Genomic DNA, 576,716 nt, shown 5'->3' with positions numbered 1-576,716 from the left:
CAGTCTGTCAGCCCGGAAATAATGTAAAATCCTAAAGAGAGATAATTCACAGATTAGTTCGGATCGTGGCCAAGTGGAAGACAATAGAACCCCAAAAGCTTAAAAGTCTAAATCTGACTTCTTTCCTCAGGTGGAAACCATAAAAAGGTTGGGCAGTTGAATAAAAATTACCATGTGAATAGGAGTCCATGGTGTCTTTTCACTCCAGTTAAGGAAGATTAAATAAAATTATTTGTATAAATGTTATAAATTTTTATTATTGTACATGATATAAATATATATAAAAAATATATAATATATCTACAAAAAAATATGTAATTATATTTTTTATGACAATTTGTCAATAAAATGTATTTAAGTTAGGGCTGTCAAACGAATAATCACGATTATTCGCATCCAGAACAAACGTTTACATATAAATTTTGTGTTTATAAAAACAAACACATACATGTATTTATTAAAGAAAAATATAAACAGTTATATATAATTTAAATTATTGGTAAATATAAATAAATAAATGTAAATATTTCCTAAATATGTGTTTAGAAATACATAACCAATATGGACAGTACACAGACATGAATAATGTAAACACAAACTTTTATTCTGGAGGCGATTAATAGTGGTTCATCGTTTGACAGCCCTAATTGAATTTGTATATGTGTGAATTAGCCTGTATTTTATCTTCACATATTTGTAGATCACCATCATCTATAGCATCACAAGCCTATCTTTGTACATTTTGGACCCTGGTTAAGGAGATCCGTTATGTAAAAAAATAATGGATTTGAAACAACACGCGCACAAATAAAAAAAGTTTAACACCAAACAGCACAAATTGGTAAATCGGTACTCCACAAAACACTGACTTAGCGTATGCGTTTAAGACTCTCCTTTGAGGCCTGGCTCAAATTCTTACATTTAAAACTATCGACTTTATTTCACTCCCTGTTTCCCGCTTCACCTCTCTTTCTCAAGCATAGATATGCTTTTGTCTCCAATTCGATCTCTAAGGCGCGTGAGGGAATTTGCAGCTGACCTGAATTTTAACCCACATTCAATTTGGTGTAAAAATATGACAGTACAGTATCCGCACTAAAACGTTTTGCGAACGAGAGGATTTACGCACTTCCTTAGCAGACTATAAAAATGTAGGAAAGGACAGAAATGACACAAATCACAGTAAATGCGTAATAAGTACAGAAAGCCGTCGTGGGCTTTTCAAACAGCAGTGATCTTCAGACTTTAATTGATTCAGTTCTGACTAATAAGACTCAAGTATGCAGTGGAGAGCTTGGGAATGTCCGCCACCTGCTGTATGGGACAAAGTCAGATTAGGGGACAGGCTGTTGGGGAGCGGCGGCCGTTTGGTACTCACAAGTGGTGGGCTTGTTGCAATTATGCCCGTGCCGGAAGTACTGCGGGTTCTCGATTACCGGGATACGTGTCATGCCAATCACCACGGCGTCTGGCCCGGCATCCAGGGTGCATGGGGTTATGATACCGTGGTTGACGTGGTGAAGAGGGCTGGCGGAATCTTCTTCTCCGCTGATCACAGCCACCGGTCCTGCAGAGAAGAAAAGATGGTCAAAAAGAGGGAAGCATCAAGTAAACTGCTTTGCTACAAAATGACATTTGTTGCTTTCACAGAAAACAAGCGCAGCATAACAAATTTTGCCAAATAAGACAGATTTCTCCGAATAAATGTCGTCTCGGATCTCCTCTGGCCTTTGCACACTTTTCTGTTGTTTTGGGGACACGAGAGTCGCCTTGGCCTGACTCAACCCAGGAGTCTCAGCTGTGGTGGCCCCAGGCCATCATAAACACTGACATCAGAAGTTTCCCCAAAGCCCTACGATTGGTTCATGTAGTCACATCAACACACAAATACACCCACGTCCAGATCCGGGCCTGCGATGATGTAATAAATAAATGACTCACTCCAAGTGGGGATTGTTGAAACCACAGGGCCAGAAATACAACACAATGTGGAGGAATGGGGATCTTGTCACAGTTTGAACTTTATTTCTGAAGAAGTTGTTTATGGGTGCATATATTAAAGTCTTGGCTGATAAAGCTATTGAACATTTTCGCTGTTAAACAGCAAAAAGTATAAACCCAACCAGAAAAAACGTGCACAAATGTTGTGACAACTAGCCCCGGTCTCTCTATACAGGACGCTAAGAATGAATTAAAGCAATGCAGGGCTGTTAAAGCTGTCATTCAAAGACTTGGAATGTGACAGTCAGTTTGACCTTTGAAAACTCACAAGGCCATTAAAGTTCATGAGGTCAGACATCTTGACACAAGGCCAACAAGGGAATTGGAAGCCCACTGACTACTTTTGAGCAAAAAGAGGTCAAATGACAGGAAAAAGGTTGAAAATAAGCACAACTACTTGAGTGTGAGAAAAAAGCAAGAGAGTTTCTAAAAACTGAAATATACATCCTACTCACAGAGAATACATATGTTTGTGCATCTCTTTTGACAGGCATCACAGGAGGGGGCTTGATAAAATAAAGATGCGAAGTGTAAACAAGAAGATAAACTGTATAAAGATGTGCACATTAAAGATAAAAAAGTGATAAAAGACAAATCTAATATAGTGCCATACTAAAAATGAGTTACAGGAACAAATTCAGACATGAATAACCTAAATATTGAACCTATAGACGTTCCAGCAGCCATAACATAAACATACGTAATGTGTCCCAAACTTCACTTCCGGTAGACCTCCCTCTGCAATAAAATCGAAAGCTGCTGAGTAGTTGTAATGTGATTTAATACAATAAATGTACCATAAAATATGAATAAAACTTAATATAAATTAAATTAAAACCAAACACAGTGACCATAAGTTATTTGGGGCCAGTCAATAAACAGTCTATAAAGACCAGATGATGTTACCTAGTGTAATTCAGAATTGCTTCGCATAACCTCCGAATAAAAGATTTGAGCTTTGTTAGTATAAAGACAAGCAGAAATCGAAATGAAATGAGCGGGCACAATCGTTTTACATGCCTATAAATAGAGATTATTTCGAGACAATAACTGCAGTCTGCTGCGACACATTTAAGCAGAAATCTTGGGAAAAGGACTTAATTAGCTTAAGCCGTTAAGACAGGAGACGATGCTCAGCTAGCTGTCAAATAACCCCTTCAGCTAACTGGGTTGTTAAAATGCTTTTCTTTTACTTAATTGGAAAGTCAGGGTCAAGCTAAAAGCCCAAAAGAACAATTAAAGTTATACTAACACGAATGAAACACGAATGCATGTGTTTTCAGACATTCACCTGACAAATAATCAAATATAATAATGAAGCAAATTACTGCTATCGACATTTTCTGTTTCATATTCTGTTTTTATAAGCTCCATATTAAAAGTTATTTTGATTAGCTCAGTTGTGGTTCTGGCTTTATTGTATATTAAGCTTACAGTAAAAGCAACATTCCTGCTTAAAATTCCTTTTTAATATCTACAGGTTATTGTTAGAGATACGCAAGGTCAGACGCTGCTGTAAATAAGCTTGAAAAATAAATACATAAACCATATCAAATGGCACTTTCAGAATCCTATTATACACGGAGGCACGGTGAATTGGAGATCGCATTCGCTCGCACTTGCCTGTTGCCGTTTCCAGTTAGGAACTCTATCGATAAAGTGCAGGAAACAATTCGTTAAAGCGACGGAACAGAAAATGGGAAGCGGGCCATCTCTGAAAATTCAAAGGCGTTGCAATTCTGCAGGACTTCCTGGGTTTTTATCTCTTCTGGGGAGCGTTTTATCCAGAAGTTGTCATTTATTACAAAGAACCTCCCTTCTCTGCCTGAGAAAAGAACAAAAACACACAAGAATCCGCCGAGTCTGTCGTCTACTTATCACCCAATTCTGAAAAAATATGTTTTTCGCAGGTGATAAAAAAAGACAGAATGAATAATATATAAATAAAATAAATGTAGGTCTTTCGAGCCATGTACTTGAGTTTCCCACCGGGACTACATGTTACATAAAGCACTTAAAATAAAAAGCTGAAGCACATTACAATGATAAATTATGTCTTCCACTTCCCAAACAACAAAAGCTTCAAGGTCAATAGTATTTATTGCCAACAAGTAAGCATTAGTTAATCCATTTTTCTACTTTTGCTTCCACAAAGATGCAAATGATATCTCTTGAATACGTCAATTGTCCTATTGTAGACAGAAAGGAGACCAAATAGAGCAAACAGAGACTTTTGCATAGTTTTCTTTTTTACCTAAAGGTCTATAATTATAATTCAGAAATCTTCAAATGAACTCAAAATGTTCTTTCAAGAGCAAATTATCAGAGCTATACGGTCCCCTTTAGTACTTTATTCTTGCTGTACATCAACCAGGGATGGATTACTGACCGGGCCAATGGGGCCAGAAGCCCTTGACTACCATAAGCCCGAGAGGGCTTCAAGGTTGCGCCATCCAGTTTGGTACAGAGAACCCACAACAATGAAAAAACACATTTATCTCTGTTTAATATGTGGGTCCCATAGCCTACATAAAAAATGAAATGACTAACAAATCATTGGAACTATGTCTTATGTTACTTTAATTTATTAAACTAAATATCACTTATTCGAAATTTACTTATGATTAAAATTACAGCACATTTAAATTGCATTTGCGGAATCTTTTGCTTAATGATTTGATCTTTACAGACATGTGTGGCAGGGTTTTTATGCGAATTTTTTTTATTTATGTGATGCATTAACTATATACGTGTATGTTGGACAGTTAATTAAAGACGTGTCATACGCCTTAATTTGGTCCATTGTTGATTTTTCGCTGAGTATCTAATATTTGACTTCTATAAACCATGTACAGATTATTTTTAGCGTAGTGCAAGCATTTGACGCAGATAGAGAATTATCATCTTAACTTTCACTTTCTGTATCTGTGAATGCGCAGCTAAGGGAAAGAACAGAAAAATGATGGGAAGGGGTCCTTTGAGGTAATTGGCCCCGGGGCCCTTTTAGGTCACAATGCGTCCCTGACATCAACACTTGTTCTCCTTTCAATTCGAAACATCAGAAACCCCTTGAGGGAAAATAGCACAGATTTCCATTAAGTCACTTGAGCTGTAATAAGAAACCTTAATTTGTCCTCTAGGTTGGCCAAGCTCAAGCATTACACCACCGAGACAATCAACTACATCTGTGTAAATACTTTCAGAGGTGTAAAAAGATTCTCCAGGCTTCCCTCGCTGGTTAAACACAGATGATATGGGTTCACTATCATACAGAGTTCAACACATAGGAAGCTCTTGCAGAGTTGTTAATTAACACTGAAAATAACTTCGGCATCCATCCGTCCCCTCCGAACACATGCGTTGCACATTCAAACACTCACACATGCACACAAATTATCACCTTACTGCATGTAGCACAGTATCTTCGCACATTTCCTGCTATATGAGTGACAGTGTTACATGCTACTCGGGAGAGATCGGGTAAAATAAGTTATCAAGTAATATTAAATAATAAGCCCTTGACGATGGCTTCACCTGACACGTAACAACCTTAAATTTCATTTGCATATTTATTTGTACAGTACATCTGTGTATTGAAGTGCTTATTTAATTCATTTTTCGATTAATATTCCTACTCTGAGTGTCAAATATGATACACAGATGCACAGTATCAGCGAACACATGACCCAAACATCGTTTATCACGACAAATTCTGGGTTGGCGGAAAATTAAATCGCACGCATTTACAGACACGCATAATCAACTATACCTCCTCCTTTATTATTTTATCTCTATTCGTTTTCACGCTTACTGTACTCACACATCGGCTTTTAAACACGCACGCACCTTCTTAGCAAAGGTGACAGGTACGATTGATCCTGTTTATAAAGCCATCTGAACCCTGCTGCTTGAGTGCCATTTGCCTTGAGTTCATATCTCTGGCTTTGATGTTGAAAGTGCGCCCTGCACTTTTCGTATCTCAGGTAGCTATAAAAGATAAAACAGGCTCCGTCCAGGCTCACTTCTCTCGTGTGGCAATTGTGCTCTGATTGCAATGCAAAGCAGCCGTGGAAGACCAGCACGAATAAATTACTCACATTACTTCTTCTGATCTCACCAACGTGAATTGAAGTGCCTCCTTGACATCAAACCACCTCGCACCGGAACGAGAGAGAATGAGAGTTAGCGACATGGGGATAAAAAGAGAATGATTCATACGTTTCTTAGTGATTGGAAAAGGTAAGGCTGAAAAATCAGGTATATGGAAACACTCAAGTCACTTCCTGTGACCCTAATCGCACTGTCTGCTTGGCTCGTCGCCGTTTAAACCTTTGTAATTGCCTGAGTCTCTGTTTTTTCGTTTCTTGATTTGCGAATCGCCCGGATATGTCTACAATGCCCCTCGTTGTCAGCCGCAATGACAAAACTCTTTTGTTGGGTAAACAGAGTATATGAAAAGAGAATCGGCTCCCCCGGTGATCTGATTGCCTGGAAGGCACGCGTCTACGATGCAGTTATCACCCTGATACTTTTCTCTTCGAACATCCCCTTCATTTTTGTCCAGTTAGGCGGGTCTGGAGTCGACTGTCGTTGGCAAGAAAACATTCACAATAAACTTGGAAAAGTGAGGGACCTGTCGGACCGCACGATGCCTCCAAAATAAAGGGATAGACAGAGATATAGATACAGACAGATAGACAGAGTTCAGTGACGAAAGCTACAGCCCATGCCATGCGTATCCTCGTTGTACAGGGTAACATCAATCCTGCACCTCTGCAGTTGGGACTAACTATGACAAAAAGGCATGAACACAAAGGCCGTCAGTCATCTTTATGTGTTTAACAAAGTAGGCCATAGGAAATTTGTCGGCCCGGCACAAAATTCAACGTTCGCTTTGTTTATAGCTGTATAAAGCCTGCGGAGCTCAAGGGGAAGGACAGTATCCACCTGATTGGACGGATGAAGAGCCACAGGTCTCCGCAGGCACAAATCAATCACACTTGTCCATTCGCCCAATACGTGTGAGTAAGAGTGCGAGAGAGAGGGGACGAATCAAATTACAAGGACACTTGTAGGAGGCTACAACATATTCAGAATAAAGAATCAACTTGTAAAAAAAATGGTGTAAATACAAATTTATTTAAATGAACTATACACCGTCACAAGAGTCAGTATGCGTGATCTTGTCAATAGCTCAATGATCTACCCAGCTGCATTATATAGAAGCATTCATACACATACCTGAAATCTGTCATGCTCGTGTTTCATAAATGAGCTCTGTCTATTCAGATTCCTTAAGGTCTACTTTAGCAGGTACAATGTGAACAGCAGGCCACCCTTAAGTGAAATCATGCCACTGCTTGAGTAAGTGTTAGGGTCATAGTTCGATTTTCCAGAACAGCACATGCTGATAAAAATGCATACTAAGATAGATCGCTTTTGATGGAAGTGTTTGTCAAATGCATAAATGTAATGTAAATGACACCCACACGCGCGTTCATGAAACCATGGAACGCTTGGAACCTGTGAATCACACCAACGTGTCAATGTTCACATTCACAAACACTTGCAAAGCTGAAATGTTCCAGACTCAGCAAAATCCAGTCGGCAGAAACAAAGCTAGGTCAGAACGTACTGTTAATAAATGTGATGAAGCTCCGTTTGAGTCTAGCAGAACTAAAAGTATTTCAAATTTCCTTGAGTGCAATTGTTCAGGTATAGCGGGTACAGTTTGGCCCAGACAAACATTTTATTGCTCAGATGTTGCTGTGCATGAAGTTTCAATTATTTTTAATCAGTATAAATTTTCTATTTTCTCAGTGAACACTTTACTACGTTATAACATCTATTCATTAATATTAGCAAATGCATTAGCTTATATAAACAAACAATGAACATATATTACAGCATTTAGTCATCTTTTTTAAATACTAGTTATCGCCAGTACAGTGGTTCATTGTTCGTTCATCACTGTTTGATAACTATTGTTAACGGATAACACTTACGATTTAAAAAATGTAAATGTTGAAATTAACCTTAGCTAGGATTATTAAATGATGTAGAAGTATTCTTCATGTTAGCTAATTTATGTAAGGAATAATTGACTCCGGCCTGTAGAATACTAAGAAAAAAATGCACACCCCGAGCTGGTGATGCGGCCATGATGTCAGCCAATCAGAATGAAGCATTCCACAGCGCCGTGTTATAACTAATGTTAACTAATGCAAACAATGGATCCGTATTGTTGCATTTCTGCAACAAAATAAATAAAAAATATTAACTAAACCAAAGTTAAGAAGTAAACTAAGGTAAACTACAGTCAATTAAAAAAGGTGTCAAATTCATAATTCAGGTAATGTGGTATTGGAAATTATTAAAAGTTTGTGTTAACATAATATATGTTTGTGCATATTCATTTTGTATTTATAAAAACTTAAACATGCATGCATTGTTTAAGAAAAAAATTATATATAAAAAAAATTATATAATTAAAATTAAATTAAATAAATTAATACATGTTAATATTTTCTTAATATGTATCCATGTATGTGTATGTGTTTATAAAATCTAAAATTCACATGCACAGACAGACATACTGTATGTTATTGAAATACAAACTTTTATTCTGGATGTGATTAATGGAGAGTAATCGTTGACAGTTCTTTTTCTGAAAAGCTTACGGAGATAATAAGGATATTACTAGAGTTGATTTGTCAAATATCTGAGCACTATTAGAATATTTCTGCTCTTCATTTGCTCTCTATCAGAAAGAAATGTAATTTTATAGAGACCTTATTTTATCACCCTTTCCTATATTTGCAGTAAGACTATTGACTGACCAAGATTTATATACATAAACCAATAAAACAATTGCTGGATAATTGCACCTACAGGACTGGTGGTCAGGTTAACAAGTAACTTGTTGACCCCGTGTGACCTTGACCGTTTCACCACTCGGTGTCGGCCGGTTTACACTGTGAGTGATGAAACGAAGCAGGACCTGCCAATATCCCTCCAACCCTCCGAATGATCATCCAGTATAAAGCTATTTTCTTAAGTGCAGCGAGATCTGTGACTGTAAATCAGAGCGATGTGAACGGATGGTGACGCTTAGGTGCACCTGAACCCTCCATGCGGTATTTCAGGCACACAGACCCCCTCCAGCGCATCTCACGAGAGGGTTAAAGAAACAGGATGGAGGGAGCGGGTGAGCGCAGAACACATATATCAACTGGAATGGTGACAGCCACACACATTCATCGCACAAGGAAAACATTTGGCTGATTGTGCTCACCGCAGTAAGGTTTCACGTGGCTGGCAGGTGTTTGATTCCTGCGGAATGCTAATGACCCTGATCCCCAAGGCATAGTGAGAGAGATGGAGAGGGATATGACAGAGATACATGCTGGTCCTTGAAAGAGAGATCAGGAAGAGACTGTGTGACAGAGAACTTTAACCGTGGGGGGGACAGCTCTGCATTTAGGGGGGTAATTACGCTTTAGGGGAGACTGGGGCTAATTGTCACAATTTATCTTCCTGCAATTCAATTAAAGAGACAGTTAACCCAAAATTTCTATCATCAGCTGCTCACCCTCATGTCAGTCCAAAGCTGTATGACTTTCTTTCTTCTACAGAACACAAAATGAGATATGTTGAAGAATGTTGATAACCATACAAAATTGGCCCTATTGATTTACATTGTATGGACACAAAACCAGACATTTCTCAAAATACCTTCTTTTGTGTCACACACAGGTTTTGAATGACACGAGGGTGAATAACTGACTACTGATTTTTTCCCCCACAGACCTAAACAGGGGCATGTTGTCACAGTACATGGGGCAAGTTGTCACAAGGAGAACCTGCCAATTACAGACAACTTAATAGCTTTGAAAAACATTCAAAAACCATTCAAGCTGTTCTGTTTTGACTATCAGATCTTGTCATTAAAAAAAGCACCGTGGACTAAAACACGGAGGTCAAAAATGATCGTTCTTCACACGCAGTGGTGCAATATGTCAGCATAAACCCAGAGACATAGTCACAGGGGTAAACAAGCAAGCTGGTGGAAACAACAGAGAGCATGCTGGGATATAGACAGGTAGAGAGATAGGCAAGCAGGAAGTGAGGCCACGGGGGAATTGAGGGGACAGAGAGACAGACAGAATGCAGATAAACTATCAGACAGAGATGAGATGAGAGTCAGCAGGGACCACAGGGGCCGGCCCTCTCATTTGTTATCCACCCAGGCAGACGAAACCCTATGTGTGGTTTTATTGAATAGTATCCATTTCTGATGTATCTCTAGTGCACATGTAGATGTGATGCAGACAATAGGGAGGGTAGATTTGAATGATACAAAAGGACGACCATTCAGTTAGACTGAACACAAAAACGTCCATACAAATGCTGCACACACAGTTAACATACTGTATACTGCAGAAGTAGTAAGTGTAGCGTGGTAGTATGCTATTTCCAACAAAGAGATCATTTTCTTGCTCTCACCTTTCCTCCCTAACGGTCTATAAACCTTCCTGTCATCTTTATTTCTCCGACATCTTCTCATTCAGCTCCTCAAAGGTCTCTCTCTCTTTCCCTCTCTCTTTCTGCGGGCAGGTGCATGACCAAATGAATACAGATTCTCTGGATGTCTCAGCATGATGCGCCTAATCAGACGGCTCGCAGGAAGTATGAACACATAAATGCACCTTGTTCTGGCCACCACATGTATCAGCGATACCCCCTGTCACCGTATTAGAGCCTCTTGCTTAATGTATCTTCTCCACCAGAGAGGAGGATAAAGAAAACTAGACAGAGAAAAGGAGGTATAGTATGCTCATTTTCTCCCCAATGTACAAAAGTGCATTCATGATAAATATGATTGCGTAGATGGTCAGTTCCAGATGTGTCTTGTGTGAATTATGCAACGATTATACAACGATCATTTCATTAATAAAAAAATATTGTGTTATCGGCTTGAATACTTGGTCATCTTTGAATGTTATTTTAGCCCTAAATGCCATAAAAATATGTATTTGGAATACTTGAGCAAACTTACTTGAATCTGTTTTTTTCTAAACCTTTGACTTGTAGTTTAATTTCACTACTGGACTAAAAATTGTCTCAAGGGCTAAGAAATCTGCCTGCACTCTGCCCTGCCAACATTTTTTAAACAAACACTTTATGCACCGACTTCCTGCAAAACCGAAAAAATGATTTTAGGACAAATGTTCTCAGGCAGACAAGAGAGCCGTGAGTGCATTTGTTGTGCTGTAGACTTAAAATAGTTTTTATGTTTCATTATTCATGTACATTGCTGATCGCACACCACTGTGATGCAGAGATTAAGGAAATTAACTTAAAAAAATCTGCAATACACAGCTTTAAAAGTTATCCCATATGAACCGTTTACTGTAAAGGCAAGAGTAAGCCATTTAAAATTCATTAAAGATATAAACTGAAAATATGCATGTTTAGTAGATGGCAAAAAACAGATTTAAACGTTTATTTTTAACATCACGCTTTTAGAATGAATCATTATAAAAAAGATAAAGTGTATAAATACTTCATTGTTTTATATTTAAATAATAATACAATTAAAATAATAATAAAGTAAATAAATAAAATAAAAAACAATCGAACAGCCGATGATCAGGGCCTATATTTCCTTTGAGGACAGGAAAATGTTATGAATTTGTGATCAGTATAGAAAATGTCAAGAAACATCATCAGTTTGATGTTAATGGTATAGTCAGTATATGCATTAATAACATTCAGAAAGTTAAGAAATATTAATTTAATCTTCAGAATCACTCTGAATAATCGGATCTCGGCATCGTGGAGAAATTTTGCATCAATGCATCTCTAGTATTTTTTATTCATATTTTCATCTCGACAGTAATAGAACTTATTGATTTGATCAATACTTCAATCTTTTATAATTTCTTCAGCAAGGACCTGATCTACAGGAACCCTAAATACAGTATAAAACTGCCCATTATTTATGTAGTGCATTTTATTCATCCTCCTGCTCTTCCAATGATTTCAATCGCTACTAAATAAAGGTTGACTTAATAAAGCGTTACGGTGCCTAGCCAATATGGCATATCTGCATAGTTCATTCATAACAGCCTCACACAATGAGCCACAAAACTAGCTAATTTCAAGATAAGGTGGCACTATGAACCTGCTCCCTTTGGATTGCTTTTTCTTCCCACAATGCTTTGAGTGTCGATTTAAGCAACAGGGACAGATAACTGCGATTCATTATGCATCGCTATAGATAAAGCCCGCTAATCCCGAGGAAAGCTGTGATAACATGTCCTTCCTCTTGTCAGCAATAATAGGAAACAAAACATAACCTTCACGAGGTGTGAGCGCACATATGTTCCCAACATGCCGCCGGTTGTATCCACTGCAGCTTGTATCAGTGAACTGTACTGGCCAGACGGAACAATCAAAAGCGGCGACTAAACTGTTCAGACAGGTCAAGGTTTTTCATTTCAAAGCCATCAGTGTATAGAGATTGACACGACCTCTGCCGCCACCCTCCTCCCCCACCTTCTGGCCTCTCCCCTCTTCGTAATTGGTTTACTCCCCAGCGTGGCGGCGAGTGATGTCAGTGCTCTGTCAGAGCGAGCGTCGAGAAAACATCAAACAGACAAACAAATCGCTCTCTCTCTAAGATGTGCATCCGTTTACCCTCCCTAACGCGCTTATTGGGATCTGAAAAATATATAGCCATCATTTACGGCGGCGACACATTTACACTACTTTATTGGGGATTTACATTAGAGGGGATAAGAAACCAGAATTACTTACTTCAAGCAAACACGACACCCCTAGACCAATAAATCCCATTTGCTGTGGCATTGCAGATGTGCATTTATCCACTGACCCACAAAATTCAAAGCCTGATAGCAGCAGATATGGGAATGAAGTTTTAAAATCAAAACATCATATGTTTATTTGAGCACTGGGTCAGCAAATGTAAGCAAGACTGCTTAAAAAAATGAAATGAAACAAGTTTAAAAATCGGGGCCGGGAAAAATAGGGAAATTTCTGCAAGTGATTTACTAACAAGACGCGCATTAAAAAACACAGTCACCCTATCTTGGTTGTTTGGCCGCAAATGCCAGTACAATGACTAGGGCAAAACTAAGTAAATCACGTTGTGGGATTCATTTAAATACTCTCCTCCCATAAAGTTTGCGTCTAAAAAGAAAACTCCAACAGGATTTTTCACCGCAAATTTTCACTGTGTCTTTTGTAAATACCGACTGTATGTTTTTTACGCCAAAAAAGCAGTTTGTGCTGCCACAAGCTGCAAGTCTTGCCATTGATGTTCTAAATCACGTATGTGTACTTATACTACATACTGTAGTATGTAAAAAGGGTAGTGGGCATCAGTATGCAAAAAAGTATTTGAATTGTACCCAGATGATCTTTTTGCTTCGGCCGAAATTTCTCAGCATGTATCAGATAATGATGCTTCAACTTTCTACGCCATGAGGTCATGGGAGCTGTGGAGTGACCGAACTTTAATAAGTCAAATATCTTAAATAACTGTATTTGAATTTCTTCCTCATGGTTAAGTTGTGCTTGTTTAACAACACCCGATTTCATTATGTTGGCGGTATAACAAACAGAAGTAGGCACTTAATTATTATTATGTATTGAGTACATAAACTTACATTCAACTGCACCACACACCCCAACGTGCAGGTTAATGTGTCTGCGATAGCATCTAGCAATTGCAAAATCCTTGATAAAGAAGTGGACGTGTGCCAGGCTGTCAGAGCCAGAGAGGATGTGGCCCAGATAGAGCCCAAACCAGGAGGGGTGGAAAAGCACGTTACAGTGAACAAACACAAAGTGTTATTTCAGCATCGCCGCCATTTGCCTGTGAGGTATCCCAGCGAGGAGGGGGGAAAATAAGGTTCTGGATGTTGTGCTTCAACCTGAGGATACCAGTTGAAATTAAGCCTAGCGGTTATTCGAATCGCCCCATAGGCTGTGGTTGGAGATTGATTCAGGTGTTATGAAAATAAGAAATGATGGAGATATACATAGTTCTTCTTTCATGCAAACATTGAGTTGCAATATTAATATTTTTTCTTTTTGGCCTTGTACTTTTATTGAGAAAAGAATTGGGAAAAGACAGAAATTACCATATGAATAAACAAATACAAATATTGAAGGCTATATTGAAACACACTTCACCCACTCAAGTAATAAAGCATCACAGCTTAACATATTAAAAACACACGTGCTAACTACTAGGGCACAGTCCCAACACTCATGAGTAAATAAACAGCATCAGCACAGCATTTGGTTTTACTGTCCAAGCAAAAACGCTACACTGTTAAAATGATTTTTCACGTATTTTTGAAATGCTGTTAAATAATAGAACAAGACTGCTAAATTACAAGCAAAACAGGGACAATTATATTTTGACTGTAAATATACCGCCTCCCCAGCGTAGTTTTTTTATGGGATCTGTTATTTTTTATTGGTTCTATATATTACAACACCCACAGATAAAAAATAAAATAAGAGACAGAAGAAGGGGGGAAAAATCACATCCAAACAGAAAAAGGAGAGCAATAGATGTGCTATTAAAATTACGACGATCTGTTATTGTTATATTTTTTAAATACAGTAAAAACCGACAAATTACAGAAAAAAGCTCCAAATTTACAAGAAAGTAAGTCATTTTGTACAAAAGACTGTTATTTTACTGTATATTTCTGGCGGATCAGCTGTTTTTTGGGGTGATTTAACAGCGTAGAATGCTATATGTGGTAGTCAGGGTCTTGCTATACAGTCACTGGGGTCCTATGAGTGGATTTTAGTGCATTGCTAACATACAATAGACTATAATGGCAGATCCTATCGCAACACAATTACCCCAAAATCAGAATGTTATGGCCAGGCTGATGAACAAATCTATATTCCCGACATTATGCAGTTTAGCCCTGTGTGCGGTTTAAATGACTCATAATGGATACCTCTGGCAGAACTGAATCGGAGCGAAGGCTGTGAGGCACAGAGCAATGCTGGACCCACGTGACTACATGAGATGACTTTCTGTAGTCTAGTGTACATATGGCCATCTGCCTCATGGGCTCATTCAAAGTGTTTAGAAAACCCCAGATGTCCATGGGATGAAACAACACAGAATTTATAAAGAGTTTATGTGATGTTAAGGTTTTCACTTGGTCACATGCAACCTTGCGTTGTGACAACCATGCAAAGGAATTTAACTTCAAACTTCTCAAGTTGTGTTCAGATCTTTCAGAATTTTCTAGGTGGTGTCTAGAAAGTGTATTATTAATAAATGCAATGATTGAAGTGAATTGCAGCAAACTTTTTCCCAACAACCCCTTAATCTCAATTTTGAAGCTAGAAGCATTTCAAAGCCTATGGCAACATTAGAAATAAATTACCGGTCTATATGTCCTTCGCTTAAACCTTGTTATTCCAAAATGCTACCCGGACCCACACAGGAAAATGAGACGCCGTAGGTTTCCATCGCCCCCAATGGAGTCAATGCTCCCGGGCTGGGACTCGAGCATCACACGGAATAAGTTGTAAACTATAAAACGTCCTGTATATTACAGAAAAACAGTCTTTCTTGCGTTTCATCTTTTGCAGGCGCTTCACAATGAGAAGAAAGTGTACACTCTAAAAAATGCTGGGTTATTTGTTTAACCCAACAGCTGGGTTGAGCCTGTTGGGTCATTTTGTTGGGTTATTTTCTTAGTGTTGGGTCATTTTTTGAGTAACCCAAACGCTGGGTTAGCAGTCTGGTCCAATTGAGTGACAGTTGAGAGAGTAAACCCCTCCCACTCCTCTACGCATCAGACAAACTTTACCTTCGCGGGCATTTTGATCCACTTCATCTCGGAAAGCTGTTATTCGGAGAATAAAAGGTATGTTTTACGAGTTTTTAATGTATAAAACTATTACTGTAAAAAAGTATGCAAAATTCGGCTGTTCGCATTAGGTTTGAAAGTAACGTCTAGCTTCGTTAGCTTTGGATAGCTAGTCTGTAACGTTATGCCCACGTTGTTCTAATTTACAGCTTTTTAATCATTTAAACTTCCTTTTTGGTGAACATTTCCTCTGAAATGTGTGACTTGTGTGAGGAATTTAGTTCAGTAACTTACGCAACTTGATATTAGTTTAAGGTCGACACGAGAGCGTCGTGTCAAAAGCAAACATCCAGCTCATTTTTTTTATAAATACCGCTATGTTCGGTGACGGAACTTAGATTTAAGAGTCTTTTAGACGAGAATGTTGTTGTTAAGAACTCAAATACGTGATTTATATATAAACATAACGCCTCTTTGAGGATTTTGTTAAGACGCTGTCGGAGGTGTGAGCTTCAGGCTGTCAGCGGTCGTGTCTCCGTGGAGAGCAGCTCTATCTCGGCCATTGCTTCGGGAATAGCCGCTGGCTCTTATAACGTTAATGGTTAACAATGCGATATAGTTAATTTTGGGTATATGAGACGAACAATTGTTGCTCTTTTTAGACTTAAACTTATTCCCGAGTGTGTCGAATTAGTGAAGGGTTGTTTTAACGTTTATAATATTATTTTTTAAGACTGTATTTCGCTTTCTGTACTAGATCCCACTCTTCTTTTTCCCCACACTGACAGGATGCAGAATAACAGCTAATATTAATGGATCATTCTATTCAAGAGAATGTCAACTGGAACGTGGATGTTTTCATAACAGGCTTAAAGGTAAACATTATTTAGGTAAAATGTTAATGTACTTCTTTATATGTTTATTATAATCCATTGTGCTCTGGGTTGGCCAGTTTCCTTACATTCTTCTCTTGTCTCTTTTCTTGTCTCTTTATAGATGAACAAATTGATAAAGAAACCCTCCTGCTGGACATCCACTTCCAAAAGTGCACACCACACTGTTGTCTACAACTCCTAGGAAAAGAATCCTCTTAAGTAAGACTGCTCCGTGGATATGTCAGGTTAAGCAGTGCTGAAACCGAAAGAACTAACACTATTTAAAATGTTTTGTGAGTTTATATGAAGAGGAAAGTTACGGTGTCCCTTTTTCACATCCATAACGCTTGTTTATTTCTTTTTTTATAGAAAACTTGTGCATAGACTTATATTTTAACATATAAATGCGGTTCTATTAACAAGGGTTTAGTAAAATACTTTTTATAGCGTTTTGAAGTGTTAAGTTGTCTAACTATTTATATTTACTTGTGCCACTTTAATAACCTTGTTAAATGTTTATGTTAAAATCTAAACTAATGTAATTTATTGAAATTAATGTTCTTTAAATATGTATAAACATACATTTCATCAAAGTGTTTTATATGCCATTTTATTGTTCATTGAGCATAACATATTGCATGTTTTTATGAATTCCTTTTGTCTTGCATTTTGATCCTTAAAAAAACTATTGATTCTTACTGATGCCTCGAGTATTTCTCTGTGATTTTGTTATCATTATTTTTAAACATTTCGGGTTTGTTTTAAACCATCAATGTAATTTTTAAGCAAAAGTTGATTTAAATAAAACAACCCAGCATGTTGGGTCAAAGATTTAACCCAACTGGCTGGGTTAAAATAACCCAACGCTGGGTTTGTCCATATTTGACCCAATGTTGGGTTACCAAAATAACCCAAATTGGGTTATTTTAACCCAGCCTTTTTTTAGAGTGTAAATGCAAACATCACAGTGAGTTTTCAGCATGCAGCAAGAGACAGAAAGCACTTTATTTGTGCCCCGGCCAACGGCCCTTGTCTTCCTGTCTGTTTAGAAAGCTGATCTTTTGGTTGTTTGTCTAGATCCCACCGGAAAGTACCGATGGCTTCATGATATAAGTGGCTCCAGTCAACATGGACTGGGGTCATTATGTGTCCTGTCCGCCCACTGAGACCTCCCCGTCTTAACTCACACGAGGGGAAAGCTATGTTTTGAAAAATAGAAACTCCAGGAGTCATAATGATTTTGTCTCTTGCTTTCTCTTGTTGTCTCACTATCTCCCTTCCTCTCCTTTCTGGGGCCTACGTCGGTATCACTGTTATGACATTGTAAAGCTGACGCTGGGGTATAGTGTCCCAGCTGACATAATGACACACAAAACATACCTGGTGTTCTTTTTCCCCTTGGCAGGCATTTATGAAGTTTGGGATTTCTTGGTGTTGTGTCTCTGTGATACTAATTCACAATGAATGATAGTTTAATTGCTGTCATGAAAATATTTAATATAAGGGAACTGTGAGACGTGTGGCCACCTGCAGTAGTGGTCAAAGCGGCTTTTGGATTCAGGATCTCCTGATCCTGGAGGACAAAACATATCAATGTGGTTTCAGCAACCAGGGACCTCACCTTCAACCAACTCCTGCCACATTGCCCATTTGTGACTATCCCGGAGTGACGGGAGGTGACGCATTGCTAAGATGGCAACGGCCGGCTCCTCCCACTTCAGGCTTCAAAAAAGCAAACGGGTGACATCACGGACACTATGTCAATGTTTTATAAAGTATATACTGACAACCTAAAACAAAGACATTATAAGAGGCAGTTTGATTCGAGCGCAAACCTTTTTTTACGTTTCGTGCACAATAAGACCCGATGCACATTAAGAAAATAAATAGGATCGTTTTTGCTGTCAAGCTGCTGATGTAAAATTCAAATTAAACCAAATTGGGGCCTTTTTCTTCTTATCTCGCGGGAAACTTGTCCTCTGTAATCAATGACCCTTTAAAAATGCTTTTCTTTTAACCACTGTTCTGTTTAACCGGAATCCTTTCTGCCCCAGATGTTTTATGTGTCACATCTGGAGAGTGACATGCAAACGGCTGCACTGCAAAGCAAAGAGGCAATTACAGAGAGCGAATGGATCGATTTCCTGCAGCGAGTGCGCGTGCGTCTGTATGCGTGTCTGCAGGTGTGAGACAGAAAAGAGTCTGCGGATGGGCTGAAGGCTAATGACGAGAACAGAAAGATTTCCACCGTGGTCGAGAAAGAGAGATGCAAGGTTCAACTCTGTGGTCGTCTGGCGTTGTATGTAATTGATTTCCACTCACAACTCAGGCTAAGTAAAGCGAAAAGCATCACACGCAGCACAAACTACAATGTAATGCTCTGTACGCAAGGTTAGGTGAGAACAGATGAAGAATATTGAGCGGTGCAGATGATGAAATGAACAAAAAGAAAATTTGAGTTTATAAACAAGTGATGTTGGTGTTCACCCAGAAGGAAAATACGTGAATTATTTATTCACCCTCGTGTTCCAAATCTGTACATATTTTCCAACATGGAAAATAAACATGTGAGGTTTGCAAAGCATGACCAGGTGCCGTCAAGCTCCTAGAATTAAAGTATTCAATTGCTTTCTATGAGGAACAGAAATCCTTCGATCAACCTGCTATGAATGAAATGAGTTTGGAAAGAAATAAGTGTAAGTAAATAAAGTCGTGATTTAGATTTGGATAAATTACTCCAAAGGAATTAAATGTGATAGTTGCCCACAAAAGTTGCATCCGTTCGCATCTCCACTACTTTCCAGTACTTCTCTCCGTAATTCACAGCATGACTCACACATCAATATCTAAAGAGACGTTTGAACCGAGGCGGGGAAATATCCAGACTTTACAAAGAGCAGTACGCACGCATATCTATTTCTAGAAGTGTGGTCAGAAGATAAAGAGATCTATTGAACTCGCTCGCTGTAAGCAAATCTTCACTTTTCTGTTTTTTACCTATTCAGAAATTCACAAAAGGTTGAGCGTTTTCCTCCATTTTAAGATGTTTCTGTGAAATAAAACGCTGAGATGGCTGACAAAGCTTGGTAAAAGCACAAATGTTTCTCGAGCATCTTATTTACCGTATGCTGCCAAACCTGAATTGCATCATGATCATAATGGTTCTTTCTTTGTATTCCACATATACAAACTGTTTTCTAAATACATTTTGGAAGCAAAATTGTGTTTTGCTGTTTTGTTCAATTGACAGTTAACATTTATTATCCAACAGCTGAGATCAAAGGCAGCCAAAACAGCGGCTTGTTATTTGCTAACGAATGCATAAAGCTGATAAATTCTCCAGGGCCGGGGGCACTTCAGAGATTGACAGAAGAAATGCGCTTGATCCAAACAAAGCATTTTTTGCTTTCATCATTTTGATTTCCGCAGTATTTAACAGACACATCAGTAAACAAAGTGATCTGCAACTGTAAGCTATTTGTTTGATGTGTGATGTCATTTCCACTACAACAGACCCTCCCCCTTTTAAAATAGCTGGTAGTGTGTAGTTTAGCCCACAACTTAGAAGCGCAGAATGATGTCATAAAAATCATCTATAGTTGCAAAACTGATGGACTTGAAGTTTTAATCTTCGAAACGTGATTTTTTTTAATGTTTTGGAGCACATTAGCAAAAAAATATCCTTAAAGGAATAGTTCACCCTAAAATGAAGATCTGTCATCATTTACTCACCCTCAAGTTGCTTCAAACTTGTACACATTTCTTCGTTTTGTTGTACACAACAGAAGATATTTTAAAGAATGTGGGAAACTACATAGGTTTGGGGCACCATTGACTACCAAAGTAAATGTTTTCCTATTATAGTCAATTCTTGTCATTCAGGTTTATTACAACTTGAGGGTGAGTATATGATTACAGAGTTTTAATTTAAGGCTGAAAAATCCCTTTAACGCTAACATAGTCAAACTAAAAGCAAAGTAAGAAAACAATTTTGATTTGATTGAGAAAAGCATTTCAGGGTTCAGGTATTTTTTTACTTTCAATGGCCTAACCTTGACTGAAAAATTTCCAATAATGAAGCTAATCTCTGCTGTTGATAAGATTAGCAGAACACATTGTTGGTATGTCTCTTTATCGCTCCCTGTCACTATCTCTCTCTCTCTCTCTCTCTCTTTATTTACATCTTTGTTCGGGCGGAGGTGATAAAATCCTCCTGCCCACACAATAACAATTGTCCAGCGCCAGCCACTGTAACTACAGCCCAAACACACATTCTGACGACTGCAGAGTCAGACAAAAGCACCAAAGATCCACATGGCAGCTCGGGTTCCATCTAAAAATGACAGAATTAGAAATATAAGTAAGAAAGAGATTTAAATAAAATTGCTGTTATGAATCGGCTTTAGACTGAATCACCATCATTATAATCGATATGACACAAGAGCGTATTGAGAGTGATTTGTCGAGGGTCTGGATTATATCAGACTAATTCACGTCTGCCATGCCAAGCAGAAGCTGTAATAGTAATAACAAATTTTCTTACACCTAAAAACTACATCTATAAAAATAGAAGTATAAAATAAAAATAAGTCATATGTTGGTGTTTTGTTGGTTCATAATGTAAACAACACAAACTAATAGACAATCAACAGTTATGCAGGGATAATGCGATGATGTATTGTGTGCTCGTGCTGTAGTTCCGCCCTCCAGGCACTCCTCTTTTTCTGGAAATAATCGTACAGCTGTATGTGTCTTTTATAAATTTGATCAAACTAAATACTCTTCGAAGATACGAAATATGCAATACTACTGTATAGGTACTCAAGATTGGCAGAAACTGTGTTTTACCTCATCTTTAAATTGAATAAAATGAGTGATTCATATGAAATAATACAGAATTTGACTTCACAAATTAAATTGAATCCGCCTAGTCTGATCTGTTGTCTTACAACTACAGTCAAAAAATGTTTATGCCATTTAATTTCAAGTCTACAAACAGCTGCTGCCAAACAAACAAATTAGCAAATCTTTACTGTAAACACATTCCTGCTATCACACAATATATCATCACATTGGCAAGCTTTACATCAGATGAATACAGACCAAATATGATCTTCTCACAGACGCCATTTCAAAGTCCTGATGAAAGCTCATGTTGTAAACCCAGATCTCCCAATCCTCATTTATACTGACTTCACCTACTACTCTTCCCATCACAGAAGAAGAGAACGAGGGAGTGAAAGATACAGATGTTGACAGTGATAGAGAGAGACAAGGAGATAAATTGAGGGAAAAGTCTCACAAAACCTGTCAGGAAGAAGTCGGGGTTATTTAAGGTGAAGTGCTTTGATAGTGCCACAGATCTTTTTACACTTTATCTGGAAAATAAAAACGGACAACTTATTCTTCTCTCTTCATATTGTGCTGGGAAAAGACTATTTTCATCCTAACCAAAATTAGGATAAAATATTTTACGTCATTTCCTAAAGCGTAGTACGTTTTGTTTGTCGGATTGATGATTGCTATTTTTGTCGCCAAACTTATACAAATGTCAAAGTTATACACTAGTTACTAGGGTTGCACGGTGTACCGGTGCTGCGGTAGCATCGCGATCCTAAAGCTTTTTAAATATCGTAGTACCGTAGTTAATGTTGCATGTGCTCTTTAATATTCATTTGAACACTTACATCTATCTTTTCGCGGTGTTTATCTCCTAAATAAAAGTGTTTTGAATGACTCGGACGAGATAATGATTCAAATGAGCGTTTTGAACGAGTTGGTTAAATGATAACACTAATTGACGCCACCTACTGGCCGCCTTAGTTCCGCATTTAAAGAATGCCTAATATTTCCCTTTATAAAGACTGCTGTATTAGTTCCCACAATTATCTTGTGTACATTAGTATTTACTACAGTCTACTAAAACTCATACACACTAGTGTTTTTGAGACTTACCATAGTAAATATTTAAGTATACTACAGTTTTTGCTGCAATTTTTTCAATTACTACAGTAAACATAACAACATATTCTAGTGCAAAGTATAAAACAGTTCACTATAGTAAATACAAAATGTTTCATCTAAATCTGTGTTTTTGTATAGATTTGAATTATGAACATGTCTCGTGATACTACTTGGTATCGAGATACTTCAGCTGGTATCGTAAGACATGTTTATGGTACCGTGACCACCCTACTAGTGACTGTAGTAGCGATTTTTTTCTCATTACTAGTAACCCTTTATGTTTGTCACTGTGTTTTTCAAAAGTCTAAGCAATAAAAAGTATTCAAAAGTGCTTGTCAACTTTGGCATCAGGGTATTTATTCATTTAAAAAGTACACTGTTTTTCCCATTTCCTAAAAAAACAAGCGAATTTTAACATCTGAGGTTTCGAATAGACGAAATACAAGACTTCAATTATGGTTACTTTAGTAAAATGGTTTATTTCCTTAAGGCCTGAACACATGAATAATGATTACATTTCAATTGGAAAACATTCACATGTGGTAGTTTCTGCCTTTATCACTTTTATTTTTTACCATGAGACATTTTAATTGGTTTTGAAACTACTGTCTCAATGCAAAAAATCCTAACAGACCTAAAATAGGCTTCATGTTATTTACGCAAAACGTTTTTTTCTATGACCCAGACCTGCTTTTGCGAGAATGAGAAGAGAGCACAGAAGAGAGACAAAGAGAAAAATGAAGGTCCCGAGTCTCAATGCTAATTACTGCCTATTTCTGTTTTCTTCCTCAGGCTCTCAAACGCTCCCCTTCCTCTGACTGTCAGCGGCGTGTTTATCCAGACGCCGCCGATGTGTGTAAAACAACACACGTCAGAGACTCCGAAGGGGCCCTCGTGTTTAGAAACACACCTCTGCCTCAACCATCATGCCCACGTCTTTCTTGTCACTTCCTCACGCTCTCTCCTAACTATACTTCATATTACTTATTTCTCAAACGTTCAGCCCCACGTTCTTTCCAAGATTAAGCGCTGACAGAAAAACAACACATCTCTTTAAACACTACATTGATAAATTTTCAGCTTTTGTTTCACACTTCGGTTTGAAGCGCTACTTTGATGTTTCACAGATACAGCCCTAATCTGATTTCCTCCACGGCTGTCTTCTAGATGTTAACAGGACGAGTTGAGGTGCATCCATTTTACTCCATCTTTTCCTTAACGTTCAGCATCCTCCTCTCTTGAGAAGGGGAGAGTGGAGGGCTCTTTTGAAAATGAGTCCTTCAAACATCGCTTCGGGTGCCTCGAACACCCACAGGAGAGCGTTTCTTTCCCCGCACAACTGAAAACAGGATGTGCTTCCTCCACTTGTCAAGGCTCATTTGCATCCCGAGCTAATTGGCAACATTTGCTCATCAAGGTTCCTTGAATTTGTAAATGACTTGTACAATTGAAGCCAATTATGAAGCTCAATGCTTCAAAATCGACCGGATCTGTCCCTGACGGAGTGAGAGGGAAGCATTTTCACCACTGGGTGGCTTTCTGAATTTTTACTTGTAGTCTAAAGCCTGGTGTATAGTTCCCTTTTGTAAGTAAGCAAGGGACAGCGTACAGTGCGTGTGACGCAAATGTCATCATCAGAATTGTACGTGCACCACAGAATTTTGTCACTTTGTATTTAAAGTACGCACAGGTTGGACATGCCTTCCATTTCTGGCAGTAACCAGGGGCGGACTGGCCATCTGGCTTACCCGTGGGCCGCTTATGTATGGGGCCGGAACATACGCTTTGGCCGCTCAGACGGACATATTATAAAAGCAAATGCAAAATACATGGTACCATAAGCAATCCCCCCCCCCTGCTGTGGCACAAAAATGCCAGGGCCAATTTCTCTTCCCACTCCAGCCCTGGCAGTAACCACCAGGTGCCAGAGGTTGAAGGCTCAATATGTGGTTTAGAAACATTGTGGGTTCAAATTTCACCAAACATACAAACTGATCTAAAGTTTACACCTTGTAATATACTATAAACTGCAAATTGAATAAAAGTGGACTCCATACTATGTTTATTTACTCTTCCTAAAGGCTAAAATACAGTACGAGACTTTTCCTCAGATTTTGCCCAGATTTTCAGTCTGGCATTTTCAGAAATTCTGAGCCAGTCTGCACAGATCAGTTATTGTGTTTCGATCTGAAACTTTCAAAAAGTCTGCAAGTGTATGTCTTGTTTAAAAAAAAATCTGATTTTGAAAGTCTTGTAGTGTATTCCAGCCATAAAGGGTAAAAATGAAAATTCTGTAGCTATTTACTTCAATTGTTTAGACACGAAACCAATGCAAGTCAATTGGGTACGGGTGTTTTTTGGATACAAACATTCTTTAAAATATCTTTTGTGTTCTGCAGATGAAAGAACGTCATACAGGTTTGATATAACAAGAGTGTGAGTAAATGATGAAAGAAATTGGGTGATAAATTCCTTTAATGTTCTTTAGATGTTTCCTCACAAACATATTTGGTAACACTTTCCTTGAAGCATGTATGTATAATGCATTATAAAGAGTTATTAGTTAAAGATTTATTAGGGTAAAATGCATAATAATTCTTCATAATGTGTGTTGTAATGCATTACATGTAGTTGTAAAGAAGTATAACCAATTTAAAATGTGTAGTGCAACAATGAATTGCAAAGTGTTATAATGTATTAACTGTAATAACAATAATTTATAAGACATTACAATGCATTAAAATGTGCATTACAATGCTTTAAAACTACTTTTATAATGCATTATACATACAAGCTTCAAGCAAAGTGTTACCACATATACGAATGTTTCCAGATGATGAGCTCTTCCACAACATGCTGATTCGGACTGACGCAAGTTAACCGAGAAATTCAATGTTTGTTTCATTTGCCCTCAATTTGCATGTCAGAGCTGTCTCCATGTCCTAATTATTATTTACCAAGACCGTGTTTGCATGATTCATGAGACAAAATCGATTTGTATCGCGCGAGCTGAAATCCTTCCAAACGCAGTGAGTCTGAAATCAGGCTGTTTGTGAGTTTTTGATGGGCAGGGTTGACTGAAAGGTCTCGCTGTTTACAAACAACAGGCAGTGACACTGATAAACCTGGACAGATATTTTGAAGAATGCTGGTAATCGAACAAAGGCGGTACCAATACGCTTCTATTGTACGGACGCAAAACCAATGCAAGTCAATGGGACCCACCGTTGTTCGGTTACCCCTGCTTTAAAAAATAGAACGTTTCATCTCAAACCTTCAGGTTTCACAGCCAAGAGCGCGGCTTTAAAGAACCATGACGTTGAAAGTAGACCACAAAGTGACAGGGGTCTCAGAGGGAAGCGGGGAACGCTGTGCACACACACATTCCTCATTCTAATTGCCGCCCATTTATTTATAGGATGTGATTGCCTGAAAGAATGATGGGCTTGTTTTGCCCGTCTGCTGGTTCTGATATCACTGGAGAGTTAAGACAGGAATTAGACAAGACGTATTCCCTCAGTAAGTAGGTAAATAGCCCAGGGAGATGAAGTGGGGAATCATTTCGCCTAGATTTTATAAGACTAAGAGTATGAACAAGGCTATTTGAAAGTTATCGATCTGCCTCGCAAAACTTGAGGTGACTAACTCGGTAAATGTTGTTTTGCGTCTCGGGCAGTGTATTCAAAAATAAACTTAGCTAAGGAACAAGCTAAGCTAATTTGAACACATTTGTTTAGAGATATTAAGCTAGTTCCGTTAAAGGCGAAATACAAAACAATCACTTTGTAAACAATAGTGGTTCAGCTACTATAAAGGAGCAAGATAAAAAACCAACAACTTCTATCACGTTATGAGGAAATGAGTTAAACTAATAGCTTCTCTCTTTGAAGGAACCCATCTGCCAAACTGTGTATGTGGCTAAACATCACCAATCCAAAGTTGTCTTCTACCTTTTCATTGCTGCGGTCCATATGCCCGAGGTCCCTAACTCATTCAGTGAAGACAGGCGGACAGATATTGTTCGTCGCCGTCGAAGATGACTAGTGACCTGTGTCTGTTCCAGGATCAATACGAGAATCTTTCACACACATAATTCTACCTGCCACTCTTGAAAACTGATGCGCGGCAAATTTCTGTCACCTGGAGAGAGATGCCCGTAGCCCTATCACCTACGGTAACATCTGAACAGAGAAAACTGACAGAATTACCGTCGGACGAATTCAAACTTGCATATATCAAACATATATGGATGTTGAGTTCAGAAAAACATTTAGAAGTAGAAAAGTTAGGTCATCTCTAAGCACAATGATCGCTGTGATTTCTAGGGACTCATTGGATGAGCTCTAAACATATGGCAGACAGCAAGCACCCAGAAGGCAACACTGTCATTAAATGCGAATACATTTTCTCCCGTTTTTGTTAATATAAAAAACGATCAGTGGCGATCAAGGTCAACTCCATGACCGATAATGTGTCCACCGCGTACGCCTGCCAAAATGTACATTTCTGGAAAAAAGACACTTTCTATATAAGTGCACACACGACTGTCTGAACAAAAATAGCTAGGTTGTTTTTGATTGTTGCCAGGGTGTTATGAGGTTGCTAAAACAATCTGAGTGGTAGATTATTGCCTTTAATGTCAGCCTAACAGAATCTTTAAAATAACAGAATAGTCAATGTGTTTACTAGCTTGCCAAATGACAAGTCGAACAGCAACACAATCTAATAAAAGCAACAAAGCCCAAAAGTGAAAAACTCCATTCCTGAGATTTTAAATTAAACTGCTTTTAGTTAAGGTATTATCCACTTTGTCACCACAGCATTACACATTTAATGGTCGCACAACAGAGCGAGAAGAAACCGCTACACCGCGGTCCGCCGGTGGGCCGTGAAGAAGCACTTAGGACGTCTCAAATTCCACATCTAAAATGCAAAGCATTTCAATTAACTGCAACAAGATTAATCTGTTACCGTTCCTGTTGTAGCGTATGAGATCAGGTGTGATTCTGGCAGCCGTATTCAAGACGTTGTGTTTGAAGTTAGCATGTACAAATTAGGAAGGACATTCAAGGCAAGCTGACCTACTGTAATACCCAATGGACCAAACATGTGCGATCTGTTCCGTATTGGTGAAACGTCCCCTGCAAAGGATGCTGTGTTGAACAAGCTAAATGGTACGTCTGCAAATTGTGCACATTCTTTGCATGCCTGTGCACAACTACACAGGTGTCTAATTGCTGACGAGAGGCTTCAAATGTGTGCCGGGATACCCATTAGTGAGACGGAAAGAGAGAGAAAGCGGACCCAGGTGTTTTCACACGCAGTTCTAGCTTGGGACAGAACTGCTTGCATTGAGAAGCGCTAGGATGGGCCAACGCCATGACTGGGAATCGGTTCCAGCACCAGCTAACGTTGCCAACATAATAGTCTATATTCCATCATTAGTCATCTTCTGGGTATTGACTGTGAATGTGAGGAGACACTTTTAAATTAAGATCTACAATATACTTAATGTTTATTAAAACGATATAAAAACGATATAAAGATGCACAGTTAAAATTCACAGAAAGATAAGGAAAATAATCATCTCTGGAAATATTACAGGTAGATTGTAAGAAAACAGGTGATGTGCATGCCAAGAGGGTCAACACCACAAGAAATTACACAGTAAAATAGCATGGTTAGTGAAAAAATGGCCAAACCCAACCGTTGGGTTTAACCCAAAATGCTAGGTTGTTTTCTACACTGTAAAATATAATGTACCCATATAATGTATTAACACGTGTTTTTATCGGAATAATTAACCAATTGAACCAATTACAGTAGCTTAATTTCATAAATTATACAAAAAGCTTTAGATTTTTTACAGGGTAGGTTCATTTAAAACCAACGGTTGGGATTGTTCATACCTTACCCAACCACGGGTTGAAACCCAGCCTCTTCACAGTTTTTAGACCCACATTGTGAGATGCCTATTAAAGTGTCAAAAAAGCCCTTTGCTCTATTCTACTTACAGAAACAGAACCCAACATCAGTTTAAGACCCAATTAGTAAACATCAGGCACACTCTACCGGAGTCAGTACTTCTACCCCAGAGATAGCTTAGTGTCCCGTAAAGACTAGGAATGTATCCTCGTTCATTGACAACCTGCAGAGTCGGCCTTTAATGGGAAATCCAATAACGGAAAAGTCCATAATTCTTGGCCGGGTTTAAAAATGCAGCAAAATAAGAGTTAATGTCCCCTGGCTGGCGGGCCGCCATTAAAGGCAGAGCGGTGAACTGAGGGTGGACCAAAGGAAGTGGCTCTCGGTGGATTCATTTATCCTTATCCATCAAAATGAAACTGCTTTCCTTTTTCACGCCCTCCATCCTTTTCTCGCCTTCCTGCGCCTCTCCTGATCTTCACAAATGAATAATTAAGGAAAATGGCTTGTGATTACACAACAATTATTCCCCGCTATTTAAAAATTGAAAGAGCCCCTCATGAAACATTAAGAAGCCGGAGTTCTCATTTGTGTGGGGCCCCGGGGAGAGAGCCATCCAGAGGCCCCATCCAATGAGAACAGCGGTCTAGCGAGCTCACCCGTCACTGGAGAACTGACCTACGGGCATCTATGCAAGCTGATAAGAACACTGCGGATGAAATAGCCTAATGATAACCGAGAGCTCTGATGGGCGATGGGTTCTGTTCAAATCTGCTGTTATGAAGTTCTAACTATAGGATAACTGACACACAATTTCTTTATAACACACAGGTTATTTTCTACATTTCGAAAATATGTAGAAATTATTTTAAAAATGAAACAGCAAGATTCTGTTAAATAACATTTTCCTTTGTAAAGTACAGCTAGTTTACAAGATGGTGCCTGTGAACTTTTGCGATGCCAAAGTCGGCAGACTAATTTCCAGTCGTGTGACACTATAGAGTTGTTTTGACTTAACAAAGTGATCAACAATGTAAAGGGAATCTGTCATATGGCTTATATATCACTTTCCTATTCTTTAACTAAAAGAACACCCATATTTGCTGGCCGAAAACCCACCTTTTCCCATTCATTGTTATTTGTCTGGAAATTACTCTGCCGACTCTGGCGTCCATAAAGCACGCCAACCATCTTGTGTTACTAGCGAATTTGATATGTTTGCATTCGCCAATTATTGCCGGATTCATGTTGTTTTCCACTTTCAACATTTAGAGTTTAGGAAACTGTATGACTGTAAATTGTGACATATCTCAAGTTAAACTCACATTTCAACGCTGCAGGCTAATTCCGTAGTTTTTGCCTGAAGCAAGTCTGAAAAAGTAGCATTTGTTTTGCCTCCTGGATATCATAAATAACCGTAAACAAAACCTTCAAACCCTTTCATTACGCATGCAATAAAATAGCATTAGCATCAACTTGAATATAGAGTATAGCTTCATCACACATCTCTTCTCAATTCGCCATGTGCCCCACTGGATGGCTGTGAATCAGGAAACCGAGCGGTCTTCGGAGAACTGACACGCCATCAAAGAAGCCATTGAACTTCCTTATGAGGAAAGCTCCGCCCCTCTGACATAAATCCAGACTCGCTCAGCAATTAATCTCCTGGCTTGAAAGCTTGTGGATTCTTCTAGGCCTTCACGAGTGAAGCTTTCTGAAGCTGTGGTTGAACAAAGCTTGCCATCAGAGCTCTCCACATGAGAAGAAATCTCCCCGGCCTGGGACTGTCACTTCAAAGCTATCTTACACTCGTTCCTCTTCAGCGTGGGACCAGAAGTCAACCGAGCGACTTTTTTGTGTGTCATCGTTGTGTCGAGAAGATTCATGGCTCTCGTGTTACAGTTGCAGCTCTATTTATCGATTGTGGGTAACACTTTCTATTCTCAAATATAAATACTCTAGTAAACACAGCGAGTAAAATCCTGATAGATTCTCATCAACATAAAAGCAGGAGGGAAATCTCTTACCACACATTATGACAAAAGCAATTCAACGGCTCGACCCGCTAAGTTTTAGCACAAGAACTGCTGAATGTCCAAGATCCCTCATCTGTCCCAAATACCTCCTCCTGACTCAGCTCCACCTTTACATGTAGCATCAGTGAGCACAGATCGCCGGAGTACAAGCGGGTATACATCTGTTTAACCTACGAGACAGTACTTAAACATTCACTTTACTGCGAGGGAACTCATAATTATGTATATCTTTAAGCATCCAATTAAAATGCTAATGAACGTTTGCCGAAAAACGCTTTCCTTGGGGAAGCCAGCAGAACTGTTTTTCTGCCCCATATATTCATGTGAAACGCGTGGCCGTTGGAACCCTGGCAATGTACCACAAATCTCGAGCACGCCTTCAGTCATGCCTTTTCGAAACATAACTCTTTCTCTTTGATGCGTGCTTAATTCATTTGGAATTCAAATCAATGCAACTCTTTAAAGAGTTCAACTGTCTACTAGACGAATAGGGAGAATTGTAAATGAATGTTAATTCCTGTTAGTTTCAGTCATTTAACCTTTCAGTTATACGACTTAAGTTACGTCTAATTGCCGACTCACCCCGTCATTCAATTCCTCACAGTACATCCCCCGGTCTATCGAAGTTCACAAGTATTTCTTTTGGTGTATGGAGTTGTAACAAGCAGTCGAGCCTCGCGTATGTCGTGCCAATATGGTCCCAGTACATCGCTGGCAGACGCTCAGATTGAGTATCTTGCCCGAAGTGTCCCAGCAGTCTCTTTGGTCGGCCTTCTTTTCATTGGGGTCCTGTGTTTGATACTGCGGCGATTATGAAGGCTCTGCCCCTTCATCACTTTGTTCTATTTCTAGCACGGTGACAGTGGAAGAGAGCCAGATTGTTCTCATCTATCTTTAACTGCTACACAGTAAATAAATAAAAGGCTTTGAGGGCCTCCTATTTTGTTTTAGAGGGAAGAAACGATGGCAGATGGGAAACAGACCTGCGGGCGATGGAAAAGAGTGCCATGTTCTCCAAGTGCACCCTCCGCATGGAGATACAGTACATACAACTGAGAAAAAAATATCTGAATGCAGTATTTCTCATCTATCCATCTATATATCCATCCAACCCTTTCTATTTTGGCATTCTTTTGATCTTTTACGCTTAAATTTTAATGACAAAAATGCCAATCAAATCCTTTCATCGACTCACCCTCATGTCAATCTAAATCTAAATTTCTGCAGAACACAAAAGAAGATATTTTGAAAAATGTTGGTAACCAAACTACACTGGCCCCCATTGACTTCCATTGCATGAACACAAAACCTCTGAGACATTTTTCAAAATATCTTCTTTTATGTTTTTTGTGAGTCATATTCAGTTTTTGAATAAAATGAAGATTAATAAACGTGACGGACTCTTTGTTTTTGAGTGAAATATCCCTTTAAGAAACTGACAAAGCCATTTTAATGCCTTTACGTACACATAATATCAATCTTGGTTATCTTCTTGAGCTAGGTTCTTTGAAATCCTGGCCCAGAGAAACTTACATCCTTAAAAGACTAACTTATAAAGACAACTTCAAAACATACTTATGGGATTGATTTCAATTGTGCAGGACTCCAACGCTACGGTTTGGGCTAAGAGCCAGTCATGAGTGATGCATCTCCATTCACTTGGGTGTACTAAACGCCCTTCGGCTCTACACAGGCAATAGCGCACGAAGAAAAGACCCATGCGACAGATGTGCTGGAAGTTGGACGTGGGGAATGGGGAGAGACTGCACGGGTGCAAGTGAGGTGAACTGAAAGTGGCAGCGAGGGGAAACCTGAAGTCGACAGAAGTAGACAAGGTGGAGGAGCTCGGGCCTGGAAGCGGTTAGTTAGTCAGCGAAAGAACGGGAAAGAGTCTCGGTGTGAATGTCAGAGTTTAATACGGCGCCTGTCAGGCCCCGCCTCCGCTCTGGCAGCTCCCGTTTGCAAGTTGACACGCGGAGCCTGGTTCCTGGAGCGCAGGTGCCTGCTCTCATGCGGCGGGGGTCAGGGGAGGTACAGGCAGACGCCGCGGAAAAATGGACAGTGACAAATGACAGTGTGGCTGAGGCCATCAACTGTGGAGAGAGCGAGAATCAGTCGCCGCGAAAATGTCCGGAGCTGCGGATGGATTAAAAGTTGTGTTTTAATAAAATATATCAATGTAGTAATGTTTGGAAATATCATATGGAGTTAAATAATGCACGTATTAAAGCTAATTTCAATGCACCCAGATGTGAAGCACTGCCGCATAGCAACAACAGAGACAAAAAACGGCATAACAAAGTTATTTCATTTAATATTAGCTCTCCAGCTAGCACAAATGGCGAAATGGTCATTGGCGAAATGGAAATGGTCTCTATGGTCATTAAAAATCCCAGGATGACCTACGAATAAGAGTAGGGGTGTAACCAAATTCTTAACTCTGTCTCCTCTCCACCAATAAGGTGGTGTTGTGGGTGTTCTGGCGCAATATGGCTAACGTAGCATCATCAAGGTGGACCCTGCACATTGGTTGTGGTTGAATAGATCGTCCCCATCGATGTTAAGCGCTTTGATTACCCAGAAAAGTGCTATATAAATGTAATAAATTATTATTATTATTTGTGAAATTTCAGCATGAGAGGGCAAATTCCAATGTGACCTTCTACACGAAAGGAAACTGCATAGCCAGTGTCAAATCATTATTTACGTACATTTGTTTTTCCTTTTGCGTCATAACATTTTAACTTTAATTCTAAGGTCTTACAAAAAGTTTCAAAGCGCAAACTAAATCTGAATCTATTTACAAAGATCACATCAGTACTCCACATACAGTATTTCTTTTCGATACAATTACTCGATGCTGTAATATTATTATGGTGTTCTGGTTCAAAGCAAAGCCACACCTAATGCGTCCCGGGCAAAAAATGAGATTTTATTTAGATACAAAGCCTGTGCTAAGAGGAGAAAAAAGGAATTTCATTCCATTTGCCCTTTTGGCAGGGAATCCATTGTTGAAGGACGACAAGCAGAGGCCGCTTAATAGAATCATTTGTTCAGTTGTGCTGTTCCTTTTGTTTTAAAAGCCTCTATTTTTCCCTGGTTCTTCTTCAGATGTTATATCACCAGATGAATCTCTGAGTTGCCTAAAGGGAAGGGTGCTGAACTCTGAAATAGCACGGCCAGTTGGAGTCATTACATCAGATAAAAACATAGACGCTCTTCAAATATGAATGTGGTTGCAAGCCCAACAATAATAATAACAAACAGATGTGTCTTGTGGTCTACAGTTTAAGAAAATAAATCATGTGGATTTCATACAGTATGTTCTTGCAAAATACACAGGACAGAAGGAAGGGAGGAGTGATAGGTAAAGACTGTGAGTGAAAAGAACTTAATTGAGCTTCTTGTTAGTGCACTTATTTTTATAATTTTATAGATTCTTATATTTCTGTTGTATTATTTTTATACTTTTTGGTTTTCTAATGTGTAGGGAGGGAAGGAGAGAGAAAAAGAAACCTAGCAAGAAAGACAGAAAGAAAGAAAGCATGAAAGAAAGAAAGAAAGAAAGAAAGAAGGAAGGAAGGAAGAAAGAAAGGAAGAAAACAGAGAGAGAGAGAAAGAAAGGAAGGAAGGAAGAAAGGAAGGAAAAAGGAAGGAAAGAGAGAGAGAGAGAGAGAGAGAAAGAAAGGAAGGAAGGAAGGAAGGAAAGAGAGAGAGAGAGAGAGAGAGAGAGAGAGAGAGAGAAAGGAAGGAAGAAGGAAGAAAGAAGAAAGAAGGAAGGAAGAAAGAAAAACAGAGAGAGAGAGAGAGTGAGAAAGGAAGGAAGGAAGGAAGAAACGGAGAGAGAGAGAGAGAGAGAGAGGAAGGAAGGAAGGAAGGAAGGAAGAAAGAAAGAAAGAAAGAAAGAAAGAAAGAAGAAAAGAAGGAAGGAAGGAAGGAAGAGAAGAGGAAAGGGACAGAGAGAGAGAAAGTAAGAAAGGAATGAAGGAAGGAAGGAAAAAAGGGAGAGACAGAGAGAGAGAGAGAGAGAGAGGGGGAGGGAGGGAGGAAGGAAGGAAGGAAGGAAGGAAGAAAAAAGAAAGAAAGAAAGAAAGAAAGAAAGAAGGAAGGAAAAAATAAGAAAGGGAGAGAAAGTAAGAAAGGAAGGAAGGAAAAAAGGGAGATAGACAGAGAGAGAGAGAGAGAGAGAGAGAGGGAGGGAGGGAGGGAGGGAAGAAGGAAGTGAGGATAGAAAAAGAAAGAAAATAAAGAAAAATTGGAAGAAAGAAACAAAAAAGAGGGAGAAGAGAGAGATAAAGAAAAATAGAAAATAATGAAAAATGGAGAAAGAAAGGAAGGAAGGGAAGCGAAGAGAAAGGAAGACATTTGTTTGACAGTACAGTAAAATGGGTCATTCACAGCTCCAAAAGCGGAAGCAAAATATGCTTTATATAGCAGATTTCACAGCAGAGCAAACTCAGCACACTCCACCTGGTGAGGTCACAATCAGATCACTTTGTGAAGCAGCAAGGCCGGAGAACCGAGGAAAGCATTGCTATACTGTTTGTGTGTATGTGTGTGTGTGTGTTTGTGTGCGTGTGTTGAGGCGTTTGTGTGACGGTATCCACAGCAATTCAGGCATCTACAATCGATCACCGATTACAATCCCTGTCAATGAGAACGAATGAGGTCACACACGGGTCCTTATTCCTCATCTGCTCTTCATTACGCTTCTCAAAAAGGACAATAATTATAGCCTGTTATACCTGAACGCTGAAATAAATCAAGACCAAGACACTTGCAGGAGAGAAATAACAATGTCCAGCTTCTTCGCCATGGACACAGTGAGCTTATAAATCAGTTGAACAACATGACGCAGTGGCAGAAGTTTTAATCAGGGTTCTGTGACCACACAACATCTCCACTAGAGCAACAGAGATGAAGAAACCAGAAACAACCTTTGAGGTCTAGTGAATGGTGTCCTATTTTTCATTAGTGCTCAAGAGTTCTCCCAAAGGACTGAACTATAGGCTCCCTCCTAGAAAATCAAGGTAAAAAAAACTCGAACTGGTTTTGAGGTCGATTATCTCAATAACTTTTTATTAGTCTACTATCTTGAAGATATTTTTTAAAACGTTGTTAACTAAACCAAACTTTCCCACATTGATTTCCATTTTATGGCCCACTTAAGACATTTCTCAAAATATCTTCCACAGAAGAAAGAGTCTTATACAGGTTTAAAACTTTTGATGGCACAGTGTCATCCATTTCAAACACACTTTTATCAACTGGTTTATGAGGAAGCCATAGAAAATTGAATGGCAACGAGAAAAAACACCAAACAGCTACAAAAAGCGTAAAAATCAATTAAATAGAAGTAAATCAAGGGAATGTGCTATTGATGTTCCTCGGATCATCTTTAATGAGCAATTCGCTTTGAGTCGAATCTTTTGGACTCCTCGTCCTTATAAATAAAGGGTGGGCGACAGGAACTACAGCCGTCTTTTATTGAACCAGAAAAATAAATTCATACTCTGACACACAGGCACTGCAAATCTCCCCCACACACATACTCTGTCTCAGAACTTCTAAGAAAGAAAAAAGCTTTTTTCCATTGGTGAGAGCCCTGCTGTCAGATTTAAGATGGTAATAATGGGTTCTCACTGCAGGCCCTCGGAGAAAGTTAAACTCGGGCGTACGATGCGGGCTGGAATAAGAATCAGGACAGGAGCTTTGGATATCCTGCAGGTCCAGCTGGCGAAAGCCAACAAACCCCGGTTTCGCTAGCATTTGCGGATTAAGAAAGATGGATCACGAAGCCAAGATCTCTCCAGATAGGAATCTCACAAGTGATGCGCCACCAAAAAAAACTCCTTTCGGGATCTCATACCCGAGACAAACGCGGATTCTGCCTGAACAGTTTCATCTACAAGCACTACGACACTCACGTTCTTGAAGGATTTTGCGCTTTCCCTGGACTAAATCTCTTTTTCTCACTACGGGAGTAGATTACGTTTATTTACGCCTCAGTTCATATGAACAACTCTCATTCATTGCACTGGACGAGGACCAGGAGAATAATGTAAAGTCTCAATGCTGGAGCACAAACAGCTTTTTCACGGCTCTCAGACGAGACGGTCGCACATAAAAGGCTACTGTTGGATTTCAAACAAAGGAATAATAAATCGCTGAATAGGGGACATTTCATGCCTAGAAGGTTGTGGTCTTGAGGTCATAGAGGCAAGACGGCAAGAAATACAATTTGACACTATACCAGCATTCGACGCAATGTACGTATCGCAAATGTGACGTTTTACAGTTCAATTGAAGAAACCTTTGCTCTTTTGTTCATACTTTGTTGTCGTTTGATCAGTTGCATGCAGAAGATCGGGTGGAACGGCCTATCTTTCTCAAATCTATATTCGTTTACATTACTGGCTTTATCTTGTATTAACTAGGTTTGTTACAACGAGGATGGAGAGCGCTCGGTTTCTGTCAACGGGAGCAGAGGGTAGCAAGCGGAAGAGGGTGGGGGGTTGGCAGCAGGGTAGCGGTTGTAAAACAAGAGAGAAAAAAAAAGACGGAGATGGAAAAATAGAGGAAACGTCCCCGTGGGAACCAAAGCGAAACGGAGAAAGTCAATGAACGTGGCGCGGTGCCAAGGCAGGACACAATCAGCCAACATGGCACGCATTCGTTTAGAGCTCTGGCTGCTGCGCAGTGGGGGCTTGTGGGTAATCTGACACTGTTACCACCAGAGCGAGCTACTGATTAGATTCCAGTTGATGTAGAACGAAACAAAAATAATATGGCAAGCGGCTCCAGGGACGGAAAGCATCGCATTAATTATCCTTTTGATGCACGAGCATTTGTGTTGGTTGTAGTGTAATTGGTGTTGCATGGTTCCACACCAGCCAATGTGTCATATGTAATGTTCATCACGAAGCAATTATATGAGGTCTGCTTGACTCGTCTTCATAATGGCTGTTGTGTCAAGGGGGGTTTTCTGCTTTTCGAGCCAATTCCGTGTGTGTGTGTGCTTTGAAAGGGTTCTGCAGAAAGCGGCCAAAATGCATTTTGGGTAGCCAAACCAGCTAGGCTTTGGTGGATCTTAGGAGGAGAGAAGACAACAATGAAATAAACCCTGCCAAATACATCTAAAGATCAGGAAGGCATAACTGAGCAGAGCATCCTCCATCTCAGCATGTTTCCACGGCAACGCCCAAGAAATCAGCTAACTGTTTGCCAGCAATGCATAGGCTTTGGAACTCCGTCCAACACAGCATATGAATCCTATTTAGACATCAAATGCGTGACTGAAAGTCCACCACGCTCAAAAGGCAAACATTACGCCCAATTAAAAACCATAAACTAGTGTTCCTGGTCCAACGGAAAAGGTTGTGGGTTCGATACATACTGTTCACCTTGAATCAATGTATAAATAAGTGTAAACAAATGTAAATGGCAAAAAATAAAGGTTAATGTTCTATCCAGAACACGTTTAAAGGAACAATTCCCCCAAAAATTAAAGATGAAAGATATTTGGAGAAATACCTGTAACAACCCTTGCTTGTTGGCCACCATTGACTACAGTAGTAGAACAAATTCTTTATAAATGTCTTTGCTCCGTTGGACACATAAGAAGATATCTTGAAAAATGTAGTTAAGCAAAGAGTTCTGAGGCACTTTTGACTACGATTGTCATTTTTCATATTATGGTAGTCAGAGGTGGCCAAGAACTGTTTGGTTAAATGCATTCTTCCAAATATCTTTCTGTGCGTTCATCAGAACAAAGTAATGTATACAGATCTGAGTGAAAAAATCATGCCAGAATGTTTTGGGAAACTGCCCCTTTAAGAGCCAGCAAATTCAATATTTCAACTTTAGCTTGTAGCTTATCAGACACTTTGAAAAACAATCAAAACCCAAAACCATTTAAATGTCAAATAACACAGACCTCTAGTACAAAAGTAAGTGGTATACAAATGAAACCAATAATCTGATTTGAAAGTTGCTGTAAAAAGAAAAAAATCTGTTTTGCTGTGTAATAAAAAACATAAAAAAAAGTTAATAAATACTATTACTAATAAATGTGATGTGTCGAGTTTCCCGCTGAAAAGTTTACATTAGCTTACCTTTCATGCCAAACTTTGAGCGTCTGCCATATTTGTTGATTAGCACAAACATGACGACAAGGAGAACACAGGCGAAGCCCGCCAGGCCAACTGCAATCGACACCTAGAGAAACATGAGGTGGGAAACAGTTTGAATGTAGAAGCAAAACATTCAGACTTGGATCTCTAAAAATGCCTCAACAGTGATGTTTCATCAAATTTAAAGGTATAGTCCACTCAAAAATAAAAATCCTCTCATCATTTATTGACTTAGTTTCATTCACAACCTGTATATGACTAAAATAGCTACTTCACGAGTTCACCTACACAGATAACAGTGATATAGATAGGGATAATGATAAAGCTTGGTTATGCGTATTTGGCGTGCTGTCCGGGAAGCAGGCTCCGAGCTCGCCAGATCTATCCGAGCCCGAAACACTCTACCTTAGTACGGGTGAGTGCGCCGAGCTCGGAACCGGTCTGAGCCCAGAGCACACCCCCCGGGTTCCTGCAGGATAATGAGCTTGGCAGAGGAGCCGGGGTGGGGGAGGGGTGCTTAATCTTAGGAGAACGAGCAGGTAAGATGGTTTCCCTATTTATTAGCTAGCTCGCTAGGCTGATTGTGTATACGTTGTGATTGCTGATTACACACCAGCTGGCTGGTTATATGCTCCGGCTCCTCCCGAACTTTGTTAATTAAACATCATTTCACGAGTTCACCTACACAGATAACAGTGATATAGATAGGGATAATGATAAAGCTTGGTTATGCGTATTTGGCGTGCTGTCCGGGAAGCAGGCTCCGAGCTCGCCAGATCTATCCGAGCCCGAAACACTCTACCTTAGTACGGGTGAGTGCGCCGAGCTCGGAACCGGTCTGAGCCCAGAGCACACCCCCATAAAGCGAGAAAGTGGGACAGCCGCCGGAGTACGTATACCCCCCAACATGATGCCAAGCGCTGCGGAGGCGTGGCCTGTGTTAAGGTAGAGACGAGAGGATGAGGGCTCCTTGGGAGATGTTGTTCGTTATGGGACGAGAAAGGGGTAGGGGTTCCCCCGAGGATGGTTCAGACTGAGAAGATAAAAGAAGGTGGGTGCCCAATGCAGTGATGAGAACTATGAATCTAGGAGGTGCTGGCAGTAGTGCTTGGAGAGATTGTAATATTAGGGTTTTCGGGAACTATCCAAATGAACGCTGCTTCATTGCTTCGTGCCCCTGTTGTTAAGACTGATACTGGAAAGAGGCAACTGAAGGCGGGGGCCGGCTGTAGCAGAGCGCCTGATGGAGGCTCCTGCTGTGGTGATTGCTGCTGTGATGCTTGCTTCGTGGAAAGTTGTAGATGGCCGAAGGCGAGGCAGAAGCACTGGCCTCTGCGGAGGCGAATGCTGCGGCGACGCCGGCTTCGATGCCTCAGATGGAAGCTCTGGCCTCTGAGGGACGATCGCTGTGGTGACGATGGCTTTGACGTCTTCGATGGAAGCACTGGCCTCTGCGGAGGCGATCGCTGCGGCGACGCTGGCTTCTGCACATAAGATGGAAGCACTGGCCTCTGCGGAGGCGATCGCTGCGGCGACGCTGGCTTCTGCACTTAAAATGGAAGCACTGGCCTCTGCGGAGGCGATCGCTGTGGCGACGCTGGCTTCTGCACATAAGATGGAAGCACTGGCCTCTGCGGAGGCGATCGCTGTGGCGACGCTGGCTTCTGCGCATTAGATGGAAGCACTGGCCTCTGCGGAGGCGATCGCTGCGGCGACGCTGGCTTCTGCACATAAGATGGAAGCACTGGCCTCTGCGGAGGCGATCGCAGCGGCGACGCTGGCTTCTGCACATTGGATGGAAGCTCTGGCCTCTGCGGAGGCGATCGCTGCGGCGACGCTGGCTTCTGCGCATTAGATGGAAGCACTGGCCTCTGCGGAGGCGATCGCAGCGGCGACGCTGGCTTCTGGGCATTGGATGGAAGCTCTGGCCTCTGCGGAGGCGATCGCTGCGGCGACGCTGGCTTCTGCGCATTAGATGGAAGCACTGGCCTCTGCGGAGGCGATCGCAGCGGCGACGCTGGCTTCTGCGCATTGGATGGAAGCTCTGGCCTCTGCGGAGGCGATCGCTGCGGCGACGCTGGCTTCTGCGCATTAGATGGAAGCACTGGCCTCTGCGGAGGCGATCGCAGCGGCGACGCTGGCTTCTGCGCATTAGATGGAAGCTCTGGCCTCTGCGGAGGCGGTCACTGCGGTGATGCTGGCTTCTGTGCCTTAGATGGAAGCACAGGCCTCTGCGGAGGCGATCGCTGCTGCGACGCTGGCTTTGGCACTGTGATGGAACTACTGACCTCTGTGGAGGTGGTCACTGCTGCGACGCTGGCTTCAGCCCTTGTGACGGAAGCATAGGCTTCTGTGGATGATTCTTAGTTGCCGCACTTGGCTCCATGCTTGAAATGGGAAAGCTGGCCTTGGCTGAGGCTGTTGCTGTGGCAACGCTGGCTTCTTTGCTTGAAACGTAGTGTTGGTCTCTGCCAGGGTAGTCGCTGCTGCGATGTTGACTCCTGCTGTTAAAACTGCTGCTGCAGAGCCTGAGACTTGAGCACTGGCCCCTGAGCCGGCTGAATCGGCGGTGAGATCTCCTGTAAGTGAGATTTCGGCTGGCATGGAGGATGTTCGAACTCATGCGTGTGAAGTATGAATTCTCTAGATGATCTTGGAAATGAGGGTTCGATGAGCTTCCCTGATGATAGAGCGATCGGACCTGATGTAGCTCTTAAAAGCTTCCGATGTCCAGCGCCCTAGTGCTTGGATTTGAGAGTTCGAGAGGCCTTTTTGGGCTGCTGTGGTTGCTGCGCCTATGCGGAAGGAGTGGCCGGAAAAGTGGTCTGCAGGGATACCGGATAGGAGCAGGACAGCTTTGAGGTGCTTTTGGAACCAAAAGCGTGTAGCTGGGCGGTTAGACTCGTCGACGAATAGAGGATCCGATGTGGTTGTGGTCTGGGATTTCCTGAAGTGGAGGTAGGCTAGGAGGGTCTGATAAGGTTGAATTGGTGAGTGGAGATTGAATATGTAAATGAAATGTCCTCTCCTGGTTTGGTCCGTCTTGCTCTGTTTAATGGAAAATGACATAGTCTCTGAATCGACTACTGACAGGTCGGATACCGTTGGATGGGTTAGGGGGTTGAAAATGGATGTTGTGGAAATTTCTGAACATCTTAGAAATCCAAAGAATGCTAGTATAAACATGGTGTCGAGTGTGCGATCGACGTGTTTGGAGTGGTATCCTTTACGAAGGGTGGAAATGCATCTGGTCAATATATCCAGGGTTATGGGTTGCCTTGCATCCTGGCGAGCAGGCTGGGTACGTTGAATGCCCTTGATAAGCATAGATGTTTGGGAGCTGGCTATGGCTGCGGAAGGAGAATTGAATATGAGTTTGTGGAAGAACTGGACTCCACTCATGTAGCCTTTAATTGAGCTGGCCTGGAGGTTTTTTGAAGAGTTTAGGAAGGAGATGAAGGAGGTGATGGTGATGACAGAAAAATCGGGAAAGGGAATGTTGAATGCCAGGTGAAAAGACTTGAAGCTTTTCCATGCAGTTAGATAAGATTGGAGGGTCCTGAGGGAGACGGCTTGGATGATGGAGTTTAGAGAGGCATCGATGAGGGTTTTTAGGGGGTGGTTAACTGGAATATCAGCTCCGAATAGGGAGGTACCGGTGTTGGCAAAGGATCTGCTTCGGGTGCCAGCAGCCTGAACTTCTGGAAGGCAAAACGAGAAAGGGCGTCAGCAATCTGATTTTTTGATCCGGGAATGTGTTTGGCAGTTAGAATGAATTGGTCACAGGCTGAGATCCAGATGAGGCGTCTGAGGAACGGCATTATGGCGGGGGAGTGGGAGCGGCCTTTGTTAATACAATGAACAGTTGCCTCGTTGTCACAGTGCACGATTATGCTGGAAGCTGACCACTCTTTTCCCCATAGGGATGCTGCGACGACCAGTGGATATAGCTCAAAGAGAGCTGAGGATGCTAAAGCATAAGGGATCTCTAAAACCTGGGGGGGCCAGGTGGACGCGAACCAACGGCCTTGGTAAAAGCCTCCGAAACCGACGGAAGGGGCGGCGTCTGTGAATAGGCGAATATCGACGGGGGAAGAGGCCATGTCACTGTAGAAAAATGACAAGCCGTTCCATTGTCTGAGGAATTTTATCCATAGGCTCAGCTCGTCGAGGCAGGAGCTGGATATGGATAACGAGTCCTCTAAAGCGTGTGCGGATGACGCGAGAGAGAGGAGGTGTGAAACGAACGGGCGACCTTGCGGGATTATTCTCATCGCGAAATTTAGATGGCCGAGAACAGACAGAAGCTCGCGTTTTGAGCAGCGGGGATTTGATAATAGGGAGGACGCGATCAAGATCGTTCTATCGATTTTCTCTTTCGGCAGAGAAGCCTGGAATTTAAGCGAGTCTAATTTAATTCCGAGAAATTCGATGGACGTGCTGGGACCTGAAGTTTTGTCTGGGGCGAGGGGAACGCCGAGATTTTTGAAAACCTGTTGGACTTTTGCTAGATGTGCAGCCGGAAACGAGTCGGGAGACGAGATGATTAAAAAGTCATCCAGTAGGTGGATAAGGTAGGGAATTACATAATTGTTAGAGAGAATCCAGCAAATTGCCTCCGACAACATGTCGAAAATTTTTGGGCTGCTTCTGCAGCCAAAGGTGAGACGGACAGAAAAGTAAAATTTATTGCGCCATCGAATGCCGAAAAGGTGCCAGAAGTCTGGGTGGATTGGCATGACTTTAAATGCTGATGTGATGTCGACTTTTGCTAGCCAAGCGCCACGACCGGCATGTTTTATTAAAGTGATGGCTTGATCGATGTTATGATAGTGCAGGGAAAATTCCTCGATCGGAATGAGGCTATTAATGCTAGGGAAGGTAGAGCCGTGTGGTGACGAGAGATCGAAAATGAGGCGCTTTTTTCCAGAGAATTTACGAGTCGCTATGCCAATGGGGCTGATCCGAAATACAGGAAAAGGGGGAGCGTCGAAGGGGCCAATAATGAAATTAGCGTCGATCTCCTTTTTAATGAGGAAATCGACTGACTCTGGTTCGGCGAGCGCAGACTGGAGGTTGGGGCATATTAAGCTGTGTGACGGAAGACTGACGACGCCGGGGTTGAAACCGTTCGAGAGACCGGTCAGAAGATAGTCAGTGAATTGAAAGTCGGGGTGCAAGGACAATTCTGAAGACAAACAAGAAATGTTCACGGGAGTCGAAAGGTAATTTTTTAGTTTTTTATTCTGCGTTTGCGACAATGGGCACACGATTCGTGCGTGTGCTCCGCTACAAAATGAGCACACATGCAGGAAGCGACAACGCTGCCTGACGCATCTTCCGGCGTTGAAATTCCTACAAGCCTCCAAATTGCCAGGTTGCCCTTGGGTTTGGTGAACTGGGCGGGTTGGCAGGCGCGGAACAGAGCAGGTAGACTGGGGAGGCGAAGCTGAGCGTGGGGGAAGAGAGGGAGTGACTAGGGGACAATCTAATGTGGTATGCGCAACTGAGCGACACACCGCGCATGTAATATTGCGGACGCCCAGAAAAACCCTGTTATGCAGCTCAGTGTCCAATGCTCCCCAGTAGGGGCACTGGTTCCACTGAGCTATACGAATTGCACATTTGGCGGAGAAGAGTCTGTGATACGTGTAAAAATGCGCGCCCCCATAGGAGAGAGCGAGCTCTGCCACGATAGCGAGATAATCGCCCAGCTCGCGTCTCCTATGAGGGAACGCAGTGCAGATCACGTCAGTGTAGCGGGAAAAAGCAACGATGAATTCGGGGAAAGAAAGCGTGCGGGTGTGGTTGGGTGACTGATTTTTAAGCGTGAGCGACAGATCGCCGTAAGTGATCTGTCGCTCGTTTGACGGAGGTGATAAAGGTGAGAGGAGTAAATAAAGATCTGTGTCCGCACCTGCCAAGATCTGTGACCTGATGTTGCCTGGGACGGGGGGCGGTTCCAACGCTGGTGCGTTGATTGGCACTGGCATTGCTGTCGCTGTGGCCAATGTGAAGCCTGATCTGCTCTGCGGGAGAGATAAAAGGGAGGGGATTGCAGCCGCCTGAGCGGCTAGCGGAGCCATGCTCGCGCTAGCGGCGGCTTCTAAGGGGGCGGTGAAATGGCTGATGACCGGCACCTGCATCGCTAGCTGAGGCAGCCTCGCGCTAGTGGTCGATGGGGGTGCCGTGGGCCAAGAGCCAGGGGCAGGGAATGGGTGGGATAGCACTGGAGCTCCGAGTGCTGGTGAGCCGACGTTTCTTGGGCGGCCCGCAGTGTTTACTGCTGGCGTGGTGTTGGCTGGAGGTTGGAGCTGGCCTACTGCGAGAGGGACTAGTTGCTGGAAAACTTCGACCGGACGGTTTGAGGCGTCCGGGAGATCCGTGGCGGTACCTGCGCTCGCGGAGGGCCTGCTGTGCCGGGTTGCCGGCGGACGGCCACGACGGGCCGCATTGGTGGATTGCCCGGGCCGGGAATAGGGGGAACCACGAGCCGTGCCCGGCTTGTCAGTGCTCCTTTGCGGAGCTGACTTTGGTGGGGCGGTGTCGGCCAGGGAAGAAGCGTAGAGGCAGTAAAGCTCCGCCTTGGTCATCCGCCTATGGAACTCGATGTCCGCGTTGGATAGAGCCAATCGTAGGCCCTGGACAGTCCATTTATGGATGGCGGGGATCGTGTTGTGCGTGGAGGTGTAAGAAGAAGCCGGTGAAGGCGGCGGACGTCTCTCTGGCAGAAGTGATGGAGTGTCCCCTCTGATTTTGGCCTTGCGAGGTGCGGAACGTCGAAGCTGGCGGCCACGTGATGAAGCCGGGGAATCAGCTACCGAATCCGACCCTGAGCTGGAACAATGGGACGCGCTCGTTGGCGCTGAAGGATTGCGGTCTGTGGATGCGTCGTTAATGACGGGGGTCTCGGACATAGCGTCTAACGTAGGAGTTGGTGCTTAATCTTAGGAGAACGAGCAGGTAAGATGGTTTCCCTATTTATTAGCTAGCTCGCTAGGCTGATTGTGTATACGTTGTGATTGCTGATTACACACCAGCTGGCTGGTTATATGCTCCGGCTCCTCCCGAACTTTGTTAATTAAACATCATTTTGAGAAATGTCTCAGTAGTTGTGTAATCCAAACAATTGGAAGTCAATAAGGGACTGGTTAGAAATCTAAAATACTTCAAAATATCTTCTTTTGTGTTCTGCAGAAGAGAGAAAGTCATACAGGTTTGGAATGATACGAAGGTGAGTAAATGATGAAATCCTTTTCATTTTTGTGTCTACTGTCCCTTTAAATGGATTGAACTGTATGAGTGGGCAGTACACAGCATATTATGGCTAATATTGTTCATCAGGGTATTCTAAGCAGGCAGAAAATCTGCCTTTTGTGAACAGTACAAATACTATATATAGAATATTGTCTATACAGAAATATTCATAGTAACAGTGGTACGACATTATGACATCCCTAACACAGTCCTTACATGATTCCACGAGCCTCAAACGCTTTTTAAACAGCTCACCAATCGGCAATTCAGTCACACATATGAAAGCCTCAATATAACATAATATATCTTTGCCAATAAATGCGTTCTAATAGGTTTTACGAGAAAACTCCAGCACTGGAATGTCACGACCAGCAACATAAAACACGGCAAATAAATATTTCTGTCTCATCCTGCGTGTATTTCGCCAGGAAAAAAAACCTGCAATATTAGAGCGAAGCCACGCGCCGCGTCCCGGCTTGTTTATGTGATTTGTATTGATGTTGATGCAGTAATCATGAGGGGTTTATGTAATTGGTGTCGTAACTTGCCTACGGCTGCAGTATCTTTGATAAATTGCGGAAAAAGGAAAGGGGCGAATAAAAAAGCAAAAGATAATAATTCAAGTTAGGTGTTTTAGGAGAGAGATAACAGCCCTCACAGCCATGATACTCACAAGTCGCATCCTTAAAGTAAAACAAAGAATACAACATAGATAAACACAAAAAAGACAATAAACAATAAATCAAAGCAGTCACGAGGATGAAATAAAGCTATCGGAAGCAAATAATTAGGGCCTCCAAACAATCGAGGGCGAGTTTCTCTCTCTCTCTCTCTCTCTCTCTTTGTGCCTGTGCCCGAGTCTCCATTAAGACCTTCAAATGAAAATATTATCTCTGTCGAGTTAATTGCAACAAAAACCCCCACAAAACAAACCAAAGTACATTTTTGGACAGCTACAAAATGCACTGGACATGAGGGAGTGGTGACGGGAGGTTCAAGGATAACGCGGGAGAAAGAAGAAGACACAGAATGTCTTTTCAATCATGTGAACCAAAAACAAGATGCTCATGTACACAAAACTGCTTTACACTTTTATATGTGTTCTCAACAAAATAAATTGATCAATAAATAACACTTACGCCAAAGGTGTCATCTTCTGGCCGATGAGTCATGGTTGGAATAGCGGTTGGTGTCGGACTCACTAGAAGACAAACAAAAAAGATGTTTTGTACCATTTTTGTACACTTTGTTCAATACTTCCTCGACCTTTTATTCTCATCATTCTCATTTACAGACGTTGTGCATCTCTCGATATAATTATCAACGATGATTACTTGAGTGGTTTGTTCAATGCACTCTTTTAAAGGTGATAAAAGCATCATGCGGTCACACCGGACAACTGTTTCAGGAGAACCATTAGGTATAATTCACTAAATGTGTCAAACACTGTTCGATTGGACTTGTTTTTTGCAAGGTTATTGCTATTAGGAGTCGGATCGTAGATTGCGCCGCTGTTATTTATGTGGTATTGAACACAACCCTCAGGCTGTTCTCATTTTGCTGTTCTCTATTAAGCCGGGAACAGGTATCGAGCCAGGACTGGCTGGCGGGCCTTGACATCCATTTATACGCCGTGTTCACACACAGGCACACCGGTGCACACTCATCCCCAGCAAAACCATCTAACTTCACTTAGAACGCCACAGACAGAAATAATCTGTCATCGGTACAATTCCCAAGTGTCAATTTTATTAAACGTGGAAATTAGGAGGTATCAGTGTAAAACAGCATCTCATGAAGGTCAGCGGCTCAAATCATAACTAATTTTGTAATAAAACCAGATCAACTGGGTAAACTTTGCTAACAGGCCTGCGCTGTTAAAATAACCTTGATCTTCGTTGTCTAAGTTTCTCTAGAAAAGGTTGGTGAACCAAGGTCCGATTTGTCCGATGCTGACAGATATCAGTCTCTATATGCTTACAATACAAAACAAGTCCAATAACAGCACGCACGACACCGTGGGTGCAAGCCAAAAACAAATTAGGCCGAGAAAATTGTTTGGGTGGGGAGGGACTGTGTTTAGCTGTTTGTTTAGACTAAAGAGTTCTTTCTAAATAATTGTATGTTTTATGATAAACAAAACTAATGGATAATATACAAAAACGCATGCACAAGACAATTAAAAAGAGGAATTTACCATAATCCGGGTAGTCTGGAGAGAGGAAAAAGACAAAAACAAAAGGATATGTAATTATAGATATGAATATGTCAAGATCATTTCTGCATTTCTGTTACAATTATGTTCAAAACAAGACTTTGAGATAGAAGAATTAGTCCAAATTTGACACTACCGGTCAAACGTTTTAGAACACTTGAATGAAATGTTTTCATCTGAAGGTGTGTGCTTAAATGTCTGAAATTACTCTTATAGACAGAAATATATTTGAAGAGTTTGGTTCCAAAATGAGATAACTTCCTCAAAAATCACGTTTCTTTATTGTGCATTCAAATTAATATCAATCAAACTGCAGTTGGTTTGTTTTGATTCGTGCCATAATAACAAAAAACTGTTAATTAACACAATAACACACAATCAACACATAATAAGATATTAAAAAATTTTGAACCCAAACACTTCATTTGGGCAAATAAAAAAATGTACACAATATTGATTAATAAAAATTTGACTTTGAAATGGATAACTTTGACTAAATAATGAAAAAAAAGATGGGAACTCCTTTAATATTGTTTAAAAAGCATCTTTGGCTGAAACCTCAAGAAGCTATTTGAGAAAATGAATATGAATAAGAGAGTGAGTTAGTATTCTAAAACTGTTGACCGGTAGTGCATATTGAATAGGCATTCATATTTGCTTTGCCCTTTTAGTGACAGCATGTACTCGGGCTGGCATGGACTCCACAAGTTTGTGCAAAACCTCATGATCCATGTTAAGCCAGCATGATCTGAGAATGTTCCAAAGAGCATCTCTTGTGCTTCAATGAAAACAAGGAAATCTGACCTTTTTATACAAGGGATTTAATTCACAAAAAAAGGAATTCTGTCACAATTCTTACATTTGATTAGTTTTTTTTTTATTATAATTTCTTAACACCTTCTTCTCTGTGATCATTTTTAAAATCTTCAATTACTCAATCGTTTCATGCTTTTGGATCCCACTGTGTTTATCTATCAACAACAGAACATGCTTACACACTTTGACCTGCTATAGCATCAGCCGAGAGATGTGGACTTTAGGTGTGAGAGCTGTACCTATATTTATCTATGAACCTGATGGATTTTCACCTCTGCTGTTACTCAGAGCCTCTAACCCACATTCAGTCTGCTCTGTTTCTCGACACATGATACAATCTGTGATGCGGTATAACAGCTTTAATCTTAGAAAAGCACTTTTAGAACGTGTGCAAGAACTTGGCAGTCTTACTATTTTTGCACACGTGGAAAATGACTGTTTGATTGTAATTTGGTTTAAAGTTGAATTTTTGTATGATTGAGTTTATTTAACATACCCTCAAATGGTGGCTTCAGGAAGTGGGCGTATACAGTTTTGACAGCCACGCCCAAGAAGTTGCTAGCCTCCAATGTGTAGTTGCCATTGTTGTGGTGGGTGGGGTTTTGAAACATCAGGCATCCCTCCCGATTGTCCTGATAAGTCTCCATGTCTGGGCGGATGTATTCGCTCTGCTTGATCTCCTCACCCTTGTAGAACCACCGCAGGGTGGGCAACGGTTGCCCGCGGACGGTGAAGATCATACATGTGTCGTGCCATCTCTCGGGTTCCTCGAACTTTATGATGACAGGAGGAACTATCGGAAAGAAGTAAAAGTGCAAGATACTTTTCAATACAATTCTTAAAGTGGGCGCAAATTTATGGTGGGCGCGAAGAAATTATTTAAATGGAAATTGTTTACCCAGAATTCTTTTTGGGGGGCGTACAGAAAAATCTGGGTAAACTATTCATTTAAATTGTGTCCTCGCGCCTACCATAAATCCTCAAGACTTGGATAGTCATACTGCGTTTATGCATGAGTAGGGCTTTAGCCTTCACAGCACAGGTTGACCGCACGGATGTTTGTTTGATCTGCTATCCTGCCTCTTGGACAGGAAGATCGCAAGCTAACTGCCTGGCCGCTCATCAAGCGTTTGGGTGAGCGGACATTTCATGGAGAGAGGGCACAGAGCCAGGGTGGAAAACAACCGCAGTCCATAAACGCTTCAAAAAGGTATCCAATCGCTACATGCCGGACGCTAACTGCTATTACGATGCTGTTAATATTAATATTAACATTCATCAAAGATCAGATCACAGCTTAAATCACAGATGGAAACAAAAAATAAAAGCATGCACATTATTAATACAGATGCTGAAAAAGCTTTGGGTTGAATTTTATGCAATCAAATGACGATTTAATACAGTGGTACTCAACAGGGGGCCATCGCCCACAAGAGGGCCCCTGCTGACTTCCAAGGGGGCCTCAGGATAACCAAAGATTTAAAATGAGACAAAATGAGCATTGAAATACATTTAAAAACAACTAAAAACCAAGATACGTCCTAATCTTTGTTTTGAAAAGGACTTTTCCTCAAACTCTGAAATATTTTATTGGGTAGAGATTTTGAGAGTTTGTGAGCAGGAGGGGGGGCTTTGAAGATTGTTGGATATAGTGGGGGGCCTTAATGTCAAAAAAGGTTGAGAACCCATGATTTAATACATATTGGCGCAGTCACACAGGCTCTGACATAAAAATTGCTTTCAAATCTTATGTCAATAATGGTCTTTTAGAGCGAGCGAGAACCGGTCCGAGAGAGACTGACTCTTATTTCCACAAAATTTGCAGTTCTAAGCAAATCTCCGGCAGTCGATAGATATCGAGTGTGGGAAGAATTATGTTACATTGTTGTTGGCCAACACCGTTCAGTAGAAATGAAAATACAGACACAACAGGGCAACCTCATATTACAATGTAATTGTATCTAGCTGATGGAAACAATGTTTGAGGACGTCTTTAATTGCCATTTGTTTCATTCCAAGTGGGTGGAAACAGCTGCTGTTAGATATACTGATGTTACCCCTTTGCCTTTTCATGTTTTGATTTTGTACTTGTGTTCATGAATGAAAATCTCAGGTTAAAGGCCATTGAGCACATTGAGTCCAAAATTTGCATCCGAAATCTCTGCACATTATAAAAGAAATACGACCTGCGTTGTGTCAAACACATTGACACACTGCCTCCGATATTTTTTTCCGTCATAAAAATTTTTGACAGGGTTCGATTTTCTGGGTTTTTCGCATGCGTAGCAAGCATTTTGAGGGGGGTTTTGACCATTTAGAGACACCGTACAAACGAGCGCCAAATACGAAAAAACGCATTCGAAATTTTCGCGCTGTATGTGCAAAGACATTATTTGATAGCGGGTTTGATGAAATCCATGTGAAACTGCAGAATACATATCAGAATATTTACATAATAAACAATATTATGCAAAATTTGTGATACTTTATTTTTAAACGGGAGATATTTTTTACTAACAGGTGTTTTTTATGGCATTTTACTTATAGGTGCACGGAGACCCAACTTAGGAAAGAAATACATCATTATACTAATACTTAGTGTAACCCATGGACACCATAACTGACCAACTAGATGTGAAACTAAATGCGAATCTCCAAATTCGGCATATTTGCTAATTTTCGGAGTTCTAAAGACCCCATCACCCACTCCAACACACACAGTCTGAAAATATACATCCCCTCTCCCGTTTACCAAAAACTGAAACATAACATTGATAGATCTCTTTAATATTTCATATGAAATCAATATTTAATATTTATTTTGTGTAAAAGACCAGATGAAGAAAAAACTTTTCTTTAATAGATCAATAAGTTACATGAAATGACATTCAACACTTGGTTTATCAGAACCTGGGCTTTTTGTGGGGGTGGTCACCTTTGGGGAAGCAATTTCTCATTTTGCTTGCTTCAGTGTAATTTTTTTCTAATAAATTTTAAGAATTAATATTGACAAAGCAGAAATTTGGACAAATTAAGAAACTTCAAAAATAATACTTGTTTTCTATACCATTATAGAATATACTGTGTATACAGTATAATATTTTATTTAAAAATGTGATAAAAATGGTGCTATCATATTAAACCTGAACTCTTTAATTTAAATTATTGCATTATAAATAACATAAATGTCAATATATAACAATAGTTTGTTACACATTGGTGGTTTGTTAAGGGAAGAACTGTTCTTGGACATCAGAATACACAGCAAAATGCTATATTTGTAAACAAACTCAAGTTGGTGATTTTTTTAATTTAATCACTTTACCTTTAACTACTTCTTCTTGCTTTGGCATTAATTGTGCTTTTGGCAAAACAATCTACATCAATACAACTAAGTTTCTGAAGTAATGTTTTTTGTGATATCCTTAAAGGGATAATTCACCAAAAATAAGTATGACTTTCTCTCGTCCGCAGAACACAAAAGAAGATACAGTATTTTTAAAAAAAAGTTGGTAACCAAAGAGCGCCAGCACCCTTTCACTTCTAGTGTATGGGCACAAAACCAATGCAAGTGAATGGATGCGGTCTATGTTCGGTTAACATCAACTTCAAAATATGTTCTGCAAAAGATAGAAAGTCATACAGGTTTGAAACGACAAGAAGCTGAGTAAATAATGACAGAATGACATTTTTTTTTGATGAACTATCACTTTAAACACCCATTGAAATAAGAGGAGATGCAAATTTCATTTTATCCACTCAGAAAAAATACTGTACACTTCAAATCCACTGAATGTCACTTTTGATAAATCTACTGTACCCAATGCATGATGTTAATGTTTTTGAGAAATAAGAGGCACTTACATTGAACTGATAGCTGTATAGAGGAATTGGTCATGCCAACAATATTCTCTGCAATGCAGGTCAGCATGAAGCTGTTATCGTCTCTGCTGACGTTGACCAGAGTTAAGTTGATGGAGTGGACATTCGGTGGGTATTGATTGGACTGGAAAAGAAGATAGAACAATATATATCAGTTTGGTTTGTGGTGTAACCAGTCATTGTGGACCTCAACTGACTGGTCACTGGATCTCTGTCAGTGTACATGAATTTTAATATCATTTAGTGAGGATGAAAGACAGTCCATTTAATAGTTAAAAAACCTTGCTTAAAGAAGGATTACGTGGATTGCTGGTTTTACAGTACCAGTAACCCGTTACAGTGGTTCAAGACGGTCTTTACCAAGTCTGATAAATGGCAAAAAAGCCTGGCCATCTTGGCCACCTGGTTTAAGACGGCTCAACAGGGTTAAATTCTGGATCAAGTTCAATTTTCACATTCCGTGTTTTAGTCTAATAGAAATGTTTTGAATTGTTCAATGGCTAATTGATCAAAAGTCCAGCACAATAAAATGACTATATGCTCTCTATCACATTCTAGTTTCATTTACATCACAGCATCTACCCAGACTAAGGTCAAAATAATTTGATAGGCATATTAAATGCAACAGAGAAAGCTGTAATGCAAGTGTCTGTCTTACTTGATGTGTGTTAATGGCGTGAAGTCCATTCACGGTCCAATCCACTTCTGGTACAGGGACACCCGATCCATTACATGTGACTGTGACCGAGTCTCCTTCTATCACCGTCAGGTTACTGTGACTTACACTGATTTCTGGCAAATCTGCATGGGAATTATGTAAAAAGTTATTCGTTTTAAAGATGATTTAAAAGTCAACAATTTTATTAGGATGTTTATCGATATGCTAGAAATGTTTCCTAAAAATGACTTTCTTATGTGAAATTAAAAAGATTTACTGTATAGCAGGAATGCAAGTTGTTTTCTCCTTTCCAATGAAAGTAAATGGTGACTATGTCAAGCAAAACGTTCAGTAAAAAACGACTTCAATTTCAGCCTGCTGCTCACAAATACCAAAACGTTAGATGACTTAATATAGTAGATGACCTAATATAGAAAGAATATAGTTCAAAACTCTTAGGAATTACTGGTTGATGGTGTAATATTTATGTGATACATTGTCATTTTTAGACCTTGACACGTCAATTGTAAAGAAGAAACCAGCTCAGACAGTCTGCCAAACCAGTTTTGCACACAAAAAAGCCACATGAATGTAAGTTAATGATAACTCAATCAAACAATTTGGCGAACCAATATAACATGCATCACGTACCACACTGAGAGATGTTCATCAGCTGAAGGGAGATCTTTGAATAGCCGTTGTTACAGTACAGCTGCTGGTTATGAAGTTCAGACTCGCCTCTCTGCTGCCACAGCTGGATCCAGCGGATATTACAGCTGCAGTTAAACAGCACTCCTTCCAGCTTCCTGCCACCACCAAACAGAGTTCTCAGTTAGAAAACAAACGCAAGATCACAATCAACAGCGAGAAGTCCGAAGTAGGTGAAGGACGCGGTTATCCTGCAAAACATCAACATCTCCACCACACATCACTCAACCATGGCCCGGAGATCAGCTGGCACCTTTCCATTTTGCTGCCGGAGCGCGCTGTGTGCCCAGGGCTTTGTGTATGAATGCGTTCTGGAGCGCGGCCCTTTCCTGGCCACGTCTGTTGAGCTACTGCGGGTGCCAAGTTTACCGCTGTTGCCTTGGGCGATCAGAGTCCGCAGAAACGAAGTAAAACAAAACAAACATCATTGGATCTGGGCTGAAAACTAAACTGTGAGATGCGATATAATGTGACATGTTTTGGTTGGTATTATGCGCCAGTCCAAAATGATCCCTTGCCAAGGACTGAATGAGTGAGGAACCTACCCGGTACAACATGAAAAAACAAGTTGAGATTAAAATAAGTACAAATTTTGTAATGGATTCTGAATCGTGGTGATGTCAATTTCACGAATGATTGAAAGATTTATGAATCATCTCGCAGTTTTACACATACGGTACTATGAAAAAGACTTTAGGACGTTAGTATTTTTACCCTAAAAAAGGGTTTTGATCAAGTTCTTTATAAATTTTGCTGTATAACATTTGTTTTCATGAGAAGAGGAAAAGCGCGGTAACATATTATTACCTAGTATGTTACACTGGACAGACGGTAGAGACCGAGGTCAATCCCACTAACTGTAAAACCAGAGTTGGACATCACCTCCACCCACATCTACCACAATCTGCCAAGGACTTCAACACCTACTCCTTGTAAACAACAAGTCTCTATAAACCTGTTCATTTTCATATTTCACGGACCTCCAAACAACCTTGACAGCAATCATCCCACTCCAGAACCAAAAACAGACGTCTTCTGGATCAACCTCCTCTCAAACGTCTAAATGTCAGCTCTGCCATATTAGATGACATCATTGAGACTCCATTGAGAGTTTAGAGAGTCTTGTCCATCTTAGAACTAAACTGCTGACTCCAGGGCACATTTCAGAATAAAACCATCCCCTCTCATCTCTGTATCCTCATCTATTGGTTATAATTTGTTTGAAGGTCAAATGTAAAGCTGGTTGGTGGTTGGTGATGCACCATGTTGAGCGCTCAGATTTATTTGTATGGGAAAACAAGAATATTTGTGTACGGAAAAAGAAATGGTTTAACTTAAAAGTTTTCTCTGTATATAAACTGGTATTCGTGACTTGACGAATATTATACATTGTTCGATAATCACAAAAGGACGTATGACTGCAGCCCTGGAACAAATTACAGGTTACACAAAGTTTATTACGAAATGAGTAAAAATGACATTTGTACCAGCTGTATTATATACCATTTACTGTCAGAATGATCCATAATTACACATATTGTCGAATGCAAATTGTCAAAAGATTAGAGGCTAAATTTTCACCCTCAATTTTACGCATTTGGGAAATTATAAGCCAACCTCTCCTGTGCTTTTATCTACTGCGAGGAGACCGAAAAACAGGGTGTAATCCACTTGTTCCATTTTACGCTTAAAGGACCTCCAGCCGGCAGGATCCCGCTGCCCTGCAGAGGGTTCCAGATCTGATCTCAGTGGCACACTCTCCCCCAAGAAGACGAGATATTAAACACACAGAAAATCTCGCACCTGGTCTGCAGGCGGTTTGAAACTCAACATGCCCATTCATTCATCAATTGGTGAGAGCAAGATAACCTGATACATTTGCAAGATGGGGAAGGAGATGGTGGCGTATAAGTTAAATCCTATGCATACAAAATGGGCCGAAAAATTGTGTGAGGAGTAAAACAGCACTGTTTCTCATTTGCACGGGTACATTCATCACATGTATCTTTAAATGATTTTGTCGGCATGTTCTTGGTGTCTGGGATGGGCGTTCTCCTCGTGCATGTTGGAGCTTTGATGAATAATGATCAAAGGAGAGTATAAGTGGTTTCTCCGCCTCTTAAAGCTTAATTAACATGTCTAATGAGAAGAGTGCACACTTCTTTTTTTACTACACAGCATCCAAAATGGTTCGTAAAGACGATGATGTCTTATTTAATGCCCGCGTTTTACAAACAGCACAATACTCAAGATTATGGACCATATACAGTAAGTCATTTTATAAAGGGGAAAATTGCTCATGTGCAAGGTGGTTTTAAACTGGTTTAGATGGTCTCTTCACCCGTCCAACTGGATTTCGTTTTTGCAGCTTGTCAGACTTATGGTCCACCAGTTTTCTTGCTAAAAAACGTTTGCTGGCCTTGCTACTCTATTCTTGCTCTGATCTAGCTAATCCACGGCTAGCAAAACCATAACTATTTTCAAACCTGAATAAAATCTCAAATTAACCTTTGGAAAGGCCAAGGTGACTGCTAGCTGGGAAATAAAAAGGAAAAACACAAGGGACACTGGTGCATCGAACCAGGCTGCTTGAAAAAAGAAAATACTAGAAAAGTACATCCGCGCGCAATCCATGCATTATGCATGCACATCCGACTCACATGTGGCCAAACCCTGGGACAATGAATAAAACCACTAGAGCATTGGAGGGGTGGGCATGGAAATAGATATGTTGATATAGAAATCTGAATATAGGGAATATATCTTCAGCCTTAAACAAAAGCATCACAGAGGCACTGGTGACAAACTCTCATTTCTTTGCCGAAGAGGACTGAGAGCATAATTGAGCCTTTATGATATGAATCAATTCAAAAGCACTCCAAAATAATGCCTTTATTCCTTCCTGCCACAATAAATTGTTCATCTGCATACAGTAGCGCGCGCAACAACGGCAGAATTTATACATAAATAATCAGAAGGCTGCGCTGGCGTATGTTCAGGGAGCTCTCCAGACAAGCCGAGGAAATGTCAGCTATGCATCGGAGATGAGTTAGAGCGTACGGAGTAAAGACCAGACACTCCACTAACACTCTCTCCGGAAACACTTTTTCATTAAGAGAGACCCGGAGGACGGGGAAGACACCATAATCCTAATTTAATGACAATTGCGATTAAAGGATACTTACACCCTTATGGCTCTATGGGGCTCATTTTATAACTGTTTGGATGTTCCGAAGTTGGTCCCAAAAATGAAAACTCTGTCTTTATGTATCGTTTTAAACCTGCATTACTTTTTCTTCTCGGGGGACATAAAAGGTCACATTTTGAACAGTTGTTCTGGTTGCTAGTGCTTTAAAGGCTTTAGAAAGGATGCAAAAATGTACATCCCTTTTTCTCTCATGAATGCAGAAGAACGAATAGGGATGTCAAGATTTTGCATGTTCCTCCCACACGGCTATCGTACGACTTAAGAAAATGGTAAATATCATATGGTTGCGTATGGAGAACATCAGGAGCAGTCAATATATAACTATATTTAGCTACATTTAATGTTACAAGAAAAAGGGTAATACAAATAAAATAAAATAATCAAAAAAATATTAAAACAAATCATAAATATATATATATTTATATATATACAGTATAACAGAAATATATATTATCAAAATATATAAAAAAAGCAGCTATTTTGTGTTGACTTACAACATGACTGGAACGACCTGAAGGTTAGAATGTGTTCCAAAATGTTCATTTTTTGTTAAACTATACCATTTAAAACCATCAAATTATTCCAGCTCATGCTGAGTGCAGAGGGCATTTCAGAACACTTTTAACGTTGTACTACATTCTGCCTCAAGACAAAATAGTCGTGCAGAGAGTGAGGCTTCAACACCAGCCGCGAATGTGGAGCGACAGAGCTATTCACATTCATTATACCGGTGCAATGAAAGGTTAAGCTAGGGGATACAGCTCTGGCGGTGTGCACTACCGTTTCAAGCTGCCGGGGTCATGCGTTGTGACATATCACAGTGGGCGGCACTTTGAGGCCCAGCCAATGAGGTTCTAACCTGAACGCCTGGATACTTGCAGAGGAGATGCTGCTAGCCGCGTGAGTACGGCTAAATTAAATTTAGTCTGTGACCTTCTTGGTAAAATTGCAAGGACGGCACATTGGTGGATATGGAACAGTGACAGAGGCTGACCTTAACGCTAATAAGAAGCTATGTGCGGGTAGTATGCGTGTGTTTTGTTAATCTCTTTTTGGTCAAAGGGCTTTTTGACGTTTGAAATGGTGGAAAGATGGAAACGTTGAGGAATGGAGGCAAATTTCAAACCTGTTTTTCCAAATGAGTACAAGCTCAATGTGTTTGAAGCACGCACCCAAAATAAAATAATAAAATAATATATAATAAAATATAAATTAAATAATAAATACATACATAAATAAATAAATAAAGAAATAATCAAATAATACTAAAATATTACTTATAAAATAAAGGACGTAAAATAGAAAAACAATTTTCAAGCATGTTCATGTGTATTAAGGAAAATGACTTTGAAATGGTGGAAAGAAAGAAAACGTTGTAGAATGGAGGCAAATTTCAAACCTGGTTTTCCCAAATGAGCACAAGCTCAATGTATTTAAAGCATGCACACAAAATAAAATTTATAAATAATAAAATATAAATTAAATAATAAATACATACATAAATAAAGAAAGAAATAATAAAATAATAATATAAACTATTACTCATGAAATAAAGGACGTAAAATAGAAAAACAATTTTCAAGCATGTTCATGTATGTGCATTACGGAAAATGCGTTTGAAATGGTGGAAAGATAGAAAACGTTGTGGAATGGAGGCAAATTTCAAACCTGGATTTCCCAAATGACTACAAGCTCAATGTGTTTGAAGCATGCACCCAAAATAAAATAATAAAATACAAAATAATAAAAATAATAAAAAATGTATAAATTAAATAAATAAATAAATAATAAAATAATAATAAAATAATAATATTAATTATGAAATAAAGGACGTAAAATAGAAAATCAATTTTCAAGCATGTTCATGTATGTGCTTTAAGGAGATAAAAACCCATGACTCAAAACTAGGAGAACAATCTCCATGCAGACAACATCACAATTCTCTCCAAGCTCTCATTACCCTTCCTGTGATGTTCAGCGTCTTCCTAACAGGGATTAAATAGGCTTTATTGCATGGATAGCCTGATCCCATATGAGGGGGCATTGTTTAATCATTAAAAATTAAAGTTCTAAGGCCCAGCAGACATCACAAATCTAATTATCAATAAAACAATGTCACACACAATCACGCGTTTCCAAGCAAAAAAGAAACAACAATAAGAAAACGTAATCAGCATATCCCCACGACAATCAAAACCACACATGCATTTCCAATCCAATACTTCCAGTAGGAACTGCGGAAAAATACCGGAAAGCAGACCGATATTTGCCTTGAATCCTTCACAATATGGCCACAACTGTCAGGTTCAAAGTACGGAAGCCGGATTCCTCTCAATCCATATGGATTTCCTGGCGACGGTCCAAACAGCAGGTGTAATTTCCCAAACCGTACCTTCTCCAGCGCACCCCATTACCATATATGGTGGCAGGAGGCCTTTTCTGTTAGCCTGCAGGAGCGTGAGCGCTAGAGAAAAAGATGACTGGAGAGATAGTCGTCATTGATCATAACCGAAAATAACAAACGTTTATATGGATTGATCGGATGTGAAAAGGGCGGCGCTCTGTCAAGTGTTTGCACAACAGAGGTAAACTACCAAGGACCAAGACAGTGCGAGCGATGCTGAAATTTGCACACGAGTGGAAAGGAAAGTACAAGACCGGTGTGTTACCTGCTGATCACATAACAGGAAATGTTAAGTAAATGGCACAAACAATGACTTCACAATGTAAAAATCTCATTCAAAGTAATGAGATAAATAAAATGTCATCTTTTTTGGGTGATTATTTTGCAAGCAATCTTAAATTTAGATTACTGTTTTATCTATTTTATCATACATTTTTAGTTAAAGGAAAGTGTGAAAACCTGCCTTGAATAACAATATTTCACCTTTTTAATAATAAAAACATCTTTCTTAAATATTTTTAAATTATTATTCTTTATAATTTTTTTATATTTAATACAACATTTTAATACTGCACATTGTTTCTATTTTGGTCAAAACATATTAAATATAGTAAAAAAATGTCTAGATTTCATCAAAGAAAATTATATATAATAAGAAGAAAAATGTATATTTATTTATTTATACATTTAATTTGTAAATAAAAAAATAAAAAAATAAATATATTAGCTAGCTCAGATCCTTAATGCTTATGCACCTCATTTCTCTACCCTCAGTTTTCTATTAAAAATCCTTTTGTTATAGCAATATGTTATATCTATCAGTCCTCAACTAACGTTTCAATAAAACACACTAAGCAAATGGTCAATGGTGGACATTGATAGACTGATACACATACACTAAAATAAAATAATGCACGTTTTAGTGTGTTCAGCTTTTAGCAGAATTGCATCAAATATATAACAAATCGCCGCGGTAAGTGGGAGAAATAATCAATAGAGTGGAACATCATTCCCAGTGCATGAACATTCTGCCATGCATCAGTCATGTTCCCCTCCAGTTCTCTGCTGCTTATTATCTTCATCTTGTGAGCGATTACCTCGGGCTAACAATCAATATTTAAACACCAGCCCCATTATTCTACAAATAAAGAACCAACAACACCGACATGTAGAGAGAAGGGCGAAACAGCAATGAAAAGACATAACATGTACACATTGCTGTAACTGTAAGTTATATGGTTAATAATATGTAAATCAATGTTGACTTTATAGCCACTTTTCAACACTACAAGTATTTGTTATGATTTTTTATATTTTCCATTTAAGAGCTTTTCTTTGCATCATAATATTACTGCAATAAAATCCAAAATATTGCAGAATGTTAATAACTGATGACTTGAATGATAATTTGCTTTGCTAAAACAGCTTTTGTCAAGATCAACGTCATAAAAAGTGATCATCCTGACAAAACATGACAGAAAAGTAATCCCGCAATTTGGTTTGATGCCGCCGTGGACCTTCAAAACTCATGTATTTTGTGAGAAATCTTCTCTCACAGCATAAGTTTCATAATAAAACAAATTGATAGACATGCAGAGGCCTCCAGTGAAAAACATGCCTATCAATTCATTTGTCATTCAAGAACTCCTCCTTGAGGCCTTTGCAAAAAATTGTTGGCCCACACAACAGCTGGCCTTCATATTAATTTTAATAAAATGCTTAAAAATATTTGTTATAGTTTTTTATTGAGGAAGGTTTCTGAGTGCACGTATGCAGGTATGCGTAGCTGTATATCATTTTATGGCCAGAAATTACAGACAGTTTTCTGTCTGCCTTCTGTTTTCTCCGCGCGCTTTCTAGACGGTGCAACAAAAGCTTGTCCTTGTCTTGATAGAGAGCGCACGGTGTCGGTGCGGTATGACATGTGAAGAAAAAAGATCACGTGCGCCGTGTTTACAGGTGAGGGCAGAGAATGATGCGAGACAAAGAGCGTAACTCTTCCTTATAAATTCTCTCTGATACATTTTAAACTGTTGACACGCTCTCTGTTAAGTTTAGTCACATCCTTTCGTTTCAACATTCAAAATAACTTTTTTTTAATCTGTCAGTTATTATATTGAATATACCTACAAAACCTCCTATTCCAACAGGGTGTCCTAGAAAACAAGCCAGAAATGGGGTTCAATAATGAATAAGCTACTGTAGACATCTCACACAAACAGATCTGATTTAATCACTTGCAAAATGTGCAGACAGTCTGTTCTTAACATCAGATGTGTAAAATGAATCAGAATTGTGTGCGTTCAGATATAAACCAGATATGTACTTGCAGCAAATAGACGGAAATGTGAAAAATTGATTCTCGGCTACATTGCCAAGATCTCTTTAAAAGTCCCAAGACTAATGAATATATGCATTTTAATCCGTTCCGAGATACATGCATAATGACTTAAGTGTCTTTATAAACCCGAGGATTAATTCACGATCTCTCTCCTCAATGTGTCACATGGTATTACCACTCTCGCCCAATTGATAAGCCCATTAAGTTACAGACAAACAAGAGGAGTATGTTTGTGGGCTGGTTTTGAGCTGCCCTTTCAATTTGGTGTTTAATGTGAACCAAAGCCAGAATATTTACCTGTGTGCTAAATTGGCATTGGTTTGATTGCCGGGCACGGTTCTATTCAAACAGACAGCACCTGCAGTGCAATCACTCCTAAAAATAGGCAAAGACGCACTGCACATGATAGGTCAGAACCCATCATAGACATCTCCCAATGATTCAAATTACGGCAATCTTTTACTTTCATCTAACTTAAAACTACTTATTTTGAAAACTGTAAGTTGTTTCCAAAAATAACGTTGTGCAAAAACAGCTTAAGAAACCTACAGTCATATATCTATTATGTTGTATGGTGTGGTATGAATATAGTATACAGTATTAAGCAACAGAAACACTTAAGAGACAAGTGATTTTCCAGGTGGGCAGACTTGGGTAACTACATACATATATTTTTTGCCCCAAAATATTTAATGTAAACAAACTATTTACAAGATAACTATTTCGCTTTTTGAATAACTTGAATTAAGACTTTTATTTTTACATTCTTATGTAGGCTTTATATTTACATATTTTTTTACATTTAAAATTATTATACATTTTACTGTTGAGTAACTTTAGATTTGATGAAAACATCAAAAAGATAAATTCACATCACTGTTATATTCACAGCGGTGACTTTCTGCTCATTTTAGAGAATTCTGTCACAAACTCATCCATGTCCAATCCATGTGTTATGAGTTTTTTTCCTCTCATGAAGCATTCCTCAGCGAAAGGGTGTCAAAACCAAAACACGTCATGTGAACCGCTAATATTTGATGTAATGGGCGGGATAATTATTCATGTGTCATTTGCGTGTCATATGCATGTGTCATGTGGTTCGTGTTGGGAATTAATACATGCAGGCGGATAACCGGATAGCCAAGACTGTTTCGACTCACCCCAGCTGATACGAAGCTGCTTTTACACGGTCCTGTGCTTATTTTGTATTCAAGCTCTAGCTAAAGAGCTGATTTCAAATGGAAGCACGCATTGCAGCGTTATGGTGGATTCACACGGTACAAGGAAGTCGCTTTTATCCAGTTCATTTTCAAAGAGAAACATGCGGTAAGTAGAAAGCCGAAAAAAACAGTCCAGTGTCTGTTGAATTTTGCCACAATCAAATCTCAGTAGTGACATAAAGTCATCCAACAGCAATGTGAAAGACTGATAGCATGACAAATGGAAACTGTGAATAATCGAAGTTATTACATGAAACATATTTTTTAAACTTTTCCTTAATTCAGAAATGTTTCTGTTGTATTGCTTAAAAGTGAATATGAACTTGTTTCAATGCAGTTTTTAAGGGCTGAGAAATACAGAGCATCTTTTCTGTTATTTCGACTGTTCCTCCAGTTTTCATTTTCTGCAAATAAATTCATATAGAAACAATATTTTTCTTTGAAATTTGGTAGAAATATTGTTAGTAGTTCAAAAAAATACCTCAGAAAAATAAATACCTTTGCTGTCCTTTTTTGTTCCATAAACCTCATATTTTGATGGTTCATTCTAACCTTAAAAAAATGGCATCCATCTTCAACAAAGTAGACTCATTGTTATTTTTTGGTCAAAATAACCAGATTAAGGCTTCTGGCCTGTCTTAACAGCCGTAAATGTCGAAAATAAATGCCTTAAACACTCTTTTTTTTGCAGCAGCAGCTTGTTTACAGTTTGTCGGTATTACTCTTAGCCCTTTTTTACCAGTGATGATCCTTCTAGCGATGAGCCAGACATGAAGTTCGTGTCTGTGGGAGCCGCTTTATACAGGCGAGGATTAGAGAAAGGTCAACAGAATAAAACGGATTGATGGCGCCCACAGCTGCTAGCCGAGAGACTGAAAGTATCGCATGAGTGACTGAGTCTGCCGACTGTGGCCAATGTGCTTTGTGCTTCGGCCGTAAATAGGCTTGTATCATACGGTATCATCATCAGCGAGCGCAGAAGATTTACTGTTTGATGCCTGGCTCGCATTTTAGACAGAGATGCTAGCTAAGGACGCTATGTTTAAGCTATCTGGCTATCTTCAGGTATGGAAAGGAGAGAAAAGGTGTACTACTCCTTTAAAGGGATAGTTCAACTAAAAATACAAATTCTAACAATGTTATTTATCTGTATGTTGTTTAAAACCTGCATTCTGTGAAACACTCTGAGTCCTCTCCCTGGGAAAGCACGTCAAATACGCATACTATCCGTACCTTATTATCCGTATCCGGCGAATTTCGAAGTGGTTTTGTGTTCATAGAACGGAAGTCAATGGGCCCAATGTTGCCTGGTTACTGATGTTCTTTAAATATTTTCATTTGTGTCCTGCAGAAGAAAGTCATACAGGTTTGAAATCACATGGGTGAGTAAATGATGAGAGAAGTTTATTTTGGGGTTAACTCTCTCTTTAATGTGTGAGGGAATCATGAAATGTTGTCTGTCTTGATTCTGCCGACAACTCCCCACGTCAATAAAACCCAACAAGCTGAGCGATTGCAAGGACTTGCTGCGAAGGATCCGCCAACATCTTTAAAGATCACCTCAGAGGCGAGTTGACAAACATCCAGGTATACTTCATGCTCGCCTTGAGATCCCAATCAGCGAAGGAAAATAACAGACAAAAAGAGAGGGGAGGGATGGCGTAGAGGTCTGTTCTGTCAGAGAAGCGCTCAATCCACCAATAACATTCCATTTCCTGTCGCAGTCAAAAGCCTGTCTCAATCCAGTGTGCTTCTCCGTTGTAAAAAAGAAAGATGTTAGAAAATAGATAATTGAGAAGACGGAAAACTACAGCTCTGCGCACCTTCTCTCCTCTGCCTTGTTGTTTACGGCGAACGCTTAATTGGATTTGCGGAAAATAAACATAGATGACACACTTGGCCTATATCTGCACCTGAGATTAGTCTGTTCTGCTGGCCTTTGCTGCATTATTATACAAAGCAGACTAATTATGGCCATTCACTCTACACAATACAGTCTGTGCGAAGATCTGATTTCACGCCACAATTTTCTGCTGAAAGCCATTTTCTCCATCTCACTATATCTGTCTTGATTACTGCAGTCCTTACTGTTTCACTTCATCCCCACGGGGACAGTCAGTCCCCGAAGAGACAATGCAAATAACGATAAGACGTAGATGACTTAAAATAGAGTAAATTGCCCCGCCACGCCCTACAGTGACAATCTTTCATTCTTTTCTGATTACAAAAAACGGTGATCTTATTATTAACGCATGGCTTTCTCAAATACTTAATTCTGATTGGCTTATTGCTTGTACACCATGTACCAAGGTATTTATGCAGTACTACCAAGAGTACCATGGTAGTCAAATTACATTTTTGCATTTATCTCCATTTGAAAATCTTTCATTCAGAGTAACTAACTATATATATTTATACAATTAATCAGTACACAAAAATCATAAAGTCACAGATGTATTTTTACATTTCGTGAATTATTACGGCAAAAGTTTACTGTAAAATAACGTGAAAAACTTGTAATTTTAAATGTTATTTTATATTTTCTCCGCCCTACCTGCCAGAAAATAAAAAACGTTTCTTTACAGCAATTTTGTCTTTTACCACTATTTATATATTTTTTATATTTATGTTTCTTATTTCTTATTTGTGTGTCTTTCTGTACATATTGTTCACATGTATGTGAAAACCGAAGAGACAACTAAAATGTTGTTTTACATATGTGCAATTACAATAAAGGCATTTAATTCTATTCTGTTCTATTCTAGCTACAGGAACAACTACACCAAAAAAGTATCCCAGCGACTGCTTTTTAGCATCTCACATTCTTTATGTAATAATGTTTCACAATTTTGTCATCTTGTCTTTTTCTTAATACTCACTCTTTTATTTTTCCTTCTCTTTCTCCTTACACACCTCTGTAATTTGTGACACAGGCTTCTATAAGAACATACAGGAGATTGGCATATCTCAGCGCAAGCCACTGTTATCTGAAAATAGGAGTCGGAGCGGGTCGACTTTTCTACACAGGTCGTTCCCCCACGCTGTGATTACACCCAACAGTACTGAGCCGCGCACACCACCCGTCTCACTTCCCGGCCGTCAAGAATAAAAACTGACAGCAATTACATGTGTGAGCACACTCACGCGTGGGTGCGGACAAACACTCCCGCTCGGTTTTGCAGGTGTTCGCGTCAGACCTTGTAGAGAGACGCCGCCGACACTGTTTTAATGTGCGATTCCCACTACCCATGTTTCCAATCCTGGCAGCTTGTTGACGGCTACATCCGAGTATTCCTAGAGTGCATTTCAATGTGAAGAGCTGAAGTGTTTAGATGGTAGTTATACAGGACTTAGTACACGGTACTGTATGTGCTTCATATATCAAGACTGGGGTGGAAATTCATCTTTATAGATTCATATGTGCAAGCCAGTGGTCAAGCGATGGTTTTCTCCAAGTTTACCAAACACAGTAAAAAGCAACCATTTTGCAGATCTTAGGCTGGTCTAAAGAGTCTTGTTTTCTGCCTGGCAAACCAGTTCAGGATGGATTATGATTTTTGTGTTTTTCTTTTTCCTGGGAACTGAAATTGCCTTTTCTCCAGTTAAAATATTTGTCATATCTATAAAGTAATGTTTGTATACAAATTGTATTGCAGTCAACAGTAATTAAAAATACATCAGTAATTTGTGATTTATATTAAACAGGCCCAAACAAAACCTGACCAAATTATTCAGTTAAGGTCGGCTAAAAATAATGTTTCATAATGCTGCTCAACAACTGATAAAGAAATGATATGAAATTGCATGATTTTTTTTTATTAATTGGTATATAAAGTATATCGATTTCAAATGCATATACCAGCTAAAAGAATATCTTCAATACTTAAAGTACACTAACATCTATGTGCCTTCATAGAATACACGCATGGACTAAAAACTCTCATTTCAAATCTTTCCTAATATTCATTATTTTTAACACATAACTAATCATTAATTTGATCAAGTTCAAACATAAATGTCTTTATATAAATTTCCTGCTACGCTCACTAAAATCCACGCAACAAGAACAACCACAAAAAGCATAGATACTGCCGTCTCTATGACACAATGGCGATTTCTGCTTCAAGATGATAAAAGGAAGGAAGCATCTCTCAGCTTATCTGTTTTTAATCAACAGATGTGATCCCAAGTGGACGGGCTCCATGACGACCAGCTGCCTGTCACAAGCTGATAATAGAAGCATTTAAAGTGCATCAATAACCATCTGAAATCAAGTATAAATATATCAACACATGGGGTTTTCATGTGCGCGCCTTTGTGCACGACTCTAATCTTAGAGATGTATAGCCAAGTAATTACATTTGATGGAAAAACAGCAAATTCCATCAACTCTCTTTGATTCGAGATGGTTTGCTTAGCTCTGTTATATTCAAGCCAGTTTAATCTTTGATGTTTACGATCAATTCATTTTCCTTTCTTTTTTTATATTAATAAATTATGCATAAGACTCAACAGTAGGCTTTGGAAAAAGGCTAAAATTCACTTTGACTTATTTTTAGATACTACTATACGTGCATTATAGGTGCTGAATGTTGCCTGTTATAATCATGACTGTTTCATGCTGCAATATGACTCGATATCACATGAAATGAATGTAATCGCAAGACTTGTCTAAGTATAGCTAAGACTTGCCAGAAGTTTGCAATTTCCTTTACAGCTGCTGTCTTATTACAGTATACAGTATAAAGGAATCAAGCATGAAGAACTTCCTCATGTCCTAATTTCCTCTTGATGTTGAAAGAATATTAAAATCTTCACTAGTTTGGGGTCAGAAATCAAATGTGAGCGAATAAGTTGCTTAGAGTTTCTTGCCTCCAATCTCAAATCACACTCAGATAACACAGATCACAGGTTTGCAATTCTTATTTATGACTGATCAAACGTTTAGAATCACATGTTTCCCGTGATTAAAAAAAATCTTTTAATATCACGTTTCAATGTTTCAAATTATGTCTGTAGAGAAAAATATAATCGTGCCAATATTTTAATGTATTTCATTAGAAAACCAAATTTTTCTTATTTTTGAAGTGGATTACTTGGACCAAATAATGTATAAAAACCACCCAATAAAAGTCCAGAATAAAACTCCTTCAGTACTCCGTACTTTACTTTAAAAAGCTTCTAAGGTTGACACCTCAAGAAGCTTGATGATAAAATACCAAGAGTATGATTTGGCAAATTCTAGGCAAAGGGTTTGAAGATGCTAAAATAAAATATGGAGTTCTTTTATTTTGGATGCTTTCAGTCACAACATAATGCCCATTCTTACAATTGTGATATTCCGGTTTTGATCGGTTTCCCATTATTCAAAAACGTGAAAATAATATAAATAAAGGATAAATCCAGTATGTGTACATATACAGTACATGGAATTTAAAAATGAAAGAGCGCAAAACAGATCAGACTTCTTTGCATTTGAATCGTCTTTTTGGACCAAATGTAACTTGAAAACGGCTAAATATGTATTTAAGGACAGCATGTACAAACCTATTGTTAGTGCTTTTCTTGTTTTACAGACAACACATTTACAATATCTCCCATGAAACCCAAAAGTGCCTCTCTCCTTGGAGCATCTCCAAAGGACGTGCAAAGAAGATGGCCCACCACAGAGGAGCTGTCCTGCTTCCCTGGCTTAAAATATCACGTTTAGTCACACGCGCATGAACACATACAGTACAACCGCATGCGGGGGCACAGATGCCTGTGCGGTAAAAGCCCAATGCACTCAGTTGATTGGTGTTTGCATGTTGCTTCATTGGGCAACACTATGATAACACCTCCACTATAATTATGAAATTGCTTTACTTGATTTACTACAATCCCAGACAAGGACCTAGCGACTAGCTCGTATTGCCATGTGTTTCTTCTTGCAGGGATAAAGGCCGGTTCTACCCTATATACAGTCCTCCCTAAATTTCTAGATAAAGATAATGGTTTCTATTTTATACCAATCTAGAAACATTTGACATGATTGAAAACTCTTTTCTCCAATCATGACTCCATATCACAGGTAACCATCTGACCTCGCAAGAGCCACTCTTAATACTCCTACAGCATATCTACAGCAGAAGGGAAGAGCGAACCTTTGATACATCAAAACTAAATTGCTCCCATTATAACCAGTGAAGCTGTCTAAACTGGACGCACTTCACACAGCGCATCGCACCTTTAGTTGACAGAGCCCCGGTTTCTATTTTTGACACGACAAACAGCCATTTAAGCACTTTATTTTCCTGTCTATCTACAATAAAACGTACTCAGAAACATTTTTTCGTAATACTGTGAACCAACTGTGAACTGGTTGCTAAAAATTGTATTACTGATAACTTCTGAATATTACATCAGGACAAGCTCTTGATCTTCTATGTCTACAAATCCAAATTATATTAAGCTTGATATACATTTGACACATCTAAAGCATCAGGCAATTTTACACCAATGGGTTCACGATGGATAAAATTAACCATAGGGCGAAATAACGTGGGATACTATTAAGTATTACTTTAATGTTAGCAGATTATAACACGATAGGATTGAAGAAGAAGAACCTTTAAGAGGTAAGAAAACATTTTGCGAATACACACTTTCGATGTAGACAACTGTGACACACATTATGGGGCGCTTCTAGTATCCTCAGATCAAATGATTTACCCAAAATAAAATATACATGAAGAAAAGTAGATTTAACTTACAGCTCAAAGAGTTGAAGATGCTGGAAAAGCTGCCATGAAAGAGTCGTCAGAGGGTTCCTGGACAAGTTTCTGCAGAAATAACAGAGAAATATAGAGAGAGTTAAATTATATCAACATTGACTACTTGCGACAAGGTGACAAAGAAAGGCGCGGGTGAGAAAACAACGTGGCCACCAGACGAAAGATATAAGTGCGGATGTACGGAACCTTGCAGCCTCACCAATCCAATAAAAAGAGACTTGGTCATTTTCAAGACACCAAATTAAATCGAGATGAAGAAAGCCTGGGGCCTTAAAAGCTACTAAATTCAATACAATGCCAAATGACTGTGAAGCAGATAAGGAATGTTCTCAAAGGCAAGCTTTTAGAGGTAGGAGGTAAAAATGAAAGTGGAATTGATGTCTAAAACAGAAGCGAGACTTTCTAAATGATGTTTGTGTGACAGCTCCAGTAAATAATAAGGCAGAGGAATCAAATGCAATAATACAGATGTATTCCAAGCAAATACAAAGTCTTTCACATAAGTTAACATTGAAGGTCAAGAAAATAAAAAAGGATCAGCTCTTCAAATCTTTTCTCTAGTATATTGACATACACAATTACACACAGACTTCTGGGAGCAAGTAATGTCCCCCACGGGCCTGAAACCGAAAGCTGCGAGCCTTACTGTCAGGCCTTCATTATCAATATTTATTGAATACTTCAGATCACTTAATACCCCAACACTGCCCTGCTCAGATGCTATCAGGACCAGCTGACATATAATCGATGGATCCAGATGCATCCTAACGCCCAATGCTGCCCATGGGACCAGGGCCTACCGACTGCCCGTTCGTGATGCGTGACCTCCTATAGTTGAACGTTCTGTTGGTAACTATGGACAGCAAAGCAAGATCATTGCACCTCATCTCGTACGCCTCGCTCCTTTTAAGGAGAAGCCTAAAAATCACATACACTCATACTGTAAAATTCCTTAAAATTGCATAATTGTTGACAATGTTTAAAAACGAATCCTTATTCTCCTAATACAGAATAAAGTTGTAATTGCCACTGAATATCAAGACGTGCTCTCTAGAAAGGTCTCAAAAAGAAGAAGCAACTAAAACAAAACGCCCACTTGTTGCCCATTTTAAAGACGAAGTCGCTTCACCATGCTCATCTGAATACGCTTAGCTTGTCCCTCGTGTGGCGCATGAGGAATCTCCAAGAGCAAAAACCAGCACTCGCTGCTCTGACTTGTTGCCATAGCAACATCATCCTGCAAAACCTCACGCTTTCTTTTTTCCTCATTTCCTGTGCCGCAGGACGGAGGCAGGGAAGCGGCTTCCCAGCCACCATGGCCGTCCTGACGCCCACCTCAGACATGGGAGAATATAGAAAACATAACCACGAAAATGTATAAAATAAAAACGAAAACTACCTTCCGTTCCTCAAACGCTCCCGCATGCCCTCGGCATTCTAATCACCTCATTAAATTGATAATGAGATTATTAAGGTGGCCTCCGCGGGGACACATGCGGGCTTCAGGTTTTTTTGTTGAGAACATTATTATTCTTAACGCACAATAAGAAGAGTTCATCTGGACAGTGTGTATTAAAGAAGGAGGTTGAAGGATCAGGATTAAATGAAGAAGTCATTGACCAAGAGCGCTGTCCATCATGACACTTGACTCTAGACCGATAGACAAATGCATGATGATTACACCACAACAAACTCTAATCGACACGCTGTGGGAATTGGATCATGACATGCTTGATGTGACATCATAACAAGAAGATTCTGAATATTGCGTAATTATCTCTTTTTTTATGTGTTTTAATGTCATAGGTTGTGTTAGATAGGAAACCACTGGGGAGAGATAGGATAGACGAGGGGTGTGGGAAAAGCTGATTCTTTTTAAAACAATTTTGGATTGACCATAGATTTTCCTTAGATTGAATTTGCAGATCAACATATGGGCAATTCCATGCAACTTTAAGATAAAAAAATCAGGTTTGCACCATCCTGATAGGTCAGATGTCAATATTTGGTGATTTAAATACCAATGTCGAGTTGTGTAAAGTCTTAAAATGTTGGGTTATTTCAACTCAAAGTTGGGTCAAATATAAACAAACCCAACAGTTGGACTAAATTAACCCAGAATATAGATATATTTGACACAACAATGGGTTAAAACAATCCAGCATTTGGGGTTGAAACGACCCATCATAGGTTAATTTAGAACCCAACAGTTGGGTTGGTCCATTTTTGACCCAACGATGGGTTGAAATAACCAAATATCGTGTATATAATGTTCAATAGGCATCCCTTCTCCATTTGTTGGTTATTATTGCTCCATGGTTTGTACAGCTTAATTCACAGAAAAGTATGCGTACTCTTTCGTCACATCCATAACGCAAGCATTTTTTAGCTCTTTTAAAACACAAAACTTGAGCATAGACTGACATTTTTCTGATGTCTAGACTATATCATCAGGGGGTTAGTAAAATATAAACAGACGATTCATTATATTGGGAATAAACACATGCTCTGAAAATGTTTTTTTTAGATGTGACTGAAAAATGACACATCCATAACAACAAAAAACAAGACATACTAAATAAGAACAGCAAACTTCTAGAAGCTCATGCTGCAATTCATTTACAGTAAACTCATTTATATGGATTTTTGCTATCGCAGCAAAATTAAGATGCATTGTTAATTGTTTATGAATTCTATTGTAACTACAGTCAATATTCCCAACCTCAGAAGACACACACTCTTCCCGCCGTGCACATCTGTGATGACTACCAGACCTCTTTATGGTACTATATTCCTTAGTTGAAACATTCGCCTCTGTTTTTGCTTTTTATTCTCATACAGTATTACGCAATTATCGCCGTGAGTGCTACAATAGCACAAGACTTCAATGAGGGAGCGATAGCGGCTTTCCAAAGAAAGAGAGATAATCAGACACGCCGTTAGCTTGAAAATAGAGGCCAATAAACTAAGATGTGCCTTTATCGTCCTACTCCCTTGAGGAAGTTTAGCTCCCAAATAATCCTTTGGTGCAGACAATCAATTACCGTAACAACTTTCAAGGAAAAGCCAGGCATATGCTACCAGACAACGAGAGCCTTTGAAGGTCTCCTGTTAGCCGGATAATGACAACACGCATAAATGTTTACAGGTTTATTAGCGCGCTTACATGTGTAGAGGCAAGGTACCACTCTTTATGTAGATGCAAAGACAGAGGGGGTCTCAAAGCAGTGCATACGAATGATGTCGTTACCACATCTACAGTTTTCTACAGAGATGTGAAAAGAAGGGTTAAGGACCTTGTTGAGACAGATCATTCACCGGCATTAGCATAGAGAGAGAGGAACTACTGTGGAAACTTCATTAGCTCCAAACCAAACACCGCATTCACCAAGCACACGCTTTCACGTGGTTGTTTCGGGTGTTCTAACAATTGATGTGGTCGTCAGCCTCGACGCTGATAGCAAACACATTAAGAATCACACAGACAGCTTGAAATTCACAATTAAAGGGACAGTTCACCTAAAAATGAAAATGTCAAAATAATTTCTGTTTCTCAGACAAAGCTATCTCATGCCTTCAGAAGACTTTGAAGGAAGAGCCTGAGTCATATGGACTACTTTAATGATGCTTTTGCACATTTTTTGAAGCATGAAAGCTCCAGTCACCATTCATTTAACTATGTAAAAATGTGACAGTCATGTTTTAGCATTTTCTAAAACTCAAACATTCCCTTTTAATAATTAGACATTTCTTGAGGATGAATTAATGATGAAACGTTTCATTGAGCTTAGTTTAAAGAACCACTGTGGTGAAAATCATGTTTTTAATGTTGTTGATATGTCTGTTTTAATACGTTCACTATCCTCTTGAAACATAAATGTCCAAATTCTCTGTTTTTTAAGAACTGCACACTGTACGTTTTAATCGAATTAAGGTCCAGTCAGTGAAATCTAGCAGCAAGGTTGCGAATTGCAACCAACCGCTCACTCCACCCCTCCCATCGAAACTCTACGGCGAATGACAAAAGATGGCGATTTACATGCAAGGGGTAGTATGTAGATAGAAATAACTCATTCTAAGGGAACAAAATCATACCGCTTCATTGTCTGAGCTCTTTATAGACCTCTGAAGACATATTTATAAAGATTATATTGCATTTCTGGCAATAGATCCTCCAAAAAATGAAACACTGGACCTTCAACTGAAAAACTTGAATCGAACTCTGGGCATTGATGTCTATTGAGAATTGATGTTCCAGCTTTATATCAGATAATATGTTTTTGTTTTAATTCAAATTTGATGTTTAAGATCATTTATTTGGGGAGCCACAAAGTGATGCACCCTTACACAAAGGGGGCCTTCCAATTAAAAAGTACCACTGCTCCAAGTCACAAGCATGTTTAATTCATTCACGTATCACAGTTAACAGATGGGATCAGGTAGTCATTTTGAGCATAAAAGAGGAGTTTTAAGGGATAAAATTATCGACTGGGGACTTAAAGCACAGTGGAGGAGGTCATCCCAGAATGCACTGCAGGGGAGCATCAAAGCATAAAGGGGGCTCCACCCGTCGGGCAGCTGCCCAAACTGCCGTCCACGTACAGGAAGTGTCCTTTAAAAAGGTCATACTTCGTTACAGTCAGAAGAAATGTCAGCTAAAATTGGATTTGGTGAAGAGGCAATAAAGAAATAAATAATCAAATCAGATATCAAACGTGATAAGCAACCATAACGCACAGTTTGCGATTGTTACCGAAGATGGAAAGAGACAATATTACAAATTCTTTTATCATTTATCCATCCTCATGTCATTCCAAACCTTTATGACGTTATTTTTCTGCAGAGCACAAAGAAGACATTTTAAAGAATGTTGGTATACATTGACTTCCATTGTACACAAAACCACAGACACATTTCTCAAAACATCTTTTATGTTCCACAGAAGAAAGAGTCACACAAAGGTTTTGAATGACATACTGGTGAATATCATGGTGAAAGTCATCAAAGCAGGTGCTATTCACACAGCAAATCTAATTGGCGGAATGCTTTCCTAAACTATTTAATATTTTGATACGGTCCCCTGACCAAACAGAGTTAGAAAATAAAAAAATAAACAATTCAGTCCCAATGCACAAACCTCCGCAATTTAACACCTCAATTAAACGAGAGCGTCTTTGTGAGGTGAAAAAGTGAATCCTTCAACAGACACAATGGAACAAAGCATGAAGCCATATTCTCTCATATTTCCACTTGTGTATCGCTGAAGCGCAGCTATGTGAAATTAATTATCCCTGATATTCATGACATTCACACTGTTGAATGACAATGGTGCAGTTTGGGCACATACGTGTGATGGATGTACGGAGCTCGCAGTGCGTTGACAGTAAAATCTGATCTCACTGGCTGAAAGCATTGGCTGTTCTGGGATCGTAGCATCTCATCAATAATACACGCCGAGGAGTCACAGGGAAGGCGAAGGGCTAAATGGCCATAAAACAGCAATTAGATACATAGCCCGCAGTCGTCGGTGAGGTAACTATCCATGAAGAGGTAACCAAGGGCCAGGGGCAGGCCCTGAGCTTCCCTCAGCCAGCCAGCCAGCGGACCATGAGAGAGGCTCTTCTACCTGTAAACAACAGACAACAGGTGTCAATCCCTCAGGAGGAATAACACTCACTGCGGGATGCCGTGGATGTGAGAAGAAGACCAGAACAAGCTTGGCAGCCTTGATGAGAAAACATATTTTATATCACCTGCACGACAGTAATTCCTGCTTTTAAGAGACCCCAATGCCTTTTCAAACCTCCAAAAGACCTTGAAGTCATAAAAGATGAAAAGGCCTTTTTCAGTAACTCTAGAAGAATAAACAGAAAAATCCAAATTGGCTTCACACAACTTAATGAGCTTCCATAATCGCTTCAGTAGAAGCCAATACAAACACAAAACGAACCTACACCAATCTGACGTACCCCAAAACAGTCCCATGCAAAATAAATAAGTCTGTATGAATTTTTAACCGCCATCTCTGCAACTATTAGACCAACAGGCATTCATCAAATTCTTCTTCAAGGTCAGAGTTTCTTCTTCAAGGCTGACCGCCTCACCCGCAAATGGATATTCAAATCCCTCTGTCAGCAATGTATCGCGCTGTTTGCTTTGTTCAGACAAGTTTCTACGGCTGCCTCGTCCTCACGCCTGTCTGCTCTCTACAGCTGTCAGTTATTCATGGCTTTCTGCATCGTCCCAGATACTGTAAGCTTGCTTTAAATGCTAATTCACCCTGCCCTTCCCTGCAATAAAAAATAAATAAAAGGATGAATAAATAACCCGCTAACATGCCATTAAACAAGGACGAATGCATGGCGAACAGTTCTAAGAGGACTTAAAACTTCTAATAGAATAGATTTCTTAACGCCAAATTCAGGTTGTTTACAGCTAAGGGCAGGTCATCATCAAGGGGGCGAGTAATATAAAGGATATAAAGGACCGGCCGACTGTCCCTGTTATGTTATAAACTAAGACAGGGTCATAAGAGAAGAGCGTAAAAGTCGTGTATCAATCTGAAAGGGTTTATTTGTCTATAGCGTGTATCTATAAGATATTCCAGTGTATAGTGGTTTGAAATATTAGCTTGGCAGTTGTGTACTGCTAGTGTCGCAGAAATCATTCCCTTCCCTTAATGTAATTGATGTTTGGCTAACTGTTTTATTATATGATCTATAAAGACTATTTAGCTTGTGAAGGGTAACACAAAAAATGATGCCCCTCCTACATAAAACATAAAAAAGTTATTTACTTGAAAATCATTCGCACACTGGTTCCATCTCCAATGAAATAGTGGAACATTATATACAATTAAGTTCAAGGACAATGCTTCTTTTAATTCAAAATAAACATAACATTTATATATTTTTGATCTTTTGATAATAACAATTATCATCATCATTAATAATAATAATAACAATAACCATTATTATTATGATTATTGTTGTTGTTGTTATTATTAATTATAACTACTAGTTAATAATACTAATACTAATAATAACAATAGTTATATTGTTATCATTGTATTGCTAATAATACATAATATAAAAAAATGGTTTAGATCTTTTAGTTGAAACATAATTATCATAGTTCCCTTTGTGTTCTTCCACAGTTTTGATGTAGTCATTATTTTTCTAAACTGTTGAAAAAAAATAGTATAAATAAGCGTCCTAAAATTTTTAAAGCTTACTTCAGTGCTTATAGTTTCATGCTACTAATGCTTATATATGTTTCTATAACCAAGGTCTTTCTTAAAGATATGCAGGAACCGTCACTCAAAAGCATCTTAAATAGATGCTATTGCACACACACACATGGCCAAGGTACTATTCAAATACAAAGAAACACTTCTTTAACCTCCACTGTTGCTCTTTTCTTAACAGCTTCAGCTGTAATAAAGACTCACATCATACAGCTTTTCTCTAGAGAAAGCCAGCCTACCACCTCAGGTCATTACCGCCCAACACCGCAGTGACATCCATGATACATTGTGAATCTCTTCCCAGAATGCAGCAGAACCCTGAAGGTGCCTGCGACTCCGTTGTCCTTACCAGCGGCCTTCAAGAACCACAACAAAGGACAGTGAAACGCATACGAAAATTCTTCTCTGCTCAGTAGGGAGCTATTCGTCTGTCTGAATATGTATTCGTTCCCCCTGGAGTTGACCTTCGGTACTGCAGCGCACTGTCACAGTCGCGTTTCTGGAGGGTACATAAATGGTGATAGTGACTGATATGTTTGTCCAGGGCGTGGTGCGTCACGGGCCCCAGGTCTGTGCTCTAATTGTCTTTTTAATGATCTCTGACCGGCCCGCGTCTCAGAACCGCACTTCACGTGACAAGATTTATGACTTTGCTGGAATAATCCATTCAGGGCATTTCTACAGCACGGAGTGTGAGATTGTCTACACTCCGTTGGGTACCAGGCACGGGGTATCAATTAGTGTTGTCAGCTGTCCAAGCTGTGAAACTGAGGGCTTTCGTTTATTACGGTGGGGTTTTGTGTGTCAACTTCAGATATTTATAATTGGGAGATAATTGGTGTTGCAGGAATATAAAAAAGGAAAACACGTTGGTTATGGGAGACACGACCTGACAGAAACTGGTCACTGTGGGGAGAGTTGTTTGTGTGTGCTGTTCCTAAACTTCGCGGTCTGTTCTCTTCTTAACTACAAAGCCAGCTCGTACTCCCGCCCGATCGCGATTGTGTTTTGTGGTTCGGTGGGTTGGGTGGTTCCGCCTCCGCTCATTCCCGTTCCGGTCCACTGGAAGAAGTCCCTATACAACTGACGGCCAGATCTGCTCAACATAAAAATACACGGCACATCCAAATATTTGGTTAAATAGTCTATCCTTAACTACACTTTTTTTCTAGAACTCCAGTACAAATATCATAAAAACATTTTTAACCTCCTTGATTAATTTTTCCACCTATGCATGCTGGGATTGCCTTCTACACAAAGGACACTCTCCGATCCCTATAAACAGCACATGTGCCTTAAGGGACAATCTTTACATCAGGAGTGTGACCATGAACCCTTAAAATACAGTCTAGGTAGGTCTTGGCAGCTCACCGCACAAACAGAAATAAGATTTTTGTAATGAAAGTTATTATGGATGAAGAAGACCGTGAATTTAAGTCTATGTGTGCATGTCGAGGAGAAAGCAAGGACAGAAAAGAGCTGATGAAATTGACAATAAGCAGCTGGCAAAACTGCCAGAGGCACTTTGCATCTTTCACCCTTCTCCTCTATTGGTCGAAAGTAGGCAGCCAAATTCCAATAAAAAAGATGAAAAGATTAGAGCTTCTCAAGACCAGCAGTGACTACTGTTTGTGCCTGAGAGGCTTGGTGGCATTTAGTAAAATACTATAGTAACTATTTGCACAAACAATCAAAAGTTTGAACACACTTTGTTGCATTTCTTTTTAATGTTCTTGGAAACCTTTTGTTCTACACTTTAATCTTAATGCTCAAAATTAGTTTTGCAGAGCAACATGACTTGTGCATTGATATACATTTATGTACAAAACTAAAATGTCTACTTTAAAGAAATGAAATACTGTAGAATATGATCTAACATTGTCTAACATCACAACATAATTTCCAATCTTCATTGTGCTATTTTTAAAGACTTTTATTCTAAAATGTGTGAATTACAAATTGAAGAATGTGTAGACGTTCTGGGGAAATGGTCCAAAAAGATTGATGACTCATTGTATGCAGAGGCAAAAACTGAGTATGTTCCTTTATCCTCCATTATCACATACACCTGACCAGAAATGCCAATTTCATGTTTCAACAGGAAATGCATGAAAATAAGACATTTGTAGAACCAGGTCCTCCATGTCGGTCATACATGACACCAGGTGCTTGCGTCAAAAATGCTCACCTTTTCTTTGATATACATTTGATATACATTTGATATACACTTATATTTAATTTACATTTATATAAAATGACTATTTTAACATTTTCTTTTGTGTTATGTTTTATGTTAACGACTCATTTTGACCACATCCTTCATTTTCACATCTTGCTGCATCTAGACATACGTGCTTGGAAAGAAAACAAAAAAACACCAATTGACTTGAAATGTAATGCCACCGGTCAGCCAGGTCAGATCACCGGGTCATGTTTACCAACCTGGTTCGGTCTTGTTAACTTAATGACCATGCAACCCGCATACACTTCAACCTGCACAAACTCTGTGTGTGTGCGTATTTGTCCGTCTAAAACAGGCTTAGCTGGAGTGCATTCGCGTCACTGCTTAGCTCCGACTTGCTCATATCTCTCGAAACAATGAGCTGTCTGGCCTGGCAGTGCCGCAGACGATGGACATGTGGGTCAGGGAGAATACAGTCCTCCGACGTGTCTGGTGGAGGCATCCGCTGCCACAGGCGGCTTGGACAGGAAGCTCGCAGGACGAATGTCTCCATAGCTTCCTCACGTCGTACCCGATGCCACGCTATCTCTGCTAGCAGACTCGAGGGGTATTGTGTGGCCTATCCAAGCCTTACTCGGGAAGACACTAAGCTCCCTGTGAAAGCATCGTTTGCGAAATCCACCGGACCGGAAACGAAGAGATACTAAAGTGAAGGGTGACGTTCGAGGTTAAATACCCACAATCCTCATCAAGGTACATAATGAAAGATTAGCATTTAAACAAACCAAGAATGCAAACAAATGTGCAGCCGTTCGTGCAAACTCACTTTCACTTACAATCCTGCAGTATTTTTTTCTTCCGTGCTGTGGGCCGCGGCAATCACGGTGGCAGAAGATGAGATGCATTTAATTAGGATTTAATGAGATGACAGAGAAAGGAGTTGTGAGGAACATCGCGACGGCTTTACAGTCATCAGGTGTCTAAGAACGCTTTCATATATCCGCCAATAGTATAGTTTCTATAGTATATATAATTGCAGTATAATTTCAACAGGACGACACTGCAAAACAGGTCACGTTCGTAGGCAAACGTATGTATAATTTGCTATTAACGGTCACTTCCTGTCATCACAGCCATGAGGATTGAAACATTGAAAAAAAGACACCAGATACACAGACAGCACCAACCAGCACCAGACTCAAATAAACACGGTTGTTTAATGTGACCACCACATCGGCGATGTGAGATGCGACATGGCGGAATCATTATCAAGTAAACCCAGGGACGGCAGTATGCGTCACCGACACAAGGTGGGAAAAATAATGAGATGACCAAGACAAGCCATCTTTCTCAGTAACTGTGAGAGAATGGGGGACGGAAAAAAGACAGAAAAGACAAAAAAGAATGGAATGATAGACAAGGAAGAAGACAGGAAACCGTCATAAAAAAGAGGAAGAGATAGTGTTATCACTTAGATACAGCCCATTAGCCATCCCAACTGCTTTCTAACGTCCATCTACCTGCGGAGGGGATAGGCCGCACCTGCCTGCGTATCCTATCAGATCTCTCGAACATTCTCATCGGGTATACAGTGGCCTTCATCTGTTGTGCAGAGCAGATCGGTCAGTGACACTCAAGTCAGTCTAGTGCAGTCAAAGCAGAACAGTGCCCAGACACGCATGTGATTTTTGAAAAACGCGACCAACCAGGAGAAAAAGCCATCTGCGAGTTCGCGCCCCTGCCAAATCACCTCTATTACCCCAAAGGAGAGCTTGAAACTCTAACGACGCAAATGTGCGCTGATTTATTGCTTTGAGATACTTTCAGGGACCGTCTACCTGACCCCCCTTCTGTCAGCTTTTTGATCTCTCTCTCTCTCTCTCACTCACTCGCTTCGACGTATTTCCTAAGAAAGCCACTAAAAGCATAAAAATCAAACACTCAGGCACTTTACTAAAAGACGTAGGCTGTGTGCACAGGGCTGGTGTAAGTGGTATAATCTTGATTGAATGATCCAATCCACAGAAGGCACAACAGGACCCCATTTACAGGCTGTGTTCTATGCTAGTGTTACACAATCGTTCGTAATTACTTAAACAAGCTGTATTATTCAGAGTAAGAAAAGTCTGCAAGACTGCTATTTTATGGACAATAAGACAGATTATAACACGGTGTGTTCACCTTGTCCTACCGATGCCTGCCAAAAGGGCAGTACATAAGCTGCATTAAATAGTTTAATGCCTTTTAAGAGTGGTTTGTGATTTGGTGATGCTATTAATGTGCTCAAGACATTTGCTTAGTTGCTCTCAGTATTTGGCTCACATGTGTTCTGGAGTTTTATTACTAATATTCTATTACTTAGCATGGCTTCCTTTTTACTAGTTTACATACTACAGAAATAGTATAGTAGACAACACTATATGCATTATACATTATGTTGAACTCTAAGCACTATTAGTTATTAGGATCAGTCTATCTTTTCAATCCTCTCCCTGCTATATCCTTCATTATGCAAGCAAACAATACATCTTTAATTCTCTATAATCACTTCTTTATTTCACAATGATATCGATTAATCATTTATCAAAATTCTCAAAATGTATCAACTGTTATTGAAATAATCCAAATTAAAATGAGTTTATCATTAAAGAAAACATGGAGGATCGTTTGATTTTGTCAAGATTATCTGTATTGTATATATTTCTTCAGCAAAAAAATGTATTATATAAATTATCATTTTTTATCAATTACATAAATTTATGATTTATCAAAATGTATCAACATTTATTTAATCAAATATTATTGTCAAAATATACTTCATCAAATGTATCAAAATGTATTAACGGCTATGTAATTAATCAAAAATAAAGTTAGTATATCATTTATCAAATTTTATCGAAATGTATCAACATTAATTTATTAAATCAAAATTTTTGGTAAATTATCATTTATCAAATGTATGAACAGTTATTTAATTTGAGTTCAAGTTGTGTCAACATTTATTTAATTGATCAAAATTGAAGTTAATTGATCAAAGTTACAGATAATTTATTACATTTCTTCAAATGTATTTTTTAACAAATTGATCAAAAGCTAATTGATCAAGATTAAAGTAAAATTATAATTTATTATGTGTATCCATTTATTTTTAATTAAAGTTTTTTGGGTTTGTTTATGAATGTTAGCCTCAAGAATATTTATACCCTAGTGAAGCTTAAAACATTGACAAAATTCACATTCATAAGACACAAAAGCAATCAAAACTTACATTTTCTTAAAGTACATCAATTCAGGATAAAAACGATGGGTTTATTCTCATCCTGTTGAAAGTGGGATTATCATGAAGCCCCAAGAAGGTCACACGTTTGGCCTGAGGATCCATTCACACATGTTCCTGTCCCGTGAGACTCGATTTTGTGTGACATACGTCATCCAGGCAGGTGGCTTCAACTAGTGCAAAAAACGAGTTGTCGCTTCCGTGACCTCCCTTAAAATCTCACACCCTAGACTAACTGCACGTGACACGGGACTGGTCCAAGACTGAAAGCCCTGCTGTCTGAGACGAGCGAATGGGTTGTAAATAAACCTAGCGATATGGACATTCACACATGGCATGCCACATCTGACACCATCATGAGGGTTGAATCTGGAAACCATTCGGCGTGCGGTTTTTTGTCCTAAGAGACGAATATGAAGTCCTTCATCCACTACACGCCAAAAAAGCACCATATGGCACTTAACATCTCATTCGCCACTATTGCTCTACCTGCAATGACCCTCATCATCCAAGCACACACATTCAAACCTTTATTTCTCTATAATCACTTATTTATTTCACACCAAGACCAATTTGCCGAACGATCTGTCACAACACAACAGTGACTTGCATAAACAGCTCTTTACTGGCCTACGGTCCGCCCATTCTATTAAAACCAGGAATTTCAAAGCATGCCATTCACAGTTGATTGAGGTCATTAAATAGTTGGGTTGGTTCACAGACACGCTGAGGAAAGCGTTCAGGCATCACAACATCACGCAGAATGTTCTCATGCACTCATTAAGCAGCTCTGTATATTCACTGGTGCACTTGGTTAGATAGCGATTTGCTAAACCCCCCTCCCGAATGAAAGCAACTTTAATGGCCGTGATACCTTCGATGACATGAAGCAGTAACACGCTGCCAAGTGGCCCCCGTGGTGTTTTGTAGATGCTTTACGACCATGGCAACGGGCTGGAGGGGAAAACAGCAGCCATGCCGTCTTGATGGTCTGGGCACGCATTGGAGGAAACAGGGGCCATCTTGTACTGTTTTCGAGCCGAGGCATCCTGTGCGGCAAGCACAGATGGTACCTTGAAACTGGCACGCGTGACGATCCTATGGCGCAGTGCCAACGACAACATCGGGAAAATCTATTCGTAGCACACCTACAACGCTGACGGTGAGCTGCCAGTGTTGGTTTTGGCAACCACTTCTTCAATACGAGTGCAACATAGATTATACATCCAACAACCCTGCTGAAACAAAACAACATTGCTGGTCAAGATGTGTTGTGTTGAATGGTAAGTGACTCTCACTGGGGTGGTTCATGCAAACTTGTACATGAATCTTTTCTTCTGTGGAACACGAAATAACACATGTTGAGAAATGTCTTTGTCTATACAGTGGAAGTCAATGGAGGCTAATGTGGTTTGCTTGCCAACGTTCTTCAAAATATCTTGGTTTGTGTTCCGTAGAAGAAAGAAAGCCATACAGGTTTGGAATGACATGACTATGGTCATCCAGCTTATCCAGAAAAAACACACTGCTAGCATCTAACATCAAGACCATCATGTAAATTCACAGTATTATCCAAAAAGTACTTCAAAAGAGCTTGTCTCCAACACCATAACCACCCACTTGACCTACCACTCAAGGTCAAGCTACAGCTCTTGCTAAGTTCTCTAGAAAACTATTTAGGGACCACTTTTACGTAACAACTTATTAGCGAGCCTAACTAGCAAGCACCCCTTCAACCTGGTGAAGAGATCTTCTCAGAATAGCACCACCCGCTATCTTCTCCATACAGTGTATATTAATAAATTTCTAGACAAAGGTTTCATCCAAGCGTGTACAACGGCGAACACAGGAGCACGCTGTCCTGACCTAATACTCCATTTTGTCCCCCGCCCTTTTCCTCTTCTCTTTTTTTCAACCGAACCAAAACATGTTTTGAAAGATAAGCCTACTTAACCAGCGGATACTTCATGCTTTTTGTCTGTATGAAAATGGATTAGAAGTGGAACGCGGAGCAAAAGCGAGCGCCAGAAAAAGCTACAAAAAGTGAGAAACAGAACAACTGAGAGTTTTTGTTTTTCTTTTCCAGATTTAAACTAAAACATTCGTCCAACGATGGCCTTATGGGCTGCCGGTTGAGGAAAAGATCTGAAACAGGGCCCCGGGGATCAAGAAGGGCCTGCAGTGCCCTGCCAAAGTTCTTCACTCCATCATGCCATTACTTAATGAAAGCGTTGTAGCTCTTTTTTTAACTTTCTGTGTGTTATAATGAGATCATTAGCAGAACAGATTTAATTATAGCGCGGGCAAGCGTGTTGTGCATTTGAGGTGCACCTGGCAAACTTGGTCCATCATCAAAATACTGAGCTTTGCTTTCCAAGGGCTGCAGTGCCCTTGTGGGAATGTGGAATTATAATGAAGTATTATATTCATAACCTGGTAGGAGCTAAATATCATTTTCCTAAGAGCATAAACCAGCAGGGACGCTGGTCTTGGATCTGACTGTTCCACTTGGCATGGTTGGCCTCGACTGGTACTTGCGTTTGTCTTTGGTCTTAAAAGCTGTGATAACGTTACTTCTTGCAGGTAAAACTAAGCAAACGAAAAAGTGTTCGTGCAAGGGATACACAATAAGTTCAGCTGATGATTTCATCATGTCATGTTGTGACGTCATTTAAAAGCGGATCAAAAAAGTGTGTAACCTGCAATTTCATATTTTGAACAGAGATGGCGCTAGAGAGGTCACAATTAATAAGTTAAAATATTTTGGTGCACTTTTAACAGTAGAAAAAAACAAGAAATTCGAACTATACTAGGATTTTTGAAAAACACAATTCTACCACAAATGAAAAATGCTAAACACACTTTCACAGTTTTGTCAGGCAGACGCGCTGCCATATAAGTTTTGCGCCTTATATTTTTTCATTAACTTCCTCAGACTGTCATAGTCTATTTACCAAATGAATACACATGGTTTACAATGATGATGCAAATGGGGAAGAGGAGTATTTGACTTTCCGCCCCGGCACCAAACAAACGCGGATTGTGCATACTGAACTCGGTAGACTCACAGGAGCAAACAAGCACGCACAAACAGCGATTTTTGTGTACACAGAGCTGTCAGTTCTTCTGACACGAGTCTATGTTTGTATGTATATGCATCTCTCGCTCTCTCTTTCATGACTCCCAATTCTCTCCATCACCCTGCCACTCTCTTTTCCTCCATCATCATTTCTTTGGATCATTTATTCAAACCACGTTGTGAAGCTCCTTCTCCCTCTGCATACCTCCCATACCGTTGCTGTTTCTCTCCGACAGATTATACGGATGTCTGAAAAGGGGGCTGTAAAAATAAAAGGTGCACGCTGCCATTCCCCAGGATTGGTTTGCGGGAGGTAACAGCTCAGCGGACAGCACAGGGTTCTGCAACGGAGTTATTGATCCGAATAGTGTCAGCAGGGTTGGCGTGGCCTCCCAGGGGAGAGCACAGGCTGTGCCCGGCTCATCTGAGCATCGCAGCCCATTAGCCCAGCTGATACCGTGAGCCACTTCTATCGAAAAAGAATGTAAGAGGTCAGTGGCTTCATGATGGTATAGTACAAGGAAGGTGTTTTAAGATAGGAGCTTTTGTTCTGTGTGTGTGTCATTTGGAAAGACCAATTCGATTTGACTGTGGGCGGGGCTACCTAGCATGACCTTTTTAAAAATTGTGCAAATAAATTGTCGTTTTTTCGCCACAAGGTCCGATAAAGTGAAAATGTGTCATTAAGAACACAAAAAAACAAAAGAATTAAGTGAAGATGCACAACCACATGCACTGCAAGTCAATACAGCGGTTTTCACAATTTCAGCATCCAGACTGACAGCCGTGGACAGCAAGGGTCAGACCCCATCCCCACAAGTACCATTCTCACCGTTTGATTGACAGCTTTAATCGGCAATCATGCCGCTCCATCATTTAGCCCTCAATCTATTTTAGTGGAAAAACACACATTAGACAAACGGACGCCGTTTCATGTTTCATAAAAGGCGAGAATGGCGTGTCAGGTGTGATGTGCGTGATGAATGGTGGACTGATGATAGTGGTTAGTAGTGATAGTAGTTTCAAGCCATTAATCAGGTATAACGTGAAACTAAGATTACTACAGAAGAGATAAAATATGGAAAACCCTGCTACATTTAGTGATGTGTGGATTGAAAATGAGTAATTCTTTAGGTAATATCTGTAGATATGCTTTCTTTCTCAGAACTCAAAAGAAGATATTTTGTAGAATGTCGGCAACCTTGCACTTGCATTGGTTATTTGTCTATTCGATAGAAGTGAATGGGTACCGGCGTTTATTTGGTTACCGACATTCTTCAAAATATCTTCTTTTCTGTTCTGTAGAAGAAAGAAAGTCAAACAGATGACAAGAGGGCGAGTTTGTGATAGCTTTTCATTTTCAAAACACATTACAAACACTACCGGTCAAAATGTATAATAGTTATTATTTAGAAGTCATTAATAATAATCAGGTTACTTAATTAAATTGTGTGTTGTATAAAAAAATGGTGTTTGAATAATAATAAACAATGAGAAATTTCATTTTTCGTGATCTATTCATCTAATAAGCCTATAAATCAGCTACTATAAGACCTTGCTTGTAAATTCAACATGATCTCTCTCTCTCTCTCTTACCACATTTCCTTCTAACATGTTTAAGAGGAACCATGGCAGAACCCCTGGATATCAAAAAAAGGAAACCTCTTCTTTTGACACATATCTTACAAAGAAGCCAATTAGTTGGCCCTCTTATGGTGCAGACCTGTTCTCGTGTATGCCAGGGAGAGCTTTTATCCCGCTGCATGAGGACATCTCCCCACGGAGAAATGACATTGATGCCTCGGCTTGAGTTAGGCTATGAGGAAGAGTGCTTCTTATGTGGGAAAGTTGCCACAAAGGGCTTGTTTTTAATATTAACCAACAATGGATACAATATAAACAGGGCATTAAAATATATATATATACTGTATATATATCCGTCTGGTGCCACAAGACACATAAAGGAAATTGAACAATAGGTGATGATGTGACTAATCGATTACCAAATGGTCTGTTATAAAGACCAAAAAAAAACCAAGAGTCTTACTTTACCCACCCTCAAGGGATTTAAAATCTGTCTACATTTCTTTGTCTGATGAACATGGAGAGATATTTGGAAGAACGCTTGTACAAAGACATATTTACAGGTTGGGAACAACTCGAGGGAGAGGTGAGTAAATGACATACGTAAGGGCTATCCTTAAAATAAATAATCTCAAACATAAAAAGACTGATAATCTGTTTTTTAAAATGTAAGAGTGGTCATAAAACATAGTCCTGTTATCGGTAATTATTGTTTTTGCTAATCTGATAGCCTGAATGAGATCAGCAAGAAAAGAAAAATTAGCTGACAAGTTATGTACAACCCACAGACTTTTATTTTAAAATTGTATGTGCTCATAAGAAGAGATCCCAAACTATAGATCTCTTTCACACAGGGAAGGGGGCTTAATCTTGGCCATCACCTCAAAACAGTTTATACGGATTTAGAGAAGAAGACTAATGGAAAAAGCACAAGCTTTTAACACATATTAAACCATCACTGTCATAAACATTAGTGTTTAACTTCAGCTTTTTTAAAATGAGGATGTGAATGACTGTGTGAATGATGCATTAGAGCTGTTGTGGTATTACAGCGGCAAAATCTCAATTTCCCTCTGAAGAGGAACAAATGCGCCTGGCACAGCGCGCTACAAACCCACAGCAGACCTCTCGCCACCCACAGCTCAGGGCCTCTCCACCACACACACAACAGCTTGTTCCGAGTCGGGATGAAATCTGGCTAAAGGCCGCCCAGTAACCCTCCCATCTCTACCAGCGACGGATGGCTGATCTCTGCACTAACCCGTCATTTCATTTCACATGTGTGCATTCTGTCTTATCTCCGACAGTCGATAGATCAGGTTGAACCATATCCTGCGACATTTAAACATCAAAATATTCACAACACGGAAGTTCTCACCAAACTGAGAAAGCCCCCCACATCCAGACAATTGTGTAAATCGGATTGGAGGATGTTATTTTGGAACCACCTTTGGAGGAACTACAGTGCCAACCGCCATTGAAACCTGTGGTCTGGATAGCTCAAATGGACAAAATGAGCGCGGGGAAGATAAAGAGAAGGAAAGGACATAAAATAGCGAAGATTGATAGCCAGAGACACAGAGAAAGACACAGCAAGAGAGAAAATGACAGGCGCAGTGATTGCAGAAGATACGAGATTTGGGGACAGTGAGTACCGCACATATTCAAAAGAATAGAACTTTATGACCTCTATAGACAACTGACTTTGTCTGTGCCGCTCGGCTGCGCTGGGTCTTAAGGGGACTGTCTTTCAAAAGTTTGTGATGTGGAATTGCAATGCATCATGGGTCATTATGAGTGATGGTCTCATTGCCAGGATTCATGGGCTCGTAATGGAAAGTAAAATGAGATGAATAGAACGATGTGAAATCCCGTAGGCCAAAATATGATGTAACTTCTGCCTGAAACCTCTGCATTTTTAACCTTTTTGGGAACTCATTAGAACCGACTTCAAAAAGAGACATCGCATACTAGTTTAGGAACGCTAGATTCTGAGCTGATTTACTTGTAACACTTAACAATATGTTGAGATTCATTTATAATATTTGATGCAATGATTAACATGAAAATGAGGAATATCAGCATTCTTTGCTACTTATTTTAAACCAAATAAAATCTTCTGCCAAAGTGTTATCAACTCAATTTGTACCATAATCACGACTTCAGATTTACCTTTAGCGAATCATGTCCTTTAGCTTCAGATCACACCTGTCGCAAATGAATAATGCAATAATGCAAATAACACCTTGCGGAAACGCAATTAGTCAGTCCAAAGCTTAAGCCCGCATTTCACACACCTCTCCGAAATCACAAACAGGCATCATCCTTAATATCAGATTCACATTTCAATGAGCAAAAGAAAAAGGCATCAAACTTTCATCGAGCCAAATAAAGCTCTCGGTGGGGCATCGGGGCCTTCAAAGTCCACGGAGACGATGCTTCGTCTCTCCATTGCTGATGAGCGTCCCGATTCGTTTCAGGGATGGAAACACGGCTGACTGACTAACCACAAAGTCAAAGGCTCATTTTGGAGTCCTTTCACTGAGAAGGCAAAGATGTAAGCCGTTTTAGCGCCTTTCTCCCGTTGTGAGGGGAATAAAACAGCAGCGACAGTGGCATGAATAAATAATGCCATCTTAGAAACAAAGATAGAGTGAAGGATGGATAGAGGGGGAGAGAGAGCGACGGAAAAAGATTAAAACACAAGGTTTGCATGGCGAGGCCGGAAAAAGAACAATAGGAAAGAGAGGGAGAAGCAGAGGAAGAGTCTACCAGTGACAGTTTGTAGAGAAAGACCAAGCTTGAAAAAATAAAAAATGGTGATAAAGAGAAAGTTCAAGGGAAACTGGCATGAGGCTGAACAACTAGGGTTGGAGAGGAGTGCCAAAAAAGATCCTACAAGCAGCGTTACAGCATGTCCGAACCAGGCACGACATGGTAGGTTTCAGCAATAAGCAATTTATCTGTTCACGCTGAAGGCAAAAGTTTGCGCAATGCGGCACAATAACAGCCAATCAGATCATATTTGGTGATTAATGTACGGAGCTATCTGACGCGACAGGGCTGGAATAGAAACCAAGCGACATGAAAATGGTTGTTATAGAAAAATGTTATGACTACAGTTAGGGGTATACAATATACCAGTTTTGACAATTACCGTGATATCGTGTTTATTCTAAACGTATTGTAATTTTGCAATCTTTCTACATAACAATATGTAATTTTGCTTTCGACGGCTTTATTTATTTCTTTTCTAAAAAAATTATGGTAAATACTGTGATGACATCGTTATTGTGATTATCGCCGTTATCAATAATTATCAATATTGCCACAATAACAGAGTGATGAAAATTGAATGTTGTGACACCCCATATTTCAATAATGGATATTGTTTACGAAAATAGTACTGCTGATGCACTTAAAGCAAAACTGTAAATTAGGTTTGTTAAAACAATTCGAAAATTAAAAAAGCAAAGTAGATATTTAATTATGACATACAACAAATCATAAAATATTATAAATCTATATTACAGCAGTCCATCAGAGAGAACATGGGTAGTTGACAAAAAAACTGTTTGTGTGTCCTCTGTCAAATAGAAAAAAATGAAAACACACTGATTATAATATATTATTTTTATTTGTTTTCTATTTCTATTTCTATTTTTATACTTTCTATTTATATTCTATCTATACTTTAAAATAGCATAAGAGAGAATTTTGCTTAATTTTTACGTTAAATATTTGTATATTTGTCACCTACCCACATTTTACGTGAAGGTCCGTGCTAGTCAAAATGTGCAACTTATCATCAATTAAAATATGGACTAAAATGTTGCTTAAATTCCTCTTTTAAAACAAATACTGTGACTAAAACGAAAAATGAACACCACCTTCAAACTATCCATATAAAAGCAACGTCTCTTTGAAGACTGCGTGTTAGTGACATTTCGGTGTGGGGGAGGCGGTGAGAAGCAGGTGGGTTTAATGAGTTAGTCTCTGGTCTTCACTGCCATTCCTCACAGGAATAACCTTTACAACTTACAACCGTTCCTGAAGACATATTGTGTCCTCTCTCATCTCACCCAATGAAAAAGGACTCTCCTCCAGAAACCCATACGGCAACCTTTCATTTCAGCACACATGGCCAGTAGACACATGAAAGCGAATGCCTCACTTCACAAAGCAGGTAGACCAAAGCCGGTTGAAAGCAGTAGCCTCTTGTATTGATTTCTTTGTCTTTTATCTAAAGTGGGCTGAAAACAAATTTCCTTCAGCGGCCGGGTATACGAAAAACAAGGAACAAACATGCAGCAACAGCACTTTTAACAGAGCGATTCTTACCGCAAGGGTCGAAGATTCACTAGAATCTATGCCACAAAGTCAACACTGGATTTATCTAATGAATACAAGTTTGTGTTGGTATTGCGCAAGATTTTCGATCTACATAATTCAATAAGTAATGCTTTAACTAATGTCTCCATTAGAGTTTCAGAGGAGATCTTAGGCTACGTTCACACTGCAAGCCTTCATGCTCAATTTCGATTATTTGCTCAGATCAGATATGTTGTTCGGCTGTTCACACTATTTTTCGAATGTGGCCAACATCTGATTCCAGTGTGAACTGGTGATGGTTATAAACTGAATTGCATGCACAAAACAACAATAACACATAACAGGCAGCACGCTTTCATATAGAATTAAGCAAGGGTCAAGTCTGTTTGAGTTTTTGCGGTGCTGAGTGGATTTTTATTTAGCGCAGGACGCATAAAAGTCTGCTCTCGAATCATGCAGTTGATGTAGAAATGGCTAAATGAAAAACTATTGTTGCATGTGCAGGTACTGCGGACACGAGAAGAGATACAAAAATACAGAATATAACCCATTTCCCGTCACATTTTTAATTACTATACGGACTTTATGGTGACATCACTGCACATTTGGCAAGTCTCAAATGTCCATGTAAACGGCGTTTTCTGCCTAGCCGATTTATTGACATGCATGTAAACGTGTGCAAACAGGTTTCTATTATAAGCAATTTTTTGATACATATCCGTCTATTTTGTGCATGTAAACTCACTCATTGTCTCCTAAGCAATCTTAGGGGAAACATGTGAAAAGCTCATCCTTAAATGAAACACAACTGTACTGCAAACTCAAATATCAACCTATTTTTCCTCAGGGAAGTCACAAAGAGCTAAAGTTAAGAGCTACCCAATATCCCTACAACTATAGTTTTGCGACAAACACCATTGAGCATTGACATTTAATCGATGAAGAGTGATACTTTCATTTAACAAAACATAACTGTCTCCCTCTGCTAGCTGTCACTGTGTGTATTGATCCAAAAGTGGAAAAAATGCATTTATTATCACTCAAATCCCCAGTCCTGCCGGAGCCATAACTTGAGTTCCCTGTGAGAATAAAGCGCTGATGTATGAATCATCCGCATCTAATGTTTGGGGCATAAAACAGGGGTCATGGATCAGAACACTACCGTTTTGTTTTCTGGGGACCTGACCAGCTTCTTTGTCATGAGCGAAAATCTCAGGGATTTTTTCAATCGTAAAAGTCAGAGCTCTGTGGAGGCAACGGACCACACATGAAGGTCCATGGTATTACTGTAGCCTTCTGGGTCACATTCTGCAGGACACTAACTCTCTTAATCACATGCAAAGACACTTCATAAATGCCCAAGGGCGCTCAGAGAAAGACATACCAATGTCTTGCTCAAATTGACCAATCAGAACTTGTCCCCCAATAAGTATCTGGACATTTAAAGGGATAGCGCACCCAAAAGAATCACTGTATATTGCCCCTTATAAACCAGCATATTTTCAGACTACTGTCCACATCTTACCCAAAGGTTGACATTGTGTTCCAAGCACAACCTCCTAAAGTCTTTACCCTGAAAATATGTACCGACAAATACATGAGTTTTCAAACATTCCCCAACACAATTCGTATATGCGTCGGTTTATGACAGCTAGAAAATAAGAAGTGCATGTGCAGGCAGTGATGGACAGCTGAAATTGGGGCGCGCTATGTGGAGGTGACAGTACACGATTCCATGTCCTTTCTGCAGCTCCCCGGCAGGAAATTGGGAAATAACAGAGCTGTCACACTTGTGCCATTGAGCATTCATTAAGTAAATCATCTTTTGGCCTCCCTCTCTTGTTTCTTCATTTTATCCCCCTACGCGACTCAGCCCTACCTCAAACAACCTTTGTTTATACAGCACTCATAACGGAGGATATTTGCTGACTGAACGAGGAATTCGTAGGAATTTCGACAGGCGCGCGTCGCCGCTTTATTCTGCGGATAAGCCAATTATCAAAAGAAGTCATTTGGGTCAAGCGTTATAAAACCGTCAAATGACTACAGACAATGATGATGTGTTAACAAGCCTTTCGCATAGTTGGCCTTCGGAGATTAAGAGAAACTCGCGAGGCCGCTTGCAAGTTCGGTTTGAGATATAGCGGCTGCTGGAGGTGCTCAGCAACGATGTTGGGATGCTTCAAATTTTCTCAAATTCACTTTCACAATGTGTAAAAGTGTGATTCTTGCATTAAATTTGTCTGTATAAAAACTAAGCACAGTAAATAGAAATGGTATGCACACAATTTTATTCCTAATTGAAATGCAACTTGGAAATTACGCTTTAAGTTTGACAAGTAACACGTTGCGTATTCGAAAAACCTGTTATGCGATTGTGTGCCCTTCATTATTCTAAACAGGCTATGCTCAAATCTCCTTATTAACGGCAGAGAACTCTATCATTGTAAATTATGCATGGAAGGCCAGGGCATTTCTTGAGTAAGGAGGGTATAACCACGATACAGGAAACAGCAACCAAAGACACAAAATGCATTGTTCCCATTTGCTGAACACGGCCTACTTAAGAAGATTTACAGCCTGCTGTGGATGAACAGCAGAACCCAATCTATCTTCAGCGGTATGACGGCGGATGGCTCTGAAGGAAAAAACAATGAACCTGAAGGAAAAAACAATGAACTTATGAAATGAGGTGTTTAATCAGAAGATCGCAGAACTTACATGTAATGCAGGTGGGGGTTCTTAGCAAACACTCGTGGCTGAATCACACTCAGGTTGCAGTTCACAATGCTCCTGAAATACAAATGATTAACATGTTTTAGTTATTTAGAAAAACAATGACGTGACATTTTCTCAAGTTCGGTAGCTGTTATGACCAATGTTCCCTCTACTCTTATTGATGTACACTTTGGTGATGTACAGTTTTGGGTCATTTGACAAGATGTTAGTCCTAATCTTATTTTTTATATAATTTTATTTCATTTTTTTTAGACAAAAGTTTATTGTGCCAGCGCAATGATGTATTTAAACAGGAAACTAAAGTTGTATTTAATAATGAAATAAAATGCATTAATTTGATTGAATAATAAAGAAAAGCAAGCAAAGGACTCTTTGACCAAATCTGCTTAAATATGCTATAATATAACATACTTTGTTTTAATCAAAATGTTCTTTAGTCTTAGCGTAATAAGTATTTTTCAATTCTTTTTGTTGTGATGAGCTTCATTTTTACATGTAAATATATTACTATATTTATTTACACAAACGGAAAATATGAATAATAATGCATGACCTTGGTTGGCTTCCATAGTGTCAAAATAAATCAGAAATATTCTGTACTCTTTGTAAATACAATTACTTTGTCAAAATCTCACTTTTTAATCAAACCTACGTCTAACTGCACAATATTTCTCACAGCTTTACTTCCTTTACTTCACTAGACATGCGAAAGGTCCTCGGTTGAAATGCTGCCCATTCAATTACCCCTGATTCAAGAAATCTTCACATAATTTTCAGGCCGCCCGCAACAGCGAATTGTGTTTTTGTCTGTGTAGTAAGCAACCCCAGAAGTGCACGGCCGTGCCTGTGCGCAGCTCAGAGGGAACACTGTCAAATATGCGAAATCGATGCAAGACTGTAACCATGGAAACCATAATGCTACATGTACTACACAAAAAGCATCAACCACCTGTGGCAAAGAACAATTAGGTTATGCTAATGTCAAATGCATCGCTAGGTTGCTCTGATTAGCCTAAAACATCATGAAAAGACCTCATTTAAAGCAAATGGTGGGTCTAAGAGGAGGTAAACTGGTTAAAAGGAGTGTGAAGCACCAGTTCACGTTCATCATTTTTAATGGATGTGACAGCGGCGAAGAGCTAACCGGGCCGCTAATTGCCTAGCCGGCTAGCAGCGGTGTCAGAAGGGGAAATGTGGAAGTAAAGGGAGAAAAACATCATCTAATCTTCTCATACAATCTATCTTTTCTCCTCAAGGAATGCCATTAGGGGCAAAATATCATCAAGAGCCTGCATCCTTGCTCCCGGAGTTATTTACCCAGGCTGCTGGAATCAATTATGTATATTGAAGACATTTTTTCCTGAAATGTTTATTTGCACGAGTACCCTCGCCTCTTGTCGTCACAGGCACGTGACTGAGCGAATATATCAACGTATTGCTTTTTAGCATCAGGTTGGAGAAGAAACACGATGCTAAACACGAATAATCATCTCATTCTGACTGGAATGATTGTGAAAAAGATCCATTAACTTCAATTAGTCCTTTATTTAAAAGACAAGAGCTTTTAAGAGGTTCCCTCGCACTGCCTGCATTTTGTCAATCTGAAGTCATGGAACAGTCAAACGTCATTTTAAAAACAAAAATGATTTCGAATAAATGTTGCCAGCTGATAACTTTGTATCTTTGCATGCACTGTCTGTTTGAAATTGCTACAACATGTGTCCGGAAATACCAAATTATACTTTCTCTTATTTGATGAATAACTAGCTTTCCTGTAGCTCAGTTGTAAGAGCATTGCAATAACAATGCAAGGTTGTGGGTTCAATCCCAGGGTATCGCAGATACCTAAGTATAAATGTATAGGATAATCCAATGTAAGTCGCTTTGGATAAAAGCGTCTGCCAAATGCATAAATAAAATAGTGCAATCCGTGGTGTTTTATATAAAAGTAGCTGTGCTTCTTGCGTACTAATTTTTATAAAAGTGTACCTTACCTTACTTACTTACAACAGTAAATAATAGTAATAATTTTAGCTGTCGGGTACAATTTTGCAGGAAATGTCATCTCGACACCATTAAAGTCACCTGCAGTTTTATGTTTCAAACAGAGATGGGGCTAAAGAGGCAACATCTTTTGTCCATGTGCATTGCAAAGCTTGCTTAATTTACATAAATATGAGTCCTGTTTGCACTTAAAATCACGATGACTTCCTTTTTTAAACCTTGCAGGCTGTATTAGATTGCAAGTTTGAATGACACCCAGCGGCGCAAGTTTTGCTTTACATTAATTTCTATTAACATGCATTTAAACGCAGTTCTTTAATTCACTGGCCAAGACCGGAGGACATTTCACAAGCTCTTAGCTTAAGACCACACCTTCACTGTGAGAAAAAAAAAACCATCCTTCTCAGCCCACCAGTCTTTCTTAATTGGCAGACTGTGATCAGGTACTGCCATGTCCCCTCAAGTCAAAGTACAAGTAGGAAGTAGCTTTGTGCGGATGGGAGTTAACAACTAATGAGAACCTTATTAATCATTGCTCTAGGTCTTCATTAACAGACGGAGCTGTGAAAGAAAGTGGGTGGAGGGGTTCGTGTGAAGGAGGAGGAACTGGAAGCCCTACTTATGTTGAGCCAGGTGGAGAGGAGACAGTTTGAAGTATGGTCACAGCTCACTGGACGAGGTAAAGCGAGTTAGCCTCCATCTCCTGACCAGATGGAGGGTGTAAGGGGGTATAATTAAATTTTCTGGCTACTTCAGCGGCATTATTTGATCATTTTAAAGCAGGCCTGGGGGAGCAACTTTTTATGTGAGGCTAGGAAAGAATTTTGATGCCGCTATAAATTCGGCGTGGTAGCATGCTAGCAGATGTCACATCAAAAAGGAATATGTTTGGGAATTCTACTTTCGGTGATTTGAAGTGTGGTGACATCGCGGGTTTTAAGCTATTTTGGTATGCTTGTTATCATGGCCGAACCATCGAAGTGTTCAGTGGCTAAGTGAGATTAGCGATGTGCTAATAGAGGGTGTGCCCATTACGTCACTTACAGTCTCTGAAGCCCAGTGTACAGCTCCATGTCCACAACCCTCAACGTCTGCAAACCGTACCAGTTCTCAACATGTCTGTAAAAGAAATCCAGAATAGAGATTCAGAAGATGTTCATGTAGAAATGACATAGAAAGTATTTAATAAAATGGGAGAATGATTAAGAACATTTCAGTGATTTCTGTTGGTGTGTTAAGATGGTTTTGAACATAGTAGGCTTAACTGGATTCTAGCTGGTTCATGGTCAATGGCTGGTTGACCAGCAAAACCAACAAAAACCGGTTTGACCACCTTCTAGTAGATTTGTCCCTTTTTGAATTAAGGTGGTCTACCAGCTTGGATCACATAGAAACCCATCAGCACGTCTTTATCGGACAAACAAGATAGAAGTCACTTGAAATGAAAATGATTTCTGTAAGACACCAATCTCTAATCCAAGGCTTTAACTGAAAATGAACATTTAAGAAGCCAAAACAACCTTTCACTCCATCCTTAAATATAAAAATAGAACATGTTCATGATTTGTATTTAAGCGGCTCGGTATTCATGCCAACGGATGACTGAAATAACCAGACCTCTTCATCGCAGCTGTGATGAGAGCCAGCTGGCTTCATCATTTTAGAGTATATGAATTAGCACCCATTACAACACACAGTCTGATTAATAAATGTTTTCAGAAGTTTCGCCAACGCCGTAACTATGTTTCTAGAAGTTTCCCAGCCGTTTCGCCACCTCAAACACTGTGGGCTTCCTCTGCTAAACACTGATAAACACAGACGCTCGTGAGACAACGAGGGCTTGCCATCGAGCGGAGGAAAGTCAAAGTGAAATAAGACTTTCTGTTCTGCTCTTCGTGCTATTTTAATGCAACATTCAGCTGCAGTTTTCTTATGGCTGTCATTTCAACGTTTATCCATTCAACCCCTGTCGTTCAGACGGAATCAGTCATACGCAAAATAAAACCAAAAATTTAGCCTGGACAGCCTTGTGCAGGGCAGCCTGAAAGACTAAAAAGCCATTCTGTCCCGCTCTAGCTTATTTCATTGTTTAATTCAAACAGATAAAAGAGTTTTAAATGTATTTTTGGAAAATCTGACTTTCAAAGTATGCATTGCATAAAATATGGTTACAGTAGTATTCCTTGTAACGGATTCTGGGTAATTTGGTTTCAGATTGAAGACAAACAGAATATCTTGTCAAATCATTGCATTCCGTGGGATGTGGTTCTGGAACCCTGTAAGTTTGAAGGACTTTCTGGCTGCAGAAACGTATTTTCTAGTGCCAATGACTGTTCAGATATGAGGCTACAACTGCGCCCAAGCATCTGTATTCAGAAATCCAATGTGCAACAGAGAAAAATGTGAAGATATTACAACCGTACTGTAGATGGACAGTGTGACCCGCAGACCATCAATATGATTCAGTTTCATATTCAGATCATTTCTATTCTTTAGTTCAGCTGAACTGCAAGTATATCTTGAATTCAAATGTGTCTTGGGTTTATTCACGTAGAAAAGATTACATATTGCTTTTGAGGTTGCATCATCCAAATAATTTTTGACATTTCCTGATTTGGACAGATCATTCCGTTTCTATCATTCTGACAGACAAAAAATATGGTATATATGAATGCAAGGCCCTATTTTAGAAATGCATCCGTGAGATGACATTTTAATGTAATACAACATTTTACTGTAGACTAAAAATGAAGTCTAATAAATCAGGTCCAAACTGATATATTTGCAGCGCAACTGCGTCAGAAAACAAAATGCATTAGCATTTATACCTGGATTTTGAAGTACTGTCCCATTGAGATCCAATCCCTAAATCAACATCAATGCCAAGTGTCAACAGACTGTTAAAAAGAGAAGCAATCCTGTTACATCCGAATAAAATCTTCCCAGATTTTGCCCGCAAGCACAAAAACACAGACACGAATTGTATTCCGGGGCACCTAGTTCACCATTACTGCGCTCCCTAATAATGTTCACAATTCTGACTAGTTCAAATTACCCACGATGCAATTACACCTAACCTAATGAGAAAGCATTTAATTGAGGAGAGGAATGCCACATACCCCAGAGAGTTTCTGACTCATGCAAATGCACGCACACGCAGTTTGCTGTCGTGGAAACATGGCCCCGCCGCTTTCCCCGTCCTCTAACGGGAACGTCCGCCTGGCATCTGCCAGCTGGTGACAGGCAGCCTATTCGAGCTGGGGAGGCCATTTTGCGACTCTCTTAAAGGAGTCACAACTGGAGGAGTCTTAATCACTTATTTATCTCTGGCACTTAACGGCGAATGATTTAAAACTTCTGGGATTTGCCATCGTGTCATGCTCTCGATTCTGTCAGTTCAATCATTCACTGGCTCAGGCGCTTCTCTCTCTATCTGTCTCTCGATCACTCATTCTCTCTCTCTCCCTCATGCACACATACACACACCCAGACGTTGTTTTTCTTGACACGCCGCGTAGCCAGCAGCTGCACGACATGCATTTCCAATAGCTGTGCCCAGGAAATTACAAGCCGCCCTCCATCTGTTGCTGGCATCAGGTTTTCTGAGCTTGGCTTGCACATATTTACATCAGCCGTGGAAATATAACAATGTCCATGTCTTGAACATGCCTCTGATCTGTGTGTTCATGTATGTGTATGTAGGAGTACGTTGGTATGCTTTAGGATTTAGGATATTAAAAGAAAAACTGTCCTGCTGATGGTTACAATCCAGCTGACATCTTTATGTGTCTAATAGTAAGTGACATTTACTGCAGGACTAGTGTTCTGAGAGGCGCTAAGTGTGATACTGGGTTACCAGCTAACAGAATAAGACAATTATCATACGCCTTTAAGTGCATGTCAGAATTTCTTTCAGCACAACAGATTTTGCAGACTGATCTTAAATTAGTAGTAGAAGACCGAGAAGGATCGAAGTTTGGCGGTTGGCAGGTGGTGATTGACTAGATGCATCGGAAAGTGTGCACTTGTTTTTTCTCCCCTGAAACTAATTGACAGATCGACTAATTGATGGCTGCATCGATCGCGTTGTGCGGTTTCTAAATGACCAGTAATGAGTCAGAGAGTTCGATCCGAAGTGTCTGGAGAACAGGTACCTGTAGTAGATATCCTGTGGCCTCATACTCTTAAATTACAGACCAATTTGTCTCTCTTCAGTCGTCGCGTTCATGCATTTCTTTGGGGGGGGGATTGATGAAATGCACGTGTTTTATCGCAAACATTCAATAGGGCTAAAAGATTCCTCAGACGGATGCATAATAATTTAAATTTCAGCACTGCTTCTTGTTTGTTTGGCGAAATTTTGAATTGACTTTATAGTCAAGCTGAGATTGTATAGGCAAACTCACACTTTATGACATGCGCTCTCATAAAATGAAACTGTTACAGAGGAAGCTCAAATTAATTCAAAACGGCTGTTTAAAATGCTGTCATTTAAGGGAGTTGCTATTGTAAATATTAATTTTCAGCCATAAAAAGCACTTGTTTTCTAATTTTAGACCAAAACTTTATACATGCTTAATTCTTAAAGGGATACTTCACTCAAAAATGAAAATTCTGTCGTCATTTACACACCCTCAAGTTGTTCCAAACCTGTAGAAATTGCTTTGTTCGAATGAACACATGATATTTGTAAAAATGTTAGCAATTGACATTTATGGGACATCATTGTCTACCATAGGAAAAATAGTTTTATCATTTTTTCTTTTGTTGAATTTGGAAGAATTTTGGAAAGCAAATAGTTCTAGGGCACCCTTCACTGCCATTTTAATTTTTCCTACTATTGTAGTCAATGATGTAGTCAATCAGTTTTACAAATATCTTTCTATGTGTCCAGCAGAACAAAGAAATTTAAAACGGTTTGGAACAACAAAACATTAATGTTTCTATGTCATAAACATTGTGCCTTTTAACCAATCTGAAATCTCTGAGACAGCTGGGTCAAAACATTGATTCAATTTGCAGGTATTTGACCTCATATCTCCCTACATTTGACAAGCGGCCAAAAACCTGACCTCTAATCCTCTCTATAACAAAATGGTGATTTTCCACTGGAGGATTTCTTCTTACATTAAAATCTACATTTGACCTCAGTTTGAAAGCCAGTTGGTGCTTCCTCAGGCAACAGAACAGATCGCTCTATGAATGGCTAAGCAAGGACAACATCACATCACATCCCAAAACTCCAAACCCATCTACTTCCATCTGTAAAAGAGCTTCTCAATGGGAGACACTAGTCTATGTTTCATAAATATTCCAGCGTTTGGAGATCTGCATACTCACTGTTTGATGTAGGGACCTGAGAGATAGAGTGAATCGTTGGAGGACTGCCAGCTCTAAATCTTCCCTTCAATTCAACTTTAGGTGAGTAAGGAATACAAAGCCACGGTGAGTTACTGAACCATTCCAATAATTAACTTCGTGTTAGGACACACCGGGGTACCAAGATCTGACAAGCCCGGAAAACAATATTTCTCTTTTTATTTTTGTTTGTCGCTTTCTTTTCTGTCGTCGACATAACAGATGTGCAGCCGGAGCTGTGAGAGTTCGTATCATTTATTTTACACATCAATGACCCAAGCCTGAATGAAAAGGTAATCTTATTTTCTGAAAATAAAGGAGAACTGTTGGAAAACTGCTTAAACCAACGTATGTTATGAAATAAACAAACAAACTCAATGCAACCACATTTCTTTAGCTGTTAAGATGGATGGCAAAGATTTCCCAATCTGTTAAAAGTTTCCTTAGTACAGAGAAAGAAAAGGCAAAGGCAAGAAACAAGGGCAGTTTTGGGGTCAGTGGATATTTGGGACTGATATTTGGGATCCTGCATCAGAATAGCAATATGATGAGCTATAAATAAAATGTAACAAAAACAGGGAGACTTTAAGAAGAAAATCTTTCAAATATCACAGGAGCAAAAACATTGAAAGAGTTTCTGTTAAAATGTGAATTAATATAAACTAACAAAAACAATATATTATTTGTATATTAAATTGCAAATTGTAAAATAACCTATAAAAACAGGATTTATATATATTTTATATATATATATATATAAAAAATAAAACACAATGTTAAAAAAGTTAGTACCATTTTAAAAAATAAAAGGCAAATTGTTAGGCAAGAAAACATGTTAAAAAGAGTGTTAAACAAGGTGCTACAAAACAATCTTGACAATAAAGGGAGAAAAACTAAATAAAAGTTATTCCACACTTCCTTGGAACACATAAAGATATTTAGAAAAATGTCGAATTTGTCTTGGAACTCAATAGGATTCAGTGTGGTTTCCAACATTCTTCAAAATATCTTCTCTGTTCTGCAGAAGAAAGGTTTTGAATGACAGGAGAGTGAGTTAATGATCAAATAATAATTATTTCATGAACTATTCTTCAAAGTCCTAGAAATCCAACCCTGGTGCCACAAATGACCAATAATCTTACCTCAGCTGGGTGCAAACATTACGGACGAAGCCAGCCGGGCAGCTAACACTACCTCTTAAATAAACCTTTGGAAGAAACACAGGACAATTTTTTCTGCGAGAGCCCTGCGTTAGTCCGTAAAGCTAATCTGAGGACCCCGAGAAAGAAGGGAGGTACAGAAAGGTGCAAAAGAGCCGAGGGAGGTCTTCTGGCCTATTCTTTTTCTCTCTCCCACCCTCTCATCGCAGGGGTGGAGATCCACCTCTCACTCGTTCGCTCTGCTGTACCCCGCAGCCCGCAGCTTTTAAGCCTGGTTTTGCTACCGCCTACAAATTGGCCTACAGGAAGAAAGATAAAAAGGCCCATCACAGAGGCTCATCTCTCCCTGGTTCCAAAGGAAAAGCAATCTAATCCTTGTTAGGTTGTACGTGTAGTCTAAATCTTGTGATTGAGAGTAAACGCAGTTGTCAGGTAAGGTAAACATCACTGGAAACTGAGCTCGCACAATTTTTTACACAGGGTACATTAACATATTGCTTTTATCCCAGCTCCGCTTCTTTGGATCAACGAGCACTCAGCAACATGAGGTACCACGTTGTTCTGCCGAGTCTGCAGTTTGCACTAATCCGACCCGGGGTTGTAAATACATGCATGTATTTGAAAGCAACAATGCATCTCCATCTCATATTTCGCTGTGTTTGTTGCACCAAACATGCTGCTTTAAGACAAAAGCGATTTAAGATCTGACATCTAACCAATCCCTGAAACAAAATGGCATGAAGCAATATACTGATCACTTTAAAAAATAAATATAGACAAGGGTTCTTTGCAGTGATCCCATAAAAGAACCATATTTGGTTCCCCAAAGAACCTTTCAGTCAAAGGTTCAATAAAGAACCATTTTCTTAGCTTTTTATAGTCTAAGCTAGTCTGTTTCCACGACTTTTGTGGAACAAAGTTTCTGTGGATGTTTAAGGTTCTTGATAGACCTCTTCAGATGATGTAAACAATGCATGTCCAGTCTGTATCATTTTTAAACATTAAACAAACGTTTGGAAAAAAATACAACCAACATTTATAACCGACTCAAATTGTTAATTGGATTTCTTTAAGAATTTATTATATATAAGATTAAATACGATTCATATTAAATTAAAAAAAGGAAACTGCTTCTGGACCAGCGATTATTATCTCGCAAAGTCTATAGAACCGAGCAGCCAGACAAGCAAACTGAATTTTTAGAAGTGCATAATTTAAACATATTAAAGATAATATGGTTTGTGATGTACAGCTAAGACATATTGTCTGTTTCAAAATATCAAACACAACACGGAGGTAAGTGTTAAACCCCAGAAATAAAAATAATGATGTTTTTCTAAACCTGCATTTAAAAAAAAGAAGCGTTCATGAGCCGTTAAAAGACCCTTTTTGGCTAAATACAATAGTTCCATAAAAACCTATAACATCAAAAGTACCTTTCTGTTTCACAAACAGTGTGCTTTGTAGTGATTCTTAAAATAGGTCATTAGATTTATGCATTGAGTGAATTGTTCTTTGTGGAAGCAAAAATAGCTCTTCTATGGCATTATAGCTACTTTTCTTAAGAGTGTTTTTTCTATCGCACATATACTTGAAAAATAATTTCCACACAACAATTTCATTATGCCCATGTCTGTAAATATGTCTCATTGAAGTAAAGATTACAGCGAAGTAGATTTTTAAAACTTGACACAAGATTCTCATTGGTCAAAAGCTCCCTAGATATTTTTTTCCTCTACGCTCATAACATCATCCTCATTGAAATCATGTAATCCACAGCATTCTCATATGCAGCTATAGTTAACTGTAGCGTGTAGGCGGTTTAATGCTTCATCTCTCTGTCACTAGGCTTAACTGCCTCTCTTACTGAAACACACTTGTGTTATTATAGCACTATGTTTGTCAGTGGTGAGAAAGATGCTATTCAGTCATTTTAATTTCTAAAACAGCTGTGTGAAGATTATTCAATATTTCTCCAATTGTGCTGAAAAGAAATAGTAAGGGTATACTCATTTAAAGCACATTTACTGGCACCCAATGACAGGGAAGCTTCCATCAAAAGCATTGAAATCGCCTACACTGAAAGAAAAAAGCTTTACCTGTGAATGCAGATGCATCCGCAAATAAGAAACTTTTTCTCATTCATGCAGGCCCATTTAATGTTCGCTGTGTAGGCTATGGAGAATACGAAAAGATGGTTGTCATGGAAACTCTTCTTTTGTTTGAATATTAGCATCCTGTTAGATCTTGCAGAATCGCAGAATACACAGACTTGAACACTAGAAAAACAGCCAATTTGGAATGACGGAAAAAAATGATGCAAGAGAAAGAATATTTCAGCCTTTTCATGCACTTACCAAATATTTCAGAATCCTGTTTTTGCCACAGCATTTCATCTCAATTGACTCTAGGGTGAGCAATTTTCCGTTTCATTCTTATAAACAGTTTTTTATGTGACGCCTTATGAAACAGTAATGATGAAATGAATAAGCCTCATTATGAAGAAATCTGCTCTGTTTGTTTCTGTTCACCCAGGCAGCAGAACAGCAGGCCAAACGATATTTGGAGATTTATGGATGTTCACATTAAGATCTTATTTTACAACAAGGTTCAATGAAATAAAATGCTCAGGTTAAAGGCAATTTGTGCCAAGTGCTTATTTATCATATTCATTTTAACCTTACTGGCACGAACATGGGGTCTGAAAAACATCCCTAATGTGTCATCAAGTCAACGACAATAACGGATGAAAATTATTTTGAATCATAACTGCATCATACAACAATAGTAATGCACCAAACAGAAAGAATTCAGATAATCCAGTTACAGTGTATATTACATGTATGTTCAGGTTCAGGGTTGCCAGGTCTAAGGTTTTACCAGTGATTTGGGGTATTTTTAAAACTCATTTTTATCAGCTGTCATCCCTAAGTTGACAATAGGTTTATGACTATAATATACAGTGATTTCAAACAAGAAAATGCAAAACGTGCATGTAAAATATTTATTTTAGGTATGGGAGTGATCTTTCAGACATCAGTCAACCCTGATGTTAAAATTAAAGGGCTTAACACTTGTAAACTGCTTTGATTGCAGGTAAACTTGCACTTAATCTTGTACAAGTGTACAAATACAAGATGAATCAGATTCACAACATTAAAATTATATTATATTATTTTTTGTCAAAAGGCAAAAACCACGCACCGATAAAAAAACGTCGACAGCATGCGAGACATTACGTCAGCAGGATTAAATTGCTCAGCTGCTGCAGGTGGCCGAAATTACCTGTCGGGTTGGTCGTCCACAGTTCATGGGCGCCAGGCCGCCGAGTGGAGTAAAACACAGACAGCAAACTGGATTAAAATGACCCTGCGTTGGCATCGGCGTTTTTGTTAGCGATGAAATGCTTCAGAGCCATGTTGTGCTGCTATAGGCAGTCTGTCAGAAGAAAATAGGCGATCATATCCTTCTGGCGCCCAGCCATATGAGCCCAGGAGTAAGAAAATAAAGGCCTGCCACTGCTTAGGGGAAAATGATCGGTTTCAAGCACCTCCCATCTGCGAAGCCTGATAAACAGCGATCGAAAGAGAAACTTTCACCAGACGTGCTTGAGGAACTTATTTGCTGCACCCATATTATTGAATTTATAGCACAATGATTGGGCTTCATGAGCTGGCCACTGCATATTTCATCTCCGGGTCTTATATAAGATTTGTATAATATACGCATGTTATCATGCAAGCATAAACAAGTTATTATGTCATCACAACGCCAATGAATCAAATCTCCTATAAAACAAGATAATAACATTTGGAAAAAAATCATGACTGTATTTCCTTGAAGCTATTGTCCTGTAACATAGCCGTATCGTATCATTAATGTCATCAATTTGCTTTGCGACAATGCGAACGGCCAAAAACCATCAACCATTCATGTTGCCACATGTTGCTCTGTTCTTTCGAATGAAATGTTGGTATCATCCTCATGGGGTAAATCTTTAGAGAAAGCTCTGACATAATTTAATTATTTAAATCACTGGTTCTATGATTCACATTTCGTCAAATTTAGCGTGTATGAATCCTTATGCTTCATCTCTGTGTCGCTAGGCTAAACTGCCCCTCTAACGGAAGCCCACTAGCGTTCTCATGTTTTACTTTCTCTCCGATTTCAGAGATAGGTTTGTCAATGCGAACAAAGCTGCTCTTTAGTCTCTTTTAAGTCTAATAAATTGTGTCAGACACTATAGTCTCACTCGAGTCTTTACCCAGCGGGCCGTGATTTATTTGAAGTCGCACTTCAAACGGCGACTTGCCTCTGGTGAGGCTAATATATGCAATGTCCAGTGTCATTGTGATTTCCGCAGATTGGATATGAGAGCTGGCGTTACTGTTCTCCTGGCCGAAGAGCTGTTTCGCTGTAGCTAATGTTTGAAATGAACATTAAACCCAATTACTGTTCAGGCCCGAGAAATCAAAGCAAAAGTGTAAAAACATTCTCATTAGCGGGAGCATATGACATTGTTTAATCCTCATTAAGGACTTGTGGGGGTTCAAAAACACATTATGGTAATATAAGAAAAGCTTCTAAAGTTTCCAAGCAAATCTAAGAATTGAATTTACGGTTTGTTTGCAAAGTCTGACCATGGTGTTTCCCTGTTTAGTCTAAAGGATACTGGGATAGGCTCCAGCACTACCCTACAGAGAATAAGCGGTATGGAAAATGGATGTCTACGGCTTTGTTCCAAAACCTGGTGAGCTGCCCACGTAGGCAACACTCTAATTGACTGAAACTTTGAATCAAACACTGATCTGAATAGAAACATTTTCCACGGATAAAGATAGTCTCGACCTCAGATGTCACAGACTGTTGGATGAACATCTGACGCATAAGGAATATAGAACTAAAAACACCTTCACAGATGAAGTCATCATCTGATTGGTTGAATTCTACATGATTTTTAGTAGATGAAACGCCCCTAAACCTGACGCTGAATAAACAAAATAAATTATATCTGAATAATACATGCACATTGGAAAAAAATTGAGTCTAAATAGTCTATAATGAATTACTTAAAACAATATTGTATTCATGTTTTTCAGCGTTAAATGAATTAGAAGAACGTTTATTATGAATTCTCTCACTTTATTCTGCATCTAACGCTCATCTAAAAGGCATTCTGGGATTGTTTTTTCGCCAAGGCACATATGCACAGCTCTGTCTTTGGCCAATACATGCCATCGTACGCACACTGCTTCCAATAGAAGCTGATGAGATTTTGGAAGATATATACTGTATGACTTTTCAACACCAGCTGCTATAACAGATAAACAATGATAATAAACAATAATTTTCATTGGCTTTACAAAGTTCTCAGGGCTCTTGAAATTAATTAGCATTGTTTTTAACAAGCGCAACGCCTCAATAACATGTGCATGGCGCAAATGGTGCACGGTTCCGCTGCCGGCGCTCAATGCCAGCTGCAACCCGTCTCTAGCAGCGACTGGAGCGAAATCTCGAATCTGATCTGCATTAAAAGCATAAGACAAGCTTATTAAGTCGATCTCGTTTAATAAGTGCGATGGGGAGAAACGCATCTCTGGCTGGCTGACAAGAGCTCAAGCGTGTGGTCTGGTGGAAAAGCCGGATGACAAACGGCACCGATGGCAAACCGCACACATACACATGATGACTGGATGGCCGCCTCTGCTGCGAGGTAGCCAATCGATATCACGCTATCCAAATTCAGACAGGGTCCGCAGCAGATGAGCCGTAGGTTTGTGGCAAATTATGCCTTTTTCGTTTATGGAATATGATGGTTTCAGAAGCAGAGAATAGATTCCTCACCTCGAGGTCAGCCGAAGTATGACTGTGCTGTCTGCATCACGAAATAAAATATAAACAGAAATCTAACTTGAAAAAGGCAACTAAGCTTTTTTTAATCTAGAAGTCTTAAAGAGACAGTACACGCAATTATACTAATTTTGTCAATTTAACCTTCCCGTCGAGCCAAATATGACTTACTTCTATGCTTTACAGAATATATGTATCTCTTTTAAAACACATTTTTCGTCATTCTAAAGCTTAACACCCCCAATCCACATTGACTTCTATTATATACAAAATAAGAGACCCTTCACCTTTTGTGTTCCGTGCAACAAAGAATTTCATAAGGTTTGAATCGACACGACTGCCTGTACAGACAGAATTCTCTTATTTGAAGGACCACCGCAGTTTGTCTCCAACACTATCAGTATTTTCTTCACCCTGCCTCCAGAACTTATAAAAACCGGAGCTGTGAGGGGGAAGAGGGATTCAGCGCCGCGTCTTAGCGTGATGCCGGATTAATGTGCGTGTGTGTTTTTGGAGTGGTGGGTGGAAAGAGATGAGTCATAAGAGCAGACACGATGTCGGCGAGTTCCGCAAAGAACCCCATCTGGACCCATCATGATCACACACACCCGCTTGCGCATACAGTTGTTGAAAGGGACCCGACTTGGCTGCGGAGAGCTTGTGATTGAGACGCACCCCGGGTCTGCTCATAACTCAATACCGTGATTGAAAGCCCGCCGACAGAGCCAGGGCACCTTTAAATGATTGATGGTGCCTACGAACTAGCAAGAAGACATTGTCAGCGCTGTGTAAGCTTAGATTTGATAGAGAGGTACCTTTGACCTCCCAAACCCCTTTATATTGTATCTGATTCATACTAGTTTAAGCTGATCCTTTCAACAGTGTTCTAGTCATTGAGTGAGGTATGTACAATTTTTACATTTTTGTTTTCGATTATGCATTTCATTTTTGGACTGGTTAACATTTCTTACTATAAACCAATTTGACTTAAAGGAATAGTTTACCTAAAAATGAAAATGATTTGATCATGCATCTTCTTCATTGCACTTTAAAACAACGGCAACTGAAGCCCCGCAAAATTCACAAAAGTATTGTACAGTATTGTCCCCATCAATATATCTGTCTTATAATTTGTATAAATATTTTGGATTGGTTTCCAAAAAGATAACCTACCTTTTCTTTTTCAGACCTTAACAGCCACTTTTCTGTTGCATCTTTTAGGTAGTTGGCAATGTGCACAGCTGTTTGTCTTTCCTGAAATCCTTGCGTATGTAATACTGTGCTGTGAATTTCACATTCATTTATCTAATGACAGGTTAGCGTCATATACGACTAAGTGATTAGCGAGGTGCACGAGCCCATGGTTAAAGCCACCCGCGCTGGCTTCGACAGACTGTCTATCAGTAAACAAGAGCATTTTTCGTATAGAGCATCTATCCTTGCAGTGACTGTTTTGCGCGACGGGAGAGTATAGTGGAACTAAAAGTAATTAATTAAAAGGATAAAACCTTCATCTTCAACAAAACTATAAGCAGCAAGTCTTTTACTGTCATTTTTGCTGCCCATCATCTTCTCTGCCCTGCCTGTGTCGCATTTCTGTCTGACGGTGAAATCTCGTCTGACTGCTGGTAGTGGATTCGGCATCATGAGATTTTTTGTGTTTAAATGTAAGATGGTAACGCATCGAACTCGTTGTGGATTTGTAGACGAGTGTGGTGCACATTTTACACTCGACTGTATTTCCGTCAAGTTTTTGCCTGACATCGGTGCGCGTTATATTAGAAGCCATGTTCCCTCTGTGCTCCGGTCTTGTCTCTCAACCCGAATTTCTCGCAGCGATAACCAAACAAATCTCAAGCTACCGCCCCAAATACCCGCATTACTAATCAGAAAGAATGAAATTTTTTTAATTTAAAAAATGCATTGTTTTCATGATCGATCGTACTCGATTAATCGAGTACTCGTGCCCATCCCTAATATAAAAGTTCAAATAATTTGATGTAAATTACAATTATTAAGTTATATCAAACACAAAATGTATCCAACCAACAGAAAAGTTGCTTAAAATCAAATATAAGCTTTTTATCATTTCAACTAACATTTCAGCCCACAATAGCCAACAGAATTCATTAGTTTTACTAAATTAGCAAAGCTCATTTACGTCCTGCATTCTCTTCTGGTTCACTGAGCTTTGAATGATTCACTGTTCTCTTATATTCGCCATGGAATAGTTTCAACTATTCAAACAAAGCGTTTCAAATGAGTCATCGGTTTGTGAGTCGTTCTGATAACAATGTGTGTTCATGCTGGCGAACTCGCTGTGTGCAGTATAACGTTGATTCAAAGAGCCAACTTCACAGTTTAAAACATTACAATGATTTACAGCAGGTTAAGGAAACCTTTCAAGACATGAATCGCTCTTGGATGCAAAAGAAACAATATTCACCTGAACAGCCGTGAAATAAAGCTAATACAGCTTCTAATAGTACTGCGACTCCTCAGCGGCTTGGTATGGTTAACAAACCATATTAGTATGGTTAACAAAACAGCGCCTCCATTGTGGCGTAGTGATGCAACTGCAGTTAAAATTACAGTCAGTTAGTAGCATGCATGCTGTTTTTTTTATTTAAGACACCCAACATTATTTTGTCCAGAGACTGAGGCGGCACGAAATATGACTGAGGCGACCCACAAATTGGCTTTCTTGGTCGCCACAAGATATTTTGAACAATGCTGGTCTCTAAACAACATTGGCGAGATTGACTTACATAGTTTGGGCAAAAAACTACTGAAACATTTCCTTAAAAATCTCTTCTTTTGTTTTTTACAGAAGACTCGATGACAGGTTTTGAACGCCATGAGGGTGAATAAATGATGACATAATTGTTTTTGGGGTGTACTATCCCTTTAATACTTTAAACTAAACCTGATGCTTCTCCCGATCATGATAAATTCTGCTGAATGGGGATCAAAACACACTAATTCTATCCCTCACACATCAATACGCACATACACAAACCCTCCAATGCACTCAGAGTGCGTGCACACTTGTTAGTGGCCACCACAGGGAAACAGCGTGCGTTTCGGCGACATTCTTTTCTGCTCGCAGCTTTAGAAAGCTGAATGAAAAATTGCATTTCATAAAATCAATCTGCTTTGTTATTGCTCTACGGCATGTGCACTAAATCGTCTATTATGTGAATCTTAAGGTGGCACATAAATTCCAAATATTACGGCGTGTTATTTCAGATTAGGGCAGCGGCAATAACGTATCCCGAGCGTTGTCACACGCCACATGTTTCTCATTTTCCATCTTTTATCAACAACATGCCGGTCTAATGATGAAAGCCCAGTGTTGTATTATGCAAAGCACGTCTACATGGAGAAGATATGATTTTGGTTAGATCATGTCCTGCTTTCCATAGAAATAAATGGAAATCTAAACTGAATATTTGAAGGGGAGTCAATATTTTAAATGACCCAAAATGTACCTTATGATACCGTATTGAAATTCTTCGGGCCAAGAAACAATGTTTTTAATTAAATGTTTCCCGTATATTTTTGGGGACTTCTATTCAGGGAAAGAATGGCTTGCGCACTGTAACATTAGGTCAATGCATCAGATATATTTGTTTGGCCGAACTCCAAATTTAGTACGAGTTTAGAATATAAATGCACAAAGCACTGAAGTCCAATGCAGACAGAAGAGAAATAAGTATGTAAGAATGCAATATTTACTTATCTTTAACTTTATAGACGGTTTCATCGTACGCACCCTCCTGGCCTGAAGTTAACTTCCGGTCTGTGTTTGGTCATAATGTAACAATTCATTTTATATTTAATTTGTATTAACATTTATTGTGTATTAATAGTATTAATTTAAATTTAAACAACTCAACAGTTATTGATTTTTTGCGGAGCTCTGTCGGAAGTAAAGTTTGCATCACAAATTGTTTGTTTAAAATAGTCTTATTTTTTATGCACTTAGATGTGTACTCTTTACTGTAAATATTGTTGTACCATCCAGAATAATCACTTTTCTAAAAGATGGTCTTTCCTAGCTACAACTGTTTATGCTTAAAACAAAGATGATGGCAAACAAGTAATCTCATTGTCGTATCTGGGTGGGGTTCATAAAGGGGGTTTGGGAAATGGTGGGGGGTGGTCTAGCTCTCTAAATTAGATTAAGTCGTACTGATGACATTCTCTCGAGAGTCAGTTAGCATGGAGGATGGTAGCTGCCTTCACTAAACCGAGTCACAAAGATTTTGAGGTACCGTGATGAAAGCACGCTGAAAATAAAACGTGGAGTGGGAATTTGGGATTAGTGGACAAGTGATCCGTTTGAGGGTTTGTTGACAAAAGCCGAACGACTGTGTGAAAGAGAACTAACGATTACACTCAATGTTTGCGTTACAGATGAAACTGCGTACCGGATTTGTGTTTTTTTGTAGCGAGTGCTTCATGCTAAGTGGACCTGGAGTGTGTTGTAGCCAAGTAGCATATCTAATTGAGTTGAAGTTGTCTGGCAAGACCACCTTTGTGTGCCCAGAGGAAAGTTTTATAGCTCTGAGGTTGCTCTTCCACGGCTCAGGAGACTTAATAGAGTGCTCAGTTATAATTCCTTGAAGTGTCAAACTAAAATTCTTGAGGAGACAAAAACAGACACAATTGAGATCTTGGTTGGACATCTAAAGGACTAGTTTAACGAAAATTTAAAATTCTTTCATCATTTACCCGCCCTCGTGTCATTTCAAACCTGGATGACTTTCTTCTTCAGAACACAAAAGATATTTTGAAGCACGTTTCAATTTCACGTCAATGCTTTCAAAGAGAAAATCATGTCATTAAAGAGATGACATTACCAACTATTAGCACCCATAGTCAGTTGTTAAAGTCTTTTTGTTGCATAGCAACATTCTATTACGCCTCACATACAGGACATTACACATATAATGAAAGCGTAGCATTTAATGATCACTAAAGAGCTTGCATGACCTCAGCTTTGCTCTTCACAACCCCCACAGCCTCTCAGAGTGTTCTGAAACAAGAGTGTCTCCTCGGATCATAATCTTGCCAACCTGGGCTTCATTCTCGTCTTCGAATGTGACGAGGTAAAGCAAAACAACATGCTGTCAATACCACCGGTCAGAAATAACTCACAACTTAATGGGTTTGCCCTCGTCTTGCACAAAAGGCACCCATGGGAGGGGGCACAGAGGGTGGGCTTTGACTCCTTTTATTTCCCAGCAGGGTCCTCGCCTACACACATGCACACACTCATCCTCCACTGGACATACCATTGGGATAGTGTGCATCATCTAAAACAAAAGCCCAAGAACCAAGTATACAGACAGCTACCACTTAACTAATTTAGTTTACATATTTTTGAAATCACTAAAAACATTTGCACATATTTGTTTTTGTATTTAACAAAAGATTTCGCAAATGCTCTTGGTTTAGTAAAAAAGCTAATATTTGCTTAAGTTTGTAAGCGGGTAACCGCCAAATAATCATTTTAAAAATTAATTGTTATTAAAAGGATACAAATAAAATAAAATAAATAAAAATAATTCTAATTTATTAAATAAAATAATTTGACAAAGTAAACAGATAGATATTTATTCAATACGTTTTTGATGCAAGAAATAGTTATTTACATTAAACAACTACCATGCAACAAAATAAAAGTCCTGGGTGCAATTTAGCGTAGGGCTTTCACAACATCAGATTTTCACTAAACGGTCATAGCTGCGAAAATAATTCATGACAACAATAGTATTGCAATATCTATAGACTTAAAAAATAATTCTATCAGTCAAATTCATCTTTAATTGAGGGTATTTTGTGTTTTCTCTTTCTTTATTACATACGTAAGTAAAGTGAGGCTTAATTATTTACTATATTATATGTGTACTGTAAAATTAACACAGAATCGATAACCGTTGCTTTAGGTATCACGGTGACAACACCGGCATATTGTGACACGCCTATTGATATGCTTTTATTCTTGTGAAGTTGGCATGAAATAGAATTTGCAAGTCTTTTCTTCACTGTTTCGACAAATATCCAATTGAATGGCTTCTAGAATGAGAAACAAAATGTAAGGCGGGACTTGATTTACTCCTTTGGGAATTGATTGGATTTTTGGAAATAATGATGTACACAGATAAATCCATTATAATAAACACTACAATCTTCCTTAAAAACAAGAATTGACAATTTGGATTTCATAAAGATCGCTTTGGTGAACTGATTCAAAAGGCTTGACATGAATTAATCAAATCTCGCACCACTATCAATTATTAAGATGACTATGAGCTTCTGAACCCAGACGACTCCTTGCAGAACAGCTCCGCTGAGACCTGCACCCTCTCCATCTCCTTAACTAATCCTGAAAGGTAAAAGACGAGACGCGACAGGAAGAGAAGCACATAAGGGTTCTGCCATCAAACCCCATGTGTTCTCCACCGATGATGGGAGCTTCTGGCATCATCTTCTCATTTTGAGGAATTCAATTAGACTGAGTCAGACACTCATGGGGTTGGATTTTAAAACACGATCCTGGCTTGGTTTATTCCAGTGGGTATTCGTGATAAAGTCATGGAGAGTTTCCTTCAACAGAGAGATTTAAGAAAGAAGAATGTTAAACTTATCCGCTAAGCAGTGAGATCATTTCTTTTTGTTACAGTTTCTCAATAGACCTTCAATTAAAGCTTTCCAGAAAGAGAATACGTCAGCAAAAGCTTTATAATTTCAGCTAGCCTCTGCGCAATACCCTTCTTCCACAAACCGAGACACAAAATTCAGCATTTGGCACAACTGTCAATCAACGGTTCCAGCCAATCAGCAGCATTGCCCTTCCAAACACAAGACAAATCTATCGAACCTAAAGTCTCTGCAAAAAACCTTCATGAGTGTCCCTTGAACATTTTCTCATCTTGACTAATTAGATCACAAAGATCGGATCAAATCACAAGTAAGAGCAAAACCAAACATAATTCATCAGGGTCGTACATCCCCGTGGGAAACCTGTGATATACAACCTCACTGAATGTTTCATATGCATCTGCCGGTGGCCAGGAAAGATAAACCAAACCTATTTCCATAGTTATTCGTCCTCATTTTACTCTCCGCCAATATTGGCAAATCAAATTTTACGCCCCCCTTAATAGCTCAGACCTATCAGGGTATTAAACGCTCAGTCCTTTTTAAATGTTCTATTACTTTTTATTCCTCGGGTTTGAAATATTTAAAAAGTCGCTTAAATCAAATTCAAATTACCAATCTAAAACATCCCATCGGGTGACATGCTTGTAATTATTTAGGGAGAAAAGTAACAGTGGTGAGCTCTCCAAGTTTCCAAAGCAATTATGAATTAATTAAAACAAGATATCCCCATGAATTAGTTATGAAAGTACGTGCACTAAATATCCATTGTTGATGTTCTTCGCTCCTATCAATTCTCCCTTTTTAATTATGGCAAATTACAGTCGTATAATTGCGCATTTTACTTAAAGGGCGCGACCTGCCCGCGTCATTTGTGCTCGACGGAAAAAAACTGTCCATGCTAACAATATAAAGACCTACAGAGTAAAAAGGAATTACGTGTAAAGCAGCCTCTCTTTCTCTCTCAGTATCTGAATGGGCTTTAGCTTGATGGAAGCCAGACAGTTAAGGAAAAATACAAAGCAAGCCAATAAAACACCAGTAGGAAAAACCTCTACGAAACCACAACTAACTGTAAACACATACTTTGATTTGTCAACAATTACTTAAAGAAGACATAGTTGTAAAAAAAGATGTGCATAAAGGAAATCCAACTATATTGTGAATGTGAATCTGTCAGCCAATCACAGCAAAATCCATACATTCGTGATCCAGATGGTAAAAACCCAGACAAAGTCATTCCTTGTGATTCACTGTTTTCTACATAAAATCATCCTACATAATGTAAAGAACATTCTGTAAAAATGTTACCTTGATATATTTAATATTGACTAAATCATTTCAAAAGTTGATATCAGAGCTAAATCAATGCTTAAAAATCAAACTTTGGTGCTCATTATCTCACAATAAGATTTGGGGACTTTAACCAGGTTTTCACAAACTGGGTCACATGATAAACCCCAAATGCATGCTGCAGTCTTAAAGAAAAATGGTAATTTGTTACAAATTACAAAAATGATTGTTACAGTGTTCAAAAGAAAGACAAACTTTCTAATAGTCAAACTTCATTGAACATGTCCACGCTTTAATAACTACATTAACTAAAATCCCCTTGACTAACGCTGCAAATATCTCCAAAAACTGAAGTAAAATTTAAAGTAAACCTTCAGCTTGATTTATCTGGAGCTGACACTTTAAGATTTTGTTACATAATGTCTTCACACATTGGTTTATGTGTCCGAATGCCTTCAGGGCCGTGTATATCCGTCATGTGCTACAGCAACCTCCTAAAGCCTTCTTATATGTTTTATAATTAAAAGGACGTGTTGACATGTTAGCACGACAATACGTGCCATCGTTTTAATGTAAGTGTTTTATTGCGTTTGCTGTTTGTTGATATCAGATCCGTGGGCTGTTGGATGGAGGATGAAGGGAGCCTGACGTGGGTGGAGAGCTATTTATGAATGCACAGGACATGCATCGGCTCTGCTCTCATTAAAACTCCTCTCACGGTGGAGGAGGAATACTGCCCACACCCTCTGGACGGCTTTCCTCCACTGCAGTCTGGGCCAGAATTTCCACGCTGATCTGAGATCAAGTTATGTCTCTTATCATACTGAGACCTTGTAAAAACAAGTAAAACCGATCGAGGGACAGAATAGAAACTGTGTGAACACACATTTAGAAAAAGTTACATTCATTTTTGATTATATCTGGGCACCAGCCTGTCTGAAAGTTTAAGTCTGAGATCTTTAAGTCTTAAATGAAAGCACTGTGGATTAAATTATTAGAAATCATCGAGGGGAATCAGAGTCCAAACCAGAATTATTACATTTCTTACAATTCCATCCAATCCCTAAAGAGCGGCCAGTCTGATAAATCTGAACTTTGATCTCAAATGCGACTTTGAAGAAACTTTTACTCTGAACGTTCATTCAGCCACGTTTTCGGGACCAACTCACAGATGTATAAGACAGATATGCCAGGTGCAGAAATGCTTCTCTACCTTCTTGTTTTAGGAAATTAAAAATCTTCACCAGCAGCTGGGTAATTAGGCCTGTAGATCTTGGATGTTGGCCACTCTCTTCCGCACGCCCAAAATGATTCTCATAAATGGGATCGCCAGGTCAGAGCACCTGTTAGACAGCTTGAAAACTTTTCATTATCAGACAAAACAGCTTGGCAACATCTTTTCAACAGCAGGACCACAGCCCGGGCCTCTGTTGCATATGTGGTGAGGAAAGTGGCCGATTTAAATCATAATGAAAACACGATAATGGCAGCGGTTGATCCACAATGATTCTTTTGGAGGCGTATATATATTTATTTATATGTATTTTGCTTTTATAAACTGTTTATTTTCTTGGTGTGGGTGAAGAATAGACTAGGGGGAGAAAGCGAATATCCTAGCAACATCAAAACAATGTTCTAACAACAAATCAAAAGACCATACCAGCTAAAGTCTTCATCCTCTATTCAAACAAATTATTAAAGATAATGTGCTTGTTGTGTAGTTGTGCTTGGAGTTTAAATTTAGGCTAAGCATCGGGAACTTTGAGTATTTGTATGCTTTCTTATTTATTACAATAAATGCTATAATCTCTGACACGCTGTACTTTGCCTCTTAGTTTTGTCAATTGAATAAGTTTTCTCAATTTTGTTCATACATGTAACACACACATACTCAATTCTTTATGGTTTATTCTTAATTAAAATCAAACCTAAATTCAAATATTGTACAAACATGACCTCTGGACGTCACCTTCAGGCACAAAAGTATACATATAAACAGCCTGGTCATAAAAGCGACTGCCGATGAATAAATGTAAATACTCGTGCAGATTTTGTACGGGTTTAAATCTTATTTCAAAGCATGTTTGTGAACTTTACATGTTAATGAAACCTTTATATTATTCACAGAAAGATCTCTCTCAACATTTCAACGTTCATAACCCTACTAAATGTAAGCTTTGCCATAGCGTTCTTGGTGTACTTTACCGGCAGACACAGAATCGGCATGAGAAGGCAGTCCATTTATATTTGTGTCCTAGGACTTGGATTGCAAACAAGTTTTCAAGACATCAGCACAATGACCTTATAGAGACTCAGCCGCTTGCAGTTGGAAGAAACATTTCATTACACCGAGAAATGCCAGCGATAGAGGCAAAATCCCACTTAGCCTCTCCTCACAGTAAAGCTCTTCTGGAATCCAAAACAGACCCCCCCAAAAAACATGAGGGAGCAGCGATATGCGGCTAAACCCTACCCACATCCGCCTAGCTAGCGCAGGTGCCTTATAAGAAGCTCAATCCCATTTGTGACGCCCACTCTTGTTTTCCTACTGCTGTGACAGCCGGTGAATAGCAATGAGCAACACATTGTACTTGTAGTCTAGCATGGATTTACTCTGCTATATGCTCCACAAGTGTAGAACATATAGTTCATTCATTCAGGCATTACATTCATGTATTTTATCCAAAGCGACTTACATTGCTTTATCCTATACATTTTACATAGGTATTTGAAATCCCCTGGGATCGAACCCACAACCTTGCGCTGTTAACGCAATGCTCTTACCACTGAGCTAAAGGAAATTTGAGAGATTAAAAACATGCTAGAGACAATGTGGAGTACCACTCGGAAATAGTCACTGGACATATTTTCAAAATCAGCCGTTTTGAAAAAAGTAGATGCTAAAATAAATATTTTATTCCAACAAAATACATGCTAGTTCTAAAGAGACTTTATTGTAGAAAGCTAAACTAAAGGGTGTAGTTACAGCATCCACCAGCAGGGGCCAAATATCCCTTGCGAACCACCTGGGCGGCATGCATATGAGCAAATGTGTTTATGACCCAAAAAACTCCAACCTAGACTAAATCTTGTGTAGATCGGTGTCTGATACTTTGCAACTAAATGCAACGACATATCCACGCCTGGTACGGAAGTAATTTTTAAAAGGACAGCACTGGACGTCATTAAAAACGCCACTACCGCCAACCTGTGGACGCCCGGCTGCCAGCTAACCAAGAAATGAACTGCTCGGGATCATCCGCACTGTTCTACAGTCTATCAGGCGCTTCATTAGCCATGCAATGAATAAAAGATCAGCAGCAAGCAGGAAGAGAAAAAAATGAGTGCAAGTTGAAGATTGCGAGAGAGAAAGAGAGAATAAAAACGAAGAAAATCTAAAACAGCAGCAGGCGAAATTACCTCCAACATGTCCGTGATTGAAACCCAAAACCCACTCTCTCGTATTATCTGCCGTCTGAGGCGCGGAATATTCTAGATTGAAATGTCACTGTCACTATTATTCCATTACTTTTGTCTCAATCAATAATTTCTATTGAATTAGGAGACTCAGTGGGATGTGCTTGTGTTTCATTAACTTTCATCATCGACATCTACTAAAAATTGCCTTGAATAGCATGCGTAAAAAGCCACAAAAAAATCGTCAATTTACAATTTCGCTAGTAGAAACGAAATCGAATTCATTTCTACGTCTCACAAAGAGAAAGGGGCAGTAGCGTGCTGAAGGAAAAGAGTGATCAATATTTTAACGTGGTCGAAGGGGACGACTGTACGTGTCCTCGATGGATAATGCCGTTGCCGTGGCATCATGCTACGCCGGGTCTCGAACATTTTATTTATTTATATAGATCATTTAAACACAACTTCATTGCCCAAAGTGCTTCACAATACATTAAATATATACATTCAAATATATAAACTACCAAACAAGATTTACCCTGCACTACACTCAGCAGGTTCGCACTACAGCTTTTTCATTCCGGTCTAAAATTATTAAGTTTGACTGGCTATACAATAAAAAGTTGTCGAGCGAGTACGTAAATACAATAAGTAAAATAAATAAACCATGTTAGCATTTTTACGATGTTTCTTTTGACAAGCAACGACAGCAGCTTGAGTGATGAAAGATTTACACTCTTTTTTATTCCATGCCATATGCAGAACTGAGCTATGAATAAAGGTTTTTCCAAACTCAAAGTGACAGATGTTGTTCGAAGGGAAAATAAAGCCTCAAGACAAAAAAGTCAAATGCATGCATGCATTATATGACCTGAAGAAACAGAGCACATGTGCTCATTATGACCAAACACTTCAATGTTTCCAAATCTATACAAACATCATCATTGCATTTCTTCCTCCCGTTAAACTTTAACATGAACGTGACCTTGGGATCTCCGGCTGTCATTCCTACAGCTGAGAAGACAGATACAGACCTAAAGAACGATACCCCATCATACATGCAAACAGAAGTGTTCACAGTGTGGGATCTGACGGAGCACTGGGTTACTTATTTGTAGAAGCAGCGGGAGGGGGGGGTGGCACGCACATATTTTTGCACCACACTGTTTCGACGCAACGGCGGCCATCATTTTACCTCAGCACCCTACCGTTATTTGGTGTCACAACAAACCGGGAAGCTCCAGCTAGATCTGTCTTTTGAATGTATTAAATGAACTTTATTGTTCATGTCTAGACTGTTTAATCTAACAGCTACAACACAAACTACAGCCTATTATGTGACACACAAAGTGTGTTCTTTAAAGTGTAGTCTTAGATTAAACATAAGCTTAGTCTTGGACTAACCCAAAATGTAATGTAGATTCGCCACTAAGGCCACCTAAAATTCAAAACATCCACGAGCTGCTCAGGTTAATGGTAGAAAAAGAATCTCTGATCAATATTACATGGCACCGACACACCAGGGTTATTTATGACCGAAGGCACTCAAGTACAATATTTAAAATGGAAAACTGGATCAACCCTGTTACCAGAAGAGTATCTCGATTATGAGGGCACGACAGGACCTTGAGTGTGCCATATTCATATCTGCCTCTGCACTGTGGGGGTCTTTAGGTCTGGCTGTTCTCTATTGATCTTTTTGCCATTATGGTTATCATAAACAGCGCCTCCAGACACATTATGAACATCAGAGGTCACAGAAATGGACAACTCCCATTACTGTACAAGGGACAATAGCAACGTGCTGTGTATTTCAAAATGCGTCTCTTTCTAAATCTATAATTTGCACATTAGCGACGGATATGCATTTTTTCCATCTATTAGTACGTCATTAAAAGGTTGCTGTGCTAAAATAATATTGAAATAATGACGTACAAGATGTGTTCATTCATGCGACTCCTAATCGCCAACATCACTTCAGAATGATGAACAAAAAACCTTCAAAGCTTTCAAGGTCGAAAAAAGGTCAATAAGAACTTTAGCGATGATGCACGCTACACTTTGATAGTTTTTAGGTCATCCAACAAGCACCGGGGCAACAAAAAATACAAACAACGCTTTTCTTTTGATCTGAGACTTGTAAATAAAACAGACTTGCTTTGACTTGACACAGTCCATAACAAGAGTGAAAGTTTGTGTACTTGAAAAGACCCAAAACACATTGATTCCAAACACTTTTGTTATGCAATAATAAAAAGTGAAAAAAAACGATGCGTTGGGACAATTCAAACTTCTTCAAAGCAGTCGGGCCTACTTCAAAAAAATTTATTTAAAAGATTAGTATAAGTACGTTAGTATTGCATAAAAATGAGTATAGAATAATAATTAGTATATAACAAAAAGTACATTTCATTTCTGAATCAAAACCAAGCTTTCCTTTATATCAGCACTATACATTTTAGAAGGTTGGCTCTTGCTTTGCCCGACACGTTTGCATGACATCCACACAACCGTGGCGTCAAAACAGTCAATCGGTATTCTATGCATTTCACAAAACAATCAAAAAGCGCTTCCACCATGCTCCCATCTCCATGACCTTTCCCACAGGGGTATCGCAACCCGGGTATCGGGCATAAAAAGGCAATGCAAACGAGATCCTATTGCTCTTCCTTAGACGCAGCACTCTCATCCGAGATAGATAATAACCCTCTTCACCTTTCTCTCCTAGCACAACATTTGCCATGGATGATTGCACAGCTTCTAACACGGTTTCCGACAGCCACCACCAAACAAACCGTACTGATATTATCTGGCCTTCCGCAAAACCGCACCTGCCAGCGAAAAGAAGCCTCGGATGTCATAGGTTGTGAAGCATTATGGAACCGGATGGTTAGAAAAAAAGAGCATCGACGTTGAGAACGTTTAGTTTACATTTTGACTAGTTAACAGCAACAAATACTCCCCCCTCGTGCTTATGCAAGGGAGAAAGTCACATAAGGCGTGTAATTATGGATCCATTTGTGGCCCGAAGCTATTGTTTGATTACCTGAAAGCAGCAATCAAGCAGGCAGGCAACGTTAAAAGAAAAAAACGTCTTCCTTATGCACAGCGAAGAGCGAAAACATCTGTATAGAAGCTTTCTGAATTCTCATTAAAATGTTCTTCAATAAGCAACCTATTTTCCATGGCTTTGCCATCTATCAGCAGGTATCTGCCATTCTTGATGGCTTTTAAAGGTGCCGATTTGAAACGGCTGCTTTACTTTGAAAACGCTTTCTGAAAAGCTTCGGTGTAATTGAGCTTCGGAGATCCCAGCAAAGTACCGCCATTTAGATTTACGGGAGTAATTTTCAAGCAGGCCCATCTCAAACTGTTCCTAATCCACTCTTATTTTAATCACGCACGAAATTAGGTGCCGAGATGCTGGTCTAGACACAGACTCGTGGGATAGATGAATGGGGTTTGAATGGACAATCAAAAATAAGAACGTGTTTTCCTGCACCAGTAGCCTATGGGTTCTGCTTAGAATGCGGTCATAACTCTAAATTAGACTCATGGCATTCTCAGCTTTCAAAAAACTGCATATAAGAAAATAATACTCACACCTTGCCTAGTAAACAGAACGCACTGGCAAGATAGAATTTAGACGCTTTCTTGTTGAGGACATTCTCAGAAAAAGTATTTCTCGTATTTCTAAGACAAAAGGGTTGAGGTGAGGTGCTCGTAGTTACTATATATTCTGGCCATGAATTGTGACATTCCATTAGCCAAATAAAAGACCAGTAAAGCTAATACAGAAATAGCATTGTAGAGAGTACCAAAAAGTCAATTAGTGTAATGGATATCCTAGATGAAAACAAATGAGATACACTAAGGGCACTCTATTACAATGATGCGCAACAAACAGAAGACCATAACACTACTAACTTGTAACCAAGACATATCGCTTAGCTTTCCATTGCTAGCAACAATCAAAGCAAGCAAAACTGTACTCCGAATACTTTTGATAACAACAAATCCTATGGCATCAGAGCTATAAATAATGAATGCTTTTTCACATGAGCCACTATACAGTCTTATGACATCAGCTAAGGACATGATCTTAATTTTTGTACCACTGCAAATCAAAACAAAGTCATATTTATTTACTGGAAAATGGAACATTCCTTTTCAAACATCTACGGCAGAAAACTAAAACAGAGCAAGCTGTAGTTATTTAGAAACTTAGTATTAACCTATTTTTGTCACAGAATTAGACGCACAGAGTAAATGACATGTCTTCTGCAGAATGCACAGGCACTTTCCTAAAAAAGACCTTGACTCTAGCACACTTTACATTTATCCTTGTTGTATGCTAAAGTGTTTTTAACAAAGAGCCATTGCAAATATATGATGATTTTGATCATTTTGGAGGATAGAATTTAAAGGAATTAGAAGTTTAAAAACTAAAAATGCATTTGTGAAAAAGAACTACTACTATGTAGCCCTGAAGACAACTTTCCTATGTGAGATTATCCTCGATCACTAGGCAAAAGCCTGACATTTTTGTTCTGAAATTATCATTTTTATCAGATGTTTATCAAACATTATAACTTTTTATATTCCAAAAGTATTGAGGACAGGTGACTGGAGGAGTATCCACCTCATCTGTAAATTGGTCAAGGTCGAATGAATACAATAGAAGTGGGTTGATGACTCGTCGGGGAATGCTCACTAAAAATGTCGACATCTTTCTGCAGGGTCAACTAAGAATGGCGCAATAGATTACCGATTTAGGGGAGCTGTCCAGCGTCAGGGGGGTGCTGATCTCGGTTCGCCTAAAGCGCATGCGCTGCACAATCTGTTCAGTACAAAAATATAAAGCAGATCGCTAAAACAAAGGACAAGCACACATTCGTTACACAACAAAAAAAAAACTAAACAAACACACTAAATCATACGCAATATGAGTAACTATAAGGCTTTCCAGTTCGGATGCTGAAAAAGGTTACCACCATCCCCTCTAGTGGCCTGAAAGTGACAGGATTCGGAAAGTAAAAGACGTCTCCCAAAGAAACTGTTGAGTGCGTGCAATAGTTTGCATACAGGATCATGCCGCCCCCCTTATAGAATGCGATGAAGAAATGAAACCATCACACATAAGGTTTTCATGGCATCCCTTCCAGGCAAATCTCAACAAAGCATCAATCATGAATTGGGTTTTTGTTCCACCAAACGCGCATTTGTTCTCAGTGCGTTGAAATGATTCCGCAGGAAATAACACGATCTGTCTCGATTTGCCTTCGCGATGTATCTGCAGTCTTATATTACCGACATTGCATAATGAAAACGTAATATCAATCTGCAGTTTGTCCAAAAAATGTCTCTGCGAACATTTTCTGGCAGAATGAAGCAAAAAACTTAGAGGCGGTGGATTTGTTTTAATCTCTTAAACTAATAGCATTTTCTATTCAGAATGTCATTAGGCTACTTGGTTAGGCCCCGTTGAAGAAAACAACATTAACGTTGTCTTTGCTTGAGGCGTTATTATTTATTTGCTCCGATCAGTCGAGGGCCATTATGCAGCCCCCGTTATTTATCCGAAAAACCATCAGGGACAAGAAGACCATCATACCCCGTAATGAGTTTACTCCATTAAAGCATTACTGTTTCTTTCTATATGCCTCGTAGCTTTCGACTTTTACCTTCTAGAGGGACATGCGTAAAAATCTCAACCTTTCAACGAATGGGAAAAACATGTGAATTTTCTAATCCCCGTTCACTTTAACCGAGTGTTTTTATCACTACACACTGTAATATTACTCTGTCACGACTTCAAACTTGTGCAACATTTTTCGTCTATCTTTACGCACAATGCACCTTTCGCGTGCGCAAATGTGACAAATTCCTTTTGGCATTCCTGTCATGAATACAAAGCAGCCTCAATAAAGACGCCTCTCAGTGAAGCCAAAAACAAGAACCGATCCGGTTCACATCAGATGTTGCGTTTCGTTTTCACCAATTATGTTTCCTGCTGAATATAAGATGCATGTATTTTCTGCGCTCTAGTGAAGCCAAAGATGTTGAAGGTCCGTTTGTTTTAACGCAGCATCTGTTAATGCTTCATTACAAGCGTGCAAGACTCCGTATTAACACAATATACTTAGTTTTATGTTCTTGGCTTTATCATATCGACATCATCTTTTACATTCCCTAATATGCAATCAATCCATCGCGAAGAAACATTTGGCCAGGCTCTAAAAGGTAGCCTAATGTCGACTGTGCATCATTAAAGTTAGAATAATCCCACACGCTAACGCAAAGGCTGGAGTGAGTGGGCGACTTGAGAGTTTATCTCAACACACACATGGACTCAACATGTGACGGACACTTGTGCGCTTGACTTACATCGATGAGATGTTCTCAAACAGGTCCGGAAGGCTGTTGGTGGTATTCCCGTCGCTCACCGAGTCCTGTAGTGCCAGAAGGGGAAAGAAATTCCCTTTGTGAGACTTATTGCAAAGGATGTCCGTGACGGAACAAGTGCAGGTCGGCGGGCAGTGCAGCATTGAGCTCATGTAATCTTGGAAGATGCTAAGGAGAAACAGGACCCTCCACCAGCCAACGCGGGGTGGAACGGAGAATAAATCCATGTTTCCAGGTGTTCCCGTTAGCTCCTGTTTTAGCTCCTTTGGGGGGTTAATGTTCAACAGCCAAGAAAACGAGAGAAGAGGTCAGGGTATCCGTTTGGTGATGAGAGCGCGCGCACGGGTGCGTGGATGAGTGAAGGTATGTTTGAGAAACGAGATTGCAGTAAAAGGAAAAGAGATGAAAATACTCCGTCAATGCAGAAAGGGGTCAAAAATCAACGGCCCCAGACTGTCCTCGTCTCCGGGCTGCATGGTACGGGCTACCCCGTCTCCTCGGTTAGGTTTGGCGCGTAGTTCCAGGTTGTTGGAGCTCCGACTTGAAGACTAAAGCGTCAGAGCGCAATTGGAGGAGAGCGGGAGAGAGAGTGTGAGAGAGAGAGAGAGGTTCATGCTCCGAGCATCAAGTCCCACCTACTGGGCAGATTAAAAACTGACGCACCTGCAGAAGAGATCAAATCAGCCAAAAAACGGACACTGCAATAGGCATAACGCTTACAAGCGTGTGTTTTACGTAGTATAACCTATAAAATCAAGTTGAAAAAATATGATATATGTTTATTATTGCGTTGGCCATCTAAAGCATTTGACTATGTCAGAAAGCATCTGAATTTTGCATGGCATCTCAGCAACCAATCGTGAAATGCACAACTAAACCATGTGTTTGGATGAAATAAAATATAAACGTGCACTTTTCAAAAACGTGACTATTATTATGACCATATTCAGTGTATTCAATATTTTTAATTTGAGTTTATTTGACTTAAGCTTTCCTGTAGCTCAATGGTTAGAGCATGACTCTAGCAACGCCAAAACGTCATGGGTTCAATACCATGGATTGAACATACTCAGAAACAAATGTATAGTATAATGCAATGCAAGTCGCTTTGGATAAATGCGTCTGCCAAAGGCATAAATGTAAATGTTATGTAAAAACATTATAGAAATGCAGAAAAGTAATGAATAAATAAATAACAATTTGCATGATTGTCCCCATTTATTTTAGACTCCATATAGAATTCAAATTTGGTTGGCAATCATATCGAGACGATTCTTTTTTTATTTTGTATAACACATTTTAATAGGTTTAATAAATAAATAAAAAGTAATTTGAGGTCATCTGGTTATTCTTTTATCGGAATAATTAATATGTTAACAAAGACTTTAGTTCACAAGTTTTCATTTGCACTATTACAGTTCAATACAAGAAGAAACAGAACTCACGGATTTAAAATATTACAGACCATAATGCAAAACAGATCAGTTCATGTACACAGAACTATAAGTCATGAAACTTCGATTTTAATATGGTACATTTCCTTAGAATCCTTGTGCAATATAATCTAAAATGAAAAGTCATGTACTATAAGCATTAAATGTCGAATTATGCAAACGATACTGTATACCATAAACAGTCACGTTTTAAAAGATGAACTCCTTAAAAACACTAGAAAAAGAAACAAACCTAAGAGGTCACCATTCTGATCTTCGCTCTTCTGCTGTGGAATCATGTTTTTACCAAAATGTAAGCTGAGCTCTCATGCTCTTGCTCTTTGAACTCTGAGTGCTTTAAAGCCAAGATGTCCTGCCCTATAAAGACCTCATACTATTAACGTGTATCTAGCCATCTGCACATTCTTTTTCGTTACATCGCCGTAGCAACGTACAAAGCAACGATATTGCTTTCAGACCATCTTTTCTGAATGCAGAGAGTCCTAAAGGAAGAACTCTGAGCTAAAAAGAACATTAGTTCCCTGTAGGATACAGAGCACTACTAAGAATGTCAAAACCTACCCCATACTATTCTCTCTACACCTGGTCCATTCGAAATCAGCGTGGTGTATTTGAAGACTAACCCACAAAGCAACACACAAGAGAATGCACCGGTCTCCTCATAAATAGAAAACACAAACTTGTCCCTGAGCATATAAGGCACTGGTCTGAACGCAGAGTGTATCTGCGATTAAATGTACAGTACCTCTACTGAAATCTGAACGTACTGTCTCCAAAAGCAACCCCGGGAGGAACACCATATATCCGTGGCATTACTACAGTAAAGATAAAACAGTACACACTATGCACTTGCTCACTGGCTGATAGTGAACTCGTTTCTTGGGAGTGCACAACCCATTACAAGTCCATAACATAATGTAAAGAGTGGGAAGACCGCTTATAGATACAGCAAGAACATGGATGTAGGTCAACAAACTATCACACACTGTACAAGAGATGCATTGGCTTGTGGTGGTCTATGTAAAGGACGATAAACTGTCTGCTGGTTGTTACTGTACAAAAAAACCCCAGACAGGCTGCTCAGAAATTATTTTTTACAAACGATTTACGGTACATTTTAGTGGGGACATAAAACACTTGAATGCGGCAACAGCTGTGTAATGTAAATTCGTTTAATTCAGCATCTTATTGCCCACATTCTATAAATTGTTGGATTATTTCCAACTCATCGCTCGGTCAAAAATAGAGAAATCCATCTGTTAATTTAAATTACCTTCAGAAGTTTATATTTGAGCCAACAATGGGCACTTTGGGTTGAAACATCCCCAACGGTGGTGTTCGTTCCTTTTTGACGCTTACTTCAACAATGCTTAGTTGAAGATAACCCGTTTATTAATCATCAGTTTAACTCCTGTAAACATTTTATTTTGTCATTGCTGAGGATGGATGATTTATCCCCACTTCTGATTCTACCTGGAAAAGGATCAGTGGTCCGTTTGGTCCATTTCACAATTGCATTTTACATATGAGCAGAGTTATGTTACTAAACTGAAGCATGAGAGCGTAAAGGAATTCAAACCACAATAAAAAAAGGTCAAAAACTTTTGATGGCAAGGTAATGACACGTTTTACTTTAAAATTGAGATCTTCAAGTCTGGTAACTGTCCTAGGTTTAGGTATCTTCTACATTGTAAATCTACCGTTGCGTTATCTGATTTTTTTTTATTGTCCATCACATGAAAACACATCGAATCGCTAAGGAAAGAAATAGCACATCTGTCTTCAACAAGCTGCACAAATTAAAGCATCTTTCATATCTGTATCTGAACATTTGCAGGCCAGTGTAACTGAATTAACCTGATATGTAATATTTGGTTTGCAAACAAAAGATAAGCCTTTCCTGATATCTCCTTGGTAACAACGAAACTGTGAAATTTAAATTTCCTTTTTAAGCACTTTCCTGCAGCTAACTGCTCAAACGTTATGCTGGCCATCTGTTGACCGTGGCAGGTCAAGTTAAAGAACTTATTTGTAAGGTTACAACCTTTATACATTATGTTGTGGCTGATGCTCTTATCCAAAATGACTTTAAGTGTTTTATGTGTTCCCTGGGATTCAAAGTCAAGATTTTGGCACCGCCCGCTCTACCAACTGAGCAACAGGAACATAATAAGATAATCAATAACATATTGAACTTGTATTAGCCTACCTTAATTGTTTTGTTACAGCTACATACAGTACACAGGTAACTGAGACGTCATGCACATATCTTTAGAGAAGCACCAATGGTCTGGATAACTTATGTCCTGAGTGACATAAAACACACATTTATAATATTTATACCTCTTTATACTGTATAAACTTTCTGTAAATGATGTTGGTCTAGTTGTGTTTTGATAACCATGCAAGGGAACTGGGGTTCAAATCCCTGTTACAATATACCGATATTGTCAATAACTGTTATATTTAAACCAAGAATATCGGTATTGTGATATTGTAATAGCATAAGCTATTCAGCATAGATTCAAACTGTTGATTTAAGAGAGACAGTGGTTACAAACTTTCTCTCTCCGCCTCCATACACTTCTATTATGAATGTGATTTGTTGCCCAAATAACAGACAAAACACAAAATAAACAAAATTAAAGATGAATTCTTTTCAGATGACATTTTACTACATTTTCTATTCCACTTCATACAACAGTAGTTTAAGATCATGATAAGAATAACTCTGATTGTGACTTGATTTACTCATTTTTGGATATACAGAGAAGAAAAATGTGCATTTCAATCATACCCTTTGCTTTTACAATTATTTGCACGCATACAGAGTTTCCAAGTGTTGAATCTGTTTAATCTGTCAAGTACCTAATTCAAAGAAATAAAGAACCCATCATTTTCTACACAATCTCATTTCTACAGCTCTCCCTCGTTCTGTTTCTGCCGTGACAAATTATACATTTCTGGGTGTCTGTAAACATGACAAAAGGACACATTTCTCATTAAAATGATTGCGTAATGAACAATGGTGACTGGCACCATAATCTATTGTTTTTGAGGGTGTCGTAATCCAAAATAGGAAACAAAACCAAAACGTTCACTAGACAGACAGCCTAGAACGGAGAGGCAAATTTCAAAAGAAAACAAAAAAAGTTTTTTTAAAGACTTTGCACTTAACAAACTAAAGAAATTGTAAGTGTTCAGTTTATAACAGCAACATATGGCTACTGTGAAGAAAATCTATGTAATGTGATGTGTTTTCGTTGGCTACTGAGAAGACCAGAAAAGTAGTACTATGAAACACTTTACACCATTTAGCTTCTAAAACCCACAGCTAAATGCAGTCAAATTATCATTACTTTGTTTTCCCCAGCATTGTCATTGCGGTCACGTGATAAATATTTAATGCCGTTTCACTTAGCTTCCTCGCATATAGCGTACCTCTATTGGGCCATATTTTGGCAGATGAGTAAAGAGAGTAAAAATGGTTAAACCAGTAATAGCACTCGTTCCCCATACGTGCAGGACTCTCTTCCTGTAGAAATAACCCATATCTGATGTTACGGAAAACGTACAGGATATTCTTAAGAGTGGTGTGCCCACAGAACCAGTTTCAACCTCTTATTTCTGAAGCTGTGTGGTCAGCATGAAATGAACAAGTCTTGCAAGAGATGTGGATTGCATAGAACTGATGATAAAAAACGTATTCCTTCCATCAGTGACTATTTATCAAATTGAGTTCTTTTGATAACCTAGTTAGTAATAAAAAAGTTAGTCTCTAATTTGTACGTTTGTTGGAGGTACAACTCAATAACAGTAAAAACTAATACATTCTTGTTCTTGTGCTTCCAAACCAATTGGAAATCAACATTGACCCTATTGTGTGAATGCATGCTTTTGGTTTATGGTGCACACCCTTATTGGTGCAAATAATTTAAAAATAAATAACATTATCAATTGCTTCCAATGAAACACCAATGTACAATTCAGCAGTGAAAATCCCGGAACAGACGAAAAACACATAGGTGTCTGTTTCATGCTCGTCCCTTCTGTCAAACCCCTGACCTGCCCCATCTTTCTCCTAATGAGAGATATAAAGGAACCGAGCCACAGAGCCATGGGGTTGAAGCCTGCTTGACAGAGCAGAGAAACAAAACCATCTGTCATTTCCACTTCCTACGCATTTCCAATGTAAGACCCCAACACGAACCCTGTGAGCCAGTACAACATTTAACGCTTTGAAACGTAAAGAGATTGCGAGTTCTCGGTTGTAATAATGTGACTAATCTGTTAATCAGCCCTTTGATGTTATTCAATAACATTTCCCATAATGCACCTGGGCGCCAAATGTGTTGTTAAGGACTACTGCAATGTTAATCCGAGGAAAAAAATAAGAGACCATTTTAAAATAGTTTTTCTGAGTGTTCAGGTAAAATTATACTTTTTGTTTCGTTCTGTGAACTACAAACTATTTCTCCCGAATTTTGAATAAAATATGTTTTTTTACTGTATTTTTTCAGACCTCAAATACTGCAAATAAAAGAAGTTCATATTCACTTTTAAGTAAATACAACAGTAATATTTGTAGCCTAAAAGTATTTTATGTGATAACCTTGATTTTTCTCTGTCTTGTCATGCTGTCAGAATTTTACATTGCTGTTGGATGACGTTTGTCAAACCTGAGGTTTGATTTTGTTGAAATTTAATAGACACATGACTGGAATGACAACAATACATCTAAAAATGCTGATAAAAAAAAAATTAGGAATGGTCTCTGAATTTTTCCTTGTAGCTTTTAGCCCCTTGGTGGTGTATATCTACTTACACAATATAAAAACTGACAATCTCACGATTAAAGCCCTGACAATTTATTCTGTTATCACACACAGTCTGTCTCGCAGCTTCCACAGCAGCATAAAGGACTGTTCGGCTGGAAAAAGTGAGAGAAATAGATAATTGTTATAAAAAAGATGCAGTGACAATTTAACCTTTATTTACCGCTGACTGAAAGCAAATGTATAAATGTAAAACACGCCTAAATAAAAGGGATTTTGAAAACACAGACAGTAAATGTCCAATATACTGTAGCTGTACCTACTTCGTAGAGGCAAAAATATCTCAAACAATATGAGACTGCGTAAATGGCTGCAATTTTCTATCTCGTTGAACTGCCTCTCTGTCATAATATCATTAAATATTTCGATGATATTCACAGACATTTCACATCTCTATCATGCATCAAAATACACTCCTCCACTTGAATTTCCTGGCATGCCTTTCAACGTCCCTCGTGCGCTCTAGGAAAGAAAACTAAAATGGCAGAACAGTCAATTAATGGAACGGGATTTGATCATCTTCAAACCGTCAGCTGCGTTTGAATGGCGTACGCCAACATAAATAACAGTCCTCCAATCTGACGTCTTTTCAAGTTATTACAGCCACTGAAAATAAAAGAAAATAAACTCAATCTAGCTGTCGAAGTTTTCCAAAGACCCACTCAGTCACCTGTGCGTCATATTTTCTCGGCACACCTGCCTCTCCAGGGAGGGCCGAATTACGACTAGACTCGTGTTTCTGGATTGCGTTCCCTCCTTAATTGCCTCTTCACATTCAGCTTGTCAGGAGTGCTGTTTCTGCCTCTCATCGCTCATGTCTGTTCGAAGCTGTCGAGATAACTGTCACCGTGGCTGTAGTTAACATCTCTTTTCCATTCCGTTCAAAACCGCCTCTTCTGAAATGGAAAAACAATTACACGTTTTATCTTATTTATGTTGATGAGTGTTTAGCTTCCTATCAGTCAGAAGACAGAAACAGTGATTTAGTCACGTTGCAGAACTTTTTAAAAACGTTGTATTGAACACGTTTTGATGTCAAGAACGTTCCAAACCCAACTGACTTCCTTTCATGCGTGAGAGACATTTATCACATTTATGTCATCATTCAGACAAACATGCTCAAATGTCCAATGTACAAAATTTAGCGGCATCTAGAGGAGAAGTTGTGAATTGCAACCAACGGGTCACTCAGCACCTTCCTTTCGAAGCACTACGGTGGCTGACACAGAACTAAGATGTCGTCACATTTTCGCATCTTTGCCGAAGCAGATAACGTATTTAAAAAACGCCTTCTATAGAGCAGTTTGTCCGTTTAGGGCTACTGTAGAAACAACATGGTGAATTACATGCAAGGGGTCCCGCGGTGTATGTAGACAGAACTAGCTCCTTCTATGGTAATAAAACCATAACACTTTATTATTTAAGGTCTTTATACTCCTCTGAAGACATAATGTATACTATATTGCATTTCTGTCAATAGATCTTACAAAATATTACACAATGGACTTTTAATTTACAGTAAATTATTATTTAAGCATGATAAGAATAATACATAGTTTAAGTGTTACTGTAAATGCAGAATGTTGGATTTATAGCCTTTAAATGGATGTGTAAATAACATCTGGCTCTGCAGGACTGTAAAGTATGTTATATTCAGCTGGGTCATTTCACTTAGAGGAGGTCTAGTTACTGTATATTAAAGGACTTAATTGCTTTCATATTAGATTGATGAGTCAAGCTCTTCTGTCTGAGGCTTAATACCATTAAGAACCTCTGTCTGGATCTGTTCTTTTATTTATAAAACAGAATCTAGATCATACAACACATTGATGATCCGTTCAGAATCAAACTCCTATATTAAATACATTACATTTTTTGATATAACAAGAAGATCAATGAATTTGTGCTTTCAAGAACTAGAAACTAATACTTTAGTCTTACCAACCGAAGACACCCATGAAAAAATTAAAATGTCTTTTCATGTGTCTGTATGTAGAAGGACGTTCCTGCTCGAGAGCCACTGAGCCTGGGTGTTCCAAACCTGAAGGATCTCACCAGTCCCTTAATAAGTCCTGACAGGAAACGATCAATATCTGTCACTCACCAACCACCTGAGGACCTCAGCAACCCCTGTGTCAGAGCGGAAAGACAAGGTTGAAGAAAATAATGAGCAACATTCAAACGCAACCTCGGATAGGGTTTATGTGCCATTTTTAGACTGAATTTAAAGGTGCTGTGTGTATTTTTTCAGAGGATCTATTGACACAAATGCACTATTATATATATAACTATGTATTCAGACGTGTTTAAAGACGCAAAATAATAAAGCGTTGTATTTTTATTTTCTTAAAATGAGCTATTTCTGTCTAAATGCACCGCGGGTCAACTTACATCGAATTCGTCATGCTGTTCCTAAAGTAGCCCTAAACAGACAAACTGTTCTACTCGTAAATACGAGGTGCGTAAATCTCCTTCGGCAAAGAAGAGAAAACATGACAACATCTAAGCTAGCGATTCGAAAGGATGGGGGGAGTGAGAAGTTAGTTGCAATTCGCAAAGCCAACTGCTATGCCGCTAAATTTCATGCACTGGAGCTTTAATATATGCTATTTGAAACGATCAGCAGATTTGAACTGTAAATATAGCTAAATATAACTGAAATAATGTTTTGTTTAGTGGTCCACCGATTTAAAATGCAAATACCAATAAAAAAAAACACTGAGGCATTCAGACAATTGGTGAAGCTAAATAAATTAATATTGAGTATTACGTGGCTGCTTAGTAGCTTAGTAGCATGTAACTTAGCTTTAAACAGATTGTATAATACCTGTATACTCATAAATGTAAACCTAGAAGTCGCTTCAGATAAAAGTCACGTGTGCTTCAATTTAACGTTTCAATGTATCTGCATTGTGCACTAATGACACATGCTATGTTGAGAATGTTGTATTCTTGTTGTTCGGCTGTACAAGCGATATTCCCCCAATGCCACTTGAATCACGGGGTGTCGCGCTCAGGCTTTTAAAGTCGTATAAGCATAACAGGAAGTCTAGCGAGAGAGGAGAAGCTGGAGGAAGAGAGAGATGGGAAGGGTGGGTGACAGAGTTAAGAAGGATGAGATTCTTTAGACTGCATCAGATCAGCAGGTTGCGCTGACTTCTCAAAACACGGCTGTTTACTACAGCTGCAGTCTGCGCCAGAGGAGAGACATGTGATCAAGTGTCAACCAAACTTTGAATTGCAAAACAATGAGCGTACGTTTCTCTAAAGCAGCAAACAGATGACTGATAGCTGACAAGTTATTTTGACAGGTTTTGCACTTGAAGGAGCCGCGTGTGATTTTGCGAAATCGGAACTCAACAGCTTAACTTAAAAATTCTTATTATAATCGTGGTAAGGAGAACGTTTTGATCACATTTTTTATTTTTGCTCAATAATTAATAATAAAAACAAATTACCAACAAAAGATAAGGATTGTCTCCAAAATGTCCTTATTTTAACCAAACGTACATGTTGCTGAACTTGTGAACACACATATAGACGAGAAAGAGTCAGCGGGAGTGGGCGAGCAAGCGAGAAAGTTTGATATCAGTTCCAGTGTGAGGTCAGATGTGTGAAGGTTAGCTCATTAGTCCATAACTTGCCACAGCATCGCTAATGTCTGTTAGCCGATTAGAATTCCAGGGGAGTTTTTGCTGTGCATTATGGGAAACAAACATGAGAGACCCTCGTCAAGCATCTCTCTCTCACACACACACGCACACATACAAACACACACACACACACTACTGTATATTGCTGTTCTGCACCTTCTTAAAACATTGTGCAAAAGCACAGCACTTGCAAAGACCATCTCATTCGTTTTAAGGGCTCTCATCATGTGCTCAATATTCTAAGTAGTCTACTTGTACAAGATGTTTCTAGAATTCAGGATCGTGCTTTTCATATCAGGATATTGTAAGATGTTAAGAGCGTGTGCTGGGTGATCTTCAAAAATGTGTATTAAAATAAGAAGTAATATAGACTTAGGAATGTTAATAAAAGGAAAGTAACATGAGCTGGGTTTCAAGCGCATTTGAGTGCTCATAAATTTGCATGTCCGAAATACATATTCGTTTCAATTATTGTGCACAGTTACATTAAAAAAAGCATTAATAACATTTTAATAGCGGGGGGGGGGGGGGGATTCGCGCTGAAAGGACAATTGTCCATTTTATTTTGACATTTCATATTTTATTCTTTTAGCTGACATGAAAAATATTTTGTATGTTGTATGATCAACAAATAGTCCCAAACATGGCATTGATACAGAAAACGGCACTGAAAATTATGAAAAACATTACACCTTAAAGAACAAGATAATTTCCGACAATAACAATAATGTTATAATCCCAAATCCGATTAACTATTTCTAATTCATGTCAAGTCGTATGATGTGATTCACACAGAAACAAATGAATATTAGAAAACTCAGTACTTGATGCTCCACCAATAAACTTCAATGGTGCGCATGCAAATCATACTAAAATGTTCACATGACATCGTACAAAATGTATACAAACCTCATTAAATATTTACAAAATGCTGTTAAAATTTGACAGTATGTCTTCTTGCTTATGTTACTGCACCTGGCCTGCAGTTAACTTCTCCAGTATGCTTAAGCATCTTTATTTCACAGTGGTGCACACATTGTATTCACTCAACAACTGCACTAAACACCTGAGTACGGAGAGGTCACAATACACAAGTTAAATCTCTTAAGAGAACCTCAAACAACTTGGTTTACCCGCCTAGCCCAACTCCAAAAGCCTGGATCAAACCGTCCTCTGATCCAAACTTACGCAGAACCACAGAGCTTCATCTTCTCGGCACGTCTCTACTTTTGAAGTTATATGCACATTAATGACCTCTGTCTGACATCACCCGCTTGTCATTCTACAGCATCATCCAGCAGACACATGGGGGAGCCCGCTCTGCCAGTTAAATGATACATCAAGACAGTTCATCTGCCAGCATTGATTAGAAATTGATAAATCAAGAGTTGATGAGAGCCAAGAAGAAGGGAGGTCATTCGATTCATCATCCCACTCCTGAACTGAAAGTTAAGCGTAATTAAGTAACAGAGGATTTAGTACTTTTAAATCACACACAATGAGAAGAGAATCTTTCCAATTAGCGTGATTTAAAGATAACTGACCTTTCTGTGCGAGATGATAAGAGGCCGATTTGTTTTTAGCTTACTTAGTTCATAAAAAACCAAGGTAGTGACCTACACATCTTAAAAATAGCAAGTAAAGGACAAAAGTTACTGAAACTAAAAGTTTCTAAATCTGCAACTTTTGGGATTAAAAATAAACAAAAATGAGATATTGAACAATTAAAAAGGAGTGTAAAAAACGGTCTTCACGGTTCACCCCAAATCGCATCAATAAGCTTCTAACAATGATTTATGATTTAAGCCGTCAGATACGGTTTTGCAAAAATTATCAGAATTACATCATTTGATCTCATCTCATGTAAAGATATGTAAGGTAGGACATGTGATATCATAATTTGATGATTTATTACTTAAGATTTCTGTGCAGTAGCTATACAGTTTTGTAGTTCTTCCCAATTAAATTTAACAAAATGTTGTATAGTAGTATGCACGCACTAACTGATAGTTTTCACCACTTCGCTTTTGTCACTGCACCTGAACATGACACACCAAGGTTGTAAGCAATAGAATAATTCATATTAAAATACAGACAGCATCAATGCAGGAAAAAAACATACAATTCAGAGTAGAATTAGCTTTCTGGTGTTTTTTGGGTGTTCTCTTTGTTTATAGCAAAAAAAACATAGGGATTGGGAATCATTCTCAATTACACCACATTTGAGTAGATAGGTATGCAGTATAGGCCTATTTCTACAATTAGGCCTCTCAGACAAAAACAAAAAAGTACAAAAGTTAAAATCTACAGCAACTACCAAATGACTCAGAATGTTCTTATCCGTGTAGCTTATCTCATCTCATCAAGTAAGTAGCATCAACTCTCTCTCCAGCTGCAGTACAGTTGCCAGCTTATTTCATGATCTGGTGTCTGCAAGCAAGCTATGACAAATCGTGACGTTTTTGCACAAAAGCTTCTGCCAACTGTCCAGAACCAGCCTGCCAAGTCAAGAACATCCAAACTGGTGCTCCAGACTAATTTCCTGTGGCGTGATGAGTTTAATTCTGAATCTGTGCATCTCTACCTGGACCCCAGCAACCCGGTTAACTGTGGATGTAATCGATCCATTTGTTAGGCAAAGCAAGAAAAACAATTTAACCCGCTATTTCTGCCAGGCCGAGAACAGCAATTTTCTTTGTGAAGTGAAAGAAGAGTCGGTCACTTCAGGCTCCGAGTTAAAGAGAAAGTGCAAAACAGTCCTTCACAGACAAATTGAAAGTGGAACACATTGAGTTTCACTTTAATAGCAAGTTAATTGGAGTCAGTGGTTTGCTTCAAAGGCTTTTGTTCGTGGGATGAAAAAAAGGTTGTTCAGATGGCCTTGGCCCTGGTTCTTGAAATCCCCACAACTTACCCACCGCCACCCTCCCACTGTCCGAGTACTTGCATGCTAGATCGAGAGCACCATTAACCACTTCCATTTGACTGCACAGTCTAAAACCACTACCACCACTACGCTTCAGAGGAATAAATGAGAGTCTGCTCAAAGGATCAATAGAGCAAAGGTTTGGATCCAGGGAGAGACAAGATGAGACAGAGAAACACACACACATGCTGAAGGTCAACACACCAAGTCTCTCAATTGAAAACACAAGTTACTTAAAAAGGCACAGCTGAAGAGAATTCTGGGAAGAGATCTAGCTTGGTTTTTGACTGGCTCTGTTGCCCCCGCAGGACTGACAATCCTATAATTGTCTCTCGAGACATATTGATTGACTTGAATTCAAGAAGTCGCTTTTTTCCTTCCCTGGCGAGTGTGTCACCTCCTCCTCTGTCCTATTTGGATCTTCAGAGCAAAGAAAAAGACAGGGAGAGAAAGACAGACACTGGTTTCTGGTAAATGCCGAGGGAAAATATGCAATTGAAGTCTTGTTTTCATTTAAGCATCTAGAGTAGGTGAACAAGTAAAGGTGTAGAGGGAATGAGGACAGTGGACAAGTCCAAAAGGTCAATATAATCTTTGGCCTTCATTACTAAAGATGACTTGTTTGTGGTATCATTACCTGTAGAGTGTCTCTCGAAGGAGAAGGGAACAGTGGAGATTTGCTGGCACAAGAGTTGTTCCCCCTTCTCTGGCACCAGCCCAATGGGTTGTGTGCTGCAAATGGATTCTGCCCGACTCTGGTCTTCTAAGACTGTAGGTCAGAGACAGCAATAGTGGTGTGTGAAAGCCTCTCTGTCTTTGGTGCTGGATGGAATTGACTTTGCTTAGACTTTTATTAACCCTAAAGATCCCACAGCAATTGCAAAAGTTGAAGGTTACTAGCACAAGGCCACAAGGTTTCTTTCCAGTGCGTCAGAGTTGTTGTTCTAGCATGTGAACAGGGATCACACAAGCCATGATTGGTGCACACGCAGCTAGATGATGCTGGAGGTTTTTGGAAGGGTGTTATTTATGTTAAAGACGGAGCTTGGGATAAAGAAAGCATCAGACAAGAAATTGAAAGTGGGTGGAAAGAGGATGCGGATGCATGCATGTGTGTGTCCAGTCTGCCTCAAGCAATATTTCTTGGCTTCATCTCTGACCACAACAAAAATAGACCTATTACAGCCCTCGAATCTCTGGAGAAACACTGTCCCCTCTAGTCCACGGGTCTCCAGATTGAACGCCTGTTCAGGTTTGTTGAGTTCTGCAGCCACGAGAGACCAAGTCGAGGGCCTGCTGCAGTTTCAGCCCACCCACCGTTCACCTCCCCTTCAGTTTCAATGCCTAATTCACCTGTTGTATTCATCCCTTGTTCCTGCCATCAGTTGTTCATTGCTAGTGCCTCTGTAAGGCCGCAAGATAATTGCCCCGCTCAGATCAACAGCCACTAGGGGGCCTGTGAAATATATCAGACCCCGTCAGGAGGGCACATCTCTGATGAACCTCAGCTGTGCGGTTATGTGTTAGCGATGCACAAGACGAGCTATGCTAACTGTCCTTTCACAGGTGATGAGAGCTGGTGCTCAGGGTGTTGTCACTCAAAGCGAGGGGATTTCTTTCATTCACACACAATGAATTTCCAATTCTCTACAAGCTAAATGTATGGGTTTAGATATTGTCTTTTAGCTGCCGTGGGGTGCATGGCAATAAATGGATTTAGAGTGAAAGAACTAGACATCCAAATGTTCAGCCATAGGTTCTACCAAAGAGGGTATAGGATGGCATTTCTCAACCTGGCATGCATGCCGGTGTTTGGCAGAAGACAAAGGAAGCTGGTAAAGAGTTAAAAAAATAAAACGTTTAAAAAAAGCAGAAGGAAGAAAGAAATTAAAAGAAAAAAACCCACACCTCTGACATCTATGATTAATTTCATCTTAAAGTGAGCGTGGACTCATGAGAAGTAAATATCATTATTCTTCATGTGGCGTGTACTGTAGCTTCTGTCAAGGTTTATTTGCAAAGCTGCTAATAAAAGAGGAGAAAACAAACTTCTCTTGAGTCAAGAATCTGTTCTGTTCTTATTATTCCACGTACTTAAGCTGAGTGTTTACGCAAGAGTTGTGCAAGACACAATACGTGAATAACACTTGAACGTAACAATACATCAGCACAGTCTTAAGTATCAAAACAAAATAAATTCCAAATCTTAAAAACAAAAACAAAGTTTATATTAAAAAAGCATGTTGCATGTTGTAATATTTAACACATGCTTTGGACTCGTTCATACGTTTTGCCAGATGTTAGTCCAAGTCACAAGTTATTGGCAAAACAAAGGCATAGATATCAATAGCTGTGTGGAAAAAGTTCATTGAATATATGTAAGAAATGGAAAAACATGAGGGTTTTGGATTCTGGATTCCTGGTGCCTCACTCAGCATTTGAAGTGGACATGGAGTAGGCCGATATGAAAGACTTGAAAAACTGGATAGTAACTATTAGATCTGACAAGAGACATTTTACAAAAACTGTGAAAAACAGTGTTAGCCGTGGGCTAGGGGTGTTATAAACACCTTAAGTTTGGCCTTTAGATTTAAAATTGCCTTACGGGTACGAAAATATCAATTTTAGCTGGTGTACACTACTTTGTAGACCAAAGGTTGACAGCTTTAGTTCAGAAAACGTCTTAACAAATCTCACCAGAAAGGTCAGTCCCTAAATTTTACTTTGGGGTCATTACACTGTGGCCTCATCCACAGAAAAAACGAGAAATTGGCTGGTTAATATCATCCCGTCCTACACAAATAAGACCAACAGTGGAAAGAGATGTTTGAGCCATTAAGGAATATCCAGAGGGCGATGCTATAAAAGCGATGGCCCTGTTCCTTAAAGAACAGATCTAGAGATGCCAAGACGTCTTGGCCTGGAGATAAAACCGTCACATAAGAGACATTTGAGTTTGTTGTCAAATACCAGACACCCCTTTGTAGCTTGTTCTCGTATTCCACTTGGGATTCATCTAGCGTTAATGAACGTTTTGAATAATGAATAAGTAAATTTGTCAACAACCCTAAAGTGAGTCTCTTAACATGTTTGTGAACAGAAAAAAAATATTGTTTGGTGTCATTGGCTCTGTGCAGCAGAGCTTGTTAGAATTAAATTAAATAGAGTCAAAGACTTAATGCAGGTGATCAAAATGTCTCACTTGCTTTTTTATCTTTATATAAGCTAAAAATAGATATTTTTAAATGAGATTCAATTATTGTATCTACACTATATCCATTTATTTGTTTTCTAAATGGTAACTGGATATCATCTTCTCTATAAATAAAGTATTATGTATTATGTCTGGCTGGAAAAACAGTGGCATATAAAAACAGAAACGGGGGCATCTGCCAACTGAATGCATGTTATGCCAGCCGGCTCTGCAATCTAGTCTTGTCGTGTTGCAAAGTGATGCGTGGTTGCAATAGTAAGTGACTTTATTAAAAGCAAAGAGATGTGAAACAGATCTTGCTCAGATAGGGATGTAGTTCTAAAACTTCATAGAAATAACAATTGCAACTCGGCACTGAAACTATTAAAACCAAACCCCTAACATCAAGATGGCACACCAATGGCACAACATGCTCAGAATTAACAATCACAATCAATTTATGATTACTGCCATAAACGCCAATATTTTATTTAAATAACATAAACTTATTTAAACTAAAATAATTGTATAATTAATCAGGTATATACTCAGAACCTATGGCAGCCTGTTTCTGCCAGGGTTGGGAAGTTTTTTTAGAATTAGTCATTTATAATAATGACTTAAGTATCGCAACATAATGAGAAACTAAGAAGAAATATTGAATTAGTATCTCATAATAATGACTTAGTATCTAATAATGACTCTGTATCTCATAATAATGACTTAGTATCTAATAATGACTCTGTATCTCATAATAATGACTTAGTATCTTATAATGACTCAGTATCTCATAATAATGACTTAGTATCTAATAATGACTCAGTATCTCATAATAATGACTTAGTATCTAATAATGACTCAGTATCTCATAATAATGACTTAGTATCTAATAATGACTTAGTATCTCATAATAATGACTTAGTATCTAATAATGACTCAGTATCTCATAATAATGACTAAGTATCTAATAATGACTCAGTATGTCATAATAATGACTTAGTATCTAATAATGACTTAGTATCTCATAATAATGAGAGACTAAGTAGAAATTTCGACTAAGTAAGTCATAAAAATGACTTAGTATCTCATAATAATTACTTAGTACCTAATAATGACTTAGTATCTCATAATAATGACTTAGTATCTAATAATGACTCAGTATCTCATAATAATGACTTAGTATCTAATAATGACTTAGTATCTCATAATAATGACTTAGTATCTAATAATGACTCAGTATCTCATAATAATGACTTAGTATCTAATAATGACTCAGTATCTCATAATAATGACTTAGTATCTAATAATGACTTAGTATCTCATAATAATGACTAAGTATATAATAATGACTCAGTATGTCATAATAATGACTTAGTATCTAATAATGACTCAGTATCTCATAATAATGACTTAGTATCTAATAATGACTCAGTATCTCATAATAATGACTTAGTATCTAATAATGACTCAGTATCTCATAATAATGACTAAGTATCTAATAATGACTCAGTATGTCATAATAATGACTTAGTATCTAATAATGACTTAGTATCTCATAATAATGACTTAGTATCTAATAATGACTCAGTATCTCATAATAATGACTTAGTATCTAATAATGACTCAATATCTCATAATAATGACTTAGTATCTAATAATGACTCAGTATCTCATAATAATGACTAAGTATCTAATAATGACTCAGTATGTCATAATAATGACTTAGTATCTAATAATAACTTAGTATCTCATAATAATGAGAGACTAAGTAGAAATTTCGACTAAGTAAGTCATAAAAATGACTTAGTATCTCATAATAATTACTTAGTACCTAATAATGACTTAGTATCTCATAATAATGACTTAGTATCTAATAATGACTCAGTATCTCATAATAATGACTTAGTATCTAATAATGACTTAGTATCTCATAATAATGACTTAGTATCTAATAATGAGTCAGTATCTCATAATAATGACTTAGTATCTAATAATGACTCAGTATGTCATAATAATGACTTAGTATCTAATAATGACTTAGTATCTCATAATATGAGAGACTAAGTAGAAATTTCGACTAAGTAAGTCATAAAAATGACTTAGTATCTCATAATAATGACTTAGTACCTAATAATGACTCAGTTTCTCATAATAATGACTTAGTATCTAATAATGACTCAGTATCTCATAATAATGACTTAATATCTCATAATAATAATTTAGTCGTTACAGAGATACTAAGTCATTATTATGACTTAATAAGTCGAATTTTCGACTTAGTTTCTCATTATTATGAGAAACTTAAGTCATAATTATGAGAAACTAAGTCATTATTATGAGATACTTAAGTCATTATTATGTGTTACTAATTTACCAAAAATCCCAACCCTGGTGGAAACGGGCTTCCAAACTGAACAACACATATTTGTGATAAACATAAAAAACATATGCAATTTATTACTAAGTTGTAAGCAATTTTCGAATTTATTCTGTAAACATTTCTGCAAAAAAAAACGAAATGTTCTTTTACCTGTTATGTAACTGATTCTTTGTACGGATCCATCTTAGGTCTCTCGATGAAACTGTGTGTTTTCAATTATAAAAGCACGCTCTGAAAAAGTTGATGCAACTTTAACACAATTATCTTGCACATTTTTGCTGTTGAAAACATCTCAAACTTTCAAAACTGTTTATTTTCCAGGATGCTGGCAAACACACTTCGCTCTCTGATCTTCACTGCCTCAGTTTCATGCAGAGAGAGGCTCTGATCAAAGTCAAGGATGGATGATGGTTACATTCATAATCATGACTGATGTCCTCCTGGAGTGATATTATTGGAATTCTGAGCACTTTCTCGCTTCTAATCAAATATAATCTTACTTTAAGAGTTGAATAGAAGTGCGCTCTCAACTAATTAGGTTTGAAGGTATTGTATGCAGATTTTCACTTTATGCCGCTTCAGCAAAGAGAAGTGCAGATAGAAACAGAGAGGAGTTAAATAGGGAAACAACAGAGATTGGTGGATCATTCAAGCTCAGCTTTTCCCAGCTCCTAGCGACCTTGTCCTTTAAAGCTAAATTAGCAGCAGATTTCTTTGAAGAGGTGCATAATTGGTTTGTGCCTTAAGAGTTTCCGTTTATCGACTTGCACTTTGGTTCATGACAGTATTATGGATTCTACTTGTTTTCTTTTATACGTTTAGAGAGAAAGGCACTCATGTGTAGGCTATTCTACAGCGATGTATTTGTCTTCAATTGAACAAAGTCAACTTTAACAAGAAACGCAGATTGATTAAAATTAAATAAGTACATTGAAGTTTATAGTACATATATGAAATAAATAAATTATTATTTGACTGTGTGTGGTATTTGGCCTTCCCCAATTCTGATTGGTTCATGCAGTGTAGATACTGCTACCTGATTGGTCAAAAATAAGTAAATAGTAGATATAAACACGGATGAGTAAAGCATTATATAGACATATATACCAATCAAACTGGAGTTGGTTTGTTCTGATTTAAGCCACAATAACAAAATACAACTAACTGACACAATAAAAACAGAATAAAAACATGATAACATAATGATAAATAGGATTTTTTATCTTTTTTAAAACAAAGTTATCTCTTTTTAAAAATAAACTCTTCATATATTCATTTAGAAACATCATATGAAGTGCACATATTTTATTTTATTAAAATAAATCGAAGACATTTATTGAAGACATGAAGACATTTTAACAACAAATTGGTATTTTTATTATTGTTGGATATGTACAGAATGGAATAGCTTAATAATAATTGGGCTGTAGGAATGGCCACAGGAAGTCAAACATTCCTGGTTCGATAAAAACGAGACGACACTGCACTTTTTTCACCTGCTGTTTAATGTGTTGTTTCAAAAAGATTAAATATGCTTATCAATAAAATAATAATCTTGATGATGACAGTACAAGTGCATATTTAATTGAGAACATCTAAATACGCCGCATTATGCCTGTGGACAAACCTGCACACTACAACTTTTGGTCAAATCTGTGTACTAGTAATAGATTGGCAACGTTTGAGCAAGTCCATGTCTGTTCTTCATCTTAAAGTGAGGCAGTTTAGTTGAACTCTTGCTGAGAAATATAAATATCAATGTGTGATTCAATGTTGGAGAGTCACACAGACTATAATAGTTGCTTTTAAGTTGCTCAAACAAGCTGCTCCACAGTTTTTGGCCCCCTAGCAAGGGCCTGTTATTCAAGCACTCAATAGTCAGCCTTTAGAGGTGAAATTGGTGGTATTATGTATACAACTCAAAAAATGTCTAACTAAATGTTAGAAAACCATGGCAAAGCTTGATTTATTGCTTCTCAATTGGGCAGAATTTAACCCTATTTTGATGCTACCGTGGATGATGCCACTTGTATGCTTATACTTACAGACATATCACAGATATAAATATGCAATTTTTTTAAATAGATAATTATAGTAATTTAACCACATAAGTACGGTGGCCCCTAGGTGCCACTGCGCTGCAACAGAAGAAAACACATGCAAACACATGCAAACACAAGCAAATTCAGAAAGCATCTTCATTAGTTTGGTGACACATGGCCTGCAAATACTCGCAACACAAACAAACACAGAAACGCGCTGCAAATACTCGCAACACAAACAAACACAGAAACGCGCTGCAAATACTCGCAACACAAACAAACACAGAAACGTGCTGCAAATACTCGCAACACAAACAAACACAGAAACGCGCTGCACAGACGACAACGGAAGTGTTTCCGAAGGACCGCAAAAACTGATGCACCTGATTGGGACGGCCTTCATTTTGACTGTTCAAATTCGTTAGTCGTCCGTCCAGCATTCAGCGCGTTTCTGTGTTTGTTTGTGTTGCGAGTATTTCCAGAGCGTTTTTGTGTTGGTTTGTGTTCCGAGTATTTGCGGCGCGTTTCTGTGTTTGTTTGTGTTCCGAGTATTTCAAGAGCGTTTTTGTGTTTGTTTGTGTTCCGAGTATTTCAATAGCGTTTTTGTGTTTGTTGGTGTTCCGAGTATTTCCAGAGGGTTTCTGTGTTTGTTTGTGTTCCGAGTATTTCCAGAGCGTTTTTGTGTTTGTTTGTGTTGCGAGCATTTCCAGAGCGTTTCTGTGTTGGTTTGTGTTCCGAGTATTTGCAGCGCGTTTCTGTGTTTGTTTGTGTTTCGAGTATTTGCAGGGCATGTGTCGCCAAACTAATGAAGATGCTTTCTGAATTTTATTATGTTTTTTTGTGTTTGCATGTGTTTTCTTCTGCCGCAGCGCAGTGACACCTAGCGGCCACCGTACATAAGCAAGTATTGACATATAAGCCTCAAATGCAAATGATCAGACTGCTTATTTATTTATCACAATAATAGAAACCATTACAATTATCTTTTGATTAATGACACATATTTATTTGTTAAAGTGATATCAAAACCAAAACAATACCATTATTTAAGCAGTTAATATTTTCTCTATTATTCTAACCATCACATTGAGCATTGTGAATTGTTGCTAACAACGTTTTTTCACTTTCCAGCTTATTATTATTGAACATAGATTATAAAATATAGTATGAAAAGTATGAATGATCAAAACCACAATTATTTTAACAAAGAGTTTTGTTTTATTAATTCACAGTGGTATGGTGTAAATTCATAATGCAACATTTCTAAACAAATGGAAGCAATCACTAAAATCTTTAATATTCACTATTTATCCAACTGATTTTTGCAACCCTCACAGGTAGCAGTAAAACCAAATCTGTGCCTGTGAAGAGTGTGTGTTTGTTTGTGCATGTGAGAGAAAGAACAATTGCGTAAGTGTGCTATTGAGTCAGAAGTTTCATCCTCCGTAATTGACTCTATTTCTCTCTCTCTTCATTTCTCACCCTATCTGAGTAACATCATGTGGCCCCAACCTACTGGCGAACGAAGACACTCCCTCTTTATTTTGTTTTTCCTTGTTCATGACACTCACAATACACAAGGATGCACTCCAAAGCCAAAACAAGTCACAAACCCGCAAGTGTTAGCAGAGATACAGAGATAAGTGTGAATAAATGGCACCTCAAAGGGCAGAGAGGCTATTCTAAAGACAGCTTGTGCAACAAACAGTGACCAAACTAAGTCACCTAAAGGTCATCATTTTCTGCTACTAACATAAAATCTCTAGAGTTCTGTTTCTAAAACACTGGAGGGTCTGTGAATTGGTTTCTGCTACCACCGTTCTGCCTTTAAGCTATACGCAAAAACCCAGCATGCATAATGTATAGTTTAAAGTATTTAGAAAAGTGTATTTAATAGATTGATTAAAATGAAATGCAAAGAACAAGATTTGCTGTTAATTCTACAGAGAATTTGTTTATGTGGAATATAAGAAAGTGCATGATCATAAATAATTGAATCCTCTTCAACATGTTTTTGAGAGTTTGCATATATAAAAGGATGATTTAAAAAAGGAAAATATCTCTAATATCAAAAAACATCAGTTGTTTCTCCTAGATAGCAATAACATGACAAAGAAAGGATGTTAAGATTTTGATATTTTTGATCTTGAAAGGATGAAGGATATCTCTGCTTTACATCACTAAAAGAGGAAAATCCACTAAAGTTGAAAAAAATGACCAAATATTGTAGGTTCATGTGTTTTAATCATTTACTCATGTCTATTTTTGGGTGATGAAGGGCTTTGTCTTGTAAGTCGTCGAGTGTTAAAAGGTGAAACATCCACATGTCCCTTCATTCGTGCCAATTCATCACTGTCAAAAATCCATTTCAGGACACCTAGGGACATGCTTGTTTTCTGCCATAGCGCATGTCTTTTAACCAACCAGAGTAACCTTTTAGAAACTCACAATGCTCTCTGGAGGTTGATGGGTGTGGCCGTGGTGACTCCAACAAGACTGGTGGAACATATGCTTGTAATGGAGAAGATGGACCTCTGCAAAGTGAGGTCAAAGGATGAAGATGACAAGACGGGAAAACAGTTCTGTGTGGGCTTTGATAGTGGGGCTCCTCGGGTTCTTTTTCTGCAGATCGAAGAGAACGGTGGAGGTCTTGGTTGTGGTGACCTGCAGAGAGCGCAGAGACGCATATATCTGGCTTCAGTTTCAGTTCATATTCACAAAGATGATCTCAAAGTCATGGTACAGTCAATACAGACTAGCTCAAATCAGAAGGTCAAGGTTTGACTGGTTAGCAAGATCAAGTTACCCCTTGCTGGTAAATTGTGTACCATTGTGTAATTCTGCTTGCAAAATTTATTTTTCTTAAAGGTGCTCTGTGTAATATTTAATATTTACATAATGAAGAGTTATGTTTTTATTACCTTAGATTGAGTTATTTTTAGGGGGGCACGGTGGCTTAGTGGTTAGCACGTTCGCCTCACACCTCCAAGGTTGGGGGTTCGATTCCCACTTCCGACTTGTGTGTGTGGAGTTTGCATGTTCTCCCCGTGCCTCAGGGGTTTCCTCCGGGTACTCCGGTTTCCTCCCCTGGTCCAAAGACATGCATGGTAGGTTGATTGGCATCTCTGGAAAAATTGTCCGTAGGGTGTGAGTGCGTGAGTGCGTGAGTGAATGAATGAGTGAGTGTGTGTGCCCTGCGATGGGTTGGCACTCCATCCAGGGTGTATCCTGCCTTGATGCCCGATGACTCCTGAGATAGGCACAGGCTCCCGTGACCCGAGGTAGTTCGGATAAGCGGTAGAAAATGGTTGGATGGATGGAGTTATTTCTACATTAATTTTTCCATGTTGTTTCTTCTCGGTTCACCGCCGGATCACCACTGGTTTTTAGATATTGGGGATGCGTTTATCTATCTCAGCATACAGACAAACACGGACGGAGCCAGTTCACAGTGTAATTTAGGACACGAGAAAACACGAGAAAAAAAAATTAACCGCAAACCGGAAAATCAAAATTCACTTGGCCGTATTGGACCGTAGAAGTCGTACCGAACGGTTCAATATTATATTGAGTATTGTGGCATCCCTAGTAAAAAACGTCATCTCCTCCTGAAAAAAAGCGAAAACGCGACAACATCTTAGCCCTGCCAGAGCTACCCTAGTGTTTAGCGGTGAAGTAAGCCGTTAGTTGCAATTCACAACCTCACCACTAGATGCTGCTAAAATCTCCAAATTGTATATCAAAGGATTGGCTTTTTGAAGCCTATTCCGTAAATAGTTCGTATTTTATTATGAAACAAGTTTCAGGTTGTTTATAAGGCATCGTAAATGCATACAGATTTCTCCAGGTAAAATAAACCTCCTTTGCTCAAACCTATTGTTATGCCAGTTTGATGCCAATTGTAAAACAAAGAATCCATTTCAATTGGCACTCTCTTTAAATCCAGAGTCTACAAATATTTTTGGGTCTAAAGCCGCATGCAGAAATATTGTGTTTTTGTGTGCAAAAGTGCACATGTGGCATTGTAAAAATAACACGACCGCTAATTCTATGGATTTTATTACTAATAAGCTTTTCTATAAAATCATTAAAACAGCTTAACAGAAATAATTCCCTGTAGAACACTGATTTTATTCTCTCCAGGAGACCCTAAGAGTAATATTGGACTTTAAAAAATGGAGAAAAAAGCAATAAAGTGCAGCGTTTTCATTCCGAAATAAACAAGTAGTGAAATTAAATAAGAGCCACTCCAATTTAATCTGGAGTTCCTTCCATGGCTCTGCTTTTGATGAGAAACAATAACTACCTCCCACTGATAAACACCCTCCGAACATTTAGCCCTACCGCTTCTTCAAACTCAAACTTTTTTCCTTTATTAAAATATTCACATTTAGTAGTGTTCACACATTTTTAATAGATTTGCATTCTCTGTGTTCCAGGCACTTTGAAGTAAGCTTGCTTTCAGATCTAACGTGTGTGGGTAGATAATATTTTCATTAAATAGCACAAAAAATTGCTCTGTCTTATTTCAAGAAATGGAAAAAACGTCGCAAACTCGAACTAGAACGTGTACAGCACTGTGGTTTCATATTATAATTATTAATGTGTGTGTTCCTTTATGCATTAAATAAAAGGTTCTAGTTGAAGGGATAACATTAATCAAAATAAGCCAGTCGGAGTAAATGTGATGTTAGTCTTTTAAACAATAATGTAACAGATCATTTAAATACTGGCAGTTGTAACAACGTCCTGATGTCATAGCCGCTATAGAACCACATAGAAAAATGAGGAGATGGTCTGAGGAAATGAATATCATAAATATAACTGGCATCTTATTTTTTCGATTGTTGGCTCTAAAGATTCAATATGTTTTTATTTTGCCCTATCAAAACCCAGCCAACCAAGTCTCCATATGACAAGCCTTTCAAATACAAAAGACAGAGTTTAGTGACAAATGGCAAAGATTAGGTCATTACAAAGAATACTTCAAATATCTTTCTCTGTGTTCATCTGGAAAAACAATTGATTTACACAGATTAGGAACAACTCGAGGGTAAGTAAATGATGAGAGAATTTGTATTTTTGGGTGAACTCAACCTAGTGGAGAAACGCATTGTTTTGACCTCTAGATCGCACTCCACCTCTCGCCTGGAGCATCACCAACCCATAAACCAAAGACAGCCAGAGACGCCGATCCGTTCTTTCCTGTTTATCTATTTAACATTTTAAGCATCCTCCTTTGCCCAAACCAAAGCCACTTATCCAAGCCCTATTCAATTACTTCTGTCTATCTTTGAAAAAAGCGAAGACCGAAATGGGGCAAGATGTCCATTAAAGGGCAAGCAGGGTCCCACATTTGGCCACCGATTTGCTCCATTCTGCCTGCAATGAATAGCGATAAAACAAAAAGGCCCGGCAATTACGAGACTTTATGACCTAGCTGAAGTGAATCATCCCAGGCCACAACAGCGACCGCATCCGCACTCCAGTCCCCCATCTGAAACATCCCCCCCTGCAACTAATGGCATCAAATGGAGATGCTCTGACAGTTAGTGTGTGGTCTTATCTAATAAGGCACTCGTTCGGGCTGTAATGTTTCTATTAGAGAAACATCGTGCACCAAAAAATAAGAAAACATTGCTTTTGAAATAAATATGCGCAGAGAAATACGCTCCGTGCCATGATTATATTGGTCCATGGCACGTGCACCACCTTTCAGAAGAGATAGAACTGCTGGGAATTGCCTTCTGCTGGCATTATAGTAAAAGGTCACACATGTACGCACACACATGCAAACACACAAAAGTCAACACAAGACTCAATTAGTGTAATGCACTGGTTGGAGCAGAGGTGTTCGTTCAGGTAAAAAAGAAGGAACCTTTTGTAACCTGAGGTATTTACAGTTTCCGACCGCTGTCAAGAATGAAGGGTGGACTTTGGACTGCGCAAAGGCTCTGGCTATAGCCCAGCTCAGCATCTCTCTTTTGTTCCTTTTTCTTTCCAAATTCATGTCCTGATATGAGGAACCCAGCAAGTAGACGTGTTGGCCATTTGGGTGTGCGGGGTAATAAAGGGAAATAAGAGCCAAAGGTATTAAAGCCACAGTTCACCTTAAAAATGAAAATTCTAATATAATTTACTCACCCTCGTGTCATTCCAAACCTGTATGAAGTACAAAAGAAGATATTTTGAAGAGCGTTGGTAACCAAACAACATTGGACCCCATTGACATCCATTGTATGGACACAACATACTGCGACTGCGCCATGCATTGGGTCAAAGCTGTAGATGTTGTCTGTTGTGTTGTGTTAAACTGCAATTCAATAGTGTCGAGGGTCCTCATTGTCTACCAAGGTTTTTAAGTATGGTGGTCCTGAGGGATGCAGGGATGTCTGATCTGAGATGGCTTGATTCAGCGCTAAGCTGATAAAGAATGATAATGTCTGAAGGGAACCCTGCTTTATGTTGACGCAAGAGTGAGGTCATCTTTTAACGTGATTACATGCGGTTACCAGATTTCATATTGAGTGCTGTTACACACACCAAGATGGGTAAAAATTGGTCAAGGCAACAGGCAATGTAATGTACAGTGTACACATGCGTGCAAATATGCTACTTTTTATTTATAAAAAAAAATATTATTGAAGGTTTCAGCCCATTAAGGCTATTTGGCATCAGCCAACTCCACTATGTTCTGTCATTTAAAAAGCAGAGACAGAGTCCTTTAAAACAGTCTCTTGTTAGGTTTGGCAAGGAAGTGTTTCCATAAAAGTATCATAGAGAAGATACTTGAAACTATATGACGCTTTGGCTGAAATATTAAGAAATTGAAGGTGTGCTGCACTTTGAGGGCAAATGAACTTTGTGCTGGCAGGCATTTATTGGTGTTATGTCCAGACCTCATGATTTAAATTTATTTATTTTTGATTTAAGACTACTCTATAGGGCTATATTGTTATGTGTTATGTTTTCCTATACCACTGCTTTAATGAAATGCAAATTGAAAAAAAACTTTGTAAAAATAAACCTGACTTGACAAACTTGGATGCTTTTGTATTTAAAAGCCTCCATTAAAGATTTATCCGGTGTTCACTGCGTAACGCAATAAAATATATATATTTAAGCATTTGGAAAATGCTACAATCCAGAGTAACTTTTATAGCATTCAAAGTTGAAATTTATCACAATAAACCACCCGATGAGCTAACGGGAAACAAGATGGATAGATGCCAAACATAATTGATCGATAGATAGATTGATAGATCGATAGATACCAAACAAGATAGATGGATGTATGAATGGATGGATGACAGACAGGCATGCAGGCAGACAGACAGATAAATAGATGCGCAACACAATAAATAATACATAGTATTCAATATTATACAAATATACATTTAATAAAATTAATGTAGTAGGATTTAGCTAAAAAAATACATTTTACTGTTCAAGTTTCAAATGATTACTACTGTACTAGAATACCACAAAGCTTCCCATTCCTGGCCAAGACATTACCATCTCCTATGGATTTACAGCCCCCCACCTACTCCCTGCTTAAATCAGACATCCAGAGCAAAATTTTGCAACAAACCGATATTAAAAACCCTTTGACATTTTTGTTCAATGATCTGTTCCCGTAGCATAATTGGTAGTGCATTCCACCGTCAATGACAAGGTCATGGGTTTGATTCCCAGGGTACACATCACTGATAAACCGTGCACCTTGAAGTCGCTTTGGATAAAAATGTCTGCCAGCTGCATTAATGCGAATTTAAATGAGAAAGCTGAGACAATGTTTTGGTCTCAGAGACCTCATTAATAGGCCCTACCAGAATGCTTCCCGCTGTTTATATGTTTGGCGTGGAGAGAGGGAGGGAAAGCCTCAGGGTTAAAAACGCCTCAGTGTGTTGGGAATGCAGATACAGTCCAGAGACCTCAGCCCCACTGAAGGAAGAGATATGGAGCATGTCCGCAGGGCCGGGGTCAGTCCGGAGGAAGCGCAGCTGATATCTTCTCCTTTCCCTTTCCATGTGTTCACTCCTGCAGAGCGAGCAGGATCATGTCTTTGTGATAGCTGTAGCCTTTTCCACGCACAGACATTGATGGTGGGTTTTTAAAGGAATAGAAGGGGTACATGTGCAAGACGTTTGTACTCAATAAGGTTTGCTGAATGCTATTTTTAAATGTCAACATTTTAGCTTTTTATTGAATATAGAGTGGAAGTAGGACGGAGATTTTATAACATGTGCCAAGCACTATTTACATTTTATGCATTTGGCAGACACGCCACAGCTGCCCCTGCATAGCAAGCAGAGAAAAGCATATTTTAGGCATTTATATAAGCAAAAATATACATTTTACTTTGAGTAAATCAAGGCTAAAAGTCTTGATCATTTCTCGGTCTCATTTAAACCTTTGAAAATTAACACATTCATTATTGAAGTTTTAAGGCCGCCAATAATGTATATATAAGTATGTGTCTATATTTGTGCATGTATCTTATTTTCTTGACTTTCTTCTATTTCATGTTTACTCTAGGGCTACATTGATATTTATTATGTTTTCCTGTACCGCTGCTTTAATACAATGCAAAAACTGAAAAAGCATTGTATAGATTAACTTAACTTGACAAACGTGGATGCTTTTGTATTTAAAAGCCTCTTTAAAGATTTATATTAAAATATACATTTATTTATGCATTTGGAAAATGCCACAATCCGGAGCAACTTCCAGAGCATTCAAAGTATGAATTTATCACCATAAACCAGTCGCTGAGCTACAGGAACACGAGGTGTGTGTGGAAAGCCATTAAAAAACTTTTATCCACACTTATCAAGTCAACACGGGGTTGAAGATGTTGTTTTTTATACGCATAAAATAGATTTCACTCTCTGTGAGGATTGAACCAACAACCGTCTCACCACTTAAACCCACCACTCTTTTGGCAACAGCTCTACAAAATGCCACCCTATGGCAACGCTTTCAGATTTACGCCATTAGTAAAAACTGTTTGAGTGTCTGAGAGATTTGCTTCTAACACTTACAAGAGGTCTTCACAAATGAGTCACAGTATTACTGTAGATGTAACCATAAAACACTGTCGCACTCCATCAGAGGTTATACGAATGCCATTTAGCCATATAAAACTCAATGCCAAGCTCGATAAAATGCTGCCCTGTGTTTTGCAAACATTTAGATCCCCTCTGGTCTGCTCTCATATTTATGGAGACGCCATTGTCAGGAATATACTACATTCTTTGAAAGCACTGATGATACTGATAATGATGTTTTAGTTATCTCAATGATAATCCACATTCCACTTTTTTTGTTTGTCGGCTTGATTCTCAATAAATGTGGGTTGACTTTTTGCATGCGGTTTAAAGGTATATTTTTGGCAGCTTGAGAGAACATGATACATCATGAATTGAGCTCGAGAGTCCCGTCTGTCTACTTGTGTTCCCCTGCCAGTTACCCCGTGTTTTTACCCTATGGCCATGCTGGATTCCCATCATACACTGCATCCCGTCAACCATCTTTGAATTCACCCACAACCGACTCTCATTACCTGGACACTATATGTTTGCCTATTGTCTTTGTGAGTTGTCAGGTCTATTTGTTTCTTTATGTTCACAAATTAAGACCATAAAATTATTCCCATGTTACCTGTCGTTCTCTTGTGGATTATTCTTACTAGTGGATATTACCTGTTTGCTTCACGTTGATATACCAGTCATTAAAACATCATTGAAATTGTCCATCTGTCCACCCTGAAGTGTTACATCACTTGCTCGGTAGCATTATTTTAGATTTGTTTTTGCTGCGAGTTTGTAGATCTATCTGTGCTCAGCGGTGTTTATTGAATTAACATTTATGTCAAACAAAGTTGAACTCTTTTCCAGCACTGAAATTTTACAGACTCGTATGGTTTTATTTTGAAAGATTTAACGTATTTTAAAAATGCTGTAAAAAAGTGTAAAATACAAATGGCAAATTTCTGCGTTGACATAAAATCATGTCATTTTACTTTACAAGCTACCGATATATTCCACCGTGTCGTCATAATTTTCAAAATTGTAATGTATTTTAATGTGTTCAATTGTCTTTTGTTGCGTCGCGCTGCGTCCAGTGAAGACACAGTGTTACTGCTTCGTCTACTTTATTTTTATATATTTACTTTATCAAAATCTCCTTTTTTATAATTATCTAATTTATTTAATAAAATATATATTTTTTTATTTTCTTAATATATTTTTATTTTTATGTAAAATGTATTATTGATTTTAATTGTACTAATTTATTTTATTTTATTTTAGTGTGGATATAGACATTTCGTTTTAAAGAATTCACTGTAAATCACAAATTCAAATGAAATCTAAATTCTAATAAAAACTGCATCACACGTTGTTTCAATATATGAAGCCAAAACATGACCTAAACTGTAGAAATCAAACCTTAAAATTCACACAATGACAGTCCACAATGCTTTCATTTCCACTGTCATATTTATTTCTTTAATAACAATGATGCATTAAATAAAGCCAATAGGCACTCACTAAACATAACACATCACATTAAAACACTCTACATGTTAACGTGTGAGCTTATCTTTATTAATCCTGTATTCCCCCCCGTGCAAATGCTCTCTCCCCTGTCTTTCCTATTAGAGTCAATTAGATCCCACAATGCCAAAGAGCCCATGTTCATTTCTCATTAATAATGTACAGGACAAAAAGAGAAGAGAAAGTGCCGGGCATGTCGCTGGCCTGCTGTCTGAGTGTTAAATTAATAGGACTTGCTAAGAGCCATTAACTACCCCTGTAATGGGCATTACGAGCATCCTCCGCCCCTCCGGATAGGTCACTAAACAGAACACCCTCCATTTAGGTGTTACTATCCAGCATGTTATGACCCATCGTTGTTCTCGGTCAGTAAATTGAACTGGGACTTTGTCCCTCGGGTAATTTACCATTCAAGGGAATAGTTCACTTAAAAGTCAAAATTCTGTAATTTTCTCATTCTTGCGCTATCCTAACCCCCAAGGATTTGTACGACATAGAAAACCACATTTTTTTCCCTAACATTAAAAAGAATACAACTGCACCGAAAACTATTTTTAAAGCCACATGGTGATGACCAAAAGGACACATTCACAGATGCTTTACAAAGTGCCGTTTATCGTGAATACCTGAGAGGAAGATAGATCACCTTGTTATTTAATATCTTATATTTTTTACGTTTTGCTTACGTTTAACAAAATGTACCCAACATGGTAATTTCGAAACATCTCAATCATTTGTAAAACCACTATGTACTGTAAAACACAGTGCACACGGTTTATACACCCACCAGTGTGTGACATAATGCAAGGGAAGCAAGCGACATGACTTTATACTCTCTAAAAACAGGTATTAAACATTTCAACTGCCTTTCTGTGCAAGTGTCTGTATTTACTTTAACCGTAGAGTTGATGGCTCAGGGCACTGAGAGCTACCGTACCTCTGTGCTGAGCGATGTCTATATGAAAAATGAAACATTTACATCATTTATTCAAACCTGTGTGCCTTTTTTATCTTCTGCAGAACACAAAAGAATATATTTTGAAGAACGTTGGACACCAAACAACCCCCTCCAAACTCCAAACCCTGAGACATTTCTTGAAATTGCTTCTTTTGTGTTCTATGTAAGAATGTGTCAAATAAGGCAGCCATGTTGGGACCAGCATCATAAATACAACACGTTCTAATATTCTGGTGTTTTTAGCAACAAAGTTGGCTTGTGTTATCTCTTCAAAGAGCCAAGTGCTGAAAAAAGCTATTCATTGGAGACCACCATCACTTTACACTTTACAGGGAGAGTTGAGTCTGCCACCGGTCAGATTCAGCAGGTCGCCCGGAGCCATGCGTGGGTCAAACCCATGGGCGGCCGAGCCTGCTGACTTACCATTCAAACACTTCACAATCACTTTCTTGCAGGCCAAGAGCTAGAGACGATCACCCACTGCTCCTGGTAGGTGGTACCCAGTGGGGAAGTTCTGTTGTTGTTTCAATCTCTGCTAACAAATTCCCTAAGCGCTTCAATCTTGGGCTGTTTTTCTCTTTTTTTGTGGTGTTCTCTTGCTCTCTCGTGAGAGGTTTTCTAGGGAACTAGCTATTATAGAATTCTCCCAAATATTTCTATCATTGAAGAAGAATGTATGACATGCACACTGGCTACCTCAGTTGGTTACAACTGAAGAACCAGTGTAAATAAATCAGTAAATTCTTGGCAAGGCAACTATAGCTTTTGTCTTCAAAGTTTTATAATGCCTCAGATAACACCTACTAGAGAGAGTGCGTAAAGAGCAGAGATAAAAAAGAGAATGATACAATGATTCAAAAATAAAGACCATTTTACTTTATTGTTATGACGTGCAAAGTTATTTTAGATTGAAACGATAACTTTCAAAAATGTTTTTGTTCATGGAAATCAAATATTGGCTTAAAACTATTGGAAAAACTTAAACTTAATGACAAATGTAAATGTTGCCTCAGAAATAAACTGAAATAAGTTCAAGGAACTAAAATTATGATAATAAACAAAAACGTAAATAAAAAGGAATTCATATTATATTGCAAAAAAAAAAATGACAAAAGAATGTAACAAAATTGCAAAAATGTAACTAAAAATAACCTGAAAAATAAAAATAAAACCTAATTTAAAATATTAATGCAACTTAAAACAAAACTATAATTACTATAATAACTATACAATGTAATATTTTTTTATGTAATGTAATGTCATTTAGTTTGTTTTAATTGTATGCAAAGTAAGTAACATTACATTACATAAAAATAAAATAAAATAAAATTCCATTGCATACAAATGAAATAAAATCTAAGTTAATTGTTTGTGCTATTTCTTAAAAATAAAACCTAATTTAAAATCTTAATGAAACTTAATAAAACTTAAAACAAAACTATAATTACTATAATAACTGTATAATGTTATATTATTTTTATGTAATATAATGTAATTTAGGGGGGCACGGTGGCTTAGTGGTTAGCACGTTCGCCTCACACCTCCAGAGTTGGGGGTTTGATTCCCGCTTCCGACTTGTGTGTGTGGAGTTTGCATGTTCTCCCCGTGCCTCGGGGGCTCCTCCGGGTACTCTGGTTTCCTCCCCTGGTCCAAAGACATGCATGGTAGGTTGATTGGCATCTCTGGAAAAATTGTCCGTAGGGTGTGAGTGCGTGAGTGAATGAGTGAGTGTGTGTGCCCTGCGATGGGTTGGCACTCCATCCAGGGTGTATCCTGCCTTGATGCCCGATGACTCCTGAGATAGGCACAGGCTCCCCGTGACCCGAGGTAGTTCGGATAAGCGGTAGAAAATGGATGGATGGATAATGTAATTTAGCACTCCATCCAGGGTGTATCCTGCCTTGATGCCCAATGACTCCTGAGATAGGCGCAGGCTCCCCGTGACCCGAGGTAGTTCGGATAAGCGGTAGAAAATGGAATGGAATGGAATAATGTAATTTAGTTTGTTTTAATTGTATGCAAAGTAAATAACATTACATTACATACAAATAAAATAAAATTCCATTGCATACAAATAAAATCTAAGTTAATTGTTTGTGCTATTTCTTAAAAATAAAACCTAATTTAAAATATTAATGAACTTAATAAAACTTGAAACAAAACTATAATTACTATAATAACTGTATAATGTTATATTATTTTTATGTAATATAATGTAATTTAGTTTGTTTTAATTGTATGCAAAGTAAATAACATTACATACAAATAAAATAAAATTCCATTGCATACAAATAAAATAAAATCTAAGTTAATTGTTTGTGCTATTTCTTAAAAATAAAACCTCATTTAAAATATTAATGAACTTAATGAAACTTAAAACAAAACTATAATTACTATAATAACTGTATAATGTTATATTATTTTTATGTAATATAATGTAATTTAGTTTGTTTTAATTGTATGCAAAGTAAATAACATTACATTACATACAAATAAAATAAAATAAAATGACATTGCATACAAATTCAATAAAATCTAAGTTAATTGTTTGAGCTATTTCTTAAGTCAGGCTTAAAGATCTCAATAAAAGCTGAATTACAAAAGGCTTTATAATCCACTAAATGGTAGTAACACCTAGAGAGAGAGCCAGTTTCCACACAATCCACATCAATTATCTATTACGCGACCGGCCACAGTTCCTCTGCAGATTTTGACAAAATGCAGTGGGCTGGGTAACCTTAGGAGCCAAACTGTGTTTTATCTGCTGAACCATCAGTAACACATTTTTAATGGAATTATGCCGCATACTTAGCTAATAATTTGTGCTCAGACTGAGTTATCCTGCTCTACTAATGCCTTTTTACCACGAAATTCCCTCAGCATCAGCACCTTGGGCCTGATGAGCCCATTATGTAGTTCCTTTCTTCATCTGATGACTTCACTGGAGACATTCATGACCCTAGGGCTCCTTTTCCAGGTTGCCAGTGGTTTCAAATGTTCCTGGGCTTCGCATTCTGCTGTGCATTTGTGGTTATTTTATGGCTTCGCTTCGGGACCGAGTCTCCACGGGAGATGTTTAGGAGGTGGCTTCAAAGTGCCTAGCTGCACGCTACTGTCTGGATAATAATGTTCCTGTGTGGGCAGATACAAAATGGCCATGTTTCCCCTGTCACAGAAACAATTACGGGCCGTATTTATGGGGTGGGTTTGTAATGGACCACTCCTATTGAGGAAGCCGTGTATAAATCACTGGGGCTTTCTCTCAGAGATTCACTATTGACCAAGAGTTTTGCTCTTTAATAAACCAAGTTCAAAGCATCTACACAAAATGTTTAAACGCTTAATTTAAATGTGAATATTTAATATCTATAATGCACGTAGATCAAAATGAACAGTTGGATGGGTCAAGAGATTAATGTATGATAAAAGTAAAGCTTTTAAATCAACTGTGGGTTTTCTGTGCATCTGTTTGTCGTACACCGCAATGATTAATAGTAAAAACTACCTTTAAAAACAAATCAATTACTAGCAAATGAAATGGTGTTTTTTTTTGTGGAAATCTGGGCACCAGGCCAAAAGAAAGAAAACAAGTCAAAAAGGACAAAATTGAAATGGTTTGCTCTCTTTTGTGTCGTAGTATCAGAAGCATTACAGCGAAACATTACCAGAAAGTATTCATGGCCTTCAGAGGAAACAAATGAATAATTTTCTCTTATTTTTTCAAGAGTGATAGGAGGGCAGGACTGTCAGAGTCAAAGGAAATGGATTTGACAAAGAACCTTCCGTTCTGAATCATGTGCCGAAGAGGGGTTACTAAACATAATTAAAAAGACATGATCATTTCGATATTTGCAAAAGTGCAATATTTTTTTTATAAAATTGACACTCTGGTGCATTTTAATAAATAGTTTTATAAACAACACCTTTTCTTGTGCATTCTCATAAAGTTGACATTGGCTGCGTGTTGGGATCTTTCCATCATTTAATATCTGTGAATAGTGACCATCAATGTTTATTGGCGAATATAAAACAATAACTATTTCGCGCCTTGTGCAGTTATTCGTTTGTTGAATTAAGTGATGTATTTGAAACAGCAATCCTTTTTTCAAAATAAACAAAATCAGTAATTTTGTATGTAAGTAAACATTTTTGATAATAACTTAAAAAAATCCCTGGTGCACAATGTTAAGTTCATAAAAAATAATAATTTCAAGTCATTTGACCTCAACTCCATTCCATTCCATTCCATTTTCTACCGCTTATCCGAACTACCTCGGGTCACGGGGAGCCTGCGCCTATCTCAGGAGTCATCGGGCATCAAGGCAGGATACACCCTGGATGGAGTGCCAACCCATCGCAGGGCACACACACTCACTCATTCACTCACGCACTCACGCACTCACACCCTACGGACAATTTTTTCCAGAGATGCCAATCAACCTACCAAACTCCACACACAGAAGTCGGAAGCGGGAATCGAACCCCCAACCCTGGAGGTGTGAGGCGAACGTGCTAACCACTAAGCCACCGTGCCCCCCCGTGACCTCAACTCGCTAAATGAAAATTTTGAAAAGTAACCTGCAATTTAATGTTTCAAACAAAGAGGGCGATAGAGAGGTTAAATATACAGATTGCGGTTATTAAGGTGTACTGCTAGGATGTGTCATGCATTCTGTGCTCGATACTCTCCCCCAGCGATCGTACAGGTTTCGGAAAGGTGCATTTGGATGATGAATGTTATATAAACGGTGGATATAACGCTGGATTTGGAGATTGTTTGAAGCTAATATATATGGAGCCGTCTCAGCGCTAAAACATGCCGGACATGAACCGCGTGCAGTGAGTGAAACTGATGTCTGTGTTTTGTTGACAATGTGCTTTAGGTCAGCCTACCCCTCCCCCTCGCACGCGCCGTATGATTTCGAAAGTAATGGTACAGCTGCATCTATTTATAATAAATGTGATCAAACTAAATACTCTTAGAAGATACAAAGTACGCAATACTACTCTATAGGTACTCAAGATCAATATCAGATTGGCAGCAACCCCGTGTGTTAGGGCCACTTTAAACCTACAGATTTTTTCTTGACCTCGTTGTTGAATATATGAAACAATCTGTTGTTTCATCGGACGCACATGCCTGGTCCGTAGTGAACTTTCAGTCTGTGTCTGGATAAAACATTTTACATTTTACTTTTTACATAAACAATTTACTTTATATATTTAATCTACATTAATTGTAATTAATAGTAATTGTATTCAATTAAATGTAACTATAACAGATACTGATTGTTTACGCAGGTCTACCGGAAGTTAGGTTTGGGTCACATAACATTTATCTTCCTGCAACTGAAACCTTCTATACAAATGGTAAAAGCGAATTATAATAATTAAAAAAAAACAGCAACATGAAAATATCTCTCTCCTTCAGATGTTTATCAGCAGAGAACAGTCTTTGCCCCAGTGCAACTGTTTCCATTTATCTTGTGAAAACAACATGATTTACGCCATGGTGAGCAATTAACATTAATGTCTTTCTTAGAGTTATAATTAGCCGATTGGAATGTGAATATTTCAGAGCAAATTACAGACAAAAATAGTCAACCGATGGCAAACAAAATCAAGCTGAAACCAATTCCCTCAGCGCAATGCATGATAAGATACTTTCTCTCTCCCAAAAATTTGGTTTGTTTGTTTTTTATTTGTGTTCCAACTAAGATTTTTTACACATGGCTGCCATGAAAGAAACCATTATAATTCATATTAATAAAACGAAGAGGATATAACAGAGAACTGTCCCCTTAAACATAACCACCACAAACACACATACATGTTGCCTTTCATCTGATACGTAATCTGCAGAGCAAACTGTAACATCAAACCCCTCCCATCTTAATGTAGGTTAATACTATAACTGCTTCAGACCTGTACACCCTGCACATTGTGACATCACTTCTGTATGTGCTGAAGATCATTCTCTGACATTTCTGGGGCATCACTGACTAGCATAGTTGAAAAAATGACAATGGTTGTCAAAGCTGCCCCAGAACTGTTTGCTTTCCTACATTCCTCAAAATATCTTCTTTTGTGTTCAACAGAACAAAAAAATATACAATAATTATTTTCTACTATGGTAGTCAATAGTGCCCCAGAAATGTCTGTTGTGCAAATTCTTCTAAATATCTGTCTCTGGGTTAAACAGAACAAATACATTTATACAGATTTAAACTTGAGGGTGAGTAAATCGTAATAGAACGATCCCTTTAAGAGTGTATTTTGGTCCTGGTCATAACAACCCCTGTTGTTGTTGTTCTTTGGTGGAGCCCTATTTATTCGCAGGTAGTTCATCCGCCTGCACTCAAAACAAAAAAATAAGCCGGTTGAACAGGAACTGATCAATTGTTTTAATGAAAGAGACTTTATAATAGCGTGAGAACCTAGGTGCTCTTCTGGGGGGGCCCACTTGGCCACCCCACTGGCCCCCCCTAAATCTTGAATGATGTTTCACCAAAATAGAGCAATTTTGAGCTAAACTTGTAGTCATTAAAAAATGACAAAAAATAGTAATGACAACAAATTTTAGTGTGCCACCTAAAAGTATTAGTGGCCCTTGCATGCCCCCCCCCCCCCAGTTACAGTAGTCTAGAACCGCCACTGGTCAGAACCTTTCCAAATCTTTCTTTAATAAAGGTATCTTCTTACACCATGTTCCCTGAATAGTTTTACGTAAACAATGGCAGTAGTATTTCAGAAGAAATTAATCTGGTAGTAAGCAAAGCTTCCAAAGCAGCATAGCATCGGCTGCTTTTCACGGGTCACTCGTCACAAATAAGAGCATATTCAGGGTCTGTACAGTAAGATTTGTTGAAAGCCAGTCTTGAGGGGCACACGAAAAGCCTACACACATATATCATGTTGCGTGGGGCTGCAAGAGGTAAATAATTTATCTGGAGATTTATATAGAAAGGTGCAGAAATGTCCCTCTAATGGGTTTAATATAGCTGGCTCTAGGCTCCATCCATCACAATGGGGCAGAGCTGATGGCGTGCTGACTTCTCTCTTTCTTTTCACTCCCCCCCCCCTCTTTCTATCTCTCTCTCTTTCTACTTTTATGGCCTCCATGATGGCCACTTGTTAACCCGGATCCAAGCAGGGCACACACATCCTTTGTCTTAATTAGTGTCCCCGGGGGGCTATTTTTCTCATTTTTTACTCTCCCATCCGTAACCGTCTTCCATGGCGTGGGCTTCTTTTCCTTCATTGTTTTTCTCATTTTTCAAGTTAAGATGGTCAGGTGCGATTAATACACTAACAGTGGTTCAGGAGGTCGGAAAGCACTATTACCTCACTAGTCACCTCTCAGTGGCTTTGCTTAGATGCACGAGTGGCCATGGCAAATACAGAAAAACACATTTGCCTGCGCATCTTGCCTCGTACATGAAAATCTCTATTATCACAATTCGTCAGTTTTAGCTCGCATCAAAGACCTGCACACGCTGTACACGTTCAGCTTTTGTTTAGTTTTGATTGACAGGGGCTATTATATTGTAGTTTTCCTATTAATGAAACGGAAACATCATGCAGTTCGGAGGATATTTTAATATTAATGCCATATTCGTGCTGTTTTGGCCTTTGTGCTTTGGAGTGACAAATAAGGCTTTCATTAGATAAAATTTATCTGAATTAATTGCGTTACATTTTTTTGAAAAAAAAAATTCATGGTAACCAAACTGACCTCATCTATGGTGAAGCTGCAACTACCTGAAATAAAAAATACCAGCGGCTATTTGCCCTTAGTGTTAATAGCAATAGATGAAATTTACACTAAGTTGAAATAGGTGTAGGTTCTGTTTACACTTAATGAAAATAGCAGCATTTCTTAGCGATATGCCATTTACACTAATAGGAAAATAACTGTATTTTCTTTGGATTAAGTAGAAATAGTAGTAAGATGCTATTACTTATAAATAGTGGCACATAACATTATTATTTGCACCTCAGTATTGTTGTGCATTAAACATTATGCAATAATGCAATAAAAACAAATTTCATAAACTGGAACTTTAAGACCTCAACAGGTTAAATGATCAACGTTTAACACCTGAAATCACATTTGAAAGTTTCTGATTCATGGCGTGTGTATGTAGCTCCAGGCTATTCAACTTTGTAAAGCTCAGCGTCCACAAATAGCTCTACTATTGAATTTAAAATGATTCTTTTATTTTAATGAGATGAATAGGCTATGTGTGCTATACTTTATGAATGAAATCTCACACTGTATCGTACAGTATATACATGTGGCACAGCGGGGGAAACATCAGGCTCTTAGCATGACAGGTCTCTAATTCCAGTGGCACTTGACCGACAGTCATTTTAGATAAAACATTTTTTTTTTTCTGTTTATCAAAAGATTTCACCGATTTTAATGGAACGATACCAGGTTTTTAGGAGGATCTGTTGGCAGAAGTGCAATATATTATACAAAAAAATTTTTCAGAGGTGTATAAAGACCTTACTTAATGAACCGTTATGTTTCTAATACCTTAGTAAAAGCTGTTTATATCTACATACAGAGCAGAACTTTATAACATTAAGGTCCTAGCTTCTACCTGACTTTTATCCTTCTTTCTATCTTTTTTATTTCATGTAATAAATAAGACATCGCTCTTTCTAATGCCCGTATGATTCTTTTCCCTGCACCAACATGAGAACGACATCTTTTTGTACAGTGGTGGCCACCGTCGTGTTTGGACTGAGCGATTCATGGCAAATCTATAATACAACGCTAGTGGCCGCTGTAAATCAGGAACAGCCTTTAAGAGTGCTGACAGAACACTGATTTTTTTATTGAGGGGAGACTGTCATGGTAACAGCAGACATCAAGATATTCTTGCTGAAAATTCAAGGCCAAAAAATCTCTACAAACCTACCAATAGATAACCATACCTATTTTTTTATATTTCAATATAAAATGTATTTAAATGTATTTAAAACGTTTTTTTTTAACTTAACGCAAACCAAAAAGTAAGAATATTTTGGACATTTATTCCGTTTGCTACAATAATGAAACCATATAGGTCATAAAAAAGACTCCTGTGTGTTAAAGAAGCAATATTGACATTTAAGCGGCATCTAGTGGTGAGGTTGCTAATTGCAATCAATGGCTCTCTCTGTCGCCAAAACCCCCCACCCCCATTTTCGAAGCACTACAGCACTACTAAGATGTCGTCACGTTTTTCGTTTTTTTGCCGAAGATGACATATTTACAAAACAAGTTCTATAGAGCAGTTTGTCCGTTTAGGAAAACCGTAGGAAGAGCAACATAGAGATGTAAGGGGACCCGCAGTGTATGCTGACAGAAATAGCTCAATTTAAGGTAATAAAAACCTAACGCTTTATTATGTAAGGTCTTTATAGTTGTGTATATTATGATGTATTTTTGTCAAAAGACCCTCCGAAAAATTGCAAATGGGACCTTTAAGTTCAGTAACTGCAATGATTTCCAATGGCTTCAGAAAGGGAAAACAGGCACACTGGTAGTACCACGTGGTAGTTTTAAGAAATCAAAATAAAGAGACAACAAAGACAGCGAAAATCAAGTTATACACCGTGTTACAGAAGTGGTTCACTGTCTTGGAGATAAAACTGTTATTTTACCTGTCTGTAATTGCTGTTATTATGCTGTTACGGCCTTGCATGAAATTATAGATCTGTGACAGGCTACATCTAGAATTTGCCAACAATTTTCAGGTGACAGAATGACTCAAGTCATTACGCACTCACTCGAGCTGAAAAAATATATTGCACACATATATTTTTTTTCCATTCGACTGTATCACAATTGAAATGAATACGTGCAATTGATCATGTAAGAGAATGTGAATACGTGACACTTAATGTTATTCAGTGCTTTCATCTTTCTCTTCTGAAAGTGAAAAACGTATCTCACATTAGAGTTGATCAAATCAAAAAAGGATTTGCAGAAGGGCTCGTCGCGGGTGAAATAAAACAAGAGTGAAACTGAATCATCGTGGAGCTTCGTTTACTCACAGCAGATAATGTATCGCCATCTGGGGCGTCAACTGCGAATCACCATCTGCGGAGGTACAACAGGTCATGACCAAAGAGTCATCAAGCGTCCAGAAGGATGGATGGTTTGCCGTGGCAGGCCAATCAGTCTTTTATTACCGTGCAACGATACTGTCTGATATGAGCAAGATTTCCACTGGGCTGCTATCATTTTACAATAATTATATTGAGAGATTTATTTGAGGGGCATTACTCATACTTTTCACGGGGTGTCTTTTGAAACAACATGTTTACGCATACTCTAAAAAATGATGGGCTGGTTCATCCCAAGGTCGCGTAAAAAGGCGTCCATTTACACAAGGTCTCGGGGTGTGTAAGTTGGTCTGTCGCTTTGTAAACTCAAGCCAAACTAGGCAGATGGCAGGGTGGATAGGATACATGAAGTGTCCACCCGCAATCCATTAACAAACCTTCTAAAATACAGTCTATGAGACGACATTAAACAGAGGTTTATTCAGCAGAAACTCATGGAATTCGTTACTATTGAATGAGTTGGTTGATTCAAATTTGTGTCTTATTTGTACGTTTAAGCATAATATGCTTTCAGGACAGTGACATTAGGTTAAGGGGGGGGCTTAGATATTGCTTTTTTTCAAAAAATCATATATTTTTGTACTATTTACAAATAATCAACCTCGTAAAATAGTTAAGAATTCACCTGAGATCAGATTGGGTTATTTGCCACAATCATATTCATGTATTCTGGGTGTTTAATCATTGGCGGTGAAGATACGAAACCTTTGATATTTAACTATTTAAGTTTTTTCTTCATTTTATAAATGATCAATTTTGGTCAATATTACTTCATGCTCAGTATTCAGAAATATATGCATTGGATCACTTTCAGTGATCCGAAACAAACAATAAAACCACAAAACTTGAAATGTGAGTTAACAATAAAATGACTAATTTAAGAGCAATTGTGTAAACAGTTTATTTAACCATTAATCAAATGAACATCAAAAAGATCGTCCTGTTTAATTCTGTGCATTATTTATTAATTCAGTGTTGCCACCTTCAGCTTAATGAGAAGCCAGCGGGTCCTCAGAAAGTGATTCTGTGATTCAAAATTCAAATGACCGGTTTGAAAAACTTTATCCTGTCCACCACCTAAAGCTCCTGCCTTCCCGCATGGCCACGGTTCCTTTAAGGGCTCAGCAGTCTTCAAAAACCTTGCAGAAATCAAGGATCTACTTCCCCCCCTTAGCTTGAGGAACAGTGTGGAGCTATTAAATATTAAGTCATAAATGCAAATATAGAATCACATTTTCCCTCCTTACATAAAGCACTAGGATTATGACAAAAAACAGAATGATTTGACTTTACTGTATATACTTGTTTAAATGCAAGACTAGGGATCTGAATGGCAAATAAATCTGATATTTTATCATTTACATGTATGTTAATTAGTCATCAAAAATATAATATATAAAATAATATAATAATTTACACCCCCACATATCATTTAAACTATATGACGTTTTTGAAAAAAGAAGATATTTTGAGAAATGTCTCAGTAGTGTTTTGTTCATACAATGGAAGTCAGTTGGGGCCTATGTTGTCATTCCTGCACCTGTCTTCATCATTAATATGACACTGACAAATAAAAACAGTACAAAAGAAATATGTGTGTAACAAAACCTCATTGATGTACTTGAGCTTTGTAAAAGATCTCAAAAAGGTTAAGAAGAGAAGGGCGCCGTCCCTCCAAATATTAACCACTGATGATTGTAACTGTTCCCGATAGGACCGATAAAGGGAACACAATCCTCATGAATATTTCAAAACCATAAACCAGGCATCCATATGTAATATTCTTAACATTAAACTATGTGGTCAAAAAAGAGCTTTATGTTTGGATACTCAAGAGGAAAAATCAATTTGAGGGTTTAGATTGCAAGAAAAATAGACCTTTGGATAACTCGTATAATAATCTCACTAATTTCATATTTTATTGGAAACAATAATTGCACCAGTAAATTCTGGATAGTAAGACAACTGATAAGCTAACAAAGGATTTGACAAACAAGTCTAGTTTTGCCACAGAAAAAAAAATGTTTAAGACATTTTGTCCTTTCATAAAAAATACCTTTTATAACATCTTGTACTTGGTATTTGATGTATTTTTGAGAAACGTCATGTGCCGACAGCTTTAAGCTCTTCTTAGCACCTCTTTAGAAACCTTAACATTTTTAGATATCTAAACATCTTTAAAAACTAACAAAATGCTGAAAGATTGAAATAAATTCAAATGAATCAAATAACATTTAGAGTCCTCATGCACTTTCTGAAAGCAATGAAATAACACTTACAAGTATTTTACAGTCAATATGGCTTAAATATACATCGAATTATACTATGAAACATATTACAGTAAGAAGTTATGCAGGAAAATATTTAAAATCAAACATTTACATGATCAAAGTCAATGAATGGATCTCAAAGAGTTAATATTTCTAAAATACATACTGTTTTAAAGCTGTAATTATTTATGACATCTTTACATTTTAAACGTATCACATCAGCATCAATGTCGACGTTATAATTGATCTATTGAACAATTGAGAACACTGTGAACGTCTGAGATGATTTTGACAAGAAACGCCCCTCGAGAATTCAGCGTCCGGAAGAAACATCGTGAGGGAGGCGTTTCTCTATAACCATTCAATTCACTTATTATATTCCACCCAGTGGGCCCTCAAACATATTATTTTATGCATCTCTGTAATATTAAAAATAATGAAGAAATCAGAAAGCAAGGGCTTAAAGCCCGGAGGGCAGCGTGCCATGAAATGGAGTAGTGAGCGCACATCATTTACACAGGCAGGGGATAGTATGCTTAAGCTCAAAAATATTATTTACTTTTAAGTGTTATGACCCGAGGAGGGTCCTTGTGTCACTCTCCCATGTGATATATATTCTGGATACTTGAGCGGCAGGTGATGGGAAGCACACGTCTTATTTATCTGCGCTCGGCTTGTTTGGCCTTAATGAAATGATGCCATTATTGATAGAGATCTTATGGTAAACTGAAAGGCAGGTTTATTTGTATCTGTTTTCCTTGTTTTAAAACATTATCCTTAAACGTCAATCAGGGGATAGGGCCTTATAGGTCCATTGCGTGAAATTTAGCAGCGTCTAGTGGTGGCATTTCCAATTGCAACCAACGGCTCCTTCACTGCTCATGCACAAATAAGACCATCTGATGTTTTTAAGTCAGGACGACTGTTTTCGATCAAATTGGACTTTGTCTTTATTGTTTTAGTTCAAAAATACAGTCGTGATATTTAGCTAGGCAAACAATTACGTTTCACTTTTACAAACTAGTCATTACAGCAAGAGCAACGGTTGAAATTCTAGCCGCGGTCCGTCTTATGCTTCCTTATGCATCAAATGTCTGAAGTCTGGGCCCGTCTCTGAAGACTGATGAGGTCAAATGATGAAGCCATCAATATTCAAGTTGACTGCAAATCAAAAAGTGATTCAAAGGGCACCGCTCATTCATCTAAAAGTTCAACTGAACTTAAGAATCACAGCTTTCACCTCGGCTATTTATTTCATTTTTTCAGATTGCACGTGATTCCTTGATTTGAACATGAAACTATCATTTATGCGTTTTAAGTTAATCATTTATCCAGATCTCAAGGGCTGTCGTGTGTCCTCTGGGAGCTTTTTTAAGCCAGAAGGCTGTGAAGATGCTAATGCGCTTTTAACATTGTCCTATTTAAGAAGCCTTTCCCTCCACGGACGGTTGGTTGAATATGATGCAATGCTTATGCCATTGACAGAATGATGCAATTCAGGCTTGGAAATATTTCTATTTTCTATAGTTTAATGTTCGCATTTGAAGGATACAGCATAGCTACCTGTTTCCCTTTCCTCAAATAATATAGTTAAATTCTTGCATCATTTACTCACCCTTGTGTCGTTCCAACCTGCATGACTTTCTTTCTTCAGCAGAACACATTTTAGAAGATATTTTGAAGAACGTCGATAACTTAACAACATTGCATCCCATTGAATTCATTGGTCTACAAAACCGAGACATTTCTCAAAATAGCTCCTTTTGTGTACAAAAAGTCATATACAGGTCTTCACCGACTTGAGGGATAATAAATGATGAAATATTAGATTTTTCGGCAAGCTATCCTTTTATATCCAACTACAATTTAAGGTTAAACCCCTTTCATCCCCCGCTCTTAAATATCCAAACCATATTGTTTGCTTTGGCATTCACAGCCATATTTCCAAATGAAAAGATTCTAACTAGCCTGCGGCCTTTTAAAGATTTATCGGTCTTAACAGCACATGAAAAAACGATTACATTTACTGAGGATTTTGACAGCGTCGGTGTGGGACAGAACAGTAAAAGCATATTTTGACAGCTCTCAGAGAAAATCCAACGTTTGACAGACCACGCCAGCTCGCCCTCAGTGGATGGGCTATTTGAGCGCACGTGGGTGTGCGTCTATTGCCGTATTAACTGAAAATGCCACAGCTAGTCCCACAAGTCTTTGTGAATTGTGAATGTAAGTGTGAAGTGGACGTCAACCTTGCCCTGACCATTCATTGAAACCAAGTCAATTAGTAGAGTGAAGTTTGTCTGCAGTCCAAACACACACACACACTTTTTGCCCCCGGCATACCTGACCTGACGCCGCCTCACACACCACTCATGACAAAAAGATAATAGGTCACAAAGGAAAACAAACATATCTTAGATGTTGTGCTTTCTAAAATCTTTGTAGGCACTTCATGTGCCCTTTTTCAAATGTCTTTTGCTTACATTTGGTGCTGAAAAAGTTCAATCTTATGCAGTGCAAACATATTTTATTCCACATCAGGGAGTTCCTGCAGTAGAGAGTGTGGCATTGGAGCACATTGCGAGCCTGACTCGAACCTACACTCCCTGCATTAGGTTTACATTTTTAAAACCACCGCCCTTAAAGGGATAGTTTAACTAGTTGACAATTCTGTCATCATTTACCCACCCTCATGTAATTCCGACCCCTTATATGTCTTCTGCAAAACACAAAAGAAGATATTTTAAAGAACGTTGTTAACCAAACAACATTGTCCTCCATTGACTTCCATTGTGTGATCACAAAACCACCAAGACATTTCTCAAACTATCTTCTTTTGTGTTACACACATATACATGTTTAAAATGCCATGGGGGGTGAATAAATAATGACACAACATTATTTTTTGTTACACTACCCTCTAAACAAATGACTCAGATAAGATAAGAAGCAAAGAAAAGTTGACTTGTCAATATGCCGAGTTTGTGTAACTCCCAAACACGGTAAGTGCTCAAGTGTTTATTTATTCAAACAATGAGTCAAAGACAAACACGGCAATCCGCCGAGTGCTGTTCCTGACACGTGCGATAACTCATCAAAGTTGAATGTGGAATGGAAGAACTGAGGAGGGGAATGACAGGAAGACTCCGCAGAATAGCTCCTGACTGGCAGTCACGCATTCAGTTGTCAAAGTCAAAGGAAGAGCTCGCTAATCATGTTTGATGTTTTATAAAGCGTTTTTTCAAAGCCAAGCTGCCAACTCTACAAGAAGGAAAGGGGAGGGTCTTCATTGCCCTAAGACTCCCTCTGTGACGGCATCTTTATCTATCGTCACTCTTTGCTTTTCATATCATCCACCCTTCCATCCCGGGGCACACATTCTCTCCTCACTGACTGTTTCTCTCAATAGTATTTTTCTGTAGCTTTCTGTCATTCCATTCCATTCCATTTTCTACCGCTTATCCGAACTACCTCGGGTCACAGGGAGCCTGTGCCTATCTCAGGAGTCATCGGGCATCAAGGCAGGATACACCCTGGATGGAGTGCCAACCCATCGCAGGGCACACACACTCACTCATTCACTCACGCACTCAGCTTTCTGTCATTTGCAAGCAAATGTCGCACAAACCCAACCGTTGGGTTTAAATTAGGACACTGGGTAGTTTCAACTTTATATGGACATTTTCTCAGTTAACCAATGATTGGGTTCGTCCATATTTTACTCAACCATAGGCTGAAATTTGCTATTATTTATACACACAAGATCAAAAATAATGAGGATGGTAAAAATTATACTTCTCACCAGCACTGAGCACTGTTTATTTACAATCACATTTTATTGACAAACCAAACCAAAAACCAACCCATGGTTGGAAAACTGCACTCAACCCAGCGTTAGGTCAAAAAGGTACAAATCCAATTATTGGGTTGTTAAGCAACCCATGTTGGGTTTTTTTAAACCAAAATATTGGCATTTTTTAAACCCATCGTTGGGTCTAATATAGACATTTTTATAGCGTTAATTTAACCTAAGAATTTAACCTACAGGAAGACATGTTTCAGTGACTGTTCTTTATAAGCTCTCAAGCATATGAAAAACACGCAGGCATAAAGGAAAGGATAAGTCTACAAGTGAGCACTAATAGCATGACTCACATGGAACCTAGCAACAACTCAACCTCCACTGTCGTTCTTTATATCTTGCTTTGGTCACGTTTCTAAAAGAAAGCTAAGAAAAGACTGGAAATTTCTGACACACATCGCCTACGTGAGCATTGGACAAGTAGGTAATAAAAGAAGCATTTCTACTGGACTATTACTACAAGATGATGAAATGACATCATGTCGACGCTGATTGGCTGATGGACCACAAGAACCAACTTGTGGTACTGTGACTAAGAAATTAAGCCATTTCATTCTTTTGAAAGCCCTTAAACAATGCCAAAACATCTATTGTTATATGAGGAAACAAACTTTGATTTATATCTTGCAAAAAGTGTAATTCCATCAGAAAGCACGGCTACTTTTCAATGGGTGTCAATGGAGAAAGATGTTTTATGCATAAGCAATTACCACCAGACCCCAGCTCTGACCCAAGCATTCATTGTTCCTTGTTTGGTATTCTATCTAGGTGGTCTAACCTTGTCACCGGAGCATCCTAAATGCAAAAGAGGTTACTTCCATAAACCATCGCACTGGCCTTGAAACTAATTTGGTTTCTGGTGGATTACATGTTTTGTGTGCATCACTGGGGGTAGCTCACAGGGGTCCTAGATGAAATTGGGACGTTTGCACAATGTTTTACACATTTTGGTTAAATTAACAAATGGAATTACTAGTTTTCTATCTTTTTCTCAATTCAAATATGCACACCTGTGCGCTCACAAACATTGCCCTCCTGCATCCTTCAGTCATCTGTATTTATGCTGACTTAAGCGTTTACTGGTTAAACTATACGAGCATGCGTCCCTCTTTGCTCGTAACATCAATATGATACGTTAACCCTGATTTTAAAAGGATCCTGTGAGAATTCCAAGAACTCATTTTGCAGAAAACCAACCAACCCCTGAAGCCAGTAAACAATGCAGTTCAAAAGCAAATCGCAAAGCGAGAGAAAATTATACAATATGCATAATGGAGCAAGATTTACTCAACACAAAGGTAAGAAAATGTTTCATACCTCTCATTTCTTTGTTCTGTCAAACACAAAAGAAGATATATCGAAGAACGTTGGTAACCAAACAACATGTACCCTCATTGACTTCCACTGCTTGGACCCAAAACATTTCTCAAAATATCTTATTTTTTGTTTCACAGAAGAAAAAAGTCATACTCTAACGACTACCTTCTAGGACTCTTTATGCGTGGATACGCCTATATGACGTATTTTTGCAGCTCAGTAGATTTTGGAGCAAAACTGTGTTTGTACATTATGCTGTGTAAGTGTGCATAGGTGTTTGTGTTTTGTGCTTTTTAATGCACCTATACATGTTTTTATAGCTATATCAAACGCAAAGACTCATTCGCGGGTCCCCTTTCTTCAACATCAGACCCGAAGCCCCTAGCTCGGTGCTGAATTATAAATTAGGCTGTCAGGCGACCAACTGTTTATGAGCTTGGGGGGTCATTTAAATTTAATTTGAAATGGGATTTCTCTTTAGGGTCTGTGTGCTCAGCAGAATAGCATCAAAATACAAGAAAAAAAACACATTACAGCACCTCAGCTTAATACAGGTCTGCATGATCCAGAATGAGGGAGAGGGGAACACAGTATATCGTAAAGACAAAAACTAAGTGAGCTGCGTCACGGTGATTTGGCTTGGTCTGAACAGGTAGGTGGAAGAAGTCCAAACCTTTAGGCTCGGTCCATTAGTATACATTATGTAAGAGGAATTATGGAGTCTTATGGCAACTTTGACACATGCTGATACCTGCCAAATTCATCCACGCAATAGCTCCCTTGGAGGCCCAGCAATGCGATCAGATTTAAAACGCGTCCAGAAATGAACCGCTTTTGCATAAGGTCAGATGTAAGAGTTTGACGTGGCACTCTGCATCAGCCAAAGTAAATCTTGGATATCTTCAGAAGTTCAAATAAGATAAACATTCATAAGATCATGGGAGCTTCCCACACATTTTTCTGCATTTGCACATTTAGGTAACAGTGTGGTTTAGTCAAAGCTTTGGAGAGTGGTTTAAGCACATAACGTATCATTCAATATGCATTTATGGGCATAACTGTCTGTCTAAAATCCGTGTAGAAGAAACACGACAAAATGCACAAACATTTGAGAAATCTCAACAGGCTTAAAAGTCAATTTCACCCAGCTGTCTTCTTCTGCTTTAAGGCAATTAATACATGCAAAAGTAAAGAGAGACTTGAATCTTCTCGGTTCCTAAATCCCCAAAATGTCAAAAACTGAAATAGCACTTTTCCGACATGCCCAAGGTCTCAAGAAGTTGCAGCTCAGATGCCCTGCCAGCGATTGCGCCTGGAGATTTCTTGCATGTCAAATGATTGTGATGCATTTCAATAAGCACAGTGGGAACTTTCCTTTTCATCATCCTGTCTGCGCGCTCTGATTCCCCTCGTACGACCGCTGCGTTTCTGCTGCGCTGCTCAGTCTTCGTGGCAATCATTTATCTATGCGAAACATTTGTGCTATGAATTTGAATTTATTCAGGTGCATTGAAGACAATATGACTTCATTGTAATAGCCATTCTGTGCGAGTTCGCTAAGAGTTTGCATAATTTATCATCTCTTGTCAATTCTATTTGTGCAAGGAGTAGCGTCGGGCATTTAAAAAATTTGGTGTATCACCTCGGTCACGGTTAAGTTGTCAAGTTTGCGTTTCGACAAGGCACACACACTCAGAAAGCCAGATAACAACGATTTACGAAGTAAATAAATAACGTAAAAATAGGTCATTATCACTCGCGTCACCGGCCTCACGCCGTTCCTTCACGGCCCTCGTCCCGCCCTGCTTGTCACAACCACAGTTACACAATAGATCAAACAGACATAATATGCAAACACAACCAAATCTTTTCTGTGTGTGTGTGTATCCCCACTTAACTACTGAATATTTTAGGGGATAAATTTGTGACCAAAAGTGGGAAAACCCATCAAATTTGATTAAAACCACTCCATTGAGGACATCCTCATTTGTCAAAACACTATAAAAATAAAGTTTTTTCAAAATTGAAAAAATGGCAGGAGTTTTCCCAGGTTAAGTAAGAGTACTTAAAACTAGCAAACGTATAATAGAATGGAATGGAAAGTATACATCTGTGTTTCTGTAAATACTTTGTGACACTAACTCTATAAACTGCTTTGTGAAAAAGACATCCATGTGTCCACGGAATATGTAAGAGATTCAGGAGAAGACATTCAAAAAGAAATTTGCGAAGAATTTGGAAAGAAAGACGGAAGAAAGAGAGAGAACAGCAGGACCGCATGGTGAGCGATCTATCAGAGCTGTAAGGGACAGTTCTGTAAGCCTCAGTTTGACATTAGCAGCAGAGACACCCTTTAGCCTGCAGGACTCAACCTCTGGCCTCCGGTCGCATCTGTGGCCTCCGCAGATGTCACTTTCAAAAAGAAGCCTTTGTCCAGGAAGGCTCAGACATGTGTGCCACAAGAGTTAAAGAAGTCTAACAAACCACAAGACATCTGTCAGCAGTCTGAGCATCGAGGGGGCTCAAAATGTGTTGGGCTATTGAGTGAACCTGCACTACAATATCTTCCTCGATGTCTCATAAAACAAACCACACAAGCACAAAACTGTGGAGGGAATTTTTGCTGCGAGATGCGAAAGAAGCGTCTGTTTTGTGAGGAGTTGTAAATGACTCCTTGCAGTGAGGTCAGTTTGTAAAGGATAATGATCTATCGTACCAGCAGAGGGCAACAACATCACTAATCTGCAAAAACCAATGGAAAGTCCTTACTTACATTTAAACGCTCTCAGTCAAATGAACCTCTGGAAAATAATGTGTTTTTTGGAGAATAACATGAAACTAGTTGTGCTGGTAGTCACTCTAAACGGCCAGCTGAAATCTGACTATAAGATGAAGACCGAAGGATATTGCTTACCTTGGAAATATGACACGTGCATCCAATATAGTGCCGGGTTTCTCACCGTCCTGCTTCAAATTTTTTTGCAATTTGATAATGTCTATGAAAAGGAAAGATTAAATTGTTGAATCAGTATTTTTATATTAGTGTTAAACTCATAGGATGGCATTCATGAATCAGATATATTACTATTAAACCTTTAAAAGTCAGATATTTCTCAATATATCTTCTTTTTTTTTCCGCAGAAGTTCTAGTCATATACAGGTTTTGAATGACATGAGAATTAATGATGACTATTGTTATTTCTGGGTGAACTGTCTCCTTAAAGCAGAATTATTTTTTTTAAATGTTCATTTCCCTTAAAATTAATTAAATTAAAACAGAAGTAAATTCTGTTTTATTTATGAAATTATCATTGTGTCAGCATTTACTGAATCTTCGTGTTGTTTCAAATTTACTTCACATCCTGATTATCTGATGCCACTGATTTAAGATGAAAGCGTCTGCCAAATACATCAATGTCAATGTACAAAACATTTAAAATCATTTATAAAAGATAAGACAGAATCTTCATTTTTGTGTGCAATATTCCTTTAAATCTGAATATTTGGTGTATTTCTTCGAGTTTTTGATATTGTGATGGATATTCCCGGCCCAACAGTTATCAACACTAGAATTTCTCTCTGTGCTTCTCTTCAACAGAGAGTAATAAAAGAAGAAAAATACCTCTTCCCACAGAAAAACGCCCACATTAATATCAAAGACCTGCCACAAAGAGATGCGAATTTGTTGAGAACGGTGACAGTACCTCAGTGGGGTGGAAATTTAATTCTAACTCAGACCTTAGAAATGAGAAGCATCCTTCTGCTAATACAGTGAGCGTGGGAATTATTGTCAAACTTCGATCAAATTCTCATTTTCTCGTCCTCTCTCCATCAAACCCGATCTTGGTTTCCTTTCTTCGTCAGCTCGCACATGCTCTCGGTCTCGACGTTCCTGCGGAATACAGATTGGCTGCTGATGTCAGACCGCAGGTACAGGCATGTGGACGCGTGGCTCTTGACTGATAGCATCTAACAACAGGCAACACATAGACTCAATTCACACTAAGAGATGGTGCAGCAGTAGGTTGGAGGCAAGTTATTTCATGAAGAGGAGGAAAGCAGGCCTACGGCACTGTAGCTGGTCTGTGTCCTTAGAGACTAATGCTCCAGCCTCGAGGTCTGCTTTAGTTATCATGTGGCTTCTAGTGGAACTCCTGTTCCCTATCCACCGTAAATCCAAGCAAATCTAGGTTCATTTTGGATTCAGTGTGAGAGCAGACCTAACATTTGCATTCTGTATTATGAATCCGTGCACGGTGAATGTTTTGGAATGCTGATATTAAATCATACACTTCTGTTCACGACATAAGGATTGTTTTATGTACAGCTGTTGATTTGGCACATGATTTCAAGGTCGCAATCTGTTGAGCAAGTACACACAACATCAGTATATAAAATGGTCTTTTTTAACCTTACAATTTGAAATGTATATTTTTTATTTGAGCAATGCTGTTTTCAACCAACGCTGTGACAAAACAACTGTTTTAATTTAACCTTTGCTGGGTTGTTTTAATCCAAAATGCTGGTATGTTGTAACCCATCTTTGGCTCAAATATAACATTTTCTTGGTTCATTTATAACCCAACGGCTGGGTTGTCCCTTTAAGACCCAACTCTGGGTTAAAAATATGCCAACATTATTTTTAAGTGAATGATATTTTTACCGACAATGAGATTCAGAAAGTCAGAATGTTAACATTAGTGTTGGGAAATATCCCAAATCCGAGATGTCTTGAACACAGCATACCAAATTGATGAGACCTTTTTTGGTTTAAACATAAATTTGATACACAGACCAGATCAAGATATTTTCAATTAAATTGTAAACAACTTATAAATTATTTATTAGGTACAGTTCGCATCCTTTAGCAAACCCCTCAATACGTATGTATATTAGGCCGACATATAAATCCAGCACAATCTAACCTATAGAGTCGTTTCGAGTATGCAAAAGAAAATATATTTCAGAGATGCGCCTATATTTACCAAACATAAACCCTCCCGGCAAAAATTCACAAAGCAACAAGCAATCTGCAGAAGTGAATGCCAGACAACAGATTGCTTTGACTTGGCTGCAGAAAGTTGATAGCGTGAGATTCGGATCTTCCATTTATAGACAGAGAAACCTGCCTGCGATAATACAGTCCAGAAGACGCAATAAAAACACCTGTGTGCCGAGTTTATTTTGGGATTGGTGCGGTCAAGGTCATCCACGCGGAGACGAATCATGTAGGAGGTACTGCTAACAAAGGGAATATGTTAGTGCTCTCCGCAGAGCTCGGAACGCAGACGGCGGATCTGAGGAAGGGGCCTGCTGAGAGGCTGATGGGAAGAGAGCGCTAAAAGGTGGGAAAGAAGTCTATCAACGACTGAGGAGGAGCCATTATGCAATCCGAGCACAAAGTGTAAGGCAAGATGAAGCAATGCACTGTGAAGATGTCAGGCGTAATGTTTTGTTCTGAAAAGCTGTGATATAAAGTTTGGAAGTATAAAACAGGGACGTAAAAAGCGTCCATTAAAAAAACGTGGGACGGTTGCATGATGTTTGAGTTTAAGATATATTTAAGAGCTCGACAAAGATATAAATTACCTTACACAAACCTTTTGGTTGAAAAAATCTTATTCTGGAGGTTTAAATTGTTGGGGTCAAATTGACTCCAGTGTGTTATCAAAATTAAGGGTAACAGGAGGGTTAAAGTAAATACACACGTGTTTTTGCTCCGATCAAGACACCTCGGATTTAGGATATTTCCCTCAACCCGGAAGTACTTTATGGAATGGCGCTCTTGTAATGTTTTAATGCTGCTAAATCCTCATTAATATCAATGTTACTAAATCCAGACGTTAATTCCGGGTTTGTGGTGGGAAATATCCTACATGTGAGAGGACTTGAACGCAGCTTTAGACACATCGAGGTTATTCGTGTGCGCATCGTTGCGCAGCTCACGTAGATTTATTTTGAATGCTAAACATGAGCATACTTGTCCCTATCGACAGTTTTTCATAAATATAATTAAATCCTTAAAATTTATATTTAAAAATAGGCAAATTGGCTTTTCACAACATACACCTGACAAAAACACACCTCATTCTCTACTGACGGTCTCACGTGACTTTCAAGACTCCGCCCACTTTATCCTCCTGCCCTTTTGTATGGAGGTCTGTGTGTCCTCATCACTTTTAGTGCTGGTGTCTCTGCCAAACGCCAGGGCTAAAAATATCCGTGCCAACAAAGCAGAGTGATTTCAGCCCTCTTACAACAAGAGCAAAGTTGCAGTCAAACACTGTGTCACACAGCCATTGTTGTTATTTGGGGACAAGAAACGTTTTTCCTCAGTGTTTTGAGGATGCTTTGAAAGAACCAGAGCACGTGCACATTACTGTTCATTACAAGGATGAACTTGAAAAAGTATTAGCTTATGAGTACATACCAGGTGTGTGGTACACATGGTAATTAAAACATTATTTTTTACACATATTCACAGGGTTTAATTTTTGTTCACACAAAGATGATTTTTTTAATATTTACTCATCCGAATGTCATTCAAAACCTGAAGCAGAACACATGATGAAAACGTTGGTATCAAACAACATTGTGCCCCCATTGGATTTCATTGTATGAACAAACATTCCTCACAATACCTACTTTTGTGTTCCTCTGAAAAAATATGAGTCATATAAAAACTTTGAATGGCTGATGTAATGCCAGCCCACAATAATTTTGTCAGACTTGCGTTCACTAAATTAAATATGACTCAACTTGGCTTAAAACTTATTTTTACTTAATGTAATATTTAAAAAACATATGAGGATTTGTGGAATCACAGCAAGCCTGAGAACTCCAGATGCATTAACAAAAAATTATGAAAAGCATTTAGAAAGCTAACTATTGCCACCTAGTGGTAAAACAGAAGAACTACCGCTACGACAAAGTGCAGTCTCTTGTATAATCGACTTGATTGCTTCAATTTGTTAATAAAACGAGCAATATAAAGTGATATACGAGTATGATATATATTATATTTTAAGTTTCATTAAAATTCAAACCGACTTGCATCAACGCAAAATTAACAGAACTGTTGCACAATTTCTGGCTGGAAAAGACAAATAAAACCAAGTTACTTAAATATGTGGGGCGGCTGGCAAACAACTCTATGCACTAAAAATGCATTGTTTGCTATATTTCTTATTATGCTGAATCAAACACGCTTCAGATATATATTCAGTGGGTTGGTTATATAACATCCATAAATGAGAATTTAATTATTTTTCTCCTGGCGTGTTAACAACACATGCCAACAACGTTTATGGCATAACAACAAACAAACCTTGAGCCTGTGGTTTCTGTGATACGCAACAACTCCAACCTTGAGTTTTATTAAATGGTCAAATCGCAGACACCATGGGGATAATTGTTAATGCATGTTGAAAGCCTTTGTATTACCACTGTCGGGAGTATTTATTCATGTGTAATTAGCTGCATCCACACGGTTTGTCAGTAGAGCTCTCGTCGATTTAGAAATTATTCATATTAAAGCGTCTTAAGTGTTGAATATTGGCATTCCTATGTTTGGCAAGCAATAAATAGTCGCTTTATTTGATGTGCTACATGAATATGAATATGAAAGATATACAGACTAAAGAGTTGGCTAAAAATACCTGACACAGCATGCTGTTATTCTGTGTTTTGAGGATAAACTCCAAGAACTCATCCAACTGAAAGAGCTAGAAATCTATAATCATTAGTAATGCTCATGTTAGCAACTGACATGATATTTTTTAGGCTATATTTCCTATAAGCATTTCTATTGTAGTGGCTTACTGGTGAATGCAAATCGACTCTATTTTTACTGTAAATTCAGTAGTAACTGTAGTAAAATAAAAGATCTGAAATGATATAATCAGGGCCTGAAATCTATTTCTAAAAACAAGGAATTCTCCTCCACTTAGATGATGGTTAAAAATCAATTTGATATATTTGTATAGTGTGTTTTACCATTTCTCAAGCAGTTCAACAAAGAATAGCATTACAAATCCTCCAGTAAACATGCCATATGTGAGAATCGTTCTTATTTCTGTTAAATAAAGCTCTTCCAAATTATCCTAAATATGGGAAGTTTGCAGTAAAACTGCACTGGAAATAACAACAGATAGAAGTCCTGATAGAGAGAAACTTGTTTTAGGCATTTTCCTTAGTTTGTTTTTTAGCACGTATGTGTATGAAGTAGTAAAATAAATTGTAGCTGAATATAATCTGTCAAAAGAATATATGCATAAAACATGCATTCAAAGAAAATACCTGTATTTCAAGATGCCATGAAAGGGTTTTAAAAGCGATTTCTTAAGCATCCACAGTAGGTTAAAGGCATCATAGATGCAAATGCTTTGGCAATGTCGATCATGCCAATAAAGCAAATTAAAGTTGCGTTTGTAGTGCTTATGTTGCTAAGAATGGCCGTTTCAATGTTCAAGCTTACATAAACCCTATATGTGAACTACAAAATGTTAAATTAATACAAGATACATTTTTAAATGTAATAAGATGGGCTGTACACAAGATTTCACCTTAAAATTGAGTTATTTGCCATGGTTTGTTGATCACTTAATTTTTACAGGATATTTCTGACATCTTTTTGAATGGTTATCTCACAGGGAACAACTCTGCCCCCTAATGGTCTGAACACAAAAAATCTGGGGTAGAATATGGTTTGATTTGATTGACAGCATTTATTAGAAGGAAACAACTTGCATGTCTTAATTTTTTTCAAAACTTTTCACGTCACTCTTGCATTATAGAAAAGGCTTCCCATTATCTTTTTACATTTAATCTGAATTCTCTCAGAGTACCTTTAATATGAAAGAACATTGGGCACGCGTGTTCACAAATGCACCACATGGTGGCAGCACTACACTAGCCATGCCAATCTCGATATTGACAAAGGGTCTTGCTGGGGTAAAACCCCACCTAAGCCAAACACCTATTAATACAGACAACGCTTCGCTTTCATACATAATGTGATTATGCCATCCCGGGGAGCAAAACGACACCCCCGACCGCAACCTGTCAATACGATTCCGTATGTGCCGATTGTACCGCGTTGTGTTCCCCCTCCCCGTGGTTCGGGCCAGGTGACATAAAGATTAGTTGGGTCTCCCGTCATCAGTAGGGGTCCCATCAGGAGGAATAAGCTTCTTCCAGGGAGGTGCCTATTATAAACAGGTGTCTCCTTTCATTTTCCATGTTGACACACGCTGGTCTAATTTTGCCTCTGGACCTTTTTGGCACCACGGCCCGTTCCGTATTTCTGCCCCAACGTGAGTTTTCACAAATATTAATAGGCCTTATTCATTTCCCCATGCCTCTGTCCCCCTGATACGTCTGCTGTGATAATTGGGCTCAATCAGAGATTATTCATGGTGCTCTCAGACATGACCGACCAGCTTTGTTTGCCTTGTGACAGTACAAACGCACACGTTCGCCTCCGAGCATGTTTTTCGCCTCGCGTACGCGCACTCGTCCATCCCGCCCTTAATTACCTCCAATTAACGTATGGACTCGAACGCGGCCTACTTCTAAATGGACAAACCCTGAAAAATAACATGGCAAAACAGTCCTCGTGCTGCAAAATAACCCTCCCGATTGTTGCGGTATTTATCAAGGAAAGCAATTCGCCGTTATTTGCGAGTTTGCCGAGTCGAGAGCAGGTACGGCTTCTTGAAAATAATTACAGCGGTAATGAGTTTTTCCCGGTAATGGTGGGAGAGGAGGGTGCGGGACCCGGATGGAAAGTCCACGGCCGGGCCTCCCGGTGTGCTGCAACTTGCTACGGTCCCGTCCACACTTCTCATAAACCATTAGGCCGAGCCGTGACTCACCGGTAAGATCGCTAGCGTACAGCCTGGCCCTATACTCCCAATTGTTCCCCTAATATCCGTCTAATGGCCTCCATTTAATCCGGGGAGGATGATTATTACGTATTCGTCCCCCCCTCCCTTTTCCTCGGTCTACCCGAACACGTAGACGCACAAAGGCCCGGTCGTAGCAGATGAATACATCTCGGTCATCAGCGTAAAGTAAAACATAATCAGAGCATTTTCCTCCGGCGCATGAGTATGATAATGAGTTAGCTTTGCAGCGTAATTTTAGATTATGTTCCAATGGCGACATGTGGTGAGGATTTTGTTTGTCTTCGGCATCTCTCGTGTTTTTTCTCTCTCTCTCTGTGGTTTTCTCCATTGAGTTTTTATGAGCTTAGAGATCAAACGAATGTACGCTGTTATCTGACATTTAATTATATGAATTGTCCTAACCTCTGCAGACCTATCCCGATGATATAATGATCCGTGGAAAGCTAAACAAAACCACGTTAAACCAGCCGGCCTGTTTTCGGATGCACTTGTTAGATGGGAGCCCAAACGGTCGATCATTTTAAAACCAGTTAAACACCAGCGTGGCCAGACTGGTACCATCAAAGACCAGCAAACCAGTTCATGATGGAATATTATGTTCTTCTAGACCTAGGAAGAAAACAGAGTCCCCACGAACCTCCGCGCAGCCACGGGGCTCGCAGGACATGCGCTAGCGCGCAGACCTTCATTCGCAATTCACAGCCGGCTCGAAGCTCCCGCACGCCTCAACACAATCCGAGGGACTGCGAGCGCTAGTCAAATATGTTTTGTCAATATTTAGGCTCGTTCTGCTTTCTTCGCCCTTACAAAAGTTTCTTTTTATTGAGTGTCTTTGCAGGGTTCGCCGTCTCATTGCGGGATTCCTGAACAATCGACCCTCGAGGTGCTCCTGGAAAATAAACCGCAGCTCTCAATCAATATTGGTCATATGAAAAGGAAACTGTACTCTAGATGATATTAAATGTTGACAGAGTGTTCAAAACATGTGGGACAAATACTGTGCCTGCGTTTGGGGATAGGCGAAAGATGGCTTGGGGTGGATTTCATCTGTTCAGATGCGTTTGCTTTGGTGTGAGGTACTGCATGATTATAATGAAAGCACTTCTGTATACACAAACACATGTTTACATACACCTTAGAGAAAGTTTTGATATTTTTTAAGAAAAACAAGAGGAATTATGAAATAGCTTGATTTAAATATAGTGTGGCAATTAAGAATCTATTTTAAATAACAGATGTTTATAATCCATAAGAAACTATTTCAAAAGCAACAATTAAAGCTGTTAAGCGTAGCCCATGGTATACTTTTATTTACATGTACGCACAGCCGAACGCACTTCCTTCAAATCGTACGCGTACACGCGGGTTTTGATGCAAGCGCATTACGACATATTGCAACCTTTACCGGCCTACAGGGTCTGGTTTTCTTCTACTACCTTGAATCTGTGTTTAATATACAATGTGTCGATGTGATACATTAAAATTCAGAAGTATGTAAATATTTGAACAGGATAATTGGTGTCAATTGGTTTTATTTTGTTTTCTGGGAATCATGTATATATATTTTGTACATATTACAGGTAGGCCTATATAAATTATATATTTAAACATGATATTAACTCAAAAGGGAAATGCATTTGGACAGATGCAACTCATCCCAATATGTGTCTATATCTAGAAGTATAAATATGTAAAAAAACACAAAAATTATATATATAAGACCGTTTGTAACCAATCAACATTCCCCCCATTGACATTCATTGTATCGACACGAAACCACAGATACATTTCTCAAAATATCTTCTTTTTTGTTTTACGGTAGAAAGAGTTGCATTGAACACCACGAGGGTAAATAAAGACAGAATTGTTATTTTGGGGTGAGCTATCCCTTTAAGCCATTCAACAAAACTAACATTAGCAAATGTGTAACTGCAGAAGAATTTCTTTGTTTACATTCTTATTTAAATAAATTTTTAATGGTGTAAGATTGAATACACAATACCATGGCTGCTGTAAATCTTTTAATGCTCGCAAAACTGGCCACATTTGTAACTTGAAAAAGTCACGGGCAGAAATCCACCAAAACTGCTATTGCGAGAATGTTGACTTTTGTAACTTGAGTGCATGGCTGTTTATTTAGTTAGTTCAACTGTTTCATTATGAGACACGACTTTGTTTCCGGCATTTGTAAAATAACATCATCCAATTTACACAAGCTCATCACTCCAATCTTTGACCTTCGGCGGAACCAACAAAGGTAAGATTTTTAGAAGTGCTCGGCCCTCTGCATTCTCTAACAAAGAACTATCAAATGACTTTGATTTCTTGGAGCGCAGGTCCCTGGTAACGTACCTGACGCATGTTGCCGTGGGTTATTGGGGCAGTTACCCTTCAGACATGTGCTGAAGTGTGAACAGGGAAAGGTTAGGAGGTTTCATTCGACGGATAAAAATAGCGGAGCCCAGGTAATGGGCGAATGATCATTTCCACCGCGCGTCGAGGCCTTCGATAGCTACCGGCGGCATTAGGGGCGTATCAAGGATGTGAGGTACTTCAAAAGAAGCTAATCAGGCGCAATGGATCTCGGAGAAAAGGTTTCAGGTTTTGAAGACGGCTGCAAATTGAAATGGAGGACTTGCTGAACCTATTTAGAAACATATCTAAACATAAAAAACATTTATGGAGCGATGAGCATACGCTTTAAGAGAGGAGAATGTACTATTAAGCGAAGTTCTTTAATCAGAAACATGGATGCTAATGATTTACATAAAACATTCTGCCTGGAAGAAATGCATTTAAATTACCAGTATAAATTTGTTTTCATAAATCATCAAGTATAGATGACCAACTAAAATGATATATAAGAAACATAGGCCTTTACAATCAAAGGTTAATGACTGGTGCGCAAGAGAAGGCATACGTCTAATTTCACCTTATTAATGTTTGAAATTGTTTGTACACGCTGAGATTCAGCCTGAGGCTGTTGAATAAAAATGTTTCTGGTTTGCAGCAGATGGATGACAAATGCAGGCAGATGTATAGCCTCCATATATAGTCTTGATGTATGCATCCCCATATGACTATGTATTAATGACACACACATGATTTCACACACACGAAAAAGCTGTAACACAACTCCCCGATGCACATGGTCAGTGGTCACTAAACCTACATTTTTAGTAGTAGTATTAACTGTAAGAGTCTTTGTTCGGAATTGTAAGATAGATTAATTGTAAAAAGTTAAATAAACTAAATTTGTATTATGAAGCGTTAAGGTTTTATACCTTAGAATGAGCTAGTTCTATCTACATATACTGCGGGTCCCCTCACATGGATTTCGCCATGTTGTTTCTACAGTACTGGAAGGGAGGGGTGGAGTGAGCCATTGTTTGCAATTCGCAACCTCACTGCTAGATGCCGCATATATCTCCACATTGCTCCTTTAAATCTAGGTACATTTACTTGAGAAAAAAAATAAGGATAAAGTTTTGTTTTTTGGGGGAAAGGGGTTCATTCTTAAACAAACAAAAATATCTGCTAATGCAAGGTTCCTAAACAGAGGCAGCAAATTGCAGGGAGTTCACAATGTACAACGTATATCTACCAGTGGATAGAAATGTTTTTTTCAATGACTGCAAAAACAGTCAAATTGCTAAGGTTTACAGGTTTATTAATGACAGTTACGTAAAATACCACTGAAAGAAGCTTTAAAGCAGATTTTACAATTCTTTTTGAAGGTAAACATGCAATTGTTTAATTCAATTATTAAAAACGTACTTAAAATCTTAGGGGGTACTTCCAGTTAATAAATTAGGTCAAAGGGATTCAGCTGACAAAATAGCTTGAAAAACCCTGTGCTAAAGGGATACGAAAAATACGCTTCAATTAAGTTAAAGTTTTCTAACCCCACTGGTAGATATTTTTGCATGTTTTAGGCATAAACTGGCTTTAAGGAACTTTCCAGAACCTGACTTTATTTACTTAGTTCAGAAAACAAGACTTAACATGATCTTAAGAAAATTAAAAATATTTTGTACTGGAAAACAAGAGAAAAAAGATAAGAATGTGACGGGTAGGTTTAAAACTATGGCTTCATTATTTCATCGAACTCTAATTGTATGTTTTCATACTGTTTGATTCTTGTAAGTATACTGCTTTTGTATAGTAACTTATCTTATAAAATTAAACCCGACCGAAAAAATATCACACTACAGACCACGTCATAAAAACTGGTCCAGAAGAACTTCCCGTTTCTTTTTTTTAAACGGTAACACTAAACGTTTGAGCAAAATACAACCAGCAGAAAATGTATATCCGAATCAAAATGTTAACCAAATATCTTTAAGATTTAATTATACATGTAAGATTTTAAAAAATAAACAAGAAACCATATTTGCTTCTGGAGCAGCGTTTTCATCTTGCAAGTATCCAATATAAATATATTCTTTAAGAAATTTTACACACTACGGATTAAGAATACTCTCCAGAAGATAGGTTTTACAGAGCAGCAGACTGCTTTTTAAGTTACAGTGAGCTACACATCTATTTTTTACATTAGGCAGAGAGTTCCTACAGAATTAAATTAGCTGAATTATTGAACTCAACACGGTCATTAGACTCATTACCTCCACTGAATGATGATGTGCGTGTCTCACTCCGATGAAAATCACTGTAAGTCCTTTCTATTGAATTACACCATAACACACAATAAGGACCCTTTCCGTTTCATATTACACCACTGGCTAACAGGTGGCTTGTCGAGGTTGCTGCTGAAATTAGTGTGATCTTATAAGGTCAGGTGTGTTGTCTCACTTTGTAACCCCAAAAAACAACCAGCATTTTCTCTCCAGCTGGGCCTGGCTGAATTCTTCTAATGAATACATACATTTGTCGCCGATTGTTACCCATTTTTTCCAGATTACATTGGCCACCTTGTTGCCAAGACGACGGCAATTAGCACGAACTGGGTTACTAGGCAGACAGTGGCTACAACAAAGTACACATCGTAACCATAGAAACCAGGGTCAGGCCAGCAGCGCGGGCTTGTCTTCGCATGTGGTAGGGGATATATGGGCCTCACATGTATATTATTGATAAAACAACATACATGTTGTAAAAGTTAGCATATGGTACATGTCTCTTAAGCTTTTGTTATAATTAAACTCGGGTTAATGTTTCAACGGACCATGTGAATTAGTGTTGCTATTTGTATAGCCTACTCACCGTTAACTCAAACATTGACCTCCTCAGCTAGGAGATAAACCACATTTGTATTAATAGTCAGACATCCATCGCAGTATCTCTGTACATATCGGATTAATGCTTTCAATACAAATTTCTGCAAAGACAGTAATCATACAGCATACGGTTGCCCTAAAAGTCGTTTGAAAAAGGCTTAACCTGACTTTCCTCAGTCATTTTTATATTTGCTTTTACCCAGCTCCCAGGCTCCTTCTCAGTTATTGTAAAGGCTAAAGAAAGATCTTTTCACATTCACACAGGTGTCCAAGCTAGCAGATGTTTTTCAGCATATTATCTGTAGAAATGCTCCTCTACGTTTGACAACACGAAAGTCTCCAAAAGCATTTTTATCTAAATCTATAAGCATATCGTGTAAAATCTAATTATCGTCTATTCAAAAGGGATATTTTATCCAAGTTTGTTGTGCAACATACATGTGGATCTATGTACAACTTAAGCGCTAAATTACACAATGAAATCTATAGTGAATGTGCTTAATTTAACAATTAATTATTTATTAATAATTATCAACCATCTAAATATTTTATTGAATGTGTTTCATCTGAAGATAAAGAAATCCTAATATGTCTGATGTGTTTCAGCTGTTCTCCCTAATGCATTTTGGGTTATTTGTGACTCTGGACAACAAAACCAGTCTTATGGGTCAATTTTTCAAAATTTAATAACGTTTATAACGCTGGAATCTGAGTGTGCTAAAAAATTGAAACATTGAGAAAACTTACAGTTGTCCATCAGAGGTGCTGTAGCAGGCCATCCACTCACAAATAGTATTTAGGGTAGGAAATTTACAAAATATCTTCATGAAACATCATCTTTACTTAACATCCTAATGATTTTGGCATAAAAGTAAAAGTTATAATTTTGACCTATACAATGTATTTTTTGGCTTTCTCTAAAGAGGTTCCCGTGCTACTCGAGACTGTTTTTTTATCCAAGGGTCACATTTGTGAACAAACCACAATACTCAAATTAACCTACACTTCTTTTTTTGACAACAGGGGTCGGTACAGTACAACTCGTCTCAAACTACACACTCTCAGTAAAAGCTACATCCCCTCCACCCCACCTTCACGTCCAGAGGCTTTCCCCAGGAGTCTGGAGGGCGTCAGAATGTGTTCAATTAGCTTGTGTAACCAGAGGCAGGACGGACACATAATCCCACAGCACCTGCTGCCTCTTCACAGGTTAACCCCAGACAACCATGTCACCGACCGAGGCAGGATATCACACGTTAGCCCAGCTCAGTGGCCCTGGATTTACTTGGTCGTCTGATTGGATGTAATCTCCGAGCTGGCCCACCGGCAAGCAGCTGGACACCTAATTAGCCAGCCGAATAAACCCGGATGAAGTTTTTCAGGTGACGTGCGGCCTCTCCGCATGCAAGGTTGCTGCCATTTGGGCAGGTCTAATTAAATCAAAATAAGGGAGTCATTACAAGTTTCAAGAGTCCACACTTACAAAAAGTTGACCGGTGTAAGAGGACTATCAAACACCTGTGTTGTTTCGAGGGCTAAGGGCACAGGAGAAAAAATGTCAAGATGCCATTAATTATTTAAAGCTCTATTGAATTTTAAAAAGGTACATTTTCAAAGATTATATTCGCGAGACCAGTTCTACAATGCGATGCCAGATAAGAACTATCTTAGGTTTTAAAGAACATTTAAGTTTTTAAAGGAACATAATCTGTTCAGCCTTTATCACTACAAAAATCCTTTTGTGGAACCGTGCACCTCGAAAAGAAGCTTTAAGGAACCTTTACATAAAAAATTATCGAATTACTGTAAATTACTGAGGATTTACATTAAAAACCCACAATACATTTAGACAAAATTTCTAACATTATCATCATTTATGAGCGCCGATTTGTCAGATTGGAGGGGTCACATGCTTTTTTATATAAAATGTACGTTATAGATGGCCTTGTTTTATATCCCAGTGGGAACCTAAACCTGAATTCACACCAACACATGGGGACTCGTTTCAAAACAGCTAATAAATCCTACTGAACGATATTTTTTTTAAATGCAAAATGTTTCTATGATCTTTAGGTAAAGGCGATACAATCTAAAGTTTGTACAGTATATAATCATTACGCCTTTGGACTGTGCCTATGGGGTAATAAACCAGTTTGTGTGTGTTTGTGGACTTGGTTTTTATATGTTAGTGGGGACCTAAACCTGAATACACACCAATTCATGGGGACCCGTGTTCCTGTGTGGACAAAAATTGAGGTCCGGGCACAAAAGTTTATCAATTGTACAGAACGATAGTTTTAGAAAATCTTATTTTCTATGATCTTTAGGTTTAGGGAAAGGAGTTAGGACAGTGGTTCTCAAACATTTTTTGTACCCCTTTTTATGATTTTTTCAAGCCAAGTACCCCTTGACCAGACTGCAACATTTTGCATTAAAATGAGAGTCAGTTAATATATCTGATGCCCCCAAGCAGGTTTATTGCTTATAAACATTTCCGGATGTAGCTTTACACAACTATGTAAATCTCTTAAGTATTAGGCATAACAGTTAAAGGTAAACCAGTGTTTTTAAGTTCAGGAAAATCAACGTTTCTTTAACATTTAACCGCAACCTCTCCTAACTTGCATTATTTCGCACCCAGACACTGCTCCTGATTCCGGGTCCGGGTCTCAAAAAATAATTCTTATAAATTGAAATGCGTTTTATATGAATGAATAATTTTTTTTTGTTGCAGATTTGTGTAGTCCTCATTTCATATAACAATACTCTTATCATAATTTATTGATTTTCATTATTTATTCCTAAATTTCAGTTTCTCTCACGTACCCCCTGCAGTACCCCCATTTGGGATCCACTGGGTTAGGGGATAAAATATACAGTTTGTACAGTATACAACTCGTTACTTTTATGGCCACGTAGATAATAAAACATAAACGGGTGTGTGTGCATGTGAGTGTCACTGTGTCTTCAAACTTTTCCCTTCATATTCTGTTACTTACCCTAATTTCGTTCTTTGTTGTAACGATTATTTCCCAAAGCAAGAACCGTAAAAGCATTCAGAAGCTTGCAAACATTTAAGGTATAACTACATTATATTGTTTCAATGTAAATCAAGCAAATATTCCGGGACAGTTTTCTCAAAAATTAAACAAAGTAATTTCCTCATGTCATTCAAAACCTGTATGAAACGGTCATACAAAAGATATTTTGAAGAATGTTGAATACCAAGCAACGTTGAGCCCATTGACTTCCAAAGTATGGACACAAAACCACACATACATTTCTCTTTTGACTTTTGTGTTTCACAGAAGAGTCAATAACAGTCTCTGAATGACATGAGGTTGAATAAATGATCACAAAAGTTTATTTGTGAGTAAACTATCCCTTTAAGAATTTTCATATTTTTTGTGTCGCTCAAAATACGAGCAAACTTCATATTCACATCTGAAACATAGTAAAATTGACTTGCGCTAACTCGCACTTAGAAAGGATCATAATTACATATTATAAAGAGGCTAAAGAGACAAGTTGAGACTAAACTCAAGAAGGCTGATAAGTGACCGAGGTAAAGACAACAGAATTAAGCCCAGCAGACGATGCATCTATATAAACACACCACGTACTCGTCTGTGAAGTTCACAACTTGAAATGTCAAAGTTACTTTAAACGTGCTCACGAATAAGTCACCGGGGGTTGGAGAGCGCGCGCGCGCAGATGTTCATTTGATGACACACAGATACACTGTGTACCGGAAAAGCTCACCCGTGATGAATGGTTCGAGATCAGCATCACCCTTCAAACTACAACGCCGAAGCTGCTTTCTCCATCTAACAACACAGGGCAGAACAACAATGACAGCTATTAAACCTCGCGACCGAAACATCGCGGCGTAACATGTTTGAGTTCGTCTCTCTCTTTATCGAATTAATTCGCTCGCGCCCCGAACATTGTAGATTATTTGCGGGGTTACAGGTCACTCGAACGCACAATAGAAGCACAAAAGAGGGAAGAACGCGACGGAAAACGTTGAATAACGCAATCACAATTCACAACGTGTCACTTCGTTTCCTCCTCAATCAAGTGTTCGGCGCGCTCACCTCGCCTTTATACCCATGCAGCGCAAACCTGAACTGATTGCGCGGTGAAATTATAACCCCGGTACGGGTTTTTGTTCCGTATAGTGGCAGCACCATTACGGGTGAATTAAATGAGAGAGAAGCCCAACGAAGCACAGTCGACACCCTCCCACTCCCGCCCACGCCGAACCCTGGGATCACACTTTTCAATCCGGTCCGCGGCTAAAAGCATTCATTCCTGCGTTCAGGGGCCCCGCGCCTGGAGCACCTACCAGAACGCGGTCATCTCGCTGGACAGGGGAAATTTTTTGTCAGTGACTAGCGGGATATCAGAGATTCGTATTCATAAAGCCTTGAGGGAATGATTACACTTACAGTAGTTCCACTTAGCGGTCCACTCAAAAAAAAAGGCACTCTGGTGAACTATGAAAGCTTTTACACTGGTGGGGGGAGACTTCTGTTCCTTACCCACCGACTCGAAAAGTCTAAATATGGGGTTTATGCATTCGGTTTATCAGTTATAATTTTCTGTTTCTTCGTTATAGAGGAGAAAAGGAAACTTTTGTCGTTTTTTTTAAGCCGTGGCAATCTCCTGTATGGAAAATTGTCCTTCAATCAGTGCTGAAGTGGCTGTTAAAACCAATGCATTTTCTTCAACCTCTGCTCTGTCAACTGAATTGTATTCCCACCGGGAAACCTCTCACTTAGTAAACCGGGTTTAGTGAACCAATTTGGGAATTAGTTTTTGTTGTTATTATTGTGGCATTAGCGTTAGTTGTGTTGTTGACGGTTGTGGTTTGAACCCACCTCCGTGTTTGGTTAATGCTGTTGATATGTGGGAAGAGGCTGGGTAATGTCAGATAAACTATCTCATTAAGCTTCCGGGGGGGGCTGCTAAAAGGGGGCATTAGCATTTTCTATAGTTGGTATTTTGAGAAATGACAATGAGTGAAAATAAACGGAGTATCTAAATGTTCTGCCACCTTTTAACAGAACTAAAGATAGAGAACGAAAAATACAATTGAACTTTTAGTAGGATGCATTTTAGAGACCTAATCTAACAAATACTACAATAATCCAAATTCAATTTAATTTCACATATCGCAATTTAATTAAAAGATAAAACATCCGAATATATAAATATATACATTGCCTAATCTAACAACATAAGACATCGCGTGTGTAATAAATAAAACTTTAATATAAAAATAAAGGAATAAAACGTAAAAAAGGTTCCTTTGCTTTACAAAAATAGGCTCGGATTTCTTCCACTCATAAAATCAAACATCTTCCAAACCACCCCGATCATACGCATCCGTGGCGCATGTGAAAGTTGACCACGTATTCGGCGTTGGTGCGCTGTACGGAGATAGCGAAGGGTTCGAAAGGGTGGAAGGTGAACGCCACGAGTCTCCTGACCGTGTGGTTAATGGGTCTACCCAGCAGGCCTGCTTGGATCTTAAATTTCAGCAGCCCCGAGTCCCTCGCATAAAACCTGGACAAAAGAGAGCGCCGTGTTATTATGATGCAGGCGACAGGAAGAAAACTGTATGTTTAACAGCGTCGATAAGCGAGGCACGTATGAGAATTATGGTAACATTTGTCAGGGAAATTTTGAGAGCTCTTGAAAAGTGTTTTAAAGATCCCCTGTCACGGCATGAAATAACACTTTAGTGTTTCAAGATTTAACAAGGAACTTGATGTGGACCTCACGCTGGGCTTCACTTTTCACAACGCGGAAGAAGGGCGTACATTCTGGCCTCTTCTGCTATTCAGTGTGCACTTTGTCAACAAAGTTTAGACTACATTTAATGCTGACATGTTAGGCAAAAACGCACAGATATAAAAGAAACACGCTTCAACGCACTAAATGAATGTCAAATATAAAAACACAAGCATAAATAGTTCATCACTTTCATAACAAAACACAGTTATTAAAAACTGAAAGTTTTCTTGTTTAATATTGACTTTATAAAGTCCATAAGTGCTCAGACATTATGCTCACTGGTACCGTATAGGGTGATCGCCGCATGTCTTCGGGCGCTCCATGACAGACACCCACTTGTCATCGTAACTAAAGAGGGAGAGGTCCAGATACGGGCTACTGCTGTAAGATTGAGCGCTAATGGGCAGCTGTCCCAGCAGTCTTCTAACAGCCTCCGTGTGCCCTCCATATTTGGCGTTCACGATGGTGTCTTTAAACCTGAGCACAAAAACACATAAATAATGTGAATGAAATGTGATTAATTACATTCTTTAAAGGGATAGTTCACCCAAAAATGAAAATTCTTGCATCATTTACTCCCCCTCTTGCCATTTCAAATCTGTATGACTTTCTTGCTTCTGCAGAACACGAAAGAAGATAATTCGAAGAAGGTTGGTAACAGAACAATGGCGGTGCCCATTCACTTTCAATGGTTTTGTGACCATACAATAGAAGTGAATATGTACCTCCATTGTTCGGATACAGACATTCCTCAAAATATCTTCTTTTGTGTTCTGCGGAAGAAAGAAAGTCATACAGGTCATACAAGAGAGTGAGTAAATGATGACAGAATTTTCATTTTGTGTGAACTATCCCTTTATAATGCCTGTCGGATTCAAACGGAAGGAACTTGAGCGGTCTATATAATAAGGCTATTTTAGAAACCGCGTGGTTTCATTTGCATCTCACCTGCGCTGCACCTGACGGGCGAAGTTGTTACTGGAAGCAGAGCAGGGGAACTGTACAGCTTCGCTGTGAAGGGTGGCATTCCGGAAGAGGTCGCAGAAGTTCTCGAAAAGCTCCAGCAGTTTGTCTGAAGTATTCTCGAAAACGGCTATCACCTCTGTCGACAGCATGTTGTACACCACATAGAATGAAGGCTGAAATATAAAAATGTACAGATGGACTTTAAACGTACACTGAAACGTTGGATAAATACCATTGACTACCACAGTGGGTAAAAATTGCTCTATAATCTTCTTTGTTCTGTCGAACACAAAAGAAGATGTTTTGAAAAATGTGACGCTAATACAGAGTATTCGGATTCAAAACAAAGGGATAACAAACGTTACATCTTGCGCTTGCAGAGATTAGCGAATGACGCCAGCAGTGCGTATCTGATTCAATCTCCAGTTACTTCGCTGCCTCCATGTGTGTGAGTGTGTTTGTGGATTTTACCTGCGAGGGGTCGGTGACCCTCAACGTCACCACGTCTTCGCTGGTGTACTTGATGAAGAGGTGATGCTCGTCGAGGAGCTGCATCTTCCACATGCGTAACTGCCGTAGCTGATCGAAAAACTGAAAGAACCGCCGCTTGGCCGTGGCGCTGCCATCATGCTCCGCCCTCCTCCACAGGTACACCAGCAGCCTGTGTTTCAGGGAGTTGATGGTTTTCTCCTTGTAGAGGCGAGAGAAACCGGGCTGGCCTTCAGCTTGAGCCTCGGGGTAAACTGCAGACAGAGTCAGGAGGTCGTCCTCATAACAAAACCGTCCGATGGTGCGGACGTCGAGGAAGGTTCCTTCAGGTGTGATCTAAAATAAATGTAGTTCTTACAAACTAGAAAGTGAAAATTAAAATAGAATTTAGGGCGATTTGCGTCGTCAATAATTTGGATTGACTATCCTCTTACCTGAAAGACGTGTATGGTCTGTTGTTGCACAGAAAGCACAGCCAAAATATTTCTGTAAAGATAGAGTCCCTGATTGTGCGACAGAATGATCTTGTCGCATTTAAAGGTGCGTGTGTCACATAAGCGACCCGTGTGCAGGTCTATGATGTGCAGCGAGTAGTCCTCCAGAGGAGAGCGTGGATTCGGGGTCACCGACTCGTTGTTGCGGTAAACCTCGAAAAAATGGGGATGAGGTTCCTCGGGCAAGTAAGCGGCCGAGCCGACGATCACGTACCTGCAGTCGTCGGTGAACAAACTGCATTCTCTATTCAAGTGCTCGCCGTTCGAGGCCACGTTGGTGACATGGAGAAGGGAGAAGAAGCGCTCAAAGAGTTTCCCTCGGATACTAAGAGAGCGCTGGTCGTTTCCGTTCGCCAGGGTCTCACCTTCCTGGCCTTGGAGGAGGTCTTCTGCAGCCTGGCATCCCTGGTACTCGTAGATCTCCAGGGAAGTCTGATCGGAGGAGAAGGCGATGAAACAGCGCCCATCAGGGGAGAACTTTCGGAGAAAGCAAGGGGGCTTTTCCACGTTCACGACAGTGAAATTGGGGAAGAGGTTCTGGTGGAAGCAGCGCACACGGTACCAGTGAGCCCCGGGTGGGCCCGAGCAGATCCGACGTCTCTCAAGGCGGTGGACGACGTTCTGGTTCTGAATGCGACGAGGCTTCAGAGTTGGGAATTCATCCTCTGGTGTAGTGGTGTTGTGAGACGCCATAACAGTATTAACACTGCAAATGATACATTTAAAAACGTTAAAGAGAGTAATCTTTCTTCAAAATAATTATGCCTCTAATTACATATCAAAAACACAAACAGACAGACAGAAAGAGAGAGAGAGAGAGAGAGAGAGAGAGAGAGAGAGAGAGAGAAGAGAGAAAGTGAGAAAGTGAGAAGAGAGAGAGCGAGGGAGAGAGACAGTGTACATGTGTGTGTTATTACAAATATGTGCTTAAATGTATGAAATTAGACAAAACATTAAACATTAGTTTTATTTACATTATTTAAGGACTTCATGAGCCTTTTCATTTAACCACAAATAAAAGTACTACTAATTTGGAGAAAAATGGGCCAACCTGTTTAATTCTTTAAATTAAACAAAAACAAATTTTTAAATACAAAATAATGAAGAAAAAGCAGCCAATAAGAGCCCATTTATGCATATTCGAGACAAATGTGACTATACTGAAATTGCTCAAACATGATATAGTATTTATTTATTCATTCATTCATTCATTCATTTCTCGTCATGATATAATTCCCACAGAAACGTTTGTGACACTTAATAGTTTTGATGAGTTTAATATTAATGTAAAATGTGGAAAAACATTAAAAGGTAAGTGACCATAAACCTTTGAACTGTAAGATACATTCAAACCAAATAAACATTATACTCCCATTAACCCACTCAGGTGATATTAAAAAAATATGAGAATAAATGTAAAACGTTCATCTGGTTTTGCTTGTGACGTCAACATTTGCACGAGGGCATGCTGTCATTAAGTTACACCAAACTGATGACATACCAAATCCAAAGAAATTCTGCTATCATTTCAACATTAGACTTAACTGTCTAGTTATATTCATGATGAAGCTGATGAACCAGATGAATTTAACCAAGTGCACTTTCCGAGTTTTTATACCCAAAGCTTCAAAACCAGCTCACAGAATGATCAAATAAATTCCTAATAAAGCACCGTGAACTGTTATTATTTTCTTACCTGTTTTAATATGATGTAAGTTAACCTCCCCTCATGCTAACATCTTTGCAGCTTTAATCCTCACAGAGGACACAGACTTTATAAAGAGGAAGACAAATGTCTACAGAAAATGACACGCGCACAAACACGTTAAAAAAACGAAATAAAAGCGTCTCATAAAGTTTATTCTGGATTTCGGACCAGTTTGAAAGCCCAATCGCTGCCTAGCCGGCGGAAGTAGCCCGCGTTAGCAAGAACCGCACATAAACAGTCAACGTGAAGCGCGCAGCTCCAGAGCGCCATCTTCAGGAGCGGCGTGAACGCGCAGCCACACTTCATAATCGAAGTAGAAATGATTTAATGTCGTGTCAAAATGTCTCTTTAAAATCAATAGAGTTACATGTGTTCTGACTATTCAAACAAGAAATAAGATTCAGATTAAACTTATTTGTTTTTTTCTGTACATATCAACTGTTTGGTGCATTAACCCTTGCACAGATGGATTAGAAAGCATCTAAAATGTATATTAACAAAAGTTATTTGTTCTCTTCAAATGCCACTTTTTTATGTGTTTTATTTATTTCTATTATTATGTGTATTATGTGGTGGATTTGTGCACTGGGAGCTTCAGGTACTAAAGAAAATGCCTTGTGCATGTAAGTAGATTTGGCAAAAAAAGCTTTCTGAATCTGAAAAAAACCCAATAATAATTGAAGATAAAATTACATATGTAAAATAATTTTAGGGAAAATATTGAAGCACAATCTAAATGTACTTTTCAGCCTGAAGAAATGTCTTCTTCATGGGTTGGATGGTAAGAGGGCTAACAAAGGGGAAATCTAGAACTGATAATTAAGGACAAAACACTTCCCATTTATGCAGCCATTAGCAGAGTATACCAAAAAGGCAAAGCAGTGAGGGATGAGGTCATCTTATTCTTTTGTCTTTCCTTTCTGCTGTGGAAAAAACTGATGGATGCTGAAAATGCCTTTTCTCTCCGGGGTTTTATGGAGCACTTGGACTTTGTAAATACACTTTTAATTTTGTATTCAATAGGCAGCATCCTCTTCTGCCAGAAAATGTTTAAAATTATGATATTAACAAACCATTTTTAAATGTCAATTGACAGGTTCAGGCAGGGGTAGTTCTAAGATGATTAGGACAGAGGTCAATAAATCTTTACAGAACACCACTAATGGAGGTGCTCTTCTGCTACAGTCTGAAATTATCACACGGAAGGATTTTTTTCAATTGCGGACAAAGGTAATAACACTTGAACACAGAATGAAGCTATAATGTTCAAATCGATGCATTTCATAATTAAAATTCTGGAAGATTTCACAAAAATACTACTAACAAGTTAAAGAAACACAAGAATCTGATTTAGTAGGACTTTTGTATTTTATTTAGTCAAACAAATGTAAAGGGAGAAAAACATTTCAAAAATGAATAATGGCATTCAAGACATGTTTAATGCTTTAAAACCCTGAATACAGACGAATGTAAAACAATACGTTTGAGGAAAAACATTAAACTAAGTCCCGTTCGCAGCTGTGCTGATGCAGACCTCCAAAAAACAGAAATATGAGCTAAAGTCTAATTTGCTCAAATTCATGTAGTGTTCTTTCTTCAAAATGGATTATGAGAGCTGAAAAATTGAAAAATAAAACGAATAGGAACGCAGAAGGAAACCAGTGAGCTTGGCCTTGAGAGTATGATAATGGATTTGTACCCAATTATCCTCGACCCAAGTATGTAGAGACCCAGTTGGTAGATTTAGATTATATAAGTTATAATCTTCAATAATAGCAGGTTGTGAGCATGAAAAGTATTCCAGTGGAAAAACATGGAAAAGAACATTAGAGCCCTCAAAATGTTACCTGTGCCAGCGAACACATAAAACCTTATGGTATAGGGCCTGCATTCTTCCTTTTTTTGTTAAGGGTCATCATCTTCCATTTTGGGTTTTGGTTTTTGGTTTTGTGCCTCCCACAATCTACCTTCCACGAAATGCACGAGGACAAAAAGGTTAATTTCCTCTGAATCTAAAGGGCGAGTGGAAAATGAAGAGTCCTCAAGGCTGGTTTTAAGGCTGATATGAGGGCCTAATGACGAAGATGCAAAACGAAAAGCTCCAGGATATCGCAAATTGTCCAGTAATGAAACTTTCGTGCTGATTCCGATCTCGAAAATGGCCAAACCAAACTCTAAGAACACTCGAACCGGTACACAGCTTTAATTAAGAACCGACTGCATGCTAGACGTAATTGGAAAAAGAAGTTTTAAAAGGTTGCTTTTTGCACGGAAGAAGCAAAGATGCTGTTTTTGTAACATTTCAATCTATGTTGCATAGAGGCTGTGTTTGACATTTAAAAAGAAGCTTTTACCTTTTCAATATAGTTGCTACTCAGCAACATAATAGAATGTTGTCGTAATTGTAGCTTCTTCCAAACTTTCTTCTTTTTTCCGAATTTGATATTTTTTCCAAGATTTTTTGCCTCTCTCGATTCATGCATGTGCTATTTTGATAACATGAACAGGCATCGTGGTTTTCTATTCAAAACCAGTTCAACAGTCTTAAGACTCAAATGTTGCTTGTTCAATCCCAACATCTCAAAACTATTTGTTTAGGGTTGAAAAGAGAAATGGAGCATTTAGTAAATGTAAAACTGCCTGCAAAAATCCAGCTGAAGACTGATGATTTACAGTTTTTTTATGGAAAATCATTCTACACAATGTTTAGAAAATTCTGTGAAAGTATAACCTTGATCATTTCATATTGACTGAACAAGGTCATGTCAAAGATTAAAATCATAGCGAAATCAATTGTTGAAATAAAACTCATAAATAATGAGACTTTAGCCTGGATTTCACAGACGGGCGACATTTATTGGAAAAAATCTAATAGTGCAGATCAGAAACATCACAAAACATCAATGACACAATTGAAAAATCCATCAATCTTCTTTCAGTTCATCCAACCCAAAATACACATCACACATAGACTATATGTACTTATGAGCAAGCAGAATCTATCAACAGGTTGTCAAAACCTTGTCCGCCTTTATTATCAGCGTCCTTGCCTTCATAAAATGAGATTATAATACTTTATTTTGAACATTATCATATTTCTTGCCATTTTGAGTTATACAGTGAAAAAGGCCTGAATGCAGCATCCGATCTGCTTGCTGACTGTGGTGTGTGTAAATATGATGCTAACACCGAACCCTGAAAGAGATAAATACAACTGTGTTCCTTTCATTGGCTGGCCAGAATACATGGATACATATTATTGGTTGTCCTGATCACCTGACAGGATGCTGTTGCTTGGAAACATTGTTTCCTACTAAAGCAAACCTTTCTTGACAGTCCGATCAATGTGGCCACAGACTGATGGTGCATCTCTCATATTCTTTTATTCAAAAATGTAATTTCTTGTAATCAAAGGCTCAGAAAGAGTCATTTTATCTGTTAAGTGCTTAAAATTATCTAAACTAAATGTTCACTAGATCAAGTCAGGCTACTTTCCTCACACAGTAAATGTTTACTGTATACATTTCAACTAAATGATTTTTTGAGCGAGCAAGCGAGCGAGCTTCATTTTCTATTGCATTACCCTACCCACCCATCATAAATAAATTTGTTTACTTGTGATACAGGCTACAGATGTCATACAACAAATTTCAGCCTCGTCTTTAAGTATCAAGCAAATTGTAATTCTGGTTTCCGTGGAAACCTCTCAGAGCCAAACAATGGAAGAGGGGTAAAGGACAAGTGCAGTATGCCGATCTTTCTTTTGTGGATGTGCGCGCGCGTGTGTGTGTGAGAGCATGCATGCAAGAAGCATTGTGTGTGATGCGTGCGTGTTTGTGAGTATTATGGGGGAGGGAAACATTCTGGACGGACATAATTCTGTTTATAATGAGTATGTACAGTGTGTCATGGGACTACTCGTTCTTCTTTTTCAGTGCTCAGTACAAACCCGTTTCTGCAGGGCATGCAAATCAGATTTCAACACCAACCAACACATATTTAGCCTAAATTTGTTTACTCTGTCTTGTGAAGTTCTTGTTTTGTGTTTCCTGTTTTTTCTAATCCCATACACTGAGCTAAAAATGTTTTTGGACACATATCTTTTCTTTTGGACTGATAAATGGATGTCTATCTATCTACAGTATGAATATGAAGTATACTGGTGTTATTTGGTTTAAAGCGATGATGCAGTCGTTTACAGACCTTGAGTATAGAATTTAGCCGTAATCTCACCACACAAGGGTGAAAATGTTCGTTATTCGCTCGGCGAGCACCTAAAACGCCTTTTGTCTCGTATTTCCGTAATTGCGGCCACTCTCCTTACTACGCTCTGATTGCTTCGGGAGTCCTGTTCTTGGTTTTTTTGCCTGTATGGATCACAAATCTCAAGCTTTTATGGAGCCCCAGGGGCCACAGCGGAGGAGCGGGCAGGACAATGTCTGAAGCTTTTCAGTGGGATGCGGCCCAGTTTAGGTCAGCAGAGATGGACCAGAAGTTTGGAAAGAAATGATTTCACCATTTCATCAAAACAAGCTCTTTAAAGCGAAGCAAAGAGAGGTCAAGTGCAGAAACCACACTCAAGGAGAATTACCCTCTCACCCGTTAAGAAAGCTAAGGGAGTACTCAGCGGGGAGGCCCGAACGTCGCACCACGCCTGCGCCAAAAAAGCTGGCCATCAATGTGCGGCGGCAATTTCTGCCACTTGGAGATCACAGGTGAAAGGAAATTGATGGGCACTTTTCTATTATTAGTGCCAGCGAAGGAAACATTAGTGTCAGAGGAACTTGTCGAGCTGCCTCCCACCCATGTTCGCCAAAGGACTTTACTTTCTTGCCAGATTTCTACCGTTTGCGTCTGATATGTATACCTTTTCCTGGAACAAGTCTCCCTTACTATAGCACAAACACGAGGTGCCGCTGCTGAATGCTGGGGAAATAATCTTGTTCATTAACTGATTAGCATGGTTACCTGGAAAGGCCCCACCTTCTGCCAGGTAACCGGGTTTCCTCACAGGGCCAGCCGAACAGATGCCGCATGCTTCTCACCAAATACAATGAATTACTTATGCCCCGCTTAGCTTAACAAGGAATCACTCTGCGCAGGTTTGCATAACACCGATACGGACATCTGTCAATGTGACTTTTGAACCACCTCTGCCTCTGCCTGGCAGGTAACACGACCCTTATCACTGCGGCGTCAGGCTGTGGGGTAGATTAGGGCCACCGGCGTACATGGATCTCTTTAATGAATAATGTAAACAGCCCTTAGCCCCAGTTCACCCTTTAAATTGGGCGACTTCCTCCGTAATTGCGGTTACCATTTTTAACTATAGTTCAACTGTGCGTGCATGTTCGTAAGGTAGAGATGTAATTGATCTATGCTATAAAACAATAATACTGTCATCATTTAGTCAAGTTCCAGTTGTTACAAATCTGTATACATTTCTTGAACACAGTGGAAGATATTTGGAAGAATGCATTTAACCAAACAGTTCTTGGCCACCATTGACTACAATAGTAGTAAAAATGACAATGGTAATCAAGAGGGCCCCAGAACTGTTTGCTTTCCTACATTCTTTAAAACATCTTCTTTTGTGTTCTGAAGAACAAATAAACTTATAAAGGAATTTTCCCACTATGGTAGTCAATGGTGGCCAAGAACTGTTTAATTACAAGCATTCTTTCAAATATCTTTCTCTGTGTTCATCAGAACAAAGAAATGCACTTAGATATGAAACAAAATGAGGGTGAGTAAATCAAGACAGAATTTCATTTTTTGGTGAACCATTTCTTTAATAATGTTTGGTTCATGTGATGTGCAATATAAAACCTTAACATTTATGGTGATTTGTTGGCTATTGTTTAGCTTGTGACTCAGCTGTGCGATATAAGAAGACTTTTGTCATTTTTCGGAGGCCGCTGGCATCCCTCCAACAAACCGGATCTCAAACTGGCCATTTTTCCATGCATGCAGTTTGACAATTACATTGTATACCAAGCGCCAATTTGTGTGTATTGAGATTATTGGTTTTAATTAATGAATTGCAATCTCCATAATAAATACCCTCTTAATTTGGTCTTAATGTCATTTGTGTGTTGTGACAGCAAAAGTACAAATTAATAGTGATTACGGAGGACACGATTCTTAAGGGAGTCTCCAAACACTTGTGCCTTCGGACATGTTCTTTGTTAAGCGTTGAGATCTCAAATTGAATCTGAGGATTGAATGATGTGGTTATACAGTATTGTTTACAAACCATCTCAGGTGCATGTGTTTGTCAGTGAAAAAGCAAAAAAGCGTCAGGGATTCGTGGTGCCCTGCCACACAGCTGTAAAATTCCACCCCTGTTGAATGAAATAAACCAAATTACAATTTCTATACGTAACCTCTTTCACACCAAAAAAAACCCAAAGGTTATAGGAAACAGTGTTGAAATACAAAAACAATCATGCAAATGTGCAATAATGTACAGTAGAATGGCAGAAAATGCACAAAGGCCTCACAAAACAACATGACAAACTAAACATTTTAGTCCCAGAGTATACCTGAATACTGCACCGAGCACAATAGAGGGGACAAATAGCACATTTGTGCTTGAAAATACACCTCTTGTGGCTTTTTCCAGCCAAATTATGGAAATGCGAAATGGCTGTCTGCGCTTCCTTGCAGCTGGCGTCCCCTAAGTGGATAAAATTCATGCTAAGGTAAAAACATAATTTCCCAATTTCTTTGTTGAGCATAGACAGCACTTCAATCCCATTTATTATTGTGGAGGAGATTCTGGCATTTAAAATGGGTCCATCTTATGAAGCACACACAAAGACTGAAGACTGGAGCAGGAATGTGTTAAATTTAACAGGAAAAGAGGTTCATTTCCTTAGTTGGGGATATATCACAAACGACATATATGAAATGTTGCTTAAATAGCCCGAGAGGAAGAGCACAGTACTGCAGCATCTGTTTGGACATATGGATGGTTCTTTCCTGCAGGCCTGTATACTTGCATGTTTGTGTTGAGTAAAGCATTCAAATGAAGTCGAAGCAGGAACGGGGCACCTCCTCTGTGGACTTATCAGTGTCCTTTCCAATTGCATAACATCTTCACTTCCTCAGCACAGATTGAGGACTCGCATCGATCTCACTTACCGAGGACAAACGGTCGTTAGGTGTCCATTTAATGAGCTCGGAAATCAGCAGTCTGGATTTATCACGTCCTGAACGAGACGAAACGAACGTAGCGCGTGCTCCTTTATCTTTTCAATAATGCAACAAGTGCAAACATGTCAAATGAGTGTTGCCTTTCTTAAAAAGTGAAGATGCAGTGAGAAAACCATATATATATAGCCAAAAAATTATATATTGATAGCCCAGATGGCAGAGATTATAAAAACAAATATGGTGTGATTTTAAAAAATAGTCTTATTTTATTTGGAAGTATATTGAGTGTGCGGCCAGCGACAAAATAGTGATTTTTTTATTTCTTAAAGCCTGATTGTGCGCAAAACGGTCACTGCGTTTGGAATTTATATAAAAAAAAATATATATATAAGTAATAATAGGCTAAGAAGAGATTTTTGTATGTGGTTATCTGATGGTGCTCTGTGCAGAGTTACGTGCATTGACTCGCCTAAAAAATGGTCGAAATAAAAGATGCACCTATTATGTGATATTCCGATGAAAATCATTTCATAATGCGTGCAAACGTGCCTGTGATCGAAACGTGTTGTAAAAAACGCAGACCATGGACATTGAATATTAATGACTAAATAAAAACCAAATTACAGTAAGTTATTCAGGATTTTATTTGCATAAATATACACAAACAACTAGTTGCATCCCTTGAGAATAGTTAAAATTTCGTAGCTGTTAAATGTTTCTAAAGGATGAAATCGAACTGATCGGATGAAGATCAACTTTATAATCTATGATAAATGAGTTTATCTAAAAAGATACGTTCATACACAACATTTCAAGGCAAGCACCCTGACTAAAGAAGTTCCCTTCAATACATCATAAAAACACGTTGTGCATTCAGTCTTTGTCAAATTCTGTTTCGTTAAGGCAGAGAAGGGTGTCAAGCTTAAACCCAGACATTTTCATCCACTATAAATTGTATTTTAATTCAAACGTGTTAACATAATCTACAGGACAATGCAAAATATTGAATGTGTGTTAACAGAAAAAAACATCCACAGCCTACTGTGTTTTATTTAATGCAACCCTGAGAATATCCTCTGAGGTAGTGACAAGATAAATCTATAGATGCCAAAGAAAATCACGATGCCAACTGACACGCTGCGTGCGTCTAAATCATGTGGTGTGTGGGTGAGCTCTTCACATTTCTAACATTAGCCTAATTGCATGTTGTAGTGATTATCCGTCTCCTGATGTGGTTGTTGTCTGCGGTGCTAGCTCTCAGCACAGTCAATTAAATAAACAAAATGCAATTCATTTGTAAGACATAATATTGAACGTAAGAATGACAGACTAACGCTTAAAGAAACGTGACTTTTATTATGAAGGCTGACTTTCTGGGCGATCCAACATGCGGTGACGTCATAGAGATCCAGTAAATTGACAGGCCACCTGCAGGGACGCAGCAAGGCTTTAAAGGGACAGGCATTGGATGCATGGGATGCTTTTGTTACGGCACATGGCAAGACGACTGGCTGTCATCTTCAGCGAAGCGGTCTCCATCTCCACACCTTCAGCAAAGACACGTAAGGCATTTTTTATTTATTTCACATTTTACGCTTCGGTCAAAATAGGTTTTTGTGAGATTTAAAAGGGATGTCAGCTGAAGACAAAGTGCTGAGGATAAATCCTGGAGTTCTCGGAAGGTTTGGCAAATAATGTGTTACAGAAACCGCCCTAGGAAAATCGGAGCTGTTGTATGATGACCTTTAAATTCAATAACTCAATAATAATAGAAATACATTCACTGTAGCGCGGGTGGTAAACATTAGACGGAAACATTTAGAGATCGTTTGAATGCGTAATATGTCAAATATCCAGTTTGATGTCATGCCGACGTGTCTTTTTTTTGCATCTCAAAACCAAACGGGTGTGTAAATGTGTGTAGGGCAAGTTGGCGAGCGAATAGAGATGTCGGTCCCGATCAACAGGTAGCGGACGTAGTCCGGGTGACAATATCGCGTTGTCAAGTCACCAAGCAGTCATTTTCGTTTAAATGTGCATGTCGAATCTCTTTGTGTAAACAACAACAAAAGCAGCCTTTTAGAAATGAGCAAACAGTGGATTTTCTTTCCGAATTTTTCTTTTAGCGACGAAAAGCCCGAGGGTCACGACCAGCGACACAATTCATTATTAGAAAGCTATTAATTCCGTGCTTTGCTCTGTTCGGTAATCGTTTTTCTCCAAGTCAATATGCTTTTACAAAAGTTCCATTGATTATAGAAGAGGCGCCCCATCGAGATACGCAATTCCCCATCTGGTGTGTTGACCGAATGACTACAATTAGATTTGAAGAGCTGTTTATTATAGTTATTCTTGGCAAATCCAATATCAGAGCAGTCCTCAACATCCTCATCTTTCTGGCGTGGCTAATCACATAGAGGGGTCCTGGTGGCCTTCCCTTAACGTTTAGCTCAAATGTATTCCGATGGCAATTTAATGCAATGAAGTGACATGCTGCCTTGGCAGAACTCCAACCCCCTCGGGGTGAGTTCGTGGTCGGATTCGAGCGTTCAGCCTATCGGTGGGGAATATGAGAATTCGCACATCTCCAGGTGGGCTCGTCTGTGCTCCCAGATACGTTTATATATTCAACAGATACATTCAAAACGCAAGAAAAAGCTCGCTTTATCGGCAGACCTTGTTTCGTAAAGGGAAAATAACATTAAAACATGCCGTATAAGATAGGCATATAGGAAGAATATATATTATTCTCGGGAAATAACTGTGATACGACTCTAAATTCTGTATTTCGCATTTTTGGAAGAAGTGTTGCTTTTGTAAATCACATATTATATGATGGTCTTGGGGTCGTATGCATGCTGAACAGAAGAAAAAAGGGAAGGGGGAGCAAAACCTTGAAAACAACATGCCATACCTACTCACCAAAAATGTGCGAGGAAAAGGGCGCTTATAATTAGCTTCCGCCGGATATGTGCCACGCGATTGCGCCTCGATCAATTTTCAGCACCACAGTGGTGGACAGCTCCCAACGTCGCCGCATGGAACGGGAGTCAATGGCAATCATTCGCAACACCACGGGATCAAACCCCGGGACAATTTAGCAAATGAATGATTTATTCAGAACAAGACACACTAATGTTACAACCTCCCACACATCCATAAAAACGGAGAATATCGCCCCCCTTGATTTCATTAGTTTGATTATTGTGAGCTCTCCAACGTTTAATCTAGGATTGCTTTGTATAGCTCACAATATTTCAGAGCTAATAGAAATACGGCGAGGAACGCTGAATACGTGTCTGCCGTAACAGCCAGAAGCACAAAGCGACGCTTAAATAAAAGTCCGAACACGAATTGTTTTGTTGTTTGTCAGATGAACTATATCTCGAACAGACTGAGATGTAGGCTGCTTAATCTCCTCCGAATTAAAGATTTCTTGCGTGGGGTTTAGTGACGAACCTCCGAAGCGCCTAACAGATGTTCAGAACCACCTGTTAGATTGAAAGTGCATATTCTGACGTCCTTAAGAAATATTGCACTTCTGTCTCACCGAGACCGCACAGAAAAACACAAGAATGGGTTTAATTGCAACTTTTTGCGAATACTGACTTCGGCACGGCAGTCGCATTTTCTCTCGGGGCAATGGAGACGTAAGCACCTTTTATTAAAAACAATCATAAATAAACAGTGTTATCTGTCAGGAAATTAAATTACGTAGGCTGCAGGTACAGACAGCTTTGGTCACCTCTGATAAGCTTGTACGTCACAAAAATCTCTTAACAGCCATGTGAACAAAACGCAGTGAATTGTACTGAATTAAAATGGGGAAGTCAGCTCGTCTCTAGGATGATGTTAAAAATGAATGAGACTATTAGACTGCCAATCAAATCGCAAAGAAACGCAATAAGTCGAAAACAAGCAGCAAAATGATCGATGATTCCTCGCTGCGTCGTTTCGATCACGTGCCGTGGATGTGCGCGATGTACACGAGCAGGCGGAGGCGACAGGTTGTCCGCGAGCGTCGTGATGACACATTTACATGGAAAAACACTTCCAGATTTGGCAGCCCAAATGTCCCGGTCTGTACTGCACGAAGAGGGGGGGGGGGGACGTTTAGAGCAGGTGTTCAAACAAGTGCATGCGCGCGTTTGCTCAATTATGCAATTACACGCAGCCTGGTTACGTCAAAGTCCTTACGTCTGCCTAAAATACGACGTGTTGACTTTACACGCGAAGATAACAAACTAGCTTTGTCCACTAAACAAAACCACTCAAACGTAGGCTGCCTTCTGTCTTTATCGTTTTCAACAGATGTTTTTTAAAAACCTGGTCTCGAAAAAAAGGAAACCTTATCAAACAACGCCTGTGTAAATGTATAAATCTTATGTTGACTTGGTTGCCCAGGGGCATCAGGTTCCTCATAGATGGTGTTCAAGATCACATCACTGCACCCTCTCATTTAATTAAATTTAGGCATCGGGGACCTTGGAGGTTCCCCTTGCTAAAAGACTGCGAGATGCTCGACAGCCGTTGATCTTTCTGATTGATATTAGATCACCGCCTACTGTAATATGTGGAATCTACTGAAGACTACGCCGTTATGCATCAGAGCCCGAACGCACGCAAACGTGCACACGCATGCCCACAACACAGTGAAACATGACAGAATCTGAATAAAAGCCATTTGTTATCGTGTTGGAGTTGCGAATAAAATCGGTCTTGTGACAGACCCTAGAGAGGATGTGGAGCAAGGTTTGATCCAGCCCAGCTGTCCACTGGGGGATGCTGGGAAAGTTGGTAAGTTGCCAGCAGGGACAGCGTGGAAGGCCTAAGACCACATCCATGTCTGATTTTCAAGATCTGTTTGTGCTTGAAAATATTTCTTTTCCAAATACAAGAAAAACAGATGCCTTTCATCTTACCTCTTCTGCATGACTCTGAATTTGTAGCGGTGATAAACAGCTTTTCCGTGCGTTCTTATGTTTTGTCTGGCGGTCGAAAAATAGACAGAGGTTACTCAGAATTTAATTTGATTAATATATAATAATAATAGAACAAAAGTACAGTCGAATGAGTTACCACGTCACATGTAGTTCAGAATGCAAATCCTTTCTGTCTAAGGCAAAATAGTTATTCATGGTCCACTGTGTCATTCGCATCTACAGAGAGCTAAGCACATGGATCCCAAGGGTATCTGGGCTAAGAAGCTCGGCTTTCCTCCCAGCGAGAGAGTGTCTGTTAGGCCGTGCAATTGAATTACAAAGCAGGAAGTGCACAGGACTAAGATTGTGCACAGCAGGGTTCACCCGCACCGAAGAGACTGTGCATGTATGTTGTGCATATCAGAGCGGGTCTCGGTGGAAAACCTGGGACAGTTGCCGTTTATCTTTTCACTTGTGGTTTTAATTACAGATAAACACACAACGGAGACTAAACAACAATTGAAATGTGCATTTATGCATTACGTAACCATGACTGTTTTTTTATTTCAGAATAACAAGTGTGGGGAGAACGCTGTACGTGTGGTGCATCTGGTATGTGATTATGAATTTCGCAACCTTCATTTAACTCTAAAAATATATATGTTTTTCACTGCATCGTAAATCCTGACCTAAGCACCACCTATTGAAACAATGCATTAAACCCCTTCGTGCCGGTTTCCCTGGTTACGGCCACTTATCAAGGAAAGGTCTTAAAGATCAAACAGGTGTGGTATCCTGTTGCCCCGATCCTCCCGTTGCTACGGACCTTTGTTCGGCGCCGAGCACAGGTGCACGCCAAAGCCGTGTACACAAAAACACGACGCGGGGACAAAAAGCATTTCGCTTCACCGCCGTGGTGCCATAAACTACTCTGCGACCTATCAAGCAGAATGGGGGTGGGGGGCAGGTGGACGAAGGGCGGAATGGAAGGGGGTTGGGAGAAGAAAGTCAGAGTGAGATTCATCATCCTAGGTGGGCGCAGCAAGGGGCCTGGACTGGGAGAGAAAGCCTGACTTCACACAGACATATCTGCTGCTCTCCCATCGATACAGACCACTCCTCGAGAAACACCCAGCCAGCGGGGGTCCGCAGCACTCCCCCCTTCCTGTACAATTCGCACACAATAGCACAAGAGTCACGTGACACGGCAACTACATATTGTCTGATACATTTGAAACGTTGACAGATCGACCGCTTCTCTCTTTCTTATATATCACTCAATTTGCAACCACTGTCTCCACCAATCCGGTTTTCTCTAAAGCGTCGATTCAACTCGTGTCACGGTGTTTGATGGCGGAAGGCGACATGATGCGTAACACCCCTCTCAACCTTTCTTCAATCCAGCCGAAATGTGTTAAATTAAATTTGCACCGTTTGATTAACAGGAGACGTGCCTAAATGTTCAAGCGTTTGTATTGACTGCGCTGAATGCATCACACAATCGGATTTGAGCACGGCGCCTATGAGGTCATCTGACATCATTGTGACATTGTGCAGTTTAGAAAATAGCCGAATTGATTTTTGCAGCGATAAAAACAGGCTCGGGTGGTTCGCCAAAGACGTCCAATCGAGCTAATATGATTGTAACCAGGAAAAACGTTGTCTGAATCTCAGCTTCCCCAAGGATACGCAACATGACACGCTGTGGCGCTTTCCGTACAAAGCCTACTTTAAATAGACAAAGCGTTTTCAAATCAGGAATTTCGGCGAAATTTGTGAAACCCTCCAGCGCTGTTCGTAATTACCAAGATGAGAAAACCGTGAGCAAATCTGCATGTGACTTCTGAAAAATAGAGAATAACACAAAAATATGATAGATCCGTTCACTTTTTTTGCATGGTGACTACGGTTTTAATTTTTCCAACATACCTCTGACAAGCAGATTGAGGGGTGCAGAACAGATTCACCACCTCCACATTGCTCCAATTTCAGCAGTGTGGAATGAAAGGGAAAAACGGTAAAAGGCCGTTTCCACTGAGCTCCCGGGAGAGAGAACATGTTCAGGTAATTAAGTGTAGCTTCACTCAGCCCCCTTGTCAAGGCAATTACCTTAAATCATATGCTCTTACCCACGTTAATTACCGGGAAATCGGTCTGTACACCACTGACTGACAACCACACTTGGGCTCGAACATATTTACAACAATAACAATTATCCTATGTAGCGTTACATCTGTAACATCTGTGATCAAAACAGATGCTGCTCGTGCATTGTAGCCAAAGGTATTTCAATGAGAGAAAAGGGAAGAAAGCGGTCTGCTCCATAAAACCACACTTTCAGATTTAAATGCAGTCTGCTTTCTTATTTAAATGTACATAATAAGGCTACCACGATATTAGATTTTCACTACAATGTTATCGTGGCCAAAAGAATTCTGGATAGTGATATTATCGCAAAATCTATTCCGATTACAAAAAATTTGTAATCATTTTAATAGTCAAATTGATGTGATTGGCCAACTCTTTAACATGGGTTGGCTCTTAAAGTAACAGTCACAAAATAAAAATTCTGTCATCATTTTTTCACCATTTAAAACATGTAGTTGGCTCTTTCTTTTCCTTCCAAAAAGAAATGGAAATTGCCTCTGTGGGACACAAATAAGATATTTTGAGAAATGTCTCAGTGGTTTTTTGTCTATACAATGGAAGTCTATGTTGTTTGGTCAACAACAATCTTCAAAATATCTTCTTTAGTGTTCGGCAAAAGAAAGAAAGTTATACAGGTTTGGTCTTTTTTGGGTGAACCATCTCTTTAAGGCAAAATGTTAAATGGGTGCAAAACCACCACTTGACGCATCAGATTATCCACCAACTACTGAATTATTATGATATTATAATGTGAAGTGTTAACACAATGTCCATAATCACAGTAATTAATATCAAATGTATTTTCAAAATGTGTATATTATGACACCTTTAGTACAGAAATAATCCAGTTCATTAAGATGAGACAGAAAATGATTACAGAATTTACGACATATTGAGTCACATTCCAATAAAGGCATACAAATTAATCTTAAATTTATATTGAACCAGGCTTATTCAACTCATCATGAATCATTTATAGAAGAAACAACTCTTTTCTAGTGACAGTTCCTATTTGTCAGTGACTCAAAATATAGCTGTTATTAGAATATCAGGGAGGAGCGTTTCTGCTTGTACTGTAACAGCAGAACGGTGCCGTAGAACCACAAGCACAGTTTGCCATCCTCTCACAGGCTTTCTCAACCCCACCCAACAGCACTCGGAGAAAATCAGAGAGATGGCTTCATGCATCTCTGTAGCGTTTCTTCCCTCCATGATAGAAAGACGTAGAGAGAAAGCAGGAAAGGGGAAGTCACCTCGGTTGTAAGTCAGCCAGCTAATCAGCTCAGGGCCTGGGGAGAGAGAGGACGAGTGAGAAAGCTAATAATTTTAAGGGGTGAATGAACCGACACTTAAGGTGTTCCTGCTATGTACTGTCAAAGAAAATGTTCACTAGATGTGAAGGGAATCAAATTAGGAGAGGTGGCCGGTCAGGATGGTGAGGGGCTGATGTGGCAGTGTTACGGAGGTCTTATTGCATTAAAGAAATGTATGTCGACTAATGATTGCATTTGGGGAAGAATGAAGCAGATTTGATGTATCTCTGCGCGTTAACAAGCATGATAGCAGAGATGAGATTAGATTTTTTTAGAAATAGACAAGAAAAAAACACTTACCTACTTATCTACGTAAACCCTACTTAATGAAACAGAAATGTTTCAGTTAGAAAATCAATTTGCCTGTTCTTTATCTTTGTAATTTCCGATAAACCTGTAAATGTTACTAAACCAGATCTGTATAAAATGTGTCACTTTAGGCCTAAAATTAAGCATTATTATATATATATAATATATATAATTGCTATTTTTTTTCTACTTTCTGAATTAGTCATTACCAACATAGCACATCTGCTCGGGACATTTTCATTTAAACATCTGAATCTAAACAAGATTTCTCCCCTAACCGACATTATTATCTACCTCCTAGGCTCCGCAATCGTCTGCCCTAATGTATTTTTTAATTGTTTTTTTTCCAATACCTTTTTTAACACATGAGTTGAGAAGGAAAAAAGGACCATTAAACGAACATGACCACCTATTCGAGGTCTCTCCATTAGCGAGACGCGATAAATCCGTCCGACGTCCAAACTGTCATGTTCAGGTGCTATAAAATCCCTGTAACATGCTCAACAATCCAAAAAATGAAGACAATTGATTTTCCTCTGCCAAGAATGATTGTAATAAAGTTTTACAAGCGTGACGAATCTCTGAGGTTATGATCTATGCACGTACTCCAAAGAAAAGGATTTTTCTCTCTCCATTGAATCATCTTTAGACAAATGGCCGTGACGGAATAATTGGACATTAGTCCTAATTCAGATGTTATAGGAGCTGAATTGAATGCTTGCTCCTCTTGGCTGGACACCGAGTTTTTTCTCGCCGCGCGCTGCATTTCATTTTTCTAATTGTGCTCGGTGAAAAGCGGCCATGCTAAAGTGAAGAGCATAATTTAACTGGGCCTAATAAAGGATTACTATTCAACGCAGGGCCCATTATTTTCCAGCTGGACTCCCGACCGCTGGGGAATAGGAACGGCACTCTCACCTTTTCCCTTTTTTCTCACTTGCTCCCACTTCTGCTGAATCTTAAGTAAACGTATAAGTGCATGCGGAAACCGGCTCGGCTACTTAAGGAAAATTGGCGAAAACCAAAGAAAAAGGGAAGGCTCTAGTTTATTCATATGAACTGAGGAGCCTATAATGGCTGATATGTTTTTTTAATGGAAAAAACCATAGTTGATCCGAGCTAATTTCCCATGTGCGGCTTGGGCTCTGAAAGTAATCCATCACCTCGGTATGAGGCATGGCGGAGCCTCTAATGAAGCTCTCCTTCAGAGGGCTAGAGAATCGCGCTGTCAGTCTCCGCTCAATGCCGCGTCCGACACAATGGTCCGCCGATTGTTGCTTTCTCTTTGTACATGCTAACCCAAGCAGGGCCTTATACAAAATGAATGGACCGATGTAACCTTAGATTTGACGGTCCCCTGCCATCCCAAAACACCTGTCAGTCATGCTTTTGTTGTTGGGTACAGGTGAGTTTGACGGGGGTGCGCTGTCGTCTGAAACAAACGCGCTTGTACATATTTCTATCTGAGCTCGGCAAAGATGGAAGCAGTGCAGCTGGTTGGCGTTACCGTGTCAGGGCGAGCTCGCCTGAAGTGTTCCTATGATCAAATGAGCATCTTCTTTTTGACAAAGCCCCGTGTATTTCTGCTGGATTTTTGTTGTGCGTTGTAGAGCCCTCCACCCTCCTGCCCGAGAGAAAAGAGAGTGTTTCTTCGGCTGAGAGGGGGTCACACTCCACTCGCCCGCGTGTCGCGAGGAAGGTAGAACTGAATGCACTCGGCTGTCCCTCTTGAAATGTCACTATCAAAGGTCTAGGATGCGCGTGCACGCGTGGAGGGGTTTTAGCAAAATTACACGCAAGCTCTAAGAAATGGCAGGCTTGCTGCGTCCTCTCCTGCGAGATCTTCCGGGCGCTTTTCTTTTTCAGTACTTCGAGCTGTCATATCAAACTGATGACTTCATTATGTACCGAAAGGCTAGGGTTAGGTGGGAGATGTGAGCTTGCTTAATCGAGTGCTGTGCGGTTTATGGCTGTCTTTTATACCCCAGGGTAACTGCCTCGTGGCTAATGTTAATTCAGGAGGATAAACAGCGCTACGTGGAAATATATAGCAGGTTGATGCCCCCTTAGCATCAAGCTATTTGTCTGTCCACATCGAATGAGAAATGGCTGTGCAACGTGGGAATTAATAGATATTTGACGTATAATTACTAGTTAGGAGGGGCCTGTTTTCGGACCGATGCGTTTAGACCAAATAATTGTCATTTTCACATGATTATTTTTTAGGACACTTTATCTAAACTAGAGTAATGGTCAACTTTGTTTGGTGGTAAAGGAGTAACTCATCCCAAAAAAAATTGGTCATCATTTATTTACCCTCATGTCATTCAAGATGTCTGCCTCCTTCTGTGGAACACAAAAGAAGATATTTAGAGAAATGTTAAGTGGTTTTGTGTCCACACAATGGAAGTCAATGGGGTCCAATGTTAATTGGTTACCAACATTCTTCAAATTATCTGAAGAATAAAGAAAGTCAAACTGATTTTAAATGACGAGCTTAGCTGATGATAAACTATTTTTTGGATAAACTATTTTGGAAACGTATCTGTTTTTTTAATACGTAAAAACCCCAAATAAAAAAGGCATCAAGAATCAATCATCATAGGCCACATTATACATTAACGGCCAATGCTTTTCTCTTCTATAAATCATCCTGTAAGGTTTCTAAGTATTGCCGATTCTTGATGATTCACAGCTAAATCTCCTTCCAAAACTCTTCAGATATATCTGTTATTAGAGCAAGGGGCTCGACGGCTGAATCACCTTTCATTTTGAGTCTCATCCGACCGGACACGAGGTTACCACAGTAGCCTTCAGATACCAGCGACATTCTACAGGGTGTGCGGAGTCTCCTCCATGGAAAGGGCAGGTACGCTTCAGGTAATACCACATTATGAGCTCCTGGAGTCTGGATTTCTGTGGATTCAAGCAGGTCCACAACGACTTTATTGACAGTAAATCAATTTGAGCTTCTATGAATTATGCGCACACAGGACATGTTGATGGTTTTATCCCCCGGTAGTGATATTTGAGAAGAACATATATATTGGAAAAGATTAGAGAGGCTCTACCCACAAATATTGAAGTAAGTCAAGATTCCTTTCAATAAAACGACACTTGGGACTTCATGCTTTCTTGATCTTCCCGCAGCATCCACGCATCATGGTCTGCGGCGCCGTGGAAGACTAGTGATTTTGTTGTTGTTCTTTCTGCTTTCTGACAACAAGTCACAGTCTACCTCAGCGCCCCGGTCCCTTGACTAGCGGTCTGGTTGTCAGGTCACGTGACAGCGCAACAGTCTTCACGTGCGTTCATTTAACCGCGCATAAAAATGTGTGTTTTGGCGCCATTACACGCCGTCTAACAATTCAGCTGATAACCTTCCTTTGTTTTGTTTTTTAACATAAAAATGTTGGAATAAATTCAGCAGAGCGTTTATTTTTGTTGTAGCAAATATATCCCCGTAGGACCCGATCGCACGGGGCTGTTTTTTTTCCTTCCGCAGACCAACTTAAGGTGGACGCGGTTCTGTGTAGGAGGGCGATATGTTTCAAGGCCTCGAGCTCCGACTCCGAGCTGATCTTTTATTCATGTGCAGTTCTGATGAATCAATTATCTCAGATTCGCTATTGTGTTGTCTGTTACAAGATACGTGATAGCATCTATGTTTTTCCTTTACCTCAAACTGATTAAAAACATCATTCTAAAGCCTGTCTGACTCGACTCCTTTATTTTGAACATTCCAAACAAAGCGTGTTTAACGCGGGCACGCAAGTCGGGTAGCTCACGTTACACTTGTTGCTTTATTAATCAAATCGCCGGAGGTTATTAATCTAGTCCTTCTTAATTAAGAGGCCATAGATAGGCGAATTACAGCATTTGTAACGGTATTGTGCAGACGATAGATATACACACAGACCAATAAAAGCCTTTGGTAATGGCTTCTGTGACTATGAATATGCATTAGCCTTGCGAGCGATGAACAATGAGAGTGGGTGTTACCTTCAACTCTCACCAAACGGTGTAGGATGTTTCCATGGCGACCACCATGGCAACCTCTCGCTGAATTACCATCCTCGGCCTTGAGAGGGTCTGTTGCCGACAATACGCGCTGGCTGCTTTTATCATGCTAAAACTATAGAGTGCAGTAGGTTATTACGACTCCATTACTTTAAGAGTAATTCATTTAATAAGATGTCGCCCCCCCTCCCCGAAAAGCCCATTCGGGGTCAGGCGAACGGCGGATTGATCCTCGCGAACTAGTTCACTGTTATTCAAGGGGAAATGGTTTGGAAATTGAGAGAGAGTCCAATTTTCATTTGCAACGATGCCACGCGTTATTATCAAATCTTTTCCTGGTCCGACCTTGGTGATGGGTCAAAGGATTTCAATTACTGCCGCATGAGCTCTCAACATCCAGCCGCTTGTTTAGACGAGCGGAGTTCAACAGGTTCCTTGTGTCGTAATTTCCAATTGCACCCGTAAGACCTCAGTCAAATGTTTTAGAAAGTAAACACGGGTTTCGTTTGGAAACACACGGTGCCCTATGCGGGGTCTGAGGCATGAATGATTAAATAAAAGAAAAAAAGTTATTTAAGGGATGTGTTGCTTCCCAATCCTTTATTTCGTACAAAAGGATGGTTTCAGAGACTACACATCGGTCTTTCCTGTCATAAAGAAGCCTATAATAGGCTAAATAAAAGAAAAAGAATAAAACCATCATGTAGAATAATGGGTAAGTGTTGACACATCACACACATACATGTTAAAAATAAAATGTTGTATACTTTATTTTCACTTATTTAAAACATAATACTAAATGTAATTAAGAATAACAGCACATCTGCTGTTACCAAGGCATACATCTTAAGTCGGGTAGTTGCCTTGAAAGCTTTAACGTGTCTGACACTCTCAGAAACAGCAAAGTCCCTTGAGTAAAAGCGCCATGACAGGCGGTGCTTGTGCAAGCGCGCCCCCTGCCGTACAAACAAAACTCCTGCGAGCGCATGCTCCAGTCATGACGTCATCGCTTACAGGTCCCCAATTAAGCGTACGAGTTTACAAGAACAGCATGAGCCTCCCCGTGATGATAAAGTCATTTTTGATGATCATTATTATAATACATGTTTCATTATACAATCCTCGTATGCAAAAGAAAGATGTTTTTGGCTGAAAAGTTGAAACTCTGAATACTGTTATCATGTGCTCGAGGCGCTGAATATTTCTACCGTGTCGCAATGCCAAGGCAATGTAAGGGAGAGAGAGATCACAGATTAACCCGAGCCAACTGCACTTCCTACAGGACAGCTGCCATCCGTTGAGTGCCCAGCCGTGAGTGAGCGTGCCCACCATCTGATGCGCAGGACGATGACAAGAACACAGAGTGTCATCCATAACGCACACGCGAGGGCTCTTTACATCTGTGTCATGTGATTGGTCATTAAGAGTATGAAAAAACATCTCCTTTGGAAGTTATTAATTGTGGTTTTAATAGAAATGACTGTATAATGGTATCTGTGGGTCTCTACTGGTAATGTGTTGGATTGGTAGGATGCTATCTGGCAGATGGAACCAACACACGCATAAAGGAATTTTGTAGTGGTTTTAATGGTAAACAGCTGATAATTACATGGCTGTAACATGTTTTTTCCAAAGGAAGGGTTACGTGTAAAGATGGTCATCTTTTTGACACAGACGTTGGAAATCTGGAAGGGCTAAACATGGAACGTGGAACATCTGGCTTGGGTTTTAATTTGAGTTTTATCCTCCAAGAAAACAGGAACTGTGGAAATTCTCATAGAATATGTATGACAATATGTTTTCTGGAATTTATGAGCATCTGCTGTTCAAATAATGGAAATGGTGATAATAAAAACACATTTATTAGTTATGTGTCAAGGTTTCATACAGCTAGAACTTTAACGTTCAGAAAGCCATCTTAGAAATCCAGAATGGCTGCATGAATATATAAACAATTGTGTTAAAAACCAGAAAATAACGTTTGGAGATAAAAATTGGGTATGAGAAGAAAAACATCAAACATCTGTGTGTGAGCACAAATAAAATAAATGTTTAAATGAATTGATTAACATTAAAAAGCTATTATGAGTTATAATCAACTGATAATAGGTTTCTTTGTCTGCCTTTCAACATAATTCACCTGTGCTCTGGAATTTTGTTTCATATCAATGTTCATTGTGTTCACCAATTTAGCATTTTTCGGCATGGTTTATGAAAGCCCTACAATGCAGCTAACAATGCTTGGTGAATCTTCAGCTTTGTTTTCACTTTCACTCACACGGCCCCTGCTATCAAGGACATTCACTGAACTATAGCCAGCAGATTAATAAGATAATGCTTACCAAAACACACTTTTCCATACCCACTCCCAGTATAATATTGGAAGAAAGTCTAGGGTTTATTTTCTCACATGATTTACATCACAAAATGAAAGATATAATTAAGAAATAAAGATATAAAACATTGTCTGTGGCTTTTATGAAGTATACAAGATATCTATAAGATATCCATAAATGTATAACAATGTTTGGTAGCAGGTGATTGTAAAAACATAAATATAGACGTCTTGCTTTGTTTTTGACATTGTTGATATACAAATACCTATTAACAAAATATGTAGTGTTTATTTTTAAACACTTACAAAATGGATGTACTGTAAATCACAAGGGACAGAGATCAAGCAAAATAGCTGTTTAACACAATAGCTTTGTTAAACACTAACTTAAAATAGACGTTCGTAGTGTCTTTTACTTAATTAGAGTCAAACCATTATGACTCAGTAACGTCTCAGCACAGCTAAAACTAAACAATAAGGTTTTATTGAGTCATGCTCCTGATCTACCTATCTATCTATCTATCTATCTATCTATCTATCTATCTATCTATCTATCTATCTATCTATCTATCTATCTATCTATCATCTATCTATCTATATCAAACCATTATGACTCAGTAACGTCTCAGCACAGCTAAAACTAAACAATAAGGTTTTATTGAGTCATGCTCCTGATCTACCTATCTATCTATCTATCTATCTATCTATCTATCTATCTATCTATCTATCTATCTATCTATCTATCTATCTCAAACCATTATGACTCAGTAACGTCTCAGCACAGCTAAAACTAAACAATAAGGTTTTATTGAGTCATGCTCCTGATCTATCTATCTATCTATCTATCTATCTATCTATCTATCTATCTATCTATCTATCTATCTATCTATCTATCTATCTATCTATCTATCTATCTATCTATCTATCTATCTCAAACCATTATGACTCAGTAATGTCTCAGCACAGCTAAAACTAAACAATAAGGTTTTATTGAGTCATGCTCCTGATCTATCTATCTATCTATCTATCTATCTATCTATCTATCTATCTATCTATCTATCTATCTATCTATCTATCTATCTATCTATCTATCTATCTATCTTTAAAATTCATAAAATTCATAATAATTTCGTTTCTTCTGAAAAACAAATGCAGTACATTCAGTATATTACATTAAAACTGTCACAATGAATGATCAGAATGACTAAACCTCAGGCTCCGCCCCTCCCCTTGACGTCACGGGTCAGCTGACTGGTTTGTTTTGCTGGGTAGACGGACTTCACAGGGACGAACTGACGACAGGAAGGATACGTAACGGATAAAAAACACACGATTTCGACATTTAAAAAAATACATAACAGACCAAGATCCGTCCAGAGAGTAAGGGGAGGAACAGTTAGGCAGGTGTGCCTTAAACGCGACATTTACCTTCACATTTAAACATGCCTTCGGAAAAGACATTTAAACAAAGGAGGACATTTGGTAAGTGCATGATGGAGTTCATATCATCCGAAAAAGCACAACACTGTTTCGTCATCTTTTTACATTTTTACAAAGAAAATAATATTTGGATTCATTTGATTTGACAAGTGGCACGAATGGCCCTGTAACTCGTATAAGTAACGAATGTGTTTTGTATTTGTGATCATGTATACAGCAGGACCCACATTTGTTAATGTCAAGCATGTAAAACCCAAATGTAACGTGTGTCATGAATTATAACACGAACTCTTTGAACAATAGACAAAAAAGTCAGACCATATAAAAACTAGGTTATAAGGGTCTCGGCCATACAAAGTCAACATATAACCGAGAGCGAGAGCGAAAGCGTTATGTAATGTCAACGCAGAATTAAACTGATAACATAAACATCGATAATATTTTGTCTTACGTTATTTTCAACTTACCAAAACGACAATGTTTGGTGCTTTTTCTTTGTTTGCGGGCAGATGTTTGTGAAAACGCAACGCTGCAGGATTGGGGGATGGGACGCTTCGTTTAAGGTTATTTCAAAGGACTCGTGTAAACAAACAACGAAGCGACGTAATATTGTTATACGTTTGCGATTGTTTATTTAACAAGTGCATACAATATTGATGCTTTTGTAATTATTGTCACTGTGCTCTGTTGCACGTATTTTGAAGGCCCTACAGCGTCATATTTATTTGTTTACGTTTTCTTCTTTTAACGTTACTTTTTCTACGCTCCCTAAAATGCTAATTTTACCTAGATTATGTTTTTAATAATATTTATTTTACCAATACTTTGTTATTCTTAAAATGATCAAGGGGGTGTTGTTGTGGTTAAAAAAAAAAACATCTTCTAAATACAACAACCAAACGTGTTTATCTCATAAATGATCGAGTTCCTTCCCTCGTGATCTACGTCAGATATTCTGGGTAGAAAAGTTTACTCCATAAAGTTGCTCAATGTTTTCACGTGGGGTCATACATCTACAACATGTGCTCGAAAAACGTCATGAACCAAAGGACCTCATGGCCCACAACAGATATCTTTCTGTGCTTCGCAAAACGTAAATGAAAATAACATAAGTTTTAATGCCAAAACGTAGATGTGTTGAATTTTACACCTGTCATTTAGATTATTGTTTATTGTCAGTTATTTTATTGTTTTATGGTTGCTGTAGATACAGTTCTGAGTCATGCTGAGCATATCAGTTATACACAAAATACTTCCTTGTTTCTCTTTCGTTTCTGCTCATTAACCCATTTTGAGATAATACATGAGACACGTGCTTTTAGAACAAAGTAAACCAGACTCAACACAGTTTTGTTCAATTTATACTGAAAGAACAGTGTAAACACTGTAGCTGTGAATCAACATGATTGATCCTGCCGACTACGCCAAGTTTTGGAGTGTTTGTTTTATATGCCAGTTGAACAAAGTTCATCTGCAATACAGCTTTTAAACTATAGACGACCTTTCTAGCGTATTCGATTGTATTTTTTCATTTCACACTGAACTATACGCTAAGCCCATAGTTAAACATGACTGAACCTCGGGAATTTGCAGAATCGATTGATACTCCCATATCCGCTCCAGGGAAATGTCTGTGGTGTAATGCGTTTTTGTGGATTGTGATCTGGCTGTTTCTAATATCCGCTTCCTGTCCACAGAGCAGCGGGTGGAGGATGTTCGGCTGATCCGAGAGCAGCATCCCAACAAGATCCCGGTAAGCAGATTATGCGTGCGTCTGCGGAGCTGAACGTTAATATTGATAGCCAGTAGAAAAGGCAAGCAGCTGGGAGGGTTGTGGGTTTTAATGTTTCAGCCGGTTTGGAGCCTTAAGACCACAGTTTTACTCTATGCCCCCCGGTGTCATGCAGGTATTGATATATTTACATTGGACCTTTTATTATAATATTTGAGGAAGTTATACATGGGAATTGATTATTTATCTTCGATTAGACAAAATTCTCATTTGTCCCTTTGTATCATCTTTCTAAAAACATTTGCATTTGGCATAATAAGTTAATCTTATGTAAATAGACGTTTTAAAGGAATTTAAATGTGTGTATACAACTTCCATTAGCCCCTTCAGGACCAATTGTTGTCAATTCTCTACTGACAATCCCTAAGGGTTACTAGTCTCCATTGTTATTCAAGCTGACTGGAATAAAGAGGAGGGTTACCTCCTGTTGGCTGAATAGACACAAATCACTTCCTAAAGTATTTTCAGAAAGGTCTATTATCTTATTTTTCACCTAAAATCCTCTGGATTTACAGAAGTTAAAGAGTTTGGGTATTCTTAAAATAAAAAAACAAAATAGTCCCTACTAAATTTTACGTAGCTGCTCTTATCGTGAATAATTTATCAGTGCATTTTTTTTTTAAAGAAAAAAGTAATTTTATCTTAAAATAGGAACTCCTATTTATTTAACAGGCTTATTTTGGAAAAACAGGTCTCATCGCAACCGGTTGTGGTTATTTGTATTTGCTTGTTACATGTAGTTGTTTTACTCAAAATGCTTCAAAGGAGCTTTCAAAGATGGACGTAAACATTTATATATTATTTAAATTATATATTCATGTTGATTTATTTTTATATTGTTCTCAAATACTACATTTACAGTATGTGTATGTGTTTATAAATACAAAATGTATATGTTTTAATTTAATATTTAAACAGACTTTTATTCTGGATGCAATTTTTCGAGATTAATCGTTGAACAGTCCTGCACAGAACTAGCTAGGTTGGCTGATCTTAAATGATCATGTGACGTTCGACATATACCTAGTAACTTATTGTTCAGCAGTTCATACTGAAACCTCTTTGTTATTGAATCAATTTGTTTTTCAGGTGATTATTGAGAGATACAAGGGAGAGAAGCAACTGCCAATTCTGGACAAAACAAAGTTTTTAGTCCCTGACCATGTGAACATGAGCGAACTTATTAAGATAATCAGGTAAACCAGTTTTTTTATTTTATTTTTTTGTTATTATTATATTATATTATATATATATATATAAATATATATATATATATTTGTATTATTATTATTGCAAACAAATATATCTGTATTTTAATCAATCTCATTTAATTTGATACTGTGCTACTCTCCCAACATAAACACAAAACAACATTTGTTTATCAGCCCAATTATTATTTGAATTTGCTAATATGCCTTCGTTTTATGGGTGTGTTTCAACAGGAGACGCCTCCAGCTCAACTCAAACCAGGCTTTCTTCCTGCTTGTTAACGGTCACAGCATGGTTTCTGTGTCCACCGCCATTTCCGAGGTCTACGAGCGCGAGAGAGACGAAGATGGCTTCCTGTACATGGTCTACGCCTCCCAGGAGACATTTGGAACTGCGTAAAACGGCACACGATTGGCTTTCGGTCTCGGACAGTGATACAGCTTACCCTGATCCCTTACAACCTCTCCCCTAAATCCAACCCCTCTCCTTTTCCCCAACTCCCAATAGGACTTAAGGAACCAGCTGAACTTCCAGTCCTTTTGGCTCAAATCCCTCAACCAATCCTAATTGTTACCCAAAGCGAAATCCTAAATTCCATAAAATTGTTTTAGATCTGTATCTTGACTCTCGTATTTGTGTTGTCATATATAGGCAGAGGGACCGTGTTTGTAGGTCAGTTTATGGTTGGCTGGACGATGATCCAGTTTCTCAATAACATTTACCCAACATACACAAAAAACTTGAATGAAACTTCCGAGTGGAGCTGTAAAATCACCTTAGTGTTTCAGTTTCTTAATATGACCCGACGCATTAAGAAGTCAAACAGTTTGAGAGGTTATTGGATGAGTCTGTTTTAGCTTGAAGGGGTGGTGATATATAACCCCCTCGCTGCTTGAGGAATACTTGGATAGCTAACAATCTTCTCGAGTTGGGCAGACTTTCTTACCTGTAAATGTCAATAAATAAGCCGCTTTCTGCCGTATACTATTTCTTGTCAGAAGCCATTTTGTTTTTTTACACACCCTCTTGAGGTTTTGCTAGCTAGGTCGAGAGCGTTTTCTCAGCTTGAGGTTTGATATAACGGCCTACTTGCCTTAGAGACATTTTCAGCGCTTTCCACAGCAAGTAAATATGACGTGGTGAAAGGGAAAAATCATGCCATTTTATTGTAGTTTAAGCTTTAAAATGTAAGTTTAAGAAGGACAATGTAAATTATAAGACAATGGTACGGTGAATGGAGAATGTATACTGTAATGTCATACAGTAAGATGAATGTCTCGGGGCTCGATCTGCAGTTCTACTAAAAATCCCTTGCTTGTTTAGCTGCACGCTTTTAATCCTCTCGATTTTATTAGAGAATTATTTACGCCTTTATGAATACATAACCGTGAGCTGTTGTACTCGGTCTTATCTACAGATAAGCTTAGATGCCTTTTATCCAGAGCATTTATTTCCAATGTAATGGTCTTGCTCTTATTTAAAGAGATGTTGTCTTTTGTTTTGTTGTTTTACATGTAGAAAATCAAATATGTGCAATGTACAAAAGTACTGTTTGAACAAGGGTTTACTTCACAAATTATCAACCTTTTATCAAACTAAACTCATTTCTGCATTTGTCCTGCTCTCAGATTTCATATTTACAGCAATATCACACTTCTACATCTGTCGATATTTTAAAAATAAAAGAGAAATATACACATTGTCTTGCTCTCATTTAAAATAATTGGTTTCATAGAACTAGTATTTAATCTTTTGTTACTTTTTATTATAACTGAAAGATAATATTCCTATTATGAATAAATATAGCCAGGGGAAAAACTCCATTTCAAAATTATTTTCTGAACTCACTATTTAGGTGTTTAGGTAAAATTCTTATTTTTGGTTAACTTTTCTCAGAAATTTTAAATACAAAATATATTTCTATTTGGAGAAAATGAAAACTGGAGAAAAGATGCTCTGTATTTTTTCAGTCGTCAAATACTGCAAAGAAAACAAGTTCATATTTACTTTTAAGCGACATATCAGTATAATATTTCTTTGTGTATTTAGCAAAAGTTTAAAAATATATGTGTTTTATGTGATAACCTAAATTTGTATCACAGTTTTCACATGTATTGTCATGCTGTCAGTCTTTCACATTGCTGTTGGGTGACTATGAGAATTTTGTTGAAATTCAAGAGACACTGGACCGGAATGACCACAAATGACAATACATCTAGAAATGCTGATTAAATGAAAATATTGAATGGTTTTTTTTTTCTGAAGCTGTATATAATAGTAATAGTTTGTAATCTAATATTACAAACAGAGTTTGACAGATCTGTGGCCTGTGTACTAACCACAAATGGGAAAAATGTAGTCGGGTGTCTACCAACCTCCTACAATAGTGTGAGTTTGTGTTGGGACTATTTGTTTGGTCAAAGGACCAAACAAATATGTCAATTGAAGACATACTAAGTGGGGAAACAAGACCATTCACACTATTTTCTAATGACAATTAACCTGTAGGTACTCAGGGTAGCTTTATCCCGGTTTCATAGTCAGGCCAATGGCAAATAAACAAGCCGTGTCAACAGGAATTTGTCAAAAAATTTACTTTTTAAAAATGTCTCAAACTGATACATACAAAAATCCAACAATCAAAAACATTCACTTCCGAATACAAAACGGCTGCATCAGCATTGTCATTTTAGGTTAAAAGCTGTCATGTGATAATACTAGACATGAGAATACAAAGAGCTGATAAGTTATAAGGCAACATGCAGATCCAGCAACTGTGAAAAACAGTACAGAAATATTCTGTAAAATGTTTTTTTACAGAAATGGCCAAACAAACACTGATCATGTCTTCTTTGATTTGTTTTTCAATTGGTGTTGAATGACAGGATGGAATGGATTCTTTAGTGTAAACTGGATGGGCTGGACACTTATGGTGTTTGTTTGACTCGTTTTGATAAAAGTCTTATATGTCTACTGTGCGTGTTAAGAACCTGTGACCTTAGAGTGACAAAAATGATTTGTTTCCTTGTGCGTTCAGTTCCCAATTCAGAACCAGAAATCCATAAACGTTGTAATTTAAAAAAAAAACAGCTGTTAAAATTCAATGTTGGTGAAGCGTAACCCTTTAGCTGTCTCAAGTGCATTGATTCTCATAACATTTTTATCTGCTCGATAACCGAACGATACATAAAAAATAATTCAAATGTAGCAAACATGTTTTCAAAATGGCAACATTAAAAGATACCTCATGATTACACAAAGAACAGTCACATACAACTAACACTTGATGTTTAAGGGCTCTTTATGGACAAACATTCCTCACGGTGGTCAAAAGACCTTAAAGTGACATTCTAAGATAGGCCGAGAAACATTTTCCACAGAGCCGACACCAACTAGTGTGTTTTCTTTCTGAATCTCCAGTACAAAAATCCCGATATCCTATTCCAGTTGGCTGCCTCACTGTGCAAGCTGGACGTTCGACAAACAGTGTGAAATGCCCAGAAGAACACCGAATACTTTCACAAGAGATGAAAGTATGTTTGAGTTGTTCTTTTCAACATCCCGCTACAAAGATCAATTGTGCAAAGTGAAGCATCTTCTATTGCCTCTATTATTTGGCACAAAGGTTTCATCCGAACCATAACTGATCAGATTTGATCCTCTAGCAGGGACTTTGTGCAAGTCTTTGCTGTTTCACGTGACGTGTCTTTGAACACTGATGAGGGTGCATGTCCGAAACCAGTTCGGCATTTAGTCCCCTGAGTCCTGGCTGTCTGACTGCGGAGAATATTTCAAACGATATGTCCCTGAAAAAGAAACATACAATGTGAAATGTTAGAAAACATCAAATAAATAAACAAACAAACAACCAACCAATGCACGGTTACCTTGTTGTGCCGAGTCCATTGCTGGTTGTTTGCAATCTTGTGCGTGATGCCCGCTCAACCCGCAGTTATAGCAGGACACATTCCCTGTTTTTCTCTGCCCCGAGTTTCCCATCATTCCGTGGGGCTGGTACACACCTCCCCCTAAGAAACCCTGAACCGGCGGAAGCACGAGATTCTGTTGCGAGTCGTGCGATAAGCTGCTGTTATAAATGGGCGGAGCCACCAGGGGGTACGAAAAAGGGGAGGCGGTACCGCTTCCCGTAAGCAACGGGCTGAAATGAAGCAAAGGCCCTAATGTGAACACCGATGTTCCTGAAAATGGGTGCGGAAAGTATCCGGCGTAACTCCCTGGTAACGCTCCGTAAGATCCGCAGTTACCGCTACAACCGCAAGAGCTACAAACGCACAGCGATGAACTGGAGTTAGAGCTATTTGCTTGCACGGAGGCGTAGGCGGTGTTCTCTGTGGACGTCGGGCTGGAACTGGGCGTGACTGCAGGCGTACTATTCACGCAGTAGGTGTTGCCGTGTACCGCTGCCATTGGAACGCTGCTAGCCGTTGCTTTGGGTACTCCACTGACCGGTGAAAAAGAAGGTCTGGTGTAGGAGCCGGATGATGGGCAGGAAGACGGAGTGGAGAAAGGGTAAGATCCTGCACGTGGAGATGAGAAAGACACCTGCAGGTGTAAAGGGGGGTGAGAGACGTGGTGGAGGGTGTTGGACGTGGAGGTGAGAGAAGTGCTGGTTTCCACCATGAGGCCCGGAGGAGAACAATGCACCGCCAGGGGCCCTCGGGGTCCCGACACGTCTTGGTGCCCGGAAGATCCGTCTAGAATCATCCCAGGGTAGATGTTGTCGAGCCGGACCCCGGACCCCATCAGTTTGGAGTGTTCTTCTGGACAGAGCGGGGGTGGGCGGGGCATGCGGGAGGAGTTGTGGATTCGGCCAGGGGAGAGGAGTGGCAGAGAGGGTGGGGGTAAACTCATGTGGGAGGGGTCGTTTTGGACCGGGAGGACCTGAGCAGTGGGACGGCTGGGAATGGCGGACACTGCAGGATTGAGAAGAAAACAGGACCGCTCTTTCTCTCCAGGATCCAAACTTGAGTCTGCACCTGAAAGGCAAAAAATACATGAACAGTTCCTGTATAAAGAATGCTTAAAACATAATAAAACAACATTCTTACGCCTGTGAGGGTCTTTGACGCGGTCGAAAGAAGCGTCACGTGACAGAGGAGTCATCGGACTAGAAGGCGCACTGGAGTAACCTGAGGAGGAGCCGCTGTCTCGTGGGACGGGCAGCGAGCTGTTCTCCACGTCTACTCGTAACTCTAAATACACAAAAAAATACAACGTGTTTGAACACACACTAGATTCTAGTCTCTGTGAAATGTGTTTCATATGATATAGGAAATATTCTTTGTAAAATGCAGAAGTTTTGCGGGTTGGACTATTTTGAACCTATTTCTAACTTTTTGGTTCATTTTTTTTACATTTTACCTTTTTCTTATTTTCTTTCTTTTTTTGTGATACCTTAACATCCTGCAACATAAAATACTACTTAGTATGAAAATGCTCATGTAAGCTTGAAATTGTGGGCAGATAAAAAAATATAGATAATTATAAATATTTTTTTTTTAGCCATGCATATTAAACACATTAAAAATAAATTGTGGCACATTGAATATTTGGTGTGTTATGGAGCATAAGTTTCAGACATGTGTACCTGTGCCAGTTCCGGCGTGCGTGTTTGTCAGTGGTCCGACGTGATTGGATGGTGTCACTCTGGCAACCCCCCCACATAAAACTGGAAACTGAGACATCAGGTATCTCTTCTCTAGCTTCTCTCTGGCAACAAGAGACAAAATATGATTTTTACATACTGTAATTCCCATCAATAACCCCTAGAGGGCGGCATGCACAAAAACATCCCGCCATTCCCTGATGACCGTAAACTTACACTGTAATACAGATAGTCATGCTTCAAGATTCAGACCAGAACAACAGCAAAAAAAACTATATTTGGTATTTAATAAAGTGTGTTTGTTAACTCCAAATAACTCCTGTTTAGTACTCGAAAAACAATATAATCTTGTAATTGTTGTTTCCAGGCATGGAAAACATCCCAATCATTATCCTGTTATCTATCCGTTATCTCGGTTCCCACAGCTCTACCTGTGCAACGGAAACTTGCTGATCTCGAATCGAACTCATTACATCAAACTGTAAGCTTAACCATTACACACCAAAACAGTGGAAAAACCTAACCGGCTATAATTGTAACAGCGATAAAACTGGCAAAGGAAGTCCCGTGTTTAAGAACACCTTATCTGAAGGAAGTGATCTGCAATTTACGAGTTGAACATTTACCACTAAGGCCTATACTTCTGTCTCAAATGTGACAAACCTTTACGAATTCTAAGAAATATTTCAAGGTATTTCCAAATGATTTTTTGGTCCCAAAAAAATGTAACAGTGTCATATTGTGAACATAAACAAAACTCACTTCTGAAGCTCCAGTTGAGTCTTCAGCTTCTTCTTTGCCCCCTGGGTGAGGTCATATTTGTTTAGATCGTCTTCTGTGAGGGCGAGGAACTGAGGAGTAAAGAGATCCTAATTTAGATTCGTTGTCAGGAGAAAAACTTTTCGTTTGGCCTGCAAATGCCCCCAATCTATTCTCTAAACTTCTCAGGCGATACAAGTTGTCGAAAATGTGAGTCTGAAGTCATAAGACATTTGTATGACCTCTTATCTGAAGATTGCTGTATTTATGGCCATAAAACTCTGGATTTGAAAAAGAAATCAGAAGCAATAAATAAGGACAGATTTAGCTAGAAAGAGCTTTGGAGAGGGTATTTTCTACAAGGGTACTGATACACGACGAAAGAATGATAAAAGAAAAGGTCAAGAAATGACCAGGTTATACACAACAAAAATTTAGTATAAAGAAAATGAAGCCTGTTTTCCAGAAGATCATTCAGTTTACAACCATGATCGGTTAATAGCCCCTGTAGTTCAAAAGCATGGTGTTAGCAACGCAAAGGTCATAGGTTCGATCCCCACACATATGAAAAAAATGTATACCTTGAAGTCACTTTGTATAAAAGCGTCTGCCAAACAAAAATGTACAAATAAATAAAATCTGTACTTTTTGACGGACAAAATTATAGGCTGTCAATCATGTCTAAGTGGGTGGTTCTTAGTCCAAACAACATGACACAAAGGCTTGGCCCCCTAAGATTTTGTGATACATACCTCCTCCATAGTCAGCTGTTTAAAGACAGGGTAGTATTTATGCAGCCGCAGTTTACGTAACCAGTCTAGAATGCCGTTCTGCTCAAGGCTGGGCTGCGACTGTTGGGGTCCGTGGTTTGGTAGGTGCGCCTGTGGAGGGCTGCCCTCCCCCATGGGTACGGTACTGTTTGGGAGGATGGCCATCGCCGTCTGCGGGGGGAGAGGAGGCAGGTGAGCCGAGGTGTTCTGCGGGAGAGAGGCGTGGATTCCTAGGACAGGCTGGATGCTGGCAACCCCACAGATGGGCCTGCAGATCGGAGCGAAGGATTTATGAATTGGGACGAATAAAAGTTGTACCAGGGATGTGTGGTTGTTATGCTCACCTGCTTGTTCTGTATTGAAGCAGACAGCCAACATCTTAAATACATGGAATACAAATCAATGTGAGTGGAAAAACTTTGCAATTTAGTGTCAAAAAATATGAAATATAGCTGTAAATTCACTTGTTTGACAGTGATTTTGCTCTGATTTGAATGTGTTGTTGCACTAAAAACTAGTACACACATTCTTACTATGTTTCTTCTATGTTTACTAATGTTCATCTCTATCCGCAGGGTTTTCCGTCCCTTCCCCCCGCCGCTATAAATACCACCACACAGACACACATCCAGGTTCTAGTGGCCTATCATCCTATTAATAGTTACCTAAGATGAGGTCATTGCTTTTGAGACTTCCCAGCACAAGCAGGTCAAATCAAATTGAACTGAAATAGAATCCACCCCCCGTTTCCCCGAGAGATGGGCTGATCTATATACAAATCTCTATGAGACTAGTAAGGGACGGACCATTGGGAGAGGGAGGAGAACAGGCTTACTTGTGCTGGTGGGGAGCTGAGGTGCGGACGAGGTGCTGAAGAATAAAGAGACTTTGTCATGTTTGACAACTTGAGGCGGGAGGGAGGTCAAGCACCTGTTTGGGGTCAAGAAACATTTTTACAAATATAACACTTCAGTATGAGGCAAAAACAAGAACAACCTATGCAAAAATATATCATAATATTTTCTTAGCCTTTTAAAGATGTTCATTCTGCGTATCAATAGTTAAACTGTAAAAATATATTTAAAATAAACAGGATCTTACTTTAAAGTGCTTTAAAATGTAAGAAATATTATAATATTATTATATTTTAATTATATTATTAGTTGTGTACAACCCACGACCTGCATCAATCTATATTAGGGTGTGCTTCTACTGCTTTTAAATTGTTTTTTTTTGAAGCACCTGTCTGATTTATATATCTTTTCTACTCTATCTACATAAAAAACAGCTCTGTGCACTGTAGTAGGCTTTGTGAGACGTGTTTTTATTGCACTTAAGCTTTTTGTTGTCATAATGTTGATCCAATTGCTTCCATTGTTTACCCAACTTGTACGTCGTTTGGATGAAAGCGTCTGCTAAATGACTAAATGTAAATGTAAATATAAGGTTTGGCATTCTGAATTTTATTTCATTAGTTTTTTTGTTCATGTACAGTATACATTACATAATGCGCAAAAATACCGAGGATCTAGTTCGTGAGCAACATCGTTTGTGAGTCCAGGCACCGGCGACAGGAGTTTTTCCAGACATTCATCAGGAAAGAGTTGAGAGAGCTGAAGAAAGAGAACAGAGACACAATCTATCAGTGTTAATCAGTCATCATGTTTACTATCTTATAACTGGTCTTCACCCCCATGTCATTCCAAACTCGTCTGACTTTCTTTCTTTACAGAACACAAAAGAAGATATTTGAAGAATGTTGGTAACAAAACTGCCCCCCATTGACTTCCATTGTATGGACACGAAACCACAGAGACATTTCTCAAAATATCTTCCTTTGTCTTCCACAGAAGAATAAAAAATGGCTTTAAATGACACGAACGTGAATATATGTTGGGATCATTTTTTCTGGGTGAACTATTCATTTAAGTCTAGTTGATTTGTCAGGACTTCTTGACTTTACACAGCAGCTCTACATTTCTCACACACGTGATCTGCTGTCCATCACTCACCTGCGAGATGAACTCCAGCACTTCCTGAGGGGTTTTGCTGATGGTCGAAAGAGTGGAATCAGACCACAGAATCTTTGAAACCAAAAGCAAAGTAGGACAGACGATCACCACCAAAAAATGGATTAGAATTCAAATTGAATCAAACAAAAAAATGTTTGATGAAAGCAATGTAAAGATAGATTGATGCTAAAGATAAGATTACGAAACAGTTCAGTTCAATTTTACTGAAAATTGACAAATAACTCACGTCTAGGGTATATTCGGTCGCTTTGTCTGTTTTGGCTGTGACTCCTCTCAGATCAATTCTTTCAACACACACTGAAAGAAAACAAAAGTGTCTCCTAACTCATGATGGGTTGTACTTTCAAAAGCAAGGAAAAATATGTTATAGTATTATAAAAGTTAAACTTAGTACTTCCTATAAATATACACCTCTTTAGTTTGAAATCCACATGAAACTGATGAAACACTCTGAAAGGATTTTATAAGCAGTTATGTTCAATTAGGTCATGAACAGAAATATATTGTTGCCTGCTTTTAACATATGAAATTGTATCTTGTTGACAATTTATATCCTCAAATATAAATGAATTATGTCCAATTGTGTCCAGTTGTGTCCAGCTGCTTGAAGTTCAAATTCTTGAAATATGTTTTTACACAAACCAATTGTTTCAATAAATCTATTAACCAACTGTAGTTTGGATTGGTTCTGTGAATGATAAATGCACTTTTTGGAGATTCAACAAATTAGGGATCTTCAAATGTTAGACTATTCCTTAAGAAATACACATTTTTACCTTCCATAATGTAGAATTATTAATCTGGAATCATTCTAAAATGATGAAATCATCATAGGCTGCTCAGAGAATAACATGCGAGTAATCCTCAAGAATTTATCCCAGGAGGTGTGTGACAGGTTAGAACCAATTTCAGCATATTTATCTAAGAGGTAAGAACCTGACAGGAGAGTTTAAGCCTTTAGGCATTTATTTAAACACACAAGCTTTGAATGGCACACCATCAAATGCACTTTATTATAAAAAGAAAAAAACACATGCGCTATAGGGTATCAGACAGCGAGCAGCACAGAGACCAAAAATGCATCAGATTCAAATAAATCAAACCAAGCTGCACCTACAAACAAATGATGCTTCAACTTTTCTCAGAACCAAATGAACAAAAGAACCTGCCTTCATTTATTCAGGTCATCCAAAACCTGTATGTTACTGTTTCTACTGTGAAAAACACAAAAGAAGATACTTTCTTCGGTGGTTTTGTGTCCACACAATGGAAGTAAATGGGGGCCAATTTTGTTTGCTTGACCGACATTCTTCAAAATATCTTCTTTTGTGTTCTGCAAAGCAACCACAGATTTAGTTTCTTACATATTCCACTTACGTCCGACAACTAAAAAATGAACATTATTCCGTTTTCAACAGCTGGTTAAAAGCATAAAATTGAACCACTTGCAATCACAAACTCACATTACACACGCAACTCCTGTAAATACACAAACACAAGATGGAGCGAGCAGAGACACATCAGAAGTCTGCTCACTGTACACATGGGCGAGCATGTTAAATATACCCTGCAGTGTCAGCACTTCCTGTAGTGTGTGTGTGTGTGGAGAGAGAGGGAGCTGAATGGAATTCTATGAGTTCAACATGTCATATCGACAGAGTCAGGAGCAGTAAATAGCCTTCGATTCTCCATCAGTTTCATTCACAGAAACATTTGATTCATCTTTGTCTCTGACTTTGAAATCTGACTTTGCTACTTTTTCACAAACGTGTCAAGGAGAGCAGATGTTGAGAATTGTTACTTTTATTTATAAAACGCCTGTACGACTCTAAATGAGGTACGTAAAAAACGTAATTTTGGGGAAACTTTGCTTTAAAGGCCTCTTCGCCTTTCATATTTATGCCAGGCGAGTGTGAGCTCATCTGGAATGTTCCGGAGCGGAGAAAGCGTTCCCCTTACAGCAAAAGAGAGACGACTGCCTGCTCCTCCCCAACCGCCTACCAAACCTCTCATTACAGTGCGTGTGTTAGCATACATGTGCGTGTGTCGCGGAGTGAAAGCGAACTACAAACCCAGAGTGATGCAGCGCCAGGGAAGAAAAAGAGAAGCACTTGGGAGAAAAAACTACAAAGTAAAGACAGACAGATAAATGGATGAGATGTAGACGGAATAGTAAAGAACAAGGAAGTTGTGGATACTTAATAAAAGAAGTTTAAGCTTTAAATTATCCTAAATTATGCTGTGGATTTATTATAAATCAAGTTATTGTAGGAATCGATTTTTCAGGGTCAGAATGTAATCGTGTATTGTCACACCCTATTTGAATATTGACTATTATTTGAACATGCTATAACATGAAGAGAGAGAAAACTAAAGCAACACTGTTTACTGTCCTCCCCCTAACCTACACACACTGCCCAAGGGCATTCTGGGTACCCACCTGTCCTCTCTCCTGTCTTCCCACGTGAGCTTTCAGCACCGGGCCCCAATGAATCATGAATGTGCACAGGTGCAGCTGACCTGAACCAATGATCTTACTTTTCATCGCTCGGCTGCCATATTATGTTTCTTTACATTTCTCCACCTCTCATCTGAAATTTCTCAAATGATGGTTAATGATTGGTTGAGATCCCATAACAGCGAACGAGATGCTTTTTCACACTTTTATGTAATATATTATTTAGTAAATAGTATTAAAATAGTATATCAGCTGTTAATATACATGAATATTTCATTACATACTTTGTTTATAGTTGTATAAATGAAAGTGTTTTCTAAAGTGTAAAATAATCGGTTCAAATGTTCTATAATTGAGACATAAATACTGTTAAATCTGACAAAAACAAAGTTTTAAAGGTCCAGTTTGTGAATTTTAGCGACATCTAGTGGTGACGAATGGCAACTAATACCTCACTTCACCCCTCCCTTTTGAAGCACTACGTTGACTGACACAGGTCTAAGATGACGTCACATTTTCGCTTCTTTGCCGAAGCAGATAATGTATTTACGAAACGCGTTCTGTGCAGCAGTTTGTCTGTTCAGGGCTTCTGTATAAACAAGCAAATTCCACATAAGGGCACCTGCGATGTATGGAGATAGAAATCGTTCATTCTAAGGTGATAAAAACATAACGCTTCATTGTGTAAGCTCTTTATCCACCTCTGAACACAGAAATGTCTATTTTATTGCATTTCTGTCAATAGATCGTCCAAAAAATGACACACTGGACCTTTAAATAGTAGAAATTTTCTCAACCTTTCTCTCTTAATTCCCCGAGTGTCTAAACACAAAAACACTTGTTTTGTTACAGTCAGAAAGATTAATGATGTTTTCTATCCCCCCTATTTGTGCATTTTTATATGGCTTTCAAAAATATCGCCAAATATGTACATACGCGTTGTATTTGTGTATACATAAAGACCGTCTCTCTCTAAAGAATCCACACACACAGAGACACGTCTCTCTCTCTCTTCTAGATTTATATACAGACACCTTACGGTCTATGCTTTCTGTGTTCTGCCTGCTTTGGGCCTTGCAGTTGCCACATACCCAATGCTGGGCCGGCTAATCCGAAGCATTCTCTCATTCTTACAGCTCTGGTTACCCACTAAAACTATTTCAGACACACACACACACATGGAAACACAAGAACAGACATGCAGATCTAGAACTGCTGCACACATGCCACAAGCACGTCCATTTTAATGTGAACGTTGAAAAACAGTGTTTGTGCAAGAACCGCTCAATGAGCACAACACAACGTTTGGGAATTTCCAAAATTGCCTTTGTTATCATTGTGGGCCCTGCGAAATCCTCTTCTGAAGAACAGCTGTCCCAACCCCCTTTGATCCAAGACATCACAACTCATATGTTAAAACCTCAAAGACTGTTCGATGTCCAATCCGAGCAGAGAATGTTAGAACAGAGCCGATAAACATTCACTCACATTTGCATGGGTGCAAATCCAGGCTTTGGGAGACATTTGTGATTTGTTTTGGTAAAACATCACGTGCATGGATTGGTGTATCTGTGCTTGTGTGTGTTGACGAATGGCTGAGACTGGCTAAAGGCATGCGGTGAAGCCCATGAGGTAATGCAGTGGAGACGCATTAAATTACTGGCAGACAAAACAAGAGTCTGACTCTACAACGTCCGACCTGCTGCGTCTAGTCACACAACTCTCGGTTGGAATGAACGCTGGGTCCAACACACCCGCTGAGTGCAAAACCCTTCCTCATTTCCATAATGTTATGGAATAGATATGCAATGGACAGGTCCGATTCGGTCTCTGTTACCAGGGCGGTTTAGACGTCTGACCATGTCTTTGACACTGGCAAAATATATATACATGAAATATGTTCGTGTCTTTCCAAACCTGTGTGATTTCTTTCTTCTGCATAACAACAATTTGTTTTATTTTTGGCCCCCGTTGACTTCCATTGTATGGACACAAAACCAGAGATATTTCTCAAAATATATTTTTCTGTTTCACAGCAGAAAGAAAGTCATTGAGGGTTCATAAGGCTCAAAACATGCTGGGAAATACATACATTTCCAAAAATGTCTGAACTTTTCCGAGTTTGTGGACTGCTTAGTGTGTGAACGTGACATCTGGTACAGTCGATGACTGAGCCAACATCTAGGCCAAACAGAGCCCGAAACTTCACACTTGAGTCACTCAACAAACATGGAGGTCTCTGTGTTGTTTCTGGAGATACAGCAAGTTGTGTCTCCAGTATTCTCAGGACTGAAACAGAAAAGCCTGGTTAAGATTTCTCCTCAAACGTAAGCTCGGTCCGCTCAAGTTCCACTGGCAATTGGGATCGCAAACTCTGGGGAATCGTGTGAACTGTGTCTATTTACGCTCTCCATGATAAGACACAAAACCAGACACAGAGTTCAGAGTCCACTGCCACAAACGGAATTAAATCTTAACACTAGAGTCAAAGACCCCAATGAATATAAGCAAACTCACATGAGCTCTTCAACTAAATAATTAACTCAGTAAGTGAATATAAATATCAAGCATTTTGATTGACGTAAACAGTTACAATGCTAAGTGTGTAGGTCTTAAAGGTATAGTCATCCAAAAATATACATTTTGCCGTTTATTTATCATTATGTAGTTCAAAATATGTGGATCTTTTTGCTGTGTAACACAAAAGAAGATATTTTGAGAAATGTCTGAGTGGTTTTGTGTTCATACAATAAAAGTCAATGTTGTTTGATTACCAACGTTGTAACCATCAAAATATCTTCTTTTGTGTTCTGCAGAAGAAAGAATGTCATACAGGTTTGGAATGACATGAGAGTGAGTAAATGATGACAGTATTTTCATTTTTGGGTAACGTATGCCTTTAAAGATGACGATCGACAAAACCTTATTTAAAAACAGTCAAACAATATCCAATTGTAAATTTTCACGGGACAAACCAGCTTCCGAATCTTTCAGTCTTCTTTCAGTGGACAACAGGGCTTAAAGCAAAAACAATCCTGAGCCTTAACTTTCTTTTTGCAGGGTTAGTTTTATGCAATTACTGTATATAAAAACAAAGCTCAACATACCAAATTCATCATAATAAAAATCCAGAGGTGGGTAGTAACGAGTTACATTTACTCCGTTACATTTACTTGAGTAAGTTTTTGAAAAAATTATACTTCTAGGAGTAGTTTTAAATCACTATACTTTTTACTTTTACTTGAGTAGATTTGTGAAGAAGAAACTGTACTCTTACTCCGCTACATTAGGCTACAATAAGCTCGTTACTTTTCTTTTGACCTCTTTAAAATTCTACGCGTCATTGTTTTATTTTGACAGAGAGTGAGACTTCTGCCAAAGGCTCTACCATGTGACTGTGTTTCACCAATCAAACGTAGTTGCGCAGTCTCGTCACGTGACCATACTCAATCTCAGCGGTGTTCGGCGGGACGGGTTAGTTTACAGTCGTAGCAAAACTAAAATGTCACAATCAACCATCGGCAATGCAGACACAGCCGAGGAGGAACACCCCTGTCCTCATATTGAAAGCATGTTTACTTTAATAAAAGTGCGAAACAGCAGCTACATTATGCGGTGTCTTCTGTGTCTCCCAAAACAAACGGACATTTCAGCATTCAAAAACTCAACATCTAATTTGAGGAAACATGTAGCGGTTTGTGTTCTAAAATCGTTTTTTTTTTGCTGTGGATAGACGAATGTTTGTCTTTTAGGTAACATATGTTTTAAACATTTCCTATATATATTATGTGTGGAACGGTACATGTATTTGCATTGAACCGAAATGGTATGGGCGTCACGGTTCGGTGCATACATTTAACTTACACAGAAAATAACTTACACGGTATAAAAATAAATAAAACTCGCGTGCAAATTAATTAATATAATGCAGAACTACTGTTAGATACGTGGGTTCTTTAGGGACACTTAATCTGTAGTCCCGCTTTAGCTCTGAAGCGGGCTGCGTTTGCATTGCAATGCTTTAGTATGTTGTGTGAGAGAGAGAGAGAATGACGTGGGCGCTATCGAAAAGTCACAAAGTGTTTACTTATATCTGTGTGTGTGTATGAGGCGTGGGCAATATCGAACAGTGGAAACATAAACATTTTCCATCATTTTGTTTATGCAGGACATCATTCAAACTGCAAAGTGTTGAAGTTACTGTTAAATAAAATTTTAAGGAAAACAAATATATTAATCTGAAATGTAGCAAATTAACTTTCAAATTAATTGTTATTTTAATTTAATTTAGACTTTTCAGTCATCAAGGACTCCTGTTCACTGAAAAACGATCACAGCTTCACAGCAAGAACCTTGAGAACCAACTACTGTTGAAGCTTAATAGTGACATCACTGAGTAATTCTTTTGTGAAGTTGTTTGTTTCTGCATTTTTTGTCACAAACACACACACACACACTCTCTCTCTCTCTCTCTCTCTCTCTCTCTCTCTCTCTCTCTCTCTCTCTCTCTCTCACACACACACACACACACTGTATTTGTGTCTGTCTGATTGAATGCTTGTTAAAAAATAAATCAGACGTTACTCAACAGTTACTCAGTACTTGAGTAGTTTTTTAACCAAGCACTTTTTTACTCTTACTCAAGTAATTATTTGGATGACTACTTTTTACTTTTACTTGAGTCAAATTATTCTGAAGTAACAGTACTTTTACTTGAGTACAATTTTGGGCTACTCTACCCACCTCTGTAAAAATCCTACTTTTACACATATCTTGGCCTATCGAGGGTGGCATTTTGAGAACAAAATGAAACGACTAGATCTATGATGAATTTTGTACTCTACTAAACTATTTTGTGCTCTAGTAGTAATTTAATCATTAGTTTCATTGGTATTAATGGTGATGATATAGCACGAGTCACATCCAGAACACATGGTAATGAGATCACAGCAGGTCAAAGCAGGTTAGCATAAATGAGCCCTCAAAAAAGCAAAAGTGATCACCTTTTTGAGCTCGTTTTTTTATAATGAACAGTGGAGGCAGATTTATATATTTATTTTTTGCACTACAAACTGTGAAACGAAAACAATGAGAGCTTCTCTTTTCATTTGTTTGAGTCATATCAACCACATAGAATAGCAGGAATATTAGGCTGCAGTCACTAATATATTGATATCCCTTTTCTTTCAAAAACGACAAAGTTTATGACTTAACTCTGTGAGATAGGTGCAATGAGCTGCAAACGATTTAGACGCTTTAGAAATCGATCCTTGATATCTCAATCGATGAGCGCGTGTGTGTGACCCGCAGAAGTGAAAGCAGAGGTCTGATTAGATGATTTGCCGAAACAACACAAAGTTATCGATCTTTATGTCACAGTCTCCAATTTGTGCATGTCATATCTGTCATAATGGACTTAAAAGCTGCCCTCCGCTTAAACTTACTCTCAATCCAGCCGACCATTCGCTTGCTAACGTTACTCTCCAACGTGACGTTCCCACTCCGGCAACCAAGACCTGCCCTATTTTGATTGGCTAGTAATATTTGTTTGGTTGAGAGTGATAGCCGTGTTCCTGTCATACCATTGGTAGGCGAACTTATGAACTCGAAATGATATCAATAAGCTTTTAAAATGTAATATATTTAATGTAAAAAAAAAAATTCTCCATAGTCAAACGCCTCAAGCCGGAGATCCGGCATGGTGCCGGAAAACTTTAAGCCCTGAGACAAACATCTAGCTGACAGATCTACTAACTGTTGCTGTGATGAATTTATCCCGCTCTGCTGGAACAGACCTAAGGGGAGGAACTATTTTCCACCAGCTGTCTCACATAAATGACACTTCGCTTTAAAACATTTCGTTGAGCGTATGTGTTTGCATGTTGGTTTTAAATCAACCTTTCAGCATTGTCTTTTATAATGCTTGGCTGGTAGAACCTTTGACCCTGTCCTGCATACATCACTGTGCATTCGCTGCCTGGATTAGTTGGACAGTCTACAGTTTAAGAACTCACCTTTGCTGGGTTTTCCGGCGTGCGCTTTGAGTGGCGATTCCTTGCACAAGAGCGATTGGCTTGAGGACACGATCTCAGGACCTAAGCCTTCATCCATCTGACCTCCCGTGACCTCTTGATGCGGGGTCTGCAGAAGTGGTCAAGGGTCAAACACATACATTGGCGGATTGTCAAAGATGTCACAACTGCTTAAATTTAGTTTTACTGACATCACACCGGCCGTCTTTATTCTTACACTCTGTAGGGGGTATAGTATTGGTTAATTCTGTATTAGAGTAGTTGACATGTCCTGTGGTTCTTAAAGCAAGAAGTAAATGCTTCACATACCATGCCTTATGTTATTGCTGTCAAAGTTCATGTGTTCCATCAACCCTGTTATTTTGTGAAAATTCCTGTGTAGATGGCATGCAAAATAAATTTCCTATAGTTTCAAAGACATGCCTTGATCTTGGAGAACCATAAAAAAATGCAATAAAACAGATTTGTGTCTACCCTAACATGATTTGTACAGTGAATTACTTTGTACAGTTAAAAGCAAAAACCTGTTGAGTTTTTAAATGAAAGTAACACTCAATGCATCACAACGAAACACCAAAGCCCAAACTATGGAAGAGCAGACATCTGATTTTATTGGGATGCCAGGAAACCAGTTGAGAACCACTGCATTCGACTTACATAACAAGTGAGTCATTGACTTGCTGGTAGTACACGACCATTCTATAATTAGTCATCTTGGTAATGAAGCCAACTCAAGCACATGCGCTATTATGTCACTTTTTGTTATTTCTGTATTTCCGTTCTGTCGAGGGCAAAACATCTCACCGTCTTTCCCCCCCAAACAAACATAAATGGAAAAATGTTTCACTTTGTTGCTCTGAGTGATAGTTGACTGACGGAGCCAATAAATATATTAGCCCCACCCCTTTCCTCCCTTGAGGCCACGCCTCCGGCTCAGTACCACATATGTGAAGCACAGCAGCTAGTGAAGCAGCTCTGAAACCAATTACGAGTGCCGTACAGTCCACATTGCCACATCCACATCCCACACTGCCAAATCTCTCTTCCTCTCTTTGAAAAGGCTTCTGTTGGAGTCCCAGCTGAAGTAGATCATGATAGATGATAAAGTCACTCAAAAGCACATTTTTTAAGTCATATAAACATGTACAAAATAAACACATGTAAGATGCATTAACACCCGTTTCATAAAGTGGCCCCAAACTCTCACACATAATCTCAATCCATCTTTGTTGCCATTTCGATATGTTCAAGACAAAAGAGTGCATGCTTTTGTTTACGTTCCGTCTCGTGCACAGGCCTCTCAAACGAACCAGAGGTCGGATGTTCCTGATGAATCACATACGACTTACACAGAGGGCTGATTTAAGCACGAAGAAATGTGCTGAGCTTCACAAGGAGAAAGCCAAAACCAACAAATCACTAAACAGAACCGCCTTCTCTCCCCTCACTTGGTACTTTCCGCTTACATCCCCCCCTCCAAAAACCTTTTCTACTGCATGTGTATATCTCATGAGCTCAGGTCGATGCCGACAACACTTCTGGTTTTTGGGGATCCCCGAACAAAAGACTCTCTCAAAACACAGACCATCTGACTCTGTAATTTCATTGGATGTTGGGTTTGTCTAAGCGGAATTTTTTGTTTCTTTTTTAAGACACAAATGAGCAACTATGACTAATGTTATTTGGTAACCACATAGAAAGTATTTCAATACTAATCGTGCTTACGAAATAAACACACTATCAGACTTAATACATCAAGAGTGTGTTTTCCTGGGTTTTTTCTTTCCAGTTCAACTTTTTAACTATCAAACCGCACTGCAAAATAGGCGCCGCGGGGGCACTGCGCTTCCTGCTTAGACATGAAGATATGTCGAAAAAACAAAACATCATGAGGACATGCAGTCTCGTGGTAAATACCTGTGAAATCCAGGCAAAAGTTTCAAACTTTGATTATGAGGTAATGTGCATCAGTTTTCAACCATTATTTCAGTATGATTTCGATCATCGAAATATCAATATTAAAGATGCAAGGTTATATCTTACAGAACGTTCTTTATTACATTATATAGAATGATTTCAACATCTATTAAAAAAGGCTTAAACTGGGTTTCATGGTCAGGGTCACAAAAGTTCCCCTGAATTTCAATGCTACTGCTACTTTGTTTCACACGCCTGCTTGTTGACTCACCAAACTGATATGTTTGAGTTAAAAACATAATTTGCTACATTCAATTACACGTTTGTGAGATCTCATGGATTCTCTGATTTTTTCTTGAAACCCACCGGCTGACCTCATTTTATTATTGTTCCCTGTTATTGATCTCTTCTGAATAAATCAGATTAATATATCTTGGGTTGATGTGGCCTAGTAATTTAAGTTTGATGATAACATTTCTATGTATGTCTACACCTGCGAATTCTCACCTTTGTGCAGCACAGACATCCGGCCTGACAGGAGGCAAAAGTGCTGATGTACGAAGAAAAGGGCGGGGTCGCGACACCGGTGGTCCCGCCCCCGTGTGACGTCGACGGCGCATCCCCGACTGTCACCTGGAGGATCTCCTGGATCTGCGCCAGCTCCTGCCTCAGCACCTGCTTCTGATGAAAACTAAAAGCGGGGTGATTGGATGCCATGGTGAAAAGGAGCAAAAACTGTTCTCCCGTCTGGCCATCGTTGAGCTGAAGCCCGTAGTTATTGATGATGGTGTCGATGTGAGTGAGGGTCCGAAATAAAACGCCCGCTGACACGCGGTTGTCCGAGCTGAGGAGCGCGAGGGAAACGAGGAGCTTGCTCCTCACGACCTCGTCCGTGATGTTGGTGAGGTTGGCGAGGTCAGCCGGGTTGTTGGCTTTGATTTCGGCATCCCTCAGGGAGTGGTAGTCTTTCCTGGCCAGGTCCTCCAGACACGCGCCGAGGAAGCGCAGTTCGACGGGCACGCAGAGGTCCAAAAGGCCACAGAGGAACTCAGCCCTCTGTGCCGAACTCAGCATGGCAAACCAGCGGTAAACATCCTCTCTTTGGACAAAACCTCTATTCTCGACCATTTTAACCAGTACTCTCAATACGCCATATATAGAGGTTAAAACTACAATGCAAACTGTTGGAGCGATGAGCTAAACTTTACACACTTCAAAACAATGCACTGACGCAAACATCCATGAACTTGTAGCCAGTGGTCTCAAAACCGCTACAAGAACAGATCCAACAGAACAGTTTCCTTCGCGATTTATACACAAGCGGTTGCATTATATCATAAAGCGTATAAGAGACAGGAGGAGACGGAGAAAGTTGTTAGCCCCTCTGCTTTTTCAGCCAGACCCCCACCACGATCCCCACACGTCAGCCAGTTATTAAACAGAGTCCGGGTTACAAAACATTAACAAGAACAATACATCCCGCTTTTCCTGGTTTTGCATTCGCGCCGATCTTTCCAGATGAAAGACGGACCCGCAAACGGAGCGCCAGGCTCATGTGGAAAACTCCCCAATTGTAACAGTTTGACTGCCCGAATGGACGGCGACACATATGACCGCGTATTCCTTCGTAGGACGTCCAGCGAGTTTTATGGTTTTTCAAACGTGACACTTCGTATGATGTGTTTATTTGAACCTCGGTCGTTTGTCGCGGACGTGAGTGAACAAAGCAGCGGTTTCGTGACGTTACCTCTGTCGTGAAGTCGAGAAAGGCAAACTGAGAGTAGTAGTGCGCTATCCTGAACTTCACGTAAATCCCGCCTACGGAGATTCTGATTGGATAAGAGGCTTGTCTGTAATCGGATTCCGCACTTTGGTTGGGCAAATCTCCGTTCTAATGCCTTTCAGTCATATTTTATGTGAACGGGAAAATATTGTATCATTTAAAGAGGTAGTAGGTACATTTGTTTTTGATCATTGTTTGTTGACTTTGCACATAGTGAGAAAGTAGTGAAAGTTACTGGTATTAAAATGTGGCGAATAATGCAGGAGTATGCCGTCTGCGCAAGGCAAATATCGGAAAGCTCTGGTTTTGTCATTTCATTACGTCAACTTTCCCGATGATGGCGCCAACTGTCCCAGAGCTCCCGATCAAAGAAGAGGCTGTTTAAATATCTAAAGATGCTGAACAATTTCCGTTCTGTCATATTTGTTCTTCATGTATAAAGCTGTAAACTGTTGTGTTTTTTAATGTACATCATTAGTTTATTTATGATTATTTTCCGATTCTTCATAGAAGACAGCTTTCTAACCACCTTAGTATTCTTTCCACTATATTCCACTACTTGGAATCAAATGCAATATTACTAATGGTAAAGAATGATGCAATATTCAACATTTATATGCTGTTTCTTGTCCATGGGCTCATATGGATAATTGTTGTGTTTTTCATATTTATTTTATTTTAAACAGCAACTATTATTAAACACAAATGAAATGGTACTTAAGATTCCTGTTCTAATACATGTAAATAGATGCTTGCTAAAGGGACTAGTGATGTTCATAATGAACACTAGGGGGAGCCATTAGCCCTCACTTTGTTACATTAGGAATTGCTTTTAAAAATCTAGATTGTGGGCATCTAGATATACAATTCTATGAATCCAGCACCAATTCAAAAGGTTGGAAACAACGTAAACAAATAAATAAGACAGGTAATACACCAAGTTCACAGTGGCATATAAATGCTTCTTAAATTCAATACAGCTTTCCTGTAGCTCAGTGGTAACAACGCAAGGTTGTGGGTTTCGAACCCAGGGGATTGCAAATACCTATGTAAAATGTATAGGATAAAGCGATAAAAGCGTCAGACAAATGCCTAAATGTAAATGTTAAATGTCCATCAGTTATTTTCGCCGTGAAGTTAAATAGTATAAGTAATTGAATTTCATTAAGAGCCTCTATACTTTCAGTTGTGCTTTAGGGGCGTCTGAGTCATCGCACCCTGTTTTTGCTAACAAGTCTGAATAATGGATGTGATTGAACTAATGGTATGGCTCCTCAGGCCTCAAACAGAAAACAGCCATTGTGTGAGTACATCACATGCTCCCTGTACAGCAGAAATGACTATTTTTTCATTACATTTTACAGTTCTTCAACAATTCTGTGAAGCTTGATCAGGACAAGGCCCCTGGTTGTGCCTGGGTTCTCCCAAGGTTTTTTCTCCATTGGAGTAATGAGTTCCTCGCCACCGTTTGCTTTCTGTTTTGCACTGTTTGCCTGACTGGGGGGTGGCGGGGCTGCTAACATCATCTTTAGGATTCAAAGTTTTCGTATTTATTAATGTAACTTTAAAATGTAACAAAATGCCCAATTTATTTATTAACCACGCTGTGTGTGTGGATGTGCCTGTGTCAGTGCATGTGTATTTTTTTCTCTGAGTGAGGAGTTTTGTTTTATGTGGGCGTTTATGAATCTGTGTGCGTGTCTGTTACTGTGTGTGTTCACTTTTTTTGTTTTTCTTGTATAACTTTAAAGTTTTGCTTATAGTCAACATGTTTCATGTACAGCTGCTTTATAACAATGCAAATTGTAAAAAAGCGCTATAAATAATGTTGACGCTCAGGTTGTGTTCATAAATCTTGATGTTTATGTTTGAAATGTCAGTATGTTTAATACTGCTTGTATCTAGTCATTTGGTGTCTGTTTAGCAAATCATTTGCAACTCATTTGTTTTGCATTAATGTGTGGTTTTTGAAAAGGCCAACCACACAAACAGTCCTTCTGAAGACACCTGTCGTGCATCACATCCCTCCTCTGCAATCTCTTTATCTCTCTCTCTTCCTCTCTCACACACACACTCCCACGCCCTGCCTGCCGATCCCATCTCATAAAATCCCCCCAATGCAAATCTAGCCAAAAACAGGCTAGCAACAAAGTGGCCTGATCAGCTAAACCACCAGAAGTGGCGAGCTAGCATTGCTCGGTCGAACACAAATATGGTGTAATGAGTCACAGAAAAGCTAGTATGAGTTAAAGTGTAGGTGACCTGTTTACCTCGTAAAAGCTGGGCTGCAGCTCCCGCCGAGCTAAAGCAGCATGTCAGACCTTGCGTTATATTTTTACCCAGCAACGTCAGAGTTGATCCCGGTAATTGAGAGGATAAATACCCATCCACAAACACACACAATGACAAACACAAAATTAAAGGTTTATCATATGTACTCTTGAAATCTCATTTTGTAAGAAATCCACTTTCGGTATTTAAGTGCTTTTCTTACACTTTGAACTGCTGGGAACCTCCTCATCGAAAACATCTATTGAAAGGCTGTTAAAAGTAGAAAGGGCAATACTGAAATTTTGCTAAAGACACAAATACAAAGTTCAAGAACAGCAAGGTACCGTACTGTCTGCAGGTTTGTTATAGTGACGTGACCTCAATCATATAGTACCAATTTGAATCTATACGAGACATCCACAGTAAAAAACACTGTACAAGATTTCAAAGAGAAATAGTAACATTGATTGAGGCAAGGTCAAAAGAATGCATTTCATAAAAACTCATGTGCAAGATAGAAATGTAATGTGTTATCTCAAGCCATATCATTAACCGACAAATGCTCTAATTATTCTGTGAGGTTAGAGCGATAGAGATTTAGAGGGAGGGTAGGGAAAGGACTAAGCCGGGCAATTATGAAAAGCAATCTTTGCTCCCTCAGGTGGATATAGACAGAGGGAAAGAGAGAGAAAAATGATGCGTTAACACAGCGCATGTCTCTTTAAAAGGAGAGAGAGAGAGAGATTGTGAAAGGGGGAGGGGGTTTGGCTGAGTTGGAACAGTCCGCCTCTAATGAGCAGATTTGAGAGACACCAGTGTAAGAGAGAGAGAGAGAGAGGGAGACATCCGAGCATATAGGGAAATAAGATGACGAAAGATAATTCACGACTCACGAAAATCATTCCAACAACGTGCTTGACTCAAGGAAGGTAAATAAGGAACAATGAGTCTCGTTTTCACGCTTGAAAGCAAACCAGAGGGGATTTTTACATAGCCGTTGGAGAGCAAAGAGGAAAGGAGAGAGAGCGACGAAAGAGTGCCCTGATAAGGAATTAATCACATTTGCTTGCGCTCAAGCTGTGCGCTCATCCTGTGCTGGTGAGAGCGTGCGTACATATGCATGCGATAGACTGCATTGCTGCTAGCTGACGGAGACTGAACCTTGCAGAATCTATCGCAGTTTTTTCTTGCACTCCGTTTCCCTGCGTGGCATCAGCATGTCGGGTGGATGTGTTACAACAGAGAGCGAGCTCCCGACAGAGGGGATACGTCTGTAAATGCTACCTGACTGCTTCATCTGTCCGCCGTCACTCTGAGGACTCGCAGGTTTATAGGTGGAGCCTGGTGGTCTTAACAACAGGGAGGGGAAGTGAGACAGTTCAAAGCCCCAGAGTGGGTAAGCCGGAGTCAGGGTAGGTGTGCTGGCACGGGGTGCCCCTGTGGAGGCAGGAACAAGGGGGGCCGGAGTACCAAAAGCTATAAATTGTTGCTGCGTTGGTAACGGTACTGTAAGGCGCATGGCTGACGTGGGCCCACTTCCATCACAGAGAAGCAGCCGCAGGAGAGCAATCCGTGAATAACAAGATCCACTCCTGAAAGAGGATGGTCTGAGAGGGCACAATCTGCTCCTGCCTGGTTTGACAGGAGGGGACTACTGCCCAGGAGGGCTCCTCTTTTATCTTTCTTTTAACTTTTTCAATTGTTTTCAACAACCGGGAGTTGTTACAGGTCTGTTGTGATACCCTGGCCCTGTTTCCAAGTCTGCGTTTTTTCCGTTCGTTCATCTTTTTCTTTTCTTTTTGAGGTTTGGGGTATTTGCCAAAACCTATTTCATGCATGTCCACTGGGGGCAGGTTCAACTTTGATGATGGGGGATCATACTGTGGAGGGTGGGAAGAGGGAAAGGCCCACGGCCATGGCATCTGCACGGGACCCAAGGGCCAAGGCGAGTACGCGGGCTCATGGAGCCACGGCTTTGAGGTGGTGGGTGTCTATACCTGGCCCAGTGGGAACACCTATCAAGGGACATGGGCGCAAGGCAAGCGGCATGGCATTGGAGTTGAAAACAAGGGCAAGTGGGTTTACAAAGGTGAGTGGACACATGGATTTAAGGGACGCTACGGTGTGCGGGAGAGCACGGGAACAAGCGGCAAGTACGAGGGTACATGGAACAACGGACTACAGGATGGATATGGAACGGAGACGTACTCTGATGGAGGTAAGATTTTAATCAACTTGTTCAGCTAAAGTTTTTACGTTGAGTTACACCGAGTAATACTCAGAGCAATGACACTCTTAATGTAGGACGTCCAAATCCCCTTAAAAACAGCAGAAACGTGGATTAAAGTGAGATACCTCTAGGATACCCTGTAATTTAAACATTTTTCACCACCCATCACTTTATGACTTGTAGCCCGTGTTTTTCACCCTCTTCCCTTCATTATTTGGACAAGCTATTTCCTCCGTTCTCCAGAAGCTGCAGAGGAGATAAATTTGGTGGATCAAATTAAGGCTATTTGGAGATCTATGGAGGGAAAGAGTTAGAGATTTTATCAACTTGCACTTCTTGAAAAGCGTTTGACAAAATACCAGAACCTCCCCAATGCTTTCTGGTCCTGTGCTGGGGTCAGTGAAAATAAGCAAGGCCAATACAAAAGTTTAAAAAGGGCTAATTCACCCAAAAATATGTATTTATCATATTATTGTCCAAAAAATTAAAGTCAGTGGTGGTCCAATTTTGTTTGGTGACCAAGGTTCTTCAAAATGCAGTCTTTTGTGTTCAACAAAAGAAAGAAATTCAGTTTGGAATGAGATGAGAGTATTTTTTTTATTTTGGAGTGAACAATAACTATAACAAACACCCAGCAAGTTGATAGAATGGCCAGATAAGTGACAGAGAGCAATGGACATGAACGTAGCACATAGAAAGCAAATGTTTGTTTTAAGTTGAGGGTGTCTCTCTTCTCTTTGTTTCATTTTCGCAATCTCACTGCACTGTGGAAGTGTTGCCTGGGAAGTTGCTGTGGAAACGCATGCAGACTCTGGCGGCAGGTCAGCGTGTCACTTTAGACGCTATGCTCGCCGTTGTGATTGGCCGACTGACTCGCTAATGGTGTTTACTTACTTTGCTGCTAATCTGGGCCACTTAATCATAACCACAGTATGCGGTCAAAAGAAAAAACAGATATTGAGGAAATATATACCGTACATAAAATCAGAACGACAGGGACAACTTAAAGAATGTTGATAGGGCCACAGAAAGGTTTGAGTGGCATCATCGGCTGAGCGGACTACAGCTGACACACATTTAAGCATTACGACCTGAATTCCCCCACCACACTGACAGATGACAGGTTTGACGAGATCAAACTAGTTTACTTCACTATTTCTTTATATGAATACTATAAAAAATACATTTATATCTATATATCAAAATATATACAACATTGGCACATTTGGATTGCTGTGAATTTATATATAAATGTGATATTTTGAAGTTGTTGTTAACATCGTATGCCATAATCTTTAGTTCAATAACATGACGTGACATGTTGTAGCTTTCTATCAGCCCTTTAGGGATTATGTTTCTAGCGAGAATGGCGTCATAAATGAAAATGACGTTTTTGATGTTTCTGATGTAATCCTAATGATGTCAGAATTCAGAGAGGAAAAAGGAAAGTTCACCCCGAATTGTTTTTCATCATTTACTCACCCTCATGTCATTACAAACCTGTTTGATTTTTTTTCTACTAGGGAACACTAAAGAAGATATTTTGAAGAACGTAGGTAACCAAACAACACTGTTGACTTTGATTGTATAAATACAAAACCACATAGACATTTCTCAAAAACCTTCGTTCATGTTCTACAAAAGAATCATGTACAGATTTTAAACCACCCGAGGCTTAATAAACGTTAGCAGCATTTTTATTTTTGGGTGAACTATCCCTTTAAGTACTCGCATCAGTGTGGAAGCTCTGTTTTGTCCAATGCCAGCAATTGCATCATATCCACTATGTGGTTTATATAAAAAGCAATTCCCAGCACTCCTGTATGACTAAGACATAAATGCTGATCAATGTGGCCTCTAAAAAGTGCCATTCGAAATAACACAGCTACCCTTAAAATAAAATCAAACAAAGATGAATATCAGAGATGTGGTCAAAACGGACTCCCTGCGCGATTTCATCCTGTTGATAATCCTAAAACGTTTTCAATGTTTGAGAGACGTCACCAACATAACATTGAAAAAAGTCAAACTGAAATCCCCTTAACCGGATAACACCCTGTAGGCTTACAGAGAGATTTAGGTTTAAGTGTAGCTTTATTTTGTGGGGCCATATTCGTAATAGCTGTGCTCCATACACAAGGCTTGAATACAGACTATTTATGGCATTGTTTGTGCGCAGAACAAGCTGTGAGCTCCCCAGCTATGATGAATGGCCAACGAATAGTTTATGTTAGCTAAAAAGGCCATGAGTTTAGAGTTGGTTATGGGTGAGAGATCTTCTGCTCGGACCATCTATGGCTACAAACACCTGTCTCTGGATTTAGAGCCACTATCAATGGAGCCTGGACGACAGATGTGTAGTCGGAGCCTGTCCCCAACCACACACGCAACAATTACTTTGCGGTGCAACTGCTGACTTGGTAAAAAAAAGACAGCCATTAATAATTCATGGAAGAGCCGATCCAAACACACTTTCTGCCTGCTTTGCGAGAGTCTGCCTTTTCCAGGCACGCATTTTATTCGCATTGTATATTTGATATTCAGATCACAAATGAATACTGTCATTACTTTAGACGGATCGTGAAACAAAAACGCGGCAACAAGACGCGTTCGACCTCGAAACAGAACAGTGCGCATTGTTAAAGAACCGATTATAAATTCAGCCCGCGGGAAGGCGCGTGATTAAATCTGTCCTGTGATGTTTCCGCGTCTTTGATCTTTCCGCATTAACCGTTTCCGTTCTGTGCGCCGCGCGCGCCGTTGCACAATGCATCTCACAGGCCTCCGGCAGAAACGCAAGCCAATTAGTTTTGACATGTGGGTTGCAGGACTCATAGAAAGCCAATACGCGACCACTAATCACATAACCATGCGAGACGTCCCTCGTGCAAAGCAATGCTGCTATATGCAATGTGCGGTTAAGCAAACGAGAGATGTTACGAAATATGAGACATATTTTCTCTTTTTGGAGATGGTTCGGTCACATGATTTTTTTATTTATATCAACGTCTACATTCACAGAAAGCATTGCTTCTTGATTTTGTCTATACACACGTGGCTATTTAAACAGGCAATGGCTCACAGAAGAGCGCTGATCTAGCGTCAGCCGAAATCTGAAAACATTAAACACAATCCAGTATACACAATATTAAAATGCACAGTCAGCTAAATAAACTAAATCAAATATAGGCTACATTGGGTCAGCTTTGTCAGAGTTGGGGTGTCTTCAAGACACACCAAAGATTTCAAATAGTGACACGCATGTTCTCATGGGTGTTAACAAAAAATGCATGTCCACTACAGAGATAAAAAATAAATAGCTGAGTCTCCAGAGAATATAAAACCCACCCGAAACAGACCGCTTAAACTCCTACTCTAATCTTCAGAACCACGGAGAGCGCCAGTGTCGTGACTGTTCTCGCTATCTCTCTCTCTCTCTCTCTCTCTCTCTCTCTCTCTCTTTCTATCCGCCTGAGAGGAGCTTTCCCACGATATCGTAGTAATACAGAAAAATTTGCTGCGATTATCTAACAAATTGCCTTTTTAGGTCTGTCACACTGGTTACATATTAATGGGATTTAATGAGAAGTTCCTAGGGTTACTTGCAGAATTATCCACGGACCGTCGGTTTGCGTGTGTTTGTGCTATGAGAGATTTCATTTCGCTTACTGTGAAAACATGAGAGACACTTATCTTCGAAATGAAAATCCTGTCATCATTTAGTCACCCTCTTGTCATATAAAATCAGTTTTTTCAGAACACAAAAGAAGATATTTTGAAGAATGTTGTTGACAGCCCCACATTCACTTGCATCGCTTATAATGGAGGTGAATGGGGGGGCTGTGGTGTTCTTTTACCAACATTTTTCAATTCTTTTGTGTTCTGCAGAAGAAAGAAAGTCATATAGGTTTGAAATACAAGAGGGCGTGTATATGATGACCGAATGTTCATTTCGAAGATGAAGGACTCCTTTAAATCCTTCTTTTAGGTCAGTTTAAGTTTAGGTTTTTATAATGATCAGATATTAACCAGATATACAAAAATAAAAGCCAAGTGTGTAAACAAATTTCATTTACATTTAGTCATTTAGCAGATGCTTTTATCCAAGGGGGACTTACAAATGAGCTAAACATGTTTCCTGTAAAATTTTGTAAAGTTTAATAAAGAGACCACAAAATAAATACAGTATAGCCTATTTTTCTAGTTTTCATTTTCTGCAAATAAATGCAGTTAGAAACAATATTTTTATTTGAAATTTGGAAGAAATTTTGTTAGTTCACAGAGTAAAAAAAAGACAATTTTACCTAAACATGTCAATAGTAATTTCAGAAAAACTGAAAAATGTCTCTGAAACGGTCTTTTAATATTATAGATTTTTTATACAGTAGATATATAATTTGTTTACACTATGCTTTAATTTAAACAGTCTTATCAATCTGGCATATTTTTGCCTTAAGAACAGCTTAAACAGCAAATATTCATTTCAACTACTCTGACTCTGCCTGGGGCCTTCAATGTAAACAGAGCTGTCTAAAGGCCAAGCAAGTACAAGTTCCCCCTCCACATACTTCAAACAGGAAGTCGTAATGTATAAAACCACTCATTTCAGCCTGTGGGCGGAACTTGTCCTCAGACTGCCAGACTCCAAACTGAATGCTTAGTCTCGTGTCTTCGCTAACATTGAGCCCATCAATCAGAACACAACAGACGTCAGCACTTTTATACCACTGTCAGAAAGCCTTTATTCTGAAAGGTCTGGTAATGCATCATAATAAAATTCCCTCTTATTTTAAAATACATTTAATGCTTTTATCCATAAGATTTGTCCTTTATTAAGTCTATAAGTAAAGCTAAAGAAAATGATTGTAGTCTGCAAAGGCTTTCTTCTAAGAAAAAGAAAAAATTCCGGATACAAGTTACAATAATGTTTACTTCTTAAAAAGAGCTCGAAATCTTTGTTGGCCTCGATGTTGGTTTGTGGGAATTTTCCGAGCTTATTTCGTCAGTTTAGGCCTGCGTTTGATCTAAATATCCCGCAGATGCTGCCTGACAATATAAAGTGTGCATCAGCCAGATGTTGGCCAACTGCCGTCCTCTCCGCAGAGCACAGCATCAGAATGACAACAGTGCAGACCTGTGAAAATATGTCAGTGTCTGTTCTCACTCACAACACCAGCACTTTCCCTGTTCTCTTGATAAGTAATCTCGAATCTAGTCTAAAATCCTCATTAAATGCCCATGTAAAACACCACGGTACTCTTGGAGAACAATTGCTCTGTAATCTTAGAGTAGTTTACTAGTTCTACAGCAGTTGGAAAAGTTTCTAAAACACAGATATAGAAGGATGGATGGATGAATGGAGAGCCGGATGGTGGCAGGGCTGTTTGAGAGCCAGGAGAATGTATAAATTGAATTGGGGGCTGGGAAAATCCAGCTCCAGCCCCATCGAGCCATCCAGCAGCCCTCGCTGTTATGCCAACCCACAGAGATCAATACAGACAGAGGGAATGGGGGCGTTCATATGGTTGAATGTGTATACATGTACGCTACTGTTCAAAGGTTTAGCGTCACTTAAAAAAAGGTTTTTAGGATCTTATTGATCTGAGACAAATTACTTATGGAAAGAAAATAAAATGATTGTTCATTGCAAAAGAAAACAACATATTCATGTTTTTTAAATACTGTAGATTACTTGGAATACATAGGTAAGAAAAAGCCTCTATTAAGAGCTCAAAATAGGAATTCCGTCACTACTGTTAAAAAATCATCTCAGGGTGAGACCTCAAGAAGCTGCATGACAAAATGCCAAGAGTACGTTTTGACACTTCTTGGCCAAGGGTAACTACATGGAGATGCATCTTTTTTAAATATAACAATTCCCCACATCTGTGTTATTTAGAGACTCACTAATAGAAAGGCTTATTTAGAGAGTTTACTAAGCGACCCTAAACCTTTTATAAAAACTTGTATTGTACTAGCAAGAAGAGAAAACAAGGACGAGGGAGAAGAAAAGAGGACAAGGCTGAATAAGAGGTGGGAGAGATGGTGAGATAGCGGAAGTAGCACAGCGAGCTCTGCATGTGTGTGGCACAGCAGTAGTGCCGGCATGTTCTAGAATGTAAGCCAGGATGATTCATCAACATGTAGGGATGGTGGTTACATCACAGGTGATCTCACAGAGCGCGAAAAAGTGTAGGACAGATCAGGTGGATCTCCAATACGAGTGTGTCGGGCCGAAAGATCCTTGCTGGGTGTATATAAACCGTTGAGCTTCTCAGTGTGTATATGAGAAAGAGAGAACGTTGTCCCAGATTTCAGCACCATGGAGAGAGGCCTGCGTGCAGTGACCTAACGGACCAATCAGAGTTCTTTTCCAGACAAAAGCAATACTTTTCTACCAGTGACACCAGTTTGCGATTAAAGCCCATCAGTGTCGCTCTCATCGCCTCGGGGGACATTATGGTTATTGGTCAGCCATGTCACTTAATGAAAGATCCAAGATGGTGATCCATCAAGACCATTGACAGAAAGATCAGACTGCCAGCTTCATAAAGGAAATTTTACAGAACGCAACATTCCATTATTTTGTTGGCACGGTCGGCAATAAATAATGCTGCTGGCGGCTAAAGTGACGGACATTGCAATACCTCATGGACATGAAGATAGATGTGATGAACACTTGGTCCCCTGAGGCTCCATCACAATAAGAGAAGTATTGGAATCGGGTCTAGAAATCACGGCTGCCAAAAGCACTTTTCCCGCTATGGCCATTATGGCACTTCCTGTGGTTGGCAATGGATGATGTTGGCTACGCTGATGGCAATGTTACAAGTAATAACAGCTGTAATCATGGTGTACTGTACTTTAAGAAATACTTGAGCTTTAACTTATAACATTAATGAGTTGATCGATATAAAATATGGGCGTGTCATATAAAAAAATGAGAAAAGCAATTTAATGAGCTCACAGGGATTATTATTATTTGCACTACAACCTCTTAAATGGTGTAAAACATATTTTGGAGATGCAAACTAAATAGTTTTTGCACCCATTCAACTGAAATTCAAAACTTATGTCTGATTTAATCATATCTGATGTCACGCAAGGTCAGTGAAATTTCGGCCTACGTTTACAGTAACTTTAGCTCAGACTCTTTAGGTCTATACGTTCTTTCATTGCCATCTGAGACCATCTGAAATCCCGAGACCAAAATTCATCCTTGTTACCTCTGCTCCTAAAAGGCCAGTCTGAGCGTTTCGGTCCATTTTTCTTTATCCAATGCTTTTCACAAAACTGTCAGGAAGAAACTGAAGAGTAGCAGAGCTGAATTCATGAGGCAACTCTCCAAACTCTTGAGAAACCTGAGGGCAGCAGACTCTGCAGTTACATCTGCAGTTCTGCAAAATCCTCCAACAGAACAGCAATCTGCATTCTTAGTATATTGTGTTTATCGGTGATTCATGGTGTAACTGTCTAAAGTTATTTTCATACTTTTTGTCTCTTATTGCAGGTACATACCAGGGCCAATGGGTGGGCGGAATGCGGCACGGATACGGCGTACGGCAGAGCGTTCCGTACGGCATGGCGGCCGTCATCCGTTCACCTCTCCGTACCTCCATAAACTCCCTACGCTCCGAGCACAGTAACGGCACAGCGCTGCTGACCGGCGACCGACCGCCCGTGGCCGGCGTGGGGGCCGGAGGCGTCCTAGTGGGGGGCAGCCCTGCCGTGTCCCGCGGGGGCTTCGTTCTGACGGCCCACAGTGAATCGGAGCTGTTGAAAAACAAAAAGAAGGGTCTGTTCCGTCGCTCACTCCTAAGTGGCCTCAAGCTGCGAAAATCTGAGTCCAAAAGCTCACTGGCCAGCCAGCGAAGCAAGCAGAGTTCCTTCCGGAGCGAAGCCGGCATGAGCACGGTCAGCTCCGCCGCATCCGACATCAACTCCACAATCAGCCTGGGAGATGGGGAGAGCGAGCTGCCAGTGGGCGATGACGATGTGGACGCCACTACCACCGAGAGTTACGCCGGAGAATGGAAGAACGACAAGAGGACGGGCTGCGGGGTGAGCCGCCGATCGGATGGACTGCAGTACCAGGGCGAGTGGCTGGGCAACAAGAGGCACGGGTATGGATGCACCACCTTTCCAGACGGCACTAAAGAGGAAGGAAAATACAAACAGAATGTACTTGTTAGTGGCAAACGCAAGAACCTCATCCCACTACGTGCCAGCAAGATCAGAGAGAAAGTAGACAGAGCGGTGGAAGCGGCAGACAAGGCTGCGGACATTGCGAAGCAGAAGGCAGAAATCGCGCAGTCAAGGTAAGATTCAGTTCTTTAAAGTATGTTTTCAAAGCAACCTTTTTTCTTTTATTGTGGTTGGAGCAAAAATAATCCTTTTGAGAGATTTTAAGAGACATAGATCTGATATTTTGATGTCCAAGAGTGGAGGCCATGCATAGGCCAGGGTGGGTGATTTGTCCGTCCAATCAAAGCTGATAAATATTATTTCTAAAAACAGCTGGATATGTATTTTTTTCAGATTTATTTTTGGTGTTTTTTGCCTTTATTTATAGTATAGTAACAATGAAAGGACAGGAAACGAAGTGGGTAAGAGAGGGGTTGGGATTGGGAAAGGATCATGACCCGGGACTCGAACCTGGGTCACAAGAGCGCATATGTCAGAGCACTAACCACAAGGCTATCGGCTCCGACAAACAGCTGGATATTTAAAGAGATTTTGGGCACTTTTTATTGCTCAAACAGTCTAAGACCATCAGAAGAACCCCTTACTACTTGTATACTCAGATTTCTAACACAGCTTTGTTTCCTTCAAATATACAGTCAACGTACATGCACACAAGAGCTCAAACCAACTTCTGGTCTACACATGAGCTCATTAATATCACTCTCTCTTTCTCTCGCTGTTTTTTTATGTAGCATCCAAACACCGGGCCATATTTCTAGCGGTCGCTTTGGACTTGTTAAATAGGCTTTGCTAGCGATGCTGTGTGGCGTGGTTGCTAAGGAAACGTGAATGATTTGTGTTCGTCTCGGTGTAGAGAGAGAATACATAAGTCCACTTAATGAGAGTCATGTAGATTCTGGGTGTATCAGCAAGCAGACTGATGTCTGTATCGATGCAGAGCAACAGTGGCACAATCAATAACATGGACATGTGGAATGACATAGTCATAAATTGCATGGTGCAGTTAGTGCCTGCGTGTCTGTGAGTGTTTTATGTTTGTGCGTCTGTGCCTATTAACTGAATACGTTTTGGTTGAATATTGAATGCTAATTGAAAGCCAGACACACTTTTCACTCTTTTTTAGGCTGGTGCAGTGATCTGATTTGTGGATTTGCTCTGCAGCAGTTGGTTACAGCATGTTATATTTCATTGAAAGAGATTTCTTGCTCACCCTCTTGTCATTCCAAACCTGTAAGACGTTCTTTCGTCTGAAGAACACAAAGGGAGACATTCTGAAGAATGCTGGTAACTAAACAATACTGTCCCAATTGACTTCTATTGTATGGAGACAAAACCACTGAGACATTTCTCAAAATATCTTCTTTTGTATTCCACTTAAAAAGAGGTCACCCAAAACAACTCATGTATGGTGTTATATCAAAGAATTCACCAAAAAGTCACTAAGTGCTGATATTTCTGCACTTTAGATGTTGACCGGAGAACTAGATTTATGAGTAAGTGAGATGAATTGGATAACCGAATCAGTATGTTTATGAAATAAAACATAATTTAAGATTAAGATTCTTTTCAAAGAAACAGTCAGATCGATCCGGTTCTCAGCCTCAAAACACTGACACAATCTGGTCGGCTCTGGAACTTTGTCCAACTTTTTAAATATGAAATTTAGTGGCATTGATCGGTGAGGCTGCGAAATGCAACCAATGGCTCACTCCAGCCCTCCCTGTCAAAGCACTACGGTGACTGACACCGGATTAAGATGTTGTATAGAAAAAGCTTATTCTAAGATAATAAAAACATAACGCTTCAGTATGTAAAGTCTTTATACACCTCCGAAGACATTGTTATGTATATTATATCGCATTTCTGACAATAGATCCTCAAAAATTTCACATTGGACCTTTAAAATTGGTTTACAATTGTCATACGGCGAACAACTGCGTTAGGATTTCTTCAAAACTCATTTTGTGTTTTGCTGCAAAAGTAACAGCATTCAGGTTTAGAACCACATGAGATCCTTTCAGTGCCCCATTGCTACACGATTGTGTCCTTGAGGTCTGGTTGTTTGGAAACGTTTAGCAGATGTAAAAACAGATGAAAATAAATGTACAGAAAAGCAAGAAAAAACGAGAGAGGCACAGAGAAACTTCCGCATTATGCCAAGAGTGTTGGCAACTCGCCGAAAAAAGACCAGGCAGGCTGAACTGGAACTAAGCCAGTTTTGCCCATCTTACTCTCTCTCTCTCGATCCATTTTAAACTCAGCATATCATATTGCCTCACACATGCTGTGCATCCAAGTGATCTGTACATGCATGTTAGGCAAACGTGTGTATGCACATATGTGTTTGTGTACGTGGGACCAGCTACTGATGGCGACTGCACATGTTTGCGTGCGTGCACACATACAGTACAAACGTGCATAGGTATGCATGTACTATATTAAGAGCACCACTTACAAATCCCACTGACCTCTTTATATTCTGAGCAATGCTATCACTACAGCTTAGCACTGCCCCTGCCAGCACATAGAAAAGATACATACATACACAGAGCCATAGCACCAACCAATGAGATTGAAGAGTGTGACGTGAATTTCAATAATAATTCTTCAAATATTGTCATCACTGACATTTGTTCCTGACCAAATGTGGAGTTTATAGCGGAAATTACTATGATTTGAAAGATACAATTCCTAAAATGCATTTCAAAGAGAGAAGCATCAGACTATAAAACTTCTCTGCAACTCCTTCCTGACTTATTCCCTACAGAGCCAGCGGTTTCTCCAAGCATAATTTAGAAATCTTTGATTACCCGATACCATATTTGGTTGAACATCACATCCCCTTCTATTCATCCGTGCAGATGTGACCCAAAACAGCGTCAATCTGACGAGAACATCCTTGACTATTCCCATGAAAGAATTTATTATACTGAGCTGTTTTGAGTTTGTATCTGTGCCCAATCTGCACAGATGGAGGAAATCATGACCCATTAACTGTAGCCATCAGCTCGTCGTGACCGCTTTCCGATCATGTGACCATGTAGAGATGAAAAGTTGCCATGTATTCTTTTAGAAAGCTGCAAATTTTACAGTCAGGCCTAAAGGGAACACATAAAAACTTCTGAGCACGATACACACAATACTGATAAACAGTATTGGGTTTTTCACAGAATTTAGTTATGAGTTCAATTAAAAACAGATTGGATTAAAGCATGCGTACTATTACATTTACATTTTAGAAAGTGAATTTTTAGGAAAGTTTAAGTATTGAAAAGACAGTGACAGTATGAGAGACATTAAAAGATATCGCAGTGCTTGCTAAGGTATTTCTTAAAACCAGCAACTGTTTCATCAGCTGTCAGTTTATTCCATAGAACACTTGGTATTGCTCACGATGTCTCTTGTTTTGTCTTGCAATCATTGTTTCTGAAACAAAAATAGCATTTTTTAAATTTGTACATTATGCATATGTATATTTTTTATCTTATGTCAATTTTTGGTGACATATTTAAGGTGACACATTTTATCATTCACCGTCTGGTAGAAAACATCCTCAGATTGATTTTTAAACCTTCATCATTGTCGTTGTGCATTTATTTGAGATGTTTTGAAACAAATATTCATAATTCACCACTCTCGCTGAAAATGTAAACAGTCTAAAATGTTTTTGTTGCTGTGCCTTTAAGAGTTCTATGCAAACGCCCTCTCTAAATGCACATCATAAGAGGCACTTTGGTGTGCTTAAGGCCTGCAGGTTTCATGGCTAAGGGCCAAACTTCTGAACACCGAACAGGCTGACACGTGGACGCCCACAAATCTTTAAATCACTCACTTCCGGTGAGTAATTAGACACACGCAAGCGCACGCACCCGAACAGGACGTAGAATAGACGAGTGGAGATCTAAACTAATGAGAATATCACATCCCAGTTAATCTGATTAGCAGCGCAGGGTCATCATGGTCAAAGCAGACGATACACCTGCATTGTGGAACAGACACCGGAAGAAACCTTGAGTTATCTGCAAGCTTACGTGAGCCACACAGAAAGATTATTGTTGGTAATCTCTTTTTTGTTGTTGTTGGTACAAAGGTTCATTTCTCTCTTTCTAATGATGTCTCTAGACTAGTTCTTAACCTCAACAAACTTGAAAGAAGATCTCAAGATGTCTTAAAATATTAAGAATATCAAGTATATATCTTATGTTTTTATGATGAATATATGTGGTTTTAATATTTTAATATGTGTGTGGGGCACCTTCAAATATTGTTGTGGACAACGGGGACTTTGAGGTCAAAACGATTGAGATCCACTGATTTATAAACCCTTGCATTCCAGATATAATAGACAACATTTTACCTTTTTTGTAACATTTTATTTTGCCCCCGAAGTCAACTTATCATTATATTTAACATTTAGTGCTACAAAAACACATCAGTTGATTCAGAACCTCAGAGGTAGAACAGAATAATCAAACAAATAAACAGAGAGAGAGATCACACTGTCTGGTGGATCAGGTCATATAGTTTTGTAGCAGAAATTTAACTTTTATTATATTTTCTTGTTCAAAGCACATTGACTTCTACACAAAATATTTCATAACAAAACAATTTCAAAGCTCATGCTAGGTCTGCTTTTAAAGATTTAAAGGGATAGTTCACCCAAAAATGTAAAAAAAAAAAATGGCTGTTGTTTTGCTACCAACATTCTTTGAAGTATCTTCTTTTGTGTTCTGCAGCAGAAAGTAAGTCATACATGATTGAAACGACGACAGGGTTAGAAAATGATGATTGAATTTTCAATTTGGTTGAACTATTCCTTTAAATGTTCAACAACATTTCTCCTGGACTCTTATTTCCAGAACAAAGCAATGATGTCTAAAAATGATCGGCCACATATTAACGTTCTTGTACCTCTGACAACTTCAACCACTGCTGATTCCTGAACCTTGTGAGTGTCACAATATGTCTGCATTGTACTCTGTGTTCTACGATTTGTCCCTTTTCAAATTTTTGTTGAAACATTGAACAGTCGCAAGTTGAGAATGTGTGATCTTGTGAAGGAAGGGAGGGAGCTTTTAATGAAGTCAAGAGAGATGGAGAATGTGAATGAGAGGCAGGGCTTTGAAAAAATTATGTGTGAGAATGTGTGTGTGTATGAAGAGAGTGAAGGCAGCGATTGGAGGTGCCTGCACGTGTTTGAGTGTCGAGAGGCAGGAACGGGAGAAACTAGAGAGCGTGAAGCCATGTGTATGAGTGTTAATGAATGTGTTAGAGAAACAGTTCACCCCAAAATGAAAATTCTGTTATCATTTGCCCAATGCCTCGTTATACCAAATCTGTATAACATTTTTTTTTTAACACAAATTATACATTTTTAAAGAATGTACTGAGCCTTGCATATAATGGCGGGGAATGGGGACTGGAGGTGTCATGACAAAAGACAAAAAGCAACAAAAGAGTGAAATATAGGGATGCACTGATATGTAAATTTTGGCCGGTCACGATAACCGATATTTTAACATTGAAAGCCGATAACCGATATATTGGACAATATACAGTATCTAAATATGAATATAAAATTCCCTAAGACTGAAACGAAAGCCAAAAATTTGTAAACATTCACCGCGGAAAACAAGGTAACCATAAGTTCTCTTTATTCCCTGAAAATCATGTACCAAGCTTACTTTACACTAGTTAAGGATTCTTTAACCTTCACACTTTTCTGGTATATTTAATAAACAAATTATAGATGTTCTTCCAAAAACAAAATTCAATAGCCACTTGTCTAACAGGTCCCAAGACAGAAAGCATTCAGACAGCAGTCTGATTCAAACAATATGCTTTTGTTCCTATAATTTACACATTAATAAAAAAATGTATCTAAATACTGTACCTACATCAACAATGCTTTGATAATAGCAGTAAGTGAATGATCACGACAAAAAGACAGTACTGAACTGTATTTTAACTGCGAGCAGTGTGCAGGTGAAGTAGTTTAACTAGAGGAAATGATTAAAGATTTATCGGCTTCAATATATCGGCAAACATTTTTTTATGGGCTGATACCGATAACATTTAAATATCCATTTATTTGCCGATACCGATATGGCCGATATTACCGTGCATCCCTATTAAAATATGTTATATTCTGTGTTTAGCCATATGACAGCTTTGTGTGAGGAGTGTTAATATATATAACCTTTCCACCAAAGCCTTGAAATGGAGTACAAACATGTTATATTGTCAATAAGAGTTAAGGTGATTTGAGGCAGGATTCACTTCCATTTTAAAATCATAACTCATAACTTAAAATTCATCACACAAAGCTAAGGCTTTAGAAAACTTGTGTTGTAGAACACAAGTCACAGTCTACATTTATAATACCTTTACTGTGTTTTATGACCCTTTTGAGCTGGAAAGCCACAGTCCATATTGACTTCCATTATAAGGCAAGGATGCAGAATATTCTTTAAAACTTCACCTTCCTCAATCCAAAGTAATCCAGTAAATCATTATTCAAAACAATTTAAAGGGGAATATATGAGGACATGATGATTTTAATTTTAGGTGATCTATCCCTTCTATCATTTTTAGGTGAGCTATCTTCTGAGGAAGGAGTTGGAGGGAGATATTCTTGTTGTCAAACAATGATTAGTCTCCGTTTCAAACAGAAGTGCTGTAGAAACACTGTTTAGCAGTACATAAATAGAACAAAAAACAGCACAGCTCGACCCCGGCACAAAGCACCTATGGATCAGTATCCAGTGTATATGTGAGGCATACGCACCACTTAGGCCCACTATCACTGAATGGAGGTTTTCTCACTTCCAGCCCTCAATCTCTGACTGTTCTCTCAACACCTCCAGACGCATCCCACAATCCTCCTCTCATTGTCCTCTGTTATCTAATTGTTTGTCCTTTATATACCCCACGCCATCTTATTCTCTCTCTCACTTTCTCGCCTCTGCCATTGCCATGACAACCGGCAAGGCACGAGGTGAATGCAATCCGTAGATCTCTTCATCCGACCTACCTCGCCGTAGCTTACCGTAAAAAACACACACAAATGCTCTCGTGCCCACACGTTCTGACTACGACACTCATAACCTCATTTAACCCTTCATGTGTTAAAACTCAAACACAAAGACACACACAAATCTCCATCTCACATATACTTGCTTGGTTTGGCTGGCTGGGTGAAGATAGCCTCGAGCGGAGAGGAAGAGAGTGCAATCGATGAGCATCGACATGCAATACTGCACCAAGACAGCCACTGCACAAACATGAAAAGCAAATAAAGAGGAATATCAAAAACTTAGGAGAAAAGGAGAGGTACCTTCATGACTTGGGTTCAGGTCATCTGAATGATTGAAATACAACGGTAACACTTCACAATAAGGTGATATTTGTTAACAATTAGTTTATGCATTAGCTAACAATGACAATACTTCTAGAGCATTTATTAATAATAATTCATGTTCATTTTGTCTTTCACTAATACATTATTAAAATCAAATGTTGTCACTGTCAACATTAGTTTATGCACTATGAACTGACATGAATAACTGAATTGAGAAGAACTACCATTAACAAGCATTAACAAATGCTGAAAAACTAAATTTTCATTGTTAGCTTATGTTAGCTAATGCATTTATTCATGTTTACTAATAGCTCCTTATTGTAAAATGAATCTGTTAAAAACAAAGATATTTAAACAAAAAAGTCCCAATTAAGCATTTTTGTCATTTAGAAAATATCAAAAATCTTCTTAATTGAATAAATGTACATCTTGAGTAAATTAATATAAATTTACTTAGTGTAATTTAGACATGTATTATTAATTTGCACGCCTCATTTGCAGGTTTTTGTTTATTTGAAGCATAAAGCAGCAGTCCGTGACTTTAGCCGCCCTGTTGACATCTATGTTTCGAAACAAAAAATTTCAGGTTGTTTTAAGGTGCTGTGTGTAATTTTTTGGAGCATCTATTGACAGAAATGCAATGTAATATTTTTATTTATTTATTTATTTAGGCATTAGGCAGACGCTGCGACTTACATTGCTTTATCCTATACATTTTACATAGGTATTTGCAATCCCCTGGGATCGAACCCACAACCTTGCGTTGTTAACGCAATGCTCTTACCACTGAGCTACAGGAAAGCTAATAGTAATATAAAGTAATATACATGACTTTATGGTCTTCGGAGGTGTATAAAGACCTTACATAATGAAACGTCATGTTTTTATTACTTTAGAATTAGCTACTTCTGTCTACATATTCCCTTACATTGAATTTGTCATGTTGTTTCTACAGTAGCCCTAAACGCACAAACTGCTGTAAAGAAGGTGTTCTGTAAATACATTATCTCCTTCGCCAAAGAAGCAGAAACACAACGATATCTTAGTTCTGTGCAGCCACTGTATTGATTTAAAAGGGAGCCATTGGTTGCAATTCGCAACCTCGCAGCTGGATGGCGATAATGAGTTGTATAAACTTGCGAAATGTTTCTTTGCAGTAAAATTCATCTTGTTTAAGGCATGCTTCTACCAATAAACAATGCCAAATCTACAAACAAGCTAACACGCTAGCATGATATTGTGCATCTTTGTCAAGCTGTGTTGAAGTTGTGCAAAGGTAAAACAGATCGCACATTTTAAAGAGGGAGGTTGTGAACGCCGGCTCTCTCGCTCAGACACGCAGACCACATTGATTTCCTTTGTGAATTATTTAGCAGCCAAAGCAAGCTGTTCTTAGAGGTGCAGATGTGAGATGGTGGGGAACTGTTGTGTGTTGTACTGCATTGTAGAGGAAAAACACAAAACAATCCAAGTCTTATATTATGAAGACAAGTTCAAGTGTCTTTTGAGGTGCGAGTTCCATCCTCACCTCCCATCACTGACCACTTGATACATATTGATTTATTTGGAATCAACTATATAGCTTTAAAGGGATAGTTCACCCAATAAGAAAATTACTGTTGTTTGTTTGACATTCTTATGGTGTTCACTACCTACATATGAATTTTATCCGTGGAGAACAAAAAAAAGATTTTTTTAGAAATGTCTCTGTGGTTTTGTGTCCAAACAATGAAAGTCAATTGGGGCCGATATTGTTTTTTAAAATATCTGTTCTGCTTTAGAAAGAAAGTAAAAGAGCTTAAAGTGATATGAGGGTGAATAAAAAATGGTAAATACCTTTTTGATCTTAAAATGAATGACGCAAAATGAAGATGAACTAGTTAGGATTCTGTCCATTTCTAGGCCACAAATCAAATAAGCAAATTTATAACATTAATCATATTAACTTCTTTGCACAAAAGGTCAGATTTCCTCCATTCCACTGAAGCAAACAAATCACACTATGAAAATATGGAAAATCAAGTTATGTTCATGTTAGTTCTGACCGTGCATGCTGTTAAAGCAAATGAAGGTAATCCTTATAATCATGTTAATTCGACTTTTCACTCAAATTGTAATAATCTGTAATGAAATCATTTGTATTAAACTTGATGCCATTATATATAAATTCTTTGTGAAATTAGACATTTTTTTGGAAGGCATCAACGTTGTCAAAAGGTTGCAAAAGTGCAACTAGTTGACAGGAGAATCAATTTACATTCTAACTTGGTTATTTAAACCTCAGTTAATTCAGATCTTTACAGTCTTGGCGAGTTTTCGCAGTTAAAACAAGTGAGAATTACAGTGTCAGAAAGGCATGACTCTGTTTGGTCCCGGGAGCGCGGCTCTGTGTGAGGGTGGGTGATTGGTGTGTAATTGTTTGCCTTCAGCCTGTATTTATCTCCAACCGTTGGAAAATCCGAGTGTCAAGATCTTGGTAGGCGTTGAAGCATGATCCTCACAAATTAAATGATTAGACTTTTGATTTGGTGAACCATGTTTAAGTATGGACAGGACACTGTTTGCCTCATGAATCAAAGAACTATATAAAAAATCTAAGATAGCATGTTAATGGTATACATTTTTTTGTGCACAAATACTGCTATCCATTGCATGGTGACGGAACTCGGCTCAACCAATGAGGGTGGATTGTCTTTTTACATAGACCTTAGATTTGTATTCGTAGATGCCAAATACGACGTGTCCGCCATCTTGAAATACCAATTCGCTGGTTGTGAATTTCATTGTTGAGTTGCATTAATGTTGTTAACACGTTCATTGTATTGTTTTAGTTTAGAAATTATAATGTAAATCTTCACATCACATTTGATAGTGCACTTCTTTTTCCACATGGTTGCATGGTTGCAGACACCGTAAACTTGCTCTTTAGTGTTTAAAGACTGGCTTTAACTGCTCCAATATGGCGGAAAACTTAGGTAAAGCAGCCCGTATGAGGCATCTATGTATACATATCTATGGTACAAACAACGTTGAATGGGCAAGCTTGTTTGAAAACAACTTGTTTGGAATTGAGCCGGAATTACACACTTCTGTTTCAATGCATTGTTCATTGTTTTATACCTTTCTAACATGGCTCTTCCTTTACATCTTTTCCTCATCGAAAACGTCCGTCTTTGAACACCATATCTTCAGAACGGCTCACGCAAGAGGGAAAGCAGAGGCCGCGTCGGCTGCAGCACAGAAAGCCCAGGAAGAGTGCAGGCTGGCCCGAATCAACGCCAAAGAGTTCTCTCCCTCATACCAACACAGAGGAAACCAACACAGTAAGTTCAACCATCCGAGTCTGGAAGCTAAAAATAACCGGGACTTCAAACCGTTTGACAGTACGACAGTTAACGCTTCAACAGGTTAACTCTTAGGACGCTCTCCCCAGTGATTCGAAAAACAAAAATACCTCTCATCGATTCTCTTGTTGTCTTACGCATGGTAATATAAAAATCTTTTTTTACGCTGAAGGTTTGTGTACATGAAAAGAAGGTGTTTTAAAGAATGTTGGTAACCGAACAACAGCTTTTACTTGCTTTAGTTGTGTGTCCATACAAAAGAAGTGAATGGGTACCACAATGTATGGTCAACAACGTTCTAGCAGTTATAGCAAATAATGACAGAATATTCATATTTGGGCAACTATCTCTATCTCTTCAAGAATAACCAAGGAATTGAATACAGGGAGAAAGCGTACGTGTGTGTAGGTGCCGGATGGGTTCCTGGCTGCAGGGGTCGATGCCCCTACCGTGCCAAGCGGGGAATTGAGTGATAGAAAAGGCAATAAGAAGATGAGAGGAGGTCAGCGCTGACCTTTCCGAAGAGCCCACGCGAAGCAGGCCGACACGCCGAAATTTATGCACGCACATACACACAATACCCACACACACAGATTCACACCACCCACATTCAGTCGCACAAACACACATACACCGTCACACAATCGGTAGCTGTCACACCCCCACATGTATTGGCAGAGCTGAGCATGTACACAAATCATATACTCTCGGATCATATTCCATTAAAATCACATAACAGCCCTTTACAGGACAGCTGCGGTACAAGCACACACGCTGGGCTGGATTAGTGCATGCGGCCACCTGGATGGGCTGATATTTCTGAATGATGAAGTTATGTCATTTGGAATTTGATGATGACCTTAGAAATGTCGGGGTATGAAGTTGGCTCGGACATGCTTAATGCAACCGATTTGTCGTAACGAATGCTAACAAATGATGTATACAGAAGGAGTAAAGATATTACTTACTTGAGGCATTTATAAGAATGCAAGAGCACCGCCTCGAGCGCAAACAGACTGGAAATCTTTGGTCTCATTAGATGAGCTGATTCTGGTGCTGACTCTGGAAAGCTTTGATAAGTTACTGTGAACCCAACCTATCAGGAACAGTCCATGTGCCCTAAGGAGTGAAGGGTTTAAATGGCATCTTTTTGCAAAATAAATTAATCACAATTCTGTCATTATTTGCTTACCCATGTCAATTAAAACCTACTGTTTTATGGAAAGAAAAATACGGTTGTATTTGTTAACATTAGCAAATGCATTAGCTAACATAAACTAGCAATGAATCTTGGTTGATGTTAGTCAATGTCAATACAATTGACATTCCTGTCCACATCCAAATTGTAACGCCTCGAATTAAGTACAAGTCATAATGAAAAAAACTGTGTTCTGATATACTTCAGATCTAAATTATGTAAAATGTTAAATTAAGAGAAGTTTTAGACATGAAAAAAATTCTGTGTGGTATTAGTAACTCATTTTCTGCTTAAGACAGATGGTTGCTCCTGCAAGTTCCTATTCCCTACACCCATTAAAGTCTGAATTTATAAGTGTGTGGCATGCCTACATATTTTTAAATTAAAACTTAGACTCGTCTCTCTGTCCCCAAGTAGGAGTGGAGTGCCAGCGACCCAAACAGCAAAACTCCAGCGAGAACGATGTGGAGGTGATCTCCAGCGGAACGGCAGATAGCACAGAGCTCTACATGAAGGGCTCCACGCCCCCGGACCTCACCCCAGACTTTAGCCCCACCACCAGCCGGCCCTCCACGCCTCCCCGAAGCCCAACCACCAAATCTTCCCACCGCACCAAAAACGCACGCTTCCTGCGACAGAGCGCCGTGGACGAGGAACGTGGCGGAACCCAAGAGATCCAGGTGCTGATGGAGGAGAGAGGTGGCGGGGGTCCGAGCACAGGTGGAGATTACCTGAGGGCGAACAGCTGGGGGGCAAGCGAAGACAAGCGTCCCTCTCGTGGGGGAAGCAGCAGAGGGGGTAGTCGAGGAAGTAGCCGCTCCACGACCCCCTCTGTGCAAGACGAGGTGCGGGCTGGGGTGGCACGGGCCAACGGTCACAAGCACTCCAATCACAAGCCCCGAGACCACAGCTCCTCCAATCAAAAAGTCCCACGGGACAGGAGAGCGGACGGACCCTCTGCTTCTTGGACCTCACAGCGGGTACACGGGGACAGTTTAGCCCACCCCCGGCTCTTAGAACAGGACGAGGAGAAACTGAGCAATTATGAAATGGAGATGAGGCCGTTACAGCCCATGGACTCCCATAATTCCCAGAAGCCCTATGGGCACGGGGAGGAGTGGCACGGTCACGCTGAGTCTCGCGCACATACGCTACAGCGGCGGGGTAAAAATCGAGACCGGGAACGGGACGCTTCGGGGCCAAAGGAGGCTCGGGAGGGGACAGTACCGGAATCGATGCAAAAGTTGGACAGTCAACGTGTGGGGGACAAGCTAGATGCTCGCCCCCTCCGTCGGGACCTCACACTCTCACCTCCACAGAAATCCCCACCTATTGCACTAGAGCACGAAGACGTGAATCAGTCTCAGCTCAAAGTGAACTCGGTAAGTGATGACGCAACAAGATGCGTTTGCTCAATCATCATTTGGTAATAAAGTAAAATGATTGTCCCAATTCTGAACCAATTTCTAGCCTCAAAATCTGCATGAAACCAAAACTGACTGTGGATGTTCCAAAGGAGATGGTTCTCTATCTTTTGGTTCTAAAACTTTTCCCTTCTAAGCCCCCCCCCCTTTGTAAAGGGTGCATCGCTTTGTGCCCCCCCCCAAATAAAGACTTAAAATGTGGGTTTGGTCCCACGGAAATATGTAAACTGACAACATCCTCAAACACATATCAAAACTTCAAACCATCCCCTTCAACATCCTAGCGCCCAGCGATCATTCGCTTCGCTGAGAACACCTTGGTAACAGCAAATTGGCAAAGTGGCTCCTTCCACACAGCAGCCCAACATTGGCTGCATCACACTCTGTTGCTAGGGAACAGCTTATGCCTTACTCGGGTTGCAGCCAATCAAACGACGGGAGCGAGTAGCGGGAAGGAGGGGGTTTATGTTTGTAGCCGCAGAGAGGCAAGCAATGCAGCAGACTCCTGGTAGACAGGTTAACATTAAACAGCTACACATACGGGCACTGATGAAGAAACACATTTTAACCTCATTTATACAACGTCAAGAAACATAAACACTCACATTCATGTACGCTGAGATAAAGAACAGGCGCCAGAGAGCACGCAACTATCCAACTATAAGACTCTTTGACAGAACGACAATCTGAATTTGATAACGTGATATACTGTATGCTCATCCTAATTCGTAAGACGACGTCTTAACATAGCTACGTCCGGTTCACTTGTCACAACCTAATTTCATGCCTCACATGCGTCTTGCATGTGCAGCGTGCATGTTCCTCCGCTCGGCGGTTGTAAACATCGTCCACGACACACTTACATGAGCCCATCAATTAAAAATAGAGCTCCACAAACCTGGTTCTTAAGAGCTCACACAATGCAGAGCAGACTCTCATTTCCATTCAGATAGCACTCGCTGTATAACTCTGTATCTCTGTGGGATGAGAATAATCACGCAGGTTCTGTGAGTGTGCACATGTGGTTTGTTACGATGTGAATTTAGAACTGCATTACGTTAAAAGAGTTTAATCCATTGTGGAAGGAATTCACAGTTTTGGTAATTTAATGCACGTTATGTTAGCACAAGTAGAGCTGCAATGTATTTTAATCAATTCTCAGGACCAATTAAAGTGTTTTTTAGCCAACAGAATCACTTTGGGGTCTAAGGTGGACTCTATATAAGAGATGGAGTCAATGGACGTCACATTGAGCGCTTTGGATGCACGAGCCTGACCCTAGTTAACCCTAGCGATGGTTTAGCCCAAAATTTTTCGAAGATCTTCCAAATCTGTATAAGTTTCTTTGTTCTGTACACAAAATAATTTTAAAGAATGTGGGATATCAAATTATACCGGGCCAGTATTGACTGTAATAGTAGTTTTCTTTCCAACTAGTCAATCGTGTCCGTTTGGTAACAAACATTATTTTTTGTTCAGCAGAGCAAAGAAATGTATAAAGGTTTGGAAAAACTTGAGGGTGAGTAAATTATGACAAGTTGTATCATGTCGGGGCAACATTTTATTTAAGGGTGAACTATCCCTTTAAAATATTGAGATCCAGGTGCTGATGATGTGTCTGTACTCCACAGCAAACGATTGAAATCCGTTAAGAAACACAAACCTTATTGTGCTTTTAATCCAGAAAAACTCAGCCAGCCTGTTTTCAACTATGTGTTTTCTGTAAAATTCAACATCATTGCATACAATTCAGAGACCAATGCGGCATCTATGGATGGAAGGAATTGTTAATGACGCAGGCTTCCAAGATGTAGACCTGCGTCGTGCAAACTGGTTTAGCACTTTAGCACTGTTTTACCAGACGCACAACATTCTTAGTGAATTCCCCTATATGTATATTGATATACAGTATACTGTATGGAAAAGAATGTGTTGGCAAATCCTGATTTGATCCTGGTTTCTCTTTCTCTTTCTCACCCAACAGGGATCCAACTCAATTCTGGTTATCATGGTGATTTTGCTCAACATTGGAGTCGCCATTTTGTTCGTCCATTTTTTTATTTAAACACTTCGTTGCCGTCAGTTCCTCTTGTTAAACTACGCCAGTATCAAAACAATATCTCATCTGGTCCTGGCCCATTTTCTTTTTTAAACAAACGACCAACTACTTCTAATGAAGTTACAACAGAACTGAGGAAGGCAACGCAAAACTGGGCTCAGCGGTTCGGTCTGCAATTCTGTCCCCAAAGAGCTCTTGTTTTCATTTCTTAATTTGTTCTCTTTTTTAACTACATAATAGTTCAAAGCATCCTTTCGAACTTCTAGTTTTAACCTATGTATTCACTCACTCATTTATGCTGTTCTGAATGAAAATACTTTTTTTTATTTCATATTCCTTGCCTTTTTCTTGCAATGCTGGTGGCTTCTTTTTTATTTCGATTGGGTTTGGTTTGTATTTGGGTGTTGGACTTGACACCTGAATGGTGGTTTAAGGGTGTAGGGGACGGCAGAGTTACATGGCCATGATGTCAACAGGTCTCAAAAGGATGGGAAACGGCTCCTGTCTATACACATCCGCCTCCCTCGCGCACCACTCCCAAACATCGTTTCCATTTCTTCACGTTCTCATTTCTGTTACTCATCAGAAGAACACACCAAGTGCTCTTTGCATGTCCTGTACACTTCCATTTCCCGCCTGTGTGGTACGTCAGCATCCCCAGAATGTCATGGCGGTCCGGGCCTTCAAAAGGCGATCAAAAGTATTTTTAGATGTCGCTTTATAATGCTACCAACCTTTATGATGTCAAGTTGTATCATGTCGGGGCAGATCTCGCAAATTCATCTGCGAGTCATCAACGTTGCAAATGTCGAATCTGGCCAATGCTGCTAAAACAAGCACAACAGAGTGGGTTACTAAAAATGTTTAGTATTTACAAAGACACAGCACCAATGACATCCCAGCATCCGCAACATGCACTCTGGTGGATGTGACCCACATGCATTTGGGAAAATTCCAGGATCTAAATATGCTATGATCTGAAAGGGCTTCATCCTTAATCTCGCTCCACATAAAACATTTTCTCGGCAGATTAAATCGTGACACAACCGGTTTTGCATGAATGCAGTTGTACGCTCTCCATAGTTTGTGTTATCTGTTTGAATTTGGGGTAACACATGACATTCTGCGAGGTCATCATCATCACCATCATTACAATCCACTTTAGAACTGCCCACTTTGATGAGATCACGAGAATTCCTGTCGACCTCAACGTGCATCCCTGAAAGCCACATGCTGCGTGCGCGACGCTGGTGTTCCCGACCAGACGTTCAGAGACTGTTAACGTTTTTTCCCAACTGCTGCTTTCGAAACAAATATTTATTGATAAAAAGGACAAAAAAACTTTTTTAGCTCTTTGCAAGACGTCTGAAAATGCCGACTGCCTTGTTTTTCTAAAAGTAAAATAAAAAAGTTGCATGCAAACGTACGTTTTAGTTTTGTATAGATATCTGCGAAAAATTTACTGGAGTCTGAGAGTTTTGAATGCGGCCTAAAAGCTGCAAGAATGGATTTCGTTTATCCCGATTCAAAGTTTTATTTTAGTGGCCGATATTAAAATACTCCATGGAGTGAAGCCTATGAATGTGTTTACATGTACAACAAAAATTGGCTTTTTATAAAGTGTTTACAAGACATAAAAAGAGGCCCTATACGGCTATAAAGTGTTTACATGCACGGAAAAATTTGAGTAACATTAAACAAGTATTGTTTGTTGATCAGGATTTGTTTAAATTTGATCAAATACTTAAAGAAATAGTTCATCCCAAAAATGAAAATCTGTAATAACAAACTTACCCTCATGCCATTGCAGATGTAAATAACATTATTATTTCAGTTAAATACTTAAATTACTTTAAATACATAGAGGTGTCTGCAAGAAAAAAAATGCTTTCTTAATAATTTTATTTTATGTATTTATTAGCGAAACTATCATCAAACAAGCACATCCGAGCATTTAATTAAAATATCTCATTGGTTCTTATGTGTCATGTGACGAATGCTACACACAAGACGTCATGTATTTAGGATATTTCCTACCTAAACCCAGAAATAATTTCTAGAACAGAGCTCTTTGTTAAACTACTTGCAATGTTTTAATACTACTAAATAATAAGTAATATTAATGTTTTAATGCTACTAAATACTTTTGATATTACTCCGGGCGTTACTTCCGGGTTTGTGATGGGAACGATCCTAAATCCGAGGTGTCTCGAAAATATGACGAGACACGTGATGATCGTTAGTAAATCATTAAATTAATTGAATTATGATGTAAATTTCGTTATTGGCTGAACTATGTTCTTTCAAAGACACGTATATGTAAACGCAGTCATTGTGAAACCCCCAAATTGAACGCTTCAAATTCTCAGAAGCCGCCCCAAAATCCGAGACGATACTAAAACCACCGAAACAAATAAGCAAAGAGAGGTGTTTGTTTATTTTTGTAGCCAGCTAACAGAACGCAAGACTCTGTGATGTTTTTATAGCATGTGTGTATGGGCTTGTACTCTCTCCCCTCGAGTATGTCCCTCCTGGCAACGATTCATTCACAATTTGTGTGCTCTCTCTCTCTCTCTCTTTTTCTATCTCTCTCGCTCGCTCACCGCCCTCCCTTCCCTGTATTTCTCCGTTTCTCTATCCAGCCGAAAAAGAAAAATATAAGACCAAAAACAATGAAATGTGCAAATGATAACCTACGCTGATGTAAAGGAAAGCAAGTCCTTTTGCTCACACCGAGGTCCGACTCCAGCCGATCACGTGACTGGGCGAAAGCGCACGCTGACTTTGACACACAACAACGGCTGTACGTGACGGAGAGGGTGGGATTCTGACGGGTCTTCGAAACGGATGCAGTCGACCCTCACAGCCGGCTCTTGTACCGTTTGACCTGGATGTATTGTCACCCTATGCGCCTATAGCATGCCCAAGCATGCCCAGTTCTTTGGTTTCTTTCTCTCTCCTTCTATCATTCAGTTGGTTACTTCTCCTGGGGGTCTGTTTCTTTTTTTGAGATATATTGAGAAATTAATGAAAGTGTTTGAAAGTAAGCCTGTCTTGTGGTTATTGCGTCTGGGGTCTTTATTCTGTTTTGTGAATACCCAAAACATGAACCCTCGGGTTGTTCCTAACCTGTATAAATTCAGTTGATCTGCTGAACACAAAGGAAGATATTTGGAAGAATGTCAGTGACCAAACAGATGTCGATCCCATTTACTGCCATAGATCTGTTTGGTTACTGACATTCTTCCAAATATCTTTCTTTGTGTGCATCAGAACACATGCATCTTTACAGGTTTGGAACAACCTAAGGGTGAGTAAATGACGACATATTTGGGTGAACCATCCCTATAAGCTACATGATCATAATGATCAAATGCATACTTTGGTTTTTAGTTTGCCAAAAGTAATAATGACAAAAGCTCAATTACAAAAGAAGAGTTATACAAAGGCGTCAATTACAAAATAAAAGCATCAATACCTAATAAATCTATATTGGGGGTGTGGCCTAATCTTATTTTGGGCAAATTAGCCATAGTGTCAAAGACCATATGATCAAATGTCAAAAAATATATTCTAAATAGGCAAAGAGTTTATTTGCAAAAAAGATATCCTAAAACTGTATTTAAATTTAGTCAAAAATCATGTAGTTATTATGGTATGTTTTTATTGTGTTAGCTGTATTTTTTTGCAGCTTGATTGACACAATAAAAAAACATGATTTTTGAACATTTTTTGAATGGAGTTATCTGTTTTTGCAAATGTACTCTTCATTTGATCTTCAAAGTGTCACTTGTTCATGTTTTGTCTCTTGTTCTTTATCTCACTTTCATCCTTGTCCTCTGCAGCAGAAACAAACCTCTCATGTCATCTCCCTGTTCTCACATCAGTGAAGCATGAGGTGAGATGGTTACAAATAAGCGTGAAAAAACAAAGCCACCCCTCCAGATGGTTCGCTCCCTTCCACTGAGACACCTGCGCAACCTCTCAATCTTGCATCTCAGACGGTGTGTCAGAGGGAGGGGAGAGCAAGCAGTGCGTTGAAACGACGATGCCAGATCACATGTGCCATTAAACGGTTTAGTAAACATTGCGTGCACCCTACAATGCCGTAATTTCACAACCGGTGAGAAACCTGTGGGATGCTGGCATTTGTAATGGTATTACATAAGAGCACTTCCTTTGACCCTATTTTTACACAAATTTCGACGTCTCTTCTACTTTGCATGTCTGACTGAGCGCCTGTTTGTTAGGTGGATGTCTGTTGCACGTCTGCTAGGAAGTTAAGCCAATTTTGGCTGAGATTACTGTAACAGACTCTCTGTGTGGAGCTCAAGCTTGTCCCAGCAACAGAACAGGATTATGGGTAATTTCTTTATGGGTAAATGGTGTGCTCTTTATATGACCTTTACAAATACATGACCGGATCACATTTCTGAACAAAATCAAAACATAATAAAAAATAGGTTTTAGATTTTTCAAAAGTAAAGTCAAATTTCTTTTTTGAACCTTATAGGGAATGTTCAGCCAAATATAAAAAATATTTGATCATTATTCACCCTTTCCAAACCTTTATGACTTTTTCTCGACTGCAGAACACAAAAGAAGATATTTTGAAGAATGTTGGTGACTAAACAATAGCGGCCCACACTGACTTACATTGTACGGATACAATATCACATTTCTTAAAATATATTTTGTGTTTCACAGAAAGAGTCATATACAGGTTGATAAATGCTAAATAAAGGGCAGCTTTTTTATTTTGGGTCGAACTGTCCCTTTAAGACTTGTTGCATTGTGGCTAAATTCATGTTAGTTATGTGAATGTCATTTACGTAGATTGGCAAATCTCATTACTTCCAACAGCATTTGAATTCTGAAACGATAATAAAGTTTTTTTTCTATTAAATTTAAATTTTTATTTAATTCTGCATGATTTAAAGGTCGGAGAATAAATATTTTAATAGTTATAAACATGTGACATGCGTTCTTATATCCCAGTTTAACATGCAGAAACATTTCACTAACCTATAGGTAGGTTTAATTCTTAAAAAATTGTAAAAAAACAAATGTGACTATTAAATTTTGTTCCGATTCTTTGGGTATCTCAACCAGATGGACCACAATACCCTCACAAGTTTAGGGCGGGGCTACTTGTTTTGGGCGTGGCTACCTGTTTGACCTACCAGTGAAGGGCATTTACATTTATTTATATATTTATCAGACTCTTATCCAAAATCACTTATAACTGGCAGAGCATTTAACAATTTGTCTTAAAGAGGGTTCACAGAGAAGGTGAGTGTTCGCAAACCTTGCTAACAAATGTGCACATAATTTGAACAAATATTCTCACCCCAGAGTTAAAAAAACATTATTTTGTGTAATTTCCCTTCGGTCATGGGGAAAAGAAAGCATCTTCATTCAGATTGATTGTGTCCAAATAAATTAAATAGCGCGAGGAAAAGTGTCCCCAAGCTACAGAATTAGTCAAGCCTCAATTACCAACCATTATCTTCAATCTAATTCTTTATCTTATTACTTCAACAGATTAATGAGGTCATAATGACAGCCACTAGGTAACCAGACATCCGAATAATCCACCAACATGACCTACAAACATCTCAGTCCATTCTGTCCGCCTTTCTCTCTCCTGACGTACCTCTGACGACAGCAGTTTCACGTGCTTCCGAACGTCAGAGCAGCGCTGTACAGATTGAGACTTTTTGGTTATTTATAAACTCCATCTTTTTATAAAGAAATACAGAATTTCAAACAAAGGTGAAGAAAGAAGAGGCCGCGATGAGCAGAGACAGCTGGCTGGATAATCGTAACCTCATCCATCTCTCGCCTCCATTTATTATTCATTATAGCTTCTTCATGCATCATTCTTTTCACAGCCAACAAAAAAATAGGTCAATGTGAGAAACGCCGTTCATTTGGAAACTGTGATTGCTTCCTGGTTGACGCCTCTCCCTATAAGCATCAGCTTGAACTCTTGAGGAAACATCTTAAAGATGTTCCACACTCAAGCTAACCCTTCAGCTATTATCTTTCACATTTTTCTGAAAAACAATGAATCATAAATTGAGTAAAAGACAACTTGACACGGTTAAGTCATACGAGGACTTTGCATATTTTTTTCTTTGCTAACCCATGCTCTAGAAGTTTTAGCAGCTAGCAAAACCAAGGGATTCGATTAAGATAAAAACCTTCTGATATAATGTTTTGCTTAAATGCACTGCAAGTCGTTTTGGATTAAAAAGCACACAATAAAAAAAGCCACTGACAAAATAATGAGACACAAGTAAGGCAGCGATTTCATGAAAATTATGTACATTTAGTTAAAATCTTTCATTTAAGTCTGCAGACAGGTTTTCACTACTTTTAAAACTCAAACACACACTCTTTCTCTCATGCACACACACACAGATTGAAAACACATACAGTTCGATAACATTTCCATTACTCTTCTCACATACGAACGCTTTAATTCTCTCTGCATACACACATTATTATAATAAAGCCTCACACATTCCTCAAATCCACCAACACCGGCACAAAGCCTCATTCCTTATTCTCATAAAACACTTTGGCCATGGCAAGGCCGACCTTTTGTACTTTTTTGTCTTTGGCGTCAGGGCCCAGGTTGGCCCGGGCCGAACCGAGCCAGTACTTCTCAGTTCGGGTCTGATAATCTGCCAGGGTTTCTCCTGGCTCTGCGGGGGGCTGCGGCTCGGCATCTGATGAATACACAAGAAATTAATGCCCATTCTTTTCTTAAATAAAACACTAATAAAAACTATCCCAAGAAAAAGAGAAACAACCAAAACCAACATTTTTGTTGCATTAGTTTGATTAACACCTAGTTTGCCACATGATGTATAATAAAATCGGGGTATTGTTTAAAAACCACAGATTTGACATACTCCAAACAGATCTACACCAAACAGCAACGTAAACGCTTGGGGAACTCGATACACAGGACAACATAGCGCAATTGTTTAACATTCCACCCGACCGCGAGGATGCCACTAGCTAATAATCGGTGACGTTATTATAACAGACATGCGAAACAGAAATCTAACAATAATGAATTTAAGCGTGAAGGACCCCAAAGCGAAACACACAGCTCTGGTTGTCAAAGAGGATCAGGAAATCTTGACCTGGATCCTGGCGGCTAAACCTCGGTCATCTGTCATGTCTACCATCACTGGCCTGATCGAGATCACGACTCTGATCATTACCCGTGTGCAGAACATAAACAAAAATGTGATCTGCCTGACAGGTACGTTTTCTTTTCAAATGTAAACAATGATTTAGAAGTCGATATCATTAGACAAACCCATGTACAAATAAGTATGTAAAGTAACCTTCAATTTGTCATGTCAATTTTGTCTCATTTTAAAATATTGGTCATCTTGAGGCCCTCTTGGAAGTCAGCTCCTTCCAGAGCCGACCAGTTGAGAAACACTGATATAGACGCATGTTACAGATTGGTGGAAAGGCAAGAAGTTTTACCTTCATCTTCGCTTTCCTCCTCAGAATCCTCATCTTCCTCCTCTTCCGCGCCCCCTTTTGCCTCCTCTTCCTCCTCTTCATCCTCTGATTCGGATTCTTCAAGCCACTCCTGCGTTTCTGTAATTAAAAGTTTAGGCATCTGTTGTATCAATACCAAAATATGTTGCATCTCTTTTAGATGGAATAAACTTTGATAGCCTGTGATTGTTTCACATTGCATGAGCCGTGTGAACAGATGAATAGCTTGGAGCTGGAAATTTGTAACGCCTCACATTTGTATAACTAACTCTCTGGGGTTTTGTGAATAACTATTTATATCAAAACCCTTGTCAAATTGTTTTCATTTCTGAAAGATGAAATCATTTTCAAAATTCAGTAGTATATGACGATAGTTTTGATTTTCAAATGCACAGAAACACAATTATGTATTTTAAAAATCTTGCTGTGAGCCCAGTCTGCCCTCGTGTATCTACTATAAGGCTGACAAACATTTAAACGCAATTAATCGCATACAGAATAAAAGTTTGTGTTTACATAATAAATGTGCATAAAAAGTATAAAGTGTGCATATTAATTTTGTATTCATAAACATATTTAGGAAATATTAACACGTACTGTATTTATTTATATTTACCAATCATTACATTTTTTGATATTTCTTAAATATATGCATGTATGTGTATGTTTTTAGAAATAGAAAATGGATATGTAAAGTGCACAGACATATATTATGTCTGGATGCGATTAATCGTTTGACAGCCTACTGTTTTTTTACTTTCAAAGACAATCCCTAATATATTCCTTTAACTTGCGCATTTGTACTTACTGGGATCCATTTCCACCAGAACCTCCCACTGGTCCATTTTATGCAGGTCCAGGCTGTAGAGATCACTTAGGGTGAACTGTCGATCTCCCACCTCAAACATTCCTCCATACAAATACAACTTGCCGTGCTTCACCGTTGCCATGGCACTAGAGCGAGGACAGGGTTCTACCAAGGGAGCCGCTGCGGCCGCCTCCTCTTCTTCATCCTCCTCCTCCTCCTCTTCACTCTCCTCTGCTGCACGTGTGGCTGGAATCACCTCCTTAATGGTCATAACCGTTCCATCTTCAGCAACGATCTCTTTAATAATCTCAGTGGGACCCTGTGCTGCGTCTTTGTCTTCTTCGGTTTCATTGGTCTGTTCTTCCTTCTTTCCTCGACGTCTCTTCTTTTTTTCCGACTTGCTGCCCTGCCATACAACAAAAGGCATTTTTTTTGCTCTCATTCATCATTGGTCGGACCAACACATTAAAAGTCAACATAAATATATTAATAAATAATAAAGACGTTCATTAAATTGCAAAACCACATGCCAACCTTCAGCTGGGCAGGAAACCAGCGGTTTTTGTTGATGTCGAAAAAGTACAGGTCATTGAAGAAATCTCCCTCTAGAGATTCCTCTTCCTCCTCATCGCAAACACCACCGAAGAGGAGCGCACGGCCCCCTGGACCCACCGCCAGTGAGAAACCGGACCGGGGCGGGGGCTTCACTCCCGACGGGTTCAATCGACTCCAGGTCCACTTCTCTGTACAGAACCAATTTTTTTAAGATGCCACCACGTACAGTCAAGTCTATCATACATATTGAGCGATAGGAATACTGTGCAAAAATATAAACTACAGGTGAAAGAAAATAGTTCTATAGATAAAAGAAAAAGGCAGAAAATCATGTTCAAAGACACATAGAAGAGAGGGGGAGTTGGGGGGGGCAACGTTAAACAAACGATGAAAGCGCAGGCTTTAATGATGGTACCATTCTCTTCTGTGCCCTCCCTCCTCAGCAGGAACATGTCAGAATGGATGGTTCCTTTATCCACATCCTTCTTCGCTCTCTGGAAGAGAAAAGCAGCTATTACCACCTACGTCTGTTTACTCTCGTGGGTTTACTCAAGGACAGGATCCTTGAAATGACACAATAGCTGGCTTTCTACTCAAAACAGTGGCGCTTACCATTAACATACTCGTACACAATGAGGCTAAAACGTGATATTGTTAACATATCAATGGACTGGAGAAAGAAGTTGATGAACCCTGATGTCTCAATATTACATTTTTATAACCTGCCAAAATGAGTTTTCGCCATTTAAAAGGATGCGATTTTTAATTTTTTGTTAAATTTTTAAACAACGAAGAATGGTCTGAATCTTCATTCTTAGATATGATTGCAGACATACAACCGAGATAACACATTTGGATTTGGATTAATACCATGGTTTCTGGTAGACTAACAAAAACTGTGGTAAATGAGTATAGTAATTATTCAGTAGCATGGTAAACAATAAAGTACTATAGTAAAACCCCAATGCATCCAAGTGTTAACAATGAACTCCAAAATAACTCATATTCACTTGAACTTTGAGGTCAATTGAATCGTATCATAAAGTGTACAGAACGTACAGATTTGGAGTATCCGCCGTAGATGATGACGCCGTTGCCGTCCGGGGTGGGGGTCATTTGACAGGCTGAACGGGGGCAGGGGCCGGTTCCTGATAGTTGGAGGCGACTCCAGGTAAACGTGTCCAGATTGAACGAGTGGACATCATTATAATAGATATAATCCCTGTAGAGAAGAAAACATGCATTCATAGAATAATGTGAATTATATCATTAAATGAGCTTTTATGGTTTTGAATACACATTCTTGAATCCTTTGTAGGTCGACCTACATTGTTTTTATTGCATTTATCATGATAAATACAAAGCATTTTCACTACATTATTGTCATTTAAGAACCAGCATGAACAGACTTGTAATGAATGTAATGACATTCTACAGGAGACATGAAAACAAACTCTATTTTATTTATAATGGTCATATTTAATATAGATTAATATTGTACATTATATAATATTCAAATACATTTGTGGATGTTTCGCTGCTGTTTAATGACCCGTACCTCGTGCTTTCATGAAATCCCCCGAACACAAGCAGTTGTCTTTTGGTCAGGACCATACGATGTCCACTTCTGCCAGATGGAGCGCCAGGAGCTCTAAGAGAACACAACGGGCATATTTCAACTTTGACTGGCAGCACGACAAGTTAAAAGTCAATCCAGTGATTTCTATCACCTATATAGTCTAACATACCAGATCTTAACATCCACAGCTGAATTTCTATGAAGTGCAAATACGATTACACCTTCTGTAAACAAACTGTCTATGACTATAGTTTCTGTGAAAGGATTTGTATGATGTTTAGAAAGATACATCAGATACATCCATATTTGTGCAATGTCGTAATGTGCCGTTTCTAAATAAAGCTGAATATTTCGTGGAAAGAATGTAATTATTAATTCTGTTTAAAAAGCTTTGATGTAATGTATAACATCTCTTTGGTTCAAAAACACAAAATGTGGGAGGATGTCTGGCAATGACTTCATCTTTGAAAGTATTCCCTTTTGTTTGTTATACATCTCTGAGAATTGCTCGGTCCGCAGTGAGTTCTCACAAACAAAGCAACTCACTTGATTTGCTCCCATGTGCGTGTTCCCAAGTGAAGCACCCACAGATCTTTATAGTGATAGAACTGCTCGCCGTCAGGGGACGCAAACTCCCCTCCAAACACCCACATCTGCCCACCACCCTGGGGAACTATGACAGCCTGCAAGGAGAAGACAGAAACACAGATGACACAGATGCTTTTAAGTGCAGTCTGCCCCCTGGTGGTGACCACAAATACAATTATAGGCAAATTCACTTTTGTGCAATTTATTTGGCACATTTTATTATTATTATTATTATTTATTTTTTTAAAGCTGATAGATAACCTGAATTATAATTCAACTTTTTAATATTGCCAAAATACCTGATGAGCACAACGTCTTGGAGGAGGGTTCGGGATGTCTACCTTAACCAAAGTGTTCTTCCTAATGTTGTAGAAGAACAGCTCATTGTACAGAAAAGTCTAAGAGAAACAGATATTTGATTTAATACAAGATTTCGAAGAAATGTTGAGTGGATGAGACACATTCATAATATAAAAACAGATATTCTTATAGCAACATAACATTATTTATAACCAATACAATTGCCATCAAAACCCTTAAAATGTATGTAATTGTTTCTGTTGTCTTTATATATGACCAAAAATAAACTGAAAATAAGCTGATAACCAAAAATAAGTCTGGTTGACCAGTTACCTTCTTCCCATTGAAGAATTCCCCTCCGAATAAAATCAATTCGTCTTTTTCGGGATGTGCACACAGAGACGCGTTCAACCTGCGTGAGAAAGAGCTGTCAATCAAGTGTCACAGTCACATGATTGACAGCTGTGCACATGAATACGCACCTGGAGGACGGAGGAGCGCATGCAGTTTCCACTACTTGCGTCTTCTTCGCGTCCAGAGATTGAAATTCAGCGATTAACACCTCTAAATCCTCCTGTTTCGACCAAAGGCAGTTTATCATCATTACACTATAATGCATGAGAGTCATTTTAGTGGCTGTACAACGTTTATGTTTGTATCTGGAGGACCATTTAAAGTATAAATTCACTCACCTCTTCTCTTTTCGACCTTTTCGAAACCTTCTTCTCCATTTTGGCGGCGGTTTTCTCCGCACCTTTAACTTTCTTTTCTTTCTTGCCTTTTTTACCCATTTTAATCGATTTTAATGGAAGATTTTGTCTTCAAGCGGGACAATTACAACCACATGGAGATTTAAATGAACTACAAGACAGTCCTGCGATTCACTTCCGTCATCAACACGCTTCTCGACAGCTCGTATTTAACACTGTTGCTCTGCAGCGCCGCCTGCTGATCTGGATCAGGTGACGTATAATGTAATGAAGAGCAGTAGAAATAACTTTAATGTATGAATTTAACTTGGAATTGTGTAACAAAAACGCATTCTAAAGAAAGTACTTTCAACATGGATTTTTATTGAAGGAAAAAAATTAACAATATATTCAAGAGAAAGCAGTTTGGGATTTTCATAGTAAAAATGTTAACAATCCTATGGGGTACATTTGGTTAGTTGATAAATATACTGTACAGCAAAGACTTAGAAAACAAACGGTTAATATTATATTATTTTATATTATTAATATTCGTAATCTAAAATAGCATAGTTTTCTCTTCGTTTGAGAGATTTATCTACATTGTAATTTTTTTTAATTTCCTGTCACACCATGACATTTTTTATTTGTCAACTTGCAAAAACATAAGTACTTAAATCAAATCAGCCTAATAGTAATTACCTATAGTACAATCACAAAATAAATGGACAGCTTTTTCTTTAAAATTAGCATTTTTCACAAATGTCAGAATATTTAATAATGAATGAATTAACAGGCTAGATTTTGAGAAGAATTTAATAATGAATCGTCTTATGAGGGTATTTACGAATCATTAATCATTGAATCATTGCTGTGACCGGAGCCCACACTGTTCACATGTTGCAAAGGCACTGAAAATAAAAAATATATATATTAAATGCTGTTAAAAATAAAATAATAAAGCTTTATGATTCAATTAACGCAATAAATGTTTAAAAAAAATTAAGTAAAGATCAAATACAGATAATTTTTTTAATGGATTAAACCATTTCTTTAACCTCCTGCCTTACCTGCATGTTTCCTCCTCCATTGAAAAACAGGAAATAAAGTCGTCACTATAAGATCAACACCAAGCATACTTGTTAATAGTAACAACCAAGTGCTACACGATGAATACATAAATAACTTTGAATGTGTTTAAACCAGCTATAGCCTACTAATCTTATTGAACAGTTTTTTTCACTTTCTGTCTTACCTCCACGTCGCTTTTTTGCTTGAATTATGCCAATTACAATCACAGATATGAGCACCAAACCCAAAACTGTTGGGATTAAGATGATCACTAACTTTATTGGTGTCCAGTTATCATGCTCTGAAACATAATCCATGAATAAAGTTCACATTAAGATTGAGAGATTATATGATATTGACTGTGTTTTAGTTTTCTTTAAGTATATTTTATTTACCCAAACTGAGTTGGTTGTCTAGACTGACATGTGAAACAGTGCATCTGTAAATGTGTTTATCATCTGCACTGATCTTCAGTATCTTCCTCATCTGGTACGTCCCATCATCATTGGGCAGAAGATCTCCTCCAGTGATCTCATGATCACCTACAAGCTGTCCGTCTCTGAACAGGGTCATATTGATGTGACGAGGATAAAATCCTGTTGCCATGCAAAGCAGATGGGGCCCTGGAGATTTCTGGTTGAAATGAACTTCAGGTTTTACTGTTGAAGAAATATGGAAGACAAATCATATACATTTAAATGTATATTTACACACATTGGCCAGAATTTTCTTCAAACATTTACCTTTAGTTTTACAGAGGAAAAACACAGAGTTACGATGTGAGGCTTAAAGAGTAAGTAGCATTTGATCATGAAAATTACATTTCATGCAGTGTGTTATGTTGCCGTGTTTGAAAGTAAGCAGTATGCCAGGTTGTATAAGTCCTCAGGTGAATGGCTTGTAAAAATGGGAGTCCACTCTGAATCACGCAAACGAGACGTGTCTCTAACCGCCGCGTATCTACGTCACTAGACATAGTCTCCGCCTACGTTTTGCTGGGACTGCCACGAAAACTTCACTCTCTCCTCCCCCAAAACACTTTCGCTCATTTGTGATGCGTGTGACGTCTAAAACCTGTGTTCTACGTTGTGAAACTAAGTGCGTCTTATTTAAACTACCACCAGAGGAGTATAACCCTAGGGTTTTACTGTGCGTACGTCATTTCACATAATCTTGGCACGTTCACTGCAAGATATGTTAAAAGACTTCCTTGAAAGAGGGGGAAATACCAACCTCATTTTGACCTCTCCACCGAATCACAACATGTAAGTGTGACTATTTATTTTGTCTGAACTTTAAAAAATGTGTGTAGTTTATGTCTGTGTTTAGCTAATTCATTTAACGCTAACGTTAACATGTACCGTTATTTCTGGGGTATTACAGTTTGTTTATCTAGCTATGAACCGGGCTAATTTAAGTGTTCCATCTATTATCGTCTATCTGTTATTCACTATCGTCTTCGGATGTTTCTTCGTCAGACTCGGGCTCAAACTGGTAAGGTGAAATCCCCGTCATCTCTATCTATATATACTGTATATAATATATAACCTGTCAACCGTAAGCCAGCAATGATGGTAACTTGGGCTTTCTATTTACAACACATGATGAACGCTGTAACAAATTCAAGGAATGGGAATATGGAGGCAGGGACTGGCGAACGTCCAACAACTTTTAATAAAAAATAAACAAACCAATAAACGAATGTAAAATGCCGGCAGCTCCCGCACTGTCGACTGCCATCCACACAAACAGAAAACATAACATAAAATCAAGACCTGGTCCTCTCTCCAGTCGCTCGTCCTTTTATGCTTCCGATCTCCACCGAAGAGATGCGATACCTGTGCAACGCGCAGCTGACACTCATTATCATCACTCGCTCTCGTCCAGTCTCGTTACAAACGCGTTTGACCAATCACAGCAGACTACACCACCTGACCAATCACATGACACTAGGCTAGAGGATAGGAGGGGATTAGACGGATGAATCGTGGAACGATTCAATTGAGAGTCAGTCAAGAAGTAAGGTAAGAATGATTACCTATTGTTACGTCATACTAGTGTATTTACACGTATTATGTACATGAACTTGTTGGACAATCCATAAACCAAAGTATAAAAATCATGTGCTACTTACTCTTTAAGGGTGTAACCGGCACAACTATAATATAACTGAAGCTATAGCATAACAAGGATGCTTGTTTGCTTATTAATCTTTAATTGTTTATTTTTTACAGTTTGACTGGAAGTTAATTGATCTTACCTTTTCTGTTTACTTGATTTATTCTTTTTTCAAGGAAACCATTGAGCAGTTGTGTGCAATAAGGGTAAAAAAAATTTTCAAACTGCTTTGAAGTTTCATCATAACCGATTGTTGGCACCTGAGCTGTGTAATTTAAAGTACCATTGTACCAATGGAACACATCTATTGTGGAGCCTTGTAAAGCCTCCCACATGATCATTGGTCCTGGTCGGCCCTTGTCCAGCTGACACAAAACCAGTGCTTGAAAAGTACTAAAACCTTTATAAAATAAATAATAAAAAATGTACATGAAAAATACAAACACTATTACAAACATATATATTCATTGATATTTCATAGTTACAAAACAATCAAATATAATTAAAGATACTTATTTTTGGTATAGCATGTCTCTCAATCTGTAAATACACTGTCAGAAATAAAATCATTACATTATTTTACCCTAAGGACCTATTGTGTACAAAACATTTATAGTGACTGTACCTTTTAAGGTACACAATATGGGTCTTTAGGGTAAAACTTTGTCTTGATTGACACATTGTGCCACTACCAATCATGATTAAAAAATGTTTTGTGTTCGAATGTTGTTAAAATGATAGGCAATTCTTACCCTCTGGTTTATAGAAGTGTTCTACTATTGCATATCTGTTTTTTATGGCTTGACCTATGCTATGCAGCTCATTGGAATTAAACACTGATTCTTCATTTGTTGTATTTCCTCTTCCAATGAAGGTGTCTTTCTCACCATTATAGTACAGAAGTCTGACATCATTCAACATCATTGTGCCAAAATACTGGGGAAAGGGGGTTTGTCCGTTGGTGTAAATGGCAGATGCCCAAAAGGAATAAGAATCTGTGGAAAAATTAACCAACAACAATACAAAATGTTTATACCCGAAAAAGGTTAAGAAAGTTAGACAGAGGTTCGATTCAAATGTTGAGCAATGAACTGTTACTCTTGGTCAAGACAATTCTAATCAGTCTGGGCTGTATGCAAATCTGGACTATAGGATACATTTTTCCTTTCTATGTTTTAGGATTTTTGGTAACAAAATAATGCTAATTATGAAAGATCAATTTTGATCAGTTTTAATTTGTAAAAAATGTGAAATGAATGTTGACCTTTTAGGTCTCCCGGAATGAAAAATGTTTAACTCAGTCAGTTCTTTGCCATGGTTTCATTATGTGGCATATGAAATTAAAGAATAGCGCAAAAAATAGGCGAAAGATGAAGCGTTATTCTATTCAGCAGATGTTCTTGTAAACAGACTGAGCCAGGGACAGCCTTTCACTTTATCATGGAAATATGTTTGTTCTCAATTTAAACGATGTAAACAGGACAACCTGAGCGGTAGTCTCAGCCTTAGACTTCACACCTACGATCCGTTGGCTGAAAGTCTGTTGCTCTCACTAAATCCTTGGTGTTTCGAGTCTGACGTCATCACCCAAACATGTTTTTTTTCAATTTTAACAATCATAGGTAGTTTAGATGGTTAGAGTAAGTTTAGGGTTAGGGTGTCGGTTAGGCTTAAGGTTTCGTAAGACTTGAAACACCAAAGATAGTCAAAAGCAACAAGGCATGCCCACGTATCTGAATCGAAACACCAAGGATTTTGTGAGAACCGATGCATATGGCACACTTTTTTGGAAACACTTCAGGACGTTCGAAGTCATCATCTGATTTGAATTTAACAGGATTTCCGGGAGACTTGCGTGTCGTGTTCTTTAACATTCCGCCTGGAAACAACAGCGCTTTCTAATTTAAGAAGTTAGTTGTCGTGTTTACAACAGTTGCTATAACAATTCATCACGATCAACTAAATGATTTTCAATTCATAAAAGTATGCGAAGAAATAATGAAAGAAACAATGAAACAAACATATATAGGCAAGGCAAGGCAAGGCAAGTTTATTTATAGCACATTTCATACACAAGTGCAATTCAAAGTGCTTTACATAAAATGATTGACAGAAAGAAATAAAATGTATCTTTAAAATGCAAATGATTGAAGATCACAAAAACTTTGATTTTTAAGGAACAGTAAAACAGCAATAACATTTATTAAAAAAGTGTTAGTGTATATATGAAAAGAATAAGAGCAAAATAAAAATAAATTAGAAATAGAAGTGAAGTTGATGTTAACCAGCACAGTGCTCAGGTTGTGAATGCACAGCTAAACAAGTGTGTTTTTAATCTGGATTTAAAAGTAGCTACTGTTGATGAACATCTGATGTCTTCTGGAAGCAGATTCCAGCTACAGGTGGCGTAATGACTAAACGCTGACTCGCCCTGTTTTGAGTGAACCCTTGTTATCTCTAACTGATTTGATCCTGATGATCTGAGAAGTCTGTTTGGTTTATATTCAATGAGCATATCTGAGGTGTATTTAGGTCCTAGACCATTGAGTGATTTATAGACAATTAATAATACTTTGAAGTTGATTCTAGAAGTAACTGGTAACCAGTGTAAGGACCTGAGGATTGGAGTGATATGCTCAGATTTTTTGGTTCTGGTCAGAATCCTGGCAGCAATGTTCTGTATGAGCTGCAGCTGTCTGATTGTCTTTTTGGGAAGACCTGTAAGGAGTCCATTACAGTAATTCACCCTGCTGGTGATGAAAGCATGAACTAGTTTCTCTAAATCTTGGCTTGAGACAAAACATCTGATTCTGGCTATGTTTCTGAGATGGTAGTAGGCTGATCTGCTTATTGCTTTGACATGACTGCTAAAACTAAGGTCAGACTCCAAAATGACACCAAGATTTTTTACCTTACTTTGTGTCTTTAGACCTCTTAAGTCAAGGTATGTATTTTCCTTGTTAGTTTTATCCTTGTTACCATAAACAATGACTTCAGTTTTGTTTTTATTTAACTGAAGGAAGTTTTGACACATCCAGCTGTTAATTTCATCAATGCATTGGCAAAGAGAGTCAATAGGCCTGTAGTCATTGGGTGAGAGGGATAGGATTTGGTCAGCTGATTGAAGACAAACTTTTCAATGATTTTGTCTTTAAAAAGAAGATTTGATATTGGTCTGTAGTTAGATTTTTTAGAAGAGGTTTGACAACGGCATTTTTAATATGTATATAATATACATATGTAATCAATTTAACTTTGGCATCATTGACTACCATAGCAGAAAAAAATATAATGGTAGTCAAAGGTGACCCAGAATTGTTTGCTTTCCTAAATCCCCAAAACATATTTTAAATTTAACAGAACAAAAAACATATACAATATCTAGAAAACCATTTAGATAAGTAAATATAGCAGTAGAAACGTCTTTTGGCAGTTGTTAACTTTGATTTGACAACGGAAAATAATTGGGCTAGTTTTCATTTTTGTGGGGTTTTGAGGGGTCATTGGGCTGCTTTCAAGAAGATAGTTAGCAGGATCCCTGTGACCAGCAGCAGTTAAAGTGACTGTAGGCAGATACCACTGCAGTGGCCGGGGAGCAAGTAGGGGTAAGGTGGCTCGCTCAAGAGCTTCTCAGTCATTACCTGCCGGACTTGAGAATCAAACCTACAACCTTCTGGTCACGAGTCCTACTCTCTAAACATTAGGCCATGACTGCCCCCAAGGTAAGCATGTTTACATGATGACTAGTTAGAATTCTATATAATCTGTTTTAAATACCTTGATTGTTTTTGTTATATTTTGTATTTAAATCTGTTTAATCTTGTATTTTCAAACTAATATACATCATGTAATGTATTACAATTCTGAGACAGTAGCTATGTCCCAATCATGGACTGCAACCTTTAAGGTCGCAGACTTAAAAACGAGTACTCGGTTTTCACATCACGCAGCCTCAAAAGTCTTAGAAGCGAACTGAAATGAGACGGTCTAGCATTGCAGAGGATTTCCTAATTGCGTGATTTGCGTCACCAGTTGCTCCTGTCGCGATTTGTATACAAATTCATAAAAACAATAATGCACCAATAATTTTAATTAACAACATCACATATAATATTAAAACACTGAAATTGAACGCTTTTGTGAATTACAGACTTTTATTTAACTAAAGTCTTGATAGATTATTTAAAATTTTCAAGCAATTACAGGCGCGCAATGAATCTTGGGATAGCCACAGCTGTGAAGGATACTGTGAAGGATCCTTAAAAACCTATGTAAATAAGGTCGCTTTTGGGGCTGCTTTTGAAGCAGCCTTTGGATCGGGACAACGGCTGCGTCCAAATACCCTCACTTGCGGTCTTTGCACTTGACCACTTGACTTTCATGACGTATATCCTGTTTTTGTCCCTGACAATTCGCACACTCTGTGACCTGGAAATGCTGCGGGCGCCATTTTCTGCCAAGATGCGAGAATTCACTCAGCGCGAGCATCACGATAGATGGCTAGCAGCTAGCAGTGGGTGTACAGTGGTTCTACACTCGTTATTATGATGCATCATGGGATTGAATGAGTACTCTAAAAATGTCCACTATGAATTCGGACACCACTAAAAATGTATGTCTTCTCAAATAGTGCACTATATTTGGGTATAGGGGGCTATTTCGAACACAGCCTTGGTTCATTACAGTATTTTGCAATCTTTTAAAGGGGCCGTGAGCTTCTCATCCGCCCATCTTCGTTCTATCCATACAAGATAATAACCCCTTCCTCAGGGAATCACCCCAGTACACGTGCAACATTTGAGGTAAAATAAAATGATTGAATTTCTGCTCCAGGTAGCTATTCCTAAAAACATACTATTTTCCAGATATCTTAAAATTGTTTTTATTTATTTGCATGCGCTGGCAATATGCATTTAAAAGTTTAAAGGTGTTTTTTAACGTTTCGCTTCAGACATTAATTAATACATTTGGTTTGTATGGATAACAGACGTTATGGCTGTGTGATTTTTGATCCTTAAGGAACCATGAACTTGTAGCTTTCTAGAGAATTTTAACTCAAATCCTTGCTTGTGGTTATGTTGGGGGATAAGAAAGAAAAAACTCATAGTTTATACATCTCCTAGCAATTGCTGTTAATCTGTTTTAAAATAGGAGGAGAAAGTATCCACTACAAAGACACTATTGCAAATGTATTTTGAAATAAGTTGTTTTTTAAGTAGTGGTTTCAGAGTCAAGGATATCAGATTGTGTATAATTATTGTTCTTCTTACCCTGTGACTTCGTGGACCAAAAGCGTAACAGTCCCCACCTATATCTGGTTGCTAACCCTTTGTTACACAAACTAATATTTTGTTCCCTTATACTATACACATAGGAACAATTACCAAAACTTTCAATACAGTTTACGCAGTTCTTTGCGGGTCGTAATTTTAAGCGTTACCAAAGTTACATTATAAAATAGAACATGATTTGTTTAGGTTTAGTTAACATTTTTACTAGATAAAGGGAACCCTTGGAAAATCATCACAAGCTGCTTTTTCATTTTATAAATTAGCCTATATATAGCAAAGTTGGCAACTGCAAAATAACAACATCCCAATTTTCGCATCAAAATTAAATCAGTTGTGTGTAATTATGAGGAAAGTAAGTTCCACTTCCACAAAAATTGTGTCACAGCTCTGCAGGATCATGACAGTACCACGTGTTCTGTGTGGAAGCTCATAGGCATCCCTGGGTTCGGCATGCTACAAGCTCTCCTGTCTCATCTATGTCCCGCCCTCTCGTTACCTTGTTAATTATCTTGTTATGGTTTCATGGCCCTTACTTCTTACTTGGTTGATTTGGTTCCTCATTTAATGCCCATGTGTTTTCTGTCCTGTGCTCGTTTGTTTTGCTGATAAGTTGTGCCTTACGCATTTGCTTAACTCATTACATCTATTTTGTAATCTGTGGAGTTTGTAAGTCTAGTCAAAGTTTAAGTCTGGTCAAGCTGTAGTTTATGTCAAGTGTTGTTATAGTTTATGTCAAGTGTTGTTTTAGTGTAGTTTAGTCAATCTATTGTGTATTGTGTCATATCTGTGTATTTGTGTCCATGGTTATTGTTGTTTTACCCCCTTGTGGGGTTTTGCTTTGTTTATTTATTTAAATCATTGTTTTCCCCACCTACTGCCTGCGTTTGGGTTCTGTCTTCCCCGTGGGGTGACAAATTGTTTATTTTTTTAATATAAGTTATCTATCAAGACAAATCAAATTTTAGTTTTAATTCTCACTTCATTTATGTTGCATAGAAATCTGGAATTAAAATACAAATATTAACAGCTGAGATAAATGTTAACAGTAAATGTGGACTTTGAAAATGTAAACATATATGTCATACAAAGTTTTTGTATTAATAGCCAAAATTAGACTGGTTTCCCCTGTCAAGTTTACAGATTCATTTAAAAATGCATGTTTCTTTCCTGTTTGATATATATTTATTCATTCACGTTACATAAACATTATGTGAATTGAGTAAAGGTAGAAAACATGAAATAACAAAAGCCACTAGTTCTTTATTTACATATACTTGAATTATAAAGAAAGCATTATTAAAAACTTAACAAGACGGGCGCTTTTCATTTCATCAGTTTTTCCGTCTTGCAGCAATAAATAGTTTGGTTGGGATGTTAGGCTTCTGAAATTTGAATAATTTCATAAAATGAATTCTGTCAAAATCTTACCATTTGGAGCAGCTGTTGGAAGAGAAAGTAGAAACAGCACAAGAATTGTATCCATATTAATATTGATGTGCATTCGGTAAGAACTCTGGATTACCAACTTTAAACTGTCTTCAGTCTCACCCTTGTGAGAAAATGATCTCTTTGAGATTATATGGAGATCGTTTTCCGCATTGCGCTCAGTTTCACACTAAATCGAAAGTATTGTATTCATAACAATACATCAGATTTTTTCCGTTGGCATACAGCCATCTAAAACAGTATCACTCTGTGAATGGCAATGCAGTGGCGTAGTCACCGGTGTGCCACCGGTGCCACACCTGGAAATAGCAAACTGAGCAGCTGGTCTCTCTTGTTTCTGCAAAGTTGTTGTTATCCTTAGGACAACCAATCAGATTGCAAAAATTAGTTTACAGTTTATTTTAAATTTAATCTTTCAACCGGGATTAGGTGCTTCTATCATTATTTTTCACTTATCATGTCCCTCTGATTTTAGGGGTAAGTTATGGTTAGGGTTGGGGTTTGGTATGGGTTTAGGTTGTCAAGAGGACATTAACCACTTGGCAAAATCAGCTCGAGCTCACAAGCTGCACCAAAGAGAAAGACCAGACAAGCCAATCTTTCACAAAACATCCATTAAGTAATACAAGAGAAACGGAAATGACAAATCATAAATCCAAACGGCTCGGGATCGGCAGAACACCCAATGTGGAGACTGTCAGATGCAACACAGCATCCAAAACAACCATTACACATGTACCCTGGGACAAGACAACAGCTTGTTTGCCCATGATGTCACATCACTGCATTGCTGTAGGGCGAAATGCAGAAGGAGAGCAGGAACTGATTATTACATCCGAATTACAAACTTAAAATGCCTGTGTTTTCTCAAAATGTCCTAAATTGAACCATTTTAATGATTTTTATCTTGTAGTGTAGTTAAGGCATTTTAACATAATTGTTTTTTATGTTTACAGACTTGATCACTATTTATAAAACAAGAATATTCCTGTACAGTGAATGTGACTTTAATTGTATTATTGAAAACAAAATACAATGGTCCTTATACTTTTGACAGTGAATGAATGTGTTTAAATAAAAAAATGAAATCTGAAAGCAAGAAAAGTTTGAATAAGCTCATATTGCGACCTTTGATATATTTTCATATGGCAATGTCCCACCCATGAATTTAAGCCGGTGGCTTGTTCTTCTACCAAAAATATTTAATTCTTTAAGGATACCAATACTAGTTTTTTTTAATTAAATCGATATTAAATGAAACAATTTATTTAAAACATTTTGATTAGACAATGGAGAAAATGAATAAACTCTGTGAAACTCTGTCTATCTGTTAAGTCTGACGGGCACATTAAAATATACTGCGCAAAAGGAATGACCCATAACTTCTGGTGCACCCTGTCATACTAAAGTGGTTTTCTCAGAATACTTATTACCATAGTAAAAGATCAAGAACTGATAGCCTCCTAAGAAACATGCCTATCAAGTAAATATAGACTGGATTTTCCCATATGAGCTTTGACTCCTCCCAAAGAAGGAGTTTCTTTTATTGAATCATGTATCACTAGGGAATCTAGAAGTTGAATACAAAGATTTAACAGAAAATAGAAATGAGATAATAATGTGTAGTAGAAAGATATATACTTTATATGACTAAATAGTTTTGGGGGAAAAAATATATCTTCACATGCTTAAAATCTAATAATAAAACTTAAATAAATATATTTTTTGTTAAATAATTTGTTTTGTAACATTTTACTAATTATTAATATGTTAGGTCAAGTTAAATAGTGTACTGAAAAAAAAGAAAGCCTAAAAGATTTTCTTCTGAAATCGTATCTTCTAAAGTAGCTGTTGGAATTAAAAGTAGAAACAGCACAAGAATTTTGTCCATATTACTTATTTTTATACATTCATACATCATGCATTCGGTAAGCACTCACAAAAACAACCAACTTCAAAGTGTAGTCTGAGTCTTATCCTTGTAAATTAAGCTCACTGGCTTTTAGACATAGTAGAGGGGATAAATCTTTTTTAAAGAAAGTTCCTCGTGAAATTCATTGAATATTGTATTAATAGTGTCTCAATATCAGTGTGATTCACCTCACATGTTTTTATCCTTAAATCTCTTTTGGTTCTAAAGCTCTTCTAACATGTGTTGTCATTAAAATGCTTATTATCTGTAATGGAGCCTCTGTAAGCTGATCACTTGCCCCTTGTTGTTGTCCCATAGTTCATAAAGGCTTAACATCTGATAAACTTTGGGACCTGTTAGGGCAGAAATTATGTGAGAACTCAATACAGATTCTGATTTAGCTAGTAAAGCATAACGCAAGCCAAGGTCATGTGATTAGTTCCACTGTACCAAGTATCTAATATAAAACTGTGTTTGCAATGCAGGTTTTTTTCTTAAAAAGTGTCACACATATTTAGTTCCATTTAACTATACATACTCACTATCCCCTCCCTTCCTTTTGAAGCACTACGGAGGCTGACAAGGGACTTAGATTTTGTCAGGTTTTCGCTTCTTTGCTGAAGGAGGTAACGTATTTACGAAACACGCTCTATAGAGCAGTTTGTCTGTTAAGGGCTACTGTAGAAACATTGTTGCGGATTCCATGCAAGGGGACCTGTGGTGTATGGAGATAGAAATAGCTCATGTAATAAAAACATAACACTACATTGTTTAGTGTCTTTATACACCTCTGAAGACAGTTGTGTATATTATATTGCATTTCTGTCAATAGATCCTCCAAACATTACATGCTGGACCTTTTATGCAATGATATTTTGAACTTATGTATATTTTCGTTTGTTTTGTTTCCTTTAGAAACAGTTTTTAATTTATGAATGTATCCTCCTGTGACAGTATCCAACAAAATTTTGACTCTAAATTCTGAAATGGCATTTCTCTCTTACTGAATGTTCCAAGCATCCACAAAGAGTGTAAACCTTGTGAGAAATTATGACAAAAATTGTATATATTTTACAGATTTTCTTGGTTGCATAGTGCATTTACGTGTATTGTTAAAATAGTTAATGTGTATAAACATCACCAAAAATGGATTACATCGGAAATGGAAAAACATCCTAAAAATCCTTAATCTCTAAGGATAAAGTAAAAATTTAGGTCAGCCAAAATATATCATGCATCAGAATGACAAGGCCTTGACATCTGAAATACTGCACCTGGCTTAAGGCAAGGGAGTTTTTTGGAGTTAAACTCTACAAGACTGTGGCAGTCTAGGACCGACATTGCATATGCCTGACCTGGGCCGCTACACGTAGGCCATCCACCATGTTGGAACGGTGTAAGGCGGTCTTTGTTGCCGTTCTGCAGTTTTCCCTTGGAATTTGGTTACTTTTTAAACGTTGCTGTGAAGATGATTTTATTTATAAATGTTAAGTTCTGTTATTTGAACTAGAGAAATTAGGCTTGTGATGAATGATTTTGTTTCACAGATCTGGAAACCCTACCAAGCAGTTTGTTAACACTCAAGAGCAAGCTGACTGTGCCTTTGCAACAATAGTATTTTTATGAAAACTTATTCAATATTGCGTAAACTCAAACCTTACATTTGCTAAACTAACATATGACAACAACGAAAGGCTATCGGATTTTTCGAGAATTTAAATCCCTGTGGTTTTCACAGCTATGGCTGCAGTGTTGTGGCATTCTAGCAAACTCTGAGTGACATCAGTGGACCGTTCCAAGATGGTGGACACATTTACATGCCTGGAGTGCTTGAATAAGTAAATCTAGTTATTTATATCTATGCCTGACCTAGGGTAAAGTATCCATTTTACATAACGACAAACGCTTTTGCGGGACTGTTGTTTACGTCAGAGTAGGTAATATCCTGCCAGTCCATCAGTTGCTATAGAAAGTCGGTAAAAGAGTGTGACTTTTGAATTCAGAGTTTAAAATGCAAAAATGTATTTGAAAGAACAACTAGTCAGATGAATGAAACGACAGTATAGTTGCATTGACCAATAAATCTCAAAAGTGGGTGCATAGTTTTCAAACATCGGGTCAAAACTGTTGGTCCAAAGGCGTGCAGAACTAAATTAAGTTGGATTAATGGAGCATCCTGGAAACCTTATCAACCTTAATCACATTAAGATGATGCATATAAATTGAATGATTATGATTTTGTTTTAATTTTGTGTTACACTTTTGTTTTAAACATTCATGCACAGTAAAATCAACATTATAAAAAAGGCCAAATTAACTCTCACAGTGTATATCATTAGGCTACATTGGCTCCCTATAGTCGCTTGCATCAAATTCAAGACTCTGCTTCTGGCCTACAAGACCACCACTGGTTCGGCACCACCTTATCTTCACTCGCTACTGCAGACATATGTACCCGCCAGATCTCTTCGCTCTGCAAACGAACGGCGTCTTGTGGTGCCATCCCTAAAAGGTAAAAAATCTCTCTCGCGCACCTTCTCCGGATCTGTTCCACCTATGTGGAATGATCTGCCCGCTGCTACAAGATCTGCAGATTCTGTAGCCATCTTTAAGAAACGTCTAAAAACACATCTCTTCTGTCAACATCTGACTGATCTGTTCTAACTCTATTTTCTTCTCTACTTCTCTTCTCTACTTCTCTTCTCTACTCTTTAAAAAAAAAAATGAATGAATGAATGGTTCTGTATACTGTGTTGGGTTATATGAGACCAGCCCTCTTTTTTTTGATTGCCCTTATGCTTTTGTTGTACTTATGCTGTCCCAATTGCTTCCATTGCCTACCCCACCTGTAAGTTGCTTTGGATAAAAGCGTCTGCTAAATGACTAAATGTAAATATAAATGTAAATATATAATCCACACTCTCAATGTGTTAATTTGACCTTTTTTAACACTGGTGACATTCCTGTTTGGGAAAAGTAAGAGCTGAACAATCAATCTCCTTGGCATGTTTACAGGGCTTACAAAACACAACACGGAAATCACAAGTGACTATAATAATTTTGAAAGTTCACATTGCTTGTTGAAGGGGGAACAAGGAACTTAATTAAAAAAATAAGACATGTCATTATTATGACAATTTGTCATTGGTGCGCACTAGTGGATGGGGCTGATAGAACCTTAAGTCTTAAGATATGAAGGAAGATGGGTCCACATATTACTGTTACAATTTATTTTTCATCTTTGAATTATATGAAAACATTTATGATATATAAAAAAACGTAAAATTATGGTATATATTTAAATAAAAAATAAGGAGATGTATCTGTTATCAGAATGTGTGTACTTGCACTGCCCATTATGGATTACTTGGAAATATAAAAAATGCAGTTTATTTACATCCTTATTATTAGGATTTTTAGGAGATCATTTTACATTAAATGCTAATACTACATTGCACTGTTGAATTTAAATAAAAAAAACATGAACATGGATGTCTTGTTTTCTGGGTTTTCAGTCTTTTCTTTTTTCCTAATATACTGTATCTCATCACCATATATGGTTCTCAAATACAGTTTCATATTGCAAGCCTGAAATTTATATTTTGACTAGTTGTTGTGGTGAAAGAAAAAATGTAAGTATGCTCACTATGATAAATAAAACTTAAACCAGTTTTCCGTGTTTTGCTCCGATAGCGCTAAACTGAAAGTGCATCACACTCATGGTCACACCTGATCAACTGGCTCGAACACAAAGCTCAGTTAAATGAATTCAACTGAAATTTAATTGAAACAATAAAAAATTTGCAAAGTCCTGCAATTCTTCACGAAAACTTGAATTTTTCGATGTGAATTTGAGCAGTCGAATTAGACATATGTTTTCTTTGAAAAGTATTAACATGAAATTTGAGATCTGAATAAGAGCAATCAAATTTGATCAATCGGAATATATTTTATCTGAAATTCTGTAAGTTGATTTTTTTTTGTATCCGAATTTGTGAGCATTAAATTCAGGTTTTTAAATTGGAAATCAAGAATTTTCATATTTAAATTTCATAGAGGTAAATTCGAAACAAATAAATTCAGATACATGGTTTCCAAAGTAAAATAATTCAAAATCAAGTATTCATAGGCTGTTAAATTTCAAAACATTATGTCTCTTATTTGCTTCCATACATCAGCGACACCAAGCGACAAAGTGAAGCGAAGTTATTCACTTCAATGTAAAGCCGGAAATTTCTGGTCACAGCAGTGACCGTTGGTGACAGGAGTGGGCGTGGCTAGTAATGCGACAAATTTGAGGTTTGCTCAACTTTATGCAAATGATGAGCAGCTTTCGGGAGCAACTACCAATAGCAGTAAAGTAGCGGAGCTCACTTCATTTGTCTCCCATCAGTTACTGCTGGGTTTGTTCGTTTATAAATGTTACTAGAGCAACTAAAGCTATAACGCTTTCTAACGACCTCGTAGCATGAGACTAGCGAGCGACAAATAGCGACATAATCGCTGGCGGACTGAACACACAGTAATGCTAATGCAGAGGTATTAGCGAATGACCCACACAATGATGCTTTGCATCGCGGTGCCCAAGCTGACTAAAAATCTCAAAAGTGGGAGCATAGTGTGCATTCAATTCAAGGTTATTTATATAGCAATTTTCACAATGTGCATTGTTCCAAAGCAGCTTTACAGGAGGAAACAGGAAAAACAGAAAAGGTAAAACACAGCACAGTGCATGGTGTTTATAGAACAAGCAAGATTATTCTAGTATCTAATTAATAAATAAATAAATGTAGTCTCCCGGTGAGCAAGCCAACACGGACCTGCTGTGGCGAGAAACCCAATCTCCAATGATTGATTAATGGAGAAAAAACTTTGGATCTTGTCAAAACTGTTGGCATGCAGAATAAAATTAACATGGATCAACCTTAAAGGGATAGTTCATCCAAAAATAAAAAATATCTGTCTACATCTACTCACCTTTGCGTTGTTTCAAATCTTCAAATGTGTTTGTTCTGATGTTAAACAGTTATTTGCCCCCATTGAAACCATAGTGTGAAAAATCGCTTTTTTGTTATATATTTTGAAGAACATAAGAAAACAAACAGTTCTGGGGCACTTTTGAATACCATTTTATTTTTTCCTGCTATATAGTAGTCAATAGTGGCCAGGAATTGTTGCTCACAAGTCTTTTTCCAAATATCTTTTTCTGTGTTCAACCAAACAAATACATACAGGTTTGGAACAACTAGAGAGTGAGTAATTCATGACAAAAAATCTTTGAGTGAACTGTCTATTTAATCACATAAAGAGGGTGTTAATGTTCATAAGCCTTTGAGCACAGCTGTGCAAACTTCGCTATCTTCTTTGATTGTCATTTTTTAACCTTTTTTTAAACATTCATGCTAAAAGTAAGACAATCGATCTCTTTGGGTTTACAGAGCTGTAAAACTAAGAACTAAGCCTCGACACATGCACTCACACAGGCTGACAAGCGACTCAAACCCGCCCCAGAGAGTTGTCAGTCTTTGTAGATCGGCTGTTTTTGCTGGAAGGCAGGACTTCCTCCTCCGGAGTGTCTAAATTCTATTTAATATTTACTATCTTTGACATATGATATGAATATCTTTTGACGGTATGAACGCTGTCTTACTGATAAATTGACAGAATGCCATTGCTTGGTGAACAGCACATTTGTTTATTTACCATAAATTTACAAAATTTTAAATATGCAGCTAAAAACTTTATTATCTGTGTAATGTTTCATATCATCCAATATCGAGAATTATTGATACATTTCAATAGCCTGAATTGAGGTTTGAATTTTAGCACTGTATTTTTCACATTTTCTCCATTTTAAGTGTATTACTGTCAGCTGTTTTGGTTATAAATATAGACATATCATGACAAAGACTTTTTATTGTTTTATTTGAGACTGGAAGGCTTGTTGAATTATAACAAATCATATCTTTAAAATAGAACAAAAAACTTTTTTTTGACAAAAGTCACTCAATGAATAAAAATAAAATAAATAAGCTTAAAGAATAAAAAAAAGACTTCCTGGAACCATCTGAAGGCTCCGTGAGTCACGTGACACACGAGAATTTTGAACTTCGGTTGTCAAGACTCACTCTATCTTAATGTAGCTGCTGTAAACCAAAGCAAACACTAATCACATGGTGATTTCAAAGAAAATATTCATTACAACATAAAATCGTTAATGATATCAAGATATTAAACCTTTATGGAATGTTAACAAGTTTTTTTTTATGACAAGTAATTCTTTCATCTATAGCATTTTTGCGCAATAGCTGGTTTTCCTTAGGGCGGTTTCCTGGAGAGGACTTAAAGTGATAGTTCACCCAAAAATAAAAATTCTGTCATTTATTCACCCTCCTGTAATTTCAAACCTGTAAAACGTACCTTCCTCTGCAGACCACAATAGAAGATATTTTAAAAAATATCTTCTAAAATCAAAAACCAGGTTAACGTCATTCCAATTTATTGAAATATTGACTGAGATTCTGTGAGACTGTAGTGTACCCGTGGTTATATATTGCATTACATTACATTATATATTATTAATGAAAAAAACAGTTGCATAATTTTGCGTTTTCAGTTTATAAACTGTACGTCTAACAGTGCATCGCAAAACTTAAGCTAACAATTAGTGCAACTAATCACTCTAATATAGTTTGCCTTGTATGCACAACAATTTAAGACAATTACATAGAGTTATGATTTATGAGGTTATGATGATGTGTATACTGCATATTGTACATTGACGGCTGCCATTGTTGGTGTTGTTTCATATCTTGAGTGATCTTGTGTCTGCATCTATTAATTTCATTTTCCATCCCTCATAATGCCCTGTAGTATAGTTAGCTTAATATTAGGCTATGTTGGACACACTTTACAATAAGGTTGCAGTTGTTAACACTAGTTACTGCATTAGCTAATATGAACTATACCTATAAACAATACTACATCATCTATAAATCTAAGTTCATTTGATTTTAAGCATTAACTAAAACATTTTTGTAAACATTAGTTAAGGTTTATAATGAATTAACATGCATGGCTACAGTTGTATCAGCATTAATTAATATTAACAAGATTAATAAATGCTGAACTTTTGAACATTGGGCTACATAATGCATCAGCTAATACGAAAGGCCTTATGTCAACAAATACAAACGTATTGTATAACCATTTAATTTATATTAGGTAAATATATTATATTGATAAATAGATTTATAATCCTTAAATTTTATTGAAATAAAGGCTTTAAAGAAGAAAATACCTCTTGGCGCAGCTGTTTGAAGTGAAAGTAGAAAAAGTAAAACAATCCTGTCCATGCTTAGGTCTAGGTCCTATTTTTTGTGATTTTAAAATATCCACCTCACGCCTCCTTCCGCAGTTTAGAGTGACTGTGAGAAGGCTGAATCTGAGCTAATTTATACATATTTTGTGTGTCTTGCGCTCGTTTTTTGTAAGATCTACTTTCGATTTCAACCACAGAAATTCATTTGGAGACAGAGCGCATTTGGGTCGCGCCCACACAGGCCCACACATCCCAACCCTCGCAATTGTGTTCGACGACCTGATGCGCCGCTACAAGAACTGACAAAAAGATAACATCACATTACAGCGAGAGTGATTTTTAATGTAAATGTAAATAGGCTTGTTCAAGGAAATCTTGTCATTTCTATTAATTCCTTTATTTATTGACCATACACTCAAAACAAAACAACGACACATTTAAATGGAAGCCTTACATAGGCCTATATGGAGCACCGGTAGTACCGATTAGAAATAAAACGATTAATCAATTGATCAATTTAATAAAACATTAAAATTAAAAAAATAAAAATAAAAACTTTTTAAATTGAGAAATTAATTGACTTAATTCAAATGTTTATTTAATTTTTGTTTGTGATGTGGAAAATGTTGATCTTGCAGTTCAAAAAATTGCTCAGACAAAGAAGGTCCAGGTGTCAAAAATTTACTTTATTTGTTCAAGTCAAAGTGAGATGTCCCAAGTCATTCTGAAAGCATCTGAAAAGATGAGGAATTCCAGCCTAGTTATATTGAAACCTCTCTGAGGTAAAGGGGCTATCAGGTAAATTCCCCTATATCTTTTTTTTGTTATCCAATTGTTCTTGTCTGCCACCATTATTTCTAGGCAACAAGGTTTGTATCTAATGGTGGAATTTGACCCTTTACTCAATTTTTTAAAAATAACTTGCTCTATAAAGTACCATAATTTTGACATATGACATCATCAAATTTGCTGTATCTTTGCTGTATCTGGGTCAGGCCTTTAAAACATCACTGGATTTTGTATTGCTGAAATCTGAAATTTGTGCTGATGAAAATGATTATGAAAACAATCATTGCATAAGTATGTTGATTCTATCATTATTTGTATACTAAGTATGTTGATTCTATCATTATTTGTACATACTAAGTATGTTGATTCTATCATTATTTGTATATACTCATCTGGGATAGTTTGATGTCAGAGTATTCTACACAACTATGTTACAAACATTCCTATGAATACATCTTCATAACCGGGGTGAATAACAGCCCCATAGTATACAGAATTTGATCAAAATTATACACAATATATTAAAATGTAGTTTCATTGAACAAAAAACGTTAAATAAAAAAATGAATTTTTAATGTATAAATAAATATATACATTTAAAACTGTTTATTTAATTCATGCTTTATAACGTAAAAATATAAAGTTTTATTATGCACCTTTTAAATGGACATTTTAATCGCTTTTAAAAAAAGCATTTGCCAAATGCTTTTCTGTCTCTATTTGCCAATTGCTTTTCTTTTTCGTTTTGCCAAATGCTTTCCATCTCACTGTAAAAAATGTCTGTAGATTTTACAGTGAAAAACTGCTAAACCATGACAGCAAAAGATAGTAAAATGATAAATGGTTTAATTCAGTTTTAGTATCAATGAAACACCATAAATGTAGCCTATATCTCAGCCAAAACGATATTTCTGACTGTTTTTGGGGGGGGAAATACATTACTACATTGTAAAATACACTGGCACCCTGATCATAGAAACTATATATTGGCAAGGTGACCTAAGGCGGGGGAAATGATGCCTAGGGCCATCTGTACTGACACCCACATGTAAGAAAACCCACCTTTAAATCAAGCGGTCACACTGTTAATTATGCATAACTTTAAGCCTTAAAAAGATTTAGATGTTCAGACTCTGGCCTCCTAGCCTGACGTATAAACTCTCCTGACAGACACACCACCAGCGACTTAGGATCCAGTCGAATAGTCAATTTTTTTAGCTTTTTAGCCTTTCCTAGCCACTTCCTTGACCTTGATGGTAAACGTCACGAGGTCAAGGAAAGATGTGATGGAGAGTTCATAAGGAGTTAGGAGAAGATGACCACGGTGTTGAGAGAATCCGCCTGCATGCACTAGACGGTGCGACGGTGAATGTTATTGACGTGATCTGTGGTAAAACTACAAAGCTCAAGAGATGTACTACAAAACGCTCATTTGAGATACTTACTAGATATGTTCTTTCTTTGTTTTTAATGCAGGAAATATAAACGTGGAAAACCCGGTGAAAAATATGACTTCATTATCAACATCAAAATTCTAATAATAAATTGATATTGTCCACCAATTACAGAAGTAAAACAAGTGTTTGTTACGCTGGTATGGTCGCCCACCTTCCTGTCCAGTCATATATAAACATATTGGCAAGTCATGGCAAAAGTATATGTTTAATCAGCAACGGTAACTTCATAATGATCTGCAGGACACTTGATGTCACAAAAGCAGTTTTTACTCTGTGTGTGAACGCAGCTCGACAATCAACAACAGAACACTCTTCAAGATCACAGTTTTAACATCACGTCAACATGTATGTTGATATTCACACTCTCTTTCTGCTGCAGTCTGCATCACACTGTTTAAATACATTGATATTTTCTTTCTTATGTCTGGTTGTGAGTGACCGAACGGTGAGTCTTTTTTTGCTGGTGCCGTAAGGAATTGTGGTAATTTAACTTAGTTAGGAAGGTTCCTAAGCAAATTGACTATTCAACCGCACCCTTAGCCTCTGTGAGCCACTAGATTAACTCACATTACGAAAAAGGTACCACACGGAAACTTCGACAAACTGTTTGGGGAGTGAGAGAGTTAGGGGAATTTGAGGCTTTACTCTCACCTTTACATGTATTTCGGGTTACAAATGTCTTGAATACAATTTTCATAATCGCCAATTAAACTGTTTAATATATATATATATATATTAAACAGTTTAATTGGTGATTATGAAAATTGTATTCAAGACATATATATATATATATATATATATATATATATATATATATATATATATATATATATATATATATATATATATATATATTCAATGTGAAAGGTATTTGTAGGCTTGAAGTTTGCATTTATAGATGGTGCAATTTTGTGAAAAGTTAAAAAAAGATCGAAAAAAATTTCATTTGCTTTTCAGATTTTTTACTTGCAGTAACCCTGTTCAATAACCACCAAAGGTAAAGATAATTATTTTTAGCAAAATAAAACACACCAGAGTTTTTGAGTTTTAATTTGTAAAAGAAAGGGTGCCTGAATTCATTGTGGAGAATCTGTTCAGTCTCTTAAGGCATATGTTGTACAGGACTTCAGGATTAAAACGGCACAGACAAAAAAAACTCAAGTGGACAAAGAACATGGAGGCAATCTACAGAAAAGGCCAAAGTTGACTACTTATTGCTTGGACTGAAGCGCCTGTGCAAAAAAAATGCTCCGAATCTTCCTGTGGTTGCCAGTTCCCTATTTATGGCTGTGGTGTGCTGAGGCACTGGTGCAAACGTGGGCGATGTTGGAATGGGCGATACAGCTAAAAACTTTATTATCTTTGTAATGTTTCATATCATCCAATATCAAGAATTATTGATAAATTTCAATTGCCTGAATTGAGGTTGACATTTTCCCCATTTTAAGTGTATTACTGTCAGATGTTTTGGTAATAAATAGACGTATCATGACATAGACTTTTAATTATTTTATTTGAGACTGGAAGGCTTGTTGAATTTTTACAAATCGTTTCTGTAAAATATAACAAAAAAATGACAAAAGCAAAAATCAAAGACAAATAGAACACCTTTTCCAGACTGATAACACTATAGTAGCTCTACTTTACCTGCTCAGTTTTTTAGACAGCTTTAAAAACAAACAAATGTAAGATTAACAAGATTGTTAATTTTGCATACTGATCTGATTAGCAAGGTCTACCAACAGGCACTAATACTTTATGGAATTTATTGATAAATAGTTTATTTTATAGAAACTTACAATGAAAAAATCAACTATATACAATGAATAAAAAAAACGTTACCTCCTGAAACTATCTGAAGGTTCCATGAGTCACATGACACGCGGAAATGTTGAATGTCCGTTATGTAAACCAAACCAAACACTAATCACATGGTGATTTCACAGAAAACTATTCATCACAACAAAACAACTTTAATGATGTCAAGATATTAAACCTTTGTGAACTATATGGAATATTAATAACTCTTTCAATGACAAGTCACTTCATTTTCTTTCAGCAAGCATTTGTTCTTTCTTTGTTTTTAATGCAGGAAATATAAACGTGGAAACCCGGTGAAAAATATGACTTCATTATCAACATCAAAATTCTAATAATAAATTAATATTGTCCGCCTGTCACAGTAGTAAAATAAGTGTTTGTTACGCTGGTATGGTCGTATGTATATATATATTTAATATGAAAGGTATTTGTACGCTTGAAGTTTGCATTTATAGATGGTGCAATATTGTGAAAAGTTAAAAAAAAGATTGGAAAATAATTGCATTTGCTTTTTCAGATTTTTTACTTGCAGTAAACCTGTTCAATAACCACCAAAGTTAAAGATAATTATTTTTAGCAAAATAAAACAACCAGAGTTTTTGAGTTTTAATTTGTAGAAAGAAAGGGTGCCTGAATTCATTGTGGTTGTACAGGACTTCAGGATTAAAACGGCACAGACAAAAAAACTCAAGTGGACAAAGAACATAGAGGCAATCTACAGAAAAGGCCAAAGTTGACTACTTATTGCTTGGACTGAAGCGCCTGTGCAAAAAAAATGCTCCGAATCTTCCTGTGGTTGCCAGTTCCCTATTTATGGCTGTGGTGTGCTGAGGCACTGGTGCAAACGTGGGCGATGTTGGAATGGGCGATACAGCTAAAAACTTTATTATCTTTGTAATGTTTCATATCATCCAATATCGAGAATTATTCATACATTTCAATAGCCTGAATTGAGGTTTGAATTTTAACATTGTATTTTTCACATTTTCCCCATTTTAAGTGTATTACTGTCAGAATAATAAATAAATAGACGTATCATGACACAGACTTTCAATTATTTTATTTGAGACTGGAAGGCTTGTTGAATTTTTAAAAATCGTGTCTGTAAAATATAACAAAAAATGACAAAAGCAAAAAACAAAGACAAATAGAACACCTTTTCCAGACTGATAACACTATAGTAGCTCTACTTTACCTGCTCAGTTTTTTAGACAGCTTTAAAAACAAACAAGTGTAAGATTAACAAGATTGTTAATTTTGCTTAATGATCTGATTAGCAAGGTCTACCAACAGGCACTAATACTTTATGGAATTTATTGATAAATAGTTTATTTTATAGAAACTTACAATGAAAATATCAACTATATACAATGAATAAAAAAAACATGGCGCTGGTGTAAACCAAAGCAAACACTAATCACATAGTGATTTCACAGAAAACTATTCATCACAACAAAACAACTTTAATGATATCAAGATATTAAACCTTTGTGAACTATATGAAATATTAACAACTCTTTCAATGACAAGTCACTTCATTTTCTTTCAGCAAAATCCTTTTTCTTTCACCCAAAAAGGATCTGTCATCATTTACTCACCCTCTTGTACTTTCAAACCTTTATGACTTTCTTCCTCTGCGGACCACAAAAAAGGAGCTTTCGAAAAATATCTTCTAAAATCAAAAACCACATTTACAACATACCAGTTTACAGTGTAAACTAAAAAGCATCTGCTTAAGGTTATGCTGATGCAAATTAGTTTGCTGAATTTTTTTCCTTTATTTTATTTGAACTGTTTAATCTTTGTATGAAGATGTTTCTTCATCTAATTCCTGTGGCTTTCATCTCATAAAGTCGATGTTGGTGTTATTGTGTCCACACATTCTTCAGATGCTGAAAAAGAGTTAAATAATTAAAAGATACACACATCAAAACCAAAATTCCTACAAAAAATACACAAGAAAATGTTTCTCTTTAGTGTGCAATTTTATGAAATGTTAGAAACAATAAATATTTATAAAGAAGTATACTTACAAGAAGCAGAGGAATATGCACATTTAGCAGCTAAAGCATCCAAGGAGATTAAAAAGATATATATTATTAGCCACAAATAATGGCTACATCATAAATAAAGATAGCTTCAGGATTTATTTGATCCAGATATACTTTTTCGTAATACCTTTTCTATTTCTTTCACCTCTTCTTTTACATGCATATCTCCATATTGTCACTGTAACCACAATCCCAATGAGCAATGCCAAAGCTGTTAGCACTGAGGAAATCACCGGCTTCATTGCTGTCCCATGATCAAGTTCTGAAAAATAACCCATGATTCATGTTCACGTACAGATTAAGAGAAAACCTTTTTTTTTCATTCAGTGTTATATACCTAAAGTGATGTCCAGTTTGTTGTCCAGACTGAGATGTGTGGCAGTGCAGGTGTATTTGTGTCTCTCTCTCTCTTCTTCTGCGCTGATCCTCAGAATCTTTCTCATCTGATACGTCCCGTCATCATTCGGCAGCAGATCTCCTCCAGTGATCTCATGATCAGATACGGGCTGCCCGTCTCTGAACAGGGTCAGATTGATGTGACGAGGATAAAATCCTGTTGCCAGGCAACTCACATGAGGCCCAAAAGACAATTTGTTTTGAAGAATCCTGACTTTGGGTTTCACTATGAAAAAAAGGTGGTAGACAGATCACCAAATATTCACGTTCCGTTATTTATGTTTCAAAACTGTACTGTGTGTCTTCCTTTCTTTATTGAAACGCTCTTAAATATCCTGGCCATTTTATTTAACGCAATGTGGTACAAATAGTCTTAATTAATATCTGCAGGTCTGTTTCTTAAACACGCCCCCGACAGAATACTCTTCACCTTCTGTTTTAAAGGAGGCATGAAATAAAATCACAATTTTAACCCGAGCTTTTGTTATATAAGAGGGGATCGTATTCACGCCAACACCATGTAAGTGTCAGAACTGAAAATGCCCTTGTTACTGAGATTAAATCTGTAACTGACTTCAGGCCAGCGAACGCCAGGTTCTGGAATGCACCTATCTACATTGATAGGTTGAACACGGCCTCCACACAGAAACAATATCAACGAATACTTAAAGCAGTGCTGTGCCGTGAATATTGGATCCGATAGGAATGGCGCAGCACTCTTATGTGAGTAAAACATTTTAGTACTATGCGTCACTATTGCTTTGTTAGAGATCGCTTGATGTCCCCTGAGTACTATTCGCACGGTATTTGTATTACCTGGGGACCTCTTGTCATTTGTATTAATTGCAGTGGTTGTCTTTGGCAGACTCATATATAATTGTCAAGGTTTTATCCACCGTTTGCGAATAATGGAGACTGTTTTGAAGTGTTTTGGTATTATTTTGGGTGCTGGGTGATATCAATAAGTAACCGGGAGTCTCCCGTTAGTTTTTTTTATCATGGAAACTGTCGTAACATTTGAGATCCGTGATCGCAGTGATCTTTTGTCTGGTTCGCGATCACAAGTCTCAAATTCTGACAGGTTCGGTCAGATGTCATTAAACACAATACAACTATAGGCTATACAAACTACACAAAACCTTGCCATCACATCCGGGAAATAAGTCGGTAAATTGGAGTAAAATCATCCTTGCGAATGCATCACATGAAATACTGATGTGGGGAGGTCATTTATAAATCACAGGAGGTCTCCAGATAATACTAATGCCGTGCGAAAACTGTGAAACCGAGCGTTTGTAGAGATGGCCTCAAAACCTGTGTCGAAAATAGCATATTAATCATTGGTATTGATTTTTTTAAAATGTAAAAATCACCCAAAAGCCATACGTAGACCTCATACAACAGTATAAAACAATAAACAAGCCCTATTTATTACACCTTTTCAACAAGGAAAAAATCCACACAGATTAAGAACAAAGGATTGAGAGTGTTACTAGCAGAACAACATAAGGAAGCTAAATAGGAATTACAACACGAGTAGCATTTTAATTGTCCTTATTTTTCATATTTTTCAAGCTTGGAAGTCGTCTTACCTTTTCTATTTACTTGATTTGTCCTTTTTTCAAGGAAGCCCTTAAGAGTCTTAATGCAGGCTGGGTAATATAAATTTTCATGGCGCCACATAGAGATGTCAAGATGAAATTTCAGCACCTCAGCTGTGATATTTAAAGAACCTCGGAATGTAAAGCTCTTGTTTACATATCGCAGCTCATCTGTGGTGGAACCATCAAAAGCATCCCGTGTGATCATTTGTCCTGGTTCATTGTTGTCCTTCAGCTCACACAAAACCAGTTTTTGAAAAGGACCTTTAACTGAAAAAAAATAATGAGCTGAAGCTCACCCAATGACTAAAGGCCTATTGAGTCTCTTTGCCAGTGCATCGATGAAATTAACAGCTGGATGTCTCAAAACTTCCTTAAGTTAAATAAATACAAACTTAAGTAATTGTGTTTGGTAACAAGGATGAAACTAACAAGATAAACACATACCTTGACTTAAGAGGTCTAAAGACACAAAGTACGGTAAAGAATCTTATGAAAAGCACTTTTAATTGCACATGTGTATGAAATGTGCCATATAAATAAACTTGCCTTGCCTAAATTAATATTATTTTTCATAGCATTGATCAAGCAACTATGAGCCATAAATTGCTAATTTAGTGTTTTTCTGTTTTTTCTGTTTAGAAAAGCTTTTGGTAAGGCTTGAGAAGTCTGCCTTAAGAAGTGGTGCTTGACAAAACATTTTCTATTGATAATATATCCATACTCATCCCTCATGTCAAAATCCTCAAATCGAACTGCCTGGAAATATACAAATTGTGTACCTAAGCTGCTGTGAAAGTGTCTGACAAATGTATAATTGAAAATGAAATTAACCGATGCATTGCAGCTAATTTTTTTACATCCTATTGTGTATGTATTGATCATTGGAAAAAGCCTGTATTGTTCTTGTTTATGCGTTCGAATGTTTGTCAAAACTTGAAATGATGGTATGATTGCACAATACTTACCATTGGTTTTATTTAGAACTGCTATTTCCGAATTTTCTATAAAAGATGCTTCTATAGAGTCAGTTATTTTAATGAGAAGGTTAGGATCCAATGCTGAATCTTCATTTGTTGTGTTTCCTCTTCGAATGAAGGTCTTTGTATCACCGTTATAATACAGAAGTCTGACATCATCCAACATCAATGTGTAACTGAACTGAGGAAAGGGGCTTTGTCCTTTAATGTAAGTTGCAAGCACCCAAAAAGAATGAGAGCCTGTAGGCAACAGGAAAGTTCAAAGTTGTTAAAGTAGTCTGTGATGCTAGCAGTTAAATACATAAATTGAGATTACTATTTTATCCAAAAAAATGATTCCTCTTAAACATCAACAATTGGTAGCCATCTAACTAGATGTGACTAAGCTATCAAAAAATATTATGGGAGGGTTGTCCATGAGGACTGGGAAACATAAGCTTTAAGAGTTTTGGCTCCACTCAAAGATTTTTCTAACTGTATCATCAGTTGCTATGTCACCAGGAAATCATGAGGTTAAATACGGAGAGCAACACAAAGAAAACAAGAGGTGTTTCACACAGACAGCCACTTAGAGTTGGTCCACATCTGGTTTGTGTGGATTCCATTTGAGCCGCATGTGGGCCAGATCTGTGCCGAATCTTTGTTGCCATCTGGGTATAAATTGACTTCAGTTCAAATCCAATAATAGACCAATTTTAAATAAACAGACAATGATAATGAGGAAAGATTATTGTTGTCCTATTTCATGTTAGACATGCTTAAACATAATTAAAAATATAAGTTAATAAGGTTTTGTTTTTATTGTTAGTTTTACTCTAATGTTTTGGTCCTTTTCAGGCCTAATTGTTTCAGGCTACTACATTGGGTCAAAACGCAGAAAAGTAGTTGGGTTAGATTTGTTGAAATCTTACCTTTTGGAACTGCTGTTGGAAGTGAGAGCAGAAATAGCACAAGTATTTTGTACATATTATAACATTTATATGACTTGTTTCCGTTCACCAAAAATACCTCAGCTCTTCCGCATTCTTTGCTTAAACCAAAACTGAAAGTACATGTCTTGTTTATTGGTGAACCACACTAAACGGTGCATTACTGACATCTGTTGAAAGGATAAGAATCACTTTACTTCCTCCTTCCCAGGCATCTCTGCTAATACCCACTAATAACGCTGAACGTCTCTCATCCAATGCTTTTACACCTGTTCGCACTTCTACTGTTCATCATTGAATTTCTTGTATACTTTTCTATGTAACATTCTTTTTTTGAGGGAGAACAGAGTAGAATATTACAAACACAGCATGTAACTAATGCTCCTCATGGTTTTACACATTTTCTCCCAATACCTCCCTCCCTCCTCAAAATTAATAAATAAAAAAACAAAATTAACAGTCCTATGTAACACTCTTTACTTAATTCTATACAGTATTTTAAGTCTATATTTTTAAGCATTGAATAAATGACACTTGTTTTTGCCCCCATTTTTCATGAGCTGGACTTAGAAAGCATCATTATTGCACAGGTGTGCATTAGGGTGGGCACAATTAAAGGCTACTCTAAAATGTTCATAAAAAGTGCGTTGATCACACAGCACAATGCCACAGATGTCTCAAGTTTTGAGGGAGCGTGCAATTGGCATGCTGACTGTAGGAATATTCACCAGAGCTGTTGCCCATGAATTGTCTGCCTGGTGTTTTCCATAATGAAACCCCCCAATATGTTGTTAAACCAGACGTTCTAGTTTAACGGTTTTGATAAGCTCCTCCAAAGAATTTCCGCTACGTGCATGTGACAAAACTAGAATCTCAAAATATTTTATAAAATAGTGTCAGAAATCTTCCAAACAGAATTGAGTGAGGTCTACACCTTATCAGTAACATGCAGTACATATGAACCTAAAGAGGATTCATTACCTAATCTTTAATTTCTCTTTTGAATGAGATACAGTGGTCGCCAAAATTATTAAAAAAATTGTATTTTCATTAGCCCAAAATTATTCAGTTATTTCTATCTTTTGCTGTATATCATAGAAAATCAGTTTACATTTCAAAAAATTAATTTTGCTATTAATTGTAATATTCCAGTGAGATTTTTGTTTGCACAATGAGTCTGACAACAGCCAGTGCTTCACACAGAGATCTGATCTCATCATCGACCAGCCTGTCTGGAATGACACAAAGAAACAACAAACCGAGACAGACCAAATCCAGAAACCCAAAGCTTCCTGAAATGATCCTGCTTTTATCACGTCATTGAACATTTATTTGACCTGATTATTGAGAGAGAGAACAGTGATCAAACTGACTAGAACTCCAAACAGTTTTAATGCACACTATCCAGCCAATCAGAATCGAGTACTCAGACAGACCATGTTACAAATTACATTAATCTACATTATTTAAATGCATAAACTATGTAATGAACTATTAACTACCAAAAAATTAACAAGCTACTATAATTTTCTTATTACATACAAATAAAGATCATTTTGACTTGAAAATGAAAATAGTTTTAAATGCTAATATCATTAAGAGTATCTGTTGTGTTCAAGCAGTTTCAGCCACAAGCCAGTCTGTGATATCTCTCTGGTTTTCAGACATCCATCTTATATTAACTTTTGTGGTCTCGATGGCCTGCTTCAGAGCTGCTGTCGCTGATCCAAAACCGATCTCCGAATGATCACTCTGAAATTCCAGGAGCTTTTCACACGCGTGAGAGGTTAGATATACAGAAATGAATTAGACAGACCGCTTGTTAGAATTTAACACACACCATGACATGTAAGAGTTCGATTAGTAAAATATAATGGCATTAATTAAACAAGTGAATCAATGATTTTAATGTTTACTGTTGGAAGAACACACACCTGCTTAAATTGGAATTCAGATGAAAATGTTTTTGTTATGCCATTTATGAGGCTGGCAAAGTTAAATGAACCCACGCCATACCTAAGAAGAGAAATCAGGTTCATCCTGTTCATCAGAACCGTATTTCACATACAGTCTTGTATTCAACAAAAATGTATAAACTGTGTTAAGTTTATTCCATTAAACTCACTCTGTGAACATGTATTCCCAGTTATTTCTAACAAAGTCCCAGGCCAAAATCTGACCATCTGGATTATTCGCAATATACACAATAACAGATGTTGCATCCTGTTTTCGGATTTTTGATGCATCCAGTGTGTATCCAAGATACCTTTATAAAAATAAGAATAATCAAAAAGCATCTATACAGTATTGTTACAGCGGTTAGTAATCTTTGAACTGGGATCCAAATCCAGAAATAAACAATATGGCCAAAACTAATAAAGAAAAGATCATGCAAACCTTTCTAAAAGTAGGCGATTTTTCGTGCAAGCCAAAGAACTCATGAGTTTATCAGCTTCAATGGCGATGGTGGCGTTTTTAAACATCTGCCAGGCAAAGTCCCACTCTTCAATCCCACCTGCAGCGATGGCACTGCAGTACACTGTAGACCTCAGGTTCGGATGAATCCTTCATAACACATTCATGAATTAGATCTATAATAAAACATTCATAACTGCACTTCCTACACCTTAAGATTCTGTGCATAGATTTAGTATGTACACATGAAGTCTGTTTTCTACTTTATTGTCGTAACAACATCATATTGCTTTACTAGAAGATGGAACTGCACAGAAAGCTCTAACGGAGAGAAGAAACTCACGGGTTATGGTCCGGTTTATCCATCCACTGTCTGTACCAGTTTGAGGTGAGACTTTGACATTCCTCCACACCGGTACTGCAGGCAATTCTAATCGCATTAACCTGGTTGTACCTACAGAAAATAATATGTTAATTATTTAGTAAAACATCATTTTTCATGACATATACAACATTTACAAATGCAAATGTATGGATTTCTTACTGGTCTGTATGTCCACTGGGTACATGTGACCAATTCTCAGTTATATTTTTAAAATGTGCAAAAAGGGGGATCACTTGCTTCCTGAGGTAGTTCTACAACAACAACAACAAAATGAATTAGGATATACAATGAAAAATCATAGAATCAACAATAAATTGTGGACAGACCTGTAAAAGTCCATAGACATCGGTCTGTGTAAACATGAGGTTGAAATAATCCAGGTTGTCGAGCGCAGACTCCCATGGCATATATTCTTTTTCTTGAAATAAGTATTTTGTCGATCTAAGCGCTAAAGTGACAGGAACTATCTTAGCCCTGTAAAAAATGATAACTCTGTTTAGGTCCTTTGTATGCATCTGTGTCAAATTAGATTTAAATAATAAATAAATAAAATACCATACAAGCTCACGGATGAGAAAGAAATGTGCACTAGTAAATTATTGTATAAATTCTACCCTAATTTAAAGGGATAATTCACCAAAAAATTTGAGTTTTGTCATCATTTACTCCCACTCTTGTCATTTCAAACTTTCTTTCAAGACATACTATAACATACCGGTACTTTCTTCCACATGACAGAAAAGAAGACATTTTGAAGAATGTTGGTAACCAAACAGCGCAGTCACCATTCACCTCTTGTATGGATACAAAACCAATGCAAGTCAATACGTACCGCCATGTTTTTAGAAGAATGAAAAACATACAGGTTTGAAATAATAAGAGGATGAGTAAATGATGACAGAATGTTCATTTTTGGGTGAACTGTCCCTTTAATTGTATTGTAGGTTTTCTACCTTGCAAGGTTAAAAGCATCATCCACTATCTGAGCCCTGTTGATAACTGGTATGACCTGTAAAAAAAGGGAAAATGATGAGGTAACAAAGCTGTGCAATCCATCACAAGTGAGTTTTTTTATTTTTGTATCGTACAGACTTCATGGTTATCATTTAGTTGATTCAGCAGACGCTCCCAGTTCACATTATCATAGTTGACTCTGTAATATCCAGTGATGTTCAGATTGACCAGAACCCACTCATTTCCAGCCGTCTTCATTTCACTGTAAAAAGCTGCATAGACAACGATTTTTACTTTAGTTGTATACAGTTTTTAAAATGCTTCAGGTGTTTTTTTGTATATTCAGAGCATCTACAATAAGAATATGAATTGATTTTTAAACAAATTATGCCATTTAAAATGATACACTTTTTTGTAATATAATTTTGACTTCATACCCGTTTTTACCAAAAGCCAAATCCTTAACTGCTCCACGCCCACCTTCATCCAGTTGATAGGCACAATCCATTCATAACTATAAAGATCATGAAGAGAACACAGTATTGAAGATATTATGATATTGAAGACATTAACAACAATACTATTAGTAGCTAAGACAGCCTTGAAAATCAGGCCTACTTGAATGGAGATGGTCTCTCCACTATGGATTCAGGATCCAGAAGGAAGTGTTCTTGAGACACCTGACCTGTTCCAGTGTCGACCGTGATCACCGGGAAGCCCATCTGAAGAACCCAGCGGTCCATGATGCCTTTGACACTTAAGGGAAGAGCTATTCCAGTGTTATCAACCGCCTGTTGATGATTTTTATTGAGAGAGTTATTATTGTTTGTGGTGACACCACTAGAGGGCAGTACGAGAAAATTTCTATATGAAACCTACAAAAGTCATTCTAATATGAAAGCAGTGCTCGAATTGAAGGGGGGCTGGGGGGATCAGGGACTCCCAATAAGGCATTAGGGATCCCCCTTCAGAAGTAAAAAATGGACTTTGGGGAGTCCCTCAGATATTTGTATTTGGGTAAAAATTATAATGATAAATGTGATTAAATTTATGCAATGGATGTGGTACATTTCGTGAATTAATCTTTTACAATAATGTTTATAACGTTTGTTTATGGGCTAGTTGTCATGTCTCTTTAAATTTGAAACAATCCGCCCCACGTCTAAAAACCACTAAGCGCAGGACAGGGAAAGAAGCCTGTTCTTCTATATATATATATATATAATAGTATGTAGTTTTGCATACCATAATCAAATATATTGTGTTTTTGTATCAGTTGTATATTGCGAGACTAACCCCCACCAAAAAAAGTCTTGTGAGGGGGACCCCATAAGACTTGGTTCAATTCAAGCACTGTATAAAAGGGATAGTTCATCCCAAAATAAACCCTCGTGTTGTTCAAAACCTTCATGTGACACCTTGTTTCTGTGGAATACAAAAGAAGATATTTTGAGAAATGTCTCCTTGGTTTTGTGTCTATGGGGCCAACGTTGTTTGCTTATCAACATTCTTCCAAATATCATAACGGTTTGGAACAACATGAGGAGTGATGTGTGAACTATTCCTTTAAATATAAAAATATTGGTTAAATCATTCGAACTTGGGTTTAAATATCATTGACGTAACTCACAGATTGGAGGAGGTCCCACAGGTCTTCACCTATTGTGTTTTGATAGGCAAACCTGGTAAGATATGTCTTTTGGGAAAAAAGTGAATTAACTACTTTCTCAGGAAATATCAGATTGATAAGATTGTAGTTATAAAAAGCTCACATTAAGTCCTTGGACAAACACAGGCTCGGTGAGAAAGTCTGACAACATTCTCAGAACTGACGCCCCCTATAGATAAAAGACAGCACAACACAAGTTTTTCCTTGTGTCAGTTACTGAATAATAGTGTTTATACAAATCAAAAAGTGATGGTTGTCAAAAATGTCTAACCTTGCTGTAAGAGATGGCATCAAACTGCTCACTGATCTGCTCTGGTTTTATAATGTCTTCTTCTTTAGAGGACAGGGGGTGTGAGGAGGCCAGAGAATCCAAGGGAAAAACACGATGAACGTCTTTGAGGATGATCAGATCTTTCTGAGAGAATGGTAAGAGAGATGTACTCAAAACACATATCCCAAGCCGCCAATATGAAAAACCACATAATCTACGTTTACATTTAGGCTGTGAATCATTCAGCATGGCTCTCAATGTTTTTGTGATAAAGAGAAACAGATATTTTCATGCTGAAAAAGAACCTGAATACAAATCTAATGGTTTTCCTTGAAAATTGCAGTATAAACCCTGAGCTGTTCACCATTAAAACCATGAAATGACATTATGGAGCCTATTCCAATAGAATTTAATATTATTTTATTGGTTCAGATACCATCCCATCAAGAAAATCCAACACATTAGCATTAAACCATTATTCCATTTAAACCAAAACAATTTCCATTATAACCATTTAATCAACTACAATTTGTGTTCTGGTTTCCTTTTTTTATCAATTTATGGCTATTAATTTCTTTAACTTTCCCAGCAATTGGCAATAGTGACAAAAAGTAAGCTTCGCACCCCAAATGCATTGCGGAAGCTGTTGTAAAATCTATTCGACAGGTGATGTTATTTATTCATAAACACTCACCACATTCCAGGATGGTTCGGCAAAATCCGCACCGAGATATGACACGTAGGAGGCAAAACCTTCATTCAACCAAACTTCATTCCACCATCGCAGAGTCACAAGGTTGCCAAACCACTGACCGAAACCACAGACAAATCATAATATCAATGTTAACAGTGTTTAGGGGACAAATGAAACCCTTTTATATACATACTGTACAAATCATGTACCATGTGAGCCAGTTCATGAGCTATGATGGTGGCTGTTCTCTCCTTGTTAGCATTTGAAGAGATGAGAGGATCATACAGAAGATTTGTCTCTCTGTAAGTCACCAGGCCCCAGTTCTCCATCGCACCAAAATAAAAATCAGGTAGTGCAATCTGGTCTTCACAGAGGATATTAGTAATATTTTACATCCGGACAAATAAAATCTCTTCATGTTTATAGATTTTCTACATACCTGATTTAGATAATGGATACGGTACGCTATAATATCTTTCGAAAAACTTGAGAATGGGCCCTGTTTTATTCAGGGCGTAATCACCATGACCATCAGAGATGGCTGTGTCACGAGCCCATATCCGTATCTGTTCAGCAAACACAATAAAAGTCATGAACTACAGGCAAATGTGCTTCAAGGTGCATTTTGTGGTCAATAAATGTGAGATTTGTATCTTGTCATACATCGTACAGCACATCTGAAAGTTTTATTGGTCATTAAAGCTGTAAACATTTGTGAAATATGAAAGGAAGGTGATGGCTATACCAAAGTGTCGTTCGCTGATGTAATGTTTGTGTAGTCACTGACAACCAGCGCCAATAGATAAGAGGACATTTTCTTCGTCGGCTCGAATGTTGTTACTGTAACAGCTTGGCCATCAAGAATTGTGTCCACTTTCTCTACACGTAAAAGAGACATTACAGCACCATGTGTACATTGATTTCTTTATTTCATTAGTTTATTTAACCCACTAAAATTAACACTATAGAGGTGTTAAAGAATTAAAAGGAGAAAAGTCCTACATTTTAACAATTTTGAAGTCAATGTTCAACACAACATCATAGTAATTTGTAACTTTTTTTGAGGTGGCTAATTTTTTATTCCTACCAGGGATATTATGCTTAACTAAAACGACTTAACATTAATGTTAATAGAAAGCAAATGGCTAGTATGTCATATTATTGAATACAATATTAGATTGCGAAGAAAAAAAAATTATACTAAAATATTATCTTGTTATTAATATTACATGTAAAATAATGATATAAATTAATACAATATATCAATCACTTAATAATGACTTCAATTTTAAATGATTAATTGTTCAAAAATAATGTTAAATTTAATAAAATGAACTTTTTTATAAATAATAATAGACTAAACCAAAACTTACATAAAACTAAATGTAAAAATAAACAAATAATAATTTTACCAAAAATAGCTAAAAAATCAACTAAAATGAACATTAAAGATAAATTGAAACTAAAATGTTTATTTGTAATATTTATAACTTTATTATATTAATAACATGATTTAAGAAAATCAATACACCTACAATTAAACAAAAAACTAGAAGAATTTAGGTTGTATGTTTTAATCACCAGGTTTAGATTTTAGGGGAAGACTTTATTATTGGGTTTTTTTTCGAATCAACGTACTAATCGTTATATAAATTAGCCACCTCGTAAAATAGTTTTGTGAGACATTTCCTTTACATCACTATATCTAACAATATGTTTGTGTGGCAGAACTGACCAATTTCCATTCCATTAGACAGCGCCACGGTTCCTCTGGCATGAATGAGAGTCATGTAGAAAACAGCTCTCATTGCAGGTTCATCAAAACATGGAAAGGTTTTGCGGGCGTGAGTGGGATGCATCTGACTGGTAGCGACAATCCTGCATAAAATATTAGAATTATACGTACAGTAAAGGATTAAATGTAGTTGAATTATAAGCAATGTTGGGTAAGTTAAGTTATTCATTACTAGTTACCAATTACATAGTGTAATTAGATTACTGTACAAATTACTCCAAAATGACTCTCCAAAAACTATTTAATTGCTTATTACTAATTACTCTCTATATCCTACAGTAACCTTGATTAGAATTGATTCAAGACATGAAACGGCTTATTTAATACATTCAAATAAATAACATGCAGTATTCTTATTAACTGACCAAAGTATAAAAATGTGAGAAGGATACTTTGAAGCGCTCATTTTAAAGTTAAACTTATCATTTTGACGTAATTTCCACTATTGAATATATTACATAGTATTTACTTCAATTACTTCGTAAGCAACTGTAATTAAATTACAGAAAAATTAAGAGTAATCCCTTACTTTACTATTTCAAAGGAAAAGTAATTAAATTACAGTAACAAATTACTTAGTATCTAGTTACACCCAACACTGATTATACGTATGCCACTTTGGGGAAACAAATTGTTTATTTTCTACCAACAAGCAATGAAACTTGTCAGAGCATGTAACGTGTGATAATATGTTACGTAACCCCATGTGTACACAGAAACTTCCAGTAAGTAATCTTTCACTTTTATTTCATGGTGCAAAGGTTACAGACATAAATCTATTGATGGGCTCATCAAACTAACATGTGACATCCAATGGCCTCGATAGCTGATTTGTTTCTCCCATCTGCCACCCGAGAGTATAACTTTTAAAATGACCGGACTTACTTTTTTTCTCCGTTCTCATAGTACTCGCTCCTGTAGAACCCAGCCAGGTCATCTGCAAGTTCACCCACAAATTCCGTGTAAAGCACATAATATTCTCCTACACTTAGTTTGCCTTTTAATTGTATGACAAGGTACTGCGTTGTCCTCTGCATCCAGGTCTTCTGAATCAAAGGTGGCGCTGTGTTACCAAGCGTGGAGAGTTTAGCCAGACATCCATCTTCTGAGGTCAGATTGAGTTTATTGGAGTGAATGAGGATGAGATCCGTCTCCCTTGTGCATTTAAAGACCACGCTTGACTTTCCAGTGAAGACAAACAGGCCGTCTATGTTGGGTTGGAGTCTGGGCCAAAGAGTGATGTTGTAGTGGTCTGGAACCAGGGCGTCTGGGAGACGGTACTGGTCCCATGGCTCATCGGGCGGGTCTGTAGAGGGAAGAAGCTGAACCGTCCACAATCCAACGATGGTGGCAACCGACGCAACCCCTAGAAGAGTGCATCCAATGCACATTGGGCTGAAATGGATTCTCGTCATGTTTGGATCAGATTCACCACAGGTCAGTGGAGATCTCCATTTCGAAGAGGATTTTATTGAAATCTTCCCACCTTTTCTCCTCCCCGACAATAATGGCTGATCCATTAACGTAGATACTAGCCAGTGCAAGAATTTGGTAACCTGATAAGTGCTCTGAGATAATTTATTATCATGGCACATATCTACATTGACATGTACAGACTGAGAATCGTGGGAAGATGCGAAAAACAAACACGGCGAGGACGTTCAGGTTCATGTGGATTTACATTGGGTATATTGTTTATAGACAGTCAGTGCATGTTGTCATTTTTGATTTATCACTGATGTTAAAGGGATACTTCAATCAAAAACCTTCAATCGTTCACCTTTATGTCATTTCAAACCTGTAGGACTCTGCAGAACACAAAACAAGTTATTTTGAAGAATATTGGTCACCAAACAACATTGACACCCATTGACTTCCATTGTATGGACACAAAACCACTTTTTTTTGTTCCACATAAGAGAAATATACAGGTATTGAATGCCATAAAGGCACATAAATGATGAGAGAAGTTTTGTTGGGGCACAATAAATAAATGTTTCATAAAATTTTATTAGAATAATTTGTAGTGTTGTGTTTTATTAAACTTTTTGTCATGTACACACACAGAAGGAAAACTCAGCATTTTAAAACAATTTTGTTTATTTATTTTGGACAGAACACCAAAAAAATGACAAATAACATAAAGTTATTTCATTTAACAATAACGGTTTTATTTTCATTATAAACAGGATTTTTATAAAAAATTAATAGAAACTTCTTCATAGGAAGAAATTACATCTGGAAAAACAGTGCAGTCTAAATCATTATGAATAATAAATAACCATTTCTTCCCTTCTCTATCCATCTAGACCAGAGTTTACGGAGCACACCAGAGTTCACCTCCTCCTCAGATCAAACTACAATCTGTGCATCACAGTGTTTAAGCCGCATCTATGAACCATTTCAACACCACTTCCTTGTTCTGCTTGACCCATTCGATGTTGGCTGTAGTCCTCTCGATGGATTGATCAATGGCGAGGGTTCCCGATCCGAAACCGATGTCAGAGTTATCATCCCTGAACTGCTTCAGCTGCGTTGACGAAACATGGAAGAAAATAGAAATTATATTTTTAAAGTCAATACGTTATTACTTCGACAAAGCAGGGAAAACGTGACGACATCACATCTTAGTCCTGTGTCAGCCAACGTAGTGCTTCTAAAGGGAGGGGTGGAGTGAGCCATTGGTTGGAATTCACAACCTCACCACTAGATGTTGCTAAATTTCATTTACAGGACCTTTAAAACCTATTCTAGACTAAAAAAACATGTACATCGAACCCAATCCTGGTCACCCACCTGTTGAAGTTCATATTCTGTCGAGAACCTCTTTGTGACACCGTTGATCAGATTGGAGAAAGAGAAAGATCCGCCTCCATATCTACAGTTTCAGGAAGAAGAGAGCATTTAAAAAAAAACATGTCTATGAAAATAATTCAAGCAAATAATGACATAATGCTCTACTCACTGATTGAAAATGTACGCCCAGTTGGCCCTGACAAAGTCCCATGCCAATGACTGTCCGACCACATTACTCGCGATGTTGATAATGGTAGCGGTGGCATCCTGCTTACGAATTTTATCGGGTTCCAAAGTGTATTCCAGATACCTACAACGTTCAATTTCAAATTATAAAAAGAAGCACTTGAGAAAAACTTGATTTTGCTGACTTGCAGTGAGCGTACCGGTTCAGTAACCAAGGCTGGGTGGCACACGCCAGTGCAGCGCGTAGTTTGTCGGCCTCTGAAGCAAGCGAAGCGTTTTTAAACATGTCCCAGGCAAAGTCCCACTCCTTAGCACCGCCTGCAGCGATGGCACTGCAGTAGACTGTCGATCTCAGGTTGGGCTTAATACTGATGTAGAAAAAAATGACAAAACAAAATTAAAAATGTCTGAGGATCTAAAGATTTCATGTTCCAAAACAATGACAATGATTAGTGCGATCTCTTTTTGATTTGATTAAATTTTATTGAGCAAGTAACATTTCTATTTTACACACTTAGCACATTTTTAAGGTGTCATTTGTATGTTTTAGAGCGATCTTTTTTTTCAGCACTGACGGTAAAGTTTAGGGGCGAGACTTCATTATTGCTTTTTCTAATCATCGTCATTTTTTGCACGATTTCCATTCCATAACATTTATACAAATTATACCTAACAATATTGTTTTGATTTCCTTCGAGATCAACAAAGAATATTCAATTTAGGTTTTTTTTATTTGACATGTATCTGTGATTAACAAACATTTCAAATTAATTTACATGCTTTTACCATATTCAAAATATTAGACGCATTTTGTGCTCACTGTATGTTTTTTACTAAATGCATATGGTCAAATATTTATGACTAATAGCTAAAATAATAAAGAATTATTAAATAAAGAATAATTAAGATATTAATTTCATTTCATTTCATAATTATTTTATTTATATAATTGTCATCTGTAATAAGTATTATCATACTAAAGTACTCACGGATTGACATTCGGATTGTCCATCCACTGTTGGAACCATGTTTTGACTAAAGTTGTACAACTTTCCAACCCGGTGCTGCAGGCGACTCTGAGTGCATTGACCTGATTATATCTGCAGAGACAAAAACATGTTTCCTATTCGGACACACAAAAAAAAGGCCAAACCAAATCTGAACATTGAGGACTTCTTATCCGTCTTATCTGTGCTTGACTTACTGGTCTGTATGTCCTTTTGCCACATCCGTCCAGTTTGTAAGAGTCGTGAAATATTCAAACAAGGGTTTAACCAGTTTTCCAACGTACGCCTGCAAGTATGACATATACAGTGTTAGAATCTATTTCAGTCAAATTTTCTTGATGTTTTGAAATACCCATTGACAAAGTTTACCTGCATGGGGCCATAAACCTCAGTGCGATCAAACATTAGATAAAAGTAGTCCATGTTATCCAGAGCTGCTTCCCATGGCATGTACTCGGTTTCAGATAAAAGATACTCCGTAGTTTGTAGTGCCAGTGTGATGCTAATCATTCTTGCTCTGTTAAAGACAAACGCATTTGAGCATTTAAACGAATCATGGAAATGTATAATCGTAACACTGTAGAATAGGTTTTCAATCGTACTTGGCCAGGTTGAAAGCGTCATCGATGATCTGTGCCCGATTAATGATAGGAATGGTCTAAATGAAAACAAATGCAAAGTTGCTGTGATTAATTTAACACAATAATTGAATTCAGACATGTTGTGATGTAAACCAGGTGACCGAACTTTGACATAATAACTAACAATAATATAGACACCTTTCTCTGTAATAAAGTATTCTTCTTACGTCTTTGGATGTCTGGAGAGCATTAAGTAGACGTTTCCAGTTGTCTATGTCATAGTTGACCCTGTAGTATCCCACCACATCGATGTTGGCCAGAATCCACTCATTTGATTTGATTTCCTCTTTTATAACTGATAAAAATGTATGAAAACTCAACAGATTAGTTCAAAATGATTTTTTGTTTGTTGATGTGATAGAATAAATGTAATTTTAGTGCATGCAGATGAAACTACATTATAGATCGTACTATTTTTTTCCAGAAGCCAAATCGGGTCATTTGTCATGCCATTCTTCATCCATTTAATTGGCACAATCCACTCATAACTGAAAAAGGAAACAAATTTTGGAATCAATAACACTTATGTACATATGGATTCTTAAGTTAACGTCTGATACTAAATGTATCTGATAAGAAGCGAAATAAGTATCTACTCATGATTGTAAATCATGTTTTTTCATGGTGTAATGGGTACTATGATAAAAAAAAATATCTTTTTTTTGCATACTTAAACTCTGACGGTCTTGTCACGACAGAGTCCGGGTCCAGAAGAAAGTGTTTCTGTGAAATGTCGCCAGTTGTAGTGTTGATAGTGACCACTGGGAAACCCATCTGAAGAACCCAACGGTCCATAATCTCTCGCACTGTTTTTGGGAGCTGAGTGCCATTATTGTCAACAGCCTGTAAAGTTTTTAGCGTTAGTGCTTTAAACTCAACATGTTTAAGTGACATCAAGTAGCGTGCAAATATGGTGTATAACATTATGTAACACACCATTTGAAGATTGTCCCAGAGGTCAGTATACACCGTGTTGTTGAATTCAAAACGCTTCAAGTAGGTCTAAACACAACGGACACAAAAAATTCATCAACCCACAATGACTCAATTTTCAATTTTGACCTTACTTTCTGTAGCGTCCAATGAAAACTTACTTGGAGTCCTTTAGTAAACACTGGCTCAGTGAGGAAATCAGACAGCATTCTGAGAACCGACGCCCCCTAGAGGAGAAAACCATAATTCCGAATGTCTAATCTGTTTTTATAACCACAGACCTAATAACATAGACAAATAAAGGCAATACTTTCTTCATGAGCAAACAGTGCTAACCCCCTACCTTACTGTAGGAGATGGCATCAAAGAGTTCACTGATCTGCTCGGGTCTCTGGACCTCCTCTTCTTTGGAGGACAAGGGGTGAGATGAGGCCAGGGCGTCTATGGCAAAGACTCGATGCACGTCATTGAGAACGATCAGGTCTTTCTGTAGGATAAACAAGACCTCAGGTACTATCCTACTTTGTGCTACTTTCATCCTCTGCTATGTAACATTCTCTGCTAATATAATCAAGTTATGTTTGGTTAAATTATTGGTCACTTTGCATGTAATGTTTCTAAAACTCACAATTTTCCAGCCTGGTTCAGCTTCATCGGCCCCAAGATATTCAACGTAGGATGCAAAACCTTCATTGAGCCAAAGGTCATTCCACCACCTCAGAGTCACGAGATTTCCAAACCACTAATAAAACAGACAAACACAGAGAGAAAGATTGAGAGAGATAGGGGGGAGAGTGTTAGATTTATCAAGAACTGTGCTTTAATAGTGATAAACTAGAAATTTACATACCTGGTGGGCAAGTTCATGGGCAATAATAGTGGCGATCCTCTCTTTGTTTCCATTTGAAGATGATTCTTCATCATACAGTAGTGCGGTTTCTCTGTATGTGATTAAGCCCCAGTTTTCCATGGCTCCGGCGCTGAAGTCAGGCAGAGCGATCTGATCTGTTCAACGGTTGAAAGAAGGAGATAAATGTACATTGTTGAAAATGGTAAAAACACGCTATCTGAAGTCTGTTTCAATATTTGATTTTATACTACTGCAGTTTTTGAAAGGTAATCTTCAGCTCTGAATAAAGTCAAGAGATCAACCTCACCTGATTTGGGCAAAGGATAGGGTGAATTATAATACGTTTCAAAGAATCTGAGAATCGGTCCAGTCACATTCAGCGCATAATTCCCTTGGTTTGAATTAATGGCGTCTTTACGAGCGAAAATTCGAATCTATGGACAAAAAACATGCAGTTTTTTAAGCTTTAAATAAACACAGACCTTAAAACAGCAATTGCTTTTAATGCCTTTCAAACTTCTCAAAGATACATACCTGAGGAACTTCATCTTGCTTGATGAAACCAAAATCGCTGACAATAAATGCCAACAAATAAGTTGACATTTTTTCAGTGGACTCAAACACTGTTTTGGTTACCAGGACGCCATCCATTTCAGTGTCAACGATCTCTAAAATGATAGTAAAAATAATAATAACATGATTCCTATGAAGGGATTTAAAGTTCCAATATGGATTTTCTGTTCATGAGTTGTGAATAAAACAAAAATCTATAGTGTGTTTTACATACCTATTTCCTTGCCATTGGAGAGGGCTGTGGTTCCACGTTCGTGTAGAAGCGTGATGTTGAAAACTGCTTTCATTGCTGGTTCGTCGAAACAGGGGAACGCTTTCCTGGCATCCGTCGGCTGCATCTGTGTCGTAGCCACCACTCTGAACATCAACATGGAATAAAAAATGTGAATCTAAAATTGCATTAAACATTTGAGCACAAAGTAAACATCAAAATCATACTTCTTCAGTCCATTCTCAAAATATTCACTTCGGTAGAAGCCACCCAAGTCATCTGCAAGCTCTCCCACAAACTCTGTATGGAGCTCATATTTTTCCCCGACAGTTAATTTGCCTTCCAGGTGAATCACCAAATACTGTGTTTTCGTCTCCATCCTATACGACTTAAAAGGAGGAGCAGGTGTGCTGCCGTGCGCCGTCAACGTGGGATCTTTGGTCATGTTTAACTTATTGGAATGAATGAGGATGAGGTCTGTCTCCTGCACACATGTGAAGACCACGCTGGAGTTTCCACTAAAGGTATAGAGACTGGTTGTAGGGTCCGGCTTCAGCCGCGGCCACAGAAGGACATTGTACCACTCGGGTATCAACGTCTGAGGAAGTCGAAACTGGTCCCAGGGTTCGTTGGACGGCACCGTCGTTGGGACCGTTGGGGCTTTTGTGGTGGTCACTTCAGAGGTGGGTTTCAACTCATTGTTCTGGGACTTCTCTTGGGAGTAGACCACCGAGAGGGCGATGATAGTGGCAACCGCTCCGGCACCTATCACTATTCCCACTATCCCCAATGTTTTGCTGATGAAGAATCCCTTCGCCATGATCGAAAGTCACCGCGTGAGAGGATGAGAGGGGAGAAGTGACATCTGCTGAACTTTTTATGTGAGGGATGGAGGACTCCCCTCCCACATGATTTAATAAATCATCTATTAACACAGCTTTGCTTCCGTGTTCAAGAGGACAAATAGAAACTTGTTTTAGATAAATGTTGTAACCTGTAACTTCATCGAAAGCATATTATGTCTCATAATATAAATGTGAATGTATTCTACCACGGTTCTACATTTCTAGTAATCTGACTGCGTCCAAAGATTTAAGTGGTCAATGCAGGACACTTCTGGGAAAAATTCCTCAAAAAGATTCCCTAAACAGCTTACTGTGCTTCTAAGTCCACTTTTATAAATCGATTCAGGAGCAATTTAATAAAAATCTGCATTTTACAAAAGGATGAAAGGACAATGTTCATAGAAGCAGACACTTAACTGCTGACACAACTGTTAAAGGATAACTAAATGTCACACCATGTCATACAACCATAATTTTTAATACGTGCAAAATAATTCACAGTTTAACCTTGGTTTAACTAAATGACCGTGTTTTTTTCCTGGGAGCAAAGAACAGGATTTGTGTCAAGTGTACTTGTAAAAAGATTTCTCTGTGGTTGTCTATTCAGATTGTGTGTAACCAAACTGTAAACAAAATTTGAATGCAATGAACAGATCTGACCTTTGGACCTTTTATGATGGAAACTTGTATTCTAATCTAATGTTTTATTGTGCATTAGATTAGTATAGAAAATAAGTTTAAAAAAGTTTTTTGTGTTGTCGTACTGTGTTGTTATTGGTCTCCAACAAAGTCATCGGGGTCCATAAAACCTCAACTTATCCGCTTCATTTTGACATTATCATGTTTTATTTGTGAAAATGACCTTTCTATGTCTCTAAATGTATTTTGTTTATTGCAAGTTCACCTATTTATGGTGTTAGATTATGAAATACTTACCTCAGTAACAACAAATGAAAAAAGCAATAAATCAGGCGTGACTTTCATGTCTGTAATACAAAATCCAACACACAATCTCACACAAATGAATCTTTGGAACTGTTGATTGTTCTAATTGTTAAGCAGGGGATTTGCATCAGACAAAAAACTACAAGTCACTAGACAGCATGACAGAGTGATTTGAACACAGAAAGGTCTCGTCTGATGGCTTTTGACCTTTGATAGGCCTGTATCTTTATATGACATCAGAGATCTAAGACGTGATATCACTCATTTTTGTCGAGTGTAATTTCAAAGATCTCAAATTTTATAATGCTGCAAACTCATGGTGATGCAACTTATGTTCAGAAATAATGCTGATGCACGGTTGCAATTAAACAGACCTTGGCCAGGGGTTACAGGCCCGTTCATGGACCCACAGGCTTCACCTTTTAGCCCACTAGTTACACCCGCATGTGTTCTTCTAAGAATTGCCCATCACAAATGCACATTATGATATATATTGTTTTATGAGTCTGTACAGATGAAAGGCCCAATTACATTAAAGAACATTTTGCCTGCCATACACAAAGCACTGTAGATGTTCTTCCAAAACCCTTTATGTCTAAATTCACTGTGTTATGAAATGGAATAAAAAAACTGTGTCGTCAAAGTTGACAAGCACTTCGAACACTTTTTACTGGTTCAATTTTAGTCACCACCATAAAGAGTGACTAAAAATTATTTCATTAATTTTCATAAATTAAATTCATAAAATGCTGGAACAATTCTGTTTTCTGTTCATTTTAGCCTGATATAATATGGAACTAAAATTTTGGTGGCCATTTATTGTTTCCAACCTTATAAATACATCTCAAACTGGAAATGAAGAGAGAAAGTACTTTCATTTCTGTTGAAACCAATAAACCCATCAAATCATGAAACCATTCATAGTACGAAAGTCCACACAAGAACTGACTAAACAAAACTGAATGGTTTGCCACTAGATAAATTAATTACGGCACCTCTTATTTTGAGGAGGAGTAAATGTTTACTTAACATTTTAACCATTTCAGAGAGGAATATTGTACAAGAGTGCATTACAGAGTGGATAAAAAATGATTGATTGAAACCATTTTACCATTAGAAAATCAAGAATATATCTTTTCACCACCACCCGATCATTCACACCCATGTGAATTTGACAGCTTGAACCATTTATTTGATATGATTTGTCAAATGAGACATGAAATGTCCACAAAGCGTCTACCAAGAAAGTTAAAGATGAACTTATTTAAAAGTTTAAAAACACAAATTAGCGAGTCAGAGATATTCTCTCTGAAACTGTAACATTGACTTCATTTTAAATTATAACAAGACCTCAAACTTGACAAAAACACAGTTTTAATGACTTAACATGCATTATAAATAATGCAAAACATTTACAGTTATTGGCTTAAACTTCAGCACACAAATCAGTATTACGGAATGTTGCTACATCAAAGACACAATACACAACAATCCTCAATGCATAAAACAGTTGTTCAGCTACAAATCAAAGATTTAAATAAATGTACATGAAAGGACCCTGTAGTGTGCTTAGATGAGATGAAATGTAACAGTCCTAGGGGTAAAGATCCTAGAAACTACAGTCAGTCGTGAGTCTATAATGGCATTAGGGAGACAGTATCTATGGCAATGAATGTTAGGGTTTAATAACAACACAGACCTCATTGAACAGTAACATAAATCTTTAGAATGGGGATAAACTGGGCACTTTTATATTGATGTCCCCGATATTGATGTTTCGAGGCATTTCAGGAAGGTTCATATTTTTCACCGCCGAAACCGCTCGAGCTGGTGCAGCAGACAATCCACCCTTAAAATCATCAACAATATGCAATAATATTAATAATGTTCAGTACCAAGTAGCAAACAAAAACAACCTCGCTACAATAAATCTAACTTTTTCCTATTTTATCTAAATAACATGATATTGAATTTTGACCCCATGAATCTTACCAAACACTGTCTACTGCACTGTATTAGGTATCGTTTCTTCAAACATCATAAAAATGTTTTTATCAGCACAATGTGTCCAATGTTGTAAAACATTATTGATTGTCTAGCTTCGTTATAGATTATCTGGAACACACTGACCATAAACCACTGATACAAACCCAGACATCTTTAAACATTGTCTGAATTAATACATCTCCAACTGAACTATTGATGATAAAACTTTACAATGCAGACAACATATTTGCAGGCAAACTGAAAATGAGCCTAAAGGATTGCGCCTCAATTTGTTTTAACAAAAAACATTGTCTCTGTGGAAGTTTGTTGCTATGTGTTCGCAGTAGTTTAACCTGATTTGTTCAATGTTGTTAACCATTAGCATGTAAGCGTCACAGTAAACTATTAACAAAACTTTTATTTAGTGCATGTGAAAGGTATTGTTCTTTCAGAACTTGTGTCAGCCAAACTGGAGTGACTCCTACCTGTATGTCCACTTTGCAAATGTGAACTCACCTCTGATTTCTCCATTCTGTTTTGCAGCTCCACTTGTGCGACGATTTCGTTCATGTTCGTTTCCAGCACCATCCCTCCCATGACAACTTCCTGGAGAATGTTATGCACCTGAAAAAAACAACAAAGACTACTAATCTTCAATCCTTTTGATTTATATCAGCATGCATTAACGGTATAGCTCAGCAGAAATAAAAAATATTAGATCGTTTGCATACTCTCCTGTTATTCCAAACCTATATGACTTTCTTTCACAGAACAGAATTATTTTGTTGGAGAACATTGGTAACCAAACAGCAGTGGCCTCCATTGACTTACGGACACAAAACCACTGAGACATTTCTCAAAATATCTTCTTTGTGTTCCAAAGAAGAAAAAAAGACTTGTATACAGGTTTTAAATGACAATGACATTTTTATATTTGGCTGAACTATCCATTTAATATTATTTTCCGAGAATGTGTAAATGGTTTGTCAAACAATTTAGCTGTTGGAACCAAAGCGTGAAATATACCTTTAAATTTACACACATTTTGTTTTATTAAACCTGTTACATAAATCTAAAAGAGACTGTAATATTCAACATCAAATGTGTCTGTATGTCCAATATATCCACTCATAATATATGACTACTGATTAGATAAACACACTTCAATCAATATAACATTTTATAACAGTGCCATAACTTAACAAAAGTATTTTATCAGAGCGGATATTCTGACTCACATATGACCCTTCACTTACCTGCTGGAGCAAAAACCTGTGACATCTCACACCTTTCCTAAGACCATCCCCTCCACCCCCAACACTATTCACTCCTAGATAGACTTAATAGTACAAAAGTCCAACAGCTTTTATGTAATGTGATAATGTGCTATTAAGACATTAATGAGATGAAAGATCGAACAATGGTTTAAAAGTACATTCGGAGAAATCTGACCTTATCCATGTGAAAGATCAGGTCCAACTCACACACATTTTCAAAGCATTTATCCAGCGTTTCCACAAAGACCTGCGGGGAAAATACAACAATAAAAAACAGGATGGGGAGATTTCTAAAGACTGAACAGAGCGGGGCACAAAATAAACACGTGAATTACAAAACAAAATTACCCCCATGTGGGGGGAACCCAGTTCTATACAATAAATACAACTGTATGCGTACCTGTATGAGATCTAGTATCCCCAGCTCACTCTCTGAGGAATCCACACAAAACACAAAGTACAGCGTGGCATAGTGTCTGTAGATCAGCTTGTAGTCTGAGCCTCCGATCAAACTAAAATAGAGAAGAAACCCATATTAAACGACTACACCACATTAGATCAAGCTCATATATGTCGTCATGCATTTACATATGGCTTTACCTTCCACCTTCCAAAAAATTGCAGACATTATCATCTCTTTTGGACACAAGGTGAAAAGTCTCCCGAATGATCTGCTGCTGCATGTCCTCCGCCTGATAAAGAGCATGAATTGATTAAAATGAACTTTATTCCACAGATAAGCATTATGTGATCATTTAATAAAAATATTATATAATATATATATATATATATATATATATATATATATATATACACATAAAAGTATATGTAAAACTAAATATGTTATCTGGTAACATTGCTTCTTGCTTACAATGAACAAAAAACGAGATCATGTTGTGCTCTTAATAATAATACAGAAATATAGACGAAAACATCCCATCAGCTGATGGCAAAGAACGATAGGTTGGAGTTTCGGTGTCTTTTCACGAGAAGACTTACAAAATATTGGTAGAACCTGATGAGCCTGGGTTTCCCATGGTTGTTAAAAATAAGAATGGCCTTTATCATCCTTCTTTTTCTTTATTTAATATGTTGTCAACTGAATGTAAGTGGTTGATTTTTCTAGCGAGGCTTTACGTTAATAAAAGACATCCAGGACTTCCGTGTCACGTGACTCCAATTTTTTTCATGATTAAAGTACTAAAACAGTAAAATAATAAAAAAAAGAATGAACGAATGAATGAAAAGTAAAATATTTTGTGGAACTGCGTCAGTTTTTAGATTATTGTGTTTATTTTTGGAAATAATTATATATAATTATTATTATTATAAGAAAATAATTCAGGCGCGTAAGCACTGTATTGTCACATCACCGTAGGGAGATACGTTGCTAAGAAATAAAAATAATTTTAAATAATACATTTATAGAATTGATAAAATACCAGGGGAAAGCTTTAGGAAATGAATAGAATAGACTTCTGCACTTTATGCTGAACATTTAACAACGTTTGGTTATTTAACCCTTATTATAAGATTGTTCATAAGTTGTATTGTTATGTATTAATTAATTTATTTATGTATTTTTGCTTGTTTTTTATGTTATTAACGGTCTTCCACACCCAAAGTAAAGTGATAGAAGAATAGTCTAATAATCAGTTAACGTTACAAATAAATTGCGTTCTACTAAAATTAGGCTTTTAAACTCCCCCTACAAATTCCGTGTCAATTTACTCTCCTAGAAAAAGTTTTTTGTACCGGCCTCACTAATAAACTCTATTATTAAACGATGTTCAGCAGCGTATTTAAAAGCGCAACGTGAAGAGCAAGAGAGCTTTTATTTTAAAATCATTTCGAGCTGCAGCGTTTCGCGACCCGGAAGTCCTCCATCAGCTTCTGTTACGCCACCCTTGTGTCGTGTCTGCCAGCGATCCGCCACTATCTTAAAACAGCCCCAATTAAAATATGAAGCGTCTGCCAGGGAAGTGACATTAAACGCACACTTCATGGGGAACTGAACCGAGTTCGTTACAGAAACTGCAGCGGAACGACTTCCTCGTGTGAAGATAACTGTTTCAAACGCCGCTGTTTACATTTATGCAAAGTTTCCTAAAAGGGTTGTTAATGTCTTGGTAAGTACATTCTTCTGAGAATCGCGTGTGCAATTGTACAAAATGTTTTAAATAGTTGACGCATGGTTTTTGTTAGTCTTTCTTTAAATGGAGATTATGTTGTAGGTGTAATTCAGTTAATGACTGTACAATTGGTGTAATTGTTGTTTATGCTCAGGGAGGAGAGAAAAGATTCAGCAGACACGTGTTTCGTTGCAGACATAACTGACCTACGTAACTAACAATAACTACAAGTTACCTAATCTAATTAAACTATTATGGGGTTCAATATAAAAATACACACTAAAAAGTTTATTTCTTTTTGTGATTTATGTTTGACCCCAAATAATTGATCTGCAATGTGGTTTGAATGAAGCAACCAGTAGAAGTTAACATTCAGTGTGCCTTGCCATACATTTCATTCATTTAAATGTAATGCGTGCGAAACTGTATGATGATTGTTTGTCTATGCTTATTTAGATCCTTGTGTCATATTTCTTATTTCACTGTTTTACTCCAGACCTCTCAGGAGAGACCATCCGTGAATAATCTGCTCCACCTTTGAGTGAGTTCACCACCTTTGTTCAAAGTCATGTGATCTGCAGATCCTGGAACGGGTTTAGGGAGCGCCTCAATGCTGTTTGCCCTCACTGGAGTAACCAAGTGGTTGTTTAAAGGGGTGTGGCAGGGATTTATGTGTTACACCCAAGGTCCTATTTTTTCCCTTTGAAACTTCCTTATTACCAACCTGACCTGCATAACTGCAGGAAAGCATAAACCTTGGAAGAGACATCTAGAGAGAAAATAATTGATTAAACGACTCTAGTATGTCATCGGTCATTTAAATTTTTTATAACATTTTCAGATGCAATGAAAAGGAGATCATATCTTGTGTTTGTTGTAGTTTCCTAAAATTAGAACTAGATGGCGTAATTGAGTCAGACTAAAGTTCACTGCTTCCCTGACACCCTGAAGGGCAGTTATGGTTTTCATTCATTCAGGTCATTGTGGAACATCAAGACCTGTTTATCTATTAATCACATGTGTTTCGTAACTCATCCAAGCTGCCTTATTAGTTCAAGAACTACAGAGTTTAAGTGAATAGACAGAAACAGACTTGTCTGCTTGCATCTGTTTTACAAAAGAGCATCTAACTAAGTGTGTATAAAAGTTGTCTCTAGCTAGAGCCAGATAAATAAATGGACTGATCAAAATACATTGATTGTAAAGCTAATAAAGTTTTCTAAATTGTTCACTTTCTGTACCCTGCAGCTGTTGGGGATGTGACCCTCTCTCACGTTATTATCCCAGCCATTCATGTGATCATGGCCATCCACCCCACCCTGGTATTGCTGCCCATTCTTGTGTTCCTTGTGCTTCCATGTGAGTCCATAGATTCGGACAACGGCCTCCGAATAGTTCATGTGAAGAAAGTAGAAGTAGGGGATTGTGACAAGGCGTTGTGTAAGTAGACATATAATTCTATTGTAATGTAATGTCATATTCCTAAATGAATTGTCTCTTTATTATTCTTCTGTATTCATTTCATTGGTAGAAATAATGTTTTGAGTATTTTCTGAAGCGATATTTAAAGGGATAGTTCACCCAAAAATGAAAATTCTGTCATCATTTACTTACCCACATCTCACTTCAAACTTGTATTTCTTACTTCGTGAGACATAAAACACAAAAGATGTTTTGAAGAATGTTGGTAACCAGACAACATTGGACCCCATTGACTGAAAATTTGCATATTTCTTCTTTTGTATTCCACAGATAAAAGTCAAATACAGGTTTTGAAAGAAATTAGGGTGAATGATGACAAAATCTTTAATCTCTTTTTCTTTTAAAGTGCCATGTAGTTGTGGTTATTTAAGAAAACAGGTACTTTGAGAATATTCGCAAGACCGACTCACAAAGACAAGACAGACAAATAATATCTAAATAATCCAGGTACTCTTTTCCATTCGTCTATCCAAAAGGTTAAGGTTGTTATTCATGCAATCTCGGTCCGCAAAATGAAATACAATCCGCGCGCTACCTTCAGAGATAAAAGAGGGTACCTGCGGAATATAATATATATTTTTACCAAACTAAAGCCATATGTTTCGTTTTGTCTTTTACACATCACGCTTTCTCCTTGAAGGACGTGTGCTTTCAAAGAGGGCCATGTGTTTCGCATTTAAGATGAAAGGGAAGCTCGGGCTGGCTGTTCTGCTTACGAGCCAGGCGCTCCTTTAGAGGGCCATACCCTTCTGCAGTCTTTGTCAAGACATGCTCGCTTTTTAATTTTTCCTCTCGCTTTGGCCACACACGTTGCACTTGAGTATCTCGCCACCTCTGTAAACACACAGACAGTGGTAATGACCCTGGGGCAGGCTGGCTTTGTGTTCAGGGAGCGAGCGGTTCACTCTGCCTCTTCACATCCGCCCTCCGATAAGGCACACGTACGCGCTCTGTATCGAATTTCCGTGCCCTGTTAACCGCACGGAGATGGAAGGCAAGGTCAGAATCGCCACTGCCATCTGGAAATCTGAAATGTTTGGAATGACAGGAGCTATAAATACATAAGCATTCCACATTCCAGCCCTGGGAACGTTGTGTTTTTGGCATGTCAAAGCCACAACGTACTATAGGGGGACCTGTGGCGACTGCAGTGGGGCGGAAATTGGGCCAGGGTGTTACGGTTTCACACCAGCCTCTGTTTGCCACCTCCTGCACCCTGACGCGCAAGTACACGAATGCAGGCGTGAATGCTTGGCTAGCACTTTGCGTGTGATCCTGTTGTAAGTTCATGCGTTACTGTGGCATGCAAGTGGCGATAGAGTTACCTTCTTATGTCTGTGCCATTATGCTGGATGTGTTAAGTTCTAGCTCTTAAAATACTAAAAGTCTAAGATGAATTGCTTGGTTAACTTTCAATACAGTTTGAACTATAGCGCCCCTGTGGTGTTGCAGAGAATGCACATATAACGTTGCATTAAAATTGCGGTTGAACTTTCTGAATATCAGGAATCATACTTGTATTTTGTTTATGTCCCCGTCTGCTCCATCTGGGGAAATGTTTCATGCAAGAAAAATCAATGCTGACCAATGCAGCTGGCCTTTTTATTTTGTATGTCAACGTTGACCAAGAAATGATTCATTTGGCATAGTGGTTGAATATTTATTCACCTGGAGCTTTTAAATGCTAAATAAATGCTCGATCATTGGCAGACTCATTGCAAGAATGCACGAAAAGGGCATTTTGGAGCATTCTGCGGCTCCAGCACAAACACACGGCTTCCCGTTAGCGGGCCCCCGTTGGTCCTGGTGTGCTGCAGCAACCTGGTCAAGTAATCAGGGGAAGTGGGAATAGGCAAAAGCCGGGGTGCGTGAAAACGGATGTCGAGCTTGAGGTGTGCAGTACGTGCTGTTGGGAGACGATCAAAGAGAAACACTGCGAGGCCTGTTTTTTCTCCCAGATGCGGCTCGTTCTCGAAGACAGCCGAGCTCGGGATATGCATTTCCATGTCCAGTAACGAGCATTCGGGGACGTCGCTGTCCCAATGAAAACAGCCGAGGTTGATGAGTCACAGATTGTGCCGCTCGGTTTATTTTGCTTTTAGAGCGAGGCTGTAAAATGGATCTTGACTTGACAATCTAAAAACAATCTTTACAAACTTCATTAAATAGTTTGGGTTTTTTGAACTCTTAATTTCAAGGGTCTGGTAGCACACATTGTCCGTGTTTTACGGTTTGGTTATTTATGAGTTGGGGAATTTAGGTAGTGGGTTAGAAGGTTAAGGACTAGATATCCAAAAAGGTATGATTTTGATTTACAAACTAAAGTTGTAATTGTACAAAGGGAGACAAATATAAATCTTTTAGTCATTACTTTAAGATGCACATTCATTTTGCTGAAAACACTATATTTTAAACTATATTACCGCCATGCTTTTTGATATCATCTCATATAAAAATGATTCTGGACTGTTTGGAAACATCGAAACATTTTCTCTAAAGCTGCTTTGAAACTATAGCCGTGGAAAAATTAATAGACCATTTCAAAGACCATTTTCAGTTTTTCTGAATTTACTATTTATAGGCATTTTTGTTTTATTCTGTGAACTTCTTACAATATTTCTCCCAAATTTCAAATTTAATATTGTTTATATTTGCGTCTATTTGCCGAAAATGAAAACTGGAGAAAAAAATTTCAGACCTCAAATTCTGCGAAGAAAGCGTGTTCATATTCCCGTTTAACCATTACAACAGTGATGAGTTCGGTTACAAAATGAAATAAATCCGTTTCAAAAATCATGTTTTCATTATGTTATTGTTTTTAATTGTGTTAATTAGCTGAACAAACCAACTGCAGTTTGATTGATATCAATTGGAATGCACAATAAAAAACATGATTTTTGAAAATGTTATTTCACTTTATATTTAAGGAAATAAATGTTAGTGATATGTTTATCACATTTTTCATGTGTTTACATGTCTTGTCATGCTGTCAGTTTTTCACAATGCTGTTGTATGACTTTGGCACTCCTGGGGGTTGATTTTGTTGAAATTCTACATATACTGGACTGGAGTGACCACAAAACATCTAGAAATGCTGATTAATTGGAAATTTCTAATGGTCTCTTAATTTGTATCTGCAGTGTATTTGCAAAATATGCTTCATTTCAAAAGAACCTTGTTGTTGAGCAATTTCTTCTCTATTTTCAGGTAATCCTCATGATTTGTGTACAAACGCCATTTATGATGAAAGAATATCTCGTTGTTATCTGATCAGCTGCCCAGAAATCCACTGCAAGAATCTCACATTGATCGATGTCCTGTTAGCAAAACAAGGTATAAATAAACATTTTTATACAACAATTTTCAGTACAGAAACAATTACAGTAATGCAACCTTAGATATATGCACAGTATACTTAGATTTTTGTTTGGAGGTTTCCATAAGCTGTATACGATTCTGTCATATTGGCAACCAACCCGTAACTATAGTTTTTTGAGGTTAGCATTATTTCCCAGATCTCACCATTTACCTCTCCGCACTTTTATTTTGCAGAATCTTTACATGTGGACACTGATCTTCCCCATCATTCCGCTGGAAACAAATCCTCCCTGCCTTTTCAAGACGGTTCCTCTCCAAACGGCGGACAACAATTAAGACCTACCGGTAACATCTCTACCGTTTCCAGTCCAATAAACCCGCCTGCTTCTCTTGACAGATCAACAACTACAGTTTCTACCAAACCACAGACAACTCCATCAAAGCAAGCTACTGAATCTAAGGAGATCACAGGAGGAGTAATTCCTACAAATACAACAACACTAACTAATACATCCCCTCCTGCAACCACAACAACACCAAGTAACACATCCACTCCTACAACCACAACGACTACAGCAACCACAACTAAACCCTCGACAACATCCACCAGCACATCCCTCACCACAACAGTTGCACAAACCACAATTCCACAACAACCTTCCTCACCTTCACCGTCAGGGGCCGAAACATCCGCAACCATCTCACCATCAGTGCCTACAACACCTCCATCCATCCCTTCCTCAAAACCAGTAAAACTGTCTCCGGTAGCAACATCCACAAAGCCATCACCAACCACGGCAAAAACCTCAACACGTCCTTCAGTCGTGCCATCCACACCGCCTAAAGACAATGGGGACCAGAGTAGGACAGACCAAGCCAAGGTGGAGGTAGCCGGTGACCCTCTGACCATTCACCTGTTGAACACCAGCTCTCTGCTTGCTGTGCTAATGTTCGGCCTTCTGTTCTTTGTGGTCACAGTCGCGTTGTTTCTCAAGCAAGGTTACGAGAGCTACAGGCGAAAGGATTACACTCAGGTCGACTATCTCATCAATGGGATGTACACCGATTCAGGGGTCTGAATAGATGGTTTACGTTTCGTTGGAAGATTTTTTACTTTTCCGCAGTTTGCGAGCTGCTCCTCCTCATGCTCAAATTGGTAGCACTTACATTTCAAAAGCCCTGTACAACTTTCATTCTTGTTAAAGGGGCCGTTGATCCAAAAATGAAAAATCATTCCTCGTTTACTCATGCTCATGTCATTCCAAACCTGTATGACTTTGTTTCCTTTGCAGAACACAAAGAAGATATTTTGAAGAACGTTGGTTCCATTGACTTCCATTGTATGAACACAAACCCTCCCGAACAATCTTCTCATGTGTTCAACAGAAAAAAAGTGTCATGACATGAGGGTGAATAAATGACAACATTTTCTTTTTTGGAGAACTGTCCCTTTAAGGAAATCTTGCTGGTGCTCAAATACAAAATGTATAGAGTTAGTTAGTATGACGAGTGTTTTCTTCCTATGCAGATTTAGCTTCCTCGTAATTCTGGAAAGATGGGGGTGAAGCCTTAGCGTTAATTTAACCCTTAACCTATGTTCAACGAATGTCATAAAGGAATTCATTGTGCAATATTTGCCATTTCTGTGTTTTGTAACAGTGTTTCATACGCAGCTAAAAGGTTCGCTGCAGTAATTGCCTTTTTATGTTTGTCTGAATTGTCCAGGAACATTCAAAGAATTGTTTCGAATTATTGTCTTTTGATCGTCAGTGTTTTCTTTTCTTGTGTGAGGAACAAATGCCAAACCAGGAATTGCGGCACAGAAGCACATTGTCAAGCCAAGGGAATAAATTAGCCATTGTGTATTTAGTGTCTGGAACAAAGAAAAGGTTATGATATTACTGTACAAGATCAAAGGAAGGCAAGAGGAATGATAGTTTGATATGTGCCAAATTGATTTTGTAAGTCTTCATAGCTGCATTGTAAGAAAAGATATATAATAAAGATACTTTGCAAGAAAAATGCCCAGCAGTCTGTTCTTTTCTTTTATGATGTGTACTTAACCGCGATCCATTACTGCGAATCTGCACCCGTACAATACTCCCATCAGATGTTATTGTTCACAAACTTCTGCGTATTCCCACCCCCTCTTGTTCTCTATTATAAGTTTGGTTTAAAATAATAAAAGTCTAGTACTCGCAGTTCTATTTAACACTTCAACCACATTTAATGAAAATTCTGCCCCAAAATCCGCACAGATGCATAAACTGAAGATTTGGTCAGGGTCTTCCACAACCTTAAGAAGGAGTCCGTTGCCTCGTAGTGTATTTTGGAGCCAACGCCCCCCCCAAGACATCGGTTTCCAAGTGTTTTATGAGAAATGCATATCAAGCATCCTTCGGGGTAAACAAGATGCCAAACCAAAAACAAAACCACAACTGACGGCCAATAATTGTGCCTTTGATGCACATTGTCTCGTTTTAAACGTCTGGAAATTTAATTGGCAAAATAATGAGCTGGGAGGAAGGTGCGCCGACACCTTTACAACAGGCTCACCAGGGGATGTGGAATTTATTGTAGCGGCACAGTTTGAAGTATCGAGTCTTTTGTTATATTCTGCGTTGTGGATATGCAACTGGTCTGCCGATCTGAAAACATCCTTTCGCAAACCAATGCTTACCACATTTCTTCATTGCCTTGATTCCATAAATCCCAGGCCATGCAATTTCCCAATATCTCTCCTCTTGCCAATTGTATCCTAAGTGTTATATTTCGTGAGAATAATGTTGATAAACATCCAATAAAAATGTTAACTCTGCTTTCCAAGAAAAACAGCAGTGTCGATGATGGTGTGGTATTGATACTCAGTTATTAGGCCTTTATTGCCTACATATTTCAACAAAATATCTCTGTTTAACGTGATTGTGTAACACGGTGGCGGATGGCTGGGCCCCAGGCTGTACAAACACAATCCTGTCTATGAATTCTTGGAGAGGAGTAGGTGCAACCGGGTTAAAGCATGTTGAAATGATGCCTCTACAAACCCTTTGTTTTAAAAGGACTCCATCCAGATAGCATCTGTTACAGCAGAAATATGTTTTGCGTTAGGTTCTGGGTGTATTTCTGCAAAGTCTAATATAAAAGAGTAACAACGGGCGATGGAGAAAGTGGCGCACAGTGCTTGCTTGATCAAAGAGAATGCCAAGAGCAATATCGCACAGGTGACCGTAAAGGCAGGTTTCATTACGGCATATTTCTCAGGGCCCGGGAATTACTGCCTCCTCTCCTCACACGCACCCATGAGGGCCACATATGGTTTCACTTTGGACGTTGGACCAGTTGAAGAACTTTTACCATTCAACCCGACGTGTGTTTTCAGTCCGCCAGGGGTTCGGTTTGATCCTTTATGTTTACAGCACCTCAGGACCTTTGAAAGAGTCTGAAATGAATCCGCATCTTTGTGATTTCGTTTTTTTATAACAGGCACTTTCATAGGAACACAAATAAAGTGTAACAGGCTTGCAGCTAACAGGAAAAGCTGTGCCAGGGTTGGCATATTAGGCCTTGTTTTCAGAAAAACCAATGAACCAATGAGGTCATTTACTGTGAGTTTGATCTATTGTTGGACTACAAATTGATGAAAGTTCAAAAAGGGGTCCAGATGCAAGTCATAAATCCAAAGTAGTTAATGAACATTTGTTCTTATTCAGCTAATATTAGTAATGCATTGTACCAAACGTTATAACATGCAACTTTTGGTAACAAAGCTCTATCAAAGTTAAGGTGAAAATGTTTTTTTTCTATTAAAAATACCCTGGTTTGTAACAGTAGAGTTCTGCAAAAAAAGAGGAAAATTCCCAAATTGTGAAATGTTTTTTATTTAACTTTACTGTTAAAAAGCATGCGTAGCGCTTCTCTTGCAGACGACTGGTTTATTTTACCTTATATGTTCAAATGTGCAAGACAAAAACTGAAATGAAACCTCAATATTTGCACAAGTGCACTTTTTAGGACTAAATATAATTCCCTTTATGTTCAGAGTAATTGTTTTCCAGTATTGTTTGGGGAAATGAAACTGATGTCAGATCGTACAGAGACATCATGTCACTAGGTTCATGCCTTGAAGGCACTTGTAAATGTGATGTAGATATACAATAAAAATAAGAACAATAGCTAAACATTAGCCTACTTCAAGTTGTTTAGATATATTTTGTTATGTTGAATGTATCGTGTTTATTAAGTTGTTTATTGAATATCTCCCATTAAGACATATTTTCCTTGCATCTATTAATTGTTTGCATTTATATCTGCATTGAACTGAAATGAAACCTCAATATTGAACAAGTGCACTTTTTAGGACTAAGTATAATTCCCTTTAAATTCAGAGTAATTGTTCTCCAGTATTGTTTGGGGAAATGAAAGTGATGTCAGATCGTACTGAGACATAAAAATATGAACAATGACTAAACATTAGCCTACTTCAAGTTGTTTAGATATATTATGTTATGTTTAATGTATCGTGTTTATTAAGTTGTTTATTGCATATCTCCCATTAAGACATATTTTCCTTGCATCTATTAATTGTTTGCATTTATATCTGCATTGAACTGAAATGAAACCTCAATATTGAACAAGTACACTTTTCAGGACTAAGTATAATTCCCTTTAAATTAATGTTTTTTTATCTGCATTGAACTGAAATGAAACCTCAATATTGAACAAGTCCACTTTTTAGGACTAAGTATAATTCCCTTTAAATTCAGAGTAATTGTTTTCCAGTATTGTTTGGGGAAATGAAAGTGATGTCAGATCGTACTGAGACATAAAAATATGAACAATGACTAAACATTAGCCTACTTCAAGTTGTTTAGATATATTATGTTATGTTTAATGTATCTTGTTTATTAAGTTGTTTATTGCATATCTCCCATTATCACGTCTTTTTCTTGCGTCTATTAATTGCACTTATATCCGTGTCTACTCGACATTAACGTGTTTGTCAGTTTTTTTATACTTTGCTCATAAAATCTTACATTTCTGCCCTTGAACAGAACGAGCACTACTTCGACTCTCCACGCGCAGCAGACTGGAGACGCGAACGCGCACAGCGCCGCGCAATCCCACTTGATGACGTCGATCAGTTTCCGCTGTCAGTCATTCCCCTCCTCGTGCCTCCTCTACTATCAGAGGGCTGGAAGAGTCGGGAAAAAAACTAGCGAGCGATCGACATAAACTCGGACTGCAAACTTTCTCCTCACACCGATACCTCGAAGAAATGGAGCTGGGATTATGGAATTAAAGCCCGGATCGCTTGCGATGGAGATGTTATTGCTGGGTCTGCTGCTTTGTTGTAGTCTGACTGTGATTCGCGGTGAGTTAAATAGTTTTTGTTGCGCTTTTTTTCACGTCTCTGAGGTGTTGAAGTCATTATACCGCCACGAACAATGTGAAACAAAGTAAGGTCGTACGTGCGAGGAGCAAAACGTAATAGCACGCGGTGGTTCTCGCGCAACTTTAATTTTGTCACGAGCACGCGTTTACTAAGTTCATATAATTTGAAATGTGATTTACGTTATGAGTTTTAGCAGCAACTATACGTGCCGTCGCGAGTCAAGTCTGCGTAAAGTTCAGCTGTAACGTAAGCTTTGCACTTGCTTAGATCAATGAGTTTTGAACTTCTCGAAGTGGTGCTTGAGTCTAAAACTAAAATGAGTTTTTCGTGAAAGTTTTTGAGACGTTTAATCGGAGTTTTGTTAGGTCCCGGGACGTATGAATCGCTCTGGTTGAGTGTTACGGAGGCCTCGGTGGTGTCGGATGTCAAACATAGCCAGAAAGAAGAGAGTAAAGTTATTTAACAAGTTCCAGTTTTTTTACTAGATGTTATTTTATTTGACCGTCAATTATTCTTATCAATTAATGAAAACGGTTGCATGAACGGTTATAATTTGATAAAAGTGAAAAAGCATTAAAGTTAAAGGGTTGTTTTTGCATAAATTATCATGTCTGATAGTATCGTAATGTAACATTGGTTAAAAGTTAAGAACATCATCACTGAACACTGTATCTAGACTTGTTCAGACTGGCATGCGCTTAAATATTTATAGTTTAGCACTATGGACTCATTATTGGTTAACCGGGATGTTTGTATTCTGGCCTGAGTGGTTCATTTTGAACTTTTTCGTTTTTCCTTTTGGGAAAAGAAAGCAAAGTGTGAATATTTTTAATCTGGTGCACTGACTGTACTGGAAGTCACTTTACATGGATCACATGAAATTTGTGTATCTTCGTCTCACAGACGGACCTCATTCACAACTACTAACCCCCCACCTCATATTCCTGTTGCATCACCTTTATGAAAACAATCTGTGCCCCCCCCCCCAAAATAAAGACTTAAACTTGGAATTTTAATGAAACCAAGCATATTCAATCATGCGATGTTGGAACATCAATTCTTTTGGTTAGTGTATCATTTTTCTGTTTGATTTCACAAAAGGTATGAGAAATTTATATTTTTCATAAAATGCCACACAAGCGTTGGCCACCTGGACCCTTTTTGGGGCCACCCCAGGGTGCCACGGCCCCCTTTGAGAACCACTGGTTTAACTATAGTAACCATGTTCTGTAGTTTTGTTTGTAGCAAAAATTTTAACAGGAGCGTCAGCTAATGAAAATCAGTTCATGGAAACTTTGATTCCGATATTTATATTTGTACTAAACCGTGTATAGATCTGTGAACTCGTATATGATCCAGTCATTTGTAAGCATGTCGTTGGGTTAACAGCACATAAGCGTCATTTGTGTTAATTCAAAAGAACACATAATAATGAAAAAATGTGTAAAAGTGTTGACATGTTCAGTTTGACATTGTATGTTGCAATCTTTTGATTTAGTTAAGTGTTATTCTATTTTGCAGATGTAAGGTTCTTGAGATACAGTAGTGTAGGGCTGTGCTGTTACCACACAATTTCTAATTTTGCAATGCAGTTAATAGAACATTGTGTTATTATTTGTTCTGTGCGTGCGGATGTGGTTTTCATGCGTTTCGGAAGGAATTATTCAGGTCACGTCAGTAGTAGGGCTGTGTATTGGCAATTGCCTCCCGATGTGATGCATATCATGATAGGTGGGTCACACGATACAATATATTGCTATGATACGATGCACATTGCAATACTTTAAATAGAAATGTAAAAAGTAGAGCTCGAAATAAAGCATGCTGGAGTTTTCTGCAAGGATAAGTGTACAAACATAAATGAACTCTGCAGTGGTCATCATGTGCGATGCATTGGCCTTTAGATCAGAGGTTTGGGTCCCCAAACTATGGATTGCGCCCCTCAACTGGGACACCCAAGTCACTTGGCTGTTGTGGTGCATGAACATGGGCAGTATAAAACCCCTGGTCCATCCGTTCTGTAAATGCGCTGGTGACACATCTTCGAAAGCACAATAAATGTCATTACTGCTTTTTGGAAAAAAAACTTTGTCTAATGCACTGCAGTAGCCATGTGACTTGGTGGGTCAGGACCTGCGAGGCCAACAAACAGCACTTATTTTAATAAATAAATGACTTGTTTTTAAAACCAAAGCACACCCACACACCAGCTCTGAGAGCTCGAAGCGTTCTTATATTTTTCGCCATGCTTGCTTCCACATACCTTTGGCCGTATGTGTATGACATGATTAATAAATATATATATATATATATATATTGCGATCTGTATTTTTGCACAACCGTATTCAATAGCGACTCGCGAGTGGTGTTATGTAATTATTGTCAGGTTGGCATGACATCTATCTGCCAGAAGACAACAGTAAACGTGTCAGTCTTGTCTCTAGTAAGGTTTTTTTACCAGAAGTTGTTTTACAAATTTAATAAGCTATATGGATTTAACCCTGAACCGTGTCAGAAATGATAACATCTTGTTGAAATTTTACATAATAAAAGGAAATTTTATGCATTTGTTAGTCAGGCTCCTACTTTGAATGTTTGCATTTAATTGGAACGTGAAGTTTGCATTTGGATAAAAGTGTTCAGTGGTGGAAAGAACAGGAAATATAACATCCTTCTATTCAGTCCTCTGGATAAAAGGATATTGTTTAATTTTGAAAAATAGCATGAGCTTAATTGTTGTTTTTTTATGTGCCCAAAAATGTCTCCTTGCTCATCTCAAACTGTTTAACCGTGCAATTTATTTAATTGCATTGTTGGCAAGGCTTTTTATTTTGTAAACATATTGACTTTACATTAGGGCCATACGAGGTTTCACCGGGTTTACCGTTTTTTCAACACAGTGCATTTGCTTACTTGCGTATTTCTTTGACTTAATCTCACGACATATCTGTGAGATGTCTCGCTGATAAAACCTCGAGGAAGTGTGCAACCATTTTGATCGTAATCAGACAGATCAGCTAGGTGAAAGAGGCAAAAAGGATAGGCAGAAACCTTTTCGTTTGAGCCTCTTTCTACCACCTTTCAGGATCCTTCACTTGTTTGTAGACTTCTACCCTCATGCGAGCTACTCCCATTGGAGGGCTATTCATTCTGGTGACAAGCTCAGACTCCTCAGCTGTTTCTTTGTGCTCTTCCTCTACAAAGGAGGAGGCCGGTGGGCCCAGGTGCTCTCAAGCCCCCCTCCCGGCACTACATAGGAACGGAAGTTTGGAAGTCATATGGGTGCTCCGGTATGCTGTGGAAATGAGTTCTCCTAAGGGCGTCCGTTTAGGGAGATTAGCCGTTGTTTCGTCAAATGAATCGCTGTGTTTAAATGCCTTTTGAATCCAGGTTCACTTTGCTTTGCCCTTTAGATCTCTGGCATGCTGCCTCTGAAACCATTAAAGAATTTGCAGGAGTCCAGAGTCTGTGTTTTTTCTCTTTCTTAGGTGGCTCTTGGAATTGGAGTGTTAGAGGTTTTTGTTGACAAACGTTGAAAAAGACTTGAATATTAAACATGACAAATACATTTTCAATAGTTAAAAAATAATACAATTTCAAGGTTAAGTTTTGCTGTTTCACAATGTTTATTTAGGAATGCACAATATGTTGGTAATCGGAAGTTAAATGGCCACGATAATAAAATCAGGCCGATAAATTATAGCCGATAAATTATTAATATATAAAACATATAAAAACAACTTGAGGTGCACACTGCTCACAATTAAAATCCATTACAGCACATTTACCCTTCTGATATTAGCAAAACATTGTTGATGTAGAGACAGTATGTAGATATTTATGAATGTTTAAATTATAGGAAGAAGCGCATATTGTTTAATCAGACTGCTGTCTGAATGCTGAACCATAAAAGCTGAAAATTTAAAGAATCTTTAACTAGTGTAAAGTAGGCTTGGTTCATGATTTTAAGGGAAAAAAGAGAACTAAGTGTTAACTTGTTTTCTACAGTTTATGTTTTCAAATAAAAGTCATCAACTTTTTGCCTTTTGTTTCAATCTCAGATGTTCTTTTATTAATATTTAAATACTGATTATCGGCCAATATATCGGTTATCGGCTCCAATGTTAAAGAATGATCGGTTATCAATATCAGCCAAAATGTCCATATCGATGCATCCCTATTTTTATGCTATGGAATTTTCTGGGTATTTTATTATCAACTAATTAAAAAAATCTCAACGTAGAACTAAAAACTTAAAATAATGGTCATCTTTGCCCTCGATCAATGCGTAAATGCAAGACATTTATTGCAGGCTCAAGGCTTGTCCCTCAGGACTGAAAAGCGAATAAAATTTTCTTTAAATATAGCCTAGTGATCCGCCGACTAATCTGTTGGTTTTGCTCATAACTAAAGGCTGACGTTCTAAAACAACGTGCAGTGAGTAAGCTCATCTGTTCGGGTTGGAGATTGTGCCGGGGGACCGGTCGTGGTTGTTATGCATCATGCTGGTGGGTTTTTCGTGCACATTTGGGCCGCAGAAGTCTGTGTGATCTCATAAAACAGTGCAGCTGTTGGGACGCGGTTATCTGTTTAATCCCTGCTGCTCTGCGCTCGCATGGGAAGGAGGTGTTGGGGTCCACCCAGGCCAGCCGTGGGCTCTTGAGGATCATTTCAGAATTGAAAATGCAAAATCTGCTTTCTAGTAAATTGCAATTGAATGCTTGAATGCATGTGTATTGCACATAAATCAAACTTTGTAAAATGTTTGTTATATAGCAATTGGACATAGGACAGAACCAACCACCTCAGTGTTTTAAATAGAGACCTAATAAAAAATCTACATGAAGCAGTTCACGAAGTGCATTATGGGATATCTCATCTGATAAGTGTTCTAATGCAATAAGAAAGAATAGACCTCCATCCCTTTTCTGAATGATGTATGTTTCTCTTTGATGTTTGAAAGACGTTGGAAGAAAGGAGTGAAAGACATGGACAGAGTTGACAGAGATTTAGGCGAAGACAAAATTGTAGTTTGATGTCTGGAGACTTTTTTGTTGCTTTTCTCCAGTATGTGAACTTCATGCTTCTGTCCCTGTTTAGGAAATGCGATGTGTTGTTTGTATGAAGTGAATACAAACTGTAGATATTGCTAAAGGACATTTCCTGTGGTTGTAGAAGAATTGAAGTGTTTTGAAGTGTAGGTGTTGCTTGGCAGTTTTTTCATCATTTTGATGTTTGTAGTAAAAACAAAATACTTGTATGGCAAAGATGAATGTATATATCAGTATTGACATGAGTGGTGATTTTCCTTCCAAATACACCAAAATATTGTTTTTACATTTTGACGTTCGCGTGATATTTATCGTGTTATCAGATATCTTATTTCTACCAACGTGTTTTCGTAAGTCCACGCGCTGATGGTTGTAAATAGCTACATGGCTCAGAATAAACAAAGGCGTTTCCTAGATAGCGGTATGGATAAGCACATACAAGTTATGCTTGTGTTTTCTAAGCTTAAATTCACAGGTATTTAAATGACGTGGCTATGGAAAACAAATCAATCTCAGGCTTTGTCACGATACCTTTCACTGCTGCATCTTTAAAGTTTTAAGAGTCCACAGACATAACTCCAATTTTACATTTACATTAAACCTTTGATTTTTGCTTTAGTCCAAACTGGCTTAGTGTAAATCTATATAGTTTTTTATCAGTATGTGTGTTCCCTGGGCCATTCGAACTACAGGAACAATAGTAGGATCTTTATTTCTTATATTGACTAAAAATTTAAGGAGACTATGGGTGCATCCCTGCACTCCAATGGATTCGTATTGTGATGACTCTCAATTTTAGGAGGTCTTTGGTTGTTTCCTGGCACAATCTCATTGCACAGACGATCTCCCAAAGACAATTGCAGGCTGGTTTTTCTTGCTTGTGGTTGCTGATAAAATAACTCTCAAGCCCAAAAATGCTGTGCTGTTGACTTTCAGATAACGACAAATCGAGCTCTGTTTAGTCTCGTAAGACCGCTTTCAGGTCGCATGACTGAAAATGCCACTTTAGAAGGACTTTTGAGATCTCACTTAGTTGGATTTTATTAGAGGTGTATGCGAAGTTATGTATGGTAGTGCTTATTTTAACAGGTAGCTTTTCCCGTTTCGGAAAATGTAAAAATCCCTTTGAGTCCTGCAATGTTTACTTGGTTAAATAAGACCTCATTCTTGACACCCTGGTTGGTTGTTGTTTGGTAATTGTAAATGACATAACTGAAACTTTGAAAAGTGATGAAGGCAATAAAATGATTCATCCTAAGAATAATTTATATATCCAACGTTCACTGATAAGATTTTAGTTTCTTGCTGTTTTTTGAATGGTACGTGAATTGGATTACCATGCATACGCCTGGGGCCCGGACCTGAGTTTAAACCGCCTTCACGTGCTTCTTTTATTAATGGTCTTCTTAATAGCGTTCCAGTAGCGCATAAGGACTGAAACAGCAGTTATGTGGCAGGAACCCACATTTTCTTGTCGATGTTAATATGGTTCTTAGTAGAATGGCATGTTGGTAAACCACAGCAAGCACCCCGACCCTCTGTACGCCCAACATAGTCATCGTGTCATTCTTATGTGTGCCTCTTATGACAGCATAGGATGCCCCCATCCCCTCCCCTAGGCTGTTATTGACTGCTATGTGAGTGGCACTCGCTGGCACATGCAGACTGTTGCGAGGTGCCAACTGGCGGTCCCCATGGATATGTCTGGGTGCCAAACCGAAGGTCAGACATTTCCGTTGTTTCTGCCGCTATTCGGCCTCCAGAGAGATTCACATGTGCCTCTCATTTAGTGCAATGAGTTCATGATAAAGCAGATTATTTAGAGAGCCGGGGTCGCAGCAGACAGACGGAGTGCATTGCAATTGCGTTGTTTGTGTTGCGGAGTACAAAGCATATTCTATTTCAAAATTCTCATGGTCATTTTGTGATTCTCATCATCAGGTTCTCCCCTGTTGCTCTTTGCCAACCGACGGGATGTTCGGCTCGTGGATGCCGAGGAAGGCCGGACGGAATCCGCCGTGGTCGTCAATGATCTGGAGGATGCGGCCGCAGTGGACTTTCTCTTCTCGGAGGGACTGATATTTTGGACGGATGTCAGTGAAGAGGCTATTAAACAGACCTACTACAACTTCTCTTCTACCTGTAAGATCAATTACCTGCTTGCTTTGTCATTATTAACAGAAGTTCCTCCTCTCTGTCGTAGCTTTCAAATGTTGTTCAGTTTCTGAATCAAAATAAAAAAAACGTGGGAGAATAAAACGATAAACAATACATCTCAATTCTCCATGCACATATGTGTCAAATTAATTGGAACATTTTAATTGGAAAGTATGACAGCAGAAACGGCATAACATTATATGTATCAATCGAGTGATCTTTTTCGGTTATCTCTTTTTGCAGACAGTAACCTCAAATAATCTTATACCATTGATTGGAGGCCGAATAAAACATTTGAGGAATTTTTAAACTCATAATACTGTTGTGGAACTCAATGGAGGCCTTGTCTTGCAGTTATAAAGGAGGCCACACTGGGCAGAGGGCAGACTGCGGTGGTTTCAGGTCTTGATTCGCCTGACGGCCTAGCCTGCGACTGGCTCGGCCGCAAACTCTACTGGACCGACTCGGAGACGAACCGCATCGAAGTGGCTAACTTGGACGGCACCTCTCGCAAGGTCCTTTTCTGGCAAGATCTGGACCAGCCCAGGGCCATAGCATTGAACCCTGCCCATAGGTAAGTTTCCGTTTCATCCATGTGTTCGCTGTCTTTGTCATTGGGTGGTCTTTACGTGCATCCTTCGACCCTTGAGATTCATTGATGCATGACCTGGTTGTTTATTTACAGGCCGTTAAAACTGCCTTCTTAAGGGAGGTTTGGATGCAACGTAGCATTTATAGAAATTCAGTTTTGTTCCGGTTGCATAGCGTAGAGTTGCTGTTTGTCAGACCCTCCGGTGTACCCCAAGGGTGGTTTGTGAGTCCCAGAGTCAGTGATCCTACTTGGGTGTCCTCATCGACTTTGCTGTCGAGTTGGCGTGTTTATATGCAACATGTAACTCAAGTTCAGAGTGATCAGTCTCGCTCGCATTGCATAAGCCCCAGCTTAGTGTGTACTCACGTACTTGGCTTGAGACATATTGAGTAATGGCCACTTTCTGTTTCTTGCTTTTCCCCCTTGTAGAGAAAAATTTTAGCAGAAGTTTGATTAAAGCCATTTAGGTTTGTGTATTTCTGTTAGAAATCTCAGGAGATTCGATGCCGTTCTCAGGTGGGTTTCATTTGAAGGGATAGTTCACCCATAAGTCATGGTTTACTCACCCTCAAGTTGTTCCAAACATGGATACATTTCTTTCTTCTGTTGAAGAAAAAGAAAGATATTTTGAAGAATGTCAGCAAGTGACATTTCTGGGGAGATATTTTGACGAATTAAGAAAAAAAAAATTGGGATCTTTTTTCTCTGGAGAAAAAGCTTATTTGCTCTCCATTCAGTGGCATTAATGTTTAAGAGAAGTAATTGAGAAATTAAAGATATACAATTTTTCTTTCTTATGGGTTTTATCTCCTGTTCCGCTGTAAGTACTGGGCTTTTAGCTCACTCTGTATTTACAGCACTCAAGAGCCGGGACTTTTCTTGCAGAATGCCTTTCACTTCATACAATGTATGATGAAGACATTAAAAATGGAGCCAGACACTTTTCCTGGCCTGTGTCCTAAAGAAACACATCCTTACCACTTGTTTTTTTCTAAACATTCGCTGCCTGTTAAGGCGAGTTCATTACCCCTGCAGAATTTGTCGGGTTAGGCGTCCTCCAGCGGGAGATCCCGTTACACTGCAGTCTTAAAGTTCATGTCTGGCATTTTCGAGCAGACATACCAAAAAATATCAGCTTCGTGCTCCTTTATTTTCTTAAATTTTCACTGCCCGGGAGCTTTGAGCTGAGATTTACCGCGGTGCTCCGAGACCTCTGTCGGGGCCCCTGATTCAGATCAGAGAAAGGGGGGGCTCGGCTTCATACAAACCCCCGAGAGCGAGAGCAACCGCATGCAGGGGCCCCTGAATTATGTTCGTCTGTTCTCAAGACATGTTCATTGTTTTCATGTTCTCGAAGGGACTGTTGGAAGGAGTGAAAAGATGAATAACCATCAGATGAAAAGAGTGGGTGTTTTTTAATTTATCACCATGTTTAGTTTTCTGACCTTTCTTGAATATCTAAATCCAACCTTTTTATTTACCAGATTTTATTCCCACGGCACATTCAAATATCTGACAGAAAGTTTTATATGGAGTTATGTAGTGATGATGTGCCTGGTATTTAAGGTCTGGAGATGTTTTTCTGTTCTAGACATTCTACTGGCTCCACGTTTGTCTGTAGACACATTAAGTGGCTCCAGTTTTAAGCTCATGTGATCTTCTCTATTGCTTGGCCAGGTATCAGTTTAATACCTTTGTATAACACAGACAAAAATCATTTTGTAGCTTTATTTCCATCTTTGGAAGAGAATGTTTCTTTAGGCTGATCTTGGTAGCATCCCTGAATCCAGACTTGGCCTCATTTGGTTTTTCTTTTGCTCTGTTAAAACACTTTGTCCACTAAACTCTTTACCATTTTAAAAAAGAAGAAATATGCCGAGCACACAGTGATTGACAGGCAAAAAGCAGCTTTAGGTGTTCTGATTGGTTATCATGGTGCACTCCTAGTTGTTTTTGCTTGGTTTTTTAATGGAGATGCACCGATATTGGCAATATCGGTATCGTCGATATAAGCAATTTTCACGCTATCGGCCAATAAAACAGTTAAAAACAGCCGATGATCAGAGCCGATATAACTGTCAATCAAAAACGGACGGGAAAATGCAATGAATTTGTTTCTGTATATAGAAAGAGTTTAGAAACACTTTCTATATTTTTTAAGTTCAGTGGTAAATAAAACAAACACTATTCCTTTATTTGGAGTGACATGAGGGCGACGTTGTTTTTGGGAACTTTTTATTTTATTAACTCGTATATCTTTCAGCGTACTGTCTTTGAAACAGTGACTTTGTATGTGTTACGTTCATTCACTGTCGCTCCGGTTTAATTTCTACCTAGCACACGCATTGTTCAACTCTTTGTTCTGCCAGTGGACGGATTCTGGCAGCGGTGTTGTGCTATGTTTCCTAATTGAGAAAAATGCAGCACAACGGTTGGAAGCTAATAAGATGCGTCTCAAGGGAGGAAAGGGTGGTCGAGTTTTCATGCTTGGTCTCCTCGCTGGCATGAGGTTCGATCTAAGCGTTTCCGTTGGCGACACGTTAGCTAAGTAATTGCATCTTGTCCCTTTTTTTTCCAGTTGTCCCCGCTGCCTCTTTTATCTTTAATTCTTGCTTTCCTATTGGCCAGCGGCAAAGTACAGCTGTCTGTGTGGAGCTTTTAGTGTTGATAAGGCAACGCTGACTCGCATATGACACATTACAGATGTGGTTTGGCTGCGTAACCATAACATAATTTTCTGATTTGAGATCTGTCATTTAGGAGTACAAACAGTCGTTCATCTAATATGCCATACATGACCTAAGTAAATAGCTAGACTCACACACGTGACCCTGTACAGTATGAACAGACCATTGTTCATGTTTAAGAAGGCATGTAACAGTTAATGCCCTGTAGAAATAACATTGTTGGGCCATGTATGCACTTTTACATTTTGTACTTCACAGTACATCACAATTTTTTGCTGCTTTAGCATATCTTCAGATCAGTACTGATGTCTATCTACTGTTTGGCTAGAGCATAAATTATAGTTTTTTCATTGAAATCTAAATAAAAGAAATGATGTAACTTAATTTAGCAACAATGCCATAAAGGGAAATTACTGAGTATTATAAACGAGTAGTGAGTGATGGCCGAGAACTGTTTGGTAACAAGCCTTCTTTCAAATATCTTTCCTTTAAAGAAATGTATACAGATTTGGAACAATTCGAGGGTGAGAAAATGAAGACAGAATTTATATTTTTGGGTGAACTGTCCCGTTAAGAGATCATGTTTTCTAGAAAATTCAAAAAAAGATTTTTGTATTTTGAGATAATTGTCTTGTGAGTTTTCGAAGATATTTTTCTTATCATTAAATATCGTATCATTAAAAATCATAAAAAAATTGTTCAGATAGATATAGCTGAAACTTACAAAACATAAACAATTCTTATAACTATTTTATATATCGACTGCAATTTTTTCGAAGATGCCTAGTTTGGCAAGGTTGCCTTTGTGGAAGGTTTCTATTTTGCGTGACAAGATTACTTAAACTAAGCTAGTGTGCTTGGGTTAAAGTGCTGCTTTGTGGCATTCTCGCATGAAGTACCATAAGCGAGACCGTCTCTGGAAAATATAGCGTTTCTTCGGCCTGCTTTGAGAAAGCCCTGTACTTGAAACGCTCGGCTGTTGTTTAGTCTACCTCCAAATCTATGTTGTTTAACCTTGAGTGCCTTCTTGTCAATATTTAAACCATTGCTAGCTCTATCTTACACCGTGAATGATTGTTTTGACTGTGTTTGTGTTTGCATGCTATACTTCTTGAAAATGGCTCGATTCAAGCCACCTGCTTTGTTGTTTCCACTGAGCGAATGGAAACCGACTGATGCCTCAACTCTTCTCAGGTACATGTACTGGACGGACTGGGGGGAGGAGCCAAGAATTGAGAGGGCGGGCATGGACGGTACCAGTCGACAAATCATCGTAAAGACTGAAATCTATTGGCCCAACGGATTGACTATTGACCTAGAGGAGCAGAAGCTTTATTGGGCGGATGCCAAGCTCAGCTTCATTCACAAGGCCAACTTGGATGGCACTGCACGGTCAGTATTTTACGTTCGCCTTCACTTTTTTGTCTCATCTTGTTGTCATGTTGTATTTTTCTAATTGTTCAGATGATGGGTTGAATGCCATGGCTTTGTGCATTAGTTCGCCTCAAAACCCCCTCCCGACTTCCTCCTGCTCCACTTACTTTAAACTCGAACTGACCTCCGCACCATTTACTGCTTTAACTTGACCTTGCTTGACGTTATAGTCATGGTTGGACCAAAGAGTTACAAATTCTTAAGTGTATGTAGGATTTCATAGCAGGTTCAATTAAGAGGTAAGTCAAACCCTCTTCCACGCTGAGATTGTCATTGGTCGTCGATTTGTGGGATTTGCGTGAAGTCTGACTGAGCATGTAGTCCAAGAAATGTCTTTTAAGATAAACTAAAGTGAAACGGTGCAAGAAGAGAATAAAAAGGCAAACGAAGAAGGCATTTTGGTGCACACATCTTGCGTTGGCATTCGGTCTTATGCATTGACTTATCCAAGTTTTCCATGAGCTCTGTTTGGCTCAATTTAAATAGGAATGCATCGCATCTGGCAAGTAAGGCAACCAAATTACCGCAGATCGTGTGGACAAATTGCCGGTACTTAGTTTAATTTGTAGTTTACTATTGCTCAAGTTTAGCAAAAAAATTAAAAATGATACTATAAACCTGAGTACTGAACATTACAAACTTACTGGCTAATGTCTCTCCTATTTTTTGACCACATGTATTTATGATATATCAAATCATGCATCTTTAGGACAGATCTCTTATTAGTCTTCAGATTGTCTAGCTTTAGTTTTTTTTACAAACCGATAAACAAATTGTGTTAACTTGCATTGAAGGAGGTATGTCACTCATTTGTAAAGATCAGAATATTCTGCCAATATGCATTGACCTGGAGCATCTTAGCAGCTGCCTTGCAGTGGTCTCTCAATAGCATCGTTTCTGAATACCCTAGCAACGGCATAGCAACGCCCTGGGAACCGTTCGGAGGGGACTTTTGTATGGCCAAGCACTTTTCAAATTTTCTACAGACAATTTAGAAATCAAGTTTATTTTATTGATATACTGCATAGACCACTTCACAAAATGTAAACACTGGACCAAAAGCACTTCTGGATTGATTTTTATTTATTTTATTAAATCCTATATATATACTTTAAATATATTATTTTAACATTTTGATATAAATGTTCTGTTGGTTGTATTTTGTTTTAGTAAAGAAAACTGAAACCGGAAGTTGTTCTGGACCAGCATTGTTTAAGCCTTCTGATGTGGTCTATACATTATACTACATTATCTACATTAAACAATTTTACAGTTTATACATCAATTTTTTTATTAAAGTGTTCCTGTATATTTTTTAATAATGTTTAGGTTTGCTTGTTTTTACCCATATTTTCCTGTGTTGAGTTGTGCTGCGTAACCCATTAAAAACATTTGCTGTGTTCTGTTGGCCTTCAGAAAAGATTCTACTGAATCAGGTTTGAGTAATTGCAGTTCTCATGGATTTGTGAATCAGCGGCACGGGTTTGATTCCCGACTCCTAATGACACTTGTGGCATTAAGCCATTATTTTAAGGTTCCTCGCTCAAAATTGGCCGAAGAACAGACGCTCCTCAGAGATTCTGTTCCCTGTCACCTCAATACAAATTTGCTAGCGCCTCTCTTCAAACGTTTACGCTCGGTCGTTTTTAAAATAATAAAAGCCCTGGCTCTCGCGTCTGTTGTTCCGGACACCTCTGTTTAATGGCTGTTTTCGTTTGCCGCCTTCAAAGCGGCCGCCGATACCGACAACACGTCAAAAGCTGTGAAAAATCTGGTTGTAATTACTTTTCGAGAACGCCGACCCCCTCCTTTCCACAGTTCGTCACACGCTATTAAAAACTGAGGGGCGAACAACATGTTAACTGTAACTCCTGCATACAAGCTCACGCACCCCCCCCGCCGCCTCCTACCCGGGAAAATTTATCCCCTCTCATCCCGCTATAGCTCCGTGATTGATGAGCGCTGCTTCTCTGAATAGTGCGGCATTAGGGTTCTGAGGCAGCCGGGGCTTTGATCCGCTAACATTTATTTATGTCCGCTGTCGGCCCGTTGCACAGTCTGGTGGATGAGAAGGCCGCTGTTTGGACCAGACAAACTCGACAGGCTCGGCTCAGATGGACTCCCGGTTGCCGAGGGAACTTCACTTAATAAGGGCAGCTGTACCGGTGTCGACTGCTTGCTAACAGCCGAAACAGATGTGGTTTGCAAGTCGATGACAGCCTTGATTTGTTTAATTCCCCCCACACCCCACGAAACAAGATCGTGAAGGGGTTATCCGTGTTCGCTTCAGGTTTCCTGACGGGTTTGAAAAAGATGTCAGTTTTTGATTGTTTGGACTGAAATTTGCATTCCGTATTTTCTTTGGAAAGTATGAGTTTCTTATACACCCCAAAAGTGCTGGATTTATAATCCCATTGCGCTTATTTGATAAACTATTGCAGTTGTGATTTAAAATGTATGTGTTTTGTATACGTCTATAGGGAGGCAGTTGTGCAAGGGTCACTCACCCACCCGTTCGCCCTCACGCTTTACAACCAAACGCTTTACTGGACCGACTGGCAGACGCGCTCCATCCACGCCTGTAACAAGCACACCGGGGAGAAGCGGAGAGAAATTCTTAATGGGATTTACGCGCCGATGGACATCCAGGTGCTCGGCTCTGAGCGACAGCCCAACAGTGAGTCTCCTAAAACACTTCCTAACACTGGTTTTGCTGGTTTAAACCAAACTGGGTTTATCACGCACAGGCCAACCCCAAAAATAAATGTGAACACATTTTGACCGTTTCATAAATCCACCGAAGTGAAGCAGAAAACATAGGCGTAGATCCTTTCGCAAAACTGCGATCAGAGAATCAAGTTCCCTTGGAAATGGAGTTTCCATGCAATCCTTTACATTCCATGTTTAATTTTTTAGGCTCTGGTTTCAGTACTTGCTGTACTGTGACTTTTTAAAAGTTTGTGGCAATCTGGAGAGAGCAGTTCTCAGGGACTCAGGGAATGAAATTTTTCAAGTGTCCAGCATTCCACTCTGAGCAAATAAACATAGCTCCTCACTAGAGACGGGGAACAGTCCCAGCTCAGAGCAACCCCCACCTTTGTGTGTGTGTGTGTGTGTGTGTGTGTGTGTGTGTCTGTGTGAGGATGTGGGTTGGTCTGGAACATTAAACAGCTTGCAAACACAACTATGTAAGTGTTAGTAGTGATAAAGGTGAGATAAGAGCAAAACAATTACTTATTAAAATTGTAAGATAGTTTGGAAAGATGATCATTAAATGTTTGGAAAAAACATTGTTAAAACAAGATGTATACCATACTTTTTATATCCGATATACATATCAGACATATCTTGTAGGTCATTTAGAAATATGTTAGTAATTAAGTAAATTTTTTGAGGTTTATGGGGTTAAAACAAGAAAAAAAAACGAGACATCATTACGCTTTACCCCCAAAAAATATTCTGTCATCATTTACTCACCGTCATGTCATTACAAACCTGTAGAATCTGTGAATCTGCAAATCTGCATAACACAAAAGAGGATGTTTTGAAGAATGTTGGGCACCAAACAACATTTGCGCTCCATTTACTTCCATTGTATGGTGAAAAAATGACAACAGAATTTTTATTTTTTTGAGGGGAACAATCCCTTCGAGGATGTTTAGATATTTTGACTGTAAACACGCAAAAAATACTTCAAATGTGACCCTGGACAACAAAACCTTATGGATCAATTTTTCGAAAATGAGATTTTTACATGATCTGAAAGCTGAATAAATAAGCTTTCTATTGATGTATTGAGTATCTGGCTGAGATACAACCGTTTAAAACTCACGAATCTGAGAGTGCAAAAAAAACAATATTAAGAATATTGCCTGTGTCACTTTCAATTTTACTTTATCCACAAAAATCTGCCAGTATTCTAAAATTGCGTGAGATTCCTCGCGTGTCCGTGAACTGTGGGCCGTCAGACAATGTGTTGACCATCAAACAATGCGGACATCACATCTGCGAGCCAGCTAGATCTGGGATAACAAGGGTCGGGGTCATGGGCGTGCGCATTTCCCTGACAGAGCAGATGCGTCTCGACTGCGCTGAGCGGAAATGGAAAAATCTGTAACAGGAAAGAGACAGTTTTGTCATCACCTGCTATTGTTTAGAGGTTGCTGTTATGCGATTTCTTTCCTTAAATCCGTCATCTCATAGGTGAAAAGATCATGACCTAATGGGGATATATAATGTGTGACATCTCACAGTTTTTTTTATAAAGTTGTATTTATCACTTCTTGCATTCAAACCAAGTTTATTCATATAACAGACCTGTTTCTACAATGACATTAAATGCCGTGGATCATTGAACCCCATATCTCATGAACTTTAACAAAATGGGTGAATATGTGGCCAAATGTTCACTTCACTTGTTTACTTCATGTACACTTGTTTATTTTAAATGAGAGGTCGTACAGGATCGCTCAACCGTCTGTTTTATAACTTTTCTCTTTATCTGTCATTGCACCACAGTTCAAACTCCGTGCAGCGAAGGAAACGGAGGCTGTTCCCATCTGTGCCTTCTTTCCCCCGTGCCGCCCTTCTACAGCTGTGCCTGTCCAACGGGGGTTCAACTGAAAGAGGACGGGAAGACCTGCAGACCAGGTGACCATCATTTAACACCGATGTGATGAAAACACGGAAATGTATAAAGAGTCACACAATGTATTTTTAACTTTATCACATCGTCCCCATTCTCATCGTGAAAATGTGGTTTTTTTATGAACTGTGGTTATTCATGAGCTGGTTTTGGAATATTGGCATACTGGGCATCCGGAAAACGTTGCATGCGGCACGCGCGGAAGACCATGACATGGATTAATGTTTGACAGATGCCGCTCCTTTATGATTTTGCCCGAATCGCTCTCTTATGATTCAGCCGTCAGGAATGATGAACTTTTCCATGATATCTAGCGCATTCCTTCCTTATTTTTAAGTTTGGATGAGGCAGTTGACCTGTTTCGGGAGATGGTTTATTGTGTCAAGGTCACTGACCGAGTCAGCCCAAGGTTTAAGTATTTAAGCACAGTTCTGTTTTTAGGATGGAGGTGCGTTTGTTTGTATTAGCCTGGGGGAATGTACACAGACATTGGACATTTGAACAAACCTTTACTTCTTGTATGGTTTTGGTTGGTGTAGTGATGGTCATAAAAAGGAACGGTACATTCTGGTAAACATCAGTGGTGGATACATTTTTCTAGCTGTACTCTGTTCAAAAATATATTGTTGGCTAAATATTGCTTCTTTGTAAATTTAAAATGTTCTTAACAAACATTTGTGGTGGATTTGTGTGAGCAAACCATTCTTTTTGATTTGGTTCTTTTGAATAAATCAATTGAATCAGTTCTAGAGATGCAAATTGGGGCCGATACAGGTCTTTTGTGCTGGATGGGGTATTGAACTGGTGGGTTCCTTTCTAATCCGATCCGTTGCGTTACCCGTGGATGTTACTCTTAAGATTCAAAAAGGACTAACTATCAGGAAACCCTGTATTCCATGTCATGTATTTCGATAGCTTTATGCGAGGAATAAACCAATATAGCAAAATTAAGAAAATCTGACCTCCGCTACTGCTGTCATCTGTCAATCTCCATCCAGCATACATGTGTCCGGTAACAGTCAGGAAGTAACTCATTCCAATGTTTTCATTATTTTTCATAATCACTAGACAATAGTCTATGGTTTTGTTTAAAATGCATTTAGTCAGAGACGGTACTCGCTGAGTATATTAGATTAAAAGACTGAAAGCGGTCTATGTTGTGCGTAATTCATACACTTTAACTTTTTTTTTGTTAACCGTTGGATGGATGCAATGCACTTTGTGTCAAACAAATAACATATTTTTTCTCTTTGTGTTAAAACCTTTTTGAACGACGGTAGGCAAAGATCCCCGCGACTTTAGAAGGATCATCATCAGAAGCACCGTATTGCGGACGCAGAGTGCATGACTGTAAATAATGCATAAGCGCATGCATTAAGCGCATCATTCTGTGTCCAGGATGTGAATGAGCGAGTCTGTTCCACACTGCATCTTCATTTAAGCTCGTATTCAAAAGCCAGAAAAACTTCAGTTTTGTTTTAATAAGGATTCAGGTTTTTGAATGAATGCTTTAGAACTGAAGGATAGAATGTCGGAAGTAGTACCCACATGGAAAACTGCACTGAAGTATACTTAAGTATTGACTACTGTACTGAAATTTCTATATACCCTACTACAATGATTTTAACATTACCACAGTACATAATGAAGTACACTACGGTATTTATTACAGTTGATCAATTCACTGTATTTAATACTAAAGAATACGGAAGTATACATTAAGAAGTGTAGTGAATACTGTAATATACTACATCATGCTACAATTTACCACAATGCACTTTATTAAATACTACATTATATTACAGTACTTTGTCATGTGGGTAGGATCCATTGAAGGACAGTCAAGTTATCCAGGTATCCAGACACATAAAAAGACTTCTCCAAAGATTTTTCCTTCACAAGGCCAAAATAAATACATTGCACCTGTTGAAAATAATTGTCGAGCCTCATGTACTGGCTTTCTTTATATTTTCCCATCTACCCCAGAATAAAATTGTATTGTCCATCACCCGTGTATCTGCTCACCCGGGCTGTTAACAACACATTGCTCTTGTATTAGAAAAAATACATTCGCCCCTTTCTGCTCTTTCAACTTGGATTTTAAACTCCCTCAAATTTCAAGCAATGTATTCCCAGGCCAGGAAACAATGAGATGCATTCATAAGCTCTCATTCCAGCGGTGCTGGTGAAACATAGGCTGTCCAGCGTTGCATAATGGCGAAGGAGAAGTCATCTGGCCAGATGAACCAAGAGCAGATTCTGACTACAGGATTAAGCAACCTGTCCTGAAAAGTTGACAACCAATCAGGAAGCTTAAGCAATAGTTCACTGTATCGCCCTTTGATTGTTGGCAAGAAGAGGGCAGGAATGAATTTGACAGGGGTCCGGCAGGAGAGCGGATTAGCATGAGAAAACGTGCGCGCACCTCTTGTTTGTTTAGCTTGGGTGGCTAAATTGAAAGCATTTGTTTGGGTTTGTCAGGCGTACGCTCGCTTTAATGAAATGAGGGACAAATTAAAAGTGAAAGAATTGAGAATGAAGAAAGGAAAACCATAGAGGAGTCGATTTCTCTCGTCTTTTATTGGTGTCAGTGCTGATGGATGTCACTACTTATTGGGTGCCGTGGACCGCAGCTGGTGTAGTGGGTACTGGAGCGTGGTCTGCTACAAAGGGAGATTAAATAAGGACAAGGTTGGACCTAATTGCTTCCACAGATTGGGTTTGGATGGATTCTACAGTTGGCATTTAAACCTGGCTTGTGGGTTTTGTAATGGTGGAATGTGTTTTCCAACAACACAGTCGGTGCTACTAACTACTTCTGTCACACATTTTTTTAAGTTAAATCTATCCACAAATGCAAACTCATAGAGGGAGGTCAGAATATTTGCGAATCATCTATGATATTTAAGTGCCACATTCATTCTGAATCGAAGTCATTAAAAATGTAATTTATATGAATCTTGTTCTCAGGTGCCGAACAGGTCCTCCTGCTGGCTCGCCGCACCGACCTCCGACGAATCTCTTTGGACTTACCCGACTTCACGGATATAGTCCTGCAAGTCCGAGACATCCGCCATGCAATCGCTATCGACTATGACCCGGTGGAGGGTTACGTCTACTGGACGGATGACGAGGTCAGGGCCATCAAACGCTGCCGCATCGACGGAAGTGATGCTGAAACGCTGATCACCAACGAAATCGACCATCCCGACGGGATCGCGGTGGACTGGGTGGCACGCAACCTTTACTGGACAGACACGGGCACTGACCGCATCGAGGTGACCAGACTCAACGGCACTTCTCGACGTGTGCTCATATCGGAGAACTTGGACGAACCGAGAGCCATCGTGCTGGATCCTGTGAATGGGTACGTGTTTGGTTTTAAGAGCAATTCATTTCTGTCGAGTTCGTATGTCTTACCGTTTGACTCACTTATACAGGTTCATGTACTGGACCGACTGGGGTGAGATACCCAAAATCGAACGGGCCAACCTGGATGGCACAGAACGTGTCGTTTTGCTGAATACTTCGCTTGGGTGGCCCAATGGTTTGGCTGTAGATTCCGTTGCAGGAAAGCTGTACTGGGGAGATGCAAAGACGGACAAAATTGAGGTAATCTTAAGTTTGTGGTATAGATTCAGATTCACTGGTCTTGGTTTTGGGTTTATTGCGCAGAAATCTAAATCTAAAAAAATTGACATTAGACATCCGGTCAGTTCTGGCGCTATTTTTGTTCGCTGAGCCAAACATTGTGAAACGTCGAGTATATTTGTTAAAGATTTCCTGTTTTTTGTTTTGTTTTTTTGACTGCCATTCTCTATAATAGCTGACACTCGACTGCATTCCTAGCTTTGTTACGTTGTCATTTTACCCCTTTTTTTTGTGGCGCGGTTTCTGCGATCGGGGCGTCTTCGAGGTTTTCGCATTGTGTAATTAGTCAGCTACCTGTAGGCACAGGTCCCCAGGTGTCATAATATCTAGAAAGCCATTTTTCAATCCGTCTGTATAGTTGAAAGCTTGTCATGTAAACACAAAGGCTGCTACGGAAACTTCCCCCTCTTTTTTTCGCTCTCGTTTGCTTTTCTTCTCACGCTGACTGTCGACAACCTTCCCTGACATGCTTCTCTCAGTATTAGAGAATGTCTTTCTGTACTTTCTGGAAATACTTTATCTGAGTGAAAAATCTAACCAGTGTGTGACAAGTTTATTCAGGACTCAAACTAGACATCTTTAAAGGGTTGCTTTTATTTATTGAGGCACAGAACCCCCATGAGCCGACAGCTTTGGTCCGTTTACTGGTTGCAGCCGTTCAAAGCCACCAAAGCTCCCTGGAAAATGGCATCACAACTAACCTGTTTGTAACCCGGGGCTTTTCAAGCTGCCCGGTTCCCCGCTGTTCCGTTTGTTGTGAAGACAGGCGGACTGTGGGTGAACGGCAGGGTAAGGCTGGCCTAAACCCACATCGAGTCCTTGTTTGCGTGTACCCGTTTTACAATGTCTTTGAGATGCAGAGGTGCTTTTTTGTTGGCGTTAAAGGAAGGTGCGAGGTGGTGTTTCCTGTGTTAAAGCCAGGCTGAATGAGTTGCGGATTAGGACTCTCCCGCTGACAGATCGTGCTCGGTAAAAGGCCAAGCGTTCATTGAAGTCCACGTGCAGCACCTTTCTAGACTTGTGAACGCTGGTACTCTCTTTACAACTTTACTTCCTATGAAAAAAAAATTCCCCTTGGGCGATTATATTTGTGCGGTTATCACAACTGTTTTAACGGAAGCCTCGTAAAATTGACTGAGAGTGTTCTCATGTTGTTCTAAGTTGTTGTAGAAGGTCCTTTTGTTAGGTTTGAATTAGGGCTGCACAATATTAAAGAAAAATGCGATCATTCTCAATCATGCTATAAACAACCTGTTATACAATAATGCCTGCAAAAATCAGTAAAAATAATAATTTATTGTACTTGAAAATACTTTTAATAAGCTTGAAAGATTGACAACCATCTATGGATGTCATTATGTCAGATTTTCACTAAACAATTATTGTGTCCAAAAGAATTTACGATTGCGATATTATCTTTTGGTTATATTAGATTTGGTCATGTTAAATTTCTTTTTTTTCTTTTTTGTGACAGTAAATTAAACTTAAAATATTCACGCAGGGTGTTTGCAACCCTTCTGACTCTAAAGGCAAAATGTAAAAAAAAAATAGTGTTGCTAAATGTATGGTAGTAACGCAATATCAACACATTTTTTGTCAAAAGTAGTATATTGTGACTACTTCGCAACCGAGATGTTACGCTTCTGAGTGTGAACAGCTTTGTTTGACAAAACAAATCTGACAGTGTTATTGCAAAATGTGATATTTTTTGATATTGTGAAGCCCTAGTTTAAAGCCTTCTTTTCGTATACTAAAGCATATTAGTTATGTTAGTCATTTTTTCTAGAATCAAGATGTCTTTCGTACTCTTGAAACACAGTTAAGATTTGTAAAGATCTCGTGTGACTAGTACACCTCAGAAATGTGTAAATGTATCTTAAAATCTTCGATTTTTGATTGCAGTCAGATCTGAGTGAGAGGTGAGATTTCTCCAAAAGAGACACATCCAAGCTAAAAACATTAAAGAAGCTCCGTTTGTTCTCGATTTAATCTTATTCCCATCTAAGTGAAACAGTTTTGTTTTTGGAAAAAAACTAATTTGTAAATTCTCCTTCCAGTGAAAGTGTCCTAAAGGAGGATTTGGGACACCCTCTCTCTCTCCCTCTTGTCCGACAAATAGCCCGGCTGGGGAGAGGGAAACCCTGCGGTCGTATGCTCAGGCTTGACCCCCCGCCTACTTCAGCACAAAAGCTGCACAGAATAGAGGTGAACCCTTGGGGAGGTCCTTCCCCACCCCTCTGCCAGATGCACTTTTGGGTGACTGCGCCGCATTCCCCAAACTCCCCGCAGCTGACAGAAGCGTTCTGTTCTTCTTTTCTCATAAGGGTTCTTCAGATACACCTTAATGGAGGCGGAGGCCATTCTTTAGCTGGCCCACTTACCCTCCAAATGGAAGAAAAGCCCTTGAAGTGCTAATCGCCCTGAGTTTCAGCGCGGCCCGTCCATTTGTAATTTCTCATTAAAGATTTTCTCTTTATGCATACTGATGCACGCTTACCTCATCTCAGCTGGCCTTTTTGTTTGGCTGATTTTGGACTGCCATAGAACAGAATCACATTTACATGTTACTCTTAGCCTTTTTTTACCGTGCTGGTCCCGTTTTCTTTGATGGGAGGGCGGCTGAAAACAACATTAAGTTTTAAATGAGGAGTTTTGAAAAGTGCCTTCTGGCATTTGGAATGTGGCCGCTCAATGCCTGAATGGTTATAAATAGAGGAATGGAGGCTTTGGGTCCTCCCCTCCCTCCTCTTCCTGCCTCATTTCGCCTTCTTGCTTTTCCCCCTTAACACGTCTTTTTTCACCTTTCTCAAAGTTGAATTGCATTTTGGACCGAGTTACATTTCCATTGTTCATTTTTCATGTTTGTGAAAGGAAAAGTCTTGCTGATGGGACCGTGCTGCTGCTTTAACTTGGCTAGTTTTTGTGATTTTAACTTTTGCCTCTGGCCAGAATGTTTTTGTAAGGATGGCTGAAATGTCTCTGAGTGATTTTTATTATTTTCCATCTTTTGGAATAAAAGTCAGGTCTTATATTTATCAGACATAGTTATCTTTTAATAAAACTTCTTGAAAATTATTATTAGATTGTTAATGATAATCTTTAATTTTTATATTTTTATTAAGCCTTGTTGTGCAAGCACTGATGAGCTTGTGCAGAGGCAGCAGCTTTTGCCAGAGGGGAACTGGAATCCCCTGGTTGGGCCTGGGTTCCCCTGAGGTTTTTTTTCTCGATGGGAGTTTTGGGTTCCTCACCACCGTTTGCATATTGTTTTGCACTATCTGCCTGGCCGGGGGGGCTGCTTTAGAATTCATACTTGTATTAAATGTGTCTCATGTACAGCTGCTTTGTAACAATGAAAATTGTAAAAAGCGCTATATAAATAAAGTTGAGTTGAGTTGAGTTGAGAAAAGCCACTGCCATTTGTCCAGATTGTATCTGCAGACTCTGGACATTTTATTTAGCGTTTCCTGAGGTGCTTTACGTGATGCTTTTTAAACTTTTTTTTTTTTAGAGTTTTTTCACTCTCCAGTTTGGTTTATCCATTTAAAAATGTAAAACTCAAGCATTTTTTTTGTATCTTAAAAAGGGTTTTTAATATTACGCACAACAAATTCATAAATGTATCCAAACTTTTGACTGACAAACTAAATCTTTCTTTCTACTATAAAGCTCTTTTGTTTACTCAAAATGACACTCAAACTTGTTTTCATTTATACAAGTTCACAACAGTCTGACTACACGTAAGAACATCTAGGCACTTTTGAAATTGCGGTTAACCACCTGAAATGTCCTCACCTTCAGCATACGGACTTCCAGCTGGCGTTTCAGGTTCGTGGTGCGTTCTCTTTTACGTGCGATTGAAAGATCGCGCTTTTGAACGTGTGCCAACAACATCCTCTTTCATCTCTGGTCCCGCACTCCTGAAAGGAGGCCTGATTATTGCCGCTTGCACGAGAAGGTTTTTTGCTTAAACAGTATGGGAATTGTGGGCATTCGCTTCTTTCTCTCTATTCGCTTGTTTTTGCCTCTTTTCCGAGCAGCCCGCCCCTTTTTTACCCCTCCCCTTTGAACCTTTTAGAAGTTGCCGCGGACCCCCTTAATTCACCCCTCAGTGTAGAGATGCTTAAGATAACTCGCTTGACTGATATGCCGTCCCTGCTGTAGAAAGTCCCCTGCTTTGTGGGGCAATTATGTAGATTCTGCTTTCACAGGGCCTTTTGTGGCCCCGATTGGAAAGTGCCATGGTGCCCTCTGGGTTCCCATAAAGGCAAATATGTAGAACAGAGTGAAGCAGAACTTGCACAAAACAGGAGGGCTTTTTTGGGGGGGTTGTCTCAAGCCGAGAACGAAGTGTTGTCGAGGACCTCAGTTTGTAAACTGGGTTAAGTTGAAGTCATAGGTTAGTTTTTCAGTGCTTTAGAGAGGTTTGGCATGGGTCAGATGATCAGCAGGTTGACTAGTTTATCAAGATTTTATTCGTTTTCTTCTCTTAAAACAATTGTATCAGTGATTTACTTTCTTCAATTGGCCCGTGTCTTTTTTAGTTGCATTATAAAACCATTTATGGAAAGTGTCGTGTGCTTTTTCATTTTCCTAGTCTTCAAACTAAGTTGGTTCTAAAAATGTGTATTTTTGGTAAATACCTAATTATTATAATAAATACCTGTTGTATATCCTATAACAGATGAATGTTTGATGTTAAAATAGCACGTCTAGCAACGTTTTCAATCCCCTAAAAGTCTTAGTTCTTCATGATGAAGTCATTAGACTACAATGAATCCTGAAGTGCGTTTTGATGGACCTTCAGTATGGCAACAGTGTGATAACAAAAAGCAACGGCTTGAAAGAACGCTTTTATCCGATGCGAGGTGGCCCAGACCTTGTCCGCTGATGGATGCTGGCTAAAAAATAAGTGTGAAGAGGATCAATACTGCTTTTCTTTAAAGTCCCCCAAAGCGCTGATCTAATGGCCCTGGCACATTGTGGCCGGCAGGAGCCGTGAAACTTGATTTGCGCAGGTTTTTTTTCCGTCAAGGGGCCTCTTTCTAAAACATTGGCCATGCTAATGATGTGTCCTTTGTCTGAGTTAGCGGCACATCTAGGGCCCGTCAGAGCGAGGGCTGTTTCGATTTGGACGGTGATGGTGGAATAAGCTGTTTAGAAGTGGCTGCAAGCTTCACATGCAGCTCTTTGGTCTGTTTATGTAGGGTTTGTGATGGGTTTTTCGCTTGGGTTTGGAGGACATCATGAGAACCTCTTTCCCAGGTGGATTGGAGACCAGTTTCTGCACTTAATGAGGATCCTAAAACTTTTTTAGATCTTATGCTGAAGGAGGATAGAAGTAAGAAACTTGGGTAAGTCTGAGCCTGTGTGGACAGCGCTCCAGACATGTGGTGCAATTGTGCCCTGGGAGACACGAGTTCGAGTCCTGGCCCCTCTCTCCTCCCAATTAACTTCCTGTCTCTCTACACGGTCCTATAATTAATAATGGCAAAAAGCCCAAAAATGTAGCTAAAAATAAATAAACTTAGGTAATGGGGCTTGACCTTCATCTCATAACCAGGGCTTCATTCGCGCGATTCGCGCAGCAAGTAGGTCTATTGGCTCTTTGCATTAACATATAAATCACTCGCGCTTTACACGCCATTCGCGTTTGGTCTGAACACAACATAACGTTACTGTGAAATTACCGCATCAAACGTGACGTGCTAACATGGATGCAGCTATGAAGCCGCCGGGTTTGCTTCAGGGAATATTAATTTTTAAGAAGCTTCCCAATAGAAACATCGACAAGACTAAGGTTGTTTGCACCTTGTGCAATGCGGAATTGGTTTAAAAAAAACACTTTCACTCAACAGGTAGAGGTCTAGCTTTAGTTGAAACCAGTAACTTTGTATTGAGATCTAATGTATTATGGCTCCTGTATGACATATCGCTTGTTGCTCCCTCACTCTTTGTAAATCGCTTTGGATAAAAGCGTCTGCTAAATGTAAATGTACTGTAGGAGCTCTTCCAGTCTCAAGTACCACCTAAACGCAAATCATCCCTTAGCTAATGCGGAAGTAAACACAAGTTCATCTTATTGAATATAATTTAATTTTCATCACCAATTATCATAGTAGAACAGCTTTCTCAAGCAGTTTGTGATGCATTTTGGAAACAGGAGATGAGCCCCTGGTCTAATGCGCCACCTGGCTTGAGAAACCCGTTCTCAAAGACTTACTTTTAGTCATTATTTGGGTAGCACACATATTCTGAATGCCTTCGGCAGAATTCAAATGAGCCATTTTAATCTAGATTAATCTAGATTAATCTTGGAATTAATCTAGATTAATCTAGATTAAAAAAATAATCTATGCCCACCACTAATATATATTGATCGTATTAACGTATGTAAAAATTATTTTCAGATTTATTTTAAACTATAAGGCATTGTTACATCTAATCTGAGGTAGAACTTGGCCTTCAATATGTGGATCTTGTTTATTTGTTCTTTCCCTCATTGTGTAGTTGAAGTTTGGACAGAAAAGGTGTTCCTTTGTAATGTCTGACCGATGCTCGCTGTACAAGTCCAGTGAGTTGTCTCAGCTTTTGTTTTCTTAATAGAATTCTCCCAAATTCAACAGAATTGCAAATTTGTGGGTCCGTTAAAAGTCAGGTTTTTCAAAGTGGGCCAAATCCAGCCAGTGGAAGTCCAAGCCAAACAGTCTTATGGTTAATTGCCTGGTAACAGTTTGTTGCTTTTGCTGGCTGTTTCTCTACGAGCTCTTAAATTCTGATGTTTCAGGCTCCAAGGATACACGGTTTGACTTGAATTATAGGGGTATAAAAGACACCTGACGTGCGTAATATTTTCCATCTCCTGTGGCCAGTGCTGTGCACACAATCCAGCGATTCTTACACTCGCGAACTAATTTTGTTTGGGAAAACAAATACCCACGAATTTAGGATCTTTACAGGCAAGCCGAGCGTTTGATACACTTTGATGAAGAGCAGAAAAGCTGTTGAAATGGCTCTTTAGCGTGATTAATTGGGTGATATGTTACGTGTGGGAAAAGCGTTTTATGTGTGCTTTAACCGGGGGGTGTAAAACACTTTGAGAAAAATTGACATTTAACGAACAAAGTAGAACCATTAGCTTTTGTTTGGAATATAGTGCTGGTTTTAATGCTCCCATGTGCTCCTTCTTTCAGACCTCCACAAGGTTATGAACTCAGAGACAACCCTGTTGGAAAAATAAAGGTTGCTTGGGTAGCTGTTTTGGAACAGGGAACATTACTAGCTGTTGTAAGTTGGACATTAGATGGTTTAAGCTCATAGACCACCTCAGACCAGCAGAAAACCACCGCCCAGGTGGTCCAGCTGGTTTTGGAAAATGGTAGTCGGTCAGTCAGCTAATGACCAACTTGAACCAACAACAAACCAGTTTCCATGTTCCATCATCTACAAACATCTACTTTTCCTTTAGATTTCCCAGCTCTCCCTAATTTCACTCGCCTTTATTTCTTCACTCGCTCTGTTTTGTCTTACAAGTGAGCCTTGAGGTATGGTTAAAAGTGTGACCTGTGGCCCCCTCTGCTCGCTTTCACTCATGTCTCATAATCGTTCCTGCTCCGTAGCTCCTCCGTTGCCTCCACAGTCTGTCTCATTTCCTGAGGGGACGCGCATCACCGTCCCACATCTGTCAGCGGGCGGGTGTTGAAGGGGGAAGTCACCAGCGCTCCGCTCCTGTTCTGGAGAGGTCCGCTGGTTAATAACGTGTCACAGCAGAGGTTTTCCCTGTTTTTTTGGACCAGCGTTGCGGTAATATGCCACCAGCAGCTGCCGACTCATCTGCAAGCAATGTATCCCATATGTCCCCAGAGAAAACAAATTGTTTCTGGGTTTACAGGCAATTGAGATACAATTTCAACTTGTAGCTTTACAGTACGGTTAGACAAACCTCTGGATCTCAGGGGCATAGCAGAGCAATACTTAGAAGAAAGATAAGAGAGGTTTTCACAACAATTACATCATATTGAATATAGAATATCATTATCATCATATATATAAATGTAATGAATCATTATGAGGTTAAAAGAATGTTTGTATAGACTTTTTTTGTCCGGCCTTTTTCAGAATTGCTTGTATATATTAAATTACATTACCGGGTTCAGTTTTTGTATTGTTAGTGTAACCTCCCAAATGTATTCATGCCGTTTAATTCCCGTAAAGAGTGCTGTAACAGTGAGCCTGGTCTTGCATTTCACCAAAATGAAGATTTATATTTGTTTTTGGTGGCCAAAGAGAGAGTTTATCATCTCGTACTTCGTAACATTGGTATTGTGTGCTCGGCGAGAAGATAAATTGATTCATAATATTGTTTCCACTGTTTTATTGCAGTAATATAAACTTAAATGTGCCGTTTAGGAGCGTTGGGTAAATTGACTACTTTTCTCAACACAGTTTGACCTTCTCATCTTACTCCTCTTTGTCAAAACATAAGAGCTCCGCTCCTCAAGTCTGGGCGTGTGAGACTCTCCCAAACTAAAAGGGTTGGCCGTATGAAAGCATACAAGATATCCACAGGATGTTGATGTTTTTATTTATGTTGGCTTGTTTACAAAATGAGTAAACGGGATAGAAGAATTTTTGTGAGGTTTGGTTGAAGATTTTTAAAATGTAGAGGTGGCAATGAAATGCAACTATGGATACTTTTTCGTCGGGTCCTTTTTGGTATTGTTTTATTATAAAACTGAGGATGGCATTTTAAGTTAAAAGAGAATGATTAATTATCGAAAAATACAATTAATCAAGCTCCCATCAAGCATCTCTTTCCTAAGCATCATTCACCAGAAGATGCATATGGATTCCATTCAAGATATTGTCTCATGTACAATATTATGGAAATGAACAATGTAGTGACTTCTAAAAGTTTGATGTTAAAAGCAAATGTAGTATATTGAAAACGTCTTGGTTACGTATGTAACCTCAGTTCCCTGATGGAGGGAACGAGACGTTGTGTCGAGAACGACAGATGGGGTTCGCCCTTGAGAACCAATCAACTCTGACTACTATAGAAAAGGCCAATGAAATTTGGCGAATGCAATTTGCATGCCGGGCTCCGCCCCCGGAAATCCGGTATAAAAGGAGGCCGGCGTGCAGCATTCACTTACCTTTGTTCTGAAGAGCCTGAGACCTCTCAAACTGCAGCAGAATACGATACGTGTTCGTGGCATAAGGGACACAACGTCTCGTTCCCTCCATCAGGGAACTGAGGTTACATACGTAACCAAGACGTTCCCTTTCTGTCGGTCTCTCGACGTTGTGTCGAGAACGACAGATGGGGTTGCCTATGGAAAACGCCACAACGCTGTATCGCGTCACAATCTCTAGCGAAGCGACGGTAACAAGCCTGGGCGTGTCATCTCGAAGCTTTCGTGAGACTGTAACCTTCCAGTGTGGTGGTCGGGGGGTTCCAGAGCTTTCTTGGAGAAAGATGGGTACAGCCCTGACCGGTAACTTTCACGGACGGGGCCTTAGCTCTCTATAGGCGAGAGGCCGTCCAGATCAGTTTACACCGGGTAAGCGCGACTCTTAATCAGAGAAGCGCTACAGAGGCCACCTCCTACCCGTGGGGAGGAATATGGTGGATATAGGTATGGTCTCGTCCTTGGAGGAGAACGCATGGAACGTGCGGACTGAGTAGTTAACCGCGAGGTGGAGGCCCACCTGGGGAAGCTCATGGGTTACCAGGAGTGGGAACCATTCTCATGAGGATACATCAGACGGAACAGCCCACGGAGGGGGTGTTACAGACGTCCGGTAGCACTAGTCCGGTTAGAGCTATCTGTGATAGCTCACATGGTATCCCGGCCTAAGGGGGAAGGCTGCTCTGCCCAGCCAGCCCCCAGGGGGTGCTTGTTTGGTGATGGATGGAATGCCTATTCTTAACCAGTGTCTGGGTAAGAAGGGAGGCTGGTGAGGTACCAGTTTCTTAGCGATGTGTTCGGGTAAGAAGAAAAGGTAAATAGCACACTGACCCAACCTGTTAGAGGGTGGAAAGGTGCTTTCGCAGGCATACGCCCCCCCGGATGCAAGTCCTACATGTCGCCACGCAGGACGTGGGCTGACACCGGGTTTACGCGAAGGTTGTTAACCCTTGCGAAGGTGTTTGGGCATAGCCCAACCCGCAGCTCTACAGATGTCTGCTAGAGAGGCGCTTCTGCCAGTGTCCAGGAGGTGGCTAAACTCCGTGTGGAGTGAGCCCTCACTGCCAATGGGCATGGGAGATTCTGAGATCGGAATGCCGTCGTAACGGCGTCCACGACCCAGTGCGCCAGCCTCTGTTTGGAGACAGCCTTCCCCTTCTGCTGTCCTCCAACAGACACGGAGCTGGTCAGAGCTTCAGAGCTCTGCGTGCGGTCCAGTACGTACTGGACACAACACTAATCGGGTTGGGTCTTCCTCCCCTATGGGGAGCGCCTGCAAGTTCAACACTTGGCCCCGGAGGGAGTAGTGGGAACTTCTTGGGCACGCATCCGGGCCTGGGTCTCAAGATAACGTGAGAGTTTCCAGGGCCGAGTTTAAGGCAATCCAGGGACACGGAGGATGCTCGGTGGTCCCCTACCCTCTTGAAGGAAGTGAGCGCCGTCAGGAGGGCCGTCTTACTCTATGAGGAAGATCGGAACCTCCGAGGGGCTCTTTGGGGGGCCCTGAGGCTCCCCAGGACCACTTAGGGTCCCAAGAGGGTATGGAGCGGAGATGAGGCGGATTCCGCCCTCTCGCTGCTTAGGAACCTGGTGACCAGGTCGTGTTGCCCTAGAAACTTTCCACCGACTGAGTCGTGATGAGTGGCAATAGCGACTACATACACTTTCAGTGTGGAAGGGAGATGTTAGTCTCCAGTCTCGTGAGGAGGGGAACACAATCCTGATCAAGCACCTCAGTGGGTCTTTCTCGTTGAGAAAGACACCAGGACGAGAAGAGGCACCGTCTAGAGGCGTGTAACCGCCTAGTAGATGGGGCCCTAGCCTGGGTGATGGTCTCAGCCGTATAGGGGGAGTAGCCATCTTAGGATCTTCTCGTCCCGTCTAGAGACCAGACATGGGTGTTCCAGAGGTCTGATCTGGGATGCCAGAACGTGTCCTTCCCCTGAGAGAGCAGGTCCTCTGTCAGGGGAATGGTTCAGGGGGAGTCGCTGTCCAGAGCATCGGCTCTGAGGCCAAGTGCGGTTAGACCGGTGTGGTGTAACCAAGAACACTTGGTGCTCCTGCTCCCTGACCTTGCACAGAGTCTGTACAAGAAGGCTCCTGGGGGGGGGAAGGTGTGCTTCCGCCCATCCCGCGGCCAGCTGTGCGCAAGGATATCCGTGCCGAGGGCAGGGACTATCAAGCGGGCAAATGGTGGTGTTACGGGAGGTGAACAGGTTTTACCTGGGCCTACCCGAACAGCCTCCAAATGAGCTGGACTGCACGGGGGTGGAGTCGCCACTCTCCACGAGGCATAAACTGGCGAGAAAGCACGTCGGCTGTCTAGTTCAGTTTGCCCGGGGTGTGTGGCCTGCAGGGAACGAGTCACCTGTTGACTCCACCGGAGGAGGCGTCGAGCAAGTTGTGTTTAGCTGCTGTGTGCGAACGCCACCCTGACGATCTGTATTCGCTACAGCTATAGTGCTGTCCTCGGAACAGCACGTGCATGTCTCGCACGAGAGGCCGTAGCCTGCTCAGTGCAAGTAGCATAGCCCACAACTCTTGGCAATTGATATGCCAGCGCAGGCGGGGGTTCGTCCAAGACCCCACCTGCGTGCCCGTTGCACACTACACCGCACCCCTGCAGGGAGACTTCAGTCGTCACCACGACCTGCCTCATAACCTGCTCAAAGGGACCTGAGTCCGTCGAAAAAGTCATAAAGACTAGGGGTTATGGTGCGTCGGCAGCAGGGCGGCATCACCATGCGCCTGCTGCCGGTGTGCCACGCTCTCCTCGGAACTCGACTCTGAAACCAGTGTTGGAGCGGTGTCATGTGCATCAACTCGAGGGGTATTAACCCGCGAGGACGCCATGTGTCCCAGGAGCCTCTGAATTGTTTCAGGGGGACCGCTGTCTGCCTAAAATGTTCATTTCAGACAGTTCAACACTGGTTGGGCACAACTGCGGACAGGTGTGCCGACATGGTGACAGAGCTGAGTTCCATACCGAGAAAGAGGATGCTCTGCACTGGGGAGAGCTTGCCCCTCTCTTGGTTGACCTGGAGTCCCAATCGACCTAGGTGCCGGAGCACCAGGTCCCTTTGTGTACATAACAGATCTCGCGAGTGTGCCAAGATAGGCCAGTCGCTGAGATAGTTTAGTACCCGCTCGCCTTCCTCCTCTCAGGGAGAAAGGGCGGTCAGGGACAGACCGAAAGGGAGGATTCTGTACTGATATGCCCGCCTCTCGCACGCGAACCGTGGGAACGGCCGGTGTCGAGGAGGATCGAGACATGAAAGTAAGCGTCCTTCAGGTCGATTGCCACGAACCAATCCTGACACCTCATAGATGTCAGGACGCGCCTCTGTGTGAGCACCCTGAATGGCAGCTTGTGAAGGTGCTCTGTTCAGGGTACGCAGCCTTTGGGGGCAACCCGCCGTCTTTCTTGGGAACGATGAAGTGCGGGTGGTGACCCACTGAACATCTTGGTTTTGAGGGACGAACTCGATGCCTGTTTTGCCAGAAGGGTGGTGACCTCTACCCGAAGTACGGAGGCGTCCCTGCCTCTGACAGAGGGAGAGATGATGCCCCGAAACTTGGGTGAGTCTCTGGCGAACTGGATCGAGTAACCAAGACGGACCGCCCTCATTAGCCAGCGAGACAGTGTGGGCAGCTCTCGAGCTCCCAGGGACTGTGACAGGGTGACCAAGGGGACGGTCTGCTTCATCATTCCCACGGGGGGTGGTTCGTCGGCTGGCGGAGCTAACCATGTCGCGGGGAGTCCCCGGAGGGAAGGTTTTTGCTCCGCCTGCGTACCTGCCTGGCGGGACAACGGCACGCACTGTCGGTTTGAGAGTGGTGACGGCTGTCGTATGTGTACGACCTCACGCCTCGCCAGGGTGTGAGGTCGGTTCGCCGAGCACAGTCCAGTGGAGTGTGCGATCGGCTGCAAGTAAACCCGGGGAGAACAGAAAACTCAGTGAGTAAGTGGGCGCCAAGCCCTAACAAGGGCCCGGCTTTGGTGACGAGGCAGGAGTCGTCCCGTACCGACCGATCAGAGCCGTGGCTGTGAAGGTTCGGGCCCGATGTTGTTCTCCCTGGGGTCTTCCCGTCAGTGTCCCTTCTCGCGAGGAGGTTGCTGACGGGGTGGAGGTTTCCCCCTCGACCTCTGCTTCCGGGGTGCCGCCTGTGGGGGCACAGGAACCGGAGCCGATGTCGAAAGGGTCCTGGGTTGCAGGGAAGCAGACGTCACGTGAGATCTCGGAGGCCTGTAGGCGGCCGAGTCGCGGCGTGAAAAAAAAAAATGTGGTTAATTGCCACTGTCTGCTTCGCCGTCAAAAAACTGCTGAGCGCAGTCCTCGACGGTGTTACCAACAACCCACCCTGCGAGATGAGTGCATCAAGAAAGCGGACTTCCTTGCTGTCACTCTTCTGCACAAGGTATAGCCGGGGGTGTCTCTCCTGGACCACTACCGTGGACATCGTCCGACCCAGGGCCCGTGCCGCCGCCTTAGTCGCCCGTAGAGCGCTGTCAGCGGTGGCACGGAGATCCTGCATTATACCCGGGTCGGCCTTACCCTCGTGGAGCCCTCTCAACGCCCTGGCCTGGCGGACCTGCAGGATGGCCAAGGCATAGAGAGAGGAGGCAGCCTGGCCCGCAACATCGCAAGCTTTCGACACCAGTGATGCCGAAGTCTTACGTGCTTTGGACGGTAGGAGTGGTCGATCCCCCCCCAGGTGGTAGCCGTCCGCGGCACAGGTGCACCGCAGGCGGACGTTCCACCCGGGGGATCTCGACGCAGTCCTTGGCTGCCTCACCATCGAGGGAAGTAAGGGAGCCGGAGCTGGTTTCACTGGAACGGTCCGTGAGTGGAGCGTTCCAAGTTTTACACAGCTCCTCATGCACCTCCGGGAAAAACATGGCACCCGGGGTGGGCGCGGTTTGCACCGCGCACCGACCTCGGGAACCACGCATCCCCGGGTTAGCACGGATGACATCACTTCTGCTTCCTCCTGAACTCGACCGCTGGGGGTGGAGTTTGGATTCGGCAGAGTCGGATGCCAGTCTCCCTCCGATGCTGCGAGCGACATCTCATCTACGTCACACATCGTTTCCGAGTGTGTGCGTGAGGATCCGGACGGTATGCCACCGCCGGTTGGGGAACGTTCAGAAGAGCGAATCGGGGTGCGATCGGCCCGTGAGCACTTGGCTGGCGGGTTTACGTTCGCAGAGTTCCCCGTATCACTAACGCTGCTAACGTGGGTGGTCATCGGGGCCGTAGCCACAGATGTCACAGCCCGGGTAGCAGACGAAATGGTGGCTGGTTCCCGTAGGAAGACAGCCACCCGTGACCGCAACTTCTGAATGACAATCTGCCCGCAGTGCAGGCAGATGTGTCAACGAACGCTGCTTCAGTGTGCTGGACGCCCAGACACCTAATGCAGCGATCGTGTCCATCCCCCTCCTCGATGAGGGTGCCGCACCCAAGAGAACAGCGGGACATGCCGCGCTGGAGAATGCTCAGTCAGTCCTGAAAAGGACTTTTAGAAAAAATCTCTAACACCTCCGGAACCGCCGAGACGCCCAGGGGAAGGTCGCTGCAGGAAGGGACGATCCGCTGTAACACGTCGTAGCACCAGCGTGTAGTTGTAGAGGATTGAATCCTGAGTTGTACTCATGAGCGATGGCTCTGAAGAACAAAAGGTAAGTGAATGCTGCACGCCGGCCTCCTTTTATACCGGATTTCCGGGGGCGGAGCCCGGCATGCAAATTGCATTCGCCAAATTTCATTGGCCTTTTCTATAGTAGTCAGAGTTGATTGGTTCTCAAGGGCGAACCCCATCTGTCGTTCTCGACACAACGTCGAGAGACCGACAGAAAGGGAACTATGGATTAATTCGATTTATTGCACTGTAATGGGATTAATTAAAAATCATAACGTGTAACTTGTGTGTTGGCCAAGTTGACTGGTGTGAAAACGTTTTAACATTTTTTCCTTATATAAACTTGAGTGTCATTTAAATAGTAACATTTTCTTATTGAATTAAGTGATACATTTAGTAACCAACATCATGGGATTTTTAATATCTCTTTTTGTCTAAAAAATGGAGCCTTATAATAGTATATATCAGATTTTTTCCCACTGTTTAACCTGCTGATTGTTCTGCTTGGTGCTTTCTGTGAAGGCCATGGGAATGATAACTTCTCTCTCTGGGCTCCGACAGCCCATGGGAGCCGCCAGCATGCGAATAACTGCTCAAACATGAGTCAATATTTTTGCAATTTCGCAACCGTCAACTCGCATCTTTCACTCGCTTTTTGATCCTCCAGCGTTTCTCATCGGGAACTTTCTCCGGGTCCGTTTCCCCGAGTTCAATCGGAGTCTGGAACTGCAAGCGCAGCACCGGACGGAAAGGACAGGCACGTGCGCTTTGCTCCGGGGGAGAGCCGAAAAGCAGAACGGCCGGTCATTGTGTTTGAATTAAGGCAGTGCTGTTCTTGGCCTGCACAAGCAAACAACAGATAAAAAGATAATAACATCCACAGCTAAGTCGGCCTGTCAGAAGAGCCTGCCAAACCTCAGGTGAAATCGTATGATGTTTCAAAGCTTGTGCAGAAATGGAAGGTTATTTTGCTGGATTTTACTCTCGAGCTGGGTAATTGAAAAAATATGGCGGTTGGCTCCTCGGAGCATTGGCATGGAGACGTATGGATGTGTGTGTTTAATGTATAGGCTTTACATTCACCGTCTGATCGTTTTAGATTTCCAGAGAAGTCCAAGAAAAGTGGCAGCTATTATCACAGACTCTGCTTTCAAGCATCTGTGCGAGAAAATATCAAAATTTGACAAACTTGATATGAACCAGCCAACCTCAATAATTGACTAGTCGCCAGTTGGACGAGGAATTTGGTTTGCACTCAAGCAAGTTCTTCCACACATTTCAAATTTCTTTTTTTATTCTAGAATGACTTGGAGCACAACCACATGCTAAGAGATACAGAAAGCAACGTGATGCTTAAAACAGCCTGCTAACGTCAACCTTTACGAGTTTAACAACTTGGAGAGAAATGCTTTTTTGATGAGCTAAGCTTTCATTCGCTTGCGTCTGTTGTTTCTCTCATCCTCCTCGGCTCTGTTTACGCCCGCCACGCCGTCGCTTCGGTCGCCTTCTTATTGAATTTGCTTGGCACCCTGGTGATTGGACACTTTTTACAATCTGGCTTTGAAAAAACCCCCCAGTGTCTTGACTTTTCGTCAGAATTAATGAGACTTTTGGGGGCTTTGTTTGGTTCGTTTTGTTACGTCTTTCCTCATCAAAAATAGGGTCCGTACTCTGTATTCTCATCGCGCAATTCTCACTGAAGAGGAAAAAGCGCAACCCTCTTTACATTAAATGGCCATGTCTAATCGCGTCTGTTAAAAATGAATAGCATTTTTTGTATGCGAGGAAAAAAAGGCTCCTACTGAGAAGGGGAGCATCAAAGTTCAAGTTTTTGTGTTGCAATTTATTAGGCATCCTGTGAAGAAAGCTTCTTGCATTGTGATTTTTGTGAAATTACTTATTATAAAGAACGATATCTGGGGACCAGGGTCCCAGAAAACCACCTAGAACGCCCTAGCAACCATATGGCAATGACCCAGCAACCACTAAAAAAGTCCTTAAAGTTTGGTGGTGAGATCCTTAATGAAAATTAACCATGGTTTTATTATAGATAAAGTGTATTTTTTAACTTAACTTTTTATATATTTTTTGTAGGAACCAATGGTTAATTTCCATGAAGGTTTTGCATGATAATGTATAAAAATAGTTTTTATTTCTTATTAATTAATAATTAATTCACCTTTGTTTACTAGTATTCATAGTTTTAATTTTGTTATTTTTTTGTATTTAAAATTCGGTCAGCATTTAATCACCCTCTTCTCATTTCAAACCTGTGTGACATTTTACACAGAACACAAAAGAAGATATTTTGAAAAACGTTGTTAAAAATATCTTCTTTTGTGTTCTGCGGAAGAATGAAACACATACAGGTAAACTATCCATTCAAATGTAATTTTTGCTGACTTTATCTGCACATTTCCGTTTTGCAGTGTTTTGGCAAAACCTTTGTGAAAAACCCTGACCGATTTTCATACGAACTATAATTTGCTTACTTTGCGTGACAGAATTGACTCAGTTTATGATTTCGTTTATTCCGCATTTGTTTACGCTCTTGATCTCGAACACATGGCGTCTTCTGCCTGATATTAGCACCGTTTCTAAACTGCATGTTTTCAGTACCCTCAGTTCGCTTTTGTGTGTTTGGGTGACCTCTGAGACCTGCACGGGTTTGGCGGGGTCTAAAGGGGGTTCGGCAGCTGGCCGCTCCTTAAGCACACACAGGACTCTCTGTGCACTGGCAGCCATGCGTTTCTATACCACTCTCCTCCCCCATCTGCTTCCCCTCAATTCTGTTTCCCATCCCCCTTTTCGGAGACCTGGAGAGACCTTGCCGCAATCTGGGGGTCTCAAAATTGTTCAGTTGCAAACTTAAACATAAAAGATCGGTGCCAGAGTGAGGGTTAAATGGGCATATATGGTTCTGTGAGAGCTTGGGTAACAAAGAATCAGTTTTGTAGCAACTCCACCCCTTTCACTCAACTTCCCCGAAACAGCCGGGCAGGTTTGATTTTGTAGAAACTGGATTTAAAGAATGCTGATGGAATATTATGGATGGACAGAAGGGGTCAGTGCTAAAATGAAAAAAACGTTGAACACTAAGCGGCAAAAGGGGAAACAGATGTCGGCAAGGTATGCCATCCAATAAAAGTCCTGATTACACAAATGGAACAAAATTCCCACCTGGCTCCATTGCAGCATTGAGAACGTTGGGCCAAACATTTTTTTATATCATACTTTTCTTGTTTAAGACTTTATAAAGTACCTTATATTGTAAAAAATTGGTGTGACGCAAAAAGTTAGACGTGACAATTTAATCGACCTTTGATGACGTTTATTGAACATTTACTTAAGTGATAGTTCACCCAAAAATGTCGTCATTTACTCACCCTCAAGTCGAACCTCAATAGATTGTATAGATGTATAGAAACCTGTATAGATTTCTTGGTTCTGTTGAACACAAAAGAAGGTATTTTGAAATAATATAGAAGTCTGGGGCACTATTGACTACCACAGTAACTCTGTTTCCTACTATAGTAGTCAATAGTGCCCCAGACCTGTTAGTTTACAAGCAATCTTCCCAATATGTTTTTGTGCACGGTGTGATAATAAAATTGAGGTTTGAAGCAATTTGAGGCTGTTTGGGTGAACTATTCCTTAAAATTTAAGTTTGTGAAATAAATCTCAAGATGGCTTTCAGAAATGTCAAGAGCTAGTCACTCAGCGCCGGAGCCATAGAAACACCATTTTGTTTGGCAAGTCATGTGACGTCTCACCCCCCACTGGTTTCTGTCATTGTGGTGAAATCAGATTTGCAGGCTGCGTAAAAAACGCTTTTGTAGTTTTCTAGAGCCCCTCCTCCACCTTGTTGTGGCTTTTCGAGAGACAGAAAGCAGATTTAAACTCGCGTTCTTATCACCCACCCTTGTGAAAAAGTCAGGCAGCACTTTGAGTGTTTATTCCAAGGAAATTCATTGTGATATTGTCACAATGTCTGTTACACATACACTGTTGTTTTAGCATGATACTTTTGTTTAAGCGTGTACTTCCAAAAATGCTGATAAGTACAAAAACGACCACCTTGGTCAAGCCCAGCTCATCACCTTACTGAAATGCATTTCCAGAAGGCTGGCGAACATCTCTTAATCTCCATTTTAGACCCTCTGAGGCGATTCTGCGTCTGGAGGAGTCGAAGAAAAAGCGCCATTGTGGTTTCGGCCCACTGTCTGTTTGTTAGCATTCCTTCAGATTGTCAACACCTCTGCTGTCTGAGGAGAGAGGAGCCTTTCACCACGGCTTCGGTTTCCTCCGTTTCCCTTCCCCTCAGGTGTCAGGTCATGTAGTTCCAACACTTAACACCTCCATCCATCCACAAATCCATCTTAGTTACACCGGTTGTCTATGTCAGGAATATTACTATTTTAATAATTGATATCTACTGCTATTAATATGTAGTATGATGTATGAAAGCTTTTGGGGTCACGTGACCTCATTGTGTTGCGTTTAATGTGAGGGTTGTTTTTTTTAAATATTGAAAATAGTTTAGTTTTGTAAAGTTTTTAATCATTTTTTTTATGGATAATGTGCATTATATACTGTAGTGCAAGTATGCATAGTATGGTTGTACTATTTTAAAACGCTGCGCTAGGTTCATCTGTCTTCGTCAAAGACAGAAAACGTTAGCAATGTGCTACCCAACCTCTGACATGATTCCATGAAATTCCCAAATACTCACATTTTTTAATGCGGTTCAATTCCCATGTCTTCATACATAGGAGAACAGTGTAATCTAGTAGAAAATGCAGAAGTACCAAAATAAATCAGGTGGACACCCCTCCCTGCAAGCCGCTGGCAACCGCCCCGGTCCCCCCAGAGCCCCCCTCCGGTCCTCGCAGGAAGGACTCGAGGTTGGGAAAGAAGTCTCACAGGAAGTCTTTGTTCGAAGAGCTACTTTACCCAGGAACAATATGCTGCATTAATACGCCTGTCACTCAATCTTGACCTGCTTGTTTGAGCGTTTATAATCTCATTTATCATTCAGAGAGAAGCCGTGATAGAGTTAACTGTCACGGGTTTCTCTCGGCAAACAAAGACATCTGGCCGCAGGGCGCTTGGAAAATAGTATAAAAAAAAACACGCGGAGGCTTTCTGCATTTCTTCGTTTCTAATTGCACAGGTATAGGATGACTCGAAGCCAACGGCTTTTGCAACATAAAAAGCGTGGATGCTTTCCAGAGATGACTTCATGATGACTTGTGTGTTCATTTATATGAGGGATAATACATTTGTACAAACTGATCTTGTAAATGTTAGTTTTATCAATAATTGTTTATATGATTGTTTGCGTTTTAGTGTTTATATTTGGCATCCTTTTTCCCTTCTGTCTGACTATGAGAACAAACAAGTGATCCATTTTTTTGTCTTGACCCGCCAAATTGAGAACCGCTGGGTCGGGCGTTGAGTGTTGGAAAAATGCGGCGTAGCATTTGAGGGCGGTCTGTTATTGATCATTCACAGGCCTTCGGAATAGGGTTGGGTAAAAGTCGGTAGGTTTGAGGTTGTTGCGCTTTTATTTTTGCTGGTTTTCAGCTTTTTCCAGAATATATTTGATTAGGTAGGCAGCATTTACTGCAACTGACACCCATTCGCCAAATGTGAAAAATGGAAAGCCGTCTATTTAGAGAGAGTGTGCTTTGAGGAGTAGTAATGTCAGGACGCTTTCCAGAAACAGTAATTGCAACCTTTTCAGAAACGAACCCAATTCCCTTCCCAGCAACCCACTCGCTTCAAACTCTTGTCTGTCACTTACTTCATCTCTCTCTCACTTTCTCTTTTTCTCTCTACACTCCTCCTTTCTCACTCTCTTTTGGTCTGTTTTATCTTAATTTTTCCCTTGTTTACTGATTGTTTATGTTGTTGTGTAGTTGATTGTAAATAAAGTTTTTTCCCAAAAAAGTATTTCCCTCTCTCTCTCTCTCTCGCTCGCTCTCTCTCTAAATTCAGGCATGTTCTGGCTCCCCTCCCTATATCAGTTTGCTGCGTTTTTCTCCCTGTAACGCAACCTTCGTGTCTTATTTTGTCACGTTCTCTCATTCAAATATGATACACTTGGCCGGGATCAGAATTATTGTGTAGGCTTTCAGCGGTGAAAGCACATCGCTCATTCTGAACGAATGGATTCAAAGTCATGCTCGAGCTTGCGTACTCTGTAATGACTTAAAATAGCTACTCTTCTGGCTGATACATATTTGACCGTTTTTTTTCCACTATTGGGAAATCCTAGCTGGTTTGGATTAGGATACTGCAATTATGGCACTTCAAATATCTGAGCATTTGTTGATCTGTCCAATGGTGCATGTGGGGTACAGCTGTTTGGCAAGTGTAAAGAGATCCACGATTTGTTCGTGTGTTTTCTGTTTTTGGCTGTTTATCGCAGTTGATTGATCTGATTTTTGCAACGTAGGCCAATTTTTTGATGCATCTTGGAAAGTTTTTACAATGTAATTGAACAATGTTTACGGTTTCCCTGTTATTTGGAACGACAAATGCATGTTTATTTGACAGTGTGACTTTCAGTGACTTTCAGTGTGAGGATTTAGATTTTTATGCAACGTTGTAGAAATAAGAAGCAGATTGTTATCTGCAAAATGACACAATATCTGATATGTATAGTTTGTTTTATCTTATATTATGAAAACAGCAATAACAAAATCTTCAGACTTAATAAATCAACAATAATAATGAAGATTTTTATTATTATTGTTGATAAGAATTATTATAACAATTATAAGAAAAATCATAATTGTTTATGTATTTGATAATTTTTATATGTAAAAAATAAATAAACATATAGATAATAAAACAATAACATCAAACTTGATAGTTGATGTTATTTTAATAATCATTATGCAAAGTTGTTTCATAATCCAAATGGTTAAGATAAAACAAAAAATATATATATTATCAGTATTATTAGTCAAACCGATATTCTCAATATGCCCTTTTTTAAAATCAGGATGTTTCTTGTGTATTTTTAATGTTGCTGAATTTCTGCCTTCGTCCGCGCTTTACCAACCATCCTCTTTTGTCGCCAGGCAATAAATGTAGACGGCACCAATCGGATGACCATTCTGGAGGACAAACTGCCTCACATTTTCGGTTTCACTCTGTTGGGAGAGTTTATCTACTGGACGGACTGGCAGCGGAGGAGCATCGAAAGAGTTCACATCCCCAATGGCACCCGCGAGGTCATCATCGAGCAACTTCCCGACCTCATGGGCCTCAAAGCTACGAAGGTCACGGAAACCTACGGTAAGAAATCTCCTTTTAGATCCGTTTAAACCTCGATAAATGGACCAAAAACTTAAATGCGTCCCTTATGTCATCAGGTACCAACGGCTGCGCGGAAAACAACGGCGGCTGCAGCCATCTGTGTTTCCATCGGCCGCAGGGTCTCAGCTGCGCCTGCCCCATGGGTCTGGAGCTCCTGAGTGACCTGCGGACGTGTGTTGTCCCAGAGGCCTTCCTGCTCTTTACCAACCGTGCAGACATCCGAAGCATCTCGCTGGGCACCAACAGCAATGACGTGCCCATCCCGCTCACCGGGGTCAAGGAGGCGTCCGCACTGGACTTTGATGTTTTGGAGAATAGAATCTACTGGACCGATGTTAGCACCAAGGTATGGAATGATACCGTGAATTTCCATGTTGTTTCAAGATGGTTTAATATCGGTCGGTATGAATTGTCTCTATGATTAAGGATTGAGGGCAACCACATATGCAGGTGAGCACCAAACCAGGTCTCAAATAAGGTTGTTTCATTTTCAAGTTCCTCACTCACATCAAGGATTACAAATCATTTAATCATTCAATTTTACCTCCGAATTGAATGAAGATAAAACAAAGCCTTCTAACCTCAAACATCTGTGGCTTAGATATTAAACGTCAACAGACAAGATTCCACTGTCTTCTATCGTGAGGAATAGATTCAGCAAAGTCCAACATATTTTATATCAAGAGCTTTAAAGCCGCCCCGTGGTCAGACTGTCCTTTTGGATTTGGTCACATATTTTGTAATATGGTTTGAAAGTACCATTACCTTCCCTCATAAAACAGCATGTACAGCTTGAGCGAGACCTTGTATTCCATATTTGTGACCCTGGATCACAAACCAGTCTTAAGTAGCACCGGAACATTTGGAATAAAAGACAAAAATACATTGTGTGGGTCAAAATTATCGATTTTTCTTTTATGCCCAAAATCATTAGGATATTAAGTAAAGATTATGTTCCAGGAAGATATTTTGTAAATTTCTTACCTTTAATATATAAAAACTTTCTTTTTATTAGTGGATGGCCTGCCACAGTGCCCCTGATTAACAATTTCAAAAGTAATTTTCTCAATATTTAGATTTTTTTCACACCCTCAGATTCCTGAGTTTTAGACAAATTCAGCTTTCATATGATGTAAAAATCTTGATTTCAAAAAATTGACCCATAAAACTGGTTTTGTTGTCCAAGGTCACATTTTATATTTCAGACATTTCTTTATTTATTCGGTTTTTTTTCATAATTATGTTTTTGTACAGACTATCAGTAGAGCCTTTATGAATGGCAGTTCGGTGGAACCAGTGATCGAGTTTGGTCTGGACTATCCCGAGGGCATGGCCGTAGATTGGATGGGTCGAAACCTTTATTGGGCTGACACCGGTACCAACCGCATTGAGGTGGCTCGCCTGGACGGCCAGTACCGACAAGTGCTGGTCTGCAAAGACCTGGATAACCCACGTTCTCTAGCACTGGATCCCGCCAGCGGGTACGTTTCTTCGGTGGAACACTTTGAGAAATGTCTCTGTGGGTTTGAGGCTATATCATGGAAGTCAAACGGCTTGGTAGAAAATATATCCATCCTATTCATTTTCTATACTTGAAGTGTAAAAAAAATCAGAATTTTTTTGTACCGTGCATTCCAATTAATATCAATCAAACTGCAGTTGGTTTGTTTTGATTTAAGCCATAATAACAAAAACCTCCTAACTAACACTATAAAACATCATAAAAACATGATAACATAAAATATTTGAGTTATCTCATTGTGAAACCAAACTCTTCATTTGTAGACAAGTGTGGCAAGAAGTTAATTACGGCCTTTCACATGCCATTTTAGCACAGTACCTGCCATCTTGTATCTATTCTCATGCTTTGGTTAAACATAGCCCTCTGGATGTGTGCTAGATTATAATTACAGCAAGTTTTTATATCTAATCTACATTAAAAGCACTCATACAGACACTCATCACTATCCCTGTGTCTCTGCGGGGCATCAGGTTGAGTATGTGCGACGGAGAGCAAGTGGCAACATGCCACGAGTCCCGAATGTGGCTGAGAGTAGTGAAGTCATGTCCTCCAGCACCCATCAGGCATTCCTGTGGCTTATGAAGCACGACTCTCACTGATAACCAACACATTCTTCAGCATTGTTTCTTCTCACCTTCAGAGAGAAGTGTTGACTTTTTGCCCATTGGTGTAAATGGTTGAGGGAACAGATAAATGTGTTTTTTATTCTTGTTTTACCAGATGAGGGGGAAAGTAAAATTTGTATTGTTAAGTGCAGACAGGAAGTGGAGCAGAAGGCATTCGACTGTCCTGTATTTGATGGACACATGACATTGTGATTTTCAGTCTGTCTTTTTTGCTTTTTGTTTTTTTCTTTCTTTCTTTTTTTATGTTCCTTTCATTCCTTTCCGTGTTTTCTTTCTTGCTGGCTTTCTCGCATTCTGTTCTTTACGTTTTAAATTGAAATGTTTTTCTTCATATTTTTTCTCTTTCTTTCCTCTTTATTTATTCCTTCAATCCTTCCTTCCCTTCTTCATTCATTCATCCATTCCTTCATTCTTGCAGTCTCCTTTCTTTCTTTCTTTCTTTTTAGTTTTTCCTTATAATTTTTTTCTCTCTACCTCCACTTTTCATTCGTTTATTCACTAGTTTCTTATTTATTTCCTTTGTTCTAGCAGTCTCTTTCTTTATTCAATGTATGTCGTCTTAATACAGTACAGATATTTAAGATTTTTTAGTAGTATTAAATATTTTATTTAAAGATTATTTATAACATTTTTTTTAATATATTTTAATTGCTAGATTTTTTTTAAGTTTTATTAATATTTCATTACTATTTTTGTAATGGACGGGGTCAGTTAATCTTGTGTACATGATTCGGGTATCCAGGTACATGTACTGGACTGAATGGGGAGGTCGACCCAGGATCGCCCGCGCTCACATGGACGGCAGTAACATTGTGACGTTGGTAGACAAAGTGGGCCGAGCCAACGGGCTCACCATCGACTACATCGACCAACGTCTTTACTGGACAGATCTGGACACCTCCATGATCGAATCTACAAACATGCAAGGTAACCCACTATTCTCCTTGCAAATCATCCCAAATGCCTATTTACTTCACGTTGCCATAAGAAATATCTTCTTCATTCATCCTCAGGTTTGCAGAGAGAGATCGTTGCGGATGATCTTTCACATCCTTTCAGTTTGACCCAGTACCGTGACTACATCTACTGGACGGACTGGAACCTGCGCAGCATCGAGCGAGCGGACAAGCGCAGCGGGTTGAACCGCACAGTGGTGCAGGGCCATCTAGAATACGTCATGGACATCCTGGTTTTTCACTCCTCCAGACAAGATGGCTCCAACGAGTGTTCGCAAAACAACGGACACTGCGCCCACCTCTGCCTGGCGTCACCCTCAGGAGCCCAGTGTCGCTGTGCTTCACACTATACCCTTGAGGCGAATGGACTCAACTGCAGCTGTAAGTTTACACCTCCAACAATCACTTACCTTAGATGTATACGCGGCCAGTTATTTCCAAATAAGGGCTTTCTGCACAACAGTCGTATTTCCTCAAAAATGTGTAACATTTGTGGGTTTTAGGTGCAAGGAAATCCAGGGCCTCTCAACCGTAGCGTTCAATTGGTTCCCCAGACGTTGAAATGAATAATAGCGTCAAAGATATAGTTGGCAGGTTGGCACCCCTTTAGAAAACAATGGCTTCTGGCCATTCAAAACTCAGTCATATGCATTTAATTCCTTATAAGCTCAAAAATTACGGAACTTGATTTAAAGAGTGAGCCATGAAGAAGCCCGGAAACATTTGGCAAGGAGTTCTTGGCAACACTCTTTTTATCGCGCTTTTTCATTTCGTCCACGTTCTTTCTTGGTCTTCCGGGAATGTCTGATTGCGCTGAGTTTGTTGATTGAATTGAAAGTTAGTCATGACCTTCACCTTCCCGTAAACGGTATAAAAGAATCTAATGAGGAGTGCCAGACGCTGACCTGCGTTCTTACATTTGTGGCCTCTTGCTTTGCTCAACAGCGCCCTCTAGCTTCCTCCTATTCAGCCAGAAGAGCTCCATCAGTCGAATAGTCCAAGGAGAACAAAGTCCAGACATGATTCTGCCCATCCACGTTATGAAGAATCTTCGTGCCATCAGCTTCGACCCCCTGGAGAGGTTGGTGTACTGGGTGGACGGGAGACAGAACATCCGGAGGGCTCGAGATGACGGCACTCAGGTAACTGTTAAACCGATGCCCAGTGAACTTGGACTTTACTTGATACCAGGCTCATAAAGATTGCCCACTATAGATTTGTGTATCATTTAGTATTGTTTTATTTTTATTATTTCTCAAGGCATCTACTGTGATGACACCAACCAACCTCCACCCAAAGCAGCCCCACGATTTGAGTCTAGACCCCTACAGCCGCACTGTCTACTGGACCTGCGAGGCAACCAACACGATCAACATCCATCGCATGGACGGGGATGTCGTCGGAGAGGTCCTGAAGGATGACGGGGACAAACCGCGTGCTATTGTGGTGAATGCTGAGAAAGGGTAAGAAGCATGCAGAGCATAGATTATGTGTAGATAATGTATGATGTTTTTTATTTGCAATGAATGCAATATAAATGTCAACAAAACGTGACACGAGTGAAGCAGATTCAGACGAAGTCTTTGCGAAAATGCCGTTGCAACAATGTGACACATTTTAGAAGGTAACAAATAGTCATTGAGTTCAGATTGTAGAGCTATTCAACAGGAATTTATTGCGTCATAAAAAGAGTCCCTTTCTTCCAAGAATAAAGCTGATATGAGTTTGCTGATACAATGTGTACATAGCTGTTTGGCTATTTTGTTCGTGTTTATTTAGTAGCCTTGGTGATCTAAGTGATGTCAGCAAAGAAAGAAAGCCGCCACAAGTTATTACATGTGGATAAATAAAATGACCAATACAAACAGGGCACAATAATGTAATACAAGTGTATTTAGAAAGTAAATGGGGTGATTTTTTTATTCAATGTTGGCTCGGAACTAAGTAAAAACGTCTTTAAACCGTATTCAAAACATTTTGTTTCCTTCAAAAACCAACACCAGGTGTGTATCGATATATTTTAGACTTACGGTGCAGAACTGGATTCTCTAATGACAAGGCACTCGCCATTGCTTTCGTATTGTTGAAAAACTTTAATTCCAGCCAGACGTTTTCAACAGCAGATATGTGGAACAGATGGCTCGCTGTGGTCCCCGAGCTGCCGCGTTCGCCCGCCGCTCGACTGTTTGCAGGCGTTGCTGTATTACTGTAATTGTGCGTCCCATTGTTAGCATGACCGTCATCGGTGGGTTTTCTATTTGCGACTTTCCAACACAAAATGGTTCGGTTGGGGCAGAGGGAACCTATCCTAGATTGTGCCAAAGCAGACATATGACAAAGACAGTCATGTTATATTCATGTTTAGCCTTGTGTGGTTTCTTTTCGAAATAGATCTAACTGTCTTTAAGATGTTTCCATAGATATTTTCTTTTGCACATAATTGTTTGTTTTGGGTTTTTGAGTCTCACGTTTCACCTCATCATAAATCTTATTGGTTTAAAGGTTTTTGAATAGAATACGCTTGTTTTTCGTTGTTGATGTTAATTTTTTGTTTTTAGTACCGCATTTCATCCTTAGATTGTTCTTGTTATCCTGCTTTATTTATGAGATGTCTCAGTAGAATTAACATGTTTCGCCTGTAATGGCTCATTTTTGTGTTTTAGATAATTGATAATCTACAGATAATAGAAGAGTTTTTTTCATTTTTTTATTTCTGGACTTGGACTGCTTTTGATTAGTCGTGTGTGATTTGTTCTGCGTATTCTAGGCACCTGGATCCAAAACTGTCAGAACTTGATCAAAAGATTTATTGGCAAACGTCCTTGAAAATCCGATTTACTGTGTTTGTATCGTTTTATAGAAGTGCTGTTTCTAGTCAGTTTTTCAACCTTTTCAGATGGTAAAAGATCAAAATAAAACTTGAAAGAATCCAGCATGAGGTTTTGTTTTGCAGGTGTAAATAATAATGCACGATATACTCTGTTCTGTGTAGTTAAGTCATATACAGAATGCATAACCTATTCGTAAGTCTTTAATCCTTCAGCCAAACTTTTTCTTTTAACTTTAAGTATAGGGAGCATGTCAAATATAATGTATATCTGTTAAATGTCTCCCACAGGAGTAGCGGGTTGTTTTTGAAGTGGCCTGATCTGGTGCTGTAATATTTCATCCAATTTCTGACTCTCAGACGACGTATTGGCAGATATGTTGATATGGCCGTTCTATTATGTTTTTTTTAACTCAACAAAATTGCTAGCAGATGCAAATAGTGGGTTTTCTAGACATCAACTCAAAACAGTCAAGCAAACCCCCCTTGGAGATTTATCGCAAACTGGCCGCAGACATAACATTAGGACAGCTTTTGTGATGTGTTCACAATGATGTACAAGATTTTTCACATGCAGTCAAAACAGATGCACAGCAGTTTTTTTTCACTGTTAAATAATGCGTGCAGCATGATGTTTGCAATAATTTGATGTTTTAATTTGAAAAGATTTTTATTAAGTGTATGTCTAATGTCGTTTTTTTTACTGGGGAAATATGTAACCTTCCCGTGACCCGAGGTAGTTCGGATAAAGCGGTAGAAAATGGATGGATGGATATGTAACCTTCAAATCTCTTTATTCGGACAGGTACATGTACTTTACCACAGTACAGGATCGCTCGGCTAAAATAGAAGGTGCGTCTTTGGATGGAACAGAGCGTGAATCTCTTTTCACGACCGGACTGAGCCGGCCCGTAGCCCTGGCTCTGGACAACAAGCTGGGCAAACTATTTTGGGTGGATGCCGACCTGAAACGCATTGAAAGCAGCGACCTGTCTGGTAAATATCAGTTGAACACATTGTTGCTGCAAATCTAATAATATTGGATGAGATATATATCTGTTCAAATAAGTGTCTTAATATACGTTTTTTTATATAACGGCACAATTGAAAATGCATAATAAATTGTACTTTTATATGCCTATAAAGGTTCGCTGTAAAAGATTTGTGTCGAAGTAAAAACTAAATGTATAGCTGATGTTGTATCAGACAGTCAGCCTTAGAAAACTGATTTTCTGTAATTCAATTTGAAACCAGGCGTTCAATTTTAAGGTCAAAACCTTTCCAAAAATATAACATGGTTTTCCTGTTCATATTCACACGCGAGCGTTTGAATTGGAATATTGATGCTCAGTATGTTTCGATTCTTTGTGACTCTTTTTATTTCCTGTCTGATATTTTGTTGCCATGGGCAATTTGATTGTAATTGTTTCTGTGAAATTCTGGAACGCATTTTGACCGCTCACCTCTTCATTGAAAAGCTGATCTTTTAAACATGTCAAGCTACAGCGTACAGGTCACATCCCCATTTCTCAGGCACGGTTTATATTTGTTCTGTTTATAGTCAATACGGTCCAATCCAAACTAATTACAACAATATATGATATCTTAACATCGTCTGTACATTGACGTTACACTGAAACATACTTTTTAACATACTCATACGTAATCCTCTTCATTTCTGTATCTATTTCCTAGACCATCAAAGGTTATTTAAGTTTCTTCTTCACACAAAATCACTGGTTTGTCTGATGTCTAATACTTGATTCTTGCCAATGGGCTTCCAGGCAGCAAAGCCTCCCCAGATGCTCAGCTCTGCTGTTTGAAGTTTGCATGAGACAGATCATAGCGCCTTAAGCTTGGGCTAATCTTTTTACGCAACAGCATACCCCTCCAACAAGACAAAGCCGAATAGATTAGATAGTCGAAGATCTGCGATGTGAAAACCTGAGAATAATGATGTTCTCCGTTTCCTTCTCAGGGGCCAATCGGATCATTCTCCAGGACTCCAACATCCTGCAGCCTGTGGGCCTGACGGTCTTGGGTGATCATCTGTACTGGATTGACAGACAGCAGCAGATGATCGAGCGTGTTGATAAGCTGAACGGAGAGAAGAGAACCCGCATTCAGGGCCGGATCCAGTTTCTTACCGGCATTCATGCGGTCGAGTACATGGAACCAGAAGAGTTTGGTAAGTTTGTGTTTGTTAGTCCTGCTCTCTCCAAACAATAAACAACCACGGCAACATCTGTCTAAACACAAAGAAACTGTAGCATCATTTTAGCAACACAGTAAATAATATCTAAGACATTTTAATTTGAATGTTGATTGGTTGATAACTGCTTTATTATGATGTCTCAATTTACAGCATCTCACCCTTGTTCCCGTGACAACGGAGGCTGCTCTCACATCTGCATTGCTAAGGGAGACGGAACACCACGCTGCTCGTGTCCCACGCACCTGGTCCTGCTACAAAATCTGCTTAGCTGTGGAGGTAAATGTCACTCATTTATACTTATCTGTTAAAAAAAAAACATATTCTTTTTATTTAGGACATGCACACGCAATGACATATTTACCCACAATTTCCTTAGAACCTCCCACCTGCTCTAGCGAGCAGTTCACCTGTGCCACCGGCGAGATCGACTGTATCCCCATGGCGTGGCGGTGCGACGGCATCGCGGAGTGCGCGGACCACAGCGATGAGATGAACTGCCCTATCTGCTCCGGTCTCCAGTTCCAGTGCGACAAAGGCCAGTGCGTGGACGCTCAGCTGCGATGCAACGGAGAACCCGACTGCGCAGACGGCTCCGACGAGCAGGATTGCGAGAGTATGTCTGGCTGTTCTGCAATTTGAACTTGAATTAAATATTTATATTATATAATGTTTATTTATATATAGATAAACCGTAGTTTTGTGCCAATGGAAGTCATTTCAGCAATTTAACTTTCTGATGCATTTTGTCTTTTTCCCATTAGCCATTTGTATGCCCAATCAGTTCCGATGTGGAAACAGCCAGTGTATCCTGAAAAAACAACAATGCGACTCATTCCCAGACTGCGCAGACAACTCCGATGAGCTCTTTTGTGGTATGCCTACCAAACTATACCACATTAAACCATACCAGACGAAAAATCATCATCAGCTCCTGTGTAGATAATGTTTGACCTTAAAGGAAAACTTTTGTCATTGTTTGCTCACCCTTCGTTTTGGGTCACCATTGACTCCCACTGTAGGACAAAAGACTACAATGGGAGTCAATGGTGACCCAAAACAGCTTGGTAACAACTTTCATTAAAACATCTTCATTTGTGTTCAGCACAACAAAGAAAAGTAAAACGGTTTGTAACAACTGAAAAGTGAGCAAATGATGACCAAATTTAAATTTGGGGGAGAACATTACCTTTAAACCCCATCGTTTCTTTTCTTAGTTTGTTATCTTTTGGTTTCGAGACATCACTCTTATTTCACTTCATCTAACATATCTGTACAGATTTCACAACCCCCAACGATCTCCCTCGGCACACCAGCACCATCGGACCTGTCATCGGCATCATCCTCTCTGTGTTTGTGATGGGTGGCATGTGTTTCGTGTGCCAGAGAGTCGTGTGTCGCCATTACAAGGGCTCCAATGGAGGCTTTCCACATGAGTATATCAGCGGGACCCCTCACGTCCCCCTTAACTTCATAGCGCCCACGAACACGCAACACGGCACTTTCACAGGTAAAGGTCTGCTGTTACATTTATAAATGAACTCTCAGATGGTACAGTAAGAAGTTTGGTGTGGGTGCTGAGTCTCTCTCTCTCCCTCTCTCTCTGTGTGGCAGGTATATCCTGTGGGAAGTCTATGATGAGTTCAATGAGTCTCATGGGCAGTAGTAGCAGTGGGGCGCCTCTATACGACAGGAACCATGTAACGGGAGCTTCCTCCAGTAGCTCGTCCAGCACCAAAGGAGCGTTTTACCCACAGGTCTGCAGTGGTTATGGGTTTATTGCTGTTTGTTATGCTTTGAGTACATTGTGATCCGATCTGTTTTTTTGTGACTAATGTTGTATTTTTTTTTTTCCTTTCGGTGTATAGATTCTCAACCCTCCTCCATCGCCAGCAACAGATCGCTCACTTTACAATGCGGAAGTGTTTTATTCCTCCACCAGTCCATCCACAACTCGGTCTTACAGGTGAGAGAGCGCTAGCGACTGGGAGAGCAAGAGATAAGATGAATGGATGGACGAGAAAGAGAGATTGATGGATGGATGATAATGCAAGAAAGATATAGATGGATGAATGAAGCGAGAAGGATGGAAGGAGCGAAAGAGCGAGATTGATGGATGGATGGACTGAGATAAAGAGGATGGATGGATGGGTAATAGATGGAGTGAGAGGGGATGGATGGATAATAGATGGAGTGAGAGGGGATGGATGGATAATGGATAAAATGAGATTAATGGATAAGACAAATGGTTGATATATAAATGGATAGACAAAGAGAGATGGGTGACAGATGAATGGTTAGATGGAATGAGATGGTTAGATAAAGTGAGAAAATGGTAGATAGGTGGAGTGAAAAAAAGATGGAGGGATGTATAAAGATAAATGGATGTATTGAGAAAGAGACGGAAGGATGATAGATTGAGTGAAAAAGATGGATGATAGATGGAGTGGGATGGATAGATGATATATGGAGCGAGATGGATGGATGAATGGATGGATAATAGATGAAATGAGAAAAGAGATGGAGTGAGAAGATGGATGGATGGATGGATAAAAGAATGAGAGAAAAAAAGTTGGATGGATAGATGGAGTAAGAAAAGAATGGATGGATGGTTGATAGATGGAGTGAAAAAGATGGATGATAGAGGGAGTTGGATGGATGGATGATAAAGCAAGAAAGAGGTGGATGTATGAATGAAGCGAGAAGGATGGAAGGAGCGAGAGAGGGAGATTGATGGATGGATGGATGGATAATAGATGAAATGAGAACGACAAATGGATGATATATAAATGGATAGAGAAAGAGAGATGGGTGACGATGAATGGTTAGATGGATTGAGAAGGTTAAATAAAGTGAGAAAATGGTAGATAGGTGGAGTGAAAAAAAGATGGAGGGATAGAGAAAGAGGGATGTATTGAGATAGAGAGGGAAGGATGATAGAGTGCAAAAGATGGAGTGGGATGGATAGATGAACGGATGGATGGATAATAGATGAAATGAGAAAAGAGATGGAGTGAGAAAGATGGATGGATGGATGAAAGAATGAGAGAAAAAAGTTGGATGGATAGATGGAGTAAGAAAAGAATGGATGGATGGTTGATAGATGGAGTAAGAAAGAGAGATGAGTCACTATATAACTGATCATATTCTCTGCATATTTTGTCCCGTCAGGCCTTACATGCGAGGGGTCGCGCCCCCCACCACCCCCTGCAGCACAGACGTGTGTGACAGCGACTACACCACCAGCCGCTGGAAAAGCAATAAGTACTACGTGGACCTCAATTCAGACTCTGACCCCTACCCCCCACCCCCCACTCCACGGAGCCAATACATGTCAGCGGAGGAGAGCTGCCCTCCCTCGCCCTCCACGGAACGCAGCTACTTCCACCTGTGTCCCCCGCCGCCCTCGCCCTGCACGGACTCCTCATGACACCTGGCAAGCAGCCACGCCCTGTACATAGTTTTAAATAGTCCAAACAAGATTCTATTTTATTCTTTTCCACACGCTCGTTCGAGAAACATTTCAGATCGCCGGGGGAGAACGGGAGATGCTTTTAAGGATATTCGCAAACGGAAAGTTGGAACATTTTTGGCACGACTCGCGCGTTATATTCAAGTGTTTTTAAAGGTTCTTTGTGCCCCGTGAGCTTTGCAATACACGAGTCCGTTAAATATCAACTTGAATGCAAACGTCCCCATTTCAGGATGGTTAAAATAACCTTTTTTGAGATTGCTCTGAAGTAGTATCAAACCAAATCGTCAACAAACACCAAAACAAGATGCTGCGATGGAGTTGTACATATGTGTAATTAGGTAAATAATAATTGTTTTTCGTAATGGCCATGAGGTGTTGTTTTGATTCTATTCTATGTGAAAAGGATACGATTCCAAGCGTGTGTTTGGCTTGTCCTGTTTACCAAAAGTGTGTCTGCTGCTATTGTACATAATAATAATGAATGAAACAGCCAGCTTAAACATGTTTGTTTATAATGAAACTGACCATAGACCATTATATCATTGTTTTGATTCTCATGCTGTTAATCTCATTGCAAAGATCTTTAGTTGTGTATAGTCCTATCTGATTATACATGTGAAATTATTTTGAAGGAGTGAACGTACTTATAGACTTAGAGACTGTTTGGTTTCAGCTTCTGTCTTAAAGAGACAGTAACCAAACCTGGATGCAAGATCTTGTGTACTGAACTATTTAAAAAAAGTGAAATGAAATAATAATAATGTTACTATGTTGCTATGATTTCAACACTTGGTCAATTGTACCATAATACTATGGTAAGAAAACGTTACTTTGTAATTTATCAAACATGCAGTTTAGAAAAGAGTTTCAGGTTTTGTTTTTAGGGAAGGTAAAAAATTCAACCATTTCCCCATAGTTCCTCATAAACAGCAAGTTGTTTATTCAGGTGAAAACATGTCTTGGAGCAGATTTATGTCTGTTTGATCAAAATGGTCTAGAATTGTATTTTAATTTTGTTGGCAAATTAAGCACTTAACAAAATGACTCTCGCGTTAAGACTAGATTTGAATTAGATGTAGAAAAAAGGAGATCAGCTGTATGATTAAATGAGCTTCATTTTAACTCGAACTGATTGTTTTTACAGTAATTCATTTAACAGTGTCTTTTAATGCAAAAATTAGATTCCCATAAAAAAAATCTTTATCTAAAAAAGTTCTATATAGATCAGCATTAAAACTATTATAACCCTTAAGGTCGTTGTACCGCGTCATCTGATTGTGACTGAATTGCGTTTGTTTGGATTTTATACCACTTTGGTTTGAACCTGTATAAATCAAACCATCCACTCACACTGGGGGCTTTTGCTCTTCAGTGCACCATCAAATCTGTGTTTTGTGTACAAATGCCTCATATAATGCACACTTGTGACAATTTTTGTATCAAAAGCATTTTTTATATAATAAAGGTTTTATTTTAAGAAATGTGCAGGTTTGTTTGTTTATTTACTTTGAATGTATGAACTTGTAGGATTTCCTGTTTAAGTTACTTGAAGAGGTTGAACTTTTGCAATGCAAAGGTCATGGGTTCGATCACAGGGTTCACACTGATGATGTAGTTTGGCTATGAGTCGCTTTGGGGGAAAAAGCGTCCGCCGTCCGCGTAATAAGGAACTCTAGGATGTGCTACAGCCGTTGTTTATTCACGATAAACCTTGGATTTTTTCACATGAAACAATAGTCTCAAGTAACGTTAACCATACCATATTGATTTTATCAAACTGTTATGTAAAGCTAAAAAATATATGCAGCTTTCAAAAAGCAAAATCACTTCAATCTTTTCTTCCGCTGTAAAAAATAGTCCCTGGTCGAATGTGAACAGTCTCGTTTAAGCTGCGCAGTCGTAACGTGCAGCGATCATAGCTCTGCTTTATAAAACACAGCCATGAACAAAGTACTATCAAAGGACTGGAACTGACCGTTTAATACATATAAATACTAGGCCAACTAGTATTAAAGAGCATTGAATTAATATTATTACACGTACAGCTAAGTGATGATCCAAGGTAGTAAAGGAAAGAAGTGACGGACCCACTGGTCGGACCACCTTCACTGTCAGGGGTTAGTAAGACGACATTTTGTCATCTGCTGCCCTCATGTGGTTTAAAACGGGAATTAAACATTCCTCACTGGATGTATTAAAAATATTGAATTTGGATTATGTTCATTTTAATGTTTTTTTCGTCTGAATGTGATATTTACGTGAATTTCATGAAATGTTCTATTCGTTTGTAATCTGTTAAAAGATATTTTGCATAAAAAAGTCTTTTTTTGGATCATCAAGACTTTTGTGACATTGAGAATAATGCAAAATTACTTACACCAAAACTTCACAAATGATTCACAAATTGTCATTTTGGTAACACAAAATAAATTTCATAAAAAATAAAAGCATGAAAAACATGGTGATTTTGTTAACAACACAACATTAAAATTCAAACAGGCCTATTCAATTTACATTTAGATTAATATTTTCCTTAATTGCAATATTTCATTTTCGTTTTAGATTTGTTCATGTATGTGTTTTATATGTGCTTTAGAATTCATAATGCATAATTAATATTGCATATAGAAATGTATAGTCTGTTTAATATTTGACCCGTGATCCTTTATCTTAAATGTGTGCTTTCACTGTGAGTGCGTGCGTGCTTGTCTGTGTGTCTGTCCATGTGTTTGTCTATGTCGATGTGTGCATATTGTGGGTATCTCTGTCTTCTGTGTTTCACCTTTTTCTTGTTTTTACAGGTATATGACTTTAATTCTTTTGCTTATAGTCAATATTTCTCATGTACTGCTGCTTAGTAACAATGGAAATTGTAAAAAGCGCTACATAAATAAAGTTGAGTTTTCCATTTTCCATGCAACTCTAGTAATATTATTATGTACTTAAATGAACGTTTTTTGATTTCAATAAAAATACGATTCGACAACAAAACACGATTTGGTTGTGAGGCCATGAAACTAGTCAAAAACAGCAGCTGAGAGCTAAACGTACATACCCCGTTTCTCATTTTTCATCTTGAAGAGCTGTGTTCACACTTGACAGAAGTGAACACATGTTATAGGCTCCTTACTGGGCCGAAGGGGGAAGGGAATATCAACACCCCTCCATGTATCCATCTGTCTCTCTTTGTTTATGATCGGTGTAGTAGAGGAGCTAAAATGATGAAAGGCACATGAGAACATGCTTACACATGCCAGGAGCTGAGAGAAAAAGTGCAGTTTTGTGGGTCTTGTGCTAAAATATGTAGAAACGTTTGTATTTATGTGTGAAGAAGAGCTCTTTTCCATTTACAACCTATAGGAAAACGTCTGTGAATTTAATGACATTTTTTTGTTTATATTTCTTACCTTTTCTTTTTATTTGCTTCTTTTTAATTGATTGATTAAATGCAACTGTCATTACAAATGCTGTAAAAATGTGTATTGTGCACTGCAGCACAGCAAACCATTTCCGGTACATAGGCTATGTACTAAATAAACTAAACTGTAAATAATTGTTAAAGACAAAAGATGCAAAGCTCTTAAAAAATGTTGTTGTTTTATAAATGAGTCCCTGACTGTATAAATGCAAAAGAAAATGAAAGGATCAAAAAGATGAAAACTGCCTTTTACGGATGAGAGTTGACATAAGAACACATCTTTGCACGGCTCCAGGAGCATCAAAGCATCTGAACAATAGTCTGCAAGATTTCCATGACATAATCTGTCATTAGAAGAGGCAGAATATTGTTAGGCAATCCCATGCACAAACGTTTGATTTTCAAAACTGCTGTCCATATGTTTCATGGTTTTGGTCATAGAAAACCCACATGTTCGTGGCATTCCTTAATCAGAAACACTGTGGAAGCGTAAAGGCTTGATTTGACACATGTGTAACACATTAAGTCTGTCTGCTTTTACTCTTATGAGGAGCATCAGCTGCAGGTTTTGTTATCTTTATGGTACTGCATGACATAGGAAACATCAAAACTATATCAACACATGAAATAGATCTTGTCTGTATTATACCTTTCATCAACTGTAACATATTCGTTCCACAGCCTGACTCCTTGAATTTATGCATCACATTTAACATAAGGGTCAGACGTCAGATCCCATTTGCCATGCTGCACTAAACCCATAATTGCACCAGCAGGGTATAGAGATGGGCTGTAGACCTTCTGACTCAGATTTTATGAATGGGTTAAAAATGGTTCCTCGATAGTGAAATCCCTACACTTAAATATCACATTTTATAAATAAATTTGATATCATTTTAAATGGTAAATTCAATGTTTTAGGAAAGTATTTTGTTTCAGTGTTGCGTTGAAATTATACCTCGTCTCTTATTTCTCAAAGCAAATCGAATGCTCCATTCAGTAATGTGCGGCTTTTGCACTCGCCGCTGATTGGTCCGTCGCCACGTCAATCAATGTGACGTCTTATTGTTGCTAGGGCGTTGCGAGTAACGAGCCGGTTAAGTCAATTCCGAAAGCGACGTTGTGAGCGGTGTGGTTTTTGTAAGATTTATAGGACATTATAAGAGTAACGGATTTATTTTTGGGATATGTTGAAATCTAGGATGTCTTCGCAAGAGACGCTATGACAAGCTATCACAAAGAAGGTAAGAAAAAGCAGTACGCTGATTTTTACGAAGCTGTACTTAGTTTTGAAATCGACCATGCAACGGATTGATGTGTCCTTGGACCAATCAGTGGAGAGATATTAAATCGACCTAAAATACTATTGGCGGAGCTGCTGCTGGGTGTGCGCAATGCTTTAGTTTCATTTCAAAATTGCGTTAAAACGTGATATACCTTATAGTTATATAGTACAAAAAACATAGCATATCTTGCTAAAGAACATATTTATTTTCATAGTGTGCCAATTTAAAGATTTACAGCACCCCTTTTCGAGACACAAAAAACGGCATGCTTTTGCTTCACGGCGCTGTAACCAATCAGTGTGCAGCAGTGGGGTTTGATTGACATCTCCTCTACCTCAGATGGGGGTTGGGGCTGTTGAAGTTGATAACGCCGCCATCTTGAAAAGTGAACTCTGATGGTTTCTTTTTTCGCGCCTGTCACATTTTGTTATATACACCTTATTTCCACCAGAACCCACGTACCTCGCATCATTTTTTCTTTTTCATTTTGGTGACCGTTCTAGTCAAAGGTTCTCCAGTCTTCATGCCGGACTTTGGCAATATTCCGCTGTCTTAATCGGTGCGTATTTGTGTTGTGTGTCTCTGTTAGCTTAGCAGTAGCCTGCTGCCACTTCTCCGTTTTGTTGAGTCAGAACGGGTTATTTTCCTTCCCTTTCTCTCATTACAACTTAAAACTTCTCACATTTAGTGCCGAAAATTTGAATAAACTCTGTGTTTATGAAAGTGTCAAATCTGTGGTATATTCCTGGCGGAAGCAAGTGTTAGCTAATGCCGTGGCCCGACATGCAGAAAAACTTCGGAAAGTGGGACAAAAAGGCTGTGTGTCAAAACCTAGTAAGCTGCCTACACAGAAAGCTTTTGGGGGCGTCAGAGGAGCTTGTGTTGCAATGCTTGAATGTGTCTGTGATGACCAAAAAATTGCTGTCCATGTAGGCTGCTTACTGGGTTTAAATACAGCCAAATGACCAGTAGAACTAAACAGTTTACTATTAATTTGTGTATAAAAGCCTTAGTCACTGTCTATTATATTAACTGATCACAGATCCATGCTTAATATATTTTTCTTTACACTACATCCAAAATCTCCCTGATCTCCTAAACAGATTTTTATAACTAGCCGGGTGTGATTGTATTCTGAAAGCTTGGGTTTAACATATCCCTCACACTTGCAAACAATCTAGTTGCTTTTACATGGCAGAGCATTTTCACGGTCCACTTGTGAGCAGATCATCTTTGCCGGCTTGATTCTGAGTTGTGTTGTTGTTTTTGTGGCCTCTGAGATGCTGGGGAGGTTTGGCAGGCCTTTTTATAGCCACGGAAAAGAAGTCACGAGAGTTTCCTGGGATTTCTTTCGGCTCGGAGTTAACTTACTTGTGTTGAACGTGCAGGTGATCTAATGTTACTGTGGTGAGTTTTCCACTTAAGTCAGCTAAATTGGCTTAAAGGGATAGATAACGTTAGTTAATCCAACAATGAAAAATCTGTCATTTACTCACCCTCAGGTTGTTTCAAACCTTAATGTCTTCGTTCCAGTGAACACAGAGAAAGATGTTTGGAGCCATTTTCAGTTCTGGGACAACATCCACTACCATAGTAGGAAAATAAAGGTTTGTTGGAATATTCTGTTGAACACACAATGAGATATTTTGAAGAATTTACAAAAATATTGAGTTCTCGGGCACCATTGACTACCATTTAATTCTGGTAGTCAATGACGTCCTGGAACTGAGAATCACCAACATTCTGTCAAATATCTTTCTCGGTGTTCATTGGAAGTAATTTATACAGGTATAAAAATAACAGGGTGAGTAAATGATGACAGAATTTTAATTTTTGAGTGAACTATACCCTTTAATTTGATGTGACTTGTCTATGCTAGTTTTTTCTTTGGCAGGTTTTTTCCCCCAAATTGTGTGTTGTTGCTGACTGGGACTTTAATGTAGTGAATGCATAGACTGAAAGACAAAGTCTAAAAATTACAATCAATATTGCACAGCTTTGTAAAGCACTCATGTTGTTAGTCTATGCTGTTATAAATGGTTAACATTAGCGAAGGATGACATCTGTCAGTTGAACAAAAACAGCACACGGATTTCACCGGCACAGATACTAAGTCAAATCCTACTAAAATCAATTTGGGTTTCTGTTTTAGTTATGTTGGATCTGGCTGTTTGGCTGTTGGTATGCATGTACAATGTTTTTAGGTATTCTTGGCTCATCACTAGATATGAATTTAAAACTGGATGTACCACGCACTTCACTAACTAGTTTGTCAGCATCAAATGTCTTTGATGGAGGATGGATAGAGGCCAGTGTCAAAGCTCTTTCAGGCAAGCCCGGCCCAACCCCCTTAGTCTAATAATAAGCTTTCCTTCCTCTTAGCCATTCATGAAAGTCAAGATGGCTGCTTGCTGGCTTTGTAACCTTTCACATCAGAGTTGCGTGTTGGTCTACCTTTGTAGACCGGAAAAATGGTCACTTCCCTAGTGCTATAAATAATGATTAGCTGTGTGTTGGCTTCAGTTGTAATTGGTATCGGTGTTTTAAGGTGACATATGTCAAGTGGAAATATTTGAAGGTAGAACAACAAAATAATTGCTTTTTTGATACTTTCAATGTTTGTCCGGTACAAAAAGATTATTTTCAATGTTGTGTACCTGTAAGGAAAGTGAAATTTTCAAGACGGTTGACTATCGGTAGACAGTTGCACTATGAACGGTCAAGTGTTGCTAGGCTGCCAACCTCACAATAAGGAACCTACTTAGTTTAGATGAAAGATGAAATGCCTCAGATAAAAAATGTTTATTGGACGTGTTTTATTATGTTATTAAATTATAGGGCTCCAGACTAACTTTTTTCCTAGGAGTAATGTAGCTCCTGAAAATTATATTTAAATGTTTGCAGTATTACACATTTAAGGATTGATTGAAGGACACAATTGAAGGTCTCGATTTTATTAAGGACACTTTTTCCCTCAAGTTCACAACAAATGTATAGAACGTCAAATAAATCTTAACAAGAGTATTTTTTTCTTGCTGTGAACGGATTTGAAATGATCCAGCGCTGTTTTAAGTAATCCACAGATTAATAAAGTTTACTGAACTGGGCTAGTTCTGTATTATACGTCTCAAATTTTATTAGTTCATCATTGGGGTCAATAAATCCATCACAGTAAACAGCGAATCACAGTTATGTGCTCACGTTGTGAGTGTGTGACTACATGGATTGTGCGCGTCCGCAGCAGGAAACACCAGTGACGTGAGTGACCCGTGCAGTTGACTATCACACACAGACTGCACTGTTGGCGGTCTCGCGTTTTACTCGTCTTTCCACATGAAATAACAACTAGAAGAAATTACAAATTTGCAGGTTGCACATCCGCGAGTACTTGTAAAAAATGCACACGCATTTGCCAGCAGACTGGAGCTTTGAATCACATAACCGATTCAATAAAACATTGTGTTTTTCACAGTGGTGAAGTATTTATTATAAATTATTTATGTATTTAAAAAATTAATTTGCACTTGTAATCTTTAATCAAAAACTTGAACCTCCTCTCGAAACAACATCTCTTCACTTCTGGTCACGAGGAATGTCACGAGGGCGGGGCTGCAATGACTGACAGATTGCAAACTGCCGTTGAAATATTTCACCTTTTAATGATCTAATCAGTTGTCAGTGGTTGAAATCAAGTCCTACCCTACTTTTTCTTTCTCGTTTCAGATTTATATCACTCAGGTATACGTCACAATACGGGAAAAAAAGACAAGCATTACTTCCGTTTTATGCCGACTTTTAGCATTTGGAAATTGTTGGTTTAAGGCAGCGGTCTGGAGGACCAGGATCGAGACCGCTGGTTTAAGGGATAGTTCACTCAAAGACAAACATAAAAAAATCCCGCTCTCACCCTTGTATTATTTCAAACCTGTATGACTTTCTTTTGCGGAACAAGCATGCAAAAACCATATTCATTTTTCATGTCATAGGTCATATACAGGTTTTAATGACATGGTGATTTTTTTTTTAAGTCTGAAGTTAAAAGACCTGATAAACTGGAAAAGTGTCCCTTGTTATTGTTATAACAAATGTGTTTGTTTAAAATGTGGTGACTAATAATGAAAGCTTAGGATGGAAATCATCAGAAACGGCCTATTCAGAAAAATTACCTGCCAGTCTAGATGGTTTTGTGAGAGGAGATGTGTTTAATTGTCATTCTTAATCTTCACTGACAGACGCTGTGGTTTTTTTTCTGTCTCTTCTCTGTTGCAGGTGTGTGTTAAGTGTTTTGCTGTGGCAGAAGGCATTTCTTTATGCATGTGGTCTGTACTTTAGGATCTCTCCAGTTTCTACTGCCTGTGGTTCCTGTAATGGGCCAGAAGTCCCAAACAGCACAAGCATCATTTTATTTTTAATCAGAGTTTTTACCCTCTGGTCTCTGCTACTCACAGGTAAGTCCCCTGGCACTTATCTCCTCTGTACACAAAAATTGCAGTAAAACAATAGCAGGAATTCTTGAGCAACATCTGGTCAATATTGGCACCATGTCTGCATGGTAATCGTGCTCCTGAAAATCCATCCTCACCTTTTCATTTATTCACAGCAGCACCATGTTTTGGAAGTTTGATCTGCACACGACGTCCCACATCGACACACTCCTTGAAAAAGATGACGTGACACTCACAGAGGTGATGGATGAGGAGGACGTTCTTCAGGAGTGCAAAGCTCAAAACCACAAACTCGTGGAATTCCTGGTCAGGCCACAGTGCATGGAGGATCTTGTGGGTTACATCACACAGGAGCCTAATGATGACGTGGAGGAGAAGATCAAATACAAGTAAGACCTTACGACCTTTTAGCTGCTGTTTAATTATCCTTTCAGGGTTTCTGGAGGTTTTTAGTTGTGGAAAAGTGAAAAAAAAAGTGTAGAAAAGATGATCAGATGGGCCATGTAATCCCCTGATTTATGAAATGTTCTCTAACCAAGTTGTATGTGCTATTAAAGGTATCCCAACATATCCTGTGAACTCCTGACCTCAGATGTTGGCCAGATCAACGACAGGCTCGGTGAAGATGAGAGTTTGCTGATGAAGCTTTATAGCTTTTTGCAAAATGAGCCGCCTCTCAACCCGCTGCTGGCTAGTTTCTTTAGCAAGGTCTTGAGCATCCTCATCGGTAGAAAACCAGAGCATGTACGTGGAATCGGCCTCATCAGTGGTGTGACTGCCAAACTAGCTTCTTTCACATGAACATAATACAAATTCTCTAAATGATTCTCCTCTCTGCTGCTAGATCGTGGAGTTTCTTAGAAAGAGGGAAGACTTTGTGGATCTGATGATCAAACACATAGGGACCTCGGCCATTATGGACCTCCTGCTCAGAATGCTCACCTGCATTGAGCCACAGCATCTTAGACAAGATGTATTAAATGTAAGTACTTAAACCTTTTGCATATATATCCAAAAGGCATAGAGTGGGACCAAGATTTGTATGTTATATATTATAATATTATGTTTTTCTGTCTTCTATTAAAAAATGGGGTTAAGTGGATTTCTTTGTGTACAATTTCATGGATATTTATTTGGACTTGTTTAAACTCAGTGTCATCATAATGGCACCTCACAATTTCCTCTTCATCTCTTGTCCTGCAGTGGCTAAATGAGGAGAAAATTATACAGCGGCTGGTGGATATGGTGCAGCCGTCTCAGGACGAGGATGTAAGTGTAACTTTATCCATTGAAATAATTCTCATATGCATGTCTTGTCAATGAAGATACAGGTAGGCTGCTTAAATGACTAGTAAGAAAGCTCTGTAAAAATATAAATATTTTAAACGCATCGTCTGTCTGCATATTTGTGGCTGTATTTGAAGGTAACTTCTCAAGAGGATTACCATCCATGCTGTCTAAAAAAATGCGTAGCACAGCTTGGGAGCTCTAAATATACAAAACTTGCAAGGAGATATTTTTAAACTTGTAAACCTACAGTTGCTACATCATCATGACCTATTCTTTCCCCATCCAATACTTGCTAGCTATGTAACAGTAATGGCTTGTTCCTTCCACACAGAGACACTCAAATGCGTCGCAGTCGCTCTGTGAGATCATTCGGCTGAGTAGAGATCAGATGTTCCAAGTTCAAGGCTGCTCGGAGCCCGACCCCCTGCTGGCCACACTGGAGAAGTGAGTCTGTCCAAAATTCTTAATCCACCATCAATGACTTTAAAAAGTGCAATTTTCGAAGGGATTAAGGTCAAGCTCTGGTTTGAAGCATGCTAATGCGACACCTTTTGTCGACTTGAAAATCACAATGGACCATGTGGCATCTATTTCAGACAGGAGACTGTAGAACAATTGCTGTTCAACATCTTTGACAAAGAGAAGAACGAGTCTGCTATAGTCAGCGTTATCCAGATACTTCTAACCCTCTTTGAGACACGGAGACCAGCGTGAGTGCATGTGTTTTTTGTTCAGTAAGCTTTGTTTACTGGATCCCTAGGACCACTTTTGATTTCTTAATGCCTTTTTTTTTGCAGTTTTGAAGGTCATCTGGAGATCTGTCCCCCTGGTATGAACCACCCATCATTCTCAGTCAATCAGAGTATTCTAGATGCTGTCAGGCCCAGACTGAAAGATTTTCACCAGCTTTTGCTTGAGCCTCCAAAGGTGAGCGTCACACCGGTGTGTGATGGTTAAACTTTGCCATGTTAAATCAGCTGATCTCTTTAAGGCTGTAATCTCTCAGTTCCTAATTACACTAAGCTTGAAACAACAGGAAGACATTGTGCCGGTGTCCACCTAGTTCTGCCCAACTCTATCCCCAGCAGTCACGTAATACGGCCAAAATCATTTTTGTTTGTTTTCTTATTAGAAAACCATCTTGAACACAACATGGGGGGTGCTGGATCCACCAGTGGGAAACACTCGCCTTAATGTGGTGCGACTAGTGACCAGCCTTTTGCAGACCAACACTCATATCATAAACCAGGAGCTCATCGCCCTAAACACACTGGGAGTCATACTAGTAAGTGCTTGAGTTAAGAGTATGTTTTGTGTATATATGCATGGTCCAAACATTCATTATTCAAACTCCTAAATGTTTTAAAATCATTAAAAGCTGTCTTTTTCTGTTAGGATATGTACTTCAAATACTTGTGGAATAACTTCCTACACACACAAGTAGAAATATGTACAGCCATGATATTAGCGATGCCTTCAACCCAAAGTGAGTCTCCTGAGATTAACAGAGAGAACGACCAAGAACCCATCAGAGAAAACATCCTTATTAAACATGTGAGTTTTTCCATCCCAATCCTTCAGAAAGCATGTGTTCGATTCGCACAGTTAAGTCTGATCGGTTCTGTTTGCTTTTGAATCGCAGCTCTTTCAAAAGTGCCAGTTAATACAGAGAATTCTCGATGCCTGGGGATCAAATGAGAAGGAACAGTGAGTCTGATCTCCTAAATTTGATTTGTTTAGAGTCGTCTTATTTGTATACCTCTGATGGAGGTGCTTAGAGAAGAGAGAGAGAGATCTTCTCTTAACACTGTATTTGTCTTTCCTCAGGGTTGAGGGTGGGCGACGGAGGGGTTACATGGGACACCTGACCAGAATAGCTAATTCTATAGTCCACAACAGTGACAAGGGCCCAAATGGGGTGCAAATTCAACAGCTCATCTCAGGTTTGTCCGTATACTCGATGTTTATTCAAAGTTAAGTTTTCCTTCAAGCGGTTTTCACTCATCCAATTCGTTCTCTTGCAGAACTTCCAGAGGAAGAAAGGGAGAGATGGGAATCCTTCTCTTCAGGACAGCTAGCAGATACAAACAAGAAAAACACTGTAGACTTAGTACGTGTGCTTGCTTGTATTCAGTGGTTTTGTATTTAAGTAGTTGCACTGTTTTGAAAGTTCCATCTATTTTCGATATGTTTTGCGTACCATAACATATATTGGTAGTTTAATGAAACTAAATATTTGCTTGCACTTTCATTGTCAGGTTAACACACACCACATACATTCATCCAGTGATGATGAGGTAGATTTCAAAGACAGCGGGTTCCACCAGGACTCTTCCCTACAGCAAGTAAGTCTGTGTCCGGATGAGCCCTCAAAAACTGGCTATACATAGCAATAATATATCAATAATGTATTGGTAAACCTTATGGCTGTTGCTTTAAACTGTTGATGAAGTTGTAGTCCTTCTGGTACTTTCTGATGTGAGACATAATTGCTGAGTTGTTGTGAAATGAAGTTCTTTATAGTGTCAAGATTATATCATTATCATTGGTCCTGGGTTTGCCAGGCCTTTTCTGATTATCAGATGCAACAAATGACGTCCAATTTTATTGAGCAGTTTGGCTTCAATGACGAAGAGTTTGCGGATCAGGATGATGTCGGGGAGTAAGTACCCACAGTGCATTGAAATAAATCGTTTGGGGGGATTTGGTATGTGTGTTGGGATTATTGTAACCATGAATTATTCTAGATGTGTAAATATTTGATCATATCACTGCCCTCTTTTTGTCTTGAGTAAACTGGTGTGGAATTGGTGATCCTAACACACTTGAGTGGGTTGTTTTTGTGTGTTAGTCATGCTGGGGGTGATGGGGTGAAGGGGTGATGGGGTGCTGAGAGACGTTTGTGTGGTGTCATTGTCTAGAGATGATGTAATCAAACTCAAATGTGTTCTCTTGCAGTATTTCCTTTGATAGAATATCAGACATCAACTGTTTTGTGTTGTCATTGTGTAGAGATGATGTAATCAAACTCAAATGTGTTCTCTTGCAGTATTCCCTTTGATAGAATATCAGACATCAACTTTTCCCTGAATACAAATGAGAGTGTAAGTATGTGTTTCATTGTGATGATTTTAGCTAGTTTAAAAAAAAAAGTGTCTATGAAAGACATAAACATGATGTGTTTTGATGAACCATTTGCGATGTTCTTCCTTTTATGTGCTTCATGATGTGGTTCGGTGATGAACACATAATTTCAGTGTTATTAAAGCAATTTTATATAGGGTTCTCATTTATATCTATGGTATGGTATTAAACAAACGAAAAAGCGATCGTGATGTTTTCATAGTTTCTTCCTGCTGTGCTCAGGCAAACATGGCGCTCTTTGAGGCCTGCTGTAAAGAGAAGATCCAGCAGTTTGAGGACACCGGTTCCGACGAAGAGGATATTTGGGATGAAAAAGACGTCACGTTCGCACCAGAAGCTCAGAGACGTCCTAGGTATCATACCTTCTTCTTGGAACACATTGTGCTGTTCAGTTCTTTAGTTTCTGTTTGGTTTACATGTCTCTCTTTTACCCTGCAGGAGCTCAGGAAGTACAGATAGCGAGGAGAGCACAGATTCTGAGGAGGAAGATGGCAAACGAGACCCGTTTGAGTCCGCTAATGCAACATCAGATGACAGAATGGAAGTGGATGCTGGGGATGGTGAGATTAAAAGTTTACCACTCTCTTATCTGTCACTTGTCTTAAACTGAAGATGAGGAGTCACACCTAATTGTTGGTTCAGGTCCAGTGTGGACTGCAAATTTCGACGACGTACCAATGGACACAGGCAACTCTGCGGCTCCCAGTGCACCTACGTCTGCCTCTCGGTCTGCAATGCCCGAACCCCCAGGCTGGAGCTCTCCAAATGCAGCTGCAGATGGCACGGCGGGCTGGGCAGACTTTTCTAGCTTCACACCTGTCAGGTACTGTTACACGCTGCCATTGCATGTTTAATTCGTCAATTAAAAAGAGCTCAAGTTTCAGAAAAAATCCTTCAAAAAGAGTTTTACAGGAAATGCACGCATTTACTACAATATGCACATGCTACATGTGGCAAGCTAAAGCTGTTTACTTTTGACTATTCATGTTTTTCTAGTAAACACTTGTTCATTTTAATACAACATTTTCAGGGATCCTGGATGCTATGTTACAAGAAAACGTCATTTATACATGAGTATAGTTAAGTGTACTTAAGAAATGGTCACATAGCCTTTTAACGGTGGGGTTTTTTTTTAGGGAAAGGTCAAAAACGATTTTAGTGAAACCCAATTAGTGTCCATGTTATCCATTTTTGTTGTCTGCTGTATTAATATGTGCAGGTTTGACTGCAAAGTATTTAACATTTCAAAGTAAACACTCACATTTTTCTATTGTAGAATGTAAATCTTCATCATTTCTTTTTGTCCCTCACTAGAACGTTACTATGGCCACCCACTGTTTCAGGTCATCTATTTGAGCCTAATGCACGCCACACCACTTAACACAATAAATGTGCAAACATCTTTTTCTTTCGTTTCTTTATTTAGCCCTAAGGATCCGTTGAGGAGCAATTCCCCTGTAGCCATGGAGACCAGCATAGAGACGGCAGACCCTCTGGGTGTCAATGCGCCCATGCAGCAAGAAAGTAAGAATAGACTCTTGCCGTTCATGCAGTTTATGTTAACACAAAGCAGTTAGAATAAATCCACCCGGTTCTCCAGACATAGATCCGTGGCTTTCCAACGACAAAAGTGGGAAGGAAGGGGCGACCTCAGAACCCGAGGAGGAGCCTCCCAGCGACCGCATTACTGAAACAGTCACCAATGGCTCCATGAAGGAGACGGTCAGTCTAACTGTGGACGCCAAAACCGAAACTGCTGTTTTTAAAAGGTGAGTCCGTTCTGCTGACTTGACATATAAGGTTTTCCATTAGTTCCTCTTTTGCCTCTTGCCTCTCTTTACTCTGCATGTAGACCTTATATCTTGTTCTTTTATTCCTCTCCTGGTGCACTCGGAGGCAGCCAGGCCAATAGCCACACGCTGTCGCTTTAAAATGCAGAGTTTTGAAACATCTGTTTTGTTTGTTCGAGAATGCAAACAAAAATATCTGTCCTCCTTGAACTGTTGCATTTCTTACAACTCAAGCTTCCTCTCTCTCTTTGGTGTGTGTGTGGCTTCAGAGTGTTGAAATCGTATCGGTATGTACAGCCAATCAGGGGGCAGACATCTTCCGTGTCTTTTTGTTTAATTTTTCCATGTCAGCCACTGCGTTTCAATTTGTGATCATGTTTTGTCCATTTTCATTTGTTCTGTTTGTTTTTCTTTTAAATGGTAATGTCTCCATCACCGTTTGCATGTTAATACTGTTTTTTTGCCGGCATGAAATGCCCATGTATCGTTAGATGTAGTACATTCGATCCTAAAACGTTCAAGCACATACAGTTCCTAAACTTTGCAGCACTGCAAACAGGAGTTGTGGGATTCCTTGCAAGTCCTTAGTTGAGGTTTGCTCTCACAGGTCTTTCAAAATAATTTATTTATGAGTACAGGCAGACTTTATAACTTGAGCTGTGGAATAGCTTTAATTTGTGTTACACATTTGATGAAATAAAATGAGGTACTAAAAATGATCAAAATTATATACAGCCTAGTGGAGTTTTTGAAATCCTGAAAGCCCGGCATGTGATCACTCAAAATTACAAGTCGTAACTTTTACACTGTAATCTCATTTTTTCATTCTAAACGCATGCATCGTCCAAACCAACTGTTATGTGGTTAACAAAGTCATTTTATGTCAATATGCTCACGTCTTTGTCCATGAACCCCCCTTTTTTTTCCCTGTTGCTTTTAATGTGGTCTCTTCCATCCTGCATGTTTGTCCAGCGACTTCTAGTGGGCTTTTGTTCTTTTTAAATCTAAGGGAATGAAAGCTTTTGAAAACAATGTTTTCTGCTCGTCCTGTAGCGAGGAAGAGAAGCTATCTACCTCTGAGGATACATCTGCAAAGGTCTTTGTTGCAGAAACTGGAGAATCTGAGAAGAACATTTGTCCAAGCAACTGTCAGAAACCAGGGTGAGTCTTGACTTGTTTATTGTTTTAATTGGGTAGTTTGTGAAATCCACCGCTAGATGGCGCACATTCAAAACGGATATGTCCGAAACGACAATAAAAGGTGTAGTGATGCTGTAAGGAAGCTTAAGCTTGATGACGCTGTGAAGGAGTGGGGAATAATGGGAATGGGAATAGTGTCGTCTCCACCGCTAATAAAATGATCAGACGTGAATAAGGAATCAAATCAGGTTTATGGAGGATGTAAAGTAATCAAGTTTTATAAATGTTTTATAAAATATATATAATAATCATATGTTTTCTGTCAGTGAAGCAATCTAAAACGTTGCTCACCTGTCTAGTAAAACGCATGCAAGATCAGCGTCTCTGTCTAGTAAAAATGTCTTTGTTGACAGAACCAGCTGCAAACGGTAAAGAACAAACGTGCTCAAACGACTGCACAAAACAAGAGTTGCTTGATAGAGTTTCAAACTAATACTTTCACATTTGTCCACGTGACTGTGTCGTCATGATTTCTACAGCAGTAAAAGAGGAACCAGAGGGTTACGCCATAGACCGTGTTAGGGAGATGCAAGGTCTGGAGAAAGCGTAACGGCTTACAGGAATCTTCAGGGAACCTCAGCCAATAATATAACAGTCTCTAGACTCTAGCTTTCCTTCATTCCGTTGTTATTTTTTACTAAAGTTTGCAGGCTTACCATCTATTGTCTTCGGTAATTTGTGGATATGACGCCATTGACAGGCGACTGCCAGACACGGCCCTGTGTCACTGGTTTTCTCATGATATACAAATAGTTGGAAACATTTGATATATTGGAAGTGCACAAATGAACAAAATGTTTACCACTGGCATAGTGTTTTTTGGATATTTTACTGCAAAAAGATGTCTTTAAGGGTTAACGGTTCATATTTTCAATGCCCCATGGTGTCAAATCCAGAATTTGAGACCTACGTTTTCATACAGTTCACCATTCATTGATCTCATGTTTAAACTGTTTTTGTTTCAGTCTAAAGCACTTAGAAGAGAAAGCAAAAACCACTTGCGAAGCTCTAAACGGCCCTCTAGAGGAAGAGGCCACCATGGACGAAGCCAAGTAAGCTCCAACCCTCCCACCCCATTTAACTCATGTTCATAGCCCAGATTGTACAGCCACTCCTCTCCCGCCCACAGATCAGAGCAGCGCACAGCCAACCTTGAGGCAGCGGTGAACGGTCCAGCGTGATGAGAGACGCCCCTTCATCCGGAGCCAGAAAGAACCACCACCACCACCTCCTCTGCTGCTGCTGCAGTTTGTAACTCCAGCACTGCACTGACGCCACCAGATCAGGACCAGCAATATTCATATTAGACAGTTGTACAGAGAGTTTGAACTGTATGAAGAGAAACGTACTCTAATGATTTTTTTTTTGCATTCGTTTATATACTATTGTTCTTATGAGGTGATCTGTGTGACATCTTGCCACTTAAAGTGAATAGTAATGTTGCTATAGTTAAAAATGATTGTATGAATAAAATATTTTATAAAAAGACAAATGTATACAGAAGCGGAGGATTGATAAAATGAAATGTACCGATTGGAACATCATGGTGTGACCAAAACATACGCTTGTCTTTTGATAGGATTTTCCTCTTGCACAAAATCTAGTATTTCATTTCCAAGTAAAAGCAACGGCTACAGAAATCTTAAATTGGCAATCCACTTCGGTCTGTTTTATTCTTGCGCTTGTTGTTGGGGAAACAAATTTTAAATATTTAGAATTTGATTTATTTTGCCACAGGTATTATTTGTACATGTCTCTTGTATCCTTTCGACATGAGCAAGATTTGGAAACTTTTTGGTTTAGTTTTTAACTTAATTTATTCTCAATGTTACCACGAGCCATTCGCGCCTCTCCCTCAATGAAATTCAGATCTTGAGTGAGTGAATGAACGGATGGGTCTCCATTTTGCATGTAGATATTAGGAGCGATTCTAAAGGGCCTGCATTAGAGAAGCCCAACTTTTGTAACTGTTATCTGTCTCTCCACACAGTCAACCTTTCTACCTGATAAAGTAATGGGAATGTAACATATTCCTGGTAATGCTACAATGATCATGCATCAACTTTTTTTCTTTTGTAATAAAACGCTATCTGTGCCAGCAATTTAGAAAAGTAATATTTATTTTTGTAATCCAAATCGATCTGCATTAATTTAATGGGAATGGATTGTAATCCAGAGCTAGAGAAGTTGATTTGTGGTGTGTGTTTGGCCACAAACCATTTGGTTGCAATTAATCGCTGAACCTTCAAAGAGATTCTAATGCAATTCTCTTGCATGATTTCTCTGGGGTGAACTGCATGTCTCACGTCATGTAGAGCATTTCTTGACGTACCTCTTCATCCTGTTGATGACACATGCATTTTTATAAAGAAGCCAACAGGTGTCAGTAAAGTGACAATACTTAATATTAAGGTTAAATCAGGATTGGCTACTTTTTTAAATGCATGTATAAAATCAGAGACGTTTATCATGCATATCAAGTATGCAGCATGACTATTACTATTGAGATTTTAATGCAGTTTCAGTATTGGCAGATACAAGTGTTGGTGCCTGTGTGGACTTCATAAATAACGCTTTGGTCTTGAATGATAAATCGTTCAGAAGCATAAGCAGTCAATCCTCAACTTTTTTATATATATAATAAAATAAGATGTAACTTCAGCAGTCCACATGCTTAGTCAACTCATCTCATTAGGAGAGGCTATACATTGAATTGTTTGTACAAAATGACTCAAGAACGCACAGTGATGGTAGATCAGGATGAAATCAATCAGTAAAAATGACATAAATCAATAAAACAACTAAAGCATATCGATAAGGAAAAGACCAAACCTGGTCTTTGCTGATGTTGCCTTTTTTTAGGTAATGCTAGAATGGGTGCACAAGAAAAATATTGACACCTTCAACAGCAAAACAATGACAGAATGGCAGAGGAAGGAGTTAATTACAGCCATACAAGATGATAGTGATACCCCAATTAGGTATGTCTCCATGGTTACAACATCAGCCACAAAGACCCAATACAGTACCATAACTATCACTGTAAGTGTTGCCTTTATTCAAACTCTAAACTTCTACTTCTGTACTCTAGACTTCTACTTCTGGAAAATTAGATGCTATTACAAACTATAAAATGAGAGCAGGACACTACTTTTGAGGTTTATGATCCAAGCTTTCCTGTCAGTGAGTTTTACAGACGGAAATGTTTGTCGTCTTACTGTCAGTTCATGTAACATCAAAAAAATATTTTCCTGGTACTGTTCCCGTTGAGCACAAACTACATCAAAGGAACAGGACATGTCTTCTACAATATGAGACGCATTGTTGCTATCACTTAAGACGTATTTATTTCCTTTTAAGAGTGAGTCGCCTCCTTCCATCACTGCAAGTCAGAGGGAGGCCGTCCAAACCTCTTTGATGTGTGTGAATGGAACAAAATCTGGTGTGTGTTATCAAATGAGAACACACCTCAATATGTCACACATGTGACATTTTAATTCAATGTAATACTGCAATATTTAACGTCAAGACTTAAAAATAAAGAAAAGGCTTTGCAGGAATACGATCAAATACGCTGTCGTGACACCACGAAGTTGAAATGTAGAATTTTCTAAGCGTTGCTCATCACAAGGCATGAACGTGTCGGAGGAGTGTGTGCACTATTATCTTCTATCTTTCTAAATTACCCATAATTGCAGAGTGACCCTATAATGTTTCCAAATTGCTCTTGTTACGCTCTATTATAAGGTTGTAATAACTGATGAATGAAGTGTAATTTTATTTCTGTACTTCATGTCCTCTATCAGTGTCCAGCGTAGGGGGTGTAGAAAACTCATTTGGAGACTATAGATTTAAACTGAAGCTTTGTCAACGTTGACCAGTTCTATGGTCAAAATGATTCATGTTAGAAGTTGAAGAGAAATACTAGACTTAAAAATTAATGTTCCTAAAAGACTAATGTGAGGGGTAGTTTCATAAAATAAACTCTTAATTTATAGTATATAATCCAGTAGTTTTCTTAAATATATTTTTCATGTTTATTTATTGATGTTTATTTCAATTGCCACCATAACCAGCTATGTTTTTTGTCCATTATGAATGAAACATGGACATATAACCTCTGTAAATCTATGTTACAGAAGACTGAAGTTTAAATTACATTTGTAAAGGCTCTTATGTCGATACCGACAGTAGGCAGAGAGCACGCTTTTGGTATTCTATAAGAATAACTGTCTAACTTAACGCAATAAACAATAAGTCGAAATAACGAAATAAGTCTACGATAAGCATGCATCATGACGTCAGAGACAGGTTTAAATGCTCTTTTTGAGGTCATATGGTTTATATTGACCAGTTACCGTGTGACACATTTATCTAAAGCAGCCACATTGCAAATGCTTTTTTAAATATGCATTTAAACCCCACCCTGCATGTTCCACAATGTAATATGCCATCAAGAGTTCTGTTTTATTAAGAAATGTTATTTCTTCACCCACACCAAAATATATTTTCCAATATTTTTCATGTAATATCAATGACCTGAGAGAAAAATTATACAAATTCAATTTTATTTATAGCGCTTTTCACATTGTGCATTGTTCCAAAGCAGCTTTACAGGAGAAAATAAAAACCAACACAAGCCATCACGGCCTGTGGAGAGGAACCCATCTCCAATAAATAAATGGAGAAAAAACCTCGGGAGGAACCAGTCTCAGCCAGGAGGGCCAGGTCTCCTCTGACCTGTCACAGCTGCACTCAGTGACATCAATTAAATTGATTAAAAGTTACTGAGTAAATGTTTATGAAATTTTATTTCTTTAAACTGTTTAGATCTCATTTTTGTCTCATTTTGTGACCGATATTATACAACAGAGAAATGTTATAAGCAATGCAGCTATAACTTCAAACTGTTTTTCTGTGATGCAGTTTAGCATTAAATACTAAGTATTGCAAATACTTGTTTTGACCAATAATGACACAGGTAGTCCGTCTCCTTTTTGTAATTATGGAAACATTTTATTTTTGGAAAAAATGGAGACCATTCCAAATTTACACTTAATAAGCATTTGTTTTATGTATTTTGGTCATTTTCCCTTATAGTGTGTGCTGAATTTCAACAAAATCAAACCTCAGGAGTGACAAAGTCATCCATTCCTTTGTGTAAGGAATTGTCTGACAGAAAACGTGTGAATGGCCCTTCTCTCAATTTGTGGACGAGATAAAAATAAGGTGAGATGTTCCTGTTTTTAATGGATTTTATGACGTTTTTAAATGTCTATTTTTATAGATTCTCTTGATGTGACGATATTAACATCCTACGTTTCAAGTCATGTGAATGATTACCCAAACAAGTTGGAAAAACATGCCTAAAAAAGTGAATTTGGCTGTAAGGCGAGAAGCCACCCTGTTTACAATTTGTATATCTTCCCTATCCTGAAATTTCTCGTGTTTCAGAATGAAATCTGAAATGTGAAGGAAATATTTTGCATTGATTTATTTAATGCACTGTAAAGCAGCTTTTCATTTCAGGCGTCGTGCCACAAAGCATGACCATCCTCTGAGGTGAAATCAAGTTATTCCAATACATATTTCTCGTTTTTAATCCAACTCTGTTTCTGCAATAGCCTTCCCGCAAGGATTGTCACAAATCTACCATTGAAATGCTAATACGGTGTTGTGTAGCTTCCAGAAAAAGACGTACTTCTTGGAAGCAGAGGAAAATGGAGCTTTAAAGTAATGTCTCCCACCGTGCTCATGTATCCAGTGATTTGAGACGTCACCTCTGTCTTTCACACTGTTTTTTCTCATCTGACAATGGGTTGGTACATCAACCCACCCCCCCCCCTGATCTTAAGCCTCATCCTCCATCATATCAGACCTAATCATTCTACATTTTGTGATGTGTCCCATTTCCTTTGATGGAGATTGCTCTAAAAGCAGTGAAAGTCAGCAGGCTTGCTTGTCATTGGGGAACCTGTGTGAGATCTGATTCGGCGAGATTGTGTGACCTGACATGACTCAGATTTTCTGTGGTCGTCATGATGTCCCCTTACAGAAAAAGTCCACTTCCAAACAAGTGAAAAATGTCTATTATCATCATCAGCATCCTAAATGATGCAAGTGAGTCGTATTGATCAGGTGAACGGTTTTTATTTTACATGAGTTTATTTTAGATGATACATCAGCCAAAACTTTTAATTCCGTGCTCACTTGCTTGAGTATTATCTGAACATGCATGACTTTGTTTCATTCCGTCCAACACAAAATGAGATGTTTTTAAAGCTGATGTTATAAGAAAAAATGGGGAGGTAGTCACATTCTAACACCTACCACTGATACAAAAACGGATAAAGCACTGGCAGAAAATAGCTTATTTTACAGACATTTTCGTTAATGCTAATATGTTATTTAATGCAGTGCAAAATGTAAAATACAGGTAAAACAACTGTTAAAATGAACATGGAAAGTTATTTTATATTAATACAGTATATTCCCTATTTTGAGAGATTTTTTTAGAGTGTACTTATGTGTTTTTGAATTAAAGAAAGTCACGTTCTTGGAAAAACAATGACGATGAGTAAAGTATCCCTTTTAATATTTTTCTTTCTGCATAAAGACATGAAAAAAATACAATTCATAACAGTTGTTTGAACACAGTGCAGATATATAAAAATATACATTGGGAGTGAGAACATTTTGTTCACTTTTCAATTATATATACGCATGTCAAAAATGAGATTGTAGGTGATGCACAGTTATTGATTTCTTATTGAAGTCAGAAATCACAATATAGCAGATAAACGTGTCTTACTATTGCTCTTATTGTTACTCACTGCTGTAATGTTCTGCCTCGGAAAACAAATATTGTGGAGTAACTATTTCGACAGAGACCCTTTGTATAACCTGCCATTTCTTACAACTAACCAAATTACACAAGTGATTATGTTTCATTTCATTTGAGTCTATCTCTGTTGTAACAGAATAACCAAATCAGACCAACCTAATCGAATTAAAGTGAGACCAATTTGAAAGAAGAAATATTCACTTCAGTATTATTTGTTTGTAAATGGTAAAGGCCAAGAGCTCCATTACCACCAGAAACTTTTTTTTAAACAAAGACAGTATTTAAAATAGCAAAAATTGTAAAATGTGCTATGAATGTCAAAGGAACATTTGCCTAAAGCGCCTTATATCTAGTAGTGATGGACAGGTGTGAGGAACTATCAACTCCATCAAAGCGACAATAATGTTTAATGGTGCAAAGGAGGAAATGATGTGCCAACTAAAAGACTCAAAATAGAAAAGATTTATGGTAGCCACTAGGTTGGTATCCCTAGAGACACATCTATACAAAGAAGAACCAATGGGATGAAAGTTGTAAGAATGGTCGGGTTGGTTTTAAAGCACATATCACGACTAAGGATCTAAATGTTGGATTAGTTTGCTGTACAGGGAAACAGAAAGACTCTGAATGTAGGCCAGTATTGGTTGCATATGAAGATGAGTCAGATATGATCGTGATGTCCAGAACTTCATGCATCATGATGAGCCTTCACAGTTTGGTTTTGTGCTTTTGGTGTCTTTGGCGTAATAACAACATATCAAAAGAAACACGAACAACTCCTTCATACGAGCCATTCGAGAATTGCAGGTACATTTCAAATAGAGAAAGAAGACAAAAAATAGGATTTTCTTTTATGTTCAACTTTTTTATTTTCATAGATAACACTTCAAATTTAACATTGCTGATATTAAACTTGTAAGATTTTTTTTAATCATTCTGAAAAATCAAAGTACGTACAGAAAAATGTCAACTTGTTATAGACAAACTGGGTCAGATATACAGTTAAAAATAACAGAGTTGACATTTTCCAGCATTTTGTGCTTTAGCTCCAGATGCTAACCTCAAACCAGATACCACATGGCACGTCTAAAACTGAAATGTATGTATTTTCATCGCATTGTTGTTTTTAAAAAGTGAATGAGAGATTCACTGAAATATCACAATAACAGATTTGACAAATAATTCATCTACGATTGGTGGATCCTTAACATGTTGTACAAATTAATAAATGAGGAATAATAACATACCTCAGTACCTTCCAGACTTTCCCGCAAATAGAGAAAAAGCACTGATGCTTTTCTATCAGTGCTTAAGATTTTTATGCCTTTTTATAACATAGTTAACAGAGTTGACCAGAACGTAGGGACGGACACAAAATGTCTTTTTTAATGACTAAAATAACACAGAAAATAGATGTTTTATGCAACTGTTTACATAAATTAGTAGAGTAAACAAACAAAATTATTAAAATTAGACGTAATTATTTCATGATAATTGAAGCTGAATATATGATTCAGGAGGCATAGACAGTCCAAAATAGCTACAGAGGGAGTCTTTTATTCTATATTTTCCAGATAAAATGTTCCCAAATACACATATTAACCTAGTTTTTAGTGATAGGTTGATATAATTTGTGTAAATATTCAAAACAGTTTCAATATTTATTTAGGATATCTCAGAATGTTTTGACAACTTTCTCTTGTAGTCCAACATCACAGTTTACGGTTTAATCAACTATGGCATGAAACCACGTGATGGCTGCTCTCGCATTGAAAATAAATGAAGTCAAAAAATGATGAATACATACAAAATAGTTTTACATTTCAGCATTCTGTATATTTTCGCATATTTTCGTGTTACACGTGTCTTACTTTTCAAATAACAAGCGTTATATGGGAAAGAAAGCGGACTTTCAGCTCGCGCTGTAATGGCGTCGAGTTCGTGTGAGGAGGTAACCATAGCAACAGTAGTCCGCTCGAGCGCTCCGGTGTTGTTGTTTTTTACTTTGTTTTGCATTTATCATTTTAAATAGCAGTTTAAATGACAAAACGTTTTTTTCTTGCGAAAAGACAACTTGAGTACGTATTTTAGGTATTAATAAGAATGATTTGATAGTACTGTTGTTGATATGTAACTAATTATTACATTTCCCCCGAAACTTTATAATATCGCCTACGCATCGTCAAATGTTTTTATTTAAAACTACCCTCGTGACTTAAAAGCTAAGTATTTTTATTATGAAGATTTGATTTGTTGTCGATTTTTAGTTTATTTGCCTCAGGATCGTTCGTCAAACCGGTGATTGTTTCCTCGCGAAGATCCCGGAAATGGACGAGAAGGATAACTTGAATCTTGTGAACCTGCAAGAGGTTCGTTATTTTATTTAATCGGGTTTTTTCCTGATTTTGTTTAAGTTTCAATGCAACAACTGAGCTGTCGATCTGAAATGTATGTTGTACGACAAAAATGATTTGACATGTTTGTTTAATAGATGACTGAGAGACCATCTTCCACCTTCAACTCTGTGAAGTCAGAGGAAAAAAATAATTTTGTCATCCCTGTTTCCCGTCCATCACATTGCAGATTCATCTTTGATCCATCCAGAATCAATTTCAGTCTGGAGCTTCTTGTATGTGACAGGTGGGCTTCTTTGTCCATGAAAATTAAAGAAATTAATTGTTTTTATAATACTAACGTCTCTGAGTATTATAATACAATCGTGTATTGTTTTATTTTCTTACTTGTCAATCTAAAATATCATGATTGTTTGTCTGAATTAAAATGAAGCTATAAAGGCTTTGGTATGGAATGAAAACTATACATTTAGATTAAGTGATTCTATGCAGTCTGTTTCATTTCATCAAGGGCCTCGTCTCCAACGGCGTCCGCTATCCATCCAATTGTTGAGGAACATCATCAGGAGACCTGTTGCAGGGACACTCAAGAACACTCTCAACAAACTGAGCATCACATGCTTGAAACCGCTCCGCAGACCAAATCCATGGAAATGGATAAAAAGGAATCAAAGATTCTCCACTTCCGACCAAAACAAAGCATTTTCAGAAGAGCCAACAGGTTTCTTCTCATCCTGTTCATTATTCTGGGTGTATTTTACATCATCAGGATTGGCATCTTATCCGGTTGCTTGGATGTGGAGGGCATTGCAAGGTCATGGAACCTTTCCAGGCGCTTTGCTGGAAAGTGTAATCCGCCTAAATGAACGACTGTTGACGCACAATAAAGCATTCTAAAACGTTCTAGTCGAACCGTTGGTTTGATATTTACGCAGACTCTTCCACGTGATCTAAAGGAACACAATGACATTTTATGTAGTTTAAATTAGTAAATAACGTGAAGCAAAAGAACGTTCGTCATTTTAAACGTTCATAAGGTAATAATGGGATATTGAGGGTGGAAAAAGGTGGCAGGATTCACAGTAAGTGGTGGATTGTAGATAAGCAGTAATAAAACACACTGCTGTAAACAAGCAGTATATGTAAGTGGCAGATGTCCAAATAGCAATAATAAATACACAGTATGTGCAGCATGAAAAAACAATATTAGTAACTATTTTGATGCAATATGGGATGTTAAGATATATCGATAGATAATATAGTGAAGTAACTGGTCCGTTGTAAAGTGGTGAAGTAAAGGATGGGTAAGTGGCGGTTCACTAGCCTGATGACTTGTAGGTAAACTGTTCTTTAATCTTCACGGCTGAATGGTGTTTGTTCCTGCTACGTATTGCATGTGTTAACATGTCAATAACGTTTAAAAGAATGGATCCATAACAACTCAGAAAAGTCTTGTCAAGTGTGAGCAGATCTGTCAAAGGTCCTCTCATATATCAATACATTGACCTCGGCAACTCAAGATGAGGCATCAATTACTGAAACAAGCAACACGTGCCATCTACCTGACTCGTTTTAGTCTCTTTTTATCTGGAAACAATATACCATTCTCCAAATGTGAATTTCCCCCGCAAGATCAGTAATGCGAGGTCTCAGGCCACGTTTTTCAATGTTGTTTATCCATATATCACATATTCCCGTATGAAAGAAAGATATCTCTGTAATGTCTCAATTATTCCTCACATAAATAAATACATAATGGAGATCAAATGGAAACCTTTTTACGTCTCGGATATTTCAAATCAGGAGAAGATCTAAAAACTGCCATGATTATGATTTAGACCAGATCATCAACATTACGGACCAAGCTCAGATTTGCCAAGTCTGCAATGAAAAGTCAATATTATTGAAGATTTCTGTATAAACTCAGACAGATTTATCATCACACTTACCCAAATCCAGAATATTTTGTATTATTACAATATACATTCATCAAATCATGTTATCAAATGGTTCATTTGTTTTTATTTCTCCTAAGCAATTTTATGAGAAACATCTGAGGTTAAGTTATAAAATGTTACTAAAAACGTAAAACTCCATCACATCTCCTCTCTGAGATATAAAAGAGATGCACAACGAAATGTTCCTCTGGGTTGTAATGCATGACCAGCTTTTATGTTCTTAAAGAAAGCACTAATCTTTATCTACTTACAGTAAATGTATAATGTTTGAATATTGTAAAAATGTTCATGAATCAGACAGGTTACGTTTTTCGTTCAGCTAGGTCAATTCAATCAAGATCTACATGATCGATGTCATGTCTCCCAAACTGAAAGTGACGATTATTACAATACGATAATCGATAAGACGACAATCAACTGATCTCATGTACACAGACGGATGATCATGTAGAGACGTCACTGCTGGAGAGGCGATGTCACCTTTTGACGTGAACACGTAAGAGGGCAGACATCCTCAGTTTCAATAAAAGGCGTCCGATTCATGAGTCGCTTCAGAGAACCAGGAGCTACAAGAAGGGATTTATTACTGTGTTATTTATTCCCTAAAGAAGAAACTGATACTCAGGGTAAGCTTTGACTTTTTACAACTTTTTGAATGTTTGGTATGTATAAGCATGACATTTTCAGCTCAAACATATTTTGTGCATTTCTACAGATGCAAAAGTGTATCGGCGGAGTGTGTGTGTCTCTTATTTTTTGCGCCCTTCTCACGGAGACAATCGGAATGGTCATTGCGGTGAGAGTTTATTTGTTATGCATTATTTGATGGTGTGTTTTATAGATCAATGCGGTTTTTTGACATTGTGAGTGTGCACATTTTGCTGTGCTGTCTTTGAAACAGGCAAAAGAGAAGAGAGGATGGACGCTCAACAGCGCCGGTTATCTCCTCGGTCCTCGTGAGTTCTCAAAATTCTTTCAAACTGACGTTGTCACCGTTTTATCGAGATGTTTGAATTACTTTCAAGAGACGAACATATAATTGTGACGGCATATTCATTTGTCTTTATTTTTTTAAAGATATAACTTACATGAATTAAATAGATTAATGAAGAAAATGCAACCAATAAGAGCCCAGAATAGATAGAGACTGCAGTATTGTTTAAGACTCATGTCAGGATGACATGAAAGTGCTGGCTGATAAAATGCCAAAAGTGCATTTCACAAATGTACACAAAAGTTAATTTTAACAAATTTGTCTTGAAAATGCAAGTTTTTATATAAATATTGTCATAATTAAAATGAGTGTTTTTCCAAAGTTCTCTGTTTATTATTGTTATAACATATAAAATAAAAAAGCATGACATATATTCGTAAAAAAAGATCTTGCAGGTCCACTTTTAAATTTATAAAATGTTCTGATTTCTGGTGTTTCTCTTTAACCTGAAACGCCCGGCCAATATATGTGCGGTAAAAACAAGCCTTGATAAAATTTCAGCATTAATGATGAAATGTTTTGGGGGTGCTCTGATGTTCAGCTCATAAACATTCACTTGTGTAGGTCAGTTATATAAACTCCCTGTGTTTCAGGTCGTATTGATCACCTTATACAGATTAAGGATTCTCCCAGTGCAAGGGGGAGAGAAGATCTACTTGGTCAATGTAAGATAGCTCCTGCAGGTTATTGAAGTCACATGAGGAATTGCTCAGTAAAGTCTTGCTCTATGTATTTATTTTGCCTTGCTGATGTATGTTAACGTGCAGCATGGGTCTAAAGCTGAAAAATTCTATACTAATTTGAAATAATTAAACTAAAAAACTACAATTGAAGGCGTTCAACAAAAATGTATTGATCGATCATACCATACAGTACCATACCAAGTCAGCTATACCTGAATCCCTTTATTTTTGCCTGTATTTATTATGATTAAGGTTTGCTTTGTGTTGTGTGTAGCTGCATGAGGTTTACAACTTTCAAAAGGGAAACTTAAATACTAATTGCATAATCATCCTTTTTATTTTAATAACAATATTGCCCCCTTTTGTAGAAGCAAAGTTGATCACCTAAAACAAAGAGAGATTTTGGTTGGACTACATTTTCTGCATGTCTGCATGTTGCGAAAATTCCTTACATCATATGTCTAAGCGTGGCTGCTTGTGTTCTTGTATGCGTTATGTCTGACGGTCCGCTTCGCATGGCAACAAAAAGCAATTCCACAACTCAAAACCTGCAGGTTGCTCTATTAAATCTGTCCAAAAAAACAAACGAAATCCAAACAAGATTTTTCAGATAATGACTTTTTTCCTATTAGGAACATATGTGTGCCACAGGCGGGTCTATGAATATAATCCGGGAAGTCAGGGTCTGTTGCAGGGGGTGCAGTTTAATTTGCAGTTTAAGTGATAAATGTTATTATCTGTGATTGTGATCAGATGCCATAGATAATCACAGGAGCCTTAGCGACAAGCATGGACTTGCGGGCAAGAGAGAAATGCCCATGGAAGAGGATTTCAAGACAGGTAGAACACACACTTATGTTGCCAAGATCGACGTGAGAAGAACATTATACACGTTCACAGATGTTGTACATTTAGGAAAATGCAATGCAATTATTATATCTGTTTTTAGGGGCCCTGAGAATATCAGATGAGGACGTTGTCCATACCATCATAGACTTTCTTTCTTATCTCAAATTAAAAGGTAAGTACAGCTGATTTTGCAAGAAAAAAATCAGTTATAAAATTTGTTGCTATGGGTACTGCACTCTTACTAGTAGAAAGCAACTAAATAAACGATTTATTTTTTTATCTTGTAGAAATCGGGGCTTTGGACAGTCTGCCTTCCTCTTTCACATCCGAGGAGATCAGTCAACCCTAACTTTGACCAAATTCTGCATTCACACAACCTGCACCCGGCTGAACACTGTCTTTTGTTCCTAGTCTTCTTCAATGCACTGTCCTTACCTGCTGATATAACCACGTAACTTTAATAGTATAATTTAAAGACTGATGTTGAGATGGATTCAGAAATAAAATTCATAAATGGCATTCGACTCACTCTGTGTGTCTAACGTTTTATATTCATGAAAATGCAATGACCGTGGCAGGCTATTACTTATGTACAACAAACAGAGTTTATTTTAAAGACAGTATATGTATATATGTATATATACCACCGTAACAAAACAATGCAATTTTCTATGTGAGCTTATAAATGTATAAAACTGACCTAAATATATTATAAACCAAACCCCGGACATGCATACAGAGATATTAAAGCACAGCTGGAAACAGGGAATTCATGAATAGTTAATCCCACCGGCTGTTTTTCTGGTCTCAGGTCATCAGTGGTCACCTGGGTTTGGCACTTGAACAAGGCGGCACACACAGGCAACACACTGTGTAGTTTACCAAGGTACTTCTTCCCCAGAGTAGTCCACAAATCCACCGTGATTTTTCTCTGTTAATCCAGAAATTACAGGCAAAACAGACGATATGCTCTCTTCTACACTCAGAGGTGCCTGTAAGTAAATAAAAGACGTGCATAATTGTACTTTTCTTTTATAAAAAAATATCATATCAAAAAGACATGTTTGTACTTACCATTGTACCGCCCATGTCAGTGCGCACCCAGCCGGGGTGGAGGGCGACACATAAGATTCCATCAGCTTCCAAATCAACTGCCAAACATCTGGTAACCATGTTTAGGGCACTCTATTAAAAACCAGAAATAATGGTCATGGATGACAAAATTTTGCATGTACAATTGTAAAGCAAAATAAACTACAACCAAATAATAATAATAATTAGAATATAAACTCCTTTACTTTAGATGCCCTATAGGCGATGCTCTTGAAGGACGCCAACTCGCCCCAGTTCAGATGGACAGACCCCAGGAGAGATGACACATTGATCACAGCTGATCTGTGGATTCCCATTCCACTGCCCTGAACTGCCGCCTTTCTCAACAATGGCAGAAAAGCCTACAAAAGACCAAAATAAGGATTAAAAAAAATCACTATAACCCATTTTATATTTATACTATATTCAATTTAGACACAATCAAGAACTTGACTTTGATGACAAACAACAAGTACCTTGGTCACAAAAAGAGGAGCGACGGTATTACTCTCATAGGTTTTCAGCATGGCGTCTCGGGTGACTGTGTCCAGATTACAGGAGATGTTAATTGCCGCATTATTTATTAAGCAGTTTAGCCCATCAGCACCCACAATAGACTCCACTTGCTGAACCGCATCATCCACGCTCGCATCACTGGTTACATCTGCGCAGAAAAAAGTTAGAGTTTAAGGGATCTCTAATATTCTTTGAGTTTCTTGGCATATGCATAACGGTAAAGTACATTTACGCATTTGGCAGACGCTTTAATCCAAAGCGTCCCCTGGATGTGCAATGCTCTTACCACTGAGCTACAGTAATAATTAGCAGTGTTGGGCAAGTTACTCTGAAAAAGTAATTAATTACTAGTTACTCATTACATATTCAATAGTGTAATTAGATTACTGTCCAAATTACTCTGTCCAAAAAGTATTAAGTTACTCATTACTAATTACTTTCTATATACTACATCGACCTTTATTAGTTAAGTGATTCAAGGATAGACATGAAACGGCTTATTTAATTCATTCAAATAAATAATATTATTAACTGACCAAAGTATAACAAATGTGAGCACAGATTTTAAAGTAAGACTTTGAATTTTGATGTCAATTACACTATTGCACACGCATATATTTCACAAAGTATTTAGTTTAAGTACATCAAAAGTAACTGTAATTAAATTACAGAAAACATAAGAGTAATCCCTTACTTTACTTTTTCAAGGGAAAAGTAATTAAAATACAGTAACTAATTACTTAGTAACTAGTTACACCCAACACTGATAATTAGATATATATGATCACATTTGTCCTATAAATACATTCTATGGACTTATATTTTTTAATAGTTGTAATAAATAGCAGTGATCGAATACATTGTTTATAAAATGTTCAACTTAGTATTTATCATCCAAAAATACTGTCATTAAAAATGAGTTCATTAAGACACGTCAGGAATTCCAACCTCTTGTCCTTTGACTCCACCTGCTGGACACATTTGCCCACATGGTACTATACTAAAGTAACAACTTCCTGTGCTTCAAAACATTGTTTATTAAGTATCACCTTTCTTTTGTAACGCAGATTACATGCAACATCCAACCAACTAAAAAACAAACAAACTTACCGAGAGTAACTACATCAACACCTGGATTGGACGCGGCAAGTGCTTGCAGTTCCTGACATGAAATTAACAAATAAACGCGTTAAACATCTCGCCTCGACCTGTGCCACAGTTTTGCGTTCAGGCCTACAGTACCTCTGCTGCGGCGGGATTCCGGGCGGTCGCGATGATCTTTTTGGGTCTTTCCTGCGAGCCGATCAACTGTTTGACCATCTGCAGTCCGAGTCCCCTGCTCGCTCCCGTGATGAGCACGGAATGACACTTGCCGAAGTTTACGCTCATCTTTAAGTCGCTGTAAATGCAGTGCGCGAACACTCTTTTAAAGTTTTCCTGCAGCTGGAGGAGGCGGGGCTATAGTTTCATAAGCATGACAAGCGCGCTACCCCAATGACCACGTTAAATAATGCATTGGTTTTAGCAACCGCAATAAATCACGTAAGGCGTTTTGTTGTGTTTTTATACAATTTGTAAATAACCATTTCAATTTGTGTTGCTCTTTATTACCGCGGCAAATAAAACCAACCTCCCACCAGAATATTGAACGTAATCGAAAGTTTATTAAATTTTACTACAATAAAACAGCATGATAAAACCATCTAAAATAAAGTTAACAATAAGAAAGAGCTCGCAAAAGTGTCGTATAATAAGAAAAATGTCGACGAGCTCTCGCGCAGTGGGTTCCCGTGTGCGCGTGAATCTTGAAAGCGGCGCACGAGCGCGTGAAAACGTTGGCGCTCGTTTAAACGTAACGTTAAAAAAACAAGAATATCATCTTTTTATAGTTCACTTCAAACCGTCCAAAATTCATTAACTAGCTTAGTTACCTGGTAAGTGTTGTATAAAGGAATGACTTTACGTAAAATCCTGAGGTAAACAAAACTATAAGCTAGGCTAAGTAGCTAGTTAAACAACTCCGAGTGAAACTGACTGCTCAAACAAATATTGTATTATTACTTAGTTATTATGTGTACTTTATACTAGCTATTTATTTGAATACGAAATGTAAACGTTGTTTTTATGCTTTACATTGACGCCTGTGTGACCGCAGCGCCCTCACGTGTCGTTATTGTAGTGAAACAATGAGTCAGGTGGAGGGGCAGGAGTACACCTACAGAGGGGACTTTCCTCAAAGCTCCCTGATGCCCTTACACCACGCCCATGGAAGTCCTGGAATGTCGAATTCCTTCGGTCACACCGAATATTCCAGAATGGAGGAATCCCTCAGGGTGGAGGACTGTGCCGCCTACAGGCTCGTTCAGCCGCTGACATGTGATCAGTTACCTCCAGGTGCCCAGCTGAACTCAGCAACCTATCCCGAATACTTGCTGGCTCAGACAAGCCATTATCCACATTTAATGGGCCAGTCATACGGCTCCATTACTAGTCCATGGCCAGCCCAGGAGGCATATCATTATGGGATGCCATCAGTGAGTGCGAATTGTTGATACCTGCATACATTTGCATGGTGTGATTTAGCAACATCTAGAAAACCAACTGAAAATATTACATTGTTTAATATGTATTTTTAACATATAATAGAGAGTTATCTTTTTTTCTAAATTATTGATATTGAACCATTGGATAAATCAACTACTCATTGAAATGTATGCATGCAGAACATTTATTAAAGCATTTTTCATCAGTATGTGGGGATTCGAACCCACAACCTTTGTGTTGTCATCTACCAAATAGCAACAGAAACACAATATAATGTATATAATCTTAGAGTTAAAATGTTGCTCGATCCTTTGTTGTTTAGATTCTAGGCATATATTCTATAATCTCAGATGTAAACTGTAAACTTTTTTTGTCTTATGTTCAATAAACAGGCTTCAAGTCTGCATGAAATTAAGCAAAACTAAAATGTAACAGCGGTTTTGCTCTTAAATTTAGGTCTCATGTGCAGTCTTTTTGTCTCACAGGGAGAAATCTGCCATGCTGTGCCCAACATGAGCTCCGAAGGCGCTGAAAGTTACAGTCTGGAGGCTTATTCAACACACCAAGCGTTCAGACATCAGAATGTAGGGTCACGTTTGAAGATTCTTTTTGTGTGACTGTATGTGTACATGTGTTTCTTTTCGAGGGTGGATAATGAATGCTGTGCATATCAGAAGAGTCATCCCCATTGTGTACTTGTGGCGTCTCATGATCAACCAGAAACAATCCTGTTTGGATATGTGTGTTTTTTCAAAACATCGGCCCCTGGCAAAAAAGGATTTATTTGAATGCCGTTTGAATGCCAGTACATAAAAAAAGAAATTTAGTGAAGATGGTGTAGTTATAGAATCTTGCAGCAGGGGGGAAATTTGACTCCTTGGTTGAACAGACCAATGACAGTTTTGAATAATGATATAATAATATAATAATAATAATAATAATAATATATGTACTGTATGTATTATACTAAAAGTCTGTGATGTGATGGCCTGTGCAGATATTGTGTGATGTAAACCGTGGAGGGCAGGTCATGATGCTGAGCCCCGGTCAGATGAATCACACCGTGATGGCCAATCACAGCGCTCACCCACCCGTCCAGAGTCATTCTTCTGATCACTGCTCATCCCAAGATAAAGGTGAAATTCATGCATATTTGACTGATTATAAAATGCAGACATTTTATTGGATTACTAAGGTCATATCATCTTTTTTTGGCACTTTTCTTCTAAAAGTATGCTACACTAATATCGTTAGTCAGGGTTTTTTTGGGACGAGACTGTCATACTTAAGTTATTCATGCCCATTTTCCACACCTTAAAATTGAACGGGCAGCTAATATTTTTAGCTGCTGTGCTGATAAGCGTTCTCTGAAATGCTCTACTTTTTGCTGCATTTACTTTTCAGGGGTTTTGATATTGAAGTCTGAGGATTTCATAACAGTTCATAAGGAGTTTTTCATCTTATTTCAAATAATCATCATCGTCCATCTTAGTTCTTGTATAAATATCTTAGGGAAGTCTTGTGTTTTGTCCCTGGATGTAAATCCTATTGCTCTGGTTTTTGCATTAGTTCCATTTGGCCTATTGTTTTGCCGTTTGCCTTTTACTTCTAAATAGTTTATAGTGTAAAGTTTACTAGTACTATGAAATTAGGTGTTTGTGGGTGGGGTTTCATTGACTTGGTTATCCTGATCATCTTTCTGGTCACATCTATCAGGATGGAGAGTGTCTCCTGGACCACCTCAGACTCACCTGCCACCTGCTGGTGTCACATTCAACCTCATACCAGGACCTTATGCCTCACAGGTAACGTTGTAGCTCTGGAAAACCAAAATCATGTAGTACATTATTAAACGGTGTGATATGTACATATATATCATTTTATTAAAATGGGTAATCAAATCAATGTTTGGGTCAAAATTCAGCCCTAAATTAATCCCCAAAATAAAGAAATTCATATTTGCATAGATAGTCATTTTTGTACATGTACTTTGGAAAACATTTTCTATGTGATAACCTGGATTTGTGTCACAGTTTTCATGTGTGTTGTCTTGCTGTCAGTCTTTAACATTGTTGTTGGAAGACTTTATGTCTCTCCTGATGGCCACAATACATCTAGAAATGCTGATTAACATACAATTTAAAATGCTCTCTTAATTTTTTCCGCGGCTTTGTTTATGTTAGAATCATTTTGTTCTCTCAGCTCCATCAAACTCTGTGCCCCACATATACTGAGACTGTAGGACAGAACCAGATGGATCAGACCAAAGGACACAACCGGTATGTGTCTCAATACTCTCCTCCAAAAGATGAGCTCCAGTTTTTCCTCACCATTTTGTCCTTTGTTTCGTAGTGAGAACTTGGAGAAATTGAAGCGACCCTGCAACTGCACAAAATCTCAGTGTCTAAAACTGTACGTATGAGCATTGTTGTTTTGGGGTAAATAAATGTGTCTTTTAGTTTGGTTAAATAACCTCTGAGTCATAGTTGTGTTATTCAACAATATCTTTAGTTGTCGTGAAATTGGATTCCCAATAGAATCTACTGTGTCAAATCGGCTCTTGCTTTTTTTTCTGACAGTTACTGTGAATGTTTTGCCAACGGTGAGGTTTGCAAAAACTGCAAATGTATCAACTGCTTCAATAACACAGAGCATGAGGCAGAGAGATGTCAGGCCATAAAGGTAAAACACGGCCTATAAACCTCTCACATTCCTCTGATAATTTTAATAAACAATGTCTTCTTGGTTTCCCAGGTCTGTTTGGACAGGAATCCAGGGGCCTTCCAACCCAAGATCGGAAGCAGGAAACAGGGAAATGTGAAGGGACATCACACTAAGGGTTGCAACTGCAGACGGTCCGGATGTCTGAAAAACTATTGCGAGTGTTATGAGGTATACCTACGTATGTTTGTATTTTTTCATTGTATTCAATCATTTGGAATACTTAATATCTGCACACCACAATCTCTTGCAGGCCAATATCATGTGCACATCAACCTGTAAATGCGTGGGGTGTCGAAACTATGAAGAAAGTCCTAAGAAGAAGAGCTCAGCGCAGGGTGTCCCTGTTTCTGTCGTATACTACCCAACCAGGTACACATACAGTAGGACTGTTATGATACAGTGACAATGGTTTGTGGTGGTCTGAGACCGCTTTAATATATTAATCTAACTTTTTCCATATATCTCAAGTGTACCCAAGACATATAAATGGATTTGATGAAAAGCTAAAATTCAATCAATTCTTTTTATGACTTGTTTGATGAAGGTTGTGTTGATATCTGATTTAGGATTTTGAAAAAAAACTATTTCTTAAATGACTCAGCGTGTCCTTGATCGCTCTTATTCATTTAGCTCAGGAATTGTATCCCTAAACACACCATAACATGGGTAACAGTACGGAACTTATCCAATTCCCTTGCGCTCTTATCACAAAAGCAACATGCATCTTTAAATGACTTTTTAATAAACCGTAAACAACCATAATCAAAACCATGTCTATGACCACATCATTTTTAAGTTGCCATTTTCCACCCGCTTCCACTCCCTCTGCAGTGACCATGTGACATGGCAAGCACGCACGTAATTAGAGTCAGTCACGTCAAAGAGTGAAACCACCAGCGATGAGGAGACTAACAGATGTTTTGATTATATTTTTAACCACAAAAATAAGAGAATTTCGAGATCTTGAAAGGTTTGTGGGGAATCATGGGAATCCAAAGGTCTCCGATGTCACTTTCAACACAGATTAGATATGGATTTTTGAGTACGGTTACATCTATAGAATCACTAGAAACAGGTCCTGATGTTGTCCAATCGGAATAAGGTTACAGGCCTCTGTTTCTGGCGTGCTTTGTTTGTTATTTTTAAGATCGTGGTAAATGAGAGCAGTAGGGTTTTGTTATTCTTTCTGGTCACTTAGAGTGTCTCTGTTGATAGGTCTCCTCTGGCGGGCATCACGCCCGACGTAGTGGGAGCCACATGCGGCTGTCTCCTCGCTAAGGCTGAAGACGCGGAGAAGGAAGGGTACATTTTGCCACACGCTGAGAAAATGATTTTGGAGGAGTTCGGCCAGTGTATGACGCAAATTGTTCAATCGATATTCAAATCCACCAATGTCCAGTTAAATTGCCAGGCGTAGCTTGAAAGCAACATGTTCGGTGTTGTGATCCGGATTTGCTTTGAAATGTGTATCAACAAGTGTATGAATAAGTATATCAACAAATTCTTTCAGTTTAGAAACAATATGTATATTTATGTCCTATCTTGAGAGTCAAGAATTGCACATTTTATTTATTTGACATTTATTTATATCCATATTTATTTCCTGGCTGTTAAGTTTAACCCATGTTTTTCCACATTACTTGTTTGTTCTGGAATGTTCTTTCTTGTTCAAAAACATAGCCTGTTATTCCCGTAACAGTATTTTAGTCTTTTTCCTACAGTTGATATTGTGGGTTGTTTTGTCACAGTGTTTTGTACATGTGTCCTTTGTTGTGTTTCTTTATACATGTTACATCATATAAAGACATGGCAAATTAAATTCATAAAAAAGGTCAATTTAGCGTCACCTTTCATTCACGCCACTCACGCCATAGAGATGCTCTTGAGAAAACATGAGTGTTTCTGCCATATGTTGAATTTGAAACACAGTTGTGGGGAAAACCTTGCAGTATTGATCTTCGCTATGGCAGTTGTGCTCTTGACGTCAAGCTTTTCGTGCAGGTTAATGTAGGGAGCGTTCTCATGATAGGACAGGGTACAAGCAAGTGATGTCTCTCGCAGGGGGTTCTATCGAACCGTGGGTCCTGTTGTTAAAGAAGAACATAAATAGAGCAAAAGAGAACTGAATTGTTCAGTTCGTTTCTTCTGGTCAAAACCGTTCTTGATCCTACAAAAAATGGTAAATATGCATACTTTGGATACTTAGATACTTCAGCGAAATCGTTTTCTAAATGCATATCTCTCTTTACAGATAACAAGAGTATGGATCCTATGTACTTGCTCGGTTGTGATTTTTTTACTGGTGATCGACTGTCATTGCATTCAGAAGGTACGTATTGTTTTTATAGTAACTTGCGTGTTGTATTTTACGCCGTATTTTTTCATATTTGTTTATTTTGCATGTGATTGAATAGCAGACCATCTTATCTAAGAACTGGGGGCCACAGTCTATGCTTTACCTAAAGGGAAAACGTGAGTGTTTTCTGGCTTCATTCATAAACAAATCAAATCAATTTGTCTCTTACAAAACCAATTGAGATTGAAAGTAACCCTGACTAGATTAAAGTGCATTATTTATAAACATTTGCTTTATTGTTATTCTAAATGAATTGGATTGAAAGACCTTTTTAATTCCTCCAGATGGAAGGCGGTTTGTCCCTGACATTGAAGATATTATTGCAAATTCCGGGTTGAAAAGCTGGTACGGTGTTCTCAGAGGTGTGAATAAGTATTTCAATGTGTGAAACACACTGGAGTCAAATCAAATTCTTCAGTTTTGCCTTCAACAATCTTGACTGTTTTCTTCTCTCTAAGGGTTTCAGAAAATGAAGTTGTTGAATGCACGAAAACCATCAGAAATCTTCAAAACACAGTTTGTATTTCGTTAGCTGAAGCGTTAAGGGGACTTTGTACACTGTGCCATACTTTGTAATGTCTAAACTTGAAAATAAATCTATTTATGTCACAAACATTTGGTTAAAAGGGATTGTTTTTGTTGTGTATGTTATAGTTTTTGTCGATTTAAATTCACATAAACATGTATCAGTATTTCACAATTAATGATTTTTTATGTTCTGCCAGTCATATCCTTCATGTTTTATAAATAAACCCTATAAATTATCTTATGGTATGGTTTGCTTTTACACTTTAACTTGCACTTTTACTTATCAACAGTGATCATATTGTGTGCATATTCACTACACATTGCTGCAAGGCAGCCGAGGTAGTTTTGACAACCTTAAATATGTATTATGGCCAAAGTCCAACAGCTGCAAAATGAGAGATCAGATCATGTGAGCCAGACGTGTGGTTTGCTCGGAGAGAAATGGCTTCCTGCTTCCCCTTCATATTCATGTTTAAAAAGCTCTCACAAAGGACATCCTCTAACGCGGAAACTTAATGTAACAAGATTTGAATTGTATACATTAAGATTAAACATCTCTTCAAAATGTAGGTGAAAAAGTGTCTCTACAAGATGCACTTTAAACAGCTTCCATTAAAAATCTAAAAGTGAAACTACATTTTCTTACACTTTGCATATTCTCCCTTAAATGAAACATTATCATTATCAATTGACATGTATTGTGTAATGTAAAATATGAATAGAAGCTTCTGCTCTCCTTTAAATGTGAACCATGAAGTTCAAGAGTCAAATGATGACACTCAGTGTTGATCTGATGACTGATCACCATGGGACAAAAAATTAACATATCTCATGACTCCTGCTCCCAGATTGTGTCTGACAATATTCTGGCAACTTTTGTCAGTGGCTGAAGACAAGCTATATTTCAACAGCTCCATCTTCTGGTGCATGATTGACGGGGATGAAAATAGAAAGCAACGGCCATCAATACAACATCCACCAATGCTCAAATGTGTCACGTGCGTTATCGGCGCAACATAAAGAAGCGTGCAGTATAAAATCTTTAAAAATGACCCGCAATCCAACACGTTAATGCGTATTTACACAATCAGAATACATATGTCGAAATGTATGTACGTATGAAGATGCATGTGTCTCTTCAGAAAAATCTCCACGTCTTGGCGTTTTAAAGGATGCTTTGAAATCCTTTATAGGCCGGTCTGCCAACAACACGGACTTGTGTGCCGGTGTTTATTTCACGAGACATAAAAAATAAAAGCGCAGTTGCCAGTTGAAACCGTTCTGCGCTCTTCATACTGAAACGTGTCGGCTGCGCACAGCCAATAAAATAATGCTCGCTTATCTTACGCGTAGCCGATTGGTATACGCACCCATCCTTCTTTTCTGTTTTCCTCCTGAACTTAAATAGCACTTGGCAGGTGAACAAGAAGTGCCAGATCTGTTTCTCTGCGGTGCATAACTTCAGAGCAGACCGCTCGAGCCGTGCGCACTTGACTGGATACATCCACCGCGCAACACACCCTAAGAAAAACATGTCGGGTTTGAGTCGCCCTTTCAACCTGCTGAGGGGTGCGATGAAGCATCAGATCATACCTAAAGCCAACATTTCAGCCAAGCCACCCAAACACGTGCTATCCTTTGGGGTGAGTATGAACTGTTGCGGACTTTAACCAGACTGAGCGCGCACCACGTATTTGCGCAATAACGCATTTTCCTTAATATAGGCATGATCATTTTAATAGTTTGGGTTATGAAACGGTGACCATCTTTTATGATTGACTGTTTTAAATGAAGGCTGTTTTGATCAAATATGAAATGGGACAAGGCTACGCCATTGATCGTGTTTCCGCCCACACGTACAGTTTGGAAAGGTGCGCGTCTCATATAGTTTCGGTTGTTAACAGAAACAAATGGTCATTTTAGAGTCTTTAATAGATGTGTTTGAAATCTACAAGATGTGTCCTTGGAGGTCGGTGTTTATCTGGATAACGTCCAATTTTGTGACCTTGGTCGATTAAAAATATCGAATGTCAAATACCTACGCACTTATAAAAATGGCAGAGTCAGTTTGAACCAACTGTTGGAGGAGCTTTGTATTGCTCCTATCACTGAACTTGATCGTAGGGCCTGTTGCTTTTTTGACTCCTCGGTCATAAAACTACCCTATTTGTCTTATATGATTAACTATTTTAATAAAACATTGCATTTTTAAAATTAATTTAAAATGTTGCCTATGCTGATATGTATAAAAAAGTTTTTTGCATGCACTTAATTGTACAAGCTTACAACAACAGTGTAAACTTAATGCATAAATGTTTTTCTTTTATGCAGGAGCAAGCAATTGCATTGGGGACCATGTTTGTGACCATCCTGGGGCCCTCTGGATGGATCCTGTCACATCTAGAGGATTACAAGAAAGGTCCTGGTGCAGCAGCAGAATAAACCTGAAGCATTCCTCTTTACCAAACCTGTTTAATCTTTGATAAATAAATGAATGTATTCGATGCCTCAACTGGTCTCCATCAGTGCAATCTATCATTCAGTAGAGAATAGAATTGACAGCCATTGTTTAGTATAGCCATCTTGTTTTAATTCTTGCTTTTCTGTTAACAACAGTAGCCACATCTAACTGTCTCGCCTAAACACTTTAAAGGAAGACAAAATCTCATGCACATGAATGAAAGGATCCAGCCCAAATCAAATCGCTGAACATTGTTTTCTTTGTAGTGAGGTTAACTGCTTAGAATTAGGCTTTGAGGACTAAAATGCGTAAGACGTACCGGCGTAAACAGAAAGTCTCTTTAGTGGTACCGATGCATGAGGGCTTGGTTTTAGGAATTTTCAAGGTTTTCTTTGATCATTTCTTTATATGTTATTGTAGCATACCAATGAATGGTACGGATTCAAATATAAACGTACAAATTCTCATGGAAGATTCATATACATACAAAGATACAAAAAAATGATACGTCATGGTGAGCAAAGTTCTTACCAAAATGTCAATTCATCATGCAAATTATTTTTGGTTGAAACAAAATAGTTACAATAAATTCCTAAAGACAAATAAAGTGATTTTGTATTGCTCACAGCCTCCAATGTTCCAGAACAGGATGTGTGGGAGTAACTGCATTTTAGATAAGATTTTGGAGTTCAACAAGAGTACAACAAGAGCTTTTAGTTAAACTGTACTTTTTTGGAAGTAATTGGAGTACAGTTTAATTCAGGAACTTCAGGTAATGTCAGAGACACAGTAGATTGTGTAAACAAATTGCTTTAATAGCATAATGAAGATACTGACGGATTACACATATCCGAGACACAGAATGAAATACAATGGATAATCTGATTTCTAATATTTTTAAGTAAGGATATCCTGAGCCTGCTGTTCCACCAGCATTGCCATGTTCTTCACATCTCCACACCAGAAATCCAAACGGTCCTTCATGCCCTTAATCTGTGGATATGGGAAAACACTTGGTTAACATGAAACAGGAAAAAAAAGTCCCTATAACCTAACAATGTTGCATGGCATAATATGGAGTATGTGGTTGGGTGGGAGTACCTGTTGCAGGTCCAGTACTCTGGGCTGAACCCAGGTCATGTGAACTTTCTTGTCCACCTCATCGATGCTTCCCTTGATCAGTCCGACGGAGAGAGCTTTCATCACCAACAGCTCCACCTGAAGGATAGTCAGGGATAATAAGAGGAACGTTTAGACGTATTCCCAGGATTAAACAGCAATTCTGACTGACAATTGAGTATTCCCTCATAATTTTTATACATAATCTGTGTCTCAAAACAAAAAAGTATGTTTTTGGTAACTAATGCACATTAAAGATACCATATATGAAGTACGTGAAGTATGAAGTACATGAATGGTATGTGGGGAAAACACTAGTGTTTTTAGGGAGAAGATACAAACCTCATTCACTTGAATTTTGGAACTTTGAGCGATTTCTTTGAAGGTCAGCTGCCTGTGGTTGGCTGGCCTTGTGAAGGTCATCTATTATTCAATATAATTGTTTACATTTTGTTAGTACTAGTGTAAAAGAAACACTACAATATGTTTACATGAGAAACTATCTTGGCTTTTTTTAAATGCATACCTCCATTACACAGAGTAACTGTATCTTCTGCATGAGTTTGGCCTCTTGAGCGGCAAGATCAGGCTTTGGATGAAAAATTCACCTTTATTTATTACGTCATACAGATTCAATGTGTATTCTTCATTTACACTGCGTTCTCTTCAATGCATCTGCATTGAATCACCTTGCTATTCTTCTAATGAGCTTGTATTAAAACAATGTTTGCTAACCTGCTGGCCCCACGCAGACTTCAGGGCTTGGAATCTCTCCACGTTGCCTGCGTTAAATGCGTAGAGTGTGTCTATCAACCACTGTTTGTCTGTTTTCCTGAGAGACTCCAGGACTGGATGCATCAGCTTTAAAAATCCAATATTATTGTTACAGCACACAAAACTGCACATCGTGCCAGATAGGCGGTTTAAGTAAAGGTTCAATCAAATGAAACCAATATAGTCAAGAGGCAGTGTGCTGCAGGCACTTACCAATTCCCCAAAGTTGTACACACCCTCTCCGAGCAGACCTGCCAAACCCAATGTGAAGGCTCTTTCCTGCTGTTCTGCCTCTGTGGCGAGAAAAAACACAATGTGTGAAAAACAGCATAAGCATCTCTTTACATTTCTACCTGCAGTGATGCAGAGACACCACTAGAGGGGGTGTGTCTTTAAAGGGGTCATATGGTGCGAAAACGTGTTTTTCTGTTTCTTTGTTGTGTTATAAGTTGCCCATGCATGTATTATACATGTAAAGTTGCAAAAATTAAAGTTTCGGAACAAAATATGCATTCTATCTAAAAGGGAATGCTCACCCAGACCTGACTGAAATTGCCCACACCCCTACAAATCTACATCAGTTTGTGGGTTGATTTGACTAAGACCACCCAAATGTATACGCAAGTAAGGTGGGTGTACCTGTCAGTACAATTGCTTTGGAACCTGATGTTCCAAATATGGTTACATTTCCGTCACACACTTAGTACACATGCAGTATTCGACCAATCACTACGCACTGGTTAACTGGCCAATCATAGCACACCTCGCTTTTCACAGCGATGAGCTTTGTAAAAAATCTTCCCATTTCAGAGGCAGGGCAAAGAGGAGATACAAACATGCACGGTATGTGGAAAATACAGCCAGATTGAACCTTAAAACGTGTATCCAAATTGCATTACATCTTAAACAAACTATAATATTCGTTTTAGCCATGTTATTTGACCTCTTTAAAGTTCATTAAACACAAGTGTTATATAGCAGCTCCTATCTACCTGGCAAGTCTTTGGCCTCCACACAACCCAAGTACCGAAGGGCGTCCTTGTAGTACAGAGCGTGGTTCCCAATGATGCGGTAATATTTACTGGACAGGTCATAAAATCGCCCGTGTACTGATGTCACACCTGGCAGATTGTTCAGCATTTCTTCCACCTCCTCGATTAATTTCTACAAGAGCGATTTCACATTATGAATAAGACTATTTGAGGAACACAATTCTCAGATTAAAATGGGTTTGTAATAAGAACAAAAAAAACCTTCGTCGCTGGGAGATCGTTGATGTCGAGCTTGAGAGTGCCAATAGACGTTTTGCATAAGCTGACGGCCTCATCACTGGATTTCACCTGATTGGTCACAACAACACAATGGCTTTAATATCTAATGTAAAAAGTCTAATAAGAGCATGCAAACGTAGAGGAGCATCCTACCTTCTCTTTCGTTTTCTCAAGAAAGGTAATGGCCGTAGTTGGTTCTGTTGAAAAACATTTATGTGTTTATGTTGTAACGAATCACAGTTCTAAATTAACTTACAATTGATGAACGAATAATATGTTATCAAGAACTATCAATAGTAATATTAGACTTTCTGTTAACTTTTAATTTAGGCTCTATAAAGAAACTAACTAACCACAAACAGAAAATGCACGTAAGATCTCTTTAGGATAAAATTCAAATGCAGTTGTTACCTGACATCTGTCTGGCAACATGAAGGATGATTTCTACTAAAGACAACGGGTTGATTCTGTCAAAAAAAACCCGTTTTTTTTTAAATTAAACTGGGAAGAGGCAGATACAAATTTCTTGCAAAAATATAAGGTGAGTTGATGTTAATACACTGATAACGTGCTTTGTAGTACAAAGATCATCAATATCTTTGAATACAGGCATTAATGTGCACTGACATGTCTTGCCAGGCACGCATCTCACCTGTGTTCAAAATCACTGAGAAAGTTTTCATAGAGCTATGGAAAAAGGAGAAAATAGACTTTCAAAACACTGCCCATAATATTCTTAAATCTTGATTTTCCAGATTTGATATCACACCTGAATGAGACCGTCCCCTTTAGCAAAATACGGGTTCTGTACAAAGACTGTCAACTTCAGAGTCAACTGGTGCCACAATCTATGAAAAAAAGCATATACATATACATTGAATTAATACAAACATTAACAACCAAAGTTTGACAACAGTATTTGTGTTAAAGCCAAGGTAACCCCACATTCATTATGGTCTCACTACAGTAATCACATTGTAACCATAATAGCTGAATAGCAAACATGATAACCATGTTAACGAACTATAATAAAATCGACTTTTGATCGGAATCTGTCAGTTTAAAACTTCAGAATAACAACAGTCCACGAACTGATGTTACATTTCACTAAAAGCTTCATAAACCACTAAAACAATAACACATTAGCCAAATAAATAAATGACACAAATAAAAGTTCGAAATTATCTAAAAAATCAGTTCAACTTGCATGACGTGATGTATATATGTTTGTTATATATGGTTGAGTTATTGGTATAAAGCTGCAGTAGCCTAGCATGCTAAATGACTCAGCTAGCGCACATAGACATTATTCATACTTTCTGTTGTACAGATCTTCCAGCGAGTGCCACTCTGAAGCCATCTCAGGCGTCGGACTCTTGCTCTGCTGCTGTTTGAGATATCCCATTAGGTCTTTCATCTTGAATTTGGATGTTTTCAGTGTTTGGGTGAGAATAATAAAGCGCTTCTTGCTGCTGTTACGACTTAATCTGCACCAGTGAACGGAAGAGATGCAGAAGAGAACACGGCGCTGCTGCCACCTAGAGGAACGGAGGAAAGCTATATTAACAGGCTCCACACATTACTTGTCTTATCCACTGACACTTATTTTAGTTTACTGATGTTTTCTGACCGTAACCTAGTGGTTCTCAAAACGGGTGGTTCCCTTTAGATCAAATAACGTTACTTTCGTGTACAACCAACAAAATCACATGCACGCAATAGCCTACATTTTTTTTCTTAATATAATTTTCTTTATAGATGTTATTGTGACTGTAACTCTATATTTATGACTTTAAATACTTATGTAACAGAGTTTTTAAAAGATCAAAATAATATGTGTAGTTCCTACTTGCTACGTCACGATCGGGACATAAAACGATATACAAATCGGAAAGAAAAATATCCTTATTTATAAATGCAAACATTAGTAAAACATTTATACTTGGATTTAAGGAAAAGTTAAGTCATTATGTTAATGGAAACTATGTCAATTATTGTGTGTTTGTGATAGAGAGATAAGACACAACAACAAATTCAGGTGTTTTATTATTGACCTTACAATAAAGTTCTTGAAGCACAATGTGATATAAATCATGTTGAATATAACATTCCCCTGTAGTCTTTTATAAATACTACACAAGCTATGTGTCCACTGATGACAATATACAGCAATCAACCCTTTAGCACACAGAACAAAAAGCACTATTAATACAGAAAAGTCATTTTTATAACACAAATCTTTTCACAGAACTGAAATGGCTGCAGGAAGGTGTATATCCTCCTGGACAAACTGAAAGGTTTCCTTAAAAAGGAAGAATATTTTTCGTAAAATATATATCATCTCATAAATTAGTTGTAATAACAGTTTTCCTTGGTCAGCTCATTTCATATATAAACAAACAAAGAATAAATAAGTGAAGATGCTCTCTCTCAGTCTTCATTCTTTTTAATACATTTTTCCTAGGCCACAGTCTACATTTGGAATAAAATATATCTGCGCTTTCATGAAATGATACGGTGTTGCAAAAACAGAGTTCCATTAAATTATTTATCTTATGTCAAACACTAGACACTGTGTAACCAAACCATCTTTTCACAGTCATACAGAACAGATTATTGACAGGCCAACACAATAAACCTCAAATGAACTGGACATATCAATCACCAAGCGTTTCCATAGCAATAAAACCAAGCAGTTAAATCCTTATGGGTCAGAAGATTTCATTCTTTCTTAGGATTCACCAAAAGTTATATTTTACTTTTTTTTAAACTCGAGTGCTTTTTATTGCACTGCAACATTCCAAATTTCCCACTGTCGGAACGTCAGGATCCAAGCTAGTTTGTATCGCTGTCGCTATCTGAATTATTAGACTCTCCGAATTGTTGCTGGGTTAAATAATGGAATTCTTGTGGTTCCATTGATGTCATCTTACCGTCAGCTCCAATTTTCATTGGCTGGATCACCTGCTCTCTGAAAAAAAAAAAAGTTTAAAAGGCATTATGATAACTTAATGTTTGTCAAATGTAGCAATACGACAAATGCAGAAGTGCTATATTTCCTAATACATCAGCATGGCTGTGATTTTAAACATATAAATAATAATCCGTAGGGTACCTTGAGAGTTTATCAAACATGTCGACTAACTTCATGGCCTCATATTCTTTCTGTTCTTCTGTCATTCCATCCATAGGGTTGGGCTGCTCTTCTTCCACACGTCCAGTCACTGGATTAATACTGTAGGGCATAATGAACATAACAAACATCTCTAACATTACATTAAGACATGGACATTAAAACACAACAGTATTATTCACTCAATTAAATCAACTTAACATTTATTTTCAATTAAGTCCAGTTAGTTTATCATGGATTTGTTCTCATCGGATGAATGGTTTTGTTATATTAACTGTGACATACTTGGGTTTCGCTTCTCTGTACTCCTCTGTATCGCTGTCTTCATCCTCTGAATAGTGTCCGGGGTCTCGGCCACCTCTCATCAGCCCCCGAGCAGCCAACAGCCCGGCTGCATTACCGTAACCCGTGTACTTGATAAACCTCGAAACTGAGACGTGACATAAACGACGAATATATTGTATCACTATTTATTTCAACAAATCTATGCCTTGGTTCTGTTTCTAATATGATGAAACCGGCGATGTAACACCAATAAACATACCGCTTTCTTTGCACAGCACAAACAGAAACTCAGCGGCGCAGTGTTTCACATCTGTGTCAATGTGGGTCATCAGACGCACCAGTTTGTTCCGCATGGCGTTACCGACCTCGGGTCTGTTTTTAACGTCACGTAACGGTGGAAGAACCTGACAACACATACAAGTGTGAGTGCACGACTTTATTAGAACAATCACCCAATGAAAATCACCGCACTAGGACCAATCTCACTTTCATTCGTAAGACTTTCCTCGTCTCCCTGTGAATGCGGGCGCTCTCCGTCAGGAGGTTTAATGAGGGCAGCAGGGTCTCCTTCAGCTTGTTTTCCTAGAAACAGAACATGAGGCCCACAAGAGTAGACACTGTTTAGCTTCGGAGCTCCAGGTGCGTCCTGGTGGTGAAATTCCCCAAACGCCCGAGGCAAAAACAATAACAACTGAATCGGCGACAAAAACAGGTGTAGAGCGGCTACTGGTACAGAAATAGCACAAATAAATGAATCGCAGGTGTTACATCTCAATCTCACTAGAAACAACAAAACACATTTCGAACTGAATCACTGCAAACAATATAGACGGTTTCATCAGATGCATGCGCCTGGTCCAAAGTTACGGTCTGTGTTCGGTTATAATATTACAATTTATTTTATATTTTATTCATAATAATAATTTTAGATTCGCTTAAAAGGACTAGATGTTATAATCCAAGTATTTCAGCAGAGTTGAATTGCCCAATAGGACATTTCCCACGCCTTGTACAGGGGGGAAGCAGTCAAGATTATGAATCTATATTGATATTTTATGGTATATTATTGTGTTAAATTCAATTAAAACTACTCAAAAGTTAATGATTCTTTGCAGAGGTCTGGACGGTGGTCCACAGAAGTTTGTCCACATAACGTTTGTGTATGTTGTTGCCGTTGAAACCGGCTGTTTATCCCTGAAATGTGTAAGACTCTCAATATCCCAAGCAATAAAAACATAGTTTGGTTACAAGATACTTATTACCCAAATAATTCAATTCAATGTAATTGACACTCGTAAAGAATGCGTAAAGAATGCTCACCCTGTCGAGCCGTTTCTCCATAAACTGCAGCAGAACTTTGACAGCGTCCATGTTGACGCCCATGTACTCGATAGACCCCTGCTGAACTTTGGGCATGAGCAAGACGTCGAGACACGGAAGAGGCAAATTCCCTAGTAGGTTCACAGTGTGGCTGTAAAACAAATTCGTATCAGAATTAACTAAAGAATATGAATAAATCAAGGGAAATCTTTTAATGGGACAACCTAATTCATCACTCTCCAGTCACAAGTAGTGTTTGACACACTCTCATTTGTAAGCAATCTTTACAAATGAGGGCGAGACACACAGCTGGGTCAAACTGTGCCACTGTGTCGTTGTGTCAAACCTCACATTATATTGTGTTTATATATTTAAATGGTTAAGTGTCTACATGGAGCTGTATTACAGCCACACGTGTCCTGTGTGTTTGCGTGTCTGTCTGTGTGTGTCCTCGGTCGCACCTGTGCATCTCCTCTGTGCGTTCCTCGCCTTCTGAAGTGCTCATGAGGCAGTGTCTCAAAATGGCACCCAGGTGTCTGTAAGTGGCCGCCTCCTCCTGCGTCGCACACATCAGCATAACACAAGTCACATGAAACAGCATGCTTAACATCTGATTCTACACTGGTATTTACTACAAGTTCCTTTATTTCTCTTACGTAATGCTTATTCAGCAAGATTTCATGGGAGGTTACATTTTGGAAAGCCAACAATCATTGGATGTCACTGGGAGATTTTCTAATTATGTACATAACATGGCTAAATTTGTTCAAAATTTGGGACAGTTCACACAAAACCTAAAATTCTGTCATCATTTACTCACCTAGGAGTTGTTCCAAATAGGTATAATTTTTTTGTTCTGATGAACACAGAGAAATATATTTGGAGGAAAGCTTGTAACCAAACAGTTCTTGGAGCCCATTGACTACCATAGTATGAAACATTACAATATTAGTCAAAAGTGTCCCAGAACTGTTTCCTTCATTCTTCAAAATATGAAGGGTTTGGTTCCAAAATGAGATAACTCTGTTTTTATTATGTTATCGTGTTTTATTGTGTTAATTTGTAAAAACAAACCATATGCAGTTTAATTGATATTAATTCGAATGCACATAAAAAACATGATTTTTGGAAATGTTTAAAAACGAATTTATCTCATTTTGGAACCAAACTTTTCATATCTTCTTTTGTGTTCAACAGAACAAAAACATTTATAAAGTAATTTTTCCTACTATGGTAGTCAATGGTGGCCAAGAACTGTTTGGTTACAAAAATTCTTCTAAATGTCTTTCTGTGTTCATCAGAACAAACAATTTATACAGATTTGTAGGTGAGTGAATGATGACAGACTTTTCACTGTTCCTGTAACAGCATTTTGGAGTATTGGAGTGACAATCTGTGAAAAAATCAATATATTGCTGCCATTCGACACAAAAACATATTGCTGTGCTCAAAATCATTTAAAAGGTTAGTTCACCCCAAAATGAAAATTCTTTCATAATTTTCTCACCCTCATGTCATTCCAAACCTGTATAACTTTCTTTCTGCTGCAGAACAAAAAAGAAGATATTTTGAAGAGCGTTGGTGACAAAACAACACTGACCCCCATTCACTTCCATATGGACACAAAACCAGAGACATTTATCAAAATGTTTCTTTTGTGCTCTGCAGAATAAACAAGCATATACAGGTTTTGAATGATACACAAAAATGAATTAACAAAAGGAAACCAGAAAAACAAATAAAAAGCCAAACACATCAATCTCACCTCGTCCACATCACGTCGGTTGCAATCGAAGGTGACATTGAACAGAATCTTCAAGATTTCCATGACTCGCTCCGTTTCCTGCCTCCCGAGCGGTGGGAGCTCCGAGGACCCATCCACGCCTGCACGGGCCACTTCATACATGTCGGGCCAGCAGAGGTTGAGCGTGGCATCTAGAGCTTCTGATAGGAGGCCGACACCCCGCAGCTCTCGTGCCAGCTGGGCTCTGACGTCCACGCGCAGGGCGGTGATCAGAAACATAAGTCGTAGGTCGAAGAATCGCACGTCGTGGTTCCACTGCGGCTCACGGCACTGTTTCAGCCTCTTGGCCAATCCCATTATCAGCTGAAGCTCCGCCCCCGCCTCCTGAGCCGCCTCGCTGTTAAAGACGATGTTGCAGAGGCATTTCAGGGCCTCCACGATCACCTCCAAGTCGGGGATCTCGGGCGTCACGCCCTCCCCCTGCCCAAGTCCGGCATGTCGGATCAGTACCTGCATAGCTTGGCGGGTGACGAACGGAGCCAGGCTCTTCTTATCGCGGGACAGGATGCGAATGGTTTCTAGGCATGCCAGCTGACAGGACGGCTGGAGGTCTCGCTCCAGGAAGCCGAGCACCAGCTCGCCCAGCCTCTGAGAGGAGAGAGACCATTTAGATCATCACATACTGTATAAGGTCAGTGGTTCCCAGTGGGAAATGCATTTGAAAAATTACAGATTAAATGTGATTTTATTATCAGCTTGTTTCTGAACCAAAGTGATTCCATGAAATGATGTTTTGTCACCATCTCAACACAGTGTTACATTACAAAATCCCAAAGGAGATTTCCTTATATTTTGTTCCAGTCATGTGATACTATAAAACCTTCTTTGTTTCACTGCAGAATCAAACTACCAGATTCATCCAGTCTGTGCGGTCAGACAATCAGAAGTGAAAACTAGATTTTGGGTTCTACACTACAACTTTAAGCTACACATGTACAGTACCTCTGGCAAATGTCCATCCTACCACAAAACGCATGCAAAAAGCAAGTACACATCATGTGAAAGCCAGCATGAATCATTAAACAAAATAAAGCAAACAAGCTTATATGTCCTGTAAATCGATTGTGAAGATTTGTTATATTAAAAATTGGTATCATAAAGGGTGGCTTGGAGAAAGCAATAAAAAGCTGGCTCTGGGATACATCGCTGACTGCTTGCATTACTGTATGATGTCAATAAGCCCTACCTCTCTGTCGTCCTCTTCCCCGGGGGTAAACGAAAAACACTGTGACTTCTAAAAGGGAAAGAGCAACAACATGAAACATTTTCAAGAGAAATACATAAGAGAAATGCATATATAATATATTGAATATATAAATGTGTGTATTATGCAATAGAAAAACACATAGGCAACTTAAAGACTGTAAAATAAACGCTACATTAATGCTGCTTATCACCGATAGCAATATTAAATCCGTGCTAATGGTAGAGCATTTAGCTGCACAAATCTCTATTATTCCACCTCACAAACCATCAGGATCAACCTGAGAAATCTGTTTGAATCCTAATCCCATATGCGTCAACCAACGTACTTTAACCTGTTTGACTTTATAATACTTTTTTGACAAAACTCTTCCAGTATACTGAGAGTATCCTACATTTTATTCAACAAAGGACAAGAAGCAATCAGCTGAATTTCAAGCAAATTGCTGTTTAACTACAGTAACTTTTGTTTTTCATTCTCAATGTAAGGCCGGGAAAACATCATGGTGCGACTTTCTTTACTGACCATGGGATACTGTATCTTTTCAAATTTGACTGTAATAATATTATGCTATCCTCTTTATATACTACTAAATATGACATATTTTCTCATTTTCCCCCATCCCACTTTATGTTTATTTTTCCTTCTTGCTAAAATGATTAAATACATAAATATATATTACTAAACAGAATGCAGAATCTGATATTACACATTTATTTCTGTTACTAATCAAATTCATTTGCATATACATTTACAACAACCCTGCAAAACACAATGTAACATTCTGCCCATGAGACCAAATTTCCTACATTAATTAAAAATATATATACATTACTGTACTATGTCTGCTATACAGAGCAGCAAACAATAACATATGCAATATTTTAAAAAGCAATGTATTGAATTGAGTATAAACGCTCTCCTTAATAGAAAAAAATCAACAATTCATCCCAAAATATGGATGTTGCATTGACATGATGTACCTCTTTATTATACATCTGTAAAGCTGTTAGTGCGGCGTCCTGATCGCCCGTTTCCATCTTTTCTATGATGGCATTTAAGTCCATTTTCATCGCTATACCGTCCTTCTTATTTCAGGAAGAGACAGAAAATCATGTAAACACAATCAGCTTCTATCCTCCAGTTTGATTCCAGAAGCTCCTGTATGATGCGATTAAAGCGGATTGCGAATATCACGGCAAAGAATCATGGGATACGTAGTCCATGAAGTCCCGCCCCTGAACCACTCGTTGTTTGCCCTGATTGGTTCAGGAGCATCTCATCTGTCGTATCACAGTACTCGGAACATGGAAGATGTTCGAGAAAAACAAACATTAATCTTTTAATTATCGCCACAATATCATTGTTTATAAACATCTCCTGGATGATTCACAAGCAAAGTGGGTCATAAAATGCAATATAAAACAAACATAACAGAATTTATTATATTTAAAATATTCTGCAAATTACGTCACTTAAGCAGGGGGCGCTCTACACAAACAGCATTTGATCCGCAGTACGTTATTCTGTTACGTTTATATTCAGTCAAAAATGTTTGACAATACGGGTAGAACTGAGATAAAACACTCAAATGTTATAGGCTCATGTGTTGTTTTATCATATTTTTCTCTCTGTTCTGAAATTTTTGGTTTGATCTACCTTGAGTGTATGATCATCAGTTTTATGTTGGTTTTACCAACTTTCAGAGAAGTAAAAAAGAAATTAAAAAAGATACGAAAAGGAAACTCCACAGAGATTTGGTCATTTTACTCACGTCATCCTCATTGATCAAATTGTGTTATCTACAGTGACCTCTAGTGGTTGCAATGGAACATTACCATACGCCTGTTTGACAGTTGTCAGTCTTGAAATAGCTAAAACTTACAAACAATTTAACTCATGATTGTATTTAAGACCTTTTGTTAGGCGTAAATATCTAACAGAAACATATTAATATTAATAATTTAATATTTATAATGAATTCCCGGTTTAGTCTTCATCTTCAGTTTGTTAGAGACATAATATACATACATAGTTTACATAGATAAATATATAATGCCCGCAGTGGACACTGTTTATTGTCTGCTTGGAAGTCGCTTTGGATAACAGCGTCTGCCAAATGAATAAATGTAAATGACCACTTTGGTCATTGCATTGAAAAAGCAATAAAAGTATAGTGACTGATGCTCTCAGTCATTAACATGTTAAATTGTTATATCTTATTTTATTTGTAGGGTTATTTTAGTACCACAAAACTAACAATGTAAAAATAGTCCTACTATTACCTGATGATTCAGTAAAACAGGACAATTGCAACTAAAGACAAATGAATTCAAACTGGGATATTTTCACAGAGATTTAATGACACAGTTTATAAAAGTGTTTGACGTGTCTTGTGGTTAGCAGTTTAGGTGTCTAGTTTACCAACTAGATGACAAAAAAAGCAGCGCTTGTAAGCAAATGGGCCCTTTTTAATTAAAACATGGATTAAATAACATGATTAATTAAAAAACACTGCGTTCATTTTAGAAGACAGCTAATCATTTTCTTTTTCATGACTATTACTCTTACACAAATTCTCTTATTTTACCAAATGTATGATTCTGGACCGGGAAATAATTAAGTGTGATGTTGTTGCTGTTGATATTTGCATATGTGGGTGAAGTATGAAAGGGAAAACCCCCTTCATTAATACCTCTGACATCCGACTTTAACAGGAAACTAAAATTCTCTGCCAACATGCACAGGTTTCACCTGTTTGGTGTGTAATCATTTGTCATGAGGAGTAATGTTACAAAAAATGTTTAGTTTCTAGGTGAATAGAAACCTGTCCGAACAAATTTCTATAAATGGTGTTGATTCTAGTATTTCGTAATAGTATTTTACAATGTAATAATAAAGCTTGAGTTTTAAAATTGATGTAACAGTGGGCAGTATTGCTGTTGAACACACACTGGTGAAAAACACATTTGTCGATTAACTGGTTAATATGTCAATATCTTATGTTTATGCAGAAAGTTCATCAATCATACACTTAGATGTGTACTCAAGCAAAAGTTCATGTAGTAAGAACTACAAACTTACTTGTACTTAAGTGTACTATTTTAACCCTATACTTGGGACTAAATTCTCCCACGTTTTAACTTATCTTTATGTATACTTTAAGTTCTTTAGTTTATAACTATACGTCTTCTCTGAGTCGTAGAGGTACATCACATAAATCTTAAGTTTACTTTCTTATTTTTAGTTTACAGAAGTATGCACTTTAAAAACCCAACAAATTAAACAGTTCTCTAAGCAACTTGAACAAAACAATTTTCAGTAGAAAGGGGAAATTTATATTTGTACATTTTGATTCTTTTGTTTACTGGATTTAGTTTTATTAGATTAAACTTTAACGTTTTCTCAGCCTCTGATTTTTTAAAGTGTTCTCATAGCGCACTTGAATATTTTTGTAAGGAATATACCATGTTTACTCTCTGGTCTTTTTCAATGGGTCTGTAAAGGTTTATTAGTTATTATATTTCATACATTGTCTTAAAAAGGATTTTAGACAATCTTGATGTTGTTCTGTCAAAGAACATCCAGATGTCCAGACTTTTTTTTCTTTATCAGCTAAACTTAATGCGCCTCAACCTCACAGGAGTCTTTTGAATGTGGAGTAAAGAGATAAGATGCATGGATCCAGTGTGTACAAAGCCTTCTCTGATCAGAGATCAGCTGATGGAATCGAGTCTGTTTTTATATCTACAGTTATCTGCCATCTCTTCCCTGTTCTCCCTTCTGCCATCGACTTGTTCTAAATAACGAAAGAACACATATGGTACATTCAAATGAGTTAACAATCACTGTAGTGTTTGGAGATAGGGGACTTGTGATTGGTCGATGGGTGGCATGTAAAACAGAGCGCTATTCTCATGCTGAGGGGAAAAATGTCTTCGGGGCGAGATTTTATGATTTTATTGAAACATTTGCCAAGAAAACAATCTACAATGAGACCAAACTTGTGTCTTTGTCTTGTGCTATAAAAACTCCATATTGGGATTTTTTACACATATTTTTAAACAATTCACCTTTGGTTTAGAGCAAAATAAACTTGTTATTTGATCGTTCTTGAATGAGTTCTGAGAGAAGCTTTGATGACTTTATCTGTAATATATTTACATACATGTTGTAGTAACACATAGCCTATATGCCAGCACATGTTAAAAGCAAAAGTGCAGTCCAATTATAAACCCCTAAAACACGTTTTTCGTACGATCATTGATGCTTTTAAGTTTGAAAAATGTTGACTACCGTTGCATTAAACTTGTTTAACAAGCAGTGCTGTCTTTTTTCTGAGATAGGACTTGGTTTTCCCCAGGTGGAGGAAATAAGAGAGAGGCAAATGTTTCGACTGTGGATAAAGATAAGGATGAAAAAAGTAAAAAAAACTTTATAAAACAAGTATAACGTTCCAGAAAGCCGCAAGGTTTGGTAGGTGAGAGCCAGGGAAATAGAGAGAGGAATTTGCCTATGAAAAATCTGACAGCAAGACAAAAAGCAAAGCCGGAGAGTGTCAGCGGTTCTTATCTCACGGAGCAGGAGGGATCCGGTTATCTGTTGTCCGGAGGTGGCAACTCTGTGACCGTGACACACGTGGTGGGACAATTAACTCGCTGGCATTTCGTCTTATCTAACATAACTCAGGACTGACAACATCTGTGGCCACAGCTGCTGGAAATCATTAGCTATCGTGCCATCCCAGCAACAAAATGAAAATGAAAGACTGGCTTGACGTCCGGCATTGTCCCGGCGTCTGTGGGGTTGTGTCCTCACCCATCACACCTGGACAGTATAAGCCACCGGTTCAATCAGGTTGAAATTCATCTTCTAGAGGAGTTTTCGTCTTGAAGAATATACTTTTTGTGTTCTGTACTTTGCTAGAAATTCTTGCAGCTTAAATTAAACTTGATACGGTAATTACATGACATGCAATGCATCACAATATTACAAACATGAACTAAAGTGATAGTTCACCTTAAAACGGTTCGTCATCCATTACTCATTTTCTTGTCATTTCAAACCCGTGTGACCTTCTTTCTTCTGCAGAACAACAATGAAGATATTTAGAAAAACGTTGATAACCTATCAACAGCGGTACCTGTTTAACTTCTATTGCATGGACAAAAAACAATGCAAGTCAATGGGTACCGCCAACAATCTTTGAAATGTCTTCTTTAGTGTTCTGGTGGAACAAAATGAGAAATCAAAAATGAATTTTTTAAATGATTTTATTAGTGCTTTTATGAATGTAGTCTCAGCTTATGTACAGAAAAAAAAACATGTTGACTCGTGGTTTGTCATACATTTATACTACAAAACTTATAAAAAATAAAACGTGACCCGGCTATTGGTTTAGTAGTTTTTTTACTGACTGCTCCTTCATAATTTCTCCTTTACTTTTACCAAGAATCTTCTAAATGTGTCTTTCTCCTGCTATTAAAGTGATAGTTTACCCCCAAAATTTAAATCTGTTATCATTTACTCGGTCATACAGGTTTGAAATAACAAGAGAATGTGACAGAGTTTTTATTTTTGGGTGAACTATCCCTTTAAGGATCTTTATCTGGTTGAAGGAACATCTTCTCTATATTGCAAGAGTTCATTCTAGGTACAGGTAGTATTCAAGTCAAACGACATTTTTAACAATTTCTAACATTTTTAATGAGCAAACAGCGTTTCACATTACGGGTACATAAATGTACATTCAAATTCAAATAAATGAGTGTAACATGTAAATGACATGCAAATGTAAACAACATGAAAAGCGTCTTCATTTCCATTTCAGTGTCAGGCACTTTTCTACGAAACTAGAAAATAATCTCAAACAACAAAGTCACAGACAAGTGAACGATTCTTATAAACACAACAGCATCAAAGAACTAACTCAAACTGCCATAATGTCATAAATAAACTTTTTTACATGAAAGCTCAAAACTCAAAGTCCTTCACTTTTCAGACTCTCTCCATCCTCGAGCATTCCTGCCGAACTTATAGACGAGCCTGCGTCCGTCAACCCGCTCCAGGATCTCTCGCTTGTAATAATACCTTCAGATGTGAGAAGATAGAAACAGATCTCACATGAGTAAATCTGCAGGATATTACTCTGAGCACATTAAGAAGAGCAATTATACTTTTAGCAGGATACTATTGTTTAAAGTGAGGTACCTCATGGCCCTGCTGAGCTTCTCATAGGTCATACTGCTGTTATTTTTCTTCTTTCCCCACAGCTGAGCCACGGCTTCGGATTTGAGAAAACGAAACACCCCGTCTGAACGATCCTCCCATTTGATAAGCCCCGGGTTACGCTCCGGGTACAACAGGATGTCTCGGATAAACTCCCACAGGTGCGTCCCGCGAGGGTCTGTCGAAGCGCGCAAATGTGGGAAGATGCAAAGAAGAAAGAACCTGACTTTAGTGTTTTGGTATGTGATACCGGATTTTGATACGAGGTGAAGTGCAGGGCGCATTATGTGGAAACACTTTAGGGAAGAGAAATAATAAAAAAGTCATACTCACTGTGTCTTTTAACCTGATTGGTGCGACCGCGTGACCGCTTGGGATCTACAAGGAAAAAGTTGAAACAAATGATTTAATAAATGAAATAGATTAAATATCTTTATCTATCCAACCCTGTAAATAAAACTCGTAAAAAAACAGGAACAGAAATTTTCTGGCAAATTTTCCATAAAATAACATGTTTTTTCTTTAAAATTTCCTGTGTTACCTGTAATTTGACGGTTTTTTACTGTATTTCAAAAATAGACTTTATGAAAATCCCGTTAAAAAATAGAAATTTTATGGCAGCCAGAAAAAGGACTTTACCATAAAATAAATAAATTCTGTAAAATGACAGGTTTTACCTCTATCTCTGTTAAATTGAAGTCTTTTTCTGTAACTGGACGTTTTTGGCCGTGTTTCAATAATTATGTGTAAAATAAAGTCACATTTTTTCGACATTATAAGTGAAAAATCTGTAAAAAGTATCACGGTAAAATAACGTTATTTTTCATTGAATCTCATACCATTTCGAACGCAACCAAATGTGAAAGCAACAGCCTTAGAACACTTGTGGGTTGAAATATACAGAAAAGTCGTTCAAAGCTTCTTTTATGGTACTCTGTTGTGCTTTTTGGAGCTTTACAACCACAATATACGGGGCAGGAAAATCATATGATAATCATTTGCACAGTAAAGATGTTATATGCATGCATAAATGTACGTATTTCTTTGATCTTATATATAGTGTCTGTAGGTGGTGATAGTGTTAAACTTCTTTAACTCTTTAACAGTAAACAAAGAGGAACTGCAGCTTGACCTCGGGCACATTCCATTACAACCATTCATCAATTGAACCTTTCATTCCAGTGAATTTCAATGAAAGACAGAATCAAAATGAAAGGAAGAAGCTAATGCCACAATTAAACGGCACAATAGAATAAATCTCATACACGAGAATCAAATAAAGTAATGATGAGTAATCAACTACAGACTTTACAATATCTATAATGTCCAATATACTTGGTGTGCTATAGATATTAGTAAAGTGGAGCTATTGTATGAAAAAAAAGATCATGCTGATAATACCGTGGTTAGAAGTGTACCATGATAAAATGATATCTTTGTGTTTGTATTTGTATGATTGTACAGTATCAAGGTATAAATGTGGTTATTTTAACCCAGCATTGCGTCAAAAAGGGACGAACCCAGCCGTTAAATTATCAAAAATGTTCATATTTGACCCAACAATGGATTAATACAACCCAGCCTTTACGGTTGAAACAACCTAGCATAGGTTAGGTTCGTCCCTTCTTGAGATTTGAAATAAACCAGCATTTTTTAGACTGTAAATTATTATGTACAAGCAAAAGAGCAAAGGAGAAAGCGTATTTTGGTATGTGGATAAATGGATTTGGATTACGTTTGGATTAAAATCATTCACCTGGGCTTGAAGGAGCTGGGGAGGCCAACATGGTGTTGGGCTGGAGTGAGCTTTTGAGGTCAAACAGTTCTTTAGAAAAAAACGAATTTGGTTAAACCAACATGTTGTCATATAGACAGATAAAGTTAAAGATAAGAATCAAATATTTATTCTGAGGTCTACCTGATGTGCTGTAAAAGCTGGGCTCTTCTTTGAAGGGAGGCATCGAACAGGGAAACTCTACTATAAAGGTGAAGTCAGCCGTTGTTATTTATAAATCTTTGTTCACGGTTACTTAAAAAGTGTGACCTTCATATTTAGAGGATTATAGAAAACCAAAAACGCTTTTATTTTGCTTCGTGTGCGGTTGCTCACCATCAATTTCTGTTTTAATGTCCCCCTGCATGAACAAATCTGTTTGACCATACTGAACTGTGAAAGAAAAAAACAAGAAACAGAAGCAAAATTATTCTTGAGTAAATGTGTCTAGACAGCTGTTAATGTATTTTAAATAACCACGGAGCGCATGTTTTCCAACGACTCTTATCAAGTTTCTGAGTCATTACACACATCTTGCAGTTGCGAACCAGTTTAACTTGTCGGTTCTGTTCTCATATGTCAACAAATGTATATGTTTTTCTAGATTTCATGCATTTTAGCGACACATAAAAACGGATTTACAGGGTTAGTTCAACCAAAAATAAAAATTCTGTCATTATTTATTCCCCCTCATGTCATTCAAAACCTGCATAGGACATTTTTCTTCTGTGGAACACAAAGGAAGATATTTTGAGAAATGTCTTGGTGGTTTTGTGCCAATACAATGGCAATGGGTGCCAATGTTCTTCGGTTACCAACGTTCTTCTAAATACCTTCTTTTGTGTTTTACAAGAGTGAGTAACTAATGAACGAATTTTCAAGCTCAACTAGTCTTAACGTAAGTTTCTTACCATTCCACTTGACTTCAGCCAAGCTTTGGAAAAGAATGGGACCGACGGATCCGGCCGCCCGCGTGAAGTCTTGGTAGTCCATGTTGCAAAGCTGTCTCCCGTCCAGGTCGAAGTTCTGGAAGGGAATGCTGGTGGCATCGATCTGGTGCATGTCCAAATTTTGCTGGAGCCATTCCCAGACCTGATACTTTGACCAGTTCTGTGGGTGAAGATCTTGAGACCAGAGACGACCCGTGTAACTGGACGTCACCGTGGAAACTGGGGATGCGAGTTAATGATGCGGGTTAAAGGTGTAAATTTATGTAGTTAGGAGACATCCAAAACACATCATATGCTTGCGACCAGCATATTTATAAGCAGGTGTGAAACCAATGCTATAAATGACTTTAGTCACACAAACTAAAGTAAAAAGTACTGCACATGAGCATAAATCACTTTCCTTATCGCCTCTCTATCATTCTTAGCACGTTTACTGTGCACAAAACTGATAACCTAGTAAATACGGCAGTGACCACCGCAGTAAATGTTTAACGTGTCGGAAAGACTCTCTGCTGATGGTAGATAAACAACATGTAAAGTCTACTGAGATATTGTGTAGCACAACTGGAATTGCATTGGATATATCTTTCTAGATTAAATCCTTCTGCAGGTAAAGCTGAGTGTGCTTGTAAGAATTTATTCCTGGTTTTAGTCACACATTACCATCAGGGCAGCTGTAGTGGGTTGTCCATGTGGAAGGTAACTGGTTTTCAACACTCATAGTCATGACACTGCTGGCCTGAAGGACCATCATCCAATGCTGAAATAATACAGGGAATCTTTACTGGCACATATTTATGACCTGTATATTTTTCTACAAAATAAAAAGATATTTTGAAGAACGTTGGCAACCAACTTGGATACAAGTCAATGGGGACCAACATGTTTCTGTTACCATCATTCATTTGGACTCTTCATAAGAAATAAAGTCATACAGGTTTGGAATGACGTGAGGGGAGTAGATGACGACAGAATTTTCATTTCGGGGTGAACTATCCCTTTATGCTTGAATACATGCTTTAACCTAACCTAAACAGAATACCTATTTGAAAACTTCAAATCAGAATGTTAACTAAATAGGTTCACTCTGGTTTTGCTCACTTTTAGCTACAAATTAGAATTAGTAGATAAGCACTCTACATTTACATTTTTGGCTGAATCTTCCAAAACGCTGTTATCAGATGAACTGTGATAAATGGGACAGGGCGAGCACACTCAACTGCATTCTTACAACAGTAAACAGTCAGTCAGTGTCACAAATAACTGTGTTATTAAAGTGTAGGATGTTAAGCCGTCTGCTTTTGCCATCGGTTTAAAAAACACCACTCACACTTTACACACAAAGGCATTGTATGATCAATGAAGGGCCTTTGTGCAACGTTCAACCGCACACGCCGTCACATTTGCACAGGAATGTGTCGCCCTGTCGGACTGTTTTGCATGCGTGAAGCTCCAACTGTCCATCAGTTAGAGCAATGGTTCAGTCAAAATGTTTATCGCCCGATCTACAGGGTTAGGAGAATTAGACACTTATCAGGATCATTTTAATGCGTTAATGCATTGTCGTGGTAGAGCATTGTGCTAGTAACACCAAGGTCAATGGTCAATGCACGATGTGCGTTTGTGCATGTAAGCCACTTTGGAATAAGTAGTCATTTCAAAAAATTTGTTTGGACTCCATTTTTATTATCATAGAGAAATAGTGTTGGTTATAGAAAAAGAAACATGACTACGTTGAACATAAGCAATGACAATAATACAATGCAACAATATTTGCATGAGGTTAGTTTATTGACATTCATCGGAAGACATGTCAGCCTGTTTGGTTTGACGTTGTAGTCTTGTGATCCAAACCAACTCTTGTGTATATTAACAAAAAATGTCTACTTGATATTTGACTTATATTTGTCTGTTACTGATCCTCTAATAAGACGATGATTCTATGGAATGCTTGTAAAACAGGGAGGGGTGTTATGCCATCATGATCATCCCAAGCTCAAATAAAGGATATTATATAGGGACTAGAGATATGTTTCGTCCTTGAAGAAAGTTTTTGTAAAATGGTTAATTGCCTCTTTTTAAAGAAAAACCAATGAGAAACAAACCCAAGCTCTGTGAACTTCACTTATTCAATTGAGTCTATGGGGTTCCTGTGGATTAATTGTCCACACTGTAAAAAAACCTACTTTAGCTGCCTTAAATTAAATACATTTTTAAGTTAAATCAAATTGGCTTTACAATTCATTTAAATTATTTTAAAATTATTTATAAAATGAAGTTGAAATTGGTTAAACTAGATTTTTTAATAATGGGAAATGCAACTATTTAAATCAGGTTAATATCGTAAATTCAAGTGACCTGCAAGCCAGTAAGATAAAAATTTTAATCTAAAGTTTTAAAAAATGTTTACAGCGCATTTTTAAGTTGTTTCATTTTGTTTATGAAGCTTTTTTCTGTCGTTGTAACAACATGACATTTCACCATTTCCGAGGTCATTTAAATCTTTCAAAACATTTCTGTTTATCAAATCAAATCAAATATTGGCCTAAAAATGATAGGAATATCTTGAACTAACCAAAAAATTGAAATATTGCCTAAGAAACAAATTGCAAAAAGTGAAAGGCACTCAAATTATAAGAATAAACAAAACAAAAAAATAAATGAATCTTATGTAGCAATAAGTAAATAAAGAAATAAATAATAAAATGACAAAAGCATATAACAAAATTGCTAAAATAATTAATAAATGAATACATAAACTTAGAGCTGATTTAAAATATGAATAAAACTAAAAACAAACGACTACGACTCTTAATTTCTTCTATTTTTACTTGTTTTACTATGATATGGAATATGATTAAAAACATTTAATATGATCCCATGCAGCCATTCACAGGTAAAACAATCTTTAAAGTGCTTTAAATATAATGATGAGATATAGATACAGATTTAATCATATTCATAAAGGGTAGTGTGGAAAAGTTGTAAAAAGTTTTACATTACGTCATCAAAATAATTGTACTAACTATTAAGTTAATCCCTAGTCCTAGTCATAACCCTGAAAAAAATAGTAAACTGAAATGACTTATTATTAGTCCACAATTTTATTTAACAGTGACCCTGTTGTTACAGTGGTTACTATGTACTTCTGTAATGTGTATACAGACCTCTAAAGATCCCAGTTACCTAACAAATATCCTGCCATTTTAATTCAACACACTAATGTGTAATCCATTCAAAACTACGCTTTTATTTTTAAAACAATGGTCATTTATTTAAAAACCATGTTACAATGATCTTTGTATGCTTGAACAGGTAAAGCAGGTTATCTAATTCCCGTTATGCTCTAAAATTATTTATAGTGTGATGATGACTATACAGTAACGTATGAGGAAAAGAAACTTAATTTAATTAAATTCTTTATAGGTACTGAACCAACAAGCCGGGCGGCCACACGAAACGTTTCTTCAGTTATCATTAACAAAGCAATAGAGCCCATTTATGATTACATGTATACGTACACTACCATAAAATACACGCAGACATAGAATAGATAAAATATACTATCATACGTAACATTTACAATAGCCCCTGAAAGTATGAGGCCACATTTTTATTTGTATGCAAGTTAAATTATAACTTATAAAGTAAATACTGTCACCATTCTATTGACAGGCGAAAGAAATGGGTAACCGTGTTCACGGTCATTAAGATAAAACTAAAACCGATGTTATAACCCGCAGCAAGGAAAGTTACAGTTTTGTGTTCTGTTATCATTGGTCATTGGCCAACCATCAGTCAAAGAAAAGAATCAAGTGCTCACCAGAGATGCTGAATATGACCCAGACAGATGAACGGTTTTCCTTCTGAAGTATTCAGTCTTTGTGAGCGAGAGAGAACGACGGTCTTATGGAGAGAGAGAGAGATCTGGTTGTGTACCTGTGGCACTGTTTGGGCCTGTCAAACTCTTGTAAGACACCGTGAGTTCATTCACCAATGAGGATTTTTTATCCTATCTGCTTCCTGCTGCTTTGATTGGCTAATTTTCATGCCAGGTGCATGCATGGGTATTTGCATACGGAAAGGTACTGTTGCTGTCACTTTCATTATGAATGCACTGTCTGTGTCACTCTATCTCACTCTCTCACCCACTCGCTCGCTCGCCCACGCACACATTCTCCTCGTCCTGACTTTGATTAATTTATCCATGTTTCGAAGTGAACTATCCAGGACACTTTTTATTTTCACCATGGGACAATGGATGACCCAACCACTGGTTTAAGTTCATCTAATAAATGTCCAAATTTGAACCAGCCATTTACCGAAACAACTCCAAAGGTTGGGTTTGTCCAAAAAAAAACCCAGACATAAAATGACATCATCTGATCAAGTACACTGAAAACAGTTCAAACCAGCAACACGCTCTAAATTCAGTTTAAAACAAACCTAAATATAGCCACACACTGTATTATCGTTAAATAAATACATCCCAACGACATTATTAACATGGAGCAAAACAAACTCATTAAACTGCAAACTCCCAGAGATCCTAATCTTACAACAGTAAAGTCGCATGTCTTCAATTCTTAGTTCTTTTAGATTATGATTAAACAAACAGGATTGTTTAAAGTTGTTGAAAGTTCAAGCATTAACTGTCATATATAGAACCAGAGGGCGTGGGTGTGTAGCTCTAAGACATTTGATACACCCATTAAACTTCAGACACTTCTTGAAATCTTTGTGCATCAACGACCATAACTTACAGTAACTAGTAACCATTGTTTTTTGTTTTATCTGTAGAAAAAACATACAGCGGTAACCCCAAATGTAATATTGTCTCACGATAATAACAACTAACTAACCATGGTATTTGCAGAAAAATTATAACAATGCAAATGGTAATCAATCTGCCAAAAACATAGTTTACCCAAAATGTTTAATTCTTTCATTATTTACTCATTTCATTCCAAACCTGTATGACTTATTCTCTTAGGCAAAATAAAAGATATTTTAAAGAACGTTGGAAAACCGAACAGCATTAACCCTCATTGACTTTCATTCCATTGACATTCCCCAAAAATTATTTTGTGTTCCTCATGTCAGAACAGGGAAAGTCATGACAACAATTTTTTGGGTGAACTATCCCTTCAATACCTTTATGCATGCAAGGCCTAATATCCGTTTGAAGGTCTTTAAGCGAAAAGAGTTTTCAGAGTAGTGATCGGTTTGTTTCGTATAAACACATTCAAAATCATTTTAGCACTAAAAGCTTGGCTTAGATTTAGGACGTTTGAGGTTCACTCCAGTGCCACAAACCTGAATCTATAAGGAACGACTGACGTTACAGCTCACGTGCCCATCGAGAATCAAAAATCCCTCTTCTTGCCTTCATCAGGCTCTCATCAGCACGTCGTCTCTGATATTTCACACGAGGTAGAGAAAGAAACGGAAAAAGAACAAGAGTGGATGATTTTATTAGGGTCAATTACAGCTACAAATGACAATTTCTCGGGCTAAATTGCAATTTTACGTTCTTTTTGTGAGAGAACAATGACTGTGTAATTAGAGTAATGAGCACGGCATCAGAGTAGTGATTTGTGCTGAATGAGGCGTTTCCTGTGTGTGCGTGTGTCGCGCTTGTCTATTTGCAGAACACTATGGGACAAGTCAGAATAATTATGTCTTTTATCTCATTACATGAGTTGAACCGGTGAGTTCGGGATGTAACGGCCCCGTGTCGGAATTTTAGACCACCACAAGTGCATTCTGGGAAGAGTGTGCCAATGCACGCAGTTCTACCGGTGACCACATGATGACACTGTTAGCTCATTAAAATGACAGCAGACGGCCTGCAAATGCTTGGTTATATGAAAGCGGTCCTGTAAACTACTTGTAGTCTTCACGGAAGATGTATAATTTCATGTTCATGGTTTTTCATAAGCTGAACTATGAGAACGGCGCATCATAATAAAGGAAAAAGAACACTCAAAAGAGCAAAGCAGTGTTGCTAAATGGTTGCTAGTGTGTTCTGGGTGGTTGCTTCATACATGGAAGTGTTTAAATGTATCTTTTAACACAGTTTACTTTAAAAAAAGAATATAACATTACACTGTCACGATATCACATTTTCACTACAAATCATTGGGATGTCTATTGAAAAAACGCTCCCAAATTCATCTTTAAATTGGGTGCATTTTGTGTTTTCTTTCTCGCCAACGAATCACACTGAAAATACAAGTATAGGAAGGGGGGAGAAAGGGTGCTGAATTATTTTTGATATCACACATACGTCGTATTAATGTGATATGTTGATAATCATGGTTTTTATATTATGACACCCCTAATCTCAACAACCCACGTCGATTGCAATTTCATTCAATTTTACTAGTCACATTTTTTTCTCTTTAACACTTATTGTAGTATATTCCTCGCCATAGTGTGTCATACAAAATCCCACTAGTTACAGAAATCCTTCGGTGGAGTGAGTCATGCACTGTGATCTCTGTTCAGTAAAGGCGCCGGTTTTTGTTGCACACATTATCAATGCTCTCTCTAGAACCACAAACCCTGCTGTCTTTAAGATGCCCATCCTAAGGCTACATTCCAGAGCGTCCAGTATCTCATGTCTAGTGTTGGCCTGTAAAATTACAACCACCATGGATTTCTTTGGCTCTGCCCGGTCAGAGGGGCTTTGGGAACCGGAGCTTCTGATTGGCTGGACATTCATAGAGAAGCTTATATTAGACAACAGAGGCCAATGCTCTTCTGAAACGATAGCCGCTCTGAAAGCCACGGGGTGCCCTACGGCTGTACTCAGACACAGTCACAGATGGATAAATCACACAAACACACATTGAACGGTTCAGCTATGAAAATCATTACGGTACACCATCCACGTTTCATTCTCTGACAGTTCTCCACAGTGGGAACTTGAGAGTTCTTATAGGAAAACGTTGACAGGCTTTCGCAGCTATTATGGCATTCCTTTGTGTCTGCGGAGGGGTTTCGGGAAACAAATTAATTCAGAAAGATTCCTTCACACAGAACGGAACGGCGCTCTGGAGCGGTGTGCTGGCTCACAGACGCTCCCTGGTAAACCGTGGGAATAGGCCTACACAAAAGCGGAAGCGCGTGTGCAAAAGCTAGCTAAACCGCACGATTACGCCGACAAAGGACCACTTCTAGGTCAACCGCAAGAACGCGCTGAGGATTATGACTCACTAAATACAGAATACGCACAAGTTGTCATCTTCTCATTCGGTAATTACAACACATTTAGTGACGGTTAGGGTCACGATGCGCTTTCAGTTTAGCGGTTTACTATTTTTGAGCACACGGAGCTGGTGACTCATCGCTTTGAGGTGATGCGGTTAAATTGAGCAGCAAAGTCTATTCAAGTCACAGGTATGAGAGATGCAACCCTATCCACATCCATTTCTAGTAGATTTGATTCAAAGTCTATTAACATCCACTAATTTCACCGTAAGAGGTCTCTTTCTAATAGTTCTCAGTCTATTTATGTTTGAACACTTACGCAAGAGAGTGCGCATAGATTTGGTAGTCATCTAACATGTGTTTCCACACGGTTAATGCAAACAGTGACCAGTGCATCTTATATCCTGATGTTATAAAGGTCCGTTGACATCAAGGACGATGTGCTTGCTAAGCATGACCGCCGCTTTCAGGTCCAAACCACATGAAAACAACACAGAAAGTAGGCTTACATTTATGGGCCGCTGTGCCGTAAAAATACCAAAAAAAAACTTGATCCTAACCTACATCTTCATAAAGAAATCACAGATGGCTACACGGCGATTCGTTTTAAATCAAATATTTAGACAGTGACGTCAATTCAATCAATTCATCAATAGTGACGTCAAAGATTCCACGAGTCTGCAATGCGAGTTTATGCGAGTTTATTCAACTAATATATGTGACATGAATAAATGGTGCAATGAACCTCTGACATCATACTGTCATCATTTCAATGATGCTCAAATAAACTGAAGGAGAGAAGAGAAGGAGAGAGAGAGAGGGAAAGAAAGAAAAGGGGTAGAGGGCAAATGAGAGATAGAAAAAGAGAGAGAGAGAGAGAGAGAGAGAGAGAGAGAGAATGGGGACAATTAGCATTCCTGTGGCCGTTTGTTTGACTAATTACTTATGAGTGATGTGACATGTGACTGTTGGGGTTAGTAATGGGATTCCTGCTGTTTAATGAACATGTCACAGTCCTTTTGCACAAGTAGAGGGAAAGACACTGATGACCAGCAGCTTGCAGGCCTGGTATGCACATGTACGTGATCAACTCAATTGCACTAGATCACATGTATCTGTAAACAAAGAGTTCATTTAAATGTACACTTTTATTCAAAGAAACTACATTTTATATGCCCATGATCTGGTCTAAGAGTTGAGCATTTTGCGTCTAAAACCGCGCGGAAAACCTTGAACTATTTCGCTCTCAATGCGACTCCGACACGCCTAGAAAAATGTGCGCGTCGTGACTCTTAATCTATATTTTAAATAATGAATATGCGCGCAGAAAAGATGCGAAATGTGAATCGGGCCTAATGGAACACATTTATTGACATGAAATGCAATATAAAATACATAACTATGTCTTCCGAGGTGTATAAAGACCTTACATAAGCGTTATGTTCTTATTGCCTTAAAATGTAAAGTAGCCGTAAACGGACAAACTGCTCTGCAGAACGCGTTTTTTAAATATGTGATCTCCTTCAGGAAAGAAGTGAAAACATGACGATATCTTAATTTGGTGTCAGCCACCGTAGGGCTTCGAAAGGGAGGGTTGAAGTGAGCCGTTGGTTGCAATTCGCAACTCCACCACTAGATGCCGCTAAATTTCATACAATGGACCTTGAAGCAACAAACAACTTCTTGAAATCAAAATCTAGACATGCACATGCAATGTATGGTATAGTGGCTGGGAATACTCCAGTCTATGAAGGTGGTTGGTTGTGAATTAGCAGAGGCCTGGTTAGACAATTTGAAACTGATATAACTGAATAATGAATTAATCAATATGTTATTGTTTCTCTTTTTTATTTCCAAAAATATGGAGCTTTCTTCAAACACATACAGACTGATGCACTCTGCCTATTAGATTTTTACTTGAAACAACATTAAACCAAATTCCACGGCAATGTTTTGGGAGTCACTGTCACCCAGCGATAAAACAGATCATTTTACCGTAAAGATTATGATAGAAATTGGTGCAAATGGCGGTTGTCTAAATAAAATGTAAATTGCAATCGTTTTCTATGATGTTGTTTTTGCTCTGAAGACCGCCATTATGACCCTCAAAGTTTGATTTATAGATCTCAGCACTGGTGATTATGTTAAGCGCTCGGTTCATACGTGCCGAGCTCCCATGAATGGATTTTCATAAACTCTCAAAGCGCCTCTTCACACTCTTACCCAGAGTTCTTTGCAACAGCAGGAGGTATCTGCAGCATCTAGGGCTGAACATATTTTTTTAGAGGTCAGCTGTTCCTTCAAATTTGTGAAACTGCATACCATGTATGTATTTGTATTTGTAGTATGTATTTGGATGCTTCTTATATATTCCCAAAGCAACCGTATGCAGTTAAGCTATACATTTTACAGGTATGTGTGATCCCTGGGGATCGAACCCATAACAAAACAATGCTCTACCAAGTGAGCTACAGGAGGACTCTGTTAAACTAATACAATTCTTAATATTTACAGCAATGCTCATAAAGTGGAAGCCAAGTAGGGAAGTGGGCAATAAACCTCGCAAGCATCACATCTTGGTGGCACTTAAGACATTAGTTTGAACTCTAACTATTCCTCAGAGCGTTGCGTCTGCTCCTGGAAGTGCTTACGAGGATATTTCATGCCTTAAAGAAGCCCTGTCACCATCAATTAGGACTCAAAAAGGTTGTGGCAGATCGGAGTGCAGTTAAACGTGAACTTGTTTCTCCCAGCTGGTGGTCAACGATTCTTTTAACAGATCCCTGAAGACCCCCGGGGGAGGGAGGGAGCCAGAACTGTCTGCGGTGTCCCCCCCACATCTATTTTACTCTTCATTAGGAATGAAAATGAGTAAACTGCATTTCTGCAGCTAATCAAGGAGAGATGAGGGGAGGCAGTGAGGTGAGACAGCAGATATTGCCACCCCTGTTTCCAAGCACCCCCCCTTTCTCTCCGCATGACTGTTTTACATTCACGCTGCATCACCTGGCAGGGTATGCACGAGTCATGTTGAGACTGAGAACAACCGCTATCTTTCTTAGTTCTTAAGTGGTTCTTTACAGTTAAGTCCAGTCTTCTTATCAAGAACAAATATACAGTACAATTCTCATTAAACTTATGGGTTGTTAGATATGCAGTTTCTAAAGCACCATATATATGGAAACGTTAATCTACGGCAGACGCTCAAAAGATTTCTCGATGGCATTACAAGGAGCTGAATAAGTTCTCATAGCATCAAAGGAGCAGAACAGGTTCTCCTATACATAATAGGTTATCTTATAGCGCCATAAGAAGCTTAGGTGCTCTTATAGCATCACAAGTAACTTTTCTTATGACATTGTAAGGATCAAAGTAGTTTCTATCATGAGCTTAATAGGGTCTCCTATACATAATTGTTTTTCTTGTGGCATCATAAGGACCTAAATATGTTCTACTATTCAGTACAGGTTCTCTTATGGCATCATAAGGAACTAAATAGGTTAGGTTTTCCCATACATAATAGGTTTTCTTATGGCACCTCCAGGACCTTAATATGTTCTATACTGAATATATGATCTAGGTTAGACTAAGAGCTGAATATGTTTTCCTATAGCACCATAAGGAGCTACATAGGTTCTACTATAAATAATAAAGTCTCTTATAGCATCATAGGTTAGACTAAGAGCTGAATATGTTGTCCTTTGTTCTGTTGTACAAACATGTTTCTCTTATGGTATCATAAGGAGCTAAACAGGTTCTCTTATGGTATCATAAATAGCAAAATTGGTTCTTCTATACATAATAAATTCTCTTATAGCATCACAAGGAGCTAAAAAGGTTCCCCTATACATAATAGGTTCTCGTATGGCATCATTAGGAGGTAAACAGGTTATCTTATGACATCAGGGAGATTGACATGCTTTATACTGAAATAAAATCTGGCAACACATACCAGCCTCTAAATTGGCTCTATATCTCTCCTCTCCACCTATAGCTAGTGTGTGGTGAGTGCACTGGCACCATTGTACTGTGGCTACCATCGCATCATCCAAGTGGATGAGACCCCCCTCATATAGTTGTACAATAAAGCGCTATAAATGCCTCATTCATTCATACAATAAGAGCTGAATATGTTATCCTATAGCATCATAAGAAGCTGAATAGGTTGTCTTATGGCATCATAGGGAGTAGAATAGGTTCTCCTATAGGTCTTCCTACTGCATCATGAAAGCTTTAATACCGAAAGCTTAATACACTGTTTAAGCGTGCATGTCTGCCAAAGTTTTCATGAGCATAAAGTTTCATCAAATGCAAAACCCACATCTTTCCTTTCAAACGCACTAAATAAATTACCGTGATGCTTTCAAATAGTTCATTTTCCAGACATAAGAACACTCAGCAGCTTTTCATCATCAAAAACTGGAAGCTTGAGGGAGGAGAGCAGGGCTCTCAAGCTTTGTTTATGCTGCAGGATACTTTGATCACACGGCTTTGTTTGTGTTGATTGTGCTGGTAAGAGCAGAACCCACAGAGATATGCTCTGCAGGGCCGGAGGAGAAAAGACACGGCGCTGGACCGGTAGGAAAACAGAAACATTAATTGTCCGGGTTCTGCTGGTGGTGGAAACAGAAAATGGACTTTCGGTTCAGGGGTGAGCCACACACTGTGTGCCTTCTCATACTTGTTATGTTTGTCTTGATCTTGTATTCATTGCATCTCTGTCCTGCCAGCATTTCCCAGGATGCATCTGGAAAGACAGCAGACTGACATGGAAGAACCAAACTAGCTAGACAGCCACAAGGTTTATTTGTGTGAAATAAAGTGGGGGGCTGTGGGGGGCTTCTAGAGGGTCAAATCTGCCCCCCCAATTCTAATTAATATATCCTGATATTCGAATTTATACATATAATTATACATATTTATACATATATATACATATATTTTAGTCAGAGCTAGGAAGGCGTTTAAACGATCTTACAATGCAAAAAATACATTTATACAGTAAATATAGCACAAACACAGTTGAGCACTTGAGGATGCGCAACAGTTTGTGAACAATGACAGTCTCACTCTCGCTGTCACTGCCGGTTTACCACCCCGCTGTTTCACCAGATCGCTTCTCGCCTTGTCTCTCCATATCAAATCTTCAGTGTGGCCACAGGCTGAAAGAGGTTCAGATGGTTTAAATGCTTCATTATCTTTTATTTTAACGGAGATTAGAGGAACCCCGTGGTGGAAAGTGCTGTCTGTCGGGTCCGGTCTGCATGGTATCGTTGAACGCCCGCTTCAATAGACCATAAATATACAACATTCCTGCATTGGACCAACCGGCAAAGATCGGGCCCTACTGAACTGTAATGCTCCCATAAAAGTATAATGCAGGATGATTGACAGTGAGATATCTTTATGGAAAAGACAACATTTTTCTGTTGTGTAACTGCATTTAATGGAGCAGTAAGCTGGAACGTTAAATCTTACAGATGGAATCCTAAACAACTTAAGGATCGTAAAGTGGTCAACATGTGCTATATTACTGAAGTAAGTCTGATTTAATCTATCGAAGCATTTTGATAACTATGTGAGAGAAACGGACTGAAATTAAACTCTCAATTTAATCGAGTGTGAATATTTAGTAAAAACTTGTTTAAAATGTGTGTGCACACTTGTAGGGCTCACCTGCAAATCTCACATTTTCTCCCCATTGCCTCGAAGTCCAGCAAAATTCTAAGAAATAGCTGAAAATCCTGTGGGAGATATTGAAAAAGGAGATGATAAACTGAGCTGTAGAGAGAGCAATGGAAAGAAAATGTTATTTTCAATTAATTAGTCCTAGGAGACAACATAACAGAATTTAAAATCACCCAGGAGGTGTCTGAACCGATGGTCAACGTTAATGCCCAATTTCTCCAGAGACTTTGTCGTAGGACATCTCCCGGTTTATCTGAAATGAGGCTTCAAACCAGCTGCGAGATGTTGAGATATTGTAAACCTGGGAAACAAATGCACATTTCAACGCTTTCAACGCACGGCACACCTATTTTGTAATACTCAGCATCTACAAAACATACTGGTGAAAGATGAGAAAACTGTATCTGGTGTTAGAGATATATTCAACTGATTCATTTTAAAATATATTCTGTTTCATGCCGTGCACAACAACTGTGTGCTTATGTAGTCTGGGAAATTTGAGACATTTACGTATAACCCTAACCATCAAAAATATTTGTATTATAAAATATACAGCCAATATGTACAGTAGTCCCAAAAACACTGAAGCCATAATTTTGGGGGCTGCATATTGATAGGAATCATATGAATTATATTAATAAAAAAGCATTGCATTTAATTATCTGGCAGAAGCTTTTGTCCAAAGTGACATATAGCATACATAATATATATTTTTCATTCTAACCTATGACCTCAGAGCTGCCAATGCATTGAGGAAAGCACAACTTATAAACAGACATGCAAAAAATCAAGAGATTTCATTTATCAGCATTTCTAGACGTGTTGTGACCATTCCAGTCCATTGTCAAAGCTCAGGAGTGACATTAAGTCATCCAACAGCAACGTGAAAGACAGTTTGACAAAACACATCCAACTGTAAAGAAATCAAGGCTATCACATGAAAAATATTCGTGCATTTTTCCCTAAATACACGTAAAAATATGACTGTTGCATTGCTCAAAATTGAATATGAACTTGTGTTCTCTGCAGTATTTGAGGTCTTATTTGAGTATTTGAGTATCTTTTCTGATATTTTGACCTGTTTCTCCAGTTTTAATTTTTTTGCAAATAATTGCTAATAGAAACAACATTTTTATTTCTTATTTGGGAGAAATATTGCTTGTAATTCACAGAACGAAACAAAAATGATAATTTTACCTTAACACACAACTTAAAATAGAAAAAATAGAAAGACAGATTTTGAAATGGACTCTTAATTTTTGCGGCTACATATAGTGGAATTTAGAATATAATATCAAGGTGTTTGAATACGTGAGGACTGAGGTAAAAAATGAAGTTGGTTCCAGCGTGCATGCTGGGATATCCAGCTGTCTGTCAACGACACATCCTCTCAGTGATTAATGTCCATGTGCTGTTGGGAAAACCAGAACGGAAGACAGCGTGAAGCGCCACTGTGTCTTTGTCTCCATGCCCGCATGACTGCGCATCACTGGGGCTGTTTGTACAGCATGTATCCTGCGTTGAGTTCCACACATGGAACGTTGAGTGATGAAGTTTGAAGATGCCTTCTTCCCTGAAAGGAAGCGAGTCTTCAAGGGGAAGAGAGGTAATGGTATAATTATGAGCTTCAGAGAAGCTCGTAATTACTAGTTTCTAGGAACGGGCAACAAAATAGAACACAAGAATCTTGAAAACGTTTTGGTCAGATGGAAATATTGAACATTAATGCCTGGTGAGGACGTTACATTCTTTTTGTGTGTACTTCAAGAACTTCAAGAGAAGTCAATGGGGAACAATTGTTTTTGATTACCATCATTTTTCAAAATGTCATCTTTTGTGTTTTGCAGAAGAAAGAAAATTAAACAGGTTTAAAATGACAGCATGGTGAGTAAATGATGACAGAATTTCCATTCTGAAGGTGAATTCTTAAATTCTCGAAACACGTTATGTAATATAAAAATGCCATTTGTCTATTCTAATACCTGAAATGAGCCCTACCCATGTGTAATCCGGTCACATCAGACATATAGAAGCTCCAAAGCTCGTCATTTATTGACGTTTATTTGTGTTTTCTAAAGTGCCACCAGATACACTCGTAAGGACGTATAACGCTGTAAACATAAGCACTGTATTTTCTCAACCTTGCACTCGCTTACTAATCTTTTTCAGAGAAAGGCAGATATACGAGCCTATTCAGTAGCGCGGATAACCGCCCGGCCTTTGTGAGGCATGATAATGCCAAGATCGAGCCCATACCGGATCAGCCTCCTTTGTGGCTACCCTTCCCAGGTTCCTACACTTAAGCCGTAGATTATTTAGGTGGCGTTCAATGTGTTCATTCACATCTATTCTCGCTCCATCCTCTCCAATGCAGAGCGGGAAAATAGAGCAGCCGTTGCAATCTGCCAAGACACAATTGGAAACGTGGAGTGGTACAGGGAATGAAATACAACAAGGTCGCTACAAACGTCATGTATCTCATTTAGTTCGTAAACAGCCGGTCGCTCTTTATGTCTGAATCTTTGCTGTTTATCTGCGCATAAAAAATTCTCAAATTTTAGCTTTGGAATGTGGGATTGAGCATTTTAATGGATTGATTGAAGACGTGGTGCTATAAGAATACAATTTTGTTATGCATACAGTATCAATTTAAGAGGATAATGTTGAGATTTTAGCGGCATCTAGTGGTGACGTTGTGAATTGCAACCACCTTTCCCTTTTGAAGCACAACGGTGGCTGAAACAGAACTAAGATGTCGTCACGTTTTCCATCTTTGCGTATTTACGAAACGCTCCCTGTAGAGCAGTTTGTCCATTTAGGGTTATAGAAATAACAAAATGAATTCCATGCAAGGGGACCTTCGTTGTGTGTAGATATAAATAGCTCATGCTAAGATAATAAAAACAATTAAACACATTGCAAGACAAAGTTATGCTTATTATATGGCATTTCTGTCAATAGATCCTACTAAAAGTACACACTTGACCTTTTAATGAACAAAAGTTGTGTCTTTACACTTTTGTGTCTTTGCCATTTGATCAAAGATCTGGTAATAGAAAACTATGGGACACTTATTTAAATTGAACTATATCAAAACTGCCCTTTTAAACTTTGGCTCTCTAGTGCCATGTCTGTTTAAACATAACACAGCACGCTACTTTAGTGGATTGAAGTTCTCTCATACCTAACATCATAAATTATCATTATAAGCGGTAACCGATTTTCTACATACAGTACTTAGTGCTCAATAACTAATTTATATTTATAGTTTTAAGCTATGTTAATAATCTACATTCTAAGTAGCTATATTTCCTTTTTAGTAGCTCAATGAAAGTAGCTTATCCAATAACAAAAAAAATGATGATCGTACTGATTGTTCAACAGTTTTAAGTAGCTTACACCGGTGATGCTTTTTCAAAGAAAAGCAGCCGGGAGCCCTGCAAAACCTGTTCACTCCCTGGTGCCCCTCTTCAGACCCAATAGGTGGAAAAGTAATAATATTAGTGGGTATCTGGAAAGGTTACCTCGTTAGAGAGACGGAGAGAAATTTAATTCAGGAAAGCTGTGTTATTAGTACAAAAAGCCAGCCACTAAAGGGCATAGCAGAGTCCCTTCGTGGCCAATAGAAAGTGCCTTATGAGTTTTATTAGGTTCAGATGATCAGAATGTTCCAGAATCATATAGCAATAACATTTAGCAAGCCCATCTGAGAAGCGATGAGGACTTACATGATTGTATAATAGTCAAAAGAACCTTGGACTTTCTTTTGATGTTGAGTTTGCAGGTGATTTTGGGCATTTTGTGACAAAAGAATAATAAAGTGTGAAATTTGAAAACGTAATTGCTGGTATAACCTTCAGTTTTGCGGTAACACCGCAACTGGCGGGACGAGGGATGGTTGTCACACTTCTTACTCCAGTGATATTCTCAGGGTCGGTTAATTTTTCAAATCAGTTTCGGCGCAGGCACACACCTTGAGATCTAGCTAAACACGATTGAAATTCGCAACGTTGTTGTGCAACATACAGTTAATTAAACACAGACTTGCTGTCAGTAAATGGGGTAAGCTGTCACATCCAGCCATTAAAAACTTTTCAGCAAACTCAGTGAACCACAAAAAAGGAAAATCGAACACAACATCCGAGCATTGTTATGTCATTAAAGCATTACTTTCCATAAAAACAGACAACTAGACCTTCATTGCCCTTTCAATGCCGACTTCCGGAGCAGCAGTTCCTATTTCGGCCATTATTGTCAATTTCACTGCTGCTTGTTGTCATCATCGACTCACTTTAGTGGGTTCTGACTAATACAAAATGGTTTGTACGGAACATTTCTGGTCTCATTAAAGCCATGTTCAGTCCATAGAGCAAACAAACTAAAAGCATGCTAACAGCTCATTTTAATATCATAAAAGGAAGAAAACATCTCGCTGTTTAAAAATGAAACACTGTGTATATACACATATATCTGAAACGAATTCACAGATGAACTCAGCGTCATTTCACATTATACTAGGAAAACAGAGCTGTCGTAAGTGTCCTTATGTTCCAAACACCTCCAAATTGACCCGGGATGACGGCTGGAATAAAAAACCAGTTTAGCTGGTTGGAAGCATTTGCATATTCAAACAGCTCCGATATCAGTAGTGTAATCTAACGGCGCGCTCTGCGTTAGATGATGTTTTAGTGTAGGCTTTAACACAGCCGACTTAATGGCACCTACACTTTTCTTTCCAGCCACCCCGATATTTGATCGGGTTGCCGTGAAGATGGTTCTATCATCCGGGAGGTGATGTTATCACCGTGGCGATGGTGCTATCTGTGGCGCCTATCTCTTTTGGTTGGCCCTGGTAATCAAATATAAAATATGTGCTCGCTGGAGCTTTGCGAGATTAGCCTTCAAATGAAAGAAGAGTTTTAGAGGCGGATGAAGAGAGAGCGCAGGGTACAGAGTATAGGTTACGATGCCTCTCATCGAGTAAACACACAAATTAAAATGTGATGGCCAGTGAATCCAGTAATGTAAACAAACAAATACGAAAACTTTTGGCCTTATAGGCTGGAAACTTTTTTAAAACAGTTTTTAAACTCACTTGTTTATTTGATTTGGCTACTAACAGTGTCCTAAAACGGATGTACACGCATACAGCACAGAACTCAGGTATTTCTGGAATTTATTTGTGAGCAGTCTGTTTTTCGACCCAAAAGTGCCACCACGTCTCAAATTGTGCATTGTGTTTTGACAACAGTCTGCAGTGGAACAGACATTTTAAACATCTTTGGAAAGAAATGACAATCTTGCCGTGGCAGATCTTCTAAACTGGCTTGCATACTAAACACGTAATTTAAGTAAAAAAATAAAAAAATCTGTCACTTTAAGTCTACCTCGTAGTCGTTTTCAAAAACGGAATCGTATTTTAATAATTGTTCTGTATGTTCTATATACATATAAAAATTATCCTCTTTTTGTGATTTCTTTATCATTCTTTATAATTAGTCCCATTACTTTGGAACAATGCATCGTTGTTGAAGTGCTATATAAAAAAATATATAAAAATGAATATCAATTAAAAAATTAACATTAAAGATTCAGGTCTAGTAGAACAGTAAAAAATATAAAACATAAAATGCATCTGAAAAATAAATACACAGTACAAGTTCAAAAAACGTTATATATAGAAATATAAACTTATATAAACTCTGACAATAAGAAATAATTTAATAAAACAAATTTGACTGTCTTTGAACACTGACAAAAATCTGTTGAATTGACATTAAAAAAAACAGTTGCACATAATAAAGTTATGTTTACTCAGCACATTTATAATGTATAATTTATGATTTTTTTATTTTTATAGTTTCACATTTGACTTCGAGTTTTCAACTCAAATATCTTTAGCTAATGTGACATAACATTTTTACTCATCTTTAACTAAAAGATACTAAATTAACAAAAATGTAACCACCCACTAACTAAACAAGGGGAACACTAAAGAATATAACAATGTCATCTAAATCTCAAAGATACATGAACATTTCAGACTAAACACATAAAACAACACTTAATTAATAAAATTACTCTCAAAAGGCAGTCTTACGCAAAGCATGTCGGGACATGGAAATCCTCTTTTCCCAGTTTTAACTATTATATGTGAACGCAAAACCAATCATTCATGTAGTCCCAACATGAATAAATAAGTAACATAACTCAACATAAAAAGTAAAGTTTCGACAATTAAAAAAAATCTTTCAATAAAGTAAACTGAACAAGAAGCAACATTCCTTTTTTCAGTAAAACAATGGCAATAGAGAATGGGAACAATATATAAGCAGCACAATATATCCTGTGACTTTAGGACACAGACACTGAGAAATAACGGAGTGTGTGAATTGTATATTATCCAACACATTAGAATGTAGATCTTGCTGTGTTAGGAGGGGAAAGCGGATCTGAAAAGAAGCGCCAAAAACATCAGCTACACTGCAATACACTACAAGACTTTTGCTCAGTTTTGGCCAGATTTTCAGGCTGGACTTGTAGTCTGCAGATTTGATCAGTCAGTGTGTTTCTATATATTCATTTATATATTATATATATATAATTTTTTACTTTTCTGGTCAGATTTTAAAAGTCTAGTTGTGTATTCCAGCCATTAGAAACAACACGAGGGAGAAAGTGAAATTTATTGAAAAAAAATGACTTGATCGAATGTGGCTTTGTCATTTCTATTTATTATTACAGATTCGTAATTTCTGATCCGCTTGAATATATATAAGTGCTTACAGTATGAAAAATGTGCAAAATACATTTAGAAATGTTTAACAATGTTTAGAAACATTTGTGATATAGCTCTTTGCGATCACTCTGTGTCCATAACGGACGCTCCTTTGAATGAACAAGGGATTCAAATATTAGTCTGTTTATCCAATCTAAGTGCATGCAGCTCCTAAAATTTGAATGTAAATACAGTTGTTTTTACTCTGGTGATTTCTAATTGTACGCTGCTGAACGTGTCTCCAAACATGGTGCCGACTGCCCAGAATGCAATGCATAATGACATAGATTCCCAAGCTCTATATACTTCCACTCATATAAAGGACCCAGTGTATCCAAACGCTGGCTGATCATGCCCCAACACTACCAAACAGAAATGCACACACATCACTCAATTACACACAAACTGGAATCTGAGTTTATACAGCCTCTGCAAAACCGCATGCACACACAGTCCAGCACAAGAAAGCCATCAAAAAAATTAGCACGGAGAGCTGCAACATTGTTTATGACCTACAAATGACATTGCAGACCTCGTCTAACCACATTCCTTGCACACAACGCCGTAAATCTGAGCCCATCTTTGGTGCTGAGCTCCTGTCTTTATTATAAACCAAGCCTAGTTACGCTCGTGATGCACATAAAGCACGGGGCTCGGCTGTGTACCTGCACTTCAGATTCATTCCAATTACATTAGCAGGTTGCCTTTTTTAAACGCAGCCCACCCCCTCATCACCTTTACGACAGAAACAGACAGACGGCTAAATAAGTGATCGCAGCTCAGGCATCAGCATCAATGTAAACCCTGTGATTGATGCAGACTTATGTATGTAATATAAAAGAGTCTGGAATTCAGATTCAGTGCATGTTTGACGTGCTGGAGTGCGCATGCAGATATTCATTTCTGTTTGGGTGTTTTTGTAGTTTCGTTGCATGGCTTTCCATAACATTTCCAGCCTGATGTCTGATTTCACCATTTCATGAATTTGTACGATTTGAATACTAAAATCTATGGTTATTGGAAAAAAGCAATAAAGAAGCCTCGCTCTTAAAGGGACAGTTCACTCAAATTTGAAAATTCTGTCATTTCATACTTGTAAGACTTTCTTTTTTTTGCAGAACACAAAAGAAGATATTTTGAAGAATGTTGGTAACAAACAACAGCGGTACCCATTGACTTGTATTGGTTTTCTATCCATACAATAGAAGTGAATGGGCACCGCCGTTGTACAGTTTCCAACATTCTTCAAAATATCTTCTTTTGTGTTCTGCGTAGAAAGAAAGTCAAGTAGGTTTGAAATGACAAGAGGGTGATTTTTGGGTCAACTATCCCTTTAATGGCACCTCTAACTCAAAGTCAATGGGGCAGAAGCAGATCGTTCGAAAGCTAGTATATCAATAAGATTGATATTAAAACTAAAAATATATTCCAGCATACATATTCTGTGTCCTTGGGTTCATACTTCCAATGTGTTGTTTGCAGAGACACACATTCACACCCCAGATGCATTCACCTCTCACCCAGCGCCTCCCCTGTGGTTGACAGCGTATTCTCATGTGGTTACACCCTCTTGTTATTTAAAGAAAATTGGGCACACACACAGGGACAAACAAATACTGTAGTACTGACAACTCACACAGCAAGCGCACAACCAGGCACGAAAAGGTAATTTGATCACAGTACCCCAGAGACGACACAAATACACACACTCATTCACTCACCACTACAAGAGGGCGACCGCAGACTTCATTTGTATCTGTGAGCCAGAACATGATTCACTCTGTAAGGAAACCGGTCTCAGGACGGGACCGTCTTGTTTCCATGACGGCCGAGGCGTGTGGCATCTTCTCGGCGCTCACTTGGGGTCAGCGGAAGGTTCTAATTAGGTCCGTAGTGGGAGAGATGGTTCTGCAATTCTGCTGCCAGGCTCTTTTGTGGTCACCTTCAGCTCACACCTGTCATGAAATAGTCCCACGATATCCCATTAGCACAAAACACACTTACAGATACACCCACAAAGTCGATAAAACTTCAGTGTTAACATGAAATCAAAACTGACCTTATTCACTTTTTCAGAGTAATATGTTCCTAGTGATGTGAACAACTGATAAAAAAGAAAAAGGGACCTTCTTTTGGTGTCTGGGGCAAACTTTTGATGAAAAATTTAATTGATTTTGGTCATTTTTCACTTTCACTCCGTGAGGACATCCAATCGTTGTCCTGATATAAAAATTTATGATGGTCTATATTTTTTATCCACTCGATTTCACTTTCATATAAGGGTTATGCTTATTGCTAGAACTGAATCGACTCAAGATTCTGTTCTATTGAAAGAAAAGAAAATACAGACCTAAATTTTATTTCAAAAACTTAAAATGAGCAACGAGGACTGCAATGAATAAACTGAAATAAGTTGTAAAGGCACTAAAATAATTAAATACAAATAAAGAACAAATCTAATTAAACTGGAATACAAATTAAATCTATATAGAAATAATAAATAAATAGTATACATAGAATATACTGTACAAAATAAATATCATATCTAATAAATGGACTATTTTACATAAATTACTATACATTTGTTAATAACAAATAACATTAAAATAAATCATTTGAAATATTAAGGAAACTGCAATTTAGTAAATATAAACTAAAACAACACATACTGTACATATAATGACAAACTTGTAGATATTTTAGATTAAGGTGAAATAAAATAATTTCATTATTATTTATTTATTTAATATTATTAATAATACTTTATTTACTTGATTAAGTGTTTTATCATGAAATGTTTCAATGTATTTGTAAGATGTTAAAATCATTTTCTGTCACAAGTATATTAAAACTTTGTACACACACACACTGGACTATCTGACCAACCAATAGGCAGGCGCATGTGTTACCGCAGCTGTAAACCGAGGGGCATTTTCCCTAATCAGGCGAAACGGCAAAATAAGAGTCTTTACTGCTTAACATGCCGTGTCATTTTCACCTCATCTCTTATTCCGAACGTTAAGAATGAAAAAAGTGTAAAACTGACATAGTGGTAAAAAGTGCCTGTGCTTCCTCGAGCAGACCCATCAGACAATCTCACTACATTATTAATACGTGACAAATGACAGCCATTTTCAAAATGGGCTGCCTTCCCCTCTACAGCCATTAAAAATACAGGCCTGGTGCTTAAAGACGGACTTCATCCTCTATCGTTTAAAACCATGCACGACAAGTACGTGGGACAGTGATAATACAGAAACATGCTAACAAAAATCAAACTCAAGTGATAGATTAGAAAGGAGAGGCATTCTATTGCATATGAGCCCCGGTTGTATCACTGCATTGTTTTAGGACCGTCTGTCTGTCTGTCTTACCTGATTGAGAAAGGCAAACATCTTCATTGGTGGTCTTCATAATTCAGCAGCTATTGCCGGGGTCAGAATTTCCCATTGAGTCTCAGACGTGGAAATGCATCTTTGATAAAGTTGGCCAGTTGAATAATGATTCATTGAGTCAGTTGTGGAGAATGTGTGTAAGAGAAGGAAAGAAAGACAGTTAAAAAGAGAGACAAAAACAAAGACAATGGTGGGTTGTTCACAAGGGGGCTTCTGTGATTCGGGCAGGACGATGTCTACTACGAGAGAACAAGTTCCACAGTCCTGTAGAGAGGCTCTTCACGCTACTCATACATTTACTAGCAGGATTTAATGAGGAGCGAGAGGTTGATAAAAGACATGAACCTGCGGAACTACACATTACTTCCCGACATAAAATTTAAATGTGCCGCTGCTATTTTTCTTTATATATTATGTAACGGATCAAGTCGAGGGAATATTCTCTAGATTTTCAATAGCTGTGCTGAATAAATTGTTAAAGAGAAAAGTCTGCTGTAATTTACTTACTCTTATAATTCCTCACAAATGAAGAACTATTGTACAGAGGGTTCTTTTCCATTATGGATATTGGGACCGTGACGCCTGTAAAACTATCAATCGCATCTAGAATTAACGACATTTTGCATATTATTTTTGTATTTTTAAACACATACATGTATACATATATAGGAATCATTTACATGTATTTATTTATATTTATTATTTGTTATTATTATTGTATAATCTATAATGTACACCATTACTTTGTTTACCTTGCTGTGTCGAAACGGAATGAGCGGACTCTGAATCAGCTTGTCAAAGTCAATCTGATTGAGGTGGCCAATCAAATGAAGGATGGCGAAAACTCTGTCCAATCATATGAAAGAAGTCAGGATATGCTATTGACAGAAGATGGGGTTGACAACTGTTTTGTCATATACATGTTAGGGCCGTTCACATGTTGCGTGTAAAAACATGTGAAAAAGGCTCACTTTCTTCCTCTTTCTTGCGCTTGGGAGTTTACGCTCTCTGAGTGTCTGCACATTTTTGAGCGTCAACATTCATAATAGCGAACCTGAGTAAACAACCGATGTCCAGTAATGTGCAACGTGGCCGCTAACGGACGGATGGGGCCAGGGGCGGACTTGCCATCTGGCATTCCGGGAATTCCCCCGGTGTGCTGCTATTGTTTGGGGTTGGAACGGCCACTTTGGCCATTCCGACGGACGTATGTTACATGCGAATGCACGCAATGCAACGGCATAATACACGTATGCATGCCATCCCCCCCATCAACAGACTTAGCCATGCATCTGCACTGCACCACATCCCCCCCGTCGACAGAAATGGTGGAGGGTCGATGTGTGCCATAAAATGCCATGGCCGATTTTTTCCCCTGTCCAGCCCACTAAAACTAATTCCATATGGGTCAGACCTGTCTTGCTACGCCACTGAAAAAATGTATAGATATGTAACATGCAATGTTTGTTTCAAACACAGATGGCGGTAGAGAGCCTTGTTAAAAAACTTAAATGATCTCAGACAAACACAATGTTCTTTAGTCAGAGATTTTTGTTCAATAAATCAACATTACAATGAGGACAAAATACAAATTGATGTTTCATTGTGTAATTTTTGCATGAGAACATTTTCTGCGTGCATAAGAACATTTGTACGACGTGTTTAGCGTTTAACACATCGTTCTTCCTATTCAATTAAGAAACGTAATGCAGCCAGTGTTACTTTTTATCATCTGAAATAAGCCAATACAGAAAATGAAACTATCAATTATTAAGTCTACTAAAGCTCCCCTGGCTTTCCCCCAGATAACAAAATTTAGTCCCTCATCAAAGTAGCCTTCTGAATCGCCCGGCTGAAAAGATGGGCTTGCCCTGTTCTTTGTGTGCGTTGCTGCTCGGGCTAACATTAACGGTTCTGTGATGGAAAATTGAGCGCGCACGAGCTCGGTTCCGCGCCTCTGGGGCTTCAGATCGCTAATCATTTGATGCTGAAAGCAGCCGCTCTCTCCCTTGCAAGAACGAAGGGTCAAACGCGTGTTAGATGTGAGCTCCTTTTTACGCAGAACACGTAGCTCCCCACGTGCCTCGGAGGCAGCGGGGGACCCCATCAAGAGCAGGAAGAGAGCCGTAGAGGAGAGGAATGAAATAATTTCATCTCTTGCGCCGTAATGCACCTCCTTAAATCAGCCTGTGAGGTGTGTGCCAAGACTGAAGGAAGAGGGCTGTGATGTAGGAAAGCAGGAGAGATAATGGTAATATTGGCTCAGCTTTGATAAAAGACACCAGGCTGTGGATACACAGATCTATAGGCCTATACATAAGTGAACATGTGAAAAACGTGTATTTTAAAACAAAATAACATATCTCTGAAAAGAGTGTAATGAAAATTTGTTTGTGAACATTTTTTATTTTTTGTGTTGTATGTGGATGAGACATGAATAAAAGAAAGTGATAGTTCACCCGTAAACGAAAATTCTTCCATTATTTACATTTTACATTATTTGCATGACTTTCTATCTCCTGCAGAATACAGAAGAAGATATTTAGAAGAATGTTGGTAACCAAACAATATTGGACTCCATTGACTTTCATTGTGTGGACACAAGACCACGCAAACATTTCTCAAAATATCTTCTTTTGTGTCATACACAGGTTTTGAATGACATGAGGGTAAAATATAATGACTGAAAATTTCCTTGCGTGTGAGCAGATACGTTCGCCCTTTCAAGATTTGGTTTTGTTGGCCAGCTTGAGTTGAAAGTGGGTCACAGGGAGTCGTGAGAAGGTTCTGGCAAGCTGCTCGCTTGGACCCAAATGAGCTGTAAAATGGCAATAAATGGGCCTCTACACACCAACCTACAAACAGGACAGATAAACCGACCGAGAGAAAGAGATGGATGGAAAGCTACACCAGCAACCCGGCAGGGTCTCTGAAGCCATTCCTAATCTGGCTCTTGCATCCGGTCCCCGTGGTCAACGCTCACCATCTGTGTAAAATCCCACAGCAACTCCTTCCAGACCCACACATGCACATTTTGGAGAAACAAGCAAACGGCAAGCCTGTGTGAGATCTTGATGGTTTCTACAAGAAAAGAAAGAAAGTGCATGATGGCTCAATGAAGCAGAAGCGATGGAAGCCTTTGACTAGTTTTTCACCCATCCACAGTGTTTTCCACTTGACTTAGATTTGTAACTGAATTGTTTGAGATGTTTCTGAGCCGTGTACTGCGTTTAAAAGCTATAAATGATGAAAAACGCAACATCACACTTGACATCCAGAGATCACGCTGCAATGCTCTGGTCAAGAGCGTTGTCAATACTTTAAATACCCATTAATGCATATCAGTCCGTTCCAGACTGCACAGAAATCATTTTCTGTCTGATCTGTTATCAATTACTGGCAATCTAGATAATCAATAAATCTCATTTGTGGACGTAAACTTTAGTCTAAAGGACTGCTGTTTCTCCATTGGAAAACAGTGTAGAAGAACAAATATTGTTAATAATGTTAATTAATATAAATAGTATTTCATAAGAAATATTTGTATTTAATAATATTATATTTTTTGTATTAAATCATTTTAATCTGCATTTTATTATTTTATGAATCACGTCATGAAATTATTTTTTAGTTTTAAAGATGATTTTATATAGAAAATCTAATAATATACAATAAAATTATTTTTGTGGAGATCCAAAATTTTTCAACTTAAAAGTATTAGTTAACACAACACGGTTGCATCAAATTCATTGAGGTAACTTTATTTAAATTGAACATACAAAAAATGACAGTCAGTGGGGACCTTCTGATCCCTGGATCTCCAACATGCCAGTTTATCCCCTTAACATTTTCATCTGTATCTACAGGGTTAATCATCATGTAAAATCATTTTATCCATGTCACATATCCCTTCTGCTCTTCATGAAAGATGAATATTGAGCAGCTGAATACATAAAATAGGCCACACATGCTCACGCAGAATTGTCAGCACAGAATGAGTGGCGGGGAGGAAGAAAAAAGACACGCAGGGGTAAGCCATCAGTTCTCGTTCCCGACATAAGCATCACCACACAACCAGACCTCATTCGTTCAGCGCACCTCATTACCGTGACTCGAGCTGATTGGCTGAAACCAATCAGATGCTGAAATGAGCATCAAAAGGAAAAAATGCATTTCGCTCTTCTATTTTCTTCCAATTCCCGGCGCAGTGATAAATTAACTCGCTCGGTATGGTGTCCTGGATAAACCAAGGAAGCCACACACACAAAAGGCAAGCGTGACTGTGTCATTACCTCAACTTAATCCGAGCCATTTGCTCAGAGTCCCTTTGGTTCTCTAACCTGCAAGAAGGCACAGAATCAGGCAGATCTAAACTGTGAACAGATGGAAATTCATATGGATTAGCTGGAGCTTCCTGGTGGAGCTGAAATCCCTGTATGAGTTTTTTGGCTAATGCTTTATCATCATCAAAGCTTTGTTGATGAAGTCTTATGGGTATGAGGGACAAACGGTCCTTGACCTGCCACGAATGAAAGGAAAATTCACCATTACAATCATGTCTTTACCATTAACGTTACTGCTATACATATGAGACAGTTGCCGCTATTTACTAAAGCACCTACAGACATGCAAATTTGCAAGGCCCTGCCCATGAGTAATGATGTCATTTGAGTTTTTGAAGTGGTGAATTACTACTACGAATGCAAACACACTGAAAGGTGCTGGGTTATTCAAAACTAAACGTTCCCAACCATTGAACTATGCCGGGTTGTTTCAAGCCAAAATGCTGTGTTGTTTTAATCCACCGTTGGGTCAAATATAAAGATTTGTGTGGCTAGGTTTGTCTCTCTTTGACGCAATGCTTGGTTAAAAATAACCAAGAATTTTAGTGTGATCTTTCTATATACTGAATTTCAATTTACAATATTATTTTTTTCTAATTTTATTTGCTCACAGTCATGCTTTGGTGGCAGCGTCAAGAAAACTAAAGACAACTCACAATTAAATACAATACGCACAGTACTATTTTTAGTGCAATTCATTCATTTACATTACAACAGTTATGTCAGGTAAAGTCAACAAACTTTTACTGGAAAAAAACCAAGGTTAATTTTTCTAAGAGATAATGCAGTACCAAACACAGGAACGCAACCGCAATCGTTTTTTAATATAGTCGCTCCACACGCTAAACCCAAAACATTCAGTCCAGCCGCCACCTGCTTTCTCACCTTTTCTCATTAAACGTTTTTTTCTCATTTCTCAGAATCGTGCTGCTTGACTACTTTAATAAGAGAGGGTAAAAGAATAATATGGTAATCAGGATAAAGGAAAAAGAATAAGTTGTCTTGGTTGCCGTGCACCATGGGGCTTATCAAAGGGCAAATAACATGAGAGACCGCCAGTGCCCGGCGTTCTCTTTCACGCGTCTCTCCCCCCTCCACCCACCTCTATTATCTTGTTCATCTCACGCTAATGCCTCTCCCGTTCCAACAAGAAGCCTTGCTGAGACGGCAAGCCTTCAAAGGCTTATTAGAATTCATTTGTTGATGGTAGGTGAGAGACTGTTATAGCATACCACGCATAAGGATGTGAGAAAATCAAGAGATTAACAACCTACCCTCTAATATTTCACAGTCACACATACACAGATCTTAATCTTCTGTGTCTGTATGGGCTCCGCCCCTCAATCTTGTTCTCGGAGAATCCGTTAAGGTTGAATTATGGAAGCTGATGAACTGTGTTAACTATGTAGTGCACCTTTTCTCACTTGGTAGAAGCGGTCCTTCATTCTGCTGTTCTGAGATCAGCTTCAAATCGTGGACAAGCTGGTCAACAACCCAATCACACGAGCGGAAGCCATTAGCAGTATTTTCCCCACAGGCTCCAGAGTGTTGAGGATCAAGGATACGACCCCTCTCACCTCGCCCTTGTGAAAGCACTCCGTTTCCCCAGCAGGACACCCTCCTCGCCCGCGAGGTGAGACATCCACCCGCCGAGGTGAAAGTGTTGTTTTAGAAGAGCAAAGGTTAAGAAGTTCACAAATAAACACATCTTTCACAAACTCCACCAAGGACTTCCCGTGGACATGGATCATGGCTTCAAGCTCTCATGGCTGGAGAAAGGTTGCTTACTGAATGACCAATTACACTGTAGATTCGATCCTTTGATTTTTTTACCCAAAAAAGTTTCCTGCAAAACTTTGGCTCTGTCAAAACTTGACTGATGATGTCTAGACTGGTTGTCCACACTGAACCCTGCAAACCCATCAATGTTAAGGAAAGTTAAAGTCAGCTTTGCCTTTGCTCTAAGATCCACCATATGCTTGTAAGGTTCAAAAATCTATTGGAATCACTTTGCACCATTGGATTTCGTCGGCATTTCTCGAACAAGACGCACGGTTGAGGGTATTGACAAAGCAGTGATTTATTGTCTCGGACTTTCCTCTTCAGCTCATGATGCTGTTCATTGCATCCCACAGGATGTTGGTGCGATCACGTCCAGCAGAGGGAAACAAAGTGCCACTGTTCTCCAAAACCGGCGGGAGACAGGCCTTAATGCAGGCTCCCCACACACATAACAAAGTGTTCCAAATCAACAAAGCGTGACTGTGTGGAGTCTTAGTTCAGCCACCAACTCATTTCAATCCTCAACAGGGGAAATTACAATTATTCCATTATTATTGTTTGTTTTATCTAAGGCGATCGAAAACAGAAGCATGTGGGCACATCAGATGGTTGGTAGGACAATTTGGAACCGCGTGGTGGAGGGAGGGCCGTTTATTTCTTCAAAGCTGGGTATTATTGTATTTTATGAAAAACTATTCGACGTAGTCTCACGAGAGCGAGCGTTTACGTCTACTCTGCAGCAGACGTGAGTTGTCTGGCGTCAGCTGTAATGGATCTTCTCTCTGCTGGTATATTAACGTGACCTTTTAGGACTTCTGGACGTTCATTGAAGCTCTCTGTGGTAGAGGATAATTTCCCAATGTACAACATGCAGACGGGCTCTTGTAGTACAGACAGAGTTCCATCTGTTATGAACAGCTTTTGTGAATGTGTCCTTTTTACTTACATCCTCATACAGACCTCATTCAAGAGGATGGTCACTCTTTTCGGGTCGGGTATCTTATGAGTAGATGTATGTGTAATTTTAGTGTGAGCTAACATGTCAACTTCTCTGTATTCTACACAGGCTACCAGGGCCCTAAAATCGAGCTGTTCAGTTTGACAGGTTAACAGAGAAGCTTCTGAGTGAAGGAACGCAAACTTGTCCTGGTTGCGTAGCTCATGCTAATGAACCGAGCAGGAGCATGCAAGAGAGACAGAGAAAATGAAAGCTGTGAATGGTTTAAACTTCTATTTTTTATATGAGCACCTCATTTCACTTCGCATCGGAGTGGCAACTGCATAGCAAAATTGAATAATAACCAACACAATCTCACGACAAAAATGAATTTTGGCAAATTTTGGCTAATTCGAATGATCTCTGTCGTTAGAGTTAGGAGCGGGCCGTCAGTATAGCTTTTTTCTAATAATCATACGTTTATGTGCAATTCACAACATAGAAATTTATACAAATAATGCTCCTCGTAAAATAGTGATGAACTCCGTGAGATCAGGTTGTCTTAACTAGAAAAAGCTGGGAAAGCTTGTTTCGCAAATGAAATAAAAGGAATGTTTCTATAGAGTAGGAGGCTCAAACTGTGAACTGGGTCAGGGTCCAGTGGAACAGTAAGGGAATTTTACTCAGAAAGCAGTAAAATGACTGAACATACATTTTAATTTATAGAGTATAGACGCATAAAAAAAGAAAAGAGATTGAAATAGGTCAAATTGAATTATCAATTTATGTGCCACATAACACGACAGGGTTTGGCCAATATTTGGACACTTCAGTCACTAAGACAATAATAATAATTTGATTATGTTGCGCCATTCGCAATTTAACATTATTGCAAAGTTTCTTTGCAGTAAATATATATTAGTACACGCAGTAAAAACAGAATAATTTTTTTTATAAAAATAAGGCAAATAGAAATCAAAGAAAACAGGAAAGTTGTGAAATATACAGTAAACATATTATCATTAAATTTTTTTGTCCTAAGATACATAAGGTACAATCACGTTACTATTAAAACATTTGTCTGGAGGTTACATACATAGTGCTATTAAACAAGTAGGTATACCAATATTTAAAATGTACAGTCTTGTCGAGTTTTTCAAGTATATAATTAAAGATGTATTAAAAACTTTATATTCATGTTGCATAGTTCGACTTAGAAATGTAAACTGGTAAAACAATTTGCGAAATAAATTACAAATTTCACGCGCCTTTCTGCTAAATAAATGCTAATCAACCCAGGCCCAAGACTAGTCCTAGAGTAAAATAAATGTTAGAGCTGTTCAGACTGAGAAAATCTTGACACATCATCAAATACATCAGTGCCTTCGTTTTGCCTCAGAATGCACACTTTTTGCAAGGCATGTTTGTTTAAACTACTTTAATGTCTTGTGACTGCTGGGTGATTTCAGGACCACAAAGAGCACCCCCGGTCTCATAATGTCCTGCATTTGAGTCTTCCTCCATTATTTAAAAAACTACCTAACTATATAATATCCTGCTTATTTTTTTCCTCATTCCATTACCTTCAAACCGGGAAGGTACAATTCTCATTAAGCCCTGCTGATGGGGGCAACCAAATGCAAAACTTGGGCTATTTTGCATTTCACAAGTTTGTTTGATGTTTTTATTTCACCCATTTTTGAACGGTTGTTGCAGGACAAAGAGAGATTGCAAGCTTTAAAACAGTCCCTGCACGGTAAAGATAGCAAAGAGAATTAACGTCCATTTCACACCGGCGGAGCCGTGGCCGGACAAGTCCGCGGAGGTGTGCATTCGCCTGCCAATGAGGATCGGAGAGGCCAGCCGCCCCGGAGACACTCAGTAATTGTGCCTCTCTGAAGTGCAGGTAGGTGTGCAAATTACCAAATGTGCCGTGTAAGCTAGTTCGTCGAGGCTCCATCATTGTCATGGGTGCCCTGGTTTGCCACGTATGCCGGCCAAACATTTGGTCCATTTGTGGTTTTGCTTTGGCATGAAGGGTCGACAGAATATGCTTTTGAAAAAATGCAATGCACACGTGAAAACCAGTTTCAGGACTGCCTAAATAATTGGGCTGGGAGATTTCGTACCCAAGCTGCCACGTGTAAGGGAAATTATAATTTTTTTGCATGGGCTCATGACTCATTAAATTTGAAAATGTAGTTGATAAATTGAGCCACAGCTATCCGCACCAAGACAACTCGAAAAAGTGCTTTGTTCGCAACACCGTTTTACGGCAATTTGAAATCACTCGCTATTTCACCGCAAATTAGTATCAATACACAATCTCATCTGTACGTTAGATTTAGGGGTGGGGCCTCTTTTTCGAATAATCGTAAACTCAATCACAATGTACAAATGAATACAAATTAACAACCGGGCAAAATTTACCAACCACTTGAAAAATGCACCTCTATCCCACAATGCACTGCTACGCCATTTGCAGCTGCATTTGCTGTACCACTTCTTCATCACAGCTCGTTTTGAGTCATTAGCCCCATTCTCTCTCTCTCTTTAACTGACACCTTTCCTTCCTGTGATGCATTGCCTTTATTTAAGAATGTGGCACAGCGACGTCCGCATGAAAGATTGCCGAACATCACGTCAAAGCCGAAGGGCTGGCGAAAAATACCTGCTGACACGGACTTGGGTTGCGTTAGCAAGGTGATTGCAACCACAGGGGGGTGAAGCAGAGGGGCGCGATGGCCACTGCGCAGTAGAAAAATGACCGAGGGCTTGACACATTTACGGGTGGTGCGCGAGCGGAAGTAAATGTTCTGTGATCTCCCACCAGGGTGTTTTTCTTTGGCTTGTCACAATCTTGGCATGTCACATGGGTCGGGCTCACCTGGACTTACAGAAGCTTGTAGATCTGTAAGGTCGACAGGCTTGTGCCACGAAACGTCAGCGAGGGACGAAATGAGATCACTGCAGCCAGGCTGAAAGCACTAATCCCCAGGAAATCCAGGATTTCTATGTATAATAGTTGTGTGCCTTAAAACATATTACGTTTCTATTCCAAAGGGACCTGAGCCACCTTCTATTTTGAGATCTATTCATGGATGGTTTGAGAACATGACGTTATACAATAAACCCCTCTAAGCCCGAGCAAAGCTGCACACCATCTTTGCTCAACACTTCCCGGCTAATGATTGATTTCTCTGTGAAACTTCAAGGATCTTTACGTGCAGCTGTCTGGAGATACATTTATGTCATGAGGACGTTTCCAGAGCGCCGCTGTGGATACCTGTGGAAATAACAGACAACACATCAATATACAAGACAGGGTGGGGTTAGATGTACCAGCAGGCTCTGTTAATCTGCCAAACTGTGCATACCCGTCACGTGAACGTATTTTTAGAAAGGGCACATATAGAGGAATGCCGTGGCAAACCACCTCAGTTTTTGCACGTCTAATTGAATTTTCTTCTCATGGCAGGCAGAAGGAATTTAATGTCAAAGCAAATTTATCCAGGTGTACAAATACGTATCATGCATGGTGGATTGCCAATGTATTGAATCATGTAAATCTTGTGGCTCAAGATTAGACATGAATGAATTAATGGAGCGTTTTCGCATAATGGCATGAGGTAAAGTGTGTCAGGAGCTACAATAGTAAAGTTGTCCCCAGACGCAAGAGATACTATTACAAACACTATTAAAAGCTGATTTTTTTACTTCTTTGAAATATAAACACATATGACTTTCGAATATAACTGTGCATTTGTATTTTAAGTTATTTAATATTCTATTGACATGTTTACCAATGATAACCAACTTGAGACAATATGACACAGTTTACCCCAAAAATTTGAGTTCTATTCTGTGGCCTTATCTTACAGTATAAAGGATGCCATCTAACCTCAGCTATAGCAGATACCCTATTATATATGTAAGTATTACTACCGTTTTACACTGTTCAAAATGTTAAAGGTAAATTATTGGTTTGTAGAACTAATTTAAACAAGTTTGGAACAATTTGAGGGTGAGTGAACAATGCTTTTTATTTCTATATTTAAGATTATTTATACATTAATATATAATAGTTTTCTAGGCATTTTATCAAATTTCCTCAGGTCTCAATGTAAGATGCTTTTTACACAATACTGAATATTCAGGGCACTTATTGGCCTTTTATACATTATTTGTTCCAAGTCATCCATTTCGAAAACCTTTTTGTATAAAATTACATTTTTGTTTTGTAACGACAGACATTAATCTCGACCAAACGAATTCCAAATGTTCAGAGAAATCCCTTCAGAGAGTAAGAAAAACATTTCAGTCAAATGACCCTAAACTTTTGAGCTGTAGTGTACATCTCTCATTTCTCCCGGCCTATAAAAACTTAGGTAAAGAGTCACACAGAAAACCCCATTCTCCCCCACTGTCAGGTCTACTCACGGTCTTCATTTTGCTGGTAGAAATGAAGACTTTTGTTCAACCAAAAAAAAATGTGACAAAGGTTCAAGACGACATGTATAGCAGCATATTGATATTGCACAACTCGTTTTGTTTTCCGCAAGGTTACAATTATCGCTTTGCCAATTGTCAGTCTATTACCCTTCCATTGGCATCTATTTTAAGAAAAATGACAAGCGAGCGAAATAATAGCGTCATAACTGCCTTTTTCGATGATATATCGTACGTCTCGTGTTACGGTTCTGTCTGCTCTGACATTGGAGGAAAAATTAAAACAAACTTGTCAAGCAATTTCATGACAATCTGTTACATGGGCTGTCACTTTGAAAAGATGGATGTCTCTGAGGTAATGAATCTGACAGGAGAGGTGTAAAAGAAAGAGAAAAAAATATAACACAAATACTCAGTGACACCATCTCTGCATGGGTCAGAGGCAGTCAGCGAAGCAGGTCTATCTCGGGCACAGTCCAATACGCCGCCCAGCGCAGCTGTGAAATTAGAACCTGCGTCGTCCCGAGAGCGGCCGCGCGCTACCAACCGCCCATCTTTCTTCGGCCGACCTTCCTGAAAAACGCGATCTGTCCTTTTCTCACGCGGAGAGGGATGTCAGTCACGGAATCGGAATTGAAAAGCCACCGCTGGGGCCACCTGTGGATGCTGTGTATCAAAATATGTCAAGATCTCTATTCGTACCGTGGCAGGCAGGTATGGGGGGAAGTGAATACTGCGCCCTGTTGGTTTGAAGATTTGATGGAGTGTTGGCACGCAATGTCATAAAAAAACTTTATAAAATACACAACACAAATATCGGAGTATAGTTAAATTTACTTTCTCCATTCTTATGGATTTTAATTTTAGATCATTATTGTACCATAATGTCATATTTGTCGTACATGCTACCTACATGTCTGTCCTAAGAATAAATGAAGAGTTTGGTTTCACACACAGTTTTGCACGTGTTTTGACAGAGGCGCATGTTTGTTTGAGGTGTGTTTGTGTAAAACTTTTACTTGCTGCACTGACTCCATACGAAGAGCCCTGTGATTTACATTGAAGGAATAGTGGAGACACTATATGGCTAAATGTGTTACCTCCGTGAATGAGCTGCACAGTTTAACGCATTACTTCAGGCGCGCGACGCGCGTGCATTTGTCTGCGTCTCTGATGACATGAACACTGTTAGAGAAAAGATATCGTCAACCACACACTCCATGTGACGACCTGTCAAAATTAAAGTCTGGTAAACTTGAACATCCAGATTAAAAACACTGTATTGCATTATATACTGTATTTACCATAATAAACTGTAGTATTCTTGAGGAAATTGATTAACTATAAACACTAAAGCATACTTATATTTACTAAACTAACATTTGATATCAAAAACACCATTGTATCTTCAAAATAAGGAATTTTACTGCAGTTTACCATTTTAAATAATATAATAGTATACAACAGTATGATGACAAACTTTTAATTATTGTATTGTAAAAGAATGTAAAACACAAAACTAAGAAAAAAATAACTAAATAATATGGCCACAACTAATATCCGTTGTCCGTTACCTTTCTATTTATGCGATAAACTGCACATAAATATTTGTATGTGTATATTTTTCCTAATATAACAGAAGTTTTTACTTGTGCTACAAAACTTTAAACCTTTGTAGCATTAACGCTAATGTTTTCTCACCGGTACATGAGATATGAGGTAATTGAGATGAGGTGGCTTTGCAGAGAGCACTGAAGGGAGTGCGGGATCTTTTTGCATTAAAGTATTTATTTGTTTCTTTTACTACTTTTCTTTAAGTAATGTATACTGTATACTTTTATTCCTTTTGAGTAGCACTGCTAAATTGTGAGTTGTGGGTAACTGGAAATAGACCGTTCGGGTACTTTGAGTAAATCTTTTTTAACATTCAACCATGATTTCGGTCTAATTTTAATATAGGACAAATTGCGAATTGGGACGCAGGGAAAGCGAATTTGCTATCGCTGGCCGCTACGCAACTATCCTAGCTATAGCAGTAAAAGAACATGGCCTTTCCAAACACAGGCACAAGTTGAAAGCTGATTAATAAAATCTTGGCGAGGGTCAGCGATATGAAAGCAGGAAATTAAACACACTGATGTCAGTGAGAGGAAGGGTGATCAGGACTTAATTAAGGACTTTGGGGAGGCCATGCTTTCAGACGATGGATATACTGTCTCGCTGACAACTGATGAGACTGGATTATGAGGGGCATAGTGACCGAGGGGGGAATTGGAGACCCCTGCACTCTGAAAGCCTCCCGTTATGAAGCAAGACTTCCGAGGCCGAATAATTAACAGAGCTGGCGAGTTGATGCGTTGTAAGTGCTTCACCTCGCCCATTCAAGGATTGAATACCAATAACTGTGTAATTGGGGAAATGGTGGAACTAGAACTCTCAACGAGAAAGAACATCATCATACTTTTTCCTGTGAAGCATATTGCATATCTTGAATTGGCACTGACCCGAGAGGGGTAAAACAAGCCGCCCAACTTTTCTTAGGAGACTTTTTGCAGGACTCTTTGGGGTGCTTTGTGTCAGAATACCACTCGGTGTTTTTAGCCCAACTTGTAATACCATTTCTTTTCATGACAAACAACTCCAGCCCGATTAAAAGCATATTCCGGCACGATGAAAAATATGGCATATTATATTTAGCGAAGACAAAGGGCCGAGGTCTCTCTGTGCTGTGTTTTGTCTCCGTTCAGCTGGGGTTCTCTCCAGAGGGTTGGGCAGAAAAATTGTTCGTCCCTGCTGTTCATCTACTCTGAACTATTTAGTCTCAACATTTATAGCACAGCGGTGTCAAGGTTAGTCCTTAAACAACGGTTACTCTCGAATCTTTGCACACATTTCTCACATTTGTGCCTGGCTTTTGCACCGTTCAAAACTCATTTCCGCTAAGATGAAGCACCTCGGCTCTCCGGTTAGCCCATCTATCTGTATTTCATTGACAGAATAGTTGTATAGGCCGTATTCTTGGTTGCTTAGACAACTTGCTAAGTGAAATTCAGTCTGATGTGGAGGAGACAGAAATTGATATTTCCTGTTATTTCCAATCAGCAGATGTACCCTTATTTACAAAACATTACATTTATAGAGCTCCACTTATGAAAACTATTTCACATTCCACTAAGGGTAAACATATGATGTCCAATTTTTTGAATTAAACTAATAAAATTCTCACAGTAACAAGAGACAATATTTATGACATAAAATATTTATGAAATGCTCTTTTAATGTTTCTGCAAGAACATTAGCCACAGTTTGAGAATGTTCCCCATTAGCTGGGTCTGTTGAAATAAGAAAACCCAATCTGGGTATTGTATGCTACCAAACTGTTGTCTGTCAGTCAGTTCTTCTCTCGCTGTCTTCTTCAGAATGAAAATTAATTCAATCAAATCAACCAAAAACGTTTGCTGGTCTTAAATGGTTCATGCTAGTCTGCTAGCATGACAAAGCTGTTCTAGCTGATCTGGGCCAAGCAGGTGTTTGTTAGGTTTGCTTTTTTAATATTTTAGGCAAGCCGGTTAAGCACATCCATTAGCCTCGCAAAATGTTACTTAGATGGTCTATCGGCTAACCCCAGATAGCACAAGTATGTCTGTAAGACTACGTTCATAATGCAAGCTTTAATGCTCAATTCAATTTAATGCCAATATCACATGCCAGTGTGAACTCATGATGGTTCTAAACTGAATCGCATGAGCAAAATTACAATAACATGTAAAATGCACTACGCTTTTCATACAGAAATACGCTGTGTCAAGTCTGTGGGTGTGTTTGACTTTATGCGGTGCTGAGCAGACCATTCTCGCGGCACAATTTGAGAGCATTACCCAAATATTTCATGTTTGGCAACCAAACTGTAAAGTTCACTTCCGTCAACAGAATGGCACGTGAAGCTTTAAATCAGCACAGAATTGTGATGCATGTCGATCTGACGCAAAAGTCGCATGAATTCCGATATGACCGTTTAGACTGAGGTCGCATTGAGGATCATCCGACCTGTATCAGATAAAAAAAAGATTTAAAAAGGTCGGATTCCATGTGGTTTGTCCTGTTCACACTGTCATGCAGAAAACAGATCTGGATCACATACCGTATGAACAAAAAAGCGGATTTTGGTGGCAGTGTGAACTTAGTCTAAGATGTCTGCCAAAGATCTGGAAATAATCAGTTGTGTAAAACACCTGAGATATACGTCATAGAAAAGGCAGTTTTTGTATTGCAGATGACAATAAAACATTTTTTTTCCTTTTTATCTATTTGTGCTATGCAAAACCATTTTAAAACCACCAACTTGGCAAGGATGGAAACCAACCAACCAGCTACTTCTCAGACTCTTCCTAAACCATCTCCCTCCCTCTTCCTCTCTCCCTCTCTAAAGGATGTGGGGTTGATAAATGGAGCTAATTGTTGTAGTGGCGGGATCCTATGGTGCAGGTGGTCTAATCAGACTGAATAGGAAAGGCCGTAGGGAAGCCATTACCCTTCCTATTGTCTGAGAGGACAGCGGGACACAGTGGCGAGTCTGCTCGCTCCCGGGGGGCTGGAATTATTCTCTGACACTATCCTCAGGCTTGTGGAGAATATCAGGCGGAACCATGTGATCCACAGGTACCCTCTTGACTCACTGTACTCAGATCAGCCTTTGCCCCGCTGTGCCCCTATAATAGCTGAAAAGGAAGAAAAAGCACCTTGGGCCCTTTGCGACATGAGTTCGCTGGGAATCATGGGACATGACTATTTCAATCACATGTATTTTTAGCAGTCTGTGATGTGTAATTTCATCGCGGGAATCTGTCAAGATTCGCAGTGTTAACCTTGATTATGAGGCTGTTCAAGAACGCGTCTGTTATGACCTTGTGCAATTTATTGTTATTTTTTTATGACCCTGAGTGCTGATTTAGGACGTAAACACATTAAAGTGCAATTTATGTGACAAAGCCAGCAGAAGATTACAGAGCGCAAAACTACAGAAACTATTATCATACACAAGCGTCTTATTTGGCTGCTGGATTCTAAACAACTATGAATAAAAAATTGTTTCTTATGACTGCAGTATTTAAGCTAAGAATATAACGAAGTGAATATTTACTGAGCTACACTAATGAAGTACAGCAATGTACTTATTTAATAGAATTACACTCATTATAGTTCCTAAAATTGTAACTGTTTGTATTACACAAATTTCATGTGAAAAACAGTATATTACTGTAAATTACTATTTAAAGGAATGTTACGCTCAAATAGTGGCAATTGTGCCGTTATTTAATCGTACCCCACAAAAGAAGATGTTTAAAATCTTCACACAAAAAGGGCATATGCGTGCATTACAAAAGCAGCAGTGAAAAGATGTTCATGTCATCCTTGTGCTACATTTCAGTCTTTTCAGAGTAGACGTCATTACTGTAATTTCAGGCCCCCATGCAAAAGGTTGAGCATCGGTAATTCCAGCTCTTATATCTCAAAGCCATATTCCATAATTTCAACAGATCTCGTTTGATTTGAGTTACACAAAAGAAATGAATCTAAAACTACATGCGGGCGAGAAAATTGTTAGAATTTAAAATCACGGGGGAATCGTTCCTTTAAAATATATCGCTAACCGTTACAACGCAATCAACTAAAGTTTCAGAGGGAATCACAATATGAACGTTTAACTTTGGAAACTTTGCAGAAGAACTCTGCATGTCTTATACTGACAAACAAGAAGGAAAAGAACAGCCCGTAATAAGAACTATACACGATGACAAACAATCGATGAAAAAGATGAAACGCAGACTCAGTGCGAACATAGAAGCATCACTAAAGACAAAATTTAAAGCGCCTCGGAGATGGCAGCGCTTGAGATCCAAACAGATTTTTTTTGTGTCGTTTCTGGAAATATTAGGACATCATTTCATGATCGGCTGGCAGGCTTATTCCGGCGCTTGCGGAGCAAATGGCAATAAATAACTGTGACCGGCAGCAGTGAGGCAGAAAATGTGCATACTAAACTACATAAATCTGCAACTCGGTGAGCATCACAGGGTAATTGGATTTATCTATACTGTGTTTATGCTAATCCGCCTATTAGCATAATGAATTATTGTCATCGTGTTTTGTCTTTTATGCCTCGACCCGTTCCTTCCAACCGTCCGGCGAGCAAGCCCGCATCCATCCTGATATTCCCTTAAGTATTCGTGTACAACATTAAACTCACGCTCATTAGACTTCTTCTGTTAAACAGATACTTCTATGGTTTCGTGATCCGCACAAATTGGGCACCTGCCAGCATCCCTACGCCACAATTTGCTTTAAAGGGCAAACACGAGGGCGTAAATCTCACACTGTTGTTTATTGTCTGTGTTGAACAAACATGTTTGGAAGCGAATGGGACACCGTTCTAGTGTGCGCTTTGAGATTTTAAGCCATCTGTCCTGTCCTTATCTGAATACTGAAACTTAACACCAATTGTTTTTATTGGGCCACCCAAGCCTGGCACCCGTAGTCCAATCATGTGAATGATTGGTCATAGTTCATCGGTTTCACAGTGCCAGCTCATATGATGGAGGTTATTAAGTTGGTCATAATCAGTATAGGATGGGTTTGCTTCACGCTCCAGTCATGTTGAACTCATCACAAGCAGACGTAATGGTTCCCGCTTCACGGTTGTCCAACTTTTTCTATGAGACAAAGGACAGTGAGAAAGACATTGACAGATTATTCAAGCGATAAAAGAAAACACAAAACACAAAGGAGTGGTTCACTCAAAAATGCCAATTCTGACATTTTGAACGAGATTTATTCTCTTGTCATTTCAAACCTGTATGACTTTCATTCTTCTGTAGAACACAACAGAAAATATTTTTAAGAATATTGGTAACTGAACAACGGCAGCGCAGGTTCACTTCTATTCACTTCTATTCCATTCTGTTCACTTCTAAGTCAATGGGTACCTTCGTTGTTTGGTTAATAACATTCTTCAAAATAGCTTCTTTTATGTTCTGCAGAAACAGAAAGTCATACAGAATGACATTAGGGTAAATGATGACAGAATTCTTATTTTCAGGTGATCTATTCCTTTAACATCACACGAAAACAATCGAATTGTTTAAAAGGTTTGGGTTCAAACGGAAAAAAGCAGGATATTACCAAAAAGGAGAAGTTTGGAATGACAAGAAGGTGAATGAACAATGACATAATTTCCCTTTTGGGAACTATTTTCAGAAATGAGACCAAAAAAAACAAAATTACAGACTGAGAAAATACCTTGAAGGGCATTGTTGTGAAGTCACGAATAAATCTCTTTCAATACACAACTGACTTGACAAACAATAAATGTCCCAGCAGGGACTTTTCTTCTCAAACATCTTGACACAAGATGTCTTTTGTGATCTCTCGATCATTATGATCTCCGGATCACAATAGCGTATTCAGAACGTGCTTGGGAGGACACGTGTAGTTAGTTGTCTTACAATAGGAGGATATATTTGAAGCTCACTTTTACACATCCCAGAATGATGTGAATTTATTGATGTCAATGCGGATGGTGCACATTCATTAATGTGTATTCAGCTGTTGGAACATGGAAACTTTAAGTGGAAAGAAAAGAAATTTCAAGCGCAATCCGTGAAGTGTCAATCCCCAAAATTGGGTGGCTTCTGGGACAATTGTTTGCGGATTACCATGTTAAACATTTCTGTCATTGAGGCACGGGTGTAAATTATTAATGCAGAAAGTCAAAAATGCCACATTTAGGCCACGCTGATGGATTGCTGAGCTTCGCATTTAGAGTATATAACACTGAAGAATGAGTGAAACGTATCCCACAGATTAAAAATTGTTTTTCATTATACATATGTCAGCCAATATCCTACTTTTTCAGAGCCATACTTAACTAAAATATGTTAAAACCAAGACGTTTGATGTTTTCAAGGAAAGTAAAACGTTGATAATTGGCATTTTTTTAGTTAAGATATATTTAAACACAGATTTAAACAGATAAACATGTAAAACTGTCAAATAAAGGGATAGCTCACACAAAAACATTTGCATCAATAACTCACCGTCATGTTATTCCAAATCTTTTTTCTGCAGAACACAAAAGAGGAGTTTGCAAGAAATGTGTCGTCATATTATCTGATTTAAATTTGGGGTGTCACAATTGAGTTTTCCTGTAGCTCAGTGGTAAGAGCATTGCGTTAACAACGCAAGGTTGTGTGTTCGATACCAGGGGATTGCAAATACCTATGTAAAATGTATAGGATAAAGCAATGCGAGTTGTTTTGGATAAAAGCGTCTGCCAAATGCCTAAAATGTAGATTGTGATCTTTAAATGCAAATAGTGCCAATAACTGTGATATAAAAACCACAATAATCGATAATCTGTAAATTTGACACTTTTGATAATATCAGAAATAAATCATACTTTTTTATCGCTTTAAGAGCCACAATAGTTACATAAAATATGTTTTTCTCCACCTCACTATACTCATATTTTGAGAGTAAACAATAATGAAATAGTATTGTGTATTTCTTAAGAAATAGATAGCATCAGATATTGTGAGAATACCGCCACAGCGAATGTGAGTCAACGATAACCGGGCAGTTGTAAACATGATACCGTGACACCTCTAATTTGCACACAATTGTATTTTGTCCCTGAAGTTGAGAACCATGCTTTATATTTTATAGGATATGAAAAAAGTATACAGTTCCCGGAGTCAGAGCTGTTTTCATACTGCCGTTAACTTCCTTCAGTCTTAATGAGGGAGCACATGGCTGCCGGCAACTTTCCCAGACCTGTGATGCCGCAGCTCGGGGAAAAGCCTTCCGCTGTAATTGCTATTGACAATGCTATGAAAGTAAACCTCACCAGAAATCCTTCAGGAGCCAGAGGTCCTCCTGCTTTGTTTTCATCCGAACACACGTCTGCATCGCAGGAGAGACGAAACCCAGTGACATGACAACGAAAACAAAGACTACATAAATTTACCACAGAGATTCTCATATGCTTCGCTCGTGCCGAGCTGGGGAAGTCAGCCGGAGGTCCTGTAGGACTTCAGGGGGATGCGAGGCGTAGCCGAAACAGATTGTCGGGGACTTTGGGAGAACCTCACCAAAAATGCAGAGGATTATTCAAAAACGCACCGCCGATCGATACAAAGAAAATAGAAGTGGAAGAAAGCTCAAAACCTCCCTTGATTCCTCTCACAGACGACTACATTAACATCAGGATATCAGTAATCCTTTTATTTACACCACCTGTCTTTATTTTACTGCTTAAATAATACGTGCATGTTCCTTGTCTTCCTTGAAATTGTTTGTTCGGCAATTGAACAATACAACAAAGCAAGTCTATGAGATTTTGTTAACGCATTTTCTGCATAACCGATCGCAAAGAATGTTTGAAAAAAACGTCGATTTTATTTTTGATCTCGTTGAGTTGAGATGGGCTCAAGGTAGACGCAGCCATCCAATTTTACAACAGATAAACCTGTTCAGCAGATGCTGCTCGTTTCCCCCGGGATTTAAGGAGCGCGAACAGACAGATAGATTTCTGCCTGACTGCGTCTGACACCTGCTCACACCTGCGTGGCTGGGACTGCAGGAGACATGCTTCAGAGAACCGCCTGACCTTTAATATGACCAAGCCAACATCGCTGCTAATTAGACTGATGCAGACGTGTACTGGATGAGGTAAGAGTAGAAACCTTTTCAAAGTCGCTTCACATGGTACAGTAAGTATCGTCCTAGGTTATGGTTGCCAGAATGCTGGAAGCAGGTTTCATCAGCGGATTGATGAGGAATCTGCATGGAGAGGTTGGGAGTGACTCAGGGAGTGTCCAAATTGTGCTGCTGTTTTACAGATGTCCCACATGTGCTTGTTTACTGTATATTTTGCTTCATTTATTATGCTTTTAGCTACTAACATTATGTTAACATGCATTTGGTTGATGTTCCCCAAATATAAAAGCAGAAAATGCCTGAGGCATGAGTCAAATTTTGTATCCAAAACATAAACAGGACATTGTTTCGCTGCCTTAAACTTAATTACAGTAAAAATGCCTGTAATTTTCATTTTTTTATTTTGTTCAGTGGCGAGTTGCTGTAACTTATAAAAACAAGTTGAAATGGCTTAACTTACCTTGATGAGTGCCAGTGAAGTAAAACCATTCAATTTTTTTTAAAGAAGGTATAATTTGTGCACATTATTACATTTGTAGAAATCTTCCTGTAATTTAGATTTTTTTTCTTGTACTTTAATTGCTTTTAATTAGATGCATTTATTTTATTTTAACTTTATTGTACTAGGAAGTCCCATTTAGATAACTTGTCTTCTACAAGAGAGACTTTACATTTTACACACCAAAATTTACATTTTGAAATGTATTAATTCATACGAACACTGAGATGTCAGGATTATCATAAAATAATACAGAGAACAATATTAACGCATGCTGTGAGGAGAACCACCGTGGACCACTTGGTTAAGATCAACACCAGCCATTAATCAGGAATGTCCCAAAAAGTACAGGTAGGTCACACACGCATCCAGACACATGCATCAAAAATAACCACCAAATGCAGATTGCTTTATAATAGTCCTACTAGTTCGGTACAGCATCTGGCATCTCTGCACACCATTTGACACACCCACACAGCCAATGTGCACACAACAACATTCAATGACATCTCCTCGGTTTTGTGGGTACTTCAAAAGTTACACATACAGGGATGGTGAAGAGGTTCATTAACATCCGGGAGAAAAGGACAAACCCGATGAGCTCTAAATGCAATAAGACGGAACGATATCACATTCCGCAAGGGGAACGTGAAAGCTTGACATTTAGTCATTCTGCTAGCGGACATGGATGTCTTTGATATGAAAAAGTGTGTGCGTGTGTGTGTCATTGGGCTTAGCAATTAATTGGACATAGATAGTCCCCTCGATTAAGAAAGTAGATTGGAGAACACAAAAGGAGGTTATCTCATAATATTTTTGACTTCATCCGTAACATCACACCGGACCTCATAAATATCGCTATTATTCTAGCATGTGATTAATATTTGTTTTAATTTTCACCGCGGCTCAAAGTTAACAGGGACCAATCAATATTTCATGTTTTGGTGAATATTCATAATTGCGCTGAGTGAAAGTAATTGGTTAGTGTCATGGCCTAGATTTTCTCTCCCCGAGTGAGCCTGTAAACATGAAGGCTTGCATTTAGAGTTTGGCCTTGCCAAAGAAGTTTCTCTGCAGTGGTATAAAGTTGTTCAACCTTGTTAGACATACAGTACAAATAACAAAGAAAATGTCAGGGTGAGAGGCATGTCGTAGTAGAAAACCGTTGGTCCCAAAGGCAATGGGGAGGAACGGTTTTTGGTTACAAACATTTTTTTAAATATCTTCTCCTGTGTTTTGTAGAAAAAAAATTAAAACGTCAAAAATTGCATAAAATATATAATTTACAGTACAAGGTTATATGAGGGAAACATCATGCTCTATTCCCTAGGTTACGTTCATGGGAAGATTTAATGCTTAAAACCATGTAAAGAGCTAAACCGGCATCAGTCTTCCTAGCATCATACAAACTTCATCCTACGGCATTTTTTTCCCTGGGGCGTGTTCAGTTCATCCTCACGACTGCACTACAACTAAGCAGCTTTTCACCCAAAGCCAAGAGCAGAATTTATTCTTTGGATATCCTGACCAGTCCTGCACAACTTTTAACGAGTGATGAAATGGAATTGACACCAGGGCAACACTTGGAAGATGAGCAGCGCTGCAGCCTGTCTTCGAGAGAATCTTTTCCGCTTCGCTTTTTTTACCCCTCTTGAAGGTAAGGTACATCAGGCATTTTTTTAGGTTTACCCATGTGTTTGACTCTGTACGATTTGACTCCGAGCTGCAGAGATCATGGAGAATTTTGATGAACCCCAGAGAAATGACTTGTGTTGCTCAGGGTGCCTCAACAATAAAAACAAAAAAACACAGCTTCTGGTGATGGACTTGGTTTGTTTGGTCTGTGTAAAAGCAGATGGGGGCCTGCACATCTCTAGCAAATCAGCATCAAGCGGAACTTCACATGCCATATTCTTCAATTCATTTGAACTTTTTTATATACACTACCATTTAAACCGTTAAGAAAGTGAGAGAAATGTTTTAAGTCACCTCATTTTTTGACCTTAAGTTGTCTGAATGTTGGAACTAAAGGTCCACATCTGTGGTTTTTCAGAAATGCAATGTAATATACATAACTCTTTCTTCAGAGCTGTATAAATGCCTTACAAAATGAAGTGTTATGTTTTTATTAAATTAGAATGAGCTATTTTTATCTACATACACTGCGTATACCCTTGCATGGAATTCACCATCTTGTTTCTACAGCAGCTCTAATTGGACAAGCTGCTCCTAGAGCGCGCTTCATAAACACGTTACCTCCTTCAGCAAAGAAGCGAAAATGTGACTTTTCTGTAATGTTTGTCCTCTGTCAGCCACCGTAGTGCTTTAAAAGGGAAGGGTGGAGTGAGCTGTTGGTTGCAATTCACAACCTCACCGCTAGATGCTAGTAAAATGTCCACATTGCTCCTTTAAGTTGTGTGAAAAAACATACTACTATATTTATAGTAATGTATGTACGATTGTAACATTACAGAAAACAAAATGTTTTCAAAATAGATGAACCAAGTAATGAGGGAAAAAAACTTTCTAGAAACTATTGAAAAACTACTTCAATACTGTCAAAGCATCTCAGGATTGATGGTTGATGAAATGGCAAGAGTACGATTCTAAAACCATGGCAGGCTCGAAAAACATCAATAAGCAGAAATCAGAACTTCTTCAGACTTTTAAAATATGCAACGCTGCGCGTGCCGAAAGGTGAGCGTCTGAACTCTTCCACCCTCATCATGGTAATTTATCACCTGTGCTTCAAAGTTCTCCACTCGCAAAATCTCGACTCAGAGACTCTGAATAAAAATCCCCCACCAGACCTGCTGTGTATAAAGTCATTATAACAAAACCTGACGGAAACCGGGTGTACGTCAGGACAAGGTTCATATACTTCAATTCTCCCGTGAAGACAAATAACAATCGCAATGAAAAAAAAAAAAAAATCTGCGACAAATAAAATATATTGTTTACCGACACACCGAGAGGAGGGCCGGCAGCTCTGACCTGCTCTGATAGATGGATGGCATAATGAATGTAGGCTTGTTGCGGTTATACATGCGTGATATATTGAGCAAAGGAGGAGACCTGGCCATCATCCAGCGGCGCATAAATGCAAAGTTTTATTGAAGATGACTCAGCACTCCAGCTAAAATATCTCATGATGAATGAAAACGCACATAAATAAGCATGTTGAGAAGGTGATCGCTAATAAATACTGCACTCTTGTTCAAACTTTGTGTATATCTTTTAGAAATACCTAGACATTTGAAAAAATGGAGTGGTGCTTACCCATGCAAAAGTTTCCAAATAGGAGAAATAATAAACGTAAATGTTAGCATTCACTTTTAACCAAAAATGTACATTAATGTAACCTATTTGAAACTTAACGTCCAGGACCCCTACAAATCCTTTCTAAACCCGTAGCAGCACTCCAAATTAAAATAATCTTTTGCAACAAAGAGCTTAAACGCAAGACTATAAGCGTGTTGAGAGCTTCACAATGTTGAGCCATTTTAAGTGGATTAACAATCTGCCTTGGCATTCCACCTTCACAGCAGGATGTCTAGCTGCGCTTTACAAGCCTGAAGAAGTGTGCTCGCTTGTACCATGAAGCATCGACTCCTATTAATCTAAGATCACTGGTCATGTTGTGCCATTGTTAACCATTTTGATAATAAGTCTTAACACATTGGGATGAGAGTTCAGCTCGGCTTAAATGGGCACTTAGTGGTACAGAGGGCATCTCTGCAGTTCTGGTGACACAGCAATTAAACAAGGGAATATGAAATATGATTAGTTAAGCGTTCTTATATTTATTTCGTGACTTTTATTTGAAGCAATGTTAGCATCCGCTCTATATATCTATCTGTCCGTCCGTCCATTTGTCCATCCGTCTCTTGCTCCATCCATCTGTCTGTTTATCGATCTCTCTCTCCCTCTCTCCTTCCGTCCATCCATCCATCTCTCTTTGTCCATCCGTCCATCCAGCTCTCTTTGTCCATCCGTCCGTCCATCCATCTCTCTTTGTCCGTCCATCCATCCATCCATCTCTCTTTGTCCGTACATTCATCCATCTCCCTTTATCTGTCATCCATCTCTCTTTGTCCGTCCGTCCATCCAGCTCTCTTTGTCCGTCTATCCATCCATCTCTCTTTGTCCGTCTATCCATCCGTCTCTCTTTGTCCGTCTATCCATCCATCTCTCTTTGTCCGTTTATCCATCCATCTCTCTTTATCCGTCCATCCATCCATCCATCCATCTCCCTTTATCTGTCATCCATCTCTCTTTGTCCGTCCGTCCATCCAGCTCTCTTTGTCCGTCCCTCCATCCATCCATCCATCTCTCTTTGTCCGTCCCTCCATCCATCCATCTCTCTTTGTCCGTCCATCCATCCATCTCTCTTTGTCCGTCCGTCCATCCATCTCCCTTTATCTGTCATCCATCTCTCTTTGTCCGTCCGTCCATCCATCTTCCTTTATCTGTCATCCATCTCTCTTTGTCCGTCCGTCCATCCATCTCTCTTTGTCCGTCCATCCATCCATCCATCTCTCTTTGTCCGTACATTCATCCATCTCCCTTTATCTGTCATCCATCTCTCTTTGTCCGTCCGTCCATCCAGCTCTCTTTATCCGTCCATCCATCCATCTCTCTTTGTCCGTCCATCCGTCCATCCATCTCTCTTTGTCCGTCCATCCGTCCACCCATCTCTCTTTGTCCGTCCATCCGTCCACCCATCTCTCTTTGCCCGTCCATCCGTCCACCCATCTCTCTTTGCCCGTCCATCCGTCCACCCATCTCTCTTTGTCCGTCCATCCATCTCTGTTTGTCCGTCCATCCATCTCTGTTTGTCCGTCCATCCATCTCTCTTTGTCCGTCCATCCATCCTTCCATTCAGCACTATCTCTTTGTCCGTCCGTCCGTCCATCTCTCTTTGTCCATTTGTCCATCCATCTCGCTCTCTTTTTGTCTGTCCGTCTTTTGATCGGCCGTCTGTCTATCTATCCGTCCATCCATCCTTCTCTCTCAGTCTATCCTTCTTTCTCTGTCTGTCAATCCATTTATCTATCTATCCCTCCATCCACCCACCCACCCACACATTCATCCATCCAAAGAGGTACAAGTACAAAATACAAAAAATATTTTATAAATAAATATATAATATTTAAAATAAATGCTAATTCAATACTTACCTTGATGGAACACTATAAAGTGGTATATCATTTGTCAGAAAAGATGTCCTAGAAAGTACACTTGTCCTTTGCATGCAAACAATATAAAGACACAATGGATTAGTTGTTCTTCACCATCTTTGAACTGTTAAAAAAAAGAAGTCATTCATCTTGTTTCAGTTAATCTTGTTTTGTTCCTTATCTATGTAGGCGATAAGAGCAGATCAAATTTCTTACAGTAATAAAACTAAGCATTAAGGTGACAAGACGCCAAACTCTTCTTCCACCTGCTTCCACTGGATTAGATGCTTACATAAAGCATGCTTTTTGAATAATCTTCACACAGCTCTTTCTCCACGTATAATGGTAACCACGTAATGCTGTCAATCTGCAAACAATATCAACTAGGAATAAACAAGCTCGGCATAAAAATCTTTAAGTGGTGAATACTGTATTGCTAGAACTTTTGATGGAGCAAATACGAACAGAGTTGTAGTTTTTCATCTTTCATAAATCAAAGAGGAATATGTCCTCCGCTCATTTTAGACAGCAATAGAGGAGTCTCTGCCACAGGTGAGCGAGTCCGAACCATAAGTCATCTTCTGCCTAGACATGAGCGAAAGATCTAGATCAGACATGATATTTCTCCAATACCTCTTCTCTTCCTGCACCTCTACAGTCAGTCAGGGCAATCTGCCATCAGCCGGACCAAAAAAAACCATGTGCTTTTAAGGTAAAAACGACTGCTCTAAGGGGACGACGGACAAGACGTTATTGGAAAGAGATTTGGGTGATGATTAATATTGAATGAGTCCCTCTCTCTCCAAGCGTGTGATTGATGTAGGGAGGCAAGGATCTTTTTTGTTTGGTCCACGGTTAAAGAATTTCTTCAGGATTTTTCTGCATCCTTCAGTGTGGGAGAAGCTCCTTTGAAACAATATAAAAGTAGCTACACAAAAACTAAACTATTTTTCCCCTTTTGAATATATAAATACATTAAATATATTTGGGAAATCATGTGTTTTTAGCTCCTACCTCAGCTTAATGTGGACAATATAAACAAGCCATTTGTCGGGGCATTACCTCAGAAGTGTAAATTTGTGTATTCAGAAAAATGTATGAATATCGAAATATGCTCTAACCTCAAAGTATACTTCATCATATGTTAAAGAATGAATAAACACGAGTGCGTCCCACCTCCTTCTGTCGGGTCTCAGTGACGTTCCAGTATTTATTCTCTTTTGAAAATTACCTCAATGAGAAGGCCATTAATTGCTGAAGGTGAGATCAATTGTTAAATTTTTATTTCATCCAGAGGCTTGATGAAAGACGAGTGGGGGGAATAAGAGGGTTCGAGCTCGAGCGGGGATGACACCGGCGACTATAACGAGTTGTGTCTTTCCCATTAATCAATGCCTTCCACGCAATTTGCCATCTGTGAATTGGGACTGACCCGTCTCGGGGGTCACTGGCCAATTTTCCGCAGCGTTCGGTCCACATCAGGCTGAATTCCCTGCACATGCTTCTGAACGATTCCATCGTCCCTTAAATGACTGCAGGCAGTCAAGTTTTACCTTTCCACGCTAAAGATTGGAGGGAAAGTTTTGAAGGTATGAATAGTATTTTATCATTTGCATTTGATATTACTGCCAAATATGATAAAGAGTAGTGCAGTGACTTCTGTAAAAGCGTTTGCTTAGTGAGTGCTATGAAGTGCACACATAATCTGATATTTGTTTTTATACCAGTAGTTATGTAAAATCATGTCTTTTGTAAGGTTTTTTTGACCGAATACATTTGTCTCCTTCATAAGCTTGATTATTTAAAGTAAAAAACACACATAGTTCTCAACTCACCACTGGCAAATTATCCATAATTCGTCATCTCAGAAGGGTCAAGCATCACGCCAGGCCTTTCACCATCTTCCTTAGCCTATGTCACTGCTAACAAAGCTAACAGGAGAAGACCGGTCGCACAACCCCATGCCTTCCCTCCGTCTGCTCCTCGTACAAGGTGAAAGAACTTCTCGCTTGTTACCGCCACCGTAATTGGTTTCAGTGAAGAGATGCACCACGGTGGTAATTGTATTTTATGATCATTGAATTTCATTAAGTGTCTAATTGAAACATTGTGCCCGGGTGCTGGAGAAAAGCTAATTAAAAGGAGGAGCCCCAAACAATCTGCTACCAATGAAGTGGGAATTGAAGAATTAATTAAATACACAACTTTGCTACAAAGGCAGATTTACTCCGCGAGAATGTTATTCTGATGGCTGTTATGAGTGTTATATGTTGTTCAATGCAAATAAAAGCGAGCCTCCGGGCTTTGAATTACCACATTGATTTAGTTGAAAGGGATTCCAACAGCGCTCCAAGCCTGGTAAAAACAAACATTCAAATGGAGATAAAACAGTGGTTAGTTGACCTTAAAGCTTTGCCAAACAGGTTTGTTTTGCCCAGTTTTAGAGAGGTTTGGGATACTCTTGGGCCGTCCTCATTGGGAGACGGCTAGAACAAGTACAAAGCAGCATGTGTAGGCATAGAGACGTACCAAGTTAGTTTGGACCAGATAAAACCAAGAAGCCATCTAAGTGGATTAAACTTTTTTTAGGCACACACATACAAAAAAAAATAGTAATATCTGTATGACATTGCTCATGGTAAAGGAACAGTCTGAAAAACCAACAGCCTGGTTTGCTGGTCCTATCTGGCCACTGCAAGCAAGTTTAAGAGAGCTTTAGGCAGTTTTCAGCAGGTCAGGCCGGTAGATCAGCCGTCCAACCAAAAGATTGGTCAACCAATATGATTGTCCTAGCTTGAGACCATCTTGGTTGGTTGAAACTATTTCCAGAAAACACATAAAAAATATTAACATCTTTATCATATTGCTTTTTTCATTTTAAATGAACTGTATGAAAAACCAACAGCTTGGTTTGCTCGTCTCATGTGGCCTCTGCGAACCTTACATAGCATTTGGAAGTTTTCTGCTGGTAAGTCTTGGAAACCATCTTAAAAAACTAAAATCAACTTGACCGAACTGCGGCTAGACCACCTAAGACCTGCAAACCAGCTAGGCTGTTTTAAGATCCTTGTTTTAAGATCCTTTAGAGGTCTCTCACCTCTAAAGCTCCCAGTGACCAAAACACACTTGAGGGTGAATCTAATTTTTTGTGTCAAAACACCCCATTCCATCGTGTTCCTGATTCCTCCAGAACAAATCAATGAGATTCATTAGGTTCAAATCCCTCGGGATTAGCTGTTGCACAGTCACCAAGATAAGAGAGATAAAGAGGAGATGGGAAGAGAGAGAAATAGAAATAGAGAGAGTGACAAGAGAGGCACAGAGAACCAGATTAATGGTGCTCCATCATCTCAGCTGGACTGTTTGCTGGAACAAATGTTGCCGTATTGTACTGTATTCAAGCAAAGCTTCTCTGCATTGATTTCGCTGTCTAAGCATTACTAATGACTGACTATTAATTTCATCGTTTTGGAGGCCATAAGCTCTTCTTATCTCCCCGGCGTGATGGTGCAGGGTATAATCAAAGTCAATGGAAGACGTGGCACCTGTCAGCTTTTGCGTACCTTTATATACACAATCGTTAATGCTTGTGTAATACAAATTCACGTATGTCATGACATCTCAAAATCACACATACGTGTGTTTTGAACATTTAACTTTAAAACCATGGTAAAAGGGATAGTTGACCCAAAAATAAAAATGATGTCATCATTTATTCAACCTCTTGTCATTCAAACCTGTATTTGAACGCCAATAAAGCTATTTTTGAGAAATGCGTTTTGCGTCCATACAAAGGTAGTCACTGGGGGCCAATGTTGTTAGTTTACCAACGTTCTTCAAAATACCATCTTTTGCGTTCGCCAACAGCAGAAAATATCAATAAATGCGTTCCAAGTTAATTTCAATAAACACCCTAAAATGATTTACTGCTTGCTCAGGGTAGATTTCTGAGTGATGTGCTCATTGTCTTGAATTATTGGATATTGTCATCTCTGAGGGTGCATGAGATGTCATTATTAACTGTTAAACGTATTCATAACCTAAAGACACGTCAACCCAATCTTTCAGCCGGGACATCATACACTTTGGTTTCCCGAGTCGGTCGTCGGTAGCACCTTTGCGTGGCAAAGTTTTTAGCGATTGAGCAACCCCCCCGTCCCACGAGCATCCGGGAGCGGGGTAATTGAAGCACATCGGAGGAGTTTAAATTCTCATGGCCATCTCAGCGTCAAACACGGCCGGCCTTGAAAGAGCAGATGCAAAGGCAGTCAGTTGTGAACTTTACATTTGCAATTGTCAAAGGCACGCGCGGGCTTGAGACGACTAACGCGCCGCTGTGGAGAAAACCGAGAAGAACAGACTTCAAAATAAAGAGAGAATATGACACAATCTGTGTTTCACATGAAGGGGCAGATTGGACCGGTCGCTCAACGTCATCTTTCCTGTGATCTGAATGAGACGGGAAAAGAGGAGCGCCGAAAGCAGAGGGCCGCGTGAAATGGCACGCTGTTAATACCGAGGCTTACCCTCCGATCAAAACAGCATTCATGTAGCGTTAGGGAGGAAGGTGTAATTGGCATCGGTATGAAAACACTTCAGAGCTCAGGCAGATGTAAGTGTGCTCGCCTTTTCCTGCTTTAATTAAAGAGGGGAATTTAAGGGATGGAGACTGTTCACTCATTTGAGCTCCATCCTTGAGCTCCACAGACCGTTTGTGTGGAAACAATGACCCTTTTCCTGAATTTTCCAATTTTGGGGTTTCTTTTCATGGTGCTCGGTGACATTTAGTAATGGCGTGTCTCTCTGTGGGTGGTGCGCGTTTGATATGCCAACAAGTGAACACAACAGACTAAAGCTCTTCGCAAAACGCATGTTTAAAGACTCGCTGAAACTTGCTTTGTGTTGGTTCAATTAATCGTACACCAAGTGAGTTAATTCCAAAATGGTCCACAGAGTCTTCTCCACAGACTTGTCATGGTCCTAAAATTCATTCTCGGAAAATTATAAGGCAACAATGAAAGAATTCATATCTGACAAAATCAACTCATTAAAGTGTCATTGCTGTATTAAAATAAAGTTTATAATTCGTTTCCAATGAATATATTACAGATTGCACAAAACACTCTGTATTTGTGTTTTTGACACAAAATCATACACGTTTGACGACACCAATGTTGCCAGATTGGAAATGTCCAGCTATCGTACCAGAAGCTCAAAACTATCGTATTTAGAAGGAAATTATTGTAAACAATTCAAACGTATTTGTAGTGGAGTAGGCGGGGCTAGACCGTGGTTCGAGACCGGTGATTATTTGTTAAAGAGCGCCAGCTGTGCACGCACCGGTCTCGAATCACGTAGGAGATCGGGAGCATATAAGAGGACGAGCGACCGGACCGTCGAAGAGAGAGGACTGGGCCCAAACATGTTTGTATTTATGTTTTGTTCGCCGGCGGCCCCTCACTTATTACTTTAATAAATGTTTGCCGTACTTTATTAAATGTTTGCCGGTTCCCGTCTCCTTCCTTCTCTACTTTGAATCTCTCTACAGTATTGAATACAGTTATTCAGACCAAAATCATTGACACAACCTGTAGAAGGCGTTGGTGTCATTGCCTGAAACAGGTCTTGGCCATACTGCAAAACTCGGCTCCTTTTCCCACTCCGATTTGTTTGTTTTTTGTCTGTAATAATTTTTAACCTGCTCAATAGAATGTGCCTTCCTCTTTCTTTTCGCCTTTCCCCATTCTTCACCTTCCTTTTCAGGACTTACCAAAGTGGGCCGAAAGCTTGAAAATGCTAACTTTGCTAGTTATATGATTGGCCGAGAAGACGTAGCGTGAGGCATGCATACCTGCACGTTCTACTCATAATCATGATGGTAGACGTAGGATCCAAAGCTAGATCAATGAGTATAGAAGCCACACAACAGCAACGACCATCATTTGAAGCGTCACAAAATTTGGAAATTACTGTACATTATGGGATTTTTTCGTTACTGATCGTACATTGTACAGAGGTCCAAATGTGGGTACAAATACGATAATTATGGTACGTCTGGCAACACTGTCCGACAAGCTTTTCGACTTTTGAAAGATTATAAATTATGTTATTCCAACAATTCTCAGGCTCCATCGGCTGTGCGCAGAATCCATGTTGGCACAGATGAAAGCTCTATTGTTGAAATGGACCGAAGCAACGGTAACAAAACAATACTTAAACCAAATTAGACTGGAGTTGGGTGAACATATATCAACTGGAAAAGCCATTTATAAAGCTGTCAACAGCCCTTCTGTGTCTCTCTGTGCTTCATTTGGAGTGGCCGTTTTACCCTGCTGCTCCTGCCTCGCACTCAGAGATTAACAGAGAGAAAGAGAAGTCTCACATGCTTCATTCTACTTGTCGCCACATCATGCGACAAACAGACTAAGGCATGGCTCCAACTTGGGGTGAGCAGTACGAATAAAAAAATATACATCATATAAAGTTAAAGCCCCACTGCAATGCCTGGGAACGTGCCGTGTTATTTGATGCGGTGATTTTTTTTAACTGAAAATGCAGAGAGGGTGAGACATATCGAGTGACCCTGCCCCCTTTTAAAATAACCAAGAGAGTTTTGTTTACAGCACGCAGTCAGCCTGGCAAACCTGCATTTAAAAGCGTGTTGTAAATGTCTATTGAAAAGAATAGAAAGATCAGTGATGTGTCATTTGAAGCGTGTTATTTACGTTGGTGAGTGACACTGCCGTTTGTCTCCTCCTTTACTCATCAAGGCTGCGATGTCCAATCCCTTCCAAAGAGCATTAACACGCAACATTCTGTGTTGACTTGAAACGGATCGAATACGTTTTGTTTTCTCAGCAGATTTACACGCATGATCAGCTCTGTGCTATCGTCTCTGAACCAGACACTAACTAACGCGAAATTAAGACTTTAATGTTAATGGTTACAATGTCTGGATCATTCGCTATTTCCCATCTAGTGCATTATGCGTCATTCACCATGTAGGACAAGTGCGAACAAGTGGCTAATTTGAAGCGCCACTTCCGCAGCTCTCATAGTGAAGGGGCGGGACTCTTCGGATTAAGCAGATTTGATTAGACAAGATCTTTGTCGATGGGCTGAAGTGTAGCATGATGTCATGAAATTTGTCGATTTTTTTTGGAGCGCACATTCCAGACTGTCACTTTTGAATGCTTATATCTTCTAAATGGGAATTTTGTTGGCACGTAGGAGCATTTCAGTATATTGACGTCCATGAAGCTAACTCATTTTTAATAATTGTAAAATCACTTTCAATTTGATTTCACTGGGGGTTTAATGGTAATGAATCAAGTTAATCCGACAATTGACACCCCTTTGATTAAGAACAAACAACACTGTTTTTATCTTCTCTCTTCTCTTTTTAACTCCTTGTCAGTTTCTATGGCTGTGTTAATATAAAGAGATGTGTTCAACAATAAAACAAAACAAAAAAGTTGTTTATTATACTTTTTTCCCCTTAAAACTGTAAAAAACGGATTAGGATTAATTTGTTAAAAACTTTTCTCAGACCTGTATACATTTCTTTGTTCTGCTGAATAAAAAGGAAGATATTTGGATATTTATATATGTCAGTAACCAACAGATCTCACCCCCCATTGACTCCACATTGCCTAGTTTGTCTTTATCTTTTCACGTTATATAAACAATTCGAATAGAATGAGAAGCATATTGAAAACATAAATTGCATGTTAAAGTTGTGTCAATGCATGCACCGATGTAACCACACATCTCCTCATTTCAACCGTTTATCAATATGTACAACCCTATAGCCCAGTCCTATCTAAACTCCAATTTTGAGAGTTGCCTCTGACAAAGTTCTGTCACGAAACGTATGAGCAGAACCCAGATGCAGGCAGACGAAGTTAAAGCAAATAATTTTATTTAAATAACAAAACAAAACCCACGATGGGGCAAAACAGATACTAGTACTCACAAACAGAAAACTCTCCACGAGGGGAAGAAATTAAACATGATAGCAAATAAAATAATAAGTCCAAAACACGAAATACTAGGACAGAACTCACGGGGAGGAAAAGCACTCAGGGTAATCCAAATATAATCCGGAACATGGGGCAAGGCAAGAAAGACAAATACAATACAATGAACCGAACAAGGTGTGAGGGGAAACAGTGGTATTAAATAGGGACATAATAACGAGGGGAGATTGCACAGGGACGGAGAAGGGCAGGTGACAAGACTAAACACTAATGGGAGACAGGTGACGGAGATAACACACTAAGGGAGCCTAACGGAGAAACAAGGGGGCGGAGCTTAACGGAACACAGGATGACACGCGGCGAATTATCCAAACATACCGCCACGTGTCTCCACATAAAACAAAACATACACACAAGACATGATACTGTAGCAACCCTGTCCCAAGGCACGAAATCCAAGAACCGAAAGGACAGGATCGTCACAAGTTCTAAGTCAAAATTGGGGTCAAAATACAATACCTATTTTCAGCGGACAAAATGTGAATGGAGAGTTTTTCTGGAGTTATTTACACCCTAAAACAAAGGCCTGGCACAGCTCGATGTCTGACAGCCCCGTTTGTTAAAGGAAAAAGAAAATGCCCTTTTCAGCCTCAAAACTCTCAACTCCATCCTGTCCTGAAGGGAAAATTCACAGTTCCCCATCAGGCTTGATATACAGCCCCATTGAGATGGTTTGGCTCTCCTCAGCCGCTGCAGATAGACCTGCCGACTGCTGTCCAGGTTGGTCACATTGACTAAAGGATTGTTGCGTTTAGCCGAACGGAGACGAGGCGCCCCATGCGTCACTTGTGATTCGTCCACCTCGCCGAAGAGCTTGTCAGTGTGTTTTTTCAGTCACACAGCGTAAACCCCATTACCCCCGTTCCCTTGGCCGCCCTTCTCTCTTTTATTAGCCGAGTTACGGCACAGATACATTATCAAAGCTAATCAGAGTCAAATGAAGAAAAGTGGCCGGGTGAGAGCGAATAGGCACTTTCTCTCCGCAGCAAGACAGTGTGGTCAAAGCGCTTGAGAAATACACACTGACACACACAAACACAAGTCTCTCTCTAAGAAACAAGAAACACACACACCTCTCTGGCAGGTGAATCTGTTTTACATTCGTGTGGCGTTGGGAACTTAAAGACGGGCTCCACAAAGGAGCAGAATGTACCGGAAGGCTTTTCCACAGTCAGTCCACAGCACACCAGCGAACAAAAGAAGATAAATTATCAGACAAAAAAGAAAACAAATTTCTTAATTACAGCACATTATAATGGGAAAAAAACAAATCAAACAAATCCCAAAACCAAAATCGTTTATCATAGTTAGGGATGTTTTGACATAAATGTGATGTGCAATATACTGCATATGTATATATATATATATAGAGAGAGATTTCAGAGAGAAATTAATCAAAATAATCAATTACAGAACAAAAAGGTCTTTACTGAATGCTCAACCTCTTCCACTGATAATAGCACAATCCGTCTGCGTGACTCACTTCGACCTCCAAAACCTCTCTCACCCCCTTGGTAACTTACAACATCATGCCAAAAATGACACATCTGTCATTTGAATGAAATAAAATTTGGCTTCACTTATTGGATCAATGCCGTGCTCTTCCGCGGTGGATACGAAGCTGTTGTCTACAGGATACAAATGGAATCATTTAGCCCGTTTCGATCCGTTTAGGCACCCAAAGCTTATCGATCCACCCCCCCGCCCCCCCCGTTTCAACTTGTTTTGACGTAAAAATGATACAAGCTGTAATCTTCCCCCAGAGAGAGGAGACCGCACAAATGGTGCACGGTGGAAGGAGTCATTCGAATGGCAGGTGTGTTGTATGAACACGGAGCCGGTGAAGAATGCTCTTTCCAAAGGGGAGCATATATTGATCGGCTCGAGTCATTTGCTGTAATTGAATACAAAAAATGTATCAGCCGAGAGGTGAAAAGCGAGCGATATTTACTGTCAGATTTGTGTTTGGAAGTCTACACGGATTAGAAGAAAATGGAGGATCGACGGAAGCTAATAGGACAGCCGAGACAAGCGCTGTGATGCTAACTAGGCTAACACAGCTTGGGTGCTATATTGTGAGCAAATACATTGAAAAGGCATGTCAAATTTTTGGCTTTCTTCTATGTAAGTGGAAAATGAAACCTCAGATGGCATGCCCTCGTAATACCCATAATCTGGTCACTTGACAATTACTTAAAAAAAATCACTAATATGTGATTGAACCTAAAGTACTTTATTATATCTATAGATGATGGTTTCATCGGACACACGCGCCAGGCCTGAAGTCAAAGAGAGGTCTGCGTTTCTTGATCAGTATGGCTACTCACTAATATTATAACTATTCATATTTAATTCATATAAATATTTAATTGTATAATAATTGTATTTCATAAAAAATTGTTTAATTTTATTGTATGTTCATTCTATTAAATAAAAAAAATGTGGTGAATGGGTCGTGTAATTTTGGTTATCCAGGTACCGGTTGTTCTAATGGTAACCCAAAATAATACTGACTAGACACAATTGCTCGCTAATGTAATTTACTTATTTCTTTTGCTTGTTATTAGAAATAATCTACAGACACAATTCTTTGCGGATGTGTACTGGAGGTTTTGGCCACAACAGCGTGGATGCGCAGTAACGTTTCTGTTGTTTCTTTGAAACCATCTATACAACTTCCACAAATATATCAGCCAATATCTTTTTTTTACAACCGTACAGTCTTAAAAATAGAGGTGCTTAAAAGATTCTTCACAGCGATACCAAAAAATAAAAAAAATTGGTTCCACAAAGAACCATTCAGTCAAAGGTTCTTTAAAGATCCATCTCTTTCTTACTTTTTTTATAATTTGAAGAACGTTTTTTCGCCACAAAGAACCTTTTGTGAAACAGAAAGGTTTTTCTTTTGAAGCATCCTTTTTAAGAGTGTATTTCAAGCAAATTTTTCTTCATAGAATCAAAAAAGACCAAATCCATAAAAACACTAAAGGTCGACACCCTGAATATGGTACAAAAGCACCAACACAAGTTTCATCTTGCAACATTTCCAAGTACCATCTTCCCCTTCTTCCCCCAGTGATATCTTTCCATATCAATGAGAGTGGCAAAAAGGCCAAAAATACATTAAAAAAAAACAATTTTATCTTAACAAAGCTCATCCTCAGAAAACACGCCGTGTAGCCACGCTCTAACTGATAGCGTTTTACATCGCAATCATGCGTCATTATCTTCGTATCAAACCATCAGCAGCATAGTTAGTAAGATACCGATCACCCTTGAGGACATTCGCATGCTTTGCCGCACTAAAATTCTCAATTCTGTAGATTTTAACGTTAGCCCTCCGCGAGCATACAGATGCGTTATCTTCTAAGCTACAATTCCCCCCGGCAGTTAAATTAAAGTGGAAGGGCTGTCTTACTTCGCCAGATGGAAAACATCTTTTCAGACGTATTGTGCTTTTCAGTATTCTGGCCTTTACAGCAGCAGAGTGCATCTGAGCTGTCACTTTGAAAGCTTTATTTCTGCATCTACAAGTGCTTCCGTGACAAGGATAGTAGATATGCCATTAAAACGCTAGATTTACTCTCTCTTTCTCTCTGCCTCTTATTTCAAAGTCCATTTCTCACCTCTTTGGTATTTTCGTTTTCGCTCCTTGTGCATTTTCGCATACAAGACAGGCGGCGCTAGGCAAACCCTCGCCAACCACAAAGCGTGGCGAGATTGCACCTGCCACACCCTGCGACTGGAATTATGCCAATTTTATGCATAATCTATAGTGCTGTATGTTCTCCACTTCAATACCACCTTCGCTATCCCAGCGTTTCAAATGTCTGACTTTGAGAGTGCATTAAATGTTCTGTTGGAGAGTGGTGCGGGCATGAGGGAGAGGCTGACTGATGGAAGTGCATGTGTAGGTACGACCCCCTTTGAGAGCTTGTGATTGATGTTCAACACAAGCCGAAAAATGGGCAAGAGCCGCGAGGCTTGATGACTGCAGTGTCATCTGCACTGACTGTCCAAGCGATGAGAAAGAGATCCATCTATCCGTCCATCTACAGTACTCATGTGTGCAACTAATGTCTCCAACTAGTCCTCATATATTAAGTGAATATTTTACTAATAATAAATGCAGTAAATAAATATATTTAGTTAACATAATAATATTTTTTTAATTTAGAGACGATGCTGGCATTGTCATGTCCTCCATGGCTTCTTCAGAAATGTTTATTTTATACCTTCCAAAATTAAATCTGTTATTTTATTTAAAAATATTCCAGATGTTTGCTCTTTTTTCCTTTCATCAAAATGAAATAATAAAAAAAAGGGTTTTTTGGAAATATCGTTTCAACAGACAAGCAGCCCCAATATCTCTCTCCATGCTATTAATCTTTTGTAACCACACAAAAGCAGTTGGACCAGGACAATCATTCTTCAGAAAGGGACATTTCTTGAAAAAACAAAAGCACAGACATCAAGTATCAGCAAAGCATTAAATCTCATCTCATTCTAAAACATTCTGTCCTCTTCTGTAATACAATTACAGAATAAAAATTATTTTACATTTACATTTAGTCATTTGGCAGACGCTTTTATCCAAAGCGACTTACAGTGCACTTATTACAGGGACAATCCCCCTGGAGCAACATGGAGTAAAGTGTCTTGTTCAAGGACACACTGGTGGTGGCTGCTGGGATTGAACCAGCAACCTTTGATTTACCAGTTCAGTGGTTTAACCCACTAGACCACCATCTCCATGGTGAAATGATAATACAAATAAAATATACAATATAATATAAAATGATTATATAAATATGCAATAATATGATATCAAAATATACAATTAAAATATCAAAATCAACTAAAGGTTAAAGACATCGCTTCCAAGTTAACCGCATGAAGGTATCATGTTAAAACAAATCCATGACTTAATCAGTTTTACAGTTCAAAAGGATCCAAAGCTTAACATATTATGTTTATTTTGAGAGCTATACCGCACGGCTAGTTAAGCAAACACATCTCACTGTACATTTAAACCTTGAAAATGGTCAATGCAGGGCTAGCAACTTCCAATGACTGCCCAAATATGCTTCCCTTTGACATTCAACTGAACAAGAAAACATTTGTTTGACGTCCGTGTAGCAGCGAGCAGCTCAGCAACGCCTTATACCAATACATACAGTACAGCACAATAAATAAATTACACAGCTCCGACAACAATGCTGTTTTTACGTGTTGGGCCCGTTCTGATTAAAATGTCATGGGTCAGGTTCATTTTCTATGATGTTTCTGTTGAACTTTACACACTTGACTTGTTCTGTCCTGAAAATTATTGCCGGGATTGGTAATGTTCTTGGGGTGCACTGACGCCCCGGGCTTCCAGTGAAGCATCTTGGATGTTACGGTCAGGAGCCAAAATGTCAGACGCAAAAGGTTTGAGGGAAGTTTACTTCAGGTCTAGACTATAACATATTTGATTTCTCAGGGTTAGATCATGGAGGTTTGGTGATCCACAAAAGATTGGGGTGTGTTGTGTTTTTTATGAATATAATGAAGTCCAGAAGTCTGAAGTGGATGGGTCTTAAAAAACAAATTGTTTAAGGTGGCTTAAAAATGTGTGCATTTTGAGTAACACTCGACATAATGACCTGTCTATCTGCTTGATAGGTTCAATTAATAAACACATCAAATCAATATTAGTGAGCTTAAATCTGTTTCAGAGAAATCCATTTTAGACACATGAAGAATCTTTTCCTTCAAACGAGTGATTCTTTCTAGAATGTCATTGAATGTCAATGCGACACTGTTGTTGTCCTCAGGGTTATAAATGAACCTCAAAGGTACATGGCCCTGTAACCACGGCATTCAAAAACAAGATGGCGTCGCCCTTAAGAAGCTCTACACGACAACATGACTCATAACTCCAAACACAAGACTCTGTTCTCATAAACTGTTAAATTACACTTTTTGTATTGAAGAGGCAGAGAGCGTCTGATGATATTTGACCCTCGGTCTTTAGATGGCAGTAAATTTGTTTCCAAATGACGTGTTTTAAAGTGCCCCCACGGAAAAAGTATGTCGGAGAGGGGCTTATGATGACAGATCAAATGGAGCAGATGTGAGCCGAGGATTGTGGGAAACATCAGAGGGGTTGTAAATCTCTTCGCTTGGACTAATGAGTGTGACAAGAGTGGCCCGTGACGTGCTCTCAAGACTGACAGAGGTAAGTGGGGTGGCGTTGACAGGGCGGTGATGTCAGGCGCGCGAGCGTATGTGTGTGCGTGTGGACGGCACTCTGTCTCAAGAAACCTCATTAACATCGAGGTCAATTTTATCAGAGCCCAAGCTGTCGTTTTCCTCACATTACCAGCGGGTATGAAAGAAAAAGTGAGAGAATAAAGGGTAAATTAGGCTACAAGCACGGATTTACACACGCACACACACTTCCTGGATAATCCCATCCTAAATGATGGAGGCTAAAGATTTATACATCAGGAGCGTTTAATGAACATACACGGATGAAAACAGAACTCAGCGGTTTATTGATTTTCTGGTGTGTGAGGACTGACTGAGCTTTCTTTACGTAATGGTGATAGATTAACTTTATTTTCCAGGTTTCAAAACAAGAACCACATAATAATATACCTGAAAATAAAGCGTCTGTCATCTTTTACCCAGCCTCATGTTGTTCCAAACCTGTATGACCTATTTCATATATAAAAAAACGTGACACTTTCTTTGACTTATCAATAGCACATAGTCACACATGACTACGACAGAACAATACTCCATCCAACATATGCATCATATTCAAAATGAATACACCAATGTGCAATGAGATTAAGAATCTACAGAAATAAGTACAGGGTTCAAAGTTAAAATATTCAGTCATATAAGGAACAGCATCAGGCAGAGCAAAACATGTTTTTCAATTCTGGGTGCACTTACCCTTTAACCCAGATCTTTCTGTAGATTTCCTCTTTCCTCGCATCTTGCTTTACATCCAAATCCAAAGAGTCAAACATTCAAAATATGCTGTAATCTATCAACAACTGGAAATGTTTGCCATCGGCCATACTGTTTATTTCCTATATGCTCTGGGAATACGTCTACATCATCACCAGAATAAATGCCCCAATTTACCTGTCAGTCTCCTGTCAACTTCTATATGAATCCGGACGGCCCCTATTCTCTGAGGTAGAAGCCAAATTCAATTGGATTCCGCTCTCAACCCCTCTCCTCACCCATACTCTCAAGGACTGTGTCTAGATGTTCCCTTTTCTTTTAATGTGACTATATGTGGGCGGGAAAACAGGAGCTGACAGAAGCAATTCTCTTCCATTCGCTTTGTTAGGCCACCTAAAGGTCGCCATTAGTCTCTGTATTCTGCCCTGTAGAAACCTCAAGGCACGCAGGCGGGTAAATGCAACCCACGGTGGTGGCCGACGCCGTGTCGTTGAGTGATTCATAACCTTACATAATCAAACTATGGGGATAATCTGTCTTTATTAGGGCTTCCAGGTTAAACACAGAGCCATTGCTGTCAGCTATCCCATGAGGCAACGGGGAGAGAGAATCTGATAGCCGTGGCATGGCGGTACGTCTTAAACATTAGATTTGGGTGAATGGGTAGGGAGAGAGGATCAATTCTCTCTTGTGGGTGGAAATAATAAGGATGCAGGGAGGCAATAAAAGGTTTTTTGTGCGTTTCAACAGTTGTCCAAGGAGACAAACTGATGGTTGTTTGTTAGGGATAATACAGAGGAGTCCAAAAGAGACCACATCGACAATCTCACACACATCTTCTTTTTAATTCCTCCTGTGGTGAAAATCGCATTTGGTTAATATGTCTACGTGGTTTTATGACAAACCATGTGCAAATTCATCAATCAATACTTTTGTCTACTATTTTCTTCTCAAAACTGCAGTTTACTAAAGACATTCTCAAAAATGCATGCACGTACGCACGCACACAATGTGGTTATCTCAGAGAAGAATACATTTAAGATAAAAGAGAGAAACACAGGTCAAATATTATACAGATTATATATATTCCTAAATGTAATAATAAATAAAGTAAGCAGAATGTTACATTACAATCTTCCATTAGAAATATTAAAAATAAAATTATGTTTTTGCAAGGGTATGATGTAAGCCTATTCAACTTTTGTCTACTCAAAAAAAAAAACCCTTTATAAGCAGAAAAAGGTAAAAATAACTAATAAGTTCTTTCTCACCAAAGTGGTAAAGGTTAGTCGGACAACTGAAGAAATTTCAACTTTCAATCAATAGAAAGATGACCTTTACTGAAGGCCCTAATCAGTTTGAACTCCTGTTGTATTGGCTTCGGTCAGCCACTGCTTGCTTCAGTTTCATCTCACTCTCACCCGTTCGGTCTCGTTTTGTCTCACTCTTTCTCCGGCGCTTATCTTTGAACAAGGTCATTATGCTTTGCATTAGCTGTCTGAGCTACAGCTGATTGCTGGAAAGAAAGATTGATTTTCTCTCTGCTCTCGCTTCAGGATCTGAACCGTTGTCCAAGATCAAAGTATCATCTATCAAGGGTCATGCCTGTCAGTGTAATGCCACAGTAATGTAAAGAAATTGACCCTGAAGTCTGATCCGAGCTAACCAATGCACATGGCCTGAGGAACGCCTATCAACAAACTGTCATTATTATAAACAGAGCCAATATGTCACTTTTGTCACAAACCGAGACCATAGGGAAAAGACCAAAATCACATCAGGAATCAAAGCCCTGCCTCTCAGGTTAAGAAAACATCTTTATAAAGGCATCATGTGTTTTTTACCTGTCATCAGACATGGACTTTAAGGATAGAAGGATGGAAAAACCAAGCAAAAAGGAAGTTAATGAAGGGAAGTTGTGTGGATGCAACAACTAGTTCAAAAGCTGTTTGTCAAGACAAGACAACCAACACGCAACACCCAATAGCAACAACTCAAACACCCTAGAATCTGTGCAGTTAGTTAATTAAAGACCACCTCGGAAAACGCAACCAACGCTGGTCAAGAAGAACTGTTTCACTACACAAACATTTAAACAACCCACCCAACAGAATATTTATAACCGAATCCAAATGATAAACAAACATTTTTAAGACTAAATATTAAGATTTAAAAATAGGGAAGTGCTTCTGAACCAGTGTTCACATCTTGCGAAGAGGTCTATATAAGCTATAAAGAAAACATCACATTGCCCACTATTATTAACAAATATTCTGTCTCCAATGATCAACAGTTATATCACTATACATTCAGTTTACTTTCAATGCTAAAATAACAAATATTTCCTACCTCATTTTGAGGTATCGTATTTTGCACAGTGCCTGTTGAAAAGAGAACCCATTAAAACCGGCTAACAGAAAACAGAACAAAAGCCTTTTGTGCAAATCACCAAAGCTTTCCTGAAAAGGTCAAAGCCTGTTCTGTTGGTCTCAACATGCAGCAGAGATCAATGCACCACTCCCCTTGTTTCTTCAAAGGTGTTTTGTTCAAACAGGGTTTCAGATTTAGAGCCATGCATGTTTACCTCCAGACACTACATTACTGAATGCTACACTAAACTTTTCAACACTCAATTCACAGAAATAAAACTCTAACGTTCCTCCAATCTCTTTCTTTTCAATCCTTTTTATGTTTCTTTTATCATCACTGACTTAAGATCCTGAAGTTGACAACAGAAGGATATTATACAGTACAAGAAAATGTTGGGAGACTATGTAATTTATTTGTATTTCAATTCATTTTTAAAAAGTCCATTACTCACTTCAGGGCCCATTGGGGCCCATGAGTCAAAGTGGTATGTTTTTTTTTCAAATAGAGCGATTGTTTTCTCATGCTTATTCACAAGCCACGGGTCAGCAGCCGGCCGTAATCTCCATTCCCCACCAAGGACAATTTGGAGAGATATCATGAATAAAAATGATCCTAATAATGAAACAAAAGAACCCACAGCAACTATGAATATTATTACCTTCATATCTGAAATGGTTTGTGTCAAACCTACAGTATCTGAGAAACAAGGTAAAGCTTTAAGCCCGACATCATTTTCTATGCCTGTGTGCCCTCAATTAAAGTTTTACCCTCCTATAACAGAAAACGGCAACATACGCTCTCTAAAAATCAACAGAGATGCCCTTTTATTGGCAGATTCAGGAAATTGCTTAATTTTTAACCCTAGTGTTGCTCAAAGCCGGTAGCAAAAACATGAGATAGCTGAGAACTAGAACAAAGCCATGCACTATAAAGTAATTTTAAAGTTTACTCTCAAATACATTGCAAATACTTTCTGTCGCAAGGCACTGGCACATCTATGAATACCAATTGGTTCCTCTGCTAGGGTAAGGCCAAGTTACACATTTGTAGGCAAGAACATTGCTTTTCGAAGAATAATTTTCTTTGTGTGGGGTTACAGGGGTGAATATAAGAGGAGGCATTCCTCAAAATATGAGCAACATTTAGAATTGTACATTAATGGGAGCTTTATGTTATAGCTCTTCTGTTCCAAGGAACTTTCTTGTTTGCGTCCTTGACCCAAATCGCCCAGTTCCAAAGGGAGAGCGAATTAGGAAAAAGAAATACAATTATATCAAATTTAGTACTTTCCTTGAACTGTCAGATAAGGGGACCGCTGGACCCTTACAGACTGAGCTCTAAGCTTTGGCCGGGGTCTTACATCTGGAGACACAGACTCGGTTTTCCAACACCTTATGGGAATAGAGCTAGACAAAGGTAAAGGATTTTGCACAAATTACATACACATTTATTAATAGCTCTGTTGAGTAAACGGACTGGGATATGAGAGGGTACATGAAGTCAGATGTATTATTAGATATGGTTGATAGTCGGACTCTGATCGTGGTACACTTCCATTAATGAGGGGCACAAGGACCGCGCCCTCGCAGCTCAAACTTATTTCTGTAATTCGCAGTGAACTTGGAAAGTGTTTTAATGATGTATGTTTTATAAGCTGGTGTCTTTGAAAAGGACATTATTACAAAACTTGAGTATTTGGAGAATTACATCCTCACGCCACTATTTTTCTTTGATCAGGCTTTGCAAGATTTCAAGATCAAATATAGATTTTACCTCATCACACGGGTTTACGAAAACCAGTCAGATTATTCTTCTTTGCCGTTGCAACAATATGCCAGTTTGAGTCATACATCAAATTTCAAGAGCAGTGTCAGATCAAAAACTTTGATCTTTGATAATTCTGGGTTTATCAGCTGGACATGCTGTTATTTCTCTTATTGACATTTTGACATGCTTTTAATAAATTGATGATGATAATCTGATGTGCCCCCTGTGCAAAGCACAAATCCTCTAATAGGACCAAAAGATCGCAAGTTAACTTCAGACCGGGTGTCTATAAGAGAACCTTCTACCAAGAACATTTCATTCTCTAGTTTCTTAAAAAAATAATCTTTGTAAAGGTGCAAGGTTTTATATAAATATTCAAGGTTTTACACTTGTGGCATTGAGAAGCTATCAAAATATTTTCACCATGTCCCTCAGGTGATAAAAACATTTCATATATAGGAACACAACAATGCTAACAATGGGAGGAAAGGGTGCCGTGCACTTCAAGGGTTTGAAAGCAGAAATGTGAAGTACGAAATCGCTGGTGGAAATATCTTCTCAAGACCACCCGAACAGCCGAGTCCTTTGCAATTTTCAAGAATCAACTTTTCCACTAGCACTTGACTGAATCCTGTTAACAACTGTATAGCGTGTCTGGATTTTTGTAATGTAAAAGGTCCTTCTTATCTGCTTTACATGACATAGTTATATATTAAATAACTTTGCATAAGCAAGGTTAGTATTCGGTTATTGCACGCTAGTCTTAACTTTTAGCATGTATAATGAAAGTTAAAAGTAATTTTTAAAACTGGGCACATCCGACATACATGCTTTAATGTTTGCTTTTTTCTAAAGGAAGAATTCAATTGTTGAATAATGCAGATTACTATTGACAATGAAATGTTGCTGAACAAGATGAACCTGGAAAAATTCCTTTAAAGAACCCAGGACACAAAATGCTTATCTAGGAAACATATAAGCATACATTTGTTTTTTAATCTCCAAAGTATCCTAAAACTAGTACTCGAGAAAAATTCTGGTAACACTTTACTATGGGGTCTTGTTTGTAAACATTGGCTATTAGCTAACATGAACAAAAAATTAGCAATACGACTTGCTTTCTTCTGCAGAACACAAAAGATATTTTGAAGAAGATTGCGCATTGACTTGCATTCGTTTTGTGTCAATAGAATCGAAGTCAATGGGTATTGCCATTGTTCAGTTACCAACATTCTTCAAAATATCTTCTTTTATTTTCTGCAGAAGAAAGTCATTCAGGTTTGAAATAAGATGGTGAGTAAGCGATAACACAATATAAATGTTTCGGTGAACTCTCCATTTAACTTGTCAAATATATACTGTAGATATAAACACAGCATATCTCTCAATTCGGATTCTCTGTGCTTCTGTTCAAACACCATTCATCCAGCGAGTCTTTAATGTTGTGGACTGAACCTTCCATTTTTTTTCTTCAAGATATAAACACCAATACATCAGTTCAAACAGGCCATTTCTTACAGCTAGAGACTGGAGAAGAGGTGGTGAAGGAAGAGGGGGATTTTAGATTGGGGTGCAGTGACAAAACCCTGGCGTGAAAGGCTGCATAGCCTGGATGCTGTAGAAGAGAGAGTATGAGCATCAATCCAACGTTTCCTTAACCTTAAAACAGATTAGGAGCTGACATTTTAATCAGTCGATATGGAAAGTCTGTATATAGGGTGTCAGTGGCAAAAACAAAAACAAACGTTGTGTAGCGCAAACTTAAGTAACGTAGACCTCTGCAAAGAATCTACAACTGTTGAGTAGTTTTAAATGAATTTAATAGAATTTGTATTGAAAAAAATATTAGTATGCATTAATATTAATATAAATACAGACTGGAAGTTGACTCTGAGTCATAGACTGAGTCTGATAAACCCGACTATAGATGGGTCGTCATACTATTTTTAATTGTATTGTCTACTAAGAAAAACATTACAGTATATGATGTATGCATGCATTAAATGTGAATTTATTTTTTTGAATTCTGGAAAACAGTTTAGTCAAGATTATAAACATTTCAAATTTTAGCAGTACAAATAAATAAATAATTAAAATGTCAAAAATTCCTAGAGGTAAAATTGTATGATTGTTTTAATATGACATTCACAAATTTAAAGCGAAAACATTCCCATGGTTGAAGAATGACCCAGATATAGTGTGTGATTTTGTGCATGATTGTTTGCTTGTTTTGGCATGAGAGATTTATTTCTCTTCACTTAATTATAGTAATTATATGGGCTAAATTATAGACATTACACAGGACTGTGCTTGAGGTGAGCAATCCAGATAAAGAATTTGCATCTGGAAACTGATAGAGAGGGAGAGAGACTGGACCAGAGATATAAATTAGATATGCAGAAGTTGTGTTCTGGTAAAACAGCAGGCCCTCGAACCTTTGTACGGTTCAGACAGGCTTCACAGGCTGGTGGCGACTGTACATACGATTATACATCTGCTTATCAGCGAGAGCATATATGCACAGAGACCATCATCCTGCCCCCTCAGGTTGTCATCACACACTTGTTTCAATGTCAGTTCCACATTGCTGGACTGCGGGATTCTGGCTTTGCAAATTTAAACAATGTGGTCAAGGGAAACAAACTTCCAAGACAATCTGATGTTGTTGTGTCTACATTCAATGGTTTGGTTGAGTAGCCCAAATAAATTGTATTACAAAAACCAAATAAGACCATTCTGCACAGTCTGAGAAGATAACTGATTTTTTAGGGTAAAAAGGCAAATTATGGCAAATACTATCACTGACTTCTAAAATGTAATGGAAATAACATATGAAAGCAAAGTAATAATTTTATTCTGTTCTGTTTTTCCAATCAGGCTAACCTTCTGCCAACAAATTGGCAAACACAATCAGCGCTGTTATAAAGGGTACAGGCAACCCAGATGACAGAGCAGAAGATAACCCAAAAAAGTAATCAAAATGGAGTCTTCCTGCGAATAAAGGTCACGGAAGGGTCAGCTTTGGAAATGCCACACAGCATCTCTCCCGCAGTTGCTCTTCAAAACACATTTCGCCGCAGACACTATACACTGGCCGCTAGAGACGGCCTCTCTTATTTCCTCCCTTATTTGATCAGATTGAGGTTCAGAGGAAGCAATGTGGAAGCTGGGAAAACGACATAGGCTGGTATAAGCAGACGTAACAGGGTGAACTGTAAGTTCAGATGCAATTTAGGTGGCCAGCTGATCCTAATATGAAACTGATGGAAAGTGTTTTGTCTTCTATGGCCGAAGGAGTTTGAGATGTACAATGCGTAGTTTAAATTTATTAAGCTGTTCAGCTGCGTTCCGTAAGAACAAGTTATAATTTATTTACTGATTGTCCATAAAATGCTTTTTGCCCATTCACCATTGAGTATGTGTCATTTGACATAAATAGCAATTAGCTTCTACATTCTTTTTATGCCAGTGTTAGTGTGCGGTGTCACAAAGCCTTGTAATTTGGTATTGTGATTTTATTAAAAAGCACTTAATTTAATGTTCCATTAATCTTAAAATAACATTAGAACAATTGTGTGCATGTTTTTTCGTGCAAAATGCGTAGGTGGGCTGAGTGGTGCTCAGTAAATTTGAAATGAATGAATCCGTTACTGGACTTCATTGATTTAAGCAAGAGAACTAAAGCCACTTTTACCTCATCATACAAAAACATTGTAAATGGAGCTTGTTAATCGACATCACGCAGCCTTGGATGTGGCGCCATCTTGGCAGGATCGCTGCTAGTGTGTACAATGCAGTTTTTGTTTTTCTGGTTCGATTAGGAAATATGTCTATGGTAGGTCGATCTTGCGGTGTTAAAAACTGTAATAGCATTACGCAGGGCCGTTCAGGAAAAGCACATGGTTCTATCACTTTAAATTTCTTATATATCAAAAACAAACAGGCAACTGTAGCCTACATATCAATACAATAATAGCAGGAAAGTATTAAACTCCTAAAATGGCGGTTTGCAATTGCAACATAGGCCGTGACGTCAGCTTCACGTTCTCTATACTGGAAAATAGACTCACTATAAACACTCGCATAGACCAAAGATTTATGGTTGGTTGTCCATATATAAATATATAACTACCATTTAACAACCTCAAAGGTTTAAATTGGTCGATTATGAGGTGTTACCACTCAAACATCATATCAAGACACAAGGCCCAAACAGGAAACGTTCAAATCTGAGTATGAACAAAGTACCGCGAGAGCGAATCGAAAGCTGTACGTTTCAGTCGCTCTCGCGGTATTTTGATGTCACGCACTGCCGCTGATAAATCTCCGTAACCAGCACGACGTCGAGTTTCCTCAGCCCGTTAACCACAGCGCATACTCGATACTGTTTACATCCAGTGATATTTATAGCGGTGAAAGAGAGTAATATAAACTCATTATACTCACAATACCAACAGTATTTCACCCCTCTCTGAGTTCCTGATTTCCTCGAGCTCCTGCTGGGCTGAACGTCACGTCACTCTTTAATCCAGTCCGTGAAGTAAAACAATACAGATTTCGTTTTCATAACAAATCGCAGCTACGCAATGGAGTGTTACACAATGTCCTTCGCGTTGAATTAACACGTTATTTCAGGTAAATATTAAAACGCGGCTGGATTATGAAACGGAAAAGATCTCGCTCGCACTCGCGCCATTCGGATGTGACGTCACGAAGTAAAGGTAAATTGGCGCCATTTTTAATCATTTAAAATAAAGTAATGCACTGTTAAGAAGAAGAGGAATGATGGGATGCACAAATTAAGGAAATTATAGATAGATGGATGGATTTTACAGGTAAATGGCTATTCGTAGTTCGTGTTTGATAAATAGAGGTAGATCAGCACTATGTTAGTGTCAGTGATTTTTCATCTGATTTAATATGAAAATGAAAAGGGTATGAAATAGGACATGTTTCATCTTTTCTATGAAATTGAGCTAGACAAATGTTGGCTCTCAGTCTTTGGTGGACAAATTACATTTTTACCAAGTACATACAACTATCCAGCTGATGGAAAATAATAGCAGCAAGAATTATGATGCAATGTTTCTATTAAGTTGGCATCTTCAGTGACAAAATCTAAATCTGGCCCGATTTGGGTTTACATCAATTCTTGAAATCGAACACAAGACATGATCCAAGGCTAATTCAGAGTAGCGTGTGCAATAAAATAAAGCTTCTATACATCTTTGCGAAGCCACCGTATGTCACATAGTATGACACACTGGGGCGGCTTTCCAGCCCAGTAGCCTCAACGGTCATCAATCATATAGACTCAGAATTAAGAGCTTTGTTTACCTGTGCCTAGCCAGCAGTTTTTTTAATGCTGACTACAGTATAAGAATACAGACTCTGTGCTTTGTTATAAAGGCCTGGTCCCTCACAGTATTATTGGAGATAAAAAATGATCCTGGTGTTGAGTGGATGGTATGTCTGTGGAGCAGTGAGGGCGGTTGAAACTCTTGGGTGAATGCTTGTGCCTTAGTAATATTTAGTATAACATGCAAAAAAATCTCAAAAGACATCTGTACATTGAAAGCAAAATTTGTTTACAACCAGTCTCATCATGAGGTTTTGTTTCTTCTAACGTTAATTCCTTATTCATAATTCAGCATTGGATGCGCGTTGAAATGTGATCTTAGCACGTTCCTTATCCAAGACATTGTCAAAGCTCAGAGGCTTAGCGCACATATAAATAAACCACGAGAGCCTTGTCAGCCAGCATCATTGTGCTTTGGGACTATATGCATCGCTTCTGTCCCAGCAACATATTCATAATTCAATAATTTGTACTGAAAGTTTAATCTTTGGCTTGTTAGGAAAGTAATCGTAAATTCCATGTCATTTTTGTTGTCTAAGCTGGTGTTGTTACCTGTCCCTCTATGCCACCGTCTAACATGTTGCCTTGAGGCTGATTGGTATAACACTGCTTTGTTATGCGAACGTGTGTGTTTAAAGTTGTATACATTTCTGTTACAACAACACTATGCATTCAGCAGTCTATCGGTAGCAATGCTGAGGTTTGTGTATAACTGTGAAATAAAAGCACTTTGTTAAGGGATTGCATAGGTAGATAAAAACAAGTTTGAAATTAGTTGATAGTTAATTTTATTATGCTGTATTTGCAAACCATTTTACATGGGTATTATGATGTAATACCAAGAATACCAGCTTGGTGAGTGGGACTTTTTTGACAGGTGATTGGAAAGGTGGTGGAAAAGAAATGAGCTTGTTGACATCAGCTGGAAAGAGTATTTGTCTAATTGGAATATTAATAAATCATGCAAAGTTAAAACCAGGAATGTGCATCAATATAATCAAATGATAATAAAATAATAAAATACTTACAATGGCATACCACAGTGCACTTGCTTGGAAACAATTTGTCTGACAAGTCTAAAAGACATTTCACTTATTTTTTCCACCTTAAATTATAAACGGCAATAGATCTGTCAGTAGAAAGCTGTGATATTATTTTCACTCTTGTGGCACATACATGAGTGGATCATGCATAAATCCAGCACGACTCATTAAATTGAGAAAAATGCACCTGAAAAACCCTGATGTATATAATTTATGAAGTCTCAAATAATAAATAATGAAAAACACGTTCTCCCAATGGGTCTTGTCAAGTGTGTGCACATTTCTCACTGCTGTATGATGGAGTCATGTGGAGGTGGTCTCGTAGTTGCCCAGGTAGCAATATGTGGCGTGTGGTTCAGCGAGGTAGCTTACAGTGTAAAGTGCTTCTAAATTTGACCTTGTCCGGGTAACCTCCAAAGAACCCTGCTGAAACCATGTTTCTCTGATCCACACCTATTGTTGCGTTTTTGATGTACAGTTGAAGGTCATAAATCGTGCTAAGTTTTTTCCTTTGATAACATTAAATCGCACAGCTTGATCGGATAGCCTTGGGTTGGGTTGATTTTATGGGGCTGATAAAAATATGTGTCACACACATTTGGAATTTTATATTAATAACAGGAATTTTATAATAATCGCACAAAAGCAAGCAATCGTTGTATGCACGATGCTGTTCTGCGCTAACCAAGAAATAATTTATTTTCTTAGTATAAATCCCCTCAAATGCTTCTTACGAGTATCCACCCAGTTAAATTTCATATAGGAACCCCACCTGAACTCAACCTCTAGATTAACCCATCCTCCCGTTTCAACGCAGTGAAACACCTCCCCCCGTTCATGAGATAATTTGGCCCAGCGAATGTTGGTGTAGCTTGATAATGGAGCGAGGTTTCGTTGCCGTGACACATTTGTACCTCTCTCATCTCATGCTCTCTATCTGTGTCTCTATCGCTCTCTTGCTCCTCAACGTGATGCTCGGCACGGCGGAATGGAACAAGAAACGGCTGCCATTATTGCGGCTGAGTGCCATCCATCCAGCTGAGAATCCCTGGGCCAGAGATCAATACACACTGGCAGAGAGATGGAGTACAGCAGAGAAGAAGCAGTGAGTGAGCGAGAGAGAGACATTGAGAGATACAGAGGGTATGTTTGGAATACAATATTGAATCTGTACCATACTGTGCTTGGTATTTCCATACAATTCTTGACATAGAATATTTGTGTAATAGTCTCATTAATGTGGGCGGTGTAGATAATCTTGTATCCAAATATGTGTCCCAGTCTGTCAAATCCAGGCTAAAGACCTAAAATCAAATTATAATAATGAACATCAAAGTTTGATTTCAACTATTCTTTACTATTTTTACAATATTTGCATAGTCAATATTAAAGAGATTTAGGTTATATTTTCACAGAATATTCTCTACATTGTGTACAATGATTTTATGTAGAAAACAGTAAATCAAAGAAAACTGTTTTTACAGACTGAGCAATATTTCTCTTGACCTTACATATCTTTTAATTTGAGTTTTTAATGTGCAAAATCAGTATTGTAGACACAAATGTAATAGTTCAAGCATATCTTCTTTCCATACAAAGAAAATATTCAATAAATATGTTTTACAACTGAATGATAATAAAGAAAAGAACCCAGGAAGATAGAAACTTCAGTATAGTTTAATAAGCATCCTAGGGTGAGACCTCAATATAAAAAATCCCTAAACCTAATAACAACCTTGCTAACTATTAATAAACCACAAATTAAGAGTTAAATGGGGAAAAAGGTCAAAGTTAATGATTTGTTAATAGCAAGAATTGCTCCCTTTACAGAAGTGTGACAAAAAAAATTCTCCAAATTCAATGCAAACGTGTTCAATGCGCGAACACGTGTTTTTCTGTGTCTTTGGTGTGTTATAAGTTGCCCATACATGTATTAGACACGTAAAATTGCAAAAATGCAAATGTCGGAACAAAAGATTCATTCTATCTAAAAGCGAATGATCACGCAGACCTGCCTGAAATGCCTCTTGTAACCACACACAAACGAATCTGACTTGACTAAGACCGCCCCCAAAGGTGGGTACCTATAAGTACAAATGCTTTGGAACCCGATGTTCCAAATATGGTAAGAGGTGTTGCATTTCTGTCACACGCTTGCAGTATTCAACCAATCACTACGCACTGGTTAACTGGCCAATCAAAGCATACCTCGATTTTCAGAGCGATGAGCTTTGTAAAAATCTGCGCGTTTCAGATAGGCGGGGCAAAGAGGAGGTACAAACATTCACGGTATAAGAAAAATACAGCGTTTTTGAACACTAAATCGTGTATACACATTGCATTACATCTAAAACAAACTATAATATTCGTTTTAGCCCTGATTTATTTCCCCTTTAATTATGTAAGTAAGTGACCCTTAACCTTTGCACTGTGGTTTAGAAAAAATGAAGACATCCCATTTATGATGTTTCTTTCCAATGGGTAGGGACAGATGTAAGAGAATGTCACATCACACTGTTAGACCTGGCTTTGTTTCCCAAACAATCCCCACTGAGGTGTAGCTGCTCACTGTTAAATAATTACCAGTTAAACACATTCATCATCGCCGAATATGCTTCTGTTGTAATGGTTCGTGGCTCTTATCCAGTTCCCGTGGCTGTAATACACAGGGAGAGTTTTTCAAATGAGTTTCATTACTGTAAATGATTATGTTTGCCCCCTTTAGATGCGCACGAGGCAGCTGCTTATTATGGGGAGGCATTTTAACAGTCGCTCACCAAGGAGACGACGGGCCAGATAGTGTTATCAACCTCTTATCAGACTTCAAAAAGAATCGGTTGGCACGGACGGCCTTCGGAACGGTCTGATTCGACTCCAATGAATAAATTTGGCATTAGTTTAAATGAATGAATAAAGATGAATTCACGTGCCTTTGAATATTTCTGGGCTTTATATTTAAGTAGAAAGTAGAAGGAAAGTAGATGGTCTAGTTAGTAATCGTTCAGAAAATTATTTTTCTTTTGGCACTGTCCTGAAAAGCAGATGCAGGGGTTTTCTGAGGCATTTTGCCTTGGATTTATATGGGCTTTTTGTTTGTTGTACGCTTTCAGCAGATGTAAATGTACAGTGTTTTTCCGTCTGCAATACATTGCTAAAACATGTCTGCTGAAACAACATGCAGCGCTCAGTTTTTCTCACAATTATGAATTTGAATGTATGCAAATGTGTTTTACGGGATCATATGGCGCGAATACGTGTTTTTCTGTGTCTTTGGTGTGTTATAAGTTGCCCATGCATGTTTTAGACACTTAAAAAAAGAGTCGGAACAAAAGATGCATTCTATCTAAAAGCGAATGCTCACCCAGACCTGCCTGAAACACAAATCTACGTCAGTTCGTGGTTTGATTTGACTAAGACTGTCAAAAGTTATACGCAAGTAAGGTGGGCGTACCTGCCAGTACAATTGCATTGGAACCTGATGTTCCAAATATGGTAAGAGCCGTTACATTTCCGTCACATGCTTGCAGTATTCGACCAATCTCTACACACTGGTTAACTGGCCAATCATAGCAGACCTTGATTCACAGAGCGATGAGCTTTGTAAAAAATAGACAAAGAGGAAACATTCTACTGTATGTTTCCCAATAATGCACTTTATGATAGACGTCTAGGAAATATGCTTGGAGGAAACTTTGAAAGGTCAGAGGTTGCTCTTTTGAAGTTCTCAGTTTTGTTTCATTTAAGGACCACTTATATGAATGTGTGGCTTTCAGTGTGGCATCTTTGACATTGAGAATTGTTTAATAAAGTCTATGACTTCTCATTGCACAATTCTAGATCTACAGTATCTAAAGCTCCGGAAAATTGCAGTTGCCCGTTTTCTCAAGAGGAACTTAAAAGCAAAAGACATGCTGTTAGCAAAGCCTCTATTTGCTCTCCATTTAACCTCACTTAATTCACTCTCAAATAATTAACATTTTATCTGTGATTTTTCTTCAGTTGATCAACATAAGGCATTGACCTTTGCCTTGTCCCGAGCACAGGACAGCCACACAACCAATTGGGTAAAAAACAAACTCAATCTATAGGCACGGATATGTGCAGAAAAATACATTGCAGCTGTTGCAATAATTGCATTGAAAGACGCCTCATCAGTTTGTCAGGTGGGGCAGCTGGGAATAAATCTGGGCAGATGAAAACAGTCATTAAAGGTGCAGCATCCTGGAAAATGTATCCGTGTGTACTTTATGTATGTAGCGTTGACAAGAAAGGGGAGAATCTCCTTCACGGGCCTGAGAAGCAGGTGACTGTGAAAAGCCAACATCAACAATTCTGACTCCAAGGACGATATTGAGCGAAGTAACTCAGCCACGTGTAGTTCCAGGCCTGACGTACAGTGTGTGTCTGTCTCCTCGTTTTTTTCCCTCAAACCACGGGTGCACGTAATTGCACGGAGTGACAGGGTGAGAGACACGCAGACGAGAGAAGAATAAGAGCAGGGAGCCGAAAAGAGACATCAGTCATGAATGTGCTGATGTTGCACAGACGCTTGGCCGCTGAAATTTGTGGATGCAAACTTTAGATCTCTCTCTCTTTGTCTATCAGCGCATCCCTCGCTCGTCCTCTGTGCATCGCACCATGGCAACAGAGTGAACAGGAGATGGTTTGATATCTCTTTTTCACGTGATTGACCATATAGATTGCAACGACACTTTGTTTTTCCTCTCACAGATTTTCCCTCAGGGCAGTTCTCTTTAAAATATCTTCTTTTGTTTGCTGCATAAGAAAAGAAAATCATTTAGTTCTGAAATGACATGAGGGTGAGTAAATTAGAGAAGTTTCATTTTTGGGTGAACTGTCCCTTTAAATTTTACCTGCAGAATTTTATCTGCATAATCTCAGTCCTGATAAAAGAACATTTAAAGTACATTTAGACCAGGCCAGCCGGTTGTCCTCTGTTTTAAACACAGCTGACATCTCAACAGATCTCTTCTCTGACTCTGTGTGTCATTTTGTTAGCAAACAGCTGCCTCTTCGTCTCCTCATTCTGTCGTGCCGTTGCATAATACTTGAATGCCAGTCATATAAAGAAACCGCCCGAAGAAGTTTCTCTGTGTACTCTCAGTGCCATTTCCTTCCTGGTTTGCTTTATGGTGTCCTTTTTTATGTCGGAGAAGGTTTAGGTGGCTTAGAGTCGAGAAGAGAATCTCAACTGCTCAAACACGTAGCGCTCGGTCAAGGACACATGTTAACCAGATAACCTGTTAAGGAAGCCATGATGGATGGCATGTACAGGGATATGTGATGTATATCACACTTTCTAGACACATGAGATGTAACACGTCTACATCTGATACCATAGATGTCCAAGGAAATTACAAAAACACGATTAAGCTTAGAGAAAGACTTGAAGTTATTGTTACAGTGATGAAAAAAAGACAAATCCATTTCTGATTTATATTTCCAATAGGACCGAATCCTGGATCGGCTCAATTTCTTGAACCATCATGTAAGTGCAGCTCCTCTCCAGCCAGATGATAAAGAAGACATCCACGGTCCGTAAAATGGGGCAGCTGTGATCATTTCTGACAGCTCTGACGGCTAATTGGGAATTGCACATCTGACATCCATGGGACATGATGGCAGGCACAGCTTGTTCTTTTGATGTTCCGAATCCTGACCCCAGTTGTCCTTCCAAGCGAGGAAAGGGTCCAGCAGTCAAGCTGCGCTGCTGAGACGGTGACCTCTGGTGTTTGTCCTCGGCACCCCGATGAACTGCTTTCCTTCACTTCTTTTCGTTCAGCTCTTGTCCGAGAAGCCAGATTTTTGGTGTAGATATTAAAACTTCTCTTTCTTCGCAGTAATTAAATTGAAGGATGTTTCCAAAAATGTTAATTAGGAGCTTTTTGTTATTGAAATGTGAAGGATGCACTTCTGTTCCGAAGGCCGACTATTTATGCATCAGAACGGCAAAAGAAGTGCTATTTTCCCGCTCCGAATGTGACAGGTATATTGCCACCATAATTGCATAATTGCGTGTTATTAACGGGAGTTTAATTGCATCTAATTTTAACTGCAGTGGGTGGACAAATATCTTTTTTGTTCTGAATTACATCCCCTTGTTTTGTTTGACAGCTGATTCGAGAAAACGACAATACGCAAATACGCCTCGCAGCCTAGGACTCAAATTCTTGGCGCCGCCGATGGATTTCGAAGCTCTCACATTCGAGCTTGCCTCTTTTCGGCTGGACACATCTGGACATGTGGGAGATGATCCAGTCGCCCTTGGTGAGCTGGACTCGCGCCATTATCCAGAGGGGATTCCTTCCCCTCGCAGTGGGAAGCGCCTCTTACTTTAATGATGCGGTTGAAGAGCGGGCCATGAAATCTCAGGCATGTCACAAATACTTCTGGATGAAATTGAAAAGCACTTCAGTCTTGTGCAATAGGACGCAAACAGGACATCTAAAAAAAGCTACTGTTTAATGAGATGTTCATGGAAAGTTCAGCTTCGCATTTGAGATCTGGGCTCCTTGGTGGACAAATTTTGTCATTTATGATTTTTGGTGCTTAAAGGCTGCTGTCGGTTGTCTAGAAAGCATTAGGATATTAAAAGGATAGTTCACCAAAAATGTAAATACTTACATTAATTTCTCAACCTCTTGACATTCCAAACCTGTATGACTTTGTTTCTTCTGCAGAACATAAAAGAAGATATTTTGAAGAAGGTTGGAAACCAAACAACATTAGGCCCCGTTGACTTTCATTTTATGGACACAAAACCACAAAGACATTTCTCAAAATATCTTCTTTTGTGTTCCAAGGAAGATGGTCATATTCATATTTTTAATGACTTGATGATGAATATATGAGGACAACAGTTTTACTTTTAAGTCAATTACCCCTTTCATATGGAAAAAAAAAACATATACTGAATTTTTTTACATAAGCTGAAAAATTGCTTTGCGTGATATTGTCTAAATGATAATATACTGTAACTTTGAAGAGTAATTTTATAATTCTATCAACCCCTTACTCCTTTTTAAACTGTAGTCTATTATAGTAACTTAGATGTTGTATACATTTCATCCCCCACAGGCTTAATGATACATCAACCTGTGAATTTTCTCCCACACGTACGGTCTCATTCATGTTTAGGTGTAAAAAATATCCAGGCTCCTGCCGTACGTGCTTATAAAAATTTCCCTCGAGGTCCGGTTGTCAGCTGCATGGGCGGTAATGACGATAATCAGGGTCAGAGATGCCAAAATGAAAAAAAAAATAGCTCGATGGCATATTCTGTCAGGAGGAATTAACACTCTACGAAGTCTTATCAGTGCTGTGCCCTTTGAGCGCACGACTGAAAGTGACGAAGCAGGAGGGTTTCTCGGGCTTATGTCTAAGTTAGTTCACGTGCACGGATACATATTTTACAAGTACCTCATATTCTCTATAACTTGCAAATGCATTCTTAGATGTCTACTTCATTACTTCAAGAGACGTTCCCTCGTGATACTTATGCGATATTAAACCAAGCAACATTCTTGTGGAAAATGTCTGTGATCATTTCAGATGAGAGCTTTCTTTTCAGCCATATTAATATGCTTTTGATGTCTGAATTTTTTTTGAAACGCATGACATGTTTATACAAAAGATCCATGGAGAAAAAAATAAAAGTCACAGCGGATGATTTCTTGACCCGAACTTCAGCGAGTGTTCCCCTGATGGAAATCATAAGTGTTCTGGTGTGTGAGGATATAGTTCCTGTTGTGACCTGTTCGGAGGCTTGTATTTGCTTGTCAAGCATCTCCTGCGTTGTGCAAATATAAGGTAAAACACAAATAATTTTTGACACATTTGACACTGCTAGAGGATGAGCGAATGATGACAGAATTTTCAATTTTGGGTAAACTCTTCCTTCAACGTTATGGTCAGTTTTCTCTTTCAGGTCAAGCACTGAAGCAACATCAATTCTTAAAATTCTTCTTGATTTCAAATCTGAAGTTTCTCAAGTTTCACTTTAGCTCCAATCCAGGTTTTCCAATCTATTCCCACAGCTGCAAAATAGCATGCAGATGCATTTGGGTTCCAACGGGGGACGATATTTGATGTGAGTTACCCCTATGAAGAAACCCTGTTGCTATGAGACAGATTGTGTTTTTCAGACACATGACCCGGATTTCGGCTTTACAGCCAAACCAGAGCGGCCCACCTCGTGCCCTGTATTCCCACATTCGTCCCCATGTTTATACCCTCAACAGTGGCGGAGTTTCCGTCTAAACTCCGACCGCAGACGAGAGAGGAGGGACAGCGTGCCGGCTACACGAAACAAGGCAATTGCATTTTATATTGAATTGGGAATTGGGGACGGGAACAAACTCTGTTCTGTCAAGCTCCTCTTGTATGCCTAAGACTTGAAAGAGAAAAAAGAAGGTAAGTAATGCTTGAAATGTCTCAATGAGGTGATCTGGGATCAGCACCGTGCAGCTTAAACTGCTGATGGTATAACCCTGTCCTTTGGAGAGAGATGCTGGCAGGTGGAAATATCAATGTGTCTATAAACTCAGTTTTAAGACAGGAAGAGATTTTCAAACACTTAATAATTCAATCATTTTAAATAGGAAAGAATGAAAGTATTGCAGAATCTGTATAATTTGTAAAAATAGACATGCTGGATCAGCTGTCAATAAGAAACTTTTATAAGAACTTTAATTTTAACATTCACATCGATGATGTGACACATTATTGAGTTCCTGTAACTCAACTATTGGAATACGACGCTAGTAACAGCAAGGTCACATGTTCGATACTCATTGTGGCGAGTAGATGTTCTATTTTTTTACACATTTCTGGCTTCCTTCATATGCTTAATGAAAAGTAAATAGGGTTCATTTTGATTTCGTGTTGAGTTTTTAAGAGCATCAATAATAAAGACATACATTCGTAAATAGATATGTGCATGAGTAGACAGCTATACTTGGTATGTTAGTCATTTTATGAAACGTAACACAATCCCAGATTGAATGTGTGGGTGTTTGAACATTGGACTTGGTTATGTGACGTGCGTGAAAATCCACACGTCCACAAATGTGCCAGTCCGCAACCTAAGCGAGAGTCGTCTTAAGCTCTTGAGAGTGTGATCTAATTGAACTGACCTCTCAGCAGAACGGGCACGATTTCTTCGCGGCGTGCCAGTGCTGCTGAGAGGTGACAGCAAACTCCGAACAACAGTAAAATTTAATCTAGCATCCAAAGATAATTTCTCCTCGCTGCATTATGGAGAAAATAGGAATGACGGTAGTGCATGATTACATGAGTGCAATATAAATGAGACTATTTGGAACGAGGGGTCACGGTTTGGCCGGCAAGCACCACGATGAGTTAGCTCATGCAGGTAGATGCTGTATACTGTCGGGGGATCTTCATTGTTGGCCATGTAAAAATATTTGCACGCAACATATATTTTGATAATACTGTTTTACTTTGTATTGAAGTAAGTGTTACCACTTCCAGTTACCAGTTCCTGATTCATTTTTGAACGGGTCATTTTCTGCTCCCACGGTGTTGTAGACAGTGTTAATTCTCTCATTTATTTACCCTCATGTCATTCAAAACCAGTTTAGCAGAAAAGAGATATTTTGGGAAATGTCACTGTGCTTAGTTACCATCGGTCTTAAAAATAACTTCATTTGTGTTCTGCAGAAGACAGAAAGATATGGAAATGATGGAACACATTTTCATGTACTTCTGTACCATCAACCAATAGGTGTCAGCCTAGGCAATTCATCGAAGATTACGGGCACATTGAAGCAGTTCAAGGAAAAATGTGATTCAGACGCACGGCAATGAAGCTTACAAATTATACGCAGACGGGGGCTTAGGAACATTGAAAGGGTCGGTGACCTTCGAACATGCTTCTGCTGCATTTTTGAAGTAACACAGGGGGAGACGTTTGGTCCAGCTGCACCTGTGCATGCATTACATGTTCTTGCATCCTCTTGACCTTTCTGACAGTGGGGCAGCTGGCGGTGGTCCACCTGCCTCTGGAGATGGAACAGGGAACACGGACCCCAGCTGTGATAGAGAACACCATCACGTCTGAGGGGAGATGAATCGTGTCTGTGGATGTGTGTGTAAGAGAGTCATGTGTGTATTAGCTTGATATTGTGGGCGAATCAAATGTATCTACGCAAATGTACCTTTTTAAAGCTAATTTGTACAAATTATTTCACATTTGTTAAATATTTTATTATTTCAAACCAATTGAATGACATGAGAAATGTAATGCGAAAGCTTCCCTTAAATGATAGAAAATAACACACAAACACCTGCTAAAAGTGTCTGCATTTCTCACCTTTACTGATGCAAAAAATGACACTCCAAATACATTTTTATTTACTGTTTGTACATTACAAAAATCGGCGTTGGGCCACCACTTGATGTCCAATGTAAAAACTGGGCCCAGAAGTGAAACCATCTGAGCGTCGCTTCTTTAGAGAGTTCTCCTCTTTGAGCTCATGTTGTCTGGATAGATGAGAAATCATAAAATTCTCTCTTTCTCACTCTCTCTCTTTCCCCAGCTGGCTCTAGCCGCCAGAGGCTCTCTCCATCATCTTACATTCAACAGCTCCGCAACATCTGTTCATTAGCTCTGACAGATGAAAGAGGGCGAACGAGAGAGAGAGAGAACGAGCGAGTTACGGAAAGAGAGGGAGACCGAGACAACACGTTGGGGAACCTCTGAGTTCAACATCTTTTTTTAGAGGTAGAACGATAGACTGACACCCCACCCCTTGCGCATCTCTTCATCTCAATTTCCTGTGATCCGCGAATCACGATGACTGTGTGTGTGTAAATACAGTTGCAGATGTTACGATGGCATCCTTGTGTGTATATGTTTAGCTTGCCTTGAAGTCTTCAAGCAGGTGTCACGGTAACAGGACGTAGCCGATCGAGACACCTGCTACATTCGCTACGTCCCCTTCATACCATGAACGACTCAGAAGTGATTTGTCTGCTCTCTCTCTCTCCTACTGTTTTCACCTCGGGTATCTTTTTACAGTTCTGTTCCTTTCCATCTCTCTTGAAATGTCACTGGAAAATCGTTGCAGAGCAATGGCGCTCTTGAGAGCCAGATAAATAATGCAGGCTACATTATTCTAGTTGAGCCCCTGTCAAATGTTTGTGATAAAAGAGGCAAAATCAAAGCTGCAGATGAAAATACTGCGCTCCCAAAATTGGTGCAAATGTACTACCGAGACACTTTTATGTACAATAAAACATCATCCGCTCATAATTTAAATGTCATTAATGGTTTGGCGCATGTGGTAAATGTTTCACAATTTAACATTGCAAGAAGAAAATAAAACTGGATGCATAAAGGAACCTTTTATACTTTTTTTTTCAATTTTAGGTGAACACTGTAAGACTCAGGGCTAAAAGTCAGAAGGTGTTTGTCCATCCCCCAAATTCTAATGTGACCAGACATACTAATTGCCTTCCTTTCGACGCGGACGCAGAAGTATAAATTAAAACCGACATGTAGGCTACGGCATAGAGGCTATGGCATAGGTCCCACGCAGAACAAAAAATCTGGCTTTAGGAGGTGGTTAACTCTAATGAATATAACAAAAAAAAATCATAATGATGGTCCTAAAAATAGATGTTTTATTTAAATTATGTGTATTCAACACTATAATGGTACCACTAACTTAAAGGAACAGTTCACCCAAAAAATGAAAATGTTTCATCATTTACTCTTTTCCAAATCTGCATACATATCTTGGCCGACTACAATAGTGATAAAATTGCTGTATGAATTTCTTGGTTCTGGCAACCACAAAATAAGATATTTTGAAGAATGTATGAAAGCAATACGTTCTGGGGCACCTCTGACAACCATTGTCATTTTTCCTACTGTGGTAGTCAATGGTGGGCGAGAACTTTTTGGTTACAAACATTCTTCCAAATATCTTATGGCGAAATTTATACAGACTTGGAAGAGCTGGAGTGTGAACAAATAGCGAATTCAAATTTTTGTGTAAATTGTCCATTTAACCTTAACCTGCTTCACGTTTTCAAGCATGCAAATCTCCCGGTGAATATACATGAGTTTTTACTCCAACAACATATTGTAATTCTGAATTAGAAATTCTGGTTGACCTGCTTCTATCACCTGCGTTAGTACATTGGTAGTCCATTAAAGGAATATTCAGGTTTGCAAGTGACACCCCACCAGAGAACTTGTGAAATAATGATGAAACGACTTATCCCTCAGTTAAAAAAATCATGTTTACAAACCCACTTTACAATAAGCACTTAAAATGGGCCAAGTCTTAAGAAGTGTTACTGATCTTATGAAAGCAGAAATGCGAAGCTTATATTTTTGTACTTGAATTATTCAGTAAAAACTATTATTTTTTTGGCCAAAGGTGGCCTAATTCATCCTTTCTGAACTTGTAATAATTTTCAAGGCTGTAAGCAATGTGGCCATGCTTTTGAACCCATGCATTATTTTGCCTGGTCTTTATTGTTACTCCCACGATTTTCGCCAAATGGAACAAAAACAAGCTAGGGACAATTGAAAAGTATTTTCTGTGCACATCGACCGAACTTAACTCATATCGATCCCGTAACGTTCCTTGAAGATGAATCCAATAATAGGCCATTAACATGGTTGCTTCAGCATGTAGTCACCTGGTGCAAAAATGACTGGCAGAGCAATACGACACGTTCCACTCTTGGCAGGCCACGCCCTCAGCTCAACTTTCCCCTAAGTCAGTTATCCATCTACTGTCAAGTTTGTCTCCATTTTATTTAATGAGTCCTCCAAAGTGCCGCGCGGGATCCAGAAGGCGGTCTTTGTCATATTGATCTGCCTCTCTCTTCATTTGTCTCAGTTCTTACTCCCACTGTTTCAGTGTGTTTTTGATATACAGCTCAAAAGCACATCATAAGTTCAGCGAGCACTCGCAGTCAGATCCCTCCCTTCGTTGCTCTTTGAAGGCTTCCCGTGCGAGCGGCTGGCCGGGGTGCTGATTCATGACTCTCTTCTCTCGCTCTCTCCCACTCAGCATCTCTCTGTGGCTTCTCCCAGTGCTGCCAACCACGAGGGAGGGATTGATGGATGCGCAAGTCTGCAGTTCTGACCGAGTCCCTGGGAGGCAGTGTTGATCTTTAGGAGAATACTATTGGTAAAGGAATAAGGAGAGCACTTGTAGGAAAATCAATTTTAAAAATGGTTATGGAAGATGTGGGAAGTCCAAGTTTATTGTTAAACATGCCAATTGCTTTTTCATAGAAGCATCACAGGTTTATTGTCAACATTTTTCTGTGACTACTTTATTCGGTATTTTACGTTATATTTACATTTATCCATACATTTATCCATACATGCTATACAGTTAGTATTTGCAGAGTGGGTGCATTGTTAGCAACTAAGCTACAGCTGCTTTTAAAGGGACAGTTCACCCGCAAATACATATTCTGTCATCATTTATTGTTCCAAATCTCTGTAAATGTCTTTGTTCTGATGAACACAGATAAAGATATTTGAAAGAATGCTTGTAACCAAATAGTTCTTGGCCACCTTTGACTACAGTAGTAGTTACAATGGTAGTCAATTGTGCCCCAGAACTGTTTGTTTGTCTTACATTCTTCAAAATATCTGACACAGACATTTATAAAGTAACTTTTCCTACTATGGTAGTCAATGCTGGAAAAAATTGTTCTTCCAGGTGCCTTTCTTTGTGTTCATCAGAACAAAGAAATTTGCAAAGATTTGAAACAACTTAAATGGATTGTTCATCCAAAAATAAACATTCGGTCATCATTTCATACCTGTATAAATATTTGAAGATAAAAAAGATATTTAGAATAATGTTAGTAATTTTCAGTACCGGGACATCATTGACTACAATAGTAGGTAGAATGAAATGGTTGTCAAAGTATCCCGAAAACACTTTGTTTTCCAAAATTTTTCAAAACATCTCCTTATGTGTTCAACAGAACAAAAAATTACAATATTACAATATTTTCTTAACTACTATGGTAGTGGATGATGTCCCAGAATATTTCTTTCAAATATCTTTCTCTATGTTCATTGGAACAAAATCATTTATACAGGTTTGAAAGTAAATGATGACAGATTTTAAATTTTTGGATGAACTTTCCCTTTAAGGGTGCGTACATGGAGACAGAATTATCTATTTTGGTGAACTGTTCCTTTAACTGTTTATTTTTTGTGCAGGAAACTAAAACTCAAATGTATCCGCATGAGAACATTGAGTACAAACACGGTGTTTCTCAAATCCAGAACCGTTAGAACACAAAATGACAGGTGTTTTGACATACAAGATACAACCACATTTATCAAAAATAGACTTTAGGTGGAAAAAACAGTCAAATTGTCTCAGTCATAGGCTTCATTACTCAGTCAACTACCACAGCTATGATTTCCATCAGTGCTACTCCAAGTTGACAGCATCCTTTTACCTGCTAAATGGCCTATGGCATCTCAGCAGTTTACTTTCGTATTAGCACGCTACGCTCCCTAGACCTTATCTCAGAAACATTTAAGTATCACAACAGTCATTTTATTATCAATAAGGTAAAGGTACTTTGTTTCATATTTTTGAAAGATCTATTGACAGAAATGCAATATAATATACATAACTATAGGTATATAATGACCTTACATAATGCACGCGTTATGAACCTTAAAATGCTATTTCTATCTACATACACCACGGGGCGCCTTGCATAGAATTCGTAATGTTGACGTCATCTAAGCCTTGCGTCTTCCACCATAGTGCTTTGAAAGGGAGGTTTGAGAGGTGGAGGGAGCCGTTGGTTCCAATTCGCAACCTCACTGCTAGATCTCGCTAAATGTCATACATTGGACCTTTAAATCTCAGTACTCTCTTTCTGGCCCTCTGACAGGAAGCGACACCACTCAGTTCACACGCTCTGTACTTCCTGTCATCAGCCGTCAGTGATATAGGCTGGATGGCCTCCAGCACCAACAAACCATGTTCAGGATCGTCACACCACAGGAGCCGCTGAAGGTAAAAGCGTTTAGCTGCGTGTTTGTGGATCGAGTCGAGCGAGACTGGATAAAATCCAAGAGGATTGCTGATGGGGCAAACACGCCAGCAGGAAGCGACTGGCATTTGTGCTGATCCGATTCGTCTCACACTGTACACCCGGCGTCCGCTGTGAACGAGAGGAAACGTTTAAAGAGAAGAATTGTGTATGTATTGACAGAGCAAACGACAAGGCCTCACAAGAAAAGAGCAAGTCAGACATGAGATCTCATTTATACCTCAGGTGTGGTGTCTAGACATTGATGAGTAAGAATAAAGAGCAAATGCAGGCTTAAAGGGATATTTCACCCAAAAATGAAATGTTTGTTATTGTTTACTCACCATCTTGCATGACTTTCTTTCCTCCGCGAACACATAAGAAGATATTTTGAAGAATGTTGATAACCGAAACCCATTCACTTGCATTAGTTTTGTGTCCTTGCAGTAGAGGTACTGCCGTCGTTCGGTTACCAACATTATATTTTAAGAAATACCAATACAGGTAATAATACAGAATAAAACGGAATTAACATCCATCTTTTTCACAGAAGTTTTGTCTCACACTAAACTTCGCACCTCCCCTCCATCGTATAATAGATTACCCTTCACATTCAAATAAAGTGTTCTGCTTTTTCATGCAACACCTTCTAACTTGCACCTCATTAGGAAACCAATACTACACTGATACTTTTTTGAAAGCCAGCCTCCCCTCCCCAGCTGCGGGACTAAGGCACACATTGACATTTCTGGGTCGGCGGGAACAGTTTTTGGTTGCTGTTTGATTGATGACAATCATTAAATCTTTTTTACAACCTTCGCCAAAAATTTTGTCGGGAACTATGTCACTAGGGTCAAAGCGGACCCTGCTCTTATTTGATTACAGGGAAATAAATCCACTTCCAGTTTGTCGGGTTACGGCGAAATTTGTGATTTTAATACCATCAATTATTCTGTAGTGTAATCTGTGTCATCGCAAGTTTGAGTTTAGTGTCGGTTATGGCTGTCATGGGGTTTGTGGAGTGTTGCATAGTTTTTCACACCTGCTAAGATTGCTCAGTCCTTACCCGAGATTTACTACATCCTCAAAAAATACCAATTTTAAAATCATTTTAGGCTGTCTAGAAGATCAACCTCCGTTATGCAAGGCTCGAATTGAGTAGTTTATTTTTAGACTATTATATACAGTAGAGTATATATAAAGGTAATAATACATAATATTATTACTATAAAGTAGTGTATTGTAACACTACAAATATATTTGTATCTATTAAAATTTGTACATATGTTTGTTCAGGATTTATTAATTTGTAATATTAATTTTAGTCAATGTCGATACATTTATTTAATTTAAGTAAGTTATTTTTACAAATAAAACTGAAAAATTAGAAAATATATTAGTACATTAATAAACGCTTTAAACGCTTTCTTCGTTGTTAATGTTAATTGTTTAATGTTTATTCTAGTATTACCGTTTTCCTTACATAAACATGCGTAGCAGAACACCTGTTTATTTACATTTACTCGTGTGTATAATTTTTACACACGAGTGGTCTGTCTCTTACACCGATAATGTCTGTGATCATCGGGCAGTTCACGGTCTGTTGTTGTTTTCTAAATCTGTTCAACTTTCAGGTGGGAGCTGGTGCTTTTCTGCTGATTTAGTGCCAATTTTCCCAGCTTTCAACTCAAATACAAACCTTAATCATTTCAAGCGAAGACAAACAGGCTGGGATTAGTTTAAAGGGCAACTGCAAGGACGCCGGCACTCGGCTACAGCGGGGGACCGTCAGCACCAGTGCCAGCTCCTTAAGACCTGTAGTGAGAAGACAGGGCCCGCCTTCCCCACAGATGTGTTTATTAATAAACTAGCTGGTGTCTAATTGGCCTGTTAAGCCTGCTGAGACTCCCATACGGAGAGAAAGAAACCCTGTTGGGACTGCGGCATAAGGACAGGGCCATTGACAAAAAAATGCCTTTTAACGACACAAAGCATTCTGGGATGGGGGCCATTGGTGTCATGTGCTATAAAAAAGTACAATGTCAACTGAAATAGATTTGATGTGAAACATATCATTTATGCACGATCATGACATTCCGAACCTGTATGACTTTCTTTCCTCTGCAGAACACAAAAAGAAGATAGTTTGAAGAAAGTCTGTAACCGAACTACATTGGACCCCATTCACTTCCATAACATGGACACAAATTCAAGTTTTCTGAGATATAAACGAACATTTTCTAGATAATACTCCTAATATACAAAGTTTAACCGTACTGAATTGTATTTTAAGCCCTAAGCAAATGCACTCAGTTGTTCAGCATACAATTATGATAGTTTTTAGCTCTGTAATGCTTTTTTCTCCTAGCTGTGGATTGTTTATTCTTTCTAGCGAGCCCTTTTAAAATGATTTTTCTCAATCCCTTTAGTTCAGTTCTCCTTTCGCTGGCCGGTGTCCATATAACCCTCCTCTCCTAGTCCACGCGAATACCCATTTAGGAGGATCTGGCATGGACCGAACTCTATTAAAAACCACGCCACCCGCTCCAACAGTGCATTGGGGTCCAACGGTACTCAACCTCCATGTCTGTCGGAATGACATTTAGAGTTAAAAAAAAAGATGAACAAGCAGTTTGGCAGGTGTAAACAGAGCCATTAAGTTCCCTGGATCTTCTTCACATCTCCTTTATGCGCTCGCTCCGAATGCTGTAACGGAATCCGGGAGTGCGACGCAATCCCCCCCCGCATGACTGGAAAGGCATTAGTTCATTGCTGGCTCAATTAAACCGACAGCTCTACGGGAGACATAATGACTGCAATTATGGACACCTTTGGCGGAGGCAAATCTGCAGCATTCAGCATCAGAAACCGCGTTAGGTCTTAAGGTCAATAGGTTGTGCGTGAGTACAATGCCAAATGTGAACGTGATGACAATATGTTTTATCTTGATTCTTCCTCACCTACGTGCCTCACGTAATGGACTTTAAAATATGCCTTTATCACAACGTCGCACGTCAAGGGCACGTGTTTAAAAAGCCAGGCGAATTTCGAAAAAACACGTCGGTTTTGTTATCCATCACTTCTAAGTTCCTGCTTCAGACGGTGAAACGTAGGTCACGCTTGATAAAATTGAAGGCGCCGTAGTTTCCCGCTAATTTTGTTTTACCTTCCGGGCGTCGTTGTTCTAATCATCGACACCGTTGTTGTAATTACCGACGCCGTAATCACAATCCAAAAGACGTAGAAAAAGTCTTCCATTAATTACTTTTGACGAAGGACTCGAGACACTCGGCGCGCAGTTAAATGAAGATTATCAGACTGAAATCACTCAAGTCCTCAAGGCAGGTATACACACCTGTACGGTTTAAACCTTGACCCTAATAAACTGAAAGACCGAAAAATACTTTTAATTACCTTAGATGTCTGGAAATAAGTTCTGTTCAAAACATTTCGGAGAAATGTTTGAATCTCATTCAAAGTTCAAGAGCAGTTCAGGCCTTCAGTGATTCATCAGTGACATACGTTCTGATCAATGTCAGGCTAAAGAGAGCATGCACACGCAACGGCCTCAACAGCATTTTTTGTTTAAATGAATGCTTAAATGTGCAAATGCTTCTGTTTAGTGCAGCCATACTATTCCATTTGAATAATATAAACAATTGAAATCAAGTGGAAATCTTCATTCACAACCTGTAGAGTTGTGGGGAATTTCTTTTGTGTCCATACATGTGGGTCCATGTTGTTTGGTTACCAACATTCTTCAAAATATCTTCTTTCGTGTTCTGCAGTGAAGAGAAGGTCACACACGTTAGAAATGACATGAGAGGGAAAGAAGAATTTGAATTTTTTGGTGAATTATACCTTTAATGCACATTCCTGTCATATTATGCATAACTCATTGGTGAACTTTATTTATATGTATTATTTCAACTTTTTATAATATTTGATCAAAATGTTCTCTTACACCACTGGGCAGGATTCTAGTATGAAATGCTCACTTTTAACTAAAATGCTCATTTGAATGACCTCTTTTACTTTCAAATACAAGTAACTTACACAAGTACAATGTGTTTCATGTTAAAATTGGTGGTGATATGTTTGCTTTGTAAGAATACTAACAAACAACATAAATGCAGTACTGTAAAATGTAACAAATGAATACGTATAATCATTGATGATTCATGTTATCCACGGACTGCACTAGCTACAGCGTCTTCAAAAGCTAAAATTTTAAAAGGTTTCGATTTGTTGCATTTCTACTGTACTGTGAAATATTCAATATCCAATTTTAGAAGGATTTATGCACATTATGTTCACAATGTACAGAATTCCTTTCACACATGATTCAAATGGTATATCCTCCCATGAAGACTATAACATTAGCGAATGATTAGCACAGTTAGGAAGGCTATTAGCGGAGGAACCAGCGGTTGGCATGACAGCAAATCGGCATTTTAACTCACAATAGATTGGGCATGCCGGGCGTCTTTGGAAACCAGGTCGACCTGCCGGTGAAATAATGGCAGAGAGAAAGGGAAGGTTAAACTGTCGCCCTTCACGACGGAGAACTTGCCTCCTCTGAGCTTCTAGGGACCAGTGTGACGTGGCTCTATAACCTTGTGGAGCCGAACTGATTTTGGCAGTGTGAACTCGTGTTGGGTCAATTGTACAAAAATTGCAGATTATTACAATAAAGTGAGTATGAAGGTCTAATTAAAACATCCAAATGATCTTCCAAATCGTACGAATAAGAGATGATTCACTAAAACGTTTTCCCTTGAGAATGTGTTTCCAGGACGGAAAATTTCGACAAACTACAGAACAAAAGCACCATTTAATCTTGGACATTGAATTGTGTGTGTTGTGTGGATGTTGTTTTCCAATTAAAGGAACGCTTAAAATGGATCAATATTTATTAAACCCATTAAGAGCGCTTCAGTTTAGATGCTGTAGGTTGTCAGGTCGATCAAGTTACTGTACTGTCTCTACACCGGTAAATCCCCTCTCCTTGGAGATGATGGAAAAACCATATATTCCACCATGTGAGATACGGACTCCACTATTATCCAGACCAGTTGTGTTTGAAAAGTCGTTTTTCGATGGCAGATATCACCAAATAAAGATGAATTGACTGGAGTATTCGTCTACTGTAAAATCAAGCCGTCGGACTGTAAACTGAAGGTATTTTTATGCAGTCTATCCAGAGCTGAACAGACGTCATCCCAGAATGAATGTGACAGATGGAAGGATGTTGATTTATGGTGGTCCTGATGCTCTTTGGTCCCTCCTCCTCCTCTTTTCCCCGTCCGATCTCTCTATATGTCTGTTTGTCTTCTTCCTATTGGCATATTGGCGTATTTGCCAAGCATTTGGAGGGGTTGATGAATTGTGGGAGGTTCCCATGATTCAGACATCCAATCTTGAGTGCGGCGTGTTGTTCGAAGACCACTGTCTCCTGTAGAAGGTCTCGGTCGTAGATTATCGATTCAGTGACATGATGAAATGCCCCCTCCGGTGACCTTAGCGTAACACTGACTAAAGCGACAAGTGAATTCACAGCGGTCCTATCGAGTCAACGTCAGCTGCTGTGAAAAATGGTCTTATTTAACTTGAAATAAGAACCTTTAATATTGTTTTTTGTATGAAGTGATAGTGAGAATATCTGATATTTGAGATGGTGCTGTTAAGCTTCGATATCACAAAGAGTCTGAAAACATTATTTCCAGCGTTTCTTAAAGCCGGACATGTTTCAAGACAGTCTGTCTGTCACATTAGGGAGGATGCGCTCCTTCTAATGCATAATGGGGCAAAATATGACAATATTATGCAGATGGCGAACCAGACTAAATGGACTACTTAATACAGTGCCATTTGCTCTTTCTATTAAAGGATGGATAAGTGACCCGTCCTTCATTCCGTGTTTATTTTGATGATTCTTTGTGATGGCCAGAATGTTGAAACGTCTTTTATAATATTCCTGACAGGTCTTAAGAGGTCTGCTTCATTAAACAAGTAATTACAGGCCCGTCGGTTTCCGCCTCCGAGCAGCAAAAATGTGCCGCGTAATCATTTAGGCCTCCGTCAGATGAAGATGGAGAAAAACGGGCAGGACTGGCAAATATGAACGTCTCATAAAAATCACTGAATGTTATTAGGAAGCACTCAATCTTGCCTCTGGTCAGGCAAGTAATTGAGCCGTACAGAAAATGAAGTGAGATTCTTATGATTTTGAGACATTTCTATGACAGTGTCGATTAAAATTATCACCCTCTGAAATTGTCAGAGCTATAGTTAGGGATAATGTACTCATCTGAGGTCGGTTACTGAGTTCAGAGCGACAATAATCTCTTCCTTCTTAAATGTTATCAGATTTGCAGAATCAATCTTAGCAGACATTATTTAAGCTTGAATGAGATTGAAAAGCCCCCTTCCTCGTGGTCCCTTTAGATTCAAAGTCAACATGAAAAAAAACGTATGCTTACTTATGCTTAATATACAGCTGCAGAAAAAAATGAAGAGGCCATTCCAAATTTTCATTTAATCAGCATTTCTAGATGTATTGTGGTCATTGCAGTTCAGTGTCTGTTGAATTTCAACAATATCAAACCACAAAGTCATCCAACAGGAATGTGAAAAACTGACAGCAAGGCAAGACACGTGAAGCTGTGACAAAAATCAAGGTTATCACATAAAAATATTTTCTAAATACATGCACAAATATTACTGTTATATTGCATAAAGGTTAATATGAACTTGTGTTCTTTGCAGTATTTATGGTCTGAAAAAGTACAGAGCATATTTAGTATTATTTTCACATCTATTTCCAGTTTTCAATTTCTGCAAATAAATTAGGGAGGAATATTGTTAGCAGTTAACAAAATGAAACGCAATGTTTGAAGATCTTCAATACATAGAAAACAAGTTAATATTTATGTTTAAACTATACAATTCTAATGTCGTACATGTTTATTAGGATCTGTTCATAAGTGAATATATATGATGGAATAAGCCACAAGATTTTTCACAAATTCATTCTTTTGCTCTTGTTTCTGTTAACATTCAACATGTACAGTATATCAATATTTATAATATTACATTTATATACATATTAATATACATAATATTTCTTATGGTTTATAAATAATGAACAACATGCGTGTGCATCATGAAACCAGAAACAAATTCAATAGTTTGTAATTCTTTCAAATATGTGCAATTCCTAAAAATCATGTTCTCATCACCAGAATCTAGAAACGTGAAAAGTGACCTTAACGCTCCGTTGCCGTCACTCCAGCAGTGTTTTGGATTGCATCCCCGCCTCCTCGGATGTACTCAATTGGAGCTAGTGTGTCAAGACAGATTAATATGTCGTGCCTTTGATTTATCAACTCCCTGGAGTTCTGGACCTTTGGGTTCGAGGTGTGTCTCAGATCCGATCGAGATGTGAGATGCTGTCTGATATTGTGAGTCGGTTTGTCTGGTCAGCAGGGGGCGGCCTGCAACTGTCTCCCCCGCTTTGATCTTCAGCCCCTACCATGAAGAATGATCTGATGTAAGAAAAAGTACATTACGTACTGAAAGAGTTTCACTTCGCAACCTCACCGCTAGATGCCGCCAAATTTCAGACACTGTACCTTTAAAAGCGTCTCCTTTGGCGGGAACTTTAGACGTCATCGTGCCTATAAAGCTCACAAATAATGCAACATGGGCACAGATCTCTTAAGACGTAATAATCACTAGGAAACAAATTTTTTATCAAGTTTGAAAGACTTGTTAACGTGACGTCTGAGACTAGTACTATATGAACGAGGCTTTTTCTAACACTATGCATTTGCATTTCTCTGTTTCCACCTGTTTCTTCTCAAAGGGAGTAAAGAATGTTACCTGTCACTAGAACTAAAAACCAAGGCGTATTTATATCATCTCCTTATCAGCGAGGTGGACAGCTGTGTCGTTCAAGGTCGATTATGTGCAGCGAATATGACTGACATGATTAAAATGCCCCTTTTTCAGAACATCGCCTCTTAGAAACGAGGGCCGTAAGTTTCGTTCTTACGGCTGATGGTTTCTTTAGACATTAGCGATGGTCTTGCTCTTTATCTATTACACCTCATCAGCTCGCAGCTAGCCTTCCCTCTCGCTCTCTCTCTCTTTTGCTCTAATGACAGCCCATTAATGCTGTCACACACTGACCCACAAGTAACTGCGTAAATGAATGAAATATGAACTTCCCATGTTCCCTCAGCACTGCAGTCGGCCTTTTCATCTCCCGATGGTTTGTAATTCCCATAATGCATGCGAAATGAGACGCAGACTTCATGAAACCACAAGTAGGGTGTTTGTTCTGAAATTAAAAAAGGTTATATTTTTACAAGAGGGTTTATTAGACAATTCTACATTGGATAACCTTGCAAATTGATATTATCGGCAGATTTATTATGCGAGTCTGAAATGTGTAGGTGAGCATGGCTGGTTTTCCAATGCATGAGTCTAAATAAGTCTTAAAGAGTAACTATTGCAATGTTCTTAAAATGACATGTCATGCGATTGTAAGCAGTCTGCCAAGTTGTAAAGCCGAAAGTGAATGAATAACAAAGTTATTGGCTTGGGAAAACAGGAGTCGACTCTGAATCACACGAACGAGTCGACTCGTCTGTCGTTCTAATTTCAGTTCCGGGTCAGATTTGCGTCACTCTGTGTAATGCCCGCCTGCGTTTTATTTGCGACACTGCACGAGGTAGACCAATCACAGCAGACTAGACTATCTGACCAATCAGATCAGAGTAGGCTGACAGAAAGTAGGGGTGTAGACAGATGAATCGCTGAACGAATCAGTTGAGAGAAGTAGCGAGGTAATAATAACTGCCTATTATTAGAAAATGAAAGTTTTTATACACCGTGTATGTACGTAAACTTGTTGTTGGACACTCCATAAACCAAAGTAGGACTTTAAAAATCACAAAATATTTACTCTTTAAATAAATAAATAAAATGTTGTGGTAAAATGAAAACTAAATTGATTTCATCATTTACTCATCCTCATGTCCTGTATGACAAAAAGAAGATATTTTAAGGAATGTTGGTCACCAAACAACAGAGCCCCATTAACTTCCATTATACGGAGACATTTCTCAAAATACCAGAATTTATTTATTTTTGCGTGAACTGTGAATTATTTTGAAAGGAAGACTTTTATTGGAACATGTAATGTCTTGTCTTAATCATTGTAACATCGTATTAAATTATTCTTCTATCATCTAATTAATCCACCCCTAACCACAACAAAACACTATGATTGGCTGCTTCACACATCAATCAAATGTTCTCATCCTGTCTAAGGAAGCAGAATATGCCGCAACGTGTCGTTTTTTTAAAGGTCTTGCTACGTGAGACCAGTCTCTAGATGCCTCAAAGCGGATCACCGTCCCACAGCTTCACAGCCCGAGAGCCCACAGCGTCTGTCACCCCGCGCCTGCAACTGTCCCCTCCGATTAACCCAAGAGGCTGAGCTCACAGGCCCGGTCCTGGCCCAAAACGGACCCTCACATCATTTAAGCGTGACCGCCGCTGTACATACAAATCACTATCAAGCCATCTTCCTTCCTATTTTCTCTACCTTGTTGTTGCTATTCCGTCCGGCGAACAAGGTCATCCATCAAGCTGACAGATAGGTGCCGCGTAACTCCGCCTGATGCCCGAGGCGTCCGTCCGAGCCCCAAGTGTGTGCTCGCTGCCTGATCGCTTTTAAGATGTCAGAGCCATAATGTGTTGATCTGTCCGCTCATCAAATGAGTTTTTACCAGCACTGTTACCATAGTTTACCTTTTAAGTCACGAAAGTTAAGAGCACAGAGAAGCCCAACACAGCTGTGGCAAACCTCAGGAGATAAGATAGCCTAATCAATCTGTTATACTTTGTGGCAGCTCAAATTCAAGAGATAACTATTGATTTTAGGATTTCTTGCCATGAAGGGAAAAGGTGAACTTTCGTTGGAGATACAAAGTTTGATCTGTAAAATATAAAGTTCCTGGAGAACAAATAAAGCGAGGAAGACATGAAAAGACTTAGATAAAAGGAAGCATTCAGGTGATAAGAACATGTGATTACTGTAACACGAAGTTTGTTAAACACTGGGAGGTTTAGCTGGTAAGAATTAAAAGTTGTCCATATTTTTTTTTTCTCGATTACTTAAAACATGCACCCTTGTTTTTTTTGTTAAATATATTTAAAGAGAACAGTTCACGTGAGAATACATTTTTTGTCATCATTTACTCACCCTGATCTGTATTTCAGAGAAAGATATTTGGAAAAATACTTGTAACCAAACAGTTCTTGGCCACCATTGACTACAATAATAGGGAAAATTGCTTTCTGTTAAACACAAAAGAAGATATTTTGAAGTATGAAGCAAAACTACTTCTTTCCTACAATGGTAGTCGACGGTGTATGTGCAAATATGCACACAATATGAATTCTTCAAGGTAAAATAATGAGACACACATATATGTATATATATTTCATAATGGTAATAACATTTTCTGTGCTTTAAGGTAGCAAATGTGATATATTTTACTAAATCTGCTGTATGTTTTAACATCAGTCAGTGATCAGTCCAAAAGCATCTACAGCTGATTCAACTAATCATTGACATTTTTAAAGTCTCAGTGAAATAAAAAATACCAATTTTCATGAAATATCGCTGCGTTTATTGTAAATAGCTTATAAATGTGGGTCATTCTCTTTTTAAAATTGTGTGCCCTTATAATCTTTAGTAAAAATCTGAAAATGCACTTCTTTCCTGTAATGACTATCAATCTTAAATGACGTACAGTATGTTAGATGGCTTGGGCGGAGCATCCGTTAACTCCTCCCCTTCAACTGTCAAAATGCAACGGCTGTTCTTATACATGCAATCAAATCGCAGACGACATTCAGGCACATATTTTTTCTCATTTAAAATTCCATTTCACTTGGAAATGCGTCAAAATAGCGAAGTATAAATGATCGCAACCTCGGTTCACGAGGACTTTAAGGTAGAAACTTTAATGAAGTATAGCTTTACGCTCGCAGTTTAACATTCTGAGCTTCCATTACAGACACCAATGATTGGGCAATGATGGGCTAATTCAAAGCACAACATAAAAACTGGCCATGGCTTTGTTGAAGAAACTTTGAAAGCCATACTGAGGTCTCAGACCCCATTCATTTACACAACATACAGCAATGAACATCCACACTAAACCATAACACTCCATCAGGGTCTTCTGTAATTCATCGTGGATTTCATCTGCCAAGAATGCACTTAGTAGAGCGGTACAGTTGCAGAATTTTAATGCGTCTTGCAACGTTATGTTTTTGATGTTCTTTGCTCAGTGAACTAAACGCCGCACAATGGGATTCCAAATCAAATCCAAATCATAAGCTTATGAAATGATGTTCAAACTAGAACAGCATACAAACAGTACAACAAATGGCATTATAATCACTAGTGTTTTATTCTTAAGTGTTTCGCAAATGCGGAAAAAGACGTTTTTATAGTATAAGTATCTTTGTAGATTAGCAAGCTTTAAAGAGCAGTTGAACTGCAACGTTGCAACATACTCCAAAAAGTACAGATTTTCACAATGAGTGCATATATTCATCAACACTTTGAATAGAAACAACACGTAGATTTGTAAGTACTTATAAAAAACGAAGATAAAAATCTTTGTTTTGAATTGGGTTTGAATACGTCTTATAAGTGATAGGAAACAGGTCAGATATAATTCACTGACATATATCGCACTGACATCACCGAGTTAATGTCCCGGGGTCTGATTGCCACGCCATTAGTCTGTGATTGGGGGCTTTTTGATCCACCTGGACAAGAGTACCATTGATTTTACAGGACCTGGAAATCAACAGGCGCCATCCCAAAGCAGTCGAAGAATAAAAGGGGTAGGACGCTATCTAAAAAAAGACTCGAGATTAATCAGCAGCTTACATGTGGTATCTTTATAAGTGTAGTTATCGATTGAAAGGGTAACAAATTATTCAGGGGCCGCTGTTCTTGCTTGAACAAAGCCCGGAGCAGAGGTTAACATCGATCTTTACTGGGTCATGTGACATGTTGTGTTACTAGGTGTCCCTAAACCACCTCTCGTCGCCTGTATAGACTCGGCCAATCTGAATGAGATCAATTTAAGTGCATATTTCAGTAGAATAACAAGACGTGTTGTTGTAACACTGAAGCATTTCTTCTTTGGGGTGTTGAAAAGGCATTTTATTATTCTTTGTTATTCATAAAAAATAAAAAAAGGCAAATTAAATATTTAGGCTATGGGAGTTACTTTAACTCTTGATATTTTATTTTTCAATGTCCAGCGGATTTTTTATTAAAGATAATATTTATATTTTTAATCAAGGTCAGATTAAAACTCTCTTGGACACTCGTGCCTTCTCATTTGTTAATTGTACTTTTGACATCCTTTTAAGTTGTGTTTTTCATAGTTTTAGATTTAGGCTTAAAATTAAAACATGAAGATGTGAAAATGACATGTGAATAGTCCTCCATCATCATATTAATAAAAAAATTCAAAAATAGATACGTTACATTTGTTTTAGTTCAGAAAAATAACATAATTTTGTTATAATGCGTGTATACCAGAAGTGTAAAAGAGTTTATTTTTAGATCCACTGGACCGAAAGTGAATGACCGAGCATTTATTTATTCGTTTTCTATGGAAAACAATCTTCCCTTTTCATTTATAAATATGTACCAGCATTCATATATTTAAAATCTCTAAGGTGAACTAATAATGTGCATCATGGGATATCTGCCTCATTGTTACAGTAAATATCAAAAGCTCACAATGTGGTCAGGTGAATTTACTACACAATGAAAGGCCTTTGAAATATTTCCTTTTCTGTTTTCTTAGATCCCGTTGATGGACCAACCAGTTTGACATCTCCATTTTTTCCCTTGTTGTATTTTTTTCCAGCCGAGTACATAATGTACTCTTAGCGGGTTGTGAAACAGCACCTGTTTGTGCAGGTGTTGAGGTGTATCCTAATAATGGTCCAGTAATGAGTTTTAAGCATGAGAAGGTGTTCCCTGCAGCTGCCTGTGTCTCTAGTGCGACAGCAACGCCAACCAGCCATCCATTACGCACGTGTGGACCACAGAAAGAGCTCTTGGTGTGATGATTCCTTGCATGACCTGAAATTCTGCGCCGTTGTGTATATCCCATTTCATCACAATGTGTCTCGCTGTGAGTAGCCGGTTTTATAATGGTATTCTCATCTACAGTAGATAATCTTAAATTGAGGATCTCAATGGAATAGCGGGATGCGTTCTATGGGCGCAGAAAAAACGGACCACCAGCGAGTGCCAGCTACACTGAACCTCTCGCTTAAAGCTCTCGTCGTTTTGACAGCTACGTTGACCTCGGCTTTGGCTTATCATTTGTCATGCCGGGAGGGTTGCGAGTTGGTCTGGCCATCGGAGGCCTTTCTCTCTCGCACAAACACACACACGCATTTATATCTTATTACAGTAACCCTCAACCTGGCCTGCTCTGCTTTTGAGCTCTCAATCCCTGCTGACATCACATTTCTGACATCATTGTCTCCATTGAAAGAAAGGTTAATTAGGTCCAACTGTTCCATGCCCGTCCGATCCGGCCATCTGTTTCTCAGCCTGCGTACTGCACTCACGTTACTCAGAGAGCGGTGCAATCTGGACCGCGCTGATGGTGTTCAAACGCCTCGTTGTTTAGACGGAAAAAAACTGATCGTAGGAGAAAAACAGGTTGGTGATGGTATATTGAGCAGAGGTTGTCGAGTTAAAGGGATAGTTCACCCAAAATTGAAAATTCTGTCATCATTACTCTTGTCATTGCAAACTTGTATGATTTTGTTTCTTCCACGAAACACAAAAGAAGATATTGTGAAGAAAGTTAGTAGCCGATCAGCGCCGGCACACATTCACGACTATTGTATAGACACAAAACCAATGCAAGTGAATGGGTGCCAGTTAACAACATTCTTCAAAATATCTTCCTTTGTGTTCTGCCGAAGAAAGTGAGTGAGCGAATACTACAGATTTTTTTATTGTTTTATTTTGGGGTTTTACTCCATTATTATAATTTAAATTTTGTTTCTGGCACTTTTGACTTCCTTTGGGGTTTTTTTCTATTATGGCAGTCAATGGGGGACAAAATCTGTCTGGTTATAAGCATTCTTCCAAATATCTTTCTTTGTGTTCATCGGAACAACTCGAATGTTGACAGTATTTGAATTTTTGAGTGAAGCATCCCTTTAAGAAACAAAACATGTTACTCTATGTACATTTAACATGTTTTAAAACATTTTTTAAAGCATATCTTTTCCTAATATGCTGCAAACTGTGACTGAATACTCGTGGTTTTAGCTTGAGCTTTGTTTATATATTTGAAGAGGTACATAAGTCTAAATGATTCATAAGAGAACGGGCGGCACGTTGGACCGCTGACAGAAACATTATGAGCGTTTGCACGGGTGATACAGCGGCGGGCCTGATAGTATCTCTTTCATTTCCTCAGCACAATGCCCTGAAAACAGATGCCCTGCGGAGAACTGGAGCCCGTGTTCACTTCTGATAACCTTGAAGGAGATGGAGAAAAGCATTCACTTTCATAAGGATATAAGGGATCTAGGTTTGTCTTGCTGGCTGTGCCGGAAAAACAGATTTGATTATTTTTTCCTCCAACTAAAGTTGCCAACAAACATCTTCCCAGAGTAAAATTTGTATGCATTGTTTTTAAAGCATTAGACATGCGCTTTAAATATGAATCTAAATGGGGAAAAAACACGTGTTGAAAAGAGAAATGGATATTATTTTATTATGATGTGTTTCTCAAACTTGACGGTGGATTACCTGGATTTGGTGTTAAAAACTGCTTGTGAGAAAGGAAAGTCATGTCATAAATCCACAAACGAGGAGAAACATTAGTTATTTATAGAAGTGTTATCACTTTATATCATCGCCTTTTGTACATGTTGTCTCTACAGTTTCTCTACAAAAGGGCAACTTCTTTAAGGTAAAATATCACAACATATAGCTTTGTATTTATAGAAATACTGTCCAAATTGTGCCTGTAATGTTATGTAACTAGATGGTCTTTTGATATTGTCATGCACACATTTATAAATGCAAATCCTAATTTGCTTCCATGATTTAATTTCATAGAAGCTCAATTTTCATGGCACTCATATTTAATGTAATTAGTGCATCCATTGCATGAGACAGCCATTGAAAATTACAGATAAAAAAACAATAATAGTGTGGTAGAGTGACAAAAACCATAAAGAGTCCCAGTGATGCTCTCGTCATAATGTATATCAGCACTCTTGGAAATGATGCCACTCGTCCAATCAGATTCAAGGACGAGAAGTATCTCTTTTTAACCTCTGACACAAAGAAACATGTCTTTATTTTACTGTTCAACCACAAAAAACGGTTCTATTTCCTGCTTGTAAAAAATCCACAAGACTACAGCAGACAAACATTCCATATAGAAAGTCTATTGAGAAGGAACAGTGAGCCACATTGTGAGTTCATTGTCTCTCTTCCTTGTCTTTTTTTATGGCGAAGGATTAAGCGATGTCTTTAACCGGGTGCCAGGCTCTTAGCAAACAAACCATTCAGAAACGGAAAACGCAATTGCGCAAATAACGTTAGCGAACAAAGGGAACGGGTCGCATGTCTGCAGACACAGAAAAGGCATTTCGGTTTGCTTGTTAGAGCGCACAAAGGCATAAATATTCATCGCGTTGTATTTTCAGCTGTGTTTGCTTATTTATTTGTTAAAATGCTTTCTTTCGCTCTGCCTCTGCTCTCGCTCTCTTCGGTGTGTTTCTACAGTTTCAAAAAGACGCAGAACAAGTCCAAAAGCAGCAGATGTGTTTTCCAAATCTCGGATTCGGCACGCAGAACAAGATGAGGGTAGCGTTGTCTTTTTTCATTGGATAATGAAGCTGTTTTCTGCAGAAATCTGCCCAGTTTAAGAAAAGCTGGCGCATACTTCATGTACATCGTGCTTATATTTAGTGTCATGTCATATTTAAGAAAGACACAGATCGTCATGTATGCAGTGGTTCTGCATATCTCAAGTAATTCAAACAACAGCGACTTTCCCTAACACCTCACAGTCCTTCCCGTACTTCTGCCACGCTCCCCTGCACACTTCATTAAACAGGTAGGTAGAGCCAACAACAGAAAAATAAGTGTAAGGATGCCCTAGGGGTGCTGGTCCGGATCCATTAAAGTTCATCAGACATTTTGACAAAGCACAGCCTGAACGGGAAGTCCTGTCGCCGGCACTCCGCGGATTCGTCAGTGATGTCCCCAGGTGTTTGCATAATGAATAGTACTTTATTTGCTTGTTGTATTAACGTTATGCTTATTCATGCCTTAATGAGACAAAACCATGAACGGGTTCCTCAGGTGCGTAATGCATAATTCAAAGCAAACTAAGGTGAATCACCCGTCCCTGCTCCTGTGAAACCCTGGATGTGGCACGGTAGAAGTTTACAATGAAAGGGAAATGTTGACATTTTGTCTATTTATTCTCATGATGTTCCAAATATGTATGCTGTTGTTTTGAAGTGACCATGAAAAACAAAAACAAAGAAAATCTTGTCCCATAAATGTCACGTGATGAAACGGTGAAACCAGAATTTGTGTTTCAGGTGTATACATTACATTAGGATAATTTTTTGGGATTCATTTTTTCCTAGAAATATCTGAGTTCATGATATGATAATGTTTACATGCCTACAAAAAGAAAAATTACAAATACATAAACACTTTTTTTATAACCTATTTCTTACAGCTCTCTTTTGGTTCAGAATCTCACTTTGTGAAGCTCTGATATAACTGACACCCCTGCTAAAGTTAAAAGCAGTTATAATCCGGCTCACGTTATGTTAAACACTATTCTCAAGATGCATAATTTATCACTTCTGTAAATCACCAATTCCCCTCTCATTCCGAACAGGTCAGCAAAACCTAATAAAACGGCATTTATTTGATTAATTTGATTCTTTTTCTCATCAAGATCAGCTACAATTAAGCTAAATGCACCATTAATAAAAGGCATTAGGACGACAATTAAGATGAATTAATTGTTGAAGTTTAAATGTAAAGCTTTTCAAAGTGCGTTCATGGAACACTGACTATGATATTTCCCTGATCAGCAGAGGGAGACGAAATCTAATGATGCGTAATGTGAATCTTTTGAACAAAATCAGAAAAATATTAAGAAGCCAACAACTACACAGATATGAATACATGCACATACGTGAGATAATGAGTTTTTGAAAAGCGGTTGAAAAAACACAGTATGACTGAACTGTTGATGTTAAACAGGATGAAAAATCTCCCTGGCGTGTGTATATGCATGAGTAACTTTATCATTGGGGTGGGCTGTTGTTGGTTTATGTTTAATAATTATTTTAGATTCTAACTGTTATGTTGTGTTTTGGTTATTCACTTGTCTTGGTGCTGACACTCTTTAGTTCCCTGAGACACGAAGAGCGGCCATAGTGTTTGCCAAATTTAATAAACGTCAATCCTTCTTGACAAGTAAAATTACACATCAGCAAGGCATGCTAATTACAGGCCTTCATACCATGTTAAACCCCGGTCACACTTGAATGTTGATAAGCCTTGCTGAAAGATGTCCACACAAGTTGAGACAAACACATTTAGGCCCATACAGATTTATAGTACGAATGTATCTATCCTTCTAAAATGAATGAGAAAAAATACTTGTGCTAAATTTCCCCTGATTATCATCAAACAGCATTTTAGATTTTTCAAAATCCTTACACAACGCATTTATCCCTAATACACCATAAGTTTGATATTATATTATTATATATGTTTACGTGTAAGTTTGTTCCAAATGGGCTTACAAAAGTGTAATTAAATCATTTATAAAATCTAAAAAATTAATCTACGAAGGGTTTACGTCTTCTCTAAACCGTGTTATGTAGAGTATATGAAATGTTGCGCCACCAACGTCATCCAGTCCTACAAACTTAAGCACTGCAAAATCACGGTATAAAGTGCCGCATATTTCACCACATTTTACCACAATAAAAACCCCACTAACCCTCTTAATAGTCAACTACTGCCTAAAACTTTTGGGTTTGAAGAGCAAAAAGTGCAAGTGTGGTACAAACTGAAGTGTAGGAAAACGTCAACCAACTATATGCAACAAATATGACAGCTTTAAAACAAACAAACAAACAATTTTTTTTTGAAAACCGTCTTATATTTGGTGCAATAAAACTTTGTTTTATGAATTACAATGTTGATTGTACAATCACATCGTTCTGAAGTAAGTTTAATCGTGTTCTTGCAAAACTGTGAATGATTGGTGCTTCCACTTCGACCAGTCAGAATTAGTAATCCATCTTCTTAATTTGTGTGTTTTGTTTGTGTGTTTTTCCAAACTACGATTTAGACAAACTAGCGTACTTAAGAAGACGAGGACAATAAACTACAACCTGCTTCAGTTGTCGCCTGAGTGGAATCTTGAAATGGAGACCTGAATGTAAAAACGTTCTCTGGATTAGAACACG

At 38.8% G+C, this 576,716-nt stretch overlaps 22 protein-coding genes and 3 long non-coding RNA genes across 40 annotated transcripts in view; 10 read left to right on the top strand and 15 right to left on the bottom strand.

The window, feature by feature from the left end:
- Window positions 1-127,404, bottom strand: part of ntrk3a (neurotrophic tyrosine kinase, receptor, type 3a) — a 159,689-nt gene extending 32,285 nt beyond the window's left edge. The window contains exons 1-12 of one of the 2 annotated variants that reach the window (XM_056740254.1): window positions 126,870-127,404; window positions 97,780-97,854; window positions 94,714-94,785; window positions 70,272-70,340; window positions 54,290-54,444; window positions 53,639-53,781; window positions 52,963-53,104; window positions 49,595-49,891; window positions 48,265-48,279; window positions 47,207-47,268; window positions 38,793-38,895; window positions 1,379-1,567 (exon numbers count right to left, since the gene is read on the bottom strand). In XM_056740254.1, the coding sequence (XP_056596232.1) occupies window positions 1,379-1,567; window positions 38,793-38,895; window positions 47,207-47,268; window positions 48,265-48,279; window positions 49,595-49,891; window positions 52,963-53,104; window positions 53,639-53,781; window positions 54,290-54,444; window positions 70,272-70,340; window positions 94,714-94,785; window positions 97,780-97,854; window positions 126,870-127,114 (1,567 nt within the window). In that variant the 5' untranslated portion in view covers window positions 127,115-127,404. Of the gene's footprint in view, window positions 1-1,378; window positions 1,568-38,792; window positions 38,896-47,206; window positions 47,269-48,264; window positions 48,280-49,594; window positions 49,892-52,962; window positions 53,105-53,638; window positions 53,782-54,289; window positions 54,445-70,271; window positions 70,341-94,713; window positions 94,786-97,779; window positions 97,855-125,250; window positions 125,354-126,869 lie in introns of those variants that run through there. The other variant, XM_056740255.1, reaches the window with a different exon arrangement.
- A 69,382-nt stretch (window positions 127,405-196,786) lies between these two features.
- On the bottom strand, window positions 196,787-201,271 carry det1 (DET1 partner of COP1 E3 ubiquitin ligase). Its single transcript, XM_056740101.1, has 6 exons — window positions 201,051-201,271; window positions 199,295-200,060; window positions 198,843-199,196; window positions 198,354-198,544; window positions 197,691-197,882; window positions 196,787-197,174 (listed from the first exon to the last, which is right to left on the bottom strand). Exons 2-6 carry the CDS (start codon window positions 200,045-200,047, stop codon window positions 196,985-196,987), a joined length of 1,680 nt encoding a protein of 559 aa, XP_056596079.1. The 5' UTR covers window positions 200,048-200,060; window positions 201,051-201,271; the 3' UTR covers window positions 196,787-196,984.
- A 14,751-nt stretch (window positions 201,272-216,022) lies between these two features.
- On the bottom strand, window positions 216,023-226,393 carry LOC130413851 (uncharacterized). 2 transcript variants are annotated; one of them, XR_008905546.1, is made up of 4 exons: window positions 225,175-226,393; window positions 219,676-219,828; window positions 219,229-219,258; window positions 216,023-216,579 (listed from the first exon to the last, which is right to left on the bottom strand). It is a non-coding gene; the product is annotated as an uncharacterized LOC130413851 (long non-coding RNA). The 2 variants fall into 2 exon arrangements; XR_008905545.1 differs by lacking the exon at window positions 225,175-226,393 and adding an exon at window positions 219,988-220,903.
- Window positions 224,532-228,326, top strand: map1lc3b (microtubule-associated protein 1 light chain 3 beta). The gene is made up of 4 exons (XM_056739352.1): window positions 224,532-224,749; window positions 226,405-226,460; window positions 227,589-227,695; window positions 227,942-228,326. Exons 1-4 carry the CDS (start codon window positions 224,710-224,712, stop codon window positions 228,105-228,107), a joined length of 369 nt encoding a protein of 122 aa, XP_056595330.1. The 5' UTR covers window positions 224,532-224,709; the 3' UTR covers window positions 228,108-228,326.
- Window positions 228,327-230,286: 1,960 nt separating this feature from the next.
- Window positions 230,287-249,697, bottom strand: zcchc14 (zinc finger, CCHC domain containing 14). The gene is made up of 13 exons (XM_056739350.1): window positions 247,811-249,697; window positions 245,369-245,495; window positions 237,123-237,193; window positions 236,876-236,947; window positions 236,385-236,476; window positions 235,699-235,793; window positions 235,208-235,241; window positions 234,846-235,131; window positions 234,097-234,185; window positions 233,317-233,438; window positions 232,778-232,921; window positions 231,596-232,705; window positions 230,287-231,514 (listed from the first exon to the last, which is right to left on the bottom strand). Exons 1-13 carry the CDS (start codon window positions 248,429-248,431, stop codon window positions 231,459-231,461), a joined length of 2,919 nt encoding a protein of 972 aa, XP_056595328.1. The 5' UTR covers window positions 248,432-249,697; the 3' UTR covers window positions 230,287-231,458.
- Window positions 249,698-252,118: 2,421 nt separating this feature from the next.
- Window positions 252,119-277,503, top strand: jph3b (junctophilin 3b). Of its 2 annotated transcripts, none has more exons than XM_056740039.1 (5): window positions 252,119-253,575; window positions 261,098-261,905; window positions 272,345-272,475; window positions 274,112-275,076; window positions 277,103-277,503. In XM_056740039.1, the coding sequence occupies exons 1-5, from the start codon at window positions 253,194-253,196 to the stop codon at window positions 277,181-277,183; spliced, it is 2,367 nt and encodes a 788-aa protein (XP_056596017.1). In that variant the 5' UTR covers window positions 252,119-253,193; the 3' UTR covers window positions 277,184-277,503. The 2 variants fall into 2 exon arrangements, with proteins under 2 accessions (XP_056596017.1, XP_056596015.1); XM_056740037.1 differs by having other exon boundaries at window positions 274,109-275,076.
- A 5,987-nt stretch (window positions 277,504-283,490) lies between these two features.
- klhdc4 (kelch domain containing 4) lies at window positions 283,491-289,442 on the bottom strand. The gene is made up of 12 exons (XM_056739958.1): window positions 289,233-289,442; window positions 289,023-289,114; window positions 288,874-288,952; window positions 288,540-288,638; window positions 288,199-288,335; window positions 287,632-287,724; window positions 287,133-287,295; window positions 286,489-286,567; window positions 286,053-286,261; window positions 285,519-285,924; window positions 284,693-284,809; window positions 283,491-283,914 (listed from the first exon to the last, which is right to left on the bottom strand). Exons 1-12 carry the CDS (start codon window positions 289,329-289,331, stop codon window positions 283,739-283,741), a joined length of 1,749 nt encoding a protein of 582 aa, XP_056595936.1. The 5' UTR covers window positions 289,332-289,442; the 3' UTR covers window positions 283,491-283,738.
- A 361-nt stretch (window positions 289,443-289,803) lies between these two features.
- On the bottom strand, window positions 289,804-308,476 carry LOC130414492 (major histocompatibility complex class I-related gene protein-like). Its single transcript, XM_056740424.1, has 7 exons — window positions 308,368-308,476; window positions 293,171-293,413; window positions 292,561-292,818; window positions 290,696-290,959; window positions 290,485-290,601; window positions 290,300-290,344; window positions 289,804-290,140 (listed from the first exon to the last, which is right to left on the bottom strand). The coding sequence occupies exons 1-7, from the start codon at window positions 308,420-308,422 to the stop codon at window positions 290,073-290,075; spliced, it is 1,050 nt and encodes a 349-aa protein (XP_056596402.1). The 5' UTR covers window positions 308,423-308,476; the 3' UTR covers window positions 289,804-290,072.
- Window positions 308,477-313,500: 5,024 nt separating this feature from the next.
- LOC130414521 (hereditary hemochromatosis protein homolog) lies at window positions 313,501-318,518 on the bottom strand. Its single transcript, XM_056740462.1, has 7 exons — window positions 318,395-318,518; window positions 317,472-317,723; window positions 316,495-316,773; window positions 314,844-315,128; window positions 314,634-314,768; window positions 314,489-314,518; window positions 313,501-314,347 (listed from the first exon to the last, which is right to left on the bottom strand). Exons 1-7 carry the CDS (start codon window positions 318,447-318,449, stop codon window positions 314,301-314,303), a joined length of 1,083 nt encoding a protein of 360 aa, XP_056596440.1. The 5' UTR covers window positions 318,450-318,518; the 3' UTR covers window positions 313,501-314,300.
- Window positions 318,519-319,950: 1,432 nt separating this feature from the next.
- LOC130414519 (aminopeptidase N) lies at window positions 319,951-328,010 on the bottom strand. Its single transcript, XM_056740461.1, has 20 exons — window positions 327,481-328,010; window positions 326,536-326,678; window positions 325,546-325,679; window positions 325,240-325,366; window positions 325,010-325,164; window positions 324,801-324,914; window positions 324,107-324,250; window positions 323,939-324,004; window positions 323,797-323,862; window positions 322,785-322,957; window positions 322,604-322,680; window positions 322,305-322,438; window positions 322,166-322,221; window positions 321,539-321,686; window positions 321,372-321,463; window positions 321,171-321,281; window positions 320,810-320,977; window positions 320,538-320,678; window positions 320,347-320,428; window positions 319,951-320,179 (listed from the first exon to the last, which is right to left on the bottom strand). Exons 1-20 carry the CDS (start codon window positions 328,008-328,010, stop codon window positions 320,027-320,029), a joined length of 2,814 nt encoding a protein of 937 aa, XP_056596439.1. The 3' UTR covers window positions 319,951-320,026.
- Window positions 328,011-328,677: 667 nt separating this feature from the next.
- On the bottom strand, window positions 328,678-334,627 carry anpepb.1 (alanyl (membrane) aminopeptidase b, tandem duplicate 1). Its single transcript, XM_056739862.1, has 20 exons — window positions 334,020-334,627; window positions 333,796-333,938; window positions 333,543-333,676; window positions 333,316-333,442; window positions 333,009-333,163; window positions 332,787-332,900; window positions 332,502-332,645; window positions 332,320-332,385; window positions 332,162-332,227; window positions 331,896-332,068; window positions 331,637-331,713; window positions 331,393-331,520; window positions 331,187-331,242; window positions 330,954-331,101; window positions 330,782-330,870; window positions 330,567-330,677; window positions 329,778-329,945; window positions 329,561-329,701; window positions 329,392-329,473; window positions 328,678-329,125 (listed from the first exon to the last, which is right to left on the bottom strand). Exons 1-20 carry the CDS (start codon window positions 334,610-334,612, stop codon window positions 328,976-328,978), a joined length of 2,865 nt encoding a protein of 954 aa, XP_056595840.1. The 5' UTR covers window positions 334,613-334,627; the 3' UTR covers window positions 328,678-328,975.
- Window positions 334,628-336,939: 2,312 nt separating this feature from the next.
- ap3s2 (adaptor related protein complex 3 subunit sigma 2) lies at window positions 336,940-340,007 on the bottom strand. Its single transcript, XM_056739997.1, has 6 exons — window positions 339,845-340,007; window positions 339,446-339,537; window positions 339,246-339,357; window positions 339,021-339,092; window positions 338,085-338,192; window positions 336,940-337,431 (listed from the first exon to the last, which is right to left on the bottom strand). The coding sequence occupies exons 1-6, from the start codon at window positions 339,911-339,913 to the stop codon at window positions 337,306-337,308; spliced, it is 579 nt and encodes a 192-aa protein (XP_056595975.1). The 5' UTR covers window positions 339,914-340,007; the 3' UTR covers window positions 336,940-337,305.
- A 729-nt stretch (window positions 340,008-340,736) lies between these two features.
- On the top strand, window positions 340,737-347,793 carry wu:fa25f02 (uncharacterized protein C11orf24 homolog). Its single transcript, XM_056740650.1, has 5 exons — window positions 340,737-340,974; window positions 341,474-341,518; window positions 342,226-342,417; window positions 345,667-345,792; window positions 346,012-347,793. Exons 3-5 carry the CDS (start codon window positions 342,279-342,281, stop codon window positions 346,854-346,856), a joined length of 1,110 nt encoding a protein of 369 aa, XP_056596628.1. The 5' UTR covers window positions 340,737-340,974; window positions 341,474-341,518; window positions 342,226-342,278; the 3' UTR covers window positions 346,857-347,793.
- Window positions 347,794-350,951: 3,158 nt separating this feature from the next.
- Window positions 350,952-406,652, top strand: lrp5 (low density lipoprotein receptor-related protein 5). The gene is made up of 24 exons (XM_056739611.1): window positions 350,952-351,148; window positions 358,162-358,362; window positions 358,732-358,951; window positions 362,851-363,048; window positions 365,571-365,767; window positions 367,609-367,740; window positions 370,706-371,102; window positions 371,176-371,347; window positions 393,312-393,528; window positions 393,606-393,895; window positions 394,804-395,030; window positions 396,440-396,624; window positions 396,711-397,034; window positions 397,599-397,795; window positions 397,914-398,116; window positions 400,286-400,476; window positions 401,459-401,668; window positions 401,846-401,971; window positions 402,072-402,308; window positions 402,457-402,567; window positions 402,972-403,202; window positions 403,307-403,449; window positions 403,561-403,658; window positions 404,864-406,652. The coding sequence occupies exons 1-24, from the start codon at window positions 351,067-351,069 to the stop codon at window positions 405,120-405,122; spliced, it is 4,848 nt and encodes a 1,615-aa protein (XP_056595589.1). The 5' UTR covers window positions 350,952-351,066; the 3' UTR covers window positions 405,123-406,652.
- A 3,579-nt stretch (window positions 406,653-410,231) lies between these two features.
- ppp6r3 (protein phosphatase 6, regulatory subunit 3) lies at window positions 410,232-423,851 on the top strand. 6 transcript variants are annotated; one of them, XM_056739747.1, is made up of 26 exons: window positions 410,232-410,430; window positions 414,141-414,319; window positions 414,472-414,705; window positions 414,874-415,060; window positions 415,161-415,298; window positions 415,520-415,585; window positions 415,938-416,050; window positions 416,203-416,316; window positions 416,404-416,533; window positions 416,739-416,891; window positions 417,002-417,160; window positions 417,249-417,313; window positions 417,434-417,549; window positions 417,631-417,716; window positions 417,865-417,951; window positions 418,222-418,268; window positions 418,656-418,710; window positions 418,973-419,103; window positions 419,189-419,310; window positions 419,393-419,573; window positions 420,177-420,274; window positions 420,351-420,519; window positions 420,810-420,827; window positions 421,594-421,701; window positions 422,706-422,792; window positions 422,870-423,851. In XM_056739747.1, exons 3-26 carry the CDS (start codon window positions 414,479-414,481, stop codon window positions 422,919-422,921), a joined length of 2,709 nt encoding a protein of 902 aa, XP_056595725.1. In that variant the 5' UTR covers window positions 410,232-410,430; window positions 414,141-414,319; window positions 414,472-414,478; the 3' UTR covers window positions 422,922-423,851. The 6 variants fall into 6 exon arrangements, with proteins under 6 accessions (XP_056595725.1, XP_056595724.1, XP_056595722.1 ...); XM_056739746.1 differs by having other exon boundaries at window positions 418,189-418,268; XM_056739744.1 differs by having other exon boundaries at window positions 418,171-418,268.
- Window positions 423,852-430,354: 6,503 nt separating this feature from the next.
- On the top strand, window positions 430,355-431,841 carry si:ch211-107e6.5 (uncharacterized). Of its 5 annotated transcripts, none has more exons than XM_056739757.1 (4): window positions 430,355-430,535; window positions 430,852-430,953; window positions 431,076-431,224; window positions 431,450-431,841. In XM_056739757.1, exons 1-4 carry the CDS (start codon window positions 430,512-430,514, stop codon window positions 431,802-431,804), a joined length of 630 nt encoding a protein of 209 aa, XP_056595735.1. In that variant the 5' UTR covers window positions 430,355-430,511; the 3' UTR covers window positions 431,805-431,841. The 5 variants fall into 5 exon arrangements, with proteins under 5 accessions (XP_056595735.1, XP_056595737.1, XP_056595738.1 ...); XM_056739759.1 differs by having other exon boundaries at window positions 430,526-430,662; XM_056739760.1 differs by lacking the exon at window positions 430,355-430,535 and adding an exon at window positions 430,536-430,675.
- Window positions 431,842-432,770: 929 nt separating this feature from the next.
- Window positions 432,771-435,941, top strand: gal (galanin/GMAP prepropeptide). Of its 2 annotated transcripts, XM_056739762.1 has the most exons (7): window positions 432,771-433,522; window positions 433,612-433,692; window positions 433,798-433,852; window positions 434,484-434,555; window positions 435,327-435,413; window positions 435,523-435,594; window positions 435,710-435,941. In XM_056739762.1, exons 2-7 carry the CDS (start codon window positions 433,612-433,614, stop codon window positions 435,769-435,771), a joined length of 429 nt encoding a protein of 142 aa, XP_056595740.1. In that variant the 5' UTR covers window positions 432,771-433,522; the 3' UTR covers window positions 435,772-435,941. The 2 variants fall into 2 exon arrangements, with proteins under 2 accessions (XP_056595740.1, XP_056595741.1); XM_056739763.1 differs by lacking the exon at window positions 434,484-434,555 and having other exon boundaries at window positions 432,825-433,522.
- A 67-nt stretch (window positions 435,942-436,008) lies between these two features.
- Window positions 436,009-438,556, bottom strand: zgc:110339 (uncharacterized protein LOC550490 homolog). Its single transcript, XM_056739755.1, has 6 exons — window positions 438,273-438,556; window positions 438,141-438,192; window positions 436,991-437,178; window positions 436,721-436,876; window positions 436,497-436,607; window positions 436,009-436,414 (listed from the first exon to the last, which is right to left on the bottom strand). Exons 1-6 carry the CDS (start codon window positions 438,417-438,419, stop codon window positions 436,301-436,303), a joined length of 768 nt encoding a protein of 255 aa, XP_056595733.1. The 5' UTR covers window positions 438,420-438,556; the 3' UTR covers window positions 436,009-436,300.
- Window positions 438,459-444,134, top strand: tesmin (testis expressed metallothionein like protein). 3 transcript variants are annotated; one of them, XM_056739753.1, is made up of 11 exons: window positions 438,459-438,572; window positions 439,210-439,564; window positions 440,060-440,158; window positions 440,572-440,710; window positions 441,291-441,379; window positions 441,777-441,853; window positions 441,927-441,986; window positions 442,154-442,256; window positions 442,329-442,466; window positions 442,549-442,667; window positions 443,514-444,134. In XM_056739753.1, the coding sequence occupies exons 2-11, from the start codon at window positions 439,217-439,219 to the stop codon at window positions 443,713-443,715; spliced, it is 1,374 nt and encodes a 457-aa protein (XP_056595731.1). In that variant the 5' UTR covers window positions 438,459-438,572; window positions 439,210-439,216; the 3' UTR covers window positions 443,716-444,134. The 3 variants fall into 3 exon arrangements, with proteins under 3 accessions (XP_056595731.1, XP_056595729.1, XP_056595730.1); XM_056739751.1 differs by lacking the exon at window positions 438,459-438,572 and adding an exon at window positions 438,583-438,964; XM_056739752.1 differs by lacking the exon at window positions 438,459-438,572 and adding an exon at window positions 438,583-438,964 and having other exon boundaries at window positions 439,186-439,564.
- A 2,446-nt stretch (window positions 444,135-446,580) lies between these two features.
- Window positions 446,581-447,694, top strand: LOC130414080 (cytochrome c oxidase subunit 8B, mitochondrial). The gene is made up of 2 exons (XM_056739764.1): window positions 446,581-446,825; window positions 447,514-447,694. Exons 1-2 carry the CDS (start codon window positions 446,715-446,717, stop codon window positions 447,622-447,624), a joined length of 222 nt encoding a protein of 73 aa, XP_056595742.1. The 5' UTR covers window positions 446,581-446,714; the 3' UTR covers window positions 447,625-447,694.
- A 743-nt stretch (window positions 447,695-448,437) lies between these two features.
- On the bottom strand, window positions 448,438-452,325 carry psmd13 (proteasome 26S subunit, non-ATPase 13). Its single transcript, XM_056739754.1, has 13 exons — window positions 452,124-452,325; window positions 451,577-451,655; window positions 451,460-451,494; window positions 451,219-451,274; window positions 450,961-451,004; window positions 450,790-450,876; window positions 450,529-450,700; window positions 449,750-449,829; window positions 449,498-449,623; window positions 449,289-449,351; window positions 449,105-449,185; window positions 448,745-448,861; window positions 448,438-448,636 (listed from the first exon to the last, which is right to left on the bottom strand). Exons 1-13 carry the CDS (start codon window positions 452,222-452,224, stop codon window positions 448,541-448,543), a joined length of 1,137 nt encoding a protein of 378 aa, XP_056595732.1. The 5' UTR covers window positions 452,225-452,325; the 3' UTR covers window positions 448,438-448,540.
- A 510-nt stretch (window positions 452,326-452,835) lies between these two features.
- ric8a (RIC8 guanine nucleotide exchange factor A) lies at window positions 452,836-459,737 on the bottom strand. The gene is made up of 10 exons (XM_056740708.1): window positions 459,537-459,737; window positions 458,536-458,583; window positions 457,311-457,937; window positions 456,007-456,101; window positions 455,546-455,696; window positions 454,712-454,807; window positions 454,485-454,629; window positions 454,226-454,370; window positions 453,923-454,042; window positions 452,836-453,778 (listed from the first exon to the last, which is right to left on the bottom strand). Exons 1-10 carry the CDS (start codon window positions 459,624-459,626, stop codon window positions 453,643-453,645), a joined length of 1,653 nt encoding a protein of 550 aa, XP_056596686.1. The 5' UTR covers window positions 459,627-459,737; the 3' UTR covers window positions 452,836-453,642.
- Window positions 459,738-463,810: 4,073 nt separating this feature from the next.
- Window positions 463,811-471,486, bottom strand: ehf (ets homologous factor). Its single transcript, XM_056739178.1, has 9 exons — window positions 471,329-471,486; window positions 468,169-468,265; window positions 467,467-467,724; window positions 466,892-466,948; window positions 466,700-466,759; window positions 466,538-466,606; window positions 465,115-465,159; window positions 464,764-464,959; window positions 463,811-464,643 (listed from the first exon to the last, which is right to left on the bottom strand). The coding sequence occupies exons 2-9, from the start codon at window positions 468,257-468,259 to the stop codon at window positions 464,544-464,546; spliced, it is 876 nt and encodes a 291-aa protein (XP_056595156.1). The 5' UTR covers window positions 468,260-468,265; window positions 471,329-471,486; the 3' UTR covers window positions 463,811-464,543.
- A 9,094-nt stretch (window positions 471,487-480,580) lies between these two features.
- On the bottom strand, window positions 480,581-490,924 carry LOC130414595 (uncharacterized). Its single transcript, XR_008905628.1, has 3 exons — window positions 490,561-490,924; window positions 488,908-489,141; window positions 480,581-480,709 (listed from the first exon to the last, which is right to left on the bottom strand). It is a non-coding gene; the product is annotated as an uncharacterized LOC130414595 (long non-coding RNA).
- Window positions 490,925-540,958: 50,034 nt separating this feature from the next.
- LOC130414403 (uncharacterized) lies at window positions 540,959-550,598 on the top strand. Its single transcript, XR_008905606.1, has 3 exons — window positions 540,959-541,345; window positions 548,497-549,033; window positions 549,162-550,598. It is a non-coding gene; the product is annotated as an uncharacterized LOC130414403 (long non-coding RNA).
- Window positions 550,599-576,716: the final 26,118 nt, after the last annotated feature.

Source organism: Triplophysa dalaica, chromosome 24 (genome assembly GCF_015846415.1).
Source record: "Triplophysa dalaica isolate WHDGS20190420 chromosome 24, ASM1584641v1, whole genome shotgun sequence".
NCBI lineage: Eukaryota > Metazoa > Chordata > Actinopteri > Cypriniformes > Nemacheilidae > Triplophysa > Triplophysa dalaica.
Note: the sequence above shows the minus strand (reverse complement) of the source record. Positions and strands in the feature narration are given on the sequence as shown.

Bases quoted from the DNA above. Each gene is read 5' to 3' on its own strand.
- det1 (XM_056740101.1), bottom strand. From the start codon at position 200,047: ATGGCGTCTCACAACACCACTACACCAGAGGATGAATTCCCAACTCTG. The intron at 199,197-199,294 runs GTAAGAGGATAG...CATTTATTTTAG, and splicing joins AGACCATACACGTCTTTCAG to ATCACACCTGAAGGAACCTT. The intron at 198,545-198,842 runs GTAAAATCCACA...TTTATATTTCAG, and splicing joins GGGTCACCGACCCCTCGCAG to CCTTCATTCTATGTGGTGTA.
- map1lc3b (XM_056739352.1), top strand. From the start codon at position 224,710: ATGCCTTCGGAAAAGACATTTAAACAAAGGAGGACATTTG. The intron at 224,750-226,404 runs GTAAGTGCATGA...TCCTGTCCACAG, and splicing joins TAAACAAAGGAGGACATTTG to AGCAGCGGGTGGAGGATGTT. The intron at 226,461-227,588 runs GTAAGCAGATTA...TTTGTTTTTCAG, and splicing joins AGCATCCCAACAAGATCCCG to GTGATTATTGAGAGATACAA.
- zcchc14 (XM_056739350.1), bottom strand. From the start codon at position 248,431: ATGGTCGAGAATAGAGGTTTTGTCCAAAGAGAGGATGTTTACCGCTGG. The intron at 235,132-235,207 runs GTGAGCATAACA...TCCGATCTGCAG, and splicing joins CTTCAATACAGAACAAGCAG to GCCCATCTGTGGGGTTGCCA. The intron at 232,922-233,316 runs GTACACATGTCT...TTGTGTATTTAG, and splicing joins GCACGCCGGAACTGGCACAG to AGTTACGAGTAGACGTGGAG.
- jph3b (XM_056740037.1), top strand. From the start codon at position 253,194: ATGTCCACTGGGGGCAGGTTCAACTTTGATGATGGGGGATCATACTGT. The intron at 272,476-274,108 runs GTAAGTTCAACC...TCTGTCCCCAAG, and splicing joins ACACAGAGGAAACCAACACA to TAGGAGTGGAGTGCCAGCGA. The intron at 275,077-277,102 runs GTAAGTGATGAC...CTCACCCAACAG, and splicing joins CTCAGCTCAAAGTGAACTCG to GGATCCAACTCAATTCTGGT.
- klhdc4 (XM_056739958.1), bottom strand. From the start codon at position 289,331: ATGGGTAAAAAAGGCAAGAAAGAAAAGAAAGTTAAAGGTGCGGAGAAA. The intron at 289,115-289,232 runs GTGAGTGAATTT...TGGTCGAAACAG, and splicing joins AAAGGTCGAAAAGAGAAGAG to GAGGATTTAGAGGTGTTAAT. The intron at 288,953-289,022 runs GTGCGTATTCAT...TTTCTCACGCAG, and splicing joins TGCGCTCCTCCGTCCTCCAG to GTTGAACGCGTCTCTGTGTG.
- LOC130414492 (XM_056740424.1), bottom strand. From the start codon at position 308,422: ATGGACAGGATTGTTTTACTTTTTCTACTTTCACTTCAAACAGCTGCG. The intron at 292,819-293,170 runs GTAAGAATTGCC...TATTTTATAAAG, and splicing joins ACACTTCTATAAACCAGAGG to GTTTTAGTACTTTTCAAGCA. The intron at 290,141-290,299 runs GTAAGGCAGGAG...TTTTATTTTCAG, and splicing joins ATGGAGGAGGAAACATGCAG to TGCCTTTGCAACATGTGAAC.
- LOC130414521 (XM_056740462.1), bottom strand. From the start codon at position 318,449: ATGTACAAAATACTTGTGCTATTTCTGCTCTCACTTCCAACAGCAGTT. The intron at 316,774-317,471 runs GTAAGTATTGTG...ATTTTTTTTCAG, and splicing joins AGTTCTAAATAAAACCAATG to TTAAAGGTCCTTTTCAAAAA. The intron at 314,348-314,488 runs GTAAGTATACTT...ACTCTTTTTCAG, and splicing joins TGCATATTCCTCTGCTTCTT to CATCTGAAGAATGTGTGGAC.
- LOC130414519 (XM_056740461.1), bottom strand. From the start codon at position 328,010: ATGACGAGAATCCATTTCAGCCCAATGTGCATTGGATGCACTCTTCTA. The intron at 320,679-320,809 runs GTTTGCATGATC...ATTTTTATAAAG, and splicing joins AATCGCCTACTTTTAGAAAG to GTATCTTGGATACACACTGG. The intron at 320,429-320,537 runs GTGAGTTTAATG...TTCTCTTCTTAG, and splicing joins TGGGAATACATGTTCACAGA to GTATGGCGTGGGTTCATTTA.
- anpepb.1 (XM_056739862.1), bottom strand. From the start codon at position 334,612: ATGGCGAAGGGATTCTTCATCAGCAAAACATTGGGGATAGTGGGAATA. The intron at 329,946-330,566 runs GTGAGTACTTTA...TTTCTACATCAG, and splicing joins GACAATCCGAATGTCAATCC to TATTAAGCCCAACCTGAGAT. The intron at 329,126-329,391 runs GTGGGTGACCAG...TCGTCAACGCAG, and splicing joins CAGAATATGAACTTCAACAG to CTGAAGCAGTTCAGGGATGA.
- ap3s2 (XM_056739997.1), bottom strand. From the start codon at position 339,913: ATGATAAAGGCCATTCTTATTTTTAACAACCATGGGAAACCCAGGCTC. The intron at 339,093-339,245 runs GTACGCATACAG...TTTTCCCCGCAG, and splicing joins GGATACTAGATCTCATACAG to GTCTTTGTGGAAACGCTGGA. The intron at 337,432-338,084 runs GTGAGTTCACAT...GATGATTTTAAG, and splicing joins ACAGAATGGAGAAATCAGAG to GGTGGATTGTCTGCTGCACC.
- wu:fa25f02 (XM_056740650.1), top strand. From the start codon at position 342,279: ATGGCCATCCACCCCACCCTGGTATTGCTGCCCATTCTTGTGTTCCTT. The intron at 342,418-345,666 runs GTAAGTAGACAT...CTCTATTTTCAG, and splicing joins GGATTGTGACAAGGCGTTGT to GTAATCCTCATGATTTGTGT. The intron at 345,793-346,011 runs GTATAAATAAAC...TTTATTTTGCAG, and splicing joins TGTCCTGTTAGCAAAACAAG to AATCTTTACATGTGGACACT.
- lrp5 (XM_056739611.1), top strand. From the start codon at position 351,067: ATGGAATTAAAGCCCGGATCGCTTGCGATGGAGATGTTATTGCTGGGT. The intron at 371,348-393,311 runs GTAATCTTAAGT...TTTTGTCGCCAG, and splicing joins CAAAGACGGACAAAATTGAG to GCAATAAATGTAGACGGCAC. The intron at 402,568-402,971 runs GTATGCCTACCA...ATATCTGTACAG, and splicing joins CTCCGATGAGCTCTTTTGTG to ATTTCACAACCCCCAACGAT.
- ppp6r3 (XM_056739744.1), top strand. From the start codon at position 414,479: ATGTTTTGGAAGTTTGATCTGCACACGACGTCCCACATCGACACACTC. The intron at 415,299-415,519 runs GTAAGTACTTAA...CTTGTCCTGCAG, and splicing joins TTAGACAAGATGTATTAAAT to TGGCTAAATGAGGAGAAAAT. The intron at 418,711-418,972 runs GTAAGTATGTGT...TGCTGTGCTCAG, and splicing joins CCCTGAATACAAATGAGAGT to GCAAACATGGCGCTCTTTGA.
- si:ch211-107e6.5 (XM_056739757.1), top strand. From the start codon at position 430,512: ATGGCGTCGAGTTCGTGTGAGGAG. The intron at 430,536-430,851 runs GTAACCATAGCA...GTCGATTTTTAG, and splicing joins CGTCGAGTTCGTGTGAGGAG to TTTATTTGCCTCAGGATCGT. The intron at 430,954-431,075 runs GTTCGTTATTTT...TTTGTTTAATAG, and splicing joins ATCTTGTGAACCTGCAAGAG to ATGACTGAGAGACCATCTTC.
- gal (XM_056739762.1), top strand. From the start codon at position 433,612: ATGCAAAAGTGTATCGGCGGAGTGTGTGTGTCTCTTATTTTTTGCGCC. The intron at 433,693-433,797 runs GTGAGAGTTTAT...TCTTTGAAACAG, and splicing joins CAATCGGAATGGTCATTGCG to GCAAAAGAGAAGAGAGGATG. The intron at 435,414-435,522 runs GTAGAACACACA...ATCTGTTTTTAG, and splicing joins GGAAGAGGATTTCAAGACAG to GGGCCCTGAGAATATCAGAT.
- zgc:110339 (XM_056739755.1), bottom strand. From the start codon at position 438,419: ATGAGCGTAAACTTCGGCAAGTGTCATTCCGTGCTCATCACGGGAGCG. The intron at 438,193-438,272 runs GTACTGTAGGCC...ATTTCATGTCAG, and splicing joins GGAATCCCGCCGCAGCAGAG to GAACTGCAAGCACTTGCCGC. The intron at 436,415-436,496 runs GTAAGTACAAAC...ATTTACTTACAG, and splicing joins CTGACATGGGCGGTACAATG to GCACCTCTGAGTGTAGAAGA.
- tesmin (XM_056739753.1), top strand. From the start codon at position 439,217: ATGAGTCAGGTGGAGGGGCAGGAGTACACCTACAGAGGGGACTTTCCT. The intron at 440,159-440,571 runs GTAGGGTCACGT...TGGCCTGTGCAG, and splicing joins AAGCGTTCAGACATCAGAAT to ATATTGTGTGATGTAAACCG. The intron at 441,987-442,153 runs GTACGTATGAGC...TTTTTCTGACAG, and splicing joins AAATCTCAGTGTCTAAAACT to TTACTGTGAATGTTTTGCCA.
- LOC130414080 (XM_056739764.1), top strand. From the start codon at position 446,715: ATGTCGGGTTTGAGTCGCCCTTTCAACCTGCTGAGGGGTGCGATGAAG. The intron at 446,826-447,513 runs GTGAGTATGAAC...TCTTTTATGCAG, and splicing joins AACACGTGCTATCCTTTGGG to GAGCAAGCAATTGCATTGGG.
- psmd13 (XM_056739754.1), bottom strand. From the start codon at position 452,224: ATGAAAGACCTAATGGGATATCTCAAACAGCAGCAGAGCAAGAGTCCG. The intron at 451,656-452,123 runs GTATGAATAATG...TTTTTTTCATAG, and splicing joins GAAGATCTGTACAACAGAAA to ATTGTGGCACCAGTTGACTC. The intron at 449,352-449,497 runs GTTAGCAAACAT...TTTCATCCAAAG, and splicing joins AGTCTGCGTGGGGCCAGCAG to CCTGATCTTGCCGCTCAAGA.
- ric8a (XM_056740708.1), bottom strand. From the start codon at position 459,626: ATGAAAATGGACTTAAATGCCATCATAGAAAAGATGGAAACGGGCGAT. The intron at 454,371-454,484 runs GTATGTTTATTG...GTCACGTCTCAG, and splicing joins TGTGCTGTGCAAAGAAAGCG to TTTCGAGGTTTATCAAGTAC. The intron at 454,043-454,225 runs GTATGTCACAGT...TATGCCCTACAG, and splicing joins TACAGAGAAGCGAAACCCAA to TATTAATCCAGTGACTGGAC.
- ehf (XM_056739178.1), bottom strand. From the start codon at position 468,259: ATGATGGTCCTTCAGGCCAGCAGTGTCATGACTATGAGTGTTGAAAAC. The intron at 466,607-466,699 runs GTAGACCTCAGA...TTTTTTCTAAAG, and splicing joins CAGCTTTTACAGCACATCAG to AACTGTTTGACCTCAAAAGC. The intron at 464,644-464,763 runs GTACCTCACTTT...TCACATCTGAAG, and splicing joins AAGCTCAGCAGGGCCATGAG to GTATTATTACAAGCGAGAGA.